The sequence below is a fragment of the Bos indicus genome, chromosome 11 (genome assembly GCF_029378745.1).
Source record: "Bos indicus isolate NIAB-ARS_2022 breed Sahiwal x Tharparkar chromosome 11, NIAB-ARS_B.indTharparkar_mat_pri_1.0, whole genome shotgun sequence".
In the NCBI taxonomy this organism is placed as follows: domain Eukaryota; kingdom Metazoa; phylum Chordata; class Mammalia; order Artiodactyla; family Bovidae; genus Bos; species Bos indicus.
Genome location: NC_091770.1, coordinates 68,861,388 through 69,398,086, shown reverse-complemented (window position 1 = coordinate 69,398,086; position 536,699 = coordinate 68,861,388). Strand labels below are relative to the sequence as shown.

Sequence of the window (536,699 nt, the reverse complement as noted above, 5' to 3'; positions counted from 1 at the left end):
TCACCAGGAATGTGCAGGCCCACGCATCATCTGAAGAAATCTGCCTGCCCCCTTCTGAAAAGTGGGTGTCAATTCAATACTGATCACATTTTAAATTAATAGGCACAGTGGCTTTAAAAACATTTTTGGGGGTCATGAACTCCTTTAAGAATCTGATGGAAGCTATAAACTTTCTCCCCACAAATACTGACAAATTCCAGGGAATACACAGGCTCCCCTGAGATGCAGGGTGTCTCTGGAACCGAAAGGACACTGCACAGACTTTTCTGTGGGGAATTCATTTGTGAAATGTTCTCTGTCCTAGGAAAACCTCAACCCACCTTACTTCTTATGTGTGTTTTGTAAGACTTCATTCCCTGGTGGCTCAGATGGTGACAAATCTGCCTGCCACACCAAAGACCTAAGTTCAATCCCTGGGTGGGGAAGATCCCCTGGAGAAGAGAATGGCAAGCCACTCCAGTTTTCCTGCCTGGAGAATCCCATGGACGGAGGAACCTGGCAGGCTACAGTCCATAGGGTCGCAAAGAATCAGACATGACTGAATAACACACACACACACACACACACACACACACACACACACACACACATCTTGGCAAGTAGTGTCTGCTCATATAAAGAGAACTACCTCTGCCGCTGAGGCCTGTGGGTCCCTGTCCCAGGTCGTAACACCCCAGAGATCCCTTTCAGCTCGTGCAAACATTAGGACGTTCCTTCCAAACCAGGAAATCGGTCAGGCTGACCTCAGCACAGAGAGCCCACTGTCGGGGCCTGGTGGGTCACCTAGCTCCTCACTGGTCCCCCCTAGCCAGCCAGCATTGTCTTAGCTCTCTCAAGCCTATCTTGGTTCCCTCGCCCCCTGTAGGGAAAGCTGCCAGAAAGCACAGAACGACAGGACTCCAGGAGCAAAGTGCTGGCTCTATCATCCCTGGTGCTTCAGGAATCCTGGCCATCAGCCATTCATTCTTCGACTTGGTCATTAACTCTGCTGGCTGCGTGGGTGGGGAGCTGCAGGTCCTAGCTGGAGAAGGTTGTGTTTACAAAGCAGTTTTATGCCCGCCTATCTGTCTGTGAACTTTGGAACACTCCTCCTCTACAGCAATACAGTAACGATCGATAACGGTAAACAACGGTTTCTTACCGTTGTATGGCATTTTATCCCATGTAAAGTGCTTCTGCATGTATTCTTTTCTGTATTTTGGTAAAATGTACCATTTTAACCATTTTTAAGTGTCCGATTCAGTGACATTATATTCACAATATTGTGTAATCATCACTACCATCTGTTTTCAGAAGGTTTTCATCATCCCTAACAGAATCTCTGAACTTCTGTCTCTATTAATTTGCCTGTTCTAGGTACTTTATATTTGGAGAAGGCATGGAGAATCCCAGGGACAGAGGAGCCTAATGGGCTGCCGTCTATGGGGTCGTACAGAGTCGGACACGACTGAAGCGATTTAGCCCCAGTAGCAGCAGGTACTTTATATAAATGGAATTATACAGTATTTGTCCTTTTGAGATGGTTTAGGTCACTGAGCGTTATGTTTTCAGATTCATCCCTAGTTCATTCCTTTTTATGGCTGAATAATTCCCCGTTGTATGTACACGTCGTGCTTTGTCTATCTAGTCGTCTGTCAGTGGGCATTTGGGCTGTTTCCATCTTTGGGCTAGTGTTAATAATGATGCTATGAACAGGGTTGTATAAAGTATCTGTTTGAGTCCTGCTTTCAATTCTTTGGGGCATATACCGAGTGTGGAATTGCTGGATCATATGGTGATTTTATTATAGTCTCTATTGAGATTGGATATGCAATTCTTGATTATAACCATTTTAAACATGAGGATACTGAAGCTCAGAGAAGTGAAGGAAATAAAATCCCTCAATGTGGGTTGCTAACATAGGGACTGTAAATATTCCTGTACCCAGGCTTGGGACGAGGGTGAGGCTAGGGAGGTATCTAGGGTACAAAATTTAAGAGGACTCTCAGGTTTGCATGACCCCCTTCGCCAGGGCCAACTTAGCCATTAGAGGCAGTAGGAACGCTGCCTAGGACTCAGGATCCTCCTTTTTGTTGTTTATTCACTAAGTCGTGTCTGACTCTTTGCAATCTCATGGACTGTAGCCCGCCAGGCTCCTCTGTCCATGAGATTTCCCAGGCAAGAATACTGGAGTGGGTTGCCATGCCCTCCTCCAGGGGATCTTTCTGACCCAGTGGTCGAACCTGTGTCTCCTGCAATTAGCAGGCAGATTCTTTACCACTTAGCCACCTTGGAAGCCCCAGGACCTTTTCAAGGGCCATGAAAATGTTTTAGTTTATTTTAAAGTTAGAAGAAAAAAATGAATATAATCCAGCTTGGATTATATTTGTCTTTACACATCAACACAGTTTGAAATACAATCTTTCATATATATTTCTTAATGGAGGAAGGGATTGACAAAGGTTCTATGGCCTGGGCCCCAGAAGTCATGGTTCTTCTGTTCTGCTCTTCTGTTCCTGCCCTGACAGTGAATGTCCTATTAAGGATTTAAGGAGCCTCTCATTTTCAGGTTCCTATCAGAAAGAACCCTTCTCTGTCACGAGCCCCAGAGTGGGTGCCTCCTTGAATTTTGTGCCCTAGACTTGCCTCTCTTGGGCCTGGCCCTGCCTGGGTCTTGACCAGGCTGGATGGCTCCTCCTGGTATGCAGGACAACAATGTCTTTGGCCAGGACTATGTGCCCAAGCGAAGGAGTCAGGCCAAGGGAAGCCGGTTTTAAGGATAAAAGACTAGTGTTTGCCCATGGGGAAGTTACTGGGGAGACTACAGTGAACCCCACTGTATAGCAGCCCTCACTAATAATAACAATAAGCCCTTGCCCTTTATTTCATTTCAGAGAGCTTGTCATATCTGTAATCATTCTTACTTTACCTAGAAAGTCTCTTTGTCTTCACTCCCAAATGATTAGCTAACTCTGCCAACTCACAAGGACCAGAGAAGGAACAATTTCCTTTCTAAGGGACTATGTTCTGGGTTCATAATCTTTCTTATTTTTTCACCCATTCAGGGACCCCACTGGCCCCCACTTCGTAAGACACAGTCATTTCACATTCACTTCTGCAGGGAGAGGCCATTTGGGAAGATATATATTTTACTTATTAATTAGTTCATTCAGCAAATCTTCATGAAGCACCTATTGTATGCTTAAGCACTGGGAATGCACAAGTGAATAAAACAATAAAAAAATCCCTGACTTCAAGGAACTTACAATATAGGAGAGAAAACAGACAATAAATAACAAATAACTAACAAAAACATACGGTGGGCCTGACAGTGAAATGTAAAGGGGAAAATGAAACAAGTTGTAAGGAGTGTGAGCAGGGCTGGGAGTACAGTTGTAAGCTTTAGACTGGGAGGTTGGGGACATTCTCATGGAGGTTACATTTTAGCAAAGACCTGAGGAGCAGGAGGGAACAAGCCACAGGAGTATCGGGGAGGTACATTCTGGGAAAGAACAACTTCAAGTGCAAAGGCCCGGAGGCTGGAGGGTGCTTGACCTAGGGGAATCACTGCTGTGTCCCTGCAGGTGGACACCGCTGTTCAGCATCAGTCTTTTACACCCCTCCTGAGGATTCCAGTTCTCAGGTGCCAGCTCAAAGGGACCCCATCTTCTAAGAGTCACAGGTGCAATCATGCTTGCTCTCCCTCAGCCTACTGAATTCTGTCTTCCGGGAGATTCTCTCAGTAGTCTGATCTCAGGTCCAGCTGTGGTGGGCTTCTAAAGCCACGGGGCTGCATTGTGTTCACATGCACACTCACACATGGACACACATCCCTACAGAAGCAGAGAAGCAGTTGGTGAAGAGATAGTTCAGCAGGTGTGCAGAGACGGGAGAAGGATAAGACATAAGACAAAGACAGACAAACTGACAGAGAGACTAGGGGGTTGGGTGCTAGGAGAGAGGGAGAGAGTTGCCTTTGGGGGTTCCTACAGCTTTGGACTCCTGATTCCCATCCCTCCCTGGAAGGGCTCACTGACCCCACCTTTGGATGATCTGCTCCACCCAGCAGATACCCCTGCATCTTCCTAATGACACCTCCCCACCCTTTGTTTCTCCTAAGTCAGCTTCAGAGCCCACCTTCTGGGATTCTTCCCTTCTAGCTGCTCCTTTTTCACACCTGGAATCTGTCCTGCCCTTAGCCATCTGTGTCCCTGGAGGAGTGGGACCTTCTGTGAGGGCAGCCAGCTGAATTTAGGTGACTGTGAAGCAGGGAGCCCTGACTGGACTCAGTTGCTCCAGTTTCACCCTCGAGCTGGGCCTCGGATGAGCTCCATAAACTAGAACAAGTCAGCTGAATTCCTTGAGTGTCTCTTCATCTCTACCGTGGAGGTTTAATCCCTGCCCTGCCTGCCACTCCTCACTGTTGTGAGATTACAGTGGAACCTGTGTGGAAGGGTTCTGCCACGTGTCCGATATGAGTGGTTGTGGCCCTGTCCCAGACCTGGTATCCACACCCCCACCCCTCAGGCCCGGCTGTGACTTAGCCGGCTCCCCTGGCCCAGTGCCCTGTCACTCAGCTCTGCGGCTGAGCCTCCGCCTCAAGTCTGGGTTCCACCTGGCAGCTCTCTCCTTCCTGTTTCCGCCTTCTCTAACCCTTGAAGTTTCCCTATTGACTTGGTTACTCTGAATCAGGCCAACCTCTTTGGCTTCTCAAAGATCTGCATTTTTTCCTAAAGCTCCTTTCACTCTGTGAAAGTCCCCACCCTCCCTGAATGACTGGGCCCGTCTACCACCCTACTCACCCTCTCAGAGCCTCACCCACCCCTCGGCACGCTCATGTTACAAAGAGAAAGCACCTCTCCCTGGCATCTAAGACCTGAACCCCAGCTGGACTCATTGTCAGGAGCAGCCCTTTGGGCCACCAGCAGGAGGGCACACTGAAAACCCTGTAAAATTGCTCAGCTGTCTCTTGAACCCATGTTTTTTCTCCCCATAACCATTCTCAGTCTTCAATTTAAGTCACCATCTCCTCTCAAGGCTACCGCCATAATCTTCTGGCTCTTCTATTCAAATCTCTTCTCTCTCCCAAGCCAAGCAATCATCAACACTGTCCCCAGAATAAGCCTTTGAAAAACTGACCTACCCACCTCTCCCCCTGCCTCAAAATCACCCGTGACTCAAATAGGCTATAGGATGAAACTGTTGGTACAATCCCTTAGTTTGGCCCCCATGGTCTTGCCCAAAGCCCTTCCCCAGCCTTCTCGCCTATACTGTATGCTCCAAACAATAGGGTAGGCAGCCTCTGGGATGACCCCAAACATCCTCACCTCCTGGTATCCCCATCTTCGCATCAGTCCCCCGTCTTGAGTGTTGCTAAGCCTGTTGATTTGCTTCTACCCTATGAGTCAGGCAGAACCAATAGGATGTGAGTTCACAAAAAGACTGTGGCTTCCGTCTTGCACACCCTCACTCCCTCTCACTTGCTCTGAGGGAGGCCAGCTGCCAGGCTGGGCGCTGGTCTGTGGAGAAGCCCTCATGGCAAGGAACTGAAGGAGGCCACAGGCCAAAAGCCAGTGAGGAGCTGAGGGCCTCAGTCCAACAGCCTGTGAGCATCCGAATCCTGCCAATAGCCACTGAGTGAGCTTAGAAGCAAATCTGCCCCTAGTTGAGCCTTCAGATGAGACCCCATCCCTGGCCACCACCTTGAGTGCAGTCTGCTGACAGACTTGGAAGCAGAGGCACTCAGCTAAGCTGTGTTCAAATTCCTGACCCCAAACTGAGACAATACATCTTTGTCATTTCGACAAGTTTGGGAATAACTTGTTATAGAGCAGTGAATAATCAATATAACAGCCTCACTAAGTCTCACTACATCTCAGGAAGTCACTCTAGAATTTAATACTACTGTAAATTCTTTTTTATTTTATTTGCTTATTTTTCACTGCACTGGATCTTCATTGCTGCATGCAGGCTTTCTCTAGTTGTGGTGAGTGGAGGCTACCTTCTAGTTATGGTGTTCAGGCTTCTTTTGTTGCAAATCATTGGCTCTAGGGTGCACAGACTTTCACAGGCTTAGTTGCCCCACAGCACGTCAAGTCTTCCCAAGGGACTGAACCCATGTCCCCTGCATTGGCAGGCAGATTCTTAACCACCAGACCAGCAGGGAAGTCCACTACTATAAATACTTGATCAGAATTTCTACAGGTCTGTCATACAGCCTCCCATTCTCCTGTTTCTCTGGCCACCTCAGTCACAATAAATACTGCTGACCGTCCCTTGCGTACGTGCTCAGTTACTCAGTCACGTCAACTATTTGTGACCTCGTGGACTGCAGTCCACCGTGCTCCTACGTCCGTGGAATTTTCCAGGCAAGAATACTGGAGTGGACTGCCATTTCCTACTTCAGGGGATCTTCCTGACCCAGGGGTAGAATGCTTGTCACTTGCGTCTCCTACTCGGTAGGCAGATTCTTCACCACAGAGCCACCTGAGAAGTCTCACTAATTATCCCAACTCTCTTCAAATTTCCAACCTCTTTACCACCCACCCTCAAAGACTCCCTCCAATTATGCACCCATCCCTGACTCCCAGCAGATGACTTCATCAAGACTATGAAAGCTATCAGATGAGAAGTCTCTTACCCTCCCACTCTAAAGGGAGAGTTTTTCACTTCAGCACCCCACCACTCATCTCTCTCTCCTCTTCTGATATGGAGTGACCCCTGTCCCTCCTCCAGGACTCTGGATCCCATCTTTAGCCTGTATCTGCAAGCCCTCCCTCTCCTCTCCAGCATTTCAAGTCACTCTGTTCTCCCCTATCTGAACAAACATTCCCTTGATCCCACAATCTCCTCCAGCAACCACCCCCTGCTTCTCTTCTTTCTTTCTACAGCCAAACTCTTGGTGTGTCCCTCCATTTCCTTCCCTTCATTCACTCCAGTCTGGCCTTTGCCCTACTTGCTGCACCAAAACAAAAAGTCATCTAAACAACGTCACCAAAACAAAAAGTCTCTCTAAAGTCATCAAGGACCTAGAGGTTGCTAAATCCAATAAACATTTTTCATACCTCAATCCTTTTGACCTTTAGTAACACTGAAATGTTGACTCCTCTAGGCTTCAAGGCTGCCCCCAGCCTCTCATGTATAGATGCTGTTGCCAACTTCTCTCCTCTCCTCGACCTCCAGACCTGGGGGAACCTCAGGCTCAGTCCTGGGCCCTCTTCTTTCCCTGCATCCCACATGCTTTCCTTTTGCTAGGGAATCCCAGACACATCTCAGATACTATCTTTCCATCAGTGACAATCAAGTTCATACCCCAACCCAGATTTCTCTGAGCTTCAGGCCTATGTATTCAACCATCTGCCATTGACATAGATGGCTCGTAGGTACCTGATATTCAAGATGTCCAAACTTGAATTCCTGTCATGAGCCTTGCAATTGGTATTTTCGTGTGTTTTATTCCTCAGTGAATTGCCCAAGCCAAAAATCCTGCATTCCCTCTTGTGCTTAGCCGCTCAGTCATGTCTACCTCCTTGCAACCACATGGACTATAGCCTGCCAGGCTCCTCTGTTCATGGGGATTCTCCAGGCAAGAATACTGGAGTGGGTTGCCATGCCCTTCTCCAGGGGATCTTCCCAACCCAGAAATCGAACCAGTGTCTCCTGCCCTGCCGGCAGATTCTTTACTAGCTGAGCTTCTGGGGCAGCCCGGGCTTTCCTAGTTACTACTATCTACTCTGCCTCCCAAAAGGACCCACTGTTTGCTCTCCATCTCCATCACCATCAGGTCAACCACCATTTTCTATCACCTAAAGCAGAATAATGTCCTTTCCTTTCCCTTCTTTCTTGCTTTTAAAAACAAAAAGCTTTTAAAAAGCAAAAACTTGATGATTCTTAACCCTAGACATACATTAAAGTAACCTGCAGAACTTAAAAAAAAAATCACTAATCTCCAAGCCTCATCCCAGAAGAAGTTTTAAAAAAAAATTCTGGGTGTGGGCTCTAAGCATCCTTACTAAAAACTTCCCAGTTAACTCTAACTCACAGCTAGGATTGAGTCACTGGTCTAATTGGTCTCCCCACATCCATAATGGCTCCACTCTGTTTTCCACACAGCAGCCAGAGAGGGGTCTTTTCCATCATCAGATCTCATCATGCCAGTCCCCTTGCTCTTAGGATAATGGTCCAAGCCTTCTGGTCCTGCCTCATCTCATTCTGCCTGCCTCCTATAGCCTGCATGCTCTATCCACTCTGAATACCTTCAGATAGTCTGCACCATATGCTCTTTCTACTTCAGGACTGTCACCCGGGCTGTCATCCTCCTGGAAGGCCTTACCTGACTAATCCCCACTCATCCTACAGGAAGCAGCTTAACTGTCTCTTTCCCAGAAAGGCCTTTCTTAATTCCCAGATCACATGGGCCCCTCTCCTCTTTTACCCCATTTATGCTCCCACAGCTCCTTTCTCTTCCCCTTCATAGAATTGACACAATTGTGAAGATAGTTATCTATGTGGTTTTTGTTTGTTTAATTTCTGTTTTTTCCACTAGAAAGAGAAAAAGATCTTGTCTACCTTGTTATTTTCTGCTCTGTTGGCATTTAACCCAATTACCTGGAACCTAGTAGGTTTTTAATAAAACTTTACAAAATGGTAATAAAGAACTTCATGTTCCTTTAGGCCCCCTAGTTTGGTATGTATTTTCCATCTGCATGGAATGTACCAACCGTGTTCACAGCCTCCTCAGTTTTTTTTCCCTGGAAAATTCCTACTTATCCTTCAGGATCCCATTAGAAAAGTCCTTCTCCACAATTCCTTTCTGATTCCCTCTGGCAGGAATTAGTTTCCTCCTCCTCTGTAAACCAAGAGTCTTCATTCTTACAGTATTTTTGCTTATGGACCTTCTTCCTGTTGTAGCTAGACCTCATGGTCACGTCTCTGTCTTCTGGTGTTGAAAATTCATTTGCTGGATGAATGAACAAATCAATGATGTAGTGGTATCACTTTACTTAATTGTAACTTTAAGGTTGTAAACACATATATGAATTGCTCTACAACATAGGTGCTGGTCATATGTGAAATTCTTGTGTTGCATTGCTCTGGCCAGAGCTTTTGGGTTTCTTCTCTTGGGCTTCTCCAGGTCCGGAGCAGTTCTCTAATGAAGGCTGCTGGGTGGGCTTCTGGCATAGGGAAGGCCATAGGACTTTCTACCTCTGGGGGTGGGAAGGGGAGATAGAGTCTTAGCCCCATTTCCCCACTCTCATCCCATTATTGGTGAGCTGTATTCCTGGGGGAGCCTGACTCTGCTTTAGGCTCTGACTTGGAACACTGAATTGTTCAAAGCCAGCAGACCGATTAGGGCTGTAGGTAGAGACCACGGCCAGGATGGAGAGCAGGAGGGTCCATCCTGGACCAAGGATGAGAAATGAGGAAGAGATGCTTCATGACCAGGCTCCAATTGCCCTAGAATGGGAGTTTCTGGTATTTTCCAGCAGCTGCTCCCTTTATTCCAAGGCCCTCAGCCTGAGGAAGGGCCTCCGCACCCTCAGAACTCCTCGTGTATGTATGTGAGGCCTGGCCCCAGGCTGCTGGGCTAGAGGACTGCTGTGTTAGTTCACCTCTGCTGACCAAGTGGAGAGAAGCAGAAGCAGGGCAGGGCTGGGGCAACCATCTGGGGAAAGGCAGCTGAGGCCCCTCCCAGCACAGCCCCACCCTGGCTGCCCTCAGGCCCTCTTTCTCTTCCCTTGACCAGGTCCACTGCCTGCATTACAGAGATGACATGCAGGCAGGCAGTGCCTTACCACCTGTTAAGAACAGTCCTGGGGATGGGCAAGAAGCACCTTTTCCAGGGCAGAGAGTTGGAGCAAGGTTGACATTGGGGATGATATTAGCAGTAATAGCTAAATTTTACTGGGCATTTCTAATGTTTCAGGCTAAAGTACTTGATACAAATTGTCCTATATGAGAACCTATGACTCCTCACATGCCTTCTGAAAACCCTCTGCCTGTGGTGAATGCAGGGCCAAAATGTACATGAGGCATTTCTTTGGACCACATTGACCCTCTGAGCCTCTCCACTTCTGGGGCCCTTGGCCATCAGTCATGCTCCAGCTGCTTCCAGGGTGACCAGCCCAGCAGCAGCTGGGCCAGCTTGCAGTGGGCACGATCTTGTAAGACCCTAGACCAATGGAGACAGGATACAGTGGACACATTTCTCCCCTTCTTCCCCCATGAATGGGCTATCCTGAAACTCAGAGGTTCATACAAACTCTAGAAGATAGACCTACAATATCAGCAATCAATCTATTCAGTCTAAGTGGGGCTAGTTCAGAAGCAAGCACATGTTGGCTATCCTAGCTTCCCACCTCCCCACTCTTTCCACTTTTTCTTGTTTCTCAAGAACCATATCCCCTAATAAAGCGGTAGGATATCAGCATGCACCTTGGTCTCTGCTTTATGGGGTACCCAGGCTCAGGCAGGCTAGTGGTTAAACAGATGTGAATGCACATCCCTTATGCAAAGGAAAAAGTAAAGATTGCTGGAGAATTCCAGGCTGAAGAACCTGGGTTTTGTTCTGTGATAAGAGGGAGCTGAGATGTACAGCAAGATAACTCTCACAGGTGGGAGGAGATTAGAAGTGAGAAAACAGCTGCTCAGGCAGCAGGTCAGGTTGGTGGTCATGCCACTAGTCAGGGGAGAGCGAGGCTTCTCGGGTGACTCTGGGGCACTTACTAGTCTGGTGGTATGTGGTCTGCTCCTTTCTGGAAGAAACAGGGGAAGAGGGCAAGAAATGAGGCCCTAGCTGTAGAGTCTCACATATCCTTAACCCATACATCCTGCTATCTGAGAGCATCCCCCTGATTCTCTGGGGCCGCACTATCATTCACCAACATGGATATTTCCATGCTTTGTCAAGTGTAGAGGGTTATAGGTGGGCATCTCTGGTATGAGACCCTGAAATCCAATTCTGGTAAAACATTGCCTAAAATGACAAAACATTTCAGAGGTGCTTCTCTGTGTTCTGAGCTTTTTACCCCCCAGAACAGGGTAATCTTAGCCCTCATGTTACCCAGGACCCCAAAAGAAGGACTTCAGATAGGACTGCCAGTTAGCTTTCACCTGATAGAGCTTCCTTGGTTCAATCCTGCCCCGTTGGCCTTGACTTCATCCCTCAGGGCTTTGGCTGTCCTGCTTCCCCATCCTGACTCTACTCAGTGATCACCAACAGGCATCACGGAAGCTTCCCTCACCATCATGATGGTTCCTGTTGACACAAAGTTTATCGCCCACAGCCACAGCAGGAAGTTCCAGAATCTTAGATTCTGACTGTGTGCATGACCAAGCTTTGGTGGAGGAAGAGCTAATTCAGTTTGAACAAAGTAGGCAGAATTGCATGCAACTGGGCCTGCACTCACACCCAGGATCTGGGGAAAATCTCTACCCTTTGGATGGCCCAGAACTCCCAACTCACTTACATTCTTCACCCAATGGTATAAAGAAAATAGCTTGATTAATAGGAAATAATGCAGAGAACATGATGGCGGAGGAGTCGGTGGACATGGAGTACATCTCTCTCCATGGATACATCAGGAATACACCTTCAGACCCAGAAGTGCATTCAGAACACCAGCTGAGGATGGACAGGAGTACCTGACCAGTGGAAAAGAATATATAGGACCACGCAAAACTAGGTAGGATGAAGGAACTAGGGGGAAAACAGGAGTGTTAGTAGGATTGGACTTGCCCTCCGTGGGTGGGGGAATTGAAGCAGGGGTCTGATTCCCACATCAGGGCAATTGTCTGAGTCAGAGGAGAAGCATTTAAGGCTGGGGGTCAAACAGCTGATCTGTGGCAGCCTACATAGAATGAGAATCAGACAGTCCTTGCCGCAGCCATACGTACCCTGGACAGGGACGAGGGTCCTCTGGAAGGCGCAGAGGCTAGGAGCTGGAATTTAGGGAGGGTGAGGGCTGCTGTTGACTGCAGAGAGATGGATCAAGGGGATGTGAGGGAGGAGACTGTGGTGGGAAATGCCTGCTTGTGGAGGAAAGCTGGGCAGACATGGAAGCAAGGCTATACTGCTGAGTCAAGTGTAGGAGGTGGAGCCATCACCATAGCCTCTCTCTCCCCACACGCCAGCATCAGCAGCTGAACAATAGAGAGGCTGGCCCATCAAATGCCTGACACACCGAACTTCAGAGTAGGACCCCACCCAGAGTGCTCCTTTAAGTGCCTGAGGCACCGATCTACCGAGTAGGACCCCAGCCAGGGGTGGGGGGCCCTCTATGTGCCTAAATGGGTGGAGCTATGGAGAAAGACTGGCTAAAGAGGCCATCTGATCGCCAGCTACAAGAGGCTCAAAAAAAGACAGATAGGGTCATACATAACTCCTGGGCCGGAGGCAGTCCGTGTCCCTGCACACTTTGCGCCACCAGGGTCCCCACAAGCCAAGCAGCTGCACCACCTTCACGCTCAACTCTAACTGGGGCAGAGCTGCCACAGGCAAAAAGCAAAATCTTGCGTCTATACACACACGGTCGCTTTGGTCATGTTCATCTCTTTGCGACCCTGTAGACTGTGGGTTGCCAGGCTTCTCTGTCAGAGGGGTTCTCCAGGCAAGAATACTGGAGTGTATTAGCCAATACTGGTTGCCATACCCTTCTAGAGCACTAGATTTCCTGCTGCCCTAGCCACCAACTCCCCTTAGTACTGGTGCTGCCAGAACCCCTGCAGCTCAAGCAGCTGCACCATCTCCATGCCTGGCCCTCACAGGGATAAACCCAAGTCCTCCAAGGCAGCCTCAGGAGCAAACCCCAGTGGCCAACCCACATGCAGAGGTGGAAATAAAACCACAATGGAAACCCAGGGGCAGTGTGGCTAAGGAAGAAGACCCCAAACCTTCCCACCAACTGTACAAGCTGCAGGTTAAATCCACACAGCCAACTAGGCAGACTCTGTGTCTATGGAATATATAAAAGGACATTGAGAGTTCCCGTAAAAGAAAATGCAGTAGTTCTGATAGCTGTGGACATTGGAGGCAAGAACACACAGGAGCAGGACCAGATTAGAATGTGAGCTGCCCTCACAGCAGGTCCAGAGATCAGCACAGTGTTGGAGGGCATCCTAGGGAGGTGAGGTGGACTGTGACTCCCAGCAAGGGAAAGGACTCTGACAGCAATGACTCAAGAAAAACATTTCTAATTCTTGTGTTTTCACTTGTTCTATAGATTCTTTTGGGTTTTTCTTTTCTTTTCTTTTTTACCCTTTTCCCCCCTCTGTTGTAGTTGTTGATTTTATTGGCACAATGAAATCTAATTAAGCTTTTGAACTTTTTATTCCCCACCTCAGTCACATTTTTTATTGTTGTCATAAACCTCTGCCTCTACGCTGGGCTTCTACAGTTCTATGGAGTTTCTTTTTTTTCTTTCTTCTTCCTTTTTTATTTTTTATAGTTTTAATTTTTAATTCTTTTAAACCTATTTTATTTTTTCTACACTTATCCCTTTGTTTGCCTTTCCTATTGTTCTTTTCCCCTTGCATTAATCTTTAATGTATACAAATCTTCTTCATCTACCTCTATTTAACTTTGCGTATCTATTCCTGCTTTTTCTTTCCTTCCTTTCCTCTCAATATATTTGTTAGTTTTGATTTCATTGCTTTATTCCCCACTTGGCACCTTGCTTTAGTTTTGTTTTCCAGTTTGTGCCTTAGTTAGTTTTGTTCTTAACTGGTAAATATAATTTTTCATTTCCTTTGTTTGCTGGGTCAATCTACTATATTTTTGTTGGACTGTTTTGACTTTGCTTATGGGTATATATGTATATGTGTATATTCCATTATTTTAATTATTATTTGCCTGATTTTGTAACTGCCATTTGTCTGGGGTTCATCTTTGGTTTCTTTGTCTGGGGTTCATCTTTGGTTTCTTATTTTTGGGTATTTGTTTTCATCTCATTTAATGCCATAAAAAACAACTTGTGGAATCTTTGCTCCTGACCAGAGATCAAACCCTGAACCTTTGGAGTGGGAGCACTGACTCCAAGACCCTAGACTACCAGAGAACTAACCCTAGGGAGTATCAGATAGTGAGAACTCACACAGAGGAAACCACTTGAAGACCAGGCATCACCCAACCACCAGCAGCACCCTGTGCAGGATGCCTCATATAAACAACCAACAAAACAAATATAGACCAAATCATCAGCAGACAAGATTACCACCTCACTCAGCCTTGCCTCAGAGGAAAGACAAACAAACAAAAAACTCAGCACAAATCTCACCCTACATGAAGCTCACACAAACCACTGGACCAGCCACAGGAGGGCAGAAACCAAAACGAAGAAATAATTCAATCTTGAAACCTGGGAAAAGGAGACATCAAACACAGTAAATTTTTTTAAGAAATGAAAAGGCAGAGAAATACTACACAAATGAAGGAACAAATTAGAAACACAGAACTCCAAATAAATGAAGAGGAAGTAGGCAAACTACCTAAAAAAGAATTCAAAATGATAGTAAAGGTGATCAAAAACCTTGAAAACAAGATGGAGAAAATACAAGAATCAATTAACAAAGACCTAGAAGAATTAAAGAATAAAAATACAGAGACAAACAACACAATTACTGAAATCAAAAATGCTCTGGAAGGAATCAATAGAAGAATATCTGAAGCAGAAGAACAAATCAGGGAGCTGGAAGATAAAAGGGTGGAAATAACTTCTGAAGAACAGAATAAAGTAAAAAGAATGAAAAGAACTGAGGATAGTCTCAGAGATCTCTGGGACCATATCAAATGCACCAAATTTGAATTATAGGAGTCCCAGAATAAGAAGAGAAAAAGAAAGGGTATGAGAAAATTTTTGAAGAGATTATAGTTGAAAATTTCCCCAACATGGAAAAGGAAATAGTCAAGTCCAAGAGGCGCAAAGAGTTCCATACAGGATAAACCCAAGGAGAAACACACCAAGAAACATACTAATCAAACAAATAAATACTAAACACACACACAAAAAGAATATTAAAAGCAGCAAGGGAGAAGTAACAAGTAACATACAAGGGAAACCCCATACGTTTAACAGCTGATCTTTCAGCAGAAACTCTGCAGGCCAGAAGGGAATGGCAGGATATATTTAAAGTACTGAAAGGGAAAAATATACAACCAAGATTATTGTACCCAGCAAGGATCTCATTCAAAATTGATGGAGAAATAAAGAGCTTTTCAGACAAGCAAAAGTTAAGAGAACTCAGAACCACCAAAACAGCTTTACAACAGATATTAAAGGGACTTATATAGTCAAGAAATACAAGAGAAGGACAAAATCTACAAAATCAACCTCAAACAATTATGAAAATGGGAACAGGAACATATATACCAATAATTACTTTAAATGTAAATGGGATTAAATGCTTCAACAAAAAGACACAGACTGAACGGATACAAAGTCAAGACCCATATATATTCTGTCTACAAGAAACCCACTGCAGACCTAAAGACACATATAGACTGCAAGAGAGAGGACTGAAAAATATATTCCATGCAAATGGGAAGCAAAAAAAAGCTAGAGTAGCAATCCTCATATCAGACAAAATAGACCTTAAAATAAAGAAGATTACAAGAAATAGGAAGGACACTATGTAATGATCAAGGGATTAATCCAAGATGAAGACATAACAATTGTAAATACATATGCATCCAAGATAGGAGCACTTCAATACATAAGACAAACACTAACAGACATAAAAGGAGAAATTGAAAGTAACACAATAATAGTAGGAGACTTTAACACCCTACTCACACCACTGGACAGATCATCAAAACAGGAAATTAATAAGGAAACACAAGTCTTAAATGATACATGAGATGGATCTCATTGATATCTTCAGGACATTCCATCCAAATGCAGAAGAATACACCTTCTTCTCAAGTGCACATGGAACATTCTTCATGATAGACCACATCTTGGGTCACAAATCAAACCTCAGTAGATTTAAGAAAATTGAAATCACATCAAGCATCTTCTCTGACTACAACGCTATGAGACTAGATATCAATTACCAAAAAAAAAAAAAAAAAAATGGTAAGAAAGACAAACACATGGAGATTAAACAACACATTTCTAAATAACCAACAGGTTAGTGAATAAATCAAAAGGAAATAAAAAGATTTCTAGAAACAAATGACAATGAAAACATGACAACTCAAAACCTATGGGATGCAGCAAAAGCAGTTCTAAGAGGGAAGCTTATAGCAATACAATCCTACCTGAAGAGACAAGAAAAACGTAGAATAGACAACCTAACTTTACACCTAAAACAACTGGAAAAAGAAGAACAAAACCCCCCAAAATTAGTAGAAGGGAAGAAGTCATACAGATCTGAGCAGAAAGAAATGAAAGAAACAATAGTAAAGATTAATAAAACTAAAAGCTGGTTCTTTGAGAAGTTAAAATTGACAAAGCTTTGGCCAGACTCGTCAAGGAAAAAAAAAAATCAAATAAGCAAAATTAAAAATGAAAAAGGAAAGGTTACAACAGACAATGAAGAAATTACAAAGGATTATAAAAGACTATTATGAACAACTATATGGCAATAAAATGGATAACCTGGAAGAAATAGATTCTTAGAAAAGTTCAACCTTCCAAGACTGAACCAGGAAGAAATAGAAATTAGAAATAGAAAATAGAAATAGAACAACCCAACTACAAGCACTGAAACTGAAGCTGTGATCAAAAATTTCCCAAAAAACAAAAGCCCAGGACCAGATGGCTTCACAGGAGAATTCTATCAAACATTTAGAGAAGAGCTAATGCCTATCCTTCTAAAACTCTTTCAAAAAATTGCAGAGGAACACTCCCAAACTCATTCTATGAGGCCACCATCATCCTGATACCAAAACCAGACAAAGATAACACAAAAGAAGAAAACAACAGGCCAATATCGTTGATGAACATAGATGCAAAAATCTTCAACTAAATTTTAGCAAACAGAATTCAGCAACACATCAAAAAGCTCATACACCAGGATCAAGTTGGGTTTATTACAGGGATGCAAGGACTCTTCAATATAAGCATATCAATCAATATGATACACCGTATTAACAAATTGAAAGATAAAAACCATATGATAATCTCAATAGATGCAGAAAAAGCCTTTGACAAAATTCAACATTTATGATTAAAACTCTTCACAAAATGGGCATAGAAGGAACCTACCTCAACATCAGTTCAGTTCAGTCACTCAGTCGTGTCTGACTCTTTGCAACCAAATGAACCACAGCACACCAGGCCTCCCTGTCCTTCACCAACTCCCGGAGTCTACCCAAACTCATGTCCATTGAGTTGGTGATGCCATCCAACAATCTCATCCTGTGTCGTCCCCTTCTCCTCCTGTCCTCAATCTTTCCCAGCATCAGGGTCTTTTCAAATGAGTCAGCCCTTCGCATCAGGTGGCCAAAATAGTGGAGTTTCAGCTTCAGCATCATTCCCTCCAAAGAAATCCCAGGGCTGATCTCCTTCACAATGGACTGGTTGGATCTCCTTGCAGTCCAGGGGACTCTCAAGAGTCTTCTCCAACACCACAGTTCAAAAGCATCAATTCTTCAGCATTCAGCTTTCTTTATAGTCCAACTCTCACATCCATACATGACCACTGGAAAAACCATAGCCTTGACTAGACAGACCTTTGTTGGCAAAGTAATGTCTCTCCTTTTTAATATGATGTCTAGGTTGGTCATAACTTTTTTTCCAAGGAGTAAGTGTCTTTTAATTTCATGGCTGCAACCTCAACATAGAAAAGGCCATATATGATAAACCTACAGCAAACGTTATTCTCAATGATGAAAAACTGAAAGCATCCCCTGAAGATCAGGAACAAGACAAGGGTGTCCACTTTTGCCACTATTATTCAACATAGTTCTGGAAGTCCTATCTATAGCAATCAGAGAAGAAGAAGAAATAAAAGGAATCCAGATCAGAAAACAAGAAGTAAAGCTCTTACTGTTTGCTGGTGACATGATACTGTACAGAGAAAACCTTAAAGATAGTATCAGAAATTACTAGAGCTAATCAGTGAATTTAGAAAAGTTTTAGGATACAAAATCAATACACAAAAATCACTTGCTTTTCTATATACTAACAATGAAAAAATCAGAAAGAGAAATTAAGGAATCAATCCCATTCACCATTGCAACAAAATAAATATGTAGGAATAAACTTACCTAAGGAGACAAAAGAACTGTACAAAGAAAATTATAAGATACTATTGAAAGTTATCAAAGATGATATAAACAGATGGAGAGATATTTCATGTTCCTGGGTAGGAAGAATCAATATTTTGAAAATGACTATAGTACCAAACACAATCTACAGATTCAATGAAATCTCTATCAAATTACCATCGACATTTTTCACAGAACTAGAACAAAAAATTTCACAGTTCATCAGATCAGATCAGTCGCTCAGTCATGTCCGACTTTGCGACCCTATGAATCGCAGCACACCAGGCCTCCCTGTCCATCACCAACTCCCAGAGTTCACTGAGACTCACGTCCATCGAGTGAGTGTCTCATCCTCTGTCGTCCCCTTCTCCTCTTGCCCCCAATCCCTCCCAGCATCAGAGTCTTTTCCAATGAGTCAACTCTTCGCATGAGGTGGCCAAAGTACTGGAGTTTCAGCTTTAGCATCATTCCTTCCAAAGAAATCCCAGGGCTGATCTCAGTTCATATGGAAACACAAAAGATCCCGAATATCCAAAGCAGTCTTGAGAAAGAAGAATGCAGCTGGAAGAATCAACCTTCCTGACTTCAGTTTATACTACAAAGCTACAGTCATCAAGACAGTATGGTACTGTCACAAAAGCAGAAATATAGACCAATGGAACAAGATAGAAAGCCCAGAAATAAACCCGTGCACCTATGGGTACCTTATTTTTGACAAAGGAGGCCAGAATATACAATGGGGCAAAGACAGCCTCTTCAATAAATGGTGCTGGGAAAACTGGACAGCTACATGTAAAAGAATGAAATTAGAACACTTCCTAATACCATACACAAAGATAAACTCAAAATGGATTAAAGACCTAAATGTAAGACCAGAAACTATAAAACTCTTAGAGAAAAACAGGCAGAACACTCAATGACATAAATAAAAGCAAGATCTTCTTTGATCCATCTCCTAGAGTGATAGAGATAAAAACAAAAGTAAACAAGTGGGACCTGATTAAACTTAAAAGATTTTGTACAGCAAAGGAAACACTAAGCAAGGTGAAAAGACAACCTTCAGAATGGGAGAAGATAATAGCAAATGACACAATTGACAAAGGATTAATTTCCAAAATATACAAGCAGCTCATTCAACTAAATACCAGAAAAACAAACAACCCAAACAAAAAGTGGGAAAAAGACCTGAACAGACATTTCTCCAAAGAAGACATACAGATGGCCAACAAACACATGAAAAGATGCTCAACATCACTCAGTATTAGAGACATGCAAATCAAAACTACAATGAGATGTCACCTCACACCAGTCAGAATGGCCACCATCAAAAAGTCTACAAACAATAAATGCTGGAGAGGGTGTGGAGAAAAGGGAACACTCTTGCACTGTTGGTAGGAATGTAAATTGATACAGCCACTATGGAAGATGGTATGGAGACTCCTTAAAAAACTAGGAATAAAACCACCATATGACCCAGAAATCCCACTCCTAGGCATATATCCTGAGGAAACCAAAGTTGAAAGAGACACATGCATCCCATTGTTCATTGCAGCACTATTTACAATAGCTAGAACATGGAAGCATGTTCTAAATGTCCGTCAACAGATGAATGGATAAAGAAGTTGTGGTACATATACACAATGGACTATTACTCAGCCATAAAAAAAAATGCCTTTGAGTCAGTTCTAATGAGGTGGATGAACCCAGAACCTTTTATACAGAGTGAAGTAAGTCAGAAAGAGCAAGATAAATGTTGTATTCTAACGCATATATACAGAATCTAGAAAAATGGTACTGAAGAATTTACTTAGAAGGGCAGCAATGGAGAAACAGAGAGAATAGATTTATGGACATGGGGAGAGGGAGGAGAGGGTGAGATGTATGGAAAGAGTAACATGGAAACTTGGTTACCATATATAAAATAGATTGCCAGTGGGAATTTGCTGTATGGCTAAGGAAACTCAAACAGGGGCTCTGTATCAACTTAAACAGGTGGGATGGGAAGGGAGATGGGAGGGAAGAACAAAAGGGAGGGGATGTATGTATTCTATGGCTGATTCATGTTGAGGTCTGACAGAAAACAGCAAAATTCTGTAAAGCAATTATCCTGCAATAAAAAATAAATAAAAATTTTTAAAAAGGAAATAATGCCTACACTGTAGTCACTCAGGGGGGCTCTGAGTTGTTCTAAGCTCTTAGATCTCCTCCTGGCTTAGGAGACTTGCTGACCAGACACCTCTTCCAGTCACTCCACCCACAGCTCTCCCTGTGGGTACTTTTCTAGAAGCCAGTCCTGCCCTGACATGGAGACAAAATCACTTTCATCCTGATGCCTTCTCTTCTCCACTTTCCCCACTGGCTTCCCTTACAAGGCTGAGTCACAGTGAGTGCTGGGGACTTCAGGTTCCCCACTCTACAGCATTTCATGTAGGGAGGAGATCTAAGCTCCCCGGCAAGGCAAAGTGCGGGAAGAACACTGATGACCCCTTTCTCTGTTCATCGCTTCCAACCGCCTGCCTTCTTACTGCTCCCATGGCCACAGAGAGGGCTTCTCCCAGTAGTGTGATGATGGTTTATTTTTTCCATCCATTTTTTTTTCCAACCTGTGTATGTCCATATTTTAATTTGATTTCCAATAGACAGAATATAATTAGAGGTTGCCTTTTAAAAATCCAGTCTGACAATCTCTGTTTTTTAAATGGGACTGTATACACAATGTATTAACACATTTAATGTCATCGTCACTACGGTTAGTTTTGTTTCTTTGCTTGCTTGTTTGTTTTTTGGACACACCACACTGCACGCAGGATCTTAGTTCCCTGACCAGGGGACAGACATACACCCCTTGCATTGGAAGTGCAGGATCTTAACCACTGGGCTTCCAGGGAAGTCCCTGCTACGGTTAGTTTTAAATTCACCATCTTCCCTTTGTTTGCCACTCGTCCTCTGTATTTCCTATTTTCATCTTTTGGGTAGACTGGTTTCCATACTTCTGTTTTATGACTATCTATTTGTTTTTTTTTTTTGTTTTTTTTATGGCTTCTTTGGGGTTTAATAATGTACATCTTTAATTTATCATAACCCACCTTCAAATAATATGTCAATTCACATAAAACCCAAGAACATTACATTTCATTTGCATCAGCCCCAGTCCCAGCCTTTTGTGCTACTCATGTCAAACATTTGACTTGTATATATGATACAGACTCCATAATACATTATTAGTTTTACTTTAAACAGCCAAGTATCTTTTAAAGATGTTTAGAGTCTAAAGCATTCTTTTTGTGTTTTGTTTTTTAGTGTTTACCCAAATATTCTGCCCTTCAGTTCACTCGCTCAGTCGTGTCCAACTCTTTGCGACCCCATGAATCGCAGCACGCCAGGCCTCCTTGTCCATCACCAACTCCTGGAGTTCACTCAAACTCATGTCCATCTAGTCGGTGATGCCATTCAGCCATCTCATCCTCTGTCGTCCCCTTCTCCTCCTGCCCCCAATCCCTCCCAGCATCAGGGTCTTTTCCAATGAGTCAACTCTTCACATGAGGTGGCCAAAGTATTGGGAGTTTCAGCTTCAGCATCATTCCTTCCAAAGAACACCCAGGACTGATCTTCTTTAGAATGGACTGGTTGGATCTCCTTGCAGTCCAAGGGACTCTCAAGAGTCTTCTCCAACACCACAGTTCAAAAGCATCAATTCTTCAGCGCTCAGCTTTCTTCACAGTCCAACTCTCACATCCGTACATGATCACTGGAAAAACCATAGCCTTGACCAGACAGACCTTTGTTGGCAAAGTAATGTCTCTGCTTTTGAATATGCTATCTAGGTCAGTCATAACTTTTCTTCCAAGGAGTAAGCGTCTTTTAATTTCATGGCTGCAGTCAGCATCTGCAGTAATTTTGAAGCCCCCAAAAATAAAGTCTGACACTGTTTCCACTGTTTCCCCATCTATTTCCCATGAAGTGATGGGACCAGATGCCATGATCTTTGTTTTCCAAATGTTGAGCTTTAATTTTACCCTTACCATCTCTTCATCCCTTTATATGGGACCAGATTTCTATTTTTTTTTACTTTTCTTGTGCACAAAGTTCCTTCTTCAACATTCTTGTAGGATTGACGATCAATTCTTTCAACTTCTGTTTGTCTAAAAAAAAAATGCTTATTTCACTTCATTTTTGCAAAGATATTTTTACTATGTGAAGAATTCACAGTGTTTTCTTTGGTTCTTTAAAGAAGTTGCTCAACTGTCCTCTGGCTTGCATTGTCTCCAAAAATAAGTCTGCTATTATCCTTCTCTTTGTTCTTCACAGTTGTTCTCTGGCTCTTTTAAAATTTTCTCTTTATTTCTATTTTTAAGCAATATGATTATATAATCACATGCATCAGTGTCTTTTTTTTTTTTTTTCCATGTTTCTTGTGCTTGGGGTCCATCGAGCTTCCTGGATCCTTTTATCAAACTAGGAAAAGTTTTTTTTTATAACTATTTCTATCCTCTAATTCTCTACTTCTGTTTTGGGGCTACAATTATTCCAGTATTAAGCTGCTTGAAGTTTTACTTTAGTTCATTGATACGGTATGTTTTTTTCCTCTAGCCATAGTATCTAGGCTTTTATTTTTCCATCCAGTATGTTTTTGTTAAGCATTGCAGTTTTTTCCTTTTGTTATTTGTCTCTAGGAGTTTGATTTGGGTCTTAAAAAAAACTTTCATGTTTCTCTTAACATGCTTATGCTTCCCTTGCTCTTCCTGAACATATGGAGGATCCTTCAGTTCATTTCAGTTGCTCAGTCATGTCCTACTCTTTGTGACCCCATGGACTGCAGCACGCCAGGATTCCCTGTCCTTCACCAACTCCCAGAGCATGCTCAAACTCATGTGTATCGAGTCCGTGATGCCATCCAGCCATCTCATCCTCTGTCATCCCCTTCTCCTCCTGCCTTCAATCTTTCCCAGCATCAGGGTCTTTTCCAATGAGTCAGTTCTTCAGTTTAGACGGCCACAGTATTGGAGTTTCAGCTTCAGCTTCAGTTCTTCCAATGAACATTCAGGATTGATTTCTTTTAGTATAGACTGGTTGGAACTCCTTGCAGTCCAAGGGATTCTCAAGAGTCTTCTCCAACACCGCAGTTCAAAAGAATCAATTCTTCAGCACTCAGCCTTCTTTGTAGTTCAACTCTCTTTATAGTCCAACTCTCACCTCTTAGATAACTTTAAAAATATTCTTATTATTTCTACCATCTATACCATTTTTTCTTTCAGTTTTATTGAGATATAATTGGCATACATTCATCCCTGGAGAATCCCATGGACAGAAAAGCCTGGCAGACTAATGGTCCAGAGGGTGGCAAAGAATTGGACACAGCTGAAGTGATTTAGCATGCACATACTGTATAAGGGCTTCCCAGGTGGCTCAGTGGTAGAGTCTGCCTGCTGATGCAGGAGATGTGGGTTTGATCCCTGGGTCAGGAAGATTTCCCTGAAGGAGGAGAAGGCAACCCATTCCAGTACTCTTACCTGGAAAATCCCAAGGACAGGGTAGCCTGGCGGGCTACAGTCCATAGGGTTGCAGAGAGTCAGACGCAACTGAGCATGCACTGTGTAAGTTTAAGGTGTACAACACAGTGATTGACTTTCATACATCATGAAGCATTTACCAGGCGAACTTTACTGAACCTCCATCATCTCTTATAGATAAAAAATGAAACAAAAAGAAAAAAAATTTTCCTTGTGATGAGAAGTTTTAGGATTTACTCTCCTAATAACTTTCATATGTCACCTATTAGTTTTCTTTATCATGTTGTACATTATGTCCCTAATCTTTTAGCAGTGAGTTGATACCTTTTGACTACCTTCATCTAATCCCCCGCTCTCCTGACTCTTGGACTCTGGTAATCACAAATCTGATCTCTTTTCCCCTGCTTTTGTTTCAACACTATGTTAGTTCCAGGCGCACAGTACAGTCAGTTGATGTTTCTATACGTTACGAAATGCTCCCCATGGTAAGTCTAGTTACCATCTGTCACCATACAAAGATATTACATTATTAATGACTATATGTCCCATGCTGTACTGTTCATCCCTGAGACTTATTTATTTTGAACCTGGAAGATTGTACTTCTTAATCTCCCTTATCTATTCCTTTCTTCCCCCAACCCCTTTCTCCCCTTGCAATCACCTGTTTGTTCTCTGTATTTGTGATTTTTTCTGTTTTGTTATGTCTGTTCATTTGTTTTGTATTTTAGATTTCATACATAAGTGAAATCATACAGTATCTGTCTTTCTCCATCTGACTTAACTCACTTAGCATAATACCCTCTAGGTCCATCCATATAATCACCAACAGCCAGATGTCATTTGTTTTTAGGGCTCAGTAATATACCAGTGCGTAGGTATATGTTTATGTGTGCTCACATGTATGTGTGTATCTCACATCTTTATCCATTCATCTATTAATGGACACTTCGATTGTTTCTGCATCTTGGCTATTATAAATAACACTGAAATGAATATATGGATGCATGTAACTTTTCAAACTAGTGTTTTTTCTTTCTTTGGATAAATATCCAAAAATGGAGCTGTGGCATCATATGGTAGTTCTATTTGTAATTTTCTGAGGAATCTCCATAGTGTTTTCCACAGTGGCTGCACCAATTTATGATCTCACTGACAGTGCCCAAGGATTACCTTTGCTCCACATTCTCACCAACATTTATTTGTTGTCTTCTTTATAATTGACACTCTGACAGGTGTACAGTGATGTCTCATTGTGGTTTTGATTTGCATTTCCCTGATGATTAGAGATGCTCAGCATCTTTTCATGTGTCTGTTGGCCATCTGTATGTCTTTTTTGGAAAAATGTCTATTCAGGCCCTCTGCCCACTTTAAATTGGGTTGTTTGTCTTTTTTTGATATTGACTTGTAGGAGTTCTTTGTATATTTTGAATATTAACCCCTTATGGATATATTATTTGCAAATATCTTTTCCCACTCAGTAAGCAGTATTTTTGTTTTGTTGATGGTTTCCTCGGCTATGCACAAGCTTTTTAGTTTGATGTAGTTCCATTTGTTTGCTTTTGCTTTTCGTCCTCTTGCCTAAGGAGACAGAGCCAGAAAAATTATGGCTAAGCCCAATGTCAAAAAGCACACTGCCCATGCTTTCTTCTAGGAGTTTTTTGGTTTCTTTCAGGTCTTATCTTTAAGTCTTTAATCCATTTTGAGTTTATTTTTGTATATGGTGTGATAAGGCAGTCCAGTTTGAATCTCACATGTAGCTGTCCAGTTTTCCCAGCATCACTTATTAAAGAGGCTGTCTTTTCCCCATTGTATATTCTTGCCTCTTTTATTATAAATTAATTAACTATATAAGCATGGGTTCAATCTGTGTCATTTCCGTATCTGTTTCTGTCGATTGGTTTTTCTCATTATGGATTTTATAGTCCTAGTTCTTTGATGCCTGATAATTTTTTTATTGGATGCCAGATAATGAGAATTTTATATTGTTGAATCTTGGATTTGCTTTTTATTTAAATATTTTTGAGCTATATCCTGGGGCTCAGTTAAGTTACTTGGAAGGAATTTGATCTTTTGAGACTCGCTTTCAAGTTTTTTAAGTGAAAGTGAAGTCACTCAGTCATGTCCGACTCTTTGCAACCCCATTGACTATAGCCTATCATGCTCCTCCGTCCATGCGATTTTCCAGGTAAGAGTGCTGGAGTGGATTGCCATTTCCAAAACAACGTTTAGTCTGGGGCCAATTTTCCCCATTACTGGGGTAGGCAGTGAGGTGCCGCCAGTGATTTTTAAGCAAGAGAGGGACATGATAGGATTTACATTTAAGAAAACTTCTCCAGGAGCATGTTGAAGATAGCAGGGGAAGGCTAGGGAGGGCAGGGAGAGACCCAAGGCAGAGGCCACTGCCTGTCTGGACAAGGCAATAAGGAAGATGGAGCTCTGGAAGCAGCCAACACAGGGATCAGAAAAGTCGGGGTTGGGATTGATGGTGCTTCATGTGAGCACAGTAAGCTGGAGAAGGACAAGTTTGAAATAACGGAAGGTTTCCTATTTGGGCTTCTGGTGGGGTCAAAGGAAATGAGATCCATGTGAAACCTTCAGAGGGGTTGTCAGAGGCTGGGAGTTTCCAGTCACCCCTTCTGAGACTCTGTCAGAACCAGATGGCTAATTCCAGGACCCATGCAACCTGATGCTTTTCCTCTGGGCATCTGTCTGTGGGATGTTTCCTCTGCTGGCTCAAAAGAACATCAGTATCAAATCAAGATGCTGAACATCAATGATTTCTCCTGCCTATGACATAAATTTCTCCTGCTCAAGGGGAAGATTTTTCTGTAGAAGGGTACCATCTTGTGCCCAGCAGAGCTTGGCGAATTAAAGTCTTTTATATAGCATGGCATTTTTATATGTTACAATGCCTCAAATTACATTAATGTCTCTGGTGCTGCAACTACGTTAGTCTAGGATTGTTTCTTTCTATTGGGAAAAATGTTAATGAGGAATTCACAAAATATTTAAATGCCTGCAGTTCTCATTGAGCTATCCAGAAAAATGTCCTCCAGGCCCCCACCAGAGTCTATGTTTAGTCCCAATCTGTGATTCATCCTCTATTCTGGTTTTCAGAAGAAAACATTTCGTCATAAACTACCTACCACACATTTGCCCCCTTCCTTTGACGCAGCAGCATGTTTTCTGGCAGGAGATCTGAGACCATTAATCACGTGTACTGTTGGAACCATGATTCCAACAATTTGCGGATTGCAAAGTACTTTGTCCCAATCCAGGAATCAAACCAGGGTCTCCTGCATTGCAGGTAGATTCTTCACCAGCTGAGCTACCAGGGACGCCTATACCAGGGTAAAGAAAGAGTTAATTTTTTTTAAAGTTCAGCAAGTAAGACTCTCACTTCCTTTCCCTCCCACCTTCCTGGGCTGTGGATTTCACCAAGGGTAAACCAAGTGTCTTTAATTAGCTTGCCCAAATAATGAAGTATTTCCCACCCTGTCAGAGGCCCAGGAAAGCCATGAACTTGGGCTGCTTGCAAGGGCTCTTGTTCCCACCCCATTCCCCACACCCCGGGATAAGAAACATTTGGGGCTCAAATCTAACAGCTGAAGAAAACGGAAATTATAAAAAAGAAAATCTTCGCAGTTCATACACTTTGCAAATTGTTGGAGCATTCTCTCATTTCCTCTATCTTCTGTGTATGTTTCAAACATATGTGCATACCCAAATAAGCCAGCTAAATATATTAGCACTAAGTCACATTCGGGGTTTGTTGTAGTTCTTAATAGAAGTTATTGGTAAACAACAGAAATGTTAACTGAAGACAACAAAGATCCGCCTCAATATTAAACCTTCTCTATCATAAGGTGCAAAATTCTTAGACAAAGTATTAAACTATTCTTGTGCACGACTGATGTCACACAAATGATTTGAAAAGATGCAGGCCCTGCCTCTGACTTCCAAAGCTAGGAAAATGCTAACTATGGTCTTTGTCTCCAAGAACTAAATAGGCAGTTCTTAAACGATCCCAAATACCAAAACATGCCCAGGCTGCATGTCTTCAGCACTGCAGCGGAAATTTCCAAAATAACAAACCCCCGAACATTTGATTTTCAATAGTTTCTGGATATGTTCAAGCCTGATTCTGTACAAGTCTGTGGTCAAAGAACAGAAGAATCTAGAAGGAGCAATAAATGGGGTAGGATAGAGAGGTAGGAGAAGAGTAATTATGAGGATAGGAGAGCATTGAACTAGAACAAAATTCAAATGATGGGGTAAAAATAGGAACTGTCTCCTAAAAGGTTAGCAAGAAACAATATCTTATTAAAAGATAATTTTCAGAGAAAGGTAAAACCATGGCTTGTATACAGATATGAAAAATGTACATGTTCAGGAATTTATTTTCCTCACGATGTAAGAGAAGCAGGCAGATGTTCATAGAGAAAGTCAAAAGTACACACATTTATATTGAGTAAAGGAATGTTGAGGTGAATTGAAGATAAATGGAGATAAAACTGGCCTTAGGAAAGTTAAACCCCTAGCAAGACAGGGTTTACATACAGTTAGCCCTCCTACCCGTGGGGTCCATATCCACCAGTTCGACCAACTGCAGATTGAAAGTATTTTTTAAATTCCAAGAAGCAAAACTTGACTTGCTAAACACCAGCAACTATTTACATAGCATTTACATTGTATTTACAATGAATTACATAACATTTTCATTGTATTAGGTATTATAAGTCATCTAGAGATGATTTACAGTATATGGGAGGATGTGCATAATTTATATGCAAATTCTGTTCATTTTATAAAAGAGACTTGAGCATCCATAGATTTTGGTATCTGCTGAGGTCCTGGAATCAGTCCCTGGGAGTACCTGCTGACAGGGACAACTGTTATCTATCAGTTACTTAGAATTTAGAGTCTTGCATAATAGCTCAGAGACAATACACACAATAATCTGATAACCTGATAGGGTGTGCTCTAGTTTTCCACTGGAACAAAAAAAAAAGTTTCTACAATATTCATAAAAGTTCGTTAAGGGGAAGTTGGGTTCTTTGAGGGGAACGCCCCTTCCCGGAGCGGATGATGCCAAGGAGCGGTTAAGCCCATAAAGAGGGAGGGTTGGGGTATTGGTGGGAACTTCTCAGGCAGGGGTTGAGTCAGAAAACAGTAGACACAATCTAGTAATTTTATTATTTATCAGCTTGGTTGCTTCACACATACACACATACATACGTACGCACACACGATGTGGAATTAGAATATGAAAGCTAGGACAGCCCTTCTTGACCTGCCAGTCTGGGCTCTACATTTCACAGATAAGAAACCTGAGACCACGGGCTGCGATTTGCTCTAGGTCATCTAGCTTCTTAATGACTATGAGCTTGGTTCTTAAAGCTTGTCAGCCTAGTGGCCATGACTGGTTGAGGATCTAAGACCCCTTCACCCCACCTCACCCCATGTAGGCAAAGTTAGCATAATTGAAGTGTATTTTTCTGGGCATGAGTGTAGAATGTTCATCACATAGGTGATTCTGGCTTTACATTTTACCCAGCAGTATACAAAATGCTCATCTAAATCCATTAATAGTTACAATAAACATAAATGAAGTGTGGCCACCTTCATAGAATTTTCAAAAGGCCTTTTTTTTTTTGGAGGAAACATTTTAATAGCTCACATCTTTTAAATTAAAAAAAAAAAAAAAAAGAGGCTAAGAAATTTGAACAATGCATTCCTTCTCCCGGTAACCAGTGGAGGCATTCCAAATCATTCCATTGTCCTTCTAATGTTAACTGTTTCACACATCTAAGCCTTGAAAGACTGACTGAAGTCTTCAGTTGTGAGAATGGGAAGAGCAGGAATATGGTTTAATTCCTCGGTTTCTTGTGCATTTTCTCTTTCAGACCCTTCCCGTCTCTCACCCTGTCCCTTCACACTGTAGAGAGGAGGTGCTTCTTTCCTTTAGCACACCAGCAAGGGAAACTAACAGGATCCAATGGGCATTAGACTGAAAGAGATTTTTTTAGGATTCCAGTTGTCAGCAATCCCCTCTGCCACCCCACTTTTTGTTCCCTCCCTGAATCCAGGGCTGTGATGGAGAGCCGGCTGTAGAAACTAAGTCAATGAGTAGAAGAAATTGACAAGGAACCAAATGACAGTGAATTGTAGGTATTGTGGTCAAGAAGAAGGACTTGTAGTAAATCTAACGTGTCTATTCTACCTCAGCGATTATTAGAGCATCCCAAATCTTCTGTGAGCTGATTCCTCCAGCTCAGTATTTAAGATAAGGCTTAATCTACAAACCACAGACTGCTCCCCTCAGAAAGACACAGATCAGAGCTGAGAACCACTGAGAACCACCCAGAGGCGAGTGGACATTATTGGGGCAAGGGGCAAGGACAAGACGGAGGCTTCCAAGGATGTCCCAAGTGCCCTTCATTTGGGGGACACACTATATACCCCACTTTGTGGTTACTATCTGCTGTAGGTGAACTTTGCATTAGAATGTGCAACCCTGGCTCCTCTCTGCGCCTCTGGCTTGGGTGCTTGGGGGATTCTGTCACCCACTGAGATAGGAAAGGCAGGAGAAAGAGCAAACTTTGAGGGAAGAAGATATTGAGAGGAGGTTTGGACACAGAGAATCCAGGGAACCTAGGAGACTCCCAAAGACATGTGTCTTCTAGACCAGGGAACAGAAGAGTCTGGAATTCAGAAACCATCTATTTGTAAGCCCATCAAGTGCCAGTCCTGGGTCAGAGTTTCCCCTCAGGCAGATGAGCAGTTGGGCTGACCCTGCCTCCACTGCTGCTCATGAGCATTTGGTACAAGGCAACCGACTGCAAGACCGCCACAAGTACCACAGAATACCTTGCTGCTGTTGATCCTTACTTCTTGGGACACAGTGTTCCATGTGGGTGAGTGGGATGCTCTGATTCATCCCACGAAGGCTTGCTGCATTTGCTGATGCTGTAGTCCAGTAGCTGGAGTTTCTGTCCGTATTAGGCTGGGAGTGGCTGTGTAAACCACCAGTGGGTGATCTGTTTTCACCTGCCACATCATTCACTGATGATTTCAATCAGTTACACAGCCAAGAGAAAAGAGGGAACGTGTGGGCAGGACGTTGAGTCACACCATATATCTGCCCTCTGAAGACACAAAAATGCCCACTTTGTGCATCCTGAGTGGTTCTGTGCCAGGTTCCCAGACAAACATCCTCCCAGAGACTCCTCCTTCCCATTTCCTTTCTCTTGCACTCAGCCTCAAGGGCCCAGTCATTCACTCCCAGAGCTTGGTGTTTAAAGAAAGGGGACCAGACCACAGGAAGCAGTGAAACTGAATATGTAACCCTAATATGGAGCTGAAAGACCTGGGTTCAGGTCCTTGCTCAGGTTCTGATGGGTTGCATGGTGTCTATCTTATCTTTCTGACCCTCATCTCCTCATCTGAAAATGGAAACGATGCTCTTAACCGCTAATGGTCTTCTGACAACTAAATGAGATGATGTATTTTAAGAACCTGGTACATATCATGAGCTGACCTTTCGGGGTGTTCACATTTTATCTGTTTCTCTTCTAAGCTTTTTACCTATTTATGAACTCATTTCATTTTTACAACACCCCATCACCATCCTAAGGTACAACTATCTTTATCTTCTAGGGGAAGAAAGTTGATAAGTTGTTTAAGATCCCAGAGCTAGGAACTGGCAGAACAAGAAATTTCCATCACTCAAAAGTATGTGGCTCAAAAGTCCACATTCCTGATGTTGTTATCAATGGTTCTCAAAATGTGATCTCCAGGCAGCAGTAGCAACAACATCTGGGAACTTGACCAAAATGCAAATTCTCAGAACCCACCCCAGAGCCTAGAGACTCAGAAATTCCAGGACTAAGAAGCAGTGAACTGGTTTGACAAGCACCCTGGGTGATTCTGATGTTTGGTAAAGTTTGAGAACCACTGCTTTACGGTATTCATTCTACCTTCTTAGCAGATAACTGAACCAATTAGATCCCTGCTTGTCCCCTGGTCTACACTATGCATTAATATTAGGCACTTTGTGTGTTATTGTCATTTAAGGCTTGCAAGAACCTCTCAAGTCTGGTTTTCCCATCCATCCTCATTCTACAGACAAGGAAGCCTGGACCTGGGGAGCAGCAGTGTCCTGCCGGGTGCACCCCATTAGTAACGTCTGACTCCACAGTCATGCTCCCCACTACTCCCAACACATGTGTTCCTCATAGCTGGCTGTCATGTCACCCTCAGCTCCCTGCCCCTGTCCCATCCTCCAGTGCCTCAGAAGGGCCTCTTGCCCTGACGAGAAGGCCTAGCACCTCTCCAGGCTTTGGGAATTGTCCTAGCTCTAGCTCCCAATGCACAAGCTCCTAACTAGCTTTTCTGGAATCACTCTGTGACCTTCTTGCTTTGGAGTAAGCAGCAAAGACGTCTGAAAATTCCCATGACCAATCCCCCATCTCTTACTCACCTCCTGATGCAGGAGTCCTGTCTGGTTGCCCCATGGTTTGGATCATCTGATGAGTTCTCCAGCTTCTTAGTGCCTTGGGCTTATCTTTTGGAGATAGTTCCTCTGGAGTGTGGAGAGCTGCCCTTGAGCCCCAGAGCCCAGCAGAGTTCCTCCCTTGCTCTTCCCAACCTCTGAGTTTTAACACACATACATTCTTATAACCATCACCACCGACAAGAATGATGCCAACAGCATAAAAATTTCCTCCTGCCATCCCTTTGCATTCTGACTTTTCCTCCATCCCAAACTCCTAGCCACCTCCAATATATTCTCTGTCCCTATATTTTTCCCTTTTCCAGAATGTCATGTCATGGAATTATATAGTGTGATAGTATGTAATGAAGGGTAGCAGAATGTGCCACCCCAAAGTAAACAAATCATTTTGAACTAATTATGTTAAGAAACAGCAGATATAGGAGCTCTGAAGACATTTACATTGATAAAAGAAGTCTGCATTTGTTAAGGTATCATCCGCTCAGTACCAGCAAGATCAGAAACAGTCCTCAGTGGAGAAGGCAAGACTTAAATCATTATAATAAACCTTACCATTTTTAACCATGCTTTTCCTGGTAACCTCCCACCACCAGTCCTCAGGCACCCTCCCCCTCAGACTTCTTTCTTTTGTCTTCGATCTTTGATCATGGTCTTTAAGAGCTTCCCTGGTGACTCAGACAGTAAAGAATCTGCCTACAATGCAGGAGACCTGGGTTCAATCCTTGGGTTGGGAAGATCCCCTGGAGGAGGGCATGGCAACCCACTCCAGTATTCTTGCCTGGAGAATCCCCACGGACAGAGGAACCTGGTGGGCTACAGTCCACAGGGTCACAAAGAATCAGACACAACTGGGTGACTAAGCACAGCACACCACATGGTATTTAAGGTGGTAACTTGGGCTAACTCACAGAATTACTCAGTTTTCCTGGGTGTTTCTCATGCATATAGAAGATATACATGCTAATGAACTTCTGTTTGTTTTTCTCTTGTTAATCTGTCTTTTATTATAGGAGATGGGGGGAAATTATTTTTCTTCCACTGTGGTAGCCTTTTGAGACTGGCTCTTTTTCACCCAGCAACATGCATTTGAGATTTAGCCAGCCGTTGCATGTATTGATGGTTTGTTCTTCTTTAGCGCCTAGTGGTATCATATCTCATTGCATGGATGTACCACAGTCTGTTTATCCATTCACCCAGTGAGGGATATTTGGGTTGTTTTCAGATTTGGGCAATTGTGAATAATTCATGAATGGGTTTTTATGTAAACATACATTTTCATTTCTCTAGTATAAATACTTAGAAGTGAAGTTGCTAGGTCACACAGTAAATAAATATTTAGCTCCATAAGAAATAGCTAAATTATTTTCCAAAGTGGTTATGCCATTTCACATTCCTATCAGTAATGTCTGAGAGTTCTAGTTACTTCATATCCATAATAGCATTTGGTGATGCTAATATTTTTAGCCATTCTAATAGGTATGTGATGGTATTTCATTCTGGTTTTAATTTGCATTTCCTTAATGACAAATGATATTGCGCATCATTTCATGTACTTACTTTCCATCTGTATATCTTATTCTTCAGTGAGGTGACTGTTCACGTCTTTGACCCAGTCAATACATTTGGTTGTTTCTTATTAAATTTTGAGTTCTTTATATATTCTGGGTATAAGTCTGTTGTCTGATATGTGATCTGTAATATTTTCTCCTAATAATGTGGGGTTTTTTCCCTCATTCTCTTTAAGGTCTCTTTCATCACAAGTGTTTAATTTGATCAAGTCTAATTTATTGATTTTTATCTTTTATGGACCATACATGTGTTATTGTTGTATTTAAGAATTCTGACTTATCCAAGATCACAGAGATTTTCTCCTACGTTTTCTTCTAGTTTTTTAATTTTACATTTTGCATTTAGTCTATGATCGACTTTTAGTTCATTTTTGTGTAAGGTGGGAGGTATAGGTCAAGGGTCATTGTTTTTTATAGGCCGCCTAATGTTTTAGCACCATTTGTTGAAAAGTCTTTCCTTTCTCCACTGAATTGCCTTTGCATCTTTTTAAAAAATCAACTGATTTTTTAAATGAACCCCCACATACTTGTGTGGGTTCATTTCTAGTTTCTCTATTCTGCCCATCCTTTCATCACCACCACACTGTCTTGATTGCTGTAGCTTTACAGTATATCTTAATGTCAGGTACCATGAGTCTCCAATTTCTTTTTCAAAATTGCTTTGGCTTTTCCTTCCCATGTACATTTTAGAATTTCCTTGCCTTTATCTTTAAAGAGTTGATTTTGATTGAGGATGTGTTATATTTATAAATCAGTTTGTGTAGAACTGACATCTTACCTATGGGGAGTACTGTAATCCATAAACATGCTCTAGCCAAGAGGCTGGAGGACACTGAGGCCCAGCCTGGATGTAAAGAGCCTCCTATGCCCGGGCCCAGTTTGGCCATAACAGCTGAGTGATTGTGGAAAGTCACCTACCCTCTCTGGCTCTCAGTTTCCTCAGCTGTAAGATGGAAAAGTTGGATTGGATAAACAGAAACTTTTCTTTTCAGCTTGGACGTATTATGATTCTCTCAGTGAAACCTTGAACTAACCTGCCAGAACATAAGAGATAATATCAAGTCTCCCCTCAGGGACTTTCTAATGAGGTGGTTCAGAAGCTATTGTACCTGAAAGGCCAGCTCTAAAGCAGAGAGTTCAAAGTGGGAACCCTGCTGATTCAAGAGCCCAGAGGCTTCAGCCAGCAGAGTGCCCTTTCTCATTCCTGGGTCACTACAGGACAGATAAGAAGTCTCCCAATGACAGCCTGAGACCCTAGTTCGGCTGTGACAGAGCAGCAGACCTGGGCCTCTGTTACCCCCAGTCTAGGGAGGCAATGTGAAGAATAGGCCTTTGCAGCAATGACAGCAGGCAAGAAGAGGTCCCCGCCCCCATTCCACCCACTCCTCACGTCCAGGCGAGGGGGAGAAAAACCAGGTGGCTCTGCAGCATTATTTATAGTGTTCAAACACTGGAGACGACCCAAATGCCTGGCAATCAGGGAATGCTTAAACAAAGTGGGACATCGGGACCCTGCAATCCAGTGTAGCCATTAACAATGACAAGCATGCAGATTATGCGCTGAAGTGTGCAATAGATAACATAATGTCAAATCGAAAATTTTGAGAACCAAATAGCACTTGGATACCATTACAGTAATGCTAACATGTTTAAAAATTACATGGACAAGGCTTGGGAAGAAATTAGTAGTAATACAAACAGTCTGTGGTTGATAATATGCAAATAATTGAGCAGCTGCTCCGCTGAAGTACTGTGTTAAGTGCTTTGCAAGATGCAGAAGGGATTGGGGCTTGAGCCTGGTCTCAGGAGAACCTTGCAGCAGAGCTGGGGATCCATCACCAAACCTAAGACTGTGAAGCAAATTCTGACTGGAGGCTGCTCCATGGTTATTCCATCTCAGGAGGCCAAGTTGAAGTATGGTGAGTCTGGTATGGGAAGGCTGGTACAGAACAGCCCTCCCACACATCCTGTGGACATGGGAGGAACGTGATGAAACAAAGCTGTCGGTCAGCTGGACCCTCACTGCAGCTCAAGCCTTGGTTCAGTGGCCATGTGACAGGGGCTGAGGCCCCTTCACCTGTGCCTTCTGGAATTTCCCAGAATCCTTATGGAGTAGATGGGCCTCCAGCTCTCTGCCCTCTGGAGCTCCTGGCCTACCGTCTTCGGCAGCTGCCTCTTGGATGGGTCTGCTGTCCAGAGTGCACTGGTGAGCCAGTGTGGGCAAGCTGCAGTGGGCAGAGTTGGCTGGCACAAGGCCCTGGATTCTGGTCCTGGCTCCACTTGCCTACTGGCGGTCTTAGACATTTGCTAAATGCCGTGGGCCTTAGTTTGCGTGTTCAGTATGGGAAGCATGAGAAGCAGGGCTTCCCTGGTGGCTCAGATGGTAAAGAATCTGTCTGCAGTGCAGGAGACCCAGGTTCAGTCCCTAGGTTGAGAAGATCCCCTGGAGAAGGGAATGGCTACCCACTCCAGTATTCTTGGCTGGAGAAACCCATGGACAGAGGAACCTCGCAGGCTACAGTCCATGGGGTCACAAAGAGTTGGACACAACTGACCTACTAATACTATGAGAAGTAATTACATAGTGAGTTACAAAGCACTTCTACATTCACTAAAATAACAGCTTTTGTTATTTATCTGTTTACTTATGAGGGCTAGAAACTCAGGGAACCTCAGTGACTAACCTTGGACCGTGGCACTCAGCTTTCCTAAGGGCACACAGTGGTTGATGGCTAAGAGTCCAGTGTTCACCCTCAGGGAAGCGCTGGCCCCTGCCTGGCCTCTGGGGCCAAGGAAGGTAGTGGTCTGGAACACTGGCTGGGTGATCAACGCTGGGGCAGAGGAAATCTTATTGAACTCAGGCTGGCCTCTTGTGATTCTAGAGGGTTCAGTGGTTGTCGATGGGGAAACGAGGAGCCAGGCTCACTGTGTCATAACTGCATCACCCCCTTGTTGATAGTTAATTAGTTAATTACAGTGGGAGAGGCTGAACCAGAGCAGAAATGCCAACTCTGGGCTGGAAACAGCACTTAAACCATGAGTAATTCTCATTAACTCTGATAACAGGCCTACTCTGCTGGGAGCCATGGGGGAGGGAGCTGGGCTCCCAGGAGGCCTTTGATTCCCAAGGCCTCAGAGCACTGGCCAGTTTCTAGAGTGAGGAGGCAGGAGAACAGGCCTGCATGTCCCTCAACCCACAAAAGCCAGGGACTGGGGAAGTGCCCAACTAGGTCTGGTGACTTCAGACTCTTATCCCTCCCCAACCTGGGCTAAAGGAAGGTCTTGCCTGCTTCTGCATCTCTTCAGGAGGAAGGCCTGCTCTGTACTCTTGGCTTTACCTGGCTCTGGGAGGACTTCCTAACCAACCCTTCAGAGGCAAAATATGCCACCTTCAAGCTTTTTTGGGCTTCCCTGGTGGCTCAGATGCTAAACAGTCTGCCTGCAATGCAGGAGACCCAGGTTTGATCCCTGGGTCGGGAAGATGCCCTGGAGAAGGGAATGGCAACCCACTCCAGTATTCTGGCCTGGAGAAGCCCAAGGACAGAGGAGCCTGGTGGGCTACAGTCTATGAGGTTGCAAAAAGTTGAAGACAACTGCAGGACTAACAGTTTCATTTACACAAGCTTCTTTGGCTCACTAGCATCATTGTTGGCAGTCACGAAGAATCCATAAGACTGAATAAGAACTCAATCACTTCTTTGGGTATTTGAGAAATAGTTATCTGAAACATAGAAAGTATACCATTCTCTTGTTTTGGACATGTCCATCTGTGCTGGACGTGGAACAACAGACTGGTTCCAAATAGGAAAAGGAGTACGTCCAGGCTGTATATTGTCACCAGGCTTATTTAACTTATATTCAGAGTGCATTATGAGAAATGCTCGGCTGGATGAAGCACAAACTGGAATCAAGATTGCTGGGAGAAATATTAATAACCTCAGATATGCAGATGACACCACCCTTATGGCAGAAACTGAAGAACTAAAGAGCCTCTTGATGAAAGTGAAAGAGGAGAGTGAAAAAGTTGGCTTGAAGTGCAACATTCAGAAAACAAAGATCATGGCATCTGGTCGCATCACTTCATGGCAAATACATGGAGAAACAGTGGCAGACTTTATTTTTGGGGGCTCCAAAATCACTGTAGATGGTGACTGCAGCCGTAAAATTAAAAGACGCTTACTCTTTGGAAGAAAAGTTATGACAAACCTAGACAGCATATTAAAAAGGAGAGACATTACTTTGCCAACAAAGGTCCATCTAGTCAAGGCTATGGTTTTTCCTGTGGTCATGTATGGATGTGAGAGTTGGACTATAAAGAAAGCTGAGCACCAAAGAGTTGATGCTTTTGAACTGTGGTGTTGGAGAAGACTCTTGAGAGTCCCTTGGACTGCAAGGAGATCCAACCAATTCATCCTAAAGGAAATCAGTCCTGAATGTTCATTGGAAGGACTAATGTTGAAGCCGAAACTCCAATACTTTGGCCACCTGATGCGAAGAGCTGACTCCTTTGAAAAGACCCTGATGCTGGGAAAGATCGAAGGCAGGAGGAGAAGGGGATGACAGAGGATGAGATGGTTGGATAGCATCACCAACTCAATGGACATGAGTTTGAGTAAACTCCAGGAGTTGGTGATGGACAGGGAGGCCTGGCGTGCTGCAGTCCAAGGGGTTGCAAAGAGTCGGACATGACTGAGCGACTGAATTGATCTGTGCTCACACACCCCAGCATTACAGACAGGAGGCCAGGTCCCTTTCTCCCCATACCTACCAGCTACTGCCTGGCTCCCTACCTCCCCATTGCCATAAGAAAGGGTGACCATACAATTAATCATCCAACCCAGGCAGCTTTGAAGAGTGAAAAGGAAATGGTGCCATTCATCATTCCCCTGAGGCAACAGGCATAAACCATGACTGTCCCTGGCAGACCGGTCACCTTTCCTAGGAAGGACGTCCAAACTGGTTTCCGAAGCACATGGAATCCTTCATCGTCGGCCCCTGGCTGGCAGTGCAGCCTCTTCTCTAGACCCCCTGCCCTTGCCCTCCTCCCTCTTGGCTCCAGGTTTTTTTTAGTTCCTGCCCACTCTCTTCCCTCTGCACCTTTGCATATGCTGTTCCCTCGGCCAGGAGCCTCTCCCCTTCACAGTTTATTCCAGCCCACCCTCTAGCTACCAGCTTAAATAGCACATCTTCCCCAAGCAATTTCCCAACCACCTGTCCCAATTCTCAGTCTGGTTGAGGTGCTCCTGATTGGTGCCTGCACATGCCTCTGACCTCTCCTATCACTGCACTTACTCCTGCTATTGTTTGTTCAGTGTCTCAAGTCTCCACTGGACATAGCTCCCTGAACACTAGGAATGTATCTGTCTTGACCACCTGTGTCTTCCCAGACAGGGTGTCTTCCCCTGCAGAGTGGATGCTGGTTGAGTGAATGAATTACATTGTTAGAACTTGTAGCCAAGAATACAACTTCATTCTCAGCTGACAGGTAACAAAACCCCATCTAACTAACAAGCTAAAGTGTTAACATTCTGATTATAGGTTTCAAACGTCAGTAACCAGTTTAGAAATCACCCTCATTTCATATCAATGGTGGAAAATTCCACTTAAAACTCACCCTGGTCTGGTGGAAGGTCATGGATGGAGAGTAACCCCAATATTTTTCAGATGGATGCACTTGGTATGGCTATGCTCATCACTGTCTGAACTCTCTAGTCGTTGGGTATCTGAGGAGAGCTAGCATCACATTTGGAATGTTTTATTTTTGAAAATACTGACCTTTTGTCTCAAGAATAATAACTGCATCTTGCTGCTCTTTCTAGTTTGCATGCAGCTTACATATATAATTTACCTATGTCACAACAAACCACCAAGGAAGTAAGGCAGACCCTTTAACAGATGAGTCTACGACTCAGGAAGGTTAAGTCATTTGCTCAAGATCTCACAGTCAGCAGATGGCTGAGCATGGAAGCCCATCTGGGTGGGCTCAGTCCAGACCAGGACTCTCCACCATGCATCCTTGTCAACATAATGGAACCAGAGGCCATTGTTCTTACCGGCAACTAATGGTTGACTAACTGGACATTGTCTGTGGCTTTTAGATAAAATACGGTTGATCAATCACCATGTTTTATTTTCCCTATTCAACAATAACTCCTTAAGGACAAGAAACTTATTCTTGTCATAATTACATATTTCCATCTCTTTCCCTAGTTTCACATGCCCCTGGAAGGTAAGCTTGAAGAGGGCAAGGCCTTGCCTCTGGGTACAGCCTTATTCTCTGCAACACGGAAAGCATATGATGAATGTTTATTGAAGGAAATTACTTGCATGTTGCAGAGAGACCTCCTGCAGAGTGGAGGGCTCAGCAGATGCTCAGGAAATGCTTAAGAATCACACACGGGTAAACACTGGCTCATTCCCCAGGAGGGTGGTTCTGCGAGGCAGATGTCCTGGGAAGAAGGATGGATACTGAGTCAGATGGAGGAGCCTAGTTATTTGGGAGATGGCTGTGCCCACATCCGTATATTCCTTCTGTTGAGAGAAAAGGTATTTATCACAGCAAATGGCAGGAACACAAAGGAAGCAAAATCCAGGATTCAGGCTCAGGTGCATTTAAGATGCTGTCTTCTGGAGCAGAATAATTCATTTCACACCAAGATCCCAGCTCAAAGTCCTCCTTGGCTGTGCAAGTCTGCTATGAAAGGGATGGTAGATCTTTCCATATCTGAACAGTACTCCTAGAGTTTGGAATAAGAAGACAAAACAAGACTGTAAATAGAGATAAAGGACTTTGATTCTGAAGACATGGGTGTCTGATCAGGGCCAGGGCTGCTGTTGACTAAATTACCTGTGCTATGTCACTTCCCGTCTACAAGTCTCAGTATCCTATGGTTATACTATCCTGGCTCTGTCACGATAAGGTGCTGAGCTGGTGGCATTAGCATGGCACTAGCTTCCTATCTGGGCTTCCCAGGAAGCTCAGGGGTAAAGAATATGTCTGCCAAGGCAGGAGACATGGGTTTGATACCTGGATCGGGAAGATCCCCTGGAGAAGGAAATGGCAACCCACTCCAATATTCTTGCCTGGGAAATCCCATGGACAGAGGAGCCTGGTGGGCTACAGTCCTTAAGGTCACAAACAGACAGACATGACTGAGCGGCTAAACAGCAACAACAAGGTTCCTACCCATGGCTGATCTAGGGGAGGAGGGAAGAAAGAACAGCCTGAGCTACAAGCTTCCACACTGGACATGCTTTGCTTTTGTGTAAAGAATGTGCCCACAGGGCCCGTTCCCAGGGCGCTACTCTCAAATTGTAAACTCTGGGCCTTGACCAAGGGTGAGTGTGAGTCTAGTACCAGTCAGTAAGCCTCTCCCCTGTGTCCTGTGGTTGCCTGCTGGCAAGGAAGGAAGTCTTGACCCTCGTCAGGGAGGCAGCCCGCTCACCTAGGTGGATATGCTGCTGCTGCTTCTGCTGCTAAGTCGCATCAGTCATGTCCGACTCTGTGTGACCCCATAAACGGGAGCCCACCAGGCTCCTCCATCCCTGGGATTTCCCAGGCAAGAGTACTGGAGTGGGTTGCCATTGCCTTCTTCGAGGTAGATATGAGCCTCGGTCAAGCACTCAGAATCCTGGATTTCCTTTCCTTCCATAGGTGACTCATGGTCTGACCTGTCATTTGGACCCCAGATGTGGGTGAAGCAACCTTGAAAACCATTCAAGGACAGGGGTTAGTAGATTAAAACCCAGGATAGAACCAGGGACCTGTGCAAGCCTAGTGAGGGAATGCCTGATAGAAAAGAGAGGTATGTTAGGGAAGTCGGGTAGGCTTTCCAGGAGTGAGGACTAGGCTAGGGATGAAAAGAGAATATGGGCTTACTGGAAAGTTCAGGGCAATGACACTATGATGCCATGTTGGAAAGTTAGGCTATATTCATAAAATACCAGAAGTTCAGTTCAGTTCAGTTCAGTTGCTCAGTCATATCCGACTCTTTGTGACCCCATGAATCGCAGCACACCAAGCCTCCCTGTCCATCACCAACTCCCGGAGTTCACCCAGACTCACGAGTCAGCGATGCCATCCAGCCATCTCATCCTCTGTCGTCCCCTTCTCCTCCTGCCCCCAAGCCCTCCCAGCATCAGAGTCTTTTCCAATGAGTCAACTCTTCGCATGAGGTGGCCAAAGTACTGGAGTTTCAGCTTTAGCATCATTCCTTCCAAAGAAATCCCAGGGCTGATCTCCTTCAGAATGGACTGGTTGGATCTCCTTGCAGTCCAAGGGACTCTCAAGAGTCTTCTCCAACACCACACTTCAAAAGCATCAATTCTTTGGTGCTCAACTTTCTTCACAGTCCAACTCTCACATCCATACATGACCACAGGAAGAATCATAGCCTTCACTAGACAGACCTTTGTTGGCAAAGTAATGTCTCTGCTTTTGAATATGCTATCTAGGTTGGTCATAACTTTCCTTAAGTGACCTCAAAGAACATCTAATCCTACCCTTTCTTCTACAAAAACTGGTGAATGAGGCCCCCCTAACATTAAGTGGCTTGTTCAAGGACTTGCTGAGAGTCAGAGGCAGAGCCATGAGAAGAACTGTCTCCCCAGGCTGGACTCAGGCCCCCGCCTTTACTCCCTCAGCCCTGACAGGATGTTGTGGTCAGTCCTGAATGGAGCTGGAGGGCTGCCAAGTCTAGGAGCACAAGAAAAAGCATGTCAAAGAGTATGCGGTGAAGTCACAAACACCAACATCATGGAAGATGACAGAGGATTGTGGAAACAGATTGCGATTGGACAAGAAGGAGCAACCTACAAGAGTTTGTTACATATCAAGGACAACACGAATAACTTACATAGGCCCCTACTGTGGAGCTCACCAGGATACAGCATGAATATTTGCTTATGTGGGTATTTCTGTCACTAGCCTCTGAGCTCTTTGGGGGCAGGATGTATGTATTATTTATCTTTAAATCCTTGGCATAATTCAGTAAATGTCTGAATTATGAATGAATGAATGAATGCCTGCTTGAATGACTGAATGTCAGTAGGGCTTCTGGGAAAGGACCCTTGGAGTTCTAGCCTCAGCTCTGCCACTTACCAGCTATAAACCTAAGTCAGGGGAACTGGAAGATGGGAGTAATGACAGTACTCACTTCTAGGGCCATGTGAGGATTAAATGAGATCAGGCAACTGAAGTGCTTGATAAATATTAGCTATTTTTATGATGACTATTTTCAGGAAGCAGAACCAAAGGGACAGTTAAATTTGATGAGCCCTGGAGGCTGGTATAGAGTCAGTGAGGAGTTTAGGCTTAGGTGCTCCGTGTGTCTTGTCTCCTTCATCGTCCTTCTTTCCTCTCCCCTGACCACCATAATTTCTGGAATTTACCCGATGTTTATTTGAGAAGATCTTTATTGTAATCTTCCTTATATTTATTTAGGAAGATGTTTACTTGAGAATCAGGACAATCTTGCCTGTCTTCAGCCTATACTGTCATATAAATTCTTACTTTTGAGGATGACATAGACAATAAGCACCCCAGCTTTTATGGTTCTGCAAATAGTGGCATTTCAGACTCCACAGTGCCTGGCAGGAGTGGGTCATTTGGGGCCTTGGCCTTCTTAAATCAGATCACACAGTGGTAATGGGCAGCCATGCCATGTATCTGCTCCTAAGGCCATCTTGAACAGGGTAACAGGACGAGTCAGTGAAGGTCAGTCTCCTTTTTCTGAACCACCTGTTCCTCTAAGCTCTGGAAAACCTGAACTAATACACAGGGAAAGCATTTATCCCCTTTTGGCCAGGCAGAGGGATATGAAAGCAAATCTCAGGGCAGAAAATAAGAAAGATATGTTAGAACTAAATCTTGGAAGGCCTTACATGCCAGACTAAAAGTTTTTAGACTTTCTCTAGCATCTGGTGGGGGAATTGTTGAGAGCAGGAATATAACCTGATCAAAACTGTTTTCTAGAGATGATTTGGCAGATGTTCAGGAGATAACTGGCATGAAAGGGGGCGGGGCAGGTAGGAGGGCGGGTGGGGAGGAGGGAATTAAGAACAGCAAGAAGAGCCACTAGTGGCAGAAGGCAAGTGAGAAGAGGGAGGAAAATCAATCCAGAACCTTCCCAGAAAGCCTCCTCTGGGATCATATTGGCCAGAACTGGGTCACATGGCCATGCCTCACTGCAAAGGAGGCTGGGAAAGGAAGCATCTGGATTTTCTGTCTCCATCATGGTAAGTGGGGTCTGCTGGTAGAGAAGGAAGGGTGGGGAATGACTGGGAGCTCGGCAGCCAGCAATATCTACTGCTTGGTCACAAACAGACCAAGATGAGAGCCAGGGTCATAGAGGCAAGGAGGAAGAGGAAGAAAAGAATTCAAGTAGAATTGGCAGGACTCGGTAACTAATGCGCTATAAGAGATTATGGAAAGGAAGGAGTTGCAGATCACTGCAGGGTTTTGGGCCTGGATGACTAAGCGAGTGGTGATGTGTGAGTAAAAACAGGCAAGTCAAGGAGAGAAGGGAGATCATGGGGGACAAGGGGTGATGAACTTTCTGGAGTCATCTTGAGTCTGAGGTGCCTATGGAACATTCAGATGGAGACATCCAGCTTGGAAACTTGGAGGGCTCAGAATAAAGTGCCCATGTCACAGTCCATCTATTTAAGGGCTGAAGGATTACGAAGGGGAGACTGGCTGGATGCACATGAGAGGGCTTCCTGGAAGGGACTAGAAAGAGACCTTTGAAAAAGGAAATGCCATAGGGTCACAGGAGAAAAACCAGGAGGAGGGTCATGTGGAACGCAATGTGGTTTGTACAAAGCCAGGAAAGGGACAGAGGACAGACTCTCAGCTGCTGGGGAGAACTAACATTGCAGAGATGAAAACAAACTGATGACGCTGGCTAAGGTGGGAGCGTACAGCTTACTGCTACTGGGTTTAGACATAGAATGAAGAGCGTGGATCTTGTAAAATAAGAGAGAGACGCTGACTTTTCTTAAACTGGAGAGGATGACAAGGTGATGTTCAAGAAAAATCAATCTTGTGGGTACTCCCAAGGCCTATTACCTAATATAAGCAGTTCCTCACTTGGGAGAAATAGAATCTTCTTACATTCATTCATTTTCAGAGTTTAAAAAATTTTCATATTTGCTATCATCACCTTTTTGAGGAGGATTAGGAAGATTATTCCCCATTGCAGATGAGGAAACTGAGGGTCAAAAAAGTTTAATTTTCTTGATATATGAATGGCCAAAGAAGCTTATGAAGGGATAACATCATTAGTTATATGGAAATGGTAATCACAGTGAGATACCACAACACCCCCTAAAATGGCTAAAATAGTAAAGACCGACCACACCAAGTGCTGACGGGTTAAACAACTCAAATCTCATATTAATGGTGTAGTGTGAAATGGTACGATCACTTTAGAGAAATTTAGCAGGGTTTTTTTTTTTTTTTCTTTCTTTTTTAAATAATTAAACATACTCTTACAGTGTGCCTTAGGAATTCTACTCCTATTTACCCAAGAGAAGTGAGAACATATGTCCACACAAAGACATATATTCATCATAACTTTATACATGATAGCCCCCAAAGTAGAAAAAAAATGCCCATCAACAACTGAACAGATAGCAATTTTGTGGCCTATCCATACCATGAAATACTACTCATCAATAAAAGGGGACAACCTGATAGATGCAAAAATGTGGATGAATTTCAAAAACTTGCTGCTAGAAAGAAGCCTTTAGGGACTAAAGAGAATCTATTGTATGACTCCTTTTATGTGAAATTCTAGAACAGGTCAAACTAATTTGCAGTGAGAGAAAGCAGATCAGCTATTTCCTGAGGCGGTAGGGGAAGCAACTATTTGAGGTGGTAGAAATGCTCTATTTCTTGATGGGGTGGGATTTCCATGGGTGTGTATACATTTGTCAAAACTCATTGAGCTGAACATTTTAAATGAGTGCACTTTTTATTCATAAATTCGACTTCCCTTGTGGTTCAGACGGTAAAGCATCTGCCTACAATGCGGGAGACCCAGGTTCGATCCCTGGGTCGAGAAGATACCCTGGAGAAGGAAATAGCAGCCCACTCCAGAACTCTTGCCTGGAAAATCCCATGGACGGAGGAGCCTGGTACGCTACAGTCTATGGTCTTGCAAAGAGTCGAATAGGACTGAGCGACTTCACTTTCACTTTTCTATTACAATAAAATTGATTTTAAAAAAGAAAGGAACATAACCAGCTTGCAGGTACCCCAACTAGAGGGTGGAAGAGTTAGGACAAACTTCCCAACAGTACTGCTCCAGACTGGCAGGGCGGGCTTTGAAAGAGAGACCTTGGGAGTGCAGAAGCCAGGGTGCTTCAGCTTAGATGGGCTGGTGGGGGCAGCGGGGAGAGTGAGGAAAGATGGGTGGGCTCTTAGCATAGACATCTGGGGCCAAATCAGCCACTGGAGAACAGAAACAAACCAGCCAGAGAGTAAGTGCTTCTAGAACCAGATAGACTGCGGATGGGAAGAAGGGGGATGGAGGGTAGGAGATTGCAGGGCAGCAGATGGTGAATAGATGTCTCTGCCTGTTCCAGAGAGGGGAATAGCCTTCAAGGGTGCCCCAAAACTGAGGCAGTAGCTTCTCTTTCCAGATGCAAAATCCAAAATATTGCCCAGTTTCCTCCTAGAGGAAAGACCAAGTTTCCTGTGAACTGGATTTAGAACAAGGATAGGGGTTGGGGCATGCTTTTCATCCAGGGAAGTGGGGTGGGTCAGCCCATGCAACCTTGCCTGATTTCACTGGGTTCCAGGACAGCAGCTGGTATTGGGGTGCCTTCATTTTCTCCCCATAAAAGGGACCTACATGGGAGGATGTCATCCCCAAAGCTAAGCTAGTCAGTCCAATTTTGTAAATGAGTAAAACCATGACAGCTTCACACTCTGTGTTTCTAAGTGGCATAATTGTTATGGGGGAATCAGTGATTCCCTTCTTTCATTAATACACAGATCTTTTTTCCATTGAAATGGACCTTAATAATCTCAGCCTTATTAACTTTGCTGCCAGGGCTCTGCCCCTCTAGGGGAATAGGGAGCAGAGAGACAGCAATCTGGTGACACGTTTATTTGTTTGTTCCTTTGTAACATATAATTTACTAGTAAGTTCTTGACCTTCTGGTCTCTTTCTGTAAACCAAGGGCACTGGGCTAGATCAAAGCCCAGATGGTCTCCAGAGGTCCCCTGGCTCTGACTATAATCTCCACTGCAGCCATTTGACTTTGAGGACTGATACAATAACAAAGTGCCAATGATTTAGCACTGGCCGGTTACCATGCACTTATTAGGCACCAATAGTATGCAATTCAGCATATTAGGGATGTTCTAAAAGAAACATCAACAGCATGATTCCTTCCCTTGAAGGCCTTATGATTCACCTAAGATACAATATTCTTGGGCAAATATTTGAGAATAATTTTACAAGGGAGAAAAATATGGATAAGTGAATATGTAGCCAAGATTTTTGACAAGGATATTTGCCACTCATATGAATTCGAGGGGTGCTGTTGTTATTAACAAGAGGTAGACTACAAAATTAGGTACAAAATATTGGTCATGCATAATTATGTTCGAGATTTCAGCCTTGAAGTGGTTGGCAATTTTGCATCTAATATAGGAACACTGGCCCCAGATAGGGCCTGGATATAGCAAGGCATTTTTTTTTTTTTTGGCTTCGTTATCCTTTAAAGAAATTTTAAGTAGATTCATACAGCTGATGACATTGAAAGGGAACGCCTGCATATGACCATCCCCTTAGCACCAGCACATATGAGCCTGTGCAAAGGTTGACCCCGCCCCTGCAAGTCACCCCTCGCTGTTCTGAGGGGCTCAGCTTCAGGCTCAAGGCTTTGCCAACATGGGCAGGGGTCCGAGCCTCAGGGTCAGGGACTGTGAGGCCAGAATCCAAAATTCCGTGCGTGTCTGCTCTGTCAGTGCAGGGAAGGCCTCAGTTAGTTTTTCCAAGTTTTCTCCACAGCTGCTCCTGAGGACAGGGCCTGAGCTGAGAAGAGGGAAACGGTACGTGGAAGAGCAATGCTGGATTTTCTTACCCTTTACTCATCTATTTTCTACCGTTCAGTGACCTCAGTCCAAGCAACCACTACTTTTACAACCACATCTGGTACAAAACATACAGTTACAAAAATCTCAGCTTCCACCAGAAACAACTATCATATGAGTCTGTACAGAAATAAAAAATCTATTTAAAGCTCAGCACATAGCAAGGATGTGTGCTGGCCTTCACCAAAAACTGTATGCTCAGTTGATTTGTTCCTCACTTTGAATTTCTGTCCCACATTTTCCTCCTTATAAAAATGCCATGAAAACATTGTTACCTCATTTAGAGAAACGAAAAATGATATTTATTTTAAATTATGATTTTACTTGATTTTAATTTCTTAATGAACTTCTTTTTTACGCACACCACTATACATGTAAACTTCCTCATCGTATACATTGTTTTCTCTTATGGTAAATTTTTAGATTTTTTAAATAAAAGGGCTAAATTTTTTTAATGAACTGAGCAGATGGGGTTAATTTTTTTTTTCAAAATGAAAATTGCTTTATTTTCTTTCAGGATATAAAAAATAAAGTATGGACTCGCTGTAAGAAAACACACATACGTAGAAGTTCTCATTCACATCCCATCATCTGGGGGTTTTAAAAAATCCTAAAGCCTGGCGCCCACCCTATCCCCTGAGATTCTGATCTAATTAGCCTGACTTTAGGTCTAGGTAGTAATGATGACTTGAAAACTGCTCAGGTGATTTAAATGTACAGTCAGGGCTGAGAACTCCTGATCTATAAAAAGGAATAAAGAAAAGGATGAACATTACCTCAACTCCCATTGCCGGGAGCTGACTACCTTTGATTTCCAATGACGCAAGCCAGAGGAGTCACTAGTATGGACTGCAGGGACCAGGTCAGGGAGTGAGAACACGGGTGTTTGTACCTGTCAGGGAGCATCATCTGGGGTGCTCCAGGCGTCGGATCAGAAGAGACCCTCACTCCGCCCTGCCTCAGGACCCAGGTGTTCTAGATGTGTGTGGTACTGCTTGTCCCTCCCTCCTAGGGTCACAAAGATGCTGAAAAAGCAAACCTCTAGGCAGTATTTAAAGTCTGTAAGACAAGACTCCAGGAGAACTGAAACGAAGGATGTGAAAGTGGTGGTGGATGAAGAGATGGGGGAAACTCCACTATACCTCCAGGGCACACAGGTATGCTGTCCTCAACTCACCCAACCACCAGCAAAGAATGCTTAGGCAAACCCAGAACTTCTGAGCAGAGAACCTTGGTCAGTGTGACTAAAAGCAGGGGTAAGGACTTGGAAACACAGTTGTCTAGTAAATGAAGAGAAAGATAACCGTACAGGAAAAAGCAGGGGAAGGATTTGAGATGGAGTCTAGGTATGGAATAATGCAAGAAGCCCCTTGTGTCCCTGAACTTCTCACAGCGCCTGGAGTTAGCCAACTGTCCCAAAAGATTGGGACAGCCCTCAACTTTTTGTTCACCGAGCACTGGTGGACTTCTCTGGTGGCTCAGATGGTAAAGCATCTGCCTACAATGCGTGAGACCCGGGTTCAATCTCTGGGTCGGGAAGATCTCCTGGAGAAGGAAATGGCAATCCACTCCAGTATTCTTGCCTGGAAAATCCCATGGATGGAGGAACCTGATAGGCTGCAATCATGGGGTCGCAAAGAGTCGGACAAAACTGAGCAACTTCACTTTCACTTCCCAAAAGATTGGTTCCCTCAACTTTTTGTTCACTGAGCACAGTGGTCTGGGTTCAGTGGAGTAGAGCGGCGGTTCTAGAGCCCCAGGCTTCATCTAGTTGGAGCCACAGAGAGAGAGAAAGGAAGAGGGAAAGAAAAAACTGAATCATTTAACACAGTCATTCACCACACAGCCAAACTTCATAAAAATCTCTTTTAAATGGCTCTGCTGTTTCTCCCAAGTCCCTTGCCAATTCTCATTATTGTCCCAGAAATTCAGCTCCGGCCCTCGACTTACATACTCAACTCAGTCAATGGAGTTAACCAGCCCTGCTCATCTTTAAAAACAAGTCAGTGGATACATATCACAACTCAAAGGTGCCCTTGAAGTTTCACACCTACACACATACCTTCCAAGTATTCACCCCACAGAGCACATTTCTTTCTAGGCAGGATGTGGCAAACACTGTCAGTGCCTATTTGGCCATAATTCCCCAGACTTCCTGGCCAAAAGAAGTGTTCCTAGGCTCTGGCACTGAATTGAGACGGGGCCAGGTCAGTGGCTCCCAACCATTTAAAAAAAAAAAAAAAGACGTTGCTTTTTTAGAGCAGTCTTAGGTTCAAAGCAAAATTGAAGGGAAAGTACAGAGACTTCCTGTAGACCCCTGCTAGCTACCCCTCCTCACACACACACGCAGTCTCCCCTGTTATCCAACATCTTCCACATCTCAGTCCCAGCCCTGAACTTGTAGAGCAGGTATTCTGAGCACTGAAGCACACCTGGAGAGAACACACTGTGTTTATAGAATGAGAAGACTGGGGGTGTAGGGGACCAAACACAGGGGCTTAGGGGTCCAGGCCAAATACTTTCCAAGAGGTCAAGGATTACGCGGGTAACAGAGTAAGATGTTGGTGGTCCTGGGAACAGAGCCCTCATCTCCTGATCGCCCAACCCCCACCCCCCAGCAGCCCTGCCTGTCACCCTGGGGCTGTAGCTTATTTGTCCTCACCCTGAGCCATGCTGGGGTGCCTTGAACTGCCATTGATACCTGCTGTCAGTGAACTATTCACCTGTTTTGTATCTTATCTTCCCAACAACAAAAGTTCAAGTTTCTCAAAAGCTGAGGTCTTGACACCCCTGACTTGGGACCCCGCCGTGGCACCCATAGCCTGCTCGATACCCAACAGTCTGATTTCTACGAAGCTGATGTAGTGAAGACACTAGAGTGCTGTCATGGGCTAGTGAGATGTTTGGGGAACTTTGGCACCTTGTTCTGAATTCTTTTATGTGTTGGTCAGTCAGGTGTGGTCATGAGAGGAGAAAAGGGAGAGACTCAGGAAAAGACAAAGTTTATATTATGCTCACAGATGCCAGAGACAGGAGGCCGATGCTTTACTCAGAGTCACGTGGGAAAGATACCAGAATGGTCAGGTGACAGAAGACAAGAGTGAATGGAAGGTTTAAACCATGGCCTCATTGGGGTTTTTGTGGGAAAAGCAAGGCAGGACTGGGAGAACAGTTTAGGATTGACTAGCTGGAATAACTTCAGCAGGCTTTGGGCTATAGCAGTGGTCTCTAGTTTCCTGGTACCTAGTCCCAGAATGACTAAGGCAGAGGCAAGTTTCCTTCCAGATGGATGGGCCAGACAGAAGCTGTGTGGCTCTCGGCTGGGTAGTTTGTATATCAAATGCAGTCATCTTATGAGTACTTTGCTATTCCTAAGAATTGGCCAGTCCCAGGAGAAGCATTATCCTCTCAGACAGGAAGGTTTTTTAAGACGTCAGAACATAATAATATACAGAACATATTATATATAAAATACATATATATATATTTAGGATATTCCTAAATCACCCTGGTCAATAAGTGGGAGTGCCCGCAATACCCCAGAACTTGGGTCTGCTACCTCTTTATCCACTAGTTGGAAATGATGCTATGTGATTGTATAAATAAATAGTGATCCTAGAGCTAGAAAGTACCTTATAGGATCCTAGGGCTAGAAAGTACCCTATATATTCTGACATATTCAAATCTCCTCTTGTAAATACTTCCTTTGAAGCAATCTCCCATTTAGTTAAAGGAGAAGTGGAGGAAGAAGGAGGCCCTGAGATGTTGCCTTGGATCTGAGTAGAGAGCCCAGTCCCGCTGCTCTGGGTCTGCTTTGTGGCATCCCCACTCTTGGAGTCTCTCATCTAAGTAGTCTTCCTCGGGCTTCTATCTATATGGCTGCTGTGATGGGCACTGAGCAAAATAAGCCACATGTGTGGTTTCCATTTCCTGGATATTGGCAATGTGAGAGAGACCCTGATGATGAGATGGAGTTGAGACATGTATGTAAACAGTGGAAGTATGGAACACTTGAATGCAAGCATTTGGCAGGCTGAAAAGACAGGAGCAGGGGTGGCCTTAGCAATGGTGGCAGGGAAAGGGCATCGGACCCTGGTTCTGACTCTGCCACCAACTAACCGGGCAGTTTCAAGAAAACCTCTTCCATTTAATTTTCTCATCTTCAAATTATGTGATTGGATAAGTTGATCTCAAGGTCTAGTTTTTAGTTCCTCTATTCTGAGACTCTCCAAATTTGGGGATAGGAATGGAGAGCAATGAGGCAATAGCAATATTAGTAATAGTAGCAACAATAATAACAATGGAAAACAGGTACTGACTGTCTCCTGTGAACCCAGATGCTGTCCCACATGCTCTACATGTTCATTTAATCTTATAGTGACGTGAAGACATAGTTAATGTGCTCTAACCCCATTTTACAGATGAGGAAGATGAGACCTAGAAAAATAAAGCACTCTAAGTTATATACCCAGGAAGTACTTCAGCCAGGATTTGAGCCCAGATGGACTGACATCTGTCATTAAGAAGGCTGGTACTGGTGTCCTAGTCTCTATGGAGGAGCTGGAGTGCTGTCTAAGAGTCTCGGGCAGTGGAGGCCTGGCTCCTGGGTTCCCAAGATTGGGGTACAGCTCAAGTGCCAGCAACAGCAGAAAGAGGTGGGGGAAGGAAGAGGAGGAGGAGGCTGGCTATGCTTCTGTTTAGGGCACACACATACCTTGCTGATTAGCAACGATGGGAAAGGAAACACACGCTGAGGGCCCTTGACAGCTTAATGGGGTTTTAGAAAAATACACATCTATATTTTTAAACTTTTTTTTTTTTCCATTGGAACATTTTTAGCTTCAAGTTCTGGACTGAAATAGCAGCTGTCTTAGATAACTCTTTATCCTTAGGCTCCCACGTTTGGAAAAGGTCTTAGCCCAGCCTGGGGTGGGGTGGGGCAGGGGAGAAACAGAGGAAGTTGGGGGAGGTGACAAGGTTAATATAATGTCTGACACATACATAGTAGACGCTTAATTGGATACTGGATGGATGGATGGATGCGAAGATAGGAGACAGAAGGGATATGATGGGAGAAAAAGAAAACATATTTACCCATGACATTTTCCTGAGAATTAAAAGTAGACTCCCTGTAGAGATCTACTCACCCTGCTTAGGGTCACAAGTGAAAAACTGACACTTCATCAGAGCCTGGCCTCTTGGAAGCAGTTTAAACCCAGCCTGGAGAAAGAAGGATGCTCACAATTCAGTTCCCATCTTACAGCCTAATCTCCAGTCACTGTTCACATCTTCTGACCATTCTGAACCACTCACTCCTTTCTTAAACACAGTAAGGCAGATTCTAGAGTTTGGCTTGATTAACATTGATTCCAGTACCCTTCTGCCTTGCCTTCTTCTACTTACACAAAGTGGAAAAAGAAATACTCAAATCCCCACCTGGTCTTGCAAGTAAGAACCAGGTTGATTATACCATTCTAGCTGGTTCAAATTGGGCAGAAATCCTGGAGAAAGGTTTCCTATTGACATAAACAGGCAAAGTTTTGTCTATCATTTCCCTCTTTTTCCTGCCTAGAATTCTGATGCAATGTTTGGCAGTTTGGCAACCATTTTATGATGAAGAGGACAAAAGCTTTGAGCTAAGAATGGCAGAGCAGGAGGACAGAAGGAATTGGATCCCCAGTGGCCTCATTAAACTGCCACATCAGTCCTCAATTCTCTCCCTCTAGTCTTCCAGTTATCTGAGAAAGTCTTCCAATTACTTAAGCCACTCCCTGCCAAACACAGTCTTAACTGATAAGTGATAAAATTAAAGCCTCCATACCTTTGTCCATGGAACTCCCCCTGACTAAACTGCCTTTTCTTCCAGTGAACTCTTATCTAAATCTCTGCAGACTTCCCTGAGCCCCTCCCTTCCTCTCTAGGCTCCTCTCCTTTTGAATGGCTACATCACCTGTGGAGACCTCTCCTAGCATTTGCACTGTGGTTATTTATACATTTTCTCAGTAGAGAGGAGGCCTTATATAAATATCTGAAATGTAGAATTAGATTAGAGATGCCAAGAGGTAGGGACTGAGCAACATGTTCTCTTACCTGCTGCTACTCACCCACCCAGAATCTTTCATTTCTTCCTCTTTTGGGGCTCCATCCACCTTATCGAAAGAAATGCTCCAGTTTTCCCAGTCTTGAAAACACTTTGGTTTGCTCTTACTTCCCCTGTGAGCTATCAATTCTCTCTACCCTTGACTCGGTATTTGATTTTTCACCTACAGGAGATACGGTAAAGTAAAAGTCACTCAGTCGTGTCTGACTCTGCAACCCCAAGGACTATACAGTCCATGGAATTCTTAAGGTGAGAATACTGGAGTGGATAGCCTTTCCCTTCTCCAGGGGATCTTCCCAACCCAGAGATTGAACCCAGGTCTCCTGCATTGCAGGTGGATTCTTTACCAGCTGAGCCCAGGAAATATGGTAAGTGGGTATCAAACAGGCTGGGATCACATCTGATTTCAACCACTTACTCGTGTGTATCTCGGGTACCTGTCTCTGAACTGCTGCTGGACCTTCACCTGTAACACAAGAATAATCATCTTCATTTTATAGAATTGTGGGGAAAGTTGAGTGTAGTGATGTATTCAAAGTGCAGGGCACAGAGTTCAGTTCAGTTCAGTCACTCAGTCGTGTCCAACTCTTTGTGACCCCATGAATCGCAGCACTCCAGGCCTCCCTGTCCATCACCAACTCCTGGAGTTCACTCAGACTCACGTCCATCGAGTCAGTGATGCCATCCAGCCATCTCATCCTCTGTCGTCCCCTTCTCCTCCTGCCCCAATCCCTCCCAGCATCAGAGTCTTTTCCAGTGAGTCAACTCTTCCCATGAGGTGCCCAAAGTACTGGAGTTTCAGCTTTAGCATCATTCCTTCCAAAGAAATCCCAGGGCTGATCTCCTTCAGAATGGACTGGTTGGATCTCCTTGCAGTCCAAGGGACTCTCAAGAGTCTTCTCCAACACCACACTTCAAAAGCATCAATTCTTTGGCACTCAGCCTTCTTCACAGTCCAACTCTCACATCCATACGTGACCACAGGAAAAACCATAGCCTTGACTAGATGGACCTTTGTTGGCAAAGTAATGTCTCTGCTTTTGAATATGCTATCTAGGTTGGTCATAACTTACTTCCAAGGAGTAAGCGTCTTTTAATTTCATGGCTGCAGTCACCATCTGCAGTGATTTTGGAGCCCAGAAAAATAAAGTCTGACACTGTTTCCACTGTTTCCCCATCTATTTCCCGTGAAGTGATGGGACCGGATGCCATGATCTTCATTTTCTGAATGTTGAGCTTTAAGCCAACTTTTTCACTCTCCACTTTCACTTTCATCAAGAGGGTTTTTAGTTCCTCTTCACTTTAGGTACGAAATAAACTCAAGTTCCCTTGCCATTCTGACTCCCCTCCCTCCCTCCCCTCCTCCCTCACATTCTAGGCACTGTACTACTTTAAGACACAAAGTTGCATTAGGTATCACTTCCCTCCTCCCTTCACTCCTTAATGTGATCTACTCCAGACTTTAATCCTTAGAGGAATTTGCAGTTCCAATACATTATTTTTCAAAGATTTATTTCCACTTTTACAACTTCAAGCTTCAACTCACAGTGAATCAATCACTCCCAAATCTACAAATCAAATCTAGGGCTGACTTGCCTCCTAAGTGTCCTGCCCCCCACCCCCAACTCCCTGGGGCGTCTCCCCCTTGGAGGTCCTACAGTCCAGCTGCACTCCTCTTCCTTCCAAAGCAGGAAACACTGGATAAACAAAGTGATCTGTCCAGTATCCCCGAGGGGTAGTAAGGAACAGCCAGGAGGAAAGGCCCATCCTTGTCAAATAATGGCAGTTTTAAGCCACAAGATGCTTGTCCTTAAAAAGTTGACTTCAGTTGATAAGGTGTTGAGTTATGATCCTGTGTATAAACCAGCACGATGGAGTCTCTGGTCAATATTCAAACCTTGGCCCTAGAGACCAAGAAGACAGCAACCAGGCAAGATAGCATACGTTTGCAGGCTTGGCGTCTATTCAGGAAATGCTGGGCAGCAACCTTGTGAGCACTCCCTGCTTCTGCACCAGGGAACACACGCATTTCTCCCCTTAGGGTGAGCCTTAAGCCCCAGAGGTCCTCAGAAGCATTTCCCCACAGGTCCACTTGTATTTGCCTATAACTGCCTAGTTTGCTCCCAGTCCATCCTAGTTCTCTGTAGCAATAACCCTGTGGTCCCCATAATGCGCTTGAGGGAGGCTTTCTATAGAAGGCCCCACCCCACCCCCATGGCCCTTCTCTCTTTCTTGGAGAAGGGGACCACGTGCCACCAGTCAGGCCCCGTGATCCTCTCCCTCAGCGGACCCAACGCAGAAGGGCAGAGGGCAGAGGTCAGAAAATAACTCATGAGAACCAAAACAAAACCCCATTGGAACTACAAATGGAAATGGCTTAGGGAAAAAGGGTCCTGAGATGCTCGGGCTATTAATAAAATCACATGGGCCTCAGGCCTCTTCTCCCAGGGAGCAGGCCTGGCCAGTTCATGGCTAGGCGAGTTCACTCTTGGAAAGGCCCCAATTCACCAGATAAAATGTGCCCCAGACCCTATTACTCTGAAGCCACTCCCAGTCTACGCGTATACCTCTGCACCCCTGCGCTGCTCCCCACCCCGCCCACCACCGCGAACACACACAAATGCAACTTCATGTCTATCAAGTCTTTCTCTTGCTGGATGTACCAATAAGGGAAGAAGGCACTGAACCAACGGTGGTGTATAAGGGCTTGGAGACTCCCAGGAACTTGGTCAGAGGTAACTACGTCCTTGCCTTTATCCTCTGTAACCTTTGGGAAGTTGAACTACCAGGATTTTAACTATAATCCCATCAGAGACAGACAGGCAGGCAGCTACAGTTGCTCACAGATTGGTAGGAAAAGAATCCCTAGAACTTCTTTCCCCAAATGCTGCTGTCTTCAGTTTGAGTAATTCTCAAAGTTAGTGGACAATTCTAAGGAATATTCTAGAATGGGCTGCATCAGAAGAGCCCATCCCGGCTCACATCTTGGAAAATAGTGTGTGAACCAATTAGCACCTCTCAGCTGTGAAGAAGCTCTGAGTCATCATCGGCTCATGACCAAGGTTCTGAGAGTGAGATGGGATCATACAGGCCCATCGTGCCCAGCCTGCTACCTTCAGGCAGAAACGCTGTCAAGCTGTTGTATAGATGAGGCTACAGATACAGCAAAAGCCCCAGCTGGGGAAATGTTCTCTGCATGTCTTCTGGGTCCACTTGCTCCCTGAGAGTGTCACAGCCTTGGGCTTTGTCCAGGCTCCTCATCTCCTAATACCCTCTGTACCAACTTAGTGCAGGGAATGCAGGCACAGCACCCCAACCATCCCACCATCCCACCACCCCAATGACATTTAGTTTGAACTTGGACCCCCGAGTAAGTCTCTCACAATTTGATTCAAGAACAAGGTAGAGGCTTGTTCTTCCCACCTTTGGATGCCCTGGCGGAGCTCCAAGCACATGGTAGGCATAGAAAATTATTTGTTAGATGAATGAACAGTGAGCTCATATCAACCTATTATTTCTATAGCCAGATGGCTTCAACGTGGCCCCCTTTCTTTTTAAAGCTAGTAATTTGCCTTGATGTTGGGTGGGCTTCTTTGACCTGGAGTATAAGAAGGTTTTAGCTTCGTTTCAGGGCTATTTAGACCAGAAATATCAGACTAGGCCACTTGCACAGGTAGCCTGTACACACTATAGAGTGTGTCAGGCTCTCCCACCCCATCACAACAGACATCCTAAGAGAACACCTTGCCAGGAAACCAGGAGCCCCTGGTGGTGGGCAGGCTCCCTGTAAATGCCCATTTAGTAGGTACCAGAGCACTACACCCCTTGTCTTGTTCAATGCACACCAGCCCCCTAATGGGGTGGGTGCTTTTTTGATCCTCACATTACAGGTGAGGACACTGAGCTTCAGAGAGGTTAAGTCACCTGTTGAGGGTCACCCAGCACTTAAGTGAAGGAGCCAAGATTTGGAGTCCAGACCACACTTGCTCTTTAGCTGCGCTGCCTGCTCTGAGCCTCACTGCAGAACCACCAGTCACAGAGTCACAGATTGCCAGCATTGGATGGACCCAACCCACACACCTCATTCTGTGCATTAGACCCAAAGCCATTCACAAGTTAGTGGTCACACAGGGCCCACAAACCAGGCTTCTATCTTCAAAGTCTGCTTTTTCCACAGACCACCTCCATCCTTTCCTTCTTCACTCTGGCTGCCTGTAGCTAGACTCCCACTACCCACCCCTCCCACTGCCCCATGGTCCTTCCCAAGGCAGGAGAAGTCACTTAGGAAGGACTGAGATTCAACACAGACCCAAGCACACCATCATTTCTGCTGGAAACCAAACAGATGATTCACATCATGGGGACTCACAGCATTAATAATTGGGTTGCCGTAGTGGATGGGAACCAACTTTTAATCTTGAAAACCTTAAAATTTCAATAGGTTGCCTCTGGCAGGGACAGCTGAGACCAAAGCTGAAAAGATAAACTAACTCCAGGGTTCTTAACCTCATCAGACCCCATGTAACATTTGTTCCTTTTGTAACAAATATTTTGTAACTCCCTCTATATTATCCTGAGATGAAATCCATAAAGATATAAACTACCTACACACATAATTTTAAAAATTCAATTTAATGCCTTAATAATGACAAAAAAGGAGAAATAAAAGCATATATTATATATATATTGTTGTTGTTCAGTAGCTAAGTTGTCTCCAACTCTTTGTGACCCCATGGACTGAAGCATGCCAGGCTTCCCTGTGCTTCACTATCTCTTGAAATTTGCTCAAATTCATGTCCATTGAGCTGGTGATGCTATATAACTGTCTCATCCTCTGTTGCCCTTTTCTCCTTTTGCCTTCAATCTTTCCCAGCATCAGAGTCTTTTCCAATAAATATATATATATATATATATATACATACTCATATGTTATATATATATATATTCAATTACATATTCAATGCTCACCATTACACTAAGAGATGAAATGAGAAAAATCTGGATTTCTATATAGAATCACCATGAAACAATAGCTACATAAACAGACTGAGAGCCATGTGTTGACTTCTTGGGGACTCTAATCCAGGAGCAGAGTTGCATTGGTACTGTCATTTTCCAAAGCAGTGAACACCTCTTTGTAAAATGCTGATTGAAATCAAGTGTGATTTTCCCTCAGTGTTCGTATGAATTTGGGAAATATTTAATACATATTAAAAGCACACAAAAATAGTTTGTGTTTATATGTAATATGAAGTTAGAGGTTTCGGGCTCAGAGGACCAGGGTTTTCAACACATGAATGTCTGGACAAACACAGGAAAGACACTGGTGAGATAAAGAGCAATTCTTCTTTGTACAAGACTGTCCCGTGCTTTGCAGGACATCTAGTATCTGTGGCCCCACAAACAAACAAAAGTGGCCCCCGGTTTTTCAAAACACTCCAGAAGGTAGGCATTGTCCCTTTTAGAACTATTGGGTTAGCCTTTCAGGTACCTCCTTCCAGCCCCTGCATCAGCAAATACTCATGAGCCCACCACAGGTAGAGCTTTGGGTTGGGCAGCAATGCCATTGTAAGACTGGTGGGGCGCGGGGTTCCAGAGAGGGATAAAATACTGTCCCTACCCCCCAGCCTGGTGGGGGACAGGGGAAGAGTAGAGTAAGACGATGAAGCCTGTAGGAACCCCCTGACTTTGAGCATCCTGGGGATGGGAGCTGTGAATTTTACTCACCATTTAACCTAGCAGAGGCCCTGGAGCAGGGGAGCTTGACAAGCCTTTGTTGCATACTGGATGAAGGGAAGGCAGTAGGCTGGAGACTGCTGAGGCTGAAGCTCCATCTGTATTATGTTGCAGAGATAACGGAAAGAAAACATGTTTTGGGGGGGAAACATTCTCTCAGTGATGGTTATTGACCAAGAACACACTATAGCCTACATCCCAAGAGAGAAAGGGAGGCCAGAAGTCATCCCAGTGACTAGGAGAGCTTGTGGGTCAAAGAAACCAGAAAGAGACACACAGGGCAGCCTCCTTCGTCTCCAAGGATCACACTTCTCAATTCACACCAGGTTGTCCTCCGGGATGGCATTTATATCCTTCTGCCATTTACAGATTGGGGCCAAACCCACTTCCGTTCTAGCCAAGAAGCAAGCACCTTCCATGCCTCCCAAGGGGCAGCAACCAATCCCAGGCTTGACCGACCTTGAACTTTTAAGGTAGAGGCTGCTGTGGCCAGAGGGAGGAGAAAGCAGAGTCTGGATATTATCTGTGACACTGAGCAGCCCATGCTCAGGGCACCAGTCAAGCAGGAGAGAAAAGCTATGTTTGGAAAGATTAAAAAAAAAAAAAAAAGCATTAAAGTAATCATCAGGGGAAACAACCAGAACTCTTGCTGCACCTTCTCGCATTCTTTTATGATTTAGTCCTAGTTTTATTTTTGAACTACATATGTGGGGTGGGGGGAGGGGATGCTATAAACCTTTTCACTCTTAGGATGAAGTAACCAGCCGTTCATGGTTCAGCCCGTGGAGCCAGACTGGCTGCCTCTTACTAACTATGTGACCTTGGGCAAGCTACCGCTTCTTTGTGTTTCAGTTTCTCGCTCCGTAAAATGGGATAATAATTATAGTGCTCACCTCATTAGATTCTGAGAGGATTAAAGAGAGTTGATACACAAAATGCATACAGAACCACACTAGGTATGTTGCAAGTAATATGTGAGTACTGCTGTTAGTAATCATATTTGGCCTGCTATTATTTTCACTAAGGTCTTATTCTGGCCCCCGGAGAGACAGTGGGAGCAAGGTTGTGGCGATATGCTCCTAGACCTCAAAGGAATCAACAGCACTCGCATTTCTGAAATCTGTTAAGAGGATTCCGAAGAAAAAGCAAGCAGGTTCACAGGTGGGAGCAGTTTAAGAACGCTAGTTTATGCCAAATGCCTTCTCTCCCTCTTCTAGGCGGGGCCTTGATCTTGAACACTGAGGATATAGTTTGTAGGCTAAGAAAAGTGACTGGGGGAATTGCATTCCCAGAAGGGAACGTGGAAGTTGGCTTAGGATATATAAGGAAGGTGTTTGTGTCAGTGGCTAGGCTGCCTGAGGTTGGCCTCCTAGGCGTGTGTGCATACGCACATGCATCCATGGGCCTGTCACGGGCTCCTGAGGTGGCAGACTCTAGGGGCCATTGAGCAATCTAGCCCCTTGGTTAAGAAATGAACATTAACCTTGGGCCCACCCAGACTGTGATGACTTTGCTTCTCCTAAGTTTCTGTTTGCATTCAGGAATTCCCAGGAGACTTGGGTCATTTCTTCAACAGACCCAACCTTCCGTCAGGTGCTGCACTGAGGAACTAACATGTCATTGACACGTATTACGATCCTACTCTGTTCCAGGCCCCATTCTGAGCACATTATATTTATAACTCGGGTAATCTTACGAGGTAGCCATCCCTATTTTTATCAATCCAGGGGAGGAAACTGAGGCAGTCACTTAATAACTTGCCCAGATATATGCAATTTGTGACAGAGCTGGAATTTGAAAGCAGGAAATCTGGCTCCAGAGTTCATGGTCTCAACTCCTAACCTCTGTTCATGGCTTTGACCCTCCAGGCACCTGTGGGGTTGTGGACAGGAGGTGAGGACAATTCAGAGAAGAGCCACAGTGAGGCTCAACAGTGAGGCAGGGGACCTCCAAGAAAACAAATGATTTCGCACCCAGGCTTCTTGTCTTTGCAGCTCCAAGAGAAGATGCTCTTACAGTTCCGACTGTAGCTTCTTCTGACTCCTGCCCTGTCAGGGTTTTACCTTTTGCCATTTCCTGCTGAAGGGAAAAGGGAGGGTATAATAATTACCTCCACTGCAAAGAGGATTCTCCCCACCCACAGACTCCATGGAAATAACCTTAGAGCTTCTTTCATTGTGTCTTGGTTGATCAAGGAGGAGGGAAAGACCCAGGCACTGGTGTGGTAGCTTTTCTGAGTTCAAACACTTGTCGTCTTCTGGAGCTGGCAATAACAAGTGTGAAGTTACTGGCACAATTAGCCCTCTGTGGCAGAGAGAAGGGCACCAGAAGTGATGAGGACAATATAGATTTGGCCCATCTGCCACTGTATTTGCTCTTGGGACCTGAGCTTAGCAAAGAGGTGGATCTTGAGATGAAGAGGATCAGGAACTAGTCACAAAAAGCCAAGCCTTAAATACATGTGAATCTGCCCTGTGCAATTGGATTCCCATTCTTCAATGAGGTCACTGCATAGTCACCATCAAGGGAAATGGCCTTGGTGGCTTTGAGTTCTGTTGGCTTTTGACTCCAAATTGCCTCTCCCAAGCCCCCTGAGACTTCAGAGCATCCCACTTGCTTTCTGGTTCTCAATGCTGCCTAAACGCTCCACTCCAAATAGTGAAAGTTTTGGTTGCAAGCAACAGAAACAAACTACGGTTAACTCAAGAGGGAAAACCATTTCTTGGAAGGGTATTGGGTCACTCACAGAATCAACCAGAAGGCTGAATAACAGGGTAGAGGCAGGAACCAAGGATGACATAGGCCCAGCCACGTCCATTGCAGGAACAGTCAGCTGGGGCGGCTGCAGCAGCCTCCACTGCTGCAGGGCCCCCTTCTGCCCTGCTGGAGCCCATCACCTTAGACACTTAGCAGCCCCCAACTCTCAACTGCAACACCACTGCCAGGAATTATCCCTGATAGGCCCTGGAGACTTTGCATGGGCTCTCTAGATTCCAACTCCCTGCTCATACTCTAGCTGTCGGGGTGAGGAGAGAAGCTGTCTCTCCCCCATGCAGCTTCCATAGTTGGAAAGGCCTTGCTGCTCATTGGTTTTGTTATTTCCCTGCAAATCGAAAGGAGTGAGGGGAGGCAAACATATGGAAAACCTGTCTTACTGCAGATTCCCCTGAGAGGCAGGCATCATCTCTGTTGGATGGAGAAAGGTGGCTCACCCCTCTGCCAGGGTTTCTCAATCACATAAACACATAATTTCCACTTTAGCTAAGCTAATTTAAGTGTAGTCTTTGTCATGCACAGCCAAAAGAACCCTGACTCTTACTTCCATCTTCCTACCCGTAGTTCTCAACTCAACCGAGGACAGCTCTGCCCCTCAGGGGACCTTTGGGAATGAGTGGCGTTTGTTTGCCCCTCAGTGAATGTTGACTAAGGACGTTGAGCATCCTGAAAGGCGCAGCACAGTAAGACACAGTGAGAACTGTCCTTACCCAAATACCAACAGTGCGCTGTCTGGAAACACAGCACCCACATCAACCCTGACTGGCATCACTGGTCTGTCTCTTCAACTCCGTCTACCCGCTGAGGTTGGCGGTGGCTTCATTATTTTCTCAAGTCAGAGCAGAACTGTGGCCGGTTCCTCACAGTTGGCATTGGGAATTTGCCATCCCTGATTACAGACTTACTCCTTTTTTTTTTTTCTGGGAAACTGAGATAAGGAGAGGAAGCAGAGTTTATCCAAGGTCACGCAACTCAGCGTAGATTCAGTTCTTTGGCCCCAGCTGAGAGCTCTTTCCACAACACCCTGCCGCCCTTGCTTGTTCTTTTCTTTGAGGCAGACTTAGATAATCCGGACTGGCTTTGAAGTGTTTCCAGGAACCTCTCTGAGAGCTTCCTGGTGATGGCTCACAAGCTGGAGGCAGGGCCCTGGGCCCCAGGGTGCCACCTGCAGATGCTGGCAGTAAGAGAGAGAGGGACTGTCTGCAGAAGGGGCTCTACTTTGCGGGCAGAGCTGGCAGCCAGCAAAAGGGATCAACAGAGAGCTGGAGTCTCACTCCAGAGAGGGCGAGGGCTGAGAATGATTTGCAGAGACTTGAAGCAGTTGCTTCAACCAGATAATCACACAGGAACTAATTAGCACCTTCCTTCCCAGCACAGCCCTCTGGGGGCAGGAAAATGCTCAGTGGAGAAGAGAAATCCATTAATTACTTTATCAGGAAGCACTGATAAGCACCCGAGAAAGGTATTGCTCCAAGGCTCCCAGCTAATTAAAGAGGTCTGCAGGGTGAAGGGCTGTCTGTCTCACCCCAGAGAGTAGAGCTCTCACTTTGAGCCTGAGCCTGGCCAGCAGCCCCAGCCTGCCAGTGACTAAGGGCTCTGCTCCCCCCACCCCCTCACCGCCAGGGAGACTCTGCCCTTGCAGTTTTGCAACCCCCAGACTCTTTCAGGGAGTCTGCTGGCTGCAGTGCCCACCCCAGCTCACTGGAGAGTGAGGGGTCCTGAGGGAGGTGGTCTGGGTCATTTCCCAAGACATCACACAAGGAATACCATGAGGGTTTGAGGTGGTGCATGCCTCCTCTCACTGGCGTTATCACCATTCCATTTTGTGGAGGAGGAAAATGAGGCTCAGAACACGTGAAATGTCTAGTCAGGGACCTCTCAGGCAGGAAGATGCCAAAGCCCAACTTGAACTAGATCTCTAGCACAAAGTCTCATGTTATTCCCCTCGTGCTCTGATATCACTCTGCAAGGTCCAGAGAAAATGCTTGCAGCCAGGCCGCCCTGGGTTCCAGGCTTAGGCTCCTTCCTTCTTTGGTGCTTAGGGCCAATTCCTTCATTTCTTTGAGCCTTGGTATCCTCATCAGTGAAATGGGATTAACAACGCCTACTGAAACGGTTATGAGGAAAAGCATATGTCACGAGACGACACAGAGATCACCTAGAAGAAAGGCTGGTGGTGCATTATTTAATGCACTAGGGTCTTCCCAGGTGGCTCTGATGGTAAAGTATCTGCCTGCAATGTGGGAGACCTGGGTTCGATTCCTGGGTCCTGAAGATCCCCTGGAGGAGGGCATGGCAACCTACTCCAGTATTCTTGCCCAGAGAATCCCATGGACAGAGGAGCCTGGTGGGCTATAGTCCATGGGATCGCAAAGAATCAGACATGATTGAGTAACTAACACTTTCACTTAATGCACCAGTTTTCCACATGATTTTTAACTGCAAAAGTTTCTGTTCAAATGCAGTCTTACAGAGATGCCCAGTGTACAAATAGCTAAAAGTAGAACTTCTCTGGAAGGAGGGTGGTGGGTGGCTCAACCCTACTCCCCACTGCATTCTCCTCTGCACCGGGAGTCCCTCAGAGCACAGCTGGGCAACCTGGATCTGAGATGAGCAGGACACTCTGAGGTCTCAAGGGTCTCTGCATAAACACATTTTTTATAAATAGCATCCTTTTAGCTCACAGAGGACAATAATAGCCGGCCATCCTCGGCCCATATGTTGGAGATTTTCTCCCAGAAAGGGCTAATGGGTTTACACAAACCCCTTCTGCCTTGTTCCCAGATGGTTACCTGGCCAGGGAAGAGGGAGGAAATGTTATCTGCATAAAAGAGAACAAACCTGTGACCTTGGCAGCAATCGCTTAGCCCCCAGGCTAGGCAGCCACGCATCCACTAAGGTGATAGATGTCTACATTTTGTGCAGACACATTTCTTTCTGGCCTTCTCAGGAAGCAAATCATTACAATAATAATAGCATATTGCACTAGATAATGATAAAATGGCCTAGAGAGGGTGGAATGCCTTTCCAAGGGACATATTCAAAGACAAGAGCCAGGTTGGGAACTGCTGAGGCCTGGATCCCAGATGGTAAAATGTTAGGAGAACACACCCTGATTTCTCAGAAGACATGTGGAGTAGAGACCATCAACTTGCAAAACCCGATCATGGAAATTTCCTGGATCCAGATTTAAATGTTCATTTCTGTTATTTACCAAATGTGGCCCAGAATCAGTAGCTGTATTGACCTTCTTGGAGGTGGGGATGGAGGGAATGGGATGGGAAAGGGACATGTGTAATGGATTCTTCCTGCTGGGGATTCAGTTGTGATTATTACAGAAGCCATTATAACCCACAGATATTTGAACATCTTCTTCTGCCATCTTGGTTGCTCAAAATTCAACTAATATCAATGGAATGCCCACATGTTGACTAGCTGTCTGTACTTGCTGGGCACATCTTAGGTGTTACTTCATTTAATCCTCAAAACTTTCCAGCAATTCAGGGACTCTTTTTACAATTTATGGACATGAAAGTGAGGCTCAGAGAGGCATGGGGCCATAGTCTTGGCCGCACAGCTCTTTGGGTGTCCAGGTCTGTTGAGGTTAAATCCAGTGCTCTTTCAAGCCTTCTCCATCAAAGTTTTCCAGAAAAATCCCACCTATGTTCTGCTATTCTAGATACTGTCCAGAAAAACAGCCTAAAAGATTCAGCCTAGAGGAGCAGAACTGAAGAATGGGCAGATTTGAGTTCTAGTTGGTTCTAATTTTAACCAGCCACCCCCTTTCTCTAGGTCTCCGTGTTCTCAACTGTGAAGCAGAGGGAGTGGTTCTCTAAGCCACTTCCTGCGCTGCCCGCTCCACCCCATGGCTGCCTGTGCGTATCTGAAGCCACTGTGCTTGTTTCTGCATCTCATGCTGATGTTTTAATGTGTCCATGGGCTCCCACAGAGGGACACCAGGCCTGCTTCCTCCATCCCCTTGAGCTGTTGCTACTCGCCTGGATTCCCAGCTCAGCAGAGACCAGTCAAACTGCATTCTGGGGAAGTTAGGAAGGAGTCCACCCTGGAAGGTGGCACGGCCCCCTGGTGGCTGTGAAGGAGGCAACCACAGGTGCCTCCGTGGAGGGCTTGCTCCAGCACCATCTGCAGTGGGTGCTCCCACACCAGGAGACTAGGGGATGTTTTCATGAAGTCAGCACACCTGTCTCTGAGAGCATCAAGGCCCCCACCCTGTTCTCAGCAGTAGAAGAGTCGCTGGACTGAGGCACAGACGAGGGCAGTGGTGAGGCAGAAGGGAACCACTTTGAAAGGTCAAGCCGGTTCCAGGAGTTTATTAGTAAAAGCAGGCACTTGGAGCTGCCAGGGGCACAATACAAGCAGAACAGCCATGGGCCCTGCCCTCGTGGAGCTGCGTGTGATAAGGGGAGGAAACAGACAATAAACAGGTAACTAACCAACTAGCTAAATACGTGATATCAAGTTGAGAAAGTGCTAGAAAAGTCAGAAGAAGTGAGTGGAGGATGGAGGGATGGGAGTGACTGTGGGAATTGAGGGGAAAGCTTCTATTGAAGCAAGGTTGTCAAAGAAGCTCTATTTGAATTCAAAGTCAAGGAGCCAGCTGGACCAAAAATTGGGGAAAAGCCTGAGGCAAAGTAAAAAGCCCAACACAGGGGTCAGCAGACTTTGCTCTGTCAAGGCCAGATAGTAAACACGTGAGGTTTCATAGTCCCTAATGGTCTGTATTGCTAGTGTTCTAATAAAACTTGACAAAATAGAAGCAGTCCTTATGCTATCAGCTGGTGCCCTAAAACAAGAAAGCACTGGGTCTGTGTCAGGAAAGAATGAGGCTGGTGTTCAGTTCAGTTCAGTCGCTCAGTTGTGTCCAACTCTTTGCAACCCCATGAATCGCAGCACTCCAGGCCTCCCTGTCCATCAACCAACTCCCAGAGTTCACCCAAACTCATGTCCATCGAGTCAGTGATGCCATCCAGCCATCTCATCCTCTGTCATCCCCTTCTCCTCCTGCCCCCAATCCCTCCCAGCATCAGGGTCTTTTCCAATGAGTCAACTCTTCGCATGAGGTGGCCAAAGTACTGGAGTTTCAGCTTTAGCATCATTCCTTCCAAAGAACACCCAGGACTGATCTCCTTTAGAATGGACTGGTTGGATCTCCTTGCAGTCCAAGGGACTCTCAAGAGTCTTCTCCAACACCACAGTTCAAAAGCATCAATTCTTTGGCACTCAGCTTTCTTGACAGTCCAACTCTCACATCCATATATGACTACTGGAAAAACCATAGCCAGCTTCAGTTCCTTGTTAGGGAACGAGGAGGGGAGGGTCTCAAGAGGAAGAAGAGATAGAGAGGAGGAAGATTGTGGAGAACCTTGTCCATCAAGATAAAGAGTTTGACTTTGTTTCTAAAGGCACTGGAATGCCATGGTAAGGTTTCAAAGCAGCAAAGAGACATGATTTGGTTTTTATACTTTTAAAAATATTACTCTGGCTGCTGTGTGGAAAAAGAATTGGAGAGAGGAAAGAAGGGACACAGGGAGACCCTTAACCTTGTACAGTAGTTGAGGGCGAGACACTGGAGGCCTGGGCCTTTGGGTGGGATCAGGAAGAAAGGCAGGGACATGGGATGCTTTGAAGGTGACTTCGAGTCATGTCTCACAGAGGTCAATGTTAAGACCTCACTCTGCTGCTGCTGCTGCTGCTGCTAAGTCACTTCAGTCGTGTCCTACTCCGTGCGACCCCATAGACGGCAGCCCACCAGGCTCCCCCGTCCCTGGGATTCTCCAGGCAAGAACACTGGAGTGAGTTGCCATTTCCTTCTCCAATGCATGGAAGTGAAAAGTGAAAGTGAAGTCGCTCAGTTGTGCCTGACTCCTAGCGACCCCGTGGACTGCAGCCTACCAGGCTCCTCCGTCCATGGGATTTTCCAGGCAAGAGTACTGGAGTGGGGTGCCATTGCCTTCTCCAGACCTCACTCTAGTTGACTGTTTTTTCTAAACAATAGAGAGTACACAGTGATAGTCTATAAGCTACAGTCAAAGCTATGGTCTTTCCAGTAGTCATGTACAGATGTGACAGTTGGACCATAAAGAAGGCTGAACACTGAAGGATTGATGCTTTCAAACTGTGGTGCTGGAGAAGACTCTTGAGAGTCCCTTGACAGCAAGGAAATGGAAACAGTCAATCCTAAAGGAAATCAACCTTGAATATTCACTAGAAGGACTGATGCTGAAGCTCCAATATTTAGGCCACCTGATACAAAGAGCCAACTCACTGTAAAAGACCCTGATGCTGGGAAACATTGAGGGCAGTAGGAGAAGGGGGCAACAGAAGATGAGATGGGTGGATGGCATCATCAACTCAGTGGACATGAGTCTGAGCAAACTTCAGGGTATAGTGAAGGACAGGGGAGCCTGGCGTGCTGCAGTCCATGGAATCGCAAAGAGTCGGACACGATTAACAACTGAAGAATAACAACAACATAGTATTATCTCCCAAACTGAGGAAGTCAATAGCTCCTTTGGACAATGAACTGCCAAACTGATCAAAGAAAATTGTGGGGAAAATTTTCACAAAGCTATGGAGGAAAAACCAAACATCACATGAAATGTAGAGGCACTCACAGTTCAGGTGGACAAAAAGAGAGCAACAGAACTACAGGCTGATGAGCTCCAAGCCATTGCCACCACCCAGGAAAAGCATCCAGGAGACGTCACATGCCATCACTGCAGAACTGGCCCCCAAGCCAGTGAGGCCCATTCAGAGTATGATTAGGCAAACCCAAGCAACATTCAACCCTGGCAACCAAAAAGAAGCCAGACTGAGGACAAGCCAGAAAGACGGAGGCTGCCCTATATCTCTGATTCCATGTGATCATCGATTGTAAGACATACCGTAAGTACTAGATTTGGGGCAGAAATCCTACCCCATCAAATATACACCCTGATAATAATAAGATGTATCCTAATTTCATCTACATTATATAGTGAAAAATGTGTCCCTGAGAAGCCATGTTATTTAACTGAGAGCCTACTTTGCAGCAGAAATCTTATAACCTCACTTTATTCTAATAACAATCCTCTGTGGAAACCCACAAGTTTGATAATTTGCTGGGGTTACCTAACAAATTACTTAGCAAGTGGCAAAGCTGGAGTTCAAGTTCGGATTCAGCTGTCCTCTAACTGGGATAACAAAGGACATTCCAGAGAGTAATCAGGCAAAAATAGTAATCAGGAAACTCCTTTCCAGATCTTCAACTTCCATGGACTGCCTTTCCGAAAATGGAATTACCTAAGAACAAGACTGAAGTCGCATGCTTTGACTCTCCCCACTTTGCAAAAGAGGAGGGGACACAAATTAGGGAACAATTCTCTGGAAGATTCCATAGCCACAGAGCCTGCAGTACTCCTGTAATGGGTGGGAGCAATAACAATTTTCACTTAATGACTTTGCTTTTCTTTCCTACTACTTCATCAAAGAATGCATATCGAAGAAGCGTCCTATGAGAGCAAAGAAAACGTAGTGAATGTTAAAAATAGCTTTCTCCATTTATTTAAATGTGATCAATAACATACTCTGAAGCGTCAAAAATAATACGTCGAGATAGAAATCTGTGGAAGAAGTGGGAATAGTAACACATGTTCAAAGAGATATAGGATGTAAAATTTCTGAATGTTAAATGAGATTTTTCATACATTTTTAAGTGGATAACAGTGGGTATTAAATCATAGATGGTATATTTCATGGGATAAATTTAAAAGTGTGAGGTAACATCTAGTTTTAAATGTCAATATTTATAATATGCCAGAAATCAAACTCTTTACAGCTATTTAAGCTTAGATAAACAATTTCTAGACTTCATTTTTAATTTGTGCTGGAGGTGAGAGTGGATAGTTTTAGAAACATACATAATGTATGTTCAGCATACCTACATAAGCAAGCAAAACTAGAGACTGCTGCCCCTGCCTGTCAGATGAAACTCTGTGCTTTCTTTCACTTCTCTTCAGTGGCCTGCATGACCTTCCCAGCACTTGGATAATTATGACACCAAAGGCAATGAAGCTTGGGGATGGAGAAATGGGGAAATGTTGGTAAAATGTTGAGTTATCAGTTCTGGGGATCTAATGAACAGCATGGCGACTATAATTAATAATACTGTGTTGTATACTTGAAATTTGCTAAGATCATATATATTCTCACGACCAACAAGTGGTTTCAAAAAACACAATGGAAAAACAAGCAACTTTTTAAAAACAATTTTTTATTTATTTTTGCCTGTGCTGGAGTCTTCTTTGCTGCGTGGGCTTTTCTCTAGTTGCAAAGAGCGGGGGCTGCTCTCTAGTTGCGGTGCAGTCTTCTCCTCTTGCAAGGCACAGGCTCAATAGTTGTGTCACTCAGACCTACTTGCTCCAAGGCATGTGAGATCTTCCTGGCCCACGGATCCAACTCATGTTTCCTGCAATGGCAGGCGGATTCTTTACCACTGAACCACCAGGGAAGCCCAAGCAACTTTTTCTTCTGAACACTAGGAAATAGGTAGGAAACTAACCTATATTGATTGAGTACACTATTGTCCCCATTTTACTGATGAGGAATCAGAGGCTCAGAGTGGTGAATGAGTTGTTAAGAACAGTGGAAACAGTGTCAGATTTTATTTTTTGGGGCTCCAAAATCACTGCAGATGGTGATTGCAGCCATGAAATTAAAAGACACTTACTCCTTGGAAGGAAAGTTATGACCAACCTAGATAGCATATTCAAAAGCAGAGACATTACTTTGCCAACAAAGGTCTGTCTAGTCAAAGCTATGGTTTTTCCAGTGGTCATGTATGGATGTGAGAGTTGGACTGTCAAGAAAGCTGAGTGCCAAAGAATTGATGCTTTTGAACTGTGGTGTTGGAGAAGACTCTTGAGAGTCCCTTGGACTGCAAGGAGATCCAACCAGTCCATTCTAAAGGAGATCAGTCCTGGGTGTTCTTTGGAAGGAATGATGCTAAAGCTGAAACTCCAGTACTTTGGCCACCTCATGCGAAGAGTTGAGTCATTGGAAAAGACTCTGATGCTGGGAGGGATTGGGGGCAGGAGGAGTAGGGGACGACAGAGGATGAGATGGCTGGATGGCATCACTGACTCGATGGATGTGAGTTTGAGTGAACTCCGGGAGTTGGTGATGGACAGGGAGGCCTGGAGTGCTGCGATTCATGAGTCGCAAAGAGTTGGACACGACTGAGCAACTGAACTGAACTGAAGAAGACTTACAGCTGCCACATGGCTGATTATCACTAGAGCTAGGATTCAGCACAGCTCTGTTTTTAACCAGAGCCAGTGTTTCTCCATTGCACCAAGTCGCTTCCAAAAGTCAGAGAAGAATCTGGGTTCACACTATTTTATTTCGTTCTCTGATCAAAATGATGTAAGCCACAAGAACCTGCCCAGTCCTTTCCTCCAGTCCTCATAACATCCCCCAAGGCCAGGGACATGGCTGCCCTCTGGTGCTGGGGCAGACAGTTGGAGGTCAGTTGGCTGGCTTCCAAGAGAGCGAGGCCAAGCCTCCTCCTCGCCTCCTCCCACTTCCCTCTCTGTCCAGGCTCCACTATGAGCCTGTCCCATGCTCCCACCCCTCCCGAGCCCCAGTAATCAAAGGAAGGTAGGAAAACAGTGGCGAGCCGGAACCCCTCGGGCTGAATGGGGATTTTGGTCGGATGTTGAGTTTACCTGGAATGCCCCGGTGCTATTTTGGGAAGGCAGACATCCTAGAGAAACAATGAAATGGAAAAGAAAACAGCTAAAGCAGAATCCAGAGCTCAGTTTTGGCCAGACCAGCCCCACGCAACCTGGGTAGGCCCCCAGGAAACCCGAGTCAGGCCTGTGAGGGGCTGGGACTGCAAGTGTCCGATTTACCGGCAGGGAAGGGGGGATGTAAGAAAAGGGTCCCGAGAAAGCCCCCAGATCAGTGACGGGAGCACAGTCTGGCCTGTTGGAATTTCTACTCCATTACTTATCAGCTGGGTGACCTCAGGTAAGTAGCCTCATCTAGAAGATGCACAGACTGCTAGCAGTTGCTCTGGGGTTTCTGGGAGAAAGCAAATTAAATGATAGAACTACATCATGTTTTGTTGCTAGTAGAATGCTGACCAATACTGGCTATTCCTTCCTGAGCTCCAAGGGGACTAGTCAGTACTATGTAAACTGTGATTGCCCTTCCGTCTCATGTCTCCGAGGCTCAAGGAGCATAGACATACCCTGCACGCAGCTTCTCCAGGAACCAAGAGATGAAGCATTTTCCATGTTAGTCCCTTTCCCACCAAGGCTGGGGGAAGCTCCTTTCTGAGGTGGGTCTGAGTTTGTGCACTAGAGCAAACAAATAACTATAATAGAAATGAAGGACTTAGACATGTTGATATTTATTTCAGGTGAAAAATGTTCAACTCTTGGCTTGTGTGACAAACTTGTCATCAAATGACCAGAGAGAATGAGTAAAAAGAGAAACATCATTTTTTTTAATTGGAATATAATTGTTTTATAATGTTGTGTTAGTTTCTGCTGTCCAACAACGTGAATTAACTATATGTGTGTATATATATGTATATATATATATATATATATATATCCCCTCCCTGTTGAACCTTTCTTCCACCCACTGCCTCCCCAGCACTCTAAGTCATCACAGAGCACCGAGCTGAGCTCCCTGTTTATATACCCACTTCCCACTAGCTATTTTACACATGGTAGTGTATATACATCAGAGACTGGGAGTGAAAATGGAAAAGACAGGCAGAACTATGTAGATGTAGTACATTTCTCTATGATGTAGAGAAATCAGAACTGTCATACAAGGCTGGTGGGAATGTAAAATGCTACAGCCACTTTGGAAAACGATTTGACAGTTTCTCACAATGGTGAACATGGAGTTATCATGTGACTCAGCAATTCCACTCCTAGGCATCTACCCAAGAGAAATAAATATATGTAATCACACACAAACTTTTCCATGAGTATCCATGGCAACAGGATTCCTAGTAGTTAAAAAAAAAAAATGAACCAACCCGAATGTCCATCAACTAATACATGAATACACCAAAGCGGGATGTCCATACAATAGAATATTATTCAACAACAACAAACGGAATAAAGACGGATGCATGATACAACATGGATAAACTGTGAAAGCATTGTGCTAAGTGGGGAAAAAAAACATATACAAAAAATAGCCACATAGTATATGATTCCATTTATATCAAGTGTCCAGAATAAGCAAACCCATAGAGACAGAAAGGAAGAGGAAATCAGGAGTGACTTCCTTTTGGAGTGATGAAAATGTCTGGGATTTATAAAGTGGTCATGGTTGCACAACTCTGAATAGGCTAAAAACCACTGAACTGTGCATTTTAAAAGGATAAATATTATAATAGGTAAATTGTATCTTAATAAAGGAGAGAGAGAGCAAAAGATTGGGAGATCTCAAGTCTTGACATAAAAAGTAATAGAATTTGCTTTAAAGAAACAGGAGGACTTCCCTGATGGTCCAGTGGTTAAGAATTTGCCTTGCAATGCAAGGGACACTGGTTCAATCCCTGGTCTGGGAAGATCCCACATGCTGCAAAGCAACTAAGCTTCTGTACCACAACCACTGAGCCTGCGCTCTAGAGCCCGTACTCCACAGCAGGAGAAGCCACTGCAACAGAAACTCTCCCACCGCAACCAGAGAGTAGCCCCCACTTGGCGCAACTAGAGAAAGCCTGTGTACAGCAACAAAGACCCACCACAGCCAAATTAAATTAATGAATTAATCTTAAAAAAAAAAAAAAAAAAAAGAAGAGGGCCTTCCCTAGTGATCTAGTGGCTAAGACTCAATACGCCCAATGCAGGGAGCCTGAGTTTGATCCCTGGTTGGGGAACTAGATCCTGCAAGCCAACTAAGAGTTCACACGCTGAGACTAAAGATCCTGCGTGCCAAAACTAAGACCCAGTGCAGCCAAATAAATTTTTAAAAAAAGAAACAGGAGAAATAAAAGACAGCTTGCACTAACGAGAATTCTGATTGTAGGGAACAGTTATCTGATTTTTAAAAAAGTTTACAAGTTGGGATCAGTCAGTGGGGAGTATTAGTTTAGGAGAAAACTTGGGAAAGGGACCCCGCATCCCTATAAGCTCCCTATGCATAGTTTGGATTGTAGCCTGGCATCTTCCCGTGCATATTATATAGTAGTTTGGTTCCAGATGGACCCTGCAAGACATAATTTATTTATTACAGATTTATTGGGAATGTACTATGTGGTACACATCATCCTAGCATGGTATAACTATGACATACCAAGAACGACTGAGACAAATCCAAGAACTGCCTCCTGGCTGTCCCTGAGCCCTCCTGCCTCAGAGCTCACATTTCCCTTTAAATCCAGGTTATCTGCCTAATCTCACCCACCCCACGAGCAGTTATCTGCCCTGCCCAGTCCCTGGGACTTTGGCGGCACATTGCTCTCAATTCACTGTCTTGTTTACAGTGAATTTTTTTTTTTTTAATTTCCAGTGAATTCTTGATCAACACAGTCATAGATCTGCCACCTGGAGCCACCACCTGCTCTCCATGTGGCTTCACCCTACACACAGAGAGGTGTCCCTCTCCCCCCATTCCCGGAAGTAGTACTAGCGCAAGACTACTGGTCTATCAGTCTTTATCATTTAGTAGAAATAGGGGGGATAAGGTAGACCAGAGGCAGAGGAGCCAGCAGGTGCCCTGTTTCCTTTGTGATCCTGCTCTCGGACCTTCTCATCAGCTCGCTGTTCCAGTCCTCACGGCCAGAACCCGCTGCCGATGTTTAGACAGAGAACCGCCTCCTCTCTTCCTCCTCTGCTCCCCTCTTCTCGACTCTGCCACCCCTCAGGAGAGAAGTCCCCAGACCTCTTTCCTATTGAGCTTCCAAGGAGCCTTCAGTAATTTATATTGCTGTATTGGATGGGGCAATTTAACTCTCCTTTCCCCCAGATCCTCTCCCATTCAGCCAGGGTGCAATCTGTGTGTAGTCTAGGGGATAAGAGGAAGGGGGAAACACAGTTGCCAAACAGACCACTGTTTTCCAAACCAGTTCTGACAATGGTCACTGCCCAACCGTTCACCTCAGTATCTGTCTTCAAAGGTGCAGGAACCAAACGAGTAAATGCTTCCAGGTGGCCAACTACGGTGCCTTGGCCAGCCTCAAATTCCCAAGTGGCACATTTGTGTCATGCACTCTACTGTTGCCTCCCAGGGCCTAGGTGATGAGAGAAAGTCTTGTTTTGGTGTGTTGGCTTCCTAAGGCTGCCATAACAAATTGCCACAAACTGGCTGCCTTAAAACAACAGAGAAGTATTCTCTTAGAGTTCTAGAGACTAGGAGTCCATAATCAGTGTGCTCCTCAGGGCCATGTACCATCTAAAGTTTCTAGAAGAAAATTGTTCCTTGCCTCTTCCAGCTCCTGTAGGCTCCTAGCATTCTGTGGCCGGTGGTGATACAACTCCAGTCTCTCAGTCTTTACATGGCCTTCCTCTCTGTGTCTCTGTGTCTCAAGTCTTCTCCTTCCTTTTGTAGGAAGCTGTCATTGGGTTAAGGGTCCACCCTTGAGATCCTTAACTAAATCTGCAAAGACCCTATTTCCAAATAAGGTTGCATGCATAGGTTCTAGGAGTTAGGACTTGGTCATATTGTTTGCATGCTAAGTCACTTCAGTTGTGTCTGACTGTTTACAACCCTATGGACTGTAGCCCGCCAGGCTCCTCTGTCCATGGGATTCTCCAGGCAAGAATACTGGAGTGGGTTGCCATTCCCGTCTCCGGGGGATCTTCCTGACCCAGGGATTGAACTTACATTACTTGCATCTCCTGCGTTGGAAGGCATATTCTTTACCACGAGCACCAGCTGGGAAGCACTGAAATCAATCCCACTGCACCTGCTCTGGGCTACTTTAAAATTCTGGCTTGTTAATTTTATGACTTTAAAAATGATAGAGTGGGAACTTCCCTGGTGACCTAGTGACTAAGACTGCACTCCCAATGCAGGGGCCCTGGATTTGATCCCTGGTCAGGTAACTAGATCCCATATGCCGCAAATAAGAGTCTGCCACAAAAAAGACTAAAGATCCTATGTGCCACAATTAAGACTTGGTGCAGCCAAATAAATAAATAAAATGAATATTCTAAAAATGCCAGACATTAAAATTTTTTTTAAATGCTAGACAGGAAGTAAAGTAGAGGCAAGTAAAGTAGAAGGATTGCAGGCCTAGGGTCAGGGCGGTGGGAAAACAATAAATATTATAGCAGAAGGCAAGAAAGTTTGCCAATGGGAGTATCTTGCTCCTCCTCTTTCCTTCCATTTGTTACCCCTCCCCTCTTTGCATGCTTCCTGGCTCTTCTCTTCTGGATGAAGAAAGAATAAGCCATCTCCTTCCTAAGACATCCAGTGGAGCTGACTAGAGAACATGACAGAAACTGTAAGCTCAGGAGCTTAGTGCTCCCATCCTGAAAACATCCATCTTCCCGTGCCTTCATCTGCTGAGCCCTGGCCCTCACCTCTGTGGCACCTTGACCCTCCCCAGTCCTGTTGTTGAGTGGATGAGCACAGTGGATGGAGCGGGTGAGAGTTATAAGCCAGAAATTTGGGGTGTTTTCCCAATACCTGCTCCAGGTCCATAGAACTGAACATATACCCAGTTCTAAAGGGGTTGGGGAGGAAGGGGTGGTGGCTAAAGGGTAGACTCTGGAGTCCAATTGCCTGGGCTTGAATCCCAGCGCCATTTTCTTGCCACTTTTGGGCAGGGGAAAGGGAGTTCCTTTCTCTGAGCCTCTCATCTGTGAAGTGGGGGGTCCCTGCCACATACAGTTGCAAGGCTTGAATGAGGCAGTGCATGTAAGATGGAAGGCCTGGCACAGAGTAGTTGCTCAATGAACACCTACTGCCATAATTAAAGGAAAATTAATCCTAATGGTGTTGGTTCAGAAATTAATGAAAGATCCCGGTTGCCTTGTTCAATGAGGCACTCCCAGAAACAAAGTTTTCCAAGTTTACAAAGAGGTTGGGATTGAGAAGCATGTCAATTCTGCAGCCACGGAAGTGCTGACAAGGCAGCAAGAGCCCTCTCCCTCCTGGTTTGCCGGGGAAGCTCCTCTCTGCTTGAGGGCTGGCGGCCCAGCCCAGAGATAAACACAATGGGCTCGAGGTGGACATTGTTCTCCAACAGGCCTGGCCCCAGCCCAGCTGGGATGAGCATTCCCTGTCCAGCATTCCAAGAGGCCACAGTCCCAAAAGATAATTAAAAATCAGCTCCCAGTGGCAGAGAGAGAAAGGTGCTGAGTGTGGAGCAGACAGCGCAGCCTGGCTATTCATTAGGCACAGACCCCTCTGCATGGTGCAGGGCACCGTTGGCAGGCTGATGGCTGTCAGCTTTGAACAGAGCCTGTGCCTCTCAATGATTTGCTGGCGACAGGGGCCAGAGAGGCTCTCCAAGGTCAGTTTTTAGAAGTTGATGGAATGCTTGACAAACACCTTGCACTTCACCTTGTTTTACCCTGAAACTCTGAAGAGATTCCAGAAAGTCTTGGTTTAATGGTTTCTCACAAGGGCCCATGACACAGATGCTATGCTCGCTCTCCTTCCATCATTGGAAAAATAGAGGGGCAGAGGAACTAAGCTGGAGACAGTGTTCAGCATGGCAGGGATCCAGGGGTTCAGAACCTCCCACCTTTGTGTGCTCATCCCAGTGAACCTCACCGTGAACCTCACCACCTCTGTGACCAGACGGAGGGATGACTTAGGCCTATGCCAGAGGCAAGGAATGAGGCTTTGATTTGCTTCCATCCCTAGGACCCTGTAGGAGCAAGGCTGCCAGAGATGACCAAGGTTGCTGCAGTAAGGGCACTGGCTCTGCTGACCAGAGTAAGAGTCAGAAGGTGGCCAACATCATGCCTGCCTCTGGTCAAGGTGAAGTTTTCCTTCTCATCTGACTTTCAGATGTCATTGTTTCCAGTTATTTCCCTGAATAAGGGGTATTCCATAGACTGGCAGGCAGAATGGACCCCGCCCAGAACCCTATCATCGGCATTGACTCTTTGTCCTCTGCCCCCACTCACATCACACATCAGAACAGAAGCTGACATCTTTGCACAATGAGGCAATGGTCAGATCTGACTGGCCCAAATGCAGAACTTGACCTAAGACAGGGAACAAGTTGAGAAAGGACTTATTTCCTCTCCAGGTGTTTCAATCACAGGGAAAACTTGGAAGGTATAGAGAGTCATTGTCTGCCATGTATTTTGTGAACAGAGAAGAATATAGTGAGAATAAAGTCAAATCAACCTAAATTCTAACCCCAGCACTACTACTTGCTAGCTGTGTGTCTTTAGGCAAATTAATTAGACTCTCTGAGTTTGATAAATAAGAGTACAGATGCCCATCACAGAGGATTGCCGAGAGGCTTAATTAATAATGTTGCTTATCAGGAGTCAAACACTGAGAGTTGACCAATAAAGAGTGATCCTCCTTCTTGCTTCCTGCCTTAGCTTCCAAGACGAGGAGAGACTGGGGCAACAGGGTAATGCGGTCCTAATCCAATGTCTACATACAAGCAGGGAGCTTAATAGAATCCAAATACAGACAGGCTTTGAGAACTCAGAATTTTTTTCCTACCATGTGACTATATTTATTTGAGGATTTTCATGCAATTCAGTTGCAGAAAAACTAAGGAACACAGAGGAATTAAGTGAGAGTTATACTCTCATGTGACATACACAAATTCTACAACAGTCACAAGGCCTGTGACCCGGATAATGTGATGGGATGATGCTATGCTTCCCCAGGTCTGCAAGGACACTTGAAGTCAGGAAGGACTCCTGCCACTTGCTTCTGCTGCAAGGGATTATTAGAAGCCACTAGAAGGATTTGTCTGTAATCATCATAGAAGAGCCATTGTCTCTCTGCTCCTCTGATCCCTTGAAAGCAAGAAAGGTTGCTAGAATGTGCTAGAGAAAAAAGGTCATGTGGAGTCTCATAAACAGAGACAGCAGTGCTGGTACGCAGCGAGGACAGAGGTCTGTGGGCAGCAGGGCAGCTGAAGCAGGGGCAGGCTAAGAGGTGGTGGGGCTGGGCCAGCATCGTGCTCTCCTGTTATTAATGATGTGGTGGTGGGTTAGTCGCCTAGTCCTGTCTGACTCTTTGCAACCCCATGGACTGTAACGCACCAGGTTTCTTATTCCATGGGATTGTCCAGGCAAGAATACTGAAGTGGGTTGCCATTTCCTTCTCCAGGGGATTTTCCCAAGTCAGGAATTGAAGTTGGGTCTCCTGCATTGCAGGAGGATTTTTTTTACCGACTGGGCCAAGATGTGAAGATTAATGATGACTGGTGTATATTTTGCTCCTGTCAGGCTCTAGGCCCAGCACCACATGTTTTCTTTCCATTGCTTATTTAATCCTCGGACCATCCTATGGAGTAGTTACTATTTATATCTAAACCCTATAGATGAGAACACGGGAGTTCAGGGAAGTAGAGTCTTGTTCAAGGTCATACTGCTGCTATGTGGTGGAGCTTGGACCCTAACACAGGTCTCTTGAGGTCCAGAGCCCCTGAGACACCATTTCTATACTGCTTCTGCTGTTACATTGCTTCTACTATCAGGCTTCCCTGATAGCTCAGTTGGTAAAGAACCCGCCTGCCATGCAAGAGACCCCAGTTCGGTTTCTGGGTCTGAAAGATCCCCTGGAGAAAGGATAGGCTACCCAATCCAGTATTCTTGGGCTTCCCTTGTGGCTCAGCTGATGAAGAATCTGCCTGCAATGTGGGAGACCTGGATTCGATCCCTGGGTTAGGAAGATCCCCTGGAGAAGGGAAATGCTACCCACTCCAGTATTTTGGTCTGGAGAATTCCATGGACTCTATAGTTCACGGGGTCACAAAGAGTTGGACATGACTGAGTGACTTTCACAGAACATATTAGTGATTCTCCTATTGAAGCTGAAAAGAGCCAGCCCTCTGGGACCCAATATGTGGTCGCTGGGCCAGTAGCTTCACCTGGGCTCTTGATGCTGTGTTGTGTTAAGTTGCTTTAGTCGTGTCCGACTCTTTGTGACCCCATGGACTGTAGCCTGCCGGGCTCCTCTGTCCATGGGATTCTCCAGGCAAGAATACTGGAGTGGGTTGCCATTTCCTTCTCCAGGGGATCTTCCTGACCCAGGAATCAAAGCCATGTCTCTCACATCTCCTGCATTGGCAAGCAGCTTCTTTACCACTAGCTCCAGATGAATAGACTCTCAGACCCCATCCCAGACCTGCTGAATTAGGATCTGCATTGTGACAAGTGCCCCTGGCGTTCTGTGCACACCTCCAGTTTGAGGAGCTTTTCTCCAGTCGCTAGTGTTCCAGGATGTTAATAGGAATGAAAGGGTTTCATGGTCAAATGAGTTTAGGAAAAAGTGAGTTAAACAAAGCCAAATTGGCCTCTTTGTTCCTGGATCTCTCAGTGCCTTTAACAGGCTGATGTATATATTACGATGTGCTAATTGGGGGTGGGGTTTACAGTACTCCTCAAACTTATTTGACCCTTGAGACTTTTTGTTTTTTAAGAGAAACAGCTTGCCAAACTAGTGTACCACTTTGGGGAATGACTGATTTAGACCAACTGCCTTGGGCACAGCTGTGTAAATGAGGTACAGAGAAGTTGTGGGTTTGCCCGAGGTGGCAATCAGCTGGTGGCTGAGCCAGGGTTGTATGTGAGGCTTGCAGGCTCTGTGGACCTCGCTCTTCCCAAGGTCTGGGCCAGGAGGCCCAGAAATTTCACTCTGATCCTGACCCATCTGCCTCCTCAGCTCTTTTCCTCGGTTGTGAGGCAGTAATCTTGCCCTGTGATCAAGCTGGGTAGGAGAATGGAGTCAAATAGTTAACCTGTGTCTGAGCTCCTCTCACGAGGCAAACCCTCAGCCTGAGATCCCAGAGCGCACAAATGGAACGCAAAGGAGGGAACCCAGGTGTGTCTGATTCCCCGGCTCGGGGCTCCCGCCCTCGTGGAGGTAGAGAGCCTTCTAAGCCAGGTCCTCACCAAGCAGAGCTGGACCTGGAGACTCTGCGAAGAGTGAGTCCTGAAGGTGGAGCCCAGCCTCCCGCGGACAAGTGGTGGAAAGATCAGCCCCAGGGCCCCCCAAAACGTGAGTCACAACCCAACCCTTGGGAGGAAAAAGGGACTGTGTGTATGTATGGGGCCAGGCAGGAAAGCTTCTCTGGCCATCTAGAAGGGGACAGGGATGGAGGAGGCATCCACCACCTGGCTGAGGGACTCTGGATCTCAGAGAGTCTTCTCCTCCAGCTTCTGCCAAAGGTCGAGTGGCTGGCAAAAGTTTACAAGCTGTGCATCTGTGGGCAGCTCAGGGAGAGGCCTGGTGAGAATGATAAGGTCAGCAGGCAATCCTCTAATCAGCCAAAATAAAAAGCTTATCTCTCCTGAGTGCTTCTGCCTGGACCGTCTCCTGGTCCCCCTTTATTGAGACACCCAAGACTTCTCTGTGTAATCCTTTGAATTCAGACCTAAGTGTTACAGAGTGAATGGAAGCCATTGTGCTCAACCAGTCACTGATGGAGCTTTGCTGGGGCAAGTAGGAGAGGAGACAGAGAAAGCATCCATCCCGCTGCCAGGCTCTGTGTGCGGTCCTCTGCACCTTCTGTTTCCTTCTCCCAACAGGTGGGTGAGGACGACTCCCCCTCTTATAGGTCAGGAAATAAACGCACAAAGAGATTAGGCAGCCTGAAGTTACCAAGTGAGAGGACCAAGGTGTGAAGCCACAGCTTTGGGGCTCTGACACCCTCTTAGGAGAATGTTTAGTCCGGGGGAGACCAGACCTGGGAGAGGGGGATGGCAATATCATCCTCCCGGGGGGGCAGGCCAGGTCTGGCTCTCCACACCTGGGCCCCTCAGACCCCAGCTCAGCAGCAGGCAGATACTCAGATCATATGCTGCCCTGATTAAATCTGAATCCCCAGATGAAACCCATGTACCCACTCATGAAAGCCTCTCAGGTGATTCCAACACAGTCAGGCGTCAGAACCAACTTCCTGGCTCTATAGGTGAGGTCGCTAAGGCCAGGGAGGGGAGGCAGCTTTCCAAGAACATACAACCCACCTCCCCATAAGGACCCCAGCCTAGGTCTTCTAATTCTTCATCAGCCAGACTGGCTTTCAGGACCACCTCTCCCCTTGACTAACTGTGTAACCTTGAGTCAGTTAACCTCATGATGAAAGCTGTAAATGTATTTAACCTCTTTCAATGGCATATATGTTCCAGAAACCCAACCCCCATCCCAAGTTCAGCCCATTTTCTACTATATAATGATGAACAGAGAATATTCTGAATAAGAGTGGGATTGAGAATCTAACCATCCCTACTCATTAAGGTCAGGGCAGGACTTGGGGTGCCCTGGGAGTGTTACCTGCCTGGAGGAGTCTTGGGTATGACCAGGTGACTGGTATGACCCAAATGTCATACCAGTCACCTATGAGTGGTGACTGGGGAGTGGGAGGCAGGATACAGAGCTGAGATCCACCGCTGAACTGGAAAGGCAGCCCGGAGTGGACACGAGGAAATGGAGGTGGTGCCACCAGGTGGACAGTGTATCTTGGTCCATTAGAGTCCTGGCAGGTGCTCTACAGAGAGGGACCATCTCTGTAGACAGAGATGCAGAAAGACAAGTTAAACACGTGCTTCCCCTCCTGCTCATGGCTTTCCTATATAAATAAACAATTGATTAAAACCCTAGGTACATATCCTAAGCTGTTTAACAGTGGTTTTTTTCCAGCATAGTGGGATTATGGGGGAACTTTCACTTTCTTGATCCTCCGTATCTTAGAGACTTAGCTTTTTCATAACAACCACCATACTACTTTTGTCATAAAAGAATGAATTTCAAAATGCTGGTATAAATATTTGCAGAACACCAGTTACCTATGCTTTCAAATGGACTTTCAGGGGAAATCAGTCATTTGGAGAAAGATCTTCAAATGATTGCAACCCAGGCGCAATTCAGCGCCCTCCCCCTTTTCTTGGCTATTTTCAACGACAGCTGCCTTAGTCCTGGGGCTGCCCTTCACTCTGCCAACCGGGGCATCTCAGCCCCAGTCAGCCCTTCTCTCCCTACTGTTGCTTGGCCATCCTAAAGCACCCTCTGCCTGCACCCCTTCCATCCCCACACAGTCACATCCTTCCTCAACAGCTGGAAGGCCTCCAATCTGCAGGATCAATTAAGCCCTAAACAAATGATAACTCTCAGTGCAAAAGGGGACAGAGGGAAGCAGCTCTAAGAGTATCATTCTGCTAGAGAAACTTCACTGTTTTATGCCAGAAAGTGACCCAAAGACTGGCTCCTGCAGGTATAATGTGAAGAGACAGCTATTGGGAAGCAGTTCAAAATGAGAAACTTTCTGAAAAGCAGAGCAAAAGTGGTCTAGGTGCGCAGGGTTCCAGCCTTGGGGGCAGCCCCCCAACTCTTTGGTGTTATTCACCCCCATCCTCCTGATTTGCCCAGCCAGACACACCCAAGCCTGGGAGTGCTGGGCAGAACTGTATCGTGTGATGTTTAGCTTTGGCGCAGTCGTGAGGGCACAGGTCAGCTGTCTGTTTAGTGCCTATGCACCCTGGGTGCCTGAGTTGTGGATGAGCGCAAGTCCAGTGCTTAAACTACAAACTTTTCATACGACGTGGTCCCTAAATGTAAGTCAGCCACCCTGACTCATGCTCCGCAAGTCACAGCACTGTTCCTCTGCTTCTGGGAACACCGGCTGGTGGGACCAGGTTGAGACAGTTGGCAGTCTCCAACATGGCACCTTCTGAAAGAGGAGTCAGGAGACTGGCACAACCCCTCTTTGTGCACTGATTCGAGTGTAACCCCATAGATGACGTGGCTCCCTCAGATAGCATCCCCAGCTCCTGCTTCACCTGCTGCCAACATTCCTCTGTTCTCTTCTCATCCTTGTCCCTAGATCTTTGCCGAGGATGGAAATCCAACTGCTCCCCATCACCGGGGATACCTGGGGTGTCTGGGTTAGATCAGAGGTCACCAGAATTGGTGGGGGTCGGGGTGGGGTGCGGTAAGGGGCTTCAAATTCTGTAATAGGCCAAAGCACTCCAGGGCCTGGTGTTTTATGGAAAAGGTGTCACCTTTCTCATGGAACTCGGCTGGAAGGCTCATGTTCACGGGTGCCAACCCCGTTCATAGCTACAGGAATCTGAACTATGAAGACACTGGATGGGGGACAAGGCCCTGGGCTCGGAGACAGACCAAGTGCTTCTCTGGAAGGAATCTTGGCCTCTTGCAGACCTGGGAAGTGCCAAGGCTTAGCTCCTGAGTGAGGAGCACTGGTGCTGACAGCTGGGAGTCCGGGCTATGGGGCCGCTGGTTGTGCAGGAGCCAGGGAGGCTGGGGCAGGAGGAGCCCTTCCAAAGGTGGGGGTGGAGGGGAGCTCTGGATTCTGCAGACACCCCCAGACTGGCCCCTCTGAAGGCTCCCGTGGTGTCAGAGCCGTTTCACAAGCACCTGCCACAGTTATCGGCTTGGCTGAGTGCTTCTGGAGTGTGGAGAGAGGGTGGGTAAGAGAAGCAGCTGTGGACTTCCTTCCAGGAAGCTCTGTGGCCCAGAGGAGCTGGAGAGTCACAGGACACGGTGCGTTCACCCCCCGAGTTCGCCCCATGCTGCTGGCTCAGAGCAAACACTGGGGGGTCCAGACGGCTGAGGCTCCAATCCCCCTCCTGCTAGGTACCAGCTGAGTGCTGCAGACAAGGCCCTTGACTTCTGAGTCTCAGTCTTCTCAGCTGTAAAGTGGGGATAATGAAGCCTCCTCGCAAGGTTGTTGCAAGGCTACATGAGAAAAGGGACAGAGGTGAAGGTGTATGGTAGAGTGCGAGCCTGCTGAGATCGGCGGGGCCACATGGGGGGTGCAGGGCAGATGGGGACTCCAGACAATGACAGGAATCTCTGTATCCTTGATGATGTCTTCTTTCTGTGGGTATCTAGGAACAACTTCGAGGAAAGGAGGAAAGCTCCCTGGGAGGAGAGGAAGGGCTCTAGACCATATGGTAGGCAGGGAGGCCAGCATGAGCAGGGGCCCTTCCTCCTGGGTGGCCATGGGGTCTGCCTACATATTTTTGACATCCTGTGTGTCAGGGAAAGATTCCTATTGACTAAAATAAGCCGTCTCTCTATAAAATGGAGTCCCTGGTGGCTCAGAAGGTAAAGAATCCTCCCTCAATTCAGGAGACCTAGGTTTGATCCCTGGGTCAGGAAGATCCCCTGCAAAAGGGAACAGCTACCCACTCCAGTATTCTTGCCTGGAGATTTCCAAGGACTGAGGAGCCTGGTGCACTACCGTACATGGAGTCTCAAAGAGTTAGGCACGACTGAGAGAGTAACACGCTTTCTATAAAAGGGAGTGATTGGATGGGCTGAACTTCAAATTCTGTCCAAGTATATCCTATTACCCTGAGCACCTAGCTATCTATATAAGCACATGTGCACACACATGTGCACACACACACTCACAGGGATGCACAATCACCCTGATATACAAGTTCAAGTCAAAAGCTGATATTTGTGGAAGGCTATGGATTGTGTTCCAGGCTCAGGCACAACCTTGCTTCTACTGTTAGGGTTAGAAAAAGACTAAGACAGGGACCCCTCTCTGCTCTGGCTGCTCTGTATTATCTCAGCAGTAAGTGGACAGTTAGACCAAGAAGAGTATAACCAAAGGGAGGCTGGGGACCCACCCGGAACCAGGCCAGCAGGCAGGGGTTTCCGGCCTTGTCTTTTCTGCATCCCAGATATACCCCAGAGAGGACAAGATGCTGGGCCCAGCCCAGGAAGGCCCTGGAAGTGTAACTGGTGCCAGGGTTACACTTTCATGCTTGGGGTAAAACCAGGGGGATTCAGGGGGCAGTACTTCATCATCTTCCCATGACTCTCCTCCCGCAGGACCAAGCAGGGAGGCTTCTAAGGGTAGTAGCGTTAAATTATTAAGTGATTTATCTGTTCACCTCCCAATAATTTCTGAGGCAGACCTATATTCTGCTTTGAGGGAGCTCAGAGCTTCTATCTCTCAGTGTTCCCCGTACTGCTGACGTCCCAAAAGGATGAAGGAGAACTTCTCCTGGAATCTGAGTGTAATGTTGGGAGGCCTCCAAGCAGTAGAGTCCTGTGGAGGGCTAGGTCTGCAGAGTCTGGGTTTTGAGTGTCCCCCCAAGTCTTGGAGCAGAGGAGACTCTCCTTGGCCCCTGTACCCCCCACACCTTGTCTCAGCCTTCTCAGCTGAGGCCAGCTTGGACGAGAATATCCCAGCCTCTTTAAGTATCACATACACGCCCAGCAACCAGACCACAAGCCAGACCCACAGAGATGCTTGTGCAGGTGTTAGTTAACAGACCCACTGAAAGAACACAGAAGGAAGTGGTTATAATTGTGGCTTGGGGAATCAAGGGAAACTTTGTGAAGGAGAGAAGAGGTGACTAGGCCTAAGAGACAGCTAGGATATCAGCAAGAGGTTGAGGGAATGCTGTCAGCACAGGCTCAGAGGCAAGAACAAATGAAAGCAGAATGCATTTCGATAGAAGCCTCAAATGGCTCCTTGACTAGACCAAATAACTCCCTGTACATTGTTGAAGGCACATGGGTTTTGGAATCCAGAAGCTCTGGCCACATACTAAATACGTGACTTTAGATAACTCGCTTACCCGCTCTGAGCTTCAGTTTTCTCATCTGTAAAACAGAGATGTAACTGCCTACAAGACCATCTCACAGGGTTGTCTGAGCTTCAAATACATCATCACAAAAAGCGACTCGCTAGTGCCTGCTCAGTACCTGGTAGGTATTTTGTCTCCTCCCATAACTTCCCCGTCCTTCTTTGGCCTCCATTTTCCTTCCCTAAAATGATGCGAAGCTGCTCTGCCCCCAACCCACTGCCATTCTTCTCAGAAGCTTTGTGGGTTCCCTGAGAGATCCCCATTCCTCCGAAACAAGTGGGGTGGGGTGGGGAAAACAGGACATGAGCATCAAAACTACACATGATTGCCCCCGTGAGAGGAGTCTTTAAACCACACTGGGCGGAAAGGCTTCAGCGGAGAACTAAGGACAGAGCTGGGAACCGGCAGGCGAAGGGAGAGAAGACAGCCAAGTTGTTTTTCATTTGCAGAACTTCCAGCTCCGGCCAAATAACATTTTTAAATACTATTGACATGACAAAACTAAACTTCTTGGCTTGGGCTTGAATTTTTTTCTCTTCTTTTTTTAAATCCCAAATTGAAGAATGTATCTCCTTTAGAAGTGCGTCTGTCAGCCTTTCTGCCCACAAGGGTTCAGCTCAGAGCTAGTCCAATTCGCCAAGGTCAGAGAGAGATTACCTTGGCTCCAGCGATGCACACCTGGTGGGGAGGAGAGTGAATGCGGCCAAAGGCCAGGCAAGCAGGTTCTCCTGGTGGGAAGCGAGGCTGCTGGAACCCTCTCCTGTCACTCTTCCACTCCTGTTCTCCCTCGCTCCTGTGTGCGCACGCATGTCTGTGTGCCGTATCTGCTGGGGGCCACCCTCCAGATGGGGAATCATTTCCATGTCCGTCTGCAGCTAGGACTGCAGAATCAAGTGAAATGGAGAGAGTAGGCAATCATTCCAGCTCTTGGGGTTTTAAACTACTTCCACCTAAAGTAACCAGACAATTGATGTTGGAGTGGGTGGTTCATTCTGCCTGACTTATCCACATAATTGCCTCCATTCCCCATTCACTTTGTGTGGATAATACATGGCATCATCCAGGCCAAGGAGGAGCACAGGTATTAAATGAGGCACGTAAATAAATATAGTTGCCCAGCCCAGTCTCTCCACAGGTAGCATGTTTCTTCATTTCATCAAAGCAAATATTTCTCATGCAACAAGCATTTCTTGTGCCAAACCCCATGCTAGGTGTTGGGGATACAATCATGACTAAGAAAATACGGTCTTTGCCCAGAGAAAGCATGTATCTTGGTAAGCAAAAAAGTTAAAAAATAAGGGACAAATATGATTGGAGATTATAGAAAAGATCAGAATGAGTCAAAAATTTTGTGCTTGCTGTAAACAATGTTTGGCAACTGTTCACAAAAATAACACCTGTATGTGAAGTCAGATATGCCTGTGATAAGGCCTGGTTACCGGCCGAATCAGCATCAGCAGGCCTTCCCAGGTCAAAGGCGGCCCTTAAAACTGTATTAAAGGGTTTGCCGGCAAAACCAGTGACTCTGGCATAAGAAGCTCTGAGCCTATGGCCTCTAACAGCTTAATGAGTTTGAACTCATTGCTTTAGTCTCCTTTTTCTATTCTACAAAATGGGCATCACAGCTTGCCCACCAAACCCCAGGTTCTTGTGAGGACTAAGTGAATGTGCTCAGAAAACTCTAGATAGAGGAGGGGGTGTTGAGAAGTTTCCTCCACAAAGAAGTTGAGTAAATCTACGAGGAAGAGAGAGAGGAAGGGAGAGGAAAAAAGAAGTAGGGAGGGAAGAGAAGCGCAGGGGTCAGGGGTGCACTGCCAGTGAACTACTTAAACCCATCCCCCCGCCAGCAACGATGGAACACGATCATCCTCATCTGAGTCTTGGAAAGGTCAAGGAAGCCATACTGCTCACCTTGGTAAGCTGGGATTTGATTGATCTGTCCATATCCAAAGCTTGGCTTTTTTTTTTTAATTGAAGTTTAGTTAATTTTCCTGTGTTGTGTCAGTTTCAAGTGTTCAGCAAAGTGATTGAGTTATACGTATATTCTTCTTTTTCAGATTCTTCACCCATTATAGGTTATTATAAGATTTTGGCTATAGTTCCCTGTGCTATACATTAGGTCCTTGTTGTTTATTTCGTATATAGTAGTATATACGCTAATCCCAAACTTCTAATTTATCTCCCCCACCTCCCTGCTATCCCCTTTAGTAACCATGTTTGTTTTCTATGTCTGTGAGTCTATTTCTGTTTTGTCAGTAAGTTCATCTGTATCATTTTTTTTAGATTCCACATATAAGTGATGTCATATGGTATTTGTCTTTCCCTGACTTACTTAGTGTGATAATCTCCAGATCCATCCGTGTTGCTATAAATGGCATTATTTCATTCTTTTTTTTTTTTTTTTTACAGCTGAGTAATATTCCACTGTATATATGTACCACATCTTCTTTATCTATTCACCTGTCATTTAAGTTGCTTCCATGTGTTGGTTATTGTAAATATTGCTGCTGTGAACATTAGGGTCAAAGTTCAACTCTGTCATAAAGCCATAGCTAGAGCAGGGGAGGGAAGACACCAATTCCTTTTTTATTTGGACTTGACACTTTTTAGTCCCAAATGAGGCCTTCCTGAGAAAAGCCACAGGGGATTCTTTTTAAAGGAAGAATGTGACCAAACCATACAACTTCAGGAAATCGAGATACTGGAGCTACTAAGCTACCCTTTTTATGGATTAAAAAAATTTTTTTAAAAAGGCCCTAGGAAGTTTAGGTGACTTGGCCAAAACCATGAGACTGATTACTGAGGGCATTAGAGAAAAGAAAAAAGGAAGACTAGACAGATTTTTTTTTCCCCAAACTGAGTGTTACTCATTAGTGGGTCACTAAATTCATGAGCGGATCATAATCAGAGACTTTAAAAAATGAACTAGCAGAGGATAGAAAATAGAGTGTGTTGTACTTGGCAAAGGGGAGCTCTGTTTGTGATGCTTTTCAGTTCTGTGCGTTTGCTTGCATATAGGCAGAACCTGAATGTAAAATGACTGTGGGTCCTAGTTAGAACCCTCTGCACAACTCCAGACTGGAGGAAAAGCATGAGGAGGAAGAGACCCGTGGGACCGACAGGAAGTTTGAACAAAATCCAAGAGTTGCTCCTCCTATTCAAGCAAAACAGCTCTAAAATAACCACAGGCCTATTTTTAGCACATGCCAAATTTACCTTTCCTTTGCTCTCTGGCCTGGACCAGGAGAGCCTGACCACAGCAATCTCTGCTCCTGGGGAGCCCAAGGGGCTCAGGAAAGCTGTCCCACAGGCAGAAGTTTAGGGCCAGGCTCTTATATAAATCCCAAGACTCTTTCCCATTCCTTACTTCCTCTGCCTGCCTGGGGATTACAGCAGGTCCTCGGAAACAAGGAAAAGCATCCTTCACAACAGGATGTTGCGGGGGAGACCACACACTGCTACTCTCTGAGTCAGGCCACCAGGGAACCAGGCTCTGTACCCCTTAGTCACTGCCGGACACCTTAACCCTTCAGGGAACAAGAGACATACAGCTCACAGCTGAGGCCCTGGAGGGAGATGTAGGGGATCTTTCCAACCTGTGATCTTACAGATGGAGCTTCCACAGCACCAGGGCCCAAGTTCTTATACCTGAAGCCCATCTAGCTCCTAAAGCTTGGGGTGGAGGAGAATAAATAGCATTTGAAAGATTCCTCACATGCTCAGGCATGTGTATGTACGTGAGTCTGTGTAGTGGAGGAAAGTGTTTGGCAGAAGAAGCTAGAATTATCAATAGACCTAAGAGGAAGCACCAGGAACCTCATCCCTGGATGATGGGAGGGGTTGGCAAGGGCTCTGCTATAGACAGCAGAAGTGCCAACCTCTTCCTTTGAATGTGTGTGTGAGGGGGTTATGACAAGTGGGAGTAGAGTGAGGATGAAACTATTCACAGCACCAAGGACAACTGTCAACCTCGAGCATCGATTACAACCAGAGCCAACCAAGTGATAATAGAAAAAGTAAACATTTGGCTGAGTTGTAGAAAAGGAACAGAGTCAGTTTCAGAAGCTGTTCACCACTTGGGTTTCATTTCCTTGTAGATTGATAACAATGATGCTTACCGTTCAATCCTGTGTAGGTGTATTTTGTGGTAGGTGTATTTGATGACATAAGCTCTGTTCATTGGTAATAAACACTCACCGACTGTTGTTCCTGAGACAGCTGCTGTGCTCATCACGTACAACATCCCTGATGCGAGCGACCCAGAGAACCAGTTCCAATCACTGTCCAGCCTCTGGAAAACAACTCCTTGGGAGAGCAGCCTCTGGGTGGGGAACCTGGCTCCTGAGAGGTGAAGCCCAGTGCCAGAGTGTCCTGCCTCACCACCCTGAATCCACAACACTGGGCTGTTCATAACGTCCCTCCCTAAAGCCCAGTTCCAGTGGGAAGGACTCCTAGGAAAGAGATTCCTGTGAGAGAGACTCAGGGAGGCCCTGAAGGGTCGCCGAGGCTGCCTTTCAGCTACAGACAGACAGGATGTGTCTTAAAGGCCAGTCTCCAATGAGCAAGACACATCTATTTGTAATCCCAGATCCTCTCCTTAGAAACTTGACCAACTCACTTCATCTTTCTGAACTTCATTTTCCTCATCTCAAAGAAGGAGGTAGTAATAACTGTCCACTGGACTATGAAGATGAAGTGAGAACAGTGAGTGAAAAGTTCCTCCCAGGGCTGGCAGAGAGAATCCAGCACTGGCCTTCTCCCTTTTGTAAGGTGGGCATTGATTTTGGGGCTGACCCTCAGGGCAGGGAGACCCAACTGCTTGCTGCCCTGATTTCTCAAGATTTAGGGTGGTCTCCTGGTGGTCAGGGCTCCCTACTCAGTGAGGTCTGAGACTTCCTCTCCCTCCAGTACGGCCTGGGGGGAGCCCACAGGCCCCAGCAGGCAGATCCTGGCTGTCGTGGCTCCAGAGCAGTTGTGGCTTGGAAGGAATCTCTGGCATGTGTCACGTCGGCCCCCACAAGCCATGATCCATGGTGTGTGGGAGAAGTGCTTTGTTCCGGGGCCAAGGGGTCAGTTTGTAGGAGGGTCACCCATGGGTCTCCATACTAGGCAGCTCCCCTCGCTCCTCACGCCCCATCCCCACACCAGCTGCTCTGGATCACCCGTCTAGCCAGGGAGACCAGGCAGCTTGTGCTGTGGCTCAGAGAGGGCTGCGTGCGAGCTGTGGCTGTGGGGCAAGGCCGAAGCATGGGGAGCAGGGTCTGCCTGCCTGGGAGACCCACAGGGACAGGAGCTGGTATGGAAAGGGTGGCAGAAAACCTCAAGCACCAATCTCAAATTTGCTCAGCTCATCACTCGACCGCATAAGAACCCCATGCAAGTCAGGTCCTTTCCTGGGGCCCCAGTTTCCTTGTTGGCAAATTGAGGGGGTTGAACAAGACAATCTCTAAGGTCCTGTCTAGCTTTACTATTTGGGACCATAAATTCCTATTTTCTTACAAGGCCCACAGTTCTCCCATCAACAGGTTAGCATGTTTTTCTTTTTCTTTTTAGTATTTATTCATTTGGCTCAGCTGGTTAAAGAACCTGCCTGCCTGCCAATGCAGGAGATACAGGAGACTCAGGTTCAATCCCTGGGTCTGCAAGATTCCCTGGAGAGGGAAATGGCAACCCACTTCAGTATTCTTGTCAGGGAAATCCCATGGACAGATGAGCACACACACACAAACACACACACACACACTTTATTTACTTGGCTGTGCCGGGTCTTACCCTGACCAGGGATTGAACCTGGGTCCTCTGCATTAGTAGTGTGCAGTCTTAGCCACTGGACCACCAGGGAGGTCTCTGGTCAGCATGTTGAAGCAGATGGGATGGGTGGGGGTGGGGGTGGGGGCGGTGGGCATGATAGAAAGAGCTATGGGTGAGAGGTAAATGCAGATGGTTTGGTTCTCCCAGGCAGAAGACTGGTCTGTACAATGTAATTGTCTTTATTTTTCTGTAAGTGGATGTATTTTCCATCTCAAGCCTCCGTTCTGGTTGATGTCGAACAACTAGTATAGTTACTTCCAGGTAACTCAGTCAAGCGAGTCATATTCTCCATCATTTAGATGCTTAGTTCTATTAAATTCAGGATTTTAGTCCTCATCCCCTCCCTGGAGCTGATGCTAAGGGAGGATCCACTGCATCTGGAGACATAAAGGCTCTCTGCTCAGTCTGCCCTGGGTCCTCCTCTGAGATGGAATGTGCTCCTCTCTGGTCGTCAAACATGCCCCCAGCATCCCTGTGACCTGGTGCACACACCTTGCCCACCCCGCCAGGCTCTCTGTGCTGCCACACAGTCTCTGCAGCACGCCCTGTTCCTGCTAAAGGCCCCCTGCAGACCGGCTGCTTCCTCATGGTCACTCTCCGGGCTCGTTTCCCCTCCCCCTGCAAGAGCCTGCAGAACCTGTGCGGGTGGGGAAGGGGGGGTGGAGGGGGTGGGGTGGCGGGGGCCGGGGAGTGTCCAGACAGGCCCCACTGCCACTTCTTCATAGCTCTGTAGCTCACCATGGTGGCCGAGAGGACTCCCTGAGGCTCCACATCCTCCCTGGAGAAGTGAGGCACAGGTGCTAACCTGCCTGGACGCCATCCTTACAGGAGGAGTCTGTCGTTTCCTCACCACAGGACCCAGGAGAGGACTGGACCTTGGAGGCACATCTGACTCTCCAAACCATCTTCCTCTTCTCCAGGTTAGAGGGTATTGGTCTTGAGGTGCAATGGGATAGGGAGAGGGTAGGGAGGAGTATTTCAAAAACAAAAGATTTTATGTATCTCCTGTCACATCTGCTTTTCGTGTTTTCCTCTCTCATACCCGGATCAAGGCCTTGGGCCTCCAAAGCCAAGCACTGTATGTCTTGGCTGTCTGGTTCCTCTCACTTTCGAGTGGGAAGGAATCTCAGAGTTCAGGTAGTGAAGCCCCTGGAAGGGCAGGGCAAGGGGTCAGAGCTGGTCCTAGGCTCTGAGATGCCTTTGATGATCTACGGAATTATTGGTGTCCTTTAAAAAAAAAAATTCAAATAATCCAAAGCCTTTAAGTTAGTACAAAGAACAAACCTTTCACCTAGACTTTCAGGTCTTCCTCCGTATGGTCCACCCCCACTCTCCTCTCCCTTCACTCCTAACTAACTTGATGGGCCTTTAGGTACCTTTTCTTCATCTCTCTGAGTCTCAGCTTCTTCATCTCTAAAACACGGTTAATCGATCATTTCTCACTGTGTTATGGGACGAATGCTAAGTACTATTAGCAAATCAGTTTTAATAAAAACTAGAAGTGAATTCTTGCACAGGATCTGGCATGGAACAGGTTTAACAGGTCTTGGTCCCCGCCCAGCCCAGGCTCCAGCCAACTGGAGCACAGCCTTGTATTCACGGCTTAGTTCTGCTAACACGCCCCCCTCCCCCCACCTGGTGCACTTTGTGTCACCTCCACCGCTGAGGCTCCTCCAAAATGCTGCCACTTCCAAAAATCTCCCCTGAACCAGAAGGGTGCCCCCTACTCTTCTCATATAATTATTTATGCCCACGACTCCTCTTCCACCTACAACGACGTTGAAGCTCATTGGGGGCATGAACTTCAGCCTGTTTTATACGCCTTGCTGGGAACCATTGAGACCAGCCTGATCCACCCAGGGCTAGACCTCTGCTGGCTCACCAAGCACTACTCAGTGTTCTAGGCAGCTGCCCAGGCTGCTCCCTCACGCCCAACCTGCTTTCGCCTTGATCCCATTTCTACCTGACTCCCACTCTTGGATCTATGATTCTGGCCTTCCAAGTGGGGGTTATTTGTTCTCTCCAGCTTAGCCCAAACCTTTGGCTCCTATATGTCCCCACTGGTAGCCTGTATTCCAAAGACCCCAGTCCCTGCCCTGGTGTCCAGGCCCTACTGTCCAGGCCCTACTGCACATGGCCCTGCTATCCAGGCCTTTGTAACGAAAACCATAGTGAACATTTATAAGTGTGTGTGTGTGTATGAGTATAGATTCCAAGGTAGCTGAGATGTCCCCAAGTGACTATCTGGCAGAGAAATGAGACTCAGTCAAAGCCAACTTCTGGCTTAGAGTCACAATTTCCTGCCAGATAAAGGTGACTGCCTCCTTGCTGGGAGTTGTACATTTGATTCTAACAGGTCTAAGATGAGATACTTCGTGAGGCATGGTAAGGGGTTTGCCAGAGTTTTGGGAGACAGATGCCAGCTGGTGTCCCCAGACTCAACAGGCCTCAACTGGCCCCAAATCCAAAGATTCATGAATAACTCTGAAAACTCTCCCAGAGGGTTGGTCACTTAGTATTTAAGCCAATGACTGGGCTGTGAGATCCCCAAAGCCTTGACGTATGCTAGAAGACCCGTCTGGGACTCCCGAAGCCGTGGGAGGGGAAGGGAGAACGTGCTGTCACCATCCCGAGTTCAGTGCAGGTGAAATAAAGTAGGACAGGTCATGAGGTGAGTAGCTGAAGAGCCTCCCTCAACGCACCTTGGTGTTTCTTCCCTCCTTCAGTGCGCTTTTATCAGGTCCCTTCTATGACAACCCCTGGAGAAGGAAATGGCAACCCACTCCAGTATTCTTGCCTGGAGAATCCCGTGGACAGAGGAGCCTGGCGGGCTCCACGGGGGCGCACAGAGTCGGACACGGCTGAAAGCAGCTTAGCATGCACGCACACGCAAACCGGGCACTGTGCCGGGCCCTGGAGCTACAGTGATGAGGAACACAGACGCAGGCCCCACCCTCACAGAGCCTGCAAGAGCTACAGACAGGGGAATGGGAACGATGGAGTAAGAGGGAGTGGTGACCTGGGGAGCATGTGGGCATTTGGAGTGCCTGGCGGGGTGAGTGGGCTGGGTAGCTAGGGTTAGTCAGGGAGGACTTCCTGGGAAAGGAGATGGTGTAGAGGGGACTAGAATTTTAAGCCAGGAAATCTGCATGCCAAGTTGCTTCAGTCATGTTCAATTCTTTGTGATCCCATGGACTGTAGCCTGCCAGCTTTCTCTGTCCATGGGATTCTCCAGGCGAGGATAGTGGAGTGGGTTTGCCATGCCCTCCTCCAGGGAGACAGCAAGGATGAATGACCAGAGAGATGACATCCCCTGCTGGAGCTGAGAGCAGTGGCTGGTAGGAACACACAGGGCAGAGGGGTGGAGGAAGCTGAGGCTTGAGAAGTGACGGGGTGCCAGTCATCAGTGGGTGGGCACACGTGGTTTGATGGAGTCACTGCTTAGTACCCATTTCTTCCTTCCCTTCTCACCTCAAATCCTGAGAGGAGGCTGCAGGCTTTTTCACACCTTCTATAGTGTCTAGCATGGGACTTTGCATGCAGTAATTGCTCAGTGAATACTTGTGAAGTCGTTGACCAAGGAGAGGGGTAAATAAAAGGTTAAGAACTTAATTCTACCCAGAGACCCTTAGAAAATTAAAGCCGGCCTTTCCAATCATGTGATCTGCACATTCATGGCCCTGAAGTTGTGATTTTATAGCTAAGACAAAATACTCGTTAAAAACTAATAGGAATGTGTAAAATCAGCACTGGCAAACCTCAGTTGGCAGGCGGGAAAACCTGGCTTCTTGAAGCCTGCTTGGCTGCGTGGTCGATACATGCCTTGGGTAGAGAGAGCCAAAGGTGAAAAGTCTTTCACTTCTGGGATCAAGAAACTGACTCAAAGCCCAAATAACAGGCTTCAGCTCTCTAGGGCAAAAGGACATTGTATGCCTCAACTCATTACAGAGTGCCAGATTAAATGATTTCACAGACATGTTCATTGCAATAGGGGTTCAGAAGAGTCTGTAAGTCCTCACTGGAGTCTTTAGGGGAAAGGTGTAGACCATCAGCCTTGTGCTATGGTTGGACCTCAGCCAGGTCAGAGGAAACCAAGGCTTCCCAGAGCCTGTCTGTCCTTCAGAAATCCACTGACTTCCCAACTCTCCATCCCTCCAGCCTCCCTCTTCTGCCCAGGCCACCCCCACTTAACTGGCCATGCCTCCTCAGTACACGTGTGCTGTCCCCTCCACACACATCTCTAAGCTGGCCATCTCCAAGCCAGACACTTGCTGTGGCACCAAACACCTTTGTCAATTGATTTCTCAGTAGCTTAGACATGCTGCATGCAGAAAAGGTTGTTTTCTGGTTAAGCAACATCCTCAGATATTTTTGTCCTCTCCCCACAGATCGCCTCTCTAGACCCTTCTCCCCAGCCCTCATGCTCTCCTTCCCTCCACTGTTTAATTTAGGAGTTGAATGAGTTTTCTAGAAACACACCATAGAAATGAATTCCTCAGAGGCAAGGCAATAAATGATCTGAGATATGCATGAGTGATGGAGCCTTTTGGTAGAAGACAGTGAGGAATGTTGATCGTGGAAAAACAAAATCCAAGAGGCCAAATTTTAGAGGGAGCAATTTGTTGTAAATGGGAGCATGTCAGAGGCACTGGAAACTGGTTTCCTCTGCCTCCTTCTGTAAGTTGAATGTGCTCAGTGGGGGTGACAGAGGATGAGATGGTTGGATGGCATCACTGATTCAATGGACATGAACTTGGAGCAAACTCCGGGAGATGGTGAGGGACAGGGAAGCCTGGCGTGCCACAGTCCATGAGGTCTCAAAGAGTCGGACATGACTTGGCGATTGAACAACAACAAAAATGGAACATAACAGTATGAAACCAAAATACTGAAAGACCATTTCTTTGCTCCATAACCCAGCCAACAAACATAGGGAAAAATAGGAAACATACCTTTCACTCTGGGAGTTTTTGTTTTGGGGATTTTTTATGTTTTTTGTTTTGTAGGGGGAGATAATACTTTTATTTTTACATCTTCCCTGGGTGTTAGAACAGGTTATAGCACTTTGGAAAGGACTTTCCAAGGGATGGTAGGACACTCATTGAAAGATTCAGTGGGAAAAGTTCTTTGACTCTCCTGAGCTGGCTGCAGATAAAAATGTCACCATTAGAAAAAGAAAGCCAGTCATTGTTTGGTTAAAGATTCGTATTTGCGAACCTTCAGTCCTGGATTAAGGAGGGGATTTTTTTTTTTTAATTTTTAATACAAATATGTGTCATCTGAATGATTGGCTGGCTTGTGCCCTCACAGGGAGCCTACAGAGTAAAACTATTTGGGGTTACAAAATGGGAAAAATTAGTCACCAGTGATTCACGGAGATTATAAATATGTAGCTATATTGTTCTCTTATTTATGATCCAGCTGGGATGAGCTGTTTGGAAGGAAGCAGGAAGGCACACAAGCAGTGCCAAAGGGGAGCGGACGCTCTGCTCAGGCTTCGTGGAGTGAGCACATCCCCCATCCGCCAGGCAGAGCCACCCTGGTCTCAGTCCTTGCTGAGCAGTGCCGGCCCCTGGAGAGCTGTGACGGCCAGGAGTGAGAACAGGCTAGCACCACCCGGCATTCGTCCTGAGGTTCTGAGCTGCCAGGGGTAATGCTCTTATCTTGGGGGAAATTTCCAGCTTTGCTTTTGCCAAACTGGTGTTATCAAATCGGGTCCCGCTGCTCACTGCTTACAAAATCAATACTTAACAAATGTTGATAGAAAAGAGAGTTGCCTTTCATCAGAATGCTGGCAATCTGGGGAGATGGCAGACTCGGCATTCCCCCAAACCACCTCTGAAGATTCTGCTTGAAGAGAAGCAGGGAAGTAATCTCAGTGAATTACTGAGCTGGGGGTCAAAGTGGTTGCCATCCCCACCCCCACCCTCCCACCCCACCGTGTGCCGGCTTGTATGTGGGCTTGCTGACTCTTCATAATCTTTCCTTAGACGCTATCTTGTTCATGAAAGGGGAAGCTAGGGAAGAGATCTGGTCCTCTGTCAATTACTTAGTCTTCATTTCTACTTCTTTGAGCAATGGAAAGGGCCAGTAAGTTAGGTAAAGTATTGTGTGATCAAAAGATTTGAAAGACGGGCCAGGGCTGGAGACGAGTAGAGCGTGGGGGTGCTTAAGGTTTAAGGTTAGTGACAAGAGAAAGGGGTGCCTCCTGCAGAGAAAGCTTTCCTACATAGAACTTTCGCCTGCCAAAAGCTGCTTACACCCAGAGAGAAAAATACAGGGATAAGGGGAACCGTCAGCTGGCAGAGTTCCACTCAGAATTCCAGAAACTCACAGCCTAAGTCCTCCTCACAAACACACACACACATGCAATTTGTTCATCTATCAAAGTGTACTGAGCACCCATGTATGGAGTGCTAGGGAAATGATGGTGAGAAAGATACCCAGGCCCCGCCCTAGAGCAGCTTTCAGCCTGGTGGAAAAGAAGGACCTCTGCCCAGGGATTACAATGGAGACCGATGAGGGAGAGGATAGAGAAGCTCCACGCACTGGAAAGCATGCAGTAAGTGCATCCAATCCTGTTACAGGCCAGGAGTGGTTTTGCAGAGCAAGGAATGTTTGAGCTGACCCATGTGAGGGAAAGCTAAGATCCAGGCAGGGCAAACGTAGAAGCATAGAGGAAAGCAGGTTTGCAGAGCATGCAGGGCAGATGCAGGAAATGTGGCCTCACCTGCACTAGGGTATATGAACCAGCCCAGAGATGCTCAGAAAGGCGGGGAGGATGGCCCCAAAGTGAGGGAAATGAGGCACCAGTGGTAAACTTCCTTCCCAGGGTCTTATCATGGTGCTCTCCAAAGAGACATTGTCCAATCTATAGGCTCATATATCATTGTCTAGGTCAATTTTTTCTAAACCTTTCACTCTGAGACACTCACACAGCCTCAGGGAGTCCCCATTCAGCACACAGGTGACACTCAGGGCCAGAGCAGGAAAACTTGCACCCACGAGTTGAAGCAGATCCAGATGGTGGCTAGCAGGTTGCAACAAGTCCAGGTCTGAACTAGGAGACCAGCTTGAGAATTACTCCAGTCATTGTTACCATTTGCTGACCCTGAAACTGCTCCCATGCCTACAGAGGGCTGGAGTCAACCCGAATCCAACAAGTAGGGGGGCCAGGTCTGAGGGACACCAGGACTAAGAGGTCCCAAAGATGAGTCTGAGAATTACTGGATTCTGTGGGTAGGGCTTCAGCCAGGGATGGACTTATAGTCAGGGCTGAGAGGACTGTGGAGGAAGGAATATGGAAGACCACGACCCCCTCAGCTGACCCCTGACTACAGTCTTCCTCTTTGCCCCAGTTCCTGCCTCATCCTGGCTGATCTCTGCCTCCATGCAGTTGGCTTTCCTAATTCCCTGCTGTCCCAGTTGACAGACCCCTGCATCTCCACCTTAGGCATCTGAGTCCACCTCCATACTTCAGCACTGTGGTTCACAGGAGCCAGTCTGCCTTAATTTGAATCCTGGTTCTACCATTTGCCAGTTGTATAACCCTGAGCAAGTCAAAGCACCATTATATGCCTCCATATAAGATGATATTAGAACCTGTACCAGTGGGTGCTGTGGGATTAAAGAGTTAATACAACACATGGCACATAGCTGGGACTCCATAAATAGTGTTAGTAATAGAATGGACTATGAGTTGCAATAAAGTGTTGCTATGTCCCCAAACTAAATGCAATGTCTGGCACAGAATATATACTTAATTTTTGTTGATGAATTTTGTCCTCATTCCAAGCTGCTCTACCCCTGGTATTAAAAAGAAAACATCCATCTCTTCAACCACACCTTTTATTCTTCCCACTAGATCTGGTCTTTTAATCTCCCCCACCTCCATCTTATTCTATCCTGGTCCAGCCTGCACCATGGGAACTAGCCTCTCACTAGCCATTCCCACAAGCCGCCTCCTCCACACCCCGTACAGGGCCACTTCTTAGACAGACCCCGACAGCAGCCGTCCTCGCCCTCTGCGCTGCCCTGCCGCTCACAGCCACCTTCTTTCTACTGTGCCTTCCTCTCCCCACCTTTGTTCTCAGGAGAGGATCTCTCCCCCTCTTTTTACTGAGAAAAGAAACATCACCAAACACAAAATCCTTCTAACTTCTAAAATGACCCCATTTTCCCTTGCTATGCCTTCTTTCATAGGCGACTTTCTCCATTATGCACCCTTTTCTCTCAATTGCAGCTTATACTCTCCCATCTCTTTGAGGTCCTGCTCCTCAGTGTATACACGAGTTTAATACTCCCCACTCCCCTCAGGGAGAGGGAGTGGGGTATGTGGGTTGATGGGGGAGTGACAGTTCTCTGGGAGATCCTTTCTATTGTAATGTTTCACATGCCCACCAGTAATACAGAAGGAGTATCAACCAGGAGGGTGTTGACAGAACCCCAAATGGGATACTGACAGTAATGAATGAAACTAACTCTACTAAAAATGGATATATAACCATGTGTGGATCACAATAAACTGTGGAAAATTCTGAAAGAGATGGGAATACCAGACCACCTGACCTGCCTCTTGAGAAATCTGCATGCAGGTCAGGAAGCAACAGTTAGAACTGGACATGGAACAACAGACTGGTTCCAAATAGGAAAAGGAGTATGTCAAGGCTGTATATTGTCACCCTGCTTATTTAATTTATATGCAGAGTACATCATGAGAAACACTGGACTGGAAGAAGCACAAGCTGGAATCAAGATTGCCGGGAGAAATATCAATCACCTCAGATATGCAGACGACACCACCCTTATGGCAGAAAGTGAAGAGGAACTCAAAAGCCTCTTGATGAAGGTGAAAGAGGAGAGTGAAAAAGTTGACTTAAAGCTCAACATTCAGAAAACGAAGATCATGGCATCCAGTCCCATCACTTCATGGGAAATAGATGGGGAAACAGTGGAAACAGTGTCAGACTTTATTTTGGGGGGCTCCAAAATCACTGCAGATGGTGACTGCAGCCATGAAATTAAAAGACGCTTACTCCTTGGAAGGGAAGTTATGACCAACCTAGATAGCATATTCAAAAGCAGAGACATTACTTTGCCAACAAAGGTCCGTGTAGTCAAGGCTATGGTTTTTCCTGTGGTCATATATGGATGTGAGAATTGGACTGTGGAGAAAGCTGAGTGCCGAAGAATTGATGCTTTTGAACTGTGGTGTTGGAGAAGACTCTTGAGAGTCCCTTGGACTGCAAGGAGATCCAACCAGTCCATTCTGAAGGAGATCCAACCAGTCCATTCTGAAGGAGATCAGCCCTGGGATTTCTTTGGAGAGAATGATGCTGAAGCTGAAACTCCAGTACTTTGGCCACCTCATGTGAAGAGTTGACTCATTGGAAAAGACTCTGATGCTGGGAAGGATTGGGGGCAGGAGGAGAAGGGGACGACAGAGGATGAGATGGCTGGATGGCGTCACTGACTTGATAGACGTGACTCTGAGTGAACTCCGGGAGTTGGTGTGCTGCAATTCATGGGGTCACTAAGAGTCGGATACAACTGAGTGACTGAACTGAACTGAACCATATGGAAAAGGTGGGGAAGACAATAACCATCCTAAGTAATTTGAAAACCAGTATTCAGCTATATATTCTAAGGCTAAACCAAAAAGAACTATATACAGATATCATCCTCTAACAAGTAGATTCATTTCTCACAAGAGTATGAGTAGCAACTCTGAAATCCCTTTACAGGTTTATTTGAAGTGAGCAAATGTAAATATACTGCAGATAATGAGAGCAATGTTCCTCACTGTTAGAGAAAAGAGTTACAAACAAGGGAAGGGGAAAAGCCAGAATGAACCATGTGCTATTGGATTGGAACTGAAGGTATTAGCATGAACTTACAGATTTGAATATGCAGATGGCAGGCACAGAATTTCACAACTATTTCAACATTAAGACTTTCCCATCCTTTAAAAAGCAAAAACTTTCCTTCACCCCACAAGGATGCTGTCCTCCTCATCTTTGTGGCCCTCAAGTCTAGAGCAGCACTCAGGACAGAGAAGGTTCTTAGTGTTTGATGAAGGAATGAGTGAATGAATAAATGAATGAATCTCTAACATCTCCCCTCCTCTTTGTTATATATCCAATAACATAGTTGACACTTTAGCTACCCTATCCCTCAGTGGATATCCCTCAGATGTCACTGAGGGATTTGCTTATGTAAAAGCAAAAGGGAGAGAGTTTATGGTACCAGATCAGAAGGCTATCCAGGGAGATGGTGTGACTATAACTGTTGTCTCAGCATCAAGTTTAATAGTGTCCCCTTTCCCTGTGTAAGTGTCCTAGTTGGGATAATGAATTACATGGCTATCCTACAGAGAGAGGACAAGCAACTTTTACTAAGCCCTGGATAGGAAGTGGTACCCTCTACCCAAGGGCAGCAGAGCCCACCCCTTGGCCTTATCATGTCAGTGCACTCCTCCAAATTGCCAACTGTCCGTAGCTGTGATTCACTTGAGTTTTTCAGAAGCCACAGAAAGCTGCCCTGGCCATGCACACCAGGCTGATCATGGCAGGGAATCAATGTGCCCCAGGAGCAGCCCTCAACCAGTGACAGAAGGGGACTGTGTATGATGGCCCAGGTTCTCACCCCTCAGGCAGGACAGAGGCAGGTGTGTGCTCCACACCGTTTCCCAGAATTCCCCGTTTGATTATGCTCCGATCAACCACAGTAGTAACTGCTTATTATGACACCTTGGTCGGCTGCCCCTGCCCCTGCCCCTGTCCCACTTCTTGGCTCCGGTCAGTGTTTCCTGCACTTGCTAGATGAGCTCCTTGCCCTTGAATTCTTCAGGGTTTGCTTCTGGGGGAACCCAAACTGAGACACTCAGCTCCCTCTTTCCTCCCTGGGGTCTAAGGAGCCTTGTTAGTGCTAAATTGCTTTGCACTGCTTTCCAGGCACCCCATCCTCAGGCAATCCCGTTCCCCACAGACCTGAGCCCTTCCCCAGCCTACACGGTTCTTGCTTCCCAGGCCCGTTCCTCCCTCCTCACTGTCTGCCCAGGGCTGAGTCACCAGGGGGCTGGAGTGGATATGGATCTGGGTGGCCAAGGCCTTCTGTTGACCATGGCCTTAACCTAGACCCTAACGTCTTTCTGGGTTTTCTTTCTTACCTGTTTTTAAAGAGAAAAGATTATTAAATTTTCTGTTTTATATTGATTCCTTTCTTATTGAAGTATAGTTGATTTACAATGTTTTAGGTATACAGAGAAGTGATTCAATTGTATACATATCTATAAACACACATATTCTTTTTCAGATTCTTTTCCATTATAGGTTATTACAAAATGCTGAATATAGTTCCTTGTGCTATACAGTATGTCCCTGTTGTTATCTAGGTTATACATAGTAGTTTGTGTCTGTTAATCTCAAATTGCCAATTTGTCACCCACTTTCCCCCTTTGTAACCATTGGTTTTCTGTGTCTATAAGTCTATAACCGTTTTGCAAATAGTTCATTTGTATCATTTTTCTAAAGATACACATATAAGTGATGTCATTTGATATTTGTCTTTCTGACTTACTGATAATCTCTAGTTGCATGCATGCTGCTGCAAATGGCATTATTTCATTCTTTTTGTGGCTGAGTAATATTCCATTGTGTGTATATACCGTATCTTCTTTGTCCATTCATCTATTGATGGACATTTAGGTTGTTTCCACGTCTTGGCTATTGAAAACAGCGCTGCTGTGAACATTGGGAGGATGTATCTTTTCAAATTAGCATTTTTGTCTTTTCTGAATGTAGTCCAGGAGTGGGTTGCTAGATTATGCGGTAGTTCTAGTTTAGTTTTTTAAGGACCCTCCACACTATTCTCCATAGTGGCTGTACCTATTTACATTCCCACCATTAGTGTAAGAGGGTTCCCTTTTCTTTCTGTTGAGGCTTTCTGATTAGATGTTTCTGTGTCAAATTCCAATATCAGTTCAATAGCATTCTAATGATCCACTCCTGGATCTGACTACAAGTGTCCACCTCTTCATCCATTTCACAAGGATCAAAGGCCAAAGAAATGGTCAGAGGAAGGGAAATTACATTTATAGGATCCCCAGTTAATATGCAACAGGCTCCATGTGAGTATGGCCTTATAACAATTATAAGAAGTAAACTGGATTTTTATCTTTTTAGAACTAAAGATTTTTATCTGCAATTTTTAAAAGGAATGATCATTATAGAAATTTCACAAAATATGAAAAAAAGGAAAACATTACTCATAAATTCTCACATCCAGAAACTACCTTCAATATTATAGTGGTTATTTTCCTCTGGTCCCTTTATCCATGTATGCCTAATTGGAACCACAGTAAGGGAAATCCTTTTTCACTCGATATTAAAATAGAAACATATCTCCCTTGTTACTTCATACTTTGTGAACACTAGGACAGAAATGCTTGCCTCTTACTTACACATTTTATACGGTGGGTAAGAACACATACGCCATTTCTGAGGGATGGGCACTTTGGGAAGAAATCACTCCAGCAAAGTGAAATCGAGAAAAGAGGCAGAGGGAGATTTTGTCTCTTTCTGGCCTCTTTTTAGTTTAAAAAAATCAAGAAAGAACAATAAAATATTATTATTTAGACATTAAAAAAATACCAAATAATCAGCTCAAGGAGTTGAAAACAATTGCCTCTGGGAAACGGGAATGAATGGGGCCGCTGTTGCTTTCCCAGCAAGGCTTGTCAACCTGATTCCCTCTCTAATCTTTGTGTTACTTTGATGAAAATGAAACAATATGAGGCATGATTTATTGACCTAACAGTAAATACAGTTTTGTCATAAACTTTGCAAACATTGCTTTTAATGGCTGTATATTATCCCATCCTGTGAATATACTACAATTTATTTATCCATTTCCCTGTTATTGAATTTATCATTTGCTTTCTAATTATATTTAGATAGTGATGTTGTGATGAACAGCCCTGTGTATAAAGCTATTTCCTGTATTAGAGATTTTCTTTGTTGGAAAATAAGAGAGCTCTTAGTATATAGGAGACTGCTCATTTTTTCCTGCCTGAACCAGCTTTGATTCAATTCTTTTTAAAAAGTCTCAAGCTATGAGGGAAAAAATTATTTTCCCCTTTTCAACAGTTAATAAAATGGAAGCTTAGTGATCTCCAACCTGCCACAGCATGCACCGGGTTAAGAAGTGGTGGAGCTGGCTTTTAAGCCTGGTCTGTCTGACTGCCAAGTCCTCATCTATGCCACATCTGGCCTGGGAGAAAAAGCTAGTTGTCATGAGAGCTGGATCTTAGTCCAACCTTTTTCATTGACTAGCTAGTGCTCTTTTAGTCTCAATTTCCTTGTCTGTGAAACACAGGTGCCCCACCTACCCATCCACTTTCTCAGAGCTATCAGGACCATTTGGGTAGTGAATAGGAAGACTCAGGAGATTCTAGAAAGCTCCATCTGATTATAGACTTCAAAAAGATGTGGGCCCTGCATCCTTTTTCCTCCCAAATATAAATCTAGATCTCATGTTTATTTAGCATTTACATATGGCAGTTACTGGAGGTTAAGTGCTTTATACAAATTATCTCATTGAATCCTCCTAATAGCCCAACAGGTTAGATATTATTGTTTCTCCTGTAGAGAGGAAAAGTTGAGGCTGTGTCCCACAGCCAGTAAATGTTGGCGATGAGATTGAATCCAGGAGAACTGACTCCAGAATTTGAGCTCTTATTGTTTTAAAACATGTTTTTTTTTTTTATTATTATTCTGGTTTGATGGGGCCAACAGACTGGGAGATGATTGCTGATGAAAAGATAGTTTGTTACAGTTCTCAAGAGGGAGGGGCACTCCATGCCATGCAGGACCACACAGGGAAGTCCCAGAGTTGGTCAAGATGCAGAAGGAGTGAGGGAAAATCATGGGAAAGAGCCTTTATTGCAATTTTCCTGGGAAGGAATGGGTGAGACAGGGTCAGCTGGCCACACAGGTCTAGAATGGACTCTTTTGAATAATTTCAGGGGGCTCATGGGTGTAGGGACTGTTTAAAGTTGTCTGGTACCTGACCCTCGAGGGATTATGGCAGAGGATAGTGGTCAACCTGTGACAGCTCCATAAAGGAGGCAGTGGGCAGCTCTGGGCTCTGGAGAGGTAGGTTTTCATAGGAAAGGCACATTCACAGGGGAGTCATTTCCTGTCTCTGGGAAGGGCAGTCTCTGCAGGATCGCCTGGGCCCCATATGCCAGAGCATCAAGAATAGAGAAAATAGGAAAACATAGTTAATACACTTATGCACTAAACAGGCTGCCTTGTGCAGTGTTCTTGCCATAGCTGGAGTGATTATCATCACCATCAGGAGCCATCAACACAATAATAGTGATGTCCCATCATTTTCCTAACCCAAGGTCCATGAGGACAGGGACCATGTAGCACCCAGCACACAGTAGCTCTCAGGAGGGATTAGTGGAATGAGTAAATGAATGAATTGTCCCATGCCTGCTGAGTCTGGACCTGCATGCACAGCAGGGAACACACAGGTGTAGGTACTCAAAAAACATCATATTTTCATCATCAGGTAAGAAATAGGGCAAGGCAGAGAATACCAGGGAAAGAAACTCTCAGCAGCCTTATTAGCCAGGATCTAGACCTATGTGCCTGTGGAGAGTTCTTCCTAGAGGAATCTAGATGACAGTTTGCAAATTTTGTCCAGTGAGGATCTCATGCATGCCACAGCAACCCCTGCATGTCCTCAAAAACATACGCTGACTCCTCACCTGACTAGTAATCTGATTTTAATCCTCTCTGCAGAGACTAAATGTCTGCCTTATTTAAGCAGTCACCTGGGAACATGCTCAGGGGGTTCTGGCTTTTTTTCATCCTTACATTTCTGCCCTCATCACCAGGTTCATCCCAAGCTTCTTTATTCATTTATATTTATTCACACACTTAAGAGCGTTTATCGTGAACAATGGTTTCGAGTGGTCTCATTTATCATTTACCGTTGTCTTCAAGGAGGATCTGTACAACAGAGTCCTGCTTAACACATTTCCTCCATTTGTCAGAACTGGGGATTCTGGAGTTGACAGGTGGAGAGCTACTTACAGTTATGGGGTAGCACTCTGAGTCCTAAGAGAATATTCTTCTGCTGTATAGTACAAGCAACATGGATAGATTGGAGGAGTGTTTTCATGCTGAGTGGAATTAGAAAGGACTCCTTGGCCTCAAGGAGTTGACAAAGCATACTAAGCAAAAGAAACAAGCAGACCCTTGGCACTTAATATAGTTAACATGAAGTGACAAATATATTTTATGGGGATCATTGACAAAGGAAATACACAAACAGCCAAACAATATAGCATACATGAGATTCTGAGCCCGAGCAGCTTGGCCTCCCATCCCATCTCTTCATGCCAATGGGATGTCTGACCCTTCTCTCCATCTCCTCTCCCTGTCCAGCCCACTGGACAGGCACTAACTATAGAAGGTATTTCTTCAGAGAAAAACCAGGGGCTGTGCAAAATTAGAAGGGCTAGGAAGTAGGAAAGCAAGATGAGGCTTCAAGTCAGGGAAGAACAGAAAGACTCACCTCTTATCCAGAGGCTGTTATGTCCACTTCCTTTCCCAGCCCCATTCCAAAAACATCTCTCCACATTTATTCAGGGATGCCTGTTGCCATGACTACCAGGAGACAGATGCTTTTTTAATATGTGAAGAGCTCTTCCAATTTGGAATCCGACCTGGAACAGGTGGCTATTTTTAGCCACATGCTAATACATGCTTTAGAAAAGTCAGCTCTTTGCCTTGTGCTTAAGCATCACCTTTCTCCACACTCATCAGAAGGCCAACACCTGCCCTGGGCAGCTTGTGTCATTTCTGTCTCTGAGAGGGAGGGCCTGCCCTCACCAGGGCTGCTCTTAGAGTGTTGATTCCCCACTTGATACTCAGAATGGTGGCCACCACCTTGCTCAGGCACATTTGTCTCAACCTCCATTATGGGTCTCTATTTCCTGTGCCTGATTCTCTGCTATTATTTATAAAATGATACTTTGAATTCCATGTCTGTCCCATGCATGTGTGGAGGCAGCCTGGTTTCATGATAAGAGCTGAAGACTTCCCCTACCCACCTGCAAGTTAGTTTGAGATTGAAGTCCTTCAGTGCTGTGGCCTCAGTTATGTTCCTAAACTTACTTCTGAAATCTCTCAACTCCAAGCTTGAAATCCCTAGGGCATTCTTCAGTTGTGCGGTGTTCTCCCACTGGAAATTCTCACATGGCTTTTAATCCCCGTATGAAACTTGATATGCTCAAGAATTCCTCCCTGTGCCATCTCTCCTTCCCTCTTAGTTAAAAGAATACAAGCATTTCCTCATTCCTGTAGGTTCTCACATCTCACAAGTAAATGTATAAGAGCTTGAAGCATTGCACACACACCTCCTGGTGCTGTGTTATTTGGGCATTCCTTAGCTTCTTTATGACCACTGGAAGGTTCATGAAATCAGAGAGGGAAGTTTTTCTGCATGTTTACATCTCTAGTGGCTAATTCAATGTTTTGCCCATAGCAGAGACTCAGGAAGTATTTGTGGAATGAAATTGTTATAGAAAAGTCTTCAGACCATGTTTCTAGTATTACGTCTGCCACTGATCTTGAACATAAAGCTTTCTAGGTCTCAGTTTCCATGCAACAAAAGAATGATAATGTATATTTCACTTCTCTCAAAACTTCATCATCAGAACCAAACTAGCTTTGTCTTATAAATGGTATCTTCTCAGATAAAAACATGTATCCCTCAGAAATAATAAAACAGAGGAGTGAGGAAATACCATAGTAATACTGGAACTCTTTAAACACTAGAGCTATAGAAAGCACCAGAGCAGTTCGAGTAGACTACCCAAGAAGAAGAATAAGGAAAAGTAGGGGTGAGGTGGAGGACAAAGAGAAGGATGAGAGGGAAGGAGGAACAGGAAGGGGTAGATAGGAGAACATAGTGTGGTCACAAGCCATACACAGTCCTCTGGGGGCAGAGGGTGGCAGAGCAGGAACAGCTACTGGTAGGAAAGACTGTGTGAGGTCTTGAGAGGCAGCACTCAGATCCACTTTCTTGTTTGCTGGTCAGGACTTTGGAGATGGGGGTTTCCCAGTCAATAAGAAAGGAAACCAGAAGGAGAAGGGTCCCTAGCCAAAGGAGAGAATCAGGCAAAGAGAAAGCCCAGAAATCTAAACGTTAGTGATAACCACAGATAATTTTGATTCAGAAATACTCTAGCCATTCTTTGAGAAACACTGAGCCAGATAAGACAAAGTAAAGTTAAGAAGCATGTTGGTTAACTATTGATGGAACCAAGAACCCAGAAGTTGGAACTGGCAATAGAAATTAAAACATTGCATAAAGCCTGAGAAGCAAAGAAGAGACAAACAAAGCAAATTTAAGAGGAAAAGAAAAAAAGACCTGAAGGAGAAAAGACCTTAAATGCAAGTTTTGGTAAAGCAAGACTGAAAGCAGATACATGGGGAACAAATGGCATAAATATGAGGAAGGATAAAGAGAAATCTTTCCTGCAGGTTGATTTTCATTTTTTAAGGATGAAGATGAATAGAGAAATTTATTACTTATCAAGTATGCTCCTGGATTCAAGGATGGCAATCACGTAGGGAAAGCTTTTCATGGAACCCTGGACTTGTAGACACTGCTGACCCTGAGACCTACAGAAATGATAACCAAGGAGAGAAACAGAGGAAATGTGAGACAGAATAGTCAATCAGATTCAAATGAATAAGTGATGCCATAAGGATAAGTAATGAACAAATCGGATGGGCTAGAGCCCAAGAGGTCAGCATGAACTCAGGGCAGTGAGCTCAGGACCATGGATAGCTCTGTGCCTGCCCTGTGTCTGGAATAAGAGTGGCCTTTTAACCCATTGCTACCTTGATTGGCTTCACTGCCTGGGTCTCATTTTGGATGTTAAAAAGATCTGCTTACCCAGTTAAGGTTTAAGACTTCAGAGCTAGGGAATAGTTGCTATCTAGCTGGTGGCCTGGAGAAGGTGGTGGCACCCCACTCCAGTACTCTTGCCTGGAAAATCCCATGGACGGAGGAGCCTGGTAGGCTGCAGTCGGGGTCGCGAAGAGTCGGACACGACTGAAGTGACTTAGCAGCAGCAGCACCAGCAGCTGGTGGCCATTGATAACTCCATTCAGAGATATTATAGGATGTAGAAAGAAAGAGTACCTTGGAACCAAAGACTAGGTTTTACTTCCAGTATTACTACTTGCTAGATGTGTGACTTTAGTGAAATCAAACTTGATAAAGCTCAGTTTTCTCTTCTGCAAAATAGGGTTCATAAGGTTTTCCCTACTTCCTATAAAAACCTTTGTGCTCATCTGCTCAATCATGTCCAACTTTTTTCAGCCCCATAGACGGTAACCTCCCAAACTCTTCTGCCCATGAAATTTTCCAGGCAAGAATACTGGAGTGGAGTGCCATTTCCTACTCCAGGGAATCTTCCTGACCCAGGGATTGAACCTGCGTCTCTTGCATTAGTGGGTGGATTCTTTACCTCTAGTGCCACCTGGGAAGCCAAAAGGACCTACAGGAAAAAGCAAATAAGATTACGATGCAAAACACTCTTAAACTGTAAAGTAAAAGTGAAAGTGAAGTCACTCAGTCATGTGCGACTCTTTGCGACCTCATGGACTGTAGCCTATCAGGCTCCTCCGTCCATGGGATTTTCCAGGCAGGAGTGCTGGACTGGATTGCCATTTCCTTCTCCAGGGGATCTTCCTGACAGTTAAATATGTATAGTTGTGACTAGCTTCCTACAAAATGAATACAGAGGTTCCCTAGGAACTCTACAGGGTCAGGAGACATGGGTGATAAGCTAAAGGTGTATTAGAGCCCAGCATCTCTAAAGGTAGAGATAAAGCTGTGAGAGGAATGTGGATTTTCAAAAGCTATGGGAGCTGGTTGGAAAAATGAATGAATGTAAAAGGAAGTAAAAGAGGGAAAGGGAAAGTAAAAGGACAGACTTGCAAATATTCATGACTTTCTCAAAATGAGCAAAGTTGATTATTTTATCAGTTTACAAGTAATACCTGAAACAAGCTAAAATATCAAACAGGTGAAACAGATTTATTAGAAATTCAAACCCATTTCAGCAATATCTCTTCCTGCAATATGTAAACACAAAACACCTCTATAGCAAAACTGAATCTTTTTTAATTATTTTAAAGCCTTTATTTTAACCTTATTACAAAAGTAATATATGATCATTATAGAAAAAAAAAACAGAAGAAATAAACAAATCTAAATGATTATATTAAAAATACTCTCAATCCTATCAACCCAAAGACAATCTTGCATTCTTCAAATTCTTCTGTACATTTTGAAGGAACTAAATTCACTCACCTTTTTAAAAAAACATATATGGGCTCATCTTCATGCTGTTTCACAATATGTCTTATTAAGTAACCATGTCAAGAATATATTGTCATATAGATAACAATAAATAAATTTGAGCAGCAATTTAAATGGCTACATATAATATTTATTGTGTAAATATTCATACTTATTTTACCATTCCTTTATTTTTGGATAGTCTATTCCCAACATTTCTTTATTATATACTGTGATATAAGGAGTTCATGTTGAAACCTGTGGGTTCCAGTGACAAGTTAAGTTCTGCTCTCAGATTCCTTGAATGTTGACTGTGTATCTTTGGGAAAGTTAATCTCTTTAAGGCTCAGTTTCTTCATTTGTGGAATGAGTTTACTAATAGTATCTACACTAAAATCTCTTGTTAGAATTAAGTGAAATGATATATTTTAAACTCTTTGTACAATGCCTGGCACATACTAAGTACCTACTAATATGATGACAATTTTGTTCAAGTCCTTACAGCAGATCTCTGTGTTCATCCTCAAATAAACTTCCAGAAATAGAATTTTTATCAAAGGAAGGACATATCTATTTCAGGACAATGCCATATTTTAAATAGAGAATAATTCAGTTGTCATGAAGAAAAGGGACAATCAGATATTAAAAAATAATATACAGATGTAAAGACTTTAGACTCATTGCTATTAAACGAAGAATGAGCATATTCTAAAAGCTGTGATTCTGTATCTTAGAAAATGTCTTACAGAAGTAACTGCATGAATACATATGTACAAGTACATTCATTGCAGTATTATTTATAATAGCAAAAAAACAGAAAGCAACCTGATTATCTCATTTTTAGGAGATTGATTAGATTAGATTATGGTATGTCCATACAGTTGAATATTATGCAACCATTAAAAAGGACAAGGTAAAACTACATATCTAACTTTGTATTGAGTTCCTAATATAAACTTATGGGGGAATGTAGAGTGACAAAGGGGAAGCATAGCCTGATCATAATCTATGTGATAATTTTAGGGATGCAGAATGTAAGGCTCATTAGTTACACGCACTACCACTGGAACAAAGATAGATAATAATAATAAAAGTATTGAACACTTTAAGTGGTACAGTAGGTTCATTATCCTAGTAATCTGACATAAACTTACTAAAAGTGAGAAATAGCTCATAAAAAGGACAGGATAATCATGAAATAAAAGTTATTACAAAACAAAAGCCATCTCTTTTCTAATCAATAGAAGTCTGGGTCTTAAAGCAGAAAAGATGCTTGAGAAGTTAGCTTATCCATCACTTTGCCTTTCAGTAAAGTATGTTTATCCCTTTATTAAAATGGAAAAGCAGAGATGCACAGAGCCAAGTGATTGACCCAAAGTCACATGGCTCAAGGAAGTGGGGTGATGACCAAAATTCTCCCTCCTGATCAAAATGGTATTCTCAAAATCTTGGAAACTTGGCAAGATCAAATACAGCATATGCAAATTCCTATTGGAACAGGAAGAAAGTAGAACTATAAAAGGGATCATTAAGGGGAGAGGAGACTTGCTCCCTTTTCAAGATGCCATGAAGAAGTAGGACATGTTAAAAATAAATTTTAAAAATGCTCAAAGGGAGGCACCAAGCCAAGGACTTTAAATAACAGAATAGCTCTTCTCTTACTCAGGAATGATCAATGCAAAGCAAGTTTCCCCTGTAAAGGTGAAAAAAGAGAAACAGAAATAGGAAAAATCAAAGAATAAATGAGGAAAGTTTCCATAAACATGGCCATGGAGATGAGTGACTATAGAGAAGGTTAGACAAGAAAAAGGACAAAGAGAAAGATGGAAAGTGACACACCAGAAGGAGAGGTCCAGAATGTAGCCTGCCTTCCAAGAGCCACTCAAGGATCAGCCCCGAGAGTGGTCACGACAGACATCAGTGCTCCGGAAATCAGTGCCCATCAGGCTGATGAGAGGGCCATGCCCCAGAGTTCTGTAACCTCACTGCTAGGGACCACACAATTTCCCACAAATGTAGTGAAGTATGGAAAAACGGTAAAATGACCAACAGGTGCAGCCAAGTGGTGGTAATGCACAGCTGGTGGGAGGGAAATCAATGGTTCAAGGAAGGAACACTGGTGAAAACCTGAGATGAACGCAGAATCTCAGCAGCCTTCCTATCCTTAGAGTTTCCAAGTCTCTGCTCTAGCTTAGCTGGCTTCTCCCCACTTCTCTGCCTGAGAGGGCCATCAGCAGCACTGTGCCTATCTTCAGTTCATGGATTTTTCTCATTGTGCAAATAGAAACAATGGATACCTTTCAAGTTAAAACCTATAAAGAAGAATATTTTGGAAAAGGAAACCCAAACCTCACTCCCCCAGTACTCACAAATGCAGTAATCATCAACAAAGGAAACTAAGGATTAGTTTAACGAGCATGCACGATCTTAGTATCCACAGCTCTCCAGCATGTCATACCTTCCCGAAGTACAATCAGGATTGGTCAGCCTGAATGTTATTTTGTGAATCTATTGTTCTACACTGTGCCTTGAGCCTAGCCTCAAAGGGGTCCCACAGGCCATCCTCCAAGGAGCCTCTAGTCCTCAAATTAACTCTTGCATAAGAGACAAACTTCTCACCTCATCTAAAGCTCACAGCCCCTGTGTGAACCAAATGCTCTCTGCTTCAGGTCCAGAATTACCTAAGTTCTTCATTGCACAAATAGACAACTCCTTCCACATCCCCAGGTGCTTTAAGGGACCCCGTTCTCAGGGAATAGTTACTAAATTTTTTTAAAAGTTTAGCACCCTTGCCCCTATATAAGCTAGTGTTACAATGAATTTTTTAAAGAAAGGAGAAAAAAAGGAAAATCAGCTATGGCCTAAACAAATAGGAAGTTCACATTTCATGTACTGGAGACATAGGGTCGGGGAAGCAGTTGCTCAATCCTTCCACTGGGGACACTTGGGCACCTTCTTCCCTTACCTCCAACTTGGCTTCCCGGCTTCCATCTTCTTGCTTGTTGTCTACAGCCATGAGGTTGTAGCCTTGCATCCATGTTTAAGGCAAGAAGAGGGGAAAAACGGATGAAGGGCTTTCTGCCTACAAGTCTTTGTGCTTTCATTCAGGAAGCTAAGACTTTTCCAGTGGACTCATCCACATTTCATTGACCAGACTGCATTATACATCACCCTCAGTAGTAAGGTAGCTGGGAAATGGAGAACTGTGTCTTTACACTAGGAAGATAGCAAAGAAGGTAATTTAAAATGAATACTCATAAGTTACTGAATGATATCTGTCATAATTACTTCTTTGGCTCTTTGGAACCCAAGGGTTCCTATTCTTTTACATATTCTCACACACACCCGCCCCCACCCCGCAACCCACCCGTCACTAAGGAAGAAAACCCAAAGTTTTGTCCATTTCAAAGTATAGGATTTCTGGTTACTGTGCAGAGTTCCCTATCAGCCTGTGTGTGCTTCTCAGGACCACAGTCTGTTAAATTGAAAAGACAGTTCATCTGCCTGCCTATACCTGATGTTCAGAGGTAAGGAAGAAAACAATAACCACAATAAAAACTCCAGCACAACTCACAGAAAGGGAAAGTACCAAATGCACGTCGCACCATAGAACATATCAATTCCTACTATCAGAAACAGGGAAAACTTCCTGGCCTGGCAGTGAAGTAAAACCAATCTGGCAGGTCCTAGATCTGCTTTCTGGGAGGAAATTCCTTTTCCATTATTCCCAATTGTAATATCCCCACTAAAACTCTCTGTGGCAAAGACTATTCCCATTCTAAAGATAAGAAAACTGAGACACAGAGAATAATTTGACCATGGTCATATAGAACCAGGATCCAAGCTCAGACAATCAGATTGCAGGGTCCCTGGCTCTTTACCATCAAAGTTTTTGTAACATAACAGGAGTTCTCCCCTAAGGGTCCAGGAAGAGTTCTGGAGGGTTCTACAACAGTGTGAAATATACTTAGCACTACTGAAATGGACACTTAAAAATGGCCAAGTGATACATTTTATATTTGTATTTTATTGCTATTTTTGAAAGCTACATAGAAAGTGACAGGAAATTTTTAAAAATAGGACCAAACGGTATTATGCTAGGAATGTCTTATCAGTAATAATTGTGCTGGCTGGTCACATTTTAGTTACAAAAGCATTTTTACACTCTTCCTATTTGATCCTTACAACCATGTTGACTGATGGATATAGAAGACTTTTAGTATCCTCATTTTATGCACATGCCAAATGAGACCAGAATGAACGTCTGTCCAAGGAGGCAAAAGCTGGAGTTAAACATAGGTCTTGTGATTGCACAGGTAAGTGTTCCTCTCATGATACTATGCTCCTGTTAGTGAGGAAAGAGGGAAAGTGCAATGGTTGGCTTAGGAACTGACATTTATAGGCAGTGGCACCCCACTCCAGTACTCGTGCCTGGAAAATCCCATGGGCAGAGGAGCCTGGTGGGCTGCAGTCCATGGGGTCGCTAAGAGTCGGACACGACTGAGCAACTTCACTTTCACTTTTCACTTTCATGCACTGGAGAAGGAAATGGCAACCCACTCCAATGTTCTTGCCTGGAGAATCCCAGGGACGGGGGAGCCTGGTGGGCTGCCGTCTATGGGGTCACACAGAGTTGGACACGACTGAAGTGACTTAGCAGCAGCAGCATGCTGTGCCAGGCACGAGGCGCTATGGTACCCAAGCCTCATTATCTCTTTAAGGCTCAACCATGTGAGGTCAGGCCTCCTAGTATCCTGATTTACAGTTATGGGATTGAGACTCAGAGAAGTTAAATAACTTTCTCAAGGTCACCTGGCTAGTAATGGAAGCACTGTATTCAAGATAATATGATGCTTAGGGGCAGAAGGCGGCCACAGGGAGAGGATGTCGGCAGGAGGTGATTCAACAGCACCTATTTTTGTGCCTCTAATTGCCCTCTGGTCAAGAAAGAATTTAAAGACAGTTGGTTAAACAAGTGTGGGAGGAGGAGGTAAAGGGGCAAGCCACAGGTGCAAAGAACAAGCCTTTTCCAAAGGTAAGCGGAAAAAGGAACAAAAGGCTTACAATCTTGGAGATGTAGACAGGAAAGCAAAATTGCAGAAACCAGTAATTACGGTGTCAAGAGAACTGGCCAGAGGAGGAAAGACTGCTTTAGAAAAAAACAGAGAAAAAGGTGACAGGATTTTTTTTTTTTTTGCATGTGCTGCATTTATTAGAAAGTAAGAGACAATGTTTGTGGAAAATATGTGGGTTGGGTGGGGAGAATTATAAATACATCTGACGCTAGCTAATTTTTAAACAATTTTAAACGATGAGGGATCCAATGAGACAATGCATGGGAAATGCTTAAATTATAAAGTGTTTTACAAAACTAGAGTGGTACTTATTTTTATATGAGTGTATTTACAATACAACTGGAAAGTCGAAGAAAAGCCAGGCCAAGGGTCTGCGCTGATGCTGCGCCAGGCTCTGCCGGGCTCCCACTGTGCTTGTCTTGCCCAGGAGGTTCCTCCTTATCTGGCTGAATTACTGCTCTGCTTCACCTCTGGTGCTGAGTGCTGCCGTGGTTCAGCTGTTCAACAGCTGGCCTTCATTTACCCCAGGTGGTGGTATCTGAGGGATCAGTTGAGCAATGTCTCCACTATGCGTTGTTTGGGTTTTGCAAAATCCCATCATGATCCTGAAAAACCAGAGTCATCTCACAGGACTCCCCCAGATTGGCTGGAAGAAACCAGCATTGTGTGTTGGAGAAGTGGGTTCTAGGAATGACGGGGGAGCGAGGAGAAGTCCTAGGGAGAGAAGTTCTGGGAAGGAGGAGGCAGGGTACATTTGTAGGGAAGGCACATTCTCCTTCCCTGAGGGTTTGCAAAGGATGCCATTGGCGTTGGGGCCACAGCTCTCTCACTGACCTTATTGATTTTAGGCGGGACTGATCATACTCCCCTTTTCCCTTTTCTCATCTAACTCTGCATCTCTCTTCTATCTTCCTGCCTCACTTTTCTTCTTTACTTTTCATTATCACGCTTTCTTACTCTTTGCTCCTCTCCTTTTCTTCTCATGCTCTTTTCTTCTGGCCAATGAACATTTCCAGAGTAGATTATGTGGGGCTGAGAGGGAGGCTAGACGGAGTTTTTTCAAAAGATGAACTATTCTTAAACCATATGTCACACGCAGACAGCCTCTCCTACCACCTGGAGAGTCAAGCTATGTGAGCAGAGTCCAGGGTTAACAGAAGGGGTTTTGCAGGAGCCATCACTTCCTTCAAATAAAACCCATCAGTCTCCCTCCAAGAGAGCCTTTTGAGAGCCCCACACTGGGAGAGACTGTCCCAGAGTGAGGGTGTGTGTTTTCTGCCCCATCTTACCTAACATGCTAAGAACTGCTTGCTCCTGGGTATGGGATCTGTTCTGCTGGTGAAGAGGCTGATCGTTCCGGAGACGGAAGGTTTAAAGGAGTGATTCTCAATATTTTGTTTCCAAGAGCCTCTGCCCAAACATTTGCTTTTAAAAGATTTGGTCTCCAGGCAATTAAATGACTTTTTTAAATGATCCATTAAGATGACTTTGTTTCTCCATGTTCTAATTAATCATAGAGGAATGTGTTTGCCAGGCAGGCTTCTGAGGAGTACAGCACTCAGCGTCCCCACAAGAGCAGGTACAATGCAGCCCTGTGAGGCTCCAGTTGACATTTCAGTTGACCTTTGAGGTCTGATGACTGATAATGTGCTTCTCCCTCTTGGCTTCCCAAAACGTTTGAACACCGTTGGAGACCCAAAACACCCAGTCTACCCTCCTGGGGAACAGGGCTTTGAGGTGCAGAAGATGATAGTTAAGGTGACAAATAAGGGGTGGGCACACTCAGGACCAAGAAACCTGGCATTTGAACACTTAGGAAAGAATAGATGCCCCAGGAATAGGGAAGGAGGAGTCCTGCCTGCGAGAGAAGAAAGGCGCTCTGGATGGGGGTGGATCCGGCTCTGATGGAGTTTGAAATTCGTGTCACCTGGGGGATCCTCTCAGAAGTAAAGGCTATGCAATCACAAATGCAACAGTAGCTACTGGACCTTAAAGGGTCCTGCAGGTTTAGGTTTGCTAGCTTCCCAGAAAAATCTGCTCTGACCAGTGGACAGCTTCCTCGTGGGGTTCAGCTGCTCAGGGGACCCTGGGAGCAAATGTTGCGTAATTCCTCTAAGGGGGTCCCTGAATAGTAGAGAAGTTCAGAAACTCTTCTAAAACAGCTCTCATGCTGTCCTTTGGCCTCAGAGGCTGTCGTGAGGCAGGAGAAGTTGCTGTGGACAGAATGCCCTTGGCTTCATGTTGCTGTTCAGTTGTTCAGCTGTGTCCAACTCTGCAACCCCATGGGCTGCAAAGTTTGGAAGTGTGATTTTGGAGCCCAGGAAAATCAAAGTCTGTCACCATTTCCATTGTTGCCGCATCCATTTGCCAGGAAGTGATGGGACCGGATGCCATGATCTTAGTTTTTTAAATGTTGAGTTTTAAACCAGATTTTTCACTCTCCTTTTTCACCTTCATCAAGAGGCTCCTTAGTTCCTCTTCACTTTCTGCCTTTAGCTGGTATCATCTGCATATCTGGGGTTGTTGATATTTCTCCCAGCAATCTTGATTCCAGCTTACGCTTCATACAGCCTGGCATTTCTCATGATGTACTCTGCATATAAGTTAAATAATCAGGGTGACAATATACAGCATTGTCATTGTTGTTCAATCACTCAGTCATGTCCAACTCTTTGCGACCCCATGGTTTGCAACACACCAGGCTTCGCTATCCTTCACTATCTCTCAGAGTTTGCTCAAACTCATGTCCACTGAGTCAGTGATGCCATCCAACTATTTCATCCTCTGTTGCTCCCTTCTCCTCCTGTCCTCAGTCAGGGTCAACTAGGATCAGGGTCTTTTCCAATGAGTTGGCTCTTCCCATCAGGTGGCCAAAGTATTGGAACTTCAGCTTCTGCATCAGTCCTTCCAATGAATATTCAGGACTGATTTCCTTTAGAATTGACTGGTTTGGTCTCCTTGCTATTCAAGGGACTCTCAGGAGTCTTCTCCAGCACCACAATTTGAAAGCATCAATCCTTCAGCTCTTGGCCTTCTTTATAGCACAACTCTCACAGCAGTACACGACTACTGGAAAATCCACAGCTTTCACTGTACAGGACTTTGTCAGCAAAGTAATGTCTCTGCGTTATAATATGCTATCTACGTTTGTCATAGCTTTTCTTCAAAGGAGCAAGAGTCTTTTAATTTCATGGCTGCATCACTGTCTGTAGTGCTTTTGGAGCCCAAGAAAATAAAGTCTACAAAAAGCAGACTCTCCATTTTTTCACCATCTATTTGCCATGAAGTGATGGGACCAGATGCCTTGATCTTAGTTTTTTGAATGTTGAGTTTCAAGCCAGCTTATTCACTCTCCTCTTTCACCTTCATCAAGGGGCTCTTTAGCTCCTCTTCGCTTTCTCCCATTAGAGTGGTGTCATCTGCATATCTGAGGTTATTGATAGTCCTCCCGGCAATCTTGATTCCAGTTTGTGCTTCATCCAGTCCAGCATTTCACATGATGTGCTCTGCATAGAAGTTAAATAAAGCACAGTGACAGTATCAGCCTTGATGTACTTCTTTCCCAATTTGGAACCAGTCCGTTGTTCCATGTTCAGTTCTAACTGTTGCTTCTTGACCTGAATATAGGTTTCTCAAGAGGCAGGTAAGGTAGAATGGTATTCCCATCTCTTGAATTTTCCAGTTTGTGGTGATTCACACAATCAAAGGCTTTGGCGTAGTCAATGAAGCAGAAGTAGTTGTTTTCCTGGAATTCTCTTGCTTTCTCTGTGATCCAACAGATGTTGGTAATTTGATCTGTGACTCCTCTGCCTTTTCTAAATCCAGCTTGCACATCTGGAAATTCTCAGTTCATGTATTGCTAAAGCCTAGCTTGAAGGATTTTGAGCATTACCTTGCTAGCATGTGAAATGAGCCCCGTTGTATGGCAGTTTGAACATTCTTTGGCAACGCCCTTCTTTGGGATTCATTTAGACTTGCATTAAAATCTCCAACTCTGTCACTTACTGGCCATAAATGACTTCATTTGATTTCTTTATTTTTTTTAGCTGAGTGGCTTTAAGTTCATTTGAAAAAGGGGATAATATCTTCTGCTAGAGGGAAAATCTTCTTGTAAAGATAACACACTAGAATATGTGTCAGGGACTGGGCTCATTAAAGAGCGTGTATTCCCTCTTCCCCTCATCCTGAGTTTGTGTCTATGCCTGAAAATATACCTGGACTGGATTTTATTAATATGTGGGGCAGTTTAGTGTGTCCGAGTTGGACTTTTTGTAGACTCTAAAAAAAAAAAAATGTGTACCATTGCCCTAGTAGTTACTCTCCTAAAGCACTGTTTGTAGTGAAAGATTACTTATGACAACTCTGTGAATATGATAAAACAAAAACTTATTGAATCACATACTTTAGATGAGTGAATTATATCATATGTGACAAACATCACAACAATATAGTTGTAAAAAAGAAAAAAAAAAAAAGATGATTTGTGGAGGTTAGTTTTCTGCTACCAGATTATTTGGTTGCAAAGAACCAATGAGAGCGAAACATCAGTCACCATGATTTTCTTGTCTTCATTTTCTCAGTCTTAATCCTCCTTGAGATATCTATGTCATTTGGGGGATAATTATGATTGCTCAAACAACAGTGCAAAGGGGGTAAAGCCAATGTCTCTTTTTTAACTTACAAATTAAAAAATTTTGAAAACCTAATTGTTCTATTAATATTTATATGAGAGTTTTGTTGAAAGAGGAAAGGCTCATGGCATCAAAGAGGGTATCCTTGAAGGAAACAGGATGGCAAGTTTGCGCTCATCATTGATTAGGAAGAACCTGACCACCCCACTTTAGCCCCTGCTCCCAGGGAAACCAGAGAAGTTCCCCAGGGTGGGGAGCTGCATGGGAGGGCGATGAGCAGAAGACCAATGGCTAGGGTGGAGAAGGTGGTCCTGGCAGATTCAAGGAAACAGGTGGAGTCAGCAGTGACCCAGTCAGTCTTTTCCACTGAGGGGGGTGGAACACTTCCAAAGACCATGCCTGTAGGCCGCCATCAGCACTGAGCTGTACACGTCTATTGAGCGTGCTGATGAACAGCATGGATGCAAGTCACTGCCCTACAGCTGCTTGTCACCTGTGGACGTGATAAGTGACACTTGTCCATACCCCAGGATTTTGCTGAGCCCCATCCCGACTGCCCCAGTTACCTGATGGTGCCACTTCCTTTTCTATGGCCCCAGGCCCAGAGAGGGGATCCTGTAGCATTGACCCAGCACACCCTGCAGGCAGAGCCCTGCCCTCACTGTGTTCCAGCATCAACTGAAGCTCCAAAGCCTTGCATGGTCCCCTGCTGAGCGCTTCTTCTAAGTACTCTGTGTGGGAGTCCTTGGTTATGGTTGAGTTCTTTTTATCTTTTTTTAAAGCTTAACTCCTACTCTGTCCAATTCTTGCATCAGCCACTGCTCTGCTTCCTGGCACCAAATGTGAAGCATGAAGAACCCATTCAGCTCACTTTCTGAATCATTTGAGGCTTTCCAGACTCTCTAGCCTGGGGGTAGCCAAGAGTAGGAGGAGGTAGAGGAATGGACCCATATATGATTGTCACTTCTGAGTTTACTTCATCAGGAACGTTTCCAGCTTGAATGAAAGAGTTGAAATGGAGGACAGGGAAGGATAAGATTCTTGCTTTCTAAAAAGAGGAAGGCTGCATGCCCAGAGGGGAAAGGGAGAAGAAATCACTCAGTTTCTCCTAGAAGCCCCCACTCTGAGCAGTGCCCTTCCCCCAGAAAGCCTTCAAGAGAGAGTGTTGAGATTGGGATCAGGAAGATAAACAACTCAGCAGGGTTCCAGGCTGAGCTGAGTTCCACGTTGGCATTGAGGTCCAAGTCAGACCCTGGCTTACCAAACTGAGCCAAGTCTTGAATTTTAAAATTATGGTGAGGCTTTGTTGTGATTATTTCCAGAAAAAGAGAAAGATGAAGGGAGGCGGGCTTGCTTAAAATGTTCTTTATTCACCCCAGAAAATGTCCCCTGATGTTGGAAAGGGATTGAGCTAAAAGCAAAATCCTGCAGGTACAACACCCCGGCTGAGAAAGGGTAGGGGTGGAATACCTTAAGGACAATTCATGTGCAGAGGATTTAGGGGTGTTACCTGAGTGTCCAGAAGAAGTGTTGAAGCTTCAGAAGGGCATGTGTAATTCAGACCTGGATTTTTGTTAAAGGACTTGGAATAAGGAAATGGTTCCCTTTGTGCCCCTCACTAGTTGGACGATGTCTGAAATGCTGGGTTGAGTTTTGATAAAGGAGGCCTTTCAGCTGCAGATACCTTTAACCCATTGTCACTGCCAGCTGTTCCCATTGTCCCATCCTGGGCAGTATCCCCAGACCCAAAGCTAATCCGGAGTGGTAGACATCTACCAGCTATGCTTCCCCAGAATTCTGGGAAATCACCCCTCCATCATTCTCTGCCTTACATTGTTAGACATCCGCTTCTTTCTAGAAATGTGCACATGACCCAGTTCTGGGATTTTGTATTAGAATTCTTAGGAAATATAAGTTCGTTTTCAGCTGAATTTGAAGCTGAGAGGAGCTACCTCTCAGCTTTCTCAATGAAAGCTGCTAGAAGCTACCATTTGGGCACACCTGCCTGAGAGGAACATCAACTTAGAGCTGAGAGGTGAAGTCACCTGGGTCCAGCAGTCCCTGAAGCAGAAGCTGCCCTCAGTACCAGTACTTTGCAGTTATAGGAATCTTTGTGCTTAAGATTAGTTGGGTGTCTGCCCTTCCAAGCAAAGGAATCCTTATAATACAGACAAGGGATAGGTCAGCAGCTTTAGTCCTATCTTCTGTTGAAGCTCAGAGTTAAATAAAAATTCTTGACTCAGACTGCTCCTCCAGCTTCCCCCTCCCCAAGCCTCCCACACGTCAATCATGTCCAGGCTTAGAGACTAGAGTAACCTTCAGTTGAAGGTGACTACTTCCTCCTTCCACATTATCCCAGTGGGTATCACTGGACTCTTTCTTTGATTTTGACTCTGTGGCCTAGACTTCCAGATTGTTCTGGATTCTCTGGTCTGGGACTCTATTTGGACTTTTCAGAGTTGGCCTTTAGTTGGCCAGGATCTGAATTTAGTGTGAACCTTGAGAAATCTTTGGTCAACCCTAAACTGCCTCCATATATCCAGGTCCATTCTTTGTCTTGGGAAGAAGGATCTTGAGCCACGGAGACTTAAATATACCTCATCAATACTTCTTAACTCCAGTGTGAATCAGACATACACCCAAAGGGAAATCCCAAAGAAGACTCACCAGTATGACAAGGAAACGGGAAACCAGGTCCTTAAAGTCAGATGCAAAGAACCTGTGGCATTTGGCCTGTGAAAGAGGTTAAAAGAGAGACATGATATCTTTCTGCAAATGTTTATAGGACTGTCATATAAGACTATAGCCAATGAATGAATGTCCCAGGGAGGTGAATCCAAAAGAATTACTTTGGATTATTTTTATGCACTTGAGAATTGCCCTTGGCTTTAGCAAGAACATCTTTAACTTTCTTTTCGTCTTTCAAATGCCAATCTCTGTGTCAGTGCATGAACAATAGTAGATGAATTTGGGGGGATGGCATCTGAGTATTGCCTGGAGAGGGTGGGGAAAGCTTGGTGACCTTCATGGAGAACATTCACTACCCAGAGCTGGAGCAAACTCCTGGACCTTAGGAGTCTGGGAGTAAGAATCATTGCCCATGAGCCAAACTCACTTCTAGGGAGCTGAAATATTTCCTTACTGAGGGACAAAGAGGGAGAGCCCCCTATGCTAAATCAGAAGGCAGCTATCTTCATAAGGCTGGTGGGAAACAGGGGCCCAAGTTTAATAATGGTAAATCTATCAAAACCAAACAGACATAGCTCACATCCTGTGGGCAATAAACATCCACAGGTGAAATTTTATGAGGTTTTAAAGGGAACTTTATGAGTTTTGAGGGAGCCTTAGTATAAACTGAAACCAGCCATGGAAAAACAATATAATGTGAACTGTGGAAAGCAATATCTGAAAATTCTGTCACTGTTACCAGACCAAAGAAATTGTTCAGGAGCAGGAGAAAGATATGCTAACCTTCACATCTCTCCCACAATTTCTGGTGAGGTAACTGTCTCACCAGCAACATTTTTAAGTCTTTGGGAGCAGAGGCTATTGAAGATCTCTCATTTCCCACATAGCACTTCATACAACATAGGTGCACATACACATGAGATATTTCTAAGAGATGGGCAGTAACTTTTGTGAGTACTTCCATAGGAAGTCCCTACTATTCTGGGGACTTTGTATATCATGGGAAGGAAACTTGAACTCTGAGTGTTAAGAAGCTTTCCCAAGGTCACATAGTGAATAAATAGCTGAACCCTGATTTCAATCCATGTTGGTCTGTCCCTGGAGCCCATGTCTTTTCAGCCACAGCCATGGTTGCCAGGCTTTTGGATTTCATCAACCAATGCAGTTTCAAAAACACTCAAGAGAACCCCGATTGGGTTGCCAACATTTTATTGAGAGGCTACTGTTAAGAACTGAAAAAGTTGGATTAACAATGGGCAAAAAGACAGGACATGATCTCAGGAGAAGGAGAACAGACTGGGCATTATGAAACGCTCCACGCCTTCATGTGCGTGCATTTGTGTGTGCATATGTGTGTGTGTACATGTAAAAATGCTGTCATTCGTGAGCGGGAGACTGGCTCTTGGGACCTCTACTCTCTGCCTCACTTCACCTTCTTTAATCTTGTAGTATCTGGCACAAAGCGTCCTACACAAAGTAGGTACTTAAGACTTGTTACTGAGTGAGTGACATCATTTGCTCTTTTCTGTTTGGTCTTCTGGAAACACCTCCATGATGCAGGTTCTCAGCAGCATCCCAGACTAGCTTCACTTAGAACATATGGTTTAGTAAAACCTGGGTTTTGCCACCACCTCCTCTCCCTCTCCTCCCTACAGCTGCAAGATTTCTCCTTTTGGCAGACTCTCTTGATACAACTTCATTTCTTTTCACTAAAGAGATTCCATCACTACCCGCTCTGGCCTAGACTCTCACCCTCAGAGATTCTTTAAGAAGTGGGGTCAAGGAGGTCTGTCCATCCCTAAGAGATGAATGGGCACCTCAGTCTGGGGGTTCTGTGTTTCAAGAGTTCCATTCTCTTGTCTGGGTTCTTCCACTTAGGGAAATCTCGTCTCTTCTTTGGACCTCAGTTTTTTCATGTACAAAATGAGGGGGACTGAGCCAAAACATCTTACAGGGTACTTCCAATCTTGGCAATCCACACCTCTCTTCCATCTGGCTGATTGCAGCTCCTTCCACATCAGGGCTCCTTTTGTTTGAGAAAATCTGGAATTTGGGGATGGATTCAATGACAAGTTGGCTCTTGAAGAAGGGTCTGTAATATGATCGTGCAGCTGTTTAGTGATTCTACATGAGTGTACGATCACTTCAGGGTGGAATGTCAAAGTTTACCAGACATTATCTTGGACCGGTTCTCCTTTTTCCATGAGACCAAGTCATTATCCTCAAAAGCATTACTAATTGTGCACATCCACCAGATGCTGGAAGTCCCTTGCTGGAAGCAGAGGACCCTTGCCGGGGGTCAGCCACCTCATTCTGCTTTCTCCTTGGCTGGGCTTATGCTGGAGGGCCTGGCAGGAAGCCAGCCTGTGCCCTGGAATAAATGACTTGTCAAGTCACCAGCCATAGCCCGGGGAGGTGCTCTCACACCCACTCGGCCTTTCATTTATCTTTATGGCAGTAAAACCAGCTGTCCTAGAAGTCTACCTCATGGAGGGAAAGGCTAAGTTAGAGGACCTAAGTTTTATTAAAAAAAAAAAAAAAAATTTTTTTTTTTGCAAAGACTTTCTTTTTAATTTTAGAATAGTTACTTTCTGGCAGTCATCAGAACAGGGCTGTTTGGATGTCATCTAGAAGCAGAGAAGAAAAGGAGATGGCTAGCTGACTGGGCTGCCTGCTGGATCGACTAGGGTTGCTTTCTCACAGGCAGATCAAAAGCCTCCTGAGCAGTTAACCCTCAGCAAGGGAGTTACTCCTACAAATGCAGAGGATTTAGCAAAAGCAGGCGAGTACTGCATGCAAATGCTTTGCATGTATCAGCACTGGAGATTTCCAGTGGCCTCTATAAATATCCTGAAGGTGAACTTTGGCTCCACTCTAAAAACATCCCTGAGGTCTATTAACCATCCTAACCCACAGGGATAAGGTTCCCCAGACTCGGGATGGGGCAGAAACCTCTTCTCCATTGCAGTAACTATGTTGGGCAGGGCTGTTTAGGTCTGCTTGATCTCTTTTTCCTTGGTGACACCTCGGTGAGACACTATATTTTAATCTCTGATAATCACTGTAAGAGCTAGAGTAAAAATAGAAAATGAAAGTCTTGGAGAAGAGGCAAGACCGAAAAGGAAGAGATACAATGAGTCATATGTCCAAACAAGAAATATTGGGAAGGTCAGTTGTGAAAAGGAGTTGACTCAGGGAAGGTCTTCAGGGAGTGGTCACGAAAAAAGTTTGGAGATCAAGAAAGGACATGAAGAGCCGCAGAGAAGCTGACTTGGGGAAGAGATGCCTCAAACTAAGAACACACTTATAAGAAGTTCCTGTAGGGGGAGGGCAGGGCAGAGCGCCCTCAAGGAGCCTGGGGACCTTCTGAAGTCAGATCCAAACTGATCTCTATTGAAGGCCCAGAGAACCCAAAGAGAAGGCTCCCCACTCATGCAGCAGCCAAGGAACTCAGGGGTAAAAAACAGTTTTTGGGAAGGTAGGCAGAGAAGAGGGAGGGGACTGGGGAAGGTGTTGGGTAGAATTTAATGGGGCTCTAACTGCCAAGATAGAGTCCAGGTCCTCTGAGTGCCTTTGACCCATTACAAAAAGTTACAGGGAAAGAGTCAAGAAATTGAAAAGGCAAAGGAATGCTTTCTATTTAGGAGCCTCCTGGGCCATTCCACCACCAACCAGGTGAGCCACAGCAGCTTTTCTCTTCCTTCTGTTGAAAATTCCTCCCATATCTGTGAATACAAAAGTGCGTCAGCATCACAGAATTGGAAAGCAATCCTGCCTTCTCATTTCACCAATGAAGAAACCCAAAGTCACCTCGAGAGCTGGTGGTCGAGCCCCAACTGGAGCCAAATTCTGCTCCTTCCCATGCCCCAGTTTCGTCCCTTTTTCCATCAATCTCTGGCCCCCCCTGAGGGTGTGTGTCTTTACATCCCCACTTTAAGGATCTGAGAGTCTCCCGTGGTGTGTGTCTCTCCCTCTGCCCTAGAGAGCCTCCCATCTTGGCCTTTTGCTCATGTGAACCTCTGCTTCCTGGGTTCCCACCTGTTTGGCAGCATCTGCCAGCTGCTGTGGGCCTGTTGGCTGCCACCTCTCGATGCCAGCTCAGGAACCTCTCCCGGCCTCCTCAGGGGTGTGGACTTATGCTCTCAGATCCACATGTTCCCTACCTCCTTCCAGGGTAGGCACGTGTGATTCCAGGGGAGGGAACAGGCAGGTGGCTGCTAAGACCTGTCCCCAGCACCCTGCACATGTGCAGACACACAGATGGGAGAGATGAGCATGTGGGAGTCTGTGGGTAACACATGCCTGAGTGCTGGTTACATCCTGCTCTAGTCCAACAATGAACAGTGAAACTCCCGTGACTGAGAAATGTGGATTTCCTTGACTTCTGATTGTGGGTTTACTGCTGAAGTCCAAAGCTTCTGTCTTTTTAAGAACTAGTTAAAGGTTAAGGGGATCCATCCAATAGGGGGTCAAAAAGATCATTTAAAACAGGTTCCATTAACCAAGATCCTGTACAAATCCATGCAGGAAAATAGAAGTGAGACTTAGGGGCCAGAACAGCGGCTCTGCAGGAGGACCTGGTTTCTATCTGGGGACATGAGCTGTCAGATCCTTTGCTGTGGAGAATCACAGGCTCCCAAGTGGCACTGAGCTAGGATGGAAGCGAGGCTCAAGATAGGCTATAGGAAATGATCTTTCTCCTGGACTGTCACGTGGGCTTCATAGAATCTCTCCAGACCAGAGGCCCTAACTTTGTTCTTTCAAAGGTAAATGACTCAGGTTCTCCCACTGAGACCCTCTAGGTGCTATTTATTCCTTTGAAGCCAAAACAAACTTCTCAAACACCTGTTCTGAGCCAGGCACCGTGGTTGGGTTTCTGGGGAAGCAAAGATAGGCTGAGCAGGATCTGCAGCCTCGCAGAACTTAGAACAAGGTCAAGAGAGCTCAAACTGCCTTGAATTGGGGAAGTTTTAAAATAGCTTTCCAAAAATGCTTCCCCTGCATGGCTGAGAAGTCAGGTCCCCAACAAGCCTGGGTGCAGGTGGCATCAGAGCCCCTCTCTGATGGAGAGGTGGCTAAGGGGTCATCTGTCTAGGCCCCTCTCACTTGCCTTTCTGTGGACCTTACTGAGCGGCTGCCTCTGCCAGGGGCCGGGCTGAGGCAGCTCCTGGCCCTGGGAGTGGGAGGCACTATGGACCTGAGCATCTGGTGCTCTGGGCCTCTTTTGAAGGAGTCAGGTGGGGACATACCTGTACCTCAACTCATCCTGAGCATCCCCAGGGAGATACAGGATGCTTCTCTCCTTTTCTATCCACAGCTTTCCTTAACGTCAGTGGATGGATCAGGGTCTTGAATGGAACCCCCAGGGAGGCTTTAAACATTGAAAGTCAGTCCCAGGCCAGGGCCCCCACCGGATGGGGAGAGAGCATGGGAGGAAGCAGAAGTGCTTGTGTTAACAGAATGTCATTTCCCAACATGATTCAGACCCCGGCGCAGAGGCAGGAAAAGGAGAGCAAAGCCTCCCCATCCATCACGGCGGACACAGCTATTTTTAGAGCATACACCACCAGCTCGGCGCTGGGCTCCAAGGGCCCTGCCGTGCAAGGAGATGAGGCTGGGCTGATAGAGTCAGTCAAGAGTGGAGATCTTGCAGGTGTGTGTATGCGTGTGTAGGAAAAAGAGGACTGGTGGGCAGGCAGCCTTCTTCCCAAAGTGCACCCCTGAGCCTGGCCCTCATGTGAGCATGAAGGGGAGACTGAGCAGGAGGTGATCTTGGGTGGGGGGTTGTCAAGGGAGAAGAAAGGCCCTCGGCTGTCTCAGAACCGCCTGCCTCCCTCCCCAGCCCAGCCCCATGGGGGTCTGACCTGCCCTTTCATATGTTTACGGGACTCTCCTACCCCCTCCCCCACCCAGGTAGAGGGCAAAGCAGCCTGAGTCCTAGGCTTGACAGGATGTTGGCAGCCTGTTGGTGCCCTTGGTTTTGCTATCCCAGACTTGAAAACATCTGGCCAACGTGAAGGCACCCATGCCCAGATGAAGAAGACATCCATGCCCAGGGGCATCGGGGCCCTCTGCACAGGGGCGTCTAGGAAATAGTTTCTGCCCCAGTCAGCACCTCAGCACCCGTGTTTCTAAAATACAAACTCTCACCTGGGAGTAGAGAGAGAGCCCTTTGTATAGGGAACAGAAAAGTGGCTTCTCTTCGTTTCCCCCCATTCCTGGCCCTCTCTCTCTCTCCAGCTGAAGGGAAGAGGAGGCCTGCCTTGAACTCAGCCCCTAGGGAAGACTGGGCCCAGGAGTAGCCCCAGGCAGTCTGTCTTCTCAGTTCCAATCAGTCTCCTCTCATCTTCTTAAATGTCCTGCCCTCCTGACTTCCACTTCTATCCTAAAAGACGTGCCTAACCTGGCCTGTCCTAATCCTGACCAACATGAACTGCCTAGGAGGAGGCTGTCTCTCTCTTCCTTTTCTCCATGAGGCTCTTCAGATGCACTGTGCAGTCCACAGAAATGTCATTTATCCTACATGGGCCTCACAGGGCCTTGGAGTTGATCCACTTTCCCTTAATAGCTCAGATATCCCTGAGGTTCTGGCCAGTTTTGAACCTTCTTACTGGCAGAGAGTTGAGCTGACTTCCGGCACAGTCACGGGGTGGCCTTCCACAAGCCAAGGCTGCTGGAGAAAGCATCCCACCATGACAAGTCCTTGCAGTCCCAGGAAATCAGGTCAAGGCTTGAGGGAGCCACTAGCTTGCTGTAGGCAGGAGTCTCTCTGCTGCCTCCAAACAGCACCCAGGAGAGGGAGGGTTCTCTGCTTTGTACCATGACCTGGGGTGGTCAGAGGATGAGGAGGAATAAGGAGACACACAGCTAGTTCATTTAGTTTTAACCTGTATCTTTTCCTCTGAGGAGTTATCACAAAGAAGTACCATCCAGTTGGTAATATAGCAGGAGAAAATGCACTTGACTGTGTCTGAGGACAATCAAGATGGATCAGCTGCACAAACAGGCAGGCAGGTGGGGAGGAAGTAGTACTGCCTTGGAAGCCAGGTACCCCATCCCAGCTCTGCCACCAGCTTACATCCACTCTGATCTGAAATTCATTTTTCCTGTCCATAAATTATTTATTGTTATAAAAGAACTGCAGTGCTACCCACCTCAAACTGTGCAAGGAAAAGCAAGGAATAATGTTAATAAAGCAGCCGTCCCAATATGCCACCAAATCAACCTTTTTACAAGTGATACTCAGATGACCTCATCTGCGTGTTCCGGGAGCTTGGAACAGAGTAGGATGAGTCAGATGCCAGCCTACTTCTTTTCCAAGGACTTGAAACCAACTAACCTCTGCTCTTTCTTCCTTTGAAGCCCTGTGTATGATCATGCTTGAAGTCCCTGGGAGGGTTAGGCTATTTGTCCGGCTCCATCACGAGCTTTGTGATGTGGGAGGCAGAGGTGCCCCTGTATGCCCCATTCTTCCTGCTAAAGCTTTTCCCCTTTTCCCTTTGGCTTGCCCTGGTACTTTGAAAACCTATCACCTACCTCTCCATTATGTTCTTCTCCAGCTTTCTCTTTTCATCTTTCCAGTCCCTCTCCCTGGTGACTGTTTGACCTTTTCCCTCTGATCTCTCTGTCTTCCCATGCTTCCTTCTCTTTTATGAGCAGGTGGCTAATGAAACTGGGAGACAGTTTATACACACCGCAGGTTGAGATCGCCTTCCTGCAAATGCAGAAATCTTCATAATACTGCAGTGCCAGATGCGGGGTTCCTGGGGGGCCGACAGAGGAGACATTCCACTTGATGCTCAGCAGGGTCTGGAGCTGAATGAACCACATCATCAAGACCCTAATGCACAGATTGCAGCTGCTGCACGGAGCATTCAGTTGTGCAGGAGAGACCTCAGCCTGCAGATCCTCAAGAGCTCATAGCTCTGCTCATCTTTCCTCCTCACACACCTGACTTAGCCATGTGGCACTTTGGTCATAAGGATAGCAAAGGAGTCCCAGGGACACAGGACATAGGCAGCCTTCCAGGATAATCTGGCACTCTTCTCTTCCATTCACAATAAGGTTTACTTGAGAGGAAACTTGCAAATAAGTTCCAGCCTCAAAGACTGGCACCACTTTTTTTCGGGTCCAAGAAACTCTCCAAGTTGAAAAACCAATGAAACTGGCATCCTTCACTGCAAGCTCAGCACAGATAACTTCTCATTCTTGGTAGGTGGGTGAAGGCAATTGTACAGGACTGTTGGAATAAGTTGAGGCTGTGTCTAGACACATTGATCTGTAGGTTCAAAGGCTGTTCTGTTATGCCCAGTTCTACCTCTGACTTTACCTGACCCTAAACATTGTTTCATTTTTTTGCGTGTCTCGGTTTGCCTCATTTATAAGACAGACTGATAACAGGGAGAAACCAATACATAACTGGGGGGAAGAAAAAAGGAAAATGCTATGTAAATAATAGTAGAGATTCCCCTGCTGTTTGCTTGACAGCAGTTCACTTTAGAAAGTTCAAGATCCTTTTGATCTGAGATGAGAGGGACCAGCTGCTGAGAGATGGAGTCTGATTTAATCCAGAGTGAACTTTCCAGAAGACCTTTGTAGATAATTTGCGATGCTTCTTTGTAGTCTAAATGCAGGACAAAGGTGGAGACAATGGTTTGTGGCATTGCTAACAACCGCAAACTATAATTTCTGATCAAACCATTTTCTTCTTTCTGCCCTGTTTATGCTTCCAACGTAGGTCATTCTGTAAAGACTCAAGTGACCATTCCTCCGAACAGGTACTTCTGACTCAACCAAGACCATTCAGGCTATATATTAATATTTAAGTAATTGTAGCTCAGTTGGTAAAGAATCTGCCTGCAATGCAGGAGTCCTTCTGCAAAGCAGGAGACCCGGGTTCAATTCTGGGTCTGGAAGATCCCCTGAAGAAGGAAATGGCAACCCACACCAGTATTCTTGCCTGGAAAATCCCATGAACAGAGGAGCCTGGCGGGTTACAGTCCATAGGGTCACAAGAGTCAGACAACTTAGCAACTAAACCACCAATAGTAAGAAATGATAACTCACTGTATCAGTAGGTATGCAAAGTTTATGGAAAGTATTTCCAGCGTCTCTGACTCCCTACTTCAGGGATGTTAAGACCACGTGACTCAGGGAACCAGTATGGAAGAGGGCTAGTTGTGGGGCAGGGGGGTCACAAAACGTACTTACTGGACCACATAGAGCTGTCTCCCAGCCGTCCCCCCTCACGTCTCCACGGCCAGATTGGAGCAGGCTGTGGAAAAAATTCCTGTCTATTTTCAGAAACAGATAAAAGCATTCAGATTATGCAGTGCAAATCTCAGCCTGAAAGCAGCTGGAAAAATCTGTTCCTTGCCACTGTCACTGACCCCCCTGACCCCTTCAAGTAATGACATTCAGGCCTGCTTCTCCTCGTCTCCCCTCATCCCTACCAGCACAGTGACCCTTCCACCACAGACCTGCTCCTTGTCTGCACTGTCAGAGCGGTCATGCCTCTGAGAACTGGAAACAATGAGATTGAAGACGATAATACATATACATATACATACATACACACACACACACACACACACACATATATATATATATATATATATATATATATATATATAAGATCAGCTCATTCAAGGAGAAATCGGCAGTAAGTCCATGTTTCTTTTTCTTAGGATTTTAGGGGAGCATTTTTACAGCACTGCCTGGCCCGGGACTCCCTCCCTGGGGCTCACAGGGCAGGAGCTCCAGTCTCAGGAGGGCACACTGGCCGCCTCTGCTAACAAGATCTCCTCTGGGAGAACAATACTCTATGCTGAACAAAGCTGCCCGAGACCAGATGTCTCTGTGTCCTGATCTCCCCCAAGCATATGAGGCTTGGGAACACTGAATAGTTCATCAAACTGGACCTCTGGTACAGGGAATTATTCCTGGCTTTAGGGTAAAGCCTATTCAGAGACGCCTCCACTGTCCAGAGCATTCTGGTTTGTAATGAATCAGTTATGCTCTGAAGATACGCAGTTGTAAACACAATAAAGCAGGCTTAGTGCCTCAGGGAGCAAGTAGCAGTCACTCACAGTCCTGAGGACCATGCTGTTAGCTTTTTACCTGGGAAGCCCTGGGGGTCTCATATTGAAATTTTCCTTCCTTCCAGAATGTCTTCTGCTTAGTCCTCTTCACTGAATAAGTCATTAAGCACCAAACTCCTCCTATAAGAGCATGTCTAGATTGCTTGTTTTCCCACTTTCCACTCAAAGCAATGGGTTCACAGTTCAAACAGCAGCCAAAGCAAGCAGCTGCTGAATGAACCAGAAGGGATGACTCTCCCCTGAGGGAGTAGGGTGGGCCTCTCTGCTTTCCTCCTCTGGATACGCCAGAGAGAAGGCAGGGCTGGGATGAAGGAGCCACTATTCAAGCAAGAATCTGTCTTTTCAAGATAGAACAAGGGCTCATCTATCTAGCAGATGGATGGAGCCAGTTGTCACAGCCAACAGGGCTCTTGGATTGGAGAAACGGGGCAGGAGCACATCTGCTGCCATGTAGGTTCCAGGCGCTCAGACAACCACAGGATGTGGGGAGAGCTGGGAACCTGGGACCCTGCTAAACCCCACCAAGGCTCAAGCTTCACATTTCTGTTTCTTATTTTTACACTGAAGGCTCATATTCTGTGAAACAAGAATCAAGGATCAAAGTGGACATGATTTTGATGTTTAATAAAAAGCAGCAGCAGACAACAAGCACAAGAAAAGATGTTCAATGCTGCTCATCATTAGAGAAATGCAAATCGAAATGACAATGAGGTGTCACCTCCCACACCAGTCAGAATGGCCATCATAAAAAAATCTACAAACAATAAATGCTGGAGAGAGTGTGGAGAAACGGGAACCCTCTTGCACTCTTGGTGGGAATGTAAGTTGATATAGCCACTATGGAGAACAGTATGGAGATTCCTTAAAAAAGTAGGACTAAAACTACCATAAGACCCAGTACTCCCACTATTGAGCATATACTCTGAGAAAACAATAATTGCAGAACATATGTACCCCCATGTTCATTGCAGCACTATTTACTGTAGCTAGGACAGGAAAGCAACCTAGATGTTCACTGGCAGATGAATGGATAAAGAAGCTGTGGGACATAGCTTCCATTCCAATACAATGGAATATTGCTCAGCCATAAGAAGGAACACATTTGAGTCAGTTCTAGTGAGGTGATTGAACCTAGAGCCTGTTACACAGGGTGAAGTAAGTCAGAAAGAGAAAACCAATATATATTAATATATATATATATAGACTCTGATGCTGGGAGGGATTGGGGGCAAGAGGAGAAGGGGATGACAGAGGATGAGATGGCTGGATGGCATCACCGACTCGATGGACGTGAGTCTGAGTGAACTCCAGGAGTTGGTGATGGACAGGGAGGCCTGGCGTGCTGCAATTCATAGGGTCGCAAAGAGTCGGACACGACTGAGCGACTGATCTTATCTGATCTGATATATATATGGAATCTAGAAAAATGGTATTGATGAGCCTATTTGCAGGACAGGAATAGACACAGAAACATAGAGAAGAGACTTAGGACATAGAAAAGGAAGGGGAGAGTGGGACGAATTGAGAGACTAGCATCGAAACATATACATTACCATATGTAAATTAGTTGATGGGAAGTTGCTGTATAACACAGGGAGCTCAGTTTGTTATTCTGTGACAACCTAGAGGGATGGGAGGGAGGCTCCAGAGGGAGGGGACATATGTATACTTATGGCTGATTCATGCTGTTATGTGGCAGAAGCCAACACAATATTGTAAAGCAATTATCCTCCAATTAAACATAAATTTTAAAATCAGTGGCAGAATACTAGGAAAAACCATAGCTAAAATCACACCATCTGTATGTCTTTGAATGCTTCATATAGCTCCAGGTCTTTGCTCAGGTGTGTCTGTCTGCCTAGAATGTACCACCTTCTCTGCTTGTCAAACCCCTCAGTTCAGTCGCTCAGTCATGTCCGACTCTTTGCGACCCCATGAATTGCAGCACACCAGGCCTCCCTGTCCATCACCAACTCCGGGAGTTCACTCAAACTCATATGCATCGAGTCGGTGATGCCATCCAGCCATCTCATCCTCTGTCGTCCCCTTCTCCTCCTGCCCCAAATCCCTCCCAGCATCAGAGTCTTTTCCAATGAGTCAACTCTTTGCATGAGGTGGCCAAAGTATTGGAGTTTCAGTCTCAGCATCAGTCCTTCCAATGAACACCCAGGACTGATCTACTTATCCTTAAAAACCCAGTCCTAGTATCTCCATTTTTGCAAAGCTTTCCAAATATTCCTTCAAGCAAAATAAATCACTTCTTCCCTTGTATTCCAGCAGAATCATTTCTCTTTCCATTGAGATGCTTACTGTCTTTTGATTTGTGGACTAGTTACTAAAGCATGCATTGGTGTCCTCCATCAAGGTGAGCACCTTGAGGACACAGCCTGTGTTTTATTCATATTTTTTTCCCACCCACTCCCAGAAGCTACCATAAAAAGTGCTTGTCAAATTGAATTATGTCACACATGGTCACAATAGAGTCCCAAATGCCAGCTTAAATCCAGAGCAGTGATGTGTAAAGGACCCTCCTCATTCTATTCTTTTTTTTTTTTTGAGATAAAATTTACATGACACAAAAGTCACCATTTAAATCATTTTCAACTGTAAAATTCAGTGGTTTTTAGTATATTCACAGTGTTGGGAAACTATCAATTCCATTAATTCCAACATCTTATCATCCTTGAAAGAGACCCCATAGCAATTATATAATCACTTCCTATCATCTCCTCCATCAGCACTGGGGAACCACACTAATCCACTTTCATCTCTATGGATTTGCCTATTCTGGACATTTCACATAAATGGAATTAAATAGTATGTGGTCTTGTGTTTCTGGCTCCTTTTGTAACATAATATTTGCAAGGTTCATCCACATTGTAGCATTTGTCGGTACATTTTGTTTATCCAGTCATCAGTTGATGAACATTTGGGTTATTTCTACTTTTTAGCTATTATGAATAATGCTGTCATGAATATTAGTTTACATGTTTCTATGTAGACATATGTTTCCTATGAGAGGAATTGGTGGGTCATATGGTAACTCTATATTTAATATTTTGAGGAACTGCCAAACCTTTCCAAAGCAGCTGCATTATTTTGCAACCCCACAAGCAATAGATGAAGGCTCTTCACATCTTTGGCAGTGCTTTCTATTTCCTTTCTGTTTTGTTGTTGTTGTTTTACTTTATTTTTTAAATTACAGCCATCCTGGGAATACCAGACCACCTTACCTGCCTCTTGAGAAATCTGTATGCAGGTCAAGAAGCAACAGTTAGAACCAGACACAGAACAACAGACTGGTTCCAAACCAGGAAAGGAGTACATCAAGGCTGTATATTGTCACCCTGCTTATTTAACTTATATGCAGAGTACATCATGTAAAATGCTGGGCTAGTTGAAGCACAAGCTGGAATCAATATTGCCAGGAGAAATATCAATAACCTCAGATATTCAGATGACACCACTCCTATGGCAGAAAGCAAAGAAGAATAAAGAGCCTCTTGATGAAAGTGAAAGAGGAGAGTGAAAAAGTTGGCTTAAAACTCAATATTTGGAAAACTAGGATCATGGCATCCGGTCCCATCACTTCATGGGAAATAGATGGGGAAATAGTGGAAACAGTGCCAGAGTTTATTTTGGGGGCCTCCAAAATCACTGAAGATGGTGACTGCAGCCATGAAATTAACAGACACTTGCTTCTTGAAAGAAAAACTATGACCAACTTAGATAGCATATTAAAAAGCAGAGATATTACTTTGCCAACAAAGGTCCATAGAGTCAAAGCTATGGTTTTTCCAGTAGTCATGCATGGATGTGAGAGTTGGACGATAAAGAAAGGTGAGCACCAAAGAATTGATGCTTTTGAACTGTGGTGTTGGAGAAGACTCTTGAGAGTCCCTTGGCCTGCAAGGAGATCAAACCAGTCCATCCTAAAGGAAATCAGTCCTGAATATTCATTGGAAGGACTATGCTGAAGCTGAAACTCCAGTACTTTGGCCACCTGATGCGAAGAACTGACTCATTTGTGAAGACCCTGATGCTGAGCAAGACTGAAGGCAAGAGAAGGGGGCAGTGTTGACAAATGATGAGATGGTTGGACGGCATCACTGACTCAATGGACGTGAGTGTGAATAAGCTCTGGAAGTTGGTGATGGACAGGGAAGTTTGTCATGCTGAAGTTCATGGCATCACAAAGAGTCAGACACGACTGAGTGACTGAACTGAACAGCCATCCTAGTGGGTATGGAATGGTATAGCACTGTGGTTTTGAACTGTATTCTCTCTAATGACTAGTGAGGTTGAGCATCTTGTCAGGTGCTTACTGGCCATCTGTAGATCTCCTTTTGATGACATGTCTATGTGAGTCCTTTACTCATTTTAAAATTGTGTTGTCTTTTTTTTTTTTTTTTTTACTTATTTTTAAGAGTTCTTTATATATTCTGGATACTCCTATCAGCTGTGTGATTTAAAACTGTTTTCTCCCACTCTGTGGGTTGTCTTTTCAGTGTCTTGATAGTGGCCTCTGATGCACAAAGTTTTTGATTAAGTCCAATTTTTTTTCTTTTGTTTTTTTTTGTACTTTTGGTGTCATATCTGAGAAACTATTGCCTAATCCAAGGTCCTGAAAATTTATACCCACAGTTCCTTCTAAGAGTTTTCTATTTTAGCTCTCATATTTGTCTTTGATTTATTTCCAATTAGGTTTTATATCTGGTAGGATATCCAAGTCCACTGTCTTGCGTGTGGATAGCTATCTGTCCCAATACCATTTGTTCAAAAGATTATTCTTTCCTACTCAATAGCCTCATACTCTTGTTGGAAATCAATTCCTCATTCATATTTTATACTGTTACTTTCTTGAACTCATCACTTGAAATAAGGTTATTTATTCATTCCTGGGATATAAAAAATTTGACAATACCAAGATTTTAAAATATATATATAGCAGTTGCATCAATCTGACTTCCCCCTACACACCTCAGAATCCATTCCAGAAAAAGGTAACAGCATCCAAGCTTGCTACATGTTCACAAGTGGAAACCACATGGACTTTTAAACTAATAATGTAAAACAAAGGGAGTTAGAAAGTAAATCTCATGGGTTGTTTTTTGGTAAGCAGAGCACATGAACCGATAGGAGGAGGTGAGCTGACTTTACAGCCCTCCATAAATGTGTATGTCTTGTTAGAATCTGTCATAAATTAAGCAAAAAGGGAGTCATTCCTTGCCTGTAAATGGTGACTCAACACTAACAGTGGAAGCAGCACCATAGAAAATTCTTTCCCCTGCCTCAAACCAGGGTTAGACAGGGGGCTGAAGGATGGTGGGAAAGCTATAGAAAATGTAAACATGGGGTTAGAGATGAAAGGCAAGGACTTTCAGGAAGAATAAAGAAATAACGCAGAGACAGAAGCAGAAAGGAGGAGATCAGGAGTGAAAGTGGATCAAAGACTGGGGTCCCCAGTATTGGGTTGACCAAAAAGTTCATTCCAGCTTTACTGTAACCTCTTACAGGAAATACCCAAAAAAATTTTTGACCAACCTAATATAATGCTCAAGAGAAGGGCTTCTCTAGCATACCTGAATGATTAAAAGGAGTGGATCTTGTCTCTGACACTAAAATAACTTGCTTCTTAAAAAAAGCAGCAGGGAGCTGAAAAGTAGTTCTCAGCATGCTTCCCATGCTTGCTGTCACTCAGACTGGTCCTTGCTAACGCTGTTACCCCTGTCTCAAGCACTTCCACTTTCTCCCACCTCACCCTTCCCTGGTAGCTCAGCTGATAAAGAATCTGCCAGCAATGCAGGAGACCCCAGTTCGATTCCTAGGTCTGCAAGAGCCCCTGGAGGAGGGATAGGCTACCCACTCCAGTATTCTTGGCTTCTGTGGTGGCTCAGATGGTAAAGAATCTGCCTGCAATGGTGATCCAGTGGTTAAGACTGCACTTCCACTGCAGAGGGCACAGGTTCATCCCCTGACTGGGGAAGTAAGATCCCACATGCCGTGTGGCCAAAAAATAAATTAAAAAAATAATGATAATAATAGAAGTCACCCTCATACAAATATTTTCATACTTTTGCATATTTTCTTCTTGTTAAAACAGATAATTCCTTCTACATAAATTGTAATTATTATCTTGATACAATATTAAATCTCATATTCTCATTTTTGTCATTTTGTCATAAACATTTTCTATACATTAACTATTTTTTTTTTAATTTATTTTTGGCTGTGCTGGGTCTTTGTTGCTGCAAGGGTTTTTCACTAGTTTTGGCGAGCAGGGGCTGCTCTCTAGTTGCAGTGTGAAGGCTTCTCATTGTGATAGCTTCTCGCTGCAGAGCACAGGCTTTAGGGCATGTGGGCTTCAGCAGTTGAGATATATGGGCTCAGAAGTTGCAGCTCGCAGGATCTCCAGCACAGGCTCAATGGTTGGGGGCACAAAGTTGCTCTGTTGCATATGGGATCTTCCCCAAACAGGGATTGAACTGGTGTCTCTTATATTGACAGGCAGATTCTTTATCACTGAGCCACCAGGGAAGCCCTACATATCAACTTTTTATTATCTTTAGTTTAATATCAGCATAGCATTCTTTTTTAATGTAATTTTAAAAATTGAAGTATAGTTGATGTGCAACATAATATAAAATGACAAGTGTACAATATAATGATTACAATTTTTAAATGTTGTATTCCATTTATATCCCTGCATAGTATTCTTAAGTTTTCATAATCATCACATTTTTCTATATTGTGCCCTCTGGGTGAACACTCAGTTTATTCTTTATTATTATTATACAAAGCTGAAACAACATTGATCATATAGATTTTTCTTATTGATTTCTTTCTTTGGGATAATTTGCCAGGAGGGCACTACCTAGCTCATAGTGTGTGACTGTGTCTGTGGGTTGTGAGACACCTTGTCATATTCCTTTCAGAATGGGTTACAATGATTCAGATCACCACCAGTAATGGAGGGCTTTCCCTTGTCACTCATAACCTGACTAGCACTGTATGTCACCCTGTATCTTAACCTCTCCTGGTTTTACAATGTAAACTCATGCTTCGATGTTGCTTTTATCTACATTTATTTTGTTGCTCAAAAATCCAAATGTACTTTTTGGTCAACCCAATATTTAATTATAAACTTTTCTTCCTTCAGTTTATAAGCTATCTATAGTGTTTTTTTTTTTTTTTCTATAAATTACTTCTCATTTCATTTTCTCATTCACATATTGAGATCTTAATATTCTGTTCTGTGTTTCTAATGATTTTAGTTCAGTCGTTCAGTCGTGTCTGACTCTTTGCGACCCCATGAATCGCAGCACACCAGGCCTCCCTGTCCATCACCAACTCCCGGAGTTCACTCAAACTCATGTCCATCGAGTCGGTGATGCCATCCAGCCATCTCATCCTCTGTCGTCCCCTTCTCCTCCTGCCCCCAGTCACTCCAAGCATCAGAATCTTTTCCAATGAGTCAACTCTTTGCATGAGGTGGCCAAAGTACTGGAGTTTCAGTCTCAGCATCAGTCCTTCCAATGAACACCGAGGACTGATCTCCTTTAGGATGGACTGGTTGGATCTCCTTGCAGTCCAAGGGACTCTCAAGAGTCTTCTCCAACACCATAGTTCAAAAGCATCGATTCTTCGGCACTCAGCTTTATCCACAATCCAACTCTCACATCCATTCATGACCACTGGAAAAACCATAGCCTTGACTAGACAGACCTTTGTTGGCAAAGTAATGTCTCTGCTTTTCAATATGCTATCTAGGTTGGTCATAACTTTCCTTCCAAGGAGTAAGCATCTTTTAATTTCATGGCTGCAGTCACCATCTGTAGTGATTTTGGAGCCCTCCAAAATAAAGTCTGACACTGTTTCCACTGTTTCCCCATCTATTTCCCATGAAGTGATGGGACCAGATGCCATGATCTTCGTTTTCTGAATGTTGAGTTTTAAGCCAACTTTTTCACTCTCCTCTTTCACTTTCATCAACAGGCTTTTTAGTTCCTCTTCACTTTCTGCCATAAGGGTGGTATCATTTGCATATCTGAGGTTATTGATATTTCTCCTGGCAAACTTGATTCCAGCTTGTGCTTCTTCCAGTCCAGCATTTCTCATGATGTACTCTGCATAGAAGTTAAATAAGCAGGGTGACAATATACAGCCCTGACGTACTCCTTCTCCTATTTGGAACCAGTCTGTTGTTCCATGTCCAGTTCTAACTGTTGCTTCCTGACCTGCATATAGGTTTCTCAAGAGGCAGGTCAGGTGGTCTGGTATTCCTGTCTCTTTCAGAATTTCCCACAGTTTATTGTGATCCATACAGTCTAATGAGTAACTTCAGTATATACTCTTTTCCATGTTCAATAAAAATATTTCTCCAGTCTTCTCTTGGTATTTTATATTAGTTAACATTTCCCATCATTTAAAAAATCTTAAAATATTTACTTGTGCCTATCAATTTTGATGATTTCCTTTATTGCTTCAAAACTGGCGAAACTTTATGCTGACTTTTTTGGTAATTTTGCCCTATAATTCATCTGTTTATATATAATTCTTAGCCTATGTGGAGTTTCCTTTATGATATGATAGAGAGTATTGATCTAAATAGATCATTTCCCAAATGTATGATGAGTGATGGTTATTAAAGTAAGCTTTTTTTAAACTCTCTTATTTATTACAGATCAGATTTATACTTTTGTATAAGTATGACTGAGTTCTGGAGTCTCTTTCCTTCTGTGTTGATTCATTTTCCCTATTTTGTGATTTAAAAAAATCAACCTGTTTTAATTACTTGTTTTTCTTAGTATCTCTGGTGTCAGCTATATTGACTGCCATGTAGTATGTGTTAAATGAATCTTTATTGACTTGTATTAAATTGTTAGCACATACTAATACCATCCTAAGGTTTCAATTTGGAGTATTTTTTTATTTAAAAAATCAATTTTTACCTCTCTTTGCTGGGTGACTGAATCATACAGAGGAGTCTTTTACTCTTTTATCTCCAAAACATCTCAATTTCTTCCTACATTCATTTCCTGTCAAGTACTTTTGAGAAGCAAGAGAAACTGAAATAATAGAATATGAGGGTAGGGAAGTTTCCAGCAGACCTGCACTTGTGCACAGTCTCATCTAGTCCTCAGAGCATCCCCAAGAGGCAGTCACTCTCTTTGAACAGAGGAAGGTAGAGCTCAGAGCGTTTTGCTCTCTGCCTAGGGTCATACAGCTTAGAACTGTGGCTCAGACCTGGGTCATCTGGTTCTAAGTCCAGTATTCTTTTTCTTTCTGTCTTTAATAGATTTTATAGATCTAGGATTTTGTGCCTTAGTTATCTAGCCTGTACAGCTTATGAGCCAGTCAATATTTTCAAGCCAAAGGCTGACACGAGATATTTCGAAGGAACATTCTGGCAGATCAGCCACAATATTGGAGAGACACAGCACAGCACCCCACCCAGAACTAATTCTGACCACAGCACAGGCTACGTTTACAGACATGTGACGGGGATGAGGGAAGCCACACACCCAATCTGATACATGGCATACCAGGGCAAGGGGAGGGCAGCTGGTGAGCCCTTATCCCCAAGATGGCAGACTGAAGGGAAGCTGCGGTGGTAGGCTTGAACTTGAGCACTGCTGCTGCTAAGTCACTTCAATCGTGTCCGACTCTGTGTGACCCCATAGACGGCAGCCCACCAGCCTCCCCCATCCCTGGGATTCTCCAGGCAAGAACACTGGAGTGGGTTGCCATTACCTTCTCCAGTGCATGAAAGTGAAAAGTGAAAGTGAAGTCGCTCAGTAGTGTCTGACCCTCAGCGACCCCATGGACTACAGCCTTCCAGGCTCCTCCATCCATGGGATTTTCCAGGCAGGAGTACTGGAGTGGGGTGCCATTGCCTTCTCCGGAACTTGAGCACAGAACAGCTCTTTTTAAACACAAACCTTGAGCCGACCACAGGGGTCACAGGCAGAATGGCCAACAAGAGACAGGACTATAAACAGCAGTTGTGACTGGAAAGCACAAGACAGGCTTGACCTGTGCAGAGTGTAGAAAGGACCCTGGGGCAGGCATCAGTCTCCCCAGATGCTCCCTCCTGCAATGTGAGCACCCCCCACCCCCAACAGGCATCCTGGTCTCCTGCAGAGCAGTATCTCTGGGAGGGCATTGCTCTTAGATCGATTTCTCCACTCCAGTCTTAAGAGTTAAAACTCAAAACGGCAAGTCAGCCTGGGATTTGGGGACAAGGCTCTTCTGGGTCTGTCCTGCAGGCGGCCGTGAGCTGATCCTTTATTTATGCTGGGTTGTCTGTCTTTGTTCAGTTCTGTCTGCTTCGCCAGATTGGAAATGGTTTTCTGGAAAAAATTATGGTGCTGTCTAACATGATGTAACAAGATGTCATCTTCTAACTCCAACGCATAAAATGGATTTACAGGAAGGAGGAGGGAGAAAAAAACAAAGCCCCAGGGTGCACTTGACTCAGATAAAAACCACTGGGTTTTGTTTGTGAACGTCAAAAAGCTGCATGTTATTTTACTTAGAAGAACATGAGAACATACTGGCGTTTCAGGGGGAAAGAAAAAGATATGTGCTCTCCAGCCCAGAGGAAAAGTTTGCTGAGAAAACTGAAATTAATATTCATTTCACAAGGCACACATGGACAAACACACCACCAACGCTACATACAAATCACACAGACACACAGAACATGTGCCACAAATCCCGTACACACAAACAGGTATTGCCCTCACCATCTAAACCTCACCCAGACAAAACACACACTCACCACCCACACACATCAGCACACATCCTCCAGAATCACCCCAGTGATGTCACCACAAAGGCAAACGCCCCTTATTTTTAATCAAGAATTCAGTAATTCCTATACCACTGGGCCATGGGAGTGAGCCTAGATTCTGGGTCAAAGCTTTTCTAAGGAACATTTGCCAAGTCTTACAGAGCTCTCTTTTATGAGGAAGCATAATGGAAAAGACAAAGTGGAAAAAGGGTCAAAGGTTTTGTGGTTCTTTTTAAATATACAGTGCTTCTAGAAAGGCACATTCCAACCCAATGTTAATATAGTGCAGGAAAGTAACATGAGTAGGAAAGGACATGATAGAGTTCCTCAGCCATTTGTGTTTCTGAGAACACCAGTGCCTTATTTCTGGGGTGGCCTTATATTCTGGGGTGGCCTCTGGGGATTGTCTACATAAACACACGTTGACATAGAAGGGAAGGCACTCACAGGGCAACTGGTGGCCCTTTTTCCTTTTTTTCCTTCCTTACCCATCAATAAAGTGGAAGACAGTGTTGGTAAAATATCGTGTATCAAGAAATTAAAATGAATGAGTTGTATGCAGCATTTCCATTGTTCTGGAAAAAACCGAGTGGATATGCAAGTATGAGCTATGAAATGCTCATTATGTAATGTCATGATCACATGGGAGAGTTAAATGCTCTTGCACATAAAGTGGCATTGCATACTATAAAGGTGAACGGTAAAATTCATGCAGATAGGTTTGAAATGATAGTTTTCTTGGAGTGACAAAAAATAGGACATAAAAAGTGCTATGACAAGAGGGAGATCGCAGGGGGAATAAAAGGAAAAACTGTATAATTTTGTACATCTCATGGCACTTTTTCCTGCTGTTTGAACAAGAGGCCCCACAAATGACACAATCAGCCCTGATTGTAAGTCTCTATCACTAGAATGTAGAACTCTGGTGCATCACAGGTGAAACCATCTGAGTACCACGAGAGGCACACGTGGGTCCCAGTCCCCAGATTCCTGGGGCTAGAAAGGCCTCTAAGTCTGATACCCATGTCTGTAGGGAAGAATGTCAATCCTTGAGTTGGCCCAGACAGATGTGAGGTCCTCTTCTTCCGAAAGTCTCAACTTGGCAGGATGGGACTGGCACTGGGAGGTACAATGACCTCTGAGCACTACCTGAGAAATGTGAAAAGAGTGACTCTGGGCTCTGAAGCCCCTGTGTTCAAGCCACTGTGCCAGAATGGAATCATCTGATGCAGATGAAAAAGCTATTAATTAGCTAACCAAAAGCTGTTTCCACTCTGACTAGCCTGGGCAGATGTTCATTCTGGATTCAGCTTTTCCACGACCATAGCTAAGGGTGCCAAGACACCAAGTCAAGCTGGCAGCCTCCTAGCCTCTGAGGTTCAGCATTCCCTCTCCAGCTGTGGGTGAAACACTGAGTTGCCAATAATGAGAATTTATCCCGTGTATCTCCCCTCTCTGGGGCACAGTGGTTCAGGGCTTGAGGCTTGAAAAGTGTTACTTTATAAAACGCAAGGTTGGCAGACTGAAGGACCAGAGCTGATGAAGAAGTGATCAAGATAAAACCTCAAAAGCAGGATCTGTGGGGCCATTGGATTCTTAATGCAGCTGTGAGCTCCAGAGAGCTCGGGGCTCTTTCGTTTAAAGTCAATTGAACATTTATTGAGTTCCTATAATATACCTAGCCCACACCTGTAGGGAAATTCATAACGCTTTTTGTTGTTCAGTTGCTTAGTTATGTCTGACTCTTTGCAACCTCATGGGCTGTAGCATGCCAGGCTTCCCTGTCCTTCACCATCTCCTGGAACTTGCTCAAACTCGTGTCCATTGAGTCAGTGATGCCATCCAACCATCTTGTCCTCTGTCGTCCCCTTCTCCTCCTGCCTTCAATCTTTCCCAGCATCAGGCTCTTTGCATCAGGTAGCGAAAGTGTTCGAGCTTCAGCTTCAGCATCAGTCCTCCCAATGAGTATTCAGGGTTGATAATACTTTTATCCACCAAGAAAAAATAAAGTGATAGGGAGAAGTAGAAGATTATGAGAGTAGTGAGCTTAATGGGTAAAAGGTACAGGCTCTTGACTGGAGAAGGAAATGGCAACCCACTCCAGTATTCCTGCCTGAAGAATCCCATGGATGGAGGAGCCTGGTGGGCGACAGTCCATGGGGTTGCAAAGAGTCGGACACGACTGAGTGACTTCACTTCACTTCACTTCACAGGCTCTTGATGTGATTGTCAGATCTACTATTCCCCAGATGCTTAAATCTGGGCAAACTAAACCTCTCCTTCCTCATCTAAAAATGGGGATGATAATAGTGCTTTCTTCATAGTACTGAGATAAAGATTACACAATGTGTTAAATTTAAATCTCTAGGCCCAGTTGAACGCCATAGTGCTCAACATCTGTTTGGATGGCAATGGTGATGATGATTTATGATGCTGATGACAACAACAAAAGGAGGAAGGGGTCCTTGATTTTCTTTGAAACGTGGGGGAAGTATCTGTTTGCAGATATATTTTTCCCAACCTTAAGTCATTTTTCCTCAATCTCAGAGTGCAAAGAGGAAGGTCTTGAATCTTGTGACAACCTAGTAAATATTCATTGGTGATGGAGATGCTGAATTGATGATCTGGGAATGGGACACCAGCGGGTTGACTGAGAGGAGAATCCAAAAGGGAGGATTAGAAGCATGGGGTCCAGGCCTTTTGTAAGAAAGCCATGACCTGCATCTAGCCAGAGGGGCAGCAAAGACCTAAATGAAGAGGACTTGAAGGTCAGATATATACAGAACTCAAGTCTGTGTGCAATCTCACGGGTTCACACAGAGGTTAAAAAGGCCAGTTTTAAAATTCTACACTAGTGAGGCTGACCAAACAATTCCTTGGTGCCCTTGCATGGGAACTGCAAAGTTTGGGGATCTCAGAAGCTGAGATCCTCTGTAGCATTTGGGAGAGCTGTCATCAGCCCCCACGTGTGTCACGGACATATTGACAAAGGACAATAGGGCTCTTTTCTGGAAAAAGACCGAGACTTCTAAACACTTCCAATTATCCAGCGTCTTACAAAATATTCTTATCCCTTGTTCCAACTACCCATTCTAACCCCTTGTCTTTCTTTATCCTGCTTTGTGTAATTGGATTTCCTATTTGGTTCACATATTTTCCCCTTTATTCCCTCGAATTGGTCTCTATTTCCTTGCCTTGCACCACATCTGCCCTTGCCAACTATAGTAACTAAATAAAATAAATCTTTTTTTATTTGATTGTTTTGTCCTGTATTATTGCTTTGCCTTTGTTGTTACTCTACAACCAGGAAACTTGGATATGATACATTGGTTGTCAGCATCCAAAAGTAATAAAACGTTGCTCTCCCAAATCTCTTTCCGGCAGTTCATCACCAACAATGTCTTCTTACCTTGAAACATTCAGTTTTATTGCTCCCCTTTATTTCCTGCCCTCAGGCCAGTCCATGTTCTGCCAGTGCCAGTTTTCCTCTTGCCCCTCACACCCCATCTTCAAAGCCATTGTCATTTCAGGCTCTGATATGTGAGTCACAAGATTATTGCTTTTCTGAGCTCCTGTCTTTCTGGCAGAGACCCTCCCTGAGCAGCAACATTTTGCTTGCAATTTCCCCGAGTCCCCACCAGCCTTTATCTCAACAGAAAAGGCAAGGCAATAACTCCTCTGCCTTCTTTATCTAGATCCAGAGCTGTCTGTCTGATGCAGAGAACCCTCCTGCATGTGTTATCTGAATCCTCCATCTCTTCATCACTTACAGAATTGCTCCTGTTTATGTTTAGCAGCATCCTGTGTTCAGAATCTCTCAGATAGGACTTTTTTTCTTTTTTTGCTTTTGTTTTTGTATGGTTCCAAGTCTGATGAATCAGGAGAGAACTGATTGGTTATTTACATATCAGTTCAGATAATGGAGAAATTCCATAGCTTGTTTTCATTCACTTTTCTGATTTGATTTTCAGAAACAACGCTTGAATGCTTTTGTTTTTCACACTTGAAATCTGCTAGAGTTCCACCCTGCCTCCTCCTATGTACTCTTTTCAATCTGATGCCATCTCCTGGGTCCGGAGAGCTGAGTACCAGATAATATCTGTGAAGTAATTGTATCAACTGCAACAGAAGCAATGTTCAGATTTTATCTTCGTGTCCCGGTGAAGGTGTTCTGTCCCAGATTGGAACTCTCCACTTCTCTAAAGCAAATTGAAGTGGTGATAAAGTTTTGCAGCCCCTAAACACGTTTCTCTCCTCCCTGAGTGTCTGTGTGTGGGTGGGAGGTACACTTCCTGTGTCATGGTGATTTTGAGGAACAAGAGTGGGCTGGGGTGTTTAAACCTACTCCATAGAGAAGTCCTTCTCAGTTTGCAAAGTCTCTGTGTCCAGGACTCCCTGGAGGTCATTTTACTCAGTTTGTCTCCTTGTCTTGCTTGGAGGAGAGACCATAGAGTGTAGGAGGTAATTCATGGAGTTAAAATGAGAGTAGGAACTGATCCCCAGCACTGGATGTTCTGAGGTTCCCATAGACTTCATTAGCAAGGATGGAGGTTCTTTTTTTCTTTTTCCCCCAGAATGAAAAATAGCATTATTGAGTCTGTCATTTCCAAAGAACCAAAAAGAAGAAGAAAAAGGAGAGGAGTGGGCAAAGAGGAAGAAAGAAAGAAGGCTGAAAGGGAAAAGGGAGGGAAGTAAGAGGGAGGAAGGGGGAGAGAAAGGAGAAAAAGAGAAAGAAAAGAAAGAAAAAGTGGCCAAAGAAAGAAAATATGTCTCTATATTGCAGGCCCCCTCCCAGTCTCAAGCTGCCATCCGCCTTGCAGGCAATGCAGGCCTAGATGGGGTGATCTATAGATTCTTTTGAAGCTGCTTTTTGCTTCAATTCCTTGAACCTCTCTTCCACTGGTTATCTCATCTAAGGAAAGCTTGAGCTAGATGAAGGGATGGGTGTATTTGGTGACATTCTGCCCTATTATGCTTAACTTGGAATGTTTAGATGAGAGTTTTAGAGTCTGGCCTTTAAAGTAACACAAAGTGAGTCTAGATTCACTATTTACTGGCTGTGCAATTTGGACCAAAGTCACATAACCTCTCTGATTCTCAATTTCCTCTTCTGTGAAATGGCAATAATAATACTACCGACTTGGTAAGGTTTTGTGAGATTTAAATTAAATAATCCACAGTTCTTGACCCATGGTAAATTCTTAGAAAATGCTATCTATTGATCTAAATGTATTTCAAAACTATTAGAGAATAAAAAAGAGATAAACAGTTCTAACAATATAATTGGTCAGAGCTTTACAGTATTTCCTGCTATGCATCTTTCCAGTGCCCCCTCTCTTTTTTTAAACACACTTCTAATCATATTATTTAATCATATAGTTCTAATTATATAATCATAAATCTAATCATATAATTTGGGTTTCCCTGGTGGCTCAGGTGGTAAAGAATCCGCCTGCAGTGCGGGAGACCTGGGTTCAATCCCTGGGTTGGGAAGATCCCCTGGAGAAAAAAAAGGCTACCCATTCCAGTATTCTTGCCTGGAGAACCCCCATGGGCAGAAGAGCCTGGCGTGCTACAGTTAATGGGGTCACAAACAGTTGGACACAACAGTCTGAGCACCTAAGCACAATCATGTAATTTGGTGCCCTGCATCATTCCAATTAACATCACAATGAGCATTTTTCATGTGGTTACATAGACTCCATAACATATGGTTGGAGATTAGGACACAAACTGATTAAACACAAACCATGTTAACCTTGTAATGCCTCCTCATCAGATGAGGAAACCCCATTAGCCAGGAGGTGAGGGCATTGCAGCTGGCAGATAAGTAACAGCAGCCTGAGCAGCTCTGTGGCTCAGTCCCAACTCCTCCCAAAAGAGCAGCCAGACCTCCATTTGTCTATGCATCCCAGCATTCACAGAGAAGGCACTGTGTTACCTCTTAGGATAAAAAAGACTAAACGGACCCCCACCCCTGCCCTTGGGAGCACTTAGTCTCCTTGACAAGAAAGTAAGGGATGAAGTACAGGAGGCTTGCCACTCTACCAGAATTGTCACAGGAGGCTGTGAATCAGGTGGGGAGGCTCACCTCGCTGAGTGGGGAGACCGGGGCAAGCTTCCTGGAGGAAGCTTCTGACTTCTTACCCGTCATCTCTTTGGCACCTTAATCCCGTCCTTGCTGTCTTCTGACATTCATTGCCCTTCACTCCATTCTATTCATTTGACCCTCTGGCCTTGCTGTCTGCAGTGCTCTCCCCAACTTCTGTTTCCTTTACAGTCTCTCTCTCATTCCCTCCTCGTGGTTGGCCGGGCTCCATCAAGTATAGACTTGGCAGGAGATGACCTGGAAGAGAGAGCAGCCAATTCAGTTCATTCAACTAGTGTTTTCAGAGTTCTTTTAGATGCAAGATGTGCAAGGGGCTCTTTGGGTGTGGAGGGATACAGAGACCAGGAAATGAAACGGTTCCCTTCTTGGGAGGATCATTTGGTTCAGGGGGTGGAGTGGTAGAAAGAGTTGAAAACTGTAACAGCTAGACCTGTGATCGTGCTTTGGTGAAGATACAAACAAGAGATAATGGGAACACAATACAGAAACTCATGAATAAAACTGGTTGGTGGTGGGATAAGTATCTGAATAATCTGATATTCAAAATTAACTGGGCATCCCATGTCTTTATTTGCTAAATCTGGCCAACTTATTTTTATTCAAATTCATAGTATCAGATGTTAAAATCAGAATGCTATTATCATTCAGCCGGACCTCCTGGCTGAAGTTCATTTTCTTCCCCCTTAAATTTCATTATCTTCTTAACTATTTGTTCAGTTTTCTGGAAGATCTCATTAACTTTATTTTCAAACCTCTACTACGATTTTTTCTACTTGTTTTATTGTTGTTGTTGTTACTGTTTAGGCCCTGATTCATGTCCGACTCTTTGTGACCCCATGGACTGTAGCCTGCCAGGCTCCTCTGTCCATGGGATTTCCCAGGCAAGAATTCTGGAGTGGGTTGCCATTTCCTTCTCCATGGGATCTCCCTGACCAAGGGATTGAACCCACATCCTTTGCACTTCCTGCACTGGCAGGCAGATTGTTTACCACTGAGTCACCAGGGAATTTCTACCTTTTTAAAGAACTACTTTTTTGTCCTGCTATGGTTCTCATTTATTTTATTTTATTTTTTTTTAGGATGAAGATTTTTTTTTTTTATCTTTAATTTTATTTTATTTTTAAACTTTACATAATTGTATTAGTCTTGCCAAATATCAAAATGAATCCACCACAGGTATACATGTGTTCCCCATCCTGAACCCTCCTCCCTCCTCCCTCCCCATACCATCCCTCTGGGTCGTCCCAGTGCACTAGCCCCAAGCATCCAGTATCGTGCATCGAACCTGGACTGGCATCTCGTTTCATACATGATATTTTACATGTTTCAATGCCATTCTCCCCAATCTTCCCACCTTCTCCCTCTCCCACAGAGTCCATAAGACTGTTCTATACATCAGTGTCTCTTTTGCTGTCTCGTACACAGGGTTATTGTGACTATCTTTCTAAATTCCATATATATGCGTTAGTATACTGTATTGGTATTTTTCCTTCTGGCTTACTTCACTCTGTATAATAGGCTCCAGTTTCATCCACCTCATTAGAACTGATTCAAATGTATTCTTTTTAATGGCTGAGTAATACTTCATTGTGTATATGTACCACAGCTTTCTTATCCATTCATCTGCTGATGGACATCTAGGTTGCTTCCATGTCCTGGCTATTATAAACAGTGCTGCGATGAACATTGGGGTACACGTGTCTCTTTCCCTTCTGGTTTCCTCAGTGTGTAAGCCCAGCAGTGGGATTGCTGGATCATAAGGCAGTTCTATTTCCAGTTTTTTAAGGAATCTCCACACTGTTCTCCATAGTGGCTGTACTAGTTTGCATTCCCACCAACAGTGTAAGAGGGTTCCCTTTTCTCCACACCCTCTCCAGCATTTATTATTTGTGGACTTTTGGATCGCAGCCATTCTGATTTAATTGTTCTCATTTAATTGCATATGGTTCTCATTTAATTGCATTCTATTCTTGTTTTATAGATAAAACACCTTTTCATATCTCTTTTTACATCCCCCACCCTCTTATTCCCTAAACTATCTCTTTTTCTTCTGAGTTCCTTTTTTTTTTTCTGTTCATTGAGTTAGTCTTTTTTATGTTGGGTCTTTTCTCAAATGTCAGGTGATTATTGGTTGTTTGTAGATATTTAAGAGCATGGTAAAAAGCTATTGGAAACTTTGAGGAATGGTAGAGGTTTAATCAGAGAAGGCGATGGCAACCCACTCCAGTACTCTTGCCTGGAAAATCCCATGGGTGGAGGAGCCTAGTAGGCTGCAGTCCGTGGGGTCGTTAGGAGTCAGACAGGACTGAGCAACTTCACTTTCACTTTTCACTTTCCTGCATTGGAGAAGAAAATGGCAACCCACTCCAGTATTCTTGCCTGGAGAATCCCAGGGATGGGGGAGCCTGGTGGGCTGCCGTCTATGGGGTCACACAGAGTCGGACACGACTGAAGTAACTTAGCAGTAGCAGCAGAGGTTGAATAGTGGAGGAATTCCTTTTTATTGATGGGGCAAATTAGACATTTCACTAGCACAGTGGAATCTCATGGATCAATTTCTGGAGGCTCCTGGGGCTGTTCTTTGTGTCTAAAGAAGGATTCTTTGAGCTACAGCCTAGAAGGTGAACATCTGGTTGCTAATTTGCGTCTCATCTCCTGTGATTACCAGATGTGTTTTGTATTCCGGTGGTACCAATGAGCTCCTCTCCACACAATTTCATTTACTTCTAAGTCTTTGTTTCTGGAATGTCTTCCCTCCATATTCTCCACTTTGCAAAATCCTGCTCATTCTCCAAAACTCAGATATATAACACTTTCCCAAGGTGTTGATTCTTCCCAAATTGATGTGCAGATTCCATGTAATTCCAACCAAATTAAAACAGAATTGTCTGCAGAAACTGACCAGCTGATTTTAATAGAAATGCAAAGGTCCTAGCAGAGCCCAAACCACCTTTTTAAAAAAGGACAGAGTTAGATGACTAATTTTGATTGTGGTAATGGTTTTGTCAACACAAATAATCAATAAACAATCTATAATAGAAACAGGAATGAGTTTTATTTGAGCCAAACCAACTACAGTCCAGGAGACACAGATTCAAGAAGTACTTAATTGTGTTCTGCCAGACTACAAAAGTTATGTAAGTAGTTCATCAGGAATTAGGATTGGAGCTGGTAAGAAGTAAGGGTGCTTGTTAAGCAAGGATTGTTTGGGATCCAAAATGGCTGCATAGTTATTGCTACAAAGGGAGACTTTGGCACCAGAAGGTTGAAGCTGGAGCTATTAACACTAGCAGGTGTTGTCTTGAAAATAGCTAGTGATGTCCCTGAGTTTGATACAGTTTGGAAAATTCAAGCTCTCAGTGATGAAGGAATGTGTCTGCAACCACATCCGCTAGGGCCACCAGGCTCCCTTGTGAATGCCTGAATCACTGTCGCTCCATTTTGACTTTTAAATACATTCTTTTCTTTAATGGTTAAAGCAGATGTACAATGTATATTTGATAGGCTGTAAGGCTGTTCTTAGCATAAAGTTCAAGCCAAACCATGTATAAGTCAGAATGACTTCCCCATGCCTTAGTATGTGAAAATTTCTCCCATCAGTTTCATCAGTGAACCTTTGTCAAAATTTATGGAATTGTACACTTTATGTGCAATTTACTATATGTCCATCATAGTTCAATAGCACGTTTGCAAATAAAAAAAAAATCCTCACCTACATATAAAGGAGGTAGCCAAGTTTATTGTTTTCTTTAACTTTTTGTATTTATGTATTTTTGGCTGTGCTGGGGCTTTGCTCCTGTGCATGTGCTTTCTCTAGTTGCAGTGTGAGAGTTTCTCATTGAGGTGGCTTTTCTTGCTGCAGAGCACGGGTTCTGGACACATGGGCTCAGTAATTGTGGTGCACAGGCTTAGTTGCCCGGCGGCACGAAGAATCTTCCCAGACCAGAGATTGAACCCATGTCCCCTGTACTGGCAGGCAGATGCTTAACCGCTGGAGGACCAGGCAAGTCCTGCTATAAACCTTAAAATTGAAGGGTTGGGAAATAGCAATATAAGCAAACTATTTAGAAACATGGAGCTAAATGGCAGAAGAACTGCCAAAAAATAAAGAAGTAGAAGTTAGCTGCCTCTGGTAGCTAGAGCTGGGGCGGGGATGGTAGGAAATCAGTGGGGAGTAGAAGCAAGTGAACGATGTTTCCCATTATGGGCCTTTTGTTTCAGTTTAATTTTTGAACAATGTTCAGGTGGTACTTGCTTTTCACAAATATCAAAAGAGAAAAAAAATGTGTTTTAATATTTATCTTCTTGTTTGCACCAGGTCTTAGTTGCAGCATGCAGCATCTTTGATCTTCATTGCAGATGTGAGTTCTTTTTAGCTGCCTGCTGCAGCATGTGGGATCTAGTTCCTGGATCAGGCATTAAACCTGAGTCCTTTCACTGGGAGTACAGAATCTTAGCCACTGGACCTCTAGGGAAGTCACAAGAAGAGAACATTTTAAACAAGAAAATATAGAGAGTATAAAAACTACTCAGGGTGGCATTTGGGGGAATGAGTCATGAAGAATGGCATTCGGAAGCAAGGGACCTCAGTTCAGAAGTTCCTGCATAACCTTGGTGGGAGGATGAACCCAGAAGGTATCTGAACTTAACCTCTCTTTGTTTGATGTGTGTTGAGAGTGATATTGCCTGTCTTCTCTCTCAGTCTGACTCCTATCACTATCCCTGCAAGCCTCCATGCTCTCCCCTCCACCAGCCATCATGCTTCTTATTCTGAGGCATAGCTTTTATAGGAGGTGCCGGAGGTGTGCACGTGTGTGGACTTGGCAGAAGAGCTCCATAGATCAGGGGAGGAGACCAGGCCCCAAGGCAGTGGGGAGGGGCTTCTCAGGATACTGTTAGCCAGCTGCATGGTTGCCAGAACCTGAATCCTAGCCTGGGTTCATTCTTTATACAAATACGTGTTATATGCCTGCTACCTTACCCACTCCGGGGAGGGCCAGTGCCTGTAATCTAATTTCTGGACGCAGATGCTGGAAGCCAGTAACTTCTGGTCATTTTCATCGAGTTTTTGCCAGTTACCCATAGTCTCTCTTAATCAAATTCTTCCCTTCCTTTGAATTCCTACATTCCTTTCTTGCCTGGGCTGTTGACATTGGCTGTAGCGATGGAATTTTCCAGTTTCATAGAAACTGTAGCAATTTTAAGGTTATGGCTGCTCAGTAAACTCTTTGTTTCTTTTACAGCCTGAGCCCTGGAGCCCTTGATGAAACAAACATTTCATGGGATGTAGGGCTTGTTTCTGAGCAGACACCACTGCTCAAAGCACAGATTACCACTGCATCAGTTAGTGAGAAATGCTCTCCCCGTTGCTGACTGATTTGGGTTGTTTGGACTTATGTTGCTCATTTTGTAAATAACTGTAAGCAATTGATGACCACAGAAGTGGGTCCTTGGGGGTGGGGATTAATAATAATTCAAGATGACCATTTAAGGCAGCGAGGCATTGTTCTGTGAACAAAGCAGGTCACAAATCACTAAGTACAGGATGACCCCATTTTTCTAAATATGTCTGTGTGTGTGCATGCACGTGTGTGTGTGTGTGTGTGCATGCATACACAAAACTAGGAACACTAAACAGTGATTCTCTAAGACTTAGGGATTTATGAAAGATTTGTGCTTAATTTTTGCTTGCCTGGTTTTTCCAAGCAAACATGTGTTATTTTGTAATAATATGAAAAACAAGTTATTTAAAAACATAAAAACAGCAAGGTCGTGGGCAAACACCATATGTTTTGTCTGAATTTCAAATCCCCCTGAGTGAAGGGCCAAGGCCTGGCCTGGCTGGTGGGGGCCTAAAGAGCTGTGGGTGGTGGGGCAGATGAGTCTCCCATGTGCCATCAGGGCACATCCAAACTGAGGAGCCAGCACAGTCATGCCCCTTTCAGGAAACTAAGTCCACAGCCACGAGATACGTGGCCAGAGAGTTGACAAAACAAAAGAGACAGAGGCACATATTAAAACTGTCTTCAAAGGCAGAAATCCAGGCACATTCATTTATTCATCCACTGAGGATCCACTTTGGGCCAACACTGTGTTGAGAATCAGGGACTTATGAGCAAAGGCAATCAAGGACGGCCTGGGGAGCGTCTGACTGCTCATGGCTCGCTGGGATGTGGGTCAGCCTGCATGGCTTCAAGATCCCCAAGAAGAATAGCCAGGCTGGGCCCCTACTCAGCGGGACAGAAGCAATACCACTGCAGTGGGGGCTTCCTTCCCACTTGGACCCCTCCATCAAGCCTCCACACGAGTAGTTTCTGCATGTTTCCAAGTTTGATAGAAAAACTAGGCAGCAAGGATGACTGTTAGGTGTGATTTCTAAAAACGTTAGCTATACAATACAAATAGGCACTCTTCCAAACATTATTTTCACAATAATGTTGTGAATAAAATAAAGTAGGCCCTATTATCATAAGAGAATAAACTGGGACTTAGAGAAAATAATTGCCCATATTTATATAGTGGTTGGGTCAGGGCAGGCCAGTAGTGACTGGGATCAATCCCCAGCTCCTCTCCCTTTCCCAGAGGTCAAGGTTAGGAGGAAAAGTTCCAACCCTCTAATCACAGGATTGGTTCACCTGGAAACCAGCCCCCATCCTTAGGTTACCTAGGAGCTTTCCAAAAGTCACCCCATAATACTACAACTGAGGACATGGTTTTCTGGCCTTCAGTCCAATACTCTTTCTGTATACTAATTTGTTTATTCACGTGTTTATCTGTCTGCCAAACGTTTATTGCATACCTACCATGTGGGAGGCACCTTGTTAAGTACTGGGGATTCACGCAACTATGCTACTTCAGGCCTATCCCTTGTGCTATTGCAGGTGTGTTCAGAAACTCAGGTACGGGCCCCAGCAATTACATTCCAGCCTCTGACCTAGATCGATGCTCGTCAATCTTGAATGCACTTAGAATTGCCTGGGGAGCTTTTAAAAAATACCAGTGCCCAGGCCCCATCCCAAACCAATACAATTATCATCTCTGCCGGTTTAAAAGCTCCCTTGGTGATTCTAAAATGTAGGCAAAGTTTAGAACCACAGTTCTTGGGAGTAAGCATAAAGCGCGACCCTTTCAGCTACCTTAAAGGAAGCAGCAGCCACAAACACCTGACTGATTCTAACAGGACTCCTCTGAACCCTGGTCTTGAACCACCTTTGATGACAAAACCACCTCTTTTGTCATCAGCCACTCTCTGAGGGGTCAAGATTGAGTTGAGCGTGGTGGGTGATGACTTTGTCATAGACAGATCCAGGAGAGCAAGTGTTTTGGCCTGACATCAGAGGCCCCAGTACATACCTCAACTTCATGCTGGAGAGAACTTGCTCTAAACATAAGGGCTTGGCTTAGCTTTCCATCACTATTACTAGTTTCTGTTTTGTTTTGTTTTTTAAATTCAAGTAGACTTATAAGGAACAGGCTCCTAAGTAAAGGTGGAACAAGTGGTAAAGAAACCACCTGCCAATGCAAGAGACATAAGAGACTCGGGTTTAATCCCTGGGTTGGGAAGATCCCCTCGAGATGGGCATGGCAATCCATTCCAGTATTCTTGCCTGGAGGATCCCATGGACAGAGGAGCCTGACAGGCTCTAGTCCATACGATCGCAAAGAGGCGGACATAACTGAAATGACTCAGCACGCATGCGGAGGAAAATGGTAGAAGAAAGAACTGAGAAGAATTAGACAGATCATAAGGAGGATCTTGCCAGGCTCATGCTTTAACTAGCTGAGATCCTGAATCCTAGAGAGGGGAAATGACTTGAAACAATTAGCGAACAATGCAAAACAGGACATGATTCTGTGCCAAAACCTGGCTGCAGCCCAAAACTGCCTGCTCTCAGAGCTTTTGAGGACTAATGGCTCGCCATGGGTCGCGGTATCCCAGCACTTTCTTTCTAGGTTGATTGACGTTCACATTCTCATCTCGCCTGAGGCATTTAGCTGGAGCAAATTCATAGCCCAAATTAGATAAAGGTGGACGGGAGAGGAAGATGAGAAAAGCAACATCCATCTGCTAAGGATCTATTGCACGTGTCTGCACCTTGTAACAGCTCCATGAATCAGAAACGATTTATTACTCTGGTTTGACAGATGAGGAAACCGAGGCATAGGGAGTTAAGCTAATTTGCCTCAAATCATGGAGTGGATCAGGAGCAGTGGAACTTAACTGCGCTGGCTCTCTCTTACTGTATTTACCACTCCTGAAATCATGACTATAAACCTTAAATTCACTTTATATACCAAATTCACTTTGGTAGATTGCCTGCAGGTCTATGAACTGGACAGGGCTTTATGGTGACAAATGAAGATTGCAACATCTGCTATTCCCCCTCCTCTTCTTTTTCATCATACTTTTGATTTATTTATTCCTATTTTCCTAATTTTATTGATGTGACCAACATAAGCTTAATGTGATCATCTAACGCACAGGGCCTTGGGTGGGAGAAGTAGACAGAAAGGTCAAGAAATAGGAGACGAATCCAAGGTGAACCCTACAACCTGAATCAGAAGCCTAGGACAGCCCCATCAGGGATACAGTAACTAATGAAGAATTCCAGAGGAAATTGGAAATGTGAACCCTTTCTTCAAGACATTTTCAATTTATCTAGGAATAGAAGATGCTATCTTCTAAGCACAGGAGTACCTAAATGAGGGAAACATGGGTACATTTTCTTCTTTTGAGGAAACCATGGAACCAGTTTTGGGTTTCTGGAAGCATCATTCTGTTTTATTTCACCACTTTGGATCAAGTGTGGTACATCAGTCAAAAGGGCTTTGTGATCTTGGGTATAGCAAGCATTTATAACCCTGTTTACAACAGTGGGGGGCTTCCACATGCTTGCCTCCTCTTGCTTGTTCGTGAGCATCATCTCTCATCACCAGGCAAACAATTGCACCAGCTGAGAGACCCAAATAACACTGACTTATGTCAGATCCTATGTGTTGATTTGCATTGTAGAGTCTGAGATGTTTCTGGCTGGGGGGAGACCTATTTAGTAGCCTGTTAGCTCCATTTTTCTTAGATACCTTTCTCTCTCTCTTTTATGGTGATTTTCAAGCTCTGCAAACTAGAATCTGTTCCGGGATACTCAGAAATTTCGACTAAAAGGAGAAAGGGAAGGAACTGGCCATTTATGAAGCATCTAACCATGGACTCAACAGCCCTAAGGGGCAAGTATTATCATCCTAAATATGATAAGAGGATAAAGGAAAGGGCACTCTATCACAGGCATAGATTTTCAGCATCAGGTTAACTGACCTGGATGTATATCTTAGTTTCACTATTGCCTAGTTCTGTAAACTTGGCCAAAGTCCTTGAGCTTCCGGGGTTTTTCTCATTTAATTTCTTTTTACAGCTTTATTGAGATATAATTGACATACAGCTTACTGCATGTATTTAAAGTTTGCAATTTGTTCAGTTCAGTTCAGTCGCTCAGTCATGTCTGACTCTTTACAATCCCATGAACCACAGCACATCAGGCCTCCCTGTCCATCACCAACTCCTGGAGTTCACCCAAACCTATGTCCATTGAGTCAGTGATGCCATCCAACCATCTCATCCTCTGTCGTCCCCTTCTCCGCCTGCCCTCAATCTCTCCCACCATCAAGGTCTTTTCAAATGAGTCAGCTCTTCGCATCAGGTGGCCAAAGTATTGGCGTTTCAGCTTCAACATCAGTCCTTCCATGAACACCCAGGACTGATCTCCTTTAGGATGGACTGGTTGGATCTCCTTGTCATCCAAGGGACTCTGAAGAGTCTTCTCCAACACCACAGTTTAAAAGCATCAGTTCTTTGGCACTCAGCTTTCTTTATAGTCCAGCTCTCACATCCATACATGATCACCAGAAAAACCATAGCCTTGACTAGATAGACCTTTGTTGGCAAAGTAGTATCTCTGCTTTTTAATGTGCTGTCTAGGTTGGTGATAGCTTTCCTTCCAAGGAGTAAGCGTCTCTTAATTTCATGGCTGCAATCACCATCTGAAGTGATTTTGGAGCCCAGAAAAATTAAGTCAGCCACTGTTTCCCCATCTATTTGCCATGAAGTGATGGGACCGGATGCCACGATCTTAGTTTTCTGAATGTTGAGCTTTAAGCCAACCTTTTCACTCTTCTCTTATTTGTTAACTTTTGATATATGTGTGGTATATCCATGAAACCATCATCCAATCAAGATAATCACACTGATCACCCCCCAAAGTTTTCTCCTGCTCCTCTGCAGGCCCCTCTTCCTACTCCTCTCCACCCTGGTTCCCAGAAACCACTAAGCTGCTTTCTGTCTGAGTGGAGTAGGCAAAAATAACATCCCCCCTCTCAAAGATGTCCATGTCCTAATCCCCTGAAAGTGTGAATCTATTACATTAAAGGCAAAGGTAGTTTGCAGGTAAGATTTTCCTGAGCCTAATATAATCATAAGGGAAAGAGGGAAGGAGGCATGAGGGTCAAAGAAGGAGATGTGATGATGGAAGCAGAGTTTGAGTCAGTGAGATATTTGAAGATGATACACTGCTGACTGTGAAAGTGAAAGTGGAAGTAGAAGCCACAGCCGAGGAATTCAGGTGGCCTTTAAAAGCTGGAAGAGGCAAGGAAATGGATCCTCACTTAGACCTTCCAGAAGAATGCAGCATTCAGGAATGCTGACACTACCCAGTGTGTTAGGCTGAATACTGCTAAGCTAAGTCACTTCAGTTGTGTCCGACTCTGTGCGACCCCATAGACGGCAGCCCACCAGGCTGCCCTGTCCCTGGGATTCTCCAGGCAAGAACATTGGAGTGGGTTGCCATTTCCTTCTCCAATGTATGAAAGTGAAAAGTAAAAGTGAAGTCGCTCAGTCATGTCTGACTCTTAGCGACCCCATGGACTGCAGCCCACCAGGCTCCTCCATCCATGGGATTCTCCAGGCAAGAGTACTGGAGTGGGGTGCCATTGCCTTCTCCGGTTAGGCTGAATGGTGACCCTCAAAAATACCCAGTGCTAATTCTTGTAACCTAAGAATGTTACCTTATATAGCAAAGGGACTTTGAAATTCTATTGTGAAAGGAATAAATGCCTTTATTACATGAGCTAAGATAGGAGGGAAGAGGATTTAAGATGTTACCGGAAAGCCCAAAGGAATTTTTTGGCCAACCCAATAACTGAATATTCATTGGAAGGACTGATGCTGAAGCTGAACTCCAATACTTGGCCACCTGTTGTGAAGAGCTGACTCATTGGGAAAGACCCTGATGCTGGGAAAGATTGAAGGCAGGAGGAGAAAGGGGAGACAGTTGATGAGATGGTATCACTGACTCAATGGCATCACTGACTCAATGTTCATGAGTTTGAGCAAACTCCAGGCAATAGTGAAAGACAGGGAAGCCTGGCGTGCTGCAGTCCATGGGGTCACAAAGAGGCAGATACGACTTAGCAACTGAACAACAACAATAAATTGAGAATTTTGAGATGAGATTATCCTGGATTATTTGGATGGGCCATAAATGTCATCACAAGTGTCCTTAAAAGAGGAAGACAGAGGTTTTCTTTTATGGAAAAGAAGGTGATGAGATATTGGAAGTAGAGATTGACATGATGTTTATGAAGGTGAAGGAAGGGGCACAAACTAAGACAGTAAAAGGTAAGGAAAAAGGTAAGGAAATGGATTCTCCCCTCAGAGCCTCCAGAGGGAAACAGCAGAAACAGCATGGCCAGTACAATTGATTTTGGTCTCCTGACCTCTAGTAAGAGAATGAATTTGTGTTGTTATTTCAGGCCACTGAGTTTGTGGAAATTTGTTACAGCAGCAATAGGAAATGAATACACCGAGTCTTAGTTTTATATCTGTAAAGTGAGGACAATACATCTTTTCTGGGGTTATAGTAAAGTTAAATAATTTAATTCCATAAAGATGGGATTCTAGTCCTACTTTGCCTCTTATTCCTTTGACCTCCACTCTGAGAGCGTGTGGTCTTTGATGTAAGTTATCCTAACAGAGGTGGCCAGTATCAGCAAGGAAAGATTTGTTGTAGGCACTATAGTAGGAAGACTAGGGGACATATGAGCTGACTATGGAGAAGGAGAGTAAGACCTGACCAATTGGAGTCCAGGGGCAATAAATTCACAGAGTTGGCCCCTGAGTAGAGAAGGCAAATAGGTAGAAAACCACCAAGGGAAGTAGGTTATCGGGAAGGGTTTCGTTTTTAAAGGTGGGTTTTGTTATTATTCAGGACCGGTGAGACAACAGATCAGGGGATTACCATTGAGAAAATAGGTTATTACTGTTCCCAAGAGGAGGGGCGGCTACATGGGGAAGTACCTGATTCAGTCAGGAGGTGGAGTGGTGGAAGAAAAGGTGGGCAAAAGCCCTTATTGTGGTTTCCTTGGGAAGGAATGGGGGAGATAGGATAAGTGGTTTAGGATTGGTTGGTTTGAATAATTTCAGCAGACTCTGGGGAATTTGGGCTGTCTCAACAAGTCTGGTACCTGGCCTTGGGGGATTAGGGCAGGGAAAATTGCCTAGAGTTGGATGTAAGGGTGTGTGTGTGTGTATGTTTGTGTGTTGAGGCAGGTCAGAGTAAGCCCTGGATGGTTGGTTTACATATAAAAAGTATGTGTGTTCCCCATTCCTTGTGATCCTATGGACTGAAGCCTGCCAGGGTCTGCTGTCCATGGGATTCTCCAGGCAAGAATATTTAAATGGGTTGCCATGCCCACCTCCAAAGGATCTTCTCAACTCAGGGATAGAACCCACGACTTCTGCAATTCCTGCATTGCAGGGGGATTCTTTACTGCTGAGCCATCATGGAAGTCCACATAAAAAGTGCTCCCAGGCTAGTTGTTTGCTATCTCTAGGAATGAGGCCTCAGATGCCAGTGCGTCAAGAATGCAGAAAATAAGAAAATATATTAAGTACAGTTTTCTAGATGGCCTTCCCAAGCAGATTATGTGGACATCAAGGGTATAATTCAATGAAGGTCATAAATAGATGTTGAAAGAACTTGAATTGGGTCTTAAAGTTTATTACTATTTAGAAAAACAACAGACAGACAAGAGGTAACAGGCATTTCTTTTTGGAAGATAGCATAAGTAATTTCTCAGAGAATGACACTGGGCTGAAAGTTTACCTGCAGCATAGGATGTGACAGACCCTTGGCTGGTTGCTCAATTTCTATTCCCAACCCCACCTTTCTTTTGACACCTCCCCATACAAAGACTAGGGTGCCAGATACTTGCATACTCTCTTTGTAGAGGTAGCCATGTGACTAAGTTCTGGCCAGTGAGACAATTGGGGACATTTGTTATGAAATTTCTGGGAAGGAGATTTCTTCCAGGAGAAAAAGATAAAGCCTCACAAAAAGAACACCTTTTCCTCTGTTTACTGTTTCCTGCCCCTGGATGTGACTGTCATGCCTGGAGTTGTGGCAACCATCTTGTGCCTATGAGGCAGCAAGCATGAAAATGTAAAGCCAACATACTTTATATTGGCAAAGCAGAAAGATGGAAAGAACCTGGGTCCTTGCTGTCATCCTTGAGTTAACAGAACCAATTAGGAGACTGCTTACCTCTATAGTTCAAATTGCTGCTGCTGCTGCTAAGTTGCTTCAGTCGTATCCGACTCTGTGCGACCCCACAGATGGCAGGTCACCAGGCGCCCCCGTCCCTGGGATTCTCCAGGCAAGAATACTGGAGTGGGTTGCCATTTCCTTCTCCAGTGCATGAAAGTGAAAAGTGAAGGTGAAGTCGCTCAGTCGTGTCCGACCCTCAGCGACCGCATGGACTTCAGCCTTCCAGGCTCCTCCGTCCATGGGATTTTCCAGGCAAGAGTACTGGAGTGGGGTGCCATTAAATTAAGTAACAATAAATGTCCTTGTGGCTTAAGCCATTGTAAATTGATGATACTTTTGGCTGAAAGCATTCTTTACAGATATAGAGAGTTTGCTTTAAATAATAAAAGGTGAGCTTCCCTGGTGGCTCAGTTGGTAAAGAATCCACCTGCAATGCAGGAGACCTGGGTTCAGTTCCTGAGTTGGGAAGATCCCCTGGAGAAGGAAATGGCAACTCATTCCAGTATTCTTACCTGGGAAATTCCGTGGACAGAGGAAACTGGGGGTGTGGGGGGGTTGGGCTACAGTTCATGGGGTTACAAGAGTTGAACACAACTTAGTGACTAAACCACCCATCAGGAGAAAGGTCTATGTTGGATGAGTGGCTAGATTTGCTTTCTTGCATTTTAATTTTTTTAGCCTAAGTGAGATTTCAGTTCATCAATATATCAGTTAGGGTTTTAGCAAGAAACAGAAGGAATGACTAGAGAGAGTTAAAGGGATTACTACAAAGGTGTATATTGACTATGCCAAAGCCTTTGACTGTGTGGACCACAATAAACTGTGGAAAATTCTGAAAGAGATGGGAATACCAGACCACCTGACCTGCCTCTTGAGAAACCTATATGTAGGTCAGGAAGCAACAGTTAGAACTGGACATGGAACAACAGACTGGTTCCAAATAGGAAAAGGAGTACATCAAGGCTGTATATTGTCACCCTGCTTATTTAACTTCTATGCAGAGTACATCATGAGAAATGCTGGGCTGGAAGAAGCACAAGCTGGAATCAAGTTTGCCGGGAGAAATATCAATAACCTCAGATATGCAGATGACATCACCCTTATGGCAGAAAGTGAAGAGGAACTAAAAAGCCTCTTGATGAAAGTGAAAGAGGAGAGTGAAAAAGTTGGCTTAAAGCTCAATATTCAGAAAATGAAGATCATGGCATCTGGTCTCATCACTTCATGGCAAATAGATGGGGAAACAGTGTCAGACTTTATTTTTTGGGGGCTCCCAAATCACTGCAGATGGTGATTGCAGCCATGAAATTAAAAGACACGTACTCCTTGGAAGGAAAGTTATGACCAACCTGGATAGCATATTAAAAAGCAGAGATATTACTTTGCCAACAAAGGTATGTCTAGTCAAGGCTATGGTTTTTCCAGTGGTCATGTATGGATGTGAGAGTTGGACGGTGAAGAAAGCTGAGCGCCAAAGAATTGATGCTTTTGAACTGTGGTACTGGAGAAGACTCTTGAGAGTCCCTTGAACTGCAAGGAGATCAGTCCTGGGTGTTCATTGGAAGGACTGATGCTGAAGCTGAAACTCCAATACTTTGGCCACCTCATGCAAAGAGCTGACTCATTGGAAAAGACCCTGATGCTGGGAGGGATTGGGGGCAGGAGGAGAAGGGGACAGCAGAGGATGAGATGGCTGGATGGCATCATCAACTCGATGGACATGAGTTTGAGTGAACTCCGGGAGTTGGTGATGGACAGCGAGGCCTGGTGTGCTGCAGTTCCTGGGGTCGCAAAGAGTCGGACATGACTGAGCGACTGAACTGAACTGAACTGAACAAAGGTGTTATCAGCAGATGATGAAGCATCCTGGGGCTAGATACAATAAATTAGGCTGCCACACAGTGGGCTTTGCCCAAGGGAAAAGGAGGGAGTGAGGCCCAGAACTCCTGAAAGCTGAGCTGTAGGAGAGAAGAAGTGAAAGTGAAAGTCGCTCAGTCCTGTCCAGCTCTTTGCAACCCCATGGACTGTATAGTCCATGGAATTCTCTAGGCCAGAATACTGGAGTGGGTAGCCTTTCCCCTTCTCCAGGGGATCTTCCCAGGAATTGAACCCAGGTCTCCCGCATTGCAGGCAGATTCTTTACCAGCTGAGCCACAGTGGAAGCAAAGGAGAAGAGAGGTGGCCTTCAGTTCAGTTCAGTTCAGTTCAGTTGCTCAGTCATGTCTGACTCTTTGCCACCCCATGGACTGTAGCACGCCAGGCCTTAAGTAGTGTATGAAGCCACCTCCACCCTCTAATCCCACAGGGAGGGAGGGAGTCAAGAGAGCAATTCTCTTCTCTTTCTCAGTCCACCCTGCAGACTCCTTCCAGCCTCGCCTTGGCTTAACTCTGCCAGAGACAAAAGACCAGGAGATGCAAGCTAGATAAGTCCTTGGCATAATATGTGGGTGTGGGTATAGGGGAAGCAGTTAGAGGAGCAAAAAGAGAATAATCAGAATTCATTTCCACCACTGGTCTGTGTTAATGTGAAATTGTCACTTCTAAGCTACTCCTTTTAGCACCAAGACTCCTCCCAAACTACCAAAGACTTGGCTGCCTTCTCAGAAAATCAAAACCTTGGATTTCAAATACCTTTTGAATTCCAGAATATCACTGGGTAGCACAGAGGATGCTAAGTCCCAGCCATAGGGAGACTGGAGGTCTCTAAGCCTCTGGTTCAGTATCTGCGGCCTCTGCCAGCTCTGGGCTGCTGTTCCCTGCACTCATTACCACTGAAGAGTCGTCCCAGTGTTATTGGCTGCAGCTCTCTTAGCTCTTTTCTGAGGTCTGTTATTGAGTACATATTTTTGCACCTTATTGCTCTCACGTTTTGAGGAGGAGGAAGCCATTATACAGGCATAGAGAGTACCCCAATAATAATAAAAGAGCAATAGAACGAAGAATTGGGATTCCCTGCTTGTCACAGGGCCTCTCTGAGCACTGCAGAGAGTGCCCTATTAAATCTGATTGTTAAATCGATGGCTCATAAGGCTGAGAAATCCATCAGTTATGACACTCTGTTGCAGGAGTCAGGGAGGATTCAGAAACCTCTGGGGAAAATGACTTTTCTGGGCAGCAGAGAAGGTTAACCCCATCTCTTAAGCTCATAGGCACCTCAAAGGGGTTTTTAACTTTCTCCTTCCTTAAATTAGAATGGTAACACATATATCTGGCTAAAATGCTGTCAGTATGAAAGGAAATATCATGATGTGTCCATATGCTGTGTCCAGTTTCTCTTCCCAGCAGCAACTACAGCTGTGGTTCTTGCAGAGCCTTCCCAGATATTCTGGGCATATTTGATCATAAATGTATTCTTCTTTTTTTTTTTTTGGCCTCTTTGCATGGCTTGTGGGATCTTAGTTGCCCAACCAGGGATGGAAACCACACTTCCTGCAGTGGTAGTGCTGTCTTAGCCTTTGGAGTGCCAGCGAAGCTCCGAAAAAACTGACATTTACTTAGTATTTATGTTGTGTCTAGTGTGGATATTGTTGGTGCTCTACTCAGATGGGGCACTGGTCACCCAGCTGCTGTGACCACTGACAGCTGATGGGTCACAGCTGCCCCCGGGCTGCAAGGATTCCCTGCAGCCAAAAAGGAGCTGCCTTACTCAGCTAATTATGCACCCTACTCTCAGGCAGCCTGCAGTCGATAACTGACTGATACAGGAGAATAAGAGCCTGGACCCCTGTCTCAAAGTTGAATAACCCTGTGGTATAATTCACGCTCCAGAACTTCTGTTAGATCAGACTAGATTCTCAATTTTTTTCTCCTACTTCTATTACTCCCCTGCTCTTGAGAGCAATACTTCAAAGAATAATCTGTACAAGGGTACTTGCCTTAGGTCCTGCTTCTAGGAAGTCTTCTTAAGAGAGCTGGTTCTAGAAAACAGACTCTAAAGATGGAATTCTGAAGATAAATCATTTGATGGCAGGGTGGTGATGAGGATCCATCAGTCACTGGTTATAGGTGGGATATTGATTGTTTCTGATGTGCTGTGGTGGGGCACACTGCTTCTGGCGAGCCAGGAAAGGACGCAGGTGGGAAAGGATTCACTGGCTGGTGCAAAGTCCTGGGGTTTGAGAGAGATGGAGCAAATTAGTATCCACAAGGACTGTGGAAATGGGTGACTATTGCTAAGCAAGCAATGTATATGAATCCAAAGACTTTTTAAAAAAATTTTATTTATTTGGCTGTGCGGCATGTAGGATCTTACTTTCCTAACCAAGGATCAAACCTGCACTCAGTCTGTTGGAAGCATGGGATCTTAACCACTGGACAACCAGGGAAAGTCCCCCCAAAGGCTTCTTATAGAAGCATTTAAAGAGATTCTCACCATCTACAGCCAGAGGACAGCCAGGGCTGAAGATCAGACATAGGGCTTAGCTGTAAGAGTGACAGAAGTTCAGAGAAGGCTGTCTTCTCTGCTTGGTAAATCACCAATGTCAAGGTCACCACCTTGATAGGAAACAAGTAGAACCCTGAGAAGACAAGAGATAAGTGCTGGCCAAGTTGTGAAGACAAGGGAGCCCTGGTGCACTGTTGTGGGAATGTAAACTGATGCAGTTGTTATGGAAAACAGTATGGAGATTCCTCAAAAGATTAAGAATAGAATTATTATATGATCCAACAACCTACTTCCAGTTATACATCCAAAGGAAATGAAACCACTATCTCAAAGATATATCTATACCCCCATGTTCGTTGCAGCATTATTTATAATAGCCAAGGTCCACTAACTGATGAATGGATAAAGAAACTGTTTATATATATATATTATATATACACACACACATAAAAAATATTATCCAGCCATGAAAAGAAGGGCATTCTGCCATTTGCAACAACATAAAAGAAGGCATTATGCTAAGTAAAAAAAAGTAAGAGAAAGACAAATACTGTATGATTTCACTTATATGTGAAATCTAAAAATAACTGAACTCATAAAAACAGAGAGTAGACTGGTGACTGCCAGAGATCAGGGGAGGAGTGTGCAGTAAGAGGTGAACGTGGTAAAAGGGTATAAACTTCCAGTTATAAGATAAATAAGCTCTGAGGGTGTAATATACAGCCTGGTGACTATCGTTCACAATACTGTACTATATACTTGAAAGTTGCTAAGAGGGTAGATTTTTAAAAAGTTCTTATCACACACACAAGATAACTATGTGAGGTGAGAGATGGGCCAATTATTTCTTGTGGTCATCATTTCAGCAATATATGTGTATGGCAAATCATTACATTGTACACCTTAAATTTACATGGTGTTATATGTCAACTATATCTGAGTAAAGCGAGGAAAAAACCTTGAAATCTGGGGATGGGATATCTGAGTAGATGTACTTGAGAATCCTAAAACTTCAGATTCTCTAAGCTGTCTGGGCTGGCAGACGTAGGTCTCTCTGCCTTGTTGGAAGAAAGAGGCAACCCTTACTTAAAATGGGTCAGGTCTCACCTTGGCCTCACAAGGCAAGTTCTGGAGCTATAAGGAAGAGAAAGGATTCTATGCCACAGGGGCTGTAGATCCTGACCCACCAGACTACATTCTGCCTACATGTAGAACCTGAGGTGCTGGATTAAGGGGATAAGAGCACATAAAGCTAGTTTAGAGGAGTTTGCCAATGAGGCCTATTCCCATGACATAGTATTTAAGAACATGGTAGGGGCTCTGGGACTCAGTTCTAATATACTGCTGGCATGGTACTTGGAAGTTGGGAAAAGCACTGACCACATTAAATAAAGCAGAGTTGCCAGAACAGTCATAGCAGAATATGGATGTGGGAATCAAAAAATTCCAAGAAACAAGCATCCTAAAATGCATCTACCAAACAAGACCAGAAAGCTTTCAGTTGACTCTCTTCTTCAGGAGGGCCTGGACAACTGTCCAGGTGACAGCAAATGCCCTGGAAAGGGGACCAGCATCATTGAGATGCTCAGTTGTGTTTGTCCTCTGCAGATCAGGGCTCATGCCTTTATAGAATAAGATCTAGTAGCAGTAGAGAGGACAGGATCCTAGGATAGTAGAGACAACTAAGAGAAGCAGTGGTGATCTGATTACCATAATGGATAGTAAGGATCAACCTGATCAATGGCAATGTCTAGTAGAATGCAGTATTTCTAGGGACAAGATAGATGGGCAGACAGAAAGGATACTGATTAACACACAATCAGTTCAGTTCAGTTCAATTGCTCAGTTGTGTCTAACTCTTTGTGACCCCATGGACTGTAGCACGCCAGGCCTCCCTGTCCATCACCAACTCCTGGAGTTCACTCAAACTCATGTCCATCGAGTCGGTGATGCCATCCAACGATCTCATCCTCTGTTGTCCCCCTCTCCTCCTGCCCTCAATCTTTCCTGGCATCAGGGTCTTTTCAAATGAGTCAGTTCTTTGCATGAGGTGGCCAAAGTATTGGAGTTTCAGCTTCAGCATCAGTCCTTCCAATGAATATTCAGGACTGATTTCCTTTAGAATAGACTGGTAGCATACAATAAGAAGAGATTAATAGTAGAAGGCTGGGGTCAACATTACTCCAATGAAAAGTTATAATAACTTGCCTGATTTAAAGACCTGAGCCTGTACTCAAACCTAGAATGCATGAACCAAAGGAAAGACTATGTGTCTATGAGAAAGAATCTGGAACACCAGGGCAAGTGTGTACAGATTTTTTTTTCAGTTCTTCTCCAAAGTGATTTATGGCTATTTCCTTGGACAGGAAAGAGGACTAATCTAATATTTTGAGGGATGTTGGATACAGGGTCTAAGTTGATGAGGATACCCAGGAGTCCGAAGCACCACCAGGCCCTCCTGTTGGAGGAGGGGCATATTGGAATCAGATAATAAACGGAGACTTCACCCAGGTCTGTCTCAGAGTGGGCTCACTGGCTCCTTTTATCAAACTGGCGGTCATTACCTTGATTCCCAAATGTATGATTGGAATGGATGCACTTAGTAGCTGCCAGGATCCTCACATTGGTCCTTAGACCAATAGTCTGTAGAGTGAGAGCTACTGTCTAGGAAAAGCCAAGTAAAGCCCCTGGAACTGTGTCACCTCTGCCCCAACCAAGTAGTAAACCACAGCAACGTTCAGAGGAAGAGAACATTCACGTGGGCAAGAACGCAGTTCTACTTTTATAGTCTTGCTCCAGGGCTATGTTTATTTTCCTGTTTTCTGTCATCATACATTCCAAAGGGACCCAGGCCATCTGGCCATTCCACAGAACACCACATTAGTCTATCATAGTGAAATATCACGTTGCTTGGGCCTGACAAGCAAGAAATGCAAGTAATCCGGATGTCTTGATGAGATACATGCTTTCCAGAGGGTGAATAAACCCTTCTAAATAAAAATTCAGAAGCCTGCTATACTGATGAAAATTTTAAATGGCAATTATTACTTTTAACATTTTGAGATAATTTTAGATTCATAGGAGAGATGCAAGAAGAACACAGATTTCTGCAAGCATTTTACCCAGCTTGCCTTTATATTAACATCTAATATAAGCATAGAACATATATCAAAACTAAGAAAATAACCTTGTTGCTGGGCCATGCTTCAATCATGTCTCATTCTTGCTGATCCTATGGACTGTAGCGCACCAAGATCCTCTGTCCATGAAATTCTCCAGGCAAGAATACTGGAGTGGATTGCCATGCCCTCCAGGGGATCTTTCTGACCCAAAGATCAAACCCACATCTCTTATATCTCCTACATTGGCAGGTGGATTCTTTACCACTAGTACCACTGGGGGAAGCCCAACCTTGGTATAATACTATTCTCTAGAGCACAGACTTTACGTGGATGGTGAAGAAGTCCAATGGTCAAAGGCATGCCAGAGATTTTTCTCCACAGTAAAGGACAACTTACCTTCTACCACTAAGAAAGAGTGCTTGGTAGATCTCTTCAGGTTAAGGTGGAAGGTTTCTAGTTTTAAGAAGGGCTCAGATCCATAAAGGACTCAGTAGCAAGTCCAGCCTCATTACAAGCAGCCCTGGGGTTTGTGCTCTATCACTTGACACATCTCATGATAAAAGAAGTATCTGTGGTAGAGAAAAGGCTGACTGGAGTCTCTGGCAAGACCCAAAAGAAGAGACGCAGCGCAGCCCATTACAGTTCTGGAGAATGGCCGAACCAACTGGGGGAGAGAAACATACCCATTTGAAAAGCATCTACCCTGGTGGTCCAATGATTAGACTTGGAGCTGGATGGGCTGGGACTGGGGGGTGGGGGAGGGCAGATGCCTGTCCAAAGGCCTACTCCCCCCTCTGAAAATTAGGGGGTAACAGTTTTATAGACAGGGAATTCCCTGGTAGCTCGGTGGGTAAAGAATCTGCCTGCAGTGCAGGAGCCTCCAGTTCAATCCCTGGGTCGGGAAGACATCCTGGAGAAGAAAATGGCAACCAAATCCAGTATTCTTGCCTGGAAAATCCTAAAGACAGAGGAGCCTGGTGGGGTACAGACCATGGGGTCGCAAGAGTTGGACATGATTTAGTGACTAAATCACCATCAGTTTTATAGATCTATAGATGGGGGTTGGGGTTGGGGGTTGGGGTGTACATGCAGAAACAGCATAATCAGCTCTGAGAGTTATTTGAACTTGATTACTGGTAGTCTGAACAGCATCATCTTGATTAACTATAATCTTTAGTTGCAGGATTGATTTGTTCCCATTTCCTTGAGGCCAGTTCTCAGAATTGTGGCAGCTTATGTCATGGCTACAGTCTGGTCATCATGTAGGTAACTTCTTCCACCTGGTAGGGGTTTCGGTATCTATAAAACAGCTCATAGGATATGGCTCAGAATATTATCTATAGCCCTTAAGAAGGAAATAAACATCCTTGACTTTGCATAATGACTAACCTATTATTATTTGGTCTTCTTTGGTTGTTTCTGCATTTTCCTCACTTTTCTGATTAAACTTATTATTTGGCTAAAGTTTTTCCACAGACAAAAGGCAGGTGAAACTTATGGTGGGAAAGGACCACAGAGTCCTGCTCCATTTCAAAGGCGGATAGGAGGGTCTTTTGGTATTTATAACAAGCCTCTCTGAGCCTGAGTTTAAGCTAATGAATTGACTCTGGGAGGAGGGAAGCTGGTTGCCAGAGGAACAAACCCTGAGATTAGAGGCTTGAAACTTTCAACTCCATCCTTCAATCCCCCGAGGAGGGATTGAGTTAATCATTAGCGGTCAGTGATTTCATTAATTATGCCAAGATTGGAGTCAGGAGAAGAAGGTGATGACAGAAGATGAGATGGTTGGATGGCATCACCGACTCAATGGATACGAATTTGAGTAAACTCCGGGAGTTGGTGATGGACAGGGAGGCCAGACGTGCTGCAGTCTATGGGGTAGCAAAGACTCCGACACGACTGAGTGACTGAACTGAACTGAATGAGATCTCCATTAAAAAAAACACTGACAACAGTTTCTGAGAGCTTCCTGGTTCGAGTGAACAGTGGGGTGCTGGGAGGGCGACACACCCAGAGGGGGAATGAAAGCTGAGTCCCCTCTCCACAACCCAGACCTTGCTCCATGCCTCTCTTCCATTTGACTGTTCCTGAGTTGTATCCTTTAGAACAAGCCAGTAGACAGAGGTAATGCGTTCTCCTGAGTTCTGTGATCTGTTCTAGCAAACTAGACCCTGAGCAGGGTATTGTGGGATGTCCCGATTTACAGCTAGTTTGTCAGAAGTACCCAAGGTCTAGACTTCCCACTGACATTTGAAGTAGGGAGCAGAGTTGCACAACTAAGCCCTGAACCTCTGGGGTCTGCACTACTTTGGAGTTGTGAGTGTCAAAACTGAATTAGCTTGCAGGACACTCAGTGGGTGTCCATAGAGCATTGGAGAATAGCTTGGCGTGGAAAAGCCACACACGTGGTAAACAAGAGCTAATGCCTTTAGTCTCCACAGTTTTGACCCTTTCCTTCAGGTTCTACTGCTCCATTCCTCAAAAACTCCTAAGGCTAGGGAAGTGAGATAGAGAAGAAACCAGGATGATTCATCAAGTCAGTTAATGTTCTGACTTGATGTCAGAAGTCAGTTCTTCATCAGTTGGCACTGTTTATTCTAGGAGTTACAGAGACGCAAAGATAAACTATTATATAATCCCTTCTTTCAAAAATCCATCTCCAAGGCTTTTAGGATTTCCCCCCTGGCCTCTAATAACAACAAATTAAAAAACTTGTCGGGGTGAGCGGAGGAGGTAAGACTTTATTTAGATAACTTTTTTCCTAGAAATCTTAAAGATTTTTTAAAAATGAGGCTTAAGGTCACAGGGGTAATTGATAGAGCTGGCTTTTGTATTGGTGTTTCCCTCTGTTGTTTAATCTTCATTTTCTAACACAATTTCAGCATTTGAAATATTTCAATATTTCTGAATAGAACTGGAGAGTTTGTGAAGCTAATTTTAGAAAAAGAACATGTAAACTTTTGATTCACAGAGAGTTTGGAGTATAATTTTTTGTTTGTTTGGTGTACCCTGTGGCTTGTGGGATCTTAGTTCTCTGACCAGGGATCAAACCCAGGCCTCAGCAGTGAGAGAACAAAGTCCTGACCACTGGTCCACCAGGGAACTCCAACGGAGTATAATTTAGCTATACTGAAGCTATGCATCCTAAACTTAGATGTTCATTATTGTTTACACTCCATATTTTGTCAGAACAGGAATTCTGTATTTTGAAAAAAAATTCTTTCCCCTCTGTACCCTGATGAATAAACGAACAAAACGCATAAACATAGGTAAAGTGGCTAAGTGTGTGATGGGTAGTTAAATTTATTTTTTTTAGGATTTTAAATCAGTGAGTCTTCGTTGAAAACTAGCAGGAGGAAGGCACTGTGCAGGAAATGAAAAAAGGCTTAACTGCAGTCCCCAGCATCATGGAGCTTTAGAGTTTAGGTTAAGGAACAGATGTCCCAGGACAGAAAGTGGCAGTGAAAGCCTTCTGTGAGGGATGCTCAGAGGAGGTAAAGTTTCCCTCTGGGAAAACTTCATGCTAGGGAGAGCTTGGTGCTGCGCGTCGGGAACCTGAATTCTAGAACTGGTTCTATTACTGATCTGCCTCTGTAGGTTAGGCTTTGTGGACAACGAGTATCACCAGCCATATCAGTAAAGACAGGATGTTGTGGCCATCAGCCACTCCCTCCAACGCCGCCACCCTCTAGATAGTTATGGTGCCTGTCAGAGGAACTATTTCAGTGAGCTCAGACTCTTGCATCTTCCCATAGGTAGAAAGTGCTAACTTCATTAATTTAAGCTGTCTGGCTTTTAATAGTAATTTTTTAATATTCCGACTACCTAGTTTTTGTTGCAAAAGTTCCTAAATATCCTGGCTCCTCCCTTATCTCTTCTGAACAGCCCCTCAGAGCAATATGAGAGGCTGCCTCCTGGGCTTAAGTCCTCAGTATGTTCCTCCAGGAAAACTCGGTTCTCAATTTTTAGGTCATACATTTTTAAGCTCCCCAGATTTCTATTGTCACTCTGAAACTCTAAGGGTTAGAGGGACAATGACCTTCAGATTTCCTATTTCTTATTGCTACTCGCCCCTACACCTCCTCGCTCTCTATGTCCCTCTTCTTCTGGAGGCCAGATGGAGAAATGAAGGTGGTCCCTTTAAGGGAGCCCTCAGAGTCTGGCCCCGAGGAGCCCCAGGCCGGGAGCAGGGGCGGGGCTCCGGGGACCCGGGCTTCCCACGCAGCCGGGGACGCCGCTGCGTCATGGCGCTCACAGCCAATCAGGATGAAGTCTGCCTGGACGCATTACTAGGGCGACGGGCCCGACGCCTCCTGCTTCGGGATGAATTAGCGGCGGGTTCTGCACCCAGGTTGTGACCCCCACGGATTCTGCAGCTCACCCACGCGCTCTCCACTGCGTCGCGCGTAGTCCTCTGCTGGCCACAGGTGAGAAGCTGGAACCGTCAGGTGGGGGTTCCGGCGCCGGGAAAATGGCGGCGGCGGTCGGGGGATCCCCGGTTGGCGGAGGGGGAGCAGTCCCATGGGCACCTACCTGGACCGCCGGCCTCCCCGGGACGCGGCCCCCTGTAACGGTCACTTGACGGGAAATTGGGGTCCGGATGCGGGTGGCTGTGCCACCGGCTCAGGGTGAGAGGAGGCGTGGGGAAGCGATTCCCGGAGGCTAGCGGAGGCGTCGGGGGCCACGGAGCAGCTCGGCGGGCTCGATGGGCCGCTTTGCTCGGTGTTTACAGAAAGCTCAACAACACGTCCTTGCTACAGACCTGGTTGGAGCTGCACCGTTGCGAACACAGTCCAGCCTTTCACTGTTAAATTGGATGTACAAAAGGTCCCAAGTGGCCGCCACGTGCGAGGCTTAGATGTGAACTGGAGAAGGCAGGGGCTGGAACTGGTTTACCTGTATCCTCCAGGCGCCTGCTTGTAGGTGACAAGAGGGGCAGTGCCACGAAAGGAAGGGTAGGCCCCAACGAGGGGCTGATGTCAAGTCCGATCGTTAAGGCGAGTGTCTGAGCTCCTGCTTCTCCACTGGAAGAGAAGAAATACAAAGTTTGGGCGCTTAGGTGTTGGGTAGACAGTCTTCCTCCTTGTACTTTCTGGGTTCGGGTGGGTTCCCCGGGGGCATTGCCCCTGCCTTCGAAGTTCTTTAGCTCTATTCCACGTGCACGTGGCTGCATGTACAATTGAGGATTTGTTGCCAAAATCTTGGCTCTCTGTGCACCAAAACCAAACAGAAATAGAGTTATGGAAGAGAAAGAAAGAGTGGCTTTATTACTTTGCCAGGAGACAAAGCAGGAGCTCAGTATGCTAGCAGGAGAGGTTATGTAGTCAGACAGCAAGCAGTATGTGATAAGGATCAAGGCAGTAACAGTCTTGTATTTACCTCTTCTGAGAAGTTTCAAAACGGTGGGGGTTGCTAACAAGATGAGGGTGTGTTCAGGGTCTCAGCAGGTCAATCTCCTAATCTTGATGAGCCTCTCTGTTCCCTTTAATCTTTGCCTCAGGTGGTTACCCTTGCTGTTCCTCCTGCCCTTTAGAACTCAGAGAAGGTCATGGGAGGTCAGAACTTGCCTACAAGGAATGGGGAGCAAAAGAGGTCTCCATGTCCAGGAGCCCGACAGGGCCCTGCTCAGAATCAGACTGACATTCAGTTTAAGCTCAGGAATGTAAAAGATAGACGTATCTGTGCAGGTCTTACAGAAATGAAATTTTGTCCATTTATGTCAGTCCGTTATTTGAGCAAAGCCTTGTCATGATAAATGAGGAAGCACAAATCAATAATTGAAGAAGGTTTTAAGTTTTTATTAAACTCTTCAAAAGAATACTTTGCAAGATGACTTTTACAACATAATTTGTGTTAGGTGTTAAGATTTATTGCTTTGATGTATTTTTCTGGTTTCTGTTTATAGAAAAAAGGTAACATTGGTTCTTTCATTGAGCCTTGGTGGAACTGCCCTGCCAAGTCCTTGGGATATAAAGATTAATTGCTGATCCTGAGTGAGACAAAGAAGTTTGATTCACTAATGCAGGTGATAAGGACTCAAGTATAGTTGAGGTGGGTACAGAGAGCTGCAGAAATGCATACCAGGTAACAGTTGCTTCTGCTGTGGTCCTGTCCTAGAAGGAAAGGGAGCTGATTGCAAAGTAAAGGGGAAAAGAGCTTTAGGCAAAGGAGGAGGCAGTGCCAAGTTAGGTTGGGTTAGTTTTTTAAAAAAACTATCTTGATGAAAGTCCTTTTTGCAAAACTTGTATCTTTTGAGAGTAAAAGAAAAAGATTCATTTTAATTTTTTCCCCCGTTTCAAAGAAGTTCCTATTGTACATTGCATGAAATGTACTTCCATGTGACAGAAAAGCAGGTTAAGTGATTTTTGTTTTCTGTAGCAGTCTTGATTTGGTGGAGCACCTTGTTCTGTTATTGAGAGAGAGCACAGTGGCACTTTTCATTTGCCATCTTTGGAGTGCCCGCTGTGAATCAGGCACTGTGAAAATGAGGTGTCTTCCTTGTTCTAATTTGAGCAAATGATGGTCCATTTCTTCCCCCCAGGTGCTTAAAAGAGACTTTGTTTCACACTGCATCTGTGGAGATTTGGTGTTGGGCTGGAGTTAGGTACAGTTTCTAGTTCCTACTCTGCCACTGAAAATATCTTAGGGAAATCATTGTTTCCTTATTACCTTGTCTTTGACATGGACAAAGCGTTTCTCCTCCAAGCAATCTCACTGTTGTTGTGAGGAGAAAAAAAAAAGTATAGGTAAAAGGACTTAAAAAAAGTGAAAAGCACTGTGATGACAGTGACATTATAGACACTGTTCCAGGAGCCCTATACAGGCTCACTCAGCCAGCAGCATTGTGAAGTGAGTACTTTATCATCTTTGTTTTACAGATGAGGAACCTGAGACACACTGAACTTTTAAGTTTTTTTCCCCAATTGCACTACTAGTGTCATGGTGCCAGGCTGTGTTCTTAGCCACTGGGCATACTATCTTCTGTAACTTGCAGATGTTAAAGTGTTAGGGGGATATATATGAACAGGCTTTCAGTGAAGTAATTTTGTGTGTGTGGTCTTTTAGTCGTATAGATAATGACCGTGACTCATTCCATTGGCATCCAATAGTGATTTATATAGTGATGACTACAGTTACTTTGGTTAAGTGATATAGTCATCCCACCTTTAATGTCCATTATTTTTAAAAGTATTTTAAAACAGGGTTGTTACTGACTTCTAAGAGGAAGCACAAATCAATAATTGAAGAAGGTTTTAGTTTTTATTAAACTCTTCAAAAGAATACTTTGCCAGATGACTGTTACAACATAATTTGTGTTAGGTGTTAAGATTCATTGCTTTGATGTATTTTTCTAGTCTCTGTTTATTAAAAAAAAGGTAACATGAATTAAAGTGGCTGGGACGTTCGTTCTTTCTTTGAGCCTTCATGGAACTGCCCTGCCAGGCCCTTGGGATATAAAGATTAATTACTGCTTCTGAGTGAGACAAAGAAGTTTAATTCACTAATGCAGGTGGTAAGGACTCAACTATAGTTGGGGTGGGTACAGAGAGCTGCAGGAACGCATAGCGGGTAACAGTCGCTTCTTCTGTGATCCTGTGCAAGAAAGAAAGGGAGCTGATTGCAAGGTAAAGGGGGAAGGAGCTTTAGGCAAAGGAGGAGGCGGTGTCAGATTGGGTTGAGAGGGCATGAGTGCCCAGTAGTCAGGCCAGAGTTTTGCAAAAGTTGGTGAGAAAGAAGCCAGGAAAGGTCAGGGCCATATTATGAATTCTCAGTTGAGAGAGTGATTTTATCCTGTGGGCAGTGGGACCTATAGAAGGATGAGTAACACGACCAACTTTATGCTCTGTAAAGGGAACTTTGGTGATGGCAGGGTCAAAGACAGAATGTGAGGAAGAAACCAGTTAAGGGCAGGTTCCATACTCCAGATCAGAGATGGTGAGGGAGTGAGGCAGGGCATTAACTGTGACAGCAAAGTTCAGAGTCCACCACACACATTTTGAAGGCAGAATGGAAGATGGCTGGGTGTGAAGAATAGTGGGGTGGGGAGGGAAGCACCTGCTGAGCAAGTGAAGGTAAGACTAAGGTGTTATATTTGGGGTGTTTTGGTAACCATATGGTTAGAGATCAGAAATACTGTTAAAATTTTTAGGGAAAAGGATGGAGCAAGGAGTTCTTTGTTACTGGGTTTTGGGAAACCTGTAAACCCTCTCAGGTGCTGGGTTACATAAAGTGTAACAACCAGGTTTAACAGAAGCCTCTAGGCTTTTGATTTCTGAGACTACAGAACTTTTCATTATATCCTTGAAGACAGTAGGCTTTCCATTGAAGGAAAGCCACTCAAAGGGAATGGGAAGAGGGTACGGTTGAAGTAAAATATTAGAATAACAAGTGTTACAGAGTGTTCTCCCCCCCTTTGTTAACATTATGTTTTAATATATTTGTACAGAAATCATATTACAAATGTAGTCACAAATGAATTCTCTAGTTGTAAAACTGACCACTGCTCAAACTTCCATAGTACTAGAGTTGTCTTATCACCAACAACATAACATGAATGCATTTGAAATCAACCACATGGTGAAATTGTAAACCTTGGAGAGAGGCAGGAATTCATGAATTCAGAGCAAGGCCAAGAACTGTTCAAACCATAAGCAGAAATCAAAGGACTACTGAGTAGAGTAGGCATAGATTTCTTGAAAAAGACTTAAGGCGATGAGTATAACAATGATTGACAAATTTGACTTCAGACTTTGTTAAAATTGAGAATTTTTCCCCATCTAAAGATAACAACATTAAGAGAATGAAGGGCAAAATACAGATTGGAAGAAGAAAATGGCAGTTCATCTGGCAGATGTATGTATATCATGTAAACTTAGTAAGAAAAAGACAGTTTTATTTTAAAATGTACAAAAGTTCTGAATAGAATCTCTGTATGGCCAGTATGCATATAGAGAAGTGTTCAACATCAGTCAATGGAGAAATGCAAATTAATTAATACAATAATGAAAAAACAACAGTGAGATACTATTGTCTGCCTTCTGGAATGGCTAAAATGAAAGAGTGTCAGTGCCTTTATTGGCAAGGATGTGGAGCCACAGAATCTCTTAAATGTTTTGGTAGGAATGTAAAATGGTACAGTCATCTTGGAAAATTGGCTGTATCTAATCCTACCCATGACCCATCATTTTCATTCTTAAGAATATACCCAAGGGAAATAGATGTATATTCTACCCCTCCCCCGAAAAGTAAAAGGATGTTCAAAGCACCTTTATTCATGATAACCAAAAATGAGATGAAACCCAACTGGACATTGGCAGTAGAATGGATGAATAAGTTGTGGTTTATTTATATAATGAAAAATTAAAGAAGCAATAAAAGGGAAGGAACTACTGCTTATGTACACATCAACATTGATGGATCTCATGGACTTAATGAGCCAGATAATTCATTGAATACTATGTGACTCCATTCAAATGAAGTTCAAAAACAGGTAACAACTGTTTCCAGGTCAGAATAGTGGTTCCTCCAAGGGGTGGTGTTGGTAATGACTAGAAGGGGCATGAGGGAACCTTCTGGCATGTTGGAAATGTTCTGTATCCTGAGATGGCATGGGTGTATGTGTATGAAAAATTCAAGTTGCATACCTAAGATTTGTACAGTTTCTCTTACACTTTAATTTAAAAAGAGGTGCTAGTGAGAATTTGGCAGTGTTAGACCAGTTAACTTTTGATGAGGAAAACCAGCAGGAATGACAGTGAGAAAGGTGCTTTAAAGGAGTATAAAAGGAGTATGAGAGGCCCCAGGGAAATGATGAAATCTAGATTTTTTTATTTTTTATTTTACAAAAATGTCTTTTATATAATTGTCTTGTAAAAGGCAAATGTGAAATTAAGGCTGTTATATCATGCTGTTTTACAGTTTGGTCTCAAAGTTACGTTCCAAACTCTGTACCAGATGATTAGTTCCTTGTCCTAAGAATTAATGCAAGAAACTTCAAGTGTAACCTAGGTTTTGGTAAATACAAGATATGTTATGGGAAATAAATTTATGTATATTTTGCTTAATTTTGAGGGGAAAAATTCTAATCAAATCTCTTTTTCATCAATATGAAATGTGGTCCCTGTTTAAGAGAAGTCACTGTGTGGCTTTTCCACATCCCTACTGATGGCTCTTGAGAATGAGCCCTGAGTTGTGATTCCTTTGGCTGCAGGGTCTCGAATGTAGTGATGGAGCTAAGAAAAGCCTTTGGTGAGCTACCTGTAGCAGCGAGGTAAAGCTCAAAAAAGGCCTTTGTGAGCTACCATCAGATTTGACAGTGTTTATCACACCTCTCCCTGCTGGTGATGGTGATTTAGAAGCTAAGTCGTGTTCGGCCTTGGCGACCCCATGGAGTGTAGCCTGCCAGGCTCCTCTTCCATGGGATTCTCCAGACAAGAATACTGGAGTGGATTGCCATTTCCTTCTCCAGGGGATCTTCCCAACCCAGGGGTCAAACCAGGATCTCCTGCATTGCTGACTGAGCTACTTCTCTCCCTAGGTCTCTCTAACTGACAGTGAGGACGAGGGGTGGGTGGATCCTGCTGTGAGGACCTGGGAGGCAGAAGTCTGAGGGGCAGCCATCAGTGAGAGCTGACTGGATATGATTAACCACAGTATCAGCTATAACTCTGTTACAGTTGAGGTTTCTGCACAGGTACAATGCTCACTTCCTCCCAGGAAGGAGATTACTATTCCAGGGATGATGAGGAGTACTTACGCTGTCCTTAGTTTTCCATCTCAATTAGAGATCACCTTCTTTTTATGTTTGTAAGTGAAAGTTAACCCCCTCCGGAGACCTTGTGGAGCAGGGACATAGCTTATTTCTGTGGTGAGCTAGTGTCTACTGGTATCACAAAGCAAATGATGGATAAGAGACAGGAATAAAGATGCAATGAGGGAAGAGATGTGAGTGGTAGCAGCCATTCTTAGGCTCTATGTGGCCAGTAATGTGGACTGAAAGGTTTTTTTTTTTTAACTCTGACAGTGATTCTTTCCACACATGAATGTTAGGTATCTTGGGGAAGACATCTTTGTCTGGGTTCTTATTATTTCTGCCTTCCTTTTCAAATACGAATACTTTTATTAGATTTATTTTTTAAATTGAGTTCAGTTCAGTCGCTCAGTCGTGTCCAACTCTTTGCGACCCCATGAATCGCAGCACGCCAGGCCTCCCTGTCCATCACCAACTCCCGGAGTTCACTCAGACTCACGTCCATTGAGTCATTGATGCCATCCAGCCATCTCATCCTCTGTCGTCCCCTTCACCTCCTGCCCCCAATCCCTCCCAGCATCAGAGTCTTTTCCAATGAGTCAATTCTTCGCATCAGGTGGCCAAAGTACTGGAGTTTCAGCTTTAGCATCATTCCTTCCAAAGAAATCCCAGGGCTGATCTCCTTCAGAATGGACTGGTTGGATCTCCTTGCAGTCCAAGGGACTCTCAAGAGTCTTCTCCAACACCACAATTCAAAAGCATCAATTCTTTGGTGCTCAGCTGTCTTCACAGTCCAGCTTTCACATCCATACATGACCACTGGAAACACCATAGCCTTGACTAGATGGACCTTTGTTGGCAAAGTAATGTCTCTGCTTTTCAAAATGCTATCTAGGTTGGTCATAACTTTTCTTCCAAGAAGTAAGCGTCTGTTAATTTCATGGCTGCAGTCACCATCTGCAGTGATTTTGGAGCCCCCCAAAATAAAGTCTGACACTGTTTCCACTGTTTGCCCATCTATTTCCCATAAAGTGATAGGACCAGATGCCATGATCTTCATTTTCTGAATGTTGAGTTTTAAGCCAACTTTTTCACTCTCCTCTTTCACCTTCATCAAGAGGCTTTTGAGTTCCTCTTCACTTTCTGCCATAAGGGTGGTATCATCTGCATATCTGAGGTTATTGATATTTCTCCCAGCAATCTTGATTCCAGCTTGTGCTTCTTCCAGTCCAGCATTTCTCATGATGTACTCTGCATAGAAGTTAAATAAGCAGGGTGACAATATACAGCCTTGACGTACTCCTTTTCCTATTTGGAACCAGTCTGTTGTTCCATGCCCAGTTCTAACTGTTGCTTCCTGACCTGTGTACAAATTTCTCAAGAGGCAGGTCAGGTGGTCTGGTATTCCTATCTCTTTCAGAATTTTCCACAGTTTATTGTGATCCACACAGTCAAAGGCTTAAATTATGTAGCCTATAATAATTTGCCTTTTGAGGGTTATGGAGAAGAATGATGGTAACCAGGAGTGGCTTGAATACCAAAATGTTTATTTGTTTAATCTGAACATTTTTGAACCGTTACTATGAGCTTGGTGATGGAGACAGAATTGAGTAGGTACCGTTTCTGCCACCTCCAGAGGTTCTAGGGGAGACTCTGCTCCTGGCCTCTTCTAGCCTCTGGTGGCTGCCTGCATTCCTTGGCTTGTGGCTACATCACTCATTCCTTGTCTCTGTGGTCACTGCCTTCTCCTGTTCTGTCTGTGGTCAGATTGCCTTCTGCCTCTTTTTTGAAAGAATATATGTGATTGTATTTAGGGCCCACCATGATAGTCCAGCTTCCCAGGTGGCGCTAGTGGTAAAGAACTTGCCTGTCAGTGCAGGAGATGTAAGAGACAAGGGTTCAGGTTCGATCCTTGGGTCGGGAATATCCCCTAGAGGACAGCGGTGTAACCCACTCCAGTATTCATGCCTGGAGAATTCTGTGGACAGAGGAGCCTGGCAGGCTACAGTCCATGCGGTTGCAGAGTCAGACATGACTGAAGCAACTTGCGGGCATGATATTCCAGGATAATCCCTCCATCTTAAAAGATTTAAGTTAATCATATCTACAAAGTGTTGGTTTTTTTTTTTTTTCCTTTTCTGCTTAGGTAATATTTACAGGTTCAAACGATTAATATCTTATGTGGCTATCTTTTGAGAGGGTCATTGTATAGTCAAGGTATTTGTTAATCTATGTATTGCAGGTGAAGAGATTAATTACTTAAAGTCACAAAGTTAGAATTAACTTCTCTTTATATATATGTTTCCCATCTGTGTACCACCTTTTGGAAGAAAGTAATATTCTGTGTTTATGTGGATTTGTTATACAGTCAAGTTTAGGGATTTTTTTTTTTTCTAAAAAACTTGTTATTTTGAGATAATTGTAGAATTACATGCAATTTTAAGAAATAATACAAAAATTCCATGTCCCCTTTATACAGTTTTTCCCAATGTACAGTATTACAACCAGAATATTGACGTTGATACAGCCAAGAAGATGAACAGCTTCCCCACACAGATTTCTTATATGGTCCTTTGATAGCTTCACATCCCCTTCTCTGACCTCTGGCTATCACTAATGTGTTCTCAATTTCTATAATTCTGTCACTGCAAGAATGTTACTTAAATGGAATTATACAGTGGGTAGCCTTTGGCGATTTATCTTTTTTTCACTTAGCATGATTCCCTGGACATTCATCCAAGTTGTTTTATGTATCAGTAGTTTGTTCTTTTTTCTTGCTTAGTATTTCTCTATAGTTTTCAGTATTTTTTGGTATTGCGCGAGCATACTCAGTTGTGTCTGTCTCTTTGCAACCCTGTAGGCTGTAACCCTGATGTGAAGAATTGACTCATTGGAAAAGACCCTGATACTGGGAAAGACTGAAGGCGGGAGGCAGAGGGGACGACAGAGGATGAGATGGTTGGGTGGCATCACCGACTCAATGGACCTGAGTTTGAGTAAGCTCCAGGAGTTGGTGATGGACAGGGAAGCCTGGCATGCTGCAGTCCTTGGGGTCACAAAGAGTCAGACATGACTGAGCAACTGAACTGAACTGAGACTGTAGCCCACCAGGCTCCTCTGTCCAGGGAATTTTCCTCCAGGGGATATTCTGGACCCAGGGATGGAATCCGTGTTTCCTGTGTTGCCAGGCAGATTCTTTACCATAGAGCTACCTGGTAATGTAGCTACCAAAGGACATCTTGGTTTTTTTCTAGTTTTTGGCTGTTTTCCCTAAAGCTACAGTGAACATTCATGTACAGATTTTATGTAAACATAAATTTTTATTTTATTGGAATAAATGCCCAGGAATGCAGTTACTATACCATATGGTGGTTGTATGGGTACATTGAACTCTTAATTCTCTTCTGTCCTAATGCTAATACCAAACTGTCTTAATTATCGTTGCTTTGTGGTAAGTTTTGAAAATGGGAAGTAGGTCTCCTACTTTCTTTTTCAAAATTGTGTTGTTTTTTCCGGGTCCCTTGTAAGGCCTTACAAATTTTAGAATCAGCTTGTTGGTTTCAACAAAGACGTCAGTTGTGGATCTGTTTGTCAGTAATTTTTAATACTATTTTCATTGAGTTGTACAACCATTACCACGATTCCTTTTAGAACATTTTCTTCACCTCAGTAAGAAGCCCTGTATCCATTAACAGGGACACCTCATCTTTCTTCATCCTCCTCTACCTTTGACCTAGGCAAATACTCATCTACTTTCTGCCTATCCTAGGCATTTCCTTTAAGTAGAACTACACAATATATGGCCTTTTGTAACTGGTTTCCTTCACTTTTTAGCATAATATTTTAAAGGTTCATCCCTGTGGTAGCATATAACAATACTTAATTCCTTTTTATGTTCGAGTAATACTCCATTGTATGGATACACTACTTTTTATTTATCCATTCACCAGTTGATGGACATTCATGTACAAGTTTTTGCACAATTTTTTTTGCATAATTATGCTGTAATTTCTTTGGCGGGGTATATACCTAGGAGTTGAATTTCTGGGTCATAGGGTAGCTTATGTGTTTAATCTTTTCAGGGCTTTTCCAGACTCTCCCATTTTACAATCCCCTTGCAGTGTGTGGGGATTTCCATATTTCTCCATCCTCCTCCAACACTTGCTATTATCTTTTTGATTATAACCATTCTAGAGAAGTTGTAATAAAACATTCTCTTGTAATAAAACATCTCTTAAAGAATAAAAAAAATCTTTATTACAATAAAATACAATATTATTTATTATTTATTGTAATAAAATATTGTATTTCATAATAATTCAATCCTAAATTCTTCACCATTTATCTTCTAAAAACAAGGTCATACATAAGAAGAGTATAATAATAATACTCAGCAATTTAATATAATACTGTTGTTTAATATACAATCCATATGTATGTTTCCTCAGTTGTCCTTTATAGATGTTTATTTCTGTATTAAGAATCCAATGAAAGAAGTGTTTTCATGTCTGTTTAGCTTCTTCAATCTAGACTAGTTGTAAGAAAACATTCTCTTGGATGTGAGGTAATCTCTCATTGCAGTTTTGACTTGCATTTCCCTGATAAGAAATGATGTCAGACATATTTTCATGTGGTTATTAGGCATTTGTGTATTTTCTTTGGGGAAATATCTATTCAGATCCTTTGCCCATTTTTTCCTTTTTTATTTTTTAAATTATGAAAATATAACACATTTGCAAGAGACTTGGAAAATACAGAGCAAATTTATATATAGTTCTATATATTACAATTTCTTTTAAATAGATAAATAAGAGTTTTAGTTGGAGTTTCAATATCAAGCTCAAAAATTAATAGAATGACTATACATAGAAGTAGAAGGGTATAGTAGACCTAAAAAGCACTGTGAACCAATTCAACATAATTAAGATTTATACAACTCTGCCCATTTTTAGTTGGGTTATTTGCCTTTTTACCACTGCTTTATACAAGTTCTTCATATATTCCAGTTAGAAGCCCCTGATCCTATGTGTGATTTGTAGAAGTTTTCTTCTATTCTGTAGTTTGTCTTTTCTATTGAAATGCAGTTTGCAGTTGATTTTCTTTCTTTCTTTTTTTAAGTTTATTTTTAATTGAAGGATAATTGCTTTACAGTATTGTGTTGGTTTCTACCAAACATCAACATGAATCAGCCTTTCCTGGTATGTTTATCTTGTATCTGTAGCCTTACTGAATTCACACTTTAGGAGGTTCTAGGACGTTTTGGGGCAGATTCTTCGGGATTGTGTATGTAAACCATCATGTCATCTGCAAATAGGGACAGGTTTATTTCTTCTTTCTGTATGGCTTTTATTTCCTTTTCTTGCCTTCTTGCATTGAGTAGAATTTCCAGTACTGTGTTGTACAAGGGTGGTGAGAATGAACATCCTTGTTCTCAATAATAGAGGCAATGAATGCAGTGTTCATTTTTTTCATTTATCATTATGTGTAGTAATGTTTGCTGTTTTTTTTTTTAAAAGATGCTCATTATCTAGTTGAGGAAGTTCCCTGTATTCCCTTATTTTTATGAGCGCTTTTCTCTTGAACAGGATTGACATTATTATTATTATTATAGCTCTTACCAAGTTTTCTGGTCTCTTTTTTTAACTTTTCATTTTATGTTGGGGTATAATTGATTAACAGTGTTGTGATAGTTTCAGGTGTGTAGCAAAATGATTCAGTTATACATGTGTATATTCTTTTTCAAATTCTTTCCTATTTAGGTTGTTACATAATATTCAGCAGAGTTTCTTGTACTATATGGTAGGTCCTTGCTGGTTATTCATTTTGTTTATTAAAAAAAATTTTTTTTTCCTTTGTATAGCCCAACTCACTAAATTTTTATTTTAAATGAATTGGTGTTTATGGTATGTATGATGTCACAGACAGTGACCATACAACAGTTTATATTGTTGGGAACAGGCACAGCTGAAAAGTGGCTGACTTGCTATTCTTACATTACACAGGAGTAGGTCAGTTAGGGAGTTAAAATAATAGTCAACAGAATGCTATTTTTTTTTTTAACTTTTTATTTTGTATTGGAATATAGAACTCCGGCAGACGGTGATGGACAGGGAGGCCTGGCGTGCTGTGATTCATGGGGTCGCAAAGAGTTGGACACGACTGAGCGACTCAACTGAACTGAACTGATAGCTGATTAGCAAACAATGTTGTGATAGTTTGAGGTGAAGAGCGAAGGAACTTAGCCATATACATACATGTGTCCATTCTCCCCCATACTCCCCTCCCATCCAGGCTGCCACATAACATTGAGCGGAATTCCATGTGCTCTCAGTAGGTCCTTGTTGGTGGTCCATTTTAAATACAGCAGTGTGTACATGTCAGTCCCAAACCCCTTAACTATCCTTTACACCCAAAACAGGATTGACTTTTATCAGATGATTTTTTTCTGTGTAGACTGGTATGATTGTGTAAATATGTGTTTTTTTCAGTTTGTTAGTATGTGGGTTACATTGATCTTGAATATTGAACTAAGGAGTTTTGTGATTATATTCATGTATTGGTCTATAGTTGTTTTTTTTTTTTTTTTTTTGTAGTAATGTCTTTTCCTGGTTTTTGAGGGTGTTTTTTTTTTTGAGGGCTTCCCTTGTAGCTCAGTTCGTAAAGAATCTGCCTGCAGTACAGGAGGCCCAGGTTTGATCCCTGGGTTGGGAAGATCCCCTGGGGATGGAAATGGCAACCCACTCCAGGATCCTTGCCTGGAAAATCTCATGGACGCAGGAGCCTGGCGGGCTGCAGTCCATGGGGTCGCAAAGAGTTGGGCATGACTGAGCGACTAACACTAACACACTGCACTTCCTGGTTTTTGCATCAGGGAGATGCTGGATTCTTAACGTGATCTTGTGTTTACCAAAGAGATTGTGTTAATTCTTGAAACATTTGGTAGAATTCTCTAATGAAAGGATCTGGGCCAGGAGATTCCTCTTTTGGGAGGTTTTTAATTATGAGTTTAATTTCCTTAATAGTTATAGGGCTGTTCAGATTGTTTCATTTTGAGTGAGTTGTGTGTTTTGAGGAATTGGTCCGTTGACATACAAAGCAGGGCTCTTCACTGCTGCTGGGCAGCCGTGGGTGTTTCAGCTCTTCTGTAGGCCTTACTGATAGACTCTGCCTTCTTGCTGTTCCCCACACGGCCTAAACTGACACCACTGGGAGGGGATGGCCTTCTTACACCTGCAGATAGAGGAAGTCCTGACTCTCTGCTAGGCTGTCTCATACCATTGTGGTGGAGATGAGAAGGGGAGCCTCGTTACTGTTATAGGAGTAGAAGTACAGCTCTCCAGGTGTTCTTCCTAGATGCTGTGTGGCAGGGGACAGGGGTCCTTAGCAAGGGAAGGAAGTTCTGCCTTTGGTATCATCCCCACAGGTGAAGGTAGGAGGTAAGGGAGGGAGTAAGAGGGTAGCCTCCTGTAATGTTGAGGCACAACAGTATATAGCCTGGTGAGAAGGAAAGTTTAGACTCTTTACTTGGCTTACCTTGTCACAGGGTACGGGTGAGCTACAGTTTATCCTATGGTTTTTGGCTGGAGTGCCAGTGGTTATTGTCTACAAGTTTTCTGTTTTGCTCTGCTGCTCTTTTCTTGGTTCTCTGAAAGAGCAGGGACTTTATTTGTCTGCCTCCATTGGCATTTCTGGATTATTGGCTGCTTCAGCTCTGTGTCTATGCGGTATTTGAGGCAAAAGGAAAACCCAGAGAATTCACCATCATGTTGTTCCACAGATCCCAGGGTCCTTCCCAAACTAAAGTGCCTTCTCTCCACCTTCAGAGTCTTCTTTTGTTTGTTTTACATATAATGTCCTGAATATTCATCGGAAGGACTGATGTTGAAGCTGAAGCTCCAATACTTTGGCCACCTGATGAGAAGAACTAACTCATTAGAAAAGACCTTGATGCTGGGAAAGATTGAAGGCAGGAGGAGAAGGGGACGACAGAGGATGAGATGGTTGGATGGCATCACTGACTCGATGGACATGAGTTTGGGCAAGCTCTGGGAGTTGGTGATAGACAGGGAAACTTGGCGTTCTGCAGTCTTTGTCCAACTCTTTGCAGGGTTGCAAAGAGTAGGACATGACTAAGTGACTGAACCAATAACGTCCAGGGTTTTTATTTGCCCTTAGCTGAAGCAGTAGGTTTTTCCTGTGGTCATGTATGGATGTGAGAGTTGGACTGTGAAGAAGGCTGAGCACCGAAGAATTGATGCCTTTGAACTGTGGTGTTGGAGAAGACTCTTGAGAGTCCCTTGGACTGCAGGGAGATCCAACCAGTCCATTCTGAAGGAGATCAGCCCTGGGATTTCTTTGGAAGGAATGATGCTAAAGCTGAAGCTCCAGTACTTTGGCCACCTCCTGCGAAGAGTTGACTCATTGGAAAAGACTCTGATGCTGGGAGGGATTGGGGGCAGGAGGAGAAGGGGACGACAGAGGATGAGATGGCTGGATGGCATCACTGACTCAAGGGATGTGAGTCTGGGTGAACTCTGGGAGTTGGTGATGGACAGGGAGGCCTGGCGTGCTGCGATTCATGGGGTTGCAGAGTCGGAGACGACTGAGCAACTGAACTGAAGCCGTAGGAGCAGTACATTTACTGGATTTTATGGAGCAGTAAGTAGTTGGACTGAGATTAATTTTTTTTTTTAATGGAAGAAAACATAGGGTAGAAATTAAGATACATAATTGGCTAGTTAGATACTTAAGTTAGTTTTGGGTCAGTTACTTTGAAGTGACAGTTCAACTATGTCTTCTTTTCCCCTAGAGAGTAATTCTGTTTGTCATTGTTCAGTAAAACCAAACCCTCATTAGTTTAAGATCTCTTTTAAAGAAGTTTGAAAATCCAATGAACTAATTTATTTCTGCATTTATATATTATAAATGCATCATAATTCTACATTTCTGGCTTAGTGTGTGATAGAAAAAAAATTTATTGTAGTGAAAGATTAGTTTTATAGAGGGATTAACTCAGTTTTTCTAATAGAGATCTTGAAGCTGTGGATTCTTTTCTTAAAGAGGAAAAAGGCATTGTGGTTAAGAACTACATAAGGAAAATTTGTGGAAGTCTTTGAAATGTACAAAACAGATCATGGGGTATCTTGGAAACTGGGTGGTCTAAAACACGTTTCCTGGAGATGTGATCTATGGAATCTGCAGCTTTTATTATTTTTTGACTGACTTTATAACTTTGCAAATTGTGGATAACTGACAGGAGTGCAAATGTCTTTAGACATGCGGCTGAGTTTTGTTGATTGGAGGTACTATTGATTTCTTTTCCTCTTTTGTGGGAGAAGCCGGTTTTAGATCTATTAAACAAATACATTTCACCATTTCCAGTTACCTGTGTGTTCGTGTTCTTTGGATTCACTTTTGAACCAGATGAAGCATGTTATTTATTCCATAATTAATTAATGAGTTAAGTAAAATCATAGGTGTTCATTTTATATTAGTATGGGAGACACAATGTTATCTTTTTGTTTGTTTGAATTATGCTGTTAACAACTTGAACTCTGATGTGCTTGAATCCCACTGTAACACTTACTGTCATTGTGATTTGGAGCAGGGAGTTTTATCTTTTAACCTAAGTCTGTCTACCCACTATAAAAAGGGGTCACAGTGCTATTTTCCTGTTGATGTTTTTGTGAGGACTGAAAGAAATGTTGTAAGGAACACTCATCTCACTGCACCTCATACATCTTAAGAACTTGGCTTTCTACTGTTATAAGGCTGTGGGCAACCATTTTACCTTCCTGAGACTTAATCTATTTAAAAAAAAAAAAGGAACTTTTTTACTTGGTTGTTAGGCCATAACAACCAAGTAAATTTTACCTTTCTGTAAAATTTACTAGTCATAATTGCAAAGAATGGAAGAAGTAGCAGTAGTTGCTTTTGGAAGGAAGAACATTTTAAACATGCAAGTCACCTTGCTGCTCTGAGAAAGAGAAATGTACAGTTGGATCTGGTGAGCCATTCATTAAAACAGCAGCCTGGTAATTCGATCAGTAAACTTTGATTGAGGGGATCCTGCTGTGCTGGCCTTTGGACTAGGAAGAAGCAATAGGGCTGGGAATGGGGCTTACCAGAGTAACAGGAATGCTCTTTTTTGCCATAAAACAATTTGGAGAGTGGATCAGGATAGATGAAGGACTTGGAGCTCAAGTGTGTGGGCATGCTCACTAGTGAGTATAATTGGAAAGGGCTGAGTTTTGTTAAACAGGGAGGGCCATTTGGAGTTGTAAGGGCAATTTGGGGGCAAGTGGGGAGGTGGGACAATTGAAGAAGAGGGAGGAGCTGGAAAAATGGCTCCAGGATAACTGTTACTTAAATTGACCATTCCCTCTGACCCTCAATATTGACCAGTGTTTTTACCTAAGGGTTTTTTGGGCCTTTGGGGGGTTTAGGTAGATGCGAGCAGGATTCAGTTGGTGAACTGTTCGAGCTAAAAGAGGGGATCCTTAGGCTGAGAGAATTTAAATCCCTCAAAAATTAGCTCTGGTCTGGGAGAGACGTTGGCCTTCTGGGAAAGACCTATAATTGGAGCAAGCCAGAGGATAGTTCAAGGCAAGGGTATCCCCAGCCACTCTTAGTTTAGGATAGTGAGAATAATTTCAGCTGCACTGCCAGGTCAGTATGGGGAGGAAGACGACTTTCCTCTGCCTTCGTGATCCTTCTGACTGGTCTAAGAATTAAATTGACACGATACAGATTATTGGGAGAAATCGATCCTAACTTTGTAAATACAGGAATCCCACATACATGAGAAGGTCAGAAACTTCACATCCATGGGATATTCAAAGACAGAAAGGTAAAATGAGGTATGTATGTCATTTCTGAGCTAAGGGACTTCCAAAGTACATGTGTGTGTGCTAAGTCACTTCAGTCGTGCCCAACTCTTTGTGACCCTATGGACAGTAGACCGCCAGGCTATTCTGTCTATGGGGATTCTCCAGGCAAGAATACTGAGTGGGTTGCCATACCAGTCTCCTGGGGATCTTCCTGTCCCAGGGATTGAACTCATGTCTCTTCTCCTGCATTAGCAGGCAGGTCCTTTACCACTAGCACCACCTGGGAAGCCCAGGACTTCCAGAAAGGAAGGTTATTCGCAGGACAGAAGAGCAGGTGTTGTCCTGTCTTACACATGGGGCCACTTAGTTAATTTCTGATAGTTACTCTTTTTCTGACGGAAATCCCCAGTTTAGATTCTTCTTGGGTGGTCAAGGGAGAGGCAGTAGTAATAGGCAAACAGTGTCGGATTTGTGATCTCCGAAGATTGACCTTCGGGACCAGAAACCAGGCTTGACCACTCAGGGCTCTTGTGTGGCAGAAGTTTTATTACAGCGAAAAGGGACGGAAAAACTTCTGACATAGACATCAAAAGGGGGTGGAGAGTGCCCCACTCGCTAGTCTTTAGCAAGGGAATTACATTCTTTTTAATTAGTTATTACAATAAATCAAAAGAATGTCTCAAGGTTGTAAAAATATTGTCAGACCCACTCCCACAATTTACATTTTAGGATAACAGGATTAGAACTTAACAATAGGAAGATCCTACCAGACCCACTCCCCTAATATATGTTCTAAGATATCAGGATTAGTCGGAAGGTTTTCAGGAAGGAGAAACTGCCCTCAAGCAGGATACATTATTGTTATATAATCCCTAGTACAGAGTTTAAACTGAGTTGTGTAATCATCAGTTTAAAGGACTTAAAGGAAAATACTGTTCTATGTGACTAAGGCTAAGGAATGTAGAGGAAAAAAAAAGTTTGTCCTTTCCTCTTCCTTGAGAATTCCAGATCCCTATCTCCTCCTTGAGAACCCCAGGCCCCTCTCTCCTCGGGGACCCCCGAACTTCTTATAAACCTGCGTAGGAATTGACTCTCTCAGTAGTATCTCTTGGACCTCCAGAATCTGGATTGATTTCAGCTCAAAATAGTCTTCTCGCAAGAGGGACACATCTTGGGGATGCATGTTCTAAACCTTTTCATGAACAAGGAGTTTATACATTGACAGATAACCATAGTTATAACCGGCTTATACACTGATTCTGACTTAACAAAATTAAGTACTACTATACACGAAAGCAAGAGTCTGCCCAAACATATTTTAAAGTTTTATGCACAGTAAAATAGTCCTTGTAATTTGGCTTTAGACTTGGGGCCCCAGAAGTGGGAAGAGTGTGGGGTCTGCTCGCCTTCTTACAGAAGGTCTTAAGGTTCCTCTTGCCATCATTGAAACCTGAATACCCCAAGTGTTGGATGTGGGGACGGGAGCTGCCGCCTACCCCATTCCTTCTGGAGGTTGAGATCTGAGCTCAGATTTTGCCTTCACTGTCCAAATTCTGCCTAAGGGTGTTGCGGTGAGGGGAAAGCTGAAGCTTCAAGGACCCGGCTGGTTTTAGCACGCCAGCCTTGGGCTTCCCAGGAGGCGCTAGTGGTGAAGAACCTGATGCAGGTTTGATCCCCAGGTTGGGAAGATCCACTGGAGGCGGGCACAGCAACCCACTCCAGTATTCTTGCCTGGAGAATCCTGGTGGACAGAGGAGCCTGGTGGGCTACAGTTGCTGGGGTTGCAAAGAGTCAGGCACACCTGAAGAGACTTTGCACTCACCCACTCCATGTCTTCTCTCTCTGGAGCCTGAGGGCATGGGAGCACGTACTGAGCTCTCACTGCTCTCTGGCATTCCTAACCTAAGCACAGTCCTGCAGGCTTCCTGAGTTAATAAGCCTGTTCATCAATCTAGTCAGTACTTGAATGTCTCAGTTCCATGGCCCCTTAGCCTTATACTAGGAACCATATGACTACCAGTGTACTGGCCCAAATTCCACTTTCCGTTTCTTCTCCCACTTGTCACCTTCACTGGCAGAAAGGGTTGGGGCTTTGTTCTGTTAGCAACAAAGGGATAAGATGATGTGTAAGTTGTAGGGAAGAGTAAATTGTGATGCTTCAAAACGGTGGGCAATTAACAACACAGTTTCTAGTTACTGAATGTGCTTTCTAAAAGCTGGCAGTAAAAGCTCTGAATGTCTGTGTAATGGTTTCCATGCTTGAAATGTTCATCCTGCTTCATGTGTCTTTACAGGAAGCTTCCCTAAATTGATCATAGTTGTCCTGTTTATGTTGTGTTGTTGAAATGTTCTGTGGTTGTTCCATAAACTTTTCTTTGAAAAATAAACATTTCTGTTAGAGAGATGTAATATAGGTTTCCTGTTGATAGAAAATAAAATGGTCCTTTTCTATCAAAGAACAAAACCCAGCATTTCTGTTTGGCATTTAATCATGTGATTCTGTTTGAATCTTTATGTTAAAAATGAGGTACACCCTTTTGTTTAGAGTTCAAAATATTAAACCAAATATGTCCTAGAATTCAGCCCTTACATTTTATGTTGTGTGTGGTAATTTGCTTTTTTTGACTTAGATGGTTATGTAACACCATTAGCTGATATCCTCCTTTGAGTAGTGATGGCTTTTTTGTGTGTATGTTGTGGGTGGGGGCAGATTTTATCTCTGTGGAAAACTCTGACAACTAATTCTGGCTGTGATCTCCCCAATCTCTGGGCTCACATTCTCCTTCTGTCTAGGTCCGTTTGAAATCCCTGGTCATTGCTACCGGTCTCAACTTGGCTAACACTAAATTCATTCTCAATCTCCTCTTTGTCTGCCTGGATGTGCCTGTTTCTGTCTATTCAGTCATCCAGGCTTGAATCAGTTTGACACCCCCTCCTTTTTCCCTCCTAGTGTTTCTTCTATTGTAATGCTTCTGATTTTTTTCCTTCCTTATCTTATGCTTGTATTATTTTTATAGCCTACTACTTGGTTTCTAAAATAATAGCTTCCATTTATTGTGTATGTGAGATAATAAAGAATATATCTGGTCTTTGTCCCTGATTCCAGACACAGACCTTCAAAAACCCTTGGAATTTCCTGAGTAATTGGAGCATCCTTTGTTCATAAGTCCCCTTTAACCATACCTGCTGCTGCTGCTAAGTCACTTCAGTCGTGTCCGACTCTGTGTGACCCCATAGACGGCAGCCCACCAGGTTCCCCCGTCCCTGGGATTCTCCAGGCAAGAACATTTATGCTAATAAACTGACCCAGGGTGGGCCCACACATAGTTTTAAGGGAGGGGCTGGTCATACCGGAGTTTGCTCTTTTTAAAATTTTCTGTGAGGTTGTCATTTTTATTTAATCTATAACCTGAAGCTGATAATTGGTTTTTGTTTTGTTTCTCTTAAAGAGTATACTCCATTTATAGTTCCTATAAAATATTGGCTGTATTCCTTGTGTTGTACAGTGTATCCCTGTAGCTTATTTTGTATGTAATCGTTTGTATCTCTTAATCACCTACCCCTATATTGTCCCTTTGCTCTCCCCACCAGTAACCTACTAGTTTGTTCTCTATATTTGTGAGTTTATTTTTTATTATATTCACTAGTTCGTTTTACTTTTAGATTCTGCATATAAGGAATATCATCCAGTATTTGTCTTTTTCTGACTTATTTCACTTACCTTCCAGTTGATCCATGTTGCTGCAGATGGCAAAATTTCATTTTTTTTTTCATGGCTGAGTATTCCATAATCCATTCATTTATTGATGGACACTTAGGTTGCTTCCATATCCTGGCAATTCTAAATAGTGCTGCTGTGAACATTGAGGTGCATGTATCTTTTTGAGTCAGTGATTTTGTTTTTTTTACTTACATATCCAGGCATGGAATTACTGTTCAGTACAGTTTAGTCACTCAGTTGTGTCTGACTCTTTGCAGCCCTATGGACTGCAGCACACCAAACCTCCCTGTCCATCACCAACTCCTGGAGTTTACTCAAACTCACATCCATCGAGTCAGTAATGCCATCCAACCATCTCATCCTTTGTCGTCCCCCTTTCCTGCCTTCAGTCTTTCCCAGCATCAGGGTCTTTTCCAGCAAGTCAGTTCTTTGCACCAGGTGGCCAAAGTATTGGAGTTTCAACTTCAGCATCAGTCCTTCCAATGAATTTTCAAGACTGATTTCCTTTAGGATGGACTCGTTGTATCTCCTTGCTGTCCAAGGGACTCAAGAGTCTTCTTCAACACCACAGTTCAAAAGCATCAATTACTCAGTGCTCAGCTTTCTTTATAGTCCAACTCTCACATCCATACATGATTACTGGATAAACCATAGCTTTGACTAGATGGACCTTTGTTGGCCAAGTAATGTCTCTGCTTTTTAATATGCTATCTAGGTTGGTCATAACCTTTCTTCCAAGGAGTAAGCGTCTGTTAATTTCATGGCTGTAGTCACCATCTGCAGTGATTTTGGAGCCCAAGAAAACAGCCTATCACTGTTTCCTTTGTTTTCCTATCTATTTGCCATAAAGTGATGGGACCAGATGCCATGATCTTAGTTTTCTGAATGTTGAGTTTTAAGCCATCCTTTTCACTGTCCTCTTTCACTTTGATCAAGAAGCTCTTTAGTTCTTCTTCGCTTTCTGCTTTAAGTGTGGTGTCATCTGCATATCTGAGGTTATTGATATTTCTCCTGGCAATCTTGATTCCAGCTTGTGCTTCATCCAGTCCAGCATTTCTCTTGATGTACTCTGCATAGAAGTGAAATAAGCAGGGTGACAATATACAGCCTTGACGTACTCCTTTCCTATTTGGAACCAGTCTGTTGTTCCATGTCTAGTTCTAACTTTTGCTTCCTGACCTGCATACAGGTTTCTCAAGAGGCAGGTCAGTGGTCTGGTATTCCCATCTCTTTCAGAATATTCCACAGTTTATTGTGATCCACACAGTCTTTGGCCTAGTCAATAAAGCAGAAGTAGATGTTTTTCTGGAACTCTCTTGCTTTTTGGATGATCCAGTGAATGTTGGCAATTTGATCTCTGGTTTCCTCTGCCTTTTCTAAATCCAGCTTGAACATCTGGAAGTTCACAGTTCACGTAAGGTTGAAGCCTGGCTTGGAGAATTTTGAGTGTTACTTTGCTAGCGTGTGAGATGAATGCAATTGTGCTGTAGTTTGAGCATTCTTTTGGCATTGCCTTTCTTAGGGATTGGAATGAAAACTGACCTTTTCCAGTCCTGTGGCCACTGCTGAGTTTTCCAAATTTGCTAGCATATTGAGTGCAGCACTTTCACAGCATCATCTTTTAGGATTTGAAATAGCTCCACTGGAATTCCATCACCTCCACTAGCTTTGTTCCTGTGATGCTTCATAAGACCCACTTGACTTCACATTCCAGGATGTCTGGTTCTAGGTGAGTGATCACACCATTGTGATTATCTGGGTCATGAAGCTCTTTTTTTGTACAGTTCTTCTGTGTATTCTTGCCATCTCTTAATATTTTCTGCTTCTGTTAGGTCCAGACTATTTCTGTCCTTTATTGAGCCTATCTTTGGATGAAATGTTTCCTTGGTGTCTCTAATTTTCTTGAAGAGATCTCTAGTCCTTCCCATTCTATCGTTTTCCTCTATTTCTTTGCATTCATCACTAAGAGGTAAGAAACCTCTCCTTGCTCTTCTTTGAAACTCTGCATTCAAATGGGTATATCTTTCCTTTTCTCCTTTGCCTTTCGCTCCTCTTCTTTTCACAGCTATTTGTAAGGCCTCCTCAGACAACCATTTTGCCTTTTTGCATTTCTTTTTCTTGGGGATGGTCTTGATCACTGCCTCCTGTACAATGTCACAAACCTCCATCCATAATTCTTCAGGCACTCTATCAGATCTAATCCCTTGAATCTATTTGTCACTTCCACTGTATAATTGTAAGGGATTTGATTAAGGTCATACCTGAATAGTCTAGTGATTTTTCCCTACTTTGGCCACCTCATGCGAAGAGTTGACTCATTGGAAAAGACTCTGATGCTGGGAGGAGAAGGGGACGACAGAGGATGAGATGGCTGGATGGCATCACTGACTCAATGGACGTGAGTCTGAGTGAACTCCGGGAGTTGGTGATGGACAGGGAGGCCTGGCGTGTTGCGATTCATGGGGTCGCAAAGAGTTGGACACGACTGAGCGTCTGAACTGAACTGAACTTTCCCTACTTTCTTCAATTTAAGACTGAATTTGGCAATAAGGAGTTCATAATCTGAGCCACAGTCAGCTCCTGGCCTTTTTTGCTGACTATAGAGCTTCTCCGTGTTTGGCTGCAAATAGTATACTCAGTCTGATTTCAGTATTGACCATCATCTGGTGATGTCCATGTGTAGAGTCTTCTCTTGTGTTGTTGGAAGGTGTTTGCTATGACCAGTGCATTCTCCTTGGCAAAACTCTTTTAGCCTTTGCCCTGCTTCATTCTGTACTCCAAGGCCAAATTTGCCTGTTACTGCAGGTATTTCTTGACTTCCTACTTTTGCATTGCAGTCCCCTATAATGAAAAGGACATCTTTTTGGGGTGTTAGTTCTAGAAGGTCCTGTAGGTCTTCATAGAACCGTTCAACTTCAGCTTCTTCAGCGTTACTGGTTGGGGCAAGGACTTGGACTTGCTGGGTCATGTGATAATTCTATCTTTTGTTTTTTGAGGAATCTCTATGCTGTTTTCCATAGTGGCTGCACGAGTCTGCGTTCTCACCAGCAGTGTACTGTGTTTCCCTTTTCTCCACATCCTTGCCAACCTCTTGTATTTGTGTTCGTTTTGATGGTAGCTGTTCTGACAAGTGTAACGTGGTATCTCCTTGTGGTTTTGATTTGGTGATTTCTGTGATGATTAGTGATTTTAAACATCTTTTCATGTCCCTGTTGGCCATCTTTGTGTCTTTTTTGGGAAAAAATGTCTGTTCAGGTCTTCTGGCCATTTTTTAAATTGGGTTTTGTTGTTGTTGTTGTTTGGAAAGATTTAGCTTTTGATTGGGGGGTGGGAAGCACCACCCCCTGATCTCTGGGGTGGGGAGAGGAACTAGAGATTAAATCCAGTCACTTGGCTAATGATTTAGTCAACCATGCCTGTATAACGAAGCCCTTCATATAAACCCTGGGATACAGGAGTTTCTGGGTTGTTGAATGTGCTGGCCGGGTGAAAGAGAGGGCATGGCGTCTCTCAATCTCTCCATCATCTCTTCCTAGACCTTGCCCTGCACATGCCTTCCACTTGGCTGTTGCTGAGTTGTATCCTTTGATTATAAACTATATTCATCTAAGTGTAGTTTTTGTTTGTGTTTTTGTATTTTAGTGAGTTCTGTGACTCGTTCTAGCAAATTATTGTACTTGAAGGAGGATCATGGGAGCCCCTAAATTTATAGTTAAGTTAGACATTGGTTCTGATAGCTTGGGGATGTCTGAAGCAAGGGTGGTCTTGTTGGGTGTCTTGCCCTTTCACCTGTGGGATCTGATGCCCACGCTCAGTAATAAGCATCAGAATTGCATTGTAGGACACCCAGTTGGTGTCAGAGAACTGGTGTCCGAATACAGTGTGCTTACTCCCTCATCAGGCATTGTGTTGTGTGTTATATTCTGTAATACTCCCTACGGCTAGGTAGGCTCTGGTTTTCTCATCCTTGTTTTGTAGATGAGGAAAAGGAAGCCTTTAAGAAGCCATATTACTTGCCCAGAGCTAGAAGGGTTAGAGAGTGCAGTGCTTTCTGACTTTAACCCTTTATGCAAAGCTGACTGCCTCCCTTGCTTTAGATGTTACGGCCTTTTCCAAATCTAGATGAAAGAGTGCTTTTTCTAAAATACGCTTTTATTACATCATTTTTGAGCTTAAGAACTTTATATTCTAGATCATTGCAGGATAAAACCCACACTTCTTAGGCCGCTATCCAAGGCTCACCACGGTCCATCAGGCCCAAACTAGTAACTGTTGTAATCTCTATATAGAAGCAAAGGAATCAAACAACTATTGTATTTCTTGGATGGGCTTCTCATCTTGTATCTCCAGTGAATTGCATTAGAGATGGAAGACATATCTTCCAGTTCCTTATAAACTATAACTGGGAAGTCAGAATATATTTAAAGATTGTCAGTATAAAAATAGCACGTGCTGATCAAATACAGATACTGAAATGCTTCTGGAGTTCCAAAGAGCAACAGCTTAATGGAGCAGATGTATTTCGAGCTCAGTCTTAAAGAGATGGTAGGATTTTGATAATTGTCGTATCTGGGGAGAGGACCCTTGTAGGCAGGATGCTCATGAATGAAAAGGAATGGAGTGGGTTACTGGATATGTATGGAAAGGTGATGTTGATGGCAGTGAATAAGCTTATCTGGAGGGAACCTTTTTCTGAAGACCAGGGTTCTAGTCCCTGTCTCAAAACATTATTTCAAAAATGGCAGCATAATATTTTAACTAGCTGAATTTGTACTCAGTCTCTGTTCTTTGAAACCAGAGTTGTTTGAAATGACTACAAAACTATTTTAGGACCTCTTTAGGTGCAAAGGTGGAGTGATCATACTGGTTAATACAATTTTACTTAAATATAAGGTACAAGTATAATTGAGGACAAGTATAATTAAGGTACAAGTATAATCTTTTTATATGTCACCTGAGCTGATCAAAGGATAAAAGTTTCATTTTTATAGTTTGAAAAACATTTCAAACTATAAAAGTTCAAAAATACTTTCAGTAATGCAACATCAGAATAAATACAGTATTTCAAGTAACCAGTCTGAAGGAGACAGCATTGTTTATTTTGGGCTGCTGCTAAGTCGCTTTAGTTGTGTCCGACTCTGTGCGACCCCATAGACGGCAGCCCACCAGGCTCCCTCGTCCCTGGGATTCTCCAAGCAAGAATACTGGAGTGGGTTGCCATTTCCTTCTCCAGTGCATGAAAGTGAAAAGTGAAAGTGAAGTCGCTCAGTCATGTCCGACTCTTAGCGATCCCATGGACTGCTCCGTCCATGGGATTTTCCAGGCAGGAGTACTGGAGTGGGGTGCCGTTGCCTTCTCCGGTTTATATTGGGCAGGTTTTGGTAAATATGTATTTTAAAAGGTCTTCTTTGTACCTGAAGTCACTGCATAATTTTATACTTAGTATTCTATATTCTGTAGGGTTTGAATCATTTCTGACTCTAAAGTATAAGAGTTTTTGGGCTCCCATTTAAAAACAAAGCTTTAATTTTTGTTTTGATTTTTTAAATAACATGCATTTTGGAAAATAAATGTATAAAGAACAGATTAAAATCACATTATTACTCAGAGGTAATCACTCACCCTTATTAATACTGCACTGTTTTTGTTTATGTAATTACATACACAATTTTGTAATCTATTCTTTTCATTTAATTTTATAACAATTTTCCCATTTCATAAGATTTTTTTGAAAATATGGCTTCTATTAATATTATAATATGTATAACTTTGTTATATTGTTTTTCCCTTTAAGTAAAAACAGAATAATTTACTTACTATATTTCAAATGCTTTTTTCACTTAATGTATCGTGGCTGGCTTTCTAAATGACAGCTTGTATTGTTGTGTTTCATTTTTTTACTGGCCACATTGTATTCCATTTTAATCATTAGCCATTTCTCTATTGATGGGCATTTATAATATTTCTTTCACATGTGAATAGAATTTCAGTGAGCATATACAATATTTATTTATTAAACTGAAGTACAATTGATTTACAAATATAGTTTCAGATGTACAACATAGTGATTCAGTATTTTTATAGAGTATATGTCATTTAAAGTTATTTTAAAATATTGGCTGTATCCCCTCTGCTGTACAATATATCCTTGTAGCGTATTTATTTTATACACAATAGTTTGTCTTTTAATCCCCTACCCCTATCTTGCCCCACCTCCCTTCTCTCTCCCGGTTGGTAATCGATTAGTAGCGTGTTCTCTACATCTGTAAGTCTGTTTCTGTTTGGATATATTCATTCGTTTCATTTTTTATATTCTACATGTAAGTGATAACATGTAGTATTTTCTCTGACTTATTTCACTAAGCATAATACTCTCCAGGAGGTCCATCCATGTTGTTGCAAATGGTTCATTCTTTTTTATGGCTGAGTAATTTTCCTGAGTAGAGAATATGGCTGAGTAGAGAACATACTACTGATTACCAAGGTACTTTTATGAGTATTTTTGTAAGATAGAAGTTAGAAGTGGAATTATTTGGTAGAAATCTATTTAACTTTTAAATCTTACTCAGTTTATACTCAGGTAATAGTATGTTTAAGAGTCCCTGTGTCCCCACACCCTCACCTTTGCTAGGTATTATCATTATCAAATATGGAAGGGTAATAGTTGGAAACATGACATCACATTGCTTTCTTTTTTTTTTTTTAAAGTGGCTTCATGTGTGACTATTTTTCTTGCTTATTTTTTCTGTTGCTATATTTTATTCTAATTCTTAATGCTTTCATACTTTATATATAACTCTTTAATTCATCTGGAATTTATTTTGATTTTATGGAATGAAAATGCTTGATTCTGGAGGAGATTCAAGGGCTAGTGGGCCTTGAAATTATGTATTGGAAAAATTTAGACAATAAAATTTTTGCTGTTTTTGGAAAGTAGTCCATTTCAAATTCATTTAAAAACTTAGTTTATTTTTACCCAATTCTATAAAGTTTGTTGGAGAAATAAGAAAACCCTGCCAACAAAAGAACCCCTCTTTACCAATGTAGAAGGGAGAAAAAACTTGCTTTATTGGGTAAATTATTATTTATGTAGAAAGTTTAGGAGAGACTGCAAAATTTGAGTAGAATTTCATTCATTTTACAGTAAATAGAGATTTAATTTTTCTTTTGTATTTTCAAGAGACAAATGGATGTCTCCTGTGATGGTTTCTTATGTACCTGGTGATATATTGCAGAGAGTTCTGAGAATCAGAAGGTTTGTGACCTTGCATTGTAAAATCTGGAGACTTAAGATTACCTACTTCTGACTGAAAGGTTGCCCTATGTTTTTAAGGAGACACACTGTGGTAGGCCGAAAATGGCTCTCCTAAAGAGTCAAGTGCTGATCTCTGTAACACCATATGCCCAGAAAGGGTCTTTACAGATGTGATTAAATTGGGGGTCTTGAACTTCTGAATGCCGGCAGAGGACATCAGGCACCCAGAAAAGCAATCCAACTCTTCGAAAGGAGGTAGGAAAAAATATAAAAGACAAAAAAAGAGACAAAAGAGGGAGGGACAGAGTTCCGTCCCGGGAAGGGAGTCTTAAAAAGAGAGAAGTTTCCAAACACCAGGAAACCTTCTCACTGCCGAATCTGTGCCCAGCTTTGGAAGCACAGAGGGCAACATAACAGGAAGAAAAAATAAATAAACAATTAAAACTCGAAGATTGCGAGTCCTACGGTAACTCCCCCAGCGGAGAAGCAGCGCAGAAGCAGCGCAGACGCCTGCACACGCCATTAGCAAGCGGGGGCTGGGCAGGGAGGCGCAGCTGCATCGCTTAGAGTAAGAATCTGGCCTGAATACCCTGAGCACTATCTGAGCGAAATAATTTGGGCTAGCAAACCAGACTGTGGGATATCTACCACGCGAAAAGCCAGCCCCAACCTAAGACACCGCCAGGCCCGCGCATGGAACAAAGAATTGAACAGAGATAGCCGGCTGCAGACCTTACCCCTCCGGTGACAGGCAGCCAGAGCCGGAAGAGGGCAATCGCAGCCCCAGAGAGACATTATCTATAAAACTGTAAGCAGGCTTCTTTGCTAACTAAAACTTTTTGGGAGTCTGGACGGTTAACATCTGCCTGAGAAGGTGTGCCGGTTTTACACCCAGATAACCGAGTGGCGGGGAGGCGATAAGTCGCAGCATTTGCGCTCACCAAACACCTCATCACTTGAGCTGCTCAGACCTGGGAAGAGCACAAAACTCAGGCCCAACTGAGTCTGCGCCTCTGAGGACTACCCGAGTGCCTGAACCTGAGCGGCTTGGACCTGGGAGGTACATGCAACCCAGGGCCAGCCTCGGATTGTTCCCGGCGGAACAACCTAGAGCCTGAGCAGTGTGGGCAGGGAGGCTACACGTGCCGTGAGCGGGGGCAGACCCAGTGTGGCTGAGGCACTGCGAGCGCACGCCAGTGTTATTTGTTTGCAGCATCCCTCCCTCCCTCCCCACAGTGCGACTGAACAAAGAGAAGAAATACAGCTCCACCCATCAGAACACCGACACAAGCTTCCCTAACCAGGAAACCTTGACAAGCCATCTGTACAAACCCACACACAGCGAGGAAAAGCCACAATAAAGAGAACTCCACAAACTGCCAGAATACAGAAAGGACACCCCAAACTCAGCAATTTAAACAAGATGAAGAAACAGGAATAGCCAGCAGATAAAGGAACAGGATACATGCCCACCAAACCAAACAAAAGAGGAAGAGAGAGGGAATCTGCCTGATAAAGAATTCCGAATAATGATAGTGAAATTGATCCAAAATCTTGAAATTAAAATGGAATCACAGATAAATAGCTTGGAGACAAGGATTGAGAAGATGCAAGAAAGGTTTAACAAGGACCTAGAAGAAATAAAAAAGAGTCAATATATAATGAATAATGCAATAAATGAAATTAAAAACACTCTGGAGGCAACAAATAGTAGAATAACAGAGGCAGAAGATAGGATTAGTGAATTAGAAGATAGAATGGTAGAAATAAATGAATCAGAGAGAATAAAAGAAAAACGAATTAAAAGAAATGAGGACAATCTCAGAGACCTCCAGGACAATATTAAACGCTACAACATTCGAATCATAGGGGTTCCAGAAGAAGAAGACAGAAAGAAAGACCATGAGAAAATACTTGAGGAGATAATAGTTGAAAACTTCCCTAAACTGGGGAAGGAAATAATCACCCAAGTCCAAGAAACCCAGAGAATCCCAAACAGGATAAACCCAAGGCGAAACACCCCAAGACACATATTAATCAAATTAACAAAGATCAAACACAAAGAACAAATATTAAAAGCAGCAAGGGAAAAACAACAAATAACACACAAGGGAATTCCCATAAGGATAACAGCTGATCTTTCAATAGAAACTCTTCAAGCCAGGAGGGAATGGCAAGACATACTTAAAATGATGAAAGAAAATAACCTACAGCCCAGATTATTGTACCCAGCAAGGATTTCATTCAAGTATGAAGGAGAAATCAAAAGCTTCTCAGACAAGCAAAAGCTGAGAGAATTCTGCACCACCAAACCAGCTCTCCAACAAATACTAAAGGATATTCTCTAGACAGGAAACACAAAAATGGTGTATAAATTTGAACCCCAAACAATAAAGTAAATGGCAACGGGATCATACTTATCAGTAATTACCCTAAACGTAAATGGGTTGAATGCCCCAACCAAAAGACAAAGACTGGCTGAATGGATACAAAAACAAGACCCCTACATATGTTGTCTACAGGAGACCCACCTCAAAACAGGGGACACATACAGACTGAAAGTGAAGGGCTGGAAAAAGATTTTCCATGCAAATAGGGACCAAAAGAAAGCAGGAGTAGCAATACTCATATCAGATAAAATAGACTTTAAAACAAAGGCTGTGAAAAGAGACAAAGAAGGTCACTACATAATGATCAAAGGATCAATCCAAGAAGAAGATATAACAATTATAAATATATATGCACCCAACACGGGAGCACCGCAGTATGTAAGACAAATGCTAATAAGTATGAAAGGAGAAATTAACAATAACACAATAATAGTGGGAGATTTTAATACCCCACTCACACCTATGGATAGATCAACTAAACAGAAAATTAACAAGGAAACACAAACTTTAAACGATACAGTAGACCAGTTAGACCTAATTGATATCTATAGGACATTTCATCCCAAAACAATGAATTTCACCTTTTTTTCAAGTGCACATGGAACCTTCTCCAGGATAGATCACATCCTGGGCCATAAAGCTAGCCTTGGTAAATTCAAAAAAATAGAAATCATTCCAAGCATCTTTTCTGACCACAATGCAGTAAGATTAGATCTCAATTACAGGAGAAAAACTATTAAAAATTCCAATATATGGAGGCTGAACAACACGCTGCTGAATAACCAACAAATCACAGAAGAAATCAAAAAAGAAATCAAAATTTGCATAGAAACGAATGAAAATGAAAACACAACAACCCAAAACCTGTGGGACACAGTAAAAGCAGTCCTAAGGGGGGAAAGTTCATAGCAATACAGGCACACCTCAAGAAACAAGAAAAAAGTCAAATAAATAACCTAACTCTACACCTAAAGCAACTAGAAAAGGAAGAAATGAAGAACCCCAGGGTTAGTAGAAGGAAAGAAATCTTAAAAATTAGGGCAGAAATAAATGCAAAAGAAACAAAAGAGACCATAGCAAAAATCAACAAAGCCAAAAGCTGGTTCTTTGAAAGGATAAATAAAATTGATAAACCATTAGCCAGACTCATCAAGAAACAAAGGGAGAAAAATCAAATCAATAAAATTAGAAACGAAAATGGAGAGATCACAACAGACAACACAGAAATACAAAGGATTATAAGAGACTATTATCAACAATTATATGCCAATAAAATGGACAACGAGGAAGAAATGGACAAATTCTTAGAAAAGTACAACTTTCCAAAACTCGACCAGGAAGAAATAGAAAACCTTAACAGACCCATCACAAGCACGGAAATGGAAACTGTAATCAAAAATCTTCCAGCAAACAAAAGCCCAGGTCCAGACGGCTTCACAGCTGAATTCTACCAAAAATTTAGAGAAGAGCTAACACCTATCCTGCTCAAACTCTTCCAGAAAATTGCAGAGGAAGGTAAACTTCCAAACTCATTCTATGAGGCCACCATCACCCTAATACCAAAACCTGACAAAGATCCCACAAAAAAAGAAAACTACAGGCCAATATCACTGATGAACATAGATGCAAAAATCCTAAACAAAATTCTAGCAATCAGAATCCAACAACACATTAAAAAGATCATACACCATGACCAAGTGGGCTTTATCCCAGGGATGCAAGGATTCATCAATATCCGCAAATCAATCAATGTAATACACCACATTAACAAATTGAAAAACAAAAACCATATGATTATCTCAATAGATGCAGAGAAAGCCTTTGACAAAATTCAACACCCATTTATGATAAAAACTCTCCAGAAAGCAGGAATAGAAGGAACACACCTCAACATAATAAAAGCTATATATGACAAACCCACAGCAAACATTATCCTCAATGGTGAAAAATTGAAAGCATTTCCTCTAAAGTCAGGAACAAGACAAGGGTGCCCACTTTCACCATTACTATTCAACATAGTTTTGGAAGTTTTGGCCACAGCAATCAGAGCAGAAAAAGAAATAAAAGGAATCCAAATTGGAAAAGAAGAAGTAAAACTCTCACTATTTGCAGATGACATGATCCTCTACATAGAAAACCCTAAAGACTCCACCAGAAAATTACTAGAACTAATCAATGATTATAGTAAAATTGCAGGATATAAAATCAACACACAGAAATCCCTTGCATTCCTATACACTAATAATGAGAAAACAGAAAGAGAAATTAAGGAAACAATTCCATTCACCATTGCAACGGAAAGAATAAAATACTTAGGAATATATCTACCTAAAGAAACTAAAGACCTATATATAGAAAACTATAAAACACTGGTGAAAGAAATCAAAGAGGACACTCATAGATGGAGAAATATACCATGTTCATGGATTGGAAGAATCAATATAGTGAAAATGAGTATACTACCCAAAGCAATTTATAGATTCAGTGCAATCCCTATCAAGCTACCAACAGTATTCTTCACAGAGCTAGAACAAATAATTCACAATTTGTATGGAAATACAAAAAACCTCGAATAGCCAAAGCGATCTTGAGAAAGAAAAATGGAACTGGAGGAATCAACCTACCTGACTTCAGGCTGTACTACAAAGCCACAGTTATCAAGACAGTATGGTACTGGCACAAAGACAGAAATATAGATCAATGGAACAAAATAGAAAGCCCAGAGATAAATCCACACACATATGGACACCTTATCTTTGACAAAGGAGGCAAGAATATACAATGGATTAAAGACAATCTCTTTAACAAGTGGTGCTGGGAAATCTGGTCAACCACTTGTAAAAGAATGAAACTAGAACACTTTCTAACACCATATACAAAAATAAACTCAAAATGGATTAAAGATCTCAACGTAAGACCAGAAACTATAAAACTCCTAGAGGAGAACATAGGCAAAACACTCTCTGACATACATCACAGCAGGATCCTCTATGACCCACCTCCCAGAATATTGGAAATAAAAGCAAAAATAAACAAATGGGACCTAATTAAACTTAAAAGCTTCTGCACATCAAAGGAAACTATTAGCAAAGTGAAAAGACAGCCTTCAGAATGGGAGAAAATAATAGCAAATGAAGCAACCGACAAACAACTAATCTCAAAAATATACAAGCAACTCCTTCAGCTCAACTCCAGAAAAATAAATGACCCAATCAAAAAATGGGCCAAAGATCTAAATAGACATTTCTCCAAAGAAGACATACAGATGGCTAACAAACACATGAAAAGATGCTCAACATCACTCATTATCAGAGAAATGCAAATCAAAACCATTATGAGATATCATTTCACACCAGTCAGAATGGCTGCGACCCAAAAGTCTACAAATAATAAATGCTGGAGAGGGTGTGGAGAAAAGGGAACCCTCTTACACTGTTGGTGGGAATGCAAACTAGTACAGCCACTATGGAGAACAGTGTGGAGATTCCTTAAAAAACTGGAAATAGAACTGCCTTATGATCCAGCAATCCCACTGCTGGGCATACACACTGAGGAAACCAGAAGGGAAAGAGACACGTGTACCCCAATGTTCATCGCAACACTGTTTATAATAGCCAGGACATGGAAGCAACCTAGATGTCCATCGGCAGATGAATGGATAAGAAAGCAGTGGTACATATACACAATGGAGTATTACTCAGCCATTAAAAAGAATACATTTGAATCAGTTCTAATGAGGTGGATGAAACTGGAGCCTATTATACAGAGTGAAGTAAGCCAGAAGGAAAAACACCAATACAGTATACTAACGCATATATATGGAATTTAGAAAGATGGTAACAATAACCCTGTATACGAGACAGCAAAAGAGACACTGATGTATAGAACAGGCTTATGGACTCTGTGGGAGAGGGAGAGGGTGGGAAGATTTGGGAGAATGGCATTGAAACATGTGAAATGTCATGTATGAAACGAGATGCCAGTCCAGGTTCAATGCACGATGCTGGATGCTTGGGGCTGGTGCACTGGGACGACCCAGAGGGATGGTATGGGGAGGGAGGAGGGAGGAGGGTTCAGGATGGGGAACACACGTTTTAAAATTATTAAATTAAAAATTAAAAAAAATAATAAATAAATAAATTGGGGGTCTTGAAGTGGTGCAGTTATCCTGCATTATCTGGATGAGTCCTAAAGGCAATCACATATACCCTTCTAAGAGGGAGGCGGAAGGAGATTGTACACATACAGAAGAGGAGGAGCAAGGTGACCCATCAAGGAGGCAGAGATCGGAGTGATGAGGCCACAAGTCAGGGAATTCTGACGGCGGTCGGAAGCTGGAGGGGGCAGAGAATGGATTCTCCCTAAAGCCTCTGAAGGGAGTGTTGCCTTGATACTTTGATTTCAGTAACAGCCTACTAATAACTGATTTCAGACATCTTGCCTCTAAAACTGTGAAAGAATCTTTCTGGCATTCTAAGCCATCAAGTAATTTGTCACAGCAGCCATGGAGAGGAAATATGTCTCCTAAGGAGAGGAGAGCCTTAGCTCTCTCCCCTTTATTAAACTAAGACCATTTCATTTTATTTACCCTTTTATTAATTATTGGTAATAACACTTGGCTCTTGGCTTCTCTTAGCTAATGACCATTATATATTTGTTCCTATGGACAGAGGAACTTGGTGGGCCACAGTCCATGGAGTTGCAGAGTTGGACATGACTGAGCACACACACACATACATTGTTGAATAACAGAGGTTAAAGTTAAACATGCTTCAAAGTGACTTTAAGATAAAAATGAAAAATTTAACTTCTATGGTATTTGTAAAGATTGTGATAAAATTTGACTGATAAAAATTTTCAGGTTTTTTTAAACCTGAATAATGAGTAATTTAGAACCATTTATATCATGAGTTTTTTTTTGTTTTGTTTTGTTTTTTTTTTAGATTTGCTTTTGAATTGAGAATAAAGTCTATTGCTCTTATTAGTCAAACTGGGTGATATTAACCAGTTTGAATGTTTGACTTTTTTTTTTTTTTCCTGCAATGGAAGGAATTTAAAGTTCATAGAATTTTGTTAAGATTTTCCTCACTTTACAAGTTCTAATTTTTTTTTAACCAAGTAGCAGATTAGAGGGCTTCCCTGGTGGCTCAGGTGGTAAAGAATCTGCCTGCAATGCTGGAGACCTAGATTCGATCTCCGTGTTGGGAAGAGCCCCTGGAAGAGGATGTGGCATCCCACTCCAGTATTCTTGCCTGGAAAATCCCCATGGACATAGGAACCTGGTGGGCTACAGTCCATGGGGGTTGCAAAGAGTAGGACATGACTAAGTAACTAAGCACAGCACTGCACAGCAGATTGTAACTAATGTCATAATTGAAGTTCTGACTTTTTCATTGACAAATAATTTCTTATATTTTTGATAAACTAACCATGTAGAGATTTAGAGTTATTAAAAAATCTATTTTCCAGAGTTTTCTGAAAAGTTTATTTTATGTTTTATTTTTTACAAAGATGATGATTAATTTTCCTCCAATTCTACATTTGTCTATTTGAGAATTTATTTTGTTAGGATTTTCAGGACTTTAACCAAACTCATTTTAAAGTTTTGCTTTTTTAGTTTCCTATTCATGTAATTTTAGTTTCATTTATGTTTGCTTTCTTTTATAATACCTTTATTTTAAAATTTTAAGTTGACTGCTGAGTTTATGTTCTCTTAAGTTCTATTATTTTAGACAGTGTATATGAGTACAGCTTTGTGTGAATTCCATAGCTTTTGATACGCAGTATCTTTAGATTTTTTAATATTTTGTTATTGTTTTTAAACTTTGCTGGAGGGCTTATTAAAATACGGATGCTCTAACTCCACTCTTGACCTATCAAATGCGAATCTCTGGATGTAGGGCCTAAGCTTCTTTGTTTTAAACAAGCTCCCCAGGTAATCTGAGTGTACACCGAAGTTTGAGAACTACGTCTTACTTATCTTTTAATTAAAAAAAGTAATTCAACGTTATTTAGGAGTTTAAAACTTCCCATTCATTAGGATTCTTTGTTTTGAATTTATTAATTCCTGGTTTTATTGTGTTATAATCAGAAAATATGCCTTGTAAATTCATTAAGATTGCCATTATGGCTTAAGAGATGACTGATTTTTTTTGTAAATAACCTCCACTCTGGATACTTGATAAAGAGATTATGACATTTGGTTTCTATCAATTTAAAGAAGCTGAGATGAAAATCATAAAATTAACAAATCATAAAATTAACCTTTTTAAAGTGAACAAATCAGTGGCATTTAGTACGTCCACATTGTCGTGCCACTGCTGCCTGTCTAGTTCCATGACGCTTCATCACCCCAAGAGGAAATCTCATTTCTCCCTTTTCTCCTGAGTCCCTGGCAACCATCAGTCAGCTTTCTAGCTCTGTGAGTTTACCTATTCTGGATATTTTATATAAATATTATAAATATGTGACCTTTTGTGTCTTGCTTATTTTGCTTAGTATACTGTTATCAAGGTTCATCCATATTGTAGCATGTATCAGTACTTGATTCCTTTTTAAGGCTGAGTAATATTGCCTGTATGTATATACTATAGTTTGTTTACCCATTCATCCATTGATGGACCTTTGGGTTGTTTCTGCCTTTTGGCTGTGGTTAAATAGTGCTGTTATAAACATTTGTGAACATGTATTTGAGTATCTAGTTCTAGTTCTTCTAGGTATATACCTAGGAGTGAAATGCTGAATGATAAAGTAAATCTGTGTTTAACTTTTAGAGGAACTGCCAGCCTTTTTTCCCACAGTGGCTGCACCATTTTCCATTCTCATCAGCAGTGTATGGGGGCTTCCAGATTTTCTGCATCTTCACCAATACTTGTTATTTTCCATTTTAAAAATTATGGCCACCTTTTTTGGGTCGGTAGTGGTACCTCATTGTGGTTTTGATTTGTGTTTCCGTAATATTATCATTGAGCATTTTTAAAATGTGCTTATCAACCATTTGTGTATCTTCTTTGGAGAAATGTCTAAATTAAGTCCTTTGCTCACTTAAAAAAGTTGTCGTTTTGATGTTGAATTGTAAGAGCTCTTTAATGTTCTGGATACTAGGCCCTTGACTTGCAAAGGTTTTTCCCCATTATGTGCATTGTCTTTTCACTTTCTTGATACTATTTTTTGATGCACAGATGTTTTAAATTTTTGATCAAGTCCAATTTATCTATTTTGTTTTCTGTCACTCGTAGTTTTAGTGTCATATCTAAGGATCTGTTGCCAAATCTAAGGTTGTGAAGATTTACCCATATGTTTTATCTAGGAGTTTTATAGTTTCAGCTCTTACGTTTAGATTATTGATCCATTTTGAGTTAATTTTTATCTGTGGTGTAATACCAAAGTCAGTTCATTCTTTTGCATGTGGAACTCCAGCTGTTCTTGTATTATTTGCTGCAGACTGTTCTTTCCCCATTGAGTGGTCTTGGCACCCTTGACAGAAATCTGTTGGCCACAGACATATGGGTGTATTTCTGGACTCTCACTTTTATCCCATTGATCTGCATGTCTTTTCTTATACTACTACCATACTGTTTTCGTTACTGTAAGCTTTGTGGTAAGTTTTGAAATTGGGAAGTGTGAGTCTTTCAACTTTGTTCTTTCTTTAAAATTACTGTTTGGCTACTTGGGACCCATTGCAGTTCCATACGAATTTGAGGATCAGCTTTTCCTTTTCTGCAAAAAAAACTATCAGAATTTCAAGACATTGCACTAAATCTGTAGTTTATTTCACTGTTAAGTATGATGTTAGCCATAGTTTATTTTTCTTTTAAACCTTAAAATTTTTCGAAATGGGGTTAATTGTAAAACTTTACATAAGCTAATTTAAGTATTTTTGCCAGTTTATGGGAAGTAGTCTCAAAATTGAGAACAGAATAAATTTTTGCATGGTAATAACTTTTGGTTCATAAATGTTCAAGAATATACAAAAAGCATTTATGATAAAGGAGAGAAAAGGAGACAGGACCTTGAGAACTCACTGAATACAGAGTGTTACTCTCTGAACTACTGCCAGATTGAATCTTTTAAAATTTAAACATGGGTCTAAAAATTTTTTTTTTATCATTTGGCCATGCTGCATGGCATATGGAATCTGTTCCCAGACCAGGGCTCAAACCTGCACCCCACCCCCACATCCCCCCCCTCAAACTGGCCTCACAGTCTTAAACACTGGACCCCCAAGGGAAGTCCCGAAAAATGTTTTTTAATGTGTTGATTTCTTTGTTGATTTGTAATAAATGTTTATAAATATCAGTAAGTTTCTTTTTATGAGGCCTACACAAGAGGAAAGAACCATTGACCAGTAACTAATTGACCAATGACTACATCAGAAGTTGCTCAGAAAAATGGAAATTCATTTTCTTATTAAAATGGAGTGGCCCTAAGAGTCAGAATGCACATTGATCTTGCAAGATATTACTTGACTTCCTTATAGCTATTTTAGTGACATTTAGATAGGCTTTAGGCAAAATATTTTTGATGGACAATGTCTTAGAAATATATTTCAGAGAGATAGGAGGTAATTACCTTTCTTTTTTTTTAATTTTTTTTTATTTTATTTTTTTTTTTTTTAATTTTATTTTTAAACTTTACAATATTGTATTAGTTTTGCCAAATATCGAAATGAATCTGCCACAGGTATACCTGCGTGTTATTTTCAGTTTTCCTAAACATTTTTAGGAAAAATACCCAAGAACTTTTTTGGGCATTTTTTGGTATTCAGTATTATGGTATTTCAGCATACCAAATTTTGCTTCTTTGAATCTTGCCAGCCGTCCTCCCCCCAGCCCTGCCCCTCGTCTTTTGTGCCGTGTTCAGCTAATGTGTTCAGGTGAGACATTTTAAGTCACAGAGGTAAGGAAGAGAAAAGATTAGCTTGGATCAGTGTGTTTCCAAAAACTTTTTGCATTAGACAAACCATAATTATCCTTTTCTCTCCATCCTCTCTGGAGTTTAAAAAATAGTGTAATGATTTGTTATCTCTGAATATAGTTGATATTTGTATACAGTGTATCTGTGGCCTCACCAGTCAGTGGAGAGCAGGTGTTTCCTCTTGGAAAATAGTTTGCCTGGACTAGATATTTCTGATTGCTAATTTATTTTATATCTATATTTATTTCTGAGACAGCTCTGAACAAGGGCAGGATGTCTGTGTGTGTGTGTGTGTGTGTGTGTGTGTGTGTCTATTAGCGTTCTCCAGAGAAGCAGAACCAGTAGGAGATAAGATATTTGTATATATATCTGTATCTTAAATATTAAAAATTTAAATGTATTTATGTATTTAATATACATAGTATTAACATTTGAATGTAATATAATATTCTATTCAAATGCTAATATTATATTGAAACACCCTCATAGACACATCCAGAAATAATGTTTAATCTGGGTACTCCAGTTAGGTTGACCTGTAAAATTAGCCATTACATTGTGCCTCTTATAAGTAAATGGAGTTGAAATCCATTAAGATCCTTCTTACCTAAGCTCATGTCTTTTCGTTAAAGGGAGTGGGTAGATGCAGAAGAACCTGGTTGGCTTAGAAGTCACCTGGTTCTCCTAATGTGAGTTCTTGCATCTGGAACATCTTCTTTGACTCTGTTATCAGTATGTTTCTCATCCTGATATGTTTACTTCTCTTTATATTAATGATTCTCCATAATTATACTTTTATGAAACTAAACAAAGATTTTGCATTGATTTCTTCTAGAATGAGATAAAAATTGATTAGTACCTGCTTTTATGGGTGGGAGATGAGCGTGGATATATGCAAAGGGATGGTAAAACCTTTAATAGAACAGGGACTACAAAATGTATTTTTCCATTTTCTGATATGAATTCTGTCATTGGATTGGCCGTTATCTTTAATCGTTTGAACTTCTTAAAGGGAGTCATTGAATGGATAGTGGAAATGAGTAGGCAGCAGCTTGTGATTGCTATTCCTTGGCTTCACCATCATCCATTGTCTGAATATGGGCTTTCTGGTTCTGAAACCTGGTTTTCTTGCTTCAAGTGTATATGATTTCATTCATTTCATGCAAGCCCAAGTCACAGGATTGATTTTTCAGAAGCCAAGGGTTAGTTTATTAATTTACATGGTGAGATGGACCTTTCCAGTCCGATTCATACTCACTGTTGGAGTATCATGTTATGTTGATAATCTTAAGGACTGAATGGTGTCTTTCCAATAGCAAGAAAGTTGACTAGTGCATTAAATGATAATATAATGAATGAAGTTGTAAAGTTGCTCAGTCGTGTCCGACTCTTTGGGACCCCATGGACTGTAGACTACCAGGCTTCTCTGCCTATGGGATTCTCCAGGCAAGATTTTATTGCTTGAACCTTATTTGTACATTTTAAAATAGCTATTTGTATGGGAAGCAACTTATTTTAAAAGAAATAGAATATTTTTCCTCTTTGTGGTGGGAGAATAAAATATGTAGGTTTGGGGAAAAAAAAAAAATGGAGTGGGTTGCCATTTCTTTCTCCAGGGGATCTTCCCAACCCAGGGATTGAACCCAGGTCTCCCGCATTGCAGGCATATGCTTTTACCCTCTGAGCCACCAGGGAATCCCAGTGCATTAAACGATAATATAATGACTTAGATATAAAAATAAACATGTGTTAAGGATTTTATTTAATTCATACTCAATGTGGGAATCAGGCAAATGGTATATAACGAGTTCAAAGAAAAGTAAAAAAAAGTTTCATTAAGTGTATATATGGAGTAAAGTAATGTTGAAATGGATGGCAAACGGATACAGAAGTGGTTTGTGGGGGAGGGGGAGCCACTGAGAAGTGAGTGAAGTCAGTTGAACCCTCTTCCTGACAGGATGTATCTGCTCGTCTTTTAGTTACTTACAATCTACAGGTTTGTAAAATTTCCATAGAAGTTGGAATATGATGAGGTGTGAGGGTGTGCTATAAATAGTGTGCCTGGTTTTCCATGGTTTTTTCTCTGTGAGTAGGAGTTAGAAGATGTTCTAGGACTGTTCTTCTGGATCCTCTTAGGACCTGATAGACCTCTACAGTTGTACCATCACTCTGTGAATGAATGTGGACATGTTAAAATAATTTGGTTTTGGATCATATAAATAGTTGGTAATACACAGATCCAAGTTTGAAGATTTTTTTTATAGAAGTTGGTAGTTTTCTCTCTGGTACTGGGTCTTTTTATGGAAAGCTGGTGATGGAGTATGGCTGCTGCTGCTGCTGCTGCTAAGTCGCTTCAGTCGTGTCCGACTCTGTGTGACCCCATAGATGGCAGCCCATCAGGCTCCCCCGTCCCTGGGATTCTCCAGGCAAGAACACTGGAGTGGTTTGCCATTTCCTTCTCCAATGCAGGAAAGTGAAAAGTGAAAGTGAAGTCGCTCAGTCGTGTCCGGCTCTTAGTGACCCCATGGACTGCAGCCTACCAGGCTCCTCCGTCCATGGGATTTTCCAGGCAAGAGTACTTGAGTGGGGTGCCATTGCCTTCTCCGAGTATGGCTGCAAGGAACATTAATAAATCACCTGGTTTTGTATGCTTTTCTCTTATAAACACATAAATTTTGAAATTGCTTAAAAATTTTTGGAGGCCTTATTGTGGGGTTGGAAAGAGCCCAAGGTTTATAATAATCTGAATTACTTACCTTAGATTATACAAGGATATGTAAATTATGATTTTATAGTTTAACTTTCTTTTAATTCCTTCTGAACATTTTCATGTATGTTTAAACAGAATAAGTTAACGTACATGTTTTATACAGTTGGGTGTAGTATTTATTAGCCAGAATAAATGTTGAGTGATTCTTTTCTTTTCATGGTCTTTTCTGATAGATGATTTTTCCTAATATTGTGATGCCATCTAGTGAATTTAGCCTTTCAGATAAGAAGTTATGAGAGGAAGTAATGAGTACAATGAAATCTTCAAAGGGAACATTCTAGCAATTAGAACTGTTTTTATATGTCTTGTTGAGAAGGCAAGTTTCTGTTCCAGGAAGTGTTTAAGCAAAGATTTGATAATCTCCCACAAGTCTTATTGTTAAGTGAAACTATTCCAGATGACCTCTAAATTCTCCTTCAGTTTCAAAGTTCTAGATTTCATATGAATTGCTAGTCTTCAGTCATAAATACTGAGCATCCAAAGTGTTTGGCACTGTCCTGAGAGTTGTGAAGATTTCAAAGGTATTGTTACAGTACGAATGTGACTTCAAGTAACTCTTTTTTGTATCAGTTTGGAGAAAACAATAGTGTCTACCCTTTATTGAACACTTACTCTGTTCCTGAAGCTGCTCAGAATAATTTACCTTATGTCATTTAATCCTCACAATAATCATGAGGTAGTAACCTCTTTAGTTCTATTTTAATAGTGCAGAAATCAAGACTCATAGAGATTAAATTATCTGTCCAACTCATACAGTAAGTGATAGAACCAGGATCATCTTGTGTAAAGTAACAGTGAATAGGTTAAGGTGATTTTTAATTGTTTATAGGTTTCAGTTCAGTTCAGTCGCTCAGTCGTGTCTGACTCTTTGCAACCCCATGAACCTCAGCACGCCAGGCCTCCCTGACCATCACCAACTCCTAGAGTCCACCCAAACCCATGTCCATTGAGTCGGTGATGCCATCCAACCATCTCATCCTCTGTCTTCCCCTTCTTCTCCTGTCCTCAATCTTTCCCAGCATCAGGGTTTATAGGTTGGTAGCTCTCTGATTGGGTGGTTAGTTCTCTATTTCAAGCTAGTTCAGATTACTTTTGGATACATTATCTTTACATTGCTACACTTATGAGTATGGTTTCTTATTTCATAGGAGAAGTGGTAGTTTAGTAATTTGTATCTAAATTTTTTAGTCTATTAATACTTTTTGGTCCATTAGATACTTATTTTAAAGACTTATTTGACAGAATGATACAGTCTTACTTTACTAGTTTGCTTTCTGTAAAATATCTATTCTTTAAAGTTCGGAGAATCTACTGCTTATTCCTATGCTTAAGAATTCTTTGAGGGCATTTATGACTTTTGGCTTTCAGAGTCATTTACCATCTTCTTCATTGAATCTTGAGGCCAGTGTAGCTTTCTCCATTTGGTTTTCATTATTTAGACCAAGTAGAAATTGATTTCTCCATTTGTTGGTAAGTTAATTTCATCAGATCGAGAGTGTTGGCTTTTTGATACCCTGGATTTTATCTACTTATGGTATACTCTGGTCAGTGTTAGTCATACAGAAACAGTATAGCATGCATTTTTGGTATAATTATTGGAAAGAGAAGGTGCACCCTAGAACAAAAGAATATTGTGATATATAAGGTAGATTTTTCTTATTTCTGGAAACTTATTTGGTGTTCATTTATGAAACTGTGTCTTTGCTCTAAATCATTTGTGTACACTTCCTAATTTGTATTTAATAATTTACATTAATGTTGACCTTAAAGGCCTGACTACTCCTTAATCTCCATTTCTCCCTATTTCGGTTCTGTGTTTATACCTAGACTTGTTATCAGTGTGCCCTTTTCTTTATTTTTCCATTTAGGGTCTCAGTAAGAAGTGAGAGAGAATGTGAAAAGGAACAAAATAGCAGCTTTCTTAATGGAAAGGAGATACTCAAAGTGCCCAGCCTAGGATTTTTAAAAGTCTAGAAAGGTTGAGCAGGGCTCTAGAGAAGGTAATGTCAATGAAAGTAGGAGCTTAGAAAAATTGCATGCAACTCCATGTGCCTTTTGGCACATGTTAAATTTCTTAAGATTTTGTGATCCTGCTTCATTTGTTTTTCCTATTTCTCTTTGTCCTTCTCCCAAAAGTTTTTTATAGTGGTGAAAAATCTTTAAGAGTTATTTCAGGGATGAGAATTATGGGATACGTTGTGGTCTTGAATTCTGTGGCCCAGGATCTGGGAAAATAAAATGAAGAGTTTTGGTAAGAATAGGTATAAGCTGGTCACGTTCAAGAGAAAAGACAGAGATAGGAGTAAGGGAAAGGAAAGAATGAAAGATGACTCCTAGGTTTCTTGGTGGAGAATCTGAGTGGTTGCTGATACCATTTACAGGGGTGGGGAAGGACAAAGGCTGAGTGGTGAGTAGAGGAATGGGGGAATGGCATTTATTCTGGATATGTTCTGGATATGCTGTCGGCTTCCCAGGTATCTCAAATGGTGAATAATCTACCTGCAGTGCAAGAGACCTGAGTTCAATCCCTGGGTTGGGAAGAACTCCTGGAGAAGGGAATGGCAACCCATTCCAGTATTGCCTGGAGAATTCCATGGACAGAGGAGTCGGGCAGGCTCAGTCCACGGGGTCACAAAGAATCGGACACAACTGAACAACTAACACTTTCACGCTCAGTTTGATAGAACTATTAGACACCCAGGTGTCAGGTAATCAGCTGAATCTGTGAGTCGAGCTTGGAGGAGAGGATTGTGTTGGAGATATGTTTTGGAAAGGTCACAATGTGGAGAGTAGAGAAGGAGGGAAGGAGGAAAAGGATAGAGGAAGGATAGAGAGAAGACAATGTCCCAGTGATAGGAAGCCCCAGAATTGAGAGGTCCAGTAGAGGAAGAGGAGCCACAGGAGATCCTGAGAGAGGGAGCAGTGAGGTCACAAGAAACCCAGGAAAGCGGTATTGCAGAAGCAAAGAAAGGCAAGCCTTTCCGGGAGGAAGTGGCCATGCGCGTGAAGCAAAATGAGGACAGAAAAGTGGCCATTGGATTTGACAAGGTGAAAGTGGACTTTTTTTGCTGACATGGTTACAGTAGAGTGGTAGAAGCAACAAGTCAGACTGTAGTTGATTGAAGAGGGAGTGGGAAGTGAGGGACTCTGTCATCGTGATGCATTCCTCTATTGGGCAGACATAAACTTAATGTACATGAAGAGTCTTCCAAACCCATTCAGTAAGCCTGGAGGTTTCCATTATCCATAAATGACTGTAGGAAGCTAGCAGTGACCTTTGTCTCCCAAGTAATTTTCTTTGGTTAGCAGTTGACTGTTAATTTATAAGGTTCTAAATTTCATAGGTGGCTTCCATTTTAGAGTAAAATCAAATGTTCAATCTGTGTTAACTTCTAGAATTAATATTAAATTAAGTTAAAACTTAGAGTATTTACCTTTTCAGGAAGGTAATTACAAGCCTCGAAAGTCAAGCCAGGACTGTTTCATCTTGAAACACTTAGAAATTCATTTTGGTTTTTTGTAATTACAGTGTTTCAGTGAGTGACAGCTAAACAGGGATTGAGTTTGGCAGTTATGTACATGTTCTAAACTAAGCACCGTTTCTGTGGTTTAGATTTCCCTTTATAAATAGAATTTTAATCAGTATAGCTTAAATTTTTTTCCAAGCATGTTATAATTAGCACTGGCAACAACTTAATCCTAAAATGTGCATAATAAATTTAATAATATTTTGTAAGTACTGCTATTAAATGAAAGTAAATGGGACTTATTTGACTATGTAGAAACATCTCTGGTTTGTATTTTTCTGTTACAGTGTGGGAAGAGAATATGGATACTTAAAAAGAAGTAGTATTACCTGCTTGGTCATATCACTGGGAATGATGTTATACTTACATTTTGGAGTCAGATTTTTATATTAGAGTGACATGGTCTTAAATACCATGACAGCTCATTCATATATTCTTCTGAATATACTATGTATTAATGTAGTTACTGGCACAAAAACCCTATTTATTGTAGGATCTGCTTTCCAAGTGTGATTGATCTGCCAAGTTCAGGCCCACTGCATTGACCAACACATGGGACTTTTAAAAATTCTAAGGACAAGAAATTTGATTTATAGGAAATTGTTTTACAGAGTTGTTTTTCTGTAAATTTAAACCTGTTCTAAAATAAAAGTTTATTTCGGGGGAAAAAGAACACGTGGGATAGGAGATATTTTTGTAGCCATTGTTGGGAAATACAGTCTGCCATACTTTTTTACTCTGGTTATGTAAGCTTTGTGGATTCGAGTTTCCTTATCTTTAAAATAGGGATATAATGTGCCTTCCTAGTAGAGTTGTTTTGAGGGTTAAATGAGGAGATACAAGTGCCTAGCATACTGTCTCGGTGAAGGCAGTGGCATCCCACTCCAGTACTCTTGCCTGGAAAATCCCATGGAGGGAGGAGCCTGGTGGGCTGCAGTCTATGGGGTCACTAAGAGTCGGACACGACTGAAGCAATTTAGCAGCAGCTGCATACTGTCTGGTGTTGTAAATGTTCAATAAGTGCTATTAAACAGTAATGATGTCAACTCAAAAAAATTTTTTTTAAGTCTGCATAAGAAACAAAGCATATTCATACATTTTGACTGAGCTATGAGAAGTGTGGCCTTCCCATGCTGGCTCTAGTTTAGGGCCTAACCTCATTGAACCTCTATCCTTCAGTTGACTTTCTGTAGTCCCTGTCTCCTCTTTATAGCAGTTAGAATCGACATCTCTAAAATTATGTGTATTTCAAAATCACATTGCATATTATTAGAGAATTTGGGGGATTCTCAGTTGCCTTAACTTTAAAACAAAAACCCTTAATGAATTTTAAAGGCAATTCTACTTTCCTCTTCTCAAGCCTTGAAGACCATAGGCAATATAGTGTATAGGAAAGAATACTGAACAGGAATTAGGAGACTTGAAGTTTAGTTCCTAGTTTGGTTCTAAGTATTGATAGGTGATTTGGGGTCAGTCAGTCAGTTCAGTTGCTCAGTTGTGACTCTTTGCAACCCCATGAATTGCAGCATGCCAGGCCTCCCTGTCCATCACCAACTCCCAGAGTTCACGCACACTCAAGACCATCGAGTTGGTGATGCCATCCAGCCATCGCATCCTCTGTCGTCCCCTTCTCCTCCTGCCCCCAATCCCTCCCAGCATCAGAGTCTTTTCCAGTGAGTCAGCTCTTCACATGAGGTGGCCAAAGTACTGGAGTTTCAGCTTTAGGATCATTCCTTCCAAAGAACACCCAGGACTGATCTTAGAATGGACTGGTTGGATCTCCTTGCAGTCCATGGGACTCTCAAGAGTCTTCTCCAACACCACAGTTCAGAAAGCATACTGATCTCCTTTAGAATGGACTGGCTGGATCTCCTTGCAGTCCAAGGGACTCTCAAGAGTCTTCTCCAACACCACAGTTCAGAAGCATCAATTCTTCGGCGCTCAGCTTTCTTCACAGTCCAACTCTCACATCCATACATGACCACTGGAAAAACCATAGCCTTGACTAGACGGACCTTTGTTGGCAAAGTAATGTCTCTGCTTTTTAATATGCTATCTAGGTTGGTCATAACTTCCCTTCCAAGGAGTAAGCGTCTTTTAATTTCATGGTTGCAGTCAGCAACTGCAGTGATTTTGGAGCCCCCCAAAAATAAAGTCTGACACTGTTTCCACTGTTTCCCCATCTGTTTCCCATGAATTGATGGGACCGGATGCCATGATCTTAGTTTTCTGAATGTTGAGCTTTAAGCCAACTTTTTCACTCTCCACTTTCACTTTCATCAAAAGGCTTTTTAGTTCCTCTTCACTTTCTGCCATAAGGGTGGTGTCATCTGCATATCTGAGGTTATTGATATTTCTCCCGGCAATCTTGATTCCAGCTGGTGCTTCTTCCAGTCCAGCGTTTCTCATGATGTACTCTGCATAGAAGTGAAATAAGCAGGGTGACAATATACAGCCTTGACGTATTTGGAACCAGTCTGTTGTTCCATGTCCAGTTCTAACTGTTGCTTCCTGACCTGCATATAGGTTTCTCAAGAGGCAGGTCAGGTGGTCTGGTATTCCCATCTCTTTCAGAATTTTCCACAGTTTATTGTGATTCACACAGTCAAAGGCTTTGGCGTAGTCACTAAAGCAGAAATAGATGTTTTTCTGGAACTCTCTTTTTCCATGATCCAGCGAATGTTGGCAATTTGATCTCTGGTTCCTCTGCCTTTTCTTTAAAACCAGCTTGAACATCTGGAAGTTCACGGTTCACGTATTGCTGAAGCCTGTTCTTTCAAATTCAGTTTTCTTAGAAATTTCTTAGAAATTCAGTTTTCTTGTTGATAAAAGAGTTGTAATGAATGATAGTTGTAAAAGTTGATTCACATTGACATCTAAGTGAAAAATGTGCTTGGAACAGACACTTTGGGATACTTTACTTTTCCAGGGTTTTCTCACAAAAGAAAATTGCCATTGCCTTATTTTATCTCTCTCCCTCTCTCTTTTTTTTTTTGGCTGTGCTGCAGAGCATGAGAGATCTTAGTTCCCCAGCCAGGGATCAGACCATGCCCCTTGCAGTGGAAGTGCGGAGTCTTAACCACTGGACCACCAGAGAATTCCTGTACATCCCATTTTTAACCAAATATATATTACTCTGCTGATGATCTCTATAGCAAAACTGTGTGACTCCTTCATGTTCTCTATAGCAAACCTTGTGACGCCTTCATTGGTTTAAAAACTCAAATATGCTAAGTTGGAAGATTCATCAAGGGTAGTTAGTAAAATATGCTAAACGTTCTGCAGAGATTTCCCAAAAAGGAATTGTGAAAAAATACTATAAGCATCAGCAGCATGTTGGAGCCAGTTTTTTGTTTTGTTTTGTTTAAGCCAGTGTGTTTTGAAGCATACGCATCTTATTTGGGAATAATGACTCTGGTATTTCTTTATAAGTTGATTTGCTTTATGGGACTTACTTCCCATTGGTCTCTGTGACCCTAGATTTGAGACTCTTATTTTAAACTCTTATTTCTAATGATTTTTCAATGTCATGTAACTCTTAGCTTTCCCATTGACCAGTATTATTGTAGTGCTGGAGGAGAATTGTAGGCAAGAGCTATGTTGTACAGAATAAAATCTCTAATGCAGATCTGGTGTCTGTTTCTTTTCCCTCGCTTAGGGGGAACTACAGCTTGTCCATACATATAATAATTCTTAGCTAAAGATTTTAATATTACTAAAACTAGTATGATCAGTGTGTATAACAGTGTTTGTCTAAGTGTGTAGCATTTAGTAACATGTCTGCCAGACATTTTAAAAAAGTGATTTCATTTTAAAATAATGAAAAATTGAACAGTTTATCGGCTACTATTTCATTTTGCCAAGTATGTGGTAAATTGAGTTTTAGTAAACTGAAACTCTTTTTATTTGTATAAATAACTTTTCAGATCTTTTATCATGGTAATGGTATGTGAGTGTTAAATTTTTAAAAAGCAGTAACTTAGGGCTTCTCTCAGAGAAGGCAGTGGCACCCCACTCCAGTACTTTTGCCTGGAAAATCCCATGGATGGAGTAGCCTGATAGGCTCAGTCCATGGGGTTGCTGAGGGTCAGACACGACTGAGCGATTTCACTTTCACTTTTCACTTTCCTGCATTGGAGAAGGAAATGGCAACCCACTCCAGTGTTCTTGCCTGGAGAATCCCAGGGACTGGGGAGCCTGGTGGGCTGCCGTCTATGGGGTCGCACAGACTCGGACACGACTGAAGTGACTTAGCAGCAGCAGCAGGGCTTCTCTGGTGTCTCAGAGGTAAAGAATCTGCCTGCCAATGCAGGAGACACGAGTTTGATCCCTGGTCCCAGAAGATCCCCTAGAGAAGGAAATGGAAACCCACTCCAGTATTCTTGCTTGGGAAATCCCATGGACAGAGGAGCCTGGCGGGCTGCAGTTCATAGCATTGCAAAAGAATCAGATATGACTTAGCAACTACACAACAACAACAGCTCTCAGAAAGTGCTTTAGAACCCAACTGAATGATCCAAACTCTAACAGACTGCTATGTGGTAGTGCTACGTGCTATGTGATGAAAGTGAAAGAGGAGAGTGAAAAAGTTGGCTTAAAACTCAACATTCAGAAAACTAAGATCATGGCATATGGTCCCATCACTTCGTGGCAAACAGATGGGGAAACAGTGGAAACAGTGACAGACTTTATTTTTTGGGGCTCCAAAATCACTGCAAATGGTGACTACAGCCATGAAATTAAAAGAAACTCCTTGGAAGAAAATTTATGACCAACCTAGACAGCATATTAAAAAGCAGAGACATTACTTTGCCAACAAAGGTCCATCTAGTCAAAGCTATGGTTTTTCCAGTGGTCATGTATGGATGTGAGAATTGGACCATAAAGAAAGCTGAACATCGAAAAATTGATGCTTTTGAACTGTGGTGTTGGAGAAGACTCTTGAGAGTCCCTTGTACTGCAAGGAGATCCAACCAGTCCATCCTAAAGGAAATCAGTCCTGAATATTCATTGAAAGGAGTGATGCTAAAGCTGAAACTCAATTCTTTGGCCACCTGATGCAAAGAACTGACTCATTGGAAAAGACCCTGATGCTGGGAAATATTGAAGGCAGGAAGATAAGGTGACGACAGAGGATGAGATGGTTGGATGGCATCACTGACTCAATGGACATGAGTTTGAGCAAGCTCCGGGAGTTGGTGATGGACAGAGAAGCCTGGGTACTGCAGTCCATGGGGTCGCCAAGAATCGAACATGGCTGAGCAACTGAACTGAACTGAACTGATGGGGTAGAAATGGTTTTCAATGATTCCACTTAGACTGATCTTTCCGCAGTGAATATTTGAACATTTTTCATGGAAAGCAAATTCTAAACTGCATAGAAAGATGTGTGACTAATATTTGCATGATGTTTGGAACTTACTGAAGCATACTCCAGGCTTCCAATAAATAGAATTTACATTGGTTCTACTTCTCTTGACAGCTTTTTCCTCTCCATTTTTAAGAAAGCATGCTGTGCAGTGTTGTCATTTCAAGCCTTGCCATTAGTGGTATATAGGATAAAAGGTAGAAAAAGTGGTTTTTATGGGCTTTGTTCTTTAAGAGGCTTGGAATTAGCTTTCTGTCTTTGATAAGCACATATTTCCATTTATTATAAGGACTTTCTAAATGTTCATTTTCTTTAGTGTTTAAATTTAACACTCCTTTATTCCAAATAAAATTCTTATTATTATCTGAGTTGAATGATGACGCTTGAATTTCTCTAGCGAAAAGAGCATTTCACCTGAAGTTTTATTTTGGTTTTTCTAAATAGACAGTCACTTCTGTAAACAATAAGATTTTTGTTTTGGCTGCAGCCCCTCATTCTTTACGACTTTTTGCTCTCACATATTGGCTAGAACTGTCGTTGTTTAGTTGCTAAGTCATGAGACTTATCTGTCCATGGGATTTCCCAGGCAAGAATACTGGAGTGGTTTGCAGTTTCCTTCAGTTCACTTAGATCACCATTCCTCCCTTCCCCCCCGTTCTTTCATACTTATTGCAGAGAGTTACATGTGTCATCAGTTGTATCTGACCCTTTGTGACCCCACCAAGGCTATATAGCACACCAGGCTCCTCTATCCATGGAATTTTCCAGGCAAGACGACTGGAGTGGGTTGCTCTGCATTGGCAGGCAAGTTCTTTACCAGCTAAGTCACTGGGGAAACCTTTTGTTACTTATTAGGTATTTGCTAATCTTTGTAATATAAAGCATGGATTGTCTGCAGTGGTGCTAAATTTAGTTAACTTCATTTAATTTTCTCTGGTTACACTTTCATTCTAAAGGAGAAAAATACTAAAAATCCTTTTAATAAATTAGAACAAAGATCTCTCAAACTAGTAAAATTTGCAATAGTAAAGTCACTTTCATCTCTTCTCCCTCCCCCTTTCCCTTCTACACATGTGAAACATTTACAACAGGGTCCTGTTCCAGGCTCTAGGGCTACAGCAGAAAATAGACAAAAATTGTTGCCCTTTTGGAGTTTGAAAGTGACAGTCACTCAGTTGTGTCCAACTCTTTGGGACCCCATGGACTACCCTGCATGGAATTCTCCAGGCCAGAATACTGGAGTGGGTAGCCTTTCCCTTCTCCAGGAGATCTTCCTAACCCAGGGATCGAACCCCAGTCTCCCACATTGCAGGTGGATTCTTTACCAGCCGAGGCACAAGGGAAGCCCAAGAATACTGGAATGGGTAGCCTATCCCTTCTCCAGCAGATCTTGCCGACCCAGGAATCAAACTGTGGTCTCCTGCATTGCAGGCGGATTCTTTACCAACTGAGCTATCAGAGAAGCCCTCATGGAGTTTACGGACAGTCAACATTAGAATGCTAGATGTGATCAATATCTGGGGAAAAAGGAAGTGCATGCATGGGGTAGGGGTGTGGGGTGGCAGGTGATATGACGCTTGACGTGTGTGCTGCATGGGTTGCGTTACAGGTTTTAATTGGGTGGTCAGGGAAGGCCTCTCTGAGAAAGTGACCTTTGGGCTATGACCTGAACCAGGTGAATAGAAACCATGTGGCTAACTGGAAGAAGAGCTATTAAATAGAGGAGACCACAAGTGCTCTTCAGCCTGAGGTGAGAATAATGAAAATGTTCTAAAGTTGGTTGCGGTGCTTCCATCTCACTACTCTGTGAATACACTAAAAACCACTGAAAAGTACACTTTAGATGCATGAACTTTCTGGTATGTGAATTATATCTCAGTAAAGCTATTAAGAAAACCATCAAGCTTTAGAGATTTTCAGCTTTGACCCAGGGAAAATCCTTCTTTTCCTTACTTCTCTCTTTAGAAATGGTAGGGTGTGTAGTAGTAGTCATTGCAGTGAATCACACAAATTATGTTCCGGTTAGACCAGATACTGGGAAGCACAATAATCATTATGAATTATTAGTGAATCCATGTCAGGTTACATGGACTGTTTTAAGTTTTTAAAAATTTCAGCACTAAAATCTGGTCATGTATATGCAGTCTTCATAGCTTGCTGCTAAAGTCACAGTAGATGATTATCCATTTTTTATATAACTTGGGAGGAAAAGGTAATGTTGGCTTATGCTCAGTAATGACTGATTTGGGATGGAGACTCGCTTGACTGGCTTTGCAGTTGCATCCCTTACTGACATGGCACTTGCCCAAGAGCATTGCCGTTAGACTCAGGCTTGCTTTTTGTTTCCTTTTAGTGATTTATATTCAAAACATCTTGGCTGTCTTAGCTCCTTTAGAAAGATGGTAACAATAACCCTATATGGGAGACAGCAAAAGAGACACAGATGTATAGGACAGTCTTTTGGACTCTGTGGGAGAGGGCGAGGGTGGGATGATTTGGGAGAATGGCATTGAAACATGTATATTATCATATGTGAAAAAAATTAGCTACACCAAAAAAAAAAAAAAAAAATTAGAGCTAGAAGGTGCCTAGTGTTCAGAGTTACATAGTCACTGCAAAGCTTGTGTTAGATTCTCAGTAATCCTAAATTCCATCCTCAGTGTCTTTTTCCAGTTCCATCACTGTACTTCCATAGGAATAAATAATGCTTATAAAGGTAGGCTCCCATTGACCCTAAGGAGATTATTTAGATTCTATTACAGTGTCTAATGGAGAAGGCAATGGCAACCCACTCCAGTACTCTTGCCTGGAAAATCCCATGGACAGAGGAGCCTGGTAGGCTGCAGTCCATGGGGTCACTAGGAGTCGGACATGACTAAGCGACTTCACTTTCACTTTTCACTTTCCTGCATTGGAGAAGGAAATGGCAACCCACTCCAGTGTTCTTGCCTGGAGAATCCCAGGGATGGGGGAGCCTGGTGGGCTGCCCTCCATGGGGTTGCACAGAGTTGGACAAGACTGAAGTGACTTAGCAGCAGCAGCAGCAGCACAGTGTCTAAAAGTATTGATTCCAAATATCTTATATAAAGCATCAGATCATTTTGTCTCAGTCTGTAGTTACTCTTTGTCACAGGACTACTTTCCTCTTGTAGGTAAGGAGGCAGGTAGGTGGTCTGTTATTCCCGTCTCTTTAAGAATTTTTCACATTTTGTTGTGATCCACACAGTAGAAATCTGTATGCAGGTCAAAAAGCAACAGTTAGAACCTGATATGAAACAGACTGGTTCCAAATTGGGAAAGGAATACATCAAGGCTGTTTATTGTCACCCTTCCTATTTAACTTACATGCAGAGTACATTATGTGAAATGCTGGGCTGGATGAAGCACAAGCTGGAATCAAGATTGCCAGGAGAAATATCAATAACCTCAGATACACAGATGACACCACCCTTATGGCAGAAGGCGAAGAAGAACCAAAGAGCCTCTTGATGAAAGTGAAAGAGGAGAGTGAAAAACTTGGCTTTAAACTTGACATTCAGAAAACTAAGATCAAGCATCAGGTCCCGTCACTTCATGGCAAATAGATGGGGAAACAATGGAAACACTGACAGGTTGTTTTCCTGGGCTCCAAAATCACTGCCGATGGTGACTGCAGCCATGAAATTAAAAGGCGCTTGCTTCTTGGAAGAAAAGCTATGACAAACCTAGACAACATATTAAAAAGCAGAGACATTACTTTGCCAACAAAGGCCCATCTAGTCAAAGCTATGGTTTTTCCAGTAGTCATGTATGGCTGTGAGATTTGGACCATAAAGAAAGCTGAGTGCCAAAGAATTGATGCTTTTGAACCCTGATGTTAGAGAAAACTCTTGAGAGTCCCTTGGACAGCAAGGAGATCCAACCAGTCCATCCTAAAGGAAATCAGTCCTGAATATTCATTGGAGGGACTGATGATGAAGCTGAAACTCTAATCCTTTGGCCACCTGATGCAAAGAACTGACTCATTGGAAAAGACCCTGATGCTGGGAAATATTGAAGGCAGGAGGAGAAGGGGATGACAGAGGATGAGCTGGTTGGATGGCATCACTGACTGGATGGATATGAGTTTGAGCAAGCTTTGGGAGTTGGTGCTGGACAGGGAATCCTGGTATAGTGCAGTCTATGGGGTCACAAAAAGTCGGACACGGCTGAGCGACTTAACTGAGTTTCCTCTTGAACTGATTAAGTTAACAAATGATTTTATTGCAGTTTGAACTGTTTACTTCCACAGTGATTCTAGGCCTGGCTCTGCCACTGACTTACTCTGTGACTTTGTCAAGTGGTTTTCTGATTAAAGACAAATTTTGTATTTTAGATAAAGGTAGGTTTTATAAGCAGGATTTCCCCACCCCCACTCCCCACCAAGAAAGTGGATTTTATGTTGCTATTATAGCTGAAAAGGTATGAAAGAAAAGCAAATGTAACATAACTTTCGTAGACCTCCCGAAGGAAAGGAAGGGATTTTCACCCCATAAAGAGCTTCACAGCTTCTTCTTTTTTTTAAATGGAAATGATTATTATTTATTTATTTATTTTAATTGGAGGCTAATTATTTTACAATATTGTGGTGGTTTTTGCCATACATTCACATGCATCAGCCATGGGTGTACATGTGCTCCCCATCCTGAAACTCCCTCCCACCTCCCTCCCCATCTCATCCCTCCCTTCAGAGTTATCCCAGTGCACCAGCCCTGAGGACCCTGTCTCATGCATCGAACCTGGACTGGTGATCTGTTTCACGTATGATAATATACATGTTTGAATGCTGTTCTCTCAAATCATCCCACCCTCGCCTTTTCCCACAGAGTCCAAAAGTCTGTTCTTTACATCTGTGTCTCTTTCACCGTCTTGCATATAGGGTCATCATTACCATCTCTAAATTCCATATATGTGCGTTAATATACTGTGTTGGTGTTTTTCTTTCTGACTTACTTCGCTCTGTATAATAGGCTCCAGTTTCATCCACCTCATTAGAACTGATTCAAATGCATTCTTTTTAACAGCTGAGTAATATTCCATTGTGTATATGTACCACAGCTTTCTCATCCATTCATCTGCCGGTGGACATCTAGGTTGCTTCCATGTCCTGGCTATTGTAAACAGTGCTGTGATGAACATTGTGGTACACGTGTCTCTTTCAATTCTGGTTTCCTCGGTGTGTATGCCCAGCAGTGGGATTGCTCGGTTGTATGGCAGCTCTATTTCCAGTTTTTTTAAGGAATCTCCACACTCTTCTCCATAGAGGCTATACTACTTTGCATTCCCACCAACAGTGTAAGAGGGTTCCTTTTTCTCTGCACCCTCTCTAGCATTTATTGTTTGTAGACTTTTTGATAGCAGCCATGCTTCACAGCTTCTTACCACACAGGCAAGATGCAGTGGGGAAGGAATCCAGCTCTGTGTCACGTGGTCAAGGAAGAAGGGCTAATTTCGCCTGCAGAGCTTTGTAAGACAGGAGTTGGGGAGTGCGCTGTGGCCTTGGCCTGGCCCAAGAGAGCTCTTAACTTTCATATGAAGCATTTGTATCTTGATTCAAACAAGGGCATCTTAATCTAGAGCCTACTGTTAATAACAATGATAAAAACAAATATTTACCCAGTATATACTGTGCATCAATTGCTGCTCCAACCACTTTCCATGTATTAACTCATCAGATTTTTCACAACTCTATCTGCTATTGACCTGACTTGGTACTGCTATTACCCCTATTTTTGAAATTGAGGAAGTTACAAGTTGGCAGTTCACAATTAAGTGGTGGAGCTGGGATTCAAATCCACAGCCTGTCTGACCACAGGCTGTGGTAGATAGGGACAAGCCTGATCTCAAGGACGAGTGAGTTTCATTGTAGAGGCCTAGGACTGCCTGAGAGCCTCTACTCATAGCACTGAATTATTTCTCTGAGTTTATCTCTAAAATAAAGAGTTTTAAGAAATTAGGCCTTTAAAGTGCTTGCTGTTGGAGAAGTCTTAGGATTTTGAATCCACAGATGCAGTGCCTAAGTACTTCTTTTCAATAAATGTGAAGCATGAAGATTTTATTACAGATTTAACCTTACCTATAGTCATCAGTATGCAGTATATACTACATGCGTTGCCCTGTGTCTAGTTGCGATGTGCCATAGGGTTAAAATACACAGCAGATTTTACAAACTTATTGTGAAAAAATGAATGTAGAGTATCTTTGTTAGTAATCTGTTTAAATTTGATCACGTTTTGAGACGATATTTATTTATATTGGGTTAACTATTAAAATTAGTTGTATCTATTTTTCTTTATTTCTTAATGTGTTTGCCAGAAGATTTCAAATGACAGACGTGGCTCACCTTGTATTTCTGTTGGACCGTACTATTATAGGGAGTCTTAAGTGAGAGAAAGAAGGTATTTTTCCTCTGGGTAGGAAACGAGTGAAGTAGATGGGAAAAATATGCATATCTGGTAAATCTGAGTGCATCAATGTTGTCTCCTACTTGGGTGAATAATATATGTTATAATAACTTGAAAATGTTTGAAGAAATAAATTAGTTGAAAGAATAGATATATTTATACCATATATAAGTCAGTAGTATATTTATTGAACTCTTACTATATACCAGGCACTCGTCTAAGCACTTTACATATATTAACTCTCTTAATACTAATAGTAACACTGTTAGGCAGGTACCGAAGAGGGTGCAGTAAGGTTAAGCTAAGGCCACGTAGTTAGTATAGTGAGTAACGAGTTACTTCAAGTCTATACAGTTTGGCTTCAGAGTCAATACTCTTAACCATTCTTTTTATTACCTCTTTAAACCATTAGGTTCCCCAAAAAGTTCGTTTGGGTTTTTCCGTAAGATGGAGTGAAAGTCCCAAATGAACTTTTTGGCCAGCCCAGTACTTGACGTTGTGATTTGTTGTATTTTTGAATCTTATGATTTAGTATGGTAGTATGTTCATGAATATAACCCATGGAATTTTTTTTTTAGTTTGGCAGTTATATTTTGTTTATAAATTTAAAATTCCTAAGAGTGAGTAATTTTTGTTTAGCTTCCTCTTAAAAGGCTGGTTGTTAATGCCTTAATTTTAGCCTATTAACTGTATTTGTAATAATATTCCATAAATTTTGTATATTATAAAAGTTCTGCCTGGACTTTCAGGGAGAAATGTATATGACCAAATGGTAATCAATAAACTTTTTATAATTTAAATGAGTGGAATCAAAAGAAAATACAGGAATTTGGCCTTGGGTTTTCTCTTTCTGAGAGCTATCATTTAGGCATTAGACTTAGTAAAGATAACACATGTTTTAAAAGTGTTTATGCTGAAGGGGAAACGATAATACTTTGTCTAGGTGGAGCATACATTAGATACTTATACCACATGTATTACATAAATATTTAAGTACAATTCTAAATTAGTTGTTACCTAAAATTAAAAATATTTTTCTGCCTACCAAAAGATGTGGTATGCTGTAGATGATACAAGAATAGCTGTCACAGATCCCTGTCCTATAGAATTAAGACACATGAAAAAATGAAATACCAGTTCAGTTCAGTAACACTGTGTACATCGTGAAGGGACAAATAGGTGTTATAGGAATTCTGAGAAAAGGAGGAAGCTTTTGAACTAGTAGCTTGGGAAGGGTTGTAGGAAGAGGAAAGAATTGAGCTGGTCTTAGAGGATATGTTGGATTTCCTTAAGTGGAGTAAAGAGGGCATGTGAACAAAACTTTAGACATAGAGAGGGACATGTAGAGATTAAGAAACAGGAAGAATTCAGCCATGTAATAGAGTGTTAGGAAGATAAAGACTTGGGCCAGACTTGTAGAAGACCTTAAATTCCAATGGTAGGAATTTGCATTCCTTAAGAAGTTTGGAGTTGAGGGGAGAAAAAAAAGCTTTGGATATATGATACTTTATCCTTGATTTACTGCTTATGTGATGGACATCACCTAATAAGTTATATTCTTGACTTAAAATGCTAGATATCTTTAGTTCTTGGTAACAAGAAACACTGAAGGGCTTGTTTTCTTGATTCCTAGTTAAGTCTAATGCTTAAAATTAGCTTTTGTTAGCATCATCTGACTTCCTGATTGGAAGAATTTTATATCACTAGCAAATACTTGACTGTTTTTAGAGATGACAAATCAGTATTTTGCACTTATGGTTAATTTTGTTTATAAATTTCCACATTTGTATTATAAATTTCCAGTTAATGTATACCCTTATTACCAGGCAAACTAAAACTTGCTCATATTTTAAAGCTCTGGCTTATCTTGGCCCTGCTGTCTCATTAATTCAGCAACTGTGGGCTGCATTGTTTAACCTGCTGAACTCCATGTTCGTTCTTTGTAAAACTGGAGAATTATCTCTCTCCCATCGGTGGGAGATTGTTTGATGAGATAAGACTGTTTAAAAGAGAATGCAGTAATGATGTTTGGCCCATTTTGGAAGTATATATTGAGTAAATTTTCTCTCCTTCCTTTCTGACTTTGAAATGGTTGTGAGTAGAGACTTTCTTAATTTAAATAGACTCATATAACAGAACTTAAAAGAAATTTGGAAGTCAGTTACTTTTGCAAAGTCTGACTTTGTTGTATAACAACTTGAATCTTTAAAATGTCGATATGCTGAGAGAACTTATCGATAGTTAAAAAAAGATAAATTTGCAGTGGTTTAATTAGAATCTCCATAAAAACATCTGAACTGTTAAAGGACTAAAGTGTTTCTACCAGGTTATTTCATGAGCTGAAAGTGAAATTGGGCTGTGGCTTTGAAAGGAAATGAAATCCAGGAGAAATATTCTGTATCAGCCATTTTCTGTATCATGTTGTTATGGAAATACATTTAAATTTTTTTCTAAATGGATTTTTTTTTTTTTGGTGTTCATCTATCGCTGTTAATGTATGTATGGATTGTGTAACTCCCACCATAGTCAGGAGCAGAATAGTTCCCCCAGCCCCAAAACTCCTTTGTGCTATCTGTCCCTTTATAGTCACACCCTCACCTGGCCACCACTGGTCTGTTTTTCATTTCTTCCTTTATGGATGTATTAGTGAAGGCTGTCAAATGATAAATATCTTACCAAATATGACAAAATATGAGGAATATCAAGTAAGAATGTATGCAAAAGTGCTTGGCATATGTAAGTACCAGGACTTAATGAAAATTAGTTTCATGTATAATATTAGGTCAATAGGTAAAGCTTAACTGTACTCTTCTTTTAGGGTCAACTTTGCATAATGTTTAACAGCTCTTTTCTCCTTGCTCAGAGGCTTTTAGGCATATTTTGGAAAGACTTTTTGTTCTACATGGCTTTGACTGTTGGAAGTGTCTGTGTTAAATGTCTTTTAACTTCATGTCCCCTGGAGAAGGAAATGGTAACCCATTCCAATTTTCTTGCCTGGGAAATCCCATGGACAGAGGAGCCTAGTGGGCTCTAGTCCATGGGACTGCAAAGAATTGGACATGACTGAGCAGCCTCATGTTCCTCATAAGAAAGAGTGGAAAATAGTCTCTACCTTGAGAGTTGTTACAGTAATTAAATGTGATGATATATATATATAAGCATATATATTTGAAAAAATAAATCTATAAATATAAATACATGTTTACACACAGACACAGATGTGTATGTTCATATATGTGTAAGTGCCCTGATCCATAGTAGGCATTCTACCAATTTAAAAAAATTATAAATAATACAGTTTACAGTAACTTTGGAATAGCTTGGTAAAAGAATATCATGTCCTCTTGTTATCTGGATTCTCACCCACCCCTCCATCCTTCCAAAAGCTTCTGGAATGGGAAGGTTTATCCTCAAAATACCAACTTTCTGTTTTAATAATTTTTTCATAAGTTTATTTTTTTCCCCCAGAAATTTATCACCAATAAATTTCTGTTTTGGGTTGGAGGGGAGAATACCAGGTCTGTTTAACTTTACCTTAATATTTCAGAGTTCATATCACAGTATACCCATTTCATAAAAGGTGATTTTGTTTTTTTAATTGATGATTGGGACATATGGGCTGAATCTTTGCCAACCTCAGGGCTGCCTTTCGATCATGTATCCCTAAGCTTCTGCTTATAATAATGAGTTTTCTGGCCATTTAAAAATTTTCCTTAAAAGTAAAGCACACAGTATTCTGATATATAACACTAGGCAGTGGGATATGATTGTTTTTTAACAAATTTAATTATTTAATCAAGTACAGAAGCAGATTTAGAGTTTTTTTCCTTACCCACAGATCATCTCCATTCTTTATCAGTGTGTTTTGTCTCATTATTAGCATTGAACATATTAATAGAATCAGGAAATTACAAGACTAGAAAAACCTTTGAAATCTTCTAGTCAAATACTCTTAATTCTGTCTAACCCAAACCCCCTTTTTGTAATAAATATTTTGCAGTACTCTTTAGTGTCCAGAAGTGAAATTCAGTTAATGAAAAATTTTACCCACTTAATTAAAATAAATCAATTTAATTCTGTAAGTGTAATATAAAAGAAAAATAAAAGGAAAATTATTGGAAATATAATATGAGGTATGCTGAAGAAGGAAATGGCAACCCACTCTAGTATTCTTGCCTGGAGAATCTTAGGGACAGAGGAGCCTGGTGGGCTACAGTCCATGGGGTCGCAAGGACACGACTTGGCAACTAAATCACCACCACCATGCTAGAAGTCAGAACCTCAAAAGGCAAAGAGCAAGCCAACAGATTTCTAAAATGCTCCTTGTGGGATGGGCTGCTCCATAGAGAACCATGAGTTTTCTCATTTCATAGGTAAAGTAAGTAAGGGGTGGGTGTAAGAGAGCAGAAGGTGGATATTGGATGGGCCTTGGTATACTTCTCAGAATTACACAAGTGTTATTAGCAGTAGAGCTTGGATGGGGACTCTGGGTTTGAGGCTCTGCCTTGCTGCTCTTGCTGTTTAGTGCTCCTGAAGCTGCCCTGGATTCTGAAGGAATCCAATGGGCCAGGAGTCCAGGTGCCACTTTTAGTTAGTCAGTAGGTGCCAGACTTTGCTTCCTGGTTTTTCTGAATACCTGCCTTCGGGATGTCACACATTTTGTCCTCTCCCCAGCAACTATCTTCACCAGCTCAGTCCTCACCTCCTCCTCTTCCATCCCTCAGTAAGCACACAAACAAAAAACTTAAAGCAAAATTTTTCTCTTTTAGCCTCACTACTTGTATGTCAAGGAGGCCTTCTAGAAGAACACAGAGCCTTTGGTTAGATGCTTGCAGAGCTTTTTTTACATTACACTCTTTACTGATTTGAATTTTTATTTCCTTGCTCAATTGTAGGTTCCATGAGAATTTTCTAGTCTACCCTATGTGCTTATGTTGAAGGTAAAAGTATTATTTCCAAAATACAGTAATATTGACTCTCAGTGGAGAAGTGCTGTTTATATTCCAGTCTCAATCCTCTGCGATACTCTGGTGTTTCCGGAAGTGCTTGGAGTAGAGCCCAATATAAAGCACCACCAGCACACAAATTTGGGTTCCTTTTTATTTTCATCCCATTTAATTTCTTGGAGGAAGCATCATCCCCTATAACTTTCGGACTGTTGCTCCTGAATTTTACCAGTTACGCAGAATTCTGTTGTAGCTTAATTTTGATACTTTTGACTTTAGCCTTATACATTGAATTTTTTTATAAAATAGATTCCAAGTAATCAAGATCAAAGATCAGTTAATGAATACCTTTGTGGTATTCATGTTTTTGCTTAAGTACAAAAAATCTTCATGTTTTTGCTTAAGTACAGTAATTTCATTTCTCATCGTTGATTTACTGAATATGCGTTGGTGATACTTTCTTTACATTTGGCAGCTATGCCTCATTAATTTAAACCTGGCTTTGCTTTGTCTTACTGTGTTGTCAGCTATACTTCTCACAACCCCATTTCAGTGCTGCTAACTTAGGGGGTTCATGTCAGTAAATACCTTGATACTATTCTGGAGACTCTCTGGATGTTTTTCCTGGCTTGGACCATGGATTCCTCTTTCCTTTTTTTTGGCATTTGTGCTTTACAGCTGTAACACAGTTCATTGGAAAGAGCACAGGCTTATGAGTTAAATGGATGCAAGTTTAAATCCTAGCTTTGTGACCTGTCAACTGTATAGTCTGGGAATATTTGGATGCTTTTGAGGTCACTTTCTCCAACCGTAGAATGGGTATACTTTTACCCATTTTTCAGAGTTGTGAGATTAGGAATATTGTATGTAAAGTACTTTGTCCTTTTCTCTCTTCCATGTCTCTGAAAGAGAGGCAGAGTAAACTTGAGGGAGATAGACTGAGAGTGAGAAGTCCTGGATAGCCCTACCCTTCTGTCTCAAAAATTATGTGTGTTTGTGACTGACCCAGAATTCTGTATTTATGAATAAAAGCAGTTAATGGATTTCAGTCAGAAAAACCTTGAATTAAAAATATTTGATTTTATTCATATTATGAGGTATTAAATAATAGTGACATTTCAGATATTTTTAAGACAAGGCTTACTATAAATAAATACAAATAAATGATCTGTATTATTTCTACCCTTTTCCACCACACTTTGTTGGTTTTTTGACTTCTTAATGAGAATAGTGGCTATATATGATTTATCCTTGGTTCTGTTTCCTTTTTCAGATACTTGTGTTTCATGGAAGAAAATTACATAGCATAGTTTCTTGAGAGTTAATGTCTTTAGAATTCCTGGTAACAGGAAACCATTTTAGGCTGTGGTTCAAGTATTTCCCTAAAGCAGTAGAGCCCTGAATACATTCTGTGAACTACCTCTAGGTAAACTACCCTTTGCTGTATGAAGATTAGATTGTAAATATTTTCTTCATTTCCTTTTATCTATTAAAAGAAAAAAAATACTATCAATGATTTTTTTGTTGTTGTTTAGTCACTAAGTGATGTCTGACTCTTTGGTGACCCCATGGACAGTAGCCCACCAGGCTCCTCTGTCCATGGGATTTTTCCTGGCAAAAATACTGGAGAGTGGGTTGCCATTTCCTTCTCCAGGGGATCTTCCTGACCCAGGGATCAAACCTGTATCTCTTGCATTACAGGTGGATTCTTTACCAGCTGAGCCATTGGGAAGCCCCACATCCGTAACTTGGATGTCTTTTATTAAAGCTATATAACTATAGCTTTTAGAAATAATGTGATCAACTTGTTTTGTAATAATAAATAGGAAGAAAAACATTTTATTCATTGTCCAGTCAAATCACTTGTTAGATGTTTCCCTGTAACTGGTATTTTATGCCTTCCAGTGAATACCAGTAATTGGAGGGGGGGAACTATTGATGTCAGAATATCAGCTCTTTCATGTAGGGAGAACATGGGGCCAGTGTCTTTAATATCGGATAGTTCACACTTTATATCTCTCTTGGTGGTTAACTCTACCCTCAGTATTTTCTTTGTGATGCACCTTGTCCAGTCTCTTAATGTAAGAAATTCTGGCACTTGATTTTTCCCTTTGAAATAAATGTTGTTGGGACTTTTGAAAAATTCTTTAAAAATAATACTGTTTGTCCCACAATTTGGGGAAAAAAACCAAGCATAGTCTCACTCTACAGGGACAGTCATTGGTAACATTTTGATGTCTTTCTGTGGTCTTTTTTCTGTTCTGTGATTTCATTCTGTCCATGTTTTGGTCCCCTTTGTTCTCTGGCTCCATTTGTATATGCTCTTGTTTCTAATTTCTTTTTTTGTCTGTTTGATAGGTAAGAAGTAGATTTATTTAGAGAGAAACACACTCCACAGACCAAGTGTGAGTCATCTCAGAAGGCAAGAGCATCCTCTTGTTTCTAATTTCTGAGATGTCAGTTATCATTTCTCTTTTCCTTCCCGATTCATGATTTCCAGGGTAGAGTTGATTATAGAGTTACTCATGTCTTGGTAATCGCCCAGCTAATTAACTTCTATTTTGAGATATAATTCACCTGCCATACAATTCAGCCATTTAAAATATACAAGCAGGAGCTTTTAGACCACCACTATTTGATGTTAGAAGACTTTTTTTTTTTTTTTACCCTCAAACAAACTTTAAACTCATTAGTAGTCGCCTCTTAGTCCACTTGCCTTGAGCCCTAGTCACTAGTGCTAAGTTGCATCAGTCATGTCCAACTCTTTGTGATCCTGTGGACCATAGTCCACCAGGTTCCTTTTCCATGGAATTCTCCAAGCAAGAATCCTGGAGTGGGTTGCCATTTCCTTCTTCAAGGTATCTTCCCAACTCAGGCTTGGAATCTGCGTCCCTAGAGAACCACTAATCTACTTTCTGTCTCTGTAGATTTGCCTATTCTGGAGATACATAAATGAAATCGGAGAACATGTGGACTTTTGTAGCTGGCTTCTTTCACCTAGCATGAGTTTTCAAAGTCCATCTGTGTTGTGGCATGTATCAAGCACTTTGTTCCTTTTTTTGTTGAATGATAGCTGATATCTATACCACTTATCAAATGAAGAAAATCGGGTTGTTTCCACTCTATTATGAATTGTCCTGCTATGAGCATTCCTGTATATGTTTTTGTCTGGGCATAGAAGTGCTGGGATTATATAGTACCCTATAGTTAACATTTTGAGAAGTATGTAAGTAATTTGAACAGGGAAAAAACTCTTATGAATAACAGGTAAGAAATATAATAGCGTTATACCAACCTGTCTTTCATGATTTTATCTAGTAATGTTCCACTTAGTGTGGGTGTTTGTGGTTTAAACTTTTACATCTTAAAAGGAAACCTCATGTAATAACAGGAAATTGTTAACATATAGTGAGTGTGCATGCCATTTATGCAGAAGAAAATTGGTGACGTTTTCATTAAAAAAAAATACTTGCTCTTAATAATTCATATTGTTTGAAACAATTTCAAAGAAACAAAACCCAACAGAAATCCTGAGACTTTGGAAAAACTTCCTTATGACTAACTAGCCCCCATGCAGCGTGCATCATAAAGAATAATGTCAAGAAGTCGGCCTCTTGCCTAGCTTTTGCCTCCCAGCTTGACAGGATACTGTTCTTCCTCCAGGCCCAGGCCTTGTTTGCATCCTGATTCATTCAGCATGTTTTAGTTGATTGCCTTAGACCTTTAGGATCCCTTTCCAAGGGAAAGAACCCTGAGCTGCTGACTGGAGATGGGAGGTCTTCACCTAGTTCCATCATCACTGGGTTTGCCGCTGTGAGCACAGTCAGGTCCCTAAACGTTTCTGCTTTTCACTTTCTTCACTGGTGTGATTAGAGAATCATCTGTGAAACCAAAAGAGGTTTAAAGCTTGGTGATCTTTGTTTTTTTTTTTAATCTACCATTTTCTTTTTTTTGGCCATCCCATGTAGTCTGTGGGATCTTAGTTCCCTGACCAGGGATTGAACCTGGGTCCATGGCACTGAAAGGACCAAGTACTAATCACTGGACCACCAGGGAGCTCCCATAGCTCAGTGGTCTTAATTCTAGCTCTGGACTTCTAAATGTTACACACTGAGTGTCATGCATACTGGTTTTTCATGAATTTAGCATTTAATATATACTTTGTTGTGTTGCCTTCTTCCATTTTTTTCAGATTTGTTCTTCCCTCTCCACCTAGATAGATGATCTGCCCTAGAAGGGCAAAGACTTCTGTTAACAGTAACAAACAATAGTCTTTAATACCTTGCCTGAGGCTGGTTAGTATTTGATAGTGCAAGTATCATGAGTTTTCAGTGACTGTAGAATGACTCTAATTGGTCATATTCTCTGTGTAAATGAAACAATGAAAAATAACTTGGTAAATTTAGATAGATATTTTAACTTTTTTCTTTTGAAGAGTATGCTTTGACTAAAGTAGACATGGTATAGTCAGAAATGAACATTCTGTTTTTGATAACTTTTCTTTACATTAATTGATTTATTTTAATTAGAGGCTAATTACTTTACAGTAATTAAAGACTCGCAAAAAGTCGGACACAACTGAGCGACTGAACTCAACTGAACTTTACAGTATTGTGGTGTTTTTTGCCATACATCGACATGAATCAGCCACGGGTGTACATGTCTCCCCCTATCCTGAACCCCCCAAACCCCCCTCCCACCTCCCTCCCCACCCCATCCCTCTCTGTCATCCCAGAGCACCAGCTTTGAGTGCCCTGCTTCATGCATTGAACTTGCAATATGGTAATACACATGTTTCAATGCTATTCTCTCAAATCGTCCCACCCTGGCCTTCTCCCACATAGTCCAAAAGTCTGTTCTTTACATCTGTGTCTCTTTTGCATATAGGGTCGTCATTTCTGGGTTTCTAAATTCCATATATATGTGTTAATATACTATATTGATGTTTCTCTTTATGACTTACTTTACTCTGTATATCTAGGCTCCAGTTTCATCCACCTCATTAGAACTGACTCAAATGCATTCCCTTTTTTTATAGCTGAGTAATATTCCAGTACTTTGGCCACCTCATGTGAAGAATTGCCTCATTGGAAAAGACCCTGATGCTGGGAGGGATTGGGGGCAGGAGAAGAAGGGGACGACAGAGGATGAGATGGCTGGATGGCATCACCGACTCGATGGACATGAGTTTGGGTAAACTCCAGGAGTTGGTGATGGACAGGGAGGCCTGGCGTGCTGCGATTTGGGGTTGCAAACAGTCGGACATGACTGAACTGAACTGAATATTCCATTGTATATATGTACCACAACTTCCTTATCCATTCATCTGCTGATGGATATCTAGGTTGCTTCTGTGTCCAGCTACTGTAAACAGTGCTGCAGTGAACATTGAGGTACATATGTCTCTTTCAATTCTGGTTTCCTCAGTGTGTATGCCCAGCAGTGGGATTGCTGGTTTGTATGACAGTTCTCTTTCCATTTTTTTAAGGAATCCACACTGTTCTCCATAGTGGCTGTACTGCTTTGCATTCCCACCAACAGTGTAAGAGGGGTTCCCTTTTCTCCACACCCTCTCCAGCATTTATTGTTTGTAGACTTTTTGATAGCAGCCATTCTGACTGGCATGTGAGCACTTCATTGTGGTTTTGATTTGCATTTCTCTGATAAAGAGTGATGTTGAGCATCTTTTCATGTATTTGTTAGCCATCTGTATGTCTTCTTTGGAGAAATGTCTGTTTAGTTTTTTGGTCCACTTTTTGATTGGGTCATTTATTTTTCTGATATTGAGCTGCATGAGCTGCTTGTATATTTTGGAGATTAATTCTTTGTCAGTTGCTTCGTTTGCTATTATTTTCTCCCATTCTGAAGGCTACCTTTTCACCTTGCTTATACTTCATTATGCAAGCCTTTAAGTTTAATTTGGTCCCATTTGTTTATTTTTATTTTTAATTTCCATTCCATTCTGTTTTTGGTAACTTTAATAACTGTTTTCTGCTAGAACTTTATCCTTATGACACTCATATGTGTATATATTCATGGGCTTATATTTTGTGTATAAGAAAAGATTCAGTTAACTTGCTTGCTTTCTGACAGTCTGTGTACCTCCATTACTTAGTACTTTAATTATACATTTTACTGGGTAGCTCTGTGTCTCATGAGGGAAGAAGCACAACATGAGTTTAAACTTCAGGTTGATGGAAATAAAGTGCTGTAAAGTAAACTGAACGATGGTTTTGAGTGACCTTTGTTGGGACAAGGATCCTTGAGGATGCCCGTGTAGTTTTAGTTTACCTAGGACGCTTTAATCATTCGTGTCTCAGTGTATGTTTTGAGTGGTTTTTAATTTGTCTGTAAAAATTAAAGTTTGGCAAATAGTAATTTGTTTAAGAGATATGGGTTATTTCTACTCTCTGATTTTTACTTTGATTATGGCATCACGGAAAAACTGGCATTACCAGCAAGCTGATTTTTTTTGACTGTGCCTAAGCTGCTGCTTTTTTCCTTTCTCTTTTCCTCCCTCCCTTTGTTCCTTCCTTTTTTGCCTTTTACTATGTAAGTGGAAATGTTCTCTTTTTAAAACATTATAGAGCTCTATTCCTTTTTGACCACCCTTAGTCACAACCTCATCCATCTTCACCAAAGCAACCATTGTGATGTTGGCATGTATCCTTCTGAACTGATTTATGTGTATTTACGTTTATTTATATAAGCCAGATAGCATAGCGTTTTGTGTGGGTGGGGGGAGGAAATGTGGTTCCCCCGCTTCCAAAAATGGTACCATATTCTTTTTCACTTAGCAATACCTCTTGGAGAGTTGTTTATCTTAGAAAAGACAGCTTACCCTCTGTTTCTTTACAGCTGCTGGTGGTGTTTCATGCACCACAGTTTATTTAGCCCTTCTCTCATCAGTGGGCAGTTATATTTCCAATTTTTACTGTTGTTATAGACAATGCTACAATGAAAATCTTTATACCTAAAACTAAAGTATTTCTCAAGGGTAGATACTGAGAAGGCATTATGATGGTAGGCACTCAAAATTCTAATAACTGCTTATCTGTTTTCCCTCTAAAGTTTATATTCCTCTCCAACTGTGAGGGCAAAGATCCTACCACATGAGTTTCAGAATATCGAAGTCAAGACATAGGCCTTTTTATCAATCTTTGAGAAGGAATGGTGTTTGTTATTTTAACTTTTGCATTTTCTAAAAATAGGTTGAACTTTGTTGACTTGACCATTTGTGTTTTTTCCTATAAATTGCATATGTTGAATTGGATTCATTTCAGTTCAGTCGCTCAGTCGTGTCTGACTCTTTGCGACCCCATGGACTGCAGCACGCCAGGCCTCCCTGTCCATCGCCAATTCCTGGAGTTTACTCAAACTCATTATCCAGTTTAAATGATAACTTTGGGGGTAAATATTATTAAAACATACATAAAGAAAGGTGTATAAACCACAAGTATACAGCTCAGTGAATTTTCAAAAAATAAATACACCATGTGTAACCAGCACCCAAATAAGAAACAACATTGCCAAAGCCCTTGAAGCCTCCTGGTGCCCCTTTCAGTAACTAACCCTGCTCTGCACTTCCAGGATAACTGCTATCCTTACTTTTAATAGTATAAGTTAGTTTCTGTGCTTTTCATTGTTAGGTAAATAGAATCATATAGTACATACTCTTTGCTTCTTTCTTAGTATTAGCTTTTGAATATATTTTAAGTAAAAAATTGTATCAGTGTAGAGATCTTTATATTTATACAGATAATTTCTTCTCTTACTAAACTTCGAGAGATACGTTGTGTCATTTTATGTAACCCCCAATGTCCTTATACAGGTGTAAGAACTCAAGAGTGGACTCCCCCCACCAGGGCATTAACGGACTTATTTACTCAGCTCCAGTTGATAGCTGAAAGTTCTTGCTTCATTTTGGTTTACTTATGGTTTGATCCTATTCTGCTCATTAGCTGTCTTTTTGTGTTTTGTCAGAATTTGCAAACCAGTTTTATTTCTTCTTAGTGCTCTGTAACGAGACTGCTGCTTAACCTTTTATCTTCTTTTTGTATCTGGGAAAGTATTATTATTCTCTTGTGCTGCTTTAGGAAGAATGAAACTCGATAGTTTGTCCCTTTCCTGTTATCATTGTTTTCCCAAACAGGTAAAGGAACCTGCTGCAACTTTAAACATTATCCTTTCCAGCTTCCCCTGGTTGCCTTATAAGCATTTAATTGATAAGCAACGGTTTTAATTTCTGTCTTTTAACTAGTAAAATGTGTAAAACTGAGTAAGGTTCTTTATAGATGACATTGTTTAAAATTATTTTTAATTGATAGTCTGCTTCCTAAAAGAATTTAAAGTGATTTACAGTAAAAGACATATGAAGTAATGCCAATAAGAATAAAAATATAAGATTGTAAGAGGAGAAAAAGATAATAATTACCATAATTTTTGCTTCCAGAATTGGGTGTTAAATTTAGCTTTGAGCCTCTGTCTTTTGAGACTTGAAAACAAATATAATTGTCACTTGGGAATAAGGAAGCTCATTATTTCATCAGGCAAGGCAGATGTGTTTGTTACTAAATTCCAAGAAATGAATAAATGTTCCTCAGAATCAGGTCATGCAAATTAGCATGTATCTAGGGATTTTACAACGTATTGATGGGTTTAAAAGAAATCAGTCAGCTCATAAACATTTCACTTACGTTTGTGAAAAAACTAAGTCAGTGTGATGGTATTTGGTTGTGAAGTATTCATCTAGCTTACAGGAGTAGAGCATAAAGAGCATGTGCTTAAATTATTTCAGTAATGAACAGTGTTAGCTTCTTTCAGGTTGTGGAATAATTTCAATCATCAGGCTATGATTGTTGTAGCTGTCTGTTAAAACTATTTTCATTGCAAAGTGATCATAACTCTTATTATATATTATATATATGCAGTGATTGATACTAGTGTTTATGCTCTCAGTTTATGTATTTGATTTTGTCACGTGAATCAGGATCAGCATGTTGCTTATTTATTTTGGAGTAGTCTTAGAAAAATTATAAACTTTTCCCATATGTTTGTTTCAGCTGATTCCCAAGGGTTGCTTTTTCTGGCAGAGTATTTGATTAGGGATTATAACATCATCCTAACTTGCATTAACGTGTTCTTAAACACTTTTATAATTAAAATATCTTTAACTGTAAATTAATATGTTTATTCTTTATAAAATTAGAGTAATATAGAAATACATGAATAAACATGAAAGCTGTGTTCTTTCCCTGTTTCCACCAGAGATGGTAGTCACTAAAAGGTTTTGTTACTCCTGCTAATGTACTATACAATTAGAATACTGTATGATGTATGGAGTGTGTGCAGACTGGCAAAAATTGCCTTTGGTATTATATTCTAAAAGTCAACCTATAAATAGCCACCATACTTAAGAAAGCTATTATCCTTTTCTGTTGTTCTTTTACTTTAAAAGTTTACCTATGTTTGTATCCCTGGACTATATATATATATATTTTTTTTTTTTTTTCCTTTTTTTGAGAACTTGAGAGGTCAGCATAATCTGTTAAACACTGCCATCGAACACTGCCACAGTTAGATGAAGGCTCCTAGAGGTAGAGCGTCACTGGGTGATAGTCAGACCTCAGCTTCCCAGAAGGCTCACCAGATAGATTCTTTTTAAGGGGAAGACAGTGGGCAAGTTCCTGCATAAATAAGTCCTAGAAAACTACTGTGGGAGGGCTCACCGCAGTCAGGACTCTGCAAGTGTTTACTATTTGTGCTTCTATTTTTTTTTTTTTAACTTTACAATATTGTATTGGTTTTGCCAAATATCAAAATGAATCCGCCACAGGTATACATGTGTTCCCCATCCTGAACCCTCCTCCCTTCTCCCTCCCCATACCATCCCTCTGGGTCGTCCCAGTGCACCAGCCCCAAGCATCCACTATCGTGCATCGAACCTGGACTGGCGATTTGTTTCATATATGATATTATACGTATTTCAATGCCATTCTCCCAAATCATCCCGCCCTCTTCTTCTCCCACAGAGTCCAAAAGACTGTTCTATACATCAGTGTCTCTTTTGCTGTCTCATATACAGGGTTATTGTTACCATCTTTTTAAATTCCATATATGTGTGTTAGTATACTATATTGGTGTTTTTCTTTCTGGTTTACTTGACTCTGTATAGTAGGCTCCAGTTTCATCCACCTCATTAGAACTGATTCAAATGTATTCTTTTTAATGGCTGAGTAATACTCCATTGTGTATATGTACCACAGCTTTCTTATCCATTCATCTGCCGATGGACATCTAGGTTGCTTCCATGTCCTGGCTATTATAAACAGTGCTGCGATGAACATTGGGGTACACGTGACTCTTTCGATTCTGGTTTCCTCAGTGTGTATGCCCAGTAGTGGGATTGCTCTATTTGTGCTTCTAAATTCACCATGCCCTCCCTCCATCTCTCAGGAGTAGGTCAGAGCAGAGTATTTATGATAGATAAAATGAGTATCATCCACTGATCTGGCAGCTGGGTGTGGAAGAGAGAACAGAAATTTGACCAGCACCTGTTAAAGAAGCCAAGTACAGATTAGAACCTGTGCTGGGTTTACCTGGGCATTCTGTTCTGTTTCACAGCAAGGATTTTGGTGATACAGCGTTCAAAGTCTTTTTCTTGAGTCAGCCCCACCACCCCTGGTTTGTTTAGATATCTTCTCTGTCTTATGCATGACTATTACCCTGGGATCTCCCTTCATGATTATCTTAGAGGTTTTCACCTAAGTTGGATCTCATTTCCTGTGTTTCGAGTCTCCGTCAGTCTTGTTTACTCTTTTGTTTTAGCAGAGCTCATTTTTCCAATGGCTTCTTGAAAAAAAGATTTTATGAGAGGTAACTTTGAGACCTTGTGGTAGTGTTTTTACTGTCCTTATACTTGATTGATAGAGTGACCGAATGGAATAATTTTCTTGAGAATTTTGTAGGGGTTGCTCTGTTTTCATCTTGTTTTTGTTATTGCTGCTGAGTCCAAAGCCAATCTGATTTTTGATCCTTTTTGACCTATTTTCATCCCCTCCAGAGATTTTGTAGAATGTCCATTGTCTCCTCTAATCTGAAAGCTACAGCCATGTGCCAAAGCTAGCATTTGTTCTCTTCTGTAATCCTAGCTTTCAGTAGGCTCTGGTAATGTGGAATGTCATGTTCTCCAGTTCTGGGGAGGTTTTTGTTACTTTGTTGCTGATTTCCTCCAATTTCTCACTGCTTTCTTTTTGGAGTTTATATAATTTGCCTATGGCCCTTGTCTTGGTCCTCTAATATTCTTTCTACTTGCCATTTCTCTATCTTCTGCTTGACTTTTGGGAGGATTTCTTCAGGTTTATTTTCTAACTCTTCTGTTTTCATTTTTGCTGATGTTTTTACTAAACATTTGCCATGTTTTAAACTTCCAATTGCTCTATTTTCTGAAAGTTTCCATTTTTCATTTTACTTAAATTTCTTTCCCCACAAGAACATATTATTGTTGTCTACTGGACACAATATTTCTTGTCTTTTTGAAAATGTTAAAGATTGTTTTTTTTTCCTTCCTAAATAGTTTGTTTCTTTCAAGTATACTTTCTTCTTGTTTTCGTATCTAATGTCATGTTAAAGTCTTTTCCCAGATGTCTTATAACCTACTCAGAATAAAAACCAAGGGACTTACAAAGCCAACTAGAAGCCTGCACATCAATGTGGGTTATATGAACTTTGGGCTTCACAGTAGAGTTAATAGGTCAACTTTTTATTAGGGAACCACCAGTGTTTCTATAGTTTCATCTCGCCTCATGGTCTGGTAAGATTCCTCAGAGAAGTTTGTTCCTGTAACTCTGCATAGAGCTGTGCTACTCATACTCAACACAGTAGCCACATGTGCCTGTTTAAATGTAAATACCATTGAATTAATAATTCAGTTTCCCTATTGTTCATTTCTGTTCAATCACTCAGTCATGTCCGACTCTTTGTGACCCCATGAACCGCAGCACGCCAGGCCTCCCTATCCATCACCAACTCCCAGAGTCCACCCAAACCCATGTCCATTGAGTCGGTGATGCCATCCATCCATCTCATCATCTGTTGTCCCCTTCTCTTCGTGCCCTCAGTCTTTCCCAGCATCCGGGTCTTTTCCAATGAGTCAGCTCTTCACATCAGGTGGCCAAAGTATTGGAGTTTCAGCTTCAACATCAGTCCTCTACCAGTGAACACCCAGGACCAATCTCCTTTAGGATGGACTGGTTGGATCTCCTTGCAGTCCAAGGGACTCTCAAGAGTCTTCTCCAACACCACAGTTCAAAAGCATCAATTCTTTGGTGCTCAGCTTTCTTATATAGTCCAACTCTCACATCCATACATGACCACTGGAAAAACCATAGCCTTGACTAGACGGACCTTTGTTTCCCTTTTGAGCTAACCACATTTCAAGTGCTCAGTAGCCACATATAGCTAATGGCTGCCATGTTGGACAGCACAGCTACTGAACATTTCCATCACTGCAAAAAGTTTTATTGGAGTGTCCTGGACTAGAACTAAAATGTTGTTGCAGTCATCTGAGAGCTCAGTGAAGGAAGACTCTGTGGGGTCTCAATGTTCACAATTTAGTAGGTATATGGTTACCTAATCCCACTCTTCTTAGAGCAGTGACTGCCCTCAGCTGTGTATCCGCCAGCCCAGAAACTCTTGTTTTATCTTCTTCAGAGAAAACAAAGGCTTAAACAATATGCCTGACTCTTCATTTTACTTTAAATACCCAGTATTTACTTTTTGGCCTTTCAATCCTACTGGTCCCTGTTCTGAATTCTCCACTACATTTTGCAGGCATGCCCCTGGTAATAGATCCTCTCTCAGTATAAAGTGTTAGGGACTTTTCATTAAGAGAACAAAGTCCCATATTTCTTCACCTGTAAATAACCACTGATATAATTAATATCTTGTTTTGAAGTATTTGAATTGGATGAGAATGTTTTATAAACTGCCTATTTCAGGACACATTGGGCATTATCAAGTTTTATAGCAAAGTCTTTGTAAGTGAAAGTGAAAGTTGCTTGGTTGTGTCAGACTCTTTGCGACCCCATGGACTGCAGCACACTAGGCCTCCCTGTCCATCACCAACTCCCGGAGTTTACTCAAACTCATGTCCATTGAGTTTAAATCTAAATTTGGTTTAGATTTGTGACATCTTGATTTTATATACAGAATAAAGTGTGTGTGTTTAATTACAAAAGCAGTATCTGCTTGAAAAGAGCAAAGTGTTTATTAGGCTGAGCATGGACTCTGACTCCAAATTACCCAGATTCAAATCCCGTCTCGACCACTTACTAGTTGTATAATCTTGAGCATGTTATTTAACCACTCTGTGCCTCAGTATACACATATAAAGTGTGGGGTAATGAAAATATCTATACCATGGGATCACTATATTAAATAGGTTCACACATTTGAAGTACATGAAACAATGCCTGGCATATTCTAAAAGCTTGGCATAATTCAGATATGATTACAGTTGAAATAATCCAAACATATAGAATTCTCCAGATCATAAAAGGTTAATGAATATTCTATCAGATTTTATCTCACATAGCACATTCCTTTTAACTTAGTTCTTATTCTTTTTAACTTAGTTCTTACTCTACATACAATAAAGATCAATATTAAAATATGTTCTGTGAGCTTGTGTAGTCTTGTAATCATCACTGCAATCAGGAAATAGAACAGTTTCCTCAACCCCTAAAAATTCCCTTGTGCTGTGCCTTCACAAACTCACTCCCTATTCCTGACCTTTGACCACCATTGATCTTTCCTTGCTTATAGTTTTGCCTTTTCCAGAGTGTCCTATAAACGAAATCATATAGTTAAAAACAAATCATTCCTTTTGAGCCTGGCTTCCATCATTCAACATAATGCATTTGAGGTTAACCCCAGATGTTGCATGTATCAGTCTTATCATTGCTGAGTAATGTTCTTTTCTATGGATGTATTAAGTGTGTGCATCCACATACTCCCAGGCTGACATGAGGGTTGTGTCTGCTGCTGCTGCTAAGTTGCTTCAGTCGTGTCCGACTCTGTGTGACCCCATAGACGGCAGCCCACCAGGCTCCGCAGTCCCTGGGATTCTCCAGGCAAGAACACTGGAGTGGGTTGCCGTTTCCTTCTCCAGTGCATGAAAGTGAAAAGGGAAAGTGAAGTCGCTCTAGTCATGTCCGACTCTTTGCGACCCCATGGACTGCAGCCTACCAGGCTCCTCTATCCAGGGTTGTGTCTGGTCTTCTGTAGTTATGAAGAATGCTGCTATAAAAAAACTGTGTACAGGTTTGTGTATCAGTATGAGTTTTCAGTCTGTCCTGTATATTCAGTAGTGGGATTGCTGGGCTATATGGTAAATGTACATTTAATATTTTAAGAAACTAAGAAGCTATTTTCCAAAGTGGAAAATAGCTTCTCATGCCATTTTGCATTCCCACCTGCAATGTGAGTTTTGATTGCTCTGCATCCTTACCAGCACTTGGTTTTGCCAAAAAAGAAAAAAAACCCAAAATTTAGTTGCTTTAAATAGCTGTGTAGCTAGCATAATTCTTAACCAAGTTTTCTAGCAAAGCCTTGAGACTTGGAAAAAGAGATAAAATAGGGCTTGATTAAATGCAGGTATCATAAGGAGGGGTTGGAAAGACTTCAATTTGTGAGAGCTTGGTTTATCTGTGGTGTTCACTGTTGTATCCCCAAATGACTGACACAGTGCCTGACACACTGTAGGAATCTCGTTGCATGTTTATCAAATCATTGAACAAATGATTGAGAGGTTAGGGAAGAAGTAGAGATTAGGAGTAGAATGGAAAAGTAAATTTAGGTTAGACTTGGTCTGACTAATATTCATATTGACACATCTCTTAACTCTTCTGGTTCTCAACTTCATCAGTATAAATTGAGAAGATTCTCTTAGATGATATCTAAGCTCTTTTAATGATTTTTTTTTTCCTTTTTATGACATCAAATGAAAAATAATTCAGTAAGTGAAAAAGAAGCATGTCAGATCCTTTGATGTGGACGTGTGGATGTAATGGGAAGTACAGCCCTTCAGGGAGTTTAGGGGTGAGTGTCTAAACAGAAGCTAGCTAGCTAATGGCAGAAACAGATTAAAAAGTAGTTACAAGAGACTTTTCAAATCAAGTAGCAACATTGCAGTGATATATTTGGGACAGGGGCTATGAAAGGAAGTAGGGGTTGAAAATACTGAATTTAGAAGCTCATTTTTATGGATACTATTAGTTTTAAATGCTTTAAGTTAGACTAGAGAGAAGCAGCCTATGGTTAATATAAAGAGGAGGAGCTGAGCCTCAGTGAAAGCAAAACCAAGGGTGTGTAGGACTTTACAGAGCATCCTGGGCCCTGTGTGAGCAAGTGTTTGGCTGCTATTTTCCAGTGTTCTTTTTCTCTGCCCTCATTCCCTCAGCCTTGTTCTTAGAAGTTCCGATCTGGAATTGAGCAGAAAGCCAATTCTCAGCAGATATTTGTTCTATTTGTACTTTGAAGGATTTTGTGTATCACACTGTCAGGTATTGGTAGGGATTTTTAAAATATACCAAATATACAGATAAACTTGATTCTGCGTTAAGGGATTTGACCTGTTTTGTCTGTCATTTTTTAAAGCACCATGACATTTGAAAATTTTTTTTTTCTTGTTGCAGTTCTTTTCAAATATTCAAAGGTCTTGATTGCTGAAATGCTTTTTTCAATGTGTAGATTTTTAAGGCCATTATTGTTTTCATGGTTTTAATGTTTCCAACAGTTTTATTATCCTGAAGCAAACCATATTTTTGCTCAACAGAGTTTAGGTCGTAAAATCAAACATTTAATTATTCATTTTAGACTGTGCTTGCAACACTTCATTTTAAAACATCAATATTATATTCATCTGGGTATGAGGACCCTCAAAAGTAATCCTCTGGCAAATAATTGAGGCAAGTGATTGAGGAATCTGACTTCTACCTAACCTTTCAGCTCATAAAGACCAATTGCCCAAAGATATTACTTTTAGGTTCTAATGTAAAGAATTAATATTTCTAGACTAAAAAAAATTTAGTGCACTCTGTAAAATTGCCATCACTTTTAAGCACAGTCACCCTTAGGAAGCTGTTCTGCAGTTCTTAGTCCATTAAGTCTACTTTTTATAGTAAGGGATTAAGAAAAAAAAAAACCTGTGGAATATTTTAAGATTTTGTGTTGGATAACATCTTGGAAAAGAAAATATATAGTTTTGTTTTAAGACTAATAGCCAGGAAAAAAAAAAACCCAAGACTTTGAAAACAGCTTTTTTGGGGGGGTGGGGGTGGGGGTGGCAGTCAGACATTTACTCTTTAAGCGTATCTATTTCCTTTTTTAATCAAAGTATAGTTGATATACAATGTTGTAGTTTCTGCTGTACAGCAAAGTGATTCAGTTATACATATACACACATGTATATATACACACATACACATTTTTCCATAGTCTTTTCCATTATGGCTTATATAGAATATAAACAGGATAGAGAATGTAATTCCCTGTGCTATACAGTTGGTCTTCCCTGATAGCTCCGTTGGTCAAGGATCCACTGGACTCTGTTGTTTACCTTGTGGGACTGCTCATCTCAAACTCCTACCGTCTCCCTCCTTCCCCTTTGGTAACCATGTTTGTTTTCTATGGCTTAAGTCTGTTTCTGTTTCATAAGTTCATTTGTCTCATATTTTAGATCCCATATACAAGTGATAGCTTACCAGTGTTTGTCTTTCTCTTTTTTTTTTTATAATCTCTGGTTGCATCCATTTTGCTGCAAATGGCCTTTTCATTTTTTTAGAGCCAAGTAGTAGTCCACTGTGTGTATATACCGCATCTTTTATCTGTCAGGGGACAATTAAGTTGCTTCCATGTCTTGGCTATTGCAAATAGCCACTGATAGTGTCTTTTTGGATTATGGATATATGCCCAGGAGTGGGATTGCTGGATCATATGGTAGTGCTTTTGTTTTTTAAGGAACTGCCAGGGACTTCCTCGGTGGTCCAGTAGTTAAGACTCTCTGCTCGCAATGCAGGGGACACAGGTTTGATCTTTGGTTGGGCACTTAGATCCCATATACTGAGCAGTGCGACCTGACAGAAAAGGGTGCAGGGGGGCTTCATGTTGTTTTCTATAATACCTGCACCAGTTTACATTCCCACCAACTCTGTAGGAAGGTTCCCTTTCCTCTATACCCTCTCCAGCATTTGTTACTTGTAGATGTTTTGATGATGGCCATTCTGACTGATGTGAGGTGGTACCTCATTGTAGTTTTGATTTGTGTTTCTCTAATAATTAGCAGTGTTGAGTATCTTTTCATGTGCCTTTTGAGCATCTGTATGTCTTCTTTGGAGAAATGTTTATTTAAGTCTTCAGCCCATTTTTTAAATTGGGTTGTGTTTTTGTTACTGAGTTGTATGAGCTGTCTGTACAACTTGGTAATGAAGGCCTTGTCGGTCACATTATTGGCAAATATTTTCTCCCATTTCATAGGTTTTTTTTCATTTTGTTTATGCTTTCCTTTGTAGTGCAAAAACTTGTGAGTTTTATTGGTTCCTATTTAATTTTGCTTTTGCCGTGGGAGATTGATTGACCTAAGAAAACATTGCTAAGTCATAGAATGTATTGCCTGTGTTCTCTTTTAGGAGTTTTATAGTCTCATGTCTTAATATGTAAGTTATTTTGAGTTTATTTTTGTATGGTGTTGAGGGTATGTTCTAAATTCATCAATTAACATGTGGCTGTCTAGTTTTCACAATACCACTTGCTAAAGAGACTAGCTTTTCTCCATTATATATATATCCTTGCCTCCTTTGTCGAAGGCGCCACACACCATGCGGGATCTTAGTTCTCCAGCTAGGGATCCAGCCTGTGTCCCCTGCAGTAGAGGTACAGAGTTCTAACCACTGGAGCACTAGAGAATTCCTGTCAAAGATTAATTGGCCGTAGGTGTGTGGGTTTATTTCTGCTCTTCATCCATTGATCCATAGGTCTGTTTTTCTGGAGTGCATCCATTTCTAATGTACTGACAACTTGTTAGAGTTGTAGGACATGTAAGAGGGCATTCAAACTCAGATTCTTTATCAGAACCTATTCTGTAGCCCTATAATTAAAAATCATTAAATGTATCATTCTGAAATTGAATTTGGGCAGTTGTAGTAATAAAATATATTGATTTTTTTGTGTGTGTCTTTCAGAATCATGGTGTCATGGAGAGGGATATACTTTATACTCACTCTGTTTTGGGGAAGCTTTTTTGGAAGCATTTTCATGCTGGGTCCCTTTTTACCTTTAATGTTTATAAGCCCATCTTGGTATCGCTGGATCAACAACCGGATTGTGGCAACCTGGCTCACGCTACCTGTGGTAAGTTACACACACAGCAGAGAAAGGGATCGTACCAAAGTAGCCTATCCTATTGATTTGTATTTTGTGAGTCAGATTTAGTCAAATATTATGAGAAACATATTCCTATTACATAAGAGGCACATTAGTTTTTGTATTTTCATCTTTAAATGCTAGGAAATGAAATAATTAATGTGTTTAAAATATAATATTTTATCTATTTAAACAGAATATCTATTTAATAGAATATCTTCCATATTCCTCGTGAATTTATTTTCCTTTAGTGAGGTGTGCTTTAGTAAAATGCACAAATCTAAAGATGCAGACTGAAGAATTTTTACATTGTTAGTTTTATATTGCATTTTAGTTTTTATTTCTCATGTTTGTCTTATTTATTTATTATATATACATGTATCCTTTTTCAAATTTTTTTCGCATTTAAGTGATTACAGAATATTGAACAGCATTCTCTGCTATACAGTGGGTCCTTGTTGGCTATCTGTTTTAAATATAGTAGTTTGTAACTGTCTATCCAAAACTCCCAGTTTATCCATCCCCTCAACTTCCCCCTTTAGTAATGACAAGTTTGTTTTCTAGTTTGTGAGTGTGTTTCTGGATAAGTTCATTTGTATCTTTTTTTTTTAAGATTCTGCATATAAGCAATATCATACGATCTTTGACTGACTTCACTTAGTATGATAATTTCCAGGTCCATCTCTGTTGTTGCAGATGGCACTGTTTCATTCCTTGTGATTGGTCAGTCCCTATTTTCTATTTCTTACTGTTTCAGTTTTGGGAGATGGTTCCTTTCTAAGAATTTGTCCATTTCTTCCAGGTTGTCCATTTTATTGGCATATAGTTGCATATAGCAGTCTCTTATGATGCTTTGATTTCTGTGGTGTCTACTGTAACTTCTTTTTCATTTTTGATTTTAGTAGTTTGAATTCTCTCCCCCATTCTTCCTCATGAGACTGGCTAAAGGTTTATCAATTTTGTTTATCTTTTCAAAGAACCAGTTTTTAGTTTCATTGATCTATTGTTTTCTTCATCTCTATTTCATTTATTTTTGCTCTGATCTTTATGATTTCTTTCCTTCTACTGATTTGGGTTTTCTTTGTTCTTCTTTCTCTAGTTGCTTTAGGTGTAACATTAGGTTGTTGGGATTTTTTTCTTTCCTGAGGTGAGATTGTACTGCTGTAAACTTCCCTCTTAAAACTGCTTTTGCTGCATCCCATAGGTTTTAGATCATCATGCTTTTTTCATTTGGAGAAGGCAATGGCACCCCACTCCAGTACTCTTGCCTGGAGAATCCCATGGACGGAGGAGCCTGGTGGGCTGCAGTCCATGGGGCCGCTAAGAGTTGGACACGACTGAGCGACTTCACTTTCACTTTTCACTTTCATGCATTGGAGAAGGAAATGGCAACCCGATCCAGTGTTCTTGCCTGGAGAGTCCCAGGGACGGGGGAGCCTGGTGGGCTGCCATCTCTGGGGTTGCACAGAGTCGGACACGACTGAAGTGACTTAGCAGCAGCAGCTTTTTTCATTTGTCAGTATTTTTGATTTGTTCTTTGATTTCTTCCGTAATCCATTTGTTGTTGAGTTAGCATACTGTTAGGTCTCTACATGTTTGTGTTTTTTACATTTTTTTTTTCCTTGTAGTTGATTTCTATTCTTATAGTGTTGTGGTTGGAAAAGATGCTTAATATGATTTTGGTTTTCTTAAATTTACTGAGGCTCACTGTGGCCCAGCATGTGGTCAGTCCTGTAGAATATTCCATGTGTACTTAAGAAGAATGTATATTCTGCTATTTTTGGATGGAATGTTCAAGAAATATCAGTTGAGTCCATCTAATTTAATGTGTCATTTAAGGCCTGTGATTCCTTATTGAGTCTAAAGCAAACATTTAGAGGTAAATAATTTTTTTTTAATGTCATATGTTGCCACTATACTTCATTTTCTTTAATGTCATAAATTTTCCATAGTGTATGATCTTTTGATTGTAAATCATGTGTTTTTGGCTGAATCTCTCTACCATAACCTTAAGAGTTCAAAGATTTCCATAAGTTACTACATCGGTAACTCATTATAACTGTTATGCTTCTCAGTGTCTAATCAATCTAATTTCTTTGGAGAGCCAGTGTAGGCAGAGTGCTTATTCAGATATTAGAGACAGACCTTTGGTTTCACTATTGGCCTTCTCACTTTCTAGTAATTTGAACTTGGCTACTTGGCGTCTCTAAATTTCTCTTGCTTCATCAGTTAAGGAAAGTTAATACCACCTACCACAGAGTGTTATTGTGATGACTAGATGAGATACTGAATGTAGACTTTGCAAAGTAAGCAGTAAATGTTTTCTGCTTTACCAGCTTTAGGGGGTAGGCTAAACTGCATTATCAAGGAGAATTTGGAGTGGCTTGAATAAGGCAAAACCTTTACCTTCAAGTCCTGGTTGTCAGGTTAGCTCTGCTCCCTGCTGTTATGCAAGGACTCAGATTCCTTCCACCCAGCCTGGCATAGCATCTTCTTCTGTATGGTTAAGACTGTTCACTACCCCTTCTTTGCCCTACTCAGCAGGAAGTGAGGAGGGAAGGAAGGCCAGAGCAATAGCTTTGCATTTATACCAGTGAATTACAAGTTATATATAATACCTCTTGCTCACTGCATAGGTAAGAACAGCTAAAAGCTCTTACAGAATCTGGGAAGTGTTGGAAATGTAGTGTTTTGTTTTCTGGATGGCCACGTACACAATTAAAATCTATTACTTTGGAAGAAATGCTGGATTTTATTGGACAAATTAATGGACAGATTTTGCCATAGCTGCTACTACTGCTATTACAACCAATAGCAATCAATTACAGCAGAATTGCTGCTGCTGCTGCTGCTAAGTCGCTTCAGTCGTGTCCGACTCTGCGACCCCATAGACGGCAGCCCACCAGGTTCCCCTGTCCCTAGGATTCTCCAGGCAAGAACACTGGAGTGGGTTGCCATTTCCTTCTCCAATACAGCAGAATTATGTCATATCTATTTACCTTTGACAACTTCAATTCTGTGCCCTAGAATGGATGAGGGGAGAGATAAGAATGAATTTTGAAATCTGAGTGGTCTGGTGCTAAATATGCTTCATGTGTTTAAAACCGCATGCAAATCAATAATTTCATCTGATGGTGGGTTGGAGAAATCTGGTCCAACATTTAGAAAAACTGGCTAAGCTGTACTTACTGATGTGTGCTAGTCTCTTGTAAGTACTTTTGTTTGAGATTTTCAAGGGTGATTTCAGCTATTCCTGACGGTTGCCTTATTACCTGTCTTGAGAACTTATCATAGAGGCAAGATTCAACCACCATTGTAGTGTCAAATTGGTATATATTTGTAAAAACTTCTGTTACCCAACTGTTTCACTCACTGACTTGCTCGCTGGTAATGGTATATCGAGCAGAGTCTTTCAGTTAGAAATCTATAGAAGTTGAATCCCTTGTAGCTAGGTTACAGAAAATCATGTTCTGATTTTGAGAAAGTGAACATCTCTATTAAAAAGAAATGAAGAAAAACTGTCATGGTGTCTTTATGATTTTTTATTTCGTACTTTTGCGAAGTGCTAATGGAATTTCTACTTTGAAGCAAATAGTACAATAGATCACTTTTTATTCAGAAGGAATTTTAGTTTTGTCTCCTCTATAGGTGTACTTTATTTGAAATACTCTTAAACAGTTAAAAGTCATTTTTCACTAAAAATAAATTAGGGTAAATGCATTTAGACTAATTATTGCTTCATAGAAATAATCAAAAATTATTCTTTTGTATAATCTTTTGTAAGTTTCGCTTGTGCATTAAAATGATTTCATTGGCAAGATTTTTCTTATCTTACTATTTTTAATTGGTACATTTTCTGTTAAATGAGGTTCCACAGTAAAATCGTCTAGAATTTTAGAATTAGATGAGAATTAATTAGAATTAGAGGTCACCTAGTCTAACTTACCTGTGTGTCCAAGAATCCTTTCCCAAAGTCTGCAAAGTACCTGTAGTCTGCAAAGTAGCCATTCATTCTCCTTTGAAACGTTTTGTAATGAGAAGTACATGTCTTTGTTCATTTCATTTTTGGATGGTTCTATTCAACATAATCAATACTGTCAGGTCAAACTTTGTTTGTGCCCAGAGAAATTTTTGCTTCTCAAAATTCTGAGTCTTTCCAACTGTCTGATTGTTAGCTAATTAATTACCAAGATTATGAGAACTACTTGGAGTTCTGTCCTTTCACCATAAATCATGTCCTAGGAATTTAGTTGTCATTTTCTAACTCGCCATCTAGGACACATCTCTTCCCACAGCTTGCTGATTCCACTCCCGTTCTAGAACACAACAGGTGTTCAACAAACATAGATGACTGAATATAATTTCTGTCTAGACTGCTGCTCTTAAAAAAGAGGGTCTCGGTCTTTGAGTGACTTCAGATTGTGCATCCTTCAATACCTAAGGATTTGAGGACCTGGGTCTACAGAGCCAAGGCAGACTTGGAGATGAGGAATGTCACAGATCTTTCTTACACCAGACTAAGTAAAGATCCACTGGAATGATAAATAGGAGCATAGGCATCATGGCAAAACTGATTCTCTTTGATCATGAGGGTAACCCCTTATTTTTGTTTTCGTACACAGTGGAACACTTGGAGGTAGTAAACAGTGGTATATAAAAGATTCTCAGAAATTCCTCATATATTCTAATTCTAGGTGAGATCTTTGATCAATTAAATAAAAGTCCTAAGAATTATTACCACTCTTGATTCAGACATAAAGCATTATAAAATTTTATAAGATTCGTTTCTTACTGCTGAAACTTATCTTCTATACTAGAAAGAGAATAAATATAAGAATAATGGCTTTTTTTAAAGTTTTTGATCTGTATTATTTGAATTCTGGAATTCTTTATAAGCATTAGAACTTTGTCTCTGTGTAGTGTATTTGTTAGTCTGCTTTTGCAGGAGCTGTAAATAATGTTGACTAGATATGTCTTTTCTGGCATTAAAAATGATTAATGTGAACTAGAGCTCTAGGTTGTCCAGAAGGTTATATATTATAACTCTCAAGCACATTCTGATAGAGTGCTGGATGGCAGGAAAGAGAATACTTTATGATATGCTCCTCAACAAACAGTCTGGGATTTTTTACTTTTGACATTTACTATAATGAAAAGCTAAAGATTGTTTTGGGGTCCATAGGAAACACATATTGGAAATTTCACCTGTAAGGCTAGAGTTGATGTTTGGGATTTATAGGCTTAAGATTTTCATCCCTTTTCTATAGTACAACATGGGCTGTCCCAGGTGGCGCAGCAGTAAAGAATCCGCCTGCCAATGTGAAAAACGTGGATTCTCCATGGGGTTCCCAAAGAGTTGGACATGACTGAGTGAGCATTCACACACACATAGTATAGTACACAATTAGTAGTCAGCTTCCTCTTTTGACTCTTAAAGGAAGTGTTCCTGTATTTTAGTTAGTTGCACACTCTGAAAATTATATATCATATTTGGAATGCAGAGTGGAGCCAATCCAAATTAACCTTGGATGGTGACTTCATACACATCACCTGGGCCAAGACATATAATTCAGTGATTTCATTTTGGTAGTTGACAGCCCTTTACGCCTGTAAGTGGAAAATGGATATTTCTTGCTGTGGGTCCAAGTCTAGAGGACTCCTCCCTGATTTTCTCCATCCTGAAGTCTCTTCTACATTGGAATTTAGCTTTCCAAACTTTGGGGGGAGGGGGTTATAATTATTTGAGTGGTTATGGACGCTTTAGAAAATTTAACAAAAAACACAGGCATTTTTTAGCTACTTTAGCCTAAATGATCATGTTTTACATCTTAACACTCTGACTCTGTGGATATAATAACAAACGTATCTAATCTTTTATTTTTTAGCTTGTATTCCTTTTAACCTTTTTTTTTTCTTGGGCCTATTTGAAGTCCTGTTGTTCTTTTGTATGTTTTTAAAAAAGCTCTTTTTGGAAATATAATGAAAAATTAATAAAACATGAAAGCACTTTAATAATTTTATTAAAGTATAAATATCAACCAGGTAAGGAAATAGAAAATTGTCAGCAAACCACCTAACTTCTCAGTCACAAAACCCTTTTCAACAGGAATATCCTGACTTTTAGTTATTTTGTTGCTCTTCTTTTTAATTTTGCCACCTCTATATTTACCCCTGGGCTTCCCTGGTGGCTCAGTGGTAAAGAATCTGCCTACCATTGCAGGAGACACAGGTTCAATCCCTGGGTCAGGAAGATCCCCTAGAAAAGGAAATGACAGCACACTCCAGTATCTTGCCTGGAAAATCCCAGGGACAGAGGAGCCCGGTGGGCTGCGGTCCATGGGGTCGCAAAGAGTTGGACACAACTGAGCATGAACTGAGCACGCAAGCATGTTTACCCCTAGAATATCGTAGTTACTGTTTGTTTTAGGAAGTTTTACATATGGACAATTATTATGTTCTTGTTTTGTTTCTCAACATTATGCTCGTATGTTGTCCATGTTGCTACTGATGCCAATAGTTCATTTATTTTCACTGTTGTATTATATCCCATTGTATGACTATACCACAGTTGGCTTATTTGCTACATTTTGATCAAAGTTTTTTTAACATTGCCAAAGATAACTTTTTATTTTCTTTTATCTGCCATGGACCAGTTTTCTTTCCCTAAGTTTATTACTTGGAAATTATTCAGAAATTTAAATGGGCATTGCAGTCAGTAATCAGGGCTTCTTAATATCTGTTACTGTTCTTTCAAGAACCTCAGTCTATAATTTATTCTAAATATTTCATATATAATTTATGTCTCTCCATCAGTAAAGTTAATTAAATAAATTCAGCAAATATTTGAGCATCTCCTATGTGTCAAGCACTGTGGCTGAAGTACTTTAGTAAACATACACTGCTTATATATTTAAAAAATAAACAGATATATGTGTTTGTTTAAAAGAAACCATAGTACAAAGAGGTATAAAATGAAAATTTTGGCTGTTCCCTCAGTCATATATCCAGCATTACATTTCTTGACTGTTCTTTTATTTAAAAATGTAATAATCTTATATATCTGTAGACTTAAAAAAATTACACAGTGGAGATCTTGTTGTATGACTTTTGCACTTTGCATCTTAATAATCTATCTTGAATATTTCATTGAAAGTTAGCATTTTTAAGTTAGGGAACTGCTAGAAGCTTAAATTAATAGAACTGAAAATACAAACAGTACTTTGTTCCAGATTAATTTATTATAGAAGCAAGAATAATGGGGGGAAATATGCTTTTGACTTATTAGAAATGAGATTTATTTATAGGACATGATAAACTTTTACCTATGGGAAATCATAACTTTAAATTGTTAAATATCTATGTGGTTTTTTCTGTAGGCATTGCTGGAGACGATGCTTGGTGTGAAAGTGGTTATAACAGGTGATGCATTTGTTCCTGGAGAAAGGAGTGTCATTATCATGAATCATCGGACAAGAATGGACTGGATGTTCCTATGGAATTGTCTGATGAGATACAGCTACCTCAGATTACAGAAAATTTGTCTGAAAGCCAGTCTCAAAAGTGTTCCTGGATTTGGTAGGTTTACATAAATTCTTTTAAGTTGTTCATTTATTTTATATGTGATGTACTCAAAAACTACAGAATAACTTACTAAATTCCACTTAAGTACTAAAGCCATTTACATTTTTTTACAGTCTATGGACTGTAGACTGGCAGGCTACAGTCCATGCGGTTGCAAAGAGTCAGACATGACTGAAGGGACTTACAGGCATGATATTCCAGGATAATCCCTCCATCTTAAAAGATTTAAGTTAATCATATCTACAAAGTGTTTTGTTTTGTTTTGTTTTTTCCTTTTCTGCTTAGGTAATGTTTACAGGTTCAAATGATTAATACCTTATGTGGGTATCTTTTGAGAGGGTCATTATATAGCCAAGGTATTTGTTAATCTATGTATTGCAGGTGAAGAGATTAATTACTTAAAGTCACAAAGTTAGAATTAACTTTTTATATATATGTTTCCCATCTGTGTACCACCTTTTGGAAGAAAGTAATATTCTGTGTTTATGTGGATTTGTTATACAGGCAAGTTTAGGGATTTTTTTTTTTTCTAAAAGACTTGTTATTTTGAGATAATTGTAGAATTACATGCAATTTTAAGAAATAATACAAAAATTTCCCCATGTCCCCTTTATACAGTTTTTCCCAATGTACAGTATTACAACCAGAATGTTGACATTGATACAACCAAGAAGCTGAACAGCTTCCCCACACGGATTCCTTATATGGTCCTTTGATAGCTTCACATCCCCTTCTCTGACCTCTGGCTATCACTAATGTGTTCTCAATTTCTATAATTCTGTCACTGCAAGAGTGTTACTTAAATGGAATTATACAGTGGGTAGCCTTTGGCGATTTATCTTTTTTTTACTTAGCATGATTCCCTGGACATTCATCCAAGTTGTTTTATGTATCAGTAGTTTATTCTTTTTTCTTGCTTAGTATTTCTCTATAGTCTTCAGTCGGACAAGGCAATGGCATCCCATTCCAGTACTCTTGCCTGGAAAATCCCATGGACGGAGGAGCCTGGTGGGCTGCTGTCCGTGGGGTCGCTAAGAGTCGGATATGACTGAGCAACTTCACTTTCACTTTTCACTTTCATGCATTAGAGAAGGAAATGGCAACCCACTCCAGTGTTCTTGCCTGGAGAATCCCAGGGACGGAGGAGCCTGATGGGCTGCCGTCTGTGGGGTCGCACAGAGTCGGACACGACTGAAGCGACTTAGCAGCAGTAGCAGCAGCAGCAGCCAAAGACAATCACCAGTTTTTCTTTTTCCTTAGGGGATAATAGATTATTTTAATCTCTTTTTTGGAAACATCTTATGTTGAAAGAGAATAAACTATTCTTAAGGAAGTATATATGGTCCCAGAAGGACAAAAATTTGAAGGATATGAATTAATAGTTCAGTAACTTCTTATTTCATGCCATACTTGTGGTAATTTAGACCAGAAACTGGTCTGTGCTGATAAGATACTTGAAAGGACCTGATTCCCTCACATGCATCTAATAAATAGTAATGAATACCCTTTGGTTCCAAGCAGTATACTAGGTGCCATTGTTTTCTGAACTTACCTAATCTATCATTTTTAAATTCCTAGAAATGTTTACTTTCCAAAGTTAGAAACGCAATGTGTTCATTGAGTGGTGGATAAGTATGGATATTTCAGCATTGCTTAATTGCCCTTCACTCCTTGATGTGAAGAAGGGGTAAGGAACAGACGAAATGTATTCAAACCTATTGTTCACATGTGAGTGGATGAAGCACCCACTAAATTCCCTGACAGCCTCATCCATTACATCTGTACTTCTTTGGTTCCTATGTAATATTTCTTATTTGAATTCTTTGCTCTCTAAACCATGTCCCTATCAATAGTGTACTGAAACTGTGTAGGATTTTGACAGCAAAGGGCAGGCATTGTCCTCAGAACAGACTGGTAAGAAATATTGCCTGTTTGTGTTTTACTTGTCTTCATGCTTATAGTTTTGTCTTTGTCACATAACAGTATTATAGTGTCAGTATAGTCAGACTAGTTAACTCATTGTTGCCCCAGGAGATTTTCACAGAAACTAAATGCCCATGGCTGGCAATTTGTTATGTAAATAAATATTGAAACATCTCCAATCAATAACATTCAGGTAACAAAAGACATATTAATACATCTCTGTTCAATAATACATTAAATGTCAACTGACTTTCCCTCGAGCAAACATCTCCATAGAACCAGCAGAAAGCTGCAACATTTTACGACATAGCGCCAAAATTCATATAACAGCCTATCGACAGTACCTTACTCGTAGAAGCTGTCACTGTCCTTAAAGAGACTAGGGGAGGAAGCATACACATCACCTCTTGATGGTAGAAATATCAAAGGTTTTTCAGTGTTTTAAAAACTGCCACATTCATCAAGAATGATAATGTCTTGTTTATCATTCCTTATTCTACATAAATATATTAACAGAATATTAATATTACGTGAATGAGCTTGAAAATGTATGTGAAATTAACACGTTACATTGAGAAAAATAGAAATGAAAAAGAAAAATTAAAACAGTTTTGTGTTTAATAGATTGAATCCATAATAAAAAGCCTTCCCAGAATGGTTTCTGGAGGACAGTGGCAGCTGCCTGATTTTCCTTATCCTTAAAAAAAAAATTCATCCAATCAACAAACAGAAAATATAACCACATATCACTCATCTCTTCAGCATGATCAGGAGACAAAGAAGGCATTTAGAAGTATGGTATTAAGTAGAGAAATAAAAAGTCTACGTTCTCCCATCCATCATTGCAAACCTTTGGGTTTTAAGAGTGAAGAAAGGCTTAAGAGTAAAGGCATTGACAACTTAGAAGAAGCACAGACAAAAGCATCCCCAGAAAGATTCCCGTCTAATGCTAAATGCCAAAATACCAACTAAACACAGGTCAGGACATAGTAGCTCATAGCACAAAACATAGGAAAGTGATTAGAAAGAGTGAGACCTGAAGATGCCTCAGAGAAGCATTGCTTCTGAGGGAGAATCAGATATATAGAGATGGGATAAACTTCCCTTGAAAGTGTGGCAGTGAAGGAAAAGGAAATTGAAGATCTGGCAGGAATAAAAAGAGAAACATGAAATAAAAATCTTTGCTCATCGCACGCAAATTATGCACCCAAACTCCATAACCATAAAAAAAACTTAAGTAGAGGGGAGAACTGAAAAACCAAAAAGTCAAAAAACATACACCATAACACAGCACTCTAAATGGACTGAATTATTAAATAAGCATTTGACAATTTTGTTTAAAAAAAAAAAAAACTTTTGAGAAATACAATGAATAGTAATGAACAAAAAAATTAGAAATATGTCAACTGAATTCAAGCAAAAAAAAAAAGAAAATTAAAAAAGGCAAAACCAGAAATAAAGAGTGAATTATGAAATATCCAAGAAGAAATAGAGTAAAATGACTCAGTGGTGAAAAGCTGGAAGCATGTCCTCTAAGATCAGGAACGAAACAAGGATGTCCACTCTCACCACTTTCTTTTGGCCATGCCACACAGCTTGTGGGATCTTGGTTCCCTGTCCAGGGACTTGAACCCGGCAGTGAAAATGCTGAATCCTAACCACTGGACCCCCATGGAATTCCCATTCTCTTGCCACTTCTATTCAACATAGTTTTGAACGTCCTAGCCACAACAGTCAAACAAGTAAATAAAAGGAATCAGAACTGGAAAAGAAGTAGTAAAACTGTCACTCCTTGCAGATGATATGATACTACATAAAGAAAAAAATCCTAAAGATGCTACCAGAAAGCCACTAGAGCTCATCGGTGAATTTGGTAAGGTTGCAGGTTACAAAGTTAATACACAGAAATCTCTTGAATTTCTACATATAACAACAAAAGATCAGAAAGAAAAATTAATGAAACAATTCCATTTATCATCATATGAGAATACTAAGTACCTAGAAATAAGCCTATTTAATGAGGCAAAGGATTTCTACTCTGAAAAGTGCAAGATGCTGATGAAAGGAATCAAAGATGACACAAACAGATGGAACGATATACCATGTTCTTGAACTGGAAGAATCAATATTGTCAAAATGACTGTTCTACCCAAGGTAATCTACAGATTCAATGCAGTCCCAATGGCATTTATCACAGAGCTAGAACAAAAAAGTTTTAGATTTGTATGGAAATACACAGGACCTTGAATAGCCAAAACAATCTGAGGAAGAAAAACAGATGGAGGAATCAGGCTCCCTTACCTCGGAATATACTGCAAAGCTACAAAAACAGAAATACAGATCAGTGGAACAGGATAGAAAGCCTAGAAATAATCCCACACAGCTGTGGTCAATTAGTCAATGACAAAGGAGATAAGACTACACAATGAAGGAAAGACAGTCTCTTCAATAATCAGTGCTGAGGAAACTGAACAGCTTCATGTAAAAGAATGAAATTAGAACATTCTCTTAACACCATACTCAAAAATAAACTCAGGATGGATCGAGGACCTAAATGTAAGGCCAGACACTATAAAATTCTTATAGGAAAATATAGAAAGAACACTCTTTGACATAATTTGCAGCAGGATTTTTTTCAGTCCATCTATTAATTGAAATTTTAAAAACTAAATGAAACCTCATTAAACTTTTTTTGTATAGCAAAGGAACCCATAAACAAAACGACAGCCCATAGAATGGGAGAAAATATTTGCAAAGGAAGTCACCAACAAGATTAACCTCAAAAATATACAGTTTATGTAGTCAAAATAAAAACAACCCAATCAAAAAAAAAAGGGCAGAAGATCTAAACAGACATTTCTCCAAAGAAGACATGTAGATGGTGAAGAGGCACATGAAAAGATGTTCAACATCACTAATTATTAGAGAAATGCAAATCAAAACTACAGTGGGGTATTACTTGACACCTGTCAGAATGGCCATCATCAAAAACTCTACAAACAATAAATGCTGAAGAGACTAGAGAAAAGGGAACCCTTCTATACTGTTGATGGGAATGTAAATTGGTATAACCACTATGGAGAACAGTATGCTGCTGCTAAGTCACTTCAGTTGTGTCCAACTCTGTGCGACCCCATGGACTGCAGCCTACCAGGCTTCTCCGTCCATGGGATTCTCCAGGCAAGAACACTGGAGTGCCATTTCCTTCTCCAGTGCATGAAAGTGGAAAGTGAAAGTGAAGTCACTTAGTCAACACATATGCTACTTCTACCCATTTCCCTTGTTCCTTACAGAACCAGTCTAATTGTAGAACAGTATTATACTTAAGAGACCATCCAACTGGCCACCGTTCGCCATCCTCCAATGGATACTGTGGCCATTGGAGAAGGAGCCCAATGGAGAAGGATACAATGGAGAACAGTATAGAGGTCCTTAAAGAACTAAAAATAGAACTACCATATGATCCAGCAGTTCCACTCTTTGGCATGTATCTAGAGAAGACCATAATCCAAAAAGATACATGCACCCCACTGTTCAATGCAGCACTATATATAATAGCTAAGACATGGAAGCAACTTAAATGTCCATCAACAGAAGAATGAAAGAAGAAGAAGTGGTACATATATAAAATGGAATATTACTCAGACATAAAAAATAATGAAATAATGCCATTTGCAGCAACATGGATGGACCCAGAGATTATCATACTCAGTCAATACAAATATCATATCACTTATATGTGGAATCTAATGTTTTTTTTAAAAGATAAAATGAACTTATTTACATAACAGAAACAGACTTACAGATATCAAAAACAAACTTATGGTTACCAAAGGGGAAATGTGGGAGGCAGGGCAGAATAAATCAGGAGCCTTGGATTAACATATACAAACTATATAAGATAACCAACAAGGACCTCCTTTAGCACAGAGAACTGTTTAATATTTTGTGATAAACTACATGAGACAAGAATCTGAAAAAGAATGAACATATGTATAACTGAATCACTTTGGTGCACACCTGAAACTAATAACAACATTGTAAATAAACTATATTCCAACAAAATTTTTAAAAAAGAATGAAAAGGAGGAACAAGAAAAAAAAAGTCAGAGGAAGTAGTTGAAATGAACGATAGTCATAGTTATTCTAACATCTATATAACTGGAGCCTCTAAAGAGTCAATCAAAACAATGTAAATATTTTAAATATTACAAGGGTTATATTTTAAAGTATTACCAAGAGAAATCTTGGGCATAAAAGATGACTGGAGAGGCACTTCCAGCATGACAGCATGAGGAGCTGTCTATACCCACTTCCCAGTGAAACTGGAAAATCTAAAGTAGCAGTCATTTAAAGTCTCTGGAAATGGTCCAGAAGGCATACAGAAAATGAAAATACATTTATTCAAGAAAATTTATACCACGATTTGTCAAGAACGAGAATCTGTGTTTTTTAAAACAAGACACAGTACTGGGGTCCAACCCTGGTAGGATCCAGGAATTCCCTCAGGAGGATGGCGTCGGCGATAAGGAAAGTAAAAGGGGAGAGAAAGAGGCTTGATCTTCCTTGGTTTACACAGAAAGCTAATAAAGCTCCTGACTTGGAACTTGCTCTGTTCACGGAGGCCGCAGGCGCCCTCTTGGTGGGGTGAGGACACAGGATGCCCTCTCCCTGGTGAAGATGCAGGGCTCCTTCCTGATCGGGTCTTAGAAGCCCAGGCAAAAAGGTGAACTCAGAGAGCCCCTGTGTCCCAAGTAGTCATCCTGAAAGAAGAAGAGAGAGAGAAAAGGAGGGAAAAGGAAAAAAGAATGACACGGGGAGACCAAGCTCTGATGAAGCCGGGTCCGTAGCTTTATTTTCAAAAGGAACTTTTATACCCTAAGTTGTACATAGAGGATAATAGGGGGTGCAGAGTCATGCAAAGTCAGCAGTCCTTGACCCTTATCAAGACCAGGGTTTCTTTCTGCAAACCTATCATATACAAATGCTTTAGGTGATTTACATCATCTTCTTGCCAGAAGGCCTGTTAACATTTTATGACTCTCTGTTCTGATAAAGGTTAGTTAACCAGAAAACTTATTTTCTCTAAAAGTAATTTTTCTAAAGTTTGGTGCCACTCTCCAAAAGCACTAGATAAATTTGCATTCCTATAGGGCAAAGGTGCAGTGGGCTGTAGCAAGGAAAGAATTTACTACCTCAAGGGTCTAAAGTTGTTAACACCAAGGCCACTACTTATTTTTTCTATATACCAACTATATTAATTAATATATTCCCAGGGACACAGTGGGTAAGGGATATGGAACTTGGCAGCAAGCATTGGCTCAACAATGAAATCCTTCACCAGTTCCATTCTAATAATTCTTAAATCCTCAAAAGGCTCTATATTGTTTGAATATGTTAAGCTTTCCTTGCCTCTCATGGTTGGGAGGCTGTAAACAATCATATGCGTAGCTGTAGGATTCCGGATAAACCTGTCATGCAAGTTAGAAAGCCATCTGAGGGGTTTGGATTGAAACACTCGTATTGTGCCCAGGAGGCTTATTAACTAGAACTCTAAGTTGATTTCCTTCAGAGAAAGGTGATTGGGGATAGCCCCACGTTAATGTCAGAGGAGTTGGTGAAAGTTGTAAAACAGTAAAACAGACAGATCTGGTTTTGGGGTAGATGCCCAAGCAGGTCCAGGGGGTCCCTCGAGTCCTGATTTGCCTTGCCTGTCAGGCCTCTCCCGCATGACCTTGTCATGGGTGGGATCTCCTGTGCTGGCTCCCTGCATCACACTCATTTTCTCCCACCTCCCAGTTCAGCCTGACAGAAACTCTGTCCCATACTGGTGCAGCCAGGAACACAGGGTGACCCACAGTCAGGAGAAATCTGAGGTTCTCCCTCAGGAGTACAGGATTTGAACCCCACATTTAGCTCCCCAGTTTTAACACTGGCACCTGAGAGAGGAGTCTTCAAAACATCTAACTTTGAAAACCAATAGTTTTACATCTGTGAGACTCATATAGGAAACTAAACCTATATAAAATAGGATAGCAAAACAATTTTTAAAGGGCTCTTGCATACTTGTGTTCCTATACTCCTGGATCCAGTGCAAAGGCAGCTGAATAGAAAGCACCCAGTCTTGCTGTGAAAGAGGGCTTATCTGAAAGATTTGCTTGTCTTCCTTGCTGTAGCCAGAGGGGCGGGGTTCTAATAAAACACACATCTAAGGGCACACATCTAATCCTCTCCAGAGACCTTGGAGGGTGGGTATATCGTTCACATACTACCTCTGGTCACCAGTGTCTCTGAGAAGGAAGCTTATATACTCTGGAACTCTGACTTTATGGCTGTTACCCAGAGAATACATCCCTTGGGAGTCTGGCTCTTGTAACCAGGGGTTTGTGTTCAGGGGGTAGGGGGTGGGGACAATGGGATGGTAGCAACCAAAGAAGAAACAGTTCTTAGCTAACCATTGCTCTAGGGCTTAGTGTGGAGGGAGCAGGAAGAAGAGCCCATCTCCAAGTCTTCTTCTAAAAGAAGAGAAGTATATTTGCATAATTTAAAAGCTGCTGTCTGAGGGTGTGACTTCCAATTGGCCTGAATCAAGGTGTTGAGATCCTCTCTATTGGCACATCTGTCCTCAACTACTGGGAGCCACTAAGAATAAAGTAGGTAGGCTGCTTGGACAATCACAGAAGGTGAGACAACCAAGAACTAGAGTATGGTTGAATGGTAAGGTTTATCTCCTATACGAGGACACTCCTTCAAGACTGAGAGAGGTAGGTGTTTTATCTAATGCATAAAAATGAACACAGTCAAGGAAAATGAAGAGACAGAAGAATATATTCCAAATGACAGAACAAAATAAAACCTTAGAAAAAGACCTAAATGAACTGGAGAGGAGTGATTTACCTGGTGGTAAAGAGTTCAAAACAGTAGTCCTAGAGATGCTCATTGAGCTCAGGAGAACAATACATGAGAAGTCTAACAGAGATAGAAGATATAAGAAAGAACTCACAGTGCTGGAGAACTCAATAACCGAACTGAAAACATAGGAGTTTAACAGTTTAGATAAAGCAGTAGAAAAGGTCAGTGAACTTGAAGATGGAGCCATACAATTTTCCAATCAAGGCAGCAAACAGAAAAAAAGATTGAAGATAACTTAAGGGAATTATCCCTGGAGATTCCCATGGACAGCCCTAGCAGGCTACAGGTTATGCAGTTGCAAAGAGTCAGACACAACTGAGCAACTAACACTACTACTTCTACCAAGGGGATTATGGGAAATATCAAGAGGCCTTACGCTTGCATTACAGGGGTCCCAGAAGGAGAAGAGAAAAGGGAAAGGGGAGAAAACTGATTTGAAGAAACAGTGGCTAAAAACTGCCCCAACCTGGGGAAGGGAAGGAAACAGTAGATGAACTTAGAGAGACTCATGTCAAGACACATAATTAAAATGTTGAAATCTAAAGACATGGAGAGAATTTTAAAAGCATCAAGTGCAAAACATGTTATGTACAAGGGAATTCCCATAAGATCATCAGCTTATTTTTCAGAAGCACCTTTGCACACCAGAAGGGAGTGACATGCTATATTCAAAGTGCTGAAATTTAAAAACTGCCAAACAAGAAGACTGTATCTGACAAAATATCTCCTTCAGAATTGAAGTAGAGATACAGATAAGCAAAAGCTCAAGGAGTCCATCACCTCTAGGCTGGCCTTACAAAGAAATGTTAAAGGGACTTCTTTAGGCTGAAAAGAAAAGGTGCTAAGTACAGGGAAACAATAAATATCCTTGGTAAATATAAATATATAGTAAAATCTAAAATAATCTAATGTTGTAAGGTTTGTGAATTAACTACTTCTAAAGCTAAAATAAATTTTAAGACAGAAGTATTAACAATAATTATACCTAAAATAATTAAGGGATACAGAAGATAAAATGATGTAAATTGTGACCTCAGAAACAAAATATGGAGTAGTAAAAATGTATAGCCTTGGAATGTGTTCCAAATTAAGTTGTTATTAACTTAAAACAATACTATTTTATGTCTCATGGAAACCATAAAGCGAAAATCTATAGTGGATGCACAAATGATCAAGAATAAGGAATCTAAGCCCACCACTACGGAAAATCACAAAGGAATAAAGCAAGAGAGAAAGAAAGGAACAAAAGAATTCTAAAACAGCCACAAAGCAATCAAATAGCAGTAAGTACATAGCTATCAGTAATTAAAAGATATTCCATGCAATAGAAATAAAAAGAAAGCTGAGTTAGCTGTATTTCATATCAGACAAAATAGGCTTTAAGACAGTCTTTGATAAAAGACAGAGTCATTATATAATGATGAAGGGGTCAGTCCAACAACAGGATATAACATATGTAAATATTTATGGATCCAACATAGGAACACCTAAATGTATAAAAAAATATTAAGAGACCTAAGTGAGAAATAGCAGTACATTAACAGTAGATGATTTTCATCAATGGGTGGTCATCCAGACAGAAAATTAATAAGGAAACATTGGCCATAAGTCCAATTGGTCTAATATAGTTTAATAGACTTATATAAAACATTCCAAATTCCATGGACTGTGCAGTCCATCGGTCACAAAGAGCCGGACATGACTGAGCGACTTTCACACACACACACACCATTCAAAAGCAATAAAATACACACTTCTCTCATTTTCCCATGGAATATTCTCCACAATAGATCATATGTTAGGCTGCAAAACAAGTTTTATTACATTTAAGAAGATTGAAATCATGTCAAAACAAGTTTTATTATACTTAAGAAAATTGAAATCACATCAAGGAAACTTTTTCAATCGTAGTGTTATGAAACTAGAAATAAATTATTTGAATTTTCCAGTTATTTTCTTATATGTGGAAATTAAATAATGTACTACTGAACAACCAATGGGTCAAAGAAGAAATCAAAAGAGAAATTTAAAAATACCTTGAAACAAATGGAAATACAACACACCAAAACTTATGGGATGCATTAAAAGTAACTCTAAGAGGGGAGTTCAATAAGCAACCTATCTTTACACCTCAGGGAATTGGGGGAAAAAAAAGACCAAATGAAGCCCAAAGTTAGAAGGAAGGAAATAAGTTAGAAGGCAGGAAAGAAAGAAATGGAAGAAAGACTAAAAAGACAACAAAAAAGATCAGTAAAATTAAGTTGGTCTTTTGAAAAGACAAAATTGACAAAGCTTTAGCTAGACTCACCAAGAAAAAGAGGACACAAATCAGAAATGAAAGCGAATAGGTACAACTGATACCACAGAAATACAAGAAATCACGAGAGACTGCTATGAATAATTATTATATGTCAACAAGTTGGACAAGCTAAAAGAAATGGATGAACTCCTAGAAACACATGACTTAGTAAGACTGAATCATAAAGAAACAGAAAGACTGTACAGAGACACCACTAGTAAGGAGATTGAATCAGTAATCATAACCCCCCACAACAAACAGAAGTCTAGATGACTTCAGTGGTGAATTCCTACCCAATATTTAAAAAAAAAAAAAAAAATGCTAATCCTTCTCAATCTATTCCAAGAAATTAGAAGAAAAGGGAACACATCTAAAGTCATTTTATGAGGCCAGCGTTACCTCAATACCAAAACCAAAGATGCCACAAAAGAAAATTATAGGCCAGTATCCCCAATGAACATAGATGTAAAATTCCTGGACAAAATATTAGCAAACAAAATTCAGCAATACACTAAAAGGATAATGCATTATGATCAAGTGAGATTTATCCTAGGGATACAAAAATGATTTGACATCTGTAAACCAATCAGTGAGATATACCACACTGGCAAAAGGAAGGATAAAAATTATCTTATCATCTCAATACATGCAATAGATGCAATAACAAGAAAAACATTTGTCAAAATTTAACATACATCAGTGATTAAAACTCCCAATATGATGGATATAGAGGAAATGTATTTCAGTGCATTAAAGGCCATAGATGACAAGCCCATAGCTAACATCAGCCTTAATAGTAATGAAAATTTCTAAGTTCAGGAATAAGACAAGGATGCCCATACTGTCCATTTTTATTCAACATTATATTGGAAGTTCTAGCCAGAGCAATTAGGCAAAATTAGATAGATAGCATCCAGATTGGAAAAAAGTAAAACCATCACTATTTGCAAATATCATATTACATATAGAAAACTCTTTTAAGGCTCCAGCAAAAACTGTTAGGATACGTGAATTCAGTGGGGCTGCACAATACATAATTAATATACAAAAATCTGTTGCATCACTATGTACTAATAACAAATTAATCAGAAAGAGAAACTAAGAATATTACCCCATTTACAATTCCATCAAAGAGTAAAGTAGGAATAAATCTAACCAAGAAGGTGAAATACTGAAAATTATACAATATTGATGAAAGAAGTTGAAGAAGACAGATAAGTGTAAGGATATTTTATGCTTGTGGATTGAAAGCATGGTTTTCAATTTGAAAGGTTTTCAACTTGAAATTGTTTCAAAAACAATTTCGTAGTTTTCATAGTTGGCATTTTTTGACAGAAATATAACAGTCCTAAAGTTTGTATGAAACTGCAAAGGCTCAGAATAGCCAAATCAATCTTGAGAAAGAAGAACAAAGCTATAGGTATAATATTCCCTGATTTTAGGCTATACTATAGAACTATAGTAATCAGAACAGCATGGCATTGGCATATAAACAGACAAATAGATCAGTACAACAGAATACAGAGCCCAGAAATAAACCCACACATATATGGTCAATTAATTTATGACAGAAGAACCAAGAGTATACAGTAAAGAAGGGATAGTCTTTTCAGTAAAAAGTGTTGTGAAAACTGGACTACTATCTACACCATATACAAAAACTAACTCAAAATGGAATGAAGACTTGAACATAAGGCCTGAAACCTTTAAGGTCCTAGAATAAAAAATAGGTGGCAAGCTCCTTGACATTAGTCGTGGTGATGATTTTTTGGATTTGGTACCAAAAGCAAAGGAAACAAAAGCAAAAATAAGTTGTACTACCTCAAACTGAAAATCTTCAGCATAAGAAAGGAAACCATCAACAAAATAAATAGGCAACCTCTGGAATGGGAGAAAAATATTTGCAAATCATATTATCTGACAAAGGGTCAATATTCAAAATATATGAAGAACTCATAGAACTCAATAGCAAAATAACAGTTCAATTAAGAAATGGGCATAGGACATAAAGGGACATTTTCCCAAAGAGATGTACAGATGGCCAACAGGTACATGAAAAGGTGTTCAACAGCAGGAATCATCTGGGAGATGCAAATCAAAAGCCATGAGATACCACATCACACCTGTTAGAATGGCTACAGTTGAAAAACTGAGAAATAATAAGTGTTGGGAGGATGTGGAGGAAAAGGAACCCTGGTGCACTGTGGATGGGAATGTACATTGATACATACATGGTGGAAAACCATACAGAGGTTCTTAAGATTAAAAATGGCACTACCATATGATCCAGTAATTCTGCTTCTGGATATTTATTGGAAGAAATCACACACACTAACTTGAAAAGATATCTCATCCCCATGATTATTGCAATGTTATTTACAATAAACAATAGATGGAAACAACTTGTGTCCATTGGTAGATGAGTGGATAAAGAAAATGGTAAATATAGACAGTGGCATATATTATTCAGGTATAAAAAAGGATATTCTGTAATTTGTATCACCTGGATAGACTTTGAGGGCATCATGCTAAGTGAAAGATAAGATAGAAGAGAATTCCATGTGATCTCACTTACATGTGCAGTCCCCCAAAATAAACAACACAAACCCAAAAAAACCTGAACTGAATATAGAGAATGGATAGTGGTTGTTAGAGGCCAGGATTTGGGGATGGGCAAAATGCATGAGGTTGGTAAGAAGGCACAAACTTCCAGTCAAAACATAAATAAGTTATGAGGATGTAATGTATAGCATGGTGACTGTAGTTAATAATATTCTACTGTATATTTGAAAGTTTCTGAGAATAGATGTTAAAAATTCTGGTCTTAAGAAAAAACTTTGTAACTACATGTGGTTATAGATGTTAACTTAGACCTACTGTGTCATCATTCCGTGAATACACATATATGGAATCATTTTGTTGCACACCTAAAACTGTTATGCCTAATGTTATTTGTCACTTATATCTCAGTTTAACAAAGTAGTAATACAGCTTTATTGGGTGATTGTGAAGATTAAATTAAATGCCAGTACAGTATTGCTGCTGCCTTTTATTTCTCTAGTTCCTTTTGGTACATCTACACTCTGACCTTTTGCCTTACAGAGATCTGTATCAGACCTCTGATTTTTCCAGTGTCTCACAGACCCACATTCTCTTTCCTTGACCACCTGATTTTTACTTCCTCCCGCTCTGCAGTGGTATAGTCATTTTTAACAATGTTAAACTGTCTCATTTTGAGCCTGTATGTATTTCGTTCTTAGCTATCCCATTTTCTTATCTCAAAAGTTACAAGCTTCTTATAGAGTGTCTTTCATATTGTGGGCCCACAAAGTATATGTAGACTTGATAGGATTTCTTGAAAAGGCAAACCATTAATGAGAACAGATTTTGGATTGAAGAAAACCCAATTTTAGAACCTTTAAAGTGAATAAGTGCAAAGTACATTAAACAAGGCAAAAGTGTAGGCAGGAAAAATAAAACAGAGTGTGTCTGCAAATGGAGTATTAAGGTTGGACTTTGCAGGAGAAAATGAAAAAAAAGAAAAAGAATGGATGTGTCTTACTGGTGAGCTCCATCCTGCTTCAGACTATGCTAGACTTAGCTTGTTGACAGTTGCCATGACCTTCAGTTCAGTTCAGTTCAGAAAAAGAATGGATTTGTCTTACAGGTGAGCTCCATCCTGCTTCAGACTATGCTAGACTTATTGTTGACAATTGCCATGACCTTAGAGTGTATTTAATGTTGCTATTTATAATCATTTCTAAATGTTTGCTTACCAGAGTTTGGAATATAATCATCTGGTTCTTTTAGTTCATTTATAAATGACTAAAGGGAAGTAATAATATCTGTATTATCCATTTGGAGAAGGGATGAGAATTTAGAATTTGGAAATTTTTTCTTACAGTATGTAAGTAACAGACGTTGTGTAAGAAACCATTAAGACTGTTTAGATTCCAGTTCAAGTAGTGAAGAGTTTTGGTAAGCTAACTAAACAGTTTAGAGTCTCCTAAGTTACGTGAAATTAGATTTTAAAGAAAAATGTCAGATAGTTAGATTTCAACTGTCTGTAATGGTGGTTTAGACCTAGATTTTCACTTTTTGCTAACTTCGTAACTACTTAGTAACAGTGAAGGAAACACTAAGCCCAGAGGTGTCATAAGAAGCCCATTCTCCCGGTGTTTTGTACCAAGGAATTCATGCGCCGTTTGGCCCACCTGGCTCACGGCTCCGTGGGTTTTTCTGTGGTCTGCTGACTGATCACACTTGACTGGCAAAGAGAGCTTGGCGCTTTTAGAAAGCACGAAAAGAGGAGTAAACATTAAAGAGATAGTGATTTAAAAAGCGTCTAGGTCATGGATTCAACTGCAAATCTACCTCACATACCTCATGGTTTCAACGTAGATTATCATTTAATCCTGCTGTTGTCAAACTGCAACATAAGAATTGTGGCAAAAACTCGGAACCACCACAAATTGTGAAATTTATCTAGATTGTTCAGGATGAGACCAAGGAGAGGTGAGAAGTAACCACATGACTTCTGATGAATGCTTTTATCCATTCTCAGTGTGTTCAAGGCATGCAAAGTCTGAATGAAGCCTCAGAGGCTCCTGTGGGTCCTGCTTTAGCAAGACATTTGAAACTGGGTCAGACACCACTTCTCCTAAGTCTGACCTCCCTGAAAATAACCTGTCTGACAAAATATTAAACATTTTTTGGTCAAATCTGATTTACAAAAATAACTGGAATTTTAAAAAATCGCCCTTGGTGTTGTATATGCATTCTCCTTTTTTCAAAGATCATGAATAGAAACTACTCGGTTAAAATCTGTTGTCCACCTTGCCCAATACACGGGAGAAACAGTGATTATAGTGCACACTTTATTACACGTGAACATGCAACAAAACGGGTCATACATTAGCTGGGAACGTAATCCATTTTATGGGGTCAAATTTTCGGTTTTCACTGTATTTCATTAACTATTTATGTTAGGTATAAATTCACTTAAAGATGTTTCTCACAGTTTTAAGAGTCACTAAATTTACTGAAGTCACCTAAATTTTATTATCTGTTGTATATTAAGTAGGGCTTCCCAGGTGATGCTAGTGGTGAAGAACCTGCTTGCCAATGCAGGAGATTTGAAAGAGATGTGGGTTCGATCCCTGGTAAAATCCCCTGAAGGAGGAAATGGCAGCTCACTCCAATATTCTTGCCTGGAGAATCCCATGGACAGAGGAGCCTGTTGGGCTACAGTCCATAGGGTCACAAAGAATTGGATACAGCTGAAGCGACTTAGCACACATGTATATTAAGTACAAAGAATGGATAATTTTCTATTTGAAATATTGTGTTTATAATACCAAACTTAACTCCATGGAGAAGGGAAACTCTCCGCTTCCTACCCAGCTTCCTCCTGGTTAAAATGGACATTCACGAAGACTAGAACCATCTTTAAGCCATAAATGTCTTTGATATCATCCAATTTGGTGGATCCCCCTAAGGTGGGGGTATTATATTATCCCCCTGGAGGAGGAAATGGCAGCCTACTCCAGTGTTCTTGTCTGAAAAATCCTATGAACAGAGGGGCCTGGCAGGCTACAGTCAATGGGGTCACTAAGAATCGGACACAACCGTGTGAATGAGCACACATATCATTTTTACTATAGGTGGTTTTTTTAGCACACTTTCAATGTTATAAATAGGTTATATGTCATGCATCTCATATTATATAAATTCAGTAGTTTTACATGAATTGACAGAGTTCTCTATCAACTGACCAACTCCCTGTCAGTCATTTTTTGGCTGAAATGTCTCAGCCTTTTATGTCATCCACAGCACTAATAAGCTCCCACCCCTCAGTACCAGGTTAATATCTGAAGTTTTCAATAACTCTCCATTTTCTTTTTGCTGCTATCAATAGAAAGTGTCACTTTTTATAAACTTCAAGATTAATTAAACTCATCTTAAAAACTCATTGATTGCCTCTGACCCCTTCACTCCCTCACTTGGTTATGTTTACCAGGATCAAAGAGAATACACAGCTTGCTGGGCACATTAAGTTTCAAAGGCAACTATTATAGCAAATAAAACATTTTTATGTGACTCTTTCTCTAAATTTCCTCCCAATTATGAAAAATGACACACCCGATTCCTCTCTTCAAATTATAGAAAGACATAAACACAGAATTACCCACCAGGACCGCTGTTCTTGGTATAGTGTGGACACTTTCTAAATTTAACATTTCATGCCTTTCTTCTGTTTTACAACTCAAGAGAAAAGATGAATACATTCCTAGATTGAAGTAAGACTCTCCACAAGAGTTAATAATAGCCCACTCCCGCCAGTTTCTTTGGTACACCTGAGACATCAGTTTTATTACCTTCATTAAGTAAGTGAGCCTAGTCCAGCTGCTGAGGATCTCTACAGCAAATATATTTGAAGCTCCCTCTGTGACCCTTTCTTCAAAGGGCGCTTCTAGTCAAGGATTCCTAACCATTTAATGACTAAACGGTAGATTGATTATGTTATTGCTTCCTGCTGCTGCTAAGTCGCTTCAGTCGTGTCCGACTCTGTGCGACCCCATAGACGGCAGCCCACCAGGCTCCCCCGTCCCTGGGATTCTCCAGGCAAGAACACTGGGGTGGGTTGCCATTTCCTTCTCCAATGCATGAATGTGAAAAGTGAAAGTGAAGTCGCTTAGTCGTGTCTGACTCCTAGTGACCCCATGGACTTCAGCCCACCAGGCTCCTCCATCAACGGGATTTTCCAGGCAAGAGTACTGGAGTGGGTTGCCATTGCCTTCTCCGTATTGCTTCCTACTGTATCTAAATCATGGAAGGTTTCATAGCAGCTTTCTTTCCTGTGTTGTTGTATCTATTACAAAATATCTAAGGCCAGAGAAGATGTTTCACTATTTTTAACAATGTATTTCTGTGATAAGCACATCCCATGAAAGCATATGAAAATACCCCATATTGCCTTTCTTAGCCTTCCATCAGCCAGTTCCACCAAAGGCATGTAATAGGGAGACTTCTTAGGAGGCCCTGGGAAGGATTTTCTTCCTTAATAAAATAGGTTCATGAAGGGACAATGCCATTCCTTTCCTACTTTGGGACATTATTGTGAGAACACATCATACTTGGAGCTGCTGCAACCATCTTGCATCCAAGAGGATGGCCAAATAGAACTGTGAGAGACTGGTTTCTGAACCAGCCTTGGGGCCAGACTTGACTTGACGTGAGACACGTACACCCATGGTGTAAGACCTCTGGATTGGTATCTGTTATTTAACACAGCCTAGAGCATCCTGATACAACTTCTTTCCCACATTTCACCAATGTATACAGAAAAGTATCCAACAATTGATTTACTCATTCAGTAAATTTTATTAAATGGTTATAATGAATTAAAATTTATATGAAAACTGTCAGAAGAAATAGGTATATTAAAATATTTTACTTCTTTGGCTGGATATCATATACAGCTGTATTTTCAGATACATAACCCAGACCATTTTCATCTTAGCTGTTCTACTAGTTGAAAAATAAGTTTTTGTAGTTTCAGTTGCCAGACTTCCTTGGCTGAGACTGAGTTTTGATGTGTTTTTTTTTTTTTTTTTTTTTTTGTCAAAAAGGCAGGGAAACCCATTGGGAACAAAGGTTTAATAAATTTAGTTAAGTCATCTGCCAGGCGGTATACCAGGATTATACTTTTTTCTAGAATTACATTGAGAACTAAGTAATTTTTTTAGGGTTGCATTGAGATGTGTGCGTGTGTGTATGTGTGGCCCCATGGACTGCATCCCACTAGGCTCCTCTGTCAATGAAATTATCCGGGCAAGAATACTGGACTGGAGTGCCATTTCTTATTCCAGGGGATCTTCATAGCCCAGGAATAGAACACCATGCAGGTCACTTGAGTCTCCTGCATTGGCAGGCAGATTCTTTACCACTCACACCACCTGGGAAGTTAAATGAGCTCTTGTTTTGACTGTGTTCACTGACTTCCTAACAAAGCTCAAGCTCTGAGCTGTGTGGAAGTTGACAGATTCTTTGGTTGGGAGAAATGGTTTTGGGCTTTAAGATTATTCAGTCAGTCACTTACTGGTGTTACTATGGTAAAAGTGCAAGGAAAAGTAAAAGTTGCTCAGTCATGTATGACTCTTTGTGACCCCAAGGACTATACAGCCCATGAAATTCTCCAGGCCAGAATACTGGAGTGGGTAGCCTTTCCCTTCTCCAGGGGATCTTCCCAACCCAGGGATCGAACCCAGGTCTCCCACATTGCAGGCAGAGTCTTTACCAGCTGAGCCACAAGGGAAGCTCTTACTACAGTTCAGTTCAGTTCAGTCACTCAGTCGTGTCTGACTCTTTGCAACCCCATGAATCACAGCACGCCAGGCCTCCCTGTCCACTGCCAACTCCCGGAGTCCACCCAAACCCCTGTCCATCGAGTCAGTGATGCCATCCAGCCATCTCATCTTCTGTCATCCCCTTCTCCTCATGCCGCCAATCCCTCCCAGCATCAGGGTCTTTTCCAGTGAGTCAGCTCTTCTCATGAGGTGGCCAAAGTACTGGAGTTTCAGCTTCAGTATCAGTCCTTCCACTGAACACCCAGGACTGATCTCCTTTAGGATGGACTGGCTGGATCTCCTTGCAGGCCAAGGGACTCTCAAGAGTCTTCTCCAACACCACAGTTCAAAAGCATCAATTCTTCTGCATTCAGCTTTCTTCACCATCCAACTCTCATATCCATACATGACTACTGGAAAAACCATAGCCTTCACTAGATGGACCTTTGTTGGCAAAGTAATATCTCTGCTTTTAAATATGCTATCTAGGTTGGTCATAACTTTCCTTCCAAGGAGTAAGTGTCTTTTAATTTCATGGCTGCAGTCACCATCTGCAGTGATTTTGGAACCCCCAAAAAATAAAGTCTGACACTATTTCCACTATTTCCCCATCTATTTCCCATGAAGTGATGGGACCAGATGCCATGATCTTCATTTTCTGAATGTTGAGCTTTAAGCCAAGTTTTTCACTGTCCTCCTTCACTTTCATCAAGAGGCTTTTTAGTTAGTGAAAAGCACTTTCTGCCATAAGGGTGGTGTCATCTGCATATCTGAGGTTATTGATATTTCTCCCGGCAATCTTGATTCCAGCTTGTGCTTCTTACAGCCCAGCGTTTCTCATGATGTACTCTGCATAGAAGTGAAATAAGCAGGGTGACAATATACAGCCTTGACGTACTCCTTTTCCTGTTTGAAACCAGTCTGTTGTTCCATGTCCAGTTCTAACTGTTGCTTCCTGACCTGCATACAGGTTTCCCAAGAGACAGGTCAGATGGTCTCGTATTCCCATCTCTTTAAGAATTTTCCACAGAAAATGACATTTTCTCAGGATTAGTTGGGGGTTATGGGTTTTGGGGAAAAGCCCCACAAATGTGAACTGACTCATTTCATGGGGAGGGTTCATTATATCAACCTAGCTTATCACGGTGATATTAATTATAATCATTTGGTTAAGGTGCTGTCTGCCAGAATTCTGCACCACAAAATTAATGTTTTCTCCTCTATTTTATTCAGTAAGAGCAGTCCACATACAAGTGCTGGTTGTGGATAGCAGAATTAAACTTCACCTCCTAGAGTGGGGAGTTTCTACGTATTTTATTTGTAATTGTGTGAAGGAGATTTGTCCCTTCTCCTCAGTTGTTTAATTATCCAATATGAATTATCAATTTTTATTTATCAATTTAATTATAAATTATTTTTATAATAATTTATATTTAATTATCAATATTTAATTTAATTTTTAAGTTTAATTTAATTTAATATTTAGTTTAATTATCAATATTTTATTCTTTGGGTTATAATCTAATAGTACTGTTGTTTATTTTGTAAATTCTGAGAAATAGAACTTACTCTCCTGGATTTATTTGTATAACCATTGTTATGCACAACCACAGTCAGTAAATAGTATTTGCTCATGATTGTTGTGATATGAGTTGATATAAAATTTGCATCTGTTCATATTATCACTCATTCTCATTTAAGAGAGGCCTGTGGGTAACATTTCCTTGGTGCATCCATACCCTATATTCAGGATTACAAATTTGTGGAAGAGAACAGTTTGTCATCTCTTGCACATTGCTTTTTTGTTTCTGGCATTGCATCCATGGTCTCATAGTAGATACTGTAATGAATTAATAAAAACTTGGACAATAGTGATAAATTAATCTATCTTTGAAGTTCAGTTTTTAGCACATTAGGTGAGTAGTATAGATATTTCTGTGGTTCTCATAACTACAATTTATCCTTGAACACCACTGGTTTCAACTGCTTGTGAATTTAATCCACTTGAGGTATTTTTCCCCTAATAAATATGTACTGTAGTACTATACAATGTGTGGTTGGTTGAATCCATGGATGTGTAACTATGGGTATGGAGGGAATAACAGTAAAGTTATAAGTGGATTTTCGACTGTGCTCGAGGGCAGGAACCCCTAACCCCAACGCTGATCAAGGGTTAACTGTATATTCATCTACACTAAAATGAAAAAAGGAAAAATAAAATGCTGTGGAAGGCTTACTTTTTATGGAAAAAGAATGCATAATGTTAAAAATACACTCAAATAGTTTTTTTTCCCCCCTAGCCAACTCTAAAACTTGATAAAAGAAAATTTAAGCCAAGGAAAACCAGGTTCTAAACTTATGGAATATCTTTAGACTGTAGAGTATGGTCAGAGATTATGCCTGTCTGTTTTGAGAAGGCAGTGCTGATAATGTAAATGGGGTTTTTGAAAAAAAGATGGTTGTAGCAGAGCCATGCCAGCACCCGCAGAATCTATCTTTATAAACCTGCTAGACTCTCCATCCTTGTCTGAGAAATTCAGGTGATAAGACGAAATGTCCTCCAATGGAAAAAGTATGAGACAGGCAGGTTATATAGACTAATTCCAAATTACATGATTAGTTGCACTGTTATTTATCAGTCCATAAAATTATGAAATAATATATGATAACCTCAAGATTACTAAGAAAACTGTTAAGAAAAATCTGGATATTGCTTTTTAAGAAAAATAGGGATATTGCTTTAAACATAAATAACATGTAGAATTGGTAATGAAATGGGGAGAAAAAGACTCACAAGGCTTTGTGATTTTTATGAAAGAGAGAAGAACATTTAAGTTGAAGAGAATAAAAAAGATTGAAAAGCATTAGTGATGTATAAATGGAACATGAGAAGGCAAAGCACAAAGAATCATCATATCTTCAGAGGAGAGTTCTAAGAAGCTGACGATTCAGTCATTTTACTTGCCATTCTGGGATTTCTGAAACATATAAAATATTAGAAAAGTTTTATGACAGTCCTGTGGGTCTTCCTATAGCTGTCTCACTGGGAATGGAGAAATACACTCAACCTGTCAGTGTGTTCAGTCTAGAACAACTGTGAAGACAATGAAGAATTCACATTTGAGGAAAGTCACAGCTTTAAAGAAAGTCTGAGAATAGACTCTCTGAAGAACAGGTATTTCTCTGAGGAGAACATCAACTGTGTTTAACTAACCCTTAGAGAGATTCAAGTACATATTGCAAAGAGGCTGTTTAGTACAGTGGTTAAAAACATCAGCTTTGGAGCCAGACTGCCTGCATTTGAAACCTGGTTTTACCACATACTAGTTCTTTGAGTCTCAATGTACCTTAGTTTCCTCATCCATAAAATCGGAATAATTTTACCTAATTTATATAGTTGTCTTGATAATTAAATGAATTAATTCAGTCAACATTTTTATTAAAACTACTTCTGTCTGTATGTGTCATAGCTTATTATAGTTTTTGTTCTTTTTCCGTAAAAAATTGGCTTCTGTGATACAGAATCAGTTGTAAATTTTGAAAATTAAAGAGTTGCTTGCTGAAATGATCAATTAGTAGACCAGACACCACAGAAGAACAAATTAATGAGTCAGATGACCAAGCTAAAAGATTTTCCTTAAATGATAGGAGATGAAAATCATGAGAGGAAAAATCCAGAACTTTTAACATCTATCTAAGAGATGTTCCAAATAGAAAGTCTAAAGGAATGAAGAAGAGAAAAAAATAATGTTTTCTTAAATAATGGAAGGAATATTCCCAATTTTAGAGACATTCATGTTAGAAGAGTATCCTCACTGCTGAGCAGAATTAGTGAAAAAGTTGCATACCTGTATTCATATTGGTAAAGTTTCACAAAACCAGGGATACAGAGAAAATCAATAAAGCTTTCAGAGGGGGAAAATTAGGTGATCTACAGAAATAAGATTGATATCAGACTTCTTATTAGCTATATCAAGTTAAAGAAGACTGTGGGCAAAATAGCTTTGAAATTTTGAGGGGAAAATTATTTGGTAGTCTCAAGTTCTGTTTTAAGCAAAACTAGCCTCCAAAATTGAGAACAACAACAACAAAAATTACATTTCAGAAATATGAAGACTCAAGCATTTTTTGACAGAAATTCCTTAAGGAGGACTAACAGAAGGATGTGAGATATAAGAAACAAATGATACGAGAAGCCAAGACAGACTTACTGAGTCAAGTCTAAATATTTAGAAATATTTCTGTGACACATAAGGAATGGTAGTAGTAATAATAATGGCAGTTTGGGGGAACTATTGGATGATTTGTTCGAATTTTGGAAGAGAGACAAGAGGAAAGCATAATTTTTTGTTTAGGGGAAGATTGTTTATTAACTCAGTGTTGACAGTTATTAAAATGTTTGTTAGAAATAGAAAAGTGAAGTTATTTAAATTTAAATCTTTGTTAGAAATAGAAAAGTAAAGTAAAGCATGACCTTTAAAATAATAGAGTTTATAATTTCCAAGTCACTAGAAGAGGGGTGAGCAATTGTGAGTGGGAAAATTTTTTGTTATATTTTTATGTTCCTTGACGCAATATCCTTGGTACTTTTGTAACTTAACCATAATAATGATAATAGTGATTACTTATTGAATACTTTGTGCTAAATAATCTTATTTATTTCTTACAATTCCTATCAGGTAAAATACTATTGTGACATTATGCTTATTATTACATTTGGGATCAATGAGGGACAATGGCTTAAGGCTGACCAGCTGGTTTGTGGTGGCTCCCTGATTCTAACCCACACAGTCTCACTCCAGAGTTACACAAAGCCTACCGACTGCACTGTGGGTGTAGGTGTCCTCAGGTGAAAGAGGAGAGACATGTAGGTGTCTATCCGGTGGCTGTCACTGACAATAAATACAGTGGGTGAGCAGCAGTTGAACACGTGTCAGCAAGACCTATGCTAAACTTATTTATATTTGTAGACTATAGTATTCTAGTTTGAACTTGCTTGTGCTTAGTCACTCAGTCACGTCCAACTCTTCGAGACCCCATGGAATGGAGCCCACCAGGGTCCTCTGTCCATGGGGATTCTCCAGTCAAGAAAACTAGAGTTGGTTGCCATGCCCTCCTCCAGGGGATCTTCCCAACCCAGGGATACCACATTGCAGGTGGATTCTTTACCATCTGAGACACCAGAGGAAGCCTAAGAATACTGGAATTAGTAGACTATCACTTCTCTGAGGGAACTCCCTGACCCTGGAATTGAACTGGGTTCTCCTGCACTGCAAGCAATTCTTTACCAGCTGAGCTACCAGGGAAGCCCCAGTTTGACTTACTCAAACCAAATAATATGGTCAAAATCCTTCAAGCTAGGCTTCAGCAGTATGTGAACCAAGAACTTCCGAATATACAAGCTGGATTTAGAAAAGATAGAGGAACCAGAAATCAAATGGCCAACATTCATTGGATCATAAGAAAAGCAGGAGAATTCCAAAAAAACATCTGCTTCATTGACTACAATAACGCCTTTGACTGTGTGGATCACAACAAACTGTAGAAAATTCTTGAAGACACCACCATACCTGTCTCCTGAGAAACCTGTATGCAGGTCAAGAAGCAACAGTTGGAAGCAGACGTGGAACAGTAGACTGGTTCAAAATTGGGAAAGGCATATGACAAGGCGTATGTATGCTGTCCTCCCCCTGCATATTTAACTCCTGTGAAGAGTACATCATGTGAAATGTGAGGCTGGATGACTCACAAGCTGACATCAAGATTTCAGCTAGGAGAAATATCTTCAACTTCAGATATGCAGATGGTACCACTCTAATGGCAGAAAGTAAAGAGGAACTTAAGAGCCTCTTGATGAGGGTGAAAGAGGAGAGTGAAAGAGCTGGCTTAAAACTTAACATTCAAAAAACTAAGATCATGACATCTGCCCCCATCACTTCATGGCAAATAGATGGTGAAACAATGGAAACAGTGACAGTTTATTTTCTTGGGCTCCAAAATCACTGTGGACAGTGACTTCAGCCATGAAATAACCAAAAATAAATCCAAATAAAGTCCTACAACTTTACTAAATAACCAAGTAAAGTCAAAAAAACCCCAAAAAACAAAACCCTACAGTCTTTAAAGTCACTGATTAAATGATGTAATGATAGTTCTGTATGTTTTCAGGGTCCTACCGTATCTACCTAATGACAGTAACTATTGTTTTAGTTGTTTGATTGCAAGAAACTACCACTCACCCCCTCTAGCCAAAATAAGAAAAGCATGTTGTAAAGATACATATGGCAGTAAGGGAGATGGAGTCTTGTGGATATTCAAGAGGTGAAACCAAAGACTGACCAGCCCTTGTGGAAAACTGCCTGTTGTTCTGGATCGCAGTCAGCTTTAGGGGCCTCAATAGCAGAAGTTGTTTAGGTCTTCACTACAGTGGGCCCCCTTTATTTTGCCTCGGGTACTACTGTCTCTGTTATCTGCTTTTTTGTCCTCCGTTTGTCTGACATAACAACTTGTTTTCTCCATGGTCCCAGGTAAAATTCCTGAGAGAAAACATTTGATTGGCCAGATAGTTACTGTGCATGGCCCGGGGTTTTCATGCTTTGTGGACTGTCAGATAAGACTACTGATTATCAGTACAGTTCAGTCACTCAGTCGTGTCCGACTCTTTGTGACTCCATGGACTGCAGCACTCCAGGCTTCCCTGTCCATCACCAACTCCCGGAGTTTATCCAAAACTCATGTTCATTGAGTTGGTGATGCCATCCAGCCATTTCATCCTCTGTCATCTGCTTCTCCTCCTGCCCTCAATCTTTCCCAGCATCAGGGTCCTTTCAAATGAGTCAGCTGTTCACAAGAGGTGGCCAAAGTATTGGAGTTTCAGCTTCAACATCAGTCCTTCCAATAAATATTCAGGACTGATTTTCTTTAGATTGGCCTGGTTGGATCTCCTTGCAGTCCAAGGGACTCTCAAGAGTCTTCTCCAACACCACACACAGTTCAAAAGTATCAATTCTTCAGTGCTCAGCTTTCTTTATAGTCCAACTCTCACATCCATACATGACTACTGGAAAACCCATAGCTTTGACTAGATAGACCTTTGTTGACAAAGTAATATCTCTGCTTTTGAATATGCTGTCTAGGTTGGTCATCACTTTCCTTCCAAGGAGTAAGCGTCTGTTAATTTCATGGCTGCAGTCACCATCTGCAGTGATTTTGGAGCCCAGAAAAATAAAGTCTGACACTGTTTCCACTGTTTCCCCATCTATTTCCCATGAAGTGGTGGGACCGGATGCCATGATCTTCGTTTTCTGAATGTTGAGCTTTAAGCCAACTTTTTCACTCTCCACTTTTACTTTTGATTGAGTAGTACCAAAAGGGAAATACTAAAGACTTTGTACACGTGGCTTGAGAACAGATCCTTTGCTTACTGCTTTTGTAAGCCTGATAACACATAGTAACTTGGTTAAAATGTCTGTTTAATTTGGGATTTTAACTTTGGATGAGTTACTAATAAATATTAAGGCAGTTCTTCTTTGTATTTCAATAGCTAGGTTTGGCTTGAAAAGAGGCTTTGGAGAATTTTGAAAATCTTACAATTTAGCTAACTCCTTTAAGAATATCATCTGGTGTATCTGTTATTTAATGCAAGGTCAGTGCCAAATTTAAGGTATGTCATGAGACGCTCATTATGAAAGTAATTTATAGTAAAACCCCAAAACTCTAAAATATATATTTTAAATGTGGATATTGGTTAAAATTATATGTAAATACTTGTTAAATTGATTCTAGGTTGGGCTATGCAGGCTGCTGCCTATATCTTCATTCATAGGAAATGGAAGGATGACAAGAGCCATTTTGAAGACATGATTGATTATTTTTGTGATATCCGTGAACCACTTCAACTCCTCCTATTCCCTGAGGGGACTGATCTCACAGGTAAGGTGGCCTGGGCTTGGATCACAGAACTTCACAACATGAAAGGAAAGTGAAAGTGAAGTCGTTCACTTGTGTCCGACTCCTTGACTCTTTGCCACCCCATGGACTGTAGCCTACCAGGCTCCTCTGTCCATGGGGTTTTCCAGGCAATAGTACTGGAGTGGATTGCCATTTCCTTCTTTAACATGAAGGTACTCTGAAATCAGCTATCTAGTCTAAATTTCTCAGTCCTCAGGCAACTGAACACTAGTGAGATTAATGGCCCATCCCTGGAGTCATTCAGTTGGCACATCAGAACCCAGAACTCCTGATGTTCAGCCCATAGAATTTATAATTGGCAACTCCAAGAAATAGTGTTTTTATATATTAGTATTATATACTAAATTATATACTTAGTATGTTTATGTAACTAATATATATTATATATGTTTATATTATATAACTAATTATATATTAGTATGTTTGATTTTTATAGTTTAAATTCTATAGTAGTTAGATCACAGAGGGTAATACTGAGCATAATATTGGCTGCATATTGTTTAACCTTGAAATTATATTGTAAGTTTATTAATTCCCAGAGCTGAATTATCATTGGGAAGTTTTAATGGACAGACTGCCATATTTACATTTTTTAATATTTAGAATGTGTAACAGTTAAATTTGGGTATTGAAATCAGCTGTATTAGAGTATAGAACGTCATTTTCGGAAGTGATAGATTTATATTTGTGAATGCCAAAATGTACACCAAAGAGTGGCAACTTTGGAAGTTATTTAGTTATTAAAAAGATAATTGGGTAAAAGCTCATGGGTTGCTGTTACTTTGGTATATCAGTATAAAAATGTTCATACATTAGATATTCAGAAGTTATAAGGTAGATATTTTAAACTTTTTTCACTCTATTTTTTCTCAAGTATCGTTTTTAAGTGATGAAGTTAACATCTATTTGAGTATTTTCAGGGTCCAGAATACTCATTATTCCATGATGTAGTTGCATGTTTTTAAAGTTAGAACAGTATTTGCCAGATAGAGGAAACAGACTGATCTTAAAGCTTAAAAAAAATTTTTAAACAGTATTTTACAAATAGTTTTGAGTTGGGATATGATTTTTTTTTTTCTAAGTAAGCTAGCAAATTACCTTTGGTGTGAAAAAATATTTGTTAAAGGTGTTTTTTACCTTCCATGATTAACTTTAAACTTGGGTTTTTAAGCCCAAAGAGAATGTTTTATGATCCTCTTTAGGTTCTGAATCCAAACTGTTGGCACATTTTTTAATTAGTGCATTTAAATGTAACTTTAAATATATTTCTATTTTTATATGTTATCATTGTTTATAAACCTTTTTTTTTTTTTTGCTTATGCAAGTAATATACACAATACTACACAAGTTAATTGGGGGAAATTTATACTTTTTGTACTTAATGTTATATTGTAATATCACACATTGTTAGTCATGGTTCTTCAGAAAAATAGAACCACCTCTGTATGTGTGTGTATGTGTGTAGAAAGAGAGGAAAAGAGAGAGAAGGGGTGGGTCAAATTAGGAATTGGCTCACATGATTGTGGAGGGTGGTAAATTAAAAATAGATAGGGCCGTCCCAGCGTACCAGCCCCAAGCATCCAGCATCGTGCACTGAACCTGGACTGGCATCTCGTTTCATACATGACATTTCACATGTTTCAATGCCATTCTCCCAAATCTTCCCACCCTCTCCCTCTCCCACAGAGTCCATAAGGCTGTTCTATACATCAGTGTCTCAGGGGGATGGTATGGGGAGGGGGGAGGGAGGAGGGTTCAGAAATTAATAATTAAAAAAAAAAAAAAAATCAATAGCATTTCAGGTGATTGTGAATTAAGGGCTATAAAAAAAAAAAAAAAAAAAAACAACTGGACTATATAAGGGTCTTTTATCTAGTTTATTTCACTTTTTCTATTTCATATTCAGTGCGCCCATTTAATTTAGTTTATATTTTCCAATTTCTCCATTTCTTCTTTTTTTTTTTTGATGTTCTTTCTCAAGCCTTTATCAAGTGTAGAAGAAAAGCTTTCATATACATACATATATATATATAACATATACAATATATATTTTAGAAAACATGAATTTTTGTCTAACTAAAAAATTTATGATATTTTGATTCCACTTGCTTGACTTAGTATGACTAGAATGCTAGATTTCTAATTTTAAAAGATAGATAAGCAACAAGCAGCAAGGTTTATTATATAGCACAAAGAAATAGTATCTTGCAATAACCTATAATGAAAAATAATTTCAAAAATAATGTATATATTATATATATATGTATAACTGAATTGCACACAAAATTTAAAAAAAAAAAATAAAAAAAAAAATAAAATAAAAATAGATAGGGTATGTCAGGTGGAGACTAGGGGAGAGTTGCAGTTTGAGTCCAAAAGCAGTCTGCTGGCAGAACTCTTTTTTTCGTTTGAGGAGTGAAAGTGAAAGTCGCAGAGTCATGTCTGACTCTTTGTGACCCCATAGACTATACATTTTCCCCAGGCCAGAATAAGTGGGTAGCTGTTCTCCTCTCTAGGGGATCTTCCCAACCCAGGGATCAAACCCAGGTCTCCCATATTGCAGGCAGATTCTTTACCAGCTGAGCCATCAGGGAAGCCCAAGAACACTGGAGTTGGTGGCCTTTCCCTCCTCCAGTGGATCTTCCCAATCCAGGAATCGAACTAGGGTCTCCTGCATTGCAGGCAGATTTTTTATGCAGCTGAGTTACCAGGTAAGCCCTTGTTTAAGGAGATTAGTCCTTTTCTCTGAAGGCCTTCAACTGATTGGATGAAGCCCACTCACATAATGCAAAGTCTATTGGTTTAAATATTAATCTCATCAAAAACACCTTCACAGACACAGCTCAAATAATGTTTGACCAATATCTGGGTACTTTGACCTAGCTGATTTGCCACACAAAATTAACCATCACAGTTGGTATACTATGATTTTGTGTTTTGTTTTCCTGATTTGGAAAGGAAAGCTTTTCTTGGTATTTAACAACTATAATATTACATGCAGTTCAACACCCTTGTATATTTAGTAAACTTCTTCATTTAATAAATATATGAGTGCCTGGAGCCTCATATACCAAAAAATCTCTACTTTCATGAAACTTATATTCTAAGAGGAAAGACAGATAAAAAACAATAAAAATATGCCAGGTATTCATGCATGCCTTACAGGAAAAGCAAGATAAGGAGAGAGTAATAAAAGATGGGGGCATAGGGTGCTGTTTAAGTAAGGTGGTTTGAGAGGGCCCCTTGAGTGATAGTTGCTCAGTCATGGCTGACTCTTTGCAACCCCATGGACTATAGCCTGCTAGGCCCCTCTGTCCATGAAATTCTCCAGGCAAGATTACTGGAGTGGGTTGCCATTTCCTTCTCCAGAAAAGACCCCTTAACTTTTCATTTAAGTAGAGACTAAATGAACAAAGTAGAAGATCATGCAGATGTCTGAGTAGAAGGCATTCTGGCTAGCAGGAAGAATCTGAGGTGGAACATGACTGGCTGGTTTGAGAACATCTGAGCAGATAGTATCACTGGAGTGGCAGGGCATGCTGGTGTTAGAGTGTTAAGAGGGAGCCAGCTGATGAGACAGGAGGCTGTGGTGAGAAAGTGAGGTGCTAGTCCATTAGTCCTAATAATCACAGAGTCTGGGGGTAGGCAGATGAAGTGGGCAAGGAGGAGAAAATCTGCAGCTCTGATCTATGTCTGATTATTTCTGTCTTCCCACGTCGTGCCCATGCTTTTTAGAACTACTTCCACCTGTATTCACATTTTACATCAGAGTTCAGTTTTGGTCTTCAGATCCCCAAGTCTATGACCAGCTGCAAGAGAGAACTGAAGAGTAGTTACCTACTCATCTTTGTGGTGACTCTGGGATTCCCCATCCCATGTAAGATCCTGCCAGTTGTCTATAAAATACTGTTCTGTAGTCCCATGCCCACAATACCCCCAGAATAAGAGAGGAGCTTATTCCTTTTCTTGTTTAGGGCTTTTACTTTTGACCTGCTAGAGATCTGTTTAATCTTTTGACTCAGTTTACAGGAGTGTTCTTTTAGTGTTTTAGTGTTGTGGAATCCATCTATACTTTTTTGAGATTTTGAGACCTCCATGGTCTTAAATGTACTCCTCAGAAAGTAGTATTTATTTATATAGGTTTTTTTTTTTTTTTTTTTTTTCCACCCCCTGGTGACTTGGAATGGTCTAAATTTCAGGATGCAGCTGAGAATTGCAGGTTCTAACATCTGTTGTCATCAGAAAGTATTTCATGATCTCCACCAGCAGCTGAGGCCAAATTTCTAAACACTTTACTTTTTCCAAATATAATTGCTGAATAATGGGCTTGGTTCTTCTTGGAACTTATAAAGTTACCTCATGGAATGGAAAAAGTTTTTGCCAACAGTTGGAACATATACTTGACTCAGTAACTATATTCAGCCAAACCATGTTCAGATGTTTGTACATGATGTGCTAATCATGTGCCCATTCTGTTGTGGAGTGGTTTTAGTTAGTAGTATTAGTGTGCTGTGCGCCTGAGCAAGGCAGATACTTCACATTGCACTGAAGCCCTAAGTTATGGGGTTAAAACAGTGTTGATCTGTTTGGCAAATTGTTGGTAATTTCTTCTGGATGTCCAGATCCTTATGTTTTATTACTATTTTATTTCATCTTTATATTCTAGCATTTCAATTTTTATTATGTTATGAAAATTTTAGTTATTAGTATTTTATTTATATTTCAGTTTTGTGTATTGACTATTTTATAAAATCTCTTAAAGAATTGAATATGTTATAAAACATCTTTGATACCTTATTATAAGAATTTTCAAAATTCCAGTAAGTAGGTAACTCTAGGATTATTGTTAGGGATTTAATAAAGTATTTCTATCATTTGATTCAGCATGTTATATTGAATAATTACAGAAAAATTAATTGCCATTTTTATAAAAAATTTGTACCATTTCCTTTCTTTACTTATCATTCTTTATTTTATGGCTTCTACTATCGTTTTGTTTAGAAAATAGCATGACTCGAAGTAATGAATTTGCTGAAAAGAATGGACTTCAGAAATACAAATATGTCTTACATCCAAGAACTACAGGCTTTACTTTTGTAGTTGACCGTCTAAGAAAAGGTAAGCACCTGTCTCAAAATGCACTTTTTTTATGTAAGTGGCAAAAATTGGTGAACTTCACATGTAGCTCTTTTGAATTTACAAAGCACTTTTTTATACTTTATTTCAAGAAATAAGAATAGTACTGTATTTTTATACTGACTTGACTCCATGCACTAAAATGTTTTAAAACAATCAAAAGAAAACATTTTTTCTCCTTTTTTGGAATAGAAAATAATAAAATAATGCATACAGTTAGACTGTCATTCCATTTTTAAATGTTTCTTAAAAGTCGTGAAACTGTCTTGAGAGTATCTTATCACCTATAGTTATTTATAGCTTAAAAAATATTTTTATATTCATTATTCCACTAAGTGCAACAAATGATTCTGGTTGGTAGAAAGGAAGTACTGCTACCTCCATTTTATTGTTAAATAGAAGTTGCATCCAAGGTGGTTAGTAAATTTCCATAGGTCATGGATAGAACCTCATTCTTCTGCTTCCTACTCTGTGGCTTGTACTACCCTCTGCCCCTCATGTCCTCTAGAACCATGTCTATCGAAGGGCATCTAGAGATAAGGTTGATTCCATTGACCATGTCACACTCATTTAAATGTTTACATTTTGATATTTTTATGGGGAAAGAAACAACTGTACATTTTGTTCTAGCTGCATATTTAAGTATTTATATCTTCATACACATATGTACATACAAATAAATAATAGACATATGGATATATATATGGAAAAGGAACTATCCAGAATCACCCTAATTGGCATCACTGTTGTTCCTTTAGGGTTTAATGTACTTTAAGATGGAATGTATAACCTCATTTAGTGAACCCTGCCAAAAGAAGTATCTTTACAACTAAGTACTCATGAGTTAAAAGAAATGTATAAGAAGTCCAAAATCACATTAGTATAGTAAACTAAAGATGTTGCCCCTATTAGTTTGGCTTGCCTTTGGAATTCAGTGGTTATAACTAAAATGAAATGGAAACATGGGCTTGATGGTCATATTGTATATGACCGTCTACCCATAGAAACTCATGGAGAACACAGTTCTTTATGCCCATGGAATAGGACAGGGAGCCCCAAGACATTAAAGCAGTGATCCTGCTATTTTTTTTTCTTCCCCAAAACATGGTACCACTTACTGTGGCATTCAGTTTAGGCTTACCCTTCTCATTCCATAATATGTTTTTTATTTTCTAATTGTCTACTATTTTATAGTATTCAATGATTACTTTTAAAGTATTTCTGACATCATGGAACATTCTGTTGGAACACATCTTTTGCTAATAAAGATATTTTTAATTGTAGGCAGGATAATGGAGAAATTATTTTACAGTGGATAAGGATATATCTATAGAACTATCTGTTCTGAAATCTGGAAAATATTTTAGTAGCACACTGATTTATAACTTTGGGGAACGTGTATTGCTTAGTCATCACTCAGAGTACTAGTTAACAACCACAGTATATAATTTTTCCTGCCCAAACTGGCAACTGTACCCCCTTCAATGTACCAGTCAAAAAAACAAAAAAAGGTAATACACACGGCTCCATTTGCTTCAGTTAAAAAAAGTTGATGAGTCTCTTTACTTCAGTTAGAAAAGTAGAATGGGTCCTATATACTATGATAATAATAGAAACAAGAAATGTGATGGCTATAATTATAATAGTAATCTAATTAGAACAGTAGCTAACATTTATTGAACATTTACTAAGTACCAGGCATTATGCTAAGTGCTTTGTGTGAGTAAAGTCAGTTAACCCTCACAACAACCGATATTTAACTTATAGAGCAGAAACTGAGGGGAAGAATCAGTTCAGAGTTATTGGAATATAGTTTGTCTGACTGAGTAGGCTGTGCTCCTTCTACTGTAATATGGTGCCTCTTGTATTTATAGTGTGATTTCAGTTGAAGCACCTTTGTAATAGTGAGCTGGCTGGTTTCTTCAAGGAAAGTATTTAAAAGAAAAAAGAGGCTAAATGGCCAGATAATGGAGAGATGGTAGTCACAAGTTGAAGTGGTTATGATGCTACCTGAGATGACCAGGGGAGCAGACACAGTCTGGTTGGGGTGAGGAGGTGGCAAGTGGACAGAAGGAGAATAGGTTTCATCAAGAATCAGAGGTAAAGTGGTTCTTAGACCACCATCTAGTCAGAGTGTCCTTTTAGAAAAGCAGTCTAATACTCAAAAAGGGCCCAGCACAACTGTCTTATCTTTTTGAGATCTGCTTTTAGTAGTCAATTAAGTGAAAAAGCAGCTTGTGTTAAACAAATGACCATCATAAATAAATATTCCAGTGGCAACCTGGAGACCACATATTAAAACCAATTACTGAAGAAATCTATGAAGACAAGATGGCAGAGTAGAAGGACTCAGACCTACCTCCTCTCACTAAAACACCCAAATCACAACTGCTGAATAACCATCAACAAAAAAGACACAAACCTACCAAAAAAGATACTTTACCCACAAAGACAAAGCAGAAGCCACAAAAAGATGGTAGGAGGAGCACTTTCATGATATGATGAAATCCCATCCCTCTGAGTGGGCGACCCACAAACTAGAAAATAATCATATCACAGAGGTTCTCGCACAGGAGTGAGAACTGAGAGCCCTGTTTCAGACTCCCCAGCCTGCAGGTCTGGCATCAGGAGAAGGAGCCCCCAGAGCAATTTGGCTTTGAAGGCCAGTGGAGCTTGAGTAGAGGGGCTCCACAGGACTGGGGGAAACAGATTCCATTCTAAGAGAGCACAAACAAGGTTTCATGTGCATAGGGACCAAGAGCAAACCAATGACTCCATAAGAACGTGGGCCAGACCTGCTTGTGGGTCTTGGAGGGCCTCCTGAGGGAGACAGAGCTAGTCTGTGGCTCACTCTGGGGACAAGGACACTGATGGTTGACACCCAGGGGATTCTCTTGAGTGTGAGCTTTCCTGGAGGTTGCCATTTTGGCACCAAGATCTTGCCCCACCCAACAGCCCGCAGGTTCCAGTGATGGAACGCTTCAGGCCAAACAACCAACAAGGTGAGAACACAGCCCCACCAATCAGGGGACAAGCTGACTAAAGCTGTCCTGAGCCAACAGCCATTCTATAAACACACCCTTTGACACAGCCCTGCCCTCCAGAGAGCTGGAATCCAGCTCTACCCACCAGGAAGCAGGCACAAGCCTCCTTGGCTTACTTACTGGGGGACAGAAACCACAACCAAGAAGAATTATAATCCTACAGCCTAAGAAACAGAGACCATGAATATAGAAAGTTACGCAAAATGAGATGGCAGAAAAATATGTTCCAGAGAAAGGAATAAGATAAAACTCCAGAAGAACAGGTAAGCAAACTAGAGATAGGTAATGTATCTGACAAAGAATTCAGAGTTTTGATAGGAAGGATGATCTAAGATCTCAGAAAAAGAATGGAGGCACAGACCAAAAGGATACAAAAATGTTTAATAAAGAGCTAGAAGCTTTGAAGAACGAACAGATGAACAATACATTAACTGAAAAAATACACTGGACAGAATCAATATCAGAATAAATGAGGCAGAAGAATAATTGAGCTGGAAGACAGATTGGTGGAAACCCCTGCTGCAGTACAGAATAAAGAGTAAAAGAATGAAAAGAAATGAGGACAGTACCAGTGATCTCTGGGACAACATTAAACACACCTTGCATTCCAGGGGTCCCAGAAGAGAGAAAGGGCCTGAGAAAATGTTTGAAGAGATAATAACTGAAAACTTCCCTAACCTGGGAAAGGAAACAGTCACCTGAGTCGAGATGTACAGAGAGTCCCATACAGGAGAAACCTAAGGATAAACACACCAAGACAAACACTAATCAGATTGACCAAAATTAAAGGCACAGAGAAAATATTAAAAGCAACAAGGCAAAAGCAACAAATAGCATAACAGGAGCTCCCATAAAGTTATCAGCTGATTGTTCAGCAGAAACTCTGAAGGCCAGAAAGGAGTGGCATGATACATTAAAGTGATGAAAGGGCAAAAGCTACAACCAAGAATACTATAACCAGGAAGACTCTTACTCAGGTTCCATGGAAAGATCAAGACAGACAGGCTAAACCTGAGAGAATTCAGCACCACCAAAACAGCTTTGCAGCAAATGCTAAAGGAACTTCTCTAGATGGAAAAGAAAAGGCCACAACTACAAACAAAATTATGAATGAGAAAGCTTTGCCAGTAAAGGCAAACATACAGTAAAGCTAGAAATCACCCACTCACAAATGCAGGATCAAAATGAGCAGCTCTGACAAGAGGAAATTACAAATGAAAGATGTTGGAAATGCATTTGAAATTAAGAGTCCAGCAACTTAATTTGTGTGTGTCTGTGTATGTGTGTGTATTTTCATACACACACGTATAGACTGCTATATCAAATCCTCATGGCAACAGCAAACCAAAATTCTACAGTAGACACACACACACGATAAGCAACACAAACAAAACACTAAAGATAGCCATCAAATCACATGAGAGGAAAACAAAACAGGAAGGGAAGAAAAACAACCAAAAAAAAAAAGCAAAAAACACACCCCAAACAATTAACAGGATGGCAATAAGAACACAAATATTGACAATTACTTTAAATGTAAATGGATTAAGTGCTTCAACCAAAAAACACAAAATGGGTGAACTGACACAAAAATCAGACCTGTATATATGCTGTCCACAAGAGACCCACTTCAGTCTAGGACATATACAGACTGACAGTAAAGGAATGGAAAAGATATTCCATGCAAATGGCATTCAAAGAAAGCTGGAGTAGTAGTCCTCATATCAGAAAAAATAGACATTAAAAAAGACTACTACAAGACACAGAGTAGGATACTACATAATGATCAAGTGATCGAGAAGATAAAACCACCGTTAATATATACGCACCCAGCATAAGAGCACCTCAATATATAAGGCAAATACTAACAGCCACAAAAGGAGAAATTGACACAGTAATAGTGGGGGACTTCAACACCACACTTAGATCAATGGACAGAATCATCTAGAAAGAAAATCAGGAAACACTGGCCTTAAATAGCAAATTAGATCAGATAGAGTTAATTGATACAAATTAACTTATTTAGGCTGTATGCTGTCACCCTGCTTATTTAACTTATATACAGAGTACATCATGAGAAACGCTGGGCTGGAAGAAGCACAAGCTGGAATCAGGATCCCTGGGAGAAATATCAGTAACCTCAGATATGCAGATGATAGATACCACCCTTATGGCAGAAAGTGAAGAGGAACTAAAAAGCCTCTTGATGAAAGTGAAAGAGGAGAGCGAAAATGTTGGCTTAAAGCTCAACATTCAGAAAACGAAGATCATGGCATCTGGTCCCATCACTTTATGGGAAATAGATGGGGAAACAGTGGAAACAGTGTCAGACTTTATTTTGGAGGGCTCCAAAATCACTGCAGATGGTGACTGCAGCCATGAAATTAAAAGACGCTTACTCCTTGGAAGGAAAGTTATGACCAACCTAGATAGCATACTCAAAAGCAGAGACATTACTTTGCTAACAAAGGTCCGTCTAGTCAAGGCTATGGTTTTTCCTGTGGTCACGTATGGATGTGAGAGTTGGACTGTGAAGAAAGCTGAGTGCCGAAGAATTGATGTTTTTGAACTGTGGTGTTGGAGAAGACTCTTGAGAGTCCCTTGGACTGCAAGGAGATCTAACCAGTCCATTCTAAAGGAGATCAGCCCTGGGATTTCTTTGGAAGCAATGATGCTGAAGCTTAAACTCCAGTACTTTGGCCACCTCGTGTGACGAGTTGACTCATTGGAAAAGACTCTGATGCTGGGAGGAATTGAGGGCAGGAGGAAAAGGGGACAACAGAGGATGAGATAGCTGGATGGAATCACCAACTCGATGGATGTAAGTTTGAGTGAACTCCGGGAGTTGGTGATGGACAGGGAGGCCTGGTATGCTGCAATTCATGGGGTCACAAAGAGTCGGACACGACTGAGCAACTGAACTGAACTTATTTACAAAATAGAAATAAAACTCAGACTCTGAAAACAAACTTACAATTACCAAAGGGCAAATGTGGGAGGAGGGATAAATTATGAGTTTGGCAGTAATATCTACATACTACTGTATATAGAATAGGTAATCAACAAGGACCTAATGTATAGCATAGGGGACCCTACTGAGTAATCTGTAACAACCTATACGGGAGAAGAACAGATATATGTATAACTAAATTATTTTGCTGGACACCTGAAGTTAACACAACATTGTAAATCAACTATACTCTAATATGAAGTAAAAATTAAATTAAAAGAACAATTATCATGAGGTAGCATATTAGGTTAAAGCGTCTGCCTCCAATGCGGGAGACCTGGGTTTGATCCCTGGGTCGGGAAGATCCCCTGGAGAGGGAAATGGTAACCCACTCCAGTATTCTTGCCTGGAGAATCCCATGGACGGAGAAGCCTGGTAGGCTACAGTCCACAGGGTCGCAAAGAGTCAGACACGACTGAGCGACTTCACTTACTTACTTAGCATATTAAAAAGCAGAGATTACTTTGCCAACAAAGGCCCATCTATGGTCAAGGCTATGGTTTTTCCAGTGGTCATGTACAGATGTGAGAGTTGGACTGTGAAGAAAGCTGAACACCGAAGAATTGATGCTTTTGAACTTTGGTGTTGGAGAAGACTCTTGAGAGTCCCTTGGACTGCAAGGAGGTCCAACCAGTCCATCCTAAAAGAGATTAGTCCTGGGTGTTCATTGGAAGGACTGATGCTAAACTCCAATACTTTGGCCACCTCATGTGAAGAGTTGACTCAATGGAAAAGACCCTGATGCTGGGAGGGATTGGGGGCAGGAGGAGAAGGGGATGACAGATGATGAGATGGCTGGATGGTATCACTGACTTGATGGACATGAGTTTGCGTGGACTCCAGGAGTTGGTGATGGACAGGGAGGCCTGGCATGCTGCAATTCATGAGGTCGCAAAGAGTCGGACATGACTGAGCGACTGAACTGAATTGAACTGATCATCTTTACTGCTAACTCATGCATGTAACTGAATTCACTGTTTCTGACACCTAATAGCTAACACAAGGCAGGTGAGAAGTTTAAGACATAAAGAAGTTACGGTTAAGAAGTCTTAGCAGGAAATACTGAAGAAGAGAAAATGCTTAACAAAGAAAGTCGTTTCTGAGCCTGTGTTTACAATATATTTCACCAAGACTAAGAATATTTAGAAACACACACTTAACCTGAAATACAGCACCCATTATATAACATGATACAGATGTGTTGTTCTTGTAATAATAACGGTGAAAAGTTTTTCCTGAGTACCTTGATCTCCATCATTTTTGTACTTGATTCTATATTTTTACTAGATTATAACCTTCTTAAGGATATGTATTGTCTTTCACGTAATAAAGACTAAATCAGTATTAGGTGAGTTGAATGTTTTCTTTTGTCTGAATAGATAAGCACAGTGTACTACCATCTTCCCAGCACAGTGTGTGTTACACTGATCAGTATCTATCACGGATATTTTATTTTATGTCCCCCCTCTAATCATGGGACAATTCAGTAAGTGATTATGTAACTCTTTTTGGTACTAGATTAACCCAGATCCAAAAGAAGTTGCTCACTTAGAAAAGAGCTTTTCCACGAGAAAGTTTTTGGTTTTGATTTTTAGTTACACAGTGTTAATAAATTTATCACACAACTCAGTGCACTGAAATGTAGTTATACTCATTACTATCACTGCTGCTATACTATTTTTAACAATAGTGGCTTTATTCTTCTTTGATTTTAAACAAGTAAGGATTTCCTCCAACCATTGGTTTTGTTACATGTTTGGAAGCCATCACTGAGTTGTAACCATGCAGTAATTGCCTTCATCATTAGAGGGCACAAGTGTGCACATTTGAGGCAACTTAAAATCAAGTTAAAGTAGTTGGGAGTGAGTCAAACACTCCCAAGTCAAACACTCCATTGAACAAAACCCTGCCTTTAAAAAGTTTATAATCTTCCTGGATAGATAAGAACAGTGTTCATGGAAATATAAAAAAAATAATATGACTTTAATTATGTGCTGGGTTGTGTGGTATATAGTATACACTATTATGCTGAATTACACAATCACTTCATGGCAAAAAGTTGGGGAAACAATGGAAACAGTGACAGGCTTTATTTTCTTGGGCTCCAAAGTCACTTCAGTTGGTGACTATAGCCATGAAATTAAAAGACACTTGCTCCTTGAAAGAAAAGCTGTGACCACCCTAGACAGCATTTTAAAAAGCAGAGACATTACTTTGCCAACAAAGGTCCATCTAGTCAAAGCTATGGTTTTCCTGTAATCACATTTGGATGTGAAAGTTGGACTATAAAGAAAGCTGAGCACCGAAGAATTGATGCTTTTGAGCTGTGACGTTGCAGAAGACTCTTGAGAGTCCCTTGGACTGCAAGGAGATCCAACCAGTCAATCCTAAACGAAATCAGTCTTGAATATTCATTGGAAGAACTGATGCTGAAGCTGAAGCTCCAATTCTTTGGCCACCAGATGTGAAGAACTGACTCATTGGAAAAGACCCTGATGCTGGGTAAGATTGAAGGCAGGAGGATAAGGGGACGACAGAGGATGAAATGGTTGGATGGCATCACCGACTTGATGGACATGAGTTTGAGTAAGCTCCAGGAGTTGGTGACAGACAGGGAAGCCTGGCTTGCTACAGTCCATGAGGTCACAAATAGTCGGAAATGACTGAGCAACTGGACTGACTGACACAATTACAGATATGTTCAGTGAAGAGAGCTCATGTTGAAATACTCAGGTAAGGCTTCTTCAAGAAGCTGCATTTCCCTTGGAGCTTAGAGACCTTATGTAATTAGGATAGGCATAAAAAAAATAAGGATGGCTGAGGACAAGAAAGAGCGAGTACAAGAACGGGCACCGAGTTTGGGCCAGGTGGAGCTGAGTGGTCAGCTAGGGGAAAACCAATCTGATTGAGCTGAAGCCCTGTGCCGTAAACTAACAGATAGTACTTAAGAAGGCTGTGTGGAGCCATTATTGTTGAAAAACTTAATTCCTGTGCCCAAAGAGTCGTGTTTTTATTTTTTTCCATTTCTAGATCAAGTCACTCAAGCAAACAGCTCATGTGTTAAGACTCTAAAACATATGGATATATTTAAGTTTCAGATTTGAAATAAAATATTTTTTAAGTCAAAGTAAAACAATCCATATTTTAGCTCATATTTAGTTCATATGCCTAAATTCTGAATATGAAGAAGAATACTGTCTTGCCACTAATCTAGGGGATATACACTTAACAGGTAAAGATTAAGTAAATTCCCACTAGGCATTTTGGATCAGCACACCTGACCAAAATTCCTCAGTTTATATTCAGGGAGAGAGAAGCATTAACTGAACACCCAGATTACACTTACAGTATCTGATAGTCCTGAGTTGGGCTCCCTCATTTTGGTCTGTGGTAGTTCTTATTTGTTCTGAGAAAGCTGGTGGTTTTCTAGGAAGTAATAACCATATATTGATCATAGAGAGCTCAGTCTTCAGTGGCGTTTTTAGACCATTTTTATGTCTTGGGCTTTTTGCTACCTGCTGATAACCCAGTCTTTTCTTGCCCATAGTGGCTGTGTGAATGGGGGATGAACAGTGGCCAGCAGGAGCCATAACACTACATTTATCTTAATTGGTGAACCTCCCCCAGGATTGCATTTTGATGACCCTTCCTACCCAACAGTGTGTTCGAGGAGGCCAGGAAGAAAAGGCAGACCAACTGTTGGAATATTCTGTACATTAAGTGTCATTGCACTCTGACCTTTCTATGTGACTTTTTTTATTGCTGGAAACTATTTATAAAATACAATAAGAACTTTCCCCTTATGTTAAAAAAAATGTAATTCTGGAAGTAGATCTTTGAGATTTATTAGAATATTTCCTGAGACCTAAATTTTCATCTTTCCCCAAATTTGCAGATATCTTTGTAGACTCTCTTTTGAGGCCATTTTAAAAAGCTTTTAAAAGCTTTTATCTATGGTGATGAATAAAATACAACAAAACCTAAAGGAAATTTGGATATTGATCAGTGGGAAATCACACAGATCAACTAAATAACTTGGTCTTAATACATCATGAAGCAGAAATGATCCACACTCGCCTGAGCAAAATTATATATGACCATATGTTAAAGACCTTTGGAGTCACTCATTTCAAATCTTTGAATGCCATGGTACTGCTTTAGATCATAAATGGCATTTATATTGTTCATTTTCATTTTCTCTCTCTTTGTCATAGCAGAACATCTGAGATGCTCACTTCGGACAGAACTTGCCATTGTGTTCAGTGAAGAAAGTCATGACAGTCTTAATTAAAAATGGTAGAAACCCTATTAGGTCCATAAAAACAACCAGGTCACATTGATCAAGTACTTGCCAGGTTCCATGCACTGAACTGTTCACATGTTGCTGTCATGCAGTAGAATTGCCCAGGGAGCTTTTTAAGACATACATACTCGGGTTTAGGCTCAGATCTGCTGAGTCAGAGTCTGGTGGTACACTCCCGGGCTCAGCTACCTCACTAGCTGCTTTCTTACGAATCACTTAGTTTTCAAAACTGTGCTTCCTGGTGGTTGGCCTTGTGCTACACCAAAGGAGACTGGCTCAGTTAGCAGCGTGCCCAGGTCTCAATGGCTGCTGAGTGGAGTACCATGAACTCAGGTCTCTTTGATGGCAAAGCCTATGTTTCCTCCTGCTATGTAATAAGTTAACAGTTTTTCTATTCCAGATGCTACAAAAATACCATCATCATTGTGTAGAGGTTTTTTTCTCTGTTACCCAGATTGCTGTCTGATATCCTTGGCTATACTATTGAGTTTTGTTTAAATGGAAAAATACATCAAGGATTTCCTTTTTGTAAGCACCTTTTTTTTTTTCTGGTTCCTTTATTTACCAGCTCTTCCTTTATTTTTCTGATCCTTAAAGCTTAAACTATCTTTTTCTTTCTTTTTGCCACCAACTCTCAAATAGCTTGATGACTTGATATTCTCCATATTAGCTCTTTTCATATATATGTGTGTATACACACACACACCTATATATGTAGGATATGTATGTGTGTGCTAAGTTGCTTTAGTCATGTCCAACTCTTTGAGACCTTATAGACCATAGTTCACAGGTTTCTCTGTCCATGGGATTCTCCCAGGCAAGAATACTGGAGTGGGTTGCCATTTTCTTCTCCAGGGGATTTTCCCAAACCAGGGATCCAACTGCCATCTCTTATGTCTCCTGCGTTGGCAGAAGGGTTCTTTACCCACTAGTGCCACCTGGGAAGCCCCATATATAATGATATATATCTTTTTATTTATTGTAAAAAAAAAATAGTTGGAAAATTAATTACAAAAAAGAAAATGGCACCCATAGTCTTGGCAGGCACTTCTCAGAAACATCCAGTGCCTTATGACATAGTCTTCTTGTGTTTCTCCATGTTTTATTTTTTAAATCTGGGTAAATTCTATTTTGTTAGTAAAGTTTTTCTTTTGTTATTTACTATAATGTGTACATTTTCACCATTCTTACATAATTTTTTATAAGTATGCTGTGTTAATATATGCATGGGGCTTCATCAGATAGAGGTACCACTTTATTTAATGAGGCCTCTGTTATTCAGTTAAAATGGTTTCCAGTTTTCCACTCTTATAGATAATGCCAAAGTGTGTGTACATCTCTAATTATTAGGATATATTTCCAAATCTAATTACTGAGTCCAGGGAATGTTTTTTTTAAGTTAAAAAATATATATATTTGTCTTATGCTCTGCTGCATTTCATTCAGTCACCAAATTCTATGATATTGCCTTGGAAGCATCTCTTAGAGAAACTTCCTGCATTTCCAACAGTGGCCCCATTCAGTGGGGTCCCATTACCTCTTTGCACTCCTCCTGGCTTTCTCACTGGTCTGCCTCTGGTGTCTTCTTTGCTAATCCGTATTGCACACAGCTAACAGTTGGTCTTCATAAAGTACCACTCTAATGTAATTGTGTGTGTTTCCGTTTGTTCAGAAAATATTTCTTGGGCACATATGTTACATGACTTTCTGAGACACCAAGACATCAGGTTAGGAAACATTAAAATGCATTATCATTCAAGAGATATGAATAAAAAGTAACTTAAGCACATACAGAAAAGTTAGTCTTTTTTGATATGGAATAGGTGGCATGTGAACCGAGAAAGAATAATGAGGCATTTTCCAGGGAGAAAGAACATTTAAATATTTGCCTTAGTTCCATATTCCTTAGTCAGGACTTTTTATAATGTGGTTCCAATCTATTTTTTAAATTTTATGCAGTGTGAGCCAACCTATTTGAATTAATGGACTGTTCCTGACTGTGCCTTATGCTTTGTGACTTTTGCCTCTGGTTATATCTGTCCAGGCTGAAACCTTCCCGGTTTTGCTCTTATCTTTAACCTCCAAATGCTATTCTTCCTTTAATGATCTTCATCTAAGGGTCCATTCTCATTTCCCCTGCCTGGCAGACATCTGGACTGAATATCCTTTTCCTCTCTAATAGGACTTAGCACTTCCCTTAATAGCCACTTTAATACATTTTACCTCTTACCTTCCTAAAAGGACAGCAACGGCTATGTCACTTAAACCATTAAGGGCAAAGATTTTATTTCTAAATTTAATGAATACCTTCATGCTTTTATATTACGTTCCTCTTAGCAACATTTGGCACTGTTAATTCTTCTTGATATATGCTCTCCCTTTGGCTTTTACATTTTTTCTCCTACTTCTCTGGCCTCCTCTCAAGACTTCTGCAGGTTCTTCGTTCCTTTCTGTGTTCCTCATAAGGGTCTCCCAGACTCCTTTGTTCTATGCCACACATTCTCCCTGGGACGTGTCATTCGGGGTGGTGGCTCAGATAATCATCCATGTGCTCGCGACTCCTAATTCTAAATCTTTAGTCCAAAACCACTCTTAGTTCAGAGCCATATCTGTGCCCTTTGCCACATGGAGTTTCTGCAGGCATTTCATTATGCTCATAATTGAGTTTATCATTTGCCCTAAACTGCATTTCCTCCTCTAGTCCTCACACTGTGGCATCATTATCATCACTGTCAATCAGGCCACTTCTAGATGAATGTGACAGCACACTACATTAGGCACTTGGGGCCTGGAGTCAAAAGACCTGGCCTCGAATCCTGGTTTCCTTGGGACCAGGAAGTATGTGGCTGGTCAGATCCGTTTCTCTCATCAAGCTTCATTTTCATTTTCTGTAAAATAGGTGTAATAACAGTGCGTACTTCCTGTGATTTTGTAGGACTCTGGAGGATTCAGTAAAGCCAGGCACGTAAAGCACTTAGCCCGTGCACGTGTTTGTGTGTGCACGTAGTTGCTCAGCTGTGTTTGACTCTGCAACCCTATGGACTGTAGTCCACCAGGCTCCTCTGTCCATGGGATTCTCCAGGCAATAATACTGGGCCTGGGTTGCTGTTTCCTCCTCTAGGGGATCCTCCCAACCCAAAGATCGAACCCACGTCTCTTGCATTGGTAAGTGGGTTCTTTACAACAGTGCCATCTGAAGCAGCCAAGAGCACTTAGCACAGTGCCTGAAAAATAGCAAGCACTCAATAAATGTTACAGTGCAAATTGGATTCTGTCAGCTCCCAGCGAACGGTTTCGGGTTTCACCGTGTTCCAAGGTTAAATCTACTCCTTTGACTATTTGCCAGGCCCCGTGTGACCTGGTCCTTGCTTGCCTTTCTGGGCAGCTGCCATCTCTGATTGTCCCACTGTCCTAGCCATGCTGATCTCCTCTCCTCTCCCAGGGTGCACAACACTCTGAGCCTTCCCCTAGAGCAGAGCTTCTCCTGCTCAGCCTGGAGGTTACAGCTTAGATGACAGTTCATTTGGGAAGCCTTCCCAGCTATTTTAAGACTTCTTTGTTCTCTATGTGAATGCTTTTCCTACTATATTTGCCCTATATAAACATTTTTTTCCTGTGATATTGTCACATTTAATTATCCATTTTGTCCATTAACTCTCAGTTTCCTGACCATAAGGATCAGGTCAGGTCCATTGACAGCTTTTATCCTAGACTTCAGCACAGGCCTGGCGTATTAAAGATGCTCTTCAGATTTTTTCAACTAATCCCTATTTGGTTGAGGTAATTTATACTCTGCCGTGGTTCAACACTGATTTAAAGTGGCAAACATAAATATGTATATTATGATAACAGCAGCAGCACAACATAAGAAGAAAAATTAAGGTAAAGGGACAATAAAGGTATGAATTTAATAGACAAAGTATGTCTTACAAGGTTATTGTATATGTAAAATATATTATAAGCTCTATATTCCTATAAAATATGGATCTATAAATCAGCCCTGAGCTTTCTGGCACCTTCTATAAATAAAGGAACCGAATGGTATCATTGACAAGGGGCCATAAGATTACAGCAAACCACATGCCTCGGAAGCAGAAAGACACATAGAGAGAGGAGGTAGGGTAGCAAAGGCCAAGAAACAGCAGAGGTCATGAGTTGATAGAAGACATAATTAAAAGCTGTAGAAGAACCAGAAGATATTAGAAGGCAGAAGCCATTAAAGAAGGAAAGGGAACTTCTCTGGTGGGAAGGAGTGGTTGGGAGTCTGTCTGCCTCTTCAGGGGACATGAGTTCGGTCCCTGGTCCAGGAGGATCCCACATCCTGTGAAGCAGCTAAGCCCCTGCCGTGACTGCTAGGACTGTGCTTGGAACCCACAAGCCACAGCTACTGAAGCCTGTGTGCCCCAGAGCCCATGCTCTGCAAAAAGAGAAAACCACCACAATGACAAACCTGTGCATCGCAGTAAAGAGTGGCTCCTGCTTGTCGTCATATCTAGAGAAAGCCCGCACCCAGCAACAAAGACCTAGTATAGCCAATAAACAAACAAAGTAAACATTGTTTAAAAAAGAAGAAAAAGGAGGATGCAGTGGTGGTGGGGAGGAGGAGGAAGAGAAGATGACGAGAACAAGAACTAAGAGGACCCTTGAGTAAAAGAAGCTAAAGGATATTAACATTGAAGAGGAAGATGATTGTTTGGAGGATAAATCAAAGAGCTGAGCCCCTCCAATTGCAGAGGACCTCAGCTGGGACTGTCAACTCCAGCTGCTTGGGGGATGTGTGACCCAGCCACTGGACCCCAGTGATCTCCTTGTTCACCAACCCTGTTCCCTCCTGTGCCTCTGAGGCCTGAGTGAACAACTATTCCTGAGTTCCCATGAGGCTTGGCCCTGGGGCTAATGGTCCAGTCTACTTATGCCCAAGGGTATCCTCATGATAAATCTATTGTTTTTTTTTTTTTTTTTTTTTTTGGAAAAAATAAAGCAAACCACATGCTCGGAAAAAGCATGCCCATTTATGAAACTAAAGCTCTTTGGTTCCTCACCAAGGACATTGTGTACCGTGGTGTCCAGCAGCCTTCATGTTCAGTGTTCCACATAGCCTCAGAGTGCTTGCCCACATTGGCTAATGGCAGAATGAGAAAGAGCAGTTCAGTAAAAGCAGCCTCATAAGAGGTCAAGACATTGTTTTAACTAAAGGTATGGAGAGGCTGCATGTCCTTTAAACCATTCTCCATAATTGGTATTTCACTCATGAGCTTTGGATGAGAATTAGTTTGTACAGATTTTGGTGACTCTTCATAAGGCATATTTTGTATCATAAGTTAAGTTCTAGTCCAAGGGCTTTAGTTGTAGGTGGAGCTGGAAGTAGGCTTCTCTACTGAGATTTTATGCAGTGACTGTACCTCTGAACTGAGGGTGGCCAGTGTGGTCTGCAGAAAACAATTGGATTTATGTGATACTGCTGGCAATGTTTAACAGAATGGTGCCTTGCACAGAGAGAAGACCATTGCCCAAAGCTCAGTCCCTGTCTGTATGGCCTTTCTGGTCTTGTTTCTTGCTGTAAGAGCATGCCCTGTCTTCATTTTAGACAGGTGGAACATGCTTTTCTCATGCTATTCCTTTTCCTGAACTGGTCCCAGTCATCTGGGTAGCTCTTCTTGGTCCTTCAAAACAATTCAAATGTCTTTTCCTTTTCAGACAATCTCCTGATCAGGTTCTGTCCTCTTAACTCTCATCATACTCTATGCATTTGTCTTAATCATTTTTCTGTATTTTTTTAATCAGTGATTTTTTTTTTTTTTTTTTAATCTCTCTCTTGGGCCGTCTATGGGGTCGCACAGAGTCAGACACGACTGAAGTGACTTAGCAGCAGCAGCAGCTTGGACCCTGAGCTCCTTTAGGGTAGATACGGTCCTGTTTTTATGTCTGAGGTCCTTGTGTCATGAATATTACCGGTACTCAGTGTAGATTTGTACAGACTTTTGTAGATACTGTTTTCAGCATCTCACAGATACACAGATGGACCTCACTTGCTTGTTAATGCACTTGTGATTAGTAATGCCTTCTATCACGTTCAGTCTAGAGATCAGACACTCCACACAGACCCCTTCATTTTAGTGGAGGTAAGATTTATGGCAGTGCTTCAGGGCCACATAAGGCAGGTGCACAGTTGATTTTTTTTTTTAAAAGCCATCTTAAGACAGTTTGCCTGTTTTGTTTTGTTTTGTACTACTACAGGATACATGTAAGGCTCTTTTTTTCCAGATTATTTATACTATTAGAAGGGACATACAGAAGAATATTATTTGTAACTTAGATGACCAGCTCTTGGCATTTGATCATGTAAAAATCAGTATAGAATTGGAGTTCTTAAATGTTTGCCTGGTTTATTAGTATTTGTACTCAACCAGTTTCAGCTTCTGAGATAGCCCTCACAAGACAGTCACTGCAGACTTTTGCCTCTCTGTACCACTTGAATTCAGTAGGAGAGAAATCTTGTTCTTGGGTTATGTACTATTTCTCTAACACTAGCCATCTATGATAAATGTCAAGGTAGTTATTTATCATAGTGTGAAAGGTAGGCCTGGTGATGAGTTCATGTCTTATGACACCATTATTTAAAATTTTCAAAATACATATTTTCCTATTGGTTAGAAGATTATCATTTGCGTAAATGAGTGAAAATTATATACAAGTATTGGTACTCTGTGTAATGTTTATATTATTATCTTAAAAGTAGTACACTGAAAAATGCTGATAACTGACACTTATAAAATATGTTTATTTTAAAGTTTGGAATTGTGGAAGAAGCTTTGTAAGTAAAATTTGTGGAACTTCCTTTGCGTGATAATTTTCTGTACGCTGTATCTGATTGTAAAATATACTGTTACATACATTAAAATCTTTCAGTTTTTCACTCTGAACGTGTTAGGGAGAGAGATGAATCAAGAGCAGAGAATGCTAGCAGCTCTGCCCTCATGGTGTCATCTCACCAACTGGCACCTAAACACTCAATCTTCATGTCCTTATGATGAAGCAAAACAAGAGTTTCAGTGCATATGCACAATGTATGTAACAATATATTTTATCTTCCTGTTCATCTGAAAATCAAAGTTAATTCTCAGCGTGGAGATGTTGGCCTGAATCTAACTGCTGTAGACCTTTTCATACAGAAATTCTTTTGAACAGGAAATTATGTCTGCCTTTTTGGTTTTATATAGTGTATAATTTCATTGTGGATGTATCATTTTTCTTTTTGGGGCCTGTCCTTTTTTCTGAGCACATGTCCGTTTCAGTACTTTTAAAAGTACCTTTCTCTTTTAGCTTTGTAGATTTGCTTTATAGGCTTTTTCCTTCTTTATTTAAAATAATTAAATATAATTAAAAATAATTTTTTTCTATATTTTGCAGTTGCCAGGACCTCTTCTCATTTTGTTTTTGTTTTTTTGTTTTTAAATGAACTGACGCTCATTTTGAGTATTGCAAAGGTATTTTTAAAACAATACTGACCTTTGCTGGTGGGTGTGTGTGTGCTTATGCGTGTGCACATGTAGGCCAAGTTCATGTGCCTTCACTTTTTAAACATAGATTCCAACCAGGAATCAGTTCCACAAGAACATGAAACTAAGTATAGAAATTATTTGCTTATTAATGCTGAAAATTACCTGAATGGCTTTCTAAATGAAAGAATTATTCCATTTTATTTCACATAATTATATTTCATATAAAATAAAATAATTACATTTATATGTGCTATTATATATTTTACTATATAGGCATCCCCTACTTATCATCTGATTGCTAAGAGCACTCAAATGCACTGTGTCATAGATGGACTGAGCAAAACAAGTTCTGATGCAGTTATCCCAAGCTGGCCCCTCTGAACTTCATGAAATGTAAGATGTGAAAAGTGTGTTTGTAACTTTCTAATTCACCTGCTTTCTCATAATAGAGTTATATAGGAGGGGAAAGCACATGTGTCTCAATGGCTTGAATTATTAAGAAAACTAATATTGGAACCAACATATTAATGATATTTTTACAAATAAGAGAGGGTATTATTAATAATTTAACAAAATAATTCATTAACTATTTGGAAACTTCATTTAGATTACTGTTGTGAACCTATTGTCGTTGTTAAATGTCGTTGTTAAAATTCTGTTCTGGATGAAAGCAACTAAGTCCTCTGACCCAGAAAAGCATGTTCAAAGTATAATTTCCATGTACTCACACCAGTAGTGTGGAGTCCCTCTCCTGACTAGAAGCATTATCAGGGCCAAATGGTAGATCTTTTATAATAATGATGTCTAACTGCAGTCTGCAAAAACAGGAATAATTTGTTGTTCAGCTTTGAGGAGTGCTAGTTAACCAGATTCAGTCAGGTCTGCTCCCCAAGAGCAGTGATAACTGTGCCCAGAAAAGACACTGACTGACACTTCTTTTCTGCTATAAGCTAGCTCATCACCATTGTAAATCACCAAAAGCTTAATGCAGTGAGCAGAATCTAGGAAGACTATGCCTTGACTTCTGAGAAGGTCATTGTTAAGGTTTATGTTTGACTAGAGCAGTTTGTCTTAGCTTGTATAATAATATGCCTTTCCTGCAAGCCCTGTGCACACACATATTTTAATACCTGACTTTGGCACTGTGAGCCATGTTTTTCTTATTTTATCTTCTGTTAAAGGCCATTTTAAATCTATGAGGAAATGGGGAAGATGTAAATCATAAATAAACTATGAATACAGGATTTTAAAACTTTGGTACCACAGTCTCAAAAGTTCTATCAAAGTCTCCCACGTGGAACCCCAAACTGTTTTCTTTAAAAAACATAATCCTATATGATCAAGGCATGCTGCTGACAGCATGAGAATAAAAATTTATGATGAGCATCTTCTTGTGCTCACATTCATTAAGTTAGTGTATGGTCAGTTACCATGGAGACAGTACACCAGGCAGAAGAGAAGGGTGAATAACAGCTGGCAGAACAAGGGGAGAGTTTAGGGAGCCAGACTTTGACTTAGATCCTGAGGAACAGTTGGCATTTGATTTGGTAAAGATATTGGGAGAGTACAGTTGGGGTTGGAGATCCAGTGATGGAGACTGGCCTGACTGGAACTCAGAGTTCATCTTTTTAAGTGATAAGAGTTAGATAGTCTTCAGATCAGTTCAGTTGCTCAGTCGTGTCCGACTCTTTGCAACCCCATGAATCGCAGCACGCCAGGCCTCCCTGTCCATTGCCAACTCCCAGAGTTCAGTCAAACTCACGTCCATCGAGTCGGTAATGCCATCCAGCCATCTCATCCTCTGTCGTCTCCTTCTCCTCCTGCCCCCAATCCCTCCCAGCATCAGAGTCTTTTCCAATGAATCAACTCTTCGCATGAGGTGGCCAAAGTACTGGAGTTTCAGCTTCAGCATCATTCCTTCCAAAGAACACCCAGGACTGATCTCCTTTAGAATAGACTGGTTGGATATCCTTGCAGTCCAAGGGACTCTCAAGAGTCTTCTCCAACACCACAGTTCAAAAGCATCAATTCTTCAGCGCTCAGCTTTCTTCACAGTCCAACTCTCACATCCATACATGACTACTGGAAAAACCATTGCCTTGACTAGATGGACCTTTGTTAGCAAAGTATGGTCTCTGCTTTTCAATATGCTATATAGGTTGATCATAACTTCCCTTCCAAGGAGTAAACATCTTTTAATTTCATGGCTGCAGTCACCATCTGCAGTGACTTTGGAGCCCCAAGAAATAAAGTCTGACACTGTTTCCACTGTTTCCCCATCTATTTCCTATGAAGTGATGGGACTGGATGCCATGATCTTGGTTTTCTGAATGGTGAGCTTTAAGCCAACTTTTTCACTCTCCACTTTCACTTTCATCAAGAGGCTCTTTAGTTCTTCGCTTTCTGCCATAAGGGTGGTGTCATCTGCATATCTGAGGTTATTGATATTTCTCCCGGCAGTCTTGATTCCAGCTTGTGCTTCTTCCAGCCCAGCGTTTCTCATGATGTAGTCTGCATAGAAGTTAAATAAACAGGGTGACAGTATACAGCCTTGACGGACTCCCTTTACTATTTGGACCCAGTCTGTTGTTCCATGTCCCGTTCTAACTATTGCCTCCTGACCTGCATACAGGTTTCTCAAGAGGCAGGTCAGGTGGTCTGGTATTCCCATCTGTTGAAGAACTTTCCACAGTTTATTGTGATCCATAGATAGTCTTAGTTGTTGTGAAATCTCACTTCTAACAAAGTGAAAAACAAAAGGAGTCAGAAATGGTGGAAGTTGTGAAGGTAGTTTTTGTTACTTTGTAAAAATTCTGGGCTTTTTTAGTAAATTGTTCCCTTCTTAGTATTCTAAGAGAGTTGATTATCTTCCTAAGCAATTTACTACTTGTTCTCAGATAAAATAAGATCTATTGGCTTTCCATCCTCATAGTCATCCCAAAATAGTCTTTTATTTTGAGATTTCTGCCTTAATTATATTCATCTTAAAGGAAGACTCAGTAAAAGTGATTGCATCTCATGTTTTTTTTTTTAAACATCTTTTTTGATCTATGAGAGAGGTATTTGCAGACTGCATGATGGCATATAGTAGGGAAAAAAGTATGATTCATCCTAATTACAAAGCTGTTCCCTAAGAAAGAATCATTGGAGAAATGTCTTACTTGTGTTTTTACAAATAGTTTTCAGACTTAAAGAAAATTTTTTTGGCTTTTTCTGTATATGGCTGTAAATGGCCATGGTTTTATAATGCAATTTTTTGTGTGTGTGGGACCATTTACTTAGTGACTGCCACTCTAGTGACCTACAGAGTTAGCCATAAAACCTAATCCCTACTCCATAATACCCCAGTTCATACTTTTAATAGCTATGCCTTAAAGTATGTTTTTGAAGTTGGAAACCCATGACCTGATAGGGAGTCCCTTAATAAATATCAGTAAATATTGATTTCATCTAAATCAATCTTCTTCAGCAATAGTTGGCTGATTTGCAGGGCTCAATATTCATTGACTTTGAGGGATTCATTTTCTAAAATAATATCAACTTATCTGAAATTCTAGGTGCCAATAGATTTTTTGGATGTAAAGTCAGAGAAGAACCCTTTGGGTGCAGCATTAGAATGCATTTGTTGACCTTAGAGTAGTTTCACGGGAGTTGGGGCTGCCAGAAACCAGATGTGTATGGAGTGAGTCAAGACAGCAAGTATAGGTGCTTCCTACAGGGAGTTTGCTGCAGTAATCAGCAGAAGAGGAAGCCATATCAAGTATTACTAGTGGAGCTGAGTGTTTTTAAAGGCTGAGGAAATTTAATAGTGGAAATGCTGAAAGAGAAATGGATTGATGATGGAGCAAGTTTTCTGAGAAATAGGAGTGATTAGGAACAGAAACAAAATTAAAGGGATTCCTCATTTCCTAAGGCAGGAAACATAGCTGAGCTTGAATATATATATATATTGGTTTGGGGAGTAAGGGGTAAGAGAGAGGTGCTTTGATGAAAAACTGTTCTGTCAGGTCAGAGGTTAGGTGGTAATGTGATGTTTATGATGGAGAAAAATGGGGGCAGAGGTGAATGATGAGAGTTTGGAATAGTTGCTGTGGAAAATGAGAAAAGGAAGCTGATAAAAACAAGTAAAAGCATTGTTGAGGTCTCTGATCTCATGCTCCAGGCCCAGTCTGGCTTCCCACAATAACTGAAGCTTCAGCCAAAGTGGAGACTCACTTTGCCTGCACCCATCTCACTCCTTCCTTCCCGTCACCTTTTACAACTGTCTTGTCTCTTCAGCCTTTCTGCAAAACTACCGTTCTTTTATACCCAGCTCAGGTAGATCATTTCTTGAATTCTTCAGCTGGCACCCTGTAGTCTTCTACAGTAGCTGAACCACTCTTAAGAATCATGTAATTTGCAAGTATGTTTTATCTTCTTTCCTAGATTGTAGGTTTTTGGGGGGCTAAGAATCATGGGTTTGCCAGTTGTCTTTGTTTCCGTTTCTCTGCCTAGGGCACTGCTCTTCTATCGGTCAGTAAAAGTGAATGAATAAATTAGTGAATGAAGCAAATCCACCAAATTGTGTGAGAGTGGTGGATGGACCTCTTTATGAACCAGTTAATTCCATTTTGTACTTTAATTAGCTCCTCTTGAGGGGGAGGTGTTTTTAAAGTGTTGGCCTACACAAATTTAAGATACAGGTAAGTTACCTAAGAGATACAACTAGTCATTTATTGGGTATCAATTCAGAGGATATTATTTTGGCTTATTGATAAAGTAAAACTCTGTATTTAGATCTTAATTTGCATTACAGAATTTCATTTGGCATTATTCATTTGAGGAGCGAAAATAGAAGTTTCTCAGATGCTTCTAATTGCCTCTTTTGCCATATGGGCATAGAGGTACAAATAGCAATCATAATTCAACTCCAAGATCACAGACTTCATTATTTTCATTGAAATGCAGTAAAATGTTGACTTCTACATCACCATAGCAATAGAAGTATTCCCCATCACCATTGCCCATACCCAAAGCCCAGAGAACATACACTTGATTTTTTTCCTTATTTCAGTGATACTCGTCCATCCATTTGTATCCAGGTTTTCCCATCTCAACCCCAGCACAGTATCTGGTAAGATACTGTTAAAATGTCATACTCTTGCCTTGAGAAGAAATGGTTACAACAGATAAAATCCTCAAAGTCTAGGTCTATCTCTTGACATGTCCAGAGTAGGCCAGTGTATTATCAAGTAAAGTAAATAAAATGCAGAGGAAAGAGGAAAAGCAATTTTGCCAAAACTGCCATCAATTCTGTGCTAGTTTCTGCCTATAATGTTAAATTTCCACTCATTGGATTTTTCAGGTTCCTATGTATTGATGTATGTATCATATAGGGTATTTTCTTTGGATAATCACTCAGTATTTTAGCTTTGTTTTGTTTTTCCTGCTGAAATTATTAAATAGAGATATTTGATATGGTCAAGAAGATGAGCTAAAAGAGGATCATTATTAGTTATGGCCACCTCATCCATGCACCTTCCAGATTCTATCATCTAGAAGTAATCTCTTCTTTCCCTAAATTTCTATAGCCATTAAACTGTATTCATATTGAGACAACTCAGTTTTAACCAGATATGGATACAATCTATTAGCAGATGAGTGGATAAAGATGTAGTATGTATAAATATATATACACATACACATTTATACACACAGTGGAATACTACTCAGCCATAAAATGAATTTTTGCTATTTGTATATCTGCACAAAAAGATATGTGAACCACTGTGTTCACAGCAGCACCATTCACAATACCCAAGACATGAAACAACCTAAATATCCACTGACAGATGGAAAGATAAAGAAGATGTGGTATATATATACAGTGGAATGCTACTCAGTCATTTAAAAGCAGAAACATCACTTTGCCAATAAATGTCTATATGGTCACAGCTATGGTTTTTCCAGTAGTAATGTATGGATGTGAGAGTTGGACCATAAAGAAGAATGAGTGCCAAAAAATGATGCTTTCAAATTGTGGTGCAGATGACTCTTGAGAGTCCCTTGGACAGCAGGGAGATAAACCAGTCAATCCTAAAGGAAATCAACCCTGAATAGTAATTGGAAGGACTGATGCTAAAGCTCCGGTACTTTGGCCACCTGATGCAAAGAGCTGACTCACTGAAAAAGACTGGGAAAAATTGAGGGCAAGAGAAGGGGGCTACAGAGGATGAGATAGTTGGATGGCATCACTGACTGAGTAGACATGAGTTTGAGCAAACTCCTGGAGATAGTGAAGGACAGGGAAGCCTGGTGTGCTGCAGTTCCTGGGGTCTCAAAGAGTCAGATATGACTTAGCAACTGAGTAACAGCAACAACTACTCATTCATAAAAAAGGATGAAATAATGGCATTTGCAGCAACATGAATGCAACTAGAGATTATCATGCTAAGAGAAAGATGAATACCATATGATACCACTTATATGTAGAATCTAAATTATGACACAGATGATACAGAAACAGAATCTATGAAACAGAAACAGAATCTCAGACATAGAGAACAGACTGGTGGTTGCCAAGGGGGAGAGGGTTGGAGGAGGGATGGAGGAGAGGTTGGGGTTAGCAGATGTAAGCCTTTATATATAAAATGGATATATACAAGGTCCTACTGTATAAGCACAGGGAACTATAGTTAATATCCTATGAGAAACCATAATGGAAAAGAGTATATAAAAAATGTATATGCATGTATAACTAAATCAGTTTGCTATATAGCAGTAATTTACACAACATTGTAAATCAACTATAATTCAATTTAAAAAAAGAAATTTTGCCATTTTCAGCAACACGGGTAGATCTAAAGGATATTATGCTTAGTAAAATAAGTCAGACAAAGAAAGACAAATACTGTATGTTTTCACTTATATGTGGAACCTAAAAAATGAATGAATATAACAAAATAGAAACAGATTCATAGATACAGAGAACAAACTAGTGGTTACCTGTGGGGAATGCGTAGAGGAAGGGAATGATAGAGGAAGGTGATTAAGAGACGTAACTTAGGTGTAAAATAAATAAGATAATATGGTGCACAACACAGGGAATATAGCCAAAATTCTATAATAATTTTAAATGAGTAAATCCATTAGATAACTATGTTGTATACCTAAAACTAATGTAACATTGTAAATCAACTATACTTCAATTTTTAAAAAAGACACCACTTTTTGTTGCAGTTGCATACATGAACCTCACTTTTCTACACTACTAACCTGTTGACTACCCTGCTTTTGATCCCTGTTTTTGCAGTCCTCAGTACATATAGCCAAAAATAGCTTCATTGTTTCAGTTAGGGTTTTTTTTCTGTTGTTAATTATTCTGGTGATCTGATTCACATCTCAGTTCAGTTCAGTTCAGTTCAGTCGCTCAGTTGTGTCCGACTCTTTGCGACCCCATGAATCGCAGCATGCCAGGCCTCCCTGTCCATCACCAACTCCCGGAGTTCACCCAGACCCACGTCCATCGAGTCAGTGATGCCATTCAGCCATCTCATCCTCTGTCATCCCCTTCTCCTGCCCCCAATCCCTCCCAGCATCAGAGTCTTTTCCAATGAGTCAACTCTTCACATGAGGTGGCCAAAGTACTGGAGTTTCAGCTTTAGCATCATTCCTTCCAAAGAACACCCAGGGCTGATCTCCTTCAGAATGGACTGGTTGGATCTCCTTGCAGTCCAAGGGACTCTCAAGAGTCTTCTCCAACACCACAGTTCAAAAGCATCAATTCTTTGGCGCTCAGCCTTCTTCACAGTCCAACTCTCACATCCATACATGACCACAGGAAAAACCATAGCCTTGACTAGACGGACCTTTGTTGGCAAAGTAATGTCTCTGCTTTTGAATATGCTATCTAGGTTGGTCATAACTTTCCTTCCAAGGAGTAAGCGTCTATTAATTTCATGGCTACAGTCACCACCTGCAATGATTTTGGAGCCCCCAAAACTAAAGTCTGACACTGTTTCCACTGTTTCCCCATCTATTTCCCATGAAGTGATGGGACCGGATGCCATGATCTTAGTTTTCTGAATGTTGAGCTTTAAGCCAACTTTTTCACTCTCCACTTTCACTTTCATCAAAAGGCTTTTTAGTTCCTCTTCACTTTCATAGAATGGCTTTATTTTTTGCTAGGGGTGGGTGCTTCTTGGTGACTTGAATGAATACATTTAAGATATGTTTTGTAGGTACAGATGCCAGTCTTAAAGAAGGTTAAAGAAGATCATTGTTTTGTATAGTGTAGAGATTGATGGCATATGGCCACACTCTGACAGTATTCTGGAAGGTTCTTTGGATGTCTTCTTATAATTGTCATCTAAAATTGATCACAGTTGATAATGCAGCTTATAGAAAAAAAAAATCTTTCTGTAGTGACAATTAGTGTGACTTTTTTTCCACTTTTAGGTTACTAGACTTCCTTCATGATTAGAATACATAGGAACTGGTAAGCTATTCTAGACTGATATAAATCCTTATGTCTTCAGTGATGTCCTGTGCTGCTCAAGCACACCATAAAGTATTAGTGATCTTTCTTTCCAACAATGTTCTTTGATGCTCATTGAAAAAGGAAGAACCAATCAATAAGCTACCAACATCACTGTGTTTAAAAACTCTAGGCTTCCTTAAAAGACATGAATAAAGATAAAGTGTTAGATATTAGAGTAGCTTTGTACTAGCCAAGTTGCAATCTCTGTAAGAGAAATAGGAGGTAGATAAGAAAAATTCAGTCAGCAGCAGAGTAGGTTCTTCCCTGTTCTCCTCTCAAGGAAAAACTAGTCATTGTCACACCTTACTACCTTATGATCTTAATTCAACTCTAATGTAATGCAACTTGGAGTTAAAAAAAAAAAAAAAAAAAACTTGATTCTTTTCTGAGCCTTCTGTGTCCAAATATGGCAACTTTTACCATTCTCAGATATCAGTCAAACCCCTCCATCCTCTGCCTCAGCCCTGATTTCACTGGAGAGAAGAAACTTAGCACCTCTCTTAGCCTTCCACTCCACCCTGGTCCAAACATCCGCATACTTCATCTACACAGTAACACCTTTAGCTCAGTTTCTTCCTTTCATACACAAACTTCTTAGAAGAGCTGTGGACACTATTGCCAGAGCCTTACGCCTAGCAGCTGTACAAGCTTTGCAGTCAGTCTCCCACCCCTACATTCAACTGAACCATGACAGTCTCCCCAGTTTCATAAAACCCCAACCTTGTCCATTCTTGCCCTCCCCACCAACACTTGACTGTGGTAGATATTCCCTTCTAGAAACAGCCCCAGCCTTGAGAACTAGGGGAGAGGATAAAATAGAACTAGGAGACTTCTGCGATCTCTCCCAACTCTCAGTAAGGCTTGATGATTTTCTGAGATTTCAAGAATCTTCAGCTCTTTTTGTTTATAAAAATTCTCAGCAATTTTTGGCTATTTAAACATAGTAGTGCTTAAAAAAATGTTGAGACTACAGAATGCAGCATCTTTCTCATGCGGTTACTGTAATTTCAAAGAGATTATTCTTAGTAACTGTATTTGTTATTATACAATTTCTCAGAAATAGAAAACACATTAGGGGAACTTTAAATAGAAACAAACTGTACTGAATTTAAAATTCTGTGATTCAGAGATACAGATTTTGATGCATCAACTTATCATCTGAAGTTCTGAAGCCTGAAATGCTCTCTTGTAATATAAGGTTTTTACATCTATTAGAATAGACTTTTTATCTAATTTATTTTTTTCAGAGAGTAGGATGACAAATAATCTAAGAGAAAATGAAAACTAAATGGCATAAAAGAGTTAAAACTGAATAGTTTATAATTTCCTCCCTTTCCTAACAATATCTATAGTATGAACTCAGTTGTTTAAGGCAAATTTTTTGAACAGTTCCTTTACACAAATAATTTGTCTCTATTAGAAGATTTTTTAAAAATTTTTATTTATTTATTTGGCTGTGTCGGGTCTCAGTTGTTGCAAGTGGGATCTAGTTCCCTGACCAGGGATTGAACTCAGGCCTCCTGCGTTGGGAGCTCAGAGTCTTAGTCACTGGACCACCAGGGAAATCCCTGATTTTTTTTTTTTCTTTAAGCAACAGAAATTTATTTCTCCTAGAAATCTGAAATCGGGGTGTCAGCAGAGCCGTGGAGTAACTTGGTTTTAATTCAAGAACAATGTTTAAAAAGTATGTCGCCAAGTCTTCCTGGACCAAAGGTGCAGATGACCTCGGAGTAATGTCAGAAAGTCCTATCTTGGAGCCCCCTCCAACCTGGCTGCTGAACCTTGTCATTTCTCCCCAATGTCCACCAAGAATTTCCAAGTATTGCTGTCTCATGGACTCTGACCTGCTGGGAGAAGTCTACTCTGCAGTCCACGCAGGGAAGACACCATGACCAGGTCATCCCATGGCTGGCATGAGCGTGAGACACTGTGTCGCTGCCTAAGGCATGGCTCCATGTCTCTACAAGGGCCAGGCAGCCCTGTGTTCCCACATCCTGGCAAAAGTCCCTCTGGAAAGAGTTCCTTGAGCTTTTAGTCAGAATTTTCTCTTTCCTTGGGACTCAGTCCTTGGGGAAAAGCACCTTGCCTCCTTTTCACCAGTTTCTGCCCCGTGTCTAGGCCCCAGACATCCTCTTCAGAGGGTCTCTTTTCTCTGCCAGACCATACATTCACATAAGTGGCGGCAGAGAAGGGGCAGAAGAGTGGAAGCAAAGTCCCATCAGAGAGGCCAGCACAGCCGTTGGAACCAGAGGTCCACGATCCTGAGGCTTCAGACTCTCCCTTTACCTTTCAGTCTCTACCCCTTCCCCCTCAATTTTGTCCAGCTGTAGCAAATTAATAAAATAGCCAATGAAAGCCAATCAAAACCTCAGAAGTCGTCAAAAGTTATTTAAAAATAAAAGTTTTTTCCTTTCCAATTTGAATTGCTACGAACTGCATAGTTAAACAAGATTTTGGTAAAGAGTACATTTTGTAAATTCTGCAAATTGGTTATTTGGCAAATCAAACCTCTAGCAAATTGGCCTGCTTTCCAGTTCATCAGATAGTAAATCTCAGGTTCCCTTGGGATTTCCTACTGCCATAGCTCTTTCATGACAGTGTGCTTCAGAACATTTAAATATTATGTCTTCAAATTCCACATTTAGTTTTATTGAGAACAAAATGTTGTCATCTCTCTGGGGTTTTTGCGTGCAGCACAATAACACGAGTTCTAGGATATCATGTTAGAGTCCTCTGTAACAGAACTGGATGCTGACCTTGCTTCTATTTATTTTTAATTGGTTGAATTTAGGAAGGAGTGGTACTGGAATGTGTGTTTATTCTGAGCCTGGAGCACCACTACGAGGGGTGCCATGTTGAGAAAAAAGCAGAGAAAGGGGATAGTGTATTGCCATCTACTAAAGACTTAAATTAGACATAGAGCTGAGTAAGAATGTGTTTTTCTCCTGTTCCCCTAATTCCCAAATTATAAAACTATTGAAATTAGATGTATGTTCTTTAAGCACTAGTAATTATCAGAGTGAATCGAGTTTATGTATTACACTAGAAATCAAAGCAACAACACAAACCCAAGATTTGTATACCTGTAGATAGATAAACTCTAAATAAAAGCTATTTTATATTTGCTATATCAGAGTATCCTACTATAAAGGGATGAACTTTCACCCACTAGATTTGTATCAGTAGTGCCCTTTGGGTCTTCTGTTGCTCTTACAAGCTTCTGTGGCTCTTTTGCTGTCTTTGACGAATATTTAGCAACAGGGTAGGATTCTTTCTTGCTGTTTGTCCAGCATTTGAGAAAGATCCCTTGTAACCAGCTTCTCTAATATATGGCATTTTCTATTTTATCCTATTGAATTGTTTGTTTTAAAACAGAGGTGATATATTAAATATGTTTCTTCATGATTCAGAGTTCAAGGACATCTACCTTCAGCTCTGCCCTTCAGGTGTATTTGATTTCACTCATGCTGCTGCTGCTGCTGCTGCTGCTGCTAAGTTGCTTCAGTCGTGTCCGACTCTATGCGACCCCATAGACGGCAGCCCACCAGGCTCCCCCCTCCCTGGGATTCTCTAGGCAAGAACACTGGAGTGGGTTGCCATTTCGTTCTCCAATGCATGAAAGTGAAAAGTGAATGTGAAGTCGCTCAGTCATGTCCAACTCTTAGTGACTCCATGGACTGCAGCCTACCAGGCTCCTCTGTCCATGGGATTTTCCAGGCAAGAGTACTGGAGTGGGGTGCCATTGCCTTCTCAATGATTTCACTCATAGAATCATTCAATTCGTAGACAAATATCTAGACAAGATTCTTGGAACCTCCTGTGTAAGAGTTCTGGATCCTTCTGCTTAAAAAGGGGTTTCCTCCAAACTGTTCCTAATTCTAGAATATTTGTGGGTAAAGATGTGGCTTAAAACACCACTTAAAATAGTTCTTGTCAGCTATTCACTTTGAACCTCTCCCACTGATCTTAAAATACTCAAGGGGGCTTTTGAGAGACTGCCTTTTAGAGAAGAAAAAAGGCAGTTTGCTTAGCTATCCATTAGCTGAAACAGCTTTATAGGGGGCAAGGAAATCACTTGATTTTTTAAAAGAAGTGAAGAATGCATTAGAAAGGAGATTTGATTTGTTCTACCACGAGGTAATACACCTATTTGTTAGCCACTCTTAATGTGACGGTGGGTCCTCATATATATTCTGGGAGTGATGAAGCATGGCTCCCACATAGCAGAGAGAAATTAATAGACAAATTACAAACTTGGAATGGAAACTTGACATTAAAACAGATCATCATATGCGCACCGCTTGAAACTCAGGAAGAGTTTCAAGAACTAATTATCTAGCAGCAGGTAGTAACATGGAAATAATATTAAATATATATAGAACACTCAGATCCTTGAGCATGCAAAAGGATCAGGTCAATTTATTTTTACATAAATAAGTTCAAGGTTGCCAAAATCATATTACAGCCAGAAAAAACAGTAAGGACCTGTAAACCAGCAAGGATATGCCTAGCCAAGGCTAATTAATGTGCCAGACATTACTTGTCCAGATACCACTAATGAAATACACTAATGTAACATCAAAGCATGCTGTGATGATACAGGTTTAATGTTCTAAATGTTCCCTTCTTTTCAGTCCTTTAACTTAGAGGTAAAATTGGGTAGCTGATATGCAGTTTTCTTTGCATTTGTCAATCAGCAGGTAAAAGGGTGCTATTTCCACAGATTAGTGCATTGTACAAATAGTTTGTATATCTAAAATGTATGTATTACAACTATAGAAGAAAAAAATGTTACTTTCCACCTGCTAAACTACCCTCATCAGATCTGTAAAATGAGGATACTCACCTTTTGGGATTATTGTTGGGAACATAAATGACAGTCTGTATAAAGAATTTAGCTCATTACCTGGGCCACACTAAAGTGTTCCATAAACACATCGTAAGTATTACTAATTAACTGTTCAGGTACAGGTTTTAGCACTCAAGCTTTGAGTTTAGCATTGAATTAAGAACTAGAGTATTTATACTGGACCCTTTAAGGGCAAAAACTGAAAGTCCTTTTGGCACTATTTTTATTGCATTAAATAAAATAATATATTTATTTAATTTTTAAATGTAGGTTATCAGTGTGTACAGCTGTTAAAAACAAGTATATTATATTCTTGTGTTATTTTTGAAATGTTATGGTAACAGAGGAAATAATCCTGCAAAAGTTTTATTGAGCACTCCCTATAATCAGACCCTGAAACTACAAGTTAATAAAACATAGCCTATCTTCCTTAATGATCTAAAGCCCACAGGCTATTAAGGGAACAAACATGTGAACAATTAATAACATACTGCACCATTTCATCTTTTTTTTTTTTTTTTTTAAAGAAATAGAATAAGTATTTACTTGCCTCACCCCTTCCATTATATCTCTTTCTTTCTTTGAATGTTTCTGTATCTAGTACACTCTTATACTGGTAGTATCAGTTCAGTCCAGTCACTCAGTCGTGTCTGAGTCTTTGCGACCCCATGAACCGCAGCACGCCAGGCCTCCCTGTCCATCACCAACTCCTGGAGTCCACCCAAACCCATGTCCATCGAGTCGGTGATGCCATCCAACCATCTCATCCTCTGTCGTCCCTTTCTCCTCCTGCCCTCAGTCTTTTCCAGCATCAGGGTCTTTTCAAATGAGTCAGCTCTTCGCATCAGGTGGCCAAAGTATTGGAGTTTCAGCTTCAACTTCAGTCCTACCAACAAACATCCAGGATTGATGTCCTTTCGGGTGGATTGGTTGGATATCCTTGCAGTCCAAATGACTCTCAAGAGTCTTCTCCAACACCACAGTTCAAAAGCATCAGTTCTTCAGTGCTCAGCTTTCTTTATATAGTGATTTGTTTATTTACATGCCTGTCTCTCCTACCAGACTGTTAATATCATAAGAGTTATCGTTCATCTTTGTGATTTCAGTTCTCAGCACAGGGCTTAGCACCTACCAAGCACTCCATAAATGTGGATGGATGCTGTCTACTCTTCCCTCTCCAATCCGTTTCTCATTTTCTAACACACACCTTGAAAAGAAGTGATGGAGCATCTCAGAAATGAACCAGAACTCATTAGTAGAAGGGAATATTAAATATTTTGATAGACAAGAAAACATTTTTTCTAGCTTAATAGTTAGTCATGTATAATGAAACTTTATGAATGTGACTTTCTCAATTCAGAATGAGTTATATTGTTTATAGAACAGTACTGAAATACATCATTTCACATATAAGGAAGGGGGTTGCAAAGCAGAGAACAGTGTGAATAAAACTGCTGGAGGGGATTGTTTAATCTGTTTCATTTTAATAGCATCCATTTACATCCATTCAGTTACTGGACTGATTACAAATGTTAACAACAGAGTCACTTATTTATTAAGGTATGTCCATTAGGAACTGTTAGTTGCCAAAGTGCTACTGGTTGTTTCCTTTTACAAAATATACGTAAAACAATCAAAATGCCATTCTTAAAGCAATCTGAACTGGGAAGTAGCTCTTCCCAGTTAATTCAAATTAAAGAGCTCCTGAATTCCCTACCCTCAATGTTGAAAGACTGGACAATAAAGGCTTAGTTGAAAAACTTTTATAATTTCAAATCAAATCCAATAGATAAGTATATTGTGGCATATGGATCATACTAATAATCATTATTTATGACAGAGCATTCACTGGTGGTTAATTTTAATCAAGGATTTTAGTAGATGTATCTCAAAGCTGTTATTCAAAAATCGTTCTCAACACTTGAAAGTCCACTTTTTGTGAAATGAAAGGAGCTAAATCTAAGACTTCATTAGGAAAAAGAATTATATTTATTACTTATGCTGATTTTTGTTTCAGTGCTGCCCTGACTTGACCCTTTTATGATTCTATGCAACAAAATTAAATATTTTAGGATAATGTTCTAATTCTTTAAGTTGTTTCTTGTCAACCATATTTGTTATTTGAAAACAAAGACATTTAGTTTTACATGTATATTAAAATGAAATTTGTTTTGTATGACCAAGTTGGACTTAGATAAAAACTTAATAGACCTGGAATTGATTTTGTATCTCCTGGACTTTGTGAGTGTTGTTTAACTGCGTATCAGTCTACCTGCCTGCCCCTCACCTCTGCATTCACCTTTGTGTCTTTTTGATTCTCAGTTCATGTAAGTTAACACTCCAGAAATCCAATGCTATTTTCAGTTATCTAATTACTTAAGGCAAAATGAAAGAAGTCCTAAACTTAAAAATTATTGAGAATATTATACTTAAATAATACAATTCAATATTAAACGTCAGTAAAGTATCAGATTGATTATATTTTGTCTTTCCAAACAAAGTCATATTTAAGAAAATACTTTTTCTGTGCTTGGTAAATTGTTCATTTAAATTATTTTTGGGATTATTTAATTAGAATTTATTATCGCCTTTAAAAAACAGTATCACTAGCCAGTTAATCTGGCTGGTCGATTAAATCTTAATATGTCTGCAAGCTCCATATGAAAATATTAAAAGTCTGGCAGATGGCATATTTTCCTTATAGATTTTACCTGAGATTGATCCTAGCATCTATCTGCTGCTGCTAAGTCGCTTCAGTCGTGTCCAACTCTGTCCAATAGATGGCAGCCCACCAGGCACCCCCATCCCTGGGATTCTCCAGGCAAGAGCACTGGAGTGGGTTGCCATTTCCTTCTCCAGTGCATGAAAGTGAAAAGTGAAAGTAAAGTCGCTCAGTTGTGTCCGACTCTTAGCGACCCCATGGACTGCAGCCCACCAGGCTCCTCCGTCCATGGGATTTTCCAGCCAAGAGTACTTGAGTGGGTTGCCATTGCCTTCTCCGCATCTATCTAGTTAGAGACTAATACAAAGTTTTTTCTGAATCACTTTTCAAGGAAATATAATCCAGTCTTCTCATGTAATATTTACTCAGGCTGGAGTTTTAATCAATGGATTGGGCAATGATACATATTTTCAGGTCTCAGTGATTATTGTTTTGTTTTCTTAGTCAGCTGAGCTTTCTCCTTTTTCTCTTGCCTCAAAGCACCACTAAGAAACTGCTGCTGTACTAGGCTCCCTGTGTTTTAGAAAACAACTTCCTGTGAGTTTCATCAGAATATGGAAAATTCTAAAATTATCATTCCATTACTCTCCATTTTATTCCCCCCACACATTCAAAGATATGGTAGGGGCGTGCCATTTTTCATCATGAGCCTCATTGTGCTTATTTGAATTATTACTCTATGTGTGTATGTTATTGTAAAATTAAGGAAAAATAATCAAAACTTTCAGAAACTTGTTTATGCCAGAATACATGTTTTCTCTGTATTCAGAGTCCTGTCAATTCACCTAGTTGGTTTTTATACAATTTTTTCTTTATGAAAAATTTAAATATACAGCACAATTCAAAGGAATTAACAGTGAACACCCATGTACCCACCATCTAGATTCTGCCCCCAAAATTTTACTCTATTCGATAAAAAATCTGTTAGATAACTGATTGTTAGGTAATCTTAGACTGCTGCTGCTGCTGCTAAGTTGCTTCACGTGTCTGACTCTGTGCGACCCCATAGATAGCAGCCCACCAGGCTCCGCCGTCCCTGGGATTCTCCAGGCAAGAGTACTGGAGTGGGTTGCCATTGCTTTCTCCAAATCTTAGACTAGAGCTCTTTTATGAATTCCTTTTTTGGCTTACTAGTTTTATTAATTGGCATCAAGTTGTACTGCTATTTCATTTAGCCTCATTATCTGAGATTCCTTTAATAATGTGTGTGGGGGTCTGTATACATTTTCAAAATCACAGTTTCCAGGTATTTATACCAAAGTGGCCAGTTTTTTTCTGTTGTATTAACTATTATTTGGGAAGGTCTCTTTGTATAATGTATAAGATTTTGATTTCCCATCTTTCTACTTTTGTCTCAGGAATTCCATTTTAATTGAAATGTAACAGTACATAATTAATACTTCTCTAGGAATAAACAATGAAACAAAGTATTGGACATTTTTAAAAGTATCTACAACATTTATTCCATACTGGAATCTTGTTATATAATCCTCTTATTTTAATGAAACATAAAATGAGCATTATATACACATATATTCCCCGCCATCAATCATGAACTTAAAGGCTATCTCCTTGATTATGCTAGTTTTCAGAAATGCTGCCTGTAAATTTTATTGGTTTGTCTTTGACCTTTTTTCCTTCTCTTTGTGTTCTCTAAAGATCAGTTTTAATCCTAGCTTTTTTTGTGAATAAGTTTCTTATGTATCTTTTATTCCCTGAAACTTAAAGAGAATCAGTTTTCATTGTTTTCTGGTATACACCCATTTCTTAGTATGGAATTTCTTCCATCTTGTATCTATTTTCTTTCTAGTTACTGTTCTATGATAAATTATTAACCAGTGTACCCCAGCTCCTGACTTTTTTCCTTCTTACTTGGTTTCCCATTCCTTGTCTCTTTCTCTTCCTGATTTTTATAGGAGACCTAGAAGTTTTCTTAAGTTTTCGTCTTTCATTCCAGTCACTAATGAACTGAGTACAGTTATGTGCAAGCTCTAACTTGAGCTATCCTGATACCTCCACCTTATCTTCATTCTGCTAAACTGGAATTCTCAGTGCTTCCTGAACACACTGTGCTCATTCTCAACTGGAATATTTGACCTTGTTCACCAGTGCTGTTCTCATCCATCCATCAAGACTCAGCTACGCTGAGCTTTTGCTGACCTTAATTAGGTATATTTAAAAATAATACCTTAAAAGGTTTATTTATATCAAGGTGATATTTATACCAAGGCCTTCAAATAATAGGTCTGCATAGTTTTTCAGGAGAGCGCCTTGTTTTGGGATTCTAAGTCTGAATATGGTATGCTATCACTTTTCAAATATTTTTACTACATGCCAAGAACTGTTGTCATATTTCTGGGCGATTTTTCAACACTAAAGTTCCTCTGTGAGTGAAGATAATTATTGAAGTGGTAAAACAACCAAGGCAGAACACTTACTTTACTTCAGTATATTTATTATTTCTTTTGGTTAAAGACCAATAAGACCAAGATTGTGGGTTTAATTGCATGTGGGCTGTTAACTTCCCACCCAAAAATATTTTTCATTATTCACATGCATATGACTGGTTTAGCACAAACCCATTTATCATGGTCAGTGGTGCAAATTTCATATTCCAAAGTTAACAGATGCAGAAAATAATACATTTTAATGAAAGCATTTAAGTTATTTGAAGGTTTTTTTTTTTTTTTTCCAATGCAGTGCCAGAGACATACCAACAAAGTGACATAGATATTGCATGTAATTTCTTTGTAAACAGTATAATTCAGTTGGTGTATCATATAAATATCTTTCTTTTTCTCCTTTGCCTTTTGCTTTCAGCTATTTGTAAGGCCTCCTCAGACAACCATTTTGCCTTTTTGCATTTCTTTTTCTTGGGGATGGTTTTGATCACAACCTCCTGTACAATGTTACAAACCTCCATCCATAGTTCTTCAGGCACTCTATCAGATCTAATCCCTTGAATCTATTTGTAACTTCCACTGTATAATCCTAAGGGATTTGATTTAGGTCATACCTGAATGGTCTAGTGGTTTTCCCTACTTTCTTCCATTTAAGTCTGAATTTGGCAATAAGGAGTTCATGATCGGAGCCACAGTCAGCTCCAGGTCTTGTTTTTGCTGACTGTATAGAGCTTCTCCATCTTTGGCTGCAAAGAATATAATCAGTCTGATTTAGGTATTGACCATCTGGTGATATCCATGTGTAAAGTCTTCTCTGTGTTGTTGGAAGAAGGTGTTTACTATGACCAGTGTGTTCTCTTAGAAAAACTGTTAGCCTTTGCCCTGCTTCATTTTGTACTCCAAAGCTAATCTTGCCTGTGACTTCAGGTATCTCTTGACATCCTACTTTTGCATTCCAGTCCCCTCTCATTGGAAAAGACTCTGATGCTGGGAGGGATTGGGGGCGGGAGGAGAAGGGGACGACAGAGGATGAGATGGCTGGATGGCATCACTGACTCGGTGGACGTGAGTCTGAGTGAACTCCAGGAGTTGGTGATGGACAGGGAGGCCTGGCGTGCTGCGATTCATGGGGTCGCAAAGAGTCGGACACGACTGAGCGACTGAACTGAACTGATGATGCAAAGGACATCTCTTTTTTGGTGTTAGTGCTAGAAGGTCTTGTAGATCTTCATAGAACCAACCATTCAGCTTCTTCGGCATTACTGGTGGGGGCGTAGACTTGGATTACTGTGATATTGAATGGTTTGCGTTGGAAACAGAGATCATTCTGTCATTTTTGCAATTGCACCCAAGTACTGCATTTTGGACTCTTGTTGACTATGAGGGCTACTCCATTTCTTCTAAGGGATTCTTGCCCATACAAGGCTGAGCACTGAAGAATTGATGCTTTTGAACTGTGGTGTTGGAGAAGACTCTTGAGAGTCCCTTGGACTGCAAGGAGATCCAACCAGTCCATTCTGAAGGAGATCAGCCCTAGGATTTCTTTGGAGGGAATGATGCTGAAGCTGAAACTCCAGTACTTTGGCCACCTCATGCGAAGAGTTGACTCACTGGAAAAGACTCTGATGCTGGGAGGGATTGGGGACAGGAGGAGAAGGGGACGACAGAGGATGAGATGGCTGGGTGGCATCACTGACTTGATGGACGTGAGTCTGAGTGAACTCCGGGAGTTGGTGATGGACAGGGAGGCCTGGCGTGCTACGATTCATGAAGTCGCCAAGAGTTGGACACGACTGAGTGACTGAAATGAACTGAACTGAACTGTATTTTGGACTCTTGTTGACTATGAGGGCTACTCCATTTCTTCTAAGGGATTCTTGCCCGTAGTAGTAGATATAAATGGTCATCTGAATTAAATTCACCCATTCCAGTCCATTTTAGTTCACTGATTCCTAAAATGTCAATGTTCAATCTTACCATCTCCTGTTTGACCACTTCTAATTTACCTTGATTCATGGACCTAAAATTCCAGGTTCCTATGCAGTATTGTTCTTTACAGCATCAGACTTTACTTCCATCACCAGTCACATCCACAACTGGGTGTTGTTTTTGCTTTGGCTCAGCCTCTTCATTCTTTCAAGCAGCTATTTCTTCACTCTTCTCCAGTAGCATATTGGGCATCTACCAATGAGGAGTTGAGAACTCCTCCTCCCAGTTGAGGAGTTCATCTTTCAGTCTCATATCTTTTGCTTTTTCATATTGTTCATGGGGTTCTCAAGGCAAGAATACTGAAGTGGTTTGCCATTCCCTTCTCCAGTGGACCATGTTTTGTCGGAACTCTCCACCATGACCCATCTGTCTTGGATAGCCCTACAAGGCACGGGTCACAGTTTCATTGAATTAGACAAGGCTGTGATCCATGTGATCAGTTTGGTTAGTTTTCTGTGATTGTGGTTTTCAGTCTGTCTGCCATTACTTTGCCAACAAAGGTCCATTTAGTCAAAGCTATGGTTTTTCCAATAGTCATATATGGATGTGAAAATTGAACCATAACCAAAGCTGAGTGCCAAAGAATTGATGCTTTTGAACTGTGGTGTTAGAAAAGACTCGTGAGAGTCACTTGGACTCCAAGGAGATCAAACCAGTCAATCCTAAAGAAAATCAGTCCTAAATATTCATTGGAAGGACTGATGCTGAAGCTTCAATACTTTGGGCACCTGATGCAAAGAACTGACTCATTAGAAAAGGCCCTGATGCTGGGAAAAATTGAAGGTGGGAGGAGAAGGGGATGACAGGATGAGATGGTTGGATGTCACCATCGACTCAATGGAAATGAGTTTGAGCAAGCTCCGGGAGAGGGTGATGGACAAGAAAGCTTGGTGTGCTGCAGTCCATGTGCCCACAAAGAGTCGGATACAACTGAGCCACTGAACTGAACTGATCATATAAATAAAAAACTAAAAATACAAAAGAAAGGAATAGCATAAATTTGGGAACAAGAGAGATTTGGGGCCAACTCCAACAGTAGGCTATTAGTGTGAAAACTCTGTTAGGGGACTGGTTGGTTGCTATCTACCCAGTTTCTTTCTCAAAAGGATTTCCAGCCTTAGGCTACAGTAGGTTTACTCAGATAGAGAAATAGAAGACTCATTGGGTTTTTACCAGGAAATAATGGGCTGATAAGTGTGTGTGAGAGATTATCCTTGCAGCTGTGTTAACAGTACAGCAGTGTAGATTACTGAGCTTTTAAAATCTCAGACACTTTCTACTATGGTGGATCTTATTGAATCTTACTAGCAGCTTGGAAAATGCCCCCTCCAGAAGAGTGTTTATTTCATTCCTTCTGCACTATACAACTAGGTCAAGTATTTGAACCCCAAGAGTTAAGAGAGCCTTGAGAAGTTCTTTCATGAAGCCAGTCTTTAGTAACATGGTTAAAGAGATAAAGTTTGTGTCAGAGGTAACCTGTTATCCTTTCTGTACTCCTCATCCTGGACTGAGATCCTGCTCATCTTTGGCCGTCTTAGTTTTCTACTTGGACACACATGCACTGGGGATTGTTCTAAACTCTGAGCTTGTCCAAAATCATTGGTTCTGAGTCTCATTTAAGAGCTTTTGATGACCAGTTAATCTAATCATTTCTCCCAAATGCCCTTCTCTTTCTTCCTTTCTATGTATTATACACATTTAGTAACGGAAAGCTTTTGTTTTAATGCTCTGAAATACAGGAGTGATCCTAAGCAAGCCGTGGCCATCTACTTCAAAGGCTTTGCCCACACATCCATCCTTGAATGGTGTGCTCTTTCAATCATGCTAACTCAGCCCGTTTCCCACCACTTGTCTTTAGATCAAGCACATATAAATCTAGAGAAAGATGACATCTCTAGAAATGGAGACTGTACAACTTTTCTTTCAGAGAGAGTAAAACAATAATAAGATTTCAACTAGGAAAGGGAATCTCCAGCATGATGATGAAGGGAGATCCAGGATGGCAGCTGCAGACTCAGGACTTGAGACCATCGTCCTGATCAGAGCAGGAGCATGGAGAGTTCTACAAAAAACTTCTCCAGGGGGATGAACCTGATAGACTGTCTGGTGTGTGTGACTGTACTGGAAGATTTGTACTTCTGGCTAAGTTGGGAGATGAACTAGTGGCAGGTTTCTAGAAAACGAAGCAAACAGAAAAACAAGACGATTATTAACTCCAGGGAAAGTGATTAGTAGCACAAGAAAAGGATGTAACAGCAACTAGAAAACAACACTGTGAATAGCTGCTTTTTTAATGTGAACACTATAAATGTTAACCTTACCAAGATTATGATACAACTGTATTTAGGGCCATTGAGAAAGGAAGGAACCGGAATAAATGTTACAAAATCCTCATTTTTCATAGTAGAAAGTAGATAACAGGAAGAGTGCCAAAAAAAAAAAAAAAAAAAAGGAAATGTCAGCATAGGCATTTTACATAGCTGTATGGAGGTAAACATGAGAATAAACAGCTTAAAGTGTTGGAAGTGGTTATCTATGGGGAGTGACGTTACAGGTTAGGGAGGAATTGGGCAGGTGATTGCTTTTTATATTGATTAGAAGCCATGGTGGTTACTAGTGTTCATCCATATTGTTCTCTTATTCCTGGGGGAACAGAAACATACGTGCCCAAATACCATTCCAGCTGCTGAACCATAGGACTAGCTCTGGCCCACACAGAGGTGAAGGGATGTGTGTCATTTATGGACTGCAACTGTGTGACCCGTCAACTCCTTCTTCCGGGACCTCAGCAACCTGCAAGCGACAAGGACAGACTGGAATCCGTCCAGTAGTCTGGAAATCTTTCCTGCATTCATTGGAACTGTGACTTTTTAGAAAGGACTAAGAGAAGAGTTGACAAACTTTGCTGGAGAGGTCCAGATAGTAAATATTCTCGGCTCTGCAGGCCATATGGTTTCTTTCGCAACTACTTGACTCTGCTGTTGTGGTGCAAGTGAATAAGGGTCTGTGTTCCATTAAAACTTTATTTATGGACACTGCAATTTGAATTTCATGACTTTCACATGTCATAAAATATACTCTTTTAATTTTTTTTTCCCAGCCATTTAAAAATGGCAGGAAAAAAAACATTTTCAGCTCATAGGCTGCACAAATAGAGGTGGAACTGGCCTGCAGTTGGCCTACCCCTGCTCTAAATATTCAAAAAATCATTACACACAAAAGCTAATAGCATCATACGTTTGCTTTTAGAGAACAAAACTAGAACAAAGGAGTGAGAGTCCCAAGGGGATCAATTTCAGCCTCAAATTTCCTCCCATAATGAGAGCATTACTGTAAAATAAAAGCTGCCTGCAATGAAAAAGACTGCCCCAAGGTGTCCCTGTGCTTGAAACGTTCACCCTAAGGTGGGAGGGGGCACTTGGTGTCCATGTGCCTTTATCCTTACATTTCATGGCCCTGTAACATGATTAAGATGAATCATTCTGATGAAGCTGTTTATTGTTTTTCAAAGTACAGTCATTTCCCACTGGTTTTAGGACAGTGCTTAGGAAAAGTTAGGCTAGAACGTGTGCTTGAGGGCTGAGGGTGAGGAGAGGCATAAATACTTTCTATTAAGCATTTATGGTGCCAAGGTTTGAAAAGACCACTTGCTAGCTTAAACATGTTTGCACACAGCAGTATCTTCTAATTTAAATTCAATCATAATCTCCAAACAGCCCTAGCCTAGACTAGCTGAAGGTATAAACTTCATTTTCATCTCATTAGGCCACCTGGAAGCTGCAATCAGTGAGTAGTCCTGACGTCAGTAGTCTGTCTGCTTCATTAAAATGTTAATTTCATGGCTTTAATTCTCTTTGTAAAATGTACCACTGCGGGACACTATATGCAGATTTATTCTAAAGCAGACCAATTTGCATGTCGCATTTTAGTACATTTATTTCTCCACATTTCTCTGTGTGTTGCTTTTCTTAGGAATTCCTTTCATGTTTAAAGAAGTGTTTAAATATCTAATATATTTAGATATTTAAAGCAATTTTAGCCTCGCAAAATTAATTTTTAAAAAATTCTGAAAGCTATTTAATAGTTTCCGCATTAGTGACATAAATCCCCCTTCTTAGAGTGAAATACACATGGTTTTTTCCCCCTGTAGCACTGAACCTTCACCTTAAAGAAAGATTGAGTAACCGTTTTCATGAACAATCAGAATGAATCTAGATAGTGCCAGGTAGAAAAATGGATGAGCAAAATCCTTTGTCATATGAAGTCCTCTAAATTATCCTTTATGTTTTGAAAGTGCCCATTTAAATGCCAAGTTCATATTTTTATTCCTAAAAATCTTGAGTTTTGACTGATTTCCCACGAGGAAACATTAATCAGGAGATAACCAAGAGGCTGCTGCTACATTGACAAAACTTAAGACTCTCCTTCCCAGTCTGTGCCCCAAACCGGTAATCAGAATGCACTACACAAATGCAGATGCCAGTGCGTAGGGCCGACTAGATCCTTGTTGGTATCTTGGACTCTTCCTTACACACATGTACCAGGACCTTTACATCTTGCCAATTTTCCCCACGATTATCTTTCCTTTTAGGTGTCCTTTGCTGGCGTCCTTTCCTCCTTTCTGATCTCTAACAGAAAGATCATTTCCTCTGCTATCGGCTCTTCTCTCAGTATAGTCTCTCCTTTGGAATATGCCTCCATTCTGTGACTACCACTGCCATCTGTTTGCTAATAATTCTCAAATGTATGCTTCAAACTAACCTGTCTCCTGAGGTCTGACCTACCTGGATCTCCAACAAGTAGACATTTTATTTATAGATATGTCTCTATCACCCCAAATATAATATTTCTAATACCAAAGTTCTTACTTTCTTCTCAACTTCTCCATTTTGTTCATCAGTGCCATTTTTATGTACTCATCAAGCTAGAAGTATTCTAGGAGGAGGCCCACAAAGATTAATGTAGAAAATCAAAGGATAGTTCACCTCTTCCTTTTCATGAATGCTCAAAATTTATCTTGTGCTAGACCCACTGAATAGAGTCAAGTACTTCTTCACCCAAGCATACACATGAGAGTCCCATCCTGTGAATAATGATCTAGTGAAATCATAGTTCTCCCTCATTCGTGTACCTTCAGTTTCCTCCATGGCCACCATACAGAGATTTATGTTATTCCTTCTTAGGAATGGAGGATGGGGGCTTAATTTTATCAACAGTTTCAAATCATCTGAAGTTTTTATTGAACATAATTCCCAGTCAGTCCTAAAATTACTCTGTTCTCAAGCTTCATGAGTAAAAGGTAGCTCAAGGTACCACCCTAGGGCTATTGGTTGCTTATGGGCTATAAATGTAGACCTGCCTTAGTGACATTATAAAATAGTTTAGCAAGTGGCATTCCACTCTGTGTTTCTTGGATGAGTAGCTCATGCAGCTTTTTTTCAGCTTGATGACTGCGGATCAGATACAACTAGGCTTCAGATCCAATAAGAAAAGCAAGCACCCAATTTTCTGGCCAGTGTGATATCATTATCATTAATTATCCCAAGGGTATATGAGTCATGAGTTTAGAGTTTAGCCACATAAGTCACTGTTTTAATCATTGATTAAAGGATTAAATAATCATTTTATCTTAAACTAAAATGTCTCTTATTGGTACTTTAATGGAAATGATTATTAGCAAGGCTAAGGCATTTTTATTAAGCCAGTTACGATAGTTATAACTCACAGCAGATATTTATTCAATGTCCATAGTGAGACTGCATCAAACTGTAAGTGCTATATGACATACAAAGACACTGCAATACTCAGACATTACTCTTGAGGAACCTGTACAATCCAGTATAATTTCTGACTGAGTTGGTGAATTACAAACAAAACAATTACAAAAACTATGAAATTAAAAGCATTCTGTTTCCAATATGAGTTGATGAATTTCTAAGGTCAGTTTTGGGACACCTAAGTATTTTTTGGGGGGGGGGGGATGCCTAAGTATTAAACACCTACTTATGTAGGCATTCAGAGGGCTCTAGATCTGATCCTGTGACTACTTTAAACCATTCTAGACACGAGTAGAATAAAGAATGATGTCTTTTTTCAGAGACCACTCTAAGCCCCCTGCCCCATGTCTCCCACAAGCAAGGACAGCTTAGTTTGACTTTGAAACCAACTTTGACCTTGGAACTTGGGGCAAATAACACACACACACACACACACACACACACACACACACACACACACACACACAAGTGATCTCAAAAGAAGCTGCATCAAGGAGAATATGAGAAAATGAGAAGAACAGCAGTCAGTCAGTCTTAGAATGACTGAGCTTTTTTCCTAGACTGTAAGATGCACCAAAATGTAAGTTCGGCCTTCATTTTAACTGTGCAAGCTGCTGTCTCTGAGTGAGTCTTATTGAATGTATGTTACTATCAATTTGCCTTTCCTAACTTTCTCCATGTAGGCAATGGTTTTGTATGTATACTTATGGTTAAGAAAGGTGGAGGCCATATCTACAGAGAGACTTACAGAGAGTCATGTCAGACTCAAAGTAATGCTATACCTCCAGCTGAGCCAGGTATAACAGAGTATTTCTATTTCTTTAGAGAGAAAGGGAAATATTGCCCCAAGAGTCATTGATGGGTTTTCAAGAGAATGATGGATAGTAGCAGCACCATAGAGATAAAACTGTAGACAGAGATGAATGAACCACAGGAGAATATTCATTTATATGGTCATCCTGCTCACTTAGTAATCTTTAGTTTTCTGTCAGGCTGGATATAATAGATACTTTACTAAAATGAGGTGTATTCATATTAAGTAGCAAATTTACTCTAAAACAATGTTCATTCACTGGAATAAAAAATAACCTAGTTTGCCCTAGAAGTGCGATAGACCATACCATTTCTCACTTTATTACAGGTCAATTAAAGACCATTTAAAAGTTCACGTGTGAGCTGCTATTTCTTTCGGGTAGAATTAGGTATTCATAATCATACCTAGAAGAGTAATGGAAAACTTTTCCATTTCAGAAAAATGTGCAAGAAAATATACCACAGCCCAGTCCTTTTCCACTGGACACGTTCTCAATTAAAATAGTGTGTTTCTTCTGCTGTGGGTAAATTTTGATTAATTGATGTTTTTGTAATGTGTTTCAGAAATGGAAAGAATTTCAGTTATATTTGCAGTGAAATAAAATTAAGATATTAAGTTGTCTAAAAGGCTTTTGCTGCCAAACTTAACTTTTTGAGAGACTTTTTAAAAGATAACGTAAAGACCAACTATATTCTTCTAGGTCTTAACCTTTAAAAATTGTGCTTATTGAGAATACTAAAGTACAGTTTAGGGGCCTGCACTCCAGTCCTTTTATGCAATGGAAAGAGCTAACTAGAGCTCGGAGGCAGGAAACCTGACTTCTAAATTTAGTCTTTTTAATTCAGCTAACTCTAAGCCTCTTTGAAAAATTACTTAATCTCTCTGATCTTCAGTTTACCAAACTGAAAATGAGAAATCCTGAACTGTCTCCTTATATTGAATTCTTGATCCTATCCCCAGGGCTTTAGAATCAGATTGCCCTAGGTTAAAATCATCACCTTGTCCCTTACTGGCTTTGTAACCTTGCATTAATTACTTAACCTGGGATTCAGTACCCACTTCATAGGGTTATTTTGAATATCGAATAAAAATAGTATGAGGAAGTACATAGCATACTGTTTGGTTTAGTGTGTTTCTTTTTTCTTAGCCTTCATAATACAGAGGAATCATTTCTCTAACAGGTTTTGTATAAGTGGTATGTCCAAAGCAATGTAGAGAATATGAAGAGAGAGACATGCAGCCTGCCTAATCCAAGAAATATAAGTGACAAAAACTCCTGATATAAACTAGAAAAATGTTAAGTGCTGTAAGAGAAGTTTACAGAAAGAGCTATAGAACTTAGAGAAGTGATAATATATATATATTATCATCGAATCCCAGAGTTCAAATAACTGGGAAAAAACATAACCTTTGAATGTTATCATCATTATCATAAACCACAGCAGTGTGTACATTGAAAGTGAATGTTGCCCATCCAAGTTGCATCAGTTTGTATTAAAAGTCAAAATGGCTGTCATCAAAAACCTCCACAAACAGTAAATACTGGAGAGGGTGTGGAGAGAAGGGAACCCTCCTACACTGTTGATGGGAATGTAAATTGGTGCAGCCGTTATGGAGAACAGTATGGAGGTTCCTTAAAAAGCTAAAAACAGAGCTGCCATATGACCCTGCAGTCCCACTCCTGAGCATGTACCCAGAGAAAAACATGATCTGAAAGAATACACGCTCCCTAACAGTCACTGCAGCACTGTTTACAATAGCCAAGACATGGAAGCAACCTAAGTGTCAACTGACAGAGGAGTGGATAAAGCAGATGTGCTACATATATACAATGGAATATCACTCAGCCATTAGAAGAGAGTGCAATAATGCCATCTGCAGCAACACGGATGGACGCAGAGATTGTCACACTGAGTGAAGCAAGTCAGACAGAAGGGGAATACTGTATGACATCTCTTATATGCATAATCTAAAAAGAAATTATACAAATGAACTTATTTACAAAAAAGAGACAGAGAATGAACTTATGGTTGCCAGGACGGAAAGAACGGGGAGAAGGGATAGTTAGGGAGTTTGGGATCGAAATGTGCACACTGCTATATTTAAATGTATAACCAACGAGGTCCTGCTGTATAGCATATGGAACTTTGCTCACTTACGTGGCAGCCTGGATGAGAGGATACATGTATATGTATGGCTACGTCCCTTTGCTGTCCACCTGAAACTGTCACACATTGTTAATTGACTATACTGCAACATAATATAAAAAGTTTTTTAAGAGAAAGATAGTGGATGGTGATATGCTTCACTGAGCAGAGTGCATCATCACTTCGAAAGTTTTCATGCCAAAATGTATAACTTGGATTTAATCATAAGGAAACATCAGACAAACCAAATTGAAAGAAAATAATTGTCAACATTGGTTCCTGGATTGGATCCTGAATCAGAAAAAATGACAATAGGGGAACAAATAAGCAAAGTTTGGGTAAAATTTGATCAATAGTAAAATCTATTATTAGCTAATATAGTAAAGTGTCAATGTTAATCTCTTGGTTTTATTTAATTGTATTATAGCTGTATAATATGTTAATCTTTGGGGATGGTGGGTGAAGTTCATTCCGAGTCATTTTAATGCTTACTTTGCAACATTTTATAAACCTTGAAATTATAGATCCTCATATAAATCCTTTGCAGATGAAGATAGTTCAAGTAAAGATCTGTCTTAGATTCACATGTGAGAATTAAAGGGGACTGAGCTGAGCAGTCACAGCAAAGCTGTTTCTAAATTAAAAAATATTTTGACAGGTTTCATTTGACTTACAACCCAAAACTAAAATGTTGCACATTAAAACCAGAGATCTAAATAATCTCATCCTCAGAATTTGTAGTACTCCAGTTTAGAATAGGTTCTACTGGCCAAGACAAACCTCCCCCATCCCATGATGTGTATTAAAATTATACTGTTCCATGGCAGTGAGGATTGAGCTTTAAATCTTGCTTCAAAAATTTTGTTAAATCTTCCCTTCTAAACATGTTATTTATTTAACATGTACCTTTTTGCTTCTATTGTTCCTGTAAAATTTTTGTTGTTTTGTATTCCTGTATTTTTAAGTTTACACAAATGAGACACCCTAGATATCTATTTCTTGCATTTTCACTTAGCCTTTTGCTTTTAAAATATCAATACATTTGTGTTTGTTCACCAAAATTTTAGGAGACTTTATTGAAATAAGGTGTTTATGTGGGGTTTATTAGGACAGCACCCAGGAGCTACAGATTCAAGAAGCGCTTAAATTGCGTTCCACTAGACCACGAAATTGGGAAGCTTTGACGTATTCCTTTTCTTATTTGGAACCAGTCTGTTGTTCCATGTCCAGTTCTAACTATTGCTTCTTGACCTGCATACAGATTTCTCATGAGGCAGGTCAGGTGATCTCGTATTCCCATCTCTTGAAGAATTTTCCACAGTTTGTTGTGATCCACATAGTCAAAGGCTTTGGTGTAGTCAATAAAGCAGAAGTGGATGTTTTTCTGGAACTATCTTGCTTTTTTGATGATCCAGCGGATGTTGGCAATTTGATCTCTGGCTCCTCTGGCTTTTCTAAATCCAGCTTAAACATCTGGAAGTTCACGGTTCACATATTGCTGAAGCCTGGCTTGGAGAATTTTGAGCATTACTTTACTAGCGTGTGAGATGAGTGCAATTGTGCAGTAGTTTGAGCATTCTTTGGCATTGCCTTTCATTGGGATTGGAATGAAAACTGACCTTTTCCAGTCCTGTGGCCACTGCTGAGTTTTCCAAATTTGCTGGCATATTGAGTGCAGCACTTTCACAGCAATGCCTAAGAACTGCTGAAACACTACAGGCCTGCCTTGGAGGTACTGCAGGTTTGGTTCAAGACCACAGCAATAAAGCAAATATTTAACAACAACAACAAGAAAAAGTAGAATTGCTGAGTCAGGAGGATTAATTAGGTAGCCCCAATTTGACTAGCTCCCAGTTGCTCTCCAAAATGATTACTCCCCTCTTAATTCCCTATGGCAATGCATCACCCTCTCACTGCTACCAGCATTTGGCATTATCCAGCATTCTACTTTGTATAAAGAAGTCCCTTATTGGTATTTGTTTGCTGTTGTCTGATTTCAAAGGATTTTCATCTGCCAGTTAGGTTTGTGCATTTCTTTTTCTATATTTATATCTTCTATTTTTCTCTTGAGATTACTTTAGTGACTTATTGATTTGTACTGGTTCTTTTTGAGTTATAGATTTTAATCCCTTGTTCATTTTAGGTATTGCAAATATTTTATTCTATTACATATAGACTGAACAGAAATGTTCACTATAATCAAAATCATTAAGATTTTTTTCTTATAATTTATGCTCTTAGAAATATTTTAATAAAACCTTTCTTGCTACTTGATTAGAAAAATAGTCTTCTGGTAAGTGTATAACTGTATCTTACATTTAAATTTTTATCATCTCAAGTCCTCCTTTAAATATGTTGTTGGTGAGAGGATGCTGTTTTATTTTTCTCCAAGACTATGTATTATACATCTGTCATTCCCCTGTTGATCTGTGATGTTATCTTTGTTGTACATTAAATTCCCATGTATCCATGAGAATGGCTTTGAACTCTATTCTCTATGGTATTAGTCTTTTTTTTTTTTTTTTTTTGAGACATCTGATTTTGTTTTTTATAACTACTTGATTCTTTTAGATTGTATTTTCCATATCGAAAATGCTATTTCTTTTAAATCTCAAGGAACTAGTTCATGCATATGTTAAACCGGAATATCCTTGTTTTCAGAACTGTTTAGGCCTTTAAGCCCTGAGATCTTGTCCTTCTCTGAACTCACCCATAGTATTTATTTTCCACTGCACTTAGTTCTTTTAAAATTTTGTGTTAACTTTGAATGATTTCCCTTGTTATTACTTTTCACATGATTATATCTTGTATTTCCATGACTTTGAGTTTACCATAGTAGCTATAGCTAGCACAGGATCTGCAATTGTCATTGTAGCCATGATTTACTAGACTTTCTGGGGATTCCCAGGTGGTGCTAGTGGTAAAGAACCTGTCTGCCAATGTAGGAAACTCGGGTTCAATCCCTGGGTCAGGAAGGTCCTCGAGCAGGGGACAGCAACCCACTCCAGTATTCTTGCCTAGAGAATCCCATGGACAGAGGAGCCAGGTAGGGGGCTACAGTCCATAGGGCAGCAAAAAGTCAAACACGACTGAATCAACTTAGCACTCATGCACTAGACTTTACATCAGTACCTTTGATTTGATGGATGTGTGTCTTCTTAACTGAATTGTAAGCACATAAGGGCAACGACTAACTTAAAGCAGTGGTCTCCAGCCTTTTTGGCACCAGGGACCAGTTTCATGGAAGACTTTTTCCATGGACCAGGATTGGGTAGGGGGGAATGGTTTCATGATGATTCAAGTGCCTTACATTTATTGTATGCTTTATTTCTGTTATTATCACATTGTCAGCTCCACCTCAGATCATCAGGTATCAGATCCCTGATCATTAAAGAATGTTGGACAGACATCCAGTTTCTAGATGTACTAGTTGAACACAGCCCTGTCTAATACAGCAGGACTTCCCACCCCCCAACCCCTGCATCATTAAACTTTTTGTTACATCTGAATTTCTCCACACTTAAAAAACAAAGCTTTAATTTACCTATTTTTTGTTCCATTTTTATTTTTAGTAATTGCATTTTACTTAGTTTTCTTTAGTGAACCAAGTGAAAAGCAGTTGTGGTAAATAAATCATGTGCAGGGGAAAGCAATATATTATAATTATGATTCATTATCATTTAATTAGGCCTTCCATTATTGAATTGGTATCTCTGGTTTCCCCTGGTCTCTGACTAATCCTGAAACAAATTCTTCTTTGTGGACAAATATTAGCCTGTAATAATTAAGAGGATTCATCTATGCCAAGGCTTTTCATTAAATCTCTTTCTGAATAAGTACAGACCGATTTAATTTAATATGATTTATCCACTTGTATATCAAGGTCTGGTGGAAATTGTTTTTAACACCAGAGCATTAGAAATATTAAGATCATCTTTATAGTCACAGATTTCTCAGGTTTTTAAGACCTTGCTCTTTGAATCATTCTGTACACCTAGGTGTGATGTCACTGCTAAATTCAGGAGTGTCACATGTACTGAGACAGCCCCTCATTGAAAACAGAAGACTCATTCTGTTTTATATTAAAATACTGACCTTAAAGTTACATATTCTTATGTTCCTTTGGTTTGGGAGTCAGTTTTCATCCCAATTAGTTGGTTCACCACATTTAAATATGCCTTTTCAGTTTTACCAGAAGTTCAGTTTTAATAGAAACAAGCTTTATAGATGTATATTTTGAAATGGGGGCCTCCATGGACATGAGTGTAACTTTTTTTAACTCCTTGAATTTGACCATTATTGCTTCCTCACCCTTTACCTTCCTTCTGTTTTCCCTCTGTTTTTCATTGATGGACCTTTAATAGATATTGAATTTAATTTTGTTTGGTGTCTTTTTCTTCTTCCTTAATCATCTTTTCCCCAACATTCCTCCTACTTTATCCACGTCTGGCCCCACCACTTGCTCTTATAACTTTTCCTAACCCTTTTGTCCAGGTTTTCATTTTTTGGTTCTTTTAGCCCTTCCTCTTCCCCACTATGTGTGCAAGAGAAAGTTTACATTGCTGTCTGCATGTGAATTGATTAAAGCTACATCAATTAACTATATGAACCCAAAACATATATTCTAATTTGCTGCAGCTTAAAAAAACCTGAAAATACATTTTTGTGTGTATGTGATACCAATGAACCTATTATGAAGCCAACTAAATGATGTCTTCTGATCACAATTTAGCTCCAGTTTCAGGAAACCCCGGGGAGGGGAGAGGTGAATGAGTGTATGTATTTGTGTCCACGCATAGTCTCAGTGGAGCCCTCGGCAGAGGGCAGGCGGGCCATGGGGCAGGAAGGAAAGGCAGTCCAGCATCCTGAGCTGCCATCTGCTGCCGGGCCCTCTGCTTCCACCTTCCTGAGAGTGGCTGACTGCCTCCTCTGCCCCCATGTGAACTACTTCTCGTGTGGAAGCTGGTTTGGTAGGGACCTGAGTCAGTAGGGCGAAAGTTAAATAGAAGGTGCTTTGGAGTCCGAACCAGCAGCAGAGGAATCTCAGACCAGGTCAGGCTAAGATTCCTCACAGGTCTGGGGTGGTTTGAGGAGGCTTAAGCGGCTTGTCTGGTCAGCAGGGGAGGTGGTTGATGAACCCAGTGGCAGGCCACGTGAAATAACAGCGTGGAGTACTGTGGTCATTTGCAGAGGAGACCCCTCTGGGCAGCGGTTAGAGTAGACATGGCATGTCATGTAAGGCAACAATTACTGGTTTCAGAGTAATGGAAAGGCCAGCTCTGTGAGAATTTTTTTCAAGCTAGTGAGAACCCTATGTGTCTCATGGATAGAAAGAAAAAAATAGCACGGTAGAGAAATTACAAGGCTTTGAGGAGGTTGGTGATTCTTTAAAGACATATGTTTGGAATTGATTAGGAAACAAATGCCTCTGCTTTGTAATACTTCAATTAATGAAGGGCAACATGCCAGCAGGCTTAATGACGTATCTTTTGTTGTTCAAGAGTAATGATGCAGAAAGCTCTCAGTATTCCATTCCAGAATTTCAGGAAAGAATTTTACTTTAAAAGTAGCGTTATGTATTTAACGTTGTCGAATATGCCATAAGCCAGAAAATATTCATCTGGGGATTTGAAGGGAGTGAGAGGGGGAATGTCAGCCTCACTCAGCTCTCTACACCTGTAAGGGGCGCCTACGCACGGTGAATAGACCCCCAGCTTCCTGGCCTTGTGACAGCCTGGAGATGTCCTCGTGTTCCTAGGTTTGCATCCTCGACCTACTGTTACTGCCCCACACACATGATCTTGAGTCCCAGTATATCACCTGAAATCTATTATTATCTCAAGTTGCCCAATAACCTGTGAAGAATACCAGTGCTTTAAAAAAAATATAAAGCAGTGTTTGCACAAATGGAGGTGGAGAATACCCGAAGCACAGCATGTCTGGGACTTAGCAAGGAGTGTCTGATGCTCACAGCACAGAAGCATAAATCTCCGTCTGCCTTCTCTCCTCTGGTGTGGAGGATCATTCTTCACAGTTACTGTACAGCAGCAAGCCCCAGCCACCACCTCCTCCCTCCCCCGCCGTGCCCCTTCCTCCTGCAGGCCGTTAGCAAAGGCTCTATTCTTGGGTGCTCTTCCTGCCAGAAGTGTTCCAGAGAGGGAAGCTTTGCTCAGTTTCCCTCTTTCTGCTCACTCAGTGTATTCAGTAAATAGCTATTTCACCGAGCATATTGAAGAAGCACTGGAGATAAGTCAGTGAGTAAAAGCAACAAAAATACTACTCCCCTCTGGTGCTTTCATTTTAGCAGCAGAAAAACAGGCAATACACAAGTAAGTAAAAACAAATATAGTTCGTCCAATAGTAAGCCTACAGAGGAAAAATAAATCTGGGAAGAGGAAAGCCTGCCATCTTAAGTAGGGTCCTTGGGGCCCCCTGAAAAGGTAAGTTTGGGGGAAGAACATCTCAGGTAGAGGAACAGCTTGGGTCCCAGAATGGGACTGTGACTGGTGTGTTCAAAGGAGAACACAGAGCTCATTGTGGCTGGAGCAGTGAGTCTGGTGGGCAGCAGAATAAAATGAGTGCTGAAGGGTAACGGGCTTTGGGTGAGTGTAGGCTTTGGGCGTTTTCTCTGAGTGAAATGGGGTGAGGAAACCAAGGTGGGTTATAATGACTAACATTCTGAAAGGATGACTCTGGTTGCTGTGCTGAAAAGAATCTGTAGAAGGGACGGTGGTCAAACAGAGAAACCAATTAGATATTTGCAGTAATCGGGTGGGAGGTGGTAGCTTGAGAGAAAGTTTGGGGAGGTGGCCAGAACTGGCTGGACTCTGGATCTATTTTAGGTAGAGCCAATAGGACCTTATGATGGAATGCATGTGGAGTATGAGAGAGAGGAAGCAAGGATGACTCAAGGTTCTTGGCCTGGAGGAAGGACAGCTACCTTCCTCCTTGAGACAGACATGGTGGGAAGCAAGACTGTGTTAAACTTGAGATTCTAATAGGCATCCAAAGGGAGAAGTGAAGTTAGTAGTCAGATACGTGAGTCTGAAGGGAGAGAGGCAGGCTGGAGGTACAGATTTGGGAGGCATCAGCACATAAGCTTTAAGACTGAAAGAGATCACCTAGGGAATGAGTGCAGATAAACTAAAGTAAAATAAAGACTTGGCACTGATCAGTGAGTCTGGAAAAGCAGCGAGAAATTAATAAGGGCAGGGAACAAGGTGAAATGGTTTTTCAAGGAGGTGGGGAATCACTGGAGTTGGTTTTGTTGAAGGTCACTGATGACTCTGGAGAGCAGTTTTGGCAAAGCTTAATGGGCACGGGTTCAAGAGAAAGATGAGACTGAAGATGGTGAGTGTAGACAACTCAAGACGTTTAGCTGCATGGGTGAGGACAGAAGTGAGCAGTAGCCAGGGGACATGTGTTAATAGGGGAGGATGGGAGGAATTACATGCATGTTGATCCGCAAGACAGGAGTGATTGATTATCGCTGGAGAAATGTCATCATCAGAATCACTAGATTAGACAGGATGAATAGAGACACAGGTGGAGGGACAGGCCCTAAGTAGGAGTGTGGGCAGGTCATCTGTGTAAAGAAGAGAAAGCAAAGTATATGTATGGACTTACCTGCAAGTAGGTGGGTAGATGCAGTGGTAAGAGCTTGTAGAAGTTTCTCAGGAGTCGTTTTCTTAGAGAAATCGGATGAGACTGAGGGATGATGAAGTGTAGGGAGGTTTGAAAGAAAAACAGAGGCATGAAATACTCAAATCCGGGTGGTTGGGACACAGAACAGACTAAAGAAACCAGTATGGTTACCGAGCAGTGCTGAGGGCCAACTTTCAGCTAATAATCATGAATTTACCAAGGACCCTCACTAGCCTCCAATCCCAGTAAACAAACAACAACAACAAAAAATCAAATACTCCTGTCAAAGCATGTACCCATCCAACAGGCTCAAGTGAGTGTCTGGGCAAGGAGGAGGCAGCAGACAAAAAACCCCCAGCAGGCAGAGAGGTTATGTAAATGAGTGAAGTGAAAGGAGGTATAAAATCTTAGGAACTGAGCCCGCAAATTCCATTTCACTTACTTGCTTTACGAAGCTATGGAGGAAAAGTTGTACCAGGAAAAGGTAAGTTATCATCGGGAGGACTAAATCAGATTTCTTCCTGGTTTTATGTCTCAAGACTGGTTGAATGGTTAAGAAATCTATTCATATCATATAATCAGTCAATAGATCAGCCTGTGTAAAGTACTGTAATGAGACCCTTCCCCATTGAGTAAAGGCGAGGAGGGCACTAGATTCCAGGGCAGGAGCCTCTGGACGCACAGAGTGACCACCTCCCCATCAGCCTGACCTGGCCTTGTCATTGGCCACTGTGTGTGAATAATTCAAAGCTAAGCAAAGTAATCTTGATGCCAGGGTCACGTATTCTGTGGCACTGACAGAGTGCTGCTGTTGAGTTGCTGTGGTATGTGAGAAGACTGGTGCTCCGTTTTGGATGGTGGTGGAGAAAGTATTTGGTGGAGGGCAGTGGTAGGGGCGGCTGGGGGGAGAGGGAGGTTACAATGGGTATGTTAAACCAGTTCCCAAATGTTTCATAAGTTTCTATGTCCTAGTGTTGATTAAAAGCAGAAATATATCCTCCAAAATCTGAACTATTAGAACAGATGATATACTGTCTCAGTATCGAAGGGTGCAGTGGTGTCTGTGTGTGTGTGTACATGTGCGCACACAAGCTTTGTTTGATAATACTGAAGCCCTGCCGTGCTACCACTGTGGTAATCTAATCAGAGGGCTCTGCTTCTAAAATATTGATCGCAAGACACATGGTCTCCCACTTTATTGTTATCTTTATTCTTTGTCAATCCTAATTGAATTATTTGCAACTGCTCCAAAAGTATGTTGATTCAATCCTTTTCCTTTCTAGATGGTTAAGCAAGAAAACATTTGAGTATTATTTGTGACCCTGAAAGAAATTAGGATGGTAGAAGTTTTAAAATGTCATGTTGCACTTAACATAATTTTTTAATTAGGGAATTATATTAGCCAAGAAAGGAAAAACTTGTGCAAAACAATAATGCAAAACTTATGAATATGTCAGTGTTTATTTGAATAGGAAAATGTTCTGTTTCCAATAAAATGCTAAAACCAAAAAAAATCATTAAAAATTAGTGCATGTGAATAAATTTTGGACTTGTTTCAAACTTTAAATACTCTGTTTTCTAACATTTTAGTTTGATGAGAATCCAACCAGTGTAAATAATGCTATATTTGGATTATAGCAGATACTACAAATTTGTTTTATTGTATCTCTTATATATTACTTTAGAGTACATATTTGATAAGCTTTCAAAAATAACAACTTTTAGAGGTACAATTTATTTGCTTTAAAGTGCAAATACATTTTAAATGTACAGTTAGATGCATTTTGAGAAATGCAGTCATATAACTACTGCTACAGTCAAAATACAGAGTATTTCATTATCCCTAAAAGTTCTCTTAGGACCCCATTTGCCATGAAACCTCTTCCTTGAACCCACAGCCTCTACAAACTGCTGATCTGCTTTCTGTCACTATAACTTGGCCTTTTGTAGGTTTTTATATAAATGGAATTAAGCAGTATGTAGTTGACTTTACCTTGCTTCTTTCACTTAGCTTAATGCTTTTTAAATTTCGTCCATATTGTTTTACATTATCAGTTTATTCCTTTTTATGGCAGAGTGGTACTCTGCTGTGTGGAATATAACACAGTTTTCCCATTCATGGACTGATAGCTATTTGGGTTGCTTACTGTTTAAGAATATTATGTATAACATTGCCATGAACATTTCCATACAGGGATTGACATAGGCTAATGTTTTCCTGGGTAAATACCTAAAAGTGTGATTGCTGGGCCATTGCCGAACTGTCTTTTCCAAAGTGGCTGTACTAAGTTACATTCCCATCATCAGTGCTGGAGAATTGTTAGGCATCATCATCAAGACTTGTTATTGTCAGCTTTTTCAGTTCTAGCCATTCTGTTAGATATGCAGTGGTAACTCACTGTCGTTTCAGTTTGTATTTCCCTAATAATAAAGACATCAAGCATCTTTTCCTGGATTTACTCACCCTTCATATACGTTCTTTGGTGATGCCAATTCCATTCTTTTACGTATTCTTGAAAACCCAGCCGTCTTCTTATTACTGAGTTGTAAAAGTTCTTAATATTGGGTTGGCCAAAACGTCCGTGAGGTTGTAAGTAAAAATAAGTTTTTTTTCATTTTCATCAAGAATTTTATTGAACAATCTTATTCACTAATGAAATGAACTTTTTGGCCAGCCCAATATTTTAGATTCAAGTCCTTTATCATATATATGGTTTGCAATTATTTTCTCCCAATATGCAGCTTACCTTTTCATTTTCTTAAAATTGTTTTATGGAGAGTCAAGGTGTTTAATTTTGATGAAGTACAATTTCTCCACTGTTTCCTTTCTTATTTTTGCTCTCTGTGACCTAAGAAATTGTTGCCTGATCAGGGTCACAAAGATTTTCTCCTATGTTTCACTATAGAAATGTTACACTTTTGCATTTACATTTACTCCTCTGCTTAGAGCCATCCTTATGTTTTCCAAAGTGTGGCCCTCCAACCCTGTACATCAGATCAGAATCTCCTGCAGTGCCTATTAAAACATAGATTCCTTGATTTCACCCATACACGTTAAATGAGCATCTTGGGAATGAGGTCCAGGACTCCTCGTATTCAGCTAGTTCCCCAGGTGACTTAGGCCACTGAAGGCTAATAACCACTGGCACAGCCTCTCTTTCTCAACTAAGGAACAAGTCTCAGCAGTCTGTAGGAATTGCCATAAAATGGTAGCTCTGCATTCTCCATAAGAACCTGTAGCTACTTTTCTCAGATAAATTTAGGAAACAAAGTGTTCATTTTCCGTACAGCTGTCTTTGACAGTTAGGTGACCTTGCTCTTTATTCTCAAAATGCCACTTTATAACTCAAAAGTACAATAAATAAATAGAAGAAATGTCCTTTCCCAAAATAAAGCCTCAAAAAAGAAGCAATCCTTGACATTCAATATTGCTTAATGTGTATTGTATCAGTTTCCTAGGCCGCCATTAAAAAAATCACTACATATTTGATGCCTTAAAAATAAAAAAGATAAGTCTGAAATCTAGGTACTGGCAGAGGCCATACCCTTGCCCAAAGCTCTAAGGGAGAGTCTTTCCTAGCCTGCGCTAGCTTGTTGGCTCCTGGCATTCCTTAGCTTGGCTACATAACTCTAGTCCTCCCAGCATCTTTACACGATCCCCTGTTCTGTCTTAAAAGGACATCTTTTAAGGTGCATTTAAAGTCCACCTTAATCCACTGTGGCCTCATCTTAGTCCTTAACCTTAATTACATCTGCGAGAACCTATTTCCCAATAAAGTCATATTCTGAAGTTTTGCTGGACAGTAAATTTTGGGGAAGAGAAAACTCAACCCACTGTGCTGTGTGTTTAAGTTGCTCAGTGGTGTCTGACTCTTTGAGATCCCATGGACTGTAGCCTGCCTGACTCCTCTTGCCCACAGGGTTTCTCCAGGCAAGAATACTGGAGTGGGTTGTCATGCTTTCTTCCAGGGCATCTTCCCAACCCATGGGTCAAACTCAGGTCTCCCACATTGCAGGCAGATTCTTTACCATCTGAGCCACCAGGGAAGCCCAAGAATACTGGAGTGGGTAGCCTATCCCTTCTCCAGGGGAGCTTCCTGACCCAGGAATTGAACAGGGGTCTCCTGGATTGCTGGCTTATTGTTTACTAGCTGAGATACCAGAAAAAGACCATTCAACCCACTACATATACTGATTTACTTCCCTAATTTTTTGTTATTCATACAGCTCAAGTTTCATAGTAGCTATTCATCCAGATGTTAACTCTCCTTACATTTTTGAATTTAAACAGAAAGTCGAGTTATTACCCAAATGACTTTTTATGCCAGTTCGTAGGAGTTGATCCCTGGATGGAAGCACTTTTCTCTACTTCCTGTCTCCTAATGAATATCTTCAAAGAAAGCGTCTGCTCTTTAATACTTTACTTACTGCAGTGTTTCCATCCTGATTCCCCCTCTCTGGCTCACATAAAGCAGCTGTTTAGTCAACAGTTGGGCTAGATCATCAGCACTGACCTCTGCTTGAGGTCTGACTGAGGAAATTTGACAGAGTTAACTAGAAAATGAATTCACCTTAATATCTTCCCCCACCACCCAGTCTCCATTGATGCTTTGGGGAGTATTGTTTTGAGAAGTTTGTCAGCACTGAGGAACTTCTGGTTGGTTGATGGTTGAGAAATGTTTAGAAGAATCCTTGATCCTTTCTCATCTTAGGAATAAAATACGCTGAAAAAACAAGTGTTATATAGAACATGCCCTCCCCTGTATCAGCAATTGACTTCTTAGGATGCAAGAAAATAAGTTTCCTGCCTGGAAGAAGATACAGCAGGCCACAGCTATTGAAAACCAGGAATTTTAAGTCTATAAATGTAGATAACCACGTGTATGGATTCTGCTCATTTACAAAGGTGTAGAATACTTGGATTCGTTTTCAATTTGGTGTAATGTTAGCATGTGTCTTTGAACTTTATCCACAGAAAAAAAGAAAGAGAGGGAGGGAAGGAGGGAGAAAAAGTACAAAAAGGAAAAAAAAGTACTAAAAGAAAAAGAGGAAATTGTCACCTCTTTTGGTCAGAAGTATCAATTGTATATGATATTATCGGTATGTCTGCTCTGTTCTTCAAAACACATCTTTCTGAACTGCACAAAGTCCATTTTCTTTTTCTCATTTTGAACTTCAGAAGATACTCTATAAATGCTGTAAGAACAGAGTCTATTGTTCCTTTGTCACATTGGAAGAACCTGAGAATTTTATCCTTCAGCTGAGCTACACACCATCTGGTTCTTTATCATTTTATTGGAAGAGAAGTCCCAGTCCCATTAGATGATCCTGTCTTCCCTTTTGCGTAAGTGAAGACCTGCATTTGAGACTTCACCATTTGAAATTTTGGATATTTCCTGTGTTGACCCATTTCTTTACTACCACCACTGCACTTTACAGGACTCATTAAAACAAAGTAAAAAGAATGAATAAATGATGACTATTCCTACTAAAAGAGTACAAAAGCCATAAAGTTCCCTAGTAGAATATTTAATTTGGTCATTTAGGAGAACAGAATATTAGTGGGTTGTGGAAGAGGGAAGAAGTAGGAAACCCAGCCTTCAGAATAACCTTGTTCAGAAATACCACCTCACACACCTTCCATCAACCAAAAGGACTTTGGGATTGCTAAGCCCCCGCTGTAGAAGGTGTGCAACCATGGTTGGATCTGTCCTGGTTGATGGGGGGAAAAAAACCAGCAAAACCTTGTAGTAAGATCCTCAATCCCCAGTCAGGCAGAGGTCAAGTTTACTGATTGGGAATTTTGATTTCCAAGTGACTGAAAGCAGGTAACTTAATTCTTGGGTCATCTACGTAGAAGACTAGGCAGGAGGTGTAGCATAAACCTAACCTTGAGACCAATCAGTGTGGCTTCCAATGCAGAGCTCAGGGCCACAGAAAGGACAAAATGTGTCACCTGCAGCAGAGACCTTCACTTCTACTCTACCTTCTACCTATTTTTGAAGAAACCAACTTGGTCTCTACCCACTAATAAGATCACATCCCCAACCAAATTAACTTTCCCTCTCAAAGGAGAAAAGGATGAAACTGCGGCAGACTCTGTGTTATATGCAAAATCACATACACAATAAAGCTGTAGAGTAGTAGTGTTAGGCTTTGATTTGGGGCCATACTTTTTACTAGTTTAAACTGTATTGTTACTATTAATTTTCTAGATTTATAAGATTATAATTTACACACTCCACTGTGGTTTAGGTAACTGCTACAAAGTGGATGGTAGGGTCTAGCTTGTGGTTTGGTGAACCAGTCAATTAAGCTTGTCCTAGAAGGCAATGGCACCCCACTCCAGTGCTCTTGCCTGGAAAATCCCATGGACGGAGGAGCCTGGAAGGCTGCAGTCCATGGGGTCGCTGAGGGTCGGACACGACTGAGCAACTTCACTTTCACTTTCATGCATTGGAGAAGAAAATGGCAACCCACTTCAATGTTCTTGCCTGGAGAATCCCAGGGACGGGGGAGCCTGGTGGGCTGCCGTCCACTGGGTCGCACAGAGTCGGACACGACTGAAGCGACTTAGCAGCAGCAGCAGGAGTATATAGTTAGAACTGGACATGGAACAACAGACTGGTTCCAAATAGGAAAAGGAGTATGTCAAGGCTGTATATTGTCACCCTGCTTATTTAACTTACATGCAGAGTACATCATGAGCAACGCTGGGCTGGAAGAAGCACAAGCTGGAATCAAGATCGCTGGGAGAAATATCAATAACCTCATATATGCAGATGACACCACCCTTATGGCAGAAAGTGAAGAGGAACTAAAGAGCCTCTTGATGAAAGTGAAAGAGGAGAGTGAAAAATTTGACTTAAAGCTCAACATTCAGAAAACAAAATCATGGCATCTGGTCCTATCCCTTCATGGGAAATAGATGGGGAAACAGTGGAAACAGTGTCAGACTTTATTTTTGGGGCTCTAAAATCACTGCAGATGGTGACTGCAGCCATGAAATTAAAAGACACTCCTTGAAAGGAAAGTTATGACCAACGTATATAGCATATTGAGAAGCAGAGACATTACTTTGCCAACAGAGGTCCGTCTAGTCAAGGCTGTGGTTTTTCCAGTGGTCATGTATGGATGTGAGAGTTGGACTGTCAAAAAAGCTGAGTGCCGAAGAATTGATGCTTTTGAACTGTGGTGTTGGAGAAGACTCTTGAGAGTCCCTTGGCCTGCAAGGAGATCCAACCAGTCCATTCTAAAGGAGATCAATCCTGGGTGTTCTTTGGAAGGAATGATACTAAAGCTGAAACTCCAGTACTTTGGCCACCTCATGCAAAGAGTTGACTCATTGGAAAAGACTCTGATGCTGGGAGGGATTGGGGGCAGGAGGAGAAGGGGACGAGAGAGGATGAGATGGCTGGATGGCATCCCGACTCGACGGACGTGAGTTTGAGTGAATTCCGGGAGTTGGTGATGGACAGGGAGGCCTGGCGTGCTGCAATTCATGGAGTCGCAGAGTCGGACACGACTGAGCGACTGAATTGAACTGAACTGAGGAGTATATAACAGAAATGTATACAAGATCTAATCATTTATACTTTGTATAAAACTACAGCAAGACTCTGTTAATCAGAATATGTGAATGATATACTTGAGAATAATATAGTACAAGACTAAAAGAAAAACACCAGGATCTTTCATTTTTGTAGAATTGATGCCCTTACTAAGTACTGCCTTTACAGACTGGCTGACAGATATGTTTTGTTTCTTCGAGCCCTCCAAGGGAAGCATTATTCCCAGATTGCAGGTGAGGAGCCTGAGGCCCAGGGAGGTTAAGTAACTTGTTCAAGGTCACATGGCTAATAAGACTGTGCCTGGGTACAAACCAGGTCAGTCTGGTTCTGCACCTACTGTTCTTAATATGCAGTTCATAGAAGGTAGAACGGCATAGTGGAAAGGCTTTGTAATCAGCCACAATGATTTCTACTAACTGATCTTCAGCAAGTGACACTTCTTTGTGCCTCAGTTTCCACAACTGCTAAAGAGGGATACCACCACAAAAGTGTTGTCCTGATAAATGCCACAAGGGAAGGGTCTTCCTTTTGTCCACCAGTATACCCCAAATGCCTACAGCTTTTGGTCCTACTGTTGAATCAGTTATGCCTGGCACTTAGTAAGCACTCAATACATGGATAAAAGAGTCTGATGGTCCATGGAGTCACAAAGAGTCAGACACAACTGAGCAACTTAAGCACATACACACATAATACATAGTAATGTCCAAGTGCATCATTAGGCATCTTCAATCCTAACCTCAGAGCACAGAGACTATAATAATGTGTTGTCTCCGATCTCATTTAATTCAAACACTAGCAAATTAGTAGAGTATGCATATGCTAACATTTCTGATCTTTTAATCCAGTATTGATTCATGTCCATGGGCTTTGGAACATCTAAACAAATTTGTTGAATCCAACAGTACGATAAATTATATTGCTCTTGTTTTTTTTGCATTGAATTTTGAATGCCTTCTCTAAACATTCTAGCACATGTTTTTTTGTTTTTTAAAGAATAATGAAAACAAAGAGTATGAAGTTTTGAAAGAATAGGCAAAATAAGTCTGTGTCATCAAAAACACAATCTACAGATGCACCAGTGTAAGTAGCAGTTATGCTTAGTAGATCCTGGGAATGAAAACAGTTTGAAACTAGAACTCGTCCTTTTCCCATCATAGCACGGTGTGGTTTTATCCCTCGCTGTCTATGTTTGCTCTGTAAATTCTATACTAAAATCCTGAGGGCTAAGGAGCCCCAGCGCATGAGCTACATTGGCCTGCCTGTAAAATTAGCACCCATGCTCTTTGTCCTTAGTACATAGCAAGAAGAGCTTGCATTCTGTTCAAAATAGACTGACTAATGATATTTTACAATTTTTGAACCAAACACAAATTTTCACCAATCAGATTTGAAGCACAAAGTATAGTATATATGTACATGGATCCGCTACTGTGGTTTTTTTTATTATTATCTCATGTGTAGACTGACATTGTTACAGTTGTTTTAATCTCTTCTGTATTTGTGATTTTGCTTCGTTTGCTATCTGTGATCTGAAATATGTATGCTCTCTTTCCCCCTTAATCTCCTTCATAGAGTTTAATCTTTTATTCATCAAATACCTAGTTTTTGCATTTGTTTATTCTTTGACTATTTATTTTTGGTGAATTTTGCTAGAATGCTAAAATGTTTAGGGAAGGCATTCAAAATTTAACTATATCCCATTGATTCTCTTTTTCATTCTTGATAAAGCATTCATAATAATTATAAAAAAATAGAAGTTATTTAAATGTAGTACTATGTTTCCAAAACTCAACAGTATCTGATATGCTAAAGCATTTAAACCCACATTTTAGTTAATGTCAGATCTGTGCTTTTTATTATTAAGCAAATGCTAGTGAAAGCACTGAGAAAAGACCATAAAGATGAGAAAATTGAACATAAAGCTATGTTTTTGCTGCTGATAGAAAATCTAGAAAGTCAGAGTCTAGTAAAAAAAAATCAACTAGACTTAATTTTATGATGTTAAGATGGCTACAAATAAGATAAATATACACAAACAATTGACTTTCTGTATTCTAAACAGAGAAAAACAATAGAATGGTAAAGACTAGAAATCTCTTCAAGAAAATTGGAAATATCAAGGGAACATTACATACAAGGACGGGCACAATAAAGGACAGAAATGGCAAGGACCTAACAGAAGCAGAAGAGATTTAAGAAGAGGTGGCAAGAATACACAGAACTATACAAAAAGCATCTCAGTAACCAATATAACCATGATGGTGTGGTCGCTCACCTAGAGCCAGACATCCTGAAGTGTGAAATCAAGTGGGCCTTAGGAAGCATTACTGTAAGCAATGTAAGTAGAGGTGATGGAATTCCAGCTGAGCTATTTCAAATCCTAAAAGATGATGCTGTTAAACTGCTGCACTCAATATGCCAGCAAATTTGGAAAACTCAGCAGTGGCTGCAGGACTGGAAAAGATCAGTTTTCATTCTAATCCCAAAGAAAGGCAATGCCAAAGAAGTGCATGAACTGAGAACTTCATGATGTACAAGCTGGATTTAGAAAAGGCAGAGGAACCAGAGATCAAATTGCCAGCATCTGCTCGATCATAAAAAAAAAAAGGCAAGAGAATTCCAGAAAAACATCTGCTTCATTGACTAAAGCCTTGAACTGTGTGGAACACAACAATCTGTGGGAAATTCTTAAAGAGATGGGAATACCAGACCGTCTCACCTGCCTCCTGAGGAGCCTGTGTGCAGGTCAAGAAGCAACAGTTAGAACCAGACATGGAAACAAAAAACTGATTCAAAATTGGAAAAGGAGTATGACAAGGCTGTTTGTTGTCACCCTGCTTATTTAACTTCTGTGGAGAGTACATCATGTGACATGTCCGGCTAGATGTATCACAGGCTGGAATCAAGATTGCCAGGAGAAATAGCAACAATCTCAGATATACAGATGATACCACTGTGATAGCAGAAAGTGAAGAGGAACTTAAGAGCCTCTTGATGAGGGTTAAAGAGGAGAGTGAGAAAGCTGGCTTAAAACTCAGCATTCAGAAATCTTAAGATCATGGCATCCGGTCCCACCACATAGAAGGAGAAAAAGTGGAAATAGTGACAGATTTTATTTTCTTGACCTCTAAAACCACTGCAGACTGTGACGACTGCCATGAAATTAAAAGATGCTTGTTCCTTGGAAAGTAAGCTATGACAGACTTAGACAACATATATTAAAAAGCAGAGACATCACTCTGCTGACAAGGTCCATATAGTCAGAGCTACGGTTTCTCCAGCAGTCATGCATGGATGTGAGAGTTGGACTATAAAGAAAGCTGAGCACCGAAGAATTGATGCTTTTGAACTGTGGTGCTGGAAAAGATCTTGAGAGTCACCCGGACTGCAAGGAGATCCAACCAGTCAATCCTACAGGAAGTCAACCCTGAATATTCTTTGGAAGGACTGATGCTGAAACTGAAACTCCAATACTTTGGCCACCTGATGTGAAGAGCCAACTCATTGGAAAAGAACCTGATGCTGGGAAAGACTGAGGGCAGGAGGAGGGGGCAGTAGAGGATGAGATGGTTAGAGAGAGTAACCCACTCAATGGACATGAGTTTGAGCAAACTCCGGGAGATAGTGAAGGACACAGAAGTTCAGCTTGCTACAGTCCTTGGGGTCACAAAGAGTCGGACAGGACTTAATGACTGAACAACAAGCAGTGATTGCCTAAAAGCATGAAGTAGGAACATATATCCCATCCAAAGTAGTCCAAAGAATTATGAAATTATTTAGGAATAAATTTTAAAGAAAGTCACAAAAGTTTTGTTAAGAAACCTGAAGTCTTGTTGGAAGATAAACTAAGATTTAAGACAATGGAAATACATTTTTCTTGAAGAAACAATATAAAAGCATCAGTTCTTTTAAAGTTCAGTTCAGTTGCTCAGTCACGTTCGACTCTTTGCAACCCCATGGACTGCAACAGGCCAGGCTTCCCTTTCCTTCAACTCCCAGAGCTTGCTCAAATTCATGTCCATTGAGTCAGTGATACCATCCAATCATCCCATCCTCTGTCATCCCCTTCTCCTCCTGCCTTCAATCTTTCTCAGCATCAGGGTCTTTTTCAATGAGTCAGTTCTTCACATCAGGTAGCCAAAGTACTGGGGTTTCAGTTTCAGCATCAGTCCTTCCCATGAATATTCAGGACTTATTTCCTTTAGGATGGACTGGTTGGATCTCCTTGCAGTCCAAGGGACTCTCAAGAGTCTTCTCCAACACCACAGCTCAAAAGCATCAATTCTGCAGCACTCAGCTTTCTTTATAGTCCAACTCTCACTTTTGAAAGAAAGACCATTTCTTTCAAAAGTATAATGTAAATATAATGCAAATGCAATTTCAGGATAAGTTGAGAGGGGGGTGGTTTTTTGTGTTAGAATTGTGTGTGTTAATTTGCTTCAGTTGTGTCCAACCCTTTGAGACCCTATGGACTGTAGCCCACCAGACTCCTCTGTCTATGGGGATTCTCCAGGAAAGAATACTGGAGTTGGTTGTCATGCCCTCCTCCAGGGGATCTTCCCAACCCAGGGATTGCATTCCTGTCTCTTAAGTCCCCTTAATTGGCAGGGTTATTTACCTGGTTGCTCTTAAATTTATATTGCAAAATAGGTGCTAGCAGGAGCCCAATACAGTGTGAAAAAGAAAGATTTGCTTTATTACATATTAAGTAACTAAGGAAAGGAATAAACACAGCTCATTGGAGCAAAAGAGAGAAAGGAGACCGGATAGCTGTATATTTGAGAATCTAATATATGACCAAGTGGTATTTCAAAATAGTAGAAAAAAGAGTTATTTAATAAAGGATGCTAGAAAAACAAATGTCTTGAAAGAAAGTAAAGGTGGGTTATAAAATTAAATGAAAAATGTTTTTTCATCTTGTAGAAAACTACAAAGTATACAAACAGTCTAGGGGCCGGAAAGACAAAAGATAGGAATCTAAAAGCTATAACAGAAAAAAGAATGAACTTGTATAGACACAGACACCCACACATATTGAAAGCATGCCATAAATAATAGCAACAGATAACGGATTTATAAAACTGTTTGCAACAAAGGATACAGAGTATTAATAATCCATGGTAAAGAACAAGTTTTGCGAATTGACTAGAAAAGACGTAAAGCTACATTTCATAGACAGCAACAAAATAAACCCATCAGTGACCAGGGAAGCACCAGTGTCAGATGACCAACACTGGTATAAAAGATTTAAAGCATGTATAAAGAGGTCTTACAAATCTGTAAGATAACAAATCACTGAATCCCAAAACCTATAGGGAAAACCCTAGAGTATGTACCCAGTGATACGTTGTTTTATCTAACCAAAGACATACAAATTAAAACAAAAATGACATATTTTGGCAACTTTCTAAAAGTAGCAATTGCAAGCATTAGTAGCATGAAAAAGAAAGCACCATCATACATTTCCTGTGTGTTTTTATTAAACTGACCTTTCTGGGGGTCAGTTTCCCATATGAGGGAAAAACCTATTCATAGTCTTTGATCCAGCAAGTTAAATTACTGGAATTTACCGTATAAAATCTTTATTATTAGTTACAAAGATACCTGTTTAAATATTGATGTTTAATATTATGTGAAAACAAATATCTGATAAAGTAATTTTTAATGTTGTATACACATCTATAAAATGATATTTTAGAAAATTACAGTGGCATGAATGGAAAGTACATGTAACAGTCATAAAACAGTATATACAGTATGATCTCATTTTTGAAAGTTTCTGTATCTTTTTTTGAGGCACATGTTTTATATACATGTGTGCATATGAGTGTATGTCTGTCTGTCTGTCCTCAGCAAGTGCTATACTGTTATTCATATCTCGCCTTAATGATCTTCTAATGCACCAATATTGTTGAATTATGGAAAATGTCAACAGGTTCCCATTGTACCTAGAAAATAAAACTTGTTTTGAAGTTCTGTCAGAAGATAGAGATTTGTAATTGAACAGATTCATGCATTTACAGAAAACACAGAAAACAAAAAGTTCAACAGATTTAGGACAAGAAAGTGAAAATATGTCTCCCTAAAATTGTAGGTAAGAGCTGAATTCCTGGATAAGCATGATTATTCACAGGGATACCATTTTTAGTGTCATCTTTCAGCTGAAGGTTGCTTTTTAAGTGCAGAATGGTTCTTTCTTAGAAAAAGAGTAGACACTAACTTCAGCTTATTAAAAACTGTAACAGCAACCTGGGACAAGAGACCAGTGATCCTAGAGCACATGTCATCAGCTTCTAATTCTAAATGCCATCAGAGGATTCAGTTTCTATGCTGAGTTTAAAATGTCCAAGAGATGAGTTATTAGGTTGGAAAAGAAAATGTATCAGGAGATAAATTGGGACCTTGATGCACTTGGCTTGATATGATTGGACTTACCTGGAGAGCCAAGGTCAGCCCCTGAATGACTTTACTGCTCTACCGGGGAGAGGAGTGGACAGAATATTAGACAGTAGACCTCAGTGTCTCTACAAGAGACTTGTCTGTCTCCCAAAGAAAGAGGAAATCTAGAGGAAAATGGAAGGTGAAGGATAGCAGCCTAAACCAAGCAGGTGCTGTCAGTGATCTTCCCACGTGGAGCAATAACAGAGTTTGAGCACACACCTGCCAAGCCCTTCTGTAGGCCTCCTGCAGTCTTGTTCCCAACTGATCTTCACAAAACCCTATGAGGGTCGCTACTGTTTTCATTTGCATTTACAGATGAGGCTTCTTGTGAACTTGCCAAGTCATAGAGCTGATAAGAGGCAGGGCTGGAAGCCTCCTGACACCACCTTTTGTTCCATATGCATCCAATTTGTACAAGGAAAAATGAATAATGTTCCTAGGAGGGAACAGTAATGTTTTCTCTAACAAAGAAAATGGTACTGTTTGAGCCTTAATACTAGTTGGTTTTAAGTGATTCATGCATGCCCCATTATTTTGAAGCTGAAAGATTTCTTCTTTATTGGTATTTTTTGTCTAAATATATCCAAATCTGTCCATTCAAAGCTGTTCTTCAAAGTGTACTAACTAGTGTCAGTCTGTCATGCTTATTTTTAGCCATGTACTATTCAGTATCAAAGTGGCACAGTGAATGACTGCTTAGTTACTAACTCCCACTTTTATCCTGGTTTTTTTTCAGTCTAATAAAGTAGTGCACAAAACCAGTGACCTCAGCATTTTAATACAAACACATCTTAGACGACAAGCTGCTTTATTGAAAACTCTCCAATACATATAGGTAGATTTATGGATCTAGATGTAATAGAAAGTGTGTGTATAATTTTTTAAAAGCAGGCATTAAAATTAAATTCTAAATTTTTGTATATTTTGCATACATTTGATTATGGTATAGGGAAAGAAAAAACACTTCAGTTGTTATCAACTTCATTAAAGTTGTCCAACTCTTTGTGACCCCATGACTATCCAGTCCATGGAATTCTCCAGGACAGAAAACTGAAATAAGTAGCCTTTCCCTTCTCCAGCAGAGAAGGCAATGGCACCCCACTTCAGTACTCTTGCCTGGAAAATCCCATGGACGGAGGAGCCCGTTAGGCTGTAGTCCATGGGGTCGCTAGGAGTCAGACACGACTGAGCGACTTCCCTTTCACTTTTCACTTTCATGCATTGGAGAAGGAAATGGCAACCCACTCCAGTGTTCTTGCCTGGAGAATCCCAGGGACGGGGGAGCCTGGTGGGCTGCCGTCTCTGGGGTCACACAGAGTCGGACACAACTGAAGCGACTTAGCAGCTGCAGCAGCAGCCCTTCTTCAGGGGATCTTCACAACCCAGGGATCGAACCCAGGTCTCCCACACTGCTGGCAGATTCTTTACCATCTGAGCCACCAGGGAAGCCCAAGAATACTGGAGTGGGTAGCCTATCCCTTCTCCAGCGGGTCTTCCTGGCCCAGAAATTGAACCGGGGTCATCTGCATTGCAGGCAGATTCTTTACCAGCTGAGCTATAGGAGAAACCCCATTAAAGATCACTTTGGATTAAAAAAGAAATAAAAATAACATTTCTGTTGTTCTGCCACTGAACTATATAATTGAATCTGGGCAAAATGGGATTTCTTCTCTTGGCTCTTTCATTTTAAACATACAGATGTGTAAAGACTTGGCCCTCCCCCATTCCTGGTGAGTAGAGCTCTGCGGATAATCATCGGCTCCCTTGCTATTCGGGGAGAACCGCTCTTCTGCATAGGACACTCGTGAAGTCCAGGCATGCCTTTTAAACTTCTATTGGTTAAACACAACTGAAGTATTAAGAATTCCCCCAGTCTCAGTCTGAGACTAAAAATTAAGACTTGGAATATCAAGCAAGTGCTTTTTGTGTTCTAGAGAACAAACATCTCTGGACCCAGCTGAGTGTTGTTCTTCAAACAGAATGGTTGCTTTTCAAAATTATACTGAAGTATGAAACTGTCCAGTAGACACAGCATCAGAAACAGAGCAGATCCATTTTCTAAGCCCCATGTAGGCAGAGAGCATCTAGCCCAGATGGAGCATCTAGATTTTTAATTTAAACTGTCTAAAAAGCAATAGTCTTCTAAAAATGGCTTTTACTGATGGCAACCAACCATCATGATTCACATACTAAAAAGTCTCTTGTTCTCATACCAGAAAATTTAAAGGTAGTGTAACTTCTTTGTCATTGCAGGAACTTATCTCAATCTATTATGCATTATTTTAGCTATTATAAATTGGTAAATGAAATAAAGGCACATCTCAACTTTTGACTATCCATTTCATTATTATCACTTGTATACGAACCAAGCTCTGCAAGCCTGCCCGCCCCTGGGAGGAAGATGCCTTGTCTGGTAGTAAGGACTCCCCTGGGCTAGAGGCCCCAGGGCAGGAGATCTTGAACAAATGGTGTGAAAAGTAATCTGTTTTCTTAGCAGTATTATGTTGATAGAACTCAACATAATTAAAATAATATCTTAGTAGTATTTTAAATACTATTAAATATAAATAGCATTTAAATACTATTATAATACTATTTTAATAATGTTGAGTTCTATCATTCCACAGCTCTAAATTCCAAACAAGCAACTTATAGAAACTTCTGGAATATTGCCTTTTTGTAAGGTGATCTCCCAACACCCTCATCCAAGATTGTTGTAATTCTTTCAGAACCAAGAATTCACAGAACCAAGTTGCAAAAAGATCCAGTGGAGGAAGTTAGTCTCATTAACTGAATATAGAAGTTGTAGTGGATGCTAACATTTAAGAACTTCCCATGTGCCAGTCTTATGCAAAGAGCCTTGTGTATAAAAGTTCACTGAATTGTTTACACAGCCTCATGCAGAAGGCATGATAATTCCCTCCTATATCTTTAGATGAGAAGATAGATAGACTATAGATATTGGTAAAATATGTGTTTTTTTAAGTGCAGGGCAGTATGTTAGTTACTAAGGTTCTAAGGAGTCAAAGACATGGTCCTGCCCTTAAGATTCTTGTTTTCCTGGGACACTGGGTTCTCGTGAGCTTCTCATACTGTCCTGCAGGATGGCGGGTGAATGCCCAAATGAGCACATCAAAACATATGTCTTAAGCACTCACTGCAGGCAAGACCACTTGGCCTGAATACATACGGAAACTCTTCTTAGAACCCTTAGAATTTGAGCTGGTCATTGAATAAAGCTGAGATAAAATATTTCAGGGAAAGAGTCTGAAATATTTGAGGCAGAGCAGTGTCCTTGGCCACTTTGTGAAATAATAGTTTGAACATTTGTCTTATGTGGAAGACATGCGGTCTGTAATTGGTGTCTTCAGGGCCCAGAAGAGCAGTGCCCTGGACAGTGGTTTAAAGAAGATGCTTGAATGCAGTATTTCCCCCACTATCCATGCTGGCATCTGTGGACTCAGTTCAGTTCAGTCCCTCAGTCGTGTCCAACTCTTTGCGACCCCATGAACCGCAGCACGCCAGGCCTCCCTGTCCATCACCAACTCCCGGAGCTTGCCCAAACTCATGTTCATTGAGTTGGTGATGCCATCCAACCATCTCATCCTCTGTCGTCCCCTTCTCCTGCCCTCAATCTTTCCCACCATCAGGGTCTTTTCAAATGAGTCAGCTCTTCGTATCAGGTGGCCAAAGTATTGGAGTTTCAGCTTCAATATCAGTCCTTCCAATGAACACCCAAGACTGATTTCCTTTACGATGGACTGGTTGGATCTCCTTGCTGTCCAAAGGACTCTCAAGAGTCTTCTCCAATACCACAGTTCAAAAGCATCAATTCTTCAGAGTTCAGCTTTCTTTATAGTCCAACTCTCACATCCATACATCACCACTGGAAAAACCATAGCCTTGACTAGATGGACCTTTGTTGACAAAGTAATGTCTCTGCTTTTTACTCAAAGCTAAATTCACATTAGAGCCCAACATGCTAACGATATGATTCAGTAACAGCCACAGCAGCTAACATTTGTTGAGCGCTTACTACATATCAGATCCTGTTTTGTGTTTTTACTTATCTCATTTATTCCTCACAACAACCCTATGAGGTAATTTATAGATCTAGGAACTAATAAATAAGCCACAGAGATTAATTCATTCACTTACTATGAAGCAGAGCTAGGATTTGAACCCAAGCAGTCTGCCTCCACAGCCCTCATGCTCTGCACTACAATAAATCTAGAAATTTTTTCACAGAACATTTCTGTAAGTGGTACCATCTCTGTCCCCAAACTTGCTGTATTTTGAGCAGACACTTGTCTGCATGTACACACACACCTCCTACCCTACAGATTGCTAAGAGGAATGCAGAAAGGGGCATCTTCAGTTTCTTACTACTATATAGTATGTATTCTATATACTTTGCTACCAATTTGTGTTAATAAATTGGATTATGGAGTATGGTTCTGGTTGGTGGGCATCGATGAACAGGCTCTGAGGTCTGCAGGTAGAGGAGGCACTAAAACATTAAACTCACTTGTCAAGGAAAAGTTCGATCAATACAGAGCAGGGTAATCATGATTAATGTTGAATTGACAAAAGGTTGATCAATTTGTAATGCAGGTGAGGTTAACAGGTAAGACATATTATCATCTTAGTGGATGTATCGTGCTCACTGTACCAGTGAGAATTGGTCTTTGGATGCTTGACCAGACAGCCTTCCTTCCTGTGGATAGGTTCCTGCTACAGCCCACTAGGTGGGAGTCAACCAGCCTTTTCTCAAACAGTGGACACATCACCTCTTGACAGCCGTTAAAAAACATCTTCCTGTGGTTCCTCACCACAGGACCCGTTTCCCTCCTCTGAAGCTGAACAGGCCTGGCCTCTTTTTTCTCCCAGGCCATCAGGTATGAGTGCACTGGAGTTGCCTCCACCAACCTTTCATTGCCTCCTCTGCTGCCAGGTAAACAGTGCACAGCGTCCCGAAAGGACTTCCCTCCAGTTCTGAGTGTAAACCTTGTTGATACGGGTATTCTCATTTCTTATGACATAGCTCTTAAGGGCTGAGTATTTTATAAGATAGTTCTGGAACCAGATTGAAACCTAGTCCTTTCCCTAAAGTAAATCACAGAGGAGAGGAGACTGACTGCCAACATTACAGAGAAATTGAGCACAACCTAATGGTTCAGGAGGAAGGGGAAACATGGTGATATAAGGTGGGGAATTTGCTTCATATCTTTGTTGTTCTTAAGACTGAGGTAAAATTTGGAGTGAGTGAAACTGCACAGATCTTAAATGTACCATTTCATGGAATCCAAACTCTTAATCAAGATACAGAATGTCTCTGCCCCCGCCCCCGAGAATTTCCTCATGCTCCCTTCCCACCAGTCCCCACCCCCACAGGCAACTACGGTTCTGATTTCCACCACAGGTTAATTTTGCCTACATCATAGAGTCCTGTGATGAATCAAGAGTTCACATCAAAAGTCTGTCACTGAAGATAACTTGGTACGGAAGAAAGCAACATTCAGAGATTATGCATCAACACGCTGTGTGTCCTTGGGCCAAAAACTTAACCTTCCTGGGCCTCTTACAGGATTCCACGGGTGATCCTCTTGATTCTTTAAAGATGGCACTCTGGTCACATTTCTAATCTCAGAGATCCCCTCTTCCCCCAGTCCGTTCAAGAACCCCAAACAGAAATAAACCTGGGCTCATTCCACCCCCTCCAGTTGAGCACTCTGTCAGGTCAGTCCTTCCTTGTGATTTGTTTTAACACGCCACTTCCTTCAGTCCCTACCTCCTCTTCACTTCTTGCCTTGTGATGACCAAACTACTCTTCCAACCTTTGCCCCTGGTCCTCTCCAAACTATTCTTGTTACTGCTCTCAAGCTAACCCCTGCTCAGATGAAACATTCTGGTTCCTTGTCTATTTAAAATCCTTAAGAGGTTCTCTACCACTTAAGGTGCTTCTCTGTCACCTACAGGCTTGAGTTCCCGTTCTCAAGGTTGACAGTGAGGGCCTTCACTGAACGCCTTCAGCCCTCCAGTGCTCTCTGCTGGGAGGTTCACCTGCCATGGCTCCCCTTTAGGAGACTCTGCTTGCCCATCTCCCTGATTCTGCTGTGAGCTCTGGAGTGAAATTAGGGATTGGCATTTTTTGGTTCACTTCTCCATTTCCAACACCTGGCATATGACTTTGCTGAAAACACTTAACCCCACAGTATCTAAACAATGAAATTTTTAAGGATGATGGCATACTAAATCAGGGTCTCATTCAGTCTCTGAATTCGACTTCACACTTTTTAATTTCTAGAAATTAAAAAGTCATGGAAGTTTTCAGGTGTGTCTGACCACTGTATCAACTCTGACACGGAGTTTTTCTTTCCAGTAGCCTTCGTAGTGATATTGGGTCAAAAGTAAGAAAGTTTTTTATTTGGAGAGAAGGATGTCTATTGATAGGAGATCTCTAAACAGTGAATCCTGTTGGTGGAGAAGAGCTGTGTTCTTTAATTCCTATCTCAAATCTAATTTAAGGTGCTTATTTATTTAATTCTTGAATGGCAGATTCCTATTTCTAGGAACAAAGATAATTTCTTTTTAAAGGTCTTTGTGGTAATTAACAAGCAGATAAAAAACTAAGTGACTGGTAAATATTGACGCAAGAGCCCAGGAACACAGGTATTTATAGCCCTTGTTTGTTCATCTTGGTTCACTCTGTACTGATTTTTTTTCCCCTGCCTTCAATGTGAATCAGCATTGCTGTCCAGATGGATCTTTACTCCATCTGTATTTTTATCTTTTCCAAAACCTAGGTAAGAACCTTGATGCCGTCCATGACATCACGGTGGCGTACCCTCACAACATTCCCCAGACGGAGAAGCACCTCCTCCTCGGGGACTTTCCCAAGGAGATCCACTTCCACGTCCACCGGTACCCCGTGAACACCCTCCCCGAGTCGAAGGAGGACCTCCAGCTCTGGTGCCACAAGCGGTGGGAGGAGAAAGAAGAGAGGCTGCGCTCCTTCTATCAAGGGGAGAAGAATTTTTCCTTCACGGGGCAGACGGTCGTTCCTCCTTGCAAGTCAGAGCTCAGGGTCATGGTGGTCAAATTTCTCTCCATCCTCTACTGGACCCTGTTCAGCCCCACAATGTGCCTGTTCATCTACCTGTACAGTCTTGTCCGGTGGTATTTTATCATCATCATTGTCATCTTCGTGCTGCAGGAGAGAATATTTGGTGGACTGGAGATCCTCGAACTTGCATGTTACCGCCTCTTACACAAACAGCCACATTTAAACGCAAAGAAAAATGAGTAAGATGTTTAAGGTTCAGGGCGGAAAAGCCTAGGGCGTATTTCGGAAATGTTCTAAGCCTTTGTAAATGGAGACGCATTTTTGCATGACTGTGTCAAATATTTCTTACAACCGTCATTATTTGTTAAAGATATTTTGCACTTAGTTTTGTGGAACAATATTGCTACACACACGATTTTTTTTTTTCTTTTTAAATCTCTGAATGTAATTTCAACACTGTGTAGCAGGGAGCGATGGCGGCAAAATTATCGCAGGCCGGAGTATTAGTAAACAATCATCAGGCTGTTAGCAGTCAAGGTACACACAGATCTCACAGGTCGTCCTGCTTCCTGACAAATTCCCCAGAGGCAGAGCTGACGCTCCTGAGCACCAGCCCAGATCAAGTGCTGGCACTTGACTGTGGAGGTGAGGGGCCTTCCTCCCAGCTCCCTCTCGGCGCTGTCCCTGCACCCCTTTCTATGCCAATCAAACCCTCGCATCCTTCCTTAAGACCAGAAGACAGAAACCCCTTCTCCTTAAGCCGAACAAACATTTTGATAGGAAGCCCTTCATTATTCATGAAACCTTGGCATTTAGCCTTGCACTGACCGAGACATCAGAAAACCACCGGTGCCCTTTTCTCACGCAGAAAATAAGACCTAGACGAGTCTCAGGGAGCAACCACAGGCTCTCCACTCAGAACCCTTAGTTTAAATTTTTAAAGCTCGGAGTTCAAACAATTTAGTTCTTCACTTCTGTGTACCTTTGCATATTTAGCACTTGTTTCATTACAGCTTGTTGGCAGGTGTCGCTTTTCTGCATTAACAATGGTATACATCAAAGTCACTTACCTTTTTGAGAACAGTCTGGTATTGCCGTCAGAAACTCACTTTTGAAGTTGTGTCTCGGTTGAAATATTTCTTTAAAACCTGCCACAAAAAGGAAGGTTATTGCATTTTCTACATGTGCATATGTGTCTAACCTCTGCCACTAAAAAAACAAAAACACTTGCAGACAGGGCCGTAATGGTTTAACCTAAATTATTCAACCCTTGTAGCCTTGACAAATTTTATTAAAATCAAAATGGTCACAAAAATGAATCCTTTCTTAATGATAGGGATCTCTTTTTTAGTCTCAGGCTTCCTCTTTCACTAGTAAAATTTAAGCCCACTTTTAACCAATTGTTCTCCTAAATATTCCTGTCGTTTGGAGTCAGTGGAAAATCCAGCAAGCCAACAGTACCAATCTCCTTCTGAGGCAAAAGAAAAAAAAAAAAACATGTGGTCGAGGTTTCCACTCCACTGGAGCCTTGCAATTACTTTTTAAATTTTATTTATTTATTTTGTCCTAATGGGAATGCTGGTCAGAGTAGCAGAAAAGATGGGGCAATTAAAAGTCTTGTGCTGAACCAGCCTCAAACACTCTTTCTGGCTTGGTTTACTCTTGGCACAAGTGCTTTCTCCTTAATGACGTCTTATTTTGCTGGACGGTGATTTCCATCCAGTGAACAGCAGACACAGGCATCGCCAGGAAAGGCAAGCATGCTGTGAGCTGGACTTACCAGGCAGACTCTTCCGGAAGGTCCTGGTTGAGCAGCCCTCTGTCAGCACACCACCCTCACTTGGAGAGTTCTAACTTGTGCCTCTAAGGAAGGCCCAGCCTATTTAACTCCTCCCCCAAGGCTGTTTTCCCTACTGCTGGGGCTTCTGATTTGTTACTACCCACATCTGCTCCAGACCCAGCTCTTCAGTGGTTTTTAAGGTGGTTAGTTTTTTAAACCTTCTCTCCCAACCCCCAGTAAAAGAAGTTTTTAATTTAGGTCTTTCTCAGACTTCTTCTGGCTATATTTGGAAACAAGAAATAGTTTAGCAATCAGGATTGCCTTTGTCCTGGGTGAGAGAGAGAGGCCGCACTTTCTACCCTACAGGTGTTTGTAATGTAGGCGGTTAACCCTTCCTCCAAGCTTCTCATGGCTCCTCTGGCTTTAATGGCAGGTCCTCTTTAACCCTCTGAGACCTGTAAAGGGGGAACTCTTCCTTTTTAAAACATGATTTCTTTTGGTCTTAAAAAAAATACAAACATATTTTATGATAAAATGCAAGCTCCTTTTTTAGTGCCCAGAACTCATAAGCCCAGAAACTGAGACCTTGTACTTGCTCTAAGACTTAGAAATGGTAACTTTAAAAAGAAAAAAGTTGCCTTTTGGGGTGTTTTTTCTGTGTGTTTGGGAGGGTGTGTTTTGTTTGTGTTTTTTAGGGGGGGCGGGGAGGGGGTTGCAATAAGGCTTCTTTTAAAATTGTAATTATTTGTTTTCCTACCCAACTTTTTCTTCTCTTCTTTAAAGAAATATATGGTCCATGGTTTGGACTCTAAAACGGATAGCAAGTAGAGATTAGTAGTAGTGTCAAGTAGAGGTTAATGCAGCTTCGGTCCTGCTTGGCCCAGGAAGGAGCCCCTCCCCACCTGCCACCCTCACTCTGGACTCAGCAGCCCCTTGTCTGGCTGCATATGGGCCCTCGCCTTCATCTTAAAGCCCTTTCAGTCCATCAAAAGTAAACTCAGTGGAGTTTGAAATATTTACAGTGCTGTGTGTCCACTTGTCACATCGTTCCCATTCGGAAACGTTTTCAATACAGCGAGTGTGCTTTATTACACTTAAAATAGGAACCTACAAGGAAGGGCACTGATGAGGCTGCAAGTTTTCCCACCAGGCCTCTCTGATGAAACAAGCCAAAGGAATTGTAAAATTCAGGGGAAGAACATGGTGGAAGACCGAAAGAAAAATAAACGTCAGAGCCCATAATTTAAAACTCTTGGTAAAATCCTCTCCTTGTTTGTCATGCTACTAAAACACAGTCCTGTTGAGTCACTTTGAAATGAGTTACGTCCACAGCCCCAGGTCAGACGTTGTTGACCGTCGGCAGCCGAGACTCCAGGGAGACGTTCCCATCTCACCCGGACTTCAAGCGCCTGGCCCTGCTGCCCTTGTGCACTTTTATAACAGAGACTAATGGTGGGAGCCTGTTGGTATTAAATTGTTTACATTTCTTTATATAAATAATGTGCTTTCAGTGCCTTAGTTACAGGTCCCTTTCTTTTTCCTGTTCCAAGAATCCTGCAGTGTGTCTCTTAGGTAAAAGTCTCTTTGCTATTCACTGGGAGAAACATGGTTTATAGAACACTGGTCCCTGTGGGCAGTACTACTTTATGATGACATCTGGAAAAGAGAACTTGATGCTGAGGGCAGCGGTTGCCTCAGGGCTGTGATTTATGTCGTAGAAAACAAAGATGCTCTTGTCACATGATGAGCTTCAGATTAGATATGGCCCTAAAGTTGTCTTATGCCGACCTTATATTCTTATTTCAGAAGAGAAATCTTGGTTTTGGTAATTCACTTTTTTAAAAAAGATCATTATGTGCAAAACACTAGGTTTTAAAAATAACTCACAGAATGGCCTTAGTTTTCAATGTTCACTGGTATGTTTGTGAGTTGTGGTCTCTAGTATCCATCCCAGAATAAAGTGGAATGAATTCAAAGCGTTTACATGTGTGTTGGACTTCTCTTCGTACAGGGATGACTGACTGGGTGCCATGTCGTTACAGGCTCACCGTGTGTCCTGTTGGGGAAGAGCTGATCAGTTAGGACTCTATTTCACAGATGTTTGAAACAAAATGCCAGAGCAAAAAGGGGATATAATGCTTTCATTCTTGAAAAAGTCCAGGGGCCACAGCCGAATTCAGGGCTCAGTGAACATCCTCAGAACATTCTCTTCCTCCATCTCTCAGTTCAGCCTGAAGGGAATGTGGTCATTCCACAAGAATAGGGGTCAATGGGAAATATCCACCTCAGCAGCTGTAAGAGGCAAGTGGGACTCTACTCATTGCTCCTCCACTGTCAGGGAATCTGGAACTAGGAAGGCAAACCTTTTACCAAAGCCTGACAAGTGCATAAAAACATACTTGGCCAACAGACACAAAAGTTGTGGGACTTAAGGGTAGCAGAATATGCCCACCTCAATACAGGCATATAGGAGTTCAGGGCATGCTACCTCAAATAGACCACGTTGGTATGTTGATTATTTTCAGTTGTAGGAACTTGAAAAATAGCAAATACAGGGAAGGGCTGTCTCTGAACTCCCCTTTTCTACCTAAAGAGATCCTCCGAAAGGAACTCAGTCTCCATAAATGCCCTCCCTGGCAGTTTGATCAAACTGACTGACTTGTCACAGGAGAGGAGAGAACACACCCACACACTTTGTCACAAAAGGCCATACTCCCAACCCCCCACCCCCCACCACCCCCATCCATTCCAAGGTCCCATTCATCTTTCCTGATCACCATTCACTCTCCCCTTTCAATTAAGTGGTATTTCAGCCTGAATTCTAAGCCACCTCAGGGAGTTAGTTACTCAGTTTTCCCTGGGTATCTCCATGAATACAGGAGGGATGATACATGCTAATCAGTTTTTTATTATTCTCCGCTTGTTAATCTGTCTTATATTTCAAGAACCCAGAAGGATAGAAGGAAAATTATTTCCTTTCCCTGCAGAACCTGAGCTCTGCAGTGCCCCACTCTGTCTTCGGATCTTCCAATGAGCATCTGCTTGAAAGATTGACTCTGAGGGGAGCTCCTATCGCCATTCTCTGGGAAAGGGGTGTGCAGGACCAGAAGAGCCACGTTGCCAGGACGGCAGTCATCAGGCTGGCGGCATGTCTATAATCTGATCAGACAGAGGGGAGAGGAGAGCAGGGTCTTTCTGGTCACCCATGTGCTTCCACATCACTCATTTCACTGATAAATTATATAAAGGGCTTCAGCAACTCCCTGTGAAGAGCAGGTTTCTGATGAGGTACTTCAAATGCCAGCTAGTAGGCCATAGGATGGCACAGAATCTAACCTGCACTCAGGCAGTACACTCTTCATGCCAAAACAGTTTTAAAGTAAATACTTAATAGACAACCTGTGCTTTCTTGGTGATGTTGACTTGATTCCCAGGAGCCACGTGGTGACTTGATGCCCACAGTCACCTCAGCCTTACATCCTCTCAGGTTCAAATCCAGGGGGAAAGAGCCAGAGAGACCCCTTCCCCAGTGGCTCAACACAAATTCTAAATTGGGTTGCAATGGTATTCCTGAACCACACACTTGCCTGGAAATATTAGGTGGGTTGCATCCTTGGATTACTCACCACCTCCTAGAGCCGGGTCTGGAGGGTGTCCCCTTGGACCACAGGGACAAGGTGTTGGGGAGGGATGAACTTTAAGAGGATTGCTATTGAGAACAGGATAAAAATGATGCTGGATGGCCAGATGTCCACCTCGACTCTGCAACTTCGAAAACCTCCCAGTGGAGTCAGGAGGAAATTGGCACGGCTTCCAGCGAGAGTCGCAGACCCTGCACTGTGCGAGACACACAGGAGCTCGGCCGCCTTCTCCCTCACCCCAGGAGACATCAGGGAGCCCGCAGTTTCTCCAGAGTTGCACACGGACAACCTCATCAACAACTGGCCCCTCTGAGGACTTCAGTCATGACCTCCACCCAGATCACCTGGACTTAAGACAGTATGTACAGCATTTCCATGGGGAATCGGTGAAAGTATAGCTCTCTCCCTACTGGCCAATGCAGTCCTCTTTCCCCCAGCACTGCAGACACAGAACCTCACCATGTCACTCATCCCTCCCTCACCTGCCCTGACAGTCAAGTCATCACCCCAACGTGTGCCTTCCTCCTCAGGGGCAGTTCTTCATTCCTGTTACATTAAATCTGGCAAGTCTGCACCATCTACCAGCTCTCCCTGCTCCAGGAGATGATGCCTTTGTCCATAGGACCTAGCTGATATCCCCACAGTGCTAGTTTAATCATGGAACCCCACTTCTCATTGCCCTCAGGGACTTCCTAATGATGTCAGGCAGCCCAGACTCAACCTCTCTCTCCCTGTTCCTCCCAACCCAGCCTAACCTTGGGCCCAGGATTGTCCCCAGATGTGGACCTTCGCCTAAAACTCATGTGCCCCCTGCCTTTTCCCACCTTCGCTCATAAAGGTGCTTCCTTCACAGCCCAAATTCAGTCAAGTCTCACTTTTTCTCTGAACCATTTCCTGATCAAGCTAGCTTGAAATGTCCTCCTCCTGTGGTGATATTTCTCTGCAAATCTTGCTTAGCTGTATTACATACTATCTTATGTTATAGTTATTTTTCAGTCCTATCACCTCAGCTGGATTATAAGCTTCTGGAAAGCCAAGATAAGAATGTCTCATATTTCTCTTATCCTGAACAGTGTTTAGCCCAGCATCTCACCAATTCCTTTTGCACAGTAAAGTCTAAACAATGATTCCTTGGAAGTCGTTCAGAAAGGATCCTGAACTAAACTCAAGCTGGGTACAAAATTTTATAAATTTAACATAACAGAAACAAAAATTTGAAATGCAAACACATCTACTTCTGGGAGATAATTAGCTTTTTTTTTTTTACATGAATCAAATCATTTTTGATTGATGGTATGATTTACCAAAATAAATTAGCATCCAAAGTCTTAAAAGCAGAAACTTGTCTCAAAATGTGCATCCTGAGGACATCCCTGGTGGCTCAGTGGATAGGACCCTCCTGCCAATACAGGAGACTTGGGTTCAATCCCCAGTCCAAGAAGATCCCACACACCACGGAGCAACTAATCCCATGCACCACAACTGTTGAGTCTGTGCTTTAGAGCCTGGGAACCCCAACTAGTGAGCCCATGTGCTACAACTACTGAAGCCCAAGTGCCCTAGGGCCCATGAGAAGCCCCCGCAATGAGAAGCCCAAGCATTGCAACAAAGAGTAGCCCCTGCTTGCCTCACTAGTGAAAAGTCCACACAGCAACAAAAACCCAGACAGCCAAAAATAAATAAATAAAATTATTTTTTTTAAATGTGCATCCTTAAGAGTCTTGTCCAAATAATCTCACCTCCACCCAGCTACACCTATAGAGGAGAATTTTCCAATCAGTTCAGTCGCTCAGTCATATCCGACTCTTAGCGACGCCATGGACTGCAGCACGCCAGGCTTCCCTATCACCAACTCCCAGAGCTTGCTCAAGCTCATGTCCATTGAATTGGTGATGCCATCCAACCATCTCATATTCTGTTGCACCCTTCTCCTCCTGCCTTCAATCTTTCCCAGCAGCAGGGTCTTTTCAGATGAGTCAGTTCTTCGCATCAGGTGGCCAAAGTATTGGAGCTTCAGCTTCAGCATCAGTCCTTCCAATGAATATTCAAGACTGATCTCCTTGAGGATGGACTGGTTGGATCTCCTTGCAGTCCAAGGGACTCTCAAGAGTCTTCTCCAACACCACAGTTCAAAAGCATCAATTCTTTGGTGCTCAGCCTTCTTTATGGTCCAACTCTTACACCCACACATGACTACTGGAAAAACCATAGGTTTAACTAGACGGACCTTTGTCAGCAAAGTATTGTTTCTGCTTTTTAATATGCTGTCTAGGTTTGTCATAGCTTTTCTTCCAAGGAGCAAGCGTCTTTTAATTTCATAGCTGCAGTCACCATCTGCAGTGATTTTGGAGCCCAAGAAAATAAAGGATTTTCCAATGTCTAACATAATTCTTATGCATTGATCTATCCCCCAAAATGCACTGACCAAAAAAAAAAAAGATGCATGCACAAAACTCTCCATTGTAGCTCTATTAGTAAGAATAAAGTACTACCAACAAGCTAAATGTCCGTAGTAGGGAATGATTGAATACACCATGGTAAAATTATATGATTGAGTTCTGTACAGAGGTATGATGCACAGTTCCATGCACTGATATGAAATATTTCTCCAAAATACTATGTTAAGTGAAAAAAGAAAGAGAGAACAAGGTATATAGTTATGCTATCTTTTATCAAAAAAGGTGAGGCTACACACATGCTTAATTTCAAAGCTAATTCATTCAAAATAATTTTAACATAGAAATTATAAAAGTAAAATGGTAATATATGGGGGAAGGGAAGGAGCTTGATGGATGGGACTAGGATAAGAACTAGATTTCTTGTATGTACCTTATTTTATGCTATATGCTTGACTTTGGAACCAAGTTAATGTTTTGTATAATTATAAAACTAAATGAGAGTTTTGTAAAACTAACCACGACTCAGCACTTTCACTGTGGTGGCCCAGGTTTAATCTTTGTTTGGAGAACTAATATCCTGCATGCTGTGTACCATGGCCAAAAAAAAATTTTTTTAATGTTTTTAAATAAAATTAAATGAAAAATGTAAAAAGCAATTTCTAAAAATAAAAAGGAAAATTAAACAAATGACCCTAACATATCAAATTTGTGGAATAGCTACACACAGAAGAACGGTTTCAGTTAATTATATATCCTTAACAGTATATATTTTAAGGCAAAAAGAATTTTTAAAAAACTTGTTATTATCTTCATTTTGTTAGTAATACCAGTTTATTTTCTGAAATTATTGCATTTATTGTTAAATTTAAGCATATAAGTGATTATGATAATGTTGCTAGAACCAAGATCTTCAGTGTAAAAGATATATAAGTATAGAATTTTAAAAGTTTCAATAAAATCCCCATAATCCTAAATTTGAACTGAAAATAATCAGTATAAATTTATGACGTATTTGGTCTTGAAAATGAAACAGAAACAGAAGAGAGCTACTTGGTTGTCCTGTCCATTGAAGACGCCATAAATAATGGCCAACCATCGAGTAGCCTAGTTTCCATATAATGGAAAATCATTTTCCATTCAAACAAACCAGAGATTCTTGGACAAATGGTCCAGGACTGTAGAAGGTAAACCTGGACATCTTGAGATACTATTTCAAAAGCAAGGAAGTTTTCAAAGACTTCTGAAGTCAGTGATTGGGGCTTAATCTCCAAAACATACAAACAATTCATATAGCTCAAAAACAAACAACCCAATATCAAAATGAGCAGAAGACTTAAATAGACATTTCTCCAAAGAGGATATGCAGATGACCCAACAGGCACATAAAAAAGGGCTCATCATCACTAATTAGTAGAGAAATTCAAATCAAAACTAAAAGGAGGTACCATCTCACACCAGTCAGAATGACCATTATCGAAAAGTCTAGGACTTTCCTGGTGGTCCAGTGGTTAGAAGCCTTCCTGCCAATGCAGGGGACACAGGTTTGATCCCTGATCTAGGAAGATTCCACATACCACAGGGCCGCCAAGCCCATGCACCACAACAACTGAATCTATATGGTCTCCAGAGCCCCTGAGCTGCATCTACTAAAGCCCGTGCACCCTAGAGCGTGTGTTCTGCAACAACCAGGGCCACCGCAGCAAGAAAGCCACACATCGCAGCTAGAGAGCAGCCCATGCGTGCAACAAAGACCCAGTGCAGTCAAAGATAAACAACAAAATACAATTTTAAGAGTCTATAAGTACCATGCTGGAGAGGTTGTAGAGGAAAGGGAACCCTCCTACATTGTTGATGGTACTATAAATTTGTTACAGCCACTACAGAAAACAGTTTGGAGATTCCTCATAAAAACTAAAAGTAGATCCAGCAATTCCACTCCTGGGCATATATTCTGAGAAAGTCATAATTCAAAAAGATACATACACCCAATGTTCATGGCAGCATTATTTAAAATAGCCAAGACAAGGAAGCAAGCTAAATGTCCATTGACAGATGAATGGATAAAGAAGATGTGGTGCACACATACAATGGAATATTACTCAGCCACAAAAAAGAATGAAATAATGCCATTTGAAGCAATATGCATTGACCTAGAGATTATCATACTAAGCAAAGTAAGTCAGAAAGAGAAAGACAAATACCATATGATATCAAATAATATTATATGTGGCATCTAAAATATGGCACAAATGACCATGTCTATGAAACAGAAACACACTCAGAGATACTATACAGAGAACAGATTTGTGGTTGCCAAAGGGGTGATAGGAGAGGAAAGGACTGGGAGGTTGGAATTAGCAGATGCAGACTACTCTCTATACGATGGATGAAAAAGTTCCTACTGTGTAATACAGGGAACTGTATTCAATATTCTGTGATAAACCATAATGGAAAAGAATATGAAAAGGAATATATATAGGTGTAACTGAATCACTTTGCTGTACAGCAGAAATTAACACAACATTGTAAATCAACTATATTTCAATAAAATCTTAAAAATAACAACAACAAAACCCGAAAAACCTTTGATGTCAGGACCGAAAGACTCAGGAGCCAACTTAAACAAGCTCCCGCGGCTCAAAGAGGGACAGTTTGAATATCAGTAAGAGAAATAATTGAAATACAGAGAAAGATGTCAAGTGTGGTAAAAAGCCCAGAGTTAATGATGCTCAAAATAAATAAAAACACACATTGATACATTTAGAGGATTCTGGATAACTAATTATTTACTCTGAACAGTGGTATCTAGAGGAAAAGAATTTAGCGTTTAACCTTCCTTTCCTACATAAATTGTATCTCAAGCTAAGTATTTGATGAAGGAAAATTTCTCTCAATAGAAGTAATCCAGCTTATAACTGATAAAAACTATAGACTAAAAATGACTTCAGAGTCACATTAATCAAATGCAGTGGGTAAATCTTGTTGGGTCCTTTTTTGAGTAAATAAACCATAAAAATAAACTATGAGATAGTCAGTTACACGAACTGGATATTTAATGATCTTAAGGAATTATTTTTAGGTGTGAAATGGTGTGTGATTATGATTTTTAAAAAGTCTTATCTTTTGCAGAACCTGATGCAGTGCTGTGCTGTCTGGGGCAGAAAACGACTGCGCAGACCCCGAATGGGTGGCTCTGTGTCTCCTGATGGTAGGAGAGCCTGCATTGTTCTGGTCTCTCTAAAGTGTGCCCTTGGAGTAAGAAAATGGTAAACAAAATTGCTGCCTTGAGAGATTTTAGGATCCATACTTGTTTTAGCTCTCTTGCTGATGACAAGAAGGCACAGACGTCTGGTGAAAGCTGGGCGTGGAGGGCTGGGGTCCTGTCTCGTCCCTCAGGACAGCGGGACTCTGAGTTTGGCCCTTTCTCTCTAGCCTGGGCTCGGGACCACCTTGGGATGCCTTGCTGCCCCTTAGCCTGTCCTGGGTCATCCAACTGCAGTGCAGGTTTCTCGGCAGGGCCAAGAGACACAAGATGCGCATGTGTTGGAATGCCCAGTGCTCTCTCCATCCACTCAACTCACCAAAGATACCCCTCCTTGTTGGGGGTCGGTAGGGGCACAGACAGCACCCTCTCTGGTCTGGTCTCCACATATAGGCTCTGCCTTCACCTACCCCTGAGGCCAGGGCCTGCCAACCAGATCACCTGGATCATCTTCAGAGCTTTCACACCTCCACCTGGTCCCACCCCCGAATTCTGACTTAATCGGTCAGGATGCCAGCTGAGCATCAGGTGCCATCAAGGTTCCCAGACAATACTAACAAGTGTCCAGTGTGTCCACCCTTCTCAGGCCCCACACAGAGGGCGTCCCCTCCCCGGGTCCCCACACCCGCATCTGTAAAATGAGCCCCTTGGTCTGAGATGCTCTGGATGAAGTTTGAGCTGATTTAATTCAGTAAATATTTATTATCTTCTCACTGCCTGTGGGGCCCTGCACAGAGGACAGAGCAAAGATGAGGGGGCTTTACTCTTTGTCCCTCCTGCCCACACACAAGCTTTCCTTCTCTGCAAAACACAAACCGTTTACAAGGTGTGAAGCCAACCAGACAGAAATGAAGAGGGTCAACAAGAGAGGGCATCTTGCCCAAAGCACAAACTGTTACCGGTGCCAAAGTCTGGGCACAGGCGGGGCTGGAGGGGCCCCGCACGTGGTAGGTGAGCAGGGGCACCCACCCTCAGTCCACTGCCCGGGGAAAGAGGCGTTGCAGATGGTAGCTAGCACTGCTATGTCAGAAACTGCCGTAAGATGACAAAGGGCCATAGCCCATAGGGGTATTTCCATCTCACGGGTAGGCTGAAGGGAGGGTCCATCTTTCTTCACCTCTTTATTCTGCAAGACCTCTGTTGGAACCGGGAGGTTACCATGAGTGACCCACCCTTGCAGGGGATCGAGTGGCAGATTCAGTTTCCCCGTTGGGCCCTCAGAGCAGCGAGTGGATGAGGAAGGGGACAGGCTGCCTGGAGGGTGCATGCCCAGTGATAGGTGAGTTTGGGCCTGCAGCCAGATGCCAGGCACACGGGGCTTTGAGGAACCAGGTCATTCTGAGGAGAGAGGCCTGCAGCTGCCAGCTCCACCCTGCCCGCCCCTGCTGTGGCGATGCCCTCACTGGTCCTGAGGAGCCATGGGACTGGCTGCCTTGAGGCCACCCGTGACTCTACTCGTGGCACTAAATACAGACGGGGACCTCAGACTGGACCCTGGCAGGTTTGCCTGTGCTCTGTAAGTTAGTCAGCACTCCTGTAGGAACGTTCAGTTCCTGGGTTGGATGACCGTCCTCTGGCTGTGTAAGGGTGTCAGATCTGGGGAGCTGGAGGAACCATGCTCATCAAAATTCTTTCCCTGCGGTCCCTGCTGCCACACTGTTTCCCAGATAACACATGGCTTGTTCATTCAGTCCCTTCCCGGCTTTATTCAGACACCTCGAGGCCTGAGGAGTCATCAACTTTTCCACTGCGGGCGTCTGTCATTCAAGCAAGCCACGTGCTCCCCACTCACTTTTTGGGAAACATCCCCACAGTCTTCCTATTGAGATGAGGAGACAAATATCAAATCTGGGAGCGGCCAGGCCAGTGCGTCACCTTTTCTGGCTGGATGAAAAGAAGGTCAGGGGATAGGAGTGTGAGGGGGGCTGCTCACATCCAAATGGGGGTGCTGTCAGGCAGAACAAGGGGCAGCTTCTGCTCACCACTTTTCTCTCATGGGCTGGGGGCCAGAAGCAGGCTGGTCAGTGATGAGGCCCGTGGCACCCTTTTCCCAATCAGAGGTGGGGGCAGAGGTTCCCGGACACCACGTGCTCTGAGGCCAGGGCATGTAGGCCTACTGTGTGCCCCTCACCATCTGGTGCAGAGCGCATGCCCACTTTGGGCATGGGAAGAGGCCAAACCCTGTCAAAGATTTCTGCAGAAAACTGCCAAAAACCCATCCCCCTGTTCCACACACACTTAGCTTTGAATCTCACAGCATTCCCTGCTGGAAGCCAGGCCCCATGCACTGCGTCCACTTGTGAGATGTGGAACCTAAGACTTGCTCTAAGTATTCTGCTTCTAATCACACACTAAGGATGGGATCCTAAGATAGCTTTTTCTAGGGAAGCGTTACATCTGCGCTGTTGCATTTCTTCCCAAGACCAGTCGTCGCTGTATGTGAGCAAGTGTTTGGGGTTATGTGGCATGATGCTTGGGCTATGGATGTTGTGAGTCTGGGTTTAGCCTAGCCATGTAGGCACTGAGTCATCGTGGGCGTGGCCCTTAATCCTTTTGGGGTTTCTATTGCCATAATATAAGTACAGGAAAGTGCTTTGCAAACTTCTTGTCTGTGTGTGGATAGTGAGAGGGCTCATATTCTACGGCTGTGTGAGAGTGTATGTGTGTGTGTAAGTTGCTCAGTCATGTTCGACTGTTTTCAACCCCATGAACTGTAGCCCACCAGATTCATTTGTCCATGGAATTCTCCAGATAAGAATACTGGCTAACTGCTAAGTCACTTCAGTCGTGTCCGACTCTGTGTGACCCCATAGACGGCAGCCCACCAGGCTCCCCCGTCCCTGGGATCCTCCAGGCAAGAACACTGGAGTGGGTTGCCATTTCCTTTTCCAATGCATGCAGGTGAAAAGTAAAAGTGAAGTCGCTCATTCATGTCCGACTTAGCGACCCCACGGACTGCAGCCTACCAGGCTCCTCCATCCATGGGATTTTCCAGGCAAGAGTACTGGAGTGGGGTGCCATTGCCTTTTCCATTGCTATTCCCTTCTTCAAGGGATCTTCCTGACCCAGGGATCGAACCCAGGTCTCCTGCAATGCAGGCGGATTCTTTACCATATGAGCCACCATGGCTGGTGGATGATAAGTGGCCACAGTACAGTCACTACCTTTACGGAGCACTTGCTTCTCACCAGGCGCTGTGCTGCACATCTTATGTGGGTTATCCTTTTGAATTTTCCCTGGCATTTCAGGGGACCATGCTTGGGTTTTCTATTGCTGGGTAACAAATCTCCTAAGCCCTAGAGACTTACAGTAACAACCATGTACTCTCTCTCGTGATTCTGTGCATTGCCCAGGCATTTCTTCTGCTTCACATGGTGCTGACCAGGGCTCTGGACCCACTGGACAGTCCACAATGGCCTCAGTCACATGGCTGGCCGGTGACGCTGCTGCTGGCTGGTGGGAGCTCAGTGGGGCTCTTGGCCAGGCCTTGCTCTCCTCCACAGGCCTGCCTGGGCTTCCTCAGTGTGGTGGTTGGGTTCTAAGAAGAGATGTCCTCAAAGGACCAGGTCCAGTGTGCAAGTGCTTACCGGACCCCCACTTGCTTCACCTGTGCACATGTCCCTTTGACCACAGCCTGTCACAGAGCCACACCCAGAGTCAGGATGGAAGGGGACTTCACCAGGGTAGTAGCATGCTGCACTGAGGGCCTCTGAGTAGGAGTCTACTGTAGAGTGGTACCTACTGCTCTCCTGCTTCACAGACAAGGAAACTGAGGTTTAGAGAGTTAAGTGACTTAGCCAAGGCCCTAGAGTCAGAGCTGAGATTGGAAAACTCAGCAGGTTTGGCTCTGGGGCCCCTGCATTCATCCCCGCTGTGTGGACTGTAAAAAGCAATGCTACCTGCACGCTTTTGCTACGTTGCTGCACCTCCTTTCCTCACCCCGGGTCCCTTCTTCCATTAACTGTGAAATCTTCCTTCTGGGAGCATCTTCCTCTCCCACCTCACAGTGAACTTAGATGCCTCCTCTATCTTCCTCCTTGGCTTCCCTCTTGCTCTTAGAACAGGGAGGCCATCCTCCTTGGGGCTGACTCAAGATGTGCTCAGAGGTCCTGGAGGCAGCAGGGGCTCAGGTTCAGCCAAGAGGCTGTTGTGGAGTGAGCAGGGTACGCAGATGCTGGACTACATCCCATCCTGGGTCACAGCCTACTGGGGTCCAAAGGAATGCTGAGGCCACTGGCTCCATCTGGGGGTCCTCCATGGTGGCTGCAAGTCCCAGAGTTTTCTTCCTGACTTTGGAGCCCAGGCCCTGCCCTGCCTCTCCCTAACCTTGGCCCAGTCACTTCCCCTCTTCAGGGCTCCCACGATCACTGCGTCAGGATGTATGTTTGGCTGAACAAGTCCCTTTAAGAACTTCTTCTATTAGTAGATGCTGGGAGGAGTGAATGGGAATTTGGTCAAATCTAGTCAGAGGAAAGTGGAAAACTGACTTTCTCCAAAGAAGTCCTTATGCTCAGAAGAAGGGGATTGGAAAAGATAAAGGGGCTTCTGCACAGCAAAAGAAACAATCAGCAAAATAAAAGGACAACCTACAGAATGTGAGGAAATAGATGAAAATCATCTGCCTGGTGAGTTAATATATAAAATACATAAGGAACTCACATAATAGCTAAAAAATGGGCAAAAGATTTAAATGGACATATTTCTAGAGAAGACATACAAATAGCCAACAGGTACATGAAAAGATGCTCAACATCATTGATCACTAGGAGAAAGGCAAATTAAAACCATGAGATATCACCTCATATCTGTTAGAATGGTCACCATGGAGAAAATAAGTGTGGGTGAGGATGGAGAAGGGGAACCCATGTATATTGTTGGTGGGAATGTAAATTGGTTACAGCCATTATGGAAAACAGTATGGAAGTTCTTCAAAAAAATAAAAAATATGACTACCATATGATCCAGCAATTTGATTCCTGGGTATTTATCTGAAGGAAATGAAAACACTATCCTAAATATCTGCATTCCACATTCATTGAAAAATTATTTACAACAGCCAAGCCATGGAAACAACCTAAGTGTTCATCAATGACCTGAATGAATAAAGAAAATGTGATCATACTACAACAGAATATTATTCAACCAGAAAAAAGAAGAAAGTCTTGCTATTTGCAACAATATGGATTGACTTTGAGGGCATTCCCTGGTGGCTCAGACAGTAAATAATCTGCCGTCAGTGCACAAGACCAGGGTTTGATCCCTGGGTCGGGAAGATCCCCTGGAGAAGAGAATGGCTACCCACTCCACTATTCTTGCCTGGAGAATTCCATGAACAGAGGAGCCTGGTGGACTACAGTCCATGGTATCATAAAGAGTCAGACATGGCTCAGTGACTAACACTTTGAGGGCATTATGCTAAGTAAAATAAACTGAACAGAGAAAGACAAATACTGTATGTTCTCACATGCAGAACCTAAAAGAGCTGAACTCATGGTAAGTAGAATGATGGTTGCCAGGGGTTGGGTGGAAATAGGGAGTTGTTGTTTCAAAGGGCACAAACTTCCAGCTGTATGCAAATAAGATCTGGGGTCTACTGCACAGCATGCTGACTGTAATTGACAACTGTGTTCTATATTAGAAAGTTTTTAAGAGACTAGATTTTAAATGCTATCACCACACACATAAAATCATAATTATGTGAATGGATAGAGGTATTAAGTAAACTTACTGTGGTCGTAATTTTGTAGTGTTTTTAGATATAACTAATTTTTAGATATACACCTAAAACTTACATATGTTGCAGGTCAATAATACCTCAGTAAAGCTGGAAAAGGGGCAGACACAATCTGATCAGTAGCTCAGGTCTGCTTGCCCACTTACTAAGTCGTTCAGCACTTATTGAGTCTACACTGGCTGAGGTGTACATGGGGAATATTTGCTCAGTTTCTACAGCAAATAAACTGAGGTGCAGAGTGGTAGGAGGTGGGAGGAAGCTGGGTCTTGTGGGCCACAGTGTAAGATGTACATTGCACATTGCTTGTCTACTGGAGAACTGTCACACTGAGTTACGTGGTGAATAAAGAGATCACACTAGGGCTGTGTGAAGGATGGACTTTGGGGTTAAGAGTGGAACCAGAGTGATGAGCTTGTGAGGTCAGGGCAGGCCACCAGATGAAGGCATCTGTTTGCCCTACAAAAGGGAGCACCAGCATCTCACATTCCCCTGCCTTCTGCCAAACCTGCTCTGGAATCTCTCCTAGATTTTCCTAAGGCCTAGTGACTTTGCCCACCCTCCTAGCCACTCAGTCAATGTCCTGCTGCTGCTGCTAAGTCGCTTCAGTCGTGTCTGACTCTGTGTGACCCCATAGAAGGCAGCCCACCAGGCTCCCCCATCCCTGGGATTCTCCAGGCAAGAACATGGGAGTGGGTTGCCATTTCCTTCTCCAATGCATGAAAGTGAAAAGTGAAAGTGAAGTCACTCAGTCATGTCTGACTCCTAGCGACCCCATGGACTGCAGCCCACCAGGCTCCTCCGTCCATGGGATTTTCCAGGCAAGAGTACTGGAGTGGGGTGCCATCGCCTTCTCCAAATCAATGTCCTGCTATGTGTCAAAATCTGCTTAGTGCAGATCCAGGCAAAGACATGTGCTCTCAGGCCCCAGATCCTGTCCTAGCTCCCACAACTGGTTTCGGCCCACCCACCTTTGGCAGATATCTTGGAGACACACACTATGGCTAGTATCTCTGAAATTCTGGGCAGCCTTAGAGAATTAAAGGTGGGGAAATGTCCGCATTTGCAAAACGTCCCATGATAGAGCAAAGCCTTCATGGGGCACCACAGGTCCAGTTTAAATGCTGGCTTCTTTCCCCCTATCCTTTCTCAAACTAAAGATAGAAGGCTAAGAACCCTCTGCTTCCCTTGGAGCCCTAATACTGGTGTTCACGAATTAGCTAACACTATATGATGAGTGAAGCCTGGCTTGGCATCCCTGCCCTCATTTGTACCCTTGACATTCACCATGACTTGACCTCTGGTGCCAACAGCTCTTTTTCCTGCCTGCCTTGTCAGTAAAGCTCCAGCTTGAGTTGCCTGTCTTCAGAAGAGATTGAAAGTCATTCCATTCTCAGGGTGGAACTTTGGACTTTTCCAAAGGGGAAGTGTGTGCTGTGAAATGAGCACAGGCTCTGAGAACAAGCCAGTTTGAGTTCAACCTCAAAGTCATCATGGAGCCACTGCTTGAACCTGGGCAGAGCTCAGGGCTGCTCAACCTTTCTGAGCTTCTATTTCTTCAACTGGAAATTAGGGATGATAATGCCTGGCTCAGGGCCACCATAAGGATGATAAAATCCTGAGTGTCAAACACATGATACACGGTAGGTGATGAAAACACATCACTTCCTGCCCCCCACGCTGGTAGCTAATATGGGCTGGCTCTGCATCTACCACCATGCATTTCAGATTTATCCCCATAATTATAATTTGGAATGCATGCATTATAGAGGTTAGTGTGAGCTGCACATATGCAGTGGTCTCATTTTCACTGTGAGGTGGAATAGTTGACCCTTCTAGAGTGGCCTGCAGTTTTCTGAACTGAATGTCACCTCCATTCAGTGGTCCCTGTGGAAGGAAAGCACAGAAAGACCCTCTGATCATCTGGTCCAGCTGTTTCATGCACAGATGGGAAGACAGAGCCCAACAGCAGATGAAGGTTTACCTAAGTTTATAGAGTAAATAGTGGCAGAGTTGAGCTAGGACTCAGGATTTCGATACTTGGATATCCTGGTCTCCAGGGAAGCCTTTATATGGGCTTGGAAGAGCTGAATTGATGGATTGATATGAAATGGGACTGAACTCACAGTACTGGTTTCTTGATTCTTAATGCCAGTTGGCGCAGATGATGTCTAACAGACATTTTCTAGATTTATTCTGGCCTCAAGTGTCCCACAAGAGGTCCACAGTCTTCCAGCTTGGCCCTGAACTTCTAAGGCATGACTTATTTCCTGCCCCCTTTATGCCTTGCCAAAGAGTTTCAATTCATTCATCCAACAAACATGAATGGGCTTCTTCTAATACAAAGAACACAGCTAGCACGCATTGAGAATTTAGAATATGACAACTATGCATGTATTTCTCACTGAATATTTCCAGTAATCTGAGTTTGGTAAGTATGACTATCTCTACTTTACTGATGAGGAACCAAGGCTCAGAGAAAAGTAATTTGCTACAGGCCAAAAGCTGCATGGTGCTGTCAGTCCAGTTTAGATGAGAGCTACACTTCCCAGATTCCCTTCCCCATCCGGCAATGGGTTATAGGAGATTTGGAAGGTGAAAGTGGAGCAGTGGCCATTATTCTCTGAAGGTTACCTGGGTTGCATATGGTGTTGGACAGATGCAAAGGCATCTAGCAGGTCACAGCTTGTCCTCATTCTCCTCTGTTTCATATCTAGCTTGTCACTCTGACTGCTGATCCTCCAGAACAATAGAGGCCCCCCACTCCCAACTGGAAGATTGACAGTAAGCCCGCAGAGGCAGTAGGTAGGCATAGGCAGGGGGCAGTTTTCACTGGACCTTACTGTGCATCCATCTACTCTAGGGGCTGGGCACGTTGGTATCATCATTTCCCAGAAAGCTCTGACTTGTCCACTTCAGACAGACAGAGTAGACACTCTGAACCTCTGACTCCCCTTCTAGACCTCCATCCTCCCAGCTCTTGCCATATTTTCTTAAGGTCCAATTCCTGGAATAAGTCTCTTAGGCTTATAATACTCTTAGTAGCTCTTCTGCCCTAACTGAACCCTGACTGATACGGCCACACAACTGGTGTGGAGTAGAGATCAACTCCAGGCCCTTTGAAAACAGATTCTGAGTTCTTAACCACTGAGCTAGACCACTGCACTAGATGCTGGGCACATAAATATGACCAAGACACTGGCGCCTGTCCTCCAGAAGTTTACAGTCTGGCAGAGCATACAAACAAACTGTTTCAGTTTTCCATCACTTATAACAAATCACCCAACACTTAGTGACGACAAATAATTCTTATTATCTCATGACTGTGTTGGTTGCCTGGGTTCAGCATAGTGGTTCTTCTGTTCCACATGATGTCGGCCAGGGATGCAGTCCTCAGGAGGCCCAGACATCCAAGGTGGCTTGCTCACATGGCAGCAGCAGAGAGTGGAGCAGAGACTGCAACTGGAGGGACTACGTGTGGCCTAGCTCTGCAGCTGGGCTTCCCAATGCATCATGGCTGGATTCCAAGGAGCACCCCAGGAAAAGTATTCCAAGAGGAAAGAGGCAGAAGGTGCCTGTTCTGGCACAGGTCATTTCCTCAAAGCAGCCACAGGCCCAGCCAAAATTCAAGCAGAGAAGACATAGATTCCGATTCTGGATGGGGCAGAAGAAAGCACATACAGGAAGAGGCAGAATTGTTTGGGGGTCATCTTTTGAGCTCAGCACCCCCAAGTCCATTGATGTGGTAAGGACTCTCAGAGAAGGTAGGCACCAGCTGGGTGGGATCACAGACAGACAGACGTGGCCTGTGCCCACAGTGGTTCTAGAGGTGAAAGGAGACACGGTGACAGGTTCTAGCTGTGTCCTAATTGAGGAAGCGTTCTCCAGATAGAGACGTGGCTTGGGGGAGGTGAAGTAGAAGAGGGTGGAGACAGGATTCAGGCAATGGGAAGAGCAAGTCTTCAGAGACTTGAATATTATTTCAAAGGGCTGCTGCGAGGCTCAGAGACAGCAGAGGAGTTGAAGTGCCTTAGTAACCAGAGCCACAGGAGAGAGGCAAAGGGGCAAGTAATGATCATTATTTTGTGATGTGCAATTATCTTTTCAAGAAACTTAGGCTTCATAAAGACCTAAATTTGGTGTGTGGGGAGAAGGAGGCTTAAGAGTCTTGGGACTTGGGAGCCACAGCTCCAGGGTCTTCAAGTCACATAGCCCCTGGGATCTCCATAGTAGATGAGAAAGCCCCTCTGCTGAAGCCCAGACCTCTGGGCAACCAATTCAAAAGTCCCTGGACCATCAGGGAAATGGATTTCCCTAGGCTGGGGCAGGCAGAGAAGTTGATGGCACCCCACTCCAGTACTCTTGCCTGGAAAATCCCATGGATGGAGGAGCCCGCTGGGCTGCAGTCCATGGGGTTTTGAAGAGTCAGACATGACTGAGTGACTTCACTTTCACTTTTCACTTTCATGTATTGGAGAAGGAAATGACAACCCACTCCAGTGTTCTTGCCTGGAGAATCCCAGGGATGGGGGAGCCTGGTGGGCTGCCGTCTATGGGGTCGCACAGAGTCTGACATGACTGAAGCGATTTAGCAGGCTGGGGCAGGATAGAGGCTGGAAGGAAGTCAGGCACACTTAGAGTTGACTGGGCTCACATGGATTCCCAAAATTCATAGCCTTGGACACATCCTGCTGCCCCAAGGTCAGACTAGTGTGAACATGGAGCTCTGGGTTCCTCCATAACCCTCCAGGCAGGAATAAGGCCCAGAGCCAGAAGACAGCAGCCAATGTCTCCTCGGAGCTGGAGGATTTCTAGGAACCTAGAAAGAATCAGTCAGTCCTTGAAGACAGGAAGGCATTGATTTCACCATGCCATAGAAACAAGACCTTGGAGCTCAGCAGGCCCTGGAGGCCGCCAAGTCGGTCATGGAGAAGTGGTCAACTATGTGCTAAGGAGGCAAGACAGGAAGACGTGTGCAGGCAGAATTTAAGACTTGAGCAAGCCAGGCAGTCCCACTGAGTTCTGATGTTCTCACCTGCAAAGTGGGGTGAATCTCATTTTTTCCCACTTCCCAGGGTAGATCAGTTAAAATGGTCAATGTGGGCACAGCTTGGAAGCCCTCTCCAAATGGAACAGATGATCACAAGTCCTTCATGGACAGAAAGGATGTAGAGACCAATTCCTGAGTGTATCTCCACATACCTTTCATTTGAGGTCCTCAAGTTGTTTTACAATCATCCTTTGGTAACATTCCAGAAAAAGGTCCTTCCCAGGTTTGCAGTTGTAATTTTTATTCTAGGTCCCATGGAATTATAGTGCAGCTCCAGATCTGGAAAAGGGCACCTGGCAAAGAATGTGAATGGCAGGAAGGTGGGGAGGGCTGGCTGACGATGTCCACAGCTCCTTTGGCTCATGCACTGATCACGGCGGATGCTAATTCTCCCCAAATCTCCATCACACACAACTCTACTGGGGAACAGACTCCAGTGTCACTCACTTTTCTGAGGGTACCGGGGGGTTGTTCTGAAAAGCATATGGTCTCTCTCTGATGTGACTGTTCCACGGGGTTAATCATTCCAACTGAGGGGTTGTGCAAAATTATGCAGTTGCTCACTGAAGCAGCTAATAAGATCTAGATCATTCTTAGCTAAAAATAAGAAATCTGTGTAGAACATAGGCCTCCTCTGGCCTGACAGCTGTTGTGCTGGATGAGTGAGCTCAGGACACATGTGTCTTCTCTTTGAGTAGAGCTTTTATTAGCAGAGCTGGGAGGCTTATTAAGTAGAAGAACATGGATGCTGTTTGAATAATGAAGATGTTCCTCATTAGCTGTGTGGCCCTGGGTCAAAGTCCTGCCTGTTCTGCCAACCTGCCCAAGTACTCTGGTACAGGTGAGGGGTGGGGAAGTGGAGGAGAGCTAAATCTGCATAAACCTCCTAGGCCTTATGGGAACTCTTGGGAAGGAGTCTTTGAAGCAAAAATTAAGCCTTCTAATATCAGGATGAAGGGTCCCTCCCCACCTCCAACAAAAGTCAGCCCTTTAACTTGTGGAGAAGGAGTACTCTGGAGGAGACAGGAATTCATCATAAGGAGATGAGAGAGGAAGGGAAGACTTGTGCTTCACTTTGTTCAAGGTAGTAATTCCAAATATGAAGGAGGAATTGTAGAAGTTCTTGTTGTGTAGCAAGAGCATTGACCTTGAGTAGAGGGATATTGTGTGTGGTTGTGCATAGTCAGTCGTGTCTGATTTGTTGAGATCCCATGGACTATAGCCCACCAGACCCCTCTGTCCATGGAATTTTCCAGCCAAGAATACTGGAGTGGGTTGCCATTTCCTTCTCCAGGGGATCTTCCCAACCCAGGGATCGAACCCGTGACTCCTGCATCTCCTGCATTGGCAAGCAGATTCTTTACCATTGCACCAACTGGGAAGCCCCAGAGGGATATTGTACTAAAACAATCCAGGCAGATGCTTGGCTCCATACAGAAATGGTGTGATTTTTGGCAAGGCTGTGGAGGCTCTGAGGAGACCAGATGGTTATTTACTTGGAGGGAAAGGGAGCAGAGGAACTGGCAACATCAAGGCCAGAGTCGGGGAGGAGGAGCCTGGCAGCTAACCATCTCCTGAAAGAAGAAGCTGCAGGGCCTTGCCTTGACCTTGGGGTCAGCACCCTATCCCAAGGGGCTGGCAGTGCTGGATTTCCCAAAGCAGGTGCTGCAGATGCGATCTGAGTCCTTCATTAGTCCATGTCTGGTAGTGATTCCATGTCAGCACTGAAACAGCCTCTTGACCCAAAAGGAGGAGACCCCATTTGCATCAGCCAACTCCTCTGTTCACCACCAGCCCCTGTCTGTGACTGTTGAGGGAATCCCTAAAGCAAAAGCCCTCCACCAAAGCAAGACTTCCACCAACTCCCAAAGACTGAAAAGCCATCAGTGAGCGTGCTTGATGAGGCGACCTTCTCCCACCTTTCTCATGTGCTCAAATTCTGCTATTTTCCCCACTGCCACCCCACCCCCCGACCCCACCCTACGCCCCACCCGACTCCCTCGCCATTTGCACCTTGCTTGCGGATGCCCTTCCCCATATCTGCACAAACGTAGGTGCTGCCCTCCTGGGGGGTCCCCCTCCCCCTTTTCTTACGGTCTGCAGCACTTGAAGACATGTGTATGTTTTACTTCCCCTCATGGATTGTGAAGCCTTCTGAAAAGGACTTCTGGCTTGTGCCTTGTCTCCTGCAGAGCTTAGTAATACGCTCTGCAAACAGGAGGAGCTTAAAAGGAGCTTGTTGAATGAGAGATCTGAACACAGACTAAGGAGCCCCTGCCAGTGGGGTTTGTCTCTTAGCAGCTTGTGAGTCTCTCTCGGCCCAAGGATACGATCACCAAGCATAAACAGCGCCCTCCAGTGACAACAACTCTCACTTAAATGTGAACCCAATGCAGGGGTACCAGGGGCGCCTGCAGAGGAGCTGACCTGGTGGGGGAACGGGGAACGTGCTGGGCCAAGGGGCTGCACACGTGGGAGAGACCACGTGGCCAGGCCTGTGAGCAGGAAGGCAGACGAAGCCGCCTCTCGTCCAGGGCGCTCTGCTTCCCCACAGCGCTGCTTCAAACTTTTGGGGCCTCTGGGACCCACATTTGCAGGCCACTTGACCTCCCCGCCGCCCCACTCACCCCTCCCGGCCAAGCAGCCAGCAGTTCACTGCGCTCCCGGTCCTCCCGGGGCTGCTCCGGCCCAGGTTCCCCGCTCGCTCCTCGGGGTCAGAATGGGAAACAGGCCGTGGGCTCCATCGTGAACTGTGCTCTCCCACTAGCTCCCTCGGGGCCGCTCCGCAAGCCGTTTCCACAGCAAACAGTCGTAAATGGGCGGAAGGGGACAGGATTTCAGGTGCCGGAGGAGGAGGGGTGGGCTGCGGCTGCGCGCGCTCTGGCAGAGCCCATTTTCCTCCAGATGTTTTTAGCCATAAACTGAGGGAAATGCGAAACAAGAAGCGGGCCAGATTACTAAGGACGAGCCTGCGGAGCCCATTAGGCCGCAGCTCAGATGGTGATTCAGAGCATCCTCAGGTGCGGCTCTCCATGCGTGACCAGCTGGGCTGAGTGCAAAGGGGTTGGGACACAGAGCTCCCCCAACTCCCCAGTACACAATTAAGGGGGGTGGTCCACTTTCTTCAGTTCTAATTAGCACGATGTCTGAAACATCTCTGAGGCCTCTACTATATGCAGGTTCTGTGAAGAAGACAATGTCTTCGTCTAAGGGTCTCCAGTCACGCAGGGACGATGAGAGTGCACACAGCTGGTGACACAGGTCGGGCTGTATCTTGTACCAGGACAGAGAGGCAGCATTTAGGGGAAACACGGAAGTGGAGGGGGACAGAGTAATCAGACTTGGGGCCAAGGGATGGCAGCAGGTGGGTGGGGTTTGGAGAGATGTGGAAAGGAAAGCACAGGGCAATAGGGGACCAGCATCCATGTGATGGGCAAAAACGTGTCCTGGGAATGGTGAGTAGCCAAGTGTCACAGCGTGGGCTTCCCTTGTGACTCAGATGGTAGAATCTGAAATGTGGGAGACCTGGGTTGGATCCCTGGGTTGGGATGATCCCCTGGAGAAGGAAACGGCTACCTACTCTGGTATTCTTGCCTGGAGAATCCCATGGACTGAGGAGCCTAGCAGGCTACAGTCCATGGGGTTGCAAAGAGTCAGACACAACTGAGTGCCTGAGCACACAGCACAGCCTGGTGCAGCTCTGGCCACGGGCAGGGCGGTCAGCTGTCAGGAGAGATGGCACTGGAATCACATGTGGGATCCAGACCAAGAATGGACCGCAATGCAGGAACAAGGACTTTAGTCAGAATTTCATTTGTGGATTAGTTGCCAACTTCTATAAATCAAGAGATTTTTGTAAGCAAAGCTGGGTTCTCATGAAAGTCTGAAAGGTCTGGCATGTTGGGATCTTGGCTCCCTTAAGCCACACTTGGCTCCTGCTGAGTGATAGCGGCCCCTAACAGGACAAGCATTCTCCATTCAGCCCTAGTTCTCACCCCTCTGAACTGTGGCCCTTCATCAAGTCCCCTCAGCCTTGTTGTACAGTCGCTAAGCCGTGTCCAACTCTTTGCAACCCCATCAACTGCAGCACACCAAGCTTCCCTGTCCTTCACTATCTCCCTGAGCCTGCTTCCTTCCTATTTGTCATCTGTTTGCCCTCCATGGGCCTATGAGTTCACGGCTTTGCTGTAGACCCCAAGGAGATGACAGTGGAGGGCAGGGAGCTGCCACCAAGACATGTTTAGGAAAATACACCACCTGCAGTGGGGGGAGAAGTCTGCAGCCTGGAGTCAGTAAGACTGGGGAGGGGTGTCCTGAAAGAGCTCTTGTGGAAGAAAGGGCACAAAAGGAGGCAGAAGCATGGGCACAAAAGGAGGATGGAAGGAAGGGGCAGACCTGCTGGGTTAGATGATGGGGTTGATGGAAAGGGAGGACCTGATGTGAACTCTGGGATTTCAGGACCAACCAGGATTCAGGGCAAAAGTGGAGTCAATCAAGGAGGCAGATGCGAGAGGCAGAGTTGGGCTTCAGCAAAGGACGGTGAGCTTTGCCTGGGTGTTTGGGGCAGGGCAGCCCTGTGCAAACACGTGGGTATGCCAGCCTGGACTTGGCATGGCAGAGGACCAGAGACCCCTTGGGAGTCTCTGCAGATAGGTATGCTCAGGGAGGGCCCTGCAGAGGCCGGAGGTGGAATTGAGCCATGCCTCCTCACTCTCCTCTGATGAGCTCAGCTCCTGCTCTGAGAACTTAATCACAACCTGTGCTCTGAGGACCCCTGCCAGGAGGGGACCATCCCTCCATTAGCACATCCCTGAAAAGACGTGTCACTCAGAGGCCAGGGCAGTGCCCACCCCTGTCTCTCAGGCAGGAGGGGAGCAGTGGGCATGAACAGACCGGGCTGTGTCTCTCTCTGCCTGAGTCACATGAAATAATTTTGTCTGTAGTTCCTCAGAAGCACTCCTGGGGGGCGGGGAGGGGCAGGGGCCCTGAGTCTCGTGAGTCCTGTGCAGCAGATGGTGGAGGGCAGTGAGTCATAGTCTTCATCGGAAGCATACTGACGACTCAGAATGTATCCATGCCAGGGTGCCCAGCTTGCTAGTGACTGCCCCTCAAACGTTGACAGACGGGGCTGTCACCTGCCAGACTTAGTTCAGATGTTCACACCTATTTTCTCCCTGAGTCTGTTTCTAAACATACTTCATTTGCGTGGTTTTTTTGGTGACTATCTGTACCCCACGCTGGACTCTGAGAACAAGGACCAGGCCCTTAGCATTGAGCCCATTTAAAATGAACAATTGAATGAACAAATGAATGAATGGTTCCAATCGGTATTAAAATTTAATATAATATGCAAGTGTGTCTCTGTAATCTACTACATACATATATATGCTATTTTATGTATAGAATGTTTTTAGAAGAATATGATCTCACAGACAGTAATAACAGAGCTTGCTTCCTGGACACAGAGGCTGGGGATAGGAGTCTGAAATTTTATTTTCAGGAAATTTTATGTTCACTTGACAGTTTTACTTTTCTTTTTTTCTCTTTCTCTTTTGTAAAGCAAAAAGATTTTACAAAGGGGTGCACACCACTCACATTGTTCCACACTGCTCTCTTCCACCGTGTAAACATGGCAGACATCTTTTTTGAGTGTCTGCATGGATTTTGCACCCTTGGGGGCTGCCGTGCCACATCCCAGCCCTCTTGGAGTCTGCCGTCTATTAGGTGGACTCCACACTTGGGTTCAGGGATGCTGGTGTGACCCCTTGTCTCTAGGGTGCTGTGTCGGGTTCTTGAGGAAACACAGGGCCTGCCTAGTGACTGGCTGAGATCTCGCTCTTGGATATGGAAGCATAGGGAAGCAGCAGAAGCCAGCATTATGCCTCACTGAGGACCCCAGGCAGGAGGAGGATGCAGTCAGGGCTGAGACGGGGCAGGCTACATGCCAACTGCCACATGTGTTAAGCCTTCTGCCTTCTCTGTCTTTCTTGAAAGCATGTGGTGGAGGATCACGGTAAAGGGGGTCTTGAGTGCTTCAAGATTCAGCAAGAGAAGCTATCCAACATTAAATAGGTGAGAGAAAGGACCCTACTTTTCAAATGTGCTGGAACCATTGAATATCCATATGCAGAAAACAAATAAACACACAAAATTCAATGTATATCTTGCACCATATCCACAAATGAACTCAAAATAGATGATAGACCTACATGTAAAACCTAACACTGTAAGGTTTCTAAAAGAAAACATAGAAAATCTTTGTAAATTTGGATTAGGCGAAGATTGCTAAAAATGCAACACTAAAAAAAACAACCCATGAAAAAATGAATTGATGAACTTGACTTTATCAAAATTAAAAATCTCTGCTCTTGGGCTTCCCTGGTGCCGCAGTGGTAAAGAATCCACCAGCCAATGATGCAGGAGGCACGGGTTTGATCCCTGGTGTGGGAGAATCCCACGTGCCTTGGAGCAACTAAGCCCATGGGCCACAACTCCTGAGCCTGTGCTCTAGAGACCAGAAGCCACAACACTGAGCCCACCTGCTGCAACTACTGAAGCCCAAAAGCTTGAGAGCCTGTGCTCCACAACAAGGGAGTAGCCCCTACTCGCCGCAACTAGAGAAAAGCCCATGCAGTGGTGAAGACCCGGCACAGTCAAATAAATAAATAAATAAACCTGGACTCCTTAAAAAAAAATCTGCTCTTAAAGAAAACCACAGGCTGGAAGAAAATTTGCAAAGCATAGATCCAACAAGGGACTTGTATGCAGAATATATAAAGAACGCTAAAAAAAAGATCCGTCTAGTCAAGGCTATGGTTTTTCCAGTGGTCATGTATGGATGTGAGAGTTGGACTGTGAAGAAAGCTGAGCGCCAAAGAATTGATGCTTTTGAACTGTGGTGTTGGAGAAGACTCTTGAGAGTCCCTTGGACTGCAAGGAGATCCAACCAGTCCATTCTAAAGGAGATCAGCCCTGGGTGTTCTTTGAAAGGAATGATGCTAAAGCTGAAACTCCAGTACTTTTGGCCACCTCATGCGAAGAGTTGACTCATTGGAAAAGACTCTGATGCTGGGAGGGATTGGGGACAGGAAGAAAAGGGGACAACAGAGGATGAGATGGCAACACCAACTCGATGGACGTGAGTTTGAGTGAACTCCGGGAGTTGGTGATGGACAGGGAGGCCTTGCGTGCTGTGATTCATGGGGTTGCAGAATCGGACACGACTGAGCGACTGAACTGAACTGAAAAGCCCATAATAAGAAATCAAAAGACCTAATTTAAAAATGGGCCCAAGTCTTGAAGAGATGTGTTACCCAAGAAGATACATGGATAGTAAATAAGCATGTGAAAAAGTGATTAGCAACATAAATCACTAAGTAGATGCAAATTAAAACAACTACACTGAGACCCCACAATGCATTTAATAGAATGGATAAAATTAAAAAGACTGACCATATCAACTTTTGGTGAAGTATGGAAAACCTACACTACTGATGGGAATATAAAATAGTAAAACCATTTTGGAAAACAGTTTGACAATTTCTTAAAATGTTAAACATGTATCCTCTATATGATTCAACCATTTCACTCTTGGGTATTTTCCAAGAGAAGTGAAAACATATGTCCATAATGAAGACTTCCACAGCAGCTTTCTGTAACAAATATCCATCAATAGGTAAAAGGATAAACAAATTAAAGTATATCCAAACAATGGGATACTATTGTGCAGCAAAAAATAATGAACATAGATGAATCTCAAAATAATTAGTTGAATGAGGGAAACTAAACAATATGGAGTATATAACTTGCAATATAAGTGGAGAGAAAAAAACATGCTCATAGATGTGAAAAGCCAATATCCTAACGAGGTTGCTGCTCCTGCTGCTGCTGCTAAGTCACTTCAGTCATGTCTGACTCTGTGTGACCCCATTATCTCCAAATTAATTTATGTTTTCAATACAATCTTAATAAAAATCCACTTCTGTCTTTTTTTAATGGAAGCTGATAACCAACTGTAGAATCTAAATGAATGAACCAAACGTTGCAAAAGTACTTGGAAGTAGAAACGGTGAATTCTAGGGATCAAGACATAAAGTTACAGTAATTACAAAAGCATGGTATTATCACTCAGATAGACCCGTAGTCAGGTGGGAACCTGAGATATTTCAGAAGAATCATTACAAATACATGGCAAAAGGATGAAAACATTTGATTATCTGAATGGAAAAAAAATAGTATTTTTGCTACACCAAATATTTCTGCTACACCAAAAAATATTTTCCAGATGGATTAAAAATCCAAATGTGAAAAGCAGAACTAAAAGTGTTATAAATTTATATCAAATTAAACAAGACAGCACAAACTTTAGAGAAAAGTTGATAATTTTGATTATATTAAAATCAGACATTTCTGTTGTTCAAAAAACATTAAAACCAAAACAAACATGTTACATATTGGGAGAGAATAACTAGCACCCATAAAACTAAGAAAGAATTAATATCCAGAATATATAAAGAACATCCACAAACCAATAAGAAAAATATACCCCCCAAGTGAGCAAAAGAGGAAACCCAAATTGCCATAAACATAAAAATCACACAATGTCTGTGTGTCCCTAGCCTCTGTGTGTCTAGACAAAGGCAAATTAGAACCAGGAGTTACTCTTTCTCATCATCAGATTAGCAAAAATTAAAAATTCCACCAACATCAAGCATGGGAGAGGATGTGAAGGAAGATAACCCAAAAACACTTAACTGTGGAGGCCTAAAATGACACAACATTTTTAGAGAGTGATTTGGCACTATTTTATAAAAATTGAAGCCACACACATGTCCTAATGGACTTCCCACCTGGACCCCTGGGTCAGGAAGATCTCCTGGAGGAGGAAATGGCAACCTACTCCTGTATTCTCGCCTGGGAAATTCCATGGACATAGGAGCCTGATGGGCCACAGTCCACGGGGTCACAAAGAGTCGGACACGACTGAGTGACTATGCACGCATGCACGCCAATGCAGGAGACACGGGTTCAATTCCCGGGTCAGGAAGATCCCCTGGAGAAGGAAATGGCAACCCATTCTAGTATTCTTGCCTGAGAAATCCCATGGACAGAGGAGCCTGGTGGGCTACAGTCCATGGGGTTGCGAAAGAGTCGGACATGACTTAGCAAATCAACAACGGGTTCTGACCCAGAAAGTCTGAGCATAGATCCCAAAGAAACTTTGCACGTGGACACAAGGAGACGTGAACATCTCCAGAAGCAGAATAGCAAAAACCTGAAAGCAACCTAAATGCTCATCACTAAAAGAACAGATGAACCAACTGCAATGATGAGTTTACTGCAGTGAAAATGAATCACTACCCCAGTCTTTAACATGGATGAGGCTTAAAACCACAATGTTGAATGAAAGAAGCAAATGACAGAAGGATTCATATAGAATTTAAAATACAAAGTTTTACTTTTTTAAATAGCTGCACTCCCCTCCCCAGTTAGGTTACAAATAGGGTCAGCAAACCTTTTCTGTAAAAGGCAGATGTAAATATTAGTGGTGCAGACCACATACAGCCTATATCTCCCCTTCTGCCTGCAATCCTTTAAAATGTCAAAACCATCCTTACCCCGAGGGCTGTAGTTTGCCGACCTCTGGGCCACATCAACCCCTCCTTTAATGGTTGGGTAGCTGGTGTCTTTTGGTGATAACTTGGTCAGATGTCATTTTTTTTTCTCGCTCTCTGATGATCAGAGCAGTTTTATTTCAGTATTTTAGACTCAATTGGATTTATTTTACAGCTTCAAATCAGGTTTAACTCAGACTCAGCTCCGCACTGTTGTGTTGGGCGACAGTGTCTGCAGCTTCGCTGGTTGGAGAGTAGAGAAGGGTCTGCTCCTCACACACTCCACCTTCTGTTCTCCCTTTGAACATCCCTCTCTCCCCTCTTCAGACTAAACCCCCCAGTTCTTACTCTCTAGCCCCTCCTTGTACAGGGCCCCCTGGGAAGGCGAGGAGGTTCTGGACACACAACTGGCCCATCCTCAGTGGTAGGGAAGAAGTGTCCCACTTCATTCAGGTTCTGGGTGGTTCTGGCCAATGCCGGTGGTGCTAATGAGGTTGGTGGGCTCAGCAGAGGTGGCGCTCAAGGCTTTCTGGGGCTCATGGTTGGCTCCTGCAGTCCCTTCTGTAGCTAGGGTCTGAACCCCTCCTGAGAAGGGTGGTGTCTACCTTCGTCCCTGACGGCAATGAACCCCTGCAGAACCCCGCTCAGAGTTGGGGCTCCATCACTCCAGCTGCCTCCCCTGCTCCTGCTCTCTGCTCACCCCAGTGCTCCAGCATCTACATAGACCCCAGGCACCTCCAGCTTGTCCATCTGGGCTCTCCCAGGGGCAGAAAACCTGGGGTGGACTGCCCTATCTTCCTTGCAGACACACAGCCTCTGTTGCGCGGAGCCCTCCTGGCAAGGCTTCTGCCTTCGGAGAAAACTAGAGCAGAGTTAAACACTGATCTTGGGGGTCAGAGGAACCTGCCAGACACCCTCTTCTTCCCACTATGGGAGATGGGGGGAACTTGCATCAGACACTTGTTCCCAGGGTGCCCAGGGCTGCTCTTGCTGTACCTCCAGCAGCAGCAGCAGCCCCAGGGCTGGCTTTGGGTCTGTGGCTCTGAACATCTGCCCAGCCTGGGCCAGGCCACCAGCCTCCAGGAACCATAGACAGTCTACCACCCAGGCTGCAGGAGAGGAGGCCCCCTCTCCCGCCTCCCCACCGCGCTGGGAGGTTCCAGCACCTTCTGCACCTTCCAGCACCACCAGTGGGTAGGGAGACAGGGCACCTTCCAGCACCACCAGTGGGTAGGGAGACAGGGCACCTGGCATTTGGTGGGGGGCAGCCCCTTCCTGAGTCTGTGAGGAGGGGCTGGCACCCCCAGGTAGATTTCTGAGCTCAGACCAGAGGCCCTCAGTCCTTGGTATCCTCAGCTTTGGTCCCTGGCTGCAATTCTGGGACAGCAGGAAAAATCGCTGTCAGCCTCCAGTTTCAACAGCCCATCCTTCGGCCCTCATTTCTGTGTGCCTGCCCCCCACCTTCCTGAGGGGTTCTCCCCAGTGTGAGAGCAGAGTCAGGTGTGCAGTAGGAAGGCACTCCAGGACTCAGTGCTGGCTCTGCCACGTATTAAATGATGGATAACAATACCCTCTCAGAGATGCAGTTTGAAGATGAAATGAATTAGTACTTGTGAAGAGTTTAAAATGATGCCTGGCACAAAGTAAGGAATTCTGGAAGTTTGTTGTTCATCTCATCACATGGAATAAGCTACCTCACCTCTCTGAACCACAGTTCCTGGCCTGTACAATGAAGCTGTAAGATGGGATTTGAGGGTTAGCTGAGACAGTGTGATGTCTGGCACAGAGCCAGCACCCAATAACTGCTAATTCCCTTCCGCTCCCCTCCGCTTCTGCTCTTGTCATTTCAGAAAGCCAGGCCTCAGAGCAACAAGGTTTGTTCCGGTGAGTGGGAGCCGCTGGCCTTGTAATGCATTGTGCTAGGTGGGTCAAAGCAAGGCAGGGAGCACAAGGACCAAGATTCATCGCTGCTTGACTGGAAGCAACAGAAGACCATTGAAAAAGTGAAAGCGTGAGTCGCTCAGTTGCTTCTATCATGGAATTCTACAGGAAGAATACTGGAGTGGGTTGCCATTCCCTTCTCCAGGGGATCTTCCTGACCCAGGAACATGTCACTCCCGAGTTGCAAGCAGATCCATTACTGTCTGAGCCACCAGGGCTCAGAAAAGCATCATTGTGCCTTACTGTCTTCCATCCACTGGGATGGGTCCTGGGAAAGGGGCATTAGGCTTGGGTTCCGTGGACCGCTGGGCAATATTCAGCAGGAGTCTGAGGCCTTTCTGAGCTTCCTTGTGGATCAAGAGAGGAAGGTGATGTGCACTTCCATCTGATTCTGACCAGTTAGTCCCCCAGGCCCCACCCAGTGGCCATTCTCCCTCTCTCTCACTTTAATGCCCTCTCTCATCAATCTTTCACCTTGATTATAGTTTTATTTTGCTCACAGCACCAGATTTTGTTATTCTCTGGCATAGCCCAGCATGTTCCTTCCTCCCAGATGCACTTCTCTGCTCTGCCTGGAGAATGGTGATGAAGTGATGTCTCCATGGAAACAGATGTTGATCTCACAGTTGCTTAGCGGGTGTGCTGCAGGATGATGTAAGCCATGCTCTGGCTTCTCAAGGGGCTTGGTATCCTTTGATGTATCTGTACTACTGGGGCTGGAGTGAGTAGAAGCGTTCTTCCCTTGTTTCTACCCTTTTTATGTAAAAGTAAAAAAGCAAAAAGAATGGGAAATGTACCTTCTTTGGGAAGAATGCTTTTGTAAGAAGAGTAAAGTGTTGGAAGTCAGAACTGGATCTGAATCAGAGGTAAGATAATGAAGGTGACATGTTCCTCTGGAGAAACAGACTGGGGGAATCTTGGAAACTGTCCAGAAGAGGCTGCTTCTGGCCAGGGAATACTCAACAACCCCACTCACTATAAGGCTGCAGACCCTTCACCTGGGACGATCACTGCTCACACCAGAGCAGCCCTAATATTTGCGGGCTGGGGCAAGAGCACAAAGGCCACACACCATGCCTCGAGATACATAAAATTATAAACCAAGTCAACAGAGTGTTAAATAAAATATATTCTGTCCTCTGACTTTGGCAACTGTAGTAGGCAGAATAAAAATCCCCCTCCCCCAATGTCCATATCCTAGTCCCTGAAACCTATAAATATATAATGTAGCATTAAGGTTATAAATGGAGAAGGCAATGGCACCCCACTCCAGTACTCTTGCCTGGAAAATCCCATGGACGGAGGAGCCTGGTGGGCTGCAGTTCATGGGGTCGCTAAGAGTCGGACACGACTGAGTGACTTCACTTTCCCTTTTCACTTTCATGCATTGGAGAAGGAAATGGCAACCCACTCCCATGTTCTTGCCTGGAGAATCCCAGGGATGGCAGAGCCTGGTTGGCTGCTGTCTATGGGGTCGCACAGAGTTGGACACGACTGAAGCAACTTAGCAGCAGCAGCAGAAGCTTATAAATGGGATTAAAGTTGCCAGTCAGCTGGCTTTATGATTATATATTATAGTCTAGATTATCTGTAGGGGCTCAGTGCAATCCCCAGAGTCCTTAAAAGTGAAAAAGGAGGGACTTCCCTGGTGGTCCAGTGGTTAAAGCTCCACGCTCCCAATGCAGGGGGCCGCAGGTTCAATTCCTGGTCAGGGAACTAGATCCTGCATGCCACAATTAGAGAGTCTACATGCAGCAACAAAGAGCCCACGTTTCACAACTAAGACCCAGTGCAGTCAAACATACATATATATTTTTAAAAGTGAAAGAGGAGCAGGAGAGAAGGTCAGAGTGACGAGGTGTGAGAAATACTGGATCAGTCCTTATTGGCTTTGGAGATGGAAGAGGCCACAAGTCCAGGAATGCCGGTGGCCTCTAGAAGCTGGAAAAGGCAAGAAGAGAGATCCTCCCCTTAGAGCCTCCAGAAAGGAATTCAGCCCTGTTGATACTCAGTGAGACTTTTGACCGACAAACTCTAATAAACCTGTGTGGATTCAAACCGCGAAGGTTGTGGTAACTTGCTACATCAGATATAGGAAACTAACAGCCATGGTGTGATGGCCGTGAGGAGGGGTGCAGACAGAGGAGGGCCAAAGGGGCCCTGCTAACTGCTGTGGCCCAGAGAGGGCCTTCTTGCCTGCCTGCATCTAAGGGCAGATCTGGTACTATCGCAGGAGAGAAGAAAATCATTTCCTCTCCTTTCCCTTCTTCAGTAGCCATTTCAAAACAAGACAGAACGAAGAAAAAGCCGCCCAACCAAGCCAAACCAGCCAAAACCTCCACCATAAAGCCAAAGCCTCCTTTGCAACTGGCAGAGGGGGAGGAGGGCAGCTGTCTGGTGTCAGAAAAGACGATGGAGCCTTGGCCCTATTGGACATCCTTACTCATCTGACTTTGCCATGAACTAGCTCCGGCCTGGTCATGCCTCGGGGTTCTAACCCCCTACTATTAGCTGGACTTCCAAGAGTACACCAGGCAAGGATGACTTCTCCGTTCCTTCACTCACCTCTCCTGCAGTTTAGCAAACTGTCTTGCTTAGCTCTGAGGGGTGTGTTCTGAGCAATCAGGAACCACAAAGCAATCAATGGTAAATATTCTCCCCTCTCTCTTCTGATGTCCTATATCCTACAGGTCCAGGGTGCCTCCCCCTCCTCCAGGAAGCCCTCCCTGACCTCTGCCACCCATGCAGCACTTTCTGGCTGTAGCCCTTTCACATCTATGTTTTCTTCTCTGTGGATAGTGACACATTATGCATGTGTAGTATAAACACATCTGTTCGATGACTGTTACATGCCTCTAACTCCTAACAGGTGATGCACAACACTAGGCACATTGCAGGCCTCGCAGAATTGTTGTCAGCCAGTTGATTATCATGAACACCTGGTTGCAAAATTCCAACCAAAGCCTGAAATAACGTGTAACACGTAGGCTTACCTCCTCTGCTGACAGCCATGGCCCGTGTGACTTCATGCTTTCACAGCCTCTTAGACACCTTCCCTGGGTCTCCTTGAATATCTTCATGTAGGCTCATCTCTTCTGCAGTCTCTAGGTAGACCCTTTCCTAAGATGGGGAAATTTTAAGTTCAATGGCTCGGGGGATTTGTCCCTGAGCCAGGCTGGCTAGTCCTTCTCTGACCTTGATCTCAGGTCTACTAACAGGCTTTATTCGGTGGCCATGTCCTGCCTTCAGCTCCTGTTCTAGTGGCCTCCGGACCCCCTGGGCCTTGACACCTGCTAGGTCCAAGTTCCATTTCCTCTATAACTCAAGCTGGATGGAATCTGGGCTCCTGCTCCTGAGGCCTGTGCCCCCTGCATGAGCTTCACACGTCTCCTGCTCTCGGGACACCTATTGATCTGTCTGCCAGGATACCCACTCTACACCTCTAGCCAGGCTGCCCTCTCACAGCTCCCTGCCTGTCCCATCTTCTCTGTATACGCTGTGGATTCCCAGCAGGATGGGCCCTTCTCTGACCTTGATCTCAGGTCTACTAACAGGCTGTATTCGGTGGCCACGTCCTGCCTTCAGCTCCTGTTCTAGTGGCCTCTGGACCCCCTGGGCCTTGACACCTGCCCGTTCCAGGTCCATCCCCTCAAACCTCACCTTACCTAGTGCTGGTAGAGCCTTGAGGTGCAGACTATTCCTAGCTTGACTCTGACTTAGATCTTTATTCATCCACTTAGCCTCTCACTCATCCAGCAAATACTTGCTGAAACCCTGCTCCGTGGCAGGCAGCGTGCTGGAGTGGTTCTTGGAGCTCTGTGCACCAAGAACTCACTGAACTCTGAGCCCAGGGCTTTACCCAAGGCCCCACCCTGAGGCTTCACATGGGGGAGGTACCTTGAATGCTGGATCTGATTGTGGCCACCTGTAGTGCTGTTAGTAACAATTACCTGGATACCACAGGGCAGAACAAGACAGACTAGATTATAAATCTAATCCTGATAGAATTCTTTGGTATAATAAGCACTCATAAAAATAAACAAATTAAACCATATGAGCCACATTTAATTTTTAGTTATTTAACACGTGACATGAGTCTTTCAAGAAGTCCTGAAAGACTTACAGGAGTCCAAGAGGAGTTGTCTAAAGTCAGTTACAGTTCAAGATAGCTCGGTGACATCACCATTATGAGCAGCTTGTACTGGCAGAAGAATGTGTGACAGTGAGTGCTTACCATCTGTGTGAGTAACAGTGAGGTGGCTGGAGCCATTCCACAGTGGACAGTGCTAAGACATTGCTGTCCCTCCTCTATACGGTCCAACTAGAAATCTGAACATTAAACATTTTACTAACAAAAGTGTAGCACAAATTCCGTACTTAAAGTCTTATATTTCTGATTATCCTGAAGGGTATCTATAATAGCAATATTTGGCTTCAGCTCGATGTTTAACACTTGGCCATTTTTCCACTTTGGGTGAGTGTTCACTAAAGCTCTAAAAGGACCCCATTGAGCCTTCTGTGTTTCTTTCCTCCACAGATATCTCAGTTAAAAGTAGCATCTCCACCAGAGCTGAAAACAGGTTTCTTCTCTCACCTCTTCCTCCTGCTGATTCTCAACCTTCTCCTGGATCATGGTTGTGGAGCCAGTTCAGTGAGATCTCGTGGAGACGCAAGCTGAGAAACCCCACACGTCCTCTGGGGAAACTGTCAGCCGGCGCCCGTCCCACTGGTGTTGAGCCAGCCCAAGTCGGGTGCCATTAACCCAGATGGTGCTGCCTCTTTCAGAATACCCCCTCCTAGTCTTTCTCCAGCAAAGAGGAAGGACCCCAGTTTTTGTCCAGGTTGCAGTTGCTCTCTGGTCTCTAGCTATGCCTGTTAACACCTGTTAACACAGAACAGATCAGAGCCCCTATCTACTCCATGCTCTGGGTGGAGTTCTGAAAGTCGCTCAGTCATGTCTGACTCTTTGTGACCCCATGGACTATACAGTCCATGGAATTCTCCAGGCCAGAATACTGGAGTGGGTAGCCTTTCCCTCCTCTAGGGGATCTTCCCAACCCAGGGATCGAACCCAGGTCTCCCACATTGCAGGCGGATTCTTTACCAGCTGAGCCACAAGGGAAGCGGGAGTTCTGAATTGTCACGGAGTAATCCACATGGTATGCAAAAGGAGGCAGAGAAGCGTGCAGCAGCAACACCCCACACTGATGGTAAATACCTGCAGCTGGAATAGCCCAGCATCCCCACAGAATCACAGTGGATGGGGATTCACATTTGCCAGTCAGCCTGGATTTCAAATATCGTGTCACTTGCCTGATAAGTTCATGGCATTCCCGTGATCCAGACCCCTTCTCCACCTGGGGATCAGAAAAAGCCACAACAGCCAGCAGAGTCACCTCAGTGAGTAAGGACACAGGTTGCACTCACCAGCCACACACACACTCCCTGCCTTCGCTATACCTTCCATCTCGTCACACTTTAGAGAGCAGTTTGCTGTGGTACTCTGCCCAGTGGGCTGCGTAGGTTACAGGTTATAAATTCTTTCCAGAATTTCAAAGCTTCCTTTAGGATTACATTTTGTATTTTCCATGCAATTTGCCTTTCTCCGAGAATGTTCTTGGGGATGAGTAACTTTGGTTTGCCCAGATGGTCTTCCTTTCAACCACTTTCCATATTTTTAAGGATTCCTTTTTCTTCTGTCTTTTCAAAGCGGTGTGTTTGATTCGAGATTTTAGGCTGAGACACTGCTTTTTACTGCAAATTCCTGCCCATATGCCATTGTTCAATCTTCTGAGGAAGACTGGGTGAACTCTACTGTTAGCTGAGATCATCAGGGCACTGTTTCTCAAAGGAAGATCTTTGTCCACAGTCAGCATGCTCCCTGAAAATGCAGACTGCTGGGTCTGGTTGCAAACACATTGACTTAAAACGTGGGTGGGGCAGGAGAAGGCCCTGGAATCTGCATTGCTGACAATTGCAGCAGTTGGTGCTTGCACACTGTGGAGTGTGAGAACAACCATTCCAGATGAAGGAGCAGGAGGAGTGAGCTTCCCAGGGGCCCTCGGGGGCTGCTCTCCTTTGCACATCTCCTCAATCCACGGCACCCAAGCTGTAAGAAGGACCCCTGTACTGGCTCTCCTTGCCTGTCCTTGTAGGTTTCAGCAGCTTTCCCATCTTGTAGAATCCTAATGGCCATTCTGAAGGCAAGCTGCACCGAGTTGGACTCCGTGGAGATAAACCTGGCCACCTTGCCTGGGTATGGGGCCATGTGGACAGAAGAGTACAATCGAGAGATGGGTGCTTCCCTACACTTCCCACATGGAAGCAATGTAACAAATGATGACATTTGAATTCACACTGAGATCAGCAGGTGAGACTTCTTGAGGCTGGTCTAGAGGCTCCAGCCTCCACCAGCCCAGAGGGCTGAACGCTCAGCACACCTGTTGCCTCTTTGTCTGCAGTGCCGCATAGGTGTCTGCTGCTCTTGTCCAGATAAGAAATGGATGCCGGCCTGCAGGAATAGAGAGGCGAGGGTGAAGCAGCAGATGCTGAGGGTGGGAATGTTAGCCTTAACAGCTGAGTAGATGGGGGGAAGACCGAAGGAAAGCTATCAGAGGGCCGTGGGATCTGAGCCCAGCTGGGATGTGGGGCCACAGACAGAGCAATGACAGAGCCTGGTCTTCTTGCTGAAGGTGCTGTTCCTTTACTTCTTACCTGTCTCCTCCATGTCCTGGCTGAAACCACATGCTTTTCCCTGGTCATCTGTTCCAGGGGCTTCTAAGAGAAACTGGAAGACAGCGATGCTCCAGGTGTTGGAGCAGATGGTTGCTTTCTCCTCCCCCGCCCCTTTGCTCCCACTAATGATGGGTGGGGAGTGTTTTCATTTCCTATTTATTTCTTAGTCAAGGCTCACACAAGCTATGTAACTTGTTCCATGACTTGCCAGGGGCTGAGACAGGGGCTTTATCTCTGGCCTTTTCCATCCCTAAATCAATGTTTTCTGTGCTTTTTCAATCACCACTGACACCACCATCTCTGTCACCACATTGACAGATGACCCATTTGCTCTTTGTATCAGTCTCAAAAGTGAAAGTGAAGTTGCTCAGTCGTGTCTGACTCTTCGTGACCCCATGGACAGCCTACCAGGCTCCTCCGTCCATGCAATTTCCCAGGCAAGAATACTGGAGTGGGTTGCTATTTCCTTCTCCAATCTCAAGCTGTGGGCAGTTTGGGCTCTGAGACTCCTAGGCTGCACCCAAGGCACCCGGCCAATAGGTGGCGAGCAGAGCTCTCTGACTCCCTGAAGACGGAAGTCCCAGGGTCCTTTGTGCTCCAGCGAGTCACCAAGTTCGTGAGTTCAGTATAACCCCTTCTTGACCTGTACTTCCTAATCTGCTTGCTGGCCCTTCGTGGCAATGAGATGCAGGGTCAGTTTCCAGACAGAGCAGACCCAAGAGACAACTTTGCTTTAAACCCAGGGGTGGATTACATTTTGTTGAGTCTGAAGTTTATACAATTTTGGAGTGTGTCTTCAGGAAAAAAGAAGAAACGTATAGTACTTATGCAAAATTCATAGAAAATACAGGACTGTGCAGTTTAGGGGCCCTGAAGATTATACTCTGTTACCTTCCCAGCTGTCTATCTGCCTCTGCTCAGGGCTGTTGACGGCAGGCAAAACCTCGATCACTTTTCCCTTCTGCTCCCCTCTTGCCCTGCACAAGTGCAAAATCACAGTATCCTTGCATCTGAAAAAGGCAGTGTCATCCCAAGGCCCTGGAGGCCCCTTTATAAATGTCAAGCTAATTACTAGATGATTAGATAATAGCTACAGTGTGTGCTGTCTGGGTCAGCAGCTGCTAGCAAAATACCCTGAGGATACCAAGGGATGTGTTTGCAAAGATGGGAAGGACTAAGTACTTTAGGGCTTGATGGTGAAAACAAGCTCCCAGGGACACTCTGTCAGGGAGACGCCTCCAAGACAGAGGATGGGGGGGTGAGGGGAGGAGGCTGTGCCAGGCGCATATCTCTTCCCTCTGGAAAGAGCTCCCATGCTCAGTCATGTCCGACTCTGTGCAACCCCATGGACTGTAGCCCGAAGGCTCCTCTGTCCATGGGATTCTCCAGGCAAGAACACTGGAGTGGGTTGTCACGCCCTCCTCCAGGGGATCTTCCCAACCCAGGGATCTTACTCTTCTGTCTCCTGTATTGGTGGCCAGATTCTTTATTGCTGAGCCCTCAGGGAAGCCCTCTGGGAAACGGTAGCAGCAGAGTTTCCCCAGCCAGCTAAGCTCTTTAGAAGCATTATTTCTTTTAATCCCTCAACCAGCCTTTTAAAGTCAATTCAGTTCAGTTCAGTGGTGTCCAACTCTTTTCGACCCCATGAATCACAGCACGCCAGGCCTCCTATCCATCACCAACTCCCAGACTTCACTCAAACTCATGTCCATTGAGTCGGTGATGCCATCCAGCCAACTCATCTTCTGTCGTCCCCTTCTCCTCCTGCCCCTAATCCCTCCCAGCATCAGGGTCTTTTCCAATGAGTCAGCTCTTCACATGAGGTGGCCAAAGTACTGGAGTTTCAGCTTTAGCATAATTCCTTCCAAAGAACACCCAGGGCTGATCTCCTTCAGAATGGACTGGTTAGATCTCCTTGCAGTCCAAGGGACTCTCAAGAGTCTTCTCCAACACCACAGTTCAAAAGCATCAATTCTTCAGTGCTCAGCTTTCTTCACAGTCCAACTCTCACATCCATACATGACCACTGGAAAAACCATAGCCTTGACTAGACGGACCTTTGTTGGCAAAGTAATGTCTCTGCTTTTCAATATGCTATCTGCTGCTGCTGCTGCTAAGTTGCTTCAGTCGTGTCCGACTCTGTGCAACCCCAGAGATGGCAGCCCACCAGGCTCCCCCGTCCCCGGGATTCTCCAGGCAAGAACACTGGAGTGGGTTGCCATTTCCTTCTCCAATGCGTGAAAGTGAAAAGTGAAAGGGAAGTCACTCAGTCGTGTCCGACTCTTCGAGACCCCATGGACTGCAGCCTACCCGGCTCCTCCATCCATGGGATTTTCCAGGCAAGAGTACTGGAGTGGGGTGCCATTGCCTTCTAGGTTGGTCATAACTTTCCTTCCAAAGAGTAAGCATCTTTTAATTTCATGGCTGCAATCACCATCTGCAGTGATTTTGGAGCCCCCCAAAATAAAGTCTGACACTGTTTCCACTGTTTCTCCATTTATTTCCCATGAAGTGATGGGACCAGATGCCATGATCTTCATTTTCTGAATGTTGAGCTTTAAGCCAACTTTTTCACTCTCCTCTTTCACTTTCATCAAGAGGCTTTTTAGTTCCTCTTCACTTTCTGCCATAAGGGTGGTGTCATCTGCATATCTGAGGTTATTGATATTTCTCCCGGCAATCTTGATTCCAGCTGGTGCTTCTTCCAGCCCAGCGTTTCTCATGATGTACTCTGCATAGAAGTTAAATAAGCGGGGTGACAATATACAGCCTTGACGTACTCCTTTTCCTATTTGGAACCAGTCTGTTGTTCCATGTCCAGTTCTAACTGTTGCTTCCTGACCTGCATATAGGTTTCTCAAGAGGCAGGTCAGGTGGTCTGGTATTCCCATCTCTTGTAGAATTTTCCACAGTTTATTGTGATCCACATAGTCAAAGGCTTTGGCATAGTTAATAAAGCAGAAATAGATGTTTTCTGGAACTCTCTTGGTTTTTTGATGATCCAGTGGATGTTGGCAATTTGATCTCTGGTTCCTCCGCCTTTTCTAAACCAGCTTGAACACCTGGAAGTTCACGGTTCACATATTGCTGAAGCCTGGCTTGGAGAATTTTGAGCGTTACTTTACTAGTGTGTGAGTTGAGTGCAATTGTGCGGTACTTTGAGCACTCTTTGGCATTTCCTTTCTTTGGGATTGAAATGAAAACTGACCTTTTCCAGTCCTGTGGCCACTGCTGAGTTTTCCAAATTTGCTGGCATATTGAGTGCAGCACTTTCACAGCATCATCTTTCAGGATTTGGAATAGCTCAACTGGAATTCCATCACCTCCACTAGCTTTGTTCGTAGTGATGCTTTCTAAGGCCCACTTGACTTCACATTCCAGGATGTCTGGCTCTAGGTGAGTTTAAGGTAGAAGCTGTTATTACTACAAATTAACAGATGAACTGAGACCACACGGGTAAGTAAGTGGTGGAACCGGTTTCAACCCAGAGCTTAGCCCAAGGTGCAGAGCACCCTGGGCTAAGCTCCCTTGTCTCTCCATTATTTTTCTAGATACACTGGACACTTGGATTGCAAACGACAACCCCCTTCCCAGTCCCCTCAGACCTGCCCACATTCAGGACTTCCCACAAGCATGACAGTTGAAGAACTTAGGCCATGAACAATGTGAGGCCGTAGCATGGCTTCTCTGGTTCCCAGAGAGAGGTTACCTGGGCCACGAATAATGTGAGGCCGTAGCATGGCTTCTCTGGTTCCCAGAGAGAGGTTACCTGGGTTGATGATTTGTAGGTGCGCTCAGTGGAAACGTGGGCACTCCATGGAGATTACCGGAAGTGGGGAGGGGAGGAGGGCATCTGATGGGAAGGGGTGGGTGGAGGGGTCAGGCAGCTGCAAGAAACCCCCACTTCTGAATCCAGCCAGAGTAGCACCACCTTCACCTCATGAGCTGGCCCGGGCTTCCTGATAAATTTCATGTTTAAGCAAAGGGATCTGCATCCCCAATATGCTAAAGAACCACACGAGTCCCCCAGCCCCGCACCCCTCACACTGGCTGGCTGGGTGGGAGAATTACACCAGGATCTGTAGGGAAAGCAGATCCTGACCTTCCCTGTTAAGGCGATTTGGTGAAGCATATGAACCTCTCCAAGCAGTATTTTCAAATGCATTAGACAGAATACATAAGATTACAAAGGGAACAAATTACATTGAACTACAGTTACCAAAATATTTTCTAAAACCTCAAAATTGCAATCTAGTACCGCACGCGCTTCTTTGTTCACACACTCAACAAGATCTAGTGACAGGCCTAACAACCCCGGAATTCTCAAGCTGTGAGGAGCTTAAGCAGTAATTTAAGATATCTGCAACCAGTCCAGTCTGGTAGGAAGAGTCTCTGGGATTTCTGCTGGTGGCAAATCACAGACTCAGCTAAAACACCTGAGTTCCTTTTGCCTACACTCCTAATAGCAAGAAATGCTAAATTTTGGCTGAAATATAAAGGTATAGAAGATTTTTCCAAGTGTCCGAACCCTTTGAATTCTGTCCGTGAGCCCCAGAGCCCCTAATGGAAATCTATCAGCACAGTGTATGTCAGCCATCTAAGTTCTTATCCCTAATTATCAGTGTTGGTATGTTTTGCTGGAGCAGTTGAAGCATGCTGCAATGCCGTGGCTTGGCCGCGCTCCTTAGTGCTCATTCTTTGCTCTAAGTCCTGTTGACTGTGGGGGCAGTGGTGGTGGGGTAGCGGGGTGGGTGTCTACACATCTTTTCTCCTGGATTGTGATCAGGTGCCTCTGGCCCAAGATGACCTGTAACTATTCCCTCCACCAAGGAAAGCTGCAAATGGAGGCCTGCAGCATCCCACCCTGGGTCTGAAGGCATTATCCACCACCCCAAGACCAGAACACTCACTCCTGAGCTGCAAACTCATTCCCAAGAGGGAGAGTCCACAAGGACCCATCGGGTGACTCGCTCTGCCTTGTCAAAATAACAGATCGGCTCTGCTGCAAAGGCATGGGATTAGGCAGCCTTCAGAGAGCTATTTTGGGATGGGTGGTTTCTTTTTCTCTCCCTCTGATGGTTTGTTTTCAGACTCATTCAGAGAATGCCACAGAGGTCACGGGAGCCGAGGAGAGGGTGGCACTTTCTCCCCAGCGCCTATGGTGGGGTGGGGAGGGGGGTCCAGGGCTCAGCATGACTCCACCATTTCTCAGGAAAGAACTGCTGGTTGTTTGCAACTTCTCAGAAACCCCACAGTGTGCCCAGTCACTGCTCTGGTGGCCCAGTGCTCGGGGGGCTCAGGCTGGAAGACGGAAAAGGTCAGGGTGGGGCCTGGATGAGCCTGGACAGAGTCAAGAAAGCTGGAAGGGACCCTAGAGGGTGTGCAGCCACCCTCCCTATTGCCCAAATAAGGAACCCAATGCTGGGTCCCAGGGGTCGGTCAGCTCAATTCAGTTGCTCAGTCGTGTCTGACTCTTTGCAACCCCATGAACTTCAGCACACCAGGCCTCCCTGTCCATCACCAACTTCCGGAGTTTACTAAAACTCATGTCCATTGTGTCAGTGATGCCATCCAACCATCTCATCCTCTGTCATCCCCTTCTCCTCCCACCTTCAATCTTTCCCAGCAGCAGGGTCTTTTCCAATGAGTCGATTCTTCGCTTCAGGTGGCCAAAGTATTGGAGTTTCAGCTTCAGCATCAGTCCTTCCAATGAATATTCAGGGCTGATTTCATTTAGGATTGACAGGTTGAATCTCCTTGCAGTCCAAGGGACTCTCAAGAGTCTTCTCCAACACCACAGTTCAAAAGCATCAATTCTTTGGTGCTCAGCTTTCTTTACAGCCCAACTCTCACATCCATACATGACTACTGGAAAAACCATAGCTTTGACTAGATGGACTTTTGTTGGTAAAGTAATGTCTCTACTTTTTAATATGCTGTCTAGGTTTGTCATAACTTTTCTTCCAAGGAGCAAGTGTCTTTTAATTTCGTGGCTGCAGTCACCATCTGCAGTGATTTTGGAGCCCAGGAGTCAGGGGCTGAGACAAGAGCAGCTCTCATCCTCTTTCCTCGGGCCGACCTGGTCTAAGCCTCATGTGGATCTTGCCCTTGAGGCCTTAGGGACCCAACCCCCCTACCCCCAGATGTGCAATAGCTCCTGTCACCGAGTCTCTAAGCAGAGGGGCCAGAGACCTCCTGCCTGCAGGCTCCCCTGCTGAGCTAGAGGGATGCTGCTTCCTGCCTTGGTGCTGGAGGTGTGCCCCTATTAACACCTATTAACACAGAACCATCCCTGCCCCAGCACCACCCAGAGCTGGTGCCACTTCCAATGGTGACTTTGCCCTGGGGCTCTTTGGGTTGGCGTGTGCTGAATGGACCAGCACGGGCTCCTCCAGCTTGTGTTTTCCATACTTGCACAGATCATACAGATCGTTGCTTCAATCTCTTATATGAGATGACCCCTTCAACCCTCTGCTGTGGGCCACCTGCAAATGTCTGCATATCTGCTCTCTGCTTCTTCCTTGAGTGAGTGAGTGAGTGAGTGAGTGAAAGTTGCTCAGTTGTGTCTGACGCTTTGCAACCCCATGGACTACACAGTCCATGGAATTCTCCAGGCCAGAATACTGGGGTGGGTAGCCTTTCCCTTCTCCAGGGGATCTTCCCAACCCAGGGATTGAACCCAGGTTTCCCACATTGCAGGTGGATTCTTTACCAGCTGAGCCACGAGAAGTCCACATCTTCCTTGAAGACACAGACAAACTGCTCATCCTGACCCAGCCCGGCAGGTATGTCCTCCTCCCCAGCCCTTTCCAGGCTCCTTCAGATTCTGCGTGTTCTTGTTGACCTGGGATAAACAGTAAGCAAAATTTCTCTCAATTTCCCCCAGCCTCTAGGGCAAGGCCAACTCTGATGTCCAGTGCCAGCGCACACCCTCCCACAGTAAGGCCTAAAACCTCCAGCCTGGGCCCAGGCACAGGGCCACGCACACAAGTTCTGCAGGCCCATGGCCACGTGGTGCACGAGGGGGGACGGTGTGGGGGTTCTTGGCTCCCGCTCTGTGGCAGCCCCAAACCCCACCTCCAGGGCTTCAGAGCCTTCATACCTTTCCTCCCCTGGCCTGTGAGATTCTTTCCCATGAAAGGATCGAAGCTCCTTCATCCTTCATCCAAGGCAGACATGACCTGCTCAGGTGGAGCCCTCACTGCTCTGGAAGATGCCCAGGGATCTGAACCTGAAGCTGGAAGAGCCCAGCCCCCACTTCAAGGAGTGGGCAGGAAGTTCAGAGCCACAGACTTGCTGGATGGTGGGGGCGGGGTGCTGGCCCCCAAAGCAAGGCCTCCCACACTGAGCCATGAGAGCAGCCTGTTGGTGCCCCATACTCAAGCCTCGTGAAGCCCCTTGATCAAACCAGGAACCCCAGTGGCTTCACAGTGCAGTTATGGAGGCTTTGTGGGGCAGTGGGACAACGGGTGAATGAAACCTGGATGACCAGACCCTCTGCCTGTGGCCCAGGCCTACTGCTTTGGTGGAGGCCCAAGAGAGCCCCTCTGTTTCTATGCAGTTTGGGGTGTCTCCTTCCCAGCCCTCTAGTCCCTTTTGTCTCCTTGTGTTGAAGATCCAGGGGGCAAAGAGTATTCCAAGTGGGCCTGAGGATGGGAGAGCCATGCAGACAGGGCTGTCCACACACTCTCCCCACCTGGAATCTTCATCACCCACCTCCTGCCCAGCGCCCACCTTCTTTCTCACCATTCCCTTTCATCCCCTCCTGAGTTCCAGCCAGAACTGCCCAGGGACCACATCTGAACATGTCAGGCTCCTTCAGGCCTCATGTATGTGGCCTAGCCACCCCAGGCCCAGGTGAGACACCTGGTCTACAGAGCTCCCTCCGTGAGGGCGGAACCACGTCTTGCTCTTTGAACCCCACTCCAGTGCCGGCCACAAAGTTCTGGGTTCAGAGTACGTGTTCACAAAATACTGAACAACTTTATTAGCACCAGCTGAGTAACCCGCAGTCTGCACCGTCCAAAGCACAATGCTCTTAGCCTCTGGCAACTTAACAAGCCAGGAGGAGAAACTGAGAGACCAACCCCACCTGACAAGAGAGGAGCTCACTGAATTGGACACACAAATAAACAAGATTCAAGAAAACACAAGAGCAACAAAATGCAACTAGAGTTTCTACTACCTCCAAAGCGAGGCATGCCCACCAATTCATTTGTCTGAATGCAGGATCAAAATGTTCTATTTATATATATTTTTAGCTTTTAACTATGCTATGCTTATATTTCTGAAAGTTCTAATGAGCATGATATATTTGGGTAGCAATTCATGCCATATAATTTAAAATAAATATGTATTTATTGGAGGATGTGCTGAAAGACATTTTACTAATCAGAATATTGGATTAAAATGGGCTTAAACTGTGTTGGGTGAGAGCCTGCTGGTGGAGGGAGGATTGGGAGGGCTTTCTAGGGGTCTGGACCCCCCATCCCCTGCTCTCCATAAAGGACACAACCCCCTAGGGCTCTCCTTCCTTCCCAGAAGGGGGGGCCTGCCTGTCTGTGCTCTGATTAGCCACCTGCTGCTCCAGCTCCTGTGATCCGGAGCCATGATCCCCCGGGCGTGGGCAGTGAGCGTGGATCTGGCTCTCAGAGTGTCCTGCCCCCACTTGCTGAGGCCTTCACCCTGATTCTAGGAAGATGTGCTCCATTACTGGAATGGGCCTCAGCCCCACCCACCTGGGAGAGTAGTTCCAATGTGGGGAATGCAGATGGAAGGGTTTTCTGTTCTGCTTTCCTAACAAAAACCCCTTGGAATTTATGTCCCTGCACATACCGTTCCACGTTTCTGCTCACATTCTTCCTCCTGCTGCCTAGAAACCTTTAAATTTGCAAACAGCCCTGCCTCGGCATTTGGGAGGTCAGAGCCATTCATCACCCCCATGTTTTATTTCCACAGGGATTCGTGAAGTCCCCACGGAGAGTCAGCCTGGGGACAGGCACCATAGATTCCAGAGAAAGATGATGGGGGCGGGGGCAAAGAGTGTTTTTTCAGGATCTCATTTTAAACTTTGTGCCAGGTACAAGGCAGAGTATTTTGTAATGTAACTGGTCCTCACAGCAGACTTGCTGCTGCTGCTAAGTCACTTCAGTCGTGTCCAACTCTGTGCGACCCCATAGACGGCAGCCCACCAGGCTCCCCGCTCCCTGGAATTCTCCAGACAAGAACACTGGAGTGGGTTGCCATTTCCTTCTCCAATGCATGAAAGTGAAAAGTGAAAGTGAAGTCGCTCAGTTGTGTCCGACTCTTAGTGACCCCATGGACTGCAGCCCACCAGGCTCCTCCATCCATGGAATTTTCTAGGCAAGAGTACTAGAGTGGGGTGCCATCGCCTTCTCCGTCCCGGCAGACTTGGGAGGTGCAGATTAGCAACCTCAGTTTACAAATGAGGAAAGTGAGGTGTGGTAGGCTGAGTAATGTTCCCCACCACTGCCTGAGATGGCCATGCCCTAATGCACAAAACCTGTGGCGAGGTTCCCATAAACGGCAAAGGGGCTTGGCCTGTGATTAAGGATTCGGGGATGGTGAGACTGTCCTGGAGTATCTAGAGGAACACTATGTTATCACAAGGATCCTTATAAGAGTGAAGGAGGAGAGTTAGAGTCAGAGAGCGACGTAGTGATGGACACAGTGGTCCAAGTGATGCAGGGCAACGAGCCAAGGAATGCAGGAAGCTTCTAGAAGCTGGAAAAGGCAAGGAATTGGATTCTCCCTCAGAGTCAGAAGGAGCACAGCCCTGCAGACACCTTGATTTTAACCCAGTGAGACCGATTTTGGCACCTTTCCTCAGAACTGTAAGATTGTTTAAGGCACTAAGTTTGTGGACTTTTGTTTCGGCAGCAATAAGAAACTAATAAATACGGCATTGCTTTTCCCGAGGCTACAGAGCTGGGGAGTGGCAGAGGCAGCATTTGAATCCAGGTTGGTCTGACTCCACAGGTCCAAAAGATGTCAAGAAACTTATTTATTGGAGCTCAGAGCTGGCCTAAGGTGCTGTTTCTTGGCCAGGTAAGAGAGGTGTCCCAGGCCTAAGGCAGAGGTGGACCGACAGATACTTGAGGCTCTGGACACTGAGGAGTCCAGGCTGAGACAGGAGGTGAGGTGAGTGTTAGGTAGCAAGAAGCTCACAACTGCAAAATGGCTCTACCCTTCCCCCTCGAAGACCCACGACAACTCTGTTCCTGCAGGGCTTGGGATGCTGGTGCAGCCCCTTCAGTGACCCAGCTGCGGAGGCTTCTGCTGATGGGCCAGGCTGGACTGGGGGCCACTACAGCTTCTACCCTTCTGTACATGGTGGCAGGGTGGCCTCCCTGACACTCTCAGAAGAGACGGTGCCCAGCTCTGCCATGACCTGCCACAGGACCCTGGATCAATCACTGAATCACTCCTGTCCTCAGTCTCCCCATCTGAAAAATGGGATGATGATGCCCCCTTCATAGGGCTGCTGGAAGGACTGGCTGCATGTGCCTCTGAGGGGGGCTGAGTCTCAGCTGGCGTGCAGTGCTAGGATGACTGCGCCTTCCCTCTGGCAATGTCCATTCTGGCTGTAGGTGTCTCTGCCATGCTGGTGGCCAAATGGTTTTAATGGTGCCCTTGAGTCCAACTCATGGATCCTTCGTTCCAGCCACCGCACTTGGTAAATAACGTCTCTGTGGGGCTGCCCTGCTGTTTTGTCATGGAGAGAAGTGGTCTCTCAAACTCTTCCCTGTGGTGGTGAGGAGACATCTGGCGACTGAGCCCCTCTGACCAGAAACCCCTGAAGGAGCATCATTGCTCCTGCTACCCCTCCCCTTGGCCAGAATGCTGGGGGAAACCAGGCACAGACCTCCCTCCTCGCTCTCCCTCCTGATTGCTGTGGGGAGCGTGGGGTCAGGAGATGGGGGACAGAGGAACTGCAGGACAGAGCCAGCAGTGGCAGCCTCTTCAAGTGATTCTTCCCGGATTTGTTTTGAGAGTTTTATTCGGTGACACATCCACCCATGTCGCTATATTTATCTGTGAGAGAGGCAGGATATTTTTGAACGGATGTAATTTCTGGCTCTTTCCCTCCAGGGGAAGAAAAAGAGTTTTTCATTCCTATTCACTTCCACACTTCTTCTGTATAAACACACCCATGCACATACACACAAACATCCACACACGTGCACACACACACAGAAAGGCAGACCCTTGGTTCAACAACTACAATTCTGAGACTCTGTGGTTAACTCAGGCCTAGTTAACATGATGGATAAATAGGCAGACAGACAGAAGGAATAAACAAAACTGAATAAATGACCAAACCCACAGTGAAGAAATTGTGGGTTTGGGCGTTTATTTTTTTTCTCTTCCAACTTCACTAGCACATACTGAGTAGGAAGAAAATTGACCGAGGGCAGGAGAAAAGGCCCAAGGGGCACCTGCCAGGGTGAGGGGCTGGAGTGAACAGTTTGCTCTCTGGCTTCAGTGGAGTTGGCAAACCAGGCTCACAGCTGACCCAAAGCTGAGTGGGCGGTGAGAAAGCTGAAGCCAGGTTCAGGATGGCAGGGCAAGTTAGAGAAACAGCGAGACGAACTGTTCCAAGGATGAACACCCACCTTCAGTTCTGCATTTACTTGGAAATAACCAACAACCTGCAAACATCTGTAGGAAGTAAATGTCGCCAGGAAAACCAGGGAAGTAGGAAACGGGGAAACACAACTCAGGCCTCTGCAGCTGTGTCTTGCACAGCTTCCAGGCGTAAGGTCCAGGTGGCTGAAGTCACAGAGTTTTCCTTCTACGTTCCTTCCAGCAGTTTTACAATCTTAGGTACGACATTTACGCACATTTAGATCCACTTTGAGGACTTCCCAGGTGTGCAGGGGTAAAGAATCCACCTGCCAATACAGGAGACAAGAGATGTGGGTTCGATCCCTGGGTCAGGAAGATCCCCTGGAGGAGGAAATGGCAACCCATCCCAGTATTCTCGCCTGGGAAATTCCATGGACACAGGAGCCTGGTGGGCTGCAGTCCTTGGGGTCGCCAAGAGTCCAGCACGACTGAGCACATGCACAGATTCACTTTGAGGTAATTTTCGTATAGGGTGGGACATATGGCTTAAAGTTTGTTTCTTAATTTTTTGTGTGTTTTGGATATTTAATTCTTTTCTCATCATTTATTAAAAAGAACATCCTTTCTCCAGTGAATTGTCTTTGTACTTTTGCAAAAAACCAGTTGACTAAATATGTGGATCTATTTTTGGGTTATTTCTTCTGTACCATTGATGGATATATATATATATAAAATACATATAAAATATATTTTAATATATAAATATACATTACATAAAATACATTTCTACAGAAGTAAACATATATACAAAATATATATCATATATTTATTTGCATATATTTTACACATATATACTTATATACATTAATATAAATATATTATTATACAGTAGTATTATTAATATCTATTTGTATACATTTCCCTCCAAAACCATACTACCCTGATGACTGTAGCTTTATAGAAAGTCTAGTAAGTCTTCAAGTCAGATAATGTGATTCCTCCAATTTTGCTCTTCTTCTTTGAAATTGGTTTGGCTCTTCAAGTTCCTTTGCCTTTGCATATAAATGTTGGCTTTAGTGTGTCAATTTCTATGAACAACTTTTGCCTAGAGTTTTATTGGAATGGCACTAAACAGACAGATCAACATGAGGTGAATTGTTAAGTCCTCCCTTTAGGGCTTCCCTTTGCACCTATCTCTTAGGGAAAATTTCTCTTCACCCTCTTGATTCTCCCCCAGTAATGTATTGCTGTTGTTACTCAATATTTGTTGAGACGGGGTGGGGGTCGGGGGCAGCCTCTGCTGTTCTCCTTTGGTCTCAGCTTGGGCAGGTGCTGTGCCTGGGAGGGGGGACAGTTCATCGATTCTGTCCCTCCCCCATCGGCAGGGGACTTCTGGTCTGAGTGTAGTTTTACCCCTCTCCCCCAGGATTGAGCAATTTACTCTTCTCCCAGCTGCCATGGATCCTGTGCCCTAAGGCACTCTCCTTTCCCCAGTGGTTATATATGTATTTTTCCATAAAGGATATAGGGAGAAGGATCTGCACGGAACTCTGTGCTTCTCTGAAAGCACTGTTCCCTTTACCCAGACCTGAATCAAGAGATAGGTCTGCCCAGGTTGCTCACCCTCACCCCATCTTTCTTGTGAGCATCAAGTGTGTCCCACGAGAAGGGCCTGTAAGCGGGTGTGGATTTCCCTGAAGTCTGCAGCTCTCAAGGGGGCTATACATCCACACAGGCCCCACACGTGGCTTTTAACATCTCATTCAAAAGTTTGGTTGGATTCTTCCTTCCAGCTTATATGGTGTACAATTCCATAACAGGTAATCAAGGACCTGTGTCCCGTCTCTCCTTGGTGGTGCCTGCTTTTCCTTAGATTTCAGCTTAGTTTATTGCCTTCCATCACAGTTCTCTGATGAGTTCATGAAAAGGTGTCATTTTGTAAATTATTTGGCACTTTTGGGGGGTAAGGGTGAGAGCAATGCGCTTTGCAGAGCTCTGCACTCTAAGTGGGAGCCAGAAATCTGACTGATCTTTTGCATTTAAAAGTCCAGATGCTTACTTTATTGAGCAATGTTAGAAAATCTTTAAAAATAGAACTTTTATTTTCACTTTGGAATCTTTGAGAGTACAAATCACTCTATGCATAGCTAAAGTAAGAGACTAATATGTCTTTGTTTCTGCCTCCTGCAACTGGTTTCTTTTTGTTCTTTTTCTTATGTGTATTTTTAAATGTAAGTTTTGCTACAGAGAGGTACCACCACACACCAGTCAGAATGGCCATCGTTAAAAACTCTACAAATAACAAATGTCAGAGGGGGTGTGGAGAAAAGGGAACCCTCCTACACTGTTGGTGGGAGTGTAAATTGGTACAACCACTATGGGGAACAGTAGGGAGTTTCCTTAGAAAACTAAAAATAGAATTACCATGTGATCCAGCATCCCACTCCTGGGAATATATCCAGACAAAACTAATCCAAAAAGATACATGCACCCCTATGTTCATAGCAGCAATATTTACAATAGCCAAGACATGGAAACACATAAATGTCCCCTCACAGATGAATGGATGAAGAAGATATAGTATTTATACACAATGGATTACTACTCAGCAATAAAAAGAATAAAATAATGCCATTTGCAGCAACATGGATGCAACTCGAGGTTATCATACTAAGTGAAGTAAGTCAGAAAGAGAAAGACAAATACCATATGATATCACTTATATGTGGAATTTAAAACATGACACAAAGGATCCTATCTAGGAACCAGAAACAGACTCACGGATGCAGAGAACAGACTTACGGTTGCCAAGGGGGAAGGAGCTGGGGGAGGGATGGAGGGGGAGGTTGAGGTTAGCAGATGCAAGCTCTTATATGTAGAATGGATAAGCACCAAGATCCTACTGTACAGCACAGGAAACTATATTCAGTATCCTATGATAAGCCATAATGGGAAAGAATATAGGAAGAGAGAATGTATATACATGTACAAGTGAGTCACTTTGCTGTGCAGCAGAAATTAGCACAATGCTGTAAACCAAGTATACTTCAATTAAAACAATTTTAAGTTTCGGCTAGGATATATTTCACATGGTTCAAAATTCAAAAGACTGTACAATAAACAAATCTGCCTCCCATTTCTATTTCCCTACTACCTTGCTCTGTCTACAGAAAGCCAGTGAGACAAGTTTCTTGTTATCTTATTAGAAATATTATACGCAATTATAAGAAAATACTTTTATTCTTTTTCCACTCATGTTTACACAAATGGTAGTGTACATTATGGGGCTTTCCCGGTGGCTCAGTGGTAAAGGATCTACCTGCAGTGCAGGAGATAAGGCAGGAGTTGCCAGTTTGAGAAGATCCCCTGGGTTGAGAAGATCCCCTGGAGCAGGAAACGGCAACTCACTCCAGTATTCTTGCCTGGGAAATCCCATGGACAGAGGAGCCTGGCAGGCTATAGTCCATGGGGTTGCAAAACACGCAGTCGCAGTCATTGTATTCCTTGCCTCCTTATGTGCCAGGCTCCTTGGAGGAACTCAAGTGAACAGAGGTGAGGACTTCTAGGCTGAGAGAGTAGTGAGATTTCAGACACTGTCAATAAGACACACTCCTAGGAACACGTATGTAACACATGGGCTGTCAGGATGCGGGGCTCCGCCTCTGGGCCACGGAGGAAGCTAACATTGAAAGTAGCTGGGCTAGGGTGGGCAGGGGTCTCCCTGGCAGGAGGTGGCTCCTGGCTGGCCAAGGGCAAGCTTCTATGCTTTGGCTTAAGCAGGCAGGACCCCAGGCAAGGTCTAGAACTCTCTATCCTGAAGAGTGTGAGACAGCTTAGTTTTTATTTTAGGTTTTCAGTAGAGTATGGACAGAGGGAAGGGAAACAGGATTATGTGATGAGGCCCACACCTGGGAGAGACAAGGACATAACTGTGAGCCCAGAGTGGTGGTGGCAAGTGCAGAGATGGGGGTCAGGACAGAGCTAACGTCTCCCAGACGGAGCTAAACCCCCACAGAGAGTCTGAGCCAATCTTATCTCCTTCTTAGGGGCAGGGCCACCTGCTGACTTGCTGGTGAGGAAGTACTGCAACTGCATCTCAAAGACTCAGTTATTTAGGGACTTCCCTGGAAGTCCAGTGATTAAGACTTTGGCTTCCAATGAGGAGGGGGTGCAGGTTCCACCTCTAGTTGGAGAGCTAAGCTCACATGCTTTGTGGCCAAAAAAAAACCAAAAACAAATCAGAAACAATGTCATAACAAATTGAATAAAGAGTTTAGAAAAATTGATCACATTTTTTAAAAAAATCTAAAAAAAAAAAGATTAATTTATCCAATTCGTGGAGCTGCCCCTGAAGCATCCCTCTGCCTGTGCAGTGTCTGGGACCATCCTGTCTGTCCAGTGGGCTGGACCACCCCTGTCAGGAATGCCCAGCTGCCCCACTGAAGCCTGCCAGCCTCCCTGGCCCTGGGCTCCTTCATGCCGCAAGAGCTTGAGTCCCCGAGCCTGGCCGTGGCTGCACCGGGCAACTCTCCTGCGGTGGGTGCACCTTCTCAGAGCTGCAGGTCCTTGGTCTCCCCCAGCACCAAAACTGGGGCCATTCCCGGAGCCCCCAGACCCCAGACAGCCCACAGTGGCTCTCCCACCACTGCACTGCTAAACCTGTGTGAGGAGCTGGTGTTCTAGGGTCCACATCTCTAGAGGTGGGAGACAGGGGAGAGCCATGGCTGTCACTGAGGGGTGGGGGTGGCAGGGAGACACTGTAGGTTAACCACAGCTAGCCAGCTATGATGGCATGTTAGTTTCCAGGCTCTGCCTTAAGGTCATTAAATATGTTACCTTCATAAATCCTCATCCTTATGAGGCAAGACTAATTTTACCCCCATTTATGAGAGGAAGAAACTGAGGCCCTGACTTCAGACAAGAACATCCTTCTGAGAATCACTCGGTGTGGAGACCAGGGACCCAGCTCCTTGGCTGCCAGCCAGCTGCCCTGTCCAGGTACTGCTGCACACAGGCCCGGACTTTTCCCTGACCTCCTGCCCAGTGAGACTTGAAGGAGGGAGAAACAGAGGCTGACTCAGGGACAAGCTGGCGGTCCCAGGTGTGCCCAGCTCAGATCCGCTGGCTGCTGGGCCCCAGTAGGACACATGGCTGCCCATGTGCCTTCCCAGGAATATTTGATGCCCAAGGGATTAGAGGCCACCAGCCCAAATGCAATCACTAAAGGGTTCAGTCTAGGGAGGATTAGCCAAGGGAGATTTGGAGGAAGTTATCCACAAATCACTGTGGCTCTTGGAGGCGAAGATTACTTGGGGATCAGAAGAGGTCCTGTTGGATGAGCAGAAGCCGACAGCAGGACGTCGGGTGCTTGCTTTCTTGGGGTTCCCAGCTCCCCCTCAGAGAGCCCAGGCTGAGTCCTAGGGCAGTGGGGGCCCTGGCCAATGGGACCCTCCCTGGAGACTGGGCGCTGCAGGAAAGGGTGCCTGCCTGGGGTCAGGCCTCTGGCTTTGGGTCACTCCCTCCCTCCTGGGGCCCCACTGTCCTCATCCACCATGTGGGGCTCCTGCAACCCACCAGGAGGCCACCAACCACAGTGGGCAAGTGCCCCAGCTGCCAGCAGGGGATTATTTGATTCTAGGCTCTGCACCCTTATGGATCCTGCCTGCCAGAGTCCATCATCCCTCCCCTGTCCAAGGCAGGTAACTGAACCTCCCCCCGATATGAACCTACCCGGGTTAAAGGAAGGGTTTGTGACATGCGCCCAGCATGGTAAGAGCTCCATAAACAATCTGTGGTTATTGTCAACCAAGGGGCCTTGCCAGCACTCCCATTCTGTGAGTGAGAAAGAGGGCTCCATATACGGCCCCATGCTGCCACCTGGCAGTCACAGGGAAGGAAATGAAACTGAAGAGTGTGAGGAAAAGAAGGGCCTGAGTTCTTACCAAGCAAAAAACACTTTACATGAGTTATCTCATGCAAGTTACCTAATAACTCATATAGAGTGGTATTGCTATTTATGTGGCCAGAAACATTACTTATGTCATTAATCTTACAACACCCATTCAGGTGGACATTTATTTTCTCTATTAAATTGATAGAGGGCAGCAAGGTTCAGAGAAGTTAAGTAACTTTCCAAGGTCACACAGCAAGCAAAATCAGAGTGAGAATTGGAACCCGATCTGTTTGGAAGCTGAACTCCTAATTGTTTGAGCATCATGTGCCTCCCCCAGAGAAGCTCTGGATCCTCTCGCAGGGGAGGGGGTTTGGCAGGGAGGACAGGTGTGAACATGGAGGGGGACTCAGAATTAAGCACTTTGGTCAGGGAGCATCCACTTTCATCTTGAATCAGACACTGAGGGCAAGGTCACAGCCCAGCAGTCTTCAGAGTTAACTGAGCAGTTTGCAAACATGTGTTCCATTCCCTCAAAGGTGGGCACAGAAATGAAGAGTCAAAAGGCAGAGCCTGGGAAGGAATACCACAAGTAAGGGAACCTCTTCATTTTCACCTTTATCCTTTGCGTGTTTTATATTTCTCCCAGTGCATTTGAACCACACTGAATAAAACATAACATCACAATAGGGAGAACCTTAGAGATTGTCATGATCATAGTGGGCACTCAATAGTGTATTCAGTGAAGGAAAGAAGAAAGGAATCCAGCCTGGGGAAGCTGAAGCACAGAGTCGGGGAGAGATGTTCCCCAGGTCACACAGCTACATAGAGCTGGGTCTAAACTTTGGGTCTCTGGTCACCTGTTTTCTTTCTACTCCACTAACAGTTCCCAGAGTGGCTGTACAGCAGAGGAAGCGGACGGAAGGCCTATGTGCGAGTTGAAGGTGCTGGGGAGCAAGTGAGAGCTTCAGAGCCAGGGAGTGGCCTGCCAGAATATTATTTTTACCAAGTAACTAGTCTCTTCTGGTTCCTTCCACTGGCTATGAGAAGGTTCATCTGGAGAGAGGGAGGGACTGATCTTACAAATCGTAGACCTGGGCCTGTTATCATATCCAGTCCTGGGCCAAAATTGCTGTTCCGTCTTCTGACTGATTAACACTTGGCCCAGACTGGTCCTTAATTCTTACACCTCCAGCCCCATCATCCCCCACCCCCGAGGGCTCCTTGAGGGAGACGAGCATCGCCCTTCCTCCACTGTCAGGGTCCTCCTGGACCTGCACTGAGCTTACAGGGTGATATCTCCCCTCATTCAGCTACCAGGGACCCTGAAGCATGCCAAAGCCTGGGTTAGGCCCTTCCACAACATTATTTTATTTAATAATTCTCACAACCACATTAAGAGGCAGTAACTTTTTCTCTTTTCACTAGACTTGTTTTTAGGTTCACAGGAAAACTGAGCAGAAAGTATAGAGAGTTCCCACATACCCCCTGCCCCACCACCTCCCCCACCATCAACATCCCCCACCAGAGCGCTACACGCTACAGTCAATGAACCTACGCTGACCCGTCCTTATCAAAGCCCACAGTTCATCCTAGGGTTCACTCTTGGTGCCATAGTCCTATGGGTTTGTGTAATGGAGCAGAACCCTATGAGGCCTTCCCGGGACAGACCCCTCCCCCATATCCTCTGCTTTAGCTCCTCTCTGAAGGATCAAGATAATAGCACATGATGCCCATTTCCTGAGTTGTATTATAGATGCTAAAATCCCCCACCAAATGAAAGACATTAACTTCTTGATGACCATGAGCACATAACCCCCAGCCTACTAGGGTTTGGCTGCCCCCCAAGCAGGAGCTCTGAGGCAGGAGCCAGTTCCTCTCCCAAGCCATGCACACAGCTTTAGAGTAAGTCTCATGTGTGCCTGAATTTCAGCTCCGCCCAATGAGGCCTTGGGCAGACCCCCAGTTTCCTTGTTGTGGTGTTAATCCTTGCCAGCAGGTTCCAGGGTTGGAGACAACGGGGCACAGCTCCTAGCACACGGTGGCTGGCTCTTATTCTTGACCCAGGTGGGATTGCCCAGCCGGCTCTAGCTTGGAAATACCTCCTGTCCAGAAAATATATCTAAAGGGGGCCAGGGGTCATGGAGCCCACCTTCCAATTTTCCAGCTGGCAAACAGGAATTAATTAGGCCTCCATTAGAGCCATTACAACTTTATCACCCATGAAACAGATCCATGTGCCCCATCTGATTTTCATTTCCAAATCAGGCAGCAGCATTGACCTTGCTGCGGGGTGCTGGGGCTGAGAGGAGCTTGTTAGTGTGAAGTCCCCTCCCCCCAGCAAAGGCCAGGCAGCTTCTCACTTGCTCTTCTAGCACAGTGGAGCAGTTGGCGCTCCTTTATGGGCACATCAAGATTTCTGGGGAGTTTGTTAAATGCAGACTCCAGCCCTACTCCTGTGCCCAACTGTTAAATTGGGGTCTGCAGAGAAGGCCAGGAGCCTCTATTTGCACCAAGCTGTTCCCGGTGATTTTGGTTTAGAAACCACTGCCTTAGGGCACCCCAAGGCATCTGCCTCACCACTGGCCTCTCCAAGGAGGAGAGTCCAAGAAGCAATGCTGGGAAGGTTCATGTGAGTTCATGGAGGAGGAAGGGGGAGGAAGGATCTCACTGTCCTTCATCCTTCACAGAGAGAGGCACTGTTAGCTTGGGGTAGGAACCCGGACTCTAGAGTCACAAGCACAGCACTTTAAGCATCAGCTCAGCCACGTGTATTAGCTGTGTATCCTTCTCGGATTACTTCTAACTTTCAGAATCTACTTAACATTAAAATGGGAATTCTAGTAACTATTTCAAAGAATTGTGCTTCTTGAGAGTATATGAGAGTCATTAGGGAAATGCTTAACACCAGGCCTGGCAGGTGGACCTATTATCAATTTGTTGCCTTTCAACTCCAAATTCACGCTTCTTTCCTCTGCTTTGTAATACTGCAATTGGACCCTGGTTTCTTCTCTGCCAGCTGGTGTTCAGTTTAGTTCAGTTCATTCACTCAGTTGTGTCGAACTCTTTGTGACCCCATGGACTGCAGCACGCAAGCTTCCCTGTCCATCACCAACTCCTGGAGCTTACTCAAACTCATGTCCATCGAGTCAATAATGCCATCCAACCATTTCTTCCTCTGCCGCCCCATTCTCCTCTTGCTTTCAATCTTTCCCAGCATCAGGGTCTTTTCAAATGAGTCAGTTCTTCCCATCAGGTGGCCAAAGTATTGGAGTTTCAGCTTCAGCATCAGTCCTTCCAATGAGTATTCAGCACTGATTTCCTTAAGGATGGACTGGTTGGATCTCCTTGCTGTCCAAGGGACTCTCAAGAGTCTTCTCCAACACTTCAGTTCAAAAGCATCAATTCTTTGGCATTCAGCTTTCTTTATAGTCCAACTCTCACATCCATACATGACTAATGGAAAAACCATAGCTTTGACTAGATGGACCTTTGTCAGAAAAATAATGTCTCTGCTTTTTAATATGCTATCTAGGTTTGTCATAGCTTTTCTTCCAAGGAGCAAGCGTCTTTTGATTTCATGGCTGCAGTCACCATCTGCAGTGATTTTGGAGCCCAAGAAAGTAAAGCCAGCTGGTGTAATGTTAGGCTTTGTCAGCAGAGGGAGCTAGAGGGACACTGTACGGCACACAGAGTGCCCCTGCTGGCTCCAGGGTGCCTTTTTCTTCCTGCAAGGTGACTGCCAGCAGCAACTGGAATCTCTCACCCAGCAAGGCCCCCCACAGGTGTCCTCCAGTTGGCAGGACATGAACATCTTTACCATCCAGTGGGAGGCAGGCACACTCTTTCCAAAGCGGACTGGATCTCACCCAATTTATTTCTCTCATTGTTGGGTAATCTTCATCCTTAGAAGCATCAGCTGCTTCCTGCATTTTCTATTCCTCTATTCCCTAGAGTCTTCTATTGCCCCTTTTAATAGTTAATTACCTTTCACTAGTTAATAATTCTTTGTATTAAAATTTCCCTATTCAAACAGCTGGTATGATTTTTGTCTCCTGAATGGACCCTGGCGAATATAGAGTAGGTATTTAAAAATGATAGCTCATGTGCTCTCTATGTGTGTAAAAGTATTTTTACATACACTATTTAACAGGCAGGGGAAAATGACCACATACCACCAGAAGCTGTGGTGACTCTGGAAATCGTATCCCCAATCTGAAAGACTCACTTCCTTCTTCAAGGGGTTCTTGGGTGTTACCACTGTACGCTTCTCAGGGACAGTCTAGGGGAAGCTGTAGGGAGTGACGGTGACGTGAACACAGCCATAAAGAAAAGTATCACAGTCCTCTGCAGAAATCATGTAGCTCTCAAAGATTACACTAAGAGAAAGACTCATAAATAAGGACCAGAAACTAGTGAGGGGCATGGCTCAAGAGGAAGGGAGCACAGTTCTTCTAGGGTAAGAAGAATGTGTGACTCAGGAAAGACCCTGAAAGCTCAGCCTGTGTGTCCTTAGCCGTGCCAAAAGACTGTGAGTGACTAGGGGGAGGTTTGGAAGCTTCTGTACACAGCCCTCTTTCTCCTCTATGCAGCTTGTGCAGGTGTCAGTAAAGGGAGGAATGTGTTAAAAAGAACCCATTTACATTGTTCTTTAGGTGTACATGAACCCCACAGATCCCATCAATAGGGCAAGATTCTGGTACCCAAATTGGGGACTAGCAGGTGAAGTTCCCCTCCCCACCCAACCCATTGGAAGCTGGCTCAATGATGCTTTCTTCTGACTGGTTCTGTTACTTTTTCCCACCTCAGCAGCTGGTAGCCAGGATGGAGGCAAGCCTTGGATGGAATATCTGTGGTCAATGTTCTGGCCATGTGCTCTTGTCTCAAGGCTATGTTGGAGGTGGGTGTGGCAGGACCGTGCATGATCACATTGGTGGGACCCCAGGGTCCCAGTGGTGAACTCTGGGCTGTGCCTTCCCAGTAGGGACATCCTGCCCTCTGCATGGACCTAAGATCCCTGACTACATGTCCTAGTCGTGGTGGTCCAGAGAGCAAGGCAGGTGGAAGGGAAGCACGTAAGGGCCAAAATCCCATTTGAAGATACTGAAGGTGGTCAGACAGAGAGGCATTTGCAAGACTGAGATTACAACCCAGGGCCCTGCATTACTTGCATTCACTCAGAGTTAATGCAGCCCTTTCAGCCACGGAAAGGATGGGATTTTCTCAGGTACAGAGAAGCTGAGCTGGGCTGTGATTAGTGGAAATGGCCACTAGGTGTCACTGCACCACCACCAGCCCCGGCTGCACTGTGGCCTGGATTCCACATTTCCAGAGCAAGGTCAAAGCTAAAGACCAATTCTGGCTGAATGGAGGAGCACTGTTTATTCATCTCATGCATACAGTTTAAAAAAATTTTTTTAATTGAAATATAGTTGATGTTAAATATTTTATTATTTTCAGGCGAGCTACAAAATGATTTGACATTTGCATACATTACGAAATGATCACAGTAAGTCTAGTAACCATCTGTTCCCATACAAAATTATTACAATATTATTGACCATATTCCTTATGCTATAATATACAGTGAAGGGGATTTTGAACTTCTGTCATTGAAAACATCGTAAAAGGAACAGCAACTCCCAGGTCAAAGGAAAAGAGTCCTGTTTATTTCCCTAGAGAGTGGGTCTCTCTCTACAGACAGGACAGCTTAGACGGCAGCAATGGCCAGGCTGGCTGGAGACTCCCACTGAGCCCACGCTGGAGAGCTGTTGCTGCCACATTGCTGCTGCTGCTGCTGCTGCTGCTGCTGCTGCTGCTAAGTCGCTTCAGTTGTGTCCGACTCTGTGCAACCCCAGAGACGGCAGCCCACCAGGCTCCCCCGTCCCTGGGATTCTCCAGGCAAGAACACTGGAGTGGGTTGCCATTTCCTTCTCCAATGCGTGAAAGTGAAAAGTGAAAGTGAAGTCGCTCAGTCGTGTCTGACTCTTCGAGACCCCATGGACTACAGCCTACCAGGCTCCTCTGTCCATGGGATTTTCCAGGCAAGAGTACTGGAGAGGGGTGCCCTTGGGGCTTGTTTTTCCTGACTAATTGCTTCCCCTTAATGCCGTCTATGGGGTCGCACAGAGTCGGCCACGACTGAAGCGACTTAGCAGCAGCAGCAGCAAATGATGACTGTGACTTAGAATCCTTAGGCTTTGGCTCCCCCGAGTGTGTGCCATGGAAGGGACCTTAGACATCTCCAAGTTCAGCCCCTTCATTTTAAAGAAGGAAGTCCAGAGAGGGACGTCCTCAGAGCACACACAGCTGGATGGAGGCAGCACCAAGACTTGAACCTGAGACTCCAGAGGACTTGCCCAGTGCTCTGTCCACTCTGCCATGCCCCCTGTATTCACGCTACACAAGCTCAGCCATTCATTCTCTTAACACTACTGGCACTCACTCTATGCTATTTTCTCTTTGTGCCTGGACAGAATTGGAAATATCTAAAGACACAGGATGACATGGCATGTCAGTGATCCCATCAGAGCTGCACAGCTCGGGGGTGGGGGGATCAGTTCCCTTCCCCTTGGTCAAGAGTATTTACCAATGTCATGCAGTCGTTATGCAAAAAGGGGGGGGCAGAAATGAGATGGAGTCAGGCAGGTGATGGGGCAATTGTGCACACAGGGCAGCCTAGATGGCAGCAACGGCCAGGCTGGCTGGAGACTGCCACTGAGCCCACACTGGAGGCTTGAGTTCGAAGGAACCTCTGGGAGGCGGATGCTTTGAAGCTGTAACAACTGTGACCTCCAGGGGGCAGTGTTTTGCCACATCCTGCTCGGTCCAAGGCACTTCCACGCACAGAAAGCAAATCTTTTAAGGGAACAGAGGGGTGTTTAAAACAAGAGTCTAACTATGGGGAGAAAAAGAAAGACAGAACAGTCTGGACTTGAAATTGATCTCAGGAAGGCAGTCATTTTATCGTTTTGCCTGTCTCTTCTCTTACTCAGGCAATTAGATAGTCGGCAGAGCTGAAAGGTTGGGGAATTACGTCTCTGGGTCCAGCCCCTTTCAAGTGGTCCTTCTCCTGTCTGTTGTCCAGAGTTGTTCATATCCTTATATACCCTCTGGGGGCATTCAGTGGTCTCAGAAAGAATGGCCTAGAATCTGGCTAGAAGGGTCTAGAACTTGCTACAGCCTGGGCAGCCTGGAGACCGTCCACCTTCCTCTCCACTGACCTCCACCAGGCTGCAAAGTTGGCCCAACTGCTCACCTCGCATCCATCTGCTCAGAACCAGGCCAGTGCTGCCGCTTGACTCATTACTGACCACTCCGCCTGGATATTAAGCACTTTAGGCTCTGCTGGGGGATGGTTAATCAACAACCTTGTCAGAGTGATGGATTCTTCTAGGATTATTGCTTAATGAGCTTGTTTAGAGGTAAAAATCAACTAGGACATCAGTTCTCAGGGAGCAGGAAGGAGGGGAGCAGTGAACTTGGAGGTGGTGAGAGGGATCTCAGATATTCTAAGCAGCAGTGAGGGGCTGGGGGTGGGGAAGCATGGCAAGAGGCCTCTGACCAGAGCAGAACTTAAGCTTGGATTCATCAGGCATTTCACAGCCGCCCTGGTTGCTGCAGCCCAGAGCATTTCACCACTCAGTGGAGCTGCAAAAGCAGTGATTCCTAGGTGATTCCTTAGTGATTCCTAAGTCATCCAAGGACCACAGGCATCACTTGCTGTGCTTAGTCACTCAGTTGTCTCCAACTCTTTGTGACCTTGTGGACTGCAGCCCACCAGGCTCCTCTGTCCATGGGGATTCTCCAGGCAAGAATACTAGAATGGGTTGCCATGCCCTCCTCCAGGGAATCTTTCCAATCCAGGTACTGAACCCAGGTCTCCCACACTGCAGGTGGATTCTTTACCGTCTGAGCCACAAGGGAAGCCCTTGAGCTTTAAAAAAAAAAAAAAAGCAGATTCACAGACTAGTCTAGTGTCAGACTTTCTGGATCAGAATTTCTAAAGCTTGTTATAAAAGTTATTCCAGGTGACTTCTATGCACAATGAAGTCTGAGAGGCACAACCTGATTGGCATCGTAAGTCAGCATTTCCACCGGCAACAGATTTTGAATGATTGGGCTCTATGGCCTCCACTCCCATCAACACCCATAGACCTCAGCCTTCCTCCTTCTGTTTTAATCTCTTGTCACTGGTCTCTCCCATCTTATTTGTCTGTATTGCTCCCTGCATGCCTCATCTGTCCTCTCCCTGTCTGTCTGAATCATCCTCCCCCCACCACCCCAGCTCTCCATCTCCATCTGCTTGTTGTTCCCTCTCCCCACATTTTTCTCTTTCCTCTGCACTTAAGATTTGGAAGGCAGCAGAGAGGCAGAAGCCTTATTCTGCCTCTGGGCAGGGTGGGCAGACACGTGGGCTTCAGAAGTTGTGAAATTTTGTCCAGAAATTCACCCGCTTAGGGCTACAGGCAGCCGTGACCATTTCTGGCCACTCCCTATAATGTCTGGTGAGGGTGGAGGTAGCAGCTTCATCGTTCTCTCTTGGTGGTGAACCTGGGACTTAGTGGCGATCTTGTCTGGCCTAGGACTTCCCTGGTGGCTCAGACTGTAAAGCATCTTCCCGCAATGCGGGATACCCGGGTTCGATCTCTGGGTCAGGAAGATCCCCTGGAGAAGGAAGTGGCAACACACTCCAGTACTCTTGCCTGGAAAATTCCAAGGATAGAGGAGCCTGGTGGACTACAGTCCGTGAGGTCGCAAAGAGTCGCATAGGACTGAGTGACTTCACTTTCTTTCTTTCTCTGGCCTGTGCTCCTCCAGCTGATCCAACAGCTTTGTGAGCAACTCGCTCCCTGTGTTAAACTCCTCCTTCGTAAGATACCTTGAGCGGCTCCTGTTTTACACTTGCTTGATGCTGCCTGCTGCACTCTCTCTGTTCCTCCCTCCCACCTAACCTTACTTCTATTCCACAGCCTCTCCCCTTTCCCTGTTCCCAGCCTCGCCTCCTAATTGGCTATTATATGAAACTTAAGGCTTTAAATGTTTACATTGGATAAGTTATAGTGTCTCCATTCTTAATTTAAAACACAAGTGAATTGAATGTGAGGCTCATGTTCTTGAGATTGGGAAACCCATCACTGGACTGAGTTGGTTATCATCTAAGGACCTTGTGGACTCTGTCCTGGGGGTCAGGGCCCTGATGGGGCATAGGGGTTAGGGAGGGAAGGGGCATACATGTGCTGTGCTGCTCCACTGCAATCCTGCCTCTGCCTGGAGGTGGTGAGGAGCAAGTGCTCAAAGGAAACTGGTTCTGTTCTAGGGAGAAGCAAGACTGATGTCATCCCTGATCAGTGGGCTTGCATATGGAACTGTTCTCTGGGGCTGGGCTTCCCTGGTGGGTGGGTGGGTGGGTGGGTGTGTACTGTTCTCTAGGGCTGGGCTTCCCTGGTGTGTGTGTGTGTGTGTGTGTGTGTGTGTGTGTGTGCACTTTCAGATGTCCATCCTCACTAGGATCACCCCCGGCTCTGGGGAAGCAAGACTGTTCTTCCTGCTCCTCCACTTGAGGGCTCCCCAGGCGAAGTTGGGTTTCAGTCCAGGTGTTTGGTTCAACAAAGTGTGCAGGCGTGTTGGACTTTCTACCTGGAAGCACAGGTAGGTGAAGGTCATCTCTGAGTCCTGCCAAAATAGCTCATTCATTTTTTTTTTTGAACTTTCTCCTTTTATTTTAAAACAGTCTGTCTTCATTGGTCAGGACTCATTGTTTTGCATAACAGCCTAGGACTTGGGGTCTTCAGGCATTAGCTCTGTCTACCTCTGAAGCCCAGGCTGCTAACCATGGCCATCTATCCTGGTTAGCCAAGCACAGGGCAAGGACCCACATGATGTGGCCCAGGCTATGCTGCGTGTCTCACCCTGCTGTGCTACTGAAATGACTGCACACCCTTAGCAGCAGCCCCTGTGAGAGGCAGTTAGTTGGCTGTGTGTTTGTTCCTTGATCAGGACACATCCGCATCCAAATGCTAACCTAGTTCCTGAGTGTGGGTATTTGCATGATGACACACCCTTGCCCATGCCACCGACATTTTGATTGTTTCTTCTCAGAAAAGTCACACTCTGGAAGGTTCCTGCCCTCCTATTCTTGACACACACATTTGCAAGTATTCCCTCACCGGAGAGATGCATCCAGGAATGAGTTCTCAAATGCCAGTTCTCCTGAGTGAGGTCTGGCCTGGTCACTCTGGAATCTCTTCTGTACTCTGGTGGGTCGTGATCTTTTGGAACTATCTGATGACTTTACAGATTAGGAGGGAGGGAGGTGCTTGCCTTGCTGGTTGGATTTCCCCTTTCCCAAAGGTATTTTTCATCCAGAACTAAGATCTTACTCGTCATGAAGTTGAAGACCTTTACGGGAACCATGTTTTATTTTGCCATCTGGCTGTGAAACAGTCAGGATTCAGATATCAGAGAGTATGATTAATTCTGCAGACACCCACTGATCCACTCCCATGTCACGCACAGCATCCTGTGGCTGGACAGACTGAAAAATGACTGGGTTGGTGGGAGGGGACCGAGATGCGGCTTTTCCCCTGCTTTCCCACAAGGGAACATCTTCTGCTTCTTTCTCTTGGGATTCCAGGTTGGTGTCCTGAAATATTCAGATAACCTGTTTTATGACCTTGGGCGAACCAGAGCTTGACCCAGCTGAGGACCCGGCCCAGGCTCCTTGGAGGCAGGTTTGACTGCATCTAGGCAGGGCAGGCTTTGATGTATATCACCCAGGGGGGCAGCACAGCCCAATGGAACAAGAGCCAGATTCTCATCCTAGGGAAAGACACAGACATTCAAACACAGAAGGCCCAGGGTGAGTAAAGAAGCTTTTCCTTTCTTTGAGTGACTGCAGAGGCAGGCCCCCTTCCCACAGATCTACTCTCAGGACCACCAGGCAACAGAGTGTACCACGTGCTGGCGAGGCTGGCCGAGCTCCATCACACCCTTGGTTCCAGTGGACGGCAGTGACTCTACTTCATTCTTCAAAATTCTCCAGATGCACCCTACCCACCCTACTCTGCCCTGTCTGAGTGCAAACCACTGCCCCTTTAGCTCCAGAGTACCTGCAGCAGAGTGGAGGGAAAGCTGGGGAGCAGATGTTCCTATGACCCCACGGACAGGACTGAAGGGCTGAGAACAGGGGCAACTCTCCTCTGTCCAGAGGACTCCCAGGGAACAGTGGCTTTTCTCAAGGGCTTATCTCCTAGATTCAAGTGACGTTCTTGCATGGACATTTTTTCTACAACTCTAACAACCTACTTTCCTGTCCACGAGGTAAAGAAACAGTCTCAACTCTGCTCTCCACCTCCCTCCTCTTCTCTTGAGTCTTAAACTCTGTTTCTCAGATTATTTATTTTATTTATTTATTATTATATGCTAGTTTTCTTATTTACTTTCATAAAAGTCCAGCCCAAGATACATTAAAAAAATTCAAGACATTCATACAAAGCAGGAAGAAAGAACAGCAGTCCCCTGCCCCACTCCTACATGGAATTCCTCTCTCGTAACTCTTTCTTCTGAACTCCTTACTTCTAAATAATATTTTATATGGTTACCCCCTTGACTTACCAATTTTAAATGCCTACTGACATCTCGTGATGGAAGATGAAGCTGGGGTGTTCTTAACCCACTTTTGTGCCTGTATCTTCTCTCCTTCCTTTCTCTAATATATTTGTGTCACATATTTTATTAAATCAATATTCCATTTTTATTTTACTACAATTATGTATGTACAATTCTCTGCTGAGTGAAGAAAAACTCCGTTTGCTTTCTTCTAGAAGTCTTTGTTCTTCTAGGAATTAATAATTACCTCATTTAAAAAATCTGTTTGGTCTATGTCATTATCCTAATAATTCTTCCAAAACCCTCCAGCAGAAATTCAAAGTCCTTCTGAATACTATTTTACCCATGAATAAGTGATTAGATTGGGGCTTCCCTGGTGTCTCAGATGGTAAAGAATCCGCCTGCAATGTGGGAGACCTAGGTTTGATTCCTGGGTTGGGAAGATCTCCTGAAGGGGGGCATGGCAACCCACTCCAGCATTCTTGCCTGGAGAATCCCCATGGACAGAAGAGCCTGGCAGGCTACACTCCATGAGGTTGCAAAGAGTCGGATTAGATAAAACTTCCCTTTTCTAGGCTGAAAATGTCCCTTTTCAATCCTGACTCAGGGAATGAACCTGGGTCTCCTGCATTGCAGGCAGATCCTTTTTCCCCAAAGATCGCTCTTCCTGATTTCTGCTGGGTTTCTGGCTCTCCCATTTAGCTGTACAGCCCTGGACTCTGGAGTTCCCTAGCCAGTGATGGATCTGGTGTTGAGCCTCCTGTTTCCTGAATTCCAGCTCTTTCTCCTGCTTGGTTTATGCCCTTGGAGTGTTCACGTTATCATCCCAGTTTGATACATTTCTCTTTAAAGGTCAGCTCTGGCAAGGTGGACATCCTAGGTGTGAAAGGTGCCTGTAATCACCGGGTGCATGTTTGCTAAAGGAGGTGGGGAGATTTCCTATCAGTTGAGGCAAATGCAAATTCCTACCTCTCAAAAAGAATTTCTCTGGTCTGAAGGCAGGAGAGACGGGATTTATTAGGATGGAAGTAGACCCACTCTTGTGAAAATGGCTGTTGGTAAATCAGCAGGACCTGGGCCTCTGCTGCTCATATTTCACCTTCATGCAGAGTAGGAGGAGGTGGCCCATCCCTTGAGACACGTTATTTATGTGTAGTGGGAAGTTGTTCTAAATACTAACTTTGTTAGAGTAAGGCACTTTACTGCCATATTGACTGTAGATCAACATGAATATAGATGACATCAGTTAGACAAACTGTTAGCGGGTGTGACTAGCATGTATGAAACCTCTAGACTCTGCAATCAGTTCAGATCATCATAGCCTCAGATATCCAAGGACCATATACCAAAGCATGAGTATTTAAAGCATTATTTAAAGTAAGAATTCAATATTTGGGGGGACTTCTCTGGGGGTCCAGTGGCAGACTCCATGCTTCCAAAGTAGGGGGCCCAGGTTCAATCCCTGGTCAGGGAACTAGATTCTACACGCTGCAACTAAGACCCAGCAGAGCCAAATATTTAACATTTAAAAAAAGAATTCAATATTTCAAACAACTTTAAACATTGCCCCCAGTGTGACAACGGAAGTGTGTGCTTTGTTCAAAAGAAACAGATGTGACAGGAGGGAAGGAAGAGGAATTGTCTGATTGCTTTTAATACAGCAGTTTAGTAAGTCAGAGGAGGGCAGATGGGCTGAAGATGAGTGAGAGGGACAGAAGTATTCTCACAATGGGAGTACATCCAGGCTTGCCTGGCGAAGCTTCTGGCAGGAAAGGAATGAAGATGGACCCACTACATCACACCGTACACAAAAACTACCTCGAAATGGGGCAAAGACCAAAATGTAAGAGTTAAACTATAAAACTCTTAGGGGAAAAACACAGGAGTAAATTCATGATCTTAAGTTAGGCAATGATTTCTTAGATACAATACCAAAGGCTGTATTTGGTATTGACGAAAGAAAAACAGATAAGTTAGACTTGATAAAATTCTGAAAATGATACCATCAAGAAACTTAAAAGACAACCTACAGAATGGGAGAAAATTTTGCAAATCACATATATGATAAGGGACTGGTAACAAGAATGCATGTATGTATATATGTGTGTGTGTGTATCTTACAACTCAGCAACAAAATGATAAATAACCCAGTATTAAACAAAGGATTTGAATAGACATTTCTCAAAAGAAGATATACAAATGGCCACTAGACAACAAAAAGATACTCAATACCACAAGCTATCAGGAAACTGTAAGTCAAAACCTTAATGAGATACCACTTCATACCCTCCAGGATGGCTAAAACAAAAAAGATAGACAATGAAAAATGTTGGTGAGATGAAGGAAATTGAAGATGATTCAAAGAAATGGAAAGATATTCCATGCTCTTGTATTAAAATAATTAACATTATTAAAATGACCGTACCGCCCAAAACAATCTACAGATTTAATGCAATTCCTATCAAACTACCAAGAACAGTTTTCACAGAAGCATAACAAATAATCCTAAAACTTACATGGAACCATGAAAGACTCTAAATTGCTAAAGCAATGCTGAGGAAAAAGAACAAAGCTAGAAGTATAACCTTTCCAGATTTTACACAATAATACAAAGCTACAATAATCAAAACGGCATAGTACTGGCATGAAAACAGACACATAGATAATGGAACAGAACTGAGGGTCCAGAAATAAATACGTATAACTATAGTTAATTAACCTATGACAAAGGAGGCTAGAATATACAATGGAAAGAAGACAGACTCTTCAACAGGCAGCACTGGGAAAACTGGGCAATCACATGTAAAACAATGAGATTTGAACACTCCCTCATGTTAAATTCTGAGAGGAGAACATAGGCAGAATGCTCTTTGATATAAATCATAAAAGTATTTTCTTGGATCAGTCTCCTAAGGCAAAGGAAATAAAAACAATAATAAGTGCTTTTGCACAGCAAAGGAAACCATCAACAAAATGAAAAGACAACCTGTGAATTGGGAAAAATGTTTGTAAATGCTGTGACTGACAAGGAGTTTATATCCAAAGTGTATAAACAGTTCATACAACTCTATATAAAGAACTCAGTCCCATAAAAAAAATAGGCCGAAGACTTGAATAGACGTTTTTCCAAACAAGGCATACAGATGACTAATAGGCACATGAACAGATGCTCAACATTTCTAATTATTAGAGAAATACAAATCAAAACCATAATGAGACATCACTGCACACCTTGTAGAATGACCACCTCACATTTACTATCAAAAAGACAAGTGTTGATGAAGAAGTGGAGAAAGGGAACCCTTGTGCACTGTTGGGGGGATGTAAATTGGTACAGCCACTATGGAAAACAGTATGGAGATTCCTTAAAAATGAGTAATAGGCTCTGGGTGTCTGCTCTCCACAGGACTTTGAACTGACTCCTAGGACCATCAAAAAACACCCCTCACTTGAGTGGGGACAGCATGCCACCTTTTACTTGCATCAAGGTAGACTGTAAACTGTGTGTCTTGCCCTCAGAAGAGAACCTCCCATGACCCGCTGCCTGCATATCATTCACTGGCTCCCCAGCTGGTAATGTCTTTGTGACTTGAAGCTTTGCTCAGTCTATCCAAAGAATTCCATGTGAACGCTGACCTCAACAACTACCCACAACTCTGGATAACAACTCTGAATCATTCAAGACTCACTTCCTGGGCTGTCTCCTAGAGAGACATCACAACTGCAGGCCAAGTTAGCTGTACTGTCATCTTTGCGTGAACCTCTGTGTTAGCCTTCTCTACAGAGTATAGTAACTGATCTATTATATTTACATTTCTGTCTCTTTCATTTCGCAGCAAGACCCTCCAAGGCAAGGATCAAGTTTGATTTCCCCAGAGACCTGTGTGTTTAGCTGTCCATGCGAGATCTCCATATGGGTGTCCCTCAAGCATATCACCTTGTCCAAAGCAGAAATCATCTGAAGCATCTGCTCTTAGTATCCACAGAGGACCCAAGCCTCATTCACTGAATCTTGTATATAACAGCACAGTTTCCTATTTACAAGACTATCTCTCCCACTAGATAGTGAGGAACTAAGGGTGGAAGCCATGTGAATTTTCTTAATCTTTGAATCCCTGGAGTCCAGCACATAGCCATATAGGAGCTGTTCTATAAACAGTCACTAAACTGAAAAAAATTAATAATAGAACTACCAGAACTACCACAGGATCTAATGATTCCACTCCTAGGCATTTATCCAAAGGAAAAAAAACCACTAACTTGAAAAGATATAGGCACCCTCATATTCACTGCAGCATTATTTACAATGGCCAAGACTCAGAAATAATCTAAGTGTCCATCAGTGAATGAATGGATAAAGAAAATGTGGTATACATATTTATATATACATACAACAGAATATTATTCAGCCCATTGTGGTGTCTCTGCCATTTGTGACAACATGGATGAAACTTGAGGGTGATTATGCTAAGTGAAGTAAGTCAGAGAGAGACACACATTGTATAACTTCATTTGCATGTGGAAACTAATAAAAATAAATAAATAAATAAATAGATACAGACAACAGAGTGGTAGTTACCACAGGAGGAAGGTGAGGGAGTGGTCAAAATGGGTGAAAGTATCACATGCAGACTTCCAGTTATAAGTTTTGGGGATGTAACATACAGCATGGTGACTATCATTAGCAATACTGTGCTGTATATTTGAAAGTTATTAAGAGCGTAAATTGTAAAAGTTTTTATCACAAGAAAAAATGTAACTATGTCAGGTGATAGATATTAACTGAACTTGTCATGGTAATCATTTCACAATACACACATATATCAAATGATTATGTTGTATGTCTAAAATGAACACAGTGTTAAACGTCAACTATATCTCAATACAAACAAGTGAAAAAAAATTCTAAATTCCTCACTCATAACTTCCAGGCCACACTCTTTATCAATGTACATGAGACTTGGATGAAATCTGCAGTATTGGCTTTGAAACTCACAGGCCAAGCATCTTGTAAGCCTTGACTCACACAGATGAGGGCTCTGTAATCTATGGGGAGGCTGCCCCCAGGGAGAGAGTCTTGTGTGTAGTTCTTGGAAGGAAAGACACATTGAGCCCTTGGGAGGAAATGATTCCAAAGCTGCCATGTCTTACCTGGGCTCTGTTGCCTGTTCTTCTCCTGGCTTCAGTTGTACATCACCAGGTTCATCCACTGAGAAATAAACATCCCTATTACAACCAATCTTTAAACTTGTTAGCTTAACACAGAGCGGGGCAAATGGTTTCCTCTTCCTTTGAAAGATCCCAGTCTAGTCTCATCAACTCTTTCCAGTTAATTCCCACCCAAGCGGGAGGTCTCAGCCCCCTGTTACAACACTGTCATCTGCTACTCCCTGAAGAGCCGGGCATTGAGAGGGACAGCTGAGGTCGACCAGCTGGCTGGGCCAGGAGGCTCTCTCTAAAACTCACTGGGAGTCAGTTTAATGTACAGTGAGCTCAGCAGGTGTTCTTTAGTTCCCTCCTGGATTTATGACTCCCACATAATCCTCTGCTTTATTAAGCTATTGGAAAAAAATAAAATCTGTCTGCCAAGATCCTAAAGCAGCCTTGGCAGCTAGCAATATATAAAGGCAGTAATTGGAGGCAGGGGGGCCGGCAGCTTGGCTGGCCTTTGACAGACTGTTCAATGGCTTCAGGGAGGGAAATGCCCCCTGGACTCGGGTGAGGAGAGGTGGCCAGGGCTGTGTCCTGTCTCTGGGAGGGGAAGGCACCTCACCTCCATTTCTGTCAGGTAGAGTCCTTTTCCATCCTTGGAGAGGTTCTGGAAAGCTTCTAGGGTAGAGAGGAGGGGAGGGATCAGGGCGGGCCTGGGCCCACATGAGAGGAAAGCCAGCGTGTTGATCCCGTGAGAAGCCACAGGCTGCGCTTGGCCTCCTCTCCGCTTCTCTTCCCAGTTAAACTCCACACCCGTGAGACAGCTCAAGGCTCAGCTCTCAAAAAAGCTCCCTGACTGCTCTGCCCACCTCGCCCCTCCCTTCTCTAGCTTCTCTGCACTTCAGACCCTCTATTCTTGGCCATAGAGATGCAGAGGTCTTGTCTTAGGAGGTATTTCAAGGGCAGAGCTCTTGTCCAACTGTGAATTCTCTGGAGCAAGATTATGCCTCTGGCTTCTCCTTTACCCTCCCAGGGCTCTGTTCTCTCTGTCCTGTTAACTGCCTAGTACAGAGGTGTGGGGCTAGAGCTGTGGGGTTTAAGGACCACGTGGTGGGGTGAGGAGGTTGGGGGGGGGTGTGGAATGATGCGAGTGGAGGCCAGACCCCACTTCAACTCAGCCACCACAGCTCCGTTTGCAGCTCTATTGTGGTTTGGGGTTTCATGTGAAATTTCATTTCAAACAAAGGGGTATGCTGCTAAAAAGTGTCCAAAACTCTGGCCTACAAAGCTGGATTTCTGAGGCCTTGGGGGGACCTCCTGCACCCACCAAGACACCATTTGTGAAATCCTTCAGCAGAGATCAAGCCATTTACTGCATGACTAAAGACTAGGTTTGAACCGTAAACAATCTGGAGGCGGGGCCATGGTAACTTAACCTTGTTCCTGAGTGAGAGAGGTGCTGAGAAGGGTGAAGAGGAAATAAACGATCTGGGATGTGGAATGTCCTGGGGAGAAAAGGATGCAGAAGGGAGGCTGGGGTCTCAGGACAGCTACACGGTCACCTAGGCTGATGTTGGCTCTGCCCCTCAGGATGAGGGCTCCTCTGCAGGAGTCCAGCCCATCCCGCTACTGAGGCCTTGCCCAGGCCTGGAGCCAGAGTGCATTCCTGGTCCTCTGCTGTGTTCTTTGGTCAGCGTGATGGTCTCCGGGTGACACTTACTTGCCATGGCTTCCAGCCGCATCAGCAAGCAGACCAGGCTGGGGAAGCTGACCCTGCCAGTGCTGTCGCTGTACCGGAGTTTCATGAGGTCCAGCAGCTCGCTGGTGATGGAGATCCCTGCGAGGAAGTCTGGGACACAGTTGAGGAGCTGGTGAGCAGGGAGGAACGGGTGTGGTCCTCCACCTCGGGAGATCAGAAACACCTGTGCGGAGACCACGTGGCCTTTCACCACCATCCCCTCCTCCACCTGGCTCAGCGGCTAGTCCACTCCTCTTCTGTGTACTTTTGACTCTTCAGAATGTTAGCTTCCAGGCCCCAACAATACTGTTTTAGAGTTTGGCCAGAGGCCAACTCAAAACACTCCTGACCCTTGACAATCATCTGATAATTCCTGTGGGGGATGGGAGCTGCCAGGACACGTGAAAAGTTTGCTCCCAGCCCCACCTTGTCAGGCCTCCCTCTGCTGGTGACCCTCTCCAACAGCCCTCCTCGCCTAGTCCTGGACTGTGTGTGGTCTCATATGCGGTTCCTGGAGAAGGGGCTTAGTCCTAGGTTGGTCATCCAGAGATGAGGCTGGTCCTCAGAGCAGCAGGTGGGCAGGACAGAGCTGCCTTGCCCTCTTTGGGTCTTGTGATCTTATGTGTCTAGCTATAAGCTCCAGGGAGGCACCGACCACAGAACCCACAAGGGCAGACTGAAAATCCGGTGGGGGTCTATGCACCCCAGTGAGCTATGAGAACCCTGTAAACCGGACCATCCATCATGGGGACAAGGCTGGTGGCCTTCGGGCCCCTCACAGTATAAGACACGTTGGTTTCTCCTGCAGAATTAATAAAATGTGAATACGAAGGCCTTTAGATAGGACATGCCTGCAGCTTGTACATTCTCAAACTGCCCCCGCAAATCACATCAGCTCCATGGCCCTCTTCAGTTACCTGCTGGCCCCTGCAAGCTTTTCAGTTGAATTCCATCTATTTTCTTTCTCCCTTTTATTATTCTGGAGTCATGGGTGAGGTCTCCTTTAAAGGTTTCAACTTCCACTGGCCATTCAGTGGTTCTCAAAGTGTGATCCCCAGACCAGGAGCTTTGGCCTCACTTGGGAACTTGGCAGAGATGCCGGTTCTCAAGTCCCAGCCTAGTCCTCCTGAGTCAGTACCTTGGGGTGGGTGGTGAGGCTCAACATTCCCTGCTTCCATAAGCCCCCAGGGGCTTCTTCTCAACCTTAAGTGTGAGAAACACAACCCTCTGCTGTGAAGAATTAAGGGAGGGGAGGGACTTCCCTGGTGGGCCAGTGGTTAAGAATCCCCCTTCCAATGCAGGGGATGTGGGTTTGATCCCTGGTCGAGGAACTAGGATCCCACATGCTGTGGGGCAACTAAGCCCATTTCCTGCAACTAATAATTTCCATGCAGCCAAATAAACACATATTTTTATAAGCGGAAGAGGAAGGAGAAAGGGGGAAGTGGGGGGAGGGGCAGGGAGCAGGTGCTCAGGTTTCTACCTGCTCTGCATCCAGGCCAGGAGCCCCAGGAGGGAGACCCATTGAGGCTGCCCTTTCAGCAGTGACCTGTGGGAGTCTGATTTTACATTTCATTAGGGAAGGTGGCAATTTCCTGACTTCACCTTTCTGTGGGCCATTTGCCTGCAGGGACAGTGGGGACAATGATTCTTGCCCTGCGCAGTTCAAGAGTTGTTTAGACAATCAAAGGAGGTGATGTGCGTGCAAGTTATGGCTGAACTCTGACGCACCCTCGCCCTTCGGTGTTATTATCATTCTCCCAGGACTGAAAGCTCTTGCCTCCTTGAAGCAAACAGATACACGTGATCTCACTTAACCCCAGACCCTCTGTGAAGAGAGGGCATCAGCTGGCCTGTGAGTATTTAATCCTGATGGCCTGGATGCTGAGGTGGATGTGTCTTCAAGCAAGTTAGATTTCTGGTAGGGTATCAACCATTCAGGGTCATTTTTCATGGTTAGCGCTGTGCTGGGGAGAGAAGGCAATTAGGAGAGCTGACTGGCAGGTGAGAACTCAGGTTGGGGAGGATGGAGTCGGAGTCTGCAGCCAGGAGGTCCACAGAGGGCGGGCACACACACATACACCAAACACACACGCCCCTGCCACTCCCAATCATCAAAGCTGAAAGGGTTGTCTGCTTTACCTGTGTCCCTTATGGCCTTCCACAAATCCGAGCTGAGGAAAACGCCAGCATTCTTTGGGGAATTCTGGAAAACACTCTGATATGGAGGAAGAAGCAAGAAACCCGTATGAGCCCCAGTGCCCACGTGGAAGAGGGTGTCCTGGAAGATCTTGTACCCATCCCTGGAGGCTGCTTCACTAAACATGATGGGCTCAGCTCAGAGGTCGATGGGTGCACAGCTGAGGATGGTGGGGAGGAGGAGGGAGAGGGGGAAGGGGAGGCAGCATGGGTTCCGCTTGTTAAAGTCCACAGACCTCCTACCTGCCAACTGTAGGGCTGCAGGCCCCTCTCTCAGGCCTGCACCTCCCCCCTCCCAACCTACTCTCCTTTAGCCTCTACACCCCATAGACTGGGTTCCATCCACCCAGGGCGGCTTGTCACTTTTCAGGGACGTGAAGAGCTCACTAAAGAGCTTGCCTAGGATGGGCATTAGGAGCACAGACTGCACAACCAAATTGCTGGGTATAAATTCCAGCCTAACTATCTACAGCGGTGTCACCTTGGGCAAGTGACCCGATCTTTCTGGGTCTCAGTCTACCCCTCTGCAGCACAAGGCCAATATACTACCTACCTTGTAGGTTTGCTGCGAGGAAGAAATGAGCACATCTTATAAAGAGCTAAGGAGAGCACCTTGCACACTAGTGAGGGCAGTGTAGGCAGCACGGAAGGCAGGTGAGAACTGTCTCTGGGACCAGGCGATGCCTCAGGGTGGAGTCCCCTGAACATCTCAATTTTTTTACAGGGCAGTTCTCCATTTGCTGGGGACTTTGCTGCTGCTGCTGCTTCTAAGTCGCCTCAGTTGTGTCCGACTCTGTGCGACCCCCTAGACAGCAGCCCACCAGGCTCCCCCATCCCTGGGATTCTCCAGGCAAGAACACTGGAGTGGGTTGCCATTTCCTTCTCCAATGCATGAAAGTGAAAAGTGAAAGTGAAGTCGCTCAGTAGTGTCTGACTCTTAGCGACCCCATGGACTGCAGCCTACCAGGCTCCTCCGTCCATGAAGAGTAGTGGAGTGGGGGGGTGCCATTGCCTTCTCTGGGGACTTTTCTACCTCCCTCTAATTCTCACTCTAACCCTCAGCCTCCTCCCATTTCCCAGGTGAGAACATGGGCTGGTTGAGTCACGTGCCCTGATGAGACAGACAAGCACCAGAGGACTGAACCCAGGATGTTTCAAAGCAAAATACCCCCAGCAGGTGCTCAGTCTGGGCTGATTGTGAGAGCCAATTACAGTGGAAGAGCAGCTTGAGAACTTTTTCCTGGCCTTATTTGGCTTTTGTGAGTTCAGAGTCCTAGATGTTCTCAATTAGGTAGGGACTCAGTGTCATGCACTTGCTCAGTCGTTTGTCCAGCACTTTTAAGCATCTGCTGTGAGCTGGACACTGTGGAGACGGTGGGGAAAAGGACGAACATGAGGGCTCCCTGCCCGGGAGGACCTGCAGTCTAATGGATGGGCCATCAGTCATCGCTGTGTCCAGGGGGAAACCCAATCACTCCAATCAGAGGTAGGCGATACAAATAAATAGTATTAAACAGGAAGTGTCTGCGTCTTATTGTTGTGAGTTCAAGTGTTGGGAGCTGAGTGGAAACTAACCGGATCTGTAGAGGGGAGGCAAGGCCCCCACGGAGCTTTGGGGTCTGGACCCTCAGGCTGGGTGGGCACCAGGCAGGCTCCCATTGCAGGGAAGGGAAAGTGCGGAGTCTTACATTAGGGTTCAAAGGAGCAGGTGGGATAAGTGAAGGGGCCTCTCCTAGACCCCAAAGTGGAGTCTTAACTCAGAGGGTCTTGGGTACAGCTAGTGAGTTTCGACTTTGTCCTGGGAACAATGGTGAGGCCACACAGAGGCCACAGACCACAACTGTGACTCTGATCTGTTGGCAGAGGTAGGGTAGCAGAACAAGGTAAACCAGCAGCTTGGGGGATGCTGCAGTGGGCCCACAGAGAAATGGGGAGGGCGGTGCCAGCCGGCAGTTTCAGCTACAGTCCACTGTGACCCTTTCTCCTCTGGCCTCCTAGAGCGGTCCTCAGCCTGCCACCTGACTGAGCATGGCCTTGAGCCATCCAGGGGTGCACGCACATCTCCCCAAGCAAAACGGGGGCTCCCCTTGAGGGTGGGGTGAGGTTCCCCTTCTTTCACAGCCCTCAATGCTGGGGCAGAATCAGGCACCCAGTAAATCTGTGCCAACCCAGTTGGAATGAACACTCGTCAAGAGAGAACATGCTGGTACCTGGCAGTGGACGAGACGGCTCCACAGCCTTGAAAACTCCTCCTGGTCAAGTCGCCCGTTCACCTTCAGCTGGTGGGGAGTTAAGAGTCAAGCAGTCTTGTGTTCAGTGAGCAGAGGGGCCTCAGGCATGGAGAGGCTCCATCCGTCACCTAGTAACACAGGCGGTCCAGAGTCACCTGGATGTGACCCCATGCCAGCTGGCTCTGATGCGTCTAAAAGAGACCTGGCTTAGATTCATTTCACAGGAGAAAATGGGCAATTGGAAGAAGGCAGCCCTGAGAAAGGGATGCCAACGTCATTTGCACCCATGGAAAGAGGTTGAACCCCAAACACAGCCTTCACCAGTTGAGGTGGGTCCCCCTTGTAGAGGGGAGTGGGAAGCAGCAGTGTGGGGAGGTGATTGCAACTCCCGAGGTGGGCTGAGAGATGAGCACATGTGCTAAGTGTGTGGCCATGGATGGACCACATTCTAGGTATTAAAGCTGGCCCTGGTCCCTCCATGCTGTGTGCTGTGCTTAGTTGCCGAGTCGTGTCCGACTCTTTGCGACCCCGTGAACTGCAGCCCGCCAGACTCCTCTGTCCATGGGGATTCTCCAGGCAAGAATACTGGAGTGGGTTGCCATACCCTTCTCCAGGGAATCTTCCCAACCTGGGGATCGAACCAAGGTCTCCCACATTTCAGGTGGATTCTTTAGCATCTGAGCCACCAGGGAAGCCTGGTCCTTCCTTACCAAGAGTTTAATGAGAACTAATGGAAAGAACGGATCTCTGTGGCACTGGAGGGGAGCTGACGGGTGAGCAGAAGGAAGGGTAGAAAAGACTGGTCTTCTGCTCAGGGGTCCAACAGACATGACCTCCCCTGGGGTTACCTGCCCTAGGCTGCAGGGCTCCTGAGTGCCATTCTGATTTATCTGCAGGGATGAGCAGTGTCTCTGAGTGATTCTATACAACAGTCAAGAGACAGGGCCTGACTGATGAGTTCATCAAGATGGCTCTTGTTCGACAATGCCCAGCTTCATGTCCCCAGTAGAGCCTTGTTAAGAGTGAAAGAGCTGGGGGATCTGTGTCTCCTCAGGGAGACAGTGCATAGCGAGGGGAGAGTTGCAAGGTGACCCCTGAGGGATATGCCCACCAGTGGGGAGATGGAGTGGCAGGGGAGAAATGGCTCCCAGGGGAGTGGAAGTCAGGATGGGAGGCAGAAGATTCTGGGCTTGGGTCCTAGTCCAGCCACTTGTGGCCACAGAACTAGGGCAAGTCACTGCACTGCCCAGCCCAGTCTCATCTGTCAATGCAACAGAATAGTAATAACAGGGTGTAACTGCCATGCAGACCTAGGATTTCCTCCATTAGCTGGATGGACTGTATAGTCCACAAGGTCACAAAGAGTTGGACACGACTGAGCGACTTTCACTTTGGTGGTTGTTACCTTTATTGAACTGGGGGTTTGTTGAGCAAGGGATTTAAATAGTGGTAAGGAGAGGGGTAGAAGTAAAGAAGTTAGGATACTATCCTTTGCTAAGCAGTGAAGAATACGATTAGAACATGGGCTTTGGAAGCTGAAAACTTCAAGTCCAAATCCAGGCACAAATCCTGACTAGCTGTGCGATCTGGGTGAATGACTAAACCTCTCTGAACCCGTTTCTTCCATTGTACCATGGGACAATACTTCTTATATCACAGAGATTCTTGCAAGAACTACAAGGGAAAAAATATCTATCAGTACCATTCTGGGTATGCAGTAGACACTTGATAGATAGTAAGTGTTGTTGTTGTTGCTATGGTGGTTCTAGAGAGTTAGTGAGTTTGTGCAGAGTCCCCAGAAGCCCAGGCTCTTTGGTGAGCCCTTAGAACCAAGGAAGAAGAGAAAACAGAGTGAAAAAAGATTCTCTACTGTCCCAGTTAGATCCTTGGGGAAGATGATGGAGCAGACAGGCTCTCAGTGCTGGGAGGCAGTGGAGGGTGGATGGTGACTGCAAAGGATACATCCATCAGAGCCACGAGGCTGCGGCACTCATCCAAGGAGAACGGGTCCCCTGGAGGTCCTGAGCGGAAGAGCAGAAAGGACTGAGAGGTCAGAGAGGGCGGTGTTGGCCTGGCGCGGCCATGGGGATGGGGCCGGGCCAGCAGGTCCTTACCTCTTAGGAATTCCCGGTTGAGAAGGCTCTGAAGCTGCGTAGCATCAATGTTCAGCCCCTGCTCCAAATGGGGAAGGGATGCAGGAATCACATCAGTGCCCAGGAACTGAGGGGCCATGCCTGCCTGACTGTGAAAGCACTGGGGTGTCTGAGCACTTAAGTTCCCATCTCACCTTTGTCATGAAGCCTTTCCTTTTTCTTTTTGGCCACGCGGCGCGACTTGAGATCTCAGTTACCTCACCAGGGATTGAACCCGTGCCCTCAGCAGTGAAAGCATGGAATCCTAACCACCAGGGCTCCAGGGAATTCCCATGAAGCCTTTCCTGATTGCTCCAGGCCATAGCTCCCTCCCTGAACATCTGCAGTGCTGATCACTCCTGACACTTGGTTCCCGGTGAGGGTCACCTTGCATTTCTCTCTGTATCCATTATTGGGCTGAAAGCAGTGTTTGCTTCCTCCCCATCATACCAGGCACTTGGGAGCCCCTCGGGAGAAGTATTGCTGAATGAATCAATTCCGCCCTGCAGGTGTGTGTCCCCATCTGCTTCCAGAAAGATGGGAGTGAGAGAAGACACGGCTACTGTGTGTTGTGTGTGTGTGTGGTGAGAAGAGACACGTGTCAGGAATCCAGGCTAAGAGAAGCTGCTCTCGCTGAGCACATGACTTAGCATTCATCTTCCCAGCCACAGAAGCCAGAAAGGGAGACATCATGGTTTCCCTTGGATGAAAAACAGGAAGCAACAGAGGTTGAGGGGCGAGACGCTCTTCCTGGCTTGAACTCCTGAAGGTGTTAACTGCCTTCCCTTTTCTGTTGGGGACCCTGACCAGCTTTACAGGCAGTGGCTTCCATGATGATTTTATGGAGAAGCAGAGCTGTTCCCCATGCAGGTGTTTCTCACACCCAGCCTGGTAAAAGCGAGGGCATAATGAGATGTCACCACCCTGGGAAAGCTTGTCCCACGGGGGAAGGAGCTGGCGAGAGGGCTCCAGCAGTGGCTCTGCAGAGCACCACGAGGTCAGGGGGGAGAAGACGCCTCCTTGGGGGTCTTCTGGGAACCCACATTTCTGTGGAAGGAGGCCACCTGTCTGACACAGCAAGGGCCCGAGAACTGTCCACCTGTCTTCCCGAGGCCAGTTCAGGGCATACGGTCACCCATATGGCTTTCTGTTTCCACAGTGACATGATGACTAATGGTAAGAGGCCCATCGTGTGGAGCCCTTGGCAGCTGTTTTTCTCCTGACAAGTCAAGGATCTTTATAACAGCTTATTAAACCATTAAGAAAATCCCTTGTGCACATAGGTGGCTTGGCAGGAAGAAGGCTAGTGGTGCCTTCTGAAAGCTGGCCAGCTCCCAGGAGGAAGGGTGCCAATGGCAGTGGGAGGCGGCAGAACGGGAGAAGGGAAGATTTTCAGGGGCATTGCCGACGGCTTGTTAAAAGATTTATACATCTCACCCTCCTATAAGGAGCCCCTCCCTTTCAAAACTACACTTCACACCAGATGTCACCCAATTGGGGCATCCCGTCTCCCCGGATCAGTTCTGGTGGCATCCAGGGAGAGAGGCCAGTAATCTTCCTCTCTGGCCTGGTAAGGACCTGGGAGAGGCTTTCTTTCCTCTCACCTCTTCATCCCTGTCCTAGGCAGGGCCCCTCATGGCCATGTTGCTAAGTACAGTACCTGCTGAGCGTACTTGTAGAAAATGCTCTGCTGGGACCCATTTTCTGGAAGACTTGCCTGGATGTAAGGAAGAACAGCCAACATCAAATTTCTGGGAAAGGGATCCCCTGTCTGATACAGTGAGGGACCCAGAACCTCCCACTTGGAAATAAGAAACTTCATCCAGCAACTGGATCAAACCTTAGTGGGGAATAGGAAAATGGAAGCTTGTGGAAGGAAGATGGTTGGGTCCAGCCTGGCCTCTGAAGCCTGGGCTTCTCCCCTCGTCCCTGTCCCCTTGGAGCTGTCACCAGCCCGTTGTGGTATCTCTCACTCACTGGTCAGTGGTGAGGCAGAAAGAAGGAGGTAGAAGCTCTTGGGGATGGGCCATGACCCACTGAAGGCTGCCAACCAAGCCTTGAGGCACACCTACCTGCAGGGCTCTCAGGTTGAGACTGCCATCCAGGTTCCTAGAAAACCAGGGGACAGTGTGACAAGGATGACCAGCTCACTATTCAAAGGAGGCTCATGCTTACATATGGTGGGCACCTCTGGAAGCATTGGGCATCTATGCCAAGGACATGCGTGGAGAGCCCGCAGCACAGCGGGCTGTGAAGTGGGCAGTCAGGAGACAGATGAACATTGTGACCTCATGTCCAGTCTTCAGGGCGGGCCTCCCCTGGCCTTCAAATCATTTAGTAAACTGTTCCTTTCACACCCAAATATGGGTGTTTAGTGACCCCCATTGCCAAGATGGCAAGTAAGATTTGTCTTAGGTTCCAACTCTGAGTCATGGCACAGTGACCGCATGGAATGCTGGACTGAGACAGCCTCATCTGCACTCAACTGTGAAGACTGCCATGGCAGCAGCGATACCTGCCTCGGTGCCCCAGCAGCCGGTGTGCTGTTGGTCCCAGTCTTAACTGCCGACTTGGCAGTGATTCCACATTCTGGCCACATTTCAGACAACTACCACGCATGCCATGTACCACCTTCCTGTGCATTACGGACAGCTCTGCTGATTCTTCAATGAGCCCCATCCTCGCCCACTTCCCTGTTTCTCTTCATGCTTTTTTCCTCCGCCAGAGTCCCTTGGACTACAAGAAGGTCAAACCAGTCAATCCTAGAGGAAATCAACCCTGAATATTCATTGGAAGGACTGATGCTGAATCTGAAGCTCCAATACTTTGGCCACTTGATGCAAAGAGCCAACTCATCAGAAAAGACTCTAATGCTGGGAAAGACTGAAGGCAGGAGAAGGGGACGACAGAGGATGAGATGGTTTGATGGCATCACCGACTCAATGGACGTGAATCTGGGCAAACTTTGGAAGGTGGGGAAGGACAGCAAAGCCTGGTGTGCTGCAGTCCATGGGGTCGCAAAGAGTCAGACATGATTGGGCAACTGAACAACAGCACTGCCCTCCCCTTTGAAACTCTGAGTTATGTTTTTTCTCAAGGACTAGCTCACATGCCATGCCCCCAAGAAGCCTTCCTCCGGCCCTCTTGCCAGAGATGGGTCCCTCCAGTCTCCCATGTGACCCTGCCTTCCATCAAGCAACATCCCCACCCTCTTTTTTGTCTTGGCATTGGACTTGGCGTTGAGTTTCTCCAGAGTGAGGGCCATGCTGTGTCCCCCACTGACACAGTGCATTGCCGCACAGAATGATATGATGTGTTCTTATAAAATTAAGTAGGATAAAAACGTTTAGAATCCCAGAAGTTCTGTACCTGTCACTGTTTGGCATCTTCAGGAAGATTCGGAGCAAGAATTCAACAGCTTCTCTGCCCTCGGAGACGACCACCACGTAGGTCCCGGGGCTCAGACTGAAGCACTCTGTGAGGTTGCACGTGGTTTCAGACACAATGCCCTTCTCAGCAATTCTGAATTGGGAGAAGAAGGTGGATGGCAATCTGTCTTGGAAGTGCTGGAACTAGAGGAGATGGGATGTTGGTGAGAAACCCCCTATGTCTATGGGCCCCAGACACTGGGAGAGATCCCCCACCTCCCAGGCCCCTCACTATCCCTCAGAACAGCCCTACAGGCCCTGAAAAGGGAGACACAGTTGCTTACCTGAAGTCTCAAAATGCAATAGAGTTCAGACTGTTATTTAATATAGATGCTAACACTGCAATGAATGCAAGGAAATATGGTACATGGTTTTACCTCATTAAATCTTACAGCATCCTGGGCTTCTGGGTTTATCGCTCTGCTTATATATAAAGACAAATTCCATGAAAACTAGTGAGATTCTTCCAGTCCTAGATTACCTTCAGAGCCCCTCAAGTCCCTTCTCCCTGGGCTCTTTTGCAAAGTGCTCTTGGACCCCTGAAGCACTGTGCAGCTGGGGGCCTTTCACTCCCTCTGGTCCTTCCAGTGAAGTCCTGAAATGCCTTCTCACTGGAGAATAATAGGCCCTGATCATTTTCCTTTTATTTCAATATTTGCTTAGAGACAAAACAATAAATATAATGCAGTTCCTATTACCGGATGTCACATACCTATTACATAATAAAAACCCTTTACTAAATAAATTTTCCCCAATACAGTTGAGATTGGGATTCCATTTAGAATGATCACGCAGCGTGAAATGACTACTTGTGAGCTCTGCCTTGGGGGGAAACGGAGACGGGAGAGGTTCTCTGCAGGGGCTGGGGACCAGGCTGGGCTGTACGAGGAGACCACGGTGGCTATTGAGCGGCAGGGAGCTCGGCTGAGGCTCCACAGTGGTTCTGCTGACAGCAGCAGCAGCCCCAGTAGGTTTGGAGCCTACCTCGCTTGGGCTTTTCTGGCAAAATCAACGATGAGATCAGTTCTCCAGAGTCAGCACTGTTCTGCGTGTGTGTGTGTGTGTGTGTGTGTGTGTGTATGTGTGTGTGTGTATGTGTGTGTGCGTGTTTCTTGCACTTGAGTGCTGCCCTTGAAGTCCTTTCAGAAGTTCTAATTTCATGACTGGTATGCTAAGAACCAGAGTCAGACCCTAAATGCAGCTCTGTGGCTGTGCCGCCACTGTGACAGACAGGCCTTGCTGTCTGCAGTCTGCCTGGGCTTCTGTGTGTCTCCTGCTCAGAGGCTCTTATCCCAGCCTCTGTCTCTCCATCGCGGCACCTCTGGGAGGTCTGGAGGAGGGTCCCTGGACCTGCCAGCAGGCTGCAGTCACTACTCATTGACTGTGGCTCCACGCTGCTCCATCTCTTCTCCCTTCCATCCTCGGTCTGGTCACGTGTACCTCCCTTTGGCAATAACAGCACCACAGAGCACACATCTATTTAAGTGGTCTGAGTACCTGTGAGGTTAGGTTTCCCAAACTCTGTCTTTCCTTCTCCATCCTTACCCATATTTGGGTCACCTTTCACCCATGCCAAGCCACAATATTTACTGGGGTGGGGGGTGGGGTTGTAGTGGCGGCGGCAGCTAGCAGGAGGGTGGTGGCGGTGATGTGGTTGTAAGAAGGGTTGGAGGACATGCCTTGAGCTTGTATTTGCATTGCATGCATCCTAGTTGTGGTGGGTTTGGGGGCTGAAAAAGAATACAGGAGGCTAAAAATACCCATTAGTCCTGTCTCTCATCTTAGAAGGAATCAGCAGCATCAATCTTATCTATCAGGGGCCAAATGTTGAGGATGTTTTCATGGTTGCAGCCTCTCTGGGACGTCAAGCCAGAGAACAACCCAAGGAATCCAGCTTTAGATGAGCACAGCTGAAATATTTCCTGTGTTGTTGACCTGTTTGGAAGTTCTAAGCTTATGTCTGCTGCAGGACATAGCAAGACTGAACTGGCAGCCACCCAACAGCGAGAGACACATGGAGGTCAAGGGTGTTGGAAGAGGCATAGCAGTAACGACAGATGGCAACGGCGGTGGCCATACCTGATAGTCGACCTGTGGGAAGAGAAGAAAGGCAGGTTCAGGAACCCAAACAAAAACCCAAAGGTGAGTAGATCCGAGCAGCCCAGCCCAGGGCTCTGTGTTCCTTTTTCTTGCACGCCCAGCCTGTTCCCCGGAACACCCAGGGGGTGAATGGGGACCATCACTCTTTCCCCATGTGAAGCTGCAAGAAAGGAAAGCCAGGTGCTGTAGAGACCTGAAGGGAAGGAAATCAAGGGTGGGGGAGGTGTTTGAGGAGAGGAGAGTCTTCCTTTATCATCTCAGCTTGGTTACTCTTCACAGCAATGATGATAAAATTGACAGGAAAAGGTAAATGATGATGGGGACTGGAGGGAAGACAGAACCTGGATCAAGTGTAAATTCTCCAGCTCTGGAGCTCCAATGAGAAGGAAACTTGTTCTGTCAGGTTACTGTAAAGCATGACGGGAGATTGTTCTAATGTCCCCACCCCACTGCATCCCAGCGCTTGTAGGGATGTATATGTGTGTCTGGGGAAATGTCTATGTTCCCGTCTGCCCATGTTGTAGAAGGAAGCACTGAAGATGGAGTCCCATTTTTAAGCACTTCAGGGTTTACAAAGTAATTCCATGTAATGTATTGGATTGTCACAGTAATCCCAAGCAGAAGGTAGGCTCCTTGTTCTATGAGTGTGGAAACTGAGGCTCTGTGGTCTCAGTAGCAGAGGTGAGAAGACAGAAAGCTGTGTTGCTTCCTTTTGAATTAATACCCACTACCTCCAGGCACTGTATTTCATGTTGGCATGGGTTTCAGTTCTATTCTACTGCTGATCCTTGGCTCCACTTAGGTGTATAGACCATTTGACTTGCCTTCTTCAGACATCTCTGGACCTCAGGGGTGAGCTGGAAGGGAGGCGGAAAGTCCAGCCTCGGGGAGGATGAAGCTTGTCCACCCTTCCCTTTTTCCTTTCGGTCTTCTCCCTGCCTATTTGCATATCACCCATGTTTGGTTTGCTACAAGGCAGAGCCATGCTCCCATAGCACTTGGAGGGTCACAAGCCCATGCCAAGGTGGTAGCCCTGTACCCACAACACCACTGGAGCCCTGGAGACTTCAAAGCATAGTTGCTGGCATTAACATGGCTTATTTCTCAGCAGAACTGTGGAAGGACCCCACAAGTGTCTCTCGAGTTGTCAAGGTCTGGACTGCTCTTTGGTATTTAGAATCCTCTCAATCAGGATCCTACAAGATGCAGTGGGATCTCCAGGGAGCCTGAGGAGCTCATGGGTCTGCACGTTGTTGTTCTTTAGTTGCCAAGTCTGACTCTTTTTCGACCCCGTGGACTGTAGCCCACCAGGCTCCTCTGTCCATGGGATTTCCCAGCCAAGAATACTGGAGTGGGTAGCCATTTCCTTCTCCAGGGGATCTTCCTGACCTAGGGATCAAACCCATGTATCCTGCATTGGCAGGCAGATTCTTTACCACTGAACCTCCTGGGAAGCTGAGGTCTGCATGACCCTTCAGCAAGGTGGGCAGATGAGAAATAAGGCAGCCAGTGTTCTTGCCTGGAGAATCCCAGGGACTGGGGAGCCTGGTGGGCTGCAGTCTATGGGGTCGCACAGAGTCAGACATGACTGAAGCAACTTAGCAGCAGCAGCAGTTGGAAAGTAGACAAACGGGCTTGGCAACATTTAGAAAACAGATATGATTAAAATCTTGTTCCTGAACCATAAAGACTCTGGGCAAATCAGTAAACACAAGGCTGCTACATTGTCTGGCTCTGGGGCAACCTAGAATCATAGATGACAATACAAAGTACACACCCAACTTCTGTGCAATGGGGACAGCCCCCATATCCTCTCTGGACTTCTCACATTAGGAAACAGAAGAGTAGGCTGAAATATTTTTAGTAGCCCTGTCTGGTCCTGAACTGTAAAAGTCTGACTGGGTATACCAGATGCCTCATTCCATCCCAGCCTTTCCCAACTCCTTTTGTTTTGTTTTTCTCATAGGTGGGGAGCTGGGGGACTTTGAAGTTGAGAGTCCTCTTAGGAGGCACCTGAATCAATTGGGATCCTTGGCCAAACACAGTGGAAACCAATCTAGGGTGGAGTGAGCAAAAAGTAATTTATGGAAAGGAAAGTCACAGAGTCGGGGGAAATCTAAAGAATGCAGCTTGGAAGGTGGGCAGGAATGAAAAGAGACGGCTACACAGCTGGACACCACCACCGGATCTGACTGCATTGCTGCTCATGGGCCCAAAGATTTGCTGTAAAGAATCCTTCAGCTGACCCCACGTCCTTTAGTTACTTTCTCAAGACTCGAGCCCTAGAATGACCAAGAATATCTGATTGGACAAGCCTGGCCCAACAGTCTACTCCTTTGTATCCAAGGGCTGGGAGAGGCAATATTTGACCTCTTTGCTGCAGTGGGAGACCAGGCCTTGCCTAGTCCCCACCCACATGGAAAGGGTTCACATGTACCCAGTGGTGATGAAAAGGACACCTGTCCACTACAGCATCCAACGATGTTCTTTTGATAGTCTCTGCTGGTTTGAGGCACCTCAAATGTATGGTCTTTTCCATTGATTTCATGCAACTAGAAGTGGAAATGTGTTCAGAGATAACAGGATCCAAAGGGTTCTCTACCTTCTAGAACCAGAAGCATTGTTTTTCTTTGCACTGTGAGCATCACCAGAAAGGCACATGCCTAAATCCTGCTGAGAGCTTTGGTCCTGGGGCCACAAGTTCTGGTCTCAGGCACACCCCTGTCACCATCTTGCTGCACCTTGGGTGGGACATTCATTCTCCCTGACCTGTGACTTCCATATCTATAAAAGCAGGTGTACTAGGGTTTTTGAGACAATGAATGTGAACACACTTGGAACTCTGAAGTTCTCTATCAGCAAGGCCTTCCTATTAGAGTGAACCATAGCCAGTACACAGGACTGTTTCAGGACCCAGGAGTTCTGCCTGTCCATGAGGGGGCTGAGGCCCTAGATGTGAATATTGCCTTAGTCTCGGCTAACATTCCTGGGCTCCATCCTAAAGATGCCATAATCAGAGCTCCAGTCACACAGATGATGGGTGTACTGAAGGCCTGAGAGACATCTGGTGCCCAGTTCCCAGTTCTGCCATTAACTCTGACAATGTCACTTCACCTCTGACATGGGGACAGAAGATCCCAGCATCGGATGTTTGTGCAGAGAGGCTGCAGGGTGTATGCTTTGAGGACCCTTCACTTGATCTTTGGGATGCATTAAATTATTTGGGAAAGGAGAAGGGATCAAGGGTGTCAGATTTTCTTTCATAACTCCTTTATTTTACATGGTATTTTTTAAAAAAAAGAATTCCCTGATCATCTACTCACAGTTAGGGTGTGTGCAGGTGAGTATGAGTAGGCGAGGGGAGGAGATGACCCCTTCAGAGCTGAAGGGCTGGCTGGGAGAGCCATGAGAGGGGAGGGGAGGGGAGGGGAGGTTGGGTAGAGAGGAAGGCCTGGCCTTGGATGAGTGGCCAAGCAGATGCTTGTAAGCCAACCATGGAATTTCACCAGACTTTAGTTTCAGCGTGAGAGAAAAATGTACCTCCTGGATGTATACCCAGGACTGTTTTTTTCCTTAAACTCCTCCCAGAGTGTAACCAATGATCCTCAAACATTCCTGGGTATACGAAGTCTCCAGAGAGCTCATTACAATGCAGACTTTCAGGCTCTGCCCAGGGGAATTGACTGGGACTCAGCAGGTTGGAGGGTGGTCCTGGGAATATGCACTGTTACAACTGCTGGCCTTGGACCAGATTACTTTTTGAGGAACAAGCATTAGAGCCACCAGCATACCAGGAAATTGTGACAAGTGACAAGGACAGGAGGTGTGTCCCATTGCACTCTTCTGTCTCAGGTTTTCCTGCAAATTTATAGACTCGAACCAGGTGAACTCATTTGCCCTTTTGGTTTTATCTCTGAGTCTGTTGCCAAGTGAAATTTCCCAGGCTAGTCAGTTGCTTTCTCCACCCGAGGTGTATGGAAATATCCCCAAAGGGCAAGCCCTGAAACATACTGCCTTACCTTGAACACCTCATACTTCAGTGGAAATGTCCTGTCTTTTGCCTTTAAATTTTGTGGCCCAATGTTAAAGGACATGATGACATTGTTGTTTTCCATGCTGTCTGGCACAGAGAAGATGTATTGCATGCCCCTCTGGTATCCTGCATGAAAAACAGCAGTGATTGGACCTCAGCTTGTCCCTGGGGTTCTGGGATGGGACCATGATCACTTCAGAGAGCCAAGCCCAGTTCAGTGGGTTGTGGAAGAAACTCTGGATGTGAAGACCTACGACCAGGGTTCCAGTCCCCATAGTTACTAGTTGTGGCACAAGCTGCTTTATTTTGTGAGCCTTAGTCTCTTCTTAAAAACAAGGAGGGAAAGTATAGTTCCTATGTAATGAAAATGTTTCTTACAGTGTAAAATGGAGGGCTATTTTTACAAAAGGCTTCCCTGGTGGCTCCATGGTAAAGAATTCGCTTGCCAATGCAGGAGATGTGGGTTCAATCCCTGGATTTGGGATGATCCCCTGGAGAAGGAAATGGCAATCTACCCCAGTATTCTTGGCTAGGAAATCTCATGGACAGAGAAGCCAGGTGGGCTATAGTCCATGGGGTTGCAGAGTCAGACATGACTTAGTGACTAAACATAAACAATTTTTATAATAAGTAGGATTCCAGAGGCCTCGGGTATATATGAGCTTATGCACTGGGGACAACCATGGAGCCATGAAATAATGTCAAACCCCCAAGCACACATGAAGACAGAGGAAGAGAGGCTGAGAGATGTCAATTCATAGAACTCTGCTACCCAAGTGTCCTCACCAAAGCCAGAGGGAGATCACTAATGTGAAAACCATTAGATTCAAATGCGTGGGAGATAACATATGAAAAATAAATGAAGATAAATCAAGATAGAGATGAATTAGTAAACCTCAGAAGGTTAAGGCACAATTGGGAAGCTCTGAAAGGCAAAGAGGGAGACATATATGACCTCACAGCTTTGTGAGGATCAAAGATGATACACTCAAGTGCACTTAGCAGCACATAGCCGGTGCTGTTGGCTGCCTCCCTGCCCTCTCTCCCTTGTAAGGAATTACTAAAGATGGCGGCAATGTATAATTCTGGTTAGTTCCTCGCCCTGCACTATATCTAGGGAAGAGTGCTTTAGCCCCACAGTTGGGTAGATGGAGCTCAGGAAGATTAAATCAGTCAACTTGCTGCCTAAGACTGACTCAGTGACTTCTCAGAATCTGCCCATGGCCTCCTGGTGACTAGCTTCTCTGACCAGCAGAGTGAAAAGACGGGGGAGGGTAGGTGGTGAGATCATTCAAACACACTATTCTTGGCAGGCTGGGGCCAAGGAGAGGGAATGCGCATGTCGAGGTGCAAGTGCACACACACACACGCACACAAATACATTGTTTGCATAGCCTTTCCTATCCAGGTGTGTAATCACACTCAGGTTCATCTTCAGAGGGTGATATTTCACTCATCCATGTCACAAATGGGGAGCCAAGGCAAAGTGAGACTATGTCACTCACTCCCTTAAAATCTCATCAATAAAACTCATCTTCCAGGAGCCCAAAGACAGGCTCTGAGACGCCCACCTCTGGGACCTCAGTACAGTGCTGCAGGCTGCAAGTACCAATCAACATCAACCAACAAGGGCAGGAGTATGCTCCTTGGTGCCTGGATGAGGCTTTGTGGCTTCCAGGGGCAGACAGAGATGACTAATTTCACTGGGAACAGTTACAGAGACTTAGGACAGAGAGACCAGAGCCACAAAGCCAAAATGTGGCAAAGACAATGGTTGAACCCAGGCCCTGACACATGTCCAGTGTTCTTCTCACAGCCCTCCCAAAGTCCTGGATAATCACTGAAGTGCAATGGCCCCATTCTAGTCCTGGGAGGGCTGTGGGAAAGCAAAAAGCCAGGGGAGGCATATCTGAGAGCCTCCCACCCACCCCCTCCAGCAATCATTTCTCCTAGAGAAACACAGTTGTCCCTTTGGGCTGACAAAGTCCTCCCCTTCTTTAGGCTGATGGTCTAGAATCAAAGGCCCCTGAGAGCTTAAGCCAGGATAGGGCAAGAGCTGGCAACTTCTCACCTGGTAGAATAATTACTGTCATAGCTACCTTCAGTGTTTCCTGGAATTAAGTGGTCCTTAAACATCATTTGGGACCATCTTTCATGGGGCGTGCTTCCATGGTCCAGGCTGATTGGAACTTGGTTACATATAAACAGGCCGAAGAAGTTATCTCGGAAATCTTGACATGACATCCTGTTATAAACAGAGACACATCGCTTTAGTGACCACTGGTTTGTTCCTTGGTTGGAGGTTCCCATCACTTTACTGTCCCTTTGCCTGTCAACTACAGTATCCACTGATTTACCACTGTCCTACCCAAAGACCAGAACCCCATTCTGGTTCATTTGCGGGCAAATGACCTTCTGATTTCTCCTGGGAGGACAAGTGAAAGCGAAAGTCGCTCAGTCATGTCCAACTCTTTGCACCCCCATGGAATAGTCCATGGAACTCTCCAGGCCAGAATACTGGACTAGGCAGCTGTTCCCTCCTCCAGGGGATCTTCCCAACACAGGGATCCAACCCAGGTCTCCCACATTGCAGGCAGATTCTTTACCAGCTGAACCACCAGGGAAGCCCAAGGACACAGTCAAATTATGGGGAGGACAAGGACACAGTTAAATTATGGGTTCCACAGGCCCCTTTTCTGACCAGCAAGATGACTGTCAGTCTCTTTCTGTCCTGGGTCCTATACTCTGCTAATAAAATCACCTTTCCATAGGCCCTTTGCCAAATGCACTATTGAAGTCTCGTGCTTGTGTGTGCTCAATCTCTCTGCTGTGTCCAACTCTTTGTGACCCCATGGGCTGTAGCTCGCCAGGCTCCTCTGTCCATGGGATTTTCCAGGCAAGAATACCGGAATGGGTTGTCATTTCCTTCTTCAGGGGATCTTCCTGACGTAGGGATGGAACCCGCATTTCCTGTGTCTCCTGCATCGCAGGTGGAGTCTTTACCACCGAGCCATCTGGGAAGCCCTTATCAGAATACAATGGATTCAACACCTAAAATCACGCCTGTGATTAAAGTTGCAAGACTGGAAATATTTTTCCGTCTAATTTATATTTGTCCCTCTGATTCTCAATTACTTAGACCTAGTCTCTTTTTCACACACGCTAAATTTTATTTAAATATGTCGCTAAAAAAACTAGACAATTCATCAGAGAAATGTCCATCTTATCCTTTACAATGTGAGTGTAGGGCTGAGGATGTTTTTTAAATTTTTTAAAATAAAAAATTTTTAATGTTGTATTAAGGTTTAACTTATTAACAATTTTTCAATAGTTTCCGGTGGACAGCAAAGGGACTCAGCCATATATATACACGTAGCCATTCTCCCCCAACTCCCCTCCAACACCCAGCCTGCCACGTAACCCTGAGCGGAGTTCCATGTGCTATACAGTATGTCTTTGTTGGTTGTCCATTTTGAATACAGCAGTGTGTACAGGACCTTCTCAAACTTCCTAACTATCCCTTGCCCCTGGCAACCGTAAAGCTCATTCTCTAAGTCTGTGAGTCTCTTTCTGTTTTGTAAGTTCACTGTATCATTTCTTTTTAGATTCCACATATAAGGGATGTCATATATTTCTCCTTCTCTGTCTGACTTAACTTCACTCAGTATGACTCTCCAGGTCCATCCATGTTTCTGCAAATGGCATTATTTCATTCTTTTTAATGGCTGAGTCAAATTCCATCGTATATATGTACCACATCTTCTTTATCTGATGATATGTTTTAAAGCATCTAGTCTTACATAGCTGCTGAGTGATGACACTGACATCTTACTCAGAACTCCAGAGAGAAGGCTGGGAGGTTAACCTCAAGTTGCTCTTTTACGATTCATGCCAGGAAAGACTGTGGCACTCTAGGGTTCCAAAAAGACAGCAAAGAATTTACATGCCTGATAACCATGCATCCTGGTTGCCAGGAAACTGCTGATTTCAAAGCTTTAGTGCCAATATTCCTTTTCACCATTAACATCTGCTGCAAGTTCTAATACTTCAAAGCTGAAAGACCTTTCATGCAAAGAGAGAACACACAGTATCTTTTTCAAAGCTTTGGTGTCTTGGTGGAGAAAATAAGCTCCTTCTATATAGGTCTCTGCAAAGCTAATCCTCATTCTCACAAAAGTTTAGGGAAAGGGTGGGGATTGAGGGTTTGGGCTAACAGTTAAAGATTTAAAATATAATAATAATTTTTAAAGTACCAAATAATGAAATAAAGTACCAAAACTCGCCATTGTCCTTGTCCTCATACAGCTGGCTTTTCCGTTGGTCGTGGGTTTCCTGCCACTCTGGAGACCTGGGCGTGGAGAGACAGACCATAGGATGAGATCCCCTAGGATGTTTCATTTCAACCACACGTGCCCTGACAGGGGCCCTTTGCACAGGCCTCCAGAAGTTTCCAGGTGCGAGTGGACAGTGTCACTCTACCTGACGATTCTTTCTATGCTGACAGCTTCTACACTGTCCCCAGCCTTATCCTCTTTCCTGACCTTTAGAATGATACATGCTATGCTTCATCCCTTGTCTCCACCAGAGCCCCACCATGACCTTGAAATCAACCTATTCCAAACCGTACTCACCCACTGCCTTCTCCTATTGCCCAAGTGAGAACATGAAGGGTTATTCTCTCTTGTACCCTCCACATCCAAGCCATCACCAAATATTAATGATGCCTTGATTCTACCTTCTAAACCCCTCTCAAAACCATCCAATTATTTCCATCCTTATTGCTGTGTTCAAGTTCAAGAACCCTCATCTCCCTCGTGGACTGGCCTCCCAGAACTCAGCCCTGCCCACTTTCCTATTCATACTCCACACCTCCAATCAAAACGATCTTTCTAAAGCAGAAGTCTGATTATGGCAGTTCCATAAACACATGAAGCACTGCCCCACTACTCTCAGGATGAAATTCAAACTCTGAAACAGAACTTGACCTCTGCCCACCTCTCCAGCTTTACCTGAGCAGCGACCTGTTCTCCCTGCCCTTGAACTACACACTCCAACAACAATGAATATCTTTGTTTCTTAGAAATGCTGGTCTGTTCGGTGGCCATGGCAGCACCCAACCTCCACCCCACCTTGGCCTTCACCATGATGCTCCCTCTGCCTGGAATACTCCTCATCCTTTCAGTCCTGAAGCCCAATAACTTCTATTCATTTTTCCTCCTAAAAGTTACTTCTGCTGGGAAACCTTCCTTGTCCCCACCGTGGTGCCCCTCCTTTGAGCCCCCACAGCACACTGTACCACTCCTGTCCCAGCACTGAGCACCCTCTGATACTAGTGCCTGTATATTTCTTGTCCCTCATTAGCCTCCAAGGTCCATGAGATCAGTGACATTGCTCAGCATTGCATAATATCATCCAACATAGGGCTTGAACATATGCCTTGGCATATAGTAGAAGAAGTGAAGTGAAGTCGCTCAGTCGTGTCCGACTCTTTGGGACCCCATGGACTGTAGCCTACCAGGTTCCTCCATCTATGGGATTCTCCAGGCAAGAGTACTGGAGTGGGTTGCCATTTCCTTTTCCAGGGGAACTTCCCGACCCAGGGATTGAACCTGGGTCTCCCGCATTGTAGGCAGACGCTTTACCCTCTGAGCCACAAGGGAAGCTGTCTACATTTCTTTGAGCCCCTTTTTTTGCAGGGGCGGGGGAGGGGGGGAGAGAAAAAAATACTGGAGTGGGCTCCCATTCCCTTCTCCAGCAGATCTTCCCGACCCAGGGATTGAACCCGGGTCTCCCACATTATAGGCAGATGCTTTACCGTCTGAGCCACCAGAGGAGTCGTATAGTAGAATGCTATAGTTTTATGCTGGCTTAATAAACAATTAAAGCTGTCTGCCTCATTGGGACGATGTGTTCCAGAAGCTAGTCCTAGGGTCTACAGTGAAGGATACCCTTATAGGCAGAAGGGAGTAGCTGTCCCTTCCTTTCCAGCCTGCTCCTCAAAGCAGAGGCATGCTCATAGGAGATGGGCCCCATAGGCACAAAAGTGTAATGAGATCTTTCTCTGGGAGTAACTTCCAGGGTGGGTGGTGGGTCACCTCTGAGCCAGGAGAGCAAGGCAGGGATCACTCAGGCTTCTGGCTGCAGGCTGAGCCAGTCAGATGTGTTATTGTAAAATGGTAATTTTATAATTAAGTGATAATTACATTTTCTGCAGTGTGTAAGGGAAAATAAATGTAGTGTAAATCAATATGCTATTGATTCATGCAAGTTTGCCTTTAAGTGTGTGTGACTGAAATTTCTATTATGGTTGAGATTAGACCATCCACTCTCCCGATCTGTCTCCAGTTCTTAAAAACTAGGGAGGGAATTGACCAGCACATGGGGAAAGTGAGGATGCAGCCATGCCACTTCCTTCCAGCCTGGTCATTGGTGGGGGATTGTGAACCTCAGCCCTCAGTCATGTGATCCACCAGAGAAGATGTGGTGGGCTCCACCCCCCATTCCTGCTCTTCACACTTCTCTGCCCTGTTCAAAGGCCTTCATGAACCCCAGGACTCTAGGGCACAAATCTAAACTTCTCAGCTGGCACCAGGCTCCCTGGCTCCAGGTCGTGACACATCTTTCTCTCTTGTTCCACTCCCCAGGCCAGCTTCCTGGCCCTTAACACACTACCAATAAATGTGGCTAGGCACAGCAGCCGACACTTCCCTCCCACCTAGGGATCACTTTCAAAGTGAGTTATACCATTTTTTTTTTTGGTTGAACTCCATTCAACCCCATCCATCCATCCCTGAACAGACCTGCCCATGGGAAGCTTCTCTTCCCTCACCTCTGGGGTCCCCAGTTGCCTTCACTGGCCATTTGATCTCTAGCACAGGGAAGATTCTGATGCTGGGAGGGATTGGGGGCAGGAGGAGAAGGGGATGACAGAGGATGAGATGGCTGGATGGCATCACTGACTTGATGGACGTGAGTCTGAGTGAACTCCGGGAGTTGGTGATGGACAGGGAGGCCTGGCATGCTGCGATTCATGGGGTCGCAAAGAGTCGGACACGACTGAGCGACTGAACTGAACTGAACTGAACTGAACAGGGACTGTGGCCAGAACATCAGCTTGTGTGAATTTCTTGCCTCTTTCACTCAAGGAGAATGTACTGCAGACACCTTCCCTTCCTCTACTCCTGCTGTCGTGGCCAGCCTCAATCAGGGATTCCGGCTAATCTGATAGCCCCGGCCACAGTGGGCAGCTTGGAGTGATGATGGGGAAGGTGGGGGGAGGGACTTGGTAGCGCTATGGATACCCCTGGGGAAGAAGAAAAGAACAGAGGTACAGTAAAAGGAGGGAGGGCGGCAGGGAACAAAATTGCTTCCAGTGGTTCGTGGTTTTGCAAGTTCATTCCCCTTCTGTCGGGGGAGGGGGGATTAGCTGCCCTTTTTTCAGAGGGTATCTGAGGTCACAACAGGTTTACTCTAAGTTAGGTTACCTATTTCCTCTCTCAATCTCTCTCACGTTACTACCCTCCAGCCCCACTTGTGTAGGCACCTCAGCTGTTGGGGCTCACACAGGATCCCGGGACCCACACAGTATCATACACCACAAAGCCTGGGGCACAGGGGTCAGGACGGGGACAGGGGCAACACTGGCCTTTACCTCCAGGACACGCTTCTGGAGGTAGCGTTGATGCTCACTGCTTGTTGGGCCTGTTCTCTTGTGCTCCTGAATGCTTTGCATTTCTTTTCTGATCATCTCTTCCTTGTGCTAAGCTGCCTTGGCCTCTGGACTCTTTCCATGGACCTAACACAGGTCCTCAGCGGCCTGTGGATGGGCTGGGCCTCACTGGAGGAGAGGAGCCAAGAGGAGCCAGTCTGCTGTGGCTGGCCCTCCATCCCCGCTCAGGACTGCCGTGTCATTCTTAGTCAGCAAAGGGGTGGGGACCAGGAGTTAGTCCTCCTGGCAGCTGGGAAAGGCCAGCCCAGCTTCCCAGGAACCACAGACCACACAGCGGGGGCCCCACAGGTCAGCTGGGCCAGCGAGCAGCTGCCTGGAACATGGCCACAACTAAGACCCACTTCCCCTCGTCACTCCCACCGCCAGCAAGGTGAGTCTGGACCGATAGGGCAGGAGAGACAAACACAGGTGGACTGAGTCAAAAAACCAGCCAGATCTTTGCCTCAGCGTGCCATCTCCCCCTCTAGAAGAAGGCTTTTCCATCCTGATGACATAGCATCAGCAGGACCTGAATCCCATGGGATCCTTTTATGGGCTGAGGCTCCTGCTCTCCATCTCTGTCTGCCAAGTAGAACCCAGCGTCTGCCCTGCCCCACCCCTTTAAATTTTTCACTTATTCTAGGTAGTATATGAGTTCACTACTCTGCTGTACCCACTGGAGGACAGACACTATCTCTTGTCCCACAGCTCCCATCCCGCAGTGTACTTAGTACAGAGTACACAGTAGGTGTCTAAATGATGCCTGGTGAATGGCATCATGGGAGTGTGTGATGGATGGACAGTCCCACACAGGTGTGAGCTGGATAGGCTCGCAGGGAGGTCCACCTGCTGCCCTCGTAGGCCAGGGTGCTCTCTGAACACCAGGTGTCCAAGAAGGAGAGAGAGAAAGGTTTCTAGAAGCCATACCAGTCGCTCCAGCGCCCTCTCCATTCGATCTTGCCCCAGGGGTTCCACAGGCGGATAAGATACTCCCAGCTCCTCCTGTACTCAATCTGCAAAGAACAGAAAAGGAAAACTGTCAGTGTTTCCCAGCAAAAGTTGGCAGAAGGGATATGAATGCAGCTGCTTTTCACCTCCAAGGACTAATTTAACTTCTGACCTCATTTGGCTGCAGCCAGAAGAAAAAACGGAAAGGAAAAAAAAAAAAAAAATCAATGCTTCTGCCCGTGTGGAGTTGGAATGAGATCGAGAAGAAAATGGTCCTATTTTTTTTCTGCGCAGCACCTTGAAGGCAGGTGCGGCTTCCTCATTCCGTAAGACTGCATCCTAAAGCCTGTGCCAGCTGAGACTGCATGGCTGATAAACACTGAGGATGGTGCTGCCACGGCTGCAGAGGGGAGATCTTTATGGGTCCCCAGCCTCCTCCACATCTTGTTGCAGCCAGCATCTCTATTCCACAGAAATAGCTGCTTCCTGGCTGGCAGCCCCTTGGGAGCTGTGCTGGGGTCTCCATAGCACTGTCCTGAGCAAGGCCAATAGAGGAGGCTGATCTGAGCAGGAAGAGGACTGCCTGGGAACTGAGCCCTCGCCCAGCCTGCAGCTGGGGCGGGGGGCAGGGGGGATGCTGTACCTGGCTCTGGCAGCCTGTCTCTGTAGGGGCATCTCCTGAGTGCTCTGAAATTTCCTTCCTTCCTGGGGGGTGGGGGGGTGGAGGTGGAAGGGGTCACATCATTATCCCTCCCAGATAAGGAGGCCAGCAAACCACTAAGGCCAGAGGGCAGGACTGTCTGTTGCAAGTTAAAACAATCACAACCCTTTGAACTTAACTTCCTGGATCCAGTAGGCCTCTGCCTGGGGAGAGGAATTAAAGCATGATGGAATTGCAGCCGTGATATTGATCGGTGTTAATGTTGTCGGAAGAGACAGAGGGGTGAAGAAGGGGAGGATTTGTTCACCAATTCCAGGTCAGAGGAGAAAGTTCTGAGTGGAATATTTCCACGTGGAAAAGAAACGTGTGTGAAGGCAGGCCCAGAGCCAGGCCTGACTGAGCGTGTGATGTGTGCTATAGCCTTCAATCCTCCCAGGTAGATGTTCATGTAACCCCTGTCTTGCAGAGGTGGAGAATGAGCATGGGAGAAGCTAAGCAACTTTCCTAAGGCCACAGAGTGAGTGGCAGAGGAGGAATTCCGATCCTCACCACGGTCAGTCTCCAAAGCCCAGGCTCTTAATTTTGGAATTGGGAGTGGATAAAGGATACAGCTGCTCCATGGCCCAGCTCATTCTTGGATGTGGCTGAGACTTTGACCTTGCATGGAAACCCTGGGCGAGCATGTGATTACCAAAAGGGTGGTGCCATGAAGGAGCAAGAGGCTTCCCTGGAGGCTCAGATGGTAAAGAATTTGCCTGTAAGGCAGGAAGCCCGAGTTCAATCCCTGAGTGGGGAAGACCCCCTGGAGAAGAGTATGGCAACCCATTCCAGAATTTTTGCCTGGAGAATTCCATGGACAGAGGAGCCTGGTGGGCTACAGTCTACAGGGCTGCGAAGAGTCGGACACGACTGAGCAACTAACACACATACAGGAGACAGCAATGGGGTCAGAGAAGGGCACATGAACCTAGCTTGCGTACAGTTCTTTTCTGTCTACTCCTGTCTGGCTGACACTGCAGTGGAAGGTACTCTGACTTTTAATGCCACATGAGATGGGGGTTCCCCTTCTATGCCCCATCCCCTGGGACCCCAGGCTTTGTACATGGTGTATTACTAACCGCCAGCATATGATGGAGCCCATGGAACAGGGATGTGAGAAACAATCTTCTGGTGGTCCAAAAAGCTTAATAAGCCACCCTTAGTGCCTAAGGGACAGTCAGGGGCTCAGGCAGGCACGGGAGAAGAGCAGCCAGTGACTGGAAGGGGCTGAGGCAGCGCTAAATGATGCGTGCAGAGAAACACACATCCCCTTGCCCCGGGGAGTCACCGACCCAGGTAGGTGTGTAGTAAAAAATGCCAATTTCATTTATCTTCCTGTCTGTGTCCCGCCCAGAGGGAGGATGAGCAGATTAAAAAGCATGCTGCATTTATGGGCTGGTTTAATCTTAGCACTTATGGTCAGAGTTATAAGCCCCTCTTTCTGAAGGAAGAATCTTTAATCAAGTTCTTGGGTCCTTGTCTGACTGTGTTACTTCTTTCTGACAGGGCTCTGTTATCACATGAGCCTTGGCCAAGGGGCTCAGGAGTCACCTTCAAGGCCAAGGTCACAGCTGCATCTGACAATGGGTGAGCTTTCTTGCATCACTTTCCTGGCTACTGACTGTACCCTGACCCTGGTCAGATCTCTCAGAAAGTGGGCACAGGGAAGAGGTGATCCAGGTCATCTTTCCTAGGATAATAATTCCTTGAAAGTATCCTCTTGAATGTGAGTTCAAGGTGGTTAATAGTGACTCCTAGAGAAAATTGTTTCATGGCTAACAGTAGATTAAAACCAAGCTGCACTTACGTTGTTAATACAGGCCTTCTCAGAGACTTTAAGTGCTAACATCCAAATACTGCTTTCACAGAGCATCTCACCAGGTTGGGATTGATGAGAGCACACATTGGGAAGTGTCAGTAGCCACAGAATGGCAGGAATGGCGGGAATGGACCGTGCAGGACACACGGTTTTCATCACCTACTGTCACAGGAGAATGTCCTGTTCAGACTGCTTAATGCATTGTAAGAACAACTCAAAGCATGTGCTGTGGGGGGAAAACATCAGGGCCATGAGCAGCATCACCAGGAACCCAGTTCAGTTCAGTCGCTCAGTCGTGTCCGACTCTTTGTGACCCCATGAATCACAGCACGCCAGGCCTCCCTGTCCATCACCAACTCCCGGAGTTCACTCAGACTCACGTCCATCGAGTCAGTGATGCCATCCAGCCATCTCATCCTCTGTCGTCCCCTTCTCCTCCTGCCCCCAATCCCTCCCAGCATCAGAGTCTTTTCCAATGAGTCAACTCTTTGCATGAGGTGGCCAAAGTACTGGAGTTTCAGCTTTAGCATCATTCCTTCCAAAGAACACCCAGGACTAATCTCCTTTAGGATGGGCTGGTTGGATCTCCTTGCAGTCCAAGGGACTCTCAAGAGTCTTCTCCAGCACCACAGTTTAAAAGCATCAATTCTTCGGCGCTCAGCTTTCTTCACAGTCCAACTCTCACATGACCACTGGAAAAACCATAGCCTTGACTAGATGGACCTTTGTTGGCAAAGTAATGTCTCTGCTTTTCAATATGCTATCTAGGTTGGTCATAACTTTCCTTCCAAGGAGTAAACGTCTTTTAATTTCATGGCTGCAGTCACCATCTGCAGTGATTTTGGAACCCAAAAAAATAAAGTCTGACACTGTTTCCACTGTTTCCCCATTTATTTCCCATGAAGTGATGGGACCAGATGCCATGATCTTCATTTTCTGAATGTTGAGCTTTAAGCCAACTTTTTCACTCTCCTCTTTCACTTTCATTAAGAGGCTCTTTAGTTCCTCTTCACTTTCTGGCATAAGGGTGGTGTCATCTGCATATCTGAGGTTATTGATATTTCTCCCGGCAATCTTGATTCCAGCTTGTGCTTCCTCCAGCCCAGCGTTTCTCATGATGTACTCTGCATAGAAGTTAAATAAGCAGGGTGACAATATACAGCCTTGACGTACTCCTTTTCCTACTTGGAACCAGTCTGTTGTTCCATGTTCAGTTCTAACTGTTGCTTCCTGACCTGCATACAGGTTTCTCAAGAGGCAGGTCAGGTGGTCTGGTATTCCCATCTCTTGTAGAATTTTCCACAGTTTATTGTGATCCACACAGTCAAAGGCTTTGGCATAGTCAATAAAGCAGAAATAGATGTTTTTCTGGAACTCTCTTGCTTTTTCCATGATCCAGCAGATGTTGGCAATTTGATCTCTGGTTCCTCTGCCTTTTCTAAAACCAGCTTGAACATCTGGAAGTTCACGGTTCACATATTGCTGAAGTCTGGCTTGGAGAATTTTGAGCGTTACTTTACTAGCGTGTGAGATGAGTGCAATTGTGCAGTAGTTTGAGCATTCTTTGGCATTGCCTTTCTTTGGGATTGGAATGAAAACTGGCCTTTTCCAGTCCTGTGGTCACTGCTGAGTTTTCCAAATTTGCTGGCATATTGAGTGAAGCACTTTCACAGCATCATCTTTCAGGATTTGAAATAGCTCAACTGGAATTCCATTACCTCCACTAGCTTTGTTCATAGTGATGCTTCCTAAGGCCCACTTGACTTCACATTTCAGGAGCCCAAACCCTGGCTAAACCCACACTTGGATTCCCCAGTTTGCCTCCCTGAATTTGCCCTAGAAGTTTACTTGGCTACTCTGTCACTGCCATCCCCAGGCCCAGCCTTGGCAGGACCTACATTCCACAGCCATCCAGACCTCTCAATACACAAAGTGCCTTCTCCCCTGTGTTCAGAGAAGAATCAGAGGTCATTTCAATGTATGAAAAGGGCCTTGTCAGGAATGGCCGGCACATCACACAGGTGCCACGGCTCTTTCCTTCCAGGCCCAGCAGAGATGTCACTCATTGATCACAGCTCTCTTTTCCAAGTCTGGAAGCAGAGCCAAAGTCTTGTTGACACAGTTATCTAGGCAGCAGTGCCGGGATCAAGGCTGGCACATGAGAAAGCCAATTTTCTCTCCCTAGCCCAGAATTGTCCACATCTGGGGTGGGGAGCTTTGGGGAAGCGGAGCATCCATCCATGGTCAGATGTGATGACAGTACTGTCTGTCTCCACTGAGAATTCAGAGAAGGGCATGGCCAGTTCCAGATGAAGTGCATTGGAGCCGTTGAGACTGGGCTCTTCTGTGGCCTGGGTTTGTCAGGGCCTCTTTCTTGCTTCTGAGAAATATTTGAGCTCCTCACATTCGTTCTATGATGGAGGATCTGTGATGTCATTTTCACAGGCCAAGGACAAAAGCATTGATTCACTCAGGCAAGTGCCCACATCCACTGATCCAAGAGCATCTATTAGGTGCCTACTCTCCTCCAGGTGCTGTGCAGAGGAAGCATTCTGGTACTGATTTCCTTAGGGAGGTAGGCAGGCGGGCAGGAGACAGAAGATATTGCCTCTGTTTTGCAGATTGGAACATTCACCCAAACACAAAACAGTAGAGCAACTGGCCTTTGGTCAATGGACAAGAGAGACAGATTGGCACAGGGAAAGGAGATACGAGAAACAAGCCAGAAATAGAAGCTGAGGCTTTGAATTCCTTGCTCCATAAATACATGTGAAAAATGGACCCTGGGGTTTGTAACTCTGTCTCTAAGGGCCTAGAAAACATTATCAGACCTCAAGAGCTGTGAGAAATAGAGGGATCGGGGTTGGGGGGGGGGCATTTGTGGGAAATCATCACAAGGCCAGGAAGGATAGCATGTCTGCGTGGTAAGCATAGATGGGAACTGAGGAGACGTGGTGTCTGAGCCCAGCCACTGCAAGCAGCTATGTGACCCTGACCTTCCCCGTTCAGGCCTCGGGTTCTCATTTATGAATGGAGGAGGCTGGACTTAAGTCATGTTTTCCAGAATAAATGCTACTGCACACACTGGTGACATGCATTTTTGTCCAACCCAAGTCGGTTGTTGCCTTGGGGAGAAAGACTATCCCCCAAGAGCCACCCTCCCTTCTTTGGTGGGAATAAAGTTCTAGCTGGGCATATGGCGGCCCTACCAGATATGTTTTCCAGATACCCTTGGGCCTTGGGGTGGCCTGATTAGGTCCAGACTCATGGGATCTGAGAGGCCATGGTGTGTGCCTGTGCTGACATATGCCTTCCAGATGGGTGTGTAAGTGTCCCTAGCCTCTTTCTCCTCCCCAGGCTGGGAGATGAGGAGACGGGAGGCAGCTGCCCTGGACTCGCAGGTAGAAGCTCCATGTTATAGGTGGCAGAGCCACCTACCAGCTCTGGAATCGCCTGCTCACCTGAGATGTGAACTTGATCTTGTTTGAGCTCCTACATTTTGGAGAGTCTTTGTCATAGTTAAGTTGGTATGTAGCAAATAAAACCCTTTCGGGGCAAACTCTCCTCCAAAGTCAATTGGGTAGCTATTCTGCTTTCTTTTGGGGCTAATCCCCCAACCTGGCTAGACACTCAGCCTCTCTGAGGTCATTTAAGGAGAGTAAGATCTCTGGTTTGGCAGGGTTGTCCCTGAGGGATGGGGATACCAGACGCCAGAACGTTTGGACGAATAGAGGGAATGAGGTTGTCCGTGACAGCCTGGACAAAGCGCAGGCAAGAGTGATCAGTACCCATTTCAGCTTTGCTGGGCTCAACTTGGCATGTGATTCTGATTCCTGCTTAGGGGAGCAAGAACTCTGGGGCACCGTGTCCACAGGGAGCCTTACCTGCTCAGCGCCAGTCACCGTGTAGGCGTGCCGGCTCACCAGTCCATTTGCCATCGTCACGGACTCGCTTGTGGGCTTCAAAGGAGGGAAGCAGACCAAGCAGTAAACACTCATACATTCTTCAGAAAAAACCCAGAAAAGCACAATTCACTCAGCAGCTGAGCTGGGTCTAGATGATAAGCCTCCCACTGACTCACGCTGGAACGCCATGTGTTCCTGGATCTTTTTCCTAGAGAGGAGGAGTTTGAAGGCTGTAGGATGTCTGAGGCCCCAGCACTTCATACCTCAGGAGACCACTCTATGACAGACAAAATCCCACTGGGTCCTGAGGACCTGGGCTGCTTGCTTTTCTCTAATGGCTTGTTATCAACGAGACATACCCCAACACATATCTTCTGGGCATTTTGTGGGAGTCGGGGAGACCTGCCACCTCCAGGCCGTGAGGAATTGGGATTTAAAGTGCATTTTGGTTTCAGGTGGTGTTTCAGACCAGGGGTGTGTGACTCAAAGCCCATTTGGTTAAAGGGTGAAGGAAGGATCCGCAGGGATAGGGCATTGGCTGCCTTGGAACAGAATCAGATAATTTGGAGGGTCAGCCGAGCTTTTCAGAATGGGGCATGCTGCCTTTGGGGTGCTGCCTTTAGAGCCAGTGAGAATCAAAGGGCCTCCCCCGATCACTATGAACCCCACTGCTTCTGGTCACAGGAAGCAATGGGCAAAGGCTTCAGCATTAGACAACAGCATTTGAAGCCCTGCTCAGCCATTTACTGGCTGTGTGATGGTGGGCATTTCACCTGGCCTCTCTGAGCCCATTTCTTCTTCTGTAAGTGACTTCTGTGATCCCTGTTTCAGATGGAGGGCTGTTGTGAGAATTAAATGAGGCAGTGTCAATAAAGCACAGCATCAGTGCTCCGTGGTGGTCACTTGGCCATTCCCATTACTAACTGAATGGGCCAGTGGCTGAACACTCTGGGGTGAGGAAAGGCTGGAACCAGTGTAACAAGATCCCTGATCCACTCACCCCGGCCAGGGTGCTGCAGGTCATCAGAGAGCCTGCCTCCGCGGCTGTCTTCACCATCGTCATCAGGTCGGACGAGGATGAGTGCAGGCTGATGTTGGTGACCACCCCTCCCGTGAGGTCCACCAGGGCGTCAGGGAGGTAGCCATAGTGCAGGTTGGCATAGGACCCATGAAACCTGAGAAAGAGGAAGGCCGATCAACCCCAGTGGTGCCTCTGGTGCCTCCAGGAAGGGAGAAAGCACATTGGACCTCTGTGTATTTCCCAGGGGAAGGATTTACCAAACCACCCCTTGGCTGTGGCCATCCGCCCAACTTCTGTTCTCCTGGATAAAGATTCTAGCAATGTGCCACCCTTATCACTTCCTTCTCCTGGTCCCCTGGGCAGTCTCACAGGTGGCAGCATTATATAGAGGTTAGGAATGCAGGTGCTGGGGCCACAGGCCAAGGGTCAAACCCCAATTCCCCAGATATTTAACTACTTGACCTTAGATAAGTTACTTAACCTCCTAGGGCTGGGCTTCACATAGTGCCTGGCATGTGGAAAGCCTTTAATAAAGACTGGCTGTTAATACAATGAGGATCCACTGTTTCCTGTTTAACAACAGTGGTAAGTACTGGCTGTGTGCAGGGTACTTTGTATTCAAAGACAGGTGAGACCTCTGTCCTCCAAGAGACCACAGTCAACAACTCTGATGCCCTCTGTGACCATAAGCAGCCTTAGTCCTTACTCTTGTGTGAAGCTTGATGCAGAATTCCCCTTTCTATCCTCAGAACTAACCCTCCCCCACCCCAAGAATCATCAGGGAGGTGATGTCACTGAAGGTAACACAGGTGAGGACGAGGCCTCCATACACATCCCCAAAGCAAACCACCTAAACTTTCAGACCCGTGCTCCACAGTGCCTCTCCCACCCTCCCATGGGGTTTCTGCTTTGGGACCCACACCCTGAGAAAAGCCCAGCCTTATTGCCCCTATCTTGCCTTCCTCCCAATTTTCTCCCAACTGCGGCAGCCCCAATCACCTACTGGTGAGGCAGACAGTCTCAACTCAAGAGCCAATCTGCTTGGGCCAACTCCTGGCCTCCCCTGTCATGATGTCTCAGGCTCGGGCAGGAGGCTGAGCTTCTCAAGGCCCCCTCTGCTCATCCGGGGAATGGGCTGTTGCAGCGGTGCTGCCAGTAAAGCACACACAGCATGTGGAGAGGGTCTGGCTCACGGAGGTGTGCTTTGCATGGGCACAATCGGGACAGCAAGTCCCTGCTTCCCTGCTTCTACTGTCCCCCGTGAATAGCAGCACTTGCTACCGATATGCTCTCCCCTTCAAAGGACATGTCAGGTTGCTTGGCCTACCTCGGGTGTCTGTTAATTATGAAAGTGCATGGATCAACTTGGAACAGAGACGAAGTGACTGGGGGTTCTGGGAAAGTTTCTGAGAAGGAACACAACTCTGAACTAAGTTTTATCCAAGTAAGGCTATGGTTTTTCCAGTAGTCATGTCAGGATGTGACAGTTGGACCATAAAGAAGGCTGAGCACTGAAGAATTGATGCCTTCGAATTGTGGTATTGAAGATTCTTGAGAGTCCCTTGGGCTGCAAGGAGATCAAACCAGTCAATCCTAGAGGAAATCAACCTTGAATATTCATTGGAAGGACTGATATCGAAGCTCCAAAACTCTAACCACCTGAAGCAAAGAGCTGACTCATTGAGAAAGACCCTGATGCTGGGAAAGATTGAGAGTAAGAGAAGGTGCGGCAGAGGATGAGATGGTTGGATGACATCACTGACTCAATGGACATGAGTTTGAGCAAGCTCCAGGAGTTGGTGATGGACAGGGAAGCCTGCGTGCTGCAGTCCAAGGGGTCACAAAGAATCAGACATGACTGAGCAACTGAACAACAAGGACAGTGGGACAGACACTCTGGGGAGGAAGAACAAATCAGGGAGGCTCTGGAGCTGGAAGAGCATGGTGGAGCGGGGCCAATGATGGACTGACTGGTGCTCCTGGGAGAGGCAAGATTGATAGATCACGGGGAAAGCCTACAGCAGGGGCCAGATGGATGAGGTCATATTCGATTTGAGAACTCAAATTCCTGTCAATGGGGTGACCTGGGAAGATTACTGTGGGGTCCTAAAATACAGGCAGGGCAAACCCACAGCAACATGGAGGTGAGCCAGGCTGGGTGGGAGATCCTGCCTCCCATAGTCAAAGCTGTCTGATGGGCATGTTCCCCACCACTGCCTGGTCACTTGGGCCCTGGCCAGGGATCTCAGCTTTCCTGTCCCTGACGGGCAAGCAGTGGCCAAGCCCCTCCCAGGGAAAGCCCTGGCCTTGGCTTGTTTTCTGGTGATGAAGGTCAGGCGTGGGTCCATTCTGCTGCTGCCTCTACTGGGGCCCATGGCCTCGGATAAGACCCCTCCCAGTCCTCAGCCCTTCACCTGGATCTGCTCCGGGGCCCCTCAGACACCCCTCTCTCAGCATACTTCCAACTCTGCTGTTCTCTTCCCCTGAGACCCCCAAAATTCACATAAACCCACTCCAGCAAACACAGATCAAGCAGCCGCTCTCAGCAGGACACTGTCCCAGGTACAAACACCATGGATGCTGAGAAAGCCTTGTATTAATGAAAGCAAAGAACCCACAGAACCCAAGGGCCATTCTACAGGAAACAGATGACAGACGGATCTCAACTTGTTATTAAACTGGTTCTAAATCTTATCTCCCTCTCTCTGACCAGGGTTATGTTCGGTATTAGACTCTTATCTCTGTAATGTTTGCTGAGTCAACTGCAAAGCTTCCCTTTGGTCACGATTGTGCCCAGGTGGGTCTCAGTATATCTGACTCACTTGATTTTCCACATGTTTTCAGGCTCTGGGTCATAGATTAAGAGGGTGCTGAGGGTGCCGGAAGGTCACCAAGACCAGTGAACCAGTAAAGTTGCTCAGTTGTGTCTGACTCTTAGCAATCCCATAGACTGTAACCTACCAGTCTCCTCCATCCACGGAATTTTCCAGGCAAGAGTACTGGAGTGGGTTGCCCTTTTCTTCTCCAGGGGATCTTCCTGACCCAGGGATCAAACCCAGGTCTCCTGCATTGCAGGCAGATAGTTTACCGTCTGAGCTACCGGGGAAGCCCAAGACCAGGGTTTTAGAATCTATTCCAGAGCCCACCAGCATGACCCACCTCCCTTGCTGCCACACCCCCTTCTGGCTTCAAATAGAACCTCACCAGAGCCACACCAGAAAGGCCCTGCTGGCTCTGTCCAGTCACTCCAGGGCCACAACCTCAGTGTCTACAGGCCTTGTCTTGTTATCTGGGCTTCATTCTCAAATGCTAACATCCAGCTCTTCCTGACACTGGAAATGAGCAACAGCTTCAGTTAGGAACAAGGTGGCTCAAAAGAAACAATGTACAAAAACAGTACTTGCAATGCACCCTCCAGAAGGACAGGGACTGGTGGTGGTCTGTAGGGTTGTAACCATTTCTTAGGGCCCAAGACTGGACGGTCCCCGGTCTTCAGTCTTGCCAAATAATGTTGCCTGATCACACAACCAAAGACCTCAGTAGACTCAGGTTAATCCCTTGCACCTGCCACCACATCACTATTCAGAGTCTTGGCTTCCCCATCCATCATATGAAGCTTTGGTTAGGAAGATCTTTGGGGAACTTGATTCCAGAACACTCTCCACTACTCATTTTCTCCCGAAATGTGTGGTCCCCTGGCCTTCTGTCTCCTAGTATTGATTCCTAGCTGTGATGTGTCCCTCACCTGTGTGGCTCTTGATGCTAGCAACCTCTTACACACATGACTCTTGTATCTGATGTCAGCAACCTACCCTCAGCAGCCATCACAGAGACATCAAACGAAAGGGGAAGGGTCCACGGCCAGCAGCCTCCTCTCGCTACGTCTCCCTGATGCCTGTGTTTCCTGTCCCAGCAGTGGCTGAGTGTTTAGACAAAGAGCTCTCTCTCTGCTTTTCAGACACGCGCCCACAGATCCTGCATGTGTTTCAGGGACATGGCAGCTCTTCTCAGCCTCCTCGGCTGACAGGAAATAGAAGGGGAGGGAAAGACAGAGAGCGCTGCGTTTGCCACCCCTGTCACCAAGCCTGTCACCTGGACCCAGGAATTCTGAGAGAGCCTTGTTCTCACCCCTCAGCTTCAGCCTCATTTTAGGAAAACGTCTCTCTACCTGACAATGATAGGAGAGAGGGAAGAATTCAGATGTCAAATCAGATCCAGGAAGGATGCTGAAAGGCTGTAATTCTGAGTTGCAGGGATCCCAAAAAGGATGCTAGGCAGCCTACCAGATTCTGTCCCCCACTCTCCTGTTTTGTGACCTCTGGGGAAAAAAGCCAGGCAAATATATATATTTTTCCCCTCCACATCTGACTCACTTGACCAATTCATTTCCAGACTCCCCAGCTGCTACAGTGTTTCAAAGTCTGGAATCCACGTGTTCACTCAGTATTGTCTACACCCTGGGAGGGAAAGAGGACCATCTCCACTCAGACATGTGGGTTCTCCATACTTCTTCTGCAATTCTTGTGGGCCAGACACTGAAGCAAAAAGAAGCAAAAGACAAATCCTTTTCTTCTAGGACTGGCAGTATAAGGGATGATGGACAGGCATGTGCCTGGGGAGGACAGATCTGATCCCAGCTTGGCCTCCAACACTGTGTGACCCTGGGCAAGTCATTTCATCCCCCACCAGCCTCGGTTTCCTCATCTTTCAGAGAAGGTAGGCTTTGATGCTGACAGAGGCTCCCTCTAGCTCTGATGTGCTCTATTTGATTTCCTCCACATTCTACAATCCCCTTCTTTGGATGGAGGGAAAAGCTTTTAAATAGCTTTGGAGTTGGCAACATTTTCTCCTGCTCTAGATTTCTTCAGGGGGTTCAATGTGGATTCTGAGTCCAGTTTCCCATTTCTTTTCAAGCTGAATGACAGCTTTAGGTCAGCTGTTAACAAAATGGGGTCAAAGTCATCACTTCATTCTTGAGCTCTCTAATTCTCCAAGTGAACCATCTTGCTCCCCCCCTTTCAATAAAGGAAAAAAAAAAAAAATGAAGCCCTGGAATGGTGAACGCTAAATCCACCCAAGAAAGATAATGGCAGTATTTGCATAAGAAGCTTAGAAGTGAATTAACCTCCCAAAACATATGGATTGTTTCAACTACCTTGGTTGTTTTCTGGGCTTCATTCTCAAATGTTAATGTCCAGCTCTTCCTGACACTGGAAATGAGTAACAGCTTTAGTTTTGAACAAGCTGACTCAAAAGAAACAATGTATAAAAAGAGTGCTAGCTATGTGCTCTTCAGCAGGACAGGGACTGGTGGTGGTCTATGGTGTGGTAACCATTCTTCAGAGCCCAAGACTGGCCGGGGTGGGGTCTTCAGTCTTGCCAAATAACCTGATCACACGACCAAAGACCTCAGTAGACTCAGGTTAATCCCTTACACCTGCCACCACATCACTGTTCAGAGTCTTGGCTTCTCCATTCATCATATGAAGCATTGGTTAGGAAGATCTTTGGGGAACTTGATTCCAGAACACTCTCCACGGCTCATTTTCTCCCGAAATGTGTGGTCCCCTGGCCTTCTGTCTCCTAGTATTCTTAGCTGTGATGTGTCCCTCACCTGTGTGGCTTTTGATGTGGCTCTTACACACATATGACTCCTGCATACCCAACCTGGGCCAGCCTGAGCATCTCTATCCCAGCATGCAGTGCAGTGCCTAGACTATGACTAAAGGCACAATAAACATCTGCCGAATAAAATCAACCCAAATTGTGCAAGTGAAGCACGTGACTTGAGTTTATAGGTACTTCAGCTTGTGAACACCAGAAAATAGTCCTTGACACAGGGTGTTTAGACCATATAATAATAAGCAGCTCCTGCCCTGCCCCCCACATATAAATCCAATCTCACGGTACCCACACCAGGCCCCAGACTGTCTGCTGGGGTTGCTGCTCATATCATTCCCATTGTTGGGGATGTCCATGCCCCCACATCCCCTCTCCTTCTGCTGAAATCTCACCCATCCTTTAAGGCCTCGCTCTCCACCACCTCCACTGTGCAGCGTCAGCTGACTCTCTGTGAGTCAGAAAGTCAGAACTGCTGTCTCTCTTCTCTGCCCTCTCAGCAGACTTTGACCATGATATTGTATTTTATTTGGGCCTGTACACCACCCCTAAAATAATACCACTGTCAGTCCCTATTTCTGTCCAGCTCTGCCCTGCCCATCCCGCGCTATGTGCCTCTGGGTCCCTCCCAATGCTTGTGTCTAACACACCCTTGCACACGTGGTTATTTATATAGGATGTCCCACCAGGTGGCAAAGGCTCTGAGGCTCCCAGGGGCATTGCTTGAATTGAGCAGTGTTGCCAAAGGTCTGAGTGACTTCACTTTCACTTTTCACTTTTCTGCATTGGAGAAGGAAATGGCAACCCACTCCAGTGTTCTTGCCTGGAGAATCCCAGGGACGGCGGAGCCTGGTGGGCTGCCATCTATGGGGTCGCACAGAGTCGGACACGACTGAAGCGACTTAGCAGCAGCAGCAGCAGCCAAAGGTCTCAGGACCGACTGGTAGGGAGCATCTGTCAGGGCTAGTGGCTGGGCAGGCAGGGCCAGTGTCCAGGCCCCAGGCATAGGGACAAGACCATCCTTACTTGGCGTAGGCCTTCTCCAGCAGGCACGGCCAAAACTCTCGCTTGTTGCGAGGTTTGACAAAGAGGTACTCGTTGTTCAGGACAGGTAGGCGATCGTCAATGACCACTTCCACCCACTGGCCACACCGCCAGAACTGGAGGAGAGAGAGCAAAATATATGCCTTAGTAGAGCTGGGGCAGGAGGAAGGTGCTGACCCCCAGCCCAGGCCAAAAGATTACCACCGTCGCCGTATGACCACTACCGTGCGACAAGTCTATGCAGATCAAAATCGCAGCCCAGGTTGCAGACAGGGGACGGGCCTGTCATCTCCACTGACAGGTGAGTCACAGGTCGAGTTAATCAAGGAAAACACAGTCGGGAGGAAGGCGTCTCGGGTCTAGCTGGACTTTGCTACTAATCCCTGCCTCACCTTGGCATGTCCTTTGTGAGCTCTGGACACACGCAAGATGCTCCAGGTACATCTTGTGTACAAAATGGGCACGGCGGGAGCAGATGCTGATAGCAGAGGAGAATGGGTGACTGGGAGTGTCCTGATGGGGAAGGACAGCCTTCAGGGAGCTGGAGGCTCGAGGGAAGACGGGCAGGATTCCTGCAGGTGGCAAGGAGGCGGGAAAGCATCCCAGATGGTAGCCACAGAGTGGGCAGGGCCCGGAGGCCAACAAACGTGAGGTTGCTGGGGAGGACTGAGCAGGTTGAGCCTCGCCCTGGCCCTCCTATCCTCACGTCCAGCTGGCCCTGCCATCAGATCAGCAGCAATGAAGCGGGCTGGCACTGCTGCCGCCAAGAGCACAAATGAACCAGATGTTCCTCTCCAAAACAGACTGGTTTAATCTTCAGCATTCAACTCTTAGTGGTTCACCCGGGGACACTGCCAAATGATGAAAATTCATAACAAAACCAGCTTTTTGGAGTTTGTTTGCTGGTCTCTGGATCAGCAACAGGGCTTCTGGTCTTAGGCCTGAGTCTTGACACAGGCAAGCCTCTGACAGCAGGGCTCAGAGTAAGGCCGGGTGGATGTGATCCATCACCTGCTCGTGGTGAGAGGGAGCCATCCTCGTGGCCATGTCCACAGCTGAATGTCCCAGGTGTTGGTCTGTTGCACCTGCATGAGGATGCATTATCGAAGCAGAGATGGAGACCAAGACAGATGTCAGGGGAGACAAAACAAAGAAGGTGTTCTTGTGGTCTTTAATGAACCAGTCCACTGGAGCTGGTGTTCTCACAGCTGTGGGTCTGCATCCTCACTGCAGTCAGACGCACAGGCGGGTGAAGTGGGGAGCCAACAGAGATGCTATTATAGTGAAATCACTGAACATGTCTGAAGCACGAAGGAAGATAACCCTGACTCTTGGATGGAGGGTACCAGAAGGACAGACCCATTTGAGTTTAATTGGATGGCAAAGTGTAGGAGCCAGTGTCCAGTCAGTGGAACCGTGCTCCAGGCCTAGTTTTGTCCTCAGCAATAGCTATTGGATAAGATACTTAATTCTCTGTGACTCAGTTTCCTCATCTGTCAAATGGTGTAAGAGTAAGAACTACCTCACACTGCGACTGGGATCGGATGAGACTATGAGAGTGGGATCACAGGAAAAAGAAAGGAAAAAAAAAAGAAGGAACTGTTTTTTCAATAGCCTTTTTGTTCAGCACCTAGGATAGTGCCCAGCACACAGTATGCCATCAAGACTGAGTGAGTCCTGGCTTGAATGAGCCCCTCTGGTTGGTTCCACCCTTACTCACACCTTCCCACGCCAGTAGAGCTGACCAGACTTGCTCTCCCTATACAAAGGGAACCTCAGGTAAGATCATTGTTCCCAGAAAGGATGCAAATGGCCTGATGAAAATGGGGTGGTCAAGAATGAGGTCAGCGATCTGTGTTTCCTAGTTCACTTCTCTGGATGAGGAGGGCTGGCCCCTAGATAATGTCTGTACCCTTTAACAAGCAGGCTGGGCCATCTGACCAGCACCCAAGTATCTGCAGGAAACCAGAAGGGTTTTGGGCAAAGCATCCAAGTTGCCCAGATACAGGGCTCTTTCCTGAGAACTATGCCCAAACTCAGAAAGAACAGATGTACAGAGGTCAGCACTGCAGCTATTTCTGGAGAATAGTGGGACTTTCTTCACCTTCCAGAAGGGCAGAGCATACCCTGCCTAGACCTCAATTTGTCCTAACCACCTGTCTCTCCACCACTTGTAGCTTTGAGGTGAGCCTGGACAATGCTAAACCCTGCCCCGTCCGGCTAACTTCTCAGTGTGATCCTTGGACCAGTAATATCAGCATCATCTGTTAGAAGACCTAGCATGCAAATAATTGGACTTCAGGAAGAGAAAACAGGATAAAGGAGGATGCCCAGAAAAGAAATGGAAGGAAACAGCTGAGCAGAAAGAGGAGGCAGGTCTTCAGAATGAAAGGGCTCATGAATTCCAGGCAAGATTATTCTTCAAAAGGACACAGACATAGAGAACAGACTTACGAACACAGCCGGGTGGGGGAGAAAGGAGAAGGTGGGATGTATGGAAAGAGTAACATGGAAACATAGACATCAAGTAGTAAGTAAGTAAGTGAAGTAGCTCAGTTGTGTCCGACTCTTTGCAACCCTGTGGACTGTAGCCTACCAGGCTCCTCTGTCCATGGGATTTTCCAGGCAATAGTACTGGAGTGGGTTGCCATTTCCTTCTCCAGCGGATCTTCCCGACCCAGGGATCGAACCCTGGTCTCCCACATTGTAGACAGACGCTTTACCGTCTGAGCCACCAGGGAAAATAGATAGCCAATGGGAATTTGCTGTATGACTCAGGGAAATTAAACCAGGGTTCTGTATAACAACCTAGAGGAGTGAGATGGGGAGGGAGGTGGGAGGGAGGTTCAAGCAGGAGGGGACATAGGTATACTTATGGCTGATTCATGTTGATGTTCAGCAGAAACCAACAGAATACTGTAAAGTAATTATCCTTCAATTAAAAATAAATTAAAATAAATAAATTAAAAATAAATACATTTAATTATAAAAAAGGCATACATCTGGACATATTCTAAAGAAATTTCTGAACCAAGGAGAGAGAGAGAGAGAGTGCCTATACAAATTTTCAATTTGAAAGGATGAATTGCATACAAGGTCAAGGAGATAGATTGGATATTTCTTCTGCAACATTGGAGAAGCTACAAGACAATGGGAAAATGTTTACAGATCTTTGAGAAAAAGGAATATAATCCAAAAATCCTAAACCCAACTGAAATACTGTTTTTAAGACAGAGCAAGTGAAAAACTACTCATGTAATCTGAGGAAACTATTCAAGGAATTACTTCTACCAAATGATAATGAAGTTAGAACAAAAATCTTAAGGGGAAATGAAGGCTGAAGGAAACAATGGTGAATAATGAGTTTTGAATATGCTGTGGACAAGAAACATACTTGTAACATCGTGAAAGTAAAATTGATAGTGAAAGGATGAGCAAAAATATAACAGGGAAATGAAAGTAAGGGGAATCTAGAATAGCAATGTGAAGATCAGGTGAGGAGGAAGTCAAGGTTAGAAGCTTCATACATAACAAAGAGGGATATTGTGTAAGTTTTATTCTAACAACTGAAGAGTAAAAACATAATTATTTGGGTACAAAAGAATACAGCAAGAAAACTATATAGTCAGAACATAAAAGGAACCCTCCAAACTATAACGTTGGGAAGGAACGAACTTTAATTCACTTCTTTTAGAATATGCCAAAACAAACAGATAAAAAATAAGCCAAGACAATAGAGATAATTGCAGATTAGATAATCTATAAATCAGAGAATTTGATTGCATATATTAAACTTACGAACATTCGATAATATATTAAAAAATATATAGCAAAGAGATTGATAAAGTAGACTTAACCACAAATTAGAGGAAATTAAGTAAATTTTCAGAGACTTATATAAGCAACTTTGGGGCAATGCATTTAGGACTATAGAAGAAATAGTTGATTCTTCCAGCAAAATATAAATTTCAAGAATTAACTTCAGAAGAAATAAGAGGCCCAAGCAGATCAATAGCTATTGAACACATTAGAAGAGTTAAAGAATTCATATTTTAAAAGGAGATAGGTCTAGACAATTTAACAATTGTCTATTTCACTTGCAAAGAACAGATAATGATTAACAACCATTATACAAATTATTTCAGATCAAAGTAAATCTCAGTGTGCTCATATTAAAAAGCTAGTATAACTCCAAAGAAAAACAACAAAAATCTGGAATCTAATTGCACATGTGATATGGATACAAAAATTCTAATAAATTTTTAGCAAATTGAATCCAACAGTGGATTAAAAGAATGGCATACCAAGAAAGTATGCCACTAAAATCAAGAGAAGGCAGAATTTTGCTCTTGTCACCTCATTCAAAATTACATCTTCTAATTAATACAGCAAAACAAAATAACTCTATAAATATTAAGAGACAAAATTATCTTTATCTGTGGATAATATTAGATAACTAAAAAATATCCAGACATTAATAAAGAAAAAATGAGAATAAGAGAATTTGATAAGGTGGCTAGATACAACTTAATATAAAAAAAGGACTAGCATTCTCTTTCCATCAACATATAGTTAGAAAAATATCTGAGAATACATTTATCAAGAAGGGTATGGAAGGAATATCAAAACATAACTATTACATTTTATTGAAGGACATAAACTAGTTCTGAATAAATGGAAAGATATACTGTGCTTTTGGAAAGGAATAATTACAATAATAAAAATGTGATTTTTCCAAATTAATACATAAATTTAATGCTGCTCTATTCTGCTTCATGGTGGCTTCTCTTTTTAATTAGATACAACGATTTAAAAATTCTCACAGAAGAATAAATGTGCAAGAATTGACAAGATAAAATATTTTTGAGGGAAAGATACTGAATAATGAAGGAGAACGTGTGCCACCAGCTGTTACAACTCACTCTGAAGCTGCTGTAATCAAAACAACAGGGTGTGGCACAGGACAGACAGACAGACAGACAAAACCTCAATGAGGTACGGGGTCTTTGATCAAGAATTGTTTTCTTTGGCTGATTGTTTCTGCCATACTTTTTATTGGGTTGCCCAAAATGTTCATTCAGATCTTTCCATAAGATGCTATGGAAAAACCCAAATGAACATTTTGGCCAACCCAATATTTACACGAAAACATGTTAACTCTTATCTTCCCTATGTGTTGTCAGATCCTGAGTTCAAATCCTTTTGAGGCACTAACACACATTAACTAACACTTATGTGTCTCTCCCACATCTCAGGCTGCTAGACCAAGAGAACATTCCAGACAGTTGCCTCCCTAGGCTCACAGAGAATCCCATTTAAGGAGCATCCCAGCAGCATACTTACCCGAAAATGGAAAATCCCCGCATCCTGGTATGAAAAGCTTTGGTCTATGAGGATCTTCTGCAGATACTGTGGACTCTGTGTCAAGGCCCCCAGTGCTGCCAGGAACCAGCAATCTCCTGGAGGGGAGGGGGACGTAAGTCGTGAGATGCTGTTTGGACAGCATCCACCCCATGCACTGCTCAGAGTTGGCGTACCTCCTTCCAAATAATGCTTTTTTTTTTTTTTTCCTGTCTGAGAGAGGAGAACTGGGGGAAAGATTCACTGGGGCCAGTTCCAAACAAGATAGAGGTGATGGTGGTAGTTATGGAGACAGCGGTGGGGGTAGGGCTGGAGTAGTGATAGGGTTGGTGGTGTTGGTGCTGCTCTGATGGTGATGGTAGTGCAGTCAGGAGAGCCCCAGCCAAGCTGATGGGCCAACTTGCCTTCTGATTCTCGTTTGGCCCAAGGTGCCCAGAACCAAAGTTACAGGAAATTTTGTTGCCAGCATCAGTGGAAATGGTGTGCTCTAATATTGGGGATAACAGATTTCTGTTTTTCTTTGCTAATATTTACTCAGTTCCTCCTGGTGTCGGGGCCTTTCCAGCCCATATCCAGGTTCTCCCCTCTTCCCCCTTGAGGGAACATAGCTTTGAGTTTCTCCTTGAAGGTCACTGTGAGCCCTTTTGAGTAAGCTCACCCTCTTCTCCTGAGTCTTCTCTCCATCTTCACACAATGGCTTGAATGCCCTTTCAAGTCAGGCATGCTGCTGGGTGCAGAAGCCACAAGGATGCCCTGGGAGAGGTCCCTTCTCCCGTCAGGAGGCTACTGGCTGGAGGGGACTTTCTCCAACACAGACAGCAAGCCAGGCAGGCTTCTATCAAATTCACCAGTTGAAGTCCAAGTGCCAGGGCATTAACTGGAAAGTGACATTCTAAGGACGTAGAGCCTGCTGTCAGAGGGGTTGTGTCTTATTCATTTATTTGGCTGCACTGGGTCTTAGTTCTGGCATGTGGGATGTAGTTCACTGACCAGAAATCGAACCTGGGCCCCCTGCACTGGAAACAAAGAGCCCTAGCCACTGAACCACCAGGGGAGTCCCAAGGGTTGTATCTTATTTTGCTATGTCTCTGGGCTCCATGTCCACGTGCCCACCCCAAGGAGTCTCGGCCCCCACTCCTAGGGTTCAGCTCAGGGGTCTTGCATGGCCACACCTGCTACCGCCCATGGGCCTCCCTTCTCCTGCCACACTCAGGTCTCAGCAACAACTCCACCCTGTGCCTGTCCAGTGGGTTGGAGGGAGTCACACAGCTCCAGATTCAAACTCAACTCTGTCATGTATTGCTTTTGTGACATGACAGACATTATTGTGTCCCTTGGACCCCTAGCTTCTGCATATATAAAATGAGGATGTTGCAGGGTTAATGAACTATTTCATGCAAAGTATCTAGCAAAGCCTTGCAGTTCAATAAACATTTACTTCCCTCTACTCAGTGCTCAGACTAAACTCTGTGTATATTTTCTCCTTTTCTTTGACAATTCCTCTCCCTAAAGGGCTCTGCACACCCACTGCTAAGCTGATTTGCAGGCTGAAGGTCTGAGCATGAATAATCCAACCACAGCAACACTGAGGGTGTCGGCCTCTATGGGTCTGGGTGGGGGCACTTCTCTCCACCCACCACTGCTCAGAGGTGGACTTTGGGCAGCCTGCTTCCATCCAGGGCCAAGAAGAAAGAGGTTGAGTTCTTACCTGCCTCTCCTTGTTGGATATCAAATCTGCTCGCACCTTCCAGGATGAAGAGAGGCTCTGATTTACCCTTCAATAAATCCTTAGAAAAGAGCAGGGGAAAGCCATGAGCATCTTTTATCCCTCTGTCTCCCAGTGTGGTACCCAAGACATCACTCTCCTCGTCTTTGAGGAGTAGAGGTTACTTTGTAAAGAGGTGTTTAGGATCTGAGTTAGGAAAGTTCCCCTCATTCTTCAGGTTTTATTGCTAACAGGGAGGCAGATGTCAGAGGGCCGTATGTGTAACTGCCCAGATAGGCAGTAAATGCATGGGCAGACTGCACGAGGAGGTAAGGACCAGGATCCTACATCAAATGATCAGCCATCCTGGTCCCAACAGCAGTGTTTCATTAAGAGTCTATAAATAGCCAAGAAAGAAAAGGATGCATTTACTAGAGGAAACTTTTACAAGCATAATCACACTTTCCTTGTGAAATGTCATCTCTCAGAAGTCAGTATAGGCATTCGGAGCTCCAGGTTCAAGTCCAGCCACATGCGGTACAGGATGCAGGCTGTGTATTACTCAGGTCTTTGCCCACTCCCTGGCTAACACCCAGACTGATTCTGGAAGACCCCAGGCAGCTTCTAGGTTTTCCTGCAACCAGGAGCCCACAGGATTTCCTCAGCATCCTCTCTGTGTCCTGGATCTCCATTGCATGGATTTGCATGATTTGGTATAATTGTTCCTGTGTCATTTCTTTTCACATTGACAAGAGAGTTCCCAGAGAAAGGGGCTGCAAAGTGGAAAAGGATTCATCTGCTCAACAGCCATGAACATGTGGAGTCCTGTATCTTAGTGAGACCTGTCAGCCCTTCATAAACTGCCCTCCAGTTTCCTGGTGGAGCCTCCAAGGGGCAAACAAAGGTGTGCGTGCCTGCAAACAACTCAGCCAGCCCACCGCACCAGGCCTCCTCCCACCATCTTCTCTGCATACAACTGGCCCTCTCTGATGACCACGAGGGGGGCCCTCAGGCCCAAGTCCTTGCAGTGGAGGCCCTGAGCTGACCCTCTGCCCTACCGTTGGCTGCAAAGAACTCGGGGTCTCTCTTAATACCAACAGGAAGGGCAGAGCTGTCACAGGGCCCAAGAGGGAGCAACTCTCCCAGTGTCAAACAGCTTGGGGTGCTTCAGTGGCTCTAGTTGTCCCCTCCCTTTCTACTGGAAGAGGGAACTCGAGATCTTAGTGGAGGCTGGCTGGAGATCCCTCCACTCAAGGGAGTTAAAGAAGGTGAAGGCGTTTGGGTTTTGGCTCAGGTTTCTTGACCACTGCATAAAGAACGCTGCAGCTTCTTCGTCATTTATTCCTGGTTTACCACCCTGATGGGCAGAGCAGGGGTGGGTGTGCTGAGGGTCAGAAGAGCAGAACCTGGTGTGGAATCCTGTCTGCATTGTTCCTGGGGTGACCTTGAGCAACTTTCTTTACTTTGCTGAGCCTTGGTTTCTTCATATGTAAGAAAATGGCATCAAATGAGAAAGTCATGATGTCCTGGCTGCTGTGACCAAACCCTCGTGGAGGATGAGATGCCTCATTCACAGTGATCTCCTGATGGACTTGCCAAACAGGAGTCTTCATTATTTTACAAATGAGGAAGGATGTGAAATAGTAGCATAGCGTCAGACAAGGGGCCTGTTCAATAAATATTGATTCCCTGCTTCTGTAATATTTGCAAAATTAAAAAGACCACACTCATGGATAAACCTAGTGTCTCCAATGCATTCATTATGAAACAAGAGAGAATAAAAACATGATTTACACAGTCGAATTATAAAATAAAAGAAAGAAAAAAGAGCCTCACAAATATAGGTGGGAGAAAATGATAAAGAGAACAATTGGTGAATTACAAAATAGAAACATAGCAAGATCAGCAAATACATTGTATTGGGGGAGAAGGTTTACTTAGACCCAATCTTTGGCTAATATGGTAGAGAATCTTATTTCAAATAAAATTAGAAATCTTGTTTTAACAATATAAAAACATGGTGTAAAATTCTATACTAATTGGTTTAAAACATACTGAAGATTGTTGGACAAAAATTAATATGGCCAAAAATGATCCAAGTTGGTAAATCACCTGAAAATCAATAACCTTGCTATAGTAGTTTTTAATGATTAAAGAATATCTCCCTAATATCTCTGTCAAGGCTTCTACACACAATTTTGTTGCTGAGTTCTCTCAGATTTTCAGGGAATAAACAATTTCTGTGTCGCTTGTAGTTTCAGCGTTAGGAAAAAAAAAAAAAAAGAATCCTGTCATTGTTTATTTTAAGAAGCCAGCACAGCCAGGATGCCCAACCTCACACACACACACCCCCCCACACACACACAGATTGATTTCACTTATGGAAAAATACTGAAATAAATCCCTGGCAAGGGAATCAACAATAAATTATACAGCTAACCCACTATCATCAAGTAGGGTTTGCCACAGAAATGTAGGATGCCAGGATGGATTCCTATCAGGATATCTGATGACATCAAATGACATTTACATAGGCCAAAAGAAAAATAATTGCTCTCTTTCCAGTAAATGTCATGAAGGCATTTCATAAATGCACAAATTTTTCTGATTTACCAGAATATTAAAATTAAAAAACTGAAATTTTTGCCAAGTAGGAACAGAAGGATACTTTAATGTTTTGAAGATTAAATGGCAATTATTTCAAACCAAAAATCAGTCATCAACATCAAGTTCATGGACAAACACCAGAAGTGTGTGCATCAAAGTTGGGCACAAAACTAGCATTTTTTGTCTGTTTTCCTGAGCTACCCGTTCCTTCCTCACCCTGGCTTAAGAAGGGTCCTGGGCAATCCCAAAAGAGCAAAGGTAGGAGGAGACAGAAATCATACCCAGAAGCATTTCAGTCTGCTGGGCCGGCTTTGAGACCAGGCCCTCAGAGAAAACAGGTCAATATGCTTGGAAGATAAAAATCCTCTGGCCCTGGGCAGGTGCCCTGGCACTACGTGGGCCAGGTGCACCATGTCTGCAAGGGAGTGTGACAGGACTGGTGATGGGCAGCCTCCGCCCCGGGAGTGACTCAGAATCACCCACAAGTTTTGCAGATATACAGGCTGCTGGATGTCGCCTTCCCACAACCTGTATTCTGTAGGTCAGTGGAGGTAGAGTTCAGGATCTGCATAGCTCCTCTGGTGATTCCGAGGCTCAGCAGGGCAAGAAGCAGGTTCAGAGAGGCTGAGTGATTTATCCTAGGTCACAGAGGCAGGCTGTGCATTAGACACTCCACTCACACAGTGCCTTTGCTGTGGACCACACCAGCAGGCAGGGTCTTCAGTGTTTTCTGATTCTGTGACATGGATTGACCCTTTGAGGCCTCTGCAACATCATCCGTACAGAAGGAAGCTGTGATGGTTCATTTTATGTGTCAATTTGACTGGCTCACAGGGTGCCTAGATGTTTGGTTATACATTATTTCAAAGGAGTGCTTCCAGATGAAATTAGCATCTGAATCAGGGGACACAGTAAAGAAGATTGCCCTCCCCAGTGTGGATGGGCGCCATCCAATCTATGGAGGGCCTGAACAGACAAAAGGTAGAGGAGGGGAGAATTCACCCCTTCTCTGCCTGACTGCTGCCCAGGGACTGGGGATGACATCATCAGCCCCATTGGTTCTCAGGCCTTCCCACATGGGCTGCACTGTACCATCGGATCTCCTGGGTGTCCAGTTTGCAGATAGCAGACTGTGGGATGTCTTGCCTCCATAACTAACGTGTGCCAATTCCTCATAATAGATGAAGCCACAGGCTATATCTGTGCAGTTACTATTGGTTATGTCCTATAGGAGATCTCGACCTCTCCCCTCTCTGCCTCCCTCTTCCCCTCTGCATCCACACCCACACCCATATCTGAAGTGGTATGACATCAGGCACTCCCCTGCACACATCCTTGGAGGTGTCTTTCTAGTGTGGCATCACTTCCTATGTTCTGGACGGTGATTCCTGTGTTCTTTTCAAGAGCTCCTCATGCCCTGCCCCAGACAGTTGCTGCTCTGGGATGGGGAAACACCAGGCTTAGCATGCTGGCCTTCAGACACAGCCCCTTTCAGCCGGTGGCCAGAGTTCAGGCAGGGCCAGGTGGCAGCGTCACTCCCTTTTCTATTTTTTGCTAGAGAACTTTGCTTTATTGGAATCAAAGTTCTTTGGTGCTGTGCTAATTGTCTGTTGCCTTCTGTTACCTATTGTTAACCCCTTCCTTTCTGGGACAACTTATGTTGAAACCAAGGTGAGTCATACCTAGTAAATGGTCCTTTCGGAAACTCTGCTCTGGTTACTTGGAAGATGAATGTTGTCATCTGGGTAAGTGATATTCTGGGCTTGCCACAGGCCAGAATCCACAGTGGGGCTGGGTGCTGATCCCTGAACCTGTTTTGGGCCCACAGCCCTTTCTTCAGTTGTGTAATGAACATGTTTTCCACTAAAGAATGAAGACAAAGATGAAATTTCAATCTCTTACTCTGACATATTGGTGACTCTGCTGTGAAGATCTGTATCTATAATTCTTTGCTTTCCAATATGGTAGCAACAAGCCATATTGGCTACTTACATTCAAATTAAATTAAATCCAGCTCAGCTGGTAAGGAACTCGCTTGCCAGTGCAAAAGACATAAGAGACATGGGTTCAATCCCTGGATCAGGGAGATCCTCTGGAGAAGGAAATGGCAACCTATTCCAGTATTCTTGCCTGGAAAATTCCATGGACAGAGGAGCCTGGGGGCTACAGTCCATGGAGTCACAAAGAGTCAGGCATGACTGAACATGCATATACAGCCTGATATATTGGCAACTCTGCTGTGAAGATCTGCATCTACAATTCTGTGCTTTCCGATATGGTAGCCACAAGCTATATTAGCTACTTACATTTAAATGAAATTAAATCTTCAACACCTCAGTCACACTGGCCACATTTCAGTTGCTTGATAGCAACATGTGACTAGTGGCTCTTGTATTTGCAGAAAGGACATTTCCATCCTCGCAGAAAGTTCTTTTGGATGGTGCTGATCTATTGAATGAGGATAATATCATCTGGGCTTCCCTAGTAGCTCAGATGGTAAAGAATCTGCTTGCAATGCATGAGACTTGGGTTCGATCCATGGGTTGGAAAGATCCCCTGGAAAAGTAAATGGCTACCCACTCCAGTATTCTTTCCTAGAGAATCCCATGGACAGAGCCTGGCGGGCTACAGTCCATGGGACTGCAAAGAGTCAGACACCACTGGCGACTAACATACACACACACAATATCATCTACCTCAGAGGCCTGTTATGGCAACTAAATGAAATGTTGTGTGTAAGGTGCTTAGATTAATACTTAGCATAGAAACATGCTTGATAAATGGAATTTGATACTATTCATGAGATAAAATTTTTAGAAGAAAGTGACTCTACCAAATTTAGTTCGAGGAAACCTCATGTAGAGTCTCTGAGTACAGGTGTAATTTCCAGCATCGTCTTTCCTGAGGCTGGGGTTGCAGGAAGCATTGAGGAGGATGAGGAGTTGGGTCCTTTCAGCGCCTTTTGCTCTGGGCACAGTCACAGGCATTTATGGAACCTGACTGCCTGCTGGTCGGGGGAAGGGAGAGTCTGGGGAGTGGGTTGCTGATTCCTTAAACCCAGCTGAAGGAAGCAATGGGAGGAACAGTAGCAAAATGGATCAGGTTTAATTGTTAGAGAGAGAGGAGATAAGAAGAAGGAGTGAAAGTGAAGTTGCTCAGTCATGTCCGACTCTTAGCGACCCCATGGACTGCAACCTACCAGGCTCCTCCATCCATGGGATTTTCCAGGCAAGAGTACTGGAGTGGGTTGCCATTGCCTTCTCCGAAGAAGAAGGAAGAGGTAGACAAAACGAGAGAGAGAACATAAACTACAGGAGAAACAACTTTTCTTCTTCGTGTAGAAAGCCAAGCCTAGTTTCATGTCCCTGACTCTTGCTCTGTTGTTGAACCTACCAAGCCTGAATGAGTACTTGAGGTAGAATGATACCCATGCTGGTTTAGCGGTTGCCTAGAGTATGATACTTTCCCATTGTCTAGAAAACACAGAATGCAGAAATGGCCTAGGGAGCCTTGGTGCCACCTCAGCTGCTATATAACTGAAGTTTAGGGGATGCAGTCAGGTCGGCACTGAGCAAGCTTTAGATTGGGAGGCACCCTTCTAATAGAGATAGACAGCAGAATGTGAGAGGAAAAGCACGCTGCACACTCCCTGCCAGCCTCCTCTGGGCTCCCCAGATGGTTTCCTCTGACCCACATTTCTCCTTAAAAGTCTCTGCTGAAATTAGCTGAAGACTGAAGCTGAGATGACTAGACAGTGAAAGCCCAAGGAATCCTAGGGGATGGCCCCTGTAGCTGCTATGCGATGCCATCCCTCTCAAATTAATCAGAGTAACAATAACTAGTGTTTAGTAAGTTCTTACAATGTGCTAGACAATGTTCTATGTATTGTCTTCATTTATTCCTTAAAATAATCTTGTTAGGCACTGGCACCATTTTTATCCTCATTCTTTTCACCTAAAAAAATGAAAAAATGGGCAGAACATAGACAGAGATTGATTCCTGGTTACTCAGACAATGCAGGAGATTCTACTGATGCACAAGGTATTATTAGTAGCAAACAGGAGCCTAAAATATAATATGAGGAAAAGTGCAGTATGTGGGGGGCTTCCCAGTTGGCTCAGTGGTAAAGAATCCGCCTGCCAATGCAGGAGATTCAGTTTCTATCCCTGGGAAGATCCCCTGGAGAAGGAAATGGCAATCCACTCCAGTATTCTTGCCTGGAGAATCCCATGGACAGAGAAGCCTGGTGGGCTGCATACAGTCCTTTGGGTCGCAAAGAGTCAGACATGACAGCAACTGAAGATGCACACATGTAGTATGTGAAGTCAGAAAGTTTAGTTTAAATCCTGCTCTTTCCCTAACTATGTCACATTGTGCAAGTCACATCACCTGTCTGAACCCATTCCCTCACAAAACTGGGAAGAACAAAAAACAGAGAAAGAGAAGACGTATGGAAAGCTCTGAAAAATACAAGTGTTCAGTGCTGCCAGTTGCGATAAGGGATACAAAGAAATATGAACATATACATTTTAAAAGAAATGTGGGAATGAAAAATGATCCCCTGGTAGAGTTTTTGGATGGATAAGCTTTGGGGTGAGAAGAAGAATGGGAGTAAAATGTACTTGGCCCTTGGCTGCCTCTACTATGGGTTCCTGGAATGATTCTGTGTGAGTCATTTCATTTCTGTTTGCCTCAGTTTCTCCTTGACCCCAAAAGACATCACAAGTTGAGATGTTGTTGGAATTAGATAAAAAACTCAATCCTTTCTAAATAAAAATGTTATAAATTCTCAACACTATAAATATAGTCTCACATCTATTGCTCAGTACCTTGTGAAAAAACAACATTCTAAAAGAATCTCATCTGAAAATAACAAAGGGGGGAAAATATAATCCTTCCAAGCTTTAAATAGAGTTCTCTGCTCAGTTCTCCTTAGGAATGAAGTCCAGAAGGGAGTCATTGTTGGGGACTTATTGCTTCTTGCTGGTAAGCTGGATCCTAGAAGTTTGAAGCACCCTCATCTTAACTAAAGCGAAGTCGCTCAGTCACGTCCAACTCTTTGCGACCCCATGGACTGTAGCCCACCAGGCTCCTCAATCCACAGAATTTTCTAGGCAAGAATATTGGAGTGGGTTGCCATTTCCTTCTCCATCTTAACTAAGCAGCATCCTAAACCCCATCAGATCCCCACTCACCCTCGCCTTCCCCAAAGCTACAAATCAGTCCTGAATTAGGACAAGAGATGGTTGCTGCTGCTGCTGCTGCTAAGTCGCTTCAGTCGTGTCCGACTCTGTGCGACCCCAGAGACGGTAGCCCACCAGGCTCCCCCGTCCCTGGGATTCTCCAGGCAAGAACACTGGAGTGGGTTGCCATTTCCTTCTCCAATGCATGAAAGCAAAAAGTGAAAGTGAAGTCGCTTAGTCGTGTCTGACTCTAGTGACCCCATGGACTGCAGCCTTCCAGGCTCCTCTGTCCATGGGATTTTCTAGGCAAAAGTAGTGGAGTGGGGTCAAGAGATGGTTACTCCAGGGTTTATGTCTTGTTCTGTCATCAGAAAACCCCTATTCTGTGTAACCTAACCTGGCTTCATTGAGTGTGTTCCACAGAGTGCTTGGCGTTTCATTCCCATTCAGTAACGCTAGTGATATTATAATCATTAGCTTACTAGACATTATACTCTGTCCTCTTGTTTTAGGTTCTGCTGTCGGCTTTTGGAAGCATGAACAGGATGCTTGAGCATCAGTGCCCTCAAAGTGGCCCTTAGCCAGGTCCTTTGTATCATTGAAAATGCCAGCACAAGAATGTTTAGTGGACTGAGAAATTTCCCTTGGAGCTTCATGTCCTGAAACTGAGATAGTTCTAGAAAAGCCAAGTGGGCTCACTTGGCTGCAAGGTGGAGTTAGTGGTCATCTGTTGGGGTGGGGGAGTCAGGGGGTTTGAACATTGCCACAAAATATTTCTTTAATTTTATAACTGATGTCTAAAACTCTTTTATAGGTGATCAGCCTTTACAAGACTAAAAATACAAATACGTGTGAGAGAGGCAAGGCAATTGTTGAAATTCATCCTATTGTACAAATGATTGACATGTTATCTTCCCTTTGAGTAAATTCTAACTAGGAAAGAAAAAAGAAAAAGACAGTGATACCTGAACAGAATAAAGAGTGATGAACACTGACAGAGGGGCTCGTTTATGGAGATGGAAGAGACCCTACAGCTACTACTACAATCCTCATACCTTTGCTTCCCCATTTTTTATGTGGGAATCCTGAGACATGTAACCTAGTGACATGCTGTGTTAGAACTGGGTTAAAACCCAGGGGTCCTGTTTCCTGGTATAGAGTCTTTCCATCCCACTGTGGATGCAACACTGTAGCTGAGGGGATCAGATGAATTTCAGTCTCCTTCCAGTTTGGTTTGGGCCAGCCCTGAAAACCAGGTTTCAAGCCCATCCTTTCAGTGGGAAGTACCATGGGAGACAGTCAGAGGGCCCAGGAGCTGGGCATGTCCCAGGTGGGGAGTTTCACTCACCTTTGGCCGCATCCAGCTTAGGTTGGAGAGGTTTTTTCCCTTGAGGAGCTGCAGACCTATGGAATAAGTCTCGGCAGGGAATGTCTCATCCTCAAACAGCAGCCCTCTGTTTAGGCAATGATCCCGCAAGGAGTAAAAGTCCTGCTCCTTGAATTTGATGATGGGGGTCTTGGCTGGAAACTGCTGGTTGTGTGCCATGATTCTTCCTAGAAGAGGTATCAGATCTTTCCTTTTGGGTGAGAAAAAGAGGTATTTTTAGGGATAAGCTGTCAAGTACTTTGCATCACTGGATGTGAGCCCTGGAAGGCATTCAGATGTCTGCCACCTTTACAAGTGAGACTGGAACCAGGTAAGTTCTGTCCCTGTGGACCCAGCCAGTTGGTGGGGGGCAAGCCCAGACTAGAATCCAAGAAAACTTCCTTCTAGGTCAGTTTTCAATCTGCATACCGAACAGCTTTTCAGGATACTCTTACATGCATGAGAGACTATTTGTACATTAATGAACATTTATTGAGTACTGACCTTGTACCAGGCACTTTTCTGAATGCCGGTAATTCAAAGATAAATATGACATGATATTTATCCCCTGGAGGCTCGTTATCAAGTGGCAAAATATATTAGACATTTCAACAACTAGCTATCGTTCAACAGAAATGGTCTACTTAAAAATGTGTAAAAAGTCCTGTGGATATAAAGAGGAGGAGCTAGGAACTGCCAAGAAATGTTTCTCCCACGAGTTCTCACCCTGCAATTGGCCTTGGGGGAAAAGAATTTTCCAGGTGGAGAAATGGTAGGTAGATTAAAAAAAAAAAAAGTCCCAGGACTTCCCTGGTGGTCCAATGGCTGAGACTTTGTGTTCCCAATGCAGGGGGCATGGGTTTGATCCCTGAGGAGAACTAGATCCCACATGCCACAACTAAGACCCAGGATAGCAAAATAAATAAATAAATAAAATTTTTTTAAAAGTCCCTCCAGTGTCCCAAGTAGCAAGTATGTGGAGGACCAGGAGTTGGATTAGAAAGGTCATGGGTGTTAGAGGGAATGGGATGGGCTGGAGGGTCGGTGGAGTTGGGGTTGGGGATAATGAGTGTTGCCAGACAAGGCCGGGAAGGTAGGTTGGAAAGCTGGATTGTTTTTGTTTTATACCCTTCAAGTGCTGCAGGGCCATTGAAGATCCGTGTGTGGGATTACGGAGCAAGTTGGAGGCTAGGTGGCGGAATGGAGAGGGTCTGAGACAGGGCGGAGGTTGGGAGGCTGCTGCATTTGTCCTTGGGAGGGTCAGTGTTATGGCAGTGGTCATAAAGATGGTGGAGAGAGAGATTCTAGAGTCATTTTATAGGTAGAATATATAGGGCTTGATATATATATATATATATATATATATAGGTATATACAGGTAGAATATGGAGATGTGGGGTAGGAAAAAGAAAAGGCAGTGTGATGAACAATCAAATAAGTTTTGAGTTTGCTTTCTGCTCTCACCAGCTACATATCCAGTTCTGCAATCGTGAGTTAGTATTCAACCCTGTGAACCTATTTCTCTACCTATACGGATTGATGATACCAATCTTGGAGTGTTTATTGCTGTATTAAATGAGGTTGGACCTAACAGACTGAATAATCCTCAGTCACTTCAGTTGTGTCCAACACTTTGCGACCGTATGGACTGTAACCCACCAGCCTCCTCTGTCCATGGGATTCTCTAGGCAAGAATACTGGAGTGGGTTGCCATGCCCTCCTCCAGAGGATCTTCCCAACCAGGGGATCAAACTCATGTCTGCCTGCATCTCCTGCATTGCAGATGGATTCTTTACCCACTGAGCCACCTGGCAACAGTAGGCAGTCAATAAATGTCAGTGTCCTAATTTCTCTAAAGAGAAGTCAAGGAAGTCTGGGTTTTCTTGTTCAGGAAGCTACAGGGGTGTAACTGATGCCATTTAACAAAATATGTTTCACATCCTCCATCTGCTAGACAAGCTGGGTTGGATCTGAATCCACACTTACTAGCTGCGGGACTTGAAAAACCTATTTAGCACTTAAACTTGTACTTTTCAAGCTTCTTTGATCAGAGTCTGTTAAGGTGACACAAAAGACCCCAAGGTTCATATGTCCTATCCATACCTACTTCACAGTGAAAAAGCAATCGAATGATGACAAAGAACTAGAGAGGAACATGAATGAACAACTCATAAAGAAAGAATATGAGCTTATAATCAAGATTTCAGATCACAGAAAAAATATGCAAACAAAAAATAATTTATAATTTTCTTACAGTTAATATATAATAGTATATTGCAAATTATTTAGATAACACAAATAAATACACAAAATAGCACCAATGAAGTATCACTGCACACACATATTTAGAGAGAATTATATATACAATTGCCCAATAAACAAAGTAAGAATAATTTATATGTGAACTACTAGGTTGGACCATATGAAAGTAAATATGGGCAATTTTATTTGGTTTAGTCCTGTATGATATATACATTTCTTCATTCTAGTTCTTGGAAAATAACAGGTGAAAATATGTCAGTGTACCTCACCACTCACTATAGGGTTAAGAGGAAAACCTACAACAAATTATGTAAGAGTAATAAAGCTGAAATAACAGTCAGGTACAATTCAAGAACAAGAAAACAATAATAGAATTTGGTTTCCAAGTAAAGACAAGGCAATGACACCTGGTAAGGAAGAGTTGTGAAAATTGTGGGTCTGCCAACCCTGCACATGCTTAGGGATGGTGGAACCAATACAGCACCACCAAGCCATTGACCTATGATTATGGGACTATTCTTAAGCAGCTCTTAATTACAGCTGAAAATGAGTCAGAAGAGTTTGGCTTGACTTCTCCACGAGAATCTTAAAAAAAGGCCTTATGTTTGGGGATCAGATCCAGGCTCATCTGCAGGGCCCTTACTGCCCACTACTGGGCAGCGGACTGGGTAGCTTTAGGAATCCCCCTTCTAAGACTCTCTTTTCTCTTTGTGAAATGGAGATGATACTCATACACAAGCTATAGAGTTGTGGTGAGACTCAGATGAAACCATGCTTGCTGAATGTTTAGCACTGACTAATCAACAGAAACTGGTCACTGAACAGTGGTTATTAGCATAATTAACATTATTATCATTTTGGCCATGAAAGGACATGCAGAAGTCATACACCCTCTAAGAGGAGGACTTGCTCTTACGAATGATGGGCCAGGCCCAGAAGGGCCAGCATGGGTAAGGGTCAGGAGTGGTGCATCAGACCCATGTCCTTGGCTTTGCCACTGCTCTGTTTCCACTAACCAAGAGTGCAGTGAGGAAGGAGAAGGCTCTGGGGGCCAGGCGGCAGGCCTGGTTCCATTGCTGGAGGAGGTAGTCTGCTGCTCTGGGAGGGAGGAGAATACTGATGGGAAAAGAGAATAGGCTGGAAGGGAGCCTCAATAGGCACAGATATCACACCTACTGGGTTCACCTTCTTGCTCTTTGAATTGGTAATGGCTTTGCCAGGGAAGAGCCTGTAGACTCGCTTTCTTGGGCATAAAGGGTTTACAGAACTTGACAACATCTCCCTTTTGCGTGCAGCAGAAAAGGCCAAACAATATTCCCACCTGTCACTTTGGCAAGGACTCTTTGGCTTATTCCTTTTCTTCTATATCATATTTGCTTCACTTTATAAAATAAACAAAGGCAGGAGAAGACTCAACTATCTTAGAAAGAGAAAGAAAAAAAGAAAGATGGAAGGCCTACCCGATAGTCAGAATATACCTAGTCTTGCTGCTGTGGTATCTTATTGATCTCAAAATGAAAATGGCATAGAAGAAGCTAGAAAAATGGCAAAAAGAGTTGAAATCAAGTTCTTTTTTAAAACTGAAATATAGTTGATTTACAATATTGTGTTAGTTCTAGGTGTACAGCAAAGTTTTTTTCAGATATATATGTGTGTATATATATATATATACACACACATATATGTACAGGTTATTTTCCAGTATAGGTTATTATAAGATATTGAATATGGTTCCCTGTGCTCTACAGTAAAACCTCAGTGTTTATCTGTTTTACATATAGTAGTTTGTATCTGTTAATCCCATACTCTTAATTTATCCTTCCCCCTCTGATAATCATAGGTTTGTTTTCCATGTCTGTGAATCTTTTCTGTTTTGTATATATTCACTTGTATTAATTTTTAGATTCCACATATAAATGATATTTTTCTTTGTCTGATTTACTTTATTTAGTATGATATTCTTTAGGTCCATCCATATTGCTGCAAATGACAATATTTTGCTGGCTGAGCAATATTCTGTTGTATATTTATATATCTTCTTAAACCATCTGTTGATGGGCACTTGGGTTGCTTCTGTTTCTTGGCTATTATAAACAGCACTGCTATGAACAGTGGAGTACATGTATATTTTTGAATTAGAACTTTCATCTTTTCCAGATATAAGCTCAAGAGTGGGATTTCTGGATCATATGGTAGCTTTATTTTTAGTTTTTTACTGGTTTTCATAGTGACTGTACCAATTTACATTGCTACCAACAGTTTACAAGGGTTTCCTTTTCTCTGCACCCTATCTAGCATTTATCATTTGTAGACTTTTTAATGAGAGCCATTCTAACATAAAGAGAAGATGGACTTCAGAAGAAAAAAAATGTCCCAAAGTTAAATGACTACAGAAGATTCCAACTCAAGTTTTTATTCTGCCCCTTATTAGTCATATGAGCCCAAAGACGTTTTCTAAGCACTTAGAACTTCAGTTTTCTTTTCTGTCAAATGGATACAATGATACTTTGTTGAAAAATAAAATGAAAAAATAGGTGGGACGAGATGTAAGTCATGAAACATTATACAAAGATATTAATTTCTCTGACTCCAATAAACTTGTCCTAAATTTTCATGCATTTCTACCACTCAGAGATGGATAGCTGTAAGAATACATGGGCTTCTCTAGTGGCTCAGATGGTAAAGAATCTGCCTGCAATGCAGGAGATGTGGGTTTGATCCCTGGGTTGGGAAGATCCCCTGGAGGAGGGCACAGCAACCCACTCCAGTATTCCTTCCTGGAAACTCCCATGGACGGAGGAGCCTAGAGTCCATGTAGCCCATGGACAGTTCATGGAGTAGCAGAGTCAGACCCGACTGAACAACTAAGCACAACACAGCACAGCCAGTCTTCAAACTTTACAAACAATTGCATTTGTTAGTTTTTAAATTAGGCCACTTTGATATATATAAGACAATATATAAGCTATGTCAGTTCAGTTCAGTCACTCAGTCGTGTCCAACTCTTTGTGATCCCATGGACTGCAGCACACCAGGCTTCTCTGTCCATCACCAACCCCCAGAGCTTACTCAAACTCATGTCCATTGAGTTGGTAATGCCATCCAACCATCTCATCCTCTATCATCCCCTCCTCCCGCTTTCAATCTTTCCCAGCATCAGGGTCTTTTCCAATGAGTCAGTTCTTCACATCAGGTGGCCAAAGTATTGGAGCTTCATCTTCAGCAACAATCCTTCCAACAAATATTCAGGACTGATTTCCTTTAGGATTGACTGATTGGATCTCCTTGCAGTCCAAGGGACTCTCAAGAGTCTTCTCCAACACTACAGTTCAAAAGTATCAATTCTTCGGTGCTCAGCTTCCTTTATAGTCCAACTCTCATATCCATACATGACTACTGGAAAAACCATAGCTTTGACTAGACAGACCTTTGTTGGAAAAGTAATGTCGCTTGGGGCTAGTGCACTGGGACGACCCACAGGGATGGTATGGGGAGGCAGGAGGGAGGAGGGTTCAGGATGGGGAACACATGTATACCTGTGGCGGATTCATTTTGATATTTGGCAAAACTAATACAATTATGTAAAGTTTAAAAATAAAATAAAATTAAAAAAAAAAAGAAACAATCAAAAAAAAAAAAGAAAAGTAATGTCTCTGCTTTTTAATATGCTATCTAGGTTGGTCATAGCTTTTCTTCCAAGGAGCAAGCCTCTTTTGATTTCATGGCTGAAGTCACCATCTGCAGTGATTTTGGAGCCCCCAAAGATAAAGTCTCTCACTGTTTCTATTGTTTCCCCATCTATTTGTGTTGAAGTGATGGGACTGGATGCCATGATCTTAGTTTTCTGAATGCTGAGTTTTAAGACAACTTTTTCACTCTCCTCTTTCACTTCATCAAGAGGCTTTTTAGTTCTCTTCGCTTTCTGCCATAAGGATGGTGTCATCTGAATATCTAAGGTTATTGATATTTCTCCCAGAAATCTTGATTGCATCTTATGCTTCATCCAGCCTGGCATTTCTCATGACGTACTCTGCATACAAGTTAAATAAGCAGGGTGACGTTATATAGCCTTGACGTACTCCTTTTCCTATTTGGAACCAGTCTGTTGTTCCATGTCCAGTTCTAACTGTTGCTTCTTGACCTGCATACAGATTTCTCAGGAGGCAGGTCAGGTGGTCTGGTATTTCCATCTCTTGAAGAATTTTCGACAGTTTGTTGTGATCCACACAGGCAAAATCTTTGGTGTAATCAATACAGCGGAAGTAGATGTTCTTCCAGAACTCTCTTGCTTTTTTGATGATCCAACAGATGTTGGCAATTTGATCTCTGGTTCCTCTGCCTTTTCTAAATCCAGCTTGAACATCTGGAAGTTCTCAGTTCACGTATTGTTGTTGCCTGGCTTGGAGAATTTTGAGCATTACTTTGCTAGCATGTGAGATGAGTATAATTGTGCAGTAGTTTGAGCATTCTTTGGCATTGCCTTTCTTAGGGATTGGAATGAAAACTGACCTTTTGCAGTCCTGTGGCTACTGCTGAGTTTTCAAATTTGCTGGCATATTGAGTACAGCACTTTCATAGCATCATCTTTTAGGATTTGAAATAGCTCAACTGGAATTCCATTACCTCCACTAGCTTTGTTTATAGTGATGCTTCCTAAGGCCCACTTGACTTTGCATTCCAGGATGTCTGGCTCTAGGTGAGTGATCACACCATCATGGTTATCTGAGTCATGAGGATCTTATTTTTATATTTCTTCTGTTTATTCTTGCCACCTCTTCTTACTATCTTCTGCTTCTGTTATGTCCATACCACTTCTGTCCTTTATTGTGCCCACCTTTGCATAAAATGTTCCCTTGGTATCTCTAATTTTCTTGAAGAGATCTCTAGTCTTTCCCATTGTATTGTTTTCCTGTATTTCTTTGCATTGATCACTGAGGAAGGCTTTCTTATCTCTCCTTGCTATTCTTTGGAACTCTGCATTCAAATGGGTATATATTTCCTTTTCTCCTTTGCCTTTAGCATCTCTTCTTTCTTCAGCTATTTGTAAGGCCTCCTCAGACAACCATTTTGCCTTTTTGCATTTCTTTTCCTTGGTCATGGTTTTGATCACAGCCTCCTGTACAACGTTATGAAGCTCCATCCATAGTTCTTTAGGCTCTCGTCTATCAGATCTAATTCTTTGAATCTATGTCACTTCCCCTGTATAATAGTAAGAGATTTGATTTAGGTCATACCTGAATGGTCTAGTGGTTTTCCCTACTTTCTTCAATTTAAGTCTGAATTTGGCTATAAGGAGTTCATGATCTGAGCCACAGTCAGCTCCTGGTCTTGTTTTTGCTGACTCTATACAGCTTCTCCATCTTTGGCTACAAAGAATATAATTAATCTGATTTCGGTATTGACCATCTGGTGATGTTCATGTGTAGAGTCTTCTCTTGTGCTATTGGAACAGAGTGTTTGTTATGACCAGCACATTCTCTTGGCAAAACTCTGTTAGCCTTTGACCTGCTTCATTTTGTTAGCCTTTGACCTACATAAGCTATGTAGACTATGAAATATCATAACCTCATGAACACTCATGATCCTACCACCAAGGTTATGAACACACCAATACTTATGAAGGTATTTGTGCTTTCCTCCCCCAGAGGAGGCCAAAACCAGAATGTTGTATTTATCATTCTCTTGCTTTTATTGAAAAACAGGTTTATCACATATTTATGCATTTCTATATTGAATCATTTTACTTTTCCTTATTTTTCAGCTTTTAAAAATTATAGAGAGGAGTTCCAGTTCCTTTATGGCAATGTAAGAAGCCCCCTATACAATCCACCTGTCCTCCTGATTATAACTGTAACTATAACCTCTGGAAACAATAAAAACTGGGAATCTGAAAACAAAAGCTGGCAAATTGTACAGGGGAGTCAAAACTTGGAGAAGAAACAAGCAGGAGGGTGAATTTCCAGGTCTTTGATTTTTCCCTCTCATACTTTTGCCATGAGGATGGGGCTCAGTCATCAAGTGTCCCAGTACAGATAACTGAAGCTTTGGTGGACACCCTGCTGTTTTTCTGGGAAAGGAATTCCTACAGACTTGGAGGGAGAAGACACTAGGGGAAAGAAGCCGAGAAGAGAGGGCACCAGAGAATAAGATTATCTAAGTATGTTAGCAAGCTTGCACTTGTTTTAGCCTAACCTCTCTGCATTATAGATGTGTGATCCAGAGCCAAATCAGTACAGCAGAGGTTTAAATAAATAAATTGATATTTGAATCACTTTCCACAGAAGGTGAGCTAGAATGTATACTCTGAACTTCATAAAATTGATTCCTGCTTCTGAAAATAATCAACATTCCCCAGAAGATTATAACAGAACACAAAATCTACCCAACATAACATCCACTTTGTCCAGAATATAATCTCAAACTTCTCAAAATAAAAGAACTAAGGAAAGGTGACTTATTTACAAGAGAAAACACAACTGACAAATGAGAATGTTGCAATGATCTAGATGTGGAAATTACAAAGAAAAGGTTTTAAAGCAACTAGTAAACTATGCTCCTGAAATAAAGGGAAACACACTAGAAATGAATGATAAGGTAGGCAATCTCAATAGAGAAACAGAAGTTATAAAAAAAAAAAAAGGAAACAAATAGAAGCTAAATCTTGAGTTGAAGAATGTAAAATCTGAAATAAAAAATTCACTGGATGGGCTGAAAAGCAGAATGAAGGTGACAGAGGAAAGAATAAGTGGAATGAGGGAAAAGATCAATAAAAAGTATCCATCCCAAGAAGAGACTGAATAAAACATTGAAAATAAAGTAGGATATAACCACAGGGAGACATATGATGTAATATCAAAATGTCTGATTTATGTGTAATTGAAAATCCAGAAGGAGAGGATCAAGATATCAGGGCAGAAAAAGTACCTGAAGAAATAATGGCCTCAAACCCCCCAAATTTGATGATAAACTTATGAACTAGAGAAGCATGCAAAGTCAAGAAAACCATAACTAGACACATCATAATCAAGCTGTTGAAAACCAAAGATAAAGAAAGAAGTTAGAGAAAAGAAAGAAAAATTGTTAAAATAAGTTAGAGAAAAATAACACATTAAACAGAAAGGAAAAATGGAGACAATACTGACAAATTTCCTATCCAAAGCCATGGAGGACAGAAACCAGTGGAGTAACTTTAAAAGGCTGAAAGAAAGAAATGTCAACCTAGAATTCCATATCCAGTGAAAATTTCAGGAATAAAAATAAAGACTTTTCAGATAAACAAAAATGAAGAGACACCATGCAGAGACATGTCTCAGAAGAAATATTAAAGAAGTAATAAATAAATAATAAAGAACAGTAATAAATCATAAAAGGGAGTAATAATAGGGAAAATTGAATTTCCAGAAATGGTATATAGTAAATATCTTAATAAGTATATAAGACTATTTTTCCTCTTAAATTCTTTACAATACATATGTGTTTAAAGCAAAAATTATAACACTATCAGGAGAGATTTTAAATATATGCAGGTATAATTCATATGATAACTATAAATAAGGAATAGTGGAAGAGAATGAAAGGGATGCTTATGGTTGCAAATATTCTGCATTTTAGAATGCAGTGGTACAATAGAATGAGAAAGGTTAAGTATGTGCACTCTAATTCCCAGATAACCACTGACAAAAAAAGAGATATACCCAAAATCCAATAGGCAAATTAAAATGGAATACAAATACATATTCAAATAATCAACAGAAATCAATTAAAGTGGAAGAGTGGATAAAACAAATAAAATAGACGTAAGTCCAACCATATTAATAATTAAATATTTAATTCCAGTAAAAGTCAGAGATTGACAGTAAGACTATTTTCTACCTATTAAAGACACACTTTAAATGCAAAGCCACAAATAATTTGAAAAAAAGTGGACAAAAAGAAATATAAGTGGACAAAAAGTAATCATAAGAAGGCTGGTGTGAATATTTTTAGTAGATTGATTAGTCAGACTTCATAACAAAGAGTGTTACCAGGGATAAAATTACCAGGGACATTTAATATTGATAAAAATTCATCAGAAAGAAATAAAATCATAAATCTAACCTAATAATAGAAACTGAAAATATATAAATCAAAACTTAACAGAAGTAAAGAAAGACAGGAACAATACCATAATTATAATGAAATTTCAGCATGCATTTTTCATCATTTAGTAGACAAACTAGACAAAAACATTAGTGAAACAGAATATCTGAATAACACAATCCATCATCTCAGTCTAATTGACATATATACTACTTTATACATATAAACTGTAGTATATACTTTCTTTGCAAACATGTGATACATAATCACCAAAATAGACAATATGCTGAGCCATAAAACACAATTATTTCCAAGGATAGAATCTCATAGAGTATTCTTGAACCACAACAGAATTAAAATTAGAAATTAATAACAATGATTAAGAAAACCCCAAATATCCAGAATTAAACACATTTCTAAATAATCCTGAGTCAAAGGTGATATCATAAGGGAATTAAGAAAACCCCAAAGAAGTGGAAGGCAGTAAATAAAGACAAGAGCAGAAATGAATGAAAGAGAAAAACAGTAGAGAAAATGAACAAAGCAAAAGCTGCTTCTTTGAAAACATCAACAGAATTGACAAACCCAAAGTCAAATGAGGAAGGAACAAAAGAGGGAGAACACAAATCACCAATATCATCACTGATAAGAGTTCTTTCTCATCACAGATCTTACAAACATTAGAGATCTCTAGGGTTTTTCCAGTAGTCATGTATGGACATGAGAGTTAGACTGTGAAGAAAGCTGAGCACCGAAAAATTGATGCTTTTGAACTGTGGTGTTGGAGAAGACTCTTGAGAGTCCCTTGGACTGCAAGGAGATCCAACCAATCCATTCTGAAGGAGATCAGCCCTGGGATTTCTTTGGAAGGAATGATGCTGAAGCTGAAACTCTAGTACTTTGGCCACCTCATGTGAAGAGTTGACTCATTGGAAAAGACTCTGATGCTGGGAGGGATTGGGGGCAGGAGGAGAAGGGGACAACAGAGGATGAGATGGCTGGATGGCATCACTGACTCAATGGACCTGAGTCTGAGTGAACTCTGGGAGTTGGTGATGGACAGGGAAGCCTCAGTTCAGTTCAGTCGCTCAGTCGTGTCCGACTCTTTGCGACCCCAATGAATCGCAGCACGCCAGGCCTCCCTGTCCATCACCAACTCCCAGAGTTCACTCAGACTCACGTCCATCGAGTCAGTGATGCCATCCAGCCATCTCATCCTCTGTCGTTCCCTTCTCCTCTTGCCCCCAATCCCTCCCAGCATCAGAGTCTTTTCCAATGAGTCAACTCTTCACATGAGGTGGCCAAAGTACTGGAGTTTCAGCTTTAGCATCATTCCTTCCAAAGAAATCCCAGGGCTGATCTCCTTTAGAACGGACTGGTTGGATCTCCTTGCAGTCCAAGGGACTCTCAAGAGTCTTCTCCAACACCACACTTCAAAAGCATCAATTCTTCGGCGCTCAGCTTTCTTCACAGTCCAACTCTCACATCCATACATGACCACTGGAAAAACCATAGCCTTGACAAGACGGACCTTTGTTGGCAAAGTAATGTCTCTGCTTTTCAATATGCTATCTAGGCGTGCTGCAATTCATGGGGTCGCAAAGAGTCAGACACGACTGAGTGACTGAACTGAACTGAACTGAACCGATGAGATACTATGAGCAAGTTAAGGCCAACAAATTTATAAGTTATATGACATGGATAAATTTCTTGAAAAATATAAAATAAAAATATAAATTTACCAAAGTTGACTGGAGAAGAACCTAAATAACCCTATATCTAATCAAGAAACTGAATATGTTATCAAAAGCTTTCCCCCAAAGAAACTCCCAGAATTAGGTGGTTTCACTAGTGAATTCTATTACACCGTCAATGGAAGATAGCACTAAGATTATAGACTTCTTCAGAAATGAAAGGAGAAGGGAAACAGTGCTGAATGTATTTTATCAGGACAGCATAACACTGACAACCAAGCCTTATAAAGGAATCCACCCCCACCCTGCCCCTCATCAAATTATGAATCAGCATCCCTCATGACCAGAGATGGCAAAGATCCTTTAAAAATTTTAGCAAACCAAATCCAACAATGTAAAAAAGAAAAAAGGGGTAATACATTAAGACTAAGTTGAATTTATTTTAGGAATGTAAGGTTGGATTAACACTTTAAAAAATCAGTGTAATTAACCATATTAAAAGGCTAAAAAGAAAACCAATAATTGAATTAGAATTATTTCACAAAATTCAACATATACCTATGATAGAAACTTTCAAAGGAAAGTTACCTAGAAAAAGTAGGTAACATCCTCAAACTGATGAAGGACATCTATGAAAAACCTACAGCTAAAATCATACTTAATGATGGAAGAGTGTATTTTTCCCTTTTGATCACAATCAAGGCAAAGATGCCCACTGTCACCACTTTTATTTTTTTTAATTTAAATTTATTTATTTTAATTGGAGGCTAATTACTTTACAATATTGTATTGGTTTTGCCATACATCAACATGAATCCGCCACGGGTGTACACATGTTCCCCATCCTGAACCCCCCTCCCACCTCCCTCCCTGTACCATCCCTCTGGGTCATCCCAGTGCACCAGCCCCAAGCATCCTGTATCCTGCATCGAACCTGGACTGGCAATTAGTTTCTTATATGATATTATACGTGTTTCAATGCCATTCTCCCAAATCATCCCACCCGCTCCCTCTCCCACAGAGTCCAAAAGACTGTTCTATACATATGAGTCTCTTTTGCTGTCTTGCATACAGGTTATCGTTACCTTTCTAAATTCCATATATATGCATTAGTATACTGTATTGGTGTTTTTCTTTCTGGCTTACTTCACTCTGTATAATAGGCTCCAGTCTCATCCACCTCATTAGAACTGATTCAAATGTATTCTTTTTAATGGCTGAGTAATACTCCATTGTGTATATGTACCACAGCTTTCTTATGCACTCATCTGCTGATGGACATCTAGGTTGCTTCCATGTCCTGGCTATTATAAACAGTGCTGTGATGAACACTGGGGTACACGTGTCTCTTTCAATTCTGGATTCCTCAGTGTGTATGCCCAGCAGTGGGATTGCTGGGTCATAAGGCTGTTCTATTTCCAGTTTTTTAAGGAATCTCCACACTATTCTCCATACTGGATGTACTAGTTTGCATTCCCACCAACAGTGTAAGAGGGTTCCCTTTTCTCCACACCCTCTCCAGCATTTATTGCTTGTAGACTTTTTTGGATAGCAGCCATTCTGACTGGCATGAAATGGTACCTTATTGTGGTTTTGATTTGCATTTCTCTGATAATGAGTGATATTGAGCATCTTTTCACGTGTTTGTTAGCCATCTGTATGTCTTCTTTGGAGAAATGTCTATTTAGTTCTTTGGCCCATTTTTTGATTGGGTCGTTTATTTTCCTGGAATTGAGCTGCAGGAGTTGCTTGCATATTTTTGAGATGAGTTGTTTGTCAGTTGCTTCATTTGTTATTATTTTCTCCCATTCTGAAGGCTGTCTTTTCACCTTGCTAATAGTTTCCTTTGTTGTGCAGAAGCTTTTAATTTTAATTAGGTCCCATTTGTTTATTTTTGCTTCTATTTCCAGTATTCTGGGAGGTGGGTCATAGAGGATCCTGCTGTGACTTATGTCAGAGAGTTTTACCTATGTTCTCCTCTAGGAGTTTTATAGTTTCTGGTCTTACATTTAGATCTTTAATCCATTTTGAGTTTATTTTTGTGTATGGTGTTAGAAAGTGTTGTGGTTTCATTCTTTTACAAGTGGTTGACCAGTTTTCCCAGCACCACTTGTTAAAGAGATTGTCTTTACTCCATTGTATATTCTTGCCTACTTTGTCAAAGATAAGGTGTCCATAGGTGTGTGGATTTATCTCTGGGCTTTCTATTCTGTTCCATTGATCTATATTTCTGTCTCTGTGCCAGTACCATACTGTTTTGATGACTGTGGCTTTGTAGTAGAGCCTTAAGTCAGGCAGGTTGATTCCTCCAGTTCCATTCTTTTTTCTCAAGATTACTTTGGCTATTCGAGGTTTTTTGTATTTCCATACAAATTGTGAAATTATTTGTTCTAGCTCTGTGAAAAACACCATTGGTAGCTTGATAGGGATTGCTTTGGGTACTATGCTCATTTTCACTATATTGATTCTTCCGATCCATGAACATGGTATATTTCTCCATCTATTAGTGTCCTCTTTGATTTCTTTCACCAGTGTTTTATAGTTTTCTATACTCTTGCCTGGAAAATCCCATGGACGGTGGAGCCTGGTAGGCTGCAGTCCATGGGGTCGCTAAGAGTCGGACACGACTGAGCAACTTCACTTTCACTTTTCACTTTCATGCATTGGAGAAGGAAATGGCAACCCACTCCAGTGTTCTTGCCTAGAGAATCCCAGGGACGGGGGAGCCTAGTGGGCTTCCGTCTATGGGGTCGCACAGAGTAGAACACGACTGAAGCGACTTAGCAGCAGCAGCATATGTAGGTCTTTAGTTTCTTTAGGTAGATATATTCCTAAGTATTTTATTCTTTTGGTTGCAGTGGTGAATGGAATTGTTTCCTTAATTTCTCTTTCTATTTTCTCATTATTAGTGTATAGGAATGCAAGAGATTTCTGTGTGTTGATTTTATATCCTGCAACTTTACTATATTCATTGATTAGTTCTAGTAATTTTCTGGTGGAGTCTTTAGGGTTTTCTATGTAGAGGATCATGTCATCTGCAAACGGAGAGTTTTACTTCTTCTTTTCCAATTTGGATTCCTTTTATTTCTTTTTCTGCTCTGATTGCTGTGGCCAAAACTTCCAAAACTATGTTGAATAGTAGTGGTGAAAGTGGGCACCCTTGTCTTGTTCCTGACTTTAGGGAAATGCTTTCAATTTTTCACCATTGAGGATAATGTTTGCTGTGGGTTTGTCATCAGATCAGATCAGATCAGTCGCTCAGTCGTGTCCGACTCTTTGCGACCCCAATGAATCGCAGCACGTCAGGCCTCCCTGTCCATCACCAACTCCCGGAGTTCACTGAGACTCACGTCCATCGAGTCAGTGATGCCATCCAGCCATCTCATCCTCTGTCGTCCCCTTCTCCTCCTGCCCCCAATCCCTCTCAGCATCAGAGTCTTTTCCAATGAGTCAACTCTTTGCATGAGGTGGCCAAAGTACTGGAGTTTCAGCTTTAGCGTCATTCCTTCCAAAGAAATCCCAGGGCTGATCTCCTTCAGAATGGACTGGTTGGATCTCCTTGCAGTCCAAGGGACTCTCAAGAGTCTTCTCCAACACCACACTTCAAAAGCATCAAATCTTCGGCACTCAGCCTTCTTCACAGTCCAATTCTCACATCCATACATGACCACAGGAAAAACCATAGCCTTGACTAGACAGACCTTTGTTGGCAAAGTAATGTCTCTGCTTTTGAATATGCTATCTAGGTTGGTCATAACTTTCCTTCAGGGTTTGTCATATATAGCTTTTATTATGGTGAGGTATGTTCCTTCTATTCCTGCTTTCTGGAGAGTTTTTATCATAAATGGATGTTGACTTTTGTCAAAGGCTTTCTCTGCATCTATTGAGATAATCATATGGCTTTTATTTTTCAATTTGTTAATGTGGTGAATTACATTGATTGATTTGCAGATATTGAAGAATCCTTGCATCCCTGGGATAAAGCCCATTAGTCATGGTATATGACCTTTTTAATGTGTTGTTGGATTCTGATTGCTAGAATTTTGTTAAGGATTTTTTTTATCTATGTTCATCAGTGATATTGGCCTGTAGTTTTCTTTTTCTGTGGCATCTTTGTCAGGTTTTGGTATTAGGGTGATGGTGGCCTCATAGAATAAGTTTGGAAGTTTACCTTCCTCTGCAATTTTCTGGAAGAGTTTGAGTAGGATAGGTGTTAGCTCTTCTCTAAATTTTTGGTAGAATTCAGCTGTGAAGCCATCTGGACCTGGGCTTTTGTTTGTGTCACCACTTTTAGTTAACATTGTACCAGAGGTCCTTGCCAATTCAGTAAGAAAATAAAAAGCAAAAAGATTGGAAAGAAAAAAAAGATCAGAAAGAAGAAAAAAATGACCCCTATTTGATATTTGGATTTCAGAAACAAAATCTACAAAATAGCTATTAGAATTAATAATTGAATTTGAGATCACAGATACAAGCTGCAAACAATAGGAAAATAGTAATATTTTATTATATATGCTTGGGAAAAAATTTAACTTAAGACATCCAAGTTCTCCATATCAAAATTACAAAATATTATGACAAGAAATTAAATAAGACCTAAATAACAGAAAGATAGATCAGGTTCATTGATTAGATGGCTAAGTATTACAGTTCTTCCAAAAGATTCAATAAAATCCCAACTGAAATTCTAGCATGCTCTTTTTTTAGAGATTAATAAGCCTATTCTAAAATTTGTATCTAAACACAAAAGGCCTAGAATAACCAAAGAATTTTTAAAAAGGAAAACACTGGAGGATTTAGCCAACTTAACTTCAGAACTTGTTATAAAGATACAGTATTGGCAAAAAGACAGATGAATAGATCAATGTGGCAGAGTAGAGAATCCAGAAATAGACCAAAACATATGTGGTCAATTAATTTTTGTCCAGATTCCAAAGCAATTCAACGGGGACAGAAATGTATTTCAAAAATGGATGCTAGAGCAACAAGATATTCACTTGGGAAAAAAAAGTAAACACAAACCCTTCCTTCATACAATACACACAAAATCCAATCAAAAGGATCACAAAGGTATTTTGGAAGAAAATATAGAAAATATTTGCAATCTTGGGGTCTTTTATACACAAAAATATGAGCCTTACAAGAAAAAAATGGATAAATAAAACTTAATCAGAAGTGTAAAAGACACCATTAACAAAAATGCAAACCATGACCAGGAGAAAAATATTCATATGAAGCACATATGTTAGGCAAAGGACTCGTATCAGTTCAGTTCAGTTCAGTCGCTCAGTTGTGTCTGACTCTTTGCAACTCCATGAACCACAGCAAGCCAGGCCTCCCTGTCCATCACCAACTCCCAGAGTTTACCCAAACTCATGTCCATTGAGTCAGTGATGCCATCTAACCGTATCATCCTCTGTCGTCCCCTTGTCCTCCTGCCTTCAATCTTTCCCAACATCAGGGTCTTTTCAAATGAGTCAGCTCTTCACATCAGGTGGCCAAAATATTGGAGTTTCAGCTTCAACCTCAGTCTTTCCAATGAACATCCAGGACTGGTTTCCTTTAGGATGGACTGGTTAGATCTCCTTGCAGTCCAAGTGACTCTCAAGGGTCTTCTCCAACACCACAGTTTAAAAGCATCAATTCTTTGGTGCTCAGCTTTCTTTATAGTCCAACTCTTACATCCATACATGACTAGAAAAGCCATAGCCTTGACTAGATGGACCTTTGTTGACAAAGTAATGTCTCTGCTTTTTAATATGCTATCTAGGTTGGTCATAGCTTTTCTTCCAAGGAGTAAGTGTCTTTTAATTTCATGGCTGCAATCACCATCTGCAGTGATTTTGGAGCCCCCCAAAATAGTCTGACACTGTTTCCACTGTTTTTCCATCTATTTGCCATGAAGTGACGGGACCTGATGCCATGATCTTAGTTTTCTGAATGTTGAGCTTTAAGCCAACTTTTTCACTCTCCTCTTTCACTTTCATCAAGAGGCTCTTTAGTTCCTCTTCACTTTCTGCCATAAGGGTAGTGTCATCTGCATATCTGAGGTTATTAATATTTCTCCCGGCAATCTTGATTCCAGCTTGTGCTTCCTCCAGCCCAGCGTTTCTCATGATGTACTCTGCATAGAAGTTAAATAAGCAGGGTGACAGTATACAGCCTTGACGTACTCCTTTTCCTACTTGGAACCAGTCTGTTGTTCCATGTCCAGTTCTAACTGTTGCTTCCTGACCTGCATATAGGTTTCTCAAGAAGCAGGTCAAGTGGTCTGGTATTCCCATCTCTTTCAGAATTTTCCACAGTCTATTGTGATCCACACGGTCAAAGGCTTTGGCATAGTCAATAAAGCAGAAATAGATGTTTTTCTGGAACTCTCTTGCTTTTTCCATGATCCAGCGGATGTTGGCAATTTGATCTCTGGTTCCTCTGTCTTTTTTAAAACAGCTTAAACATCTGGAAGTTCATGGTTCACATATTGCTGAAGCCTGGCTTGGAGAATTTTGAGCATTACTTTACTAGCGTGTGAGATGAGTGCAATTGTGTGGTAGTTTGAACATTCTTTGGCATTGCCTTTCTTTGGGATTGGAATGAAAACTGGCCTTTTCCAGTCCTGTGGCCACTGCTGAGTTTTCCAAATTTGCTGACATATTGAGTGCAGCCCTTTCACAGCATCATCTTTTAGGATTTGAAATAGCTCAACTGGAATTCTATCACCTCCACTAGCTTTGTTCGTAGTGATACTTCCTAAGGCCCACTTGACTTCACATTCTAGGATGTCTGGCTCTAGGTGAGTGATCACACCATCGTGATTATCTTGGTCGTGAAGATCTTTTTTGTACAGTTCTTCTGTGTATTCTTGCCACATCTTAATATCTTCTGCTTCTATTAGGTCCATACCATTTCTGTCCTTTATTGAGCCCATCTTTGCATGAAATGTTCCCTTGGTATCTCTAATTTTCTTGAAGAGATCTCTAGTCTTTCCTAGTCTATTGTTTTCCTCTATTTCTTTGCATTGATCACTGAGGAAGGCTTTCTTATCTCTCCTTGCTATTCTTTGGAACTGTGCATTCAAATGGGTATATCTTTCCTTTTCTCCTTTGCTTTTTGCTTCTCTTATTGTCACATCTATTTGTAAGGCCTCCTCAGAGAGCCATTTTGCTTTTTTGCATTTCTTTTTCTTGAGGATGGTTTTGATCCCTGTCTCTTGTACAATGTCACGAATCTTTGTCCATAGTTCATCAGGCACTCTGAATATATAAAGAACTCATAAATAATAAAAAGAAGATAATCCATTCAAAATGATCAAAAGATTTGATCAGACATTTTACCAAGAAGTATACAAAAACAGGCAAGGACCAATATGAAAAACGTTCCACATCTTGTCAGTTAAATGGACATTAACAGCACAATGAGATACCACCAAACATGTGGTAGAAAGACTAAAATTAAAAATATTGACTATACTAAGTATTGGTGAGGCAAAATGGAATGGCTGGAACTTTAACATACTATTGGTGCACATGTGAAATGATATGTCTACTGAGTGGGATTTCTGGGTTTCACTTTTGCATATATTCAACTTTACTACATATGTCTCAGTATTTTCTAAGGTTGTTAACAATTTATAATCTCACCAGTGATGTAAAAGAGTTCCTGTTGCTCTATCTCCTCATTAATGCTGCATATTGGCAGGATTCTTATTTGTATCCATCTGGTGGGAGCAAAATGGCAACCCCTTGCAGTCTTAATTTATATTTCCCTGAAATTACTGGTAGACCAAGCATCTTTCAATATGTTTATTCTTGTACTCCCTCTTGTATGAGATGAATATTCACATCTATGCCTATTTGTCTGTAAGTTATATTTTTCTTATGGACTTGGAGGATTCTTTATTTACTCTGGATATTTCTATTTTGTCGGTCATATGTGTTGCAAACGTCTTCTCCCAGTTGGTGGTTTATTTTTTTTTTTTTACCTCCTTTATAATGTCTTTGGATGAACAGAGATATTCATTGTATACAAATATAAACATGTTATGAATCTTTGCTTAGAAATTTAGTTTTTTTTTAATTGAGCCATATGTTAATTCTTATGGGAACTTAATTTAAGAAACTTTGTGAGAGTTTCTCTTTTTAAAAACAGGAAGTTCATTAGTAATTTACACATTCATTCCCCAAAGTATTGATTAAAAATTTTTATGGCCCTATAATAATGTTTTTAAGAAGTATGATATTCACAGCAAAACTCTGAAATGAACTTGTAAAGAAGTACTATGATATTCATAGCAAAATGATGAAATGAACTTGTAAAGAAACACTTTGAGTACTTAGGAAATGGTGCATGTTTTTCTAGAGGCAAATAGAGCCTTACCAAAATTAATCATTTAACTTTCTTGCTCTTTTTCTTTTTTCTTTTATTCTAACAATAGACTTCCAATTTTAGAATAATAGGAGAATACCATATATATGGTCATATGTTTATGATTGATTTATACACATATAGATAGATAAAATATATTGATTTTAAAAAATTGTCCAATAAAAATAATCCTTTATTCCTTATATACAAGATGGTAAAATCAAGCTAGACTGAGTAGGTTGTATGTATCCTGTAGTATTATATAGAAGTACAGTGCAGTATAGCACAGTAAAGTAAAATATAATAAATATAATTCACAGTTTGAACCAGAAATCACAGATGAATGATTTCAGATTATCTTGGAATCATCATACTGTAATAGTCACAAAACTCTGTCCCTTGCACTAACATTTTTATCTTGGTCCTGGATGAAGCTGTTGAAGTGAAAAGGAAAATACTTTTCAACACTTTCATCATTTCTAATGATAGAAAGAAAACATTACAATTAACCAGGCAGATGGCAGAAACAAAATTCTAAAGGACCTCAAAATCGAGAAGATGGAATATAACCAATGAAACTACAAAGCTGTCTTCACATTTTAAAGTTAATTGCAAGTAAATAGTGAGTGGGCTCTGCCTCGGTTAAATTTCATTTCAGAATTATTTTGTGTGCTTTACTTGACTTCCTGTTTTAAATGTGGTAAAAGATTGGATACAATCTGAACTGCTGTCACAGTAGTAAGGGGTTGCTTTGGAAAGGACACCTCCAGCCCCCTAATCAAAGCTTCTCATGGCCATCTAACCCTCTGTGTTCAGTTCTGGGGGCCACACTTTAAGAGAAACATCAACATCTTCAATGGTATCCAAAGAGAGTAGCAGAGGGTACCTTGCCAGGGAGGAAGCAGTCTGCTTGCAAGGATGGTTTCCTAGTATGCAGTTATATCCACCCAGAAAAGGTGATGACTTTTTCTAATTGGCACAAACTTGCCATCAGCTAAGTACACAAGGAATCTAGAGATTAATTCCTGGGAAGTTAGAAATCTAAGAATATCTATTGGGAGAAAGACTGAACGATTTACAGTGACTGTCAGATCCAGCCCTGTAGTCCTAATCCCCAGCCCTCTAGAATAATCCTGGTCTTAGAGAGCACAGATTTAACAATCTCTGGTCCCACAGGTGGAACCTTTGTTGCTTCTCTAACTCCCAATACTCCCTTTTAGAAAACTGGGCTTTGCCCTATCTCTTAAAGAAAAAAAAAAAAAAAAAAAAGACATCGTGGAATAGTAGTCAAGAGCATGTGGAATCAGGTTGAAACTTTGGTTTGAATCCAGATATTGCTTAATGACTAAGCAGTGTCCTTAATATCTCTGAGCCTCCTTTTCTTACATATAAAATGGACTGGAGGTGGTGGCAATAAAACCAGCCTTTTAACAGTAGGTGGGTATTAAATGAGAAGTTTCTTGTAAAGGGCTTGGCATGGAACATAACGACAACTAGGTAGGTAGATCTTGTGACCATCACCACCAGGATCTCCTCAGGTACCCACCGCCCTACCCTGTGACAGGAAGGGGCACCTCAGGCATTGGCCAGTTACTCCTGGACTTCTAACAGTAGGCCTTCCCAGGTCCCCAGAGTTGAGTCCAACAGAGTAGCCACTAGATACATGTGGCTTTTGAACATTTAAAATATGGCAAATGCAACGAATGAACTGAATTTTAAGTTTAAATTAATTTAATTAATTAAAGGAAATCAGTCCTGAATATTCATTGGAAGGACTGATGCTGGAGCTGAAGCTCTAATACTTTGGCCACCTGATGCTAAGAAGTGACTCATTGCAGAAGACCCTGATGCTGGGAAAGATTGAAGGCAGGAGGAGAAGGGGACGACAGAGGATGAGATGGTTGGATGGCATCACTAACTCGATGAACATGAGTTTGATCAAGCTCGGGGAGCTGGTGATGGACAGGGAAGCCTGGTGTGCCATAGTCCATGGGGTCACAAAGAGTCAGACATGACTGAGCGACTGAACTGAACTGAATTTATATTTAAATACCCACACACATGGCTAGCACCTGTCTTATTAGACAGAGTCAAGGGTAAGAGGGTAATGGCAGCGATGACCACAGAACCAGGAGGGCCTGAGCACCCGTAAGTGGAGACAGTCAAGATGAGGTTGGATGATTATAAAACAGGGGTGCAGAAGTAGCCCTGAATTGGGCAGATCCTTTCACTTTGACCTGCAGAGGTTCTCTGCACTCAACTGCTTGTCTTCAACATTGTATTTTTGCCACTAAACCACCGAGTTCCCTCCTGTCAGTGATAGGACAGGACAGACCTCATAGTGACAGGTGCAGGGCTGGCCCTGGTGACCTGGCCTCCGGCCTGAGCTTAGCACATCTCAGCCACCAAGAGGGATGCTGTTTGCATTTTGTTCTCAATCCACTAAGAAACCGGAAGCAGCGTTCAGCTGTTCCCTGCCGGGAGGGCTGCACACAGCTCTTTCCTAGCTCGTGTTTTTTTCCAGAACAGTGGAAATATATCTGATGTAATGTAGCAGAACACGACAAGGGACGGTTTTTCTCTTAACAAATACTCATTTGAAATGGTGCCCACACCCCGCATGAGGAGCGATCTATTTCCCACAACAGTGTTCCGGCAAAACCCATTACTAATTCCACAACTCAAATTAAAACTAACAGAGCTTGAAGGCTGGGACTGACTGTGCTCTCTGCTGACAGGGAGCAAGGAAGAGAGGGGGGAGGGGCCCGGCGCACTCGCGTGTGTATGTGTTTAATTACACTGTTTAACACATCGAGAATAATTTAGCCACCCGAGTGGGGAAAATAAGGCACTTAACTGCTCTCCGGTGGAAAAGAGCCCCGTGCAAACCACTCTCAGCTGTGCGCCACCTCGCACACCTCGGGAGAGAGAGGGTGGGGAGAAGGGTTGGAGAGAAAGAACAAAGATGGCGGGGAGAGAAGGAGGGAGAGGGGACTTGGGGCAGAGGTAAATTCACTGTGAGTGGGGAGGGCACATGACTATTTCTCAAGGAGAGTGGATATGAGACTGTGAGAAGGTGAGAATGAACATAAATTTCGAGCTTTAAAATGGAACTTAACACCTAGACCAGGGCTTTACCTGGGTGGCTCCCCGGCTTCAGAATCGTCTCAGCGGCGTTCCTTGCCTTAATGGCCTGGAAGCTGTGAATGGAGGCTTCTGGTCCCTGGAAAGGCAAGCCTCAGAGGAAGACTATCCAGGGCTCTCTGCAGAAGGGGAAACTGAGGCTTAAGATCAGACAAGAGGTGTCTGGGCTGCATGGGGAGTAGATGGCTGTCTGGCTCCCAGCTTCAAGGCTGGTGCTTTGGCCTGGAAGCAAAGCTTGTCATGGGCCCTGCTGAGGGGTATCTTTATTTTCTGTTCTGTTGGAGCTGAGATAATCTCTAATCCAAGGGCCTCGGGAGAGGGAGTGATGAGAGAAGCCTTCACATGGCTTTAGATTTACAGAGCATTGCAGCACCCCAGATGGGGACCAGGTGCCAGAGAAGTGAGTACTCAGAATAGAACTATCCATCGTCTGCCAGTGACTCTGGGTTCAACGCTGGGCTGACTGCCAAGGAGATGAACAGCCTGGCACAAGAGTGGCAGAAAGCAGAAACCACTGGTGTGGCTCATGGATGGGGCAACCCCACTGTGCTCTCTAGCAGGTGGCCTCGCCATGTGGACCCAGCCTCTTCAGGGACTCATGGCTGATGGGTCCCTCCCAGGGCACCCTGTGGGTTAACAAGGAGAGCCCTTGCCAGGCAGCAAGGAGTCTGAGCCACTCCATTAAGTCCATGAGCCGTGCCTCTTCTCTGGCCTCCCTTTCACCGTTTGGAACACTGAGCAAGTTGGACTTACTCTCTGAAGTGCTTTTCAGCGGTAACGTTCTGTGTTTCTGGAAGTGAGAATGTTCTATGCACACTCCTTGATACTGTTGGGCAGGCAGTGAAACTGGAATACAGCATTCCTTTCAGTTAAGTTCATCACGTGCAAACACAGAAAATCCAAACATCTTCGCATGAAACGCTTCTCCTTCCCATCTCCCAAATGCTTTGACGTGTTACTCAATACAGAAGAGGCCTAGAAAGTTCCCAAGTAGCTTGTCGATGTATTCTGAGGACATGGCAGAGCCTTCTTCCTGGGTTCTATAATTACATGTGTCCCAGAAACACTGTGTAACATTCAGTATGATCACGGATTTCTGGGCACGGTTCTTCCTCCATCCATAAAGAGAGGATACACTTCCCACTTACTAATTTAAACTCCTTCTAAAGCACATTCGGGAGATTTAGGAAGTTGGGGCCCGTCATGTATCAAATGATTATCTGATTTTAAGAGTTACTATCTCCAACCCATCCTCCCCAGGTCACTCCAGACGGCTCGCTTCCCAGTGGGCAGGAACCTTATGTGCAGTCTCAGGTCCTCTTGGTCTCAACTGTCTCTGGGACCCTTATCTCTCTTTTGAGGGTTTTCTTTGACTCTGGGCAAAGAAGAGGCTCTTCTCACCTCTTCCGGACTGAGGTGAGGTGCCAAACCTCAAGGAGTAGGATCTGGATTTCCCAGTGACTGCCAAGGGGCCAGATGCACAAGCCAGAGGTTCAGAAGCATTAATTCCCCATGGGGCAAACTTTAAGCAATGAGAGATGGAAGACAGAAGGGAGCCTACATGTAAATTTCCTCTCTAACATCTCTCCTGTGGATTATTCCAAGACCCAGCATTTTTGCAAAACTAGTTGTAGGTGTCCTGCTTTAGCCAAGTAGCTATTTCTTTTTGTGAAGGGACGTGGGTGATACATCACCTTGTATTGCTTCCCATCCTCCTCTCCTCATTTGTTATTTCCTTCACTTTTGCTGCCCTGGGATTGCACCTCCCAATGAGGCATTAGCATTCAAGCTTTGCCTCAAGCTTTGTTTTGTAGAGAACCCAGGATAGAATAATATCAACAGTAATAACTAGAATATTTTGAGCGCTTATCATGTGCCAGGTACTTTATATATATTATCTAAGTACTTTACATATATTATCTCATTTAATCTTTTCAATAAAAGTGTATGCTTGTGTGAAGCATACACTACTGTTACATTTTTTTTTTTTTAAATAAATTTATTTTAATTGGAGTCAAATTACTTTACAATATTGTATTGGTTTTGCCATACATCAACATGAATCCACCACGGGTGTACACATGTTCCCCATCCTGAACCCCTCTCCCAAATCCCTCCCCATACCATCCCTCTGGGTCATCCCAGTGCACCAGCCCTGAGCATCCTATATCATGCATCGAACCTGGACTGGTGATTCGTTTCACATATATTATACATGTTTCAATGCCATTCTCCCAAATCATCCCACCCTCACCCTCTCCCACAGAGTCCAAAAGACTGTTCTATACATCTTACATTTTAATGATGAGGAAACTGGGACCCAGAGAGGTTATATAACATGCCCAAATGATAGCATTAGAAATCACACATGTGAGGATCAAGTACAGAGCTAGACACAGAGTTAACCATCAGGGTCAGTAGGTGGGTCATTAATCTGTATATTTCTCACTAGCACCCTTTCTTCTAAAGCATTCTTTCCAGGGAATCACTCACTGAATACTACCAATGAAGAAGTCAAAGAGGAAATCAGAAAATACCTCAAGACAAAATGAAAATGAAAGCACAACCCTTCAAAAAATCTACAGGATGTAGCAAAAGCACTTCTAAGAGGAAAGTTCATAGTGATACAGGCTTCCTCAAGAAACAAGAACATCTGAAACAACCTAACTTACCACCTAAAAGAATTAGGAAAAGCACAAACAAAACCCAAAGTCAGCGGAGGGAAGGAAATGATTAGAGAGGAAATAAATAAAACAGATCAAAAAGATGATAGAAGGCATCAATGAAACCAAGAGCTATTTTTTTTGAAAAGACAAGTAATTTTGCTTATCCTGTATGTCAGAAAGTATACAGTGGTAAACAAAGGCATGGTTCCTGCCATCAGGGTATCCCTGATGATAATGTAGCCCTCCAGGTTGTGACTGAATGAGCAGAAAGCAAAGGTGGCTTGCCGATTAAGAGATCCTCTCACTGTATGAAACGGGCAAAGTTGAGGTTATCTTCATTTAGGGAGTCAACTCACCCTTTGCCCTAGTTTTTCTTAAAACTTGTACTTGGACCCTTTGCATCACAGACACCTGCTTTTTTGAGCTACTGAATCCATATCTCTGGGGGTGGAAATTTCGAAGCTACAGAATTAAGACAGTCTCTGAAACATTTATATGCTTACTAAAGTTTGGAGTGCTTTCTTGGTCCAAAGTCCTGAGAAGTCACCTCTCACACCCTACCTGTTTTGAAGACAGGTGTATTGATGCAGCCTGGTCAGCAGGATTCCCCCACAGGGAGCCAAGTTGGGACTAGGTGGGTCCCACCAGCTTGGCTGCAGCCGCTCTGCAGGATAGAGAGTAATGGAGGATACTGGTGGTGGCACAGTGGCAGTTCCTTTGCAGAAACAGTTGGCTGACGGTCAACTGCCTGGATGTCTGCTTGCTTCTTCCCCTTGGGCTCTTCCTTATATGGGCATGGCAGACACCGCCCCACCTTAGTTAAACAGTGACTCCATCCTGGGACCTGGAGAGAAGATATTGGATTGAACTGCAGATCTTCCCCCAAGCCAGTCTCCACCTGATCCCATTTCACTTCCTGGAGTCCCGAGCTTTCGATTTCTTGGCTGCCTGATTTGTGGTCATCCGAGGTTTCCAAATAATTCAGTTGCTTTGTTTTAACTTCAGGGACTTTTCCTTCAGAGGAAGGGCTGAGGAAGAGGGAAATGCCCTTCCTTGGTGCCTCTTTCTCACATCCCAAGTGCCTTCACCAGGTGTCACACATCAAGAGCAACTAACTACTCAAAGTAAGTCACACCACATGGGCTTTGTGCCAGAAGAGCATCTCCTTTTGACAAATATAAATGGCAGACTCGATGAACCCTGGGCGTGGAGAGACCCGGGGAAGGTCTCTGCATCATTCGTGCTTAATGGATGGTGGAGAAAGGGATGAAGCGTGTAAGGCAGGCACTTCCTGACTCCAGACCCCTGATAGCATGGCCCACTCATGTTGTAGGCCTTGATTGAAAAAAAAAATGCACAGCCTAGAAGTTGAGAATTCTTAGGACTTCAGGCCTGAGAGGCAGCCTCTCAGATAGCTCTGAGGGACTGCTCCAAAGAGGTAAGGGAGGAACCAGGATTTATAGGAGTTTTTGTAACAAAGACCAGGTTCGTTGGAACATCAAAAGGTTACCGTTTAGGAAAGAAAATCACGTATCTCAAGTTAAGGAATTTGGCACTTTTCTGTTTATGGGAAGACGCAAGAGTCCAGGCTCACTGGACTCATTCCTTTGATATGCACCTCAGCTATCTATGGCCAGTATCCTCTTCTTTCTCAGCCTGAGTCCCCTCAGGGTGCGCTGTTGGGGGTGGCCGCAATGTCCGAGGTCCTTGGCAGTGGGCAGGCCTGTTCCTGTCCATCCATCCAGGGCTTTTGTAGTGGCTGATGACTGCAACACCCTTTGTCTACTGACATGGCTGGCAGTATTTTTCACTCACAATATAAAAGAAGGAAAACTTATTTCTGCTGATGAGATGCAGGAGGCCCTGCTAAGGAGTGATGGGTAGTGGAGTGTTTGCCAAGAGAAGAAGGTGGTGAAGTGGTCCAGGCAGGGGTGAGCATGGTGAGAAAGTACAAATCCCAGGTGGACAGCTTGAGGACCTTGGATGAAGTGAAACCCAAATCACCCACAGACACGTTAAGGGCCGACATTACCAGCACCCCAAAGCCCGCTTGGGGATCTCCTTCCCATCACTATCCTCCAGGAGAGCCTCAAGGTCAACTATTCCCAGTCCTGTGCATTTTGATAAGCTCTATCCTCTTCCTCTTTTAAGAAAACAAATTCAGAGTTGATTTAAGGGATTAAATCAAAAGTCCCTATAAAATATGACAAAGGAGACTATTGTGGTGGGGCAAACAGGTATACAGAGTATTTGCCATGTAATCAAATGGCTCATCTCACAGATTTCATGGGTTTTTACATTCCTCTGTGGGTGGAAAAAGTCAACAAAATGAGATGATTTTTCTTAGTGCTAAGAAGTGTAAAGTACAAGCTCACCCAGCTTTAGTGCTGCGCTGTGGGCTGCACTCTGTATGAATCAGGCAAGTCATATTCTTAGACTCAGAGCAATAGGTGACAAATCTAACAATATCTTCAAGAGAAGCATTATAAATGAAACTGGTTAGTTGGTATTTCCTGGAGAGGGGAGGTTCTGAAGAGCTCTGGTACCAGAGTTCTTTATGTTTCAGTGCAGAAAAGAATTCAGCGAGAGGAAAAGTGATGGGTAAGAAGTGATTTATTAGAATAGGATGCTTGTGAGTTTTACAAATGGGCAGGTGAGAGATGCCACACCCTGGGAACTTATTGGGCTACAGATTTGTAATCAAAGGAAAAATGGAGGGGTGGCAGGGAGAACTTCCTTGTCTTTCTTGAGTAGACATCATGCTGCCATCATCAGCTCCTCCTCCAAGCTGAGCAGGGGAGTTTTCTTGTCCCTTCATGGTCAAGTGTGTGTGTGTACTCAGCCATGTCTGACTCTTGGTGACCCCATGGACTGTAGCCCACCAGGCTCATGTGTTTATGGAATTTTCCAGGCAAGAATACTGGAGTGCGTTGTCGTTTCCTCCTCCAGGGGATCTTCCTGACCCAGGGATGAACCCATCCATGTCTCTTGTGTCTCCTGCATTGGCAGGTGGGTTCTTTACCACTGTACCACCTGGGACATGGTCAAGCTAGGTCCATGAATTATTGTTTTTTATGTGTGCAGAGAGTATGTCCTAGGGATCATTTACTTATTTATCTCACTGGGCAGGATATGGGTCTCCTGCCTCCACTGTTTTATTGTCTGGGGGCATGCCTCATGCTTCTGTCACATGGTTTTGTTGCTAAGCAAGCGTGCTTGGCTTTGTGGTTAAGTAATTCTGCTTTCTTGAATAATCATTAACTTACAGGGGTTTCCCATATATTTTGTACTTACAATCCCCTAGTGGGATAAACTATGTAATCACCTATTTTGTCTCTTTACTCTGTCTCTATCATAAACACTCAAGTTTTCAAACTGAAATGTCCTGGCACAATCACTTGCTTATCGTGGAATTTTGGACAAGCTACTTAATGCAAGGAGAGGGAAATGGCAACCCACTCCAGTATTCTTGCCTGGAGAATCCCATGGACAGAGGACCCTGGCAGGCTACAGTCCATGGGGTTGCAGAGAATCAGACATGAATGACCCGCATACACACACACTTAATGCTAAGCCTGTTTCCTTAACTCCAAAATGGAGATGATAATAGAATTTAACTCATCAGCCACAATGAGAATAAAAAAAAAAAAAAAATGCAAAGGCAGGTGAATTGCTTACTACTATGCCTGACAGACAGTAACTGTGCAACGATGAGTGGCTTTATAGTGGCTATTTAGTGAAGCCAGACATAGTACCCGGGTGCTGGGAGTTCAGAGAACTACTGTTAGGAGAGAGGCTGGGACCTCCAAGGTGGAAACCATGGACTCTTTGGGGAAGGATAAGGGAAGGATAAAGGTGATGCCTCAGGCTAGGGAAGGAGAGCTTGACACTGATGAAGAGAAAGTCCAGAAAGGGAAAGGAAACTTGTCTTCATCCATTTCATAAAATTCTGTTTCCATAACAAGTAAGTCTACATAAGTATTGCCTGAAGAAACCAGCTGAGACCAGCATGGTCTGCTTCTATGTGGTGTTGCCACATGTTGCTGACCTGAGAAATACAGAGGCATCTGGCTAAGTAGAAAGGAGCTGTGCTTTCTTCATAATGAGGGAAACCTTCATAGTGAGGGGGCTGAGAGGAGATGGACCCCTTTCCTGTGTTCTGATATGGTGGCCACAGTGGAGAGGGATAGGGGGAACCCATGTCCTACTTGTGCTAAAGAAGCAGGAAACCAGCACCCTGAGAGACATGTGTATGTGTAGGCACAGGGTCCCTGGGCACTACTCTGGCCCTCAATGCCCCAGCATCCTTCAGGGCAAGGGCTCCATCATTGAACACCCAGGTCCATGAAAGCACAATCCAAGGGTGATCACTGTCACTGCAGCCCAAGAAGGATGTGTGGACCAGCACTGTCCTGAGGCTATGGACAATGTGAGTGAGATGACAGGATATAGGACTGTGATTGCTGTTTCCTTCTCGGGTTGCATCCCCAGGGAGGCAAGAAAGCTTAGGTCAGCCCACACACACGAGGGTGGCTTGGGAAGGATTAGAGTCAGGTTACTCCCCAAACTTTCATTCTTGAGCTACCCCAGGGGACTGTGGAAAAGTCTCCCTTCTTTCTGAAAGGTGACAAATGGGGTGGGGTAGAGACGAGTACAGATTAGATGGTTCAGAGTGGCCTGCCGAGAGAGGAAGGGCCTTTGGTAACCAGGTGGGGAAAGGCTGTGCTTGCCCAGAAAAGTCAGTGATTGACCTTGGAGGTGAGCAGACTTTGGGGAGGAAGAGGCAGTGTGGCCAGGACAAAGGATGACAAGCAGGTTCCTGCAGGGACCAGGAATCCACCAAGCCTGATGGCAGTGTGGTTACCCAAGGGCGAAAGAGCAGATAAAACCAAGAGGGGTCTTGGAATGCAGGAACAGAAAAACCAGACCCTTACCATCCTTCCCTCCCCTGTGTTGTAACTATTAATGGATTTCTGGTCCTCCTGAGCAGTATAACCTGTCTCCCCTCCTACCCCATG

At 43.0% G+C, this 536,699-nt stretch overlaps 2 protein-coding genes and 2 long non-coding RNA genes across 9 annotated transcripts; 2 read left to right on the top strand and 2 right to left on the bottom strand.

Moving 5' to 3' along the window:
• Positions 1–93,810: 93,810 nt before the first annotated feature.
• Positions 93,811–377,996, top strand: LCLAT1 (lysocardiolipin acyltransferase 1). Of its 6 annotated transcripts, XM_070798932.1 has the most exons (7): positions 177,206–177,376; positions 178,855–179,000; positions 258,083–258,251; positions 265,640–265,838; positions 293,112–293,258; positions 298,299–298,415; positions 373,976–377,996. In XM_070798932.1, exons 3-7 carry the CDS (start codon positions 258,087–258,089, stop codon positions 374,476–374,478), a joined length of 1,131 nt encoding a protein of 376 aa, XP_070655033.1. In that variant the 5' UTR covers positions 177,206–177,376; positions 178,855–179,000; positions 258,083–258,086; the 3' UTR covers positions 374,479–377,996. The 6 variants fall into 6 exon arrangements, with proteins under 6 accessions (XP_019826038.1, XP_070655033.1, XP_070655034.1 ...); XM_019970479.2 differs by lacking the exons at positions 177,206–177,376; positions 178,855–179,000 and adding an exon at positions 93,811–93,978; XM_070798933.1 differs by lacking the exon at positions 178,855–179,000 and having other exon boundaries at positions 177,206–177,397.
• LOC139185808 (uncharacterized) lies at positions 375,306–411,535 on the bottom strand. The gene is made up of 3 exons (XR_011569333.1): positions 411,319–411,535; positions 410,647–410,773; positions 375,306–375,383 (listed from the first exon to the last, which is right to left on the bottom strand). It is a non-coding gene; the product is annotated as an uncharacterized lncRNA (long non-coding RNA).
• LOC139185809 (uncharacterized) lies at positions 408,304–422,834 on the top strand. Its single transcript, XR_011569334.1, has 3 exons — positions 408,304–408,519; positions 421,088–421,173; positions 421,275–422,834. It is a non-coding gene; the product is annotated as an uncharacterized lncRNA (long non-coding RNA).
• Positions 422,835–424,472: 1,638 nt separating this feature from the next.
• CAPN13 (calpain 13) lies at positions 424,473–532,773 on the bottom strand. Its single transcript, XM_070799829.1, has 24 exons — positions 532,243–532,773; positions 505,458–505,686; positions 496,323–496,401; positions 494,597–494,712; positions 489,236–489,369; positions 482,570–482,744; positions 481,549–481,623; positions 475,125–475,210; positions 470,763–470,837; positions 468,589–468,734; positions 466,468–466,615; positions 462,436–462,447; positions 461,947–462,064; positions 460,298–460,500; positions 459,001–459,037; positions 458,589–458,645; positions 456,911–456,968; positions 456,759–456,817; positions 454,776–454,844; positions 452,509–452,584; positions 450,349–450,477; positions 449,251–449,306; positions 448,629–448,686; positions 424,473–426,303 (listed from the first exon to the last, which is right to left on the bottom strand). Exons 2-23 carry the CDS (start codon positions 505,653–505,655, stop codon positions 448,660–448,662), a joined length of 2,133 nt encoding a protein of 710 aa, XP_070655930.1. The 5' UTR covers positions 505,656–505,686; positions 532,243–532,773; the 3' UTR covers positions 424,473–426,303; positions 448,629–448,659.
• Between the last annotated feature and the right edge of the window lie 3,926 nt (positions 532,774–536,699).

Excerpts from the sequence above, each read along its gene's own strand:
- CAPN13 (XM_070799829.1), bottom strand. The coding sequence starts at position 505,655 with ATGGCACACAACCAGCAGTTTCCAGCCAAGACCCCCATCATCAAATTC. Across the intron at positions 482,745-489,235 it reads CTGGAGAAGGCCTACGCCAA|GTTTCATGGGTCCTATGCCA; the intron begins GTAAGGATGGTC and ends CCTCTTTCTCAG. Across the intron at positions 468,735-470,762 it reads AAGGACAATGGCGAGTTTTG|GATGTCATGTCAAGATTTCC; the intron begins GTACTTTATTTC and ends TGTTTATAACAG.
- LCLAT1 (XM_019970479.2), top strand. The coding sequence starts at position 258,087 with ATGGTGTCATGGAGAGGGATATACTTTATACTCACTCTGTTTTGGGGA. Across the intron at positions 258,252-265,639 it reads CCTGGCTCACGCTACCTGTG|GCATTGCTGGAGACGATGCT; the intron begins GTAAGTTACACA and ends TTTTTTCTGTAG. Across the intron at positions 298,416-373,975 it reads AGTTGACCGTCTAAGAAAAG|GTAAGAACCTTGATGCCGTC; the intron begins GTAAGCACCTGT and ends TCCAAAACCTAG.